At 38.5% G+C, this 576,716-nt stretch overlaps 1 protein-coding gene and 1 long non-coding RNA gene across 4 annotated transcripts; one reads left to right on the forward strand and one right to left on the reverse strand.

Moving 5' to 3' along the window:
* Positions 1-184,960: 184,960 nt before the first annotated feature.
* On the reverse strand, positions 184,961-455,305 carry GR1 (glutathione-disulfide reductase). Of its 3 annotated transcripts, none has more exons than XM_089458518.1 (17): positions 455,067-455,305; positions 454,812-454,959; positions 397,197-397,261; positions 357,005-357,074; positions 355,990-356,061; positions 319,470-319,673; positions 318,430-318,503; positions 318,173-318,256; positions 283,739-283,826; positions 283,567-283,648; positions 266,322-266,395; positions 233,227-233,334; positions 233,018-233,082; positions 231,591-231,704; positions 193,571-193,670; positions 185,693-185,746; positions 184,961-185,457 (listed from the first exon to the last, which is right to left on the reverse strand). In XM_089458518.1, exons 2-17 carry the CDS (start codon positions 454,938-454,940, stop codon positions 185,362-185,364), a joined length of 1,479 nt encoding a protein of 492 aa, XP_089314644.1. In that variant the 5' UTR covers positions 454,941-454,959; positions 455,067-455,305; the 3' UTR covers positions 184,961-185,361. The 3 variants fall into 3 exon arrangements, with proteins under 3 accessions (XP_089314644.1, XP_089314645.1, XP_089314646.1); XM_089458519.1 differs by having other exon boundaries at positions 454,812-454,975; XM_089458520.1 differs by lacking the exons at positions 184,961-185,457; positions 185,693-185,746 and adding an exon at positions 192,838-192,885 and having other exon boundaries at positions 455,067-455,304.
* A 63,626-nt stretch (positions 455,306-518,931) lies between these two features.
* On the forward strand, positions 518,932-521,388 carry LOC149248694 (uncharacterized). Its single transcript, XR_016265760.1, has 3 exons — positions 518,932-519,066; positions 520,149-520,742; positions 520,863-521,388. It is a non-coding gene; the product is annotated as an uncharacterized LOC149248694 (long non-coding RNA).
* The last annotated feature ends 55,328 nt before the right edge of the window (positions 521,389-576,716 follow it).

Genomic DNA, 576,716 nt, shown 5'->3' on the forward strand with positions numbered 1-576,716 from the left:
GAGTTGCTGGTTGGAAAGAAACCCATTGGCAGCAAATGGGTGTTCAAGAAGAAGACAAATGCAGAAGGAAAGGCGGAGAAATACAAAGCTCGGTTGGTAGCAAAAGGTTATTCCCAAGTGTCGGGAATTGATTTTGATGATATTTTTTCTCCTGTTACCAAGGTAACTTCTGTTAGGTTACTTTTATCTGTTGTTGCTGCTTTTTATTTTGAGGTAGAATAGATGGATGTGAAGACATCATTTCTTCACGGGGATTTGGAAGAGGAGATCTACATGAAGCAACCTAAAGGCTTTGTGGTGAAGGGTAAGAAAGAACTCGTATGCAAGTTAAAGAAGTCTCTGTATGGGTTAAAACAGTCACCAGAAATTTGATACATTTATATGGGGACTTGGCTTCACCAGAAGCAAAGCAGATCACTGTGTGTATTTTAAATTAATTGGTGACCGTGTTATTTATCTGGTCTTGTATGTGGATGATATGTTGTTGGTTGGAAATGACAAAGAAATTATCCAGGATTTGAAGACCCAATTGTCCTCCAAATTCGACATGAAAGATCTTGGTGCTGCAAACTATATTTTGGGCATGGAAATTAAAAGAGATCGAGCAAAGAGGAAGCTCTGGTTAAACCAGAGGAAGTATGTCGAGACAATACTGTAGAGGTTTAATATGTAGGATAGTAAACCGGTGAAGGTTCCTATTCCTGTAGGTGTAAAGTTATCTGCTGAACAGTGTCCCAAGACACAAGAAGAGGAAGAGGATATGTCTCGTGTTCCATATGCAAGTGCAGTCGGTAGCCTGATGTATGCAATGGTATGTACTAGACCAGACATTGCACATGCAGTGGGAGTATTGAGTAGGTTTATGTCAAAACCAGAGAAGGAGCATTGGACAGCAGTGAAGTGGGTTTTCAGATATTTGCGTGGCACTAGTGATTATGGTTTGTGCTACCAAGGAAGACCAGGATTGGACAGAGTTCTGGATATTCATGGCTTTGTTGATGCAGACTAGGCTGGAGATTTGGATCAGAGAAGATCTACAAGTGGGTATGTGTTTAACCTATTTGGAGGTGCAGTCAGTTGGATGAATAAGAAACAATCTGTAGTGGCACTATCAACTATAGAGGCAGAATACATTGCAGCCACTCATGCAAGCAAGGAAGCAGTTTGGTTGCAGAGATTGTGTTCAAGTATGGGGTTAGTACAGGGAGCTATAAGGATAGATTGTGACAGCGAAAGTGCAATTTTCTTGGCAAAGAACCCTGCATATCATTCAAAGACAAAGCACATTGATGTTCAGTATCACTTTGTGAGGGATATGATAGAAGATAAAAAGGTGTTGTTGGTAAAGGTGGACACTTTGAAGAATATTGCAGATGCATTGACAAAATCTGTGAGCTCTGAGAAGTTCTCCTGGTGTAGAGAAACAATGGGTGTTTCAGGGCTGCAAAAATGACTAAACTCTTCTATGGCACCCTGTGGAAAGAAAACAAGTGGGAGAATGTTGGGTTGTGTTATATTTTTTCCATGACTAACCAACGTAGTCAACCGGGGGGTTAGAGGGGGGGCGGAGCTCCCCCTTCGTTGCACCGATTGCGCAGCGGGGGGGTCACAGGGGGGGTGACAGCCCTCCCTGTCCGGGGAGGGGGGCAGGTAGTCCCCGTCTACGGGGTCCGGGGCAGTGCCCCAGGAATTTTTTTTTTTGGACCCTATATTAGGTTGGGAAAACCTACCTATGGTTTTCGGTCCATGGTTTTGGATGCGATGGTTTTCGGCCCATGGTGTTGAATGCTTCGGCATGTATAAATATGTATTGTAACATTGAAAGGAACATAATGAAAAATCAAGCTGGTAGTCCCAGTTTTGGGATCCAGGGGAAAATATCTGTGTATATGTGTTTTATGTGTTATGCTCTTGCATTGTTTATTTTCTGTGTTTTAGAATTCGTATGCAGGTAATTTCTATACATGTTTAAAACGTACATGTGTCCTGATGATGATTTCATTGTTTTTTAAAATCATACCATAGGAATTGGTTCCAAACTGTTGAAGAGAATGGGGTATGAAGGAAAAGGCTTGGGCATTAATGGCCGAGGCATTGTCAACCCCATCAAAGTAGAAGAATTACCCCATCAGACAGGACTTGGGTATGTCAGGAAAGAAGTTGGGGAATATGCAGAGACAACTAGCGAACCACCAACAATAGATGATGAGAAGCCCTCATCAGTTCTTTCCAAATCGGCAGAGGAGGTAAAAGATGTTGATTTCCTTTCGGTTTCATCTTCACATAATATGATTTCTGTTGGAGATTTGGAGATCCCAATTACAGGGACAAACATGAGGCTCCTTACCAGGACGAGGCACAAGGAGGAAAAAGAAATTGGTGTTAATAACCAAGGCATAACTCAATCTTTGGAGGTTGTGCATAAACATCGATTTGCAGGCTTGAGATACACCGAAGGAGAATGCTCGAAGGTGTCAGATTCTTCCGAGACATCGTCGAAATCATCAAGGAAAGAGAATGATGGGAAAACATCCCCATCATCCCATGGCAGTTTCCATTGCAAGGAAAGAGCTGAGGCAAGCTCTTATCGCCATACTTACACCAGAGACAACAAGGAAAGGTATAACCAGTTTTGATTTTCAAATGTTCATTTCGATTCTAATCATGTTTTTAATGATGAGCATATTTAATCATGGAATTGAAAAACATGTACCTTTTGTGGATTACATAACCATACATTTTCTAAGTGTTGGAAAAGAATGGCAACACACAAAAGGATGAAGTGTGAAATACCCTCTTAGCAGCAGGTGAAGAAACATGTTGAGTAGATCTAGAGGAAGAAAACCTATTGTAGTCATTGTGATAGAAGTGGCCATCAAAGAGCCACTTGTTGGAGGCTCCATCCAGAGCAGCGCCTTGAAGACAAAGTGTCGGTGCATGAACCAGGTGAAGCAGTTGTTCGACCATCAAATGCGCCACAAGGAGGTGACCCATTCACCTTGATAAGTGAAAAATGGTTTCTAGATATGTTAGCATGTCATGGTTGTGCTTTTGTAAATCATTTTTTTCATTTTAAAATGTAAAAGTGATGATGTTTCCATCACTTGCTAAGCAACAATGATGTCTGGTCTTATTTTGAGTTGCATGATAAATTGTGAAAGTGATGTCGTGTTTGGCCTTATTTTTGTAAATCATGTGTTGTAGTGATGATGTGTTTTTCATCACTTGTTGAAGCAATAATGATATGTTGGTCGTGTTTTCATAGCTGGGGTATTGCGTCCATCTTGATGTAAACTTGACCGCCAAGTATGTGTTATGAACTCGTGGCAAGTGTGGGATGCTTGGGTCATTAGTTGATCATGAAAGTCAAGCATGTAATTTGAAAAACAATGTACTACAGGTTGCAGAGGTTGCATGTGTCGGCTCATTGCTTAAGGCTCCGAAGAACAAAGGTGAAGGAGATGGAAGTGAGACCTTTTCATGCTTTTGGAGGACCAAAGGCTCCTCAGTGGGGAGGATTGATCTAGGTGGCTCCAGAGACACACACAGGACAAAGAGGGCTTAAGGAAGCTCTAAAATCAATGTGATCAAAGACTAGAGCTTAGATCTTGTCGTCCTGATCGCAACAGTGTGAACGGTTCGTCAATCCGAGCTCGTATGAGGGAGAACGAGCCAATCAAAGTTTTGGTTGAATTTTGCTGACTGGGAAAGCTTAATGGAGACACAATTTGGAAGTTTTCCAGTGGACGGAATCCGGCCAACTCTAGCCATATTCCACGCGAATTTGCGTCCTGGTTAATTTGTCTCCTTCAGTAATTTTTTGAATTTTTAAGAATGACTATTAATTTTTTTTAAAATAAAAAATATATATAGGTGAGGTGGCGGGCCACCACCCTCACCACCCCAAACCATATTACAAAATTGAATTAATAAAAGGCCGACGGGCCATGACCCCCGTCAGCCAACCACATCCAAACAAAAAGAACAGACGGGCCGTGACCTCTGCCGGTCCACCCTCCAACCAAACCACACATATATATCAAATATTATATGGGGTGGGCGGGGCACCTCCAGTGGACCCGACCCACACCCCCCCAACCTTAACCGTATGCCATATGTTTAATGATGGGTTGACGAGGATTGAACCTGCCCGACCCACGTGGGCTGGCCACCACCAGGTGGCCCCATGTACAACACACCTTCAAACAACCCCATTTAATGCGCCCACTTAAATGTACAAACACGCCCCATTTTAATATAAAGTGATGCGGAGGTTGTGGGGCGGGCCACCCAATGCGGACCCGACCCCATAAAAAAATTATGTATGCAGTTTGTTTAAAGCAAGAAAATGTTTAATATGGAGGGGTCGGGATTTGACCACCCGACCTCCTCCTTATAATTCGGATCTCATACCAATCCGCCCAAACAGGATTTTTGAAAAACTCCGCCCAAAAATTTAATATAAACCCAGCATTTGCCCAGTGTGCCCAGGCATGGATGAACTAGGAGTGGGCATAGAAAATGAGACTGTAATTTTTTTAATTAATTTATTGCAGGTGGAACCATGATTGTGCGAAATTCTTAGGAGGGTGAAATTTTACAGTGTCCAAATTGGACAAATTCTATGTTGAACTTACACCTCTCAGCAACACGAACCCGACGGCGCAGTCAGTTTCCTGATCTGAGCAGCGGATTTTCAGAGGACCTAGAGGAGGGAACCTTTGAGGAATCTAGGGGAATCTAAAAGATTCCTTAAGCCCCAAATTTCCACTTTCTCATAATTCAGAAATTTGATAGTCGATTTGGCACTATTCGGCTACACAAATCTGATGGTGTATTCAGATTTGTCATTTGCTCATTTCATTTTTCGGCCAATTTTCTAAGTGGAGTGCAGGTGTCAACATTCATGTGCGAGCAGTCACTTCCATGAGATTCGACGCAACAAGATTGATGGTACAACCAGCTTCATCAATTTGACATCTTCTTCTTCAGATGACCCCAGGATGTGAGGTATATGTAGTATGTTCATGTACTTCTTTTTGCTATGTATTGTGCTGCACATATCCCTGTTTGATGTTTGATGAGGGATCTTGTTTCTTACTTTTTTTCATGATTCCTGCTTGATGTGATGTGGAATCATCTGTTTGATGTACTTGTTGTCATGATTCATCATGTTTTATTTGAGATCCCTTTGTTGTTATGTTGATGGGATACTCATGTGTCGCCATGTATGTTTGCATTGACATCCCTTTTATGCCATGTTGACAGGATGTTCATTATCATCATGCATGAGTTTGTGTCATACTGATAGGAGTCCTTTTTGACTGAGAGTTCCTATAGCAGAACATCTCTTGGAGCCACTCCTGCGTGAGGGAATTTTCCTTGTATGATAGCGACATCACCACCTATGTACATCATCACTATTGACAGCACTTAAGGCAGTGGACTACACCATATTGACATCGGGGCCCGGAGACGTAGTCCCTCTTGGACAAAATCCATTATCAATGACTTATGTTTTCATGTGTTGATGAATGTCATGTTCCTCTTCTTTACAGCATGCAGATGTATTCATTTATGTTCTCTTAAAAATGCAATTTAACACATAACGAAAGTAAAAGGTCTTGGAAGGGTCCTTTGTCACACCCGAACCCGGATCAATCTTTCAAAGACATTTCTCATCGATATTTCAGTCAAGACATGCATCGTGGAAAACATCCAGATTGGGGTCAATTGCACTGCTGAGGAAATTGCAAGCTTCACCTGCCTTTTTAAGGAATTTTGTGATGTATTTGCTTGGTCTTACGAGGAAATGCCCGACATAGATCCATCTATTGTCGAGCATGAGATCAAAGTTTATGACAATGCCAACCCTATCCGCCAAAGGCTTTGACCAGTCCACCCCCGCAAAATTGCAACCATCAAGACTGAGGTGGAAAAATTGTTATGTGCTAGTTGTGTCTAGCCCATTCCCTTAATAGAATGGGTTTCCAATCTGGTTCTTATAGATAAGAAACAGGGTACCATCCGCATTTGTGTCAACTACCAGGACTTGGACACTGCGTTTCCAAAAGATAATTATCCGACACTGTTCATCGATCAAATCATCGATGACTACACTGATTGCGAATCCTTCTCATTTATGGATGGTTTCTCAAGCTATAACTAGATCGCCATAAAACCCGCAGACCAACACAAAACCGCCTTCATTTTCCCTTGGGGAATATTTACATATCAAAAAATCCCATTCAGTTTAAAGAATGTTGGAGAAACATTTCAACGGGCCATGGAATACACATTCCATGATATCGTACATATTGTTCAAGCTTACTTGGACGACCTTCTAGCCCATTCCAAGAAGCGAATTCAGTACCTAGTTCATTTACGAGCAATTTTTCTTAGGTGTAGGTTCTATAACATACATATGAATCTGCACAAATGTGTTTTCTTTGTCGAGTTTGGACACCTACTTGGTTTCATTGTCTCAAAACATGGGATTAGGGTTGATCCTGATAAGGTAAAGGAAATTACTCAATTGCCCAAACCACGATCCATTTTGCAGCTCCAATGTTTGCAAGGGAAAGCAAAATTCTTACGACGATTTATCGTAAATTATGCCAAGTTGACGAAAGGATTTATGCACCTACTAAATAAGGGAGTACCATACTTGTGGGATGATCAAGCCCAATGATCATTTGATGCCTTGAAACAAGCACTTATATCAACCCCACTGCTTAGTGCTCCCAACTATGGGCGCGACTTTCTCCTCTATCTGGCAGCCTCGCCATCCTCTATTGGAATGGTGTTGGTCCAAACTCATGATGATCTATGTGAGAATTTTATCTATTATCTGTTAAAAGGCCTAGCTGGGCTCGAACTCAGATATTCACATGTGGAAAAGCTATCCTTGGCAGTTGTCTTTTCTGTCAATCGATTTCGACTTTAGATACTTCTATGACAGACTAAGGTGATCACTTTAGAGAATCCCATGAGACAGATTTTGTCTCGTCAAGTCATTGGAGGAAAATATTCCAAGTGGATAGTTATCCTCCAACAATTTGATTTGGACCACTGCCAAGGTGAAAAAATCCTTACTCTTCATCGAACTATTGTCGGATCTTCCCATTTTAAATCTAAACGAGATAACTCATGATCCTCTCCCAGATGAATCTGTCTATCTGATCGATTCTACTGACCCTTGGTATGCTAAGATTATTGTCTACCTCAAAGCGCAACGTTTCCACCCTGAACTATCGTCAGGAGACCGTCGTCGCAGCCACCACTAAGCTTGGCACTATTTAGTGTTGAACGATACTTTATATCATTGTGGCACTGATACGGTTCTTCGACCTTGCCACATTCATGAAGAGGTGGAACACGTTTTAAATTATTTCCATGATGGGGCATGTGGCGGTCATCTTTCTGGCATGTCTACTGCTCAAAATTTTTTACACGTAGGCTACTACTGGCCAACCTTGTTCAAAGATTGTATCCAGGCAATACAGTAGTGCCACCCTTATCAAGTATTTACAAAGAAAATGTGCACTCCCCCGACCCTACTACACCCAGTTATCTCTGTCACCCCCTTTGTCAAATGGGGTATCGACTTCGTCACATCCAACCCCACTTCCTTTGTTGCACACAACTACATTATTGTAGCTGTGGACTATTTCACGAAATGGGCCAAAAACCTTCCCACTTTCCGAGCCGATGGAGAAACTGATTCACTATTCCTATTTAATAAGGTTATCTATCATTTCAATTTGCCCCGCACGATCGTTACAGACCATGGGTCTCACTTTCAGAATCACATGATGTCTGACTTAACATCATTGCTCGGTTTTTGCCAGGACCAATCATCCTCCTATTACCTCCAAGCTAATGGCCAAGTAGAAGCCTTTAATGGTGTCTTAGACCATGATCCGTAGGTTAGTAGGTAATCAAAAAACCCACTAGCACCACATGTTATATCCTACATTGTGGGCATCTCGAACTTCAGTCAAAATCGCTACAGGCTTTACACCATTTCAACTCGCTTATGGCCTAGAAGCGATTCTACCTATCGAGTGTCAAATTCCTTCCCTAAAAATTGTTTTTGAACTCTTTCCCAGCATCACTGTTGAAGAAGAGCGCCTACCATACATCAATCAACTGGATGAAACCCATCGAGATGTTGAATTGGCACTCAAATCCTACAGGCGCCGGGTCAAAACCTAGTACGAAAAAAAGGTCAAGCCTTGTTCTTACCAAGAAGGCGATCTTGTTTTTCTCTATGATAAAAAACATGACCTCTTGGGGGCAGGAACGCTTCAACCCTTATGGATCAGTCCATATGTCGTCACCAAGGCCCTCTCAAAAGGGGCATATGAACTTCAGGACTATGAAGGAATCCTACTCGCGGAGCCCCGAAATGGGCTCTATCTGAAAAAGTATTATGCCTAGTACTGCACTAGGCATGTGCTTTGTAATTCTATGTATTTATAAGTTTTGCTTCTTTTTTATGTGATTGGATTTTTTGGAATTTTTTGAGTATTTGTCTCATACATGTTTCTCATCGTGCAGATGTCTTCATTACCCTTAGCATACGTAGGATACGTGGATGGTGCCAGTCGTCACACATGGCACATTGCATCAACTGCTTGGGTCATTTACACACCTAAGTTAGAACTACTTTGTTCCGGGGGAGTCTTTCTTAGTACGCCACCAACAATATTGCTGAGTATATGTCTCTAATTTCATTTCTCACTAAAGCGTCATCTCGGGACATCTCCAATCTAGTGGTCAGGTTAGACTCTCAGCTTGTTGTTATGCAATTGACAAATCGTTATCACATTCAAAATCCAATCTTGTTACGTCATTATTTAAGGGTACGACTCTTGGAATGTCAATTTGAGTTTATTAAATATGAACACATTCCTTGACAATTTAATGCAGTTTCTGATTCATTGGAAAACTATGTATTAGATTGGCATTTGTCTCATTTATTATAGATACATGTATGGAAGTAAAAATTTACATAGTTAAAAATTTCCAAAAACATTTACAAACATTTACATCATAAACGCCAAAATATCTGTTTATATATATACATATATATATATATATATGTGTGTGTGTGTGTGTGTGTGTGTGTGTGTGTCGAATCCAGTCTTTTACACCATAAAATTTCCCAAAACTTGGATTTTTTTAAGTACAAAATGGCTACTAAGCCTTGCTATAAACATCCACTGGCTATACCATGCACCTGTTAAAAAGAGCCTACTGCTTATGAAAAGTCAATACAACTCTAGCTATCCTCCAAAGAGGAACTAGAAACCGCTCAGGCACACCGACGGTGTGTCGCTACATATGAGCAGGAATCGCAAAGACTTTGTGCATCATCCCCATCTTCGGTGGATGCTTCTCCTAAGCCAGCTCCAGGTAGTCGGTCCCCTCGCCTCACCTGGCGAGGCATGCCTGCAGGTCGTATTGGTGCCACATTTGTGTCAAGCAAAAGCTTCATGTCAATACTTGTTCACCCATAACAACTAAAACATTACATAAATATTGAAAAGCTAAAAATTACTTCAAGGTACTCTTAAAAAACCTTCTTATCTTGAGGCCCCTAATTTGTACCAAGTGGCAATATCAAGTCAAGATCTCCATTAAAGTCCATGCCCTCATAGGCATAGTCATCAATCATCAAGATCTGACCGCTGAGCCACTCGAAGAAATCTTCTTCGAAAAATGTCGGATCAATCCCCCTCTAGTACGAGGATCGAGAGATGCCCATCGCCCTTGACTGGGATCCCTCGGATCAAGTGGATCCACACTCATCTACGATCTCATGACGGAAACCCACTCAAGTATAAAAGACATAATGAGAGTACCATACCCAAAACTCTATTTGGTTCGAGTCTTGCATGTCATCAACTCCGCCTTCAACTGACGAAGAACTGCTTCACACTAGTTAAATATCTGAGGCTAGACACAATCAATAGCAATTGGGCCTTTGTCGCAATGTGAGGAATTTTAGACACCGCCAAGCGTACGATCATCCACAATATGGCCCTCATGGACCTAGACCTGATCCACTCGATAGGAACCCTATTGCTCACTAGTCCACTCTAAGGTATGAAATAAGCCTGGATCAACTCTAGGGTGAATCGTGGATCTGTCCTGCCCCTGGTCAAGTTTTCTCATGCACCTCTACATGAAAAACTAGTCAAAAAATAGATATCATCTCTATCAATTGAGAGCTCATGACCCCCGATCCGGAACACCCCTTGGTGTTCATCCCAGCGTTGAATTATCCAACTTAGGAGTTCTTCCTGACCTTTCATCAGGTCAAGCCTTGCATATTTCATTAAGCCACATCTACGAAGTGAAAGTATGCATGCTTTATCATTTTGCATTTGTAGTTCCTGGCTATCCTGATCTTGTTCTCTCCATAAACTCATGATGATGGATCAAAACCTGCACAAATAAACCCAAAAATCATTCAAAATGGGGCTGAAATGCTTGCTAAATCACTTGCCGGGGTTTTGGAATGTGCCCACATGCACTAACGCTCCCCCTTATGGAAAACAGGGCGCACTAGCGCCCTCTTCTAGGTCATGAAGGGCGTTTAATGCCCCTCTATACCTAGAGGGGGGCGTTAGTCGCATTTAATGTGATAGGGATTCCCCAAAATCCAAAAAATCCACCCCTAATTCAGCTAAAAAAGGTTAAAGAATGCAGGATAATGGTTTTTCCATCTACCTGGAATAAACGACAAGTCGAATGGTCGCCTAGATTGCTCGCAATCGTCCAGGGAAGATTTGTTCCTCTTTCGCTCTAGAACACTCTCACAACACTCAAATGATGCAAATGGTGAAAATGGAGGCTCAAAAAACTTCCTTATAGTCACTCTGGAGGTATGAATCATCTTAATTAAGTCATTGAAATAGAAGTAGTTCATTTCCTATGCTATTTATCATGTGCCATGTCGACATATTGTCAAATATTACTCATGATTTGATGAAAGGACTTTCAGGGCTGAATTGCAGAAATGACCATGTTCGATTCACTATGAGTGTTTTCTTTTATGGGATCTTTTCTCGCTCTTGAATTGAAAAATCCCCTAATTTTTGTCATCGGGCTTGTTAAACTCCTATGACGGTATGAGCGCTTTCTTTTTTGGGACTCTTTCTCGCTCTTAATGCTATATGGATTAATGCACAAGTGTTTGGTGATGGAGTTACCCTCAAGGATCTTCCCGGGATCCTTGGAAGACAGTCAGATTAGGCGCAGCTGGCCCAGAGATACATGTGCATATCCGTATTAGTTAAATGATAATCAAAGTAAGAAGAAGGATTGTTACCTCAGGTCTTGGCATGGTGTTGCTAGAGAACGAAAAGTAGCGAAGTGGGAGACCCCTCAGCTAGATCAAAGATCAATACCTGCACATAAACAAGACGAAGCATAATAACACAACATATAACTTCAACAATCAATACAACAATACATAGGGATATCTAACTGAATACATCTAAGCCACTCATAATCATTAATGTTGCATAAACATGTAAATAAATCACAATACCAACACCATGGAGTGGACAACACAATTGCAGGTCTATATTAATGATAGAAAAGAGTGATTACAACCATCAGTTGCATCAGTCTTCCCTTACTCCTCCATCTCATATCTCTATCTCTCTTCTTAACCTCTTGAAGATCCAATGTCTAATACAAACTTCGACAGTCAATGGGAAATCCTTTCAATAGTTTTGACCCTTTTCACAATGGCCCTAGCCTCAAATATATAGCATGAGAGGATAAGCCTTGCCAAATCCTTCATGTGTTCCTTTAGGCAAAAGCAGTGATGTTTCCATGCTTTATCATTTTTTCCTTGTTTTTAGACCCCATTAGGAATAGAAATTCCCCCAAATAGGTCAAATATGAATGTTTCCCTGCTTTATGAGATGACATAGGAGTGAATATAGGGATATTTCTCAATCAACTTGCTCCTTTGACCTCCAAAAACTCACTTAAGTTGACTAACGCTCTTCCTGAGGCAACAAACAAAGTTACCCTAGGGACTAACACACCTGATGCATGGCTAGGAAGATTTATAAAGTAGGTTGCTAGTTCCTGGAGAGAGTTATCTTGACAAATAGGCCTGTGAACTTGGTCAGTCTTTCAGTCATCTTGCCCTTTTCCTATGAGTTGATGAGGAGGTCATTTTCCTATGTAACATATGACCCCTAAAGTGTGAGATCAAAGGCAAAGATGATGGCCAAAATATTTTATATAACTATCGTTTTCTTAGAAAAAAGAGAGGGAGGATCAGAGCTTCAGGAATATGAAAAACTTGATACAACACACATATATAAAACATCTAAAATCATGTCCTGATTAGGGCATTCCCACACTCAGTAGCTATGTCAGAGTGATTTCCCAACAAAGAGATATGACGATCGTGCCCACCGATAAGCACAATGCAAAACATGTGTCATAATAAGATTATCCTAATGAGTTGTCTCCAAAAAATAATATACGCAACTTGGGAGAGGAAACGAGGTTGAGTGATGTAAGCCTCTACCCAAGGTCTTGATCTCCGCTTCATCGTAACAACATATATTGATACATGTGAATAAAGGTGTTGAGGTTGAACATCTACGAAATCATCTGATTACCAATCAATAATGAAGAATATTAACAGACACGAGAATGGCCACCGATAATGGTGATGGTATCCAAGATGCACAATACAATCTAGTGAGTATGAAATTGTTTTGTCATCGAACACTCATAGAATCGTTTTAACCAGGAGCCAATAATGAAAAACCCTTGACCAAACACAAGGTAACCTGCCACTGATGTCTGCAAGTTCCAAGGCACTGAAGTGTTTCTGGGTCTGCTTCCTAGATAGAGTGTTGAAGTGGATAGGAAGAGACTTGTAGAAAGGTAGGCCATAATGTGTCCTACATTAGTTGACACGAAATGGGACAAGAATGATTGTTTGTTGAAGAATAATTTGAGAATTGGGTGGTATCGACAGAGAGCATGATGGAAGAATATGTTTGATGGTTTGATGGAGGAAACATAAGATAAAGGGTTTCCTTTGGCCAATAGAAGGCATGACACAAAGGCTTTAACCATGCAACACTAGACTCATGAACACCAAAGAGTGTTAGGATACAAAGATGCAAGAACATCAGGATATATAGGCTAAACTCATAGGATGGTATGGTTCATTTTGAGAGGTCGTCACAAAGAAGGTTTTGCTGAGGGAGTGACATGTTCAAGGGAGCGACTATTGCCAAAAAAATCTTTCCAAAATACTGACATAAAGCAATTTTATTTTCCACTTTCCCCATCTAATTAATTTAATGAGTCAAGATGGGTAACTCAGTGGTCTTTTCATATTTTGAGAGTTTGAAAAGATCGTAAAGAGCGACTCCAAGGTGGTCTCTTTGTCATAGTTTTTAACCGGGTGCGACAAAGGTTTAATAGTATACCTGAAAAGGTTCCTTTTCTGCAAGTTAGTCTACTGAGTCCAGATAAAGAGATAAACCTACACTCAATAGATGTTTGCCTCATTTTGTTATGAGTATGAGGGGACAGAGTAAACTCAATATTCGTCATGAAATTTTAATGAGTCATGCGACGACAAACTCAATAGATCTTCATCAAATTTTAACAAGTCAAATGAATAAAATTAAGGTATCTTTTTCATTTTAATGAGTGAGGAAAAAGAGATAAAAGAACTGCTCATTCCTTCTTCATAGATTTAACGATCCTGAAGAAGGGAAAAACTTAGGGATTTTTCAATTTAAGAGCAAGAAAGAGTCCTAAAAAAGAAAGTGCTCATACCATCGTCGTATAATTTTAACGAGCCCGATGACAAAAAATCGAGGATTTTTCAGTTCAAGAGTGAGAAAAGATCCCATAATAGAAAGCGCTCATAGTGAATCGAACAGTGTCATTTCTGCCATTCATCCCTGAAATTCCTTTCATCAAAGCATGAGTAATATTTGAAAATATGTCGACATGGCGCATGATAAATAACATAGGAAATGAACTACTTCTATTTCAATGACTTAATTAAGATGATTCATACCTCCAGAGTGATTATAAGGAAGTTTTTTGAGCCTCCATTTTCACCATTTGCATCATTTGAGTGTTGTGAGAGTGTTCTGGAGCAAAAGAGGAGTAGATCTTCCCTGGACGATTGCGAGAAATCCAAGCAACCATTTGACTTGTTGTTTGTTCCAAGTATATGGAAAAACCCTTATCCTGCATTCCTTAACCTTTTTTAGCTACATTAGAGGTGAATTTTTGGATTTTGGGGAAGCCATAACACATTAAATGTGACTAACACCCCCCTCTAGGGCTAGAGGGGTGTTAAAAACCCTTCACGACCTAGAGGAGGGCATTAGTGCACATTCCAAAACCCTAGAAAGTGATTTAGCAAGCATTTATACCCCATTTTGACTAATTTTTGGGTTGATTTGTGCAGGTTTTAATCCATCATCATGAGTTTATGGAGAGAATGAGCTCATGATCGCCAGGAACTACAGATGTGAAATGATCAAGCATGCATACTTGCGCTTCGTAGATGTGGCTTAATGAAATATGCAAGGCTTGACCTGATGAAAGGTCAAGAAGAAATCCTAAGCTAGATAATTCAACGCTAGGATGAACACCAAGGGGTGTTCCAGATCGGGGTCATGAGCTCTTGATTGATAGAGATGATATCTATTTTTTGACTGGTTTTTCGTGCAGAGGTGCACGAGCAAACTTGACCAGGGGTAGGACAGATCCACGGTCCACCCTAGAGTTGATCCAGGCTTATTTCATACCTGAGATTGGACTAGTGAGCAATCGGGTCCCTATCAAGTGGAACAAGTCTAGGTCGATGAGGGTCATATTGTGGATGATCGTATGCTTGGCGGGGTCCAAGAGTCCCCACGTTGCAACAAAGGCCCAATTGTTGCTCGCTATTAGTTGTGTCCAACCTTAGATCTTTAACTAGTGTGAGGTAGTTCTTTGTCAGCTGAAGGCAGAGTTGACAACATGCAAGACTCGAACCCAACAGAGTTTTGGGTATGGTACTCTCATCGTGTCCTTTATACTTGAGAGGGTGCCTGTCATGAGACCACAGATGAGTGTGGGTCTGCTTGATCTGAGAGAGCCCAGGCAAGGGCGATGGGCATCTCTTGATCCTCGTACTAGGGGGGGGCGATCCGGAATTTTTTCGAAGAAGATTTCTTCGAGTGGCTCAGCAGTAAGATCTTGATGATTGATGACTATGCCTATGAAGGCATGGATTTTTTTGGAGATCCTGACTTGATACTACCACTTGGTACAAATTGGGGACCTCAAGGTAAGAAGGTTTTTTGAGAGTATCTTAATGTATTTTTTAGCTTTTGAATATTTATGTAATTTTTTTGTTGCTATGGGTGAACAAGTACTAACATGAAGCTTTTTCTTGACACAGATGTGGCGCCAGTATGACTTGTAGGCATGCCTCGCCAAGAGCGGCGAGGGGATCGACTACCTAGAGTTGGCATAGGAGCAACAGTGGCTGAAGATGGGGATGATGCACATAGTCTCAGCGAGGTTCTAAGGAACCTCTAAGGTCTGAGCATGGGCGTTCTCCCACTTCCAATGAGGGAGATTTCCGCTCATACGCAGTGACACACCATCGGTGTGCCTAAGCGGTTTTTGGTTCCTCTTCGGAGGATAGCTAGAGCTATATTGAATTTTCATGAGCAATACGCTCTTTTAGTAGGCGCATGGTATAGCCAGTGGGTGTTTATAGTGAGTCTCAGTAGCCATTTTGTACTTAAAACACCCAAGTTTTGGGAAATTTTATGATGTAAAAGACTGGATTTGATATATATATATCTATATATATATATATATATATATATATATATATACATACATATATATACACATATTTTGGCATTTTTAACTATGTAAATCTTTACTTCCATACATCTAACTATAATAAATGAGACATATGCCAATCTAATACATAGTTTTCCAATGAATCAACAACTGTATTAAATTCTCGAGACCCATGGTCTGTAACGATCGTGTGGGGCACACTGAAACAAAAGATAACCTAATTAACCAGGAATAGCATTGCGGTTTCTCCACCGACCCAGAAATTGGGAAGGGCTTCAGCCCATTTCGTGAAATAGTCCATAGCTACAATAATGTAGTTTTGTCCAGTAGAGGAAGCAGGGTTGCATGTGACGAAGTTGATTCCCCATTTGGAAAAGGGGCTGACGGAGATAACCAGGTGCAGTAGGGCCAGGGGAGCGCGTATTTTCTTTGTAAATACTTGACGTGGGTCACACTACTAGATTGCCTTGATACAATCTTTGAACAAGGTTGGCTAGTAGTAGCCTGCGTGTAAAATTTTCTGAGCAGTACACATGCCAAAAATATGACCGTCACGTGCCCCAGCATGGTAATCATTTAAAACGTGTTCCGCTTCTTCATGAGTGAGGCAATGTCGAAGAACTGTATCAGTGCCACGATAATATAAAGTATCATTCAACACTAAATAGTTTCGAGCTTGGTGGTGGATGCGACGATGGTCACCTGACAATAGTTTAGGGTGGAAATGTGGCGCTTGGAGGTAGCCAAGAATGTCATCGTACCAAGTGTCAGTAGAGTTGATCAAGTAGAAAGATTCATCTGCAAGAGGATCGTGAGCTATCTCATTTGGATCGACAATCGGAAGATCCGACAATAGTTCGACGAAGACTAAGGATTTTTTCGCTTTAGCAGTGGCAAAAACCAAATCAAATTGCTGGAGGATAACTATCCATTTGGAATATTTTCCTCCAATGATTTGAAGAGACAAAATGTGTCTCCTAGTATTCTCCAAAGCGGTGACGGTAGTCTGTCACAGAAATATATAATGTCGGAATCGATTGAAAACAAAGACAATTGCCAAGGAAAACTTTTCCACATGTGAATATCTGAGTTCGGGCCTAGCTAGGCCTTTTGACAGATAATAGATCACATGATCACTCAGATCATCATGAGTTTGGACCAACACCATTTCGATAGAGGATGGTGAGGCCGCTAGATAGAGGAGAAATTCGCACCCATAGTTGGGAGCACTGAGTAGTGGGGTTGATATAAGTGGTTGTTTCAAGGCATCAAATGATCGTTGAGCTTGATCATCCCACAATTATGGTACTCACTTCTTTAATAGGCGCATAAATCCTTTCGTCAACTCAACATAATTTACAATAAATCGTTGTAAGAAGTTTTCTTTCCCTTGCAAATGTTGGAGCTACAAAATGGATTGTGATTCGGGAAGTTGAGTAATTGCCTTTACCTTGTCGGGAACAACCCTAATCCTGTGTTTTGAGAAAATGAAACCATGTAGGTATCCAAACTCGACAAAAAAAACACATTTGTGAGGATTTAGATGTATGTTATAGAACCTGCACCTAAGAAAAATTGTTCGTAAATGAACTAGGTGTTGAGTTCGCTTCTTGGAATGGGCTGGAAGGTCATCCAAGTAAGCCTTAACAATATGTCTGATATCATGAAATGTGTAGTCCATGGCCCGTTGAAATGTTTCTCCAGCATTATTTAAACCAAATGGGAGTTTTCGATATGAAAATATTCCCCAAGGGAAAATGAAGGCGGTTTTGTGCTGGTCTGCAGGTTTTATGGCGATCTGGTTATAACCTGAGAAACCATCCATAAATGAGAAGGATTCACAACTGGCGTAGTCGTCGATTATTTAGTCAATGAATGGTGTTGGATAATTGTATTTTGGACACACAGTGTTCAAGTCCCAGTAGTCGACACAGACGCAGATGGTACCCTATTTCTTATATACATGAACCAAATTGGAAACCAATTATGTTAAGGGAATGGGGTAGATGAAACCAACGCGTAACAATTTTTCCACCTCAGTCTTGTTGGCTACAGTTTTGCAGGGGTGGACTGGTTGAAGCCTTTGGTGGACAGGTTTGGCATTACCATAAACCTTGATCTCATGCTCGATAATAGATGGATCTATGATGGGAATTTCCTTGTAAGACCAAGCAAATACATCGCGAAATTCCTTTAAAAGGCAGGTAAAGCTGCAATTTCCTCAAGAATTAAATTGGCTCCAATCTAGATGTTTTCCACGATGCCTGTCTTGACTAAAATATTGATGAGCAATGTCTTTGAAAGACTGCCCATGTTCCCTTCCAAATCCAAAGTTTGGATGTTCGTATAAATCGAGGGAACAATTTCAGGTGTGTCAAAGGATAGGATTTGTATGGACATCAAGTCCGAATCAAATATCAAAACGCGATGGTGAGAAAACTCCCAAGGTTGTTCTTATAAACACAATATCTCTCGAATAGCTTCATCCGATGGTAGGACTTGATTGAGGAGATCGTTAGAAGGAGCATTTATGGGAGAGGAGGTGGTACCGTTGGTCGTGACTAAAGTAACAAGAGATTCGGATGCAGCTTGAATGGCTTGGTAGGCCAATTCAGCTGGTGATAGTGGCATTTGTTCTCTGTAAGAGTTAATGTTTGAAGGGGCTGGGAGGATCCAAGGATCGGTCAGTTCATGAGGAATAGATGAGACCATAGAGACCACCTGTGGAATCGTGGGTGGCGAGAGAGGAAAACAACTCATAAGAGAAGAACCCTTCAATATACCGGTACTGATAGTGACGTAAGAGTTAGGAACACTACCCACTAAGGTTACAGAGCCGTTAGGAAACAGGGAGTAATCTGGGGTACAAAAGGACAGCTCATACACTTTGACTATCCTTCCATCCAATGGAAATAAAATTATAAGAAAGACAGTATACATAATGGCAATCATGGCATAAGTCCAACTACGACCCAACAACAGATTATAGTCAAGTTTTCGATCCATGACTTCGATATCCACCATTATCATTTTCCCACTCAAAGTGATGGGGTAGCTGGCAAGGTAACCTTTTGGGATGAAAGTGTGGTCGTCGAAAGCTTTAAGGGAATTCGACGGTGGTGAGAGGGTTGGAGAACCCAAGGCGAGCCAACATGAAGCCAACATGATGCAGGTTGAAGCACCTTCATCAATGACAGTTCTATGTACCCCTCTCCCTTTCGAAAATATTTGCACCTGAAATGCAAGCTGGTGTGAAAGGGGAGGTTTACATTTGTCCATGTCGAAAATTGCAAGCATGGAATCCTGAGGGTCGACTCCACCTGTTGAAAATAGCAACAAGAAATGATAAAAATAGAATCCAGAAATTCCAATTTAATTTGTCCTTGAATTAAATTGTGAATTAAAATCGAATTTAGTCTTAACAACTACTTGAAAATAATTAATTAAGTTTTTTTGACTTAATTAGTTGGAGAAATTCAAGTTAGAAGTCTTTCTGAAGTCATGCAAGGGTTATCCCTTAAATTAAGGAGATAATATTGAGTTATATTTGAGTTGTAATTAGTTAACTCAGTTTACTGAGTTAAGTCCAATTAAATTAGTTCCAAACTGTTTGAGGAACTAATAGAGAGATAACAATCATTTGATTCATGCATGCACTCAACTAGTGTACTCCAGTTAACTGAAGATTCCCTCATCAAAAACTCATGCATGTCTATTCTGAGAAAGACCTAGTTGAGATTAAATTCAAGGACAGTGTATTATCAGTTGCATCTGTTTTTCTATAAAGAAAACTCATGCATGCAGAAGCAATCATTCCTTGAGGATTGAGCAGTTCTGATAGTGTGTGAGATCAGGTGATCATCCACTGGGTAGAAGAAGTTTTCCACTTGATTGAAGGATAATCATCCTAGAGGAACAGGGCAATGAAATAGGATCTTGGAGGGTAGAGGAGAAGGCTTGAGATAAGCTTTGATTTCCTGTGAGCATCTGTGAAGATTGTACTAAGAGCTGGCTAGCTGTGAGAGCTAAGGCTTTGTATAATTCCTATGTATTTCCAATTTGTATGATAATACAGATAGTGGGGTTTTTAGTTGAGGCTTTCCCCAAAGTATTTTCATGTGTATTGTGCATTGATTCTTCTTCTGGTTATATGTGTTCAGCTCGATCTTTAAGCTTCCGCAAACCAAACTTTGATAGTAGAAGTAGGCCATAGTATTTTGCTTTGGTTATATTGCATTATCGAGTTAATCTACAGTAAGATTTTCTACATAGGTCTTAGAGCGAGATTTGTAGAGAATTTGCAGAAGCTCTACATGGTATCGGAGCCAAGTTTATTAGAGCTATGAACAGTATACTGAGAAGAGAATTCGAAGTTTGAAGTTCAGCATTGCAGGTGAAGATCGAATTCTTATCATACTTCAAGGTTGGCCAATGGCATTCTATGGCTTGAGACTCGAGTATGCCTTCGAAGGTATCTCGAATTACATAGCATGGAAAAATCGCATGGAGGCTATATTAGAAGACAATGGCTTGAAGGATTTCATTGATCAAGAAATCCCAAAGCCAGCTTCAACTAATGCACAAGAGTTGGCTGAGTGGAAGAAGTGTGTGGTGAAGGTGAGACGGATCATCCTTGAGGGAGTTTGAGACCATATTGCCTCAAGTCTCCATGGGAAGGATACTCCATTTTCAATGTGGAAGACATTGAAGGACCTCTACCAAAACAGTAGTGACCAAAGGAGATTGGCGCTCAAGGATAAGCTTCGAAGAATCAAGATGGAGAAGGGCGATACTATTTTCACATATCTGAACAAGCTCACCACCTGCAAAGATGAGCTTAGCAGTGTGGGAATAACTACTTCCGATGATGATATGGTGAGCCTCACTCTCCTTGGCCTTCCAATGAGCTGGAATAGCTACCAGGACTCTGTGAATGGAAGGGAGAAACTACCGAATTGGGAACGATTGCGGTCGGATCTGATGCAGGAGTAGATCAGGAGGAGCACACGAGATGGTTCTTCATCCAAGGATGATGATGAAGAAAATTTGGCCTTAGCAAGTAAGGCAAGGAAAGGGAAGGGGAAGGCTTCCCATTCCAAATAGAATTCTTCTCATGAAGGGAAGAAGTGTGACAAGTCTAAAGTGAGATTCTTTAATTGTCACGAGATGGGACATTATGCGACTAATTTCCCATCGAAGAAGTCCAAGAGGGGTTCCACAGAAGGATCAGAAGGTGAGGCATTAGCCTCCTAGTTCGAAATGGACTTTTCCCTCATAGTATGCATGGTGTCATCAATGATGGGTTGTGTTTAGTATCTTGAAAGTGGAGCCTCATTTCACATGACTGGCGATAAAAGTTTATTCAGTGCCTTGGAGGAGAAAGACCTCAAGATGTGCATAGAGATGGGTGACGATGGAAGGTATAGTGTTTCAGGAGTGGGCACGATTTCCTTTTAGAGGGAGCATGGACCTCCTATCTCCTTGACAGATGTGAAGTATGTGCCTAGACTGAAGAAGAACTTGGTATCGGTCGCGATGTTTGAGGACAAAGGCTACAATGTTGTCTTTAGTAAGGGAAAGGTTTTCCTTAGACACATCACCATGAGACAGGTGAAACAGATTGGTTCACGAGTTAAGAACCTATATGCTCTTGAGGTTCAAGATGCATGCAAAGCCTTGAGGAGCAAGGAAAATCTTAGAGACTTGGTGGTTGAGAGGGAGAATAAATTACCTCTCAACATGCAGCCCTAGAAGAAGACTCAGACAATTGTGGAGGAGCCACAATTGGAGAAGCAAAGAGGAGACCGAGTGAAGAGATCCACTCATGCAGATACCTCCATTAGGGGGGAATTTCGACCCAAGTGGGTAGAGGGATCACATGCAGCAATACCTCCAGGTGTGAGGTGGGGCGATGTGAAGTGATAGTCCCATGAAGGCTGAAATTGGGCAGGGTTCATTGAGAGGTTTTATCTCATTGATCGTACCTTGCTACAGGAGCCCAAAGTACATAGTAGCGCGAGGAATCAGTGGGATTGATGCAACTAGAGATCAAAGTGACAGAGGCTAGAACAGTCAGATACTGAAGAGCACAAAGAAGGATTGACAACAGTGCAGAAAGGCAGAGTCAGCAGAAGCACAAAGTTTCAGTTGACAGAGGGAATAGCAGCCAGAGACTTTGATGACAGATGCATAATATTGATTCAGGTTGGATGTTTTTTTTGTTTCTGGAGTTGATGGAGCAACAACACTAGAGAGAACTGTTGCATGCATAACATTCCAAAGATTCACGATCGGGATCGAGTTGAATTCCTTTCTTGTTGAGAGGGAGTGTTGAAAATAGCAACAAGAAATGATAAAAATAGAATCCAAAAATTCCAATTTAATTTTTCCTTGAATTAAATTGTCAATTAAAATCGAATTTAGTCTTAAAAACTACTTGGAAATAATTAATTAAGTTATTGTGACTTAATTAGTTGGAGAAACTCAAGTTAGAAGTCTTTCTGAAGTCATGCAAGATTTATCCCTTAAATTAAGGAGATAAGATTGAGTTATATTTTAGTTGTAATTAGTTAACTTAGTTTACTGAGTTAAGTCGAGTTAAATTAGTTCCAAAGTATTTGAGGAAATAATAGAGAGATAACAGTTAGTTGATGCATGCATGCACTCAACTAGTGTACTCCAGTTAACTGAAGATTCCCTCATCAGAAACTCATCCATGTCTATTCTAAGAAAGACCCAGTTGAGATTAAAGTAAAGGATAGTGTACTATCAATTGCATGTGTTTTCCTATAAGGAAAAAGCATGCATGCAGAAGGAATCATTCCTTGAGGATTGTGCAGTTCTGACAGTGTGTGAGATCAGGTGATCATCCACTGGGTAGAATAAGTTTTCCACTTGATTGAAGGAGAATCATCCCAAAGGAATAGCGCAAGGAAATAGGAGCTTGGAGGGTAGAGGAGAAGGCTTGAGAGAAGCTTTGATTTCTTGTGAGCATCTGTGAGGATTGCATTGAGCGTTGGCTAGCTGTGAGAGCTAAGGCTTTGTATAATTCCTATGTATTTCCACTTTGTATGATAATACAGATAGTGGGGTTTTTAGCTGAGGCTTCCCCCAAAGTATTTTCATGTGTATTGTGCATTGATTCTTCTTCTGGTTATATGTGTTCAACTCGATCTTTAAGCTTTCGCAAAGCAAAATTTGATAGTAGAAGTAGGCTATAGTATTTTGCTTTGGTTATATTGCATTATCGGGTTAATCTATAGTTATATTTTCTACATAGGTCTCAGAGCGAGATTTGTAGAGAATTTGCAGAATTTCTACACCACTAATTGCCGAAAGTAGAGCTTTACTTTGTGTTGGACAAGTTTGTAATACTTTGAGCGCTGACATAGTTGACAGTGCTTGCACCAAATCTTCTACAATGATGTAGTTCTGGGAAACCCTTGTAGATGGTTTATTTGTTGTGTGACAAAGTGCCCCTTTTGGGGGGCGAATCACAATATCAACAACTAGCCTTTCGATATGAAGATTGTTAGGCGGCGGTGTGTTTTTACTCAAGGAGGCTTCCTCAACATTAGCGACTAGAGCTCCATAAGTTTTGGCTTTGGTTTGAAGATTAATCATTTCAAAGGTGTAAAGGGTGGATGGTCTTTCACCAGATGAAATATGATGTGAACCGTCGCTGCCCCCTTGTAGGGGTTGAGGTTGGTTTTCAATAATATGTTGCTGCTGCTGAGCAGGGAAAGAGTTGTTTAGGATTACGAGGGTCCTTTTGAGCAAGGAAATATGTGCATTCATGGAGAGGAAAAAAATGATGTGTCATATGGTCTTCCACACAGATTTTGCAAGGGAAATTGACAGCTTTATCCTTACCACTATCAGGAGGCACAACAACTTTCTGCTTTGTGTTGGACTGCTTGGCTAACTACTCTTCAGAAGGAGTGATATTTTTATTATTCTTCTTGTTCTTACTACCGGGATTTTGTGTAGGCTTCGCAGAGTTTATCGTGGTGGTAGGAAGAGCAGCCAATTGGGTAGTAGGGTCAACTGAAAACTCGGTAATGTGACCGCTAAGTTTTTTTACAGCAGCCCCGGAGGTAGCACTGATAATACCATCAACGTGCGCACCAGGTTGCTGAGTAGCGGGAGCATTGGAGTTTCTAGGGGCATTGGGAATGACGTCGTATAATGTGCCAGACTGTGAATAATCAAATCTAAGTGCTGGGCATGACGAATGGATTGGTCTTCTGTGACCGCACCACCTAAGGCAACATCCTTAGCGATTTGAGGGAGAAGAGATTTACAGAACCAATCTGCTAATAGATAATCTAGGAGGGGAGCTTTGACTAGCCTCCGCCTACATCTCCATTCATGGATATGATCGTATATGTGGGTGGCGGTCTCCTGACGTAAATAAGTACGGAGTTTCGTCCCAGTTTCATAGTGGATGGGTAGCTGAAAGTGCTTTAAAAATTCCATCGCTAAAGCGCCAAAGGTATTGACTGACGTGCATGGTAACTCAATGTACCACTTGGTTGCATTGCCAGTAAGGGTGCGGGGAAAGATCCAAAGTTGGATACTATCATCCACCATGGAGTTAGAAAAACACCATAAATGATAGGTGGTGATGTGCATACCCGGATCCTCCCCTTGTTTCCCTTCGAACTTCGGGATGTTTGTGGAAATTTTGTGCAGGATTGAAGGCCAAATTAAGTTGTGATAGATGGGGTCATTGGTGAGTTTGTACAAATCGGGGATGTCAAGTGTTTCCAAAAAAGGTAAGGTATTTGATGCCCCCAAATTGGACCAAGGTGATGACAAATGACTTGAGGATCCTTGTGGTCCTCCCATCATATTTTTCCCAACATTATACACAGGATGTGTGGAATAATAATTTCCTTGGGGCACAGTCATATATTGTGGTTGTCCATAGGGGTTATTAGGCTGGGGGATATAAGTGCCCCCAAGATAAGGAGTTCCCCCTTGACTCATTTGAGGTTGAGAGTGGGGTGCCCATATGGATTGAGCAATACCTTGTTGAGGGATCCCGCTAGCCACGTAATTATGCATAGGACCTTGATTGACATAAGGAGGGTTCATGTCAATCAATGATTGTCCTTGTTGTCCTGTAAAAGGATGGAGAACAGTAATGTTCCCAACTGGTATATGCATATTGGGAATGGTGCTCCCAGGCATTTGAACTTGGGGGTTGGAACTAAACGATGGATTCCAACCAAAAGGGTTGTTGATGGGACTCATTCTAACCGCACTATATGGAGCACTATAAGGAGCACTATATGGAGCACTTTTCGATGGTCCAGGAGCTGACACAAAAGAGGCGGAAACTAATATGTATTGGGTTCCACTTGTGTTGGGTTTCACTATAGTGCTCGGACTTGGCACATTTTTGATAGTGGGGTTTTCCATCCGAGGTGTGGTACTAAATGTCGACTGGGGAATTGGAGGTGGACCAAAAGTGTCCACAAAAGCCCATGACCCATTAGTTGTCGATGGGATGGTAGGTAGACACTACTGGGAGGGACATGGTCATAGACAGTATGCTGTGTGGGTAGGATACCTGAGTCCTCGACTCAGCTCCGATATCCCCGAAGGGATCTCCGATACATAGAATACCCAAAGGAGATGTAAGTGAAGGCGGGCTACCTTATTTTACAGTCTGATGTTGTCTCTCATTTAGCTCCGCTTTGACTAGAGTGATCCCGGATAGTATGAGTGCAGAAGGATTTCCCTCATTAGTGATCCTAGTTTCGATGTATGATCTTGGGTAGTTAACTCACAACTGCCTAACCCAAGATCCTAGCCTAAAATAATACGTGTTTACTCAAAAAAGAGTTGTTGATTGATTTTATTATGATGTAAATTTTAACTGTACTTTGTTAAAGTCTTCGGTGGGGGTGTTGACATATGAAGTTACGTGGGACTTTGACTCAAACCATGCAGAAAAGATGCTTTAAATTTGACTTCACTGAATGAGTTGCTTCTACAAGGAAGGAGTCATTTATACATCAATATATACCATGCATCCAGTGCAGTAAACAGAAGAAAAATCGACAGAAATACAATTCTCTCTAACAACTTTTAAAACCAAATAAATGCATATCTAACCAACTAAGCAGAAAAACTGTAAATTTTTTTGTATTTTCTTCTTATGAAAAAATTTAAGTAGTAAAGTTATTTCCCTAAAAGAAAAAATTGTTCGGGAGACAGATATCAATTAAACATGCATAGCTGCAGATCCTTGATCAGTCTACAAGAAAATTTCCCAACCCATGAGGTCATAGAAATGATTGCTTATCAAGAAATGGTTGGCTAACGCACTTTGACAGACGACACAGAGGCTTAGTGATTGCACTAACACATTGTTTACAAGGCCAAATTGCTTTATAAAGCACTATTTACACTGGTAGGGTGTGTTACTGAGGAATAGGATTGAAAACAAGGTTGTGAGGATCAAATATAAGACTGAGCACTGAGAGAAGGGTGTTGTATAGTCATGAGTGGTCATAAATGGGATCAAGAAGTACAGGAAGGTCTGGAAGGAAGAGAGAACTGGGAACTTTCTGGGAGAAAACCGGGAACTAAGTGTATTCCCCAGTGGAGTCACCAATTCTACTATAGGGTTTAATGCACGGGTGTTTGGTGATGGAGATACCCTCAAGGATCTTCTTGGGATCCTTGGCAAACAGTCAGATTAGCTGCAGCTAACCCAGAGATACATGTGCATATCCATATTAGTGAAATGATAATCAAAGTAAGAAGAAGGATTGTTACCTCAGGTCTTGGTGTGGTGTTGTTGGAGAACACAAAGTAGCGAAGTGGGAGACCCCTCAGCTAGCTCCAAGATCAATACTTGCACATAAAAAATATGAGGCGTAATATCACAGCATATATCTTCAACATTCAATACAATAATACATAGGGATATATAACTGCATACATCTAAGCCACTCATAATCATTAGCGTTGCATAAACATGTAAATAAATAACAATACCAATGCCATGGAGTGGACAACACAATTGCAAGTCTATATTAATGATAGAAAAGAGTGATTACAACCATCAGTTGCATCAGTCTTCCCTTACTCCTCTAGCAACTCTCTCTCTCTCTCTCTCTCTTCTTAACCTCTTGAAGAGCCAATGTCTAATACAAGCTTCGACAGTCAATAGGAAATCCTTTCAATAGTTTCAACCCTTTTCACAATGGCCCTAGCGTCAAATATATAGCATGAGAGGATAAGCATTGCCAAATCCTTAATTAATTCCTTTGGGCAAAAGCATAGATGTTTCCATGCTTTATCACTTTTTCCTTGTTTGTAGACCCCATTAGGAATTGAAATTCCCCCAAACAGGTTAAATATGGATGTTTCCATGCTTTATGAGCTGACATAGGAGTGAATATAGGGATATTTCTCGGTCAACTTGCTCCTTTGACCTCCAGAAACTCACTTAAGTTGACTAACGCTCTTCCTAAGGCAACAAACAAAGTTACCCTAGGGACTAACGCACCTGATGCATGGTTAGGAAGCTTTATAAAGCAGGTTGCTAGTTCTTGGAGAGTGTTAGCTTGACAAATAGGCCTGTGAACTTGGTTAGTCTTTCAGTCTTATTGCCCTTCTCCTCTAAGCTGATGAGGAGGTCATTTTCCTGTATAAAACTTAAATTGAAAAATCCCAGAGTTTTTCCCTTCTTCGGGCTCGTTAAATCTACGAATAAGGAATGAGCAGTTCTTTTACCTCTTTTTCCTCGCTCAAATGAAAAAGATACCTCGAGTTTTCTTCATTTGACTCGTTAAACTTTGATGAAGATCTATTGAGTTTGTCAATGCTTGACTCATTAAAATTTCATGATGAAAATCAAGTTTACTCCTTCCCCTTGTACTCGTAACAGAATGCGGCAAACGTCTATTGAGCATAGGTTTATCTCTTTATCTGGACTAAGTAGACTAACTTACAGAAAATGAACCTTTTCGAGTATACTATTAAACCTTTGTCGCACCTAGTTAAATCCTATGAAAAAGGGACCACCCTAGAGTCGCTCTTTACGATCTTTTCAGACTCTCGAAATATGAAAAGACCACCGAGTTTACCCGTCTGGACTCATTAAATTAATCAGATGGGGAAAGTGGACAATACAATTGCTTTATGTCAGTATTTTGGAAAGAGTTTTTTGGCAGTAGTCGCTCCCTTGAACATGGCACTCCCTCAACAAAACCTTCTTTGTGATGGCCTCTCAAAATGAACCTTACCATCCTATGAGTTTAGCCTATATACCCCGATGTTCTTGCATCTCTATATCCTAACACTCTTTGGTGTTCATGAGTCTAGTGCTACATGGTTAAAACCTTTGTTCCATGCCTTCTATTGTTCAAGGGAAACCCTTCATCTTATGTTTCCTCCATCAAACCATTAAGCATATTCTTCCATCATGCCCTCTGTCGATTCGACCCAATGCTCAAACTGTTCTTCAAAAAATAATCATTCTTGTCCTATTTCGTGTTGACTGATGTAGGACACATTATGGCCTACCTTTCGACAAGTCTCTTCCTATCGACTTCAACATTCTATCTAGAAAGAAGACCCAGAAACACTTCAATACCTTGGAACTTGCAGACATCAGTGGCAGTTTACCTTGTGTTTGGTCAGGGGTTTTCATTATTGGCTCCTGGTTAAATGATTCTACGAGTGTTCGATGACAAAAAAATTATTCACACTCGCTAGATTGTACTGTGCATCTTGGAGACCATCACCATTATTGGTGGCCATCCTCGCGTCTGTTAACAATCTCCATTATTGACTGGTAATCAGATGATTTCATACATGTTCGACCTCAATGCCTTTATTCACATGTATCGAACTATGTTGTTATAGTGAAGCGAAGATCAAGACCTTGGGTAGAGGCTTACATCACTCAACCTTGTTTCCTCTCCCAAGTTGTGTATATTATTTTTTGGAGACAACTCATCAGAATGATCTTATTATGACACAAGTTCTGCATTATGCTTATCGGTAGACACGATCGTCATATCTCTTTGTTGAGAAATCACTCTGACATAGCTACTGAGCGTGGGAATTCCCAACTCAAGACATGATTTTAGATGTTTTATATATGTGTTGAATCAAGTTTCTCATATTCCCGAAGCTCTGATCCTCTCTCTCTCTTTTCGAATAAAACGACAGTTATAAAAAGTATTTCGGCCATCATCTCTACCTCTGATCTCACACTTTAGGGGGAATCTGTTACATAGGAAAATGACCTCCTCATCATCTCAGAGGAAAAGGGTAAGATGACTGAAAGGCTGACCAAGTTCATAGGCCTACTTGTCAAGCTAACGCTCTCCAAGAACTAGAAACCTGCTTTGTAAAGCTTCCTAGCCATGCATCAGGTGTGTTAGTCCCTAGGGTAACTCTGTTTGTTGCCTCGGGAAGTGCATTAGTCAACTTAAGTGAGTTTCTGGAGGTCAAAGGAGAAAGTTGATCGATAAATATCCCTATATTCACTCCTATGTCAGCTCATAAAGTAGGGAAACATCCAGATTCAACCTGTTTGGGGGAATTTCTATTCCTAATGGAGTCTACAAACAGGGAAAAAGAGATAAAGCATGGAAAAATATATGCTTTTGCCCAAAATAACTCATGAAGGATTTGGCAAGGCTTATCCTCTCATGTTATATATTTGAGGCTAGGGCCATTGTGAAGGGGGTCAAAACTATTGAAAGGATTTCCTATTGATTGTCGAAGCTTGTATTAGACATTGGATCTTCAAGAGGTTAAGAAGGGAGAAAGAGAGGATCTGGAGGAGTGAGGGAAGATTGATGTAACTGATGGCTGTAATCACTCTTTTCTATCATTAATATAGATCTGCAATTGTGTTGTCCACTCTATGGCATTGGTATTGTGATTTATTTACATGTGTTATGCAACACTAATGATTATGATTGGCTTAGATGTATGAAGTTAGATATCCCTATGTATTATTATATTGATTGTTGAAGTTATATGCTATGATATTACACCTTGTCTTGTTTATGTGCAAGCATTGATATTGGATCTCGCTGAGGTTTTTTAAACTCCGCTACTTTGCGTTCTCTAGCAACACCACACCAATATCTGAGTTAACAATCCTTCTTCTTAATTTGATTATCATTTCACTAATATGGATATGTGCATGTATCTCTGGGCTAGCTACAGCTAATATGACTATCTGCCAAGGATCCCGAGAAGATCCTTGAGGGTATCTCCATCACCAAACACCAGTGCATTAATCCCTATAGCAAGCAGAAGAAGAAGGAAGTTGTTGCTAAGGCAGTTACAAAGAAGGAACGAGTGGAGAAAGATTGCGCTGCTAAAGAGAAAGCTGGAAAAGAATAGCATGATACAAAAGAAGGTGACAAATTAGCTTTGTCGCACACTGACGAGCAAGAGATGTCAGAGCAAGGAGGAGGTGATGGTGAGGATCAGAGCACTCCTTTCATCTTGAAGAGGCGTGGACTGGAGTAGAATGTTGGACAAAGGAAGAAGCATAAGTCTGATAAGAAAACACATATTGATCCAATGGTTCTGACCAAAGGCGATCTTGATGAGAATGGTGATAAAATTAGAGATACGACAACAGAGGTGTTGCAACAATTTGAGCAACAATATATGCAAATGTTGGGGAGTGTCCAAAAGGATCTGAATGAGCTATAAATCCAGGCTAACATGATTCAAGTGAGCGTTGGGCAAGCGAGTGGGGTGCAAGCAAGTCTGACACGGGAACGTGGCATAGTGGCGGAGCTATAACAGACTCCAGACCTCAAAGTTATACCCTTGCAAGAAGGGCCTGTGCACATAGAGTCCGATGAGGATTGCGTTGTGATCAGCACAGTGAAGGACATGGGGCTGAATTTGGACGTGTTGCCACTCCCAACCCTCCATGTGCTACATCAGGGGGTTTCAGATGAGTTGAATATCAAAGAGCAATGTGCCCTCACCATCATAAGCGAGTTTAAGGTTAACAATGAACAAATGTTTGCGGAGAAAACTCAAGCACTGAAGGAGAAGGAGGAACTATAGACAAGATGTCAGAGCCTGAAGACAACGATAGAACAGGCCTGCAAAATAGTACCATAATTGAACATCCCTGAGGATGCTGAAGCCTTAACAAAAGTAAGGAAATTGGTTGTTGCAGTACATGCATCAAAGGAGGAAGTCGATAGGGTGACTTTCAATTTTCAGATGAAGATAGCAGAGCTACAGTTGAAGTTGCAGCTAACGAATCTGCCATAGATATGGGAGCAACGCGCAACAACCATCAAGAAGAACATGAGCACGTTGGATGTCGTAGTCAATGACTGCACAATGATGTTCGATGCAGCAATGGAATTATGGAAAAATCTGCAGAAGGACCCAACCTTGCAGAAGCTGAACACCGATGTCCAAGAGATGCAGTGACAGTATGATGAGGTCCGAGGGACCGCATGCACTCTGGCACCAGAAAAATGACTCACGAAACTAGAGGAGGGAAAGCAGCTGCAAGCACATGTGGAGGAATTTCAGAGGAAAGAGGCCCTGCTAAAGGCCAAATTACAGTCGTGGCTAGAGGAATCTTGTCAAATTACTCTGTCACTTGAGGAAAAGATAAAGGTGCTACAGCAGACACAGAGGACAATGTGCCTAGCAATGGAGGGCCTGAAAACAGAAAAATTGGTTTAAGAGGTGCAGCAGGCTCCGACACAGGGTGCTGCTAAAGTTGCAGTGTTATAAGTTGAGCTCAGGGGTATGCGCAACAAGATTGAGGTGCCAACTGAGTGACTCGAGGGTGAGTCACAATCTTTGTGTTGGGGGCCTGTTGGGATAGGGTCCCTATGGTCAGTTTTGGGGTTAGTTAACCTAAGTTTTGTATAATTTTTTGTAAAAGATGTAAAGACTCCGCGAAATGTGGATGCAGAGCACGCAGGTAGATAGGATTCAAAGGGGTCTTAGCCCCTTGGTTTAATCGGTTTTGAGATTCACCCATGGTCCGCGGACCATGGTATTTTATGGAAGAAAGATATAAATAGTTGAGTCATACGAGTGTCAGGGATAACTTAGAATAAAGAATTGTGAACTCTGAATGGTTTTTGTTTTTTTGGGAAAGTGCTAAGGTAGGAAGGCTCTACTTCCTGTACTTAGGTGAGAAGGGGACGACTCTTGCAGCTGAGTGCGTTGACCCTTACAACTGAGTGCGCAGGGTAGAAGAGTCTGTAATATGAATATTGAAGAACAATAAAGAAGAAAAAGAAATTACAATGATTTTTTGAGCTCTGTAAACTGCACGAGTTATGTTTCGCACAGACCGTATGTATGTCTATGTTAAAATCTATGTGACCAACGTGAAAATTTAAACAGAGGTTTGTTCTGGGCCATAAATAGGTCCTAGTGGGCTTGCAAAATTTGAGATAAATATTAGAGGCACAATGAAGTGACAATTCAGAGAAAAAGGTCCTGCAAAACAACCAATTAGATAAAAAAAAAGACAATAAATGGAGTCGCCATCTTGTAATGGTGTGTTTGTTTCATATGAGTACCAAAAACACCTTCCTTGTAGTTGGTTGTTACCTAAAAGGAACATACAAACAATTGGATGTTATTAGTGGAAAAACATGGATAAACAATGCATTAAAAGTGATGGTAGAAATGCATGAAAAAAACTAAATCAAAACTATACTAAATAACATGCAAACAAGATTAATGAAGCAAAACAAATCAAAAAATGCATAGGAAAAGGATTTTTTTTATTGATATTTGGTGGTGGAAGAGTTACAATAGAAGTATCAAAGACACTTGAAGAGAATTGGTTGAGTGATGGCGCTCAAAAACTCTCAAAAAACTCTTTTTCAAGCTCTTTCTCTCTCAAAGAAGCACATAAGACTCTCTCAATGGTGGAATTCTCCTCATAATGGAATCCTAGATTGTTTGGGAGCAATTTTGGCAGCATAGCAATGTGCTACTTCTTCTTGTTTTTGGCTCTCCATGAACTTGTATTTATAGAATTTGTGGACACTCCTTCCCTCCTTTAGCTCATCAATGTGGTTGTTTTCCTCATAAATGAGATGAGAACTACCATCTCCTTGCCTTTAAGGCTTCTTGGGGCTCAAGGCTCAAATTTTTCAGCCCATCATGTCAAGAAGTGGAGTGTTCTTTAATAAATTTCATGGTCTGAGGTGTTTACTATATTTTTTTGAGACCATGCGGCTATCAAAGAAAAATCCATACGATTTCTAATTTCCAGCAATGGTGCACCCGCACAGTTCAATTTTTTAACTTGAACCTTAGGAAAGCTTTTAATTTTTTCTCTTCATGGTGCTTTCAACTTAAAATGTAACCTTTGTATGTGTTTCTCACTAAATTTTAGTGCCTTCTAGTGCGTACAGATGAGTATATCACTTTCTCATGATAACAACCTCCAAGACAAGTCAACCTCTAAGAAGAAGCCATGTTTTTGGCTGCAAAATTTCAATTATTTTAAAAATTCAAATTTTGTTTACAATCGGCTTCCCTCCTTTTTTAATAGGTTGGCTCCATTAAATCCCCTCCTCTATTAATATAAAAAGGAATATCATTTCCTACACAAATGCAAGCATCTAAAATGTTATTATCTAAAATTACTCTACGACCTTGAGTAGTCTTGACTATTTGAAGTAGTGGATCAAAGCTTTAGAGAATTTTTTGGGTTAAAATTTTTGTTTTTTGGTATTTGGTTTTATTTTCTTTCATGGTTAATAGGAGACATCTAGATGGTGTGATTGATCAAATGTAGAGGATAGTGTGCACATGACAAAATGAGTTGTGTATAGACAACAACATATATAGTGCAATGGATAGATTTGTGGTAGAAGTGTGCAATGCTTCACAAAGATCAAATGGAGCTAAAGAATGTGATGGCATGAGGGTTTTTATGTGATATGATTGGAAAAATTGCATGCCCTGTGTGTGTATGCCTTGAATGTAATAATTTCAAATGAATATACATACAAGTCATTTGAGTGTTGATGAAATGGGTCCTTATGTTTTTGGTAGTGAAGGATGTGGGGCCCAATAACCAGGGAGCATTTTAGTAGAGGATCAATTTTACAAGTGAATTTTCGTTGATAGAATTGTTGATGTGAAATGTTGTGCATATGGGTGCATCTTCCTAGGCCTAAGTAATGATTGTGGATCGATTTACTAGTGCATGCCTCTGAACAGTGATTGTTATAGCATAAATGATGCTTTATCTAGTACGTTGGTAGCCTACAATGCTATGTCATGCAAAAATGGTAGAGGTTGTGCACATGGAGTGAGGCTTGTTCACCTATGTGTAAATAAAATTTTGTGGAGATCTGTAGTGAAATGTTGTGCATCCCTATGAATTCTTGTGCGTAAACATACAAGTGTGTTGACCTTCAAATCAATGATGGCATGAGCATGTGAGAAATGTGTGCATGGTCATATTGTGGGTGTAATTTGGCATGCAATGAGGTATATTGAAGCCTATTAGAACCCTCCCATGACAAATCTCTATGACAGGTTTAACCCAAATTTGTGGCATGCTATGTTATAAATTTTGAGGTATTTGGCACATGCTTTAGCCTCCCTTGATAGAGCATCTTTGCATTATTCTTTTGTTCAATGTCTCAAGTAAGGTTGATTGAAGGGTAATCAATAGTTATGATATAATCCAAAATTAGAAGGTGTTCAAGATATGTCCTATTACATGTATTAAATATTATTCTAGTGTCTAGAAATCTACTTGAAGTACTGGTTTTGTGTCATTGAAAAAGTATGCTTTACTTGTTGAGTACAAACCCATAAATGAGTCTAGAGAATTTCATGTGGTAGAAAGGCTATTTTAAGGAAAATATGAGATATGTTTCTATCCTCGCACTTACCATAGTATAATTGTTTTCAAAGGTCATTAAAGACATATCCTGGCATCTTTTGAAGAAGGCCTCTAATCTCTATGAAAAGACTTGAGTAAGAAGTATAAATTGAAGTAGGCAAGGAGACAATATTAGGGAAAAATTCTAATGCGACAAAATTAGATCCTTCCAGGATTGTCTTGGATCATAATTGAATAACTCAATTTGAAGACAACATATTTCATAGTGGCACACTTGGCATTAGCATACATCTTCAAATACAACTTGATCATAGTTGCAATGACAATCCTTGTGTTGTAATTATGTTGGAATTATATTGTAGAGGAATCAAAAGAATGTGTGTTGAAGGTGTAGGCTTCCAAATGAGTCTATGTTAGGGTTTTATATTATGGATATTACCCATAGATGTTTTGATGCCATTTCAAAGAGAAGAGCATTACTAAAGCAACCACATATTGCTATGGGAATATACTTGTCATTTTTGGTACACAAGGGGTAGTTATGTTGTTGAGCAGGGATTGTACATCCAAGGTGTACATTAGCAATATGAGGGTATTATTTGTAAAAGGTTCAGTTTATGAGTTAGAAAGGAGTAGCTCTATAATTTTGCAATTGACAAATTTTAGCTTAACATTTCATATCTGGAAGAAAGGGAGAGCTTGACATGCATACACTGCTTCACCTCTTATTTTTACAAGTGGAATTGTATTATTGATGTCCCTCATATATGTCATTGATATGTGTTATTTTGGCTAAGTTTACGTGATGACATTTGACTAAGCAAGAATTAACATCAAGGGTTTGAGACAATAGAGAAAGTTTGCATTGTAGAGAAGTTTTGTTGATGCGTTGACACACCATACGTTGGTACAATATTGATAGGCTATTTTTGAGTTATGGTTTGTTAGAAGAATTTGAGAAACTTTATTGTCTTGTATGGGCATCTGATGAATTCCATAGTTTTCAGTGCTTCTAACTTACTTGTTGAACCATGGTTGTATGATTGGATGTGTTGAATGGTATTGTCATTGATGTCAACGATTGTTGATGAATGATTCTTTATATTTTTTTGAATTACATCAAGTTGGAATATCCACTAAAAGGATGGCTAGAAACCCTAGTTATATGGTTTAGGTTCCTTGGACCAATAGACATGCCCCAGAATTGTTCAAGGTTTTTGAAGAAGCTAATCATTGAATTTTTCCTAGAGATCCTTGTCATTGGATTTTCCTCATCAAATTTTTTCTGGTGGTATGTGGCACCACACATGGCTCCTCTTGGTTTGAGAGATATTCACGTTTAAAGTTGAAGACCCCAGTCAATGGGTCAAAACCTCATGAGGTGGCACCTCCTTCTTAACCAACTCAAATGAACATGCCACATGGCCCCTCACCAAGGATTAAAATAACATTAGAATATTTTGCTCTTAAATCAAGGGCTAAGTCAAATACAAGGTTCTGCAGTCCAAGGTCAAAACTCCATTATATGTTCAACCTTCTAGATCATAAGGATATCTAATTAAGAAAAAAATTAATCTTCATAGATGAAAAAGGAATATTATTAAAATGATTGGTTTTTGGGACCTCCAAAATGTTATATATATATATATATATATATATATATATATATATATATATATATATATATATATTTTCATTCAAATTAAATTAAAGATATTAAATCTAAGAAGATCCCTTCAACAAATTTAGATATATCCGTAACCTATGATATTCATTGCCCTAAAATCTAGGAGTTTAACGTCTCATAGAAGCCCTCCAAAATAGGAATTTGTTGCTTCTTAGAATCCCTCCACAATTTATAAAAAGATACCTTAGATCTATCTTGAAAGTATGCACAAAAAAATGATGACCTCTTAAAATAATCGAGTTATGAAATGATACTCGGCCCTGTGGAAGAAAAAGGATAGATTAGAGGTGTGGAAAATGTTTGGTAACATGGGTCTTGGCTCTTTTTTTTTTCTTTTTGTTTTAGGTTTAGGGATGCGTTGGGTATAATTATTTGTAGGAAGGAGGCCTTGAAAACTCCTCCCAATACTAGAGAAGGAAGAAGGCCCCTAATTCTATGATATTTTTTGTGCATTGAATTGAAGTTTTTAAACTTTCTATTAGGTCAAGGCCACAAGCCAATTTCCAGCTTTTGACATTCTTCTGAGGTCTCAACTAATGCATTCCACACTCTTGGAAGACATACTATGGATTGAAATCTTTGTGTTGTTTTAAGGATCTAGTCCTTTATCTCCGGAGATGTTGTGCTATCTATTTCCTCTAGACTAGACTCAAGGTTGAGCACTTCACTCAAAGTCATTTACGTAAAGTGTAAAACTCCAAAAATAATATGTTCAACCCTTGGTAGGGCATCACTTTTTTAAGTGTTTGAATATTCTTAGTAAAGGAAATAAATTCAAATTAGTCTTTGTGGGTTGAAGGGTTTCACTTTTCTTTGGTGAAGTTTTTTTGTTCTACAGTCAATCCCTTACTAAAACCTAGCCACAACACTTAAAACCATTTCAGATCTTCTTGGACAAAGGCTTCCTCTCTATCTAGGGCATACTTGTACCAAGTCAAAATTCTATAGAGTGTGGAATATATCTAAAAAAGATAGAGTCTATCTAAAATACCTCTATATTCTATCAATAAATATTTCATTGTATGAAAATGGAATATTTATTGAAATTTCCTGATTGGATATTTATTCATGCCAGATAAATATTCAAACCTCTAATCAAGACTTGTCATTGTGTTAAATTTTCCCCTAAAATCTTCAAAACAGACTCATATATATATATATATATATATATATATATATATATATATATATTAGTGTGTGTGTGTGTGTGTGTGTGCCCGTGGCCTAATACTACTAATAAGAATCAATCATTTGGCCTTGTTTTAAATAAGGGTCGCTCATTCACATAGATATGTTGGTGGATTGAATTAAGGGACTTTCATGGTTTAAATCCCTCTACAAACGAGGACAAAATATTGGTGTCATCAAAATTACAACAAAATTGTATAGTTGAGTTTAATAATTTCAAGGATCAAAAGCACAAAGTCAATGATTGATTTCTAATTTTGTTGTGTTTTTGGCACCTTGAATAAGTCAACCTGCTCGACTGTGGATTTTCAATTTCATGCATGAGTAACATGGTAAGCTTAATTAAGAAAACAATATAACACATACTAATTCAAATAACATTTTTCTATTTGATTCTTAGACATCACTACTGTCACAAATATACAAGGGTACCAATATTAAAATGTGGACGAAGTATTGAGTTTTCTACAAAAATGTAAGAAGGAAGCATTGAGTAACCTACAGGAGTGTAAGAAGGAAGTCAGAACTATGATAGTAGAAGGCATTGACACTAGAACAATTTTGGACAAAATCCTATCTACATTGATAAGTAAAGTTTGCGGTGTATACAATTAATGTGTACAATGATGAAAAATGAACTGTGACTATTGACTGTGAACTATATATAATAGAAGTGGTAGAGTTGATAAACCGTTCTCCATTGAGTGGCATTGACTTTTGGCCATACATTGAACCTTGATAGTAATAATAGTTTCCCATATGATAGTGAATAGTTATTGTTGGCAGTAAGATATGACATTTGTGTGTTGATAGTAATCCTTGACATGATAATAATGGTTGTAACTATAATTTGTTAGTGACAAATTATTGTGACCTTTGACAATGCATAATTACAGTGATTTGTGACAACGTGCTAGCTTTGTTATGATAGTGGTCTACATGAAAGTGCACTTGGAATTTGACAGTATATTTTGGTACTTGACAATGTTTCTTGTACATGGAAATTTCTTAATGATAATAGTGTGGATGTTGGCTTGATGATATGGAAATAACATAGTGATATTGATGATATAACAAGTATTGATAACCTTGGATAGTGACTAATCAACTATAGCAGTGACCTAAAGGTCATGATTGTGTTTCTTTGACAATCATGATAGTGATTGAAACCCTAAGATACAATGTGCCAGAGATTCTTTTGACAGTGCATTGGATATGTGATAGTGACCTATTGACATTGATGATTGTAATATTCTTCATTTGTAACAGTGAGTAATTATAGATCATAGAGTGGTCAGAGATAACAGTGGTTTGATTTGGATTTGTGATTGAGAAATGGCAAGATTATGTTTGAGGTATGATTATGCAATGGTTAGTTTGATAAGAATTGAGTAGTGAGGCTTCCATGATTTAACAGTGATATACACACTGAATATAGCAGAAAAACCTTCATTATAGTTTCTCTATATTTATTTTGAGTGCAAGGGGATCCAATATGAAAATTGTGAAACGTGGTCCGCTGACACATCAGGGTGGTAGGGTTGTGCAAGGAAGGTGATTGGAGTCACCTTTAGGTTGGAGCCTGAGAACACTTAGGGAAGCAGGGTGTTTCTAGGGCAGATTTTAGCCTACACAGGGCATTGGAGCATCTATCTAGTTTTAGCTGGTAAACTGGGTGTTGTAACACTCGTTAGTTTAGAGCCTGATATCAGGGTGTTGGAGCGTCCTTCCGATTGCAACTAGTAAACAAGGCGTAGGGGAATCCTACAAGTTGGAGCCTATAAATATGGGGGTTGGAGCCTCCTTCAGTTGGACCTAAGAACTTGATGTAATTATTTTGAAGACATATATTAAGAAGCATTCGGTGGTTTTTGACCCGAAGGGGGTTTTCCACCTAAAAATCTATGTGTATGTTGTCTTGATTATTGTGCATTGTTGAATGGTGTTGTTTATTGTTGATGAATGTTTATATTGATATGATGCTAATGATAATTAATGCTCTGAAGATAAAAAATAACTAATTGGAAATAAATATTGATTCACCCCCCTTAGTATTCCAACAATTGATATTAGAGAAGGTTCCTTCAGTAGCAGTTTAATAGATGGAAGGAAGATATCAGAGTGAAGAGATGGGAAAATCAAACAAGCAAGCCACCAAGCATTCAAAGGAAGTTCCAGGTATTGAAATAATTTTAGATCCTATTACAACTGATAACAGGAAGGAAATTCTTGAAGAAGAAGAAGAGATGAGCGAGATCGAATTTCAAAATGAAATTATTAGAGCTATAAAGGAAATTAAGGTTGAAAAGGAAAACCTAAAACTTCTAGAAGTTGAAATGAAGATAGAAAAGGAACATGCCAAAAGCCTTAATAATAAGTATGAAGAATCTAAGGAAATCATTAGCAGCCTTATAGTGCAACTGGAAGAATCCAAAAAATTTGAAGAGCCATTTAGAAGAGAACTTGAAGAAAGTAATAAATAATGGAAGAACGCAAAGAAGTAAAATCGCACACTCAAAGGAAAAGTTTCTCTATTGAAACTCCAGATGTAGGAAGTAGAAAAGAAAGAGAAATACTCGATAATCCAACAAAAGGAATTTGGAAAAAGTTATGTATCTGAAGTTGATCAAAATCAAAAGGAACTCAATAGAACTATTACAGAAATAGACAGGCTCAGGAAGGAAAATGGAAGGCAGAAGGAACAAATACAAGTTCTCAACAAAGAATAAAAAAAGGTCACTCTTCTAAATCTAAAAATAGAAGAAGCATAAATAAGAAGAAAAATCTTGAAAATTCGGTTTCAAGAAGACCTTGCTCAAAAGAAAGAAGAACTTGACACAACTCTTATTGAAATCAACAAGTTCAATGAATGGAAAAAGGAACACTTGTAGGTTATTTTAAAGATCAAGAATTAGCTAAATTGAAGATGAAAGGAAAAGAAGTAGGTAAACCTCCATGTGACGGAGCCACAAGCTCCAAGAATTCGCAAGGTCATATTAATGAAAATATTGATCATGATGAAAGACAGAAGAAGATTAAAAATGATGCACCTCCAAAGAATAATGCTGAAGAAATCAAGGAGAAAGGTCAATAAAGAACTAGACCACCTCCTACAAAGAAGAATGAATACAAAAGATCATCCAAAAAAGATAACTCATCCATGTGTAGTGTTGTTTTAATCAATCCTAATTGACAAACACTGCAACCATTTAATTTCCAACCCAAGGTAGGTCTGCTATTTCGATGGAGTTTTCATTCTCTGTGCCAATACACTCCAGCCGAGAATGAAAATAGAAAACAGTAAAGAATGAAGTTGAATTAATTGCAGAAATTAAATCATTCATGCAAAAATTAAAACACTCTACAGAAATGAAATCACACTTCATAATTACCAAATCAAAGGCGCACCACACACTATACTAATAACTACACCAACTGGTCAAATACCATATTGCTAATTGAATTATTGTAACAACATAACATAATTTTGGAACTGAAGCAGATATATTCTACAAATTATACAACGACAATAAAAAACCATACAAACAATAAAAGAGAGAAACAATAATATACAACTACTCTACCGCTACAGTACCTTCTAAAGAGGAGGGCCCTTCCTCCCTAGTAGGGGCACAGGAATGAACACGACATTAGTTAAAGAATCAACTTAGAAACAACAACAACATCACCGCAGTGCCTTTGATATTAAAAATAATTAAAAATTACAAGATCAAAATAACAATGCTCTTCATTTCGTCCCCATACACGAGAGATTAAGTTTCTGTTATAGGTATTACATACCCAAAATCAGGAATAGATTAGTCTTGAGAATCTCATGATTCTCATGTTGATCATAAAATAGAAATCATTATAAACAGTTCCTAAATACAGATGTTATTCAAATACATTGGTTAATATCACAACCGCTTGGATATGTTACTTTATAAATAAACGATTCATGACTTCCAATAGGTGTTGTGTGGAATAGTACCCACGACTTTGCAAGATACAACGTAACAACATCCTGCGGTAAAACGATGGTTTGGTATGTAACAACAATCACTTGCTAACAACAACCTTGTAACGGCACCCGAGGTGTAACAGCAGTCACTTGTGACATAACGTGGTGTAACAACAACACTTGTAACAACATACATAGTGTAACAACAATTTGTTCCATCCTGCTCTTAGAATGATCAGCGCGGCTATTCACTCCATAACCTCGTTCTCACAAGCAACACCTAAAAAAGAGGAGAGGATCCAAAAGACTTCTCCAATGCTTACCCCAGTTAGCCATAAAAAGGAATATTGCATCATTATATTCAGCAAAAATGGAAAAATAACATGACGAAAAAATAGGTTGTTTATAATAAGGAAAAGGTGATTAACATGTAAAGTTTTGTTGGCCTGGAGGGAAAGAGGATCAAAACTAGGGAAATAAAGTATAGGAAATAGGTATAAAAACTACACCCAACATCTCCCCCCAACTAAAGAAATTGCATGTCCCCATGCAAAACCTCAACTTCTCCTGCTATACCTCCGATGCAAGTTTGTAAAATTATAGGCACCAACAGTGTCTTCACCAGGAGACTTGTACCCCTGAGTAGCCATCAGTTGTCATGGCCAGGATTCTTCTTCATAGTCGCACAAGTGGTAATCCGACTGGTATTCTTCCACCAGTAACCAAATCAGAGGAAATTTGAATCTAAGTCTGATCCAGAAGGCTCCCAATGTCTGCACCACCCGGGCATATTCGGGTACTCATGTAACAACAACCACAAAATTCCTAAACTCAAAAGGATCTCCTTCTTGTAATCCAGCACTACAGGCCTTGGTGCGCTTAAGGCACCCTGTTAGCGCTCAAATTTTCATTTGTGCATACAAATTGAGGCAAATCCCCACAATCCTTTTTCTATAAGTGGTTGATTGTTCCCTGATTCTTGGGGTACTTAGGAACAACTTAAACTCACATCTCAGTTCATAAACCATTCTTGGTTCTTCCCTGATCCATAATGCTGCCCTTTCTTCATTGGTCTCAACTGATTTCATGGCTAGATGCCATTCAATTTGATTCCTCATAAAAGAAAGGAAGGCTCGCAACTGAAAAATCCCCCATATAGGAGAAAACACTTTCCACCATCTTTGTACTAACATATTCACACATTATGTTATGCAAAAACAACTCACAAAGTAAGCTTTGTTCATCAAAATCACAAGTACGAAAAATTTCAAGAAAAGTACAGGTAGAAGAACCCAAATAAGGTTTGTTTTCAAAGACTTCTTTTAACTAAAACAAATAATAACATTCCCATAGGAACACTGGATATGATGGGGAAGGCTACCTACATCCTAGCAGGTTCAAGGCAAGCTCATGAAGCTTCGTCTTATCATTTGTTAGATCCAGAACCTGTCGTTGTAACAGCTGCAATTGTTCATCTTTCTTCTTCATAGCTTCCTTATGCCTCTGCTCTTCCCATTCTCTCTCCCATTCTTCCTTTAACCATTTCTCCCTGAGTGAATCCATCATCTTTTTATGTGCCTTGAGCGAGATCATTCCCTCTTGTAGAGAGAGCACCTGCTGCTTCCATTTCTATAACTCTAGTATCAACAACATTCTTTTAGAACACCATCCTTCATCAGGACCTGATGTTCTCCCACATGCACTAACAATTGAAGGTGTAACAGCCTCCCGAGGGTGAAACTGCTCCATTTCGATTGTTGGTTCTTGTGTAACAACAACATCATCAATGGGTTTTTGTGTAACAATTTCTTTTTCTCTTTGGTTAGCTTCCACTTCCATTGCTAGTTCTTGTGTAACAACAATGTCATCCACAGGTTCTTGTGTATCATTTCCCCTTGGTTAGCTTTTATTTCCACTGTTGGTTCTTGTGTAACAGTAGTGTCAACCACAGGTTCATGTATATCAGCTTCTTCTTTTTCCCCTTGGTTAGCTTCTGTTTCCACTACTGGTTCTTGTGTAAAAACAATGTCAACCAAGGGTTCATGTGTATTAGCTACCAAATTACTTTCTGTGGAATTCTCCGTCTCAATTTCTGGTTCTTGTGTAACAGCAGCATCTTCAACGGGTTTTTGTGTGTCATCTTCCCAAGACTCAGTTTGTGTTTCCCTCGAAATGGTGTCCACTGCACAGACTCTATACCCCACTGCCACTAGCTCCTTAGCACAGGCCATGCACATAGCACCCGAAACATTTTCCTCCCTAGCCCTATCTATAGCCTCAGCCAAAGTATCTAACCCCAGGGCCCTTTCCTCTACCTTATCCTCTACTAACTGCTTCCTTATATTTTCATTTTCTCTTTCTAAACTTTCAATTTTAAGCAGCAAGGATTGGGTCTCGTTCTTACCTGGTGAGGAAGGTTCCTCTGGCTGAGCCTACTCTTCATCTTTCAGCCTTGTTTCCTCCTTGTTCTTCTTAGACATGGATGGATACTCTGGGTTCCCACTAACCCTTATTCTCTATTTTTGTCACTTATCACCAATTGGATTGTCAACTGGTCTCTTTCCAACCCTTACTTTCGAGGGTTGGGGCTGCTCCTTGATTTCCACTAGAGCTTCCTCAGACGTCCCAGCTTGCTTCCTGTAGGTAGTCCTAGCCTTATTTCTCATGAATTCATCCTAGCTCCTACCCTGGTGACTTAGGGAATCTTGCACAATTAGCTTGATGAGGTTGTGGTTTTTGATGCAAGTCTTTGGATGCGCAGCTGTCTTCACGGTCGTAGCCATATGCCTGATATTTTTCGGCAAAAAGTACAGGAGGTTTATCAATTTTCAATGTCAGAGGTGATTTAACAATGGGAAGTGGTAATTGAATACAATTTTTTCCCTTCCCTCACAGGTGATATACTTGATGAGGTAAAGGGCGACATCGGCCCATGGTTGGGGAAGCGACAACCTGTCAATCCCTCTTCCTTTCTTCACTAGTCGTTCCTCCCCTTGGAGAAAATCCTCCTTCAAGGAGGGGTCATTAATTTTTCTGTTAAACCACCTTTTACCCTCTGTTGGTAATGTCATCACACAAGAAATTACCTCTTCTATAACTTCCATCTTTAATCCCCTGACCTCCGTTTGATTCCTCTTTAAATTCTTCGCGAATTCCATAGAAATTGCCCTGTCTGATCCTTCCATCCTTTGGAAAAAATCAAACCAACCTGCGTCTTTAAAAATTTGGCATGCTTCAGGGAAATTTTCCAATGCCTCTGTTGATCCTGGTTCATGTCGAATTGCTGTCTCACCCATTGCTACACAAGTTCAATGTTGTTCTCCTCTCTTCTCCTCCTTGAGAAATTCTGAAGCAGTCGGCACAATGCTCTATTGTTCTAGCTCTACAACTATTCTCCTCCACTTCTTTCTGAGAGTTCTAAATGAGGATGCAATGCTTCAGCAGTGGGTAAATGCTAGGGTGACATAGGCAAGAATTTCAAATCAGGATTTGAAATCACGATTGGTACTACGCAATAACATTTCCTTATTAATGTTAAGTTATGGAAGGTCTAGTATGAGGTACAATTCCCTTTTTTGGCGTGATCAATCATTAAATGATAATGATTACAAGATCACCATAATTTGTTTTCAGCTTTTAAATGCTCACAAGTCATGCAAAGGTCATGTCATCATGTAATTTTCACCCCCCACCCCCTCGGCTTAAATGTGACAGCCAACCTTGGCCGTTAAAAGGGATATCGCGTTAGATTGCCATAATTACTAAATAAAGAGGATAGCAATATTACCATTTCATGATGTACCTGGTGTGACGTGGAGAGAAGACATTGGTGATGAGGTGCGCAAGTTTAATTCCTGCGGTCAAGGCAACTGCTCCCGAATCATGGTGATGTGTGTTGTGTATCACAATAAATAATTTACTTGGATTATTTCTAGAAGTCGTCGGCTATTACAGATGTAACAACCAAGATGATTGTTATGTATTATTGATTTCCACAAAAGATAAAATAAAAGAATTAAAGAAGTTGTGTAACAAAATTATTGTAAGATATGCTTGAAATAACAAATGCTTTTACAGAGTGTGTAACAGCCGCCACAGAGTGGTTTTCAACTGTTACAGAAATTGTCTGTCTGTACCCGAAAGAGGTTTTCACAGCCAGACTTCTTCTTCTTTTTTTTTTTCTTTTTTTTAAGAAAGTGTGACATCTGTTGACAAAGGTTGGTTTTCAGCTATTACACTTATTGAAAAATTAGAATTTTGGCAACACAAGGGGGTTTTCCCCTGCTCCTGTAATCTGAAGATCTAAATTCGTGACAATGTTAACAAATGAATTCCTTGAAGTAGGTTTATGATATAGCCGAAGATGGTGCCCATTTGCAAGAAATGGTGTCCTCACACTATCAATGGTAAACAAATTCACAGTCCTATTATCAAACTCTGCATCTACCTAATAGGGACCTAACAATTTGGTGCATAGCTTGCCCTTGAAGTCATTGAATCTTGGATCATATAAGAGAGCCCAATATCCTTTCTAAAACTTCTTCTTCTTGATGAACCTTTCATGCCACTTAGCTCTCTTCTGTTGGATAATATATGTTTGTTGAATAGCAGCCAACCGTTTCTCCTCCAATTCATTGAGCTATTTCAACCTTTGCTTTTGTGTTGTAGCCCGATCCAAATTCACCTGCAATGTTTTTCTCAATGTCTTGATTTCGAACTCAATAGGGAATAAGGGATTTTTACCATACACAAGTTCATATGGTGATAATCTTGTAATATTCCTCCACGTAGCTCTATATGCCCACAAAACTTCTGGAAGTTTATTAGCCCAATTCCTTCAGTGACTAGCCACAATCTTGGTAAGAATCCCCTCAATGAATTTGTTGGTGCTTTCCACTTGGCCATTTGCTTGTGGATGATAAGGTGTTGTGATTCTATGATGGATTTTATATTTTTCAACCAACTTTTGGATCATATGTGATGTAAACTGGGGTCCTCCATCTGTCACTATCTCCCTGGGTATCCCAAAATGGACAAAAATGTCTTCAAACAAGAAGTCTCAAACACCCTACTCCATGGCTTTGGTTAGCGCTTTTGCCTCAACCCATTTTGTGACATAGTCGGTGCAGACCAAGATGTAATATTTCTGTCTGGATGAAGGATTAATTGGTCCCACAAAATCCAAGGCCCATTTCTCAAAAGGTTCTAAGACTATTTGAGGTTGTAACAACATCTCATTTGATTGCAGCGGTTGGCCCATCCTTTTGAAACTATCACATCCTTTCACGAACTTCTTGGCATCTTGAAATATTGTTGGCCAATAATATCTTGTCAAGAGGACATTGTATCATGTCCGCTTATCTGCGAAGTTCCCTCCGCAAGGTTCTTCGTGACAAGCCTTAAGGATGTCAAAGATCTCATCTTCCCTAACATAACGTCTGATCTGAAAATATGGTCCAGTGTGATAGAGATTCCCATCTATCTAGGTATAGGTAGCACTCTGCTGTATGATCTTTCTCTTTTCCTTGGAGGACAAGTATTGTGGAAACTTCCCTGCAGCAAGATAATTGGCTATATCTGCATACCATGGTGAGTAAGTAGAAATAGAAAAGAGATACTCATCAGGGAAAGAGTCCTCAGTAGGAATGCAATTGTCATCAATAGTTAACCTAGAAATAAAATCAGCTACTACATTATCTTTTTCAGGTTTATCTACAATTGTGATATCAAATTCTTGTAACAACAATAACTAGTGTGTAATTCTACCATTGGTAATTGGATTATTCATTAAAAAACAAATGGAAGAGTGGTCAGTGTGTACAAATACTTGATACCCGATGATATAATGTCGAAATTTATTGATGGCATACACTACTGCTAAGAATTCCTTCTCGGTCACTTTGTAATTGAGCTCAGCCGGAGTCAAATTCTTGCTTATGTAATAAATAGCATAAGGTTTCCTATCCTCCAGTTGGCCCAAAACAACACCTACAACAATATCAGATGCATATGTAGCTATGTGAAACGAAAATTCCCAATTAGGTCCATGTAAAACTAGAGTTGTTGATACACATCATTTCAGCTTCAAAAAGGCCTTCTCACACTTTCCTGTCCACAAAAAGTCTACATCTTTCATAAGTAAAGAAAATAATGGTGATGCAATTTTTGAAAAATTCTCTATAAACCTTTTGTAATACCCTTCATGTCCCAAGAAACTATGTACCTCTTTTTTTGTCTTAGGATTTGGAATTTTCAAAATTACCTCTATTTTAGTAGGGTCTACCTTGATCCCGTCAGCAGAAATGTAGTGTCCCAACACGATCCCTTCAGTCATCATCATGTGACATTTTTCGGTGCTCAAAGCAACATTAGTTTGTACACAACGTTCCAACACTTTTTATAAATTAGCTAATGCTATTTCAAAAGCATCACCATAAGGTGTAAAATCGTCCATGAAGATTTCAAGGCAGTCATTCAACAAATCAGAAACAATTCCTAGTATTGGAAAGTCTAAAAGGGAGTACTTTGTATGCGAAAGTTCCCCAAGGGCAAGTAAAGGTCATTTTATCTTAATCCTTTGGGGCAATTTGTATCTGGTTGTAACCACTAAACCCATCTAAAAATGAAAAAAAAAAATCCTAGAAAGGGTGTCAAGGACCTGATCTACAAATGGTAAAGGAAAATGGTCCATTTGAGTGGCCTTATTAAGTTCTCTGTAATCCACACAGACTCTCCACTTGTCATTCTTCTTAGGGACAATGACAAGAGGAGACACTCACTGACTGTCAGATATCAGATAAATAAAGTTAGTATTCATGAGTTTTTGTAATTCTTCTTTCACTACCTCCTTCAGCAAAGGGTTCATGTGGCGTTGTGGTTGTCTAATTGGTTTGCATCCATCTCTCAAATAAATGTGGTGAGTGCACAGGTTGGGATGAATCCCTTTCATATCCATATAATCCCATGCAAATGCCTTTTTGTATTTTTGTAACAGCTGTAACAGTAGTTGGTTTTGCTTAGTAGTCAGGTTGGGTTTAATGTTCAGATACTTTCTAGGTTCTATTTCGACTGGACTGCTGTTAGTATGCGGAGTGGTTCTCATTTTTTCAAAGTTTATATCTTCTACCTCCTCTTCCTCCTTTGAATTTTCAATAGAAGCGATAGAAAGCGAGTTACTTGTAAAGCCATTAATTTTGTCTCATCCTTGAAATACTGGGCTTTTCCCAGAGTGAGGAGCGGTAGGGAAATATCTGATTCGGGTTCAAATTCATCCCATGAGGGATTGTTCAAATTCATATTTGGTTTTGGGAGGTAAAGATTAAGGTTCTTTGTAGCCTGACCATCTAAAATCATCATAGATCTAGATCTGCATCCTATAAATGCATCTACAGTGGCTAGCCAGATCTCCCTAGGATCAAAGGATGTCCCCCCAAGTTGGATTTGGTCTGTAAGATAAGAAAGTCAGTTGGATACTTCTAGGAAAATATTGTTATTACTATGTCTTCTATTACCCCCTCGAATTTAACATGGGACCTATCTACTAATTCAAGTACAACAGGCGTATGTCTAAGCCCATGTAGCCCCAGGGTGGTAAAGAGGTCATTTTTCATCACATTAATGACAGCCCCAAGATCAATCAATGTATTAGTTATGGGATAGTCATTAATATAGACAGTAATCGTAGGGTCTCCTGGATCATTATACTTGGTTAAAAGAGGCTGAGAAGTCATTAATTCAGACAATTTCCCCATCATGTGTATGGTAGCAGGGTCCTTAGGCTTCCTTCCAGGTTTCTTAATGCACAAATCTCGTACTTTTTTGGCATAAATAGGTACTTCTTTAAGATCTTACAGTGGAGGAATTTGTACGTGCAGGTTTTGCAACTCCCTAAGGAAATCAGATTCGGGTTGTGAGGTCATTCCAGTCTCAGTTAATCTCTAAGGATACGAAGGATCCTGAGTCATAACAGTCAAATCGGTTGTTACAGGTGTATCAACCTTATTCGAGTTGGTTGTTATGGGAGTAATAGTTCTTCTCGGGTTGGCTATTACGGGCATAACAGTTTGCTTTGTATCGGATGTTATAGGTGTAACATCTGCCTCAAGATCTACTGTACCTTCTCTGGAAGGTTCACATTCCTCCTCAGTAATGATACATGAGTGGTTTGGTTTAATTACCTTACCCAACCATAGTTGAATTTCATTAAGTCCAATGGGAGTGATAAGGTAAGTCTGGAAGGTAGTTAGAGCCTCTATGCTCTGGGTTGTTTTATTATTCGGGTTAGGGATAGGTTGCACGGGTAGTTGGTGTCACACAAGTGGTGTCAGAACAAGAGTTTGGAAAGGGGGAAATTGTAGCTGATGCTGCATTGGTAATCCGGGTGGGGATGTACTCTGGGCGTTCCCCCTCTAGTTTTGATTCCAAGGATATGGTTGAGATGGAGGATATTGAATAAACGGAGAGGGGGACCACTGGTTCCACAGTGAAGGAAACTGTGCTAGAGGAGCAGAGTATTGTCATGGATATTGTTGAGCGTTATATGCATTATTCCATGAATTAAAAGAAGAAAAATCTTGGGACATACCTGGAGGTCATGGCTTCCATGGTATCCTAGGTGTGATGAAATAAGAGGACTAAACTTCTTCACTCGACTCTCTAAGTACTGATTTCAGTCTGGGAAGCTCCGAACATTGACCTGTAGAATGTTCCAACTCACAAATATTGCACAAGATGATGTTGTTCATTTCACGCTCCCTCAAGGGATTTTTCTTCCGGAAATTTGGACAAAACATAGCCAGAGGTGTATCAACTTCTCCATATGTCTTCTTGATTTGTGTTGTTGTTATCTGGGCAAATAGAGTACTGAGGATGTCAGTTTTGAAATTTTCAAATAAATTCTCGATCTCCACTCTGGTTACTCCTCAACTTGCATATTTTTGTATTTGGGCAAAGGCATCTTGGATCGTGCTTCTTCCTTCAACGATCCTCTAGAGAATCTTAGACAGAGATTTACAATTTCGGTGAATGGTTCTTGAGATATGTCCCCTTTTCATAGTAGATTTAGGGTATTAAGGTAGTCATCCATCATTCCTCTTATAAATATGGTCTTCAAGATCTCGTGATCTAAATCACTATGTTTAGACCTCTGCAAATTATAATGAAACCGCTCTACGTAGTCCTCTAGGCTCTCATCCTCCTTCTGTGTCATCCTAAATACTTCCTCTCTTAAGTCCCTGGTTCTGCAATAGTCTTGATACTTTGATAAGAATGTCTCCTTCATGTCGCTCCATGTTCGAATAGAAGTAGAGCCTAACCCCATGAACCATCTTAGGGTTGCTCCTTTTAGAGTAGCAGGAAATAATTTTAATTTCTGAGCATCTGAAACATAGTCATAACTCCTGCATAAGACATCAAATTCAAATAAGGTGTCAGGGTCTTCTACAGTCATTCCTTGAAAATATGGTAAGGATGATAAAGGAATATTTTTCATGGGAGCCTCGCCTCTGATATCCCCAATTGGGAACTCAAAGGTGGTGACAGTAGCATCTGTTTTAGTGTTGTTGTTATTGTTGTCCCCCATTGTTAACCCTTTTAATCCTTGTTGTAACAGACATTCTTCAAATTGTTCTTGTGATTGTCTTGTAGGTGAAATTGGTGGCTTAGGTGGCTTTAGGGCTAGCTGTTTCACTGCACTGCTTGAATATGGATATTGATAAACCAATAGGTGCTCTCTTGTTTCAGGTTTTTTATGTCCCCCTTTAGTTCCCCTTGTCCCTCAATCCTAAGGTTCTGGTTACTAGCTTCCCCCTGTTGTTCCTGAATTGGATGCTTAATCTTGGGAGTGTTTTCGCTAGCTTTAGAATGGTATGGTCCCGAGATAGAGGAATCAAAGGTTTCTGTCCTTGTTATGGGAGTAACAGCTTTTTGTGGCCCTGTTTTCCTTGTGTCCTTTTGAGAACTTGACTGTTCTTTTTCTGCCTTTGAGATCAATTCATGGATAAATGTTTTCCTTCCCAAATCTACACTCTTCCTTTCCTTTTTACGACCCGTTTTTCCTGTGACTAATTAGAGTGGGGGGTATTTTTGGTATTTCTATAATTCCTACAGTTGCACACATGGACCCTATGTGTATTAATTCACACCCTAAGTGTCTCAGTCTTCGACAGTGGTGAGCCCGCCCAGGTATGTTAGAGCGATGCGCAAGTTCTTACCTCTCATCTTACCACCCAACAAATGAAGAGCTTAAGACACGCTTTAAGAAAACACCAAAATTCCACACCCTAAGTGCCATAGTGATCACGACGGTGAGCTCGCTCAGGTATATTAGAGCGATGCGCAGGTTCTTACCTGTCGTCTTACTTCCTAGCGATTGTGGACTAGTAACACTCTATCATCAAACAAACAACTTGCCTGACTGTATTTTCAACTTCCATCCTCGGAAACAGCACCAAAATGTAGTGTTGTTTTAATCAATCCTAATTGACCAAAATTGCAACCATTTAATTGTCAACCTAGGGTAGGTATGGTATTTCAATGGAGTTTTCACTGTCTGTGTCGATACACTCCAGCCAAGAATGAAAATAGAAAATAGTAAAGAATGTCGCTGAATTAATTGCATAAATTAAATCATTCATGTAGAAATTAAAACGCTCTACAAAAATGAAATCACACTTCACAATTACCAGATAAAAGGCGCACCACAAACTGTACTAATAACTACACTAGCTGGTCAACTACCATACTGCTAATTGAATTGGTGTAACAGGATAACATAATTCTGGAATTGAAGCAGATATATTCTACAAATTATACAACGACAAAAAAAACCATATAAAAAATAAAAGAGAGAAACAATAATATACAGCTACTCTACCACCGCAATCCCTACTAAAGAAGAGGTCCCTTCCTCCCTAGCAGGGATGCAGGAATGAACACGATATTAGTTAAAGAATCAACTTAAAAACAAGAACAACATCATCACAGTGTCTTTGATATTAAAAGTAATTAAAAGTTACATGATCAAAATAGTAGTGCTCTCAATGTCATCCCCATACATGAGAGATTAAGTTTCTCTTATAGTTATTACATACCCAAAATCAGGAATAGATCAGTCATGAGAATCTCACGATTCTCATGTTGATCATAAAATAGAAATTGTTATAACCAGTTCCTAAATATAAATGCTATTCAAATACATTGGTTAAGATCACAACCACTTGGATCTATTACTTTCTAAATAAACAATTCATAACTTCCAATATTTGTTGCATGGAATAGTACCCACGACTTTTCCAACTACAGTGTAACAGCATCTTGTGGTCAAATGACGGTTTGGGGTGTAACAGAAATCACTGGGTAACAAGAACCTTGTAACGACACCCGAGGTGTAACAGCAGTCACTTGTGACAACACATAGTGTAACAACAACACCTGTAACAACATACATAGTGTAACAACAATTTGTTCCATCCTGCTCTTAGACCGATCAACACAACTATTCACTCCATAACCTCATTCTCACAAGCAACACCTGAAAAAGAGGAGAGGATCCAAAAGACTTCTTTGCTTACCCCAGTTAACCATAAAAAGGAATATTGCATCGTTATATTAAGAAAAAATGGAAAAATAACATGACAGAAAAATAGGCTGTTTATAATAAGGAAAAGGTGATTAACATGTAAAGTTTCATTGGCCTGGAGGGAAAGAGGATCAAAACTAGGGAAAGAAAGTATAGGAAATAGGTATAAAAACTACACCCAACACCATGTATGTTATTTTGTTTAATGGTTATTGTTTTTCATGTACTAACTTTGGACATATGGCTAGGGATTGTATATTATGATAGGTACCATTATCAAGGGCATTATCAAAACCCTAGAAGTAGGTTTGTTGGATCACAAAATAGATTTCATGATGACCTTTACATTAGAAAGTGAATGCCATTAGCTCAATCATTTAGGCCCAACATTGAATATTACAAATGCCACAATTATGGGCACATAGCTCATGATTGCAGGTACAAGATGGAATCAACCATGAATGACAAACTTAACATCATGTAAAAAAAGGTCTGGAGAAGAAAAAAGGTACAAGAAGATCAAGCAGATAGGAATGTCTCAACATTCATGCTTTTAGGTTTCATAAAGGAAAACAAATCATCATGAATCAATAGGTACATTGGATGATGACATGGTTCAGGAAGATCTAGCTGAAGAGATGGTTGATAAATTATTTTGAAAAATGTACCACAGTAGTATTCACATGTTGTGACGGGTTGATAGTTGACAAATATGCAGTATTATGGGAAAAATAGTAGCTTCAAGTCGGATGTGTCAAGTTCATGAGATTATAGTAGGTTTAGGGGGAGAAGAAAAATTAAAAGAATATAGGTCCATAGTGATTGTCATCTCCTTAAATTTTGACAAATAATTAAAAGAAGTCAAGGGGTCATCAACATTGAGATCTTGATAATAACATGTTAGCAGTGTAGAATTATAGAAGTTCATGGCAAGTTGTGAAAGGAAAAATTTCAGCAGCGACAATCCGTATGAAGCTTAGTATGGCAAGGGGGAGATAAATTGTTTATTGCAATAGGAATTTTGGAAGCAAATATGTATCTTGAAGGAATATAGAGGAATTCATTTCATTAGGGGAAGCACAGGAAGGTTAGAGGTCCACAGAATCAGGAAAAATTTCAAGGGGAATCACCCTTTGCAATTGATGTCAAAGGGGGAGAGAAATCAAGAGAAGAAGATCAAGGCATGAAATCAAGGTGATTTTTACTCGAAGGAGTACATGTGTTTCCATCAATGACAAAGGGGGAGATTGTTGAATGATGTTGTCATTGATTTCAACGATTGTTAATGAACACTTCTTTATATTTTTCTGAATTACATCAAGTTGGAAGCTCCATTGAAAGGATGGCTAGAAACCCTATTTCTAGGGTTTGGGTTCCCTAGAACAATGGACATACCATGAACTTGTTAAAGATTTTTTAAGAATCTAATAATTGAATTTGCATTGGAGATCCTCATCATTAGATTCTCCTTATCGAACTATTTCTAGTGGTATGTGGCACCCAACATAGTTCCTCTCGGTTTGAGAGATATTCACATTTAAAGCTGAAGACCCAGTCAATGGTCAAAACCCCATGAGGTGGAACTCCTTATTAACTAATTCAAATGATCATGCCAAATGATCTGTCACCAAGGATTAAAATAAAATTAGAATATTTGGTTCTTAAATCAAGGGCTAATTCAAATACAAGGTTCTAAGATCCAAGCTCAAAACTCAATTCTATGGTCAACCTTCAAGATCATAAGGATATCTAATTAAGAAAAATAATTAATCTTCATAGATGAAAAGAGAATATTAATAGAATGATTAGTTTTTTGGACCTCCAAAATGTTATATATAAAAATAAATGAATATAAATAAATAAATAAAATAAAATAAAATAAATAAATAAAAATTAATTCAAACTAAATTAAATATATTAAATCTAAGAAGACCCTTTCAACAAATTTAGATATATGCCTAACCTATGATATCCATTACCCTAAAATATAGGAGTTCAATGTCTCATAGAAGCCCTCCAAAGTAGGAATTTTTTGCTTCTTATAAATCCTCCACAATATATATCTAGATAGTATGCACAAAAAAATGATGATCTCTTAAAGTAATCGAGCTCTAAAATGATACTCAGCCCCGTGGAAGAAAAACGACAAATCAGACATGTGGCAAAGTTTTGGTAAGAAGGGTTTTGGCTCTCTATTTTTTTATTTTTGTTTTGAGTTTAGGGATATGTTGGGAATAATTATTTGCAGGAAAAAGACCTTGAAAAATCCTCCCAAGACTAGTGAAGGAAGAAGGGCTCTAATTCCATGACAATTTATGTGCATTGAATTGAAGATTTTTGACCTTCTGTTAGGGAAAGGTCGTAGGCCTATTTCCATCTTTTGAAATTCTTTTAAGGTCTTGGTCAAGGAATCCCACGCTCTTGGAATGACATATTATGGATTAAAATATTTTTTTTTGTTTTAAGGATCCATTCCTTTATCTCCTGAAGATGTTGCAGCATCTATTTCCTCTAGACTAGACTCAAGGTTGAGCACTTCACTCATCTCCAGATAAGGTCTAGACTTGACAAGTCATTTGGGTAAAGTGTAAAAATACTTAAATAATATATTCATCCCTCAGTAGGGCATCACTTTTTCAAGTGTTTGAATATTATTATCAAAGGAAAGAAATTCAATTTAGCCTCTATGGGTTTAACGATTTCACTTTTCTTTGGTGATTTTTTTTTCTACAATGAATCACTTAACCTAGTTGCAGCCCTTAAAACCATTTACGATCTTCTTGGATTTCATAATGCCTCCTCTCAGTTTAGGGCATACTTATACTGATTCAAAAGGTCTGCAAGATAAATCTTCAAACGTCTAATCAAGGATTGTCATGTGTTAAATTTTCCCCCAAAATCTTCAAAACAGTCACGTGTGTGTGTAGCTATGGCCTAATAATACTAGGAAGAATCAATCATTTTGCCTTGTTTTGAATAAGGGTCACTCATTCACATAGATAAGTTGGTGAATTGAATTAAGGGACTATCATGGTTTTAGTCCCTCTGTAAAAAATGACAAAAAATTGGTGTCATCAGAATTACGACGTAATTTTATAGTTGAGTTGAACAACTTCAAGGATCAAATGCATAAAGGCAATGATTCATTTATAATTTTGTGGTGTTTTTGGCACCTTGAATAATTCAACATGATATACTGTGGATTGCCAAGTTCATGCATGAGTAACATGGTAAGCTAAATTAAGACAACAATATAACACGTAGTAATTTGAATTACATTTTGCTATTTTATTCTTGGACATTACTATCGTCACAAATATACAAGGGAATCAATATTAAAAGGGGGACAAAGTATTGAATTGTCTACAGAAATGGAAGAAGGAAAAATTAAGTAACCTACAAGAGTGTAACAAGGCAGACATAACTATGATAGTAGAAGGCATTGACGTTAGCACAATTCTGGACTAAAGCCTATCTACATTGATAACTAAACTTTGTAGTGTATACAATTAATGTGTACAGTGATGAAAAATGAATTGTGACTATTGAAAATGAACTATATATGATAGAAGTGGTTGACTTTAAAAACAATTCTCCATTGAATGGCAGTGACTTTTGACCATACAGTGGATCTTGACAGTAATAGTAGTTTACCCATATGACAATGAATAGTTATTGTCGGAAGTAAGATATGACCTTTTTGTATTGACAATAATCCTTGACATGATAGTAATGATTATAAATGTAATGTGACAGTGATTGATTATTGTGATCTTTGACAGTGCATAATTATTTTGGTTTGTGACAACAGGTTAGTTGTGTTATGATAGTGGTCTACATGAATGTGCACTTGGCATTTGACAATGCATTTTGGTACTTGATAGTGTTTCTTTTACATGACAATTTCTTAATGATAATAGTGTGGATGTTGGATTGATGGTATGACAATAACACAACGATATTGATGATATGACAAGTATTTTTAACCTTGGACAGAACTAATCTATTGTAGTAGTGAACTGAATGTGATGATTTTGTTTCTTTAATAATTGTGACAGTGATCGAAAACCTAACATATGATGTGCCAAATATTCTTTTGATAGTGCATTGGATATGTGCCAATGACCTATTGAGTGTGATGATTGTAATATTCTTCATTTGTAACAGTGAGCAGTTATAGATCACATGGTGATTAGAGATAGCAATGGTTTGATTTGGCTTTGTGATTGAGTAGAGGCAGGATTGTGTTTGAGGTACGATTATATAGTGGTTAGTTTGAGAATCACTGAGTAGTGATGCTACTAGGATTTAACAATGATATACACAATGAGTAGAGTAGCATAACCTTCATTACAATTTCTTTATATTCGTTTTGAGCACAAATGGATCCAATCTCAAAATTGTGAAATGTGGTATGTCGGCTCATTAGGGTGGTAGGGTGGTGCAAGGTAGGTGATTAGAGTCAACTTCAAGTTGGAGTCTGAGAACACTCTAGGGTGACATGGTGGTGTTAGCGATGTGTTGACGGTGTTGGACCTGCCAACATGTCAAGGGGATCTCCCCGGTAAGAAGTCTCGATTAGACCTTAGACCATTTGGTGTAGGAGTCCCAGCAGTGGGTCGTAAGGTAATGCCTTGACCACGATGTCACACAGAGGCAAGTAGAATAACTATGTCAGCAACAAGAGTGTGATTGATGCAGTGAGTCAAGGAAGGTGTATGAGAGGTTCCAACACTTCGAAGGGGGAAGGAGGTGAAGGTGAGTTCCAGGTTGAAAGGGATCAGTCCCAACTCGGTTAGGAACACACAACACAAAGGACATGAAAAACTTCCGATAGAGCAGTCCACTCGAATGGGGCAGTCACATCATACAAGGTAAGATAACACGAACAACACTCATGGATCAGTCCGAGATGAGTGCGACGGTTGTTACAGTAAGGTTCATGTGAAAGGTATATCTGATATCCAGCAGAGCAATCGACGTGGATGGTGACAACATTACCAACATATCAACACATTAACAACAAGATGCATAGATTTTCATGTGAATCAGTTCATACACAAGTACGTAAGTTAAACAACATATATCATTAAGGCAACCGGAGCAGTCCAACTACAATAACAACATATGCATGAAAATGTGTTGGCTCTTATTATATAAATAAGTGTAAGTCACAATCATACAATATATCCATGTAAACCTGCTAGCCCAAATAGTGGAACATTACATCTACATCTACCTGCTCCTCCAAAGACATATACTAGCTCCATGCAGTGGAGAAGCCAAGGCACGTTACAATATTGTCCAAGCCTTCTTCAAGATAGTCTATGTAGAAGCTTGGCTAACCAAAAGCCCATACAATGAGTTATGAGGGACTATTTATAGCAAAGGGTGGGGTGACCCTTGAAATTCCCCTTTGTGACCATTCACCTACCCTCATGACTCTTCACCTACTCTATGACGGTTACATCCACTATTGACACTTGACTTACACTTGACATGACTCAACATTACAATGCACATATACTAATGTGAGACAACATGGCTTGAACAAGCCTTGCAAGACATCACTGACACTCGGTCCGCTGTGGTGAGACCAACTCTTTGACATGCTTGTGATGGGGAAGGTGGTGAGCTGATGCCAAGCTTCGTCATTCGTGATGGTGTGCATGCACCTCATGGTGACATCTTGCTGAAGCGAACTCTTGCCTCTATTGCAACCGGTGCATTGGTTCGGCCCCTTCATCCAACTCATTTGCTAACATGTGCATGGTCTTCTTAGGTACAGTTGAACTGACAACACACTGATGCATAGTGTCTGTGCTGATCTTTAAGGGTGTGTTGGTGGTCATGCACATCAACTTACCGAGGTGCATGTTCAGCTCCAGTTGGAATTGCTTCTTGTCTTCACCTTGGTGAGTGTGCTGAATGTGTCGGGTTGCATGCATGTGCACAATAACATGCATGTTGTTGAATCCCTTGCATGTGATCAACAACACTTCTCACCATGTCTGCTTTGTGTTAGCTTCTAGGATGGATCTTTGACTTGTACAGGCATCGTTTCATCCTTGAGTGCATGTTTTGCCCACTGTTGTTCCTGTTCTTACTGCAACTCATTCGTCTGTTTGTGTAGTTTCATGTTCTTCCTGAGTTGTTGCTTCAGCACATGAAACTCCCTCTTTGTTCCATCTTCTGCCTTCGTGCGATCTTCATGTCGCATCATCACTTCATAGCTGAAGTCTCCAAAGTTTCTTTCATCATCAATGGACCTGCTTGATCTTACAACTTTGTTTCGCCTCTGTGTTGTCAACCACCTTCCTCTTGCATTCACTACGTTCACTACATTCGGTATGCTCCCTTCAACAGTTGTTCATGATGCTACTTGTCGTGATGCTACTTTTTGATGTCCTTGTCTATGAACAACTTGATGTCTTCGTGAGTAGGCAAGCTCATAGACACTTGATTGACTACATCCCCAAGCGTGCTTTGAACGGTGTCCTCGTCTCTGCTCTCCTAGAAACCATTATACATGTACTGCTAAGAGGTAGATGAACACTTGCGATACCTGTAGACATGGAAACACTCATAGCAAGCAATCTGTCAGTCGAAAACCAAAATGAACATGAGAACTGAATTACAACATACCTGGGTAAATGATCATGAAGGTTGCGTAATTTTGGCCGGGAGGTTGGGAGACCGACTACCAAGACTGCTCAAGGCACAGTCTGGGCTACTGGGAGACTAGCTGACTACTAGAACTGCGCAATGCACAGTCCAGTCTGGCTGCTGACTGTTGGGATTGTGCAATTCCAGATGGGAAAGACTACTGGCCCAGGGACAGATTTGCGCAATTTCTTGGGCCAAGCAGCCACTATCCTCTAGAAATGCACAAAATGGTTGTGGAGGCTAGTGCTGGGCTGGAATGCACAAATATGGAGAGGAAGGTGAGCCTTCCTTCCCCAGACTGCACAATGCAACCTTGGGGAAGGCAGAGTCTAGGCCAAGGTTGGCTCGACTCGCCGACGAGAAACTAAAAGCAACTAAGATAGTAAATGCATGATGACACTAAGTGATAGAAGAAGTGATTGACAGTGCATGCAAAACATGAATGAAAGATTCAACAAATAGATCAACATGCATGTGGGTGAGGCAGTTCGCCAGTTGGGCGAACGTCCATGCAAAACAATTTCATGCATGCAACAATAGTGAGATAGCAATGAAAACTGAAACAGAGCTAGGACAAGCTAGTATATATGTAAATGATAGCAAGCGTTCAAAGAAATCAAGAAAACAATACTCCCACAAGCGAAAACACAAAAAGCGACAGAAATGCAGCACAAGGCATGGGAAGCGGGCTTACCCCAAAATAGTTGAGTTGAATGTGCCGACTACTCCTAGATGTGATGTGGGATGTCAAAGATGCAAGGTTGATGTGAGGAATGAGCTTTGCAACATTCGGTTGATGAGTTTTGATAACATCGAGGTCGTGACGCGCATGCCATGAATTTAGGGGAAGCGACACTTGGTGAGAGGTTTCAGAATTTCTCCTTCCATGCAACCTCCAACTGCTAAACATAGATCCTTGAAACAAGGGATGCCTTTGCATGCTGCCTTGGGAGAATCATCCCATGCATGGAAGTCTTTTTTGCTCAGTCCCAGAGGGAACTGGTCAACTCAGCTACACATGCAAGAGACTTCTCGACTGTTGGAGAAAAATGCACATTTCTGGCCAGGAGCTGGGCTAGCTGCCTAGGAGATTTGCGTAATTTCTAGGTAGAGCAGCTGACCGTTGCCCAGATTTGCGCAAATCTTGGGCTGAATAGCCTAATGCTGGGAAAATTTGTGCAAATCCTGCTGGGAGGGTTGGCTGGCAGGATTGCACAATCCTGGAGCCCAACAAGCTGTTAGAGAGGATTGCACAATTCCTGGAGGGAAGGCTAGTTTCCCTCCAGAAATGCACAATTTTCAAGGGGAAGCTGCTCAGCCTACAGCTGGACCAAGTCTGGGTGAGCAGCCTGTGAGGAGAATGGATCAACTACGATCGACATGCTACCTTTGTGCGAGGAAAAAATTGAAGCTTCAGTACTTTATGAAGCAAGACAAAGTGTTGTGTAAGGTTGATAGGGAGGCTCCAAAATAGGCTAAGGCAAAATTTTGGAGGGTGGTTGTACCACTACAACACTTGGCGACACACTGGTAGAACTCCAGCTCTCTGAATGGAACTTATTTGTGAAAAGAAAGTCTAACACCTCCGGAACTATTGTTCAGTTTTCAGCTCATCTTGGTTTCACGCTAACTTGATTGTAAGATGTAGAATCTTCCAAGCCCTTGGTCGATTGACACACATTCCAACCCAAGGAAACACATTTTTTTCAATTGGGGTTGAGGGGTATATAGGTGCACAAGCAGTATAGTCGTCAGAGTCTTAGTTTCATCTCTGGTGTTGCTCCATTGCCAGCAGGCCTGGACAGTACCCTGGTGGAGTCACATACGAACACAAACATGGATCCCCCGCCAATGAGCCTGGTCAGTACCCCGGCGAAGTTACTTGCATCAATTCCTTGCATAGGAAGCCTTTCTCTTCTTTCCCCTTATTCATTTTGAGTTTTGAATTTTTGACTTTTCATTTTTTCATTTTTCACTGCGCATAGCACTTATTCATTTTAGAGGTGAAAGAGGGATCCCGACTTATTGAGAGCAGAAGAGGTTGTTCCAGAAAAGAAGTAGTTAATTGTATCTCTGACGTTCCTATTAAGGTTTTCCACCTTAGATTACTCTACTTGACTAAGCTGACAAAGGTTAACCCAAAAACAATCGACTAGAGAAGGTGACACTAGTTAGCGCGCAAGCATTGTGTTTACACCAAGGTTCACTTCGAACAGTGTGTATTTTCCTTCGACGTGTCATGGACTAAAAGTAGCAAGATCATCATACAGAGGCAAGATGATAAATAACCAAGTAGTGATAGTTGTACAAGCCCTCTTGTAATTTACCCAACTTGCTTCAAGAGTCATACATGGTATCATGCAAAACTAACCTATGAACAAAACAAGCAAATGAACTAACAATGAACAAATTAAAGCAAGAGCAGAAGAAAAAATGAAGCAAAGCAAGTAAACAAGCAAGCAAGCAAATAAACAAATAAACAAAGCACGTAAGCAAACAACTGAAATCAAAAATTACTCCTACTCTTACACTAATGGTACATGGGCATGATCACATGAAGTGATACTTCCAATGCAGCCACCGGCACATTGGTAGACCCATGTTGGTGAAGGCTTGGTCCGCAAGCAACCCAGTTGTGTGAACCAGCAAGCAAGAAAGATATAACAATGAAGACAACCACACTTTGTGATTCAAAGTGCCCATGGGACATAAGTGAGTGCATGTGCATGACGGGCAGTCCACAGACTTATCATGGTGTTGTGTGACACTACGTGCAACTTTGAAGCATAAGCACACTCTTGACTATGACATGCAAGCAAACGAAAGAAACAAAGATAACTTGTGTCACGCATGAGTGCTTGCAATGTAAGACTCCTCCAATGCATGAGCAATGGGATCGTGTAGTTCGAGTGGAGGAAGTAAAATCTGAGTGTTGGATTGATCTTGAGTGCATACAAATGAGTGATGAGGAGCCTTGAGTGTTTGAACAATTTCCTGATCGGAAGTGAAACCAACCTCAAGATAGCGAGGGCCTGACATAACCATCAGCTTGGGTTGAAGTGCCTTGACGGTCTGTGGGGTTTCGACTTCATTGATAGATGGATCTTCGTAGACCAGTGGCTTAGACGGATTAACAATGAGTGAATCAACATCATGATCGGATGATGAGGTGAAGAGATCACGACAACCAAGATCAGAAAATTCAGGATGTTGGTCAGCATCCTCATGGTTGGATGAATCACACAGAGGGGTAGATGAAAAGTGAACAAACTCATCCTCTGTGTTTCTGGAAAAGACAGATGAAGGATCAAGTGGATTTTCAACGAGTAACTTATCCTCTCCATTGTCGAATGATGGAATAACATCCGGTGAGTCCTGCGAGTGATCAACAATGGGTGCATCCGTGGATGAAGATACACATGCAAAATCATGGATGGCAGGTTCACCAAAGAGGTTAGGAAAGAACGGAGGGGACTCAGACAAAAGGGAGTCATCCTTCGCCGAGTGTTGATGTTCAAGCTCCCACTCATACTCTTCATGAATGACAGTGCATGTTGGTTGTGCAACACTGACTTCGTCAATGGGTTTTTCCTCATTCACAACAAGTGAAGAGTCTGGAATGGATGAACACAAGACAACATCATCCAAAGGAACACTTGAGCGCGAAGACAGAGGTCGAAGAAAAGAATGCATATGATAACTCAAAGGACTCACAATCAAATCTACATGAAAATCGAGTGGAGTGATGTTGGGAGAGTGTGAAGGATGAACAGGTGTGTGAGAATGACCCTCAACATCACTGGGCAGTGGTGGAGCTGCTGAATGAGAGGGAGGCAGACAGTCAGTTGAGACAGTGGCCACTCCCACATGAGATTGCGTAGTTCCATCAATGAAGAATGTTGAGCGAGGCTTGATATCAAGCTTCCTCTTGGGACAGGCAAATTTCTTAAGGCAATAATCGAACTAGTCCCAAAGATAAGAAAATTTCATCTGCTCTTTGGAGCTTGTAACTGCAAGTCATAGAAGTGCTGCCAAAAATCAATAACGGATTCATGCGAAACCCTCTGTTGCTGTCACAGTTTCCGGTCAAGATAGTCTGGATCAAAATGATAGAATGTGTCTTCAATGAGATCACAGAAGTGTCAAATGAGTGCACAGTGTCAACCTGTAGGCTGAGCACCCAACGAAATGGAGATTCGTGAAGTGTGTATGCAAGCAGCAAACCAGCTTATTTTCCAGAAAACGCATCTTCCTCATAAATAACAAAAAGAAAGTTATATAAGTGCTCAAGCTAGGCCACTTCACCTTCACCATCATACGTGTGAGTGGACAAGAGATCGAAAAGCTTCCCCGAGATGGAGATATCTTCACAATTCAAAAAACACCTCGGGGGAAGAAGAATGCAAGACTCCATGAAAGATATGCAAAGATTAAAAACTGGACGAGAGGACACAACTTGTCATCAGGCCCTCCTTCTAGTGCCAAAAATGTTGACGGTGATGAACCCGCCAACATGTCAAGTGAATCTCCCCAGTAAGAAGTCCCGATTATACCTCAGACTATTTGGTGTAGGATTCCCAACAGTGGGTCGCAAGGTAATTCCTTGACCGCGATGTCGCACAAAGGAAAGTAGAATAACTCTGTCAGCAACAAGGGTGTGACTGATGCAGTGAGTCAAGGAAGGTGTATGAGAGGTTCCAACACTTCAAAGGGGGAAGGAGGTGAAGGTGAGTTCTAGGTTGAAAGGGATCAGTCCCAACTCGACTAGGAACACACAACACAAAGGACATGCATAGCTTCTAGCAGAGCAGTCCACTCGGATGTGACAGTCACATCATACAAGGTAATATAACACTTACACTACTCATGGATCAGTCTAAGACGAGTATGACAGTTGTTACAGGAAGGTTCATGTGAAAGGTATGTTTGATGTCCGGCAAAGCAGTCAACATAGACGGTGACATCATTAACAACATATCAAGACATTAACGACAAGATTCATATAATTTCATGTGAATCAATTCATACACAAGTACGTAAGTTAAACAACATATATCATTAAGGCAACTGGAGCAGTCCAACTACAATAACAACATATGCATGAAAATACGTTGGCTCTTATTATATAAAGAAGTGTAAGTCACAATCATATAATATATCCATGTAAACCTGCTAGCCCCAACAGTGGAACATTACAACCACATATACCTGCTCCTCCAAAGAGACATACTAGCTCAGTGCAGTGGAGAAGCCAAGGCACGCTACAATACTGTCCAAGCCTTCTTCAAGATAGTCTTAGTAGAAGCTTAGCTGACCAAAATCCCATACAATGAGTTATGAGGGACTATTTATAGTAAAAGGGTGGGGTGACCCTTGACATTCCCCTTTGTGACCATTCACCTACCCTCATGACTCTTCACCTACTCTATGACTGTTACATCCACTATTGACACTTGACATACACTTGACATGACTCAACATTACAATGCACATGTACTCATGTGAGACAACATGGCTTGAGAAAGCCTTGCAAGACATCACTAACACTTAGTCCGTTGTGGTGAGACCAACTCTTTGACATGATTGTGATGGGGAAGGTGGTGAGCTGATGCCAAGCCTGGTCGTCCGTAGTGATGTGCATGCACCTCATGGTGACATCTTGATGAAGCAAACTCTTTCCTCCATTGCAACTTATGCATTGGTTTGGCCCCTTCATCCAACTCGTCTACTAACATGCGCATGGTCTTCTTGGGTACAACTGAAATGACAACACACTGATGCATAGTGTCCATGTTGATCTTCAAGGGTGTGCTGGTGGTCATGCGCATCAACTTGCCGAAGAACATGTTCAGCTCTAGTTGGACTTGCTTCTTGTCTTCGCCTTGGTGAGTGTGATGAATGTGTCGGGTTGCATGCGTGCGCACAATGACATGCATGATGTTGAATCCCTTGCATGTGATCAACAACACTGCTCACCATGTTTGCTCCGTGTTAGCTGCTAGTATGGATCCTTAACTTGTACGAGCACAGTTTCATCCGTGAGCGCATGTTGCACCCACTCCTGTTCTTGTTCCTGCTGCAACTCATTTGTTTGTCTGTGCAGCTTCATGCTCTTCCTGAGTTGTTTCTTCAGCACATGCAACTCCCTCTTTGTTCCATCTTTTACCTTCACGCAATCTTCATGTCGCGTCGTCACTTCATAGTCGGAGTCTCCAAAGTTGCTTTCATCATCAATGGACTTGCTTGATCTTGCAACTTTGTTTCACCTCTGTGTTGTCAGCAACCTTCCTCTTGCATTCATTACATTCGCTGCATTCGGTATGCTACCTTTAGTTGTTGTTCGTGATGCTCCTTTTTGTGATGCTACTGCTTGATGTCTTTGTCTATGAACAACTTGATGTCTTCGTGAGTAGGCAATCTCATAGACACTTGATCGACTGCATCCCCAAGCGTGCTCTGAACAGTGTCTTCGTCTATGCTCTCATAGAAACCATTGTCCCTGTACTGCTGAGAGGCAGATGAATGCCCGCGATACCTGGAGACATGGCAACACTCATAGCAAGCAATCTGTTAGTCGAAAACCAAAATGAACATGAGAACTGACTTGCAACATACCTGGGTAAATGATCATGAAGGTTGCACAATTTCAGCCGGGAGGTAAGGAGACCGACTGCCAAGACATCTCAAGGCATATTCTGGGTTGCTGGGAGACTAGTTGACTGCTGGAACTGCACAATGCACAGTCCAGTCTGGTTGCTGACTGCTAGGATTCTGCAATGTGCAATTCCAGGTGGGAAGGACTACTAGCCTAGGGACAGATTTGCGAAATTTCTTGGGCCAAGTAGCCATTGTTCTCCAGAAATGTGCACAAAAGTCCTGGAGGCCAGTGCTCGGTAGGAATGCAGAAATTTGGAAAGGAAGGTGAGCCTTCCTTCCCCAGATTGCGCAATGCACTCTTGGTGAAGGTAGAGTCCGGGCCAAGGTTGGCCCGACTCGCGGATGGGAAACTGAAAGCAACTAAGACAGTAAATGCATGGCGACACTAAATGGTAGTAGAAGTGATTGACAGTGCATGCAAAACATGAATGAAAGATTCAGAAAACAGATCAACATGCATGTGGGTGAGGAAGTTCGTTGGTTGGGTGAACGTCCGTGCAAAACAGTTTCATGCATGTGACAGTAGTGAGATAGAAACTAAAACTGAAACATAGCTAGGACAAGATAGTATGTATGTAAACGATAGCAAGCGTTCAAAAAAATCAAGAAAACAATACTCCCACAAGCGTAAACACAAAAAGCGACAGAAATGGAGCACAAGGCATGGGAAGCGAGCTTACCCCAAAACAGCTGAGTTGAATGTGCCGACTGATCCTAGATGTGATGTGGGATGTCAAAGCTGCAAGGTTGATGTGAGGAATGAGCTCTACAACATCCAGTTGATGAGTTTTGATAACATCGAGGTCATGACGCGCATGCCACGAATCTAGGGGAAGCGACACTTGGTGAGAGGTTTCGAAATTTCTCCTTGCATGCAACCTCCAACTGCTAAACACAGATCCCTGAAACAAGGGATGCCTTTGCATGCTTCCTTGGGAGAATTATCCCATGCATGTAAGTCTATTTTGCTCAATCTCAGAGGGAACCGGTCAACTCAACTGCACATGCAAGAGACTGCTCGATTGCTGGAGAAAAATGTGCGTTTCTGGTTGGGAGCTGGGATGGCTTCCCATGAGATTTGCGCAATTTATAGGTAGAGAAGCTAACTGCTTCCCAGATTTGCACAAATCCTGGGATGAACAACTTGTTGTTGGGAAACTTTGCGCAAATCCTGCTAGGAGGGTTGGCTAGAAGGATTGCGCAATCCTAGAGCCCAGCAGGCTGTTAGAGAGGATTGCTCAATTCCTGAAGGGAAGGCTGGTTGCCCTCCAGAAATGTGCAATTTTCAAGGGGAAGCTGCTCAGCCTGTAGCTGGACCAAGTCTGGGTGAGCAGCCTGTGAGGAGAATGGACCAACTGTGATTGACAAGCTACCTTTGTGCGAGGAAAACACTGAAGCTCGAGTACTTGACGAAGCAAGACAAAGTGTTGTGTAAGGTTGGTAGGGAGGCTCCAAAAAAATCTAAAGCAAAATTTTGGAGGGTGTTTGTAGCTGCTACAACACGATGGTTATATCCTGCACAGGGCATTGCAGCATCAATCCAATAGCAGCTGGTAAAACGGGTGCTGGAACACTCATCAGGTTGGAGCCTGATGACAGGTTGATGATTGAAGCTAAGGTTTGATGCACATAAGTATATTTGATTAAGCATAGATTATAATACAATTTTTCTTTGTGTTTATATTAGGAAAAGGTGGATCCAGCCAACAAATTGTGAAACATGGTCTACTGAGGTGATTTAAAGGTTGGAGCCTTAAGGGAAAGGGGAGGCTTACTAAGCAGGGTGGTTGAGTGGTGAAAGGTAGAAAGTGGTATCTCCTTCAAGTTGGAGCTTAAGAACACTTTAGGGTGGCAGGGTGGTTCTAGGGTAGTTTGGAGCTTATGCAAGGTGTTGGAGCATCCTTTCAATCAAAGTTGATAAAACCAAGGTATTAAAGTGTCCTTTAAGTTGGATTTGGTAAATCAGGGCATTGGAGCTTTCTTCTAGTTAGAGCTGGAAAATTAGGGAGTTGGTGCTTCCTTCAATTTGGAGACTATAAACTAGGGTGTTGGAGCCTCCTTTAGTTGATGCTAGAAATATTGGAAGTTGGAGCTTCCTATTGATGTAAATATTCAAGGACCTATATTAAGAAGCATTTGGTGGTTTTTCTCCCAAATGTGTTTCCACCTAAAAATCTCGTGTCTACTATTGTGGATGTTGTGCATTGTTGAATTCTGTTGCTAATTTATGTTTGATTTAATGATAATGATAATTAATGCTCTTTGTAGTTAAAATTAACTAATTGAAGAGAAATATCGATTCACCCCCCTCTCATTGTTTCCAACAAATTAATCTATATGGTTAATGGGTAGCCGATAGGTAGAAAACCTAGTGGTTAGTGAATATGTCTATATAATCAATAACAACCAATTGAGTATATAGTCAACATAAGGTTAACCCGATTGTATAATGAATTGGTGGTCAATGGGAAATGGACTCATGTGTAAATTTAGAGAGCAAGTTATATTCATCGACTAAGGGGTAAAATCATATCTGGGAGAAATATTTGTTGGATATATGATTTAGGAGTAAAAATTTGGTATTAGGGTACACAAAAATAATAATTTGAGGTTTTTGAAATGCTCTATACTCTTAATGGGGGATATAGGGTACTAGGTGTGCTACAAAGGAGAGTTGTAGTTAGTAAAGGGTCATGATATAGTCATTTCACTACCCTTGAGAAAGTTATCTATGCATGTACTTCTATTTGGAGACATTAAGCCCAACACCAGTACAATAGTCCAACTACTAGGATGGAATGAATTTTTCAACAAGTTCAAGAATCAAGAATACCCATATTTTCCATTTTCCAATTCATCAAGTGTTCCTGATTACACTTAGCCATAGTAAGGGCATTGGTGCTCCCATGAATCAAGGAAATAAATTCAGTTATTAAATACACCAATTGTGAAAATTGCATGCTTATAAATGGAAAGGAAGAATGCATTGGGAATTCCTCCCATAAGAGGCTATTAGGTATTTTAAATTCGATAATAATGAAGAATTGCATTGAATAAAGAGTTTGTCATTTACTTCTACTCAAAATATGACGCCAACATTTTTTTTTCCAATTGGTGGAAGGAGGATAAAGGATTCTTCAATGGGTCCACGGACCGATACGCTACAACCATCCTAAGTGAAAATTGTTGGAAAATGTAACTAGTATTGGTCTTCATAATTATTGTTTGGTTCATGACATGAAGCAATTCTTATATTTGTCAAAAAGAAGAAAAATAAAAATATTGTAAAAGAAAAATCATTTTATTAGGCATGAGTTTCGTGCTTAAGTCATTAGTCAAATACATCAAAGCATACATTACATGCCTATAGTTATTTTCATGACTCAAAGTATCATTATCATTAAGTAAAATACCCTATTAAAGAAAGAAATGTAATTTTTGTAATTTAAAAGTGTCTACAAATACTCCATAAGATAAGTCAGTCAGCTCTAGTCATGTCGACCTTGAGAAAGGTTTAAAGAGCCACTCGAATAAGATATATAAAAGGACTTCAACCTCCTTTGATGAATAACAAGTGAGTATATTTGATATTAGCTATGATTAGGATAGGGAAGCCATTACTTATGCACCCTCCTGTCCACCTCAGTTTCCGATGTGGAGACACTGCAAACCAGCAACAACTGTCGAGTAGCTCCTGCCACGTGTTGCGGTGGGTGGGGGCATTTAAGACAACATTTAATATGTTGTTTAGGGTTTCATTTCACATGTTTTGTGGCATGTATTCTCTATTATGTGTTGTTTCATTCAGGTCCAGTGTGTGGGTGATGCACTCCGCCAACGATGGATTGGGACGACTCCAATACTGGTTCACCTTGTCCGCCATTCTGGAGCTACTCATAGGGTGAGGTTTATTGTAGTGGTTCGTTAAACATTTAGGGCTTATGGTGTGGTTGCTTAATTTTTCTTCATATTGCTATTTTCACATGTCCGTTTCTCATTTAGGGTTTAGGGTTTTGTTGCTTTACCTGTTTCGAGGGGGGTTTAACATTGTCGTTGTTGTTGTTCATTCTACACCATTAGGGGTTTACAAATGTCGTTGTTGTTGTTCATTCTGCATCATTGAGGGGTTTACAAATACCTTGGTTGTTGTTTCATCCTCGCGGCCTATTGTTTGGGAAGGATCCAATGTGAAATTCTAACCAATTTGAGGTCCATGAAGGTAAATTTGTAAATTCATGGGTTTTTTTCGAATTTGCTGTAATTTGTTTGTAGGTTTTTTCCCAACTGCTAATTTTTTCATGTGTTTACAAGTTTTGGTTGCAGGTAATTTGTGTGGTTATTGCAGAAAAGGTATGGTGAGGTCTAGGGGACGTTTGGACACAGTGGTGGCTTCTGCGTCTCTTTGGTAGGATTCTAAATCCTACCAGCCACTATGTTTTTCAACACTTAAAATTGTTGTTGGGATTTTTGTAATTTTTCTCTTGTTGCACTATTGTGTTTTTCAACACTTGAATTTGCTGAGAAATTAGCTCTTATTGCATGTTTTCTACATTTTCTTCTAATTTATGCTTGCTCTGTTACAATTTATGTATCTTTGTTACGATTTTTCTTTCTCTGTTACGATTATGCTTGCTTTGCTTGCGATTTCAGCTTGCTCTGTTGTGATTTCTACTTGCTCTGTTTTATTCTTGAATGATTATGAATGGATACCAGGTGAAGTAAATCCAATCCTAGATGGATGCAATCCATGTTGTTCTTCCTTTTACTTGTGCTCCATAGATTTTATGGCTATCAATTGTACACATCATCGGTCTCTCTTGAGTTTTAGCAAACCCTCTGAGTTTGTAACAAGCCCTTAATGACATTCTTCAATGTTCCCCCAATACCTATTGGTGTTCATTTTATCCACCTTAGCATGGATTTCTCTTCATGGTAATTTTCTAGTCAATTTAATGTCTTAAATTGCTCTACATAAATTATCAATCCAGGTATCGTAAACTGATGAAGTGTGGTGCGCCATATGTGCTTAGTTAACCTTTTTCTTACTTCGTTGTTTTATAGTTTATGTTGTTTTTGGGGTTTTGTTCTTGTTGGTTTCCTAAAGTGTCTAATGTGAATGGAAATCCTATTCTAAGGTCTTAAGAATACTTTTAAAGGTCAAGTATGGATAGAGATTTCAAGACAAGGTTTATGTCCCTAATGGTAACTTCCAAAACTTAGTACTTCAAAAGATCACAAAACATGCTATTGATCAAATCAGTACTTGAACAAAAGTGTAAATATGCAGCTACTCAAATCAAACAAAAGATGAAATACTGATCATGAAATCACTATCTCTGCTGCTTGTCTAAATACGGAAATAAAAGTTAAGTTATTGCACTCAAACAAATCAAAAACTGCAAACTAATAAAAGTAAAATCAAATCACATCATTCATAGTTCAATTCCTCGCCAGGTAGTCTAAGATATGGCTTTCGGAGATAATTTTCAATGATATGAGCAAGTTGATATCTAATTGCAGGAAAGTAAAACTAAAATCAAATCACATCATTCATAATTCGATTCCTCGCCAGGTAGTCTAAGCTATGGCTTTCGGAGATGATCGTCAATGATATGAGCAAGTTGATATCTAATTACAAAAAAGTAAAACTAAAATCAAATCACATCATTCATAGTTCGATTCCTCGCCAGGTAGTCTAAGATATGGCTTTCGGAGATAATTGTCAATGATATGAGCAAGTTGATATCTAATTGCAGAAAAGTAAAACTAAAATCAAATCACATCATTCATAGTTTGATTCCTTGCCAGGTAGTCTAAGCTATGGCTTTCGGAGATAATCGTCAATGATATGAGGAATTTGATATCTAAACTAACTGACAAAGAAAATGAATAAAACTGAAATCAAAGCATAACTGAAGTTGAAAAGCTAAAAAAAAACAAAGTCAGTAGAGAGGCAAATCTCATGTCACTATTTGATGCAAAAACATGTAAAGAAAAAATAATCTACAATCAACCGGTTGAACACACTTACATGAATTAAAATTGAATGAATGGAAAATATAATCTATAAAACATGAAAGCAATCAAATGACATAATGAAATCAAAGCAAAATTACCAAATGAAATCTACTCTACCTTACATTCTAATATGCTCCATGACATCTACTTCACATCTCCTTCCATGTTGAGAACATCAAAGCTTTATTCAAATTCTTCAAAATTACAAAGTATAACAAAGCTCTCCAAAGCTTTCAAAAGCCATCAAGGAAGAACTACAAACTCCAAGCTAAGCTAAGACTCACAAGCTAAGCTCTAAACTCTAAGCTAACAAATGAAGGAGAAAGATCTCCTATTTATACAAAAAGATGAGAAGCCATCTCATTAATGAGAGTCCATGAATCTCTTCCTCTACCTCTAGAGTCCTAATCAAAATAGGAACTAATAAGACACATGTTTTCTTAGAGTTTCAATACAATTAGGAGATGTGACACATATCCTCATGATCCCATGATTCTTTCCACTCAAATTCGAATTTGGCCTTAGAGTGCCACATAAGGGTCTTCTAGAAGTCTCCTTTTGACCTACACATGTCAACAATCTCAACCCACTTGTTAGGTATAAGCATATGCACATTATTTTCTAATTTTTAACCACAAATTCACTTAAAAAGGCTAAGAATTAATAAAGTTTGGAAAAACATAAATGTGGCCCAATGATAATGAAAGTGGGATGAATGTAGTGACATAGTAGTGAAATGGAGGTGATATAATGGACATAATAGTGAAAGTGTAATGGAAATGAATGACATTTTCAAGACCCAACATACCCCCCAACTGAAGTTATTGCATGTCCTCATGCAATATATATTACATTAACTCTTTTGATCCTTGAGCTTTGGCTTAACTTTGCATGATATCATTTGATAACTTCATATTTCTGCAAAGTGTTTTACTTGAATTGCAACATGGTTGGTTCTTGTGTTACAACCATGATTTTGTTTGTATCCAATTTATCCTTTAAGCACTTTTTTGAAAAGCCATTGTATGCTCATAATAACAATGTAATAGTTAATATATGTTGGAAGTATGTGGGCTCCTGAGTATGATATGGACATGGCAAGATATTAAGATGAATGTATTTCCCCCTCCCCCCCCCAACTGATGGTATTGACAATTTTATGAAATGAGGAAGAGAAATGTTTTTCCAACAATTATCATTCTAGCTTTTTATGGAATTCTATGGTCAAAAGTTAGAAAATGACGTGCCTTAACTTACCCTTTGGAATGGATTAGTTGTATGTGTGGCGGCTGCAAAATTCTGATCATATTCTTCTTCAAGTAGTTGAACAAGAGGAGTCATGGATAACGAAATACGATGACTTTTTATTGCTTCTACTAAAACTTGTTGAATCTGCTCCAAAATGCTGAAAAGAATAGTCTTGATGTCTTCAAAACTCATTGGCACAATTCCTACTATGTGAAAAGATGTTCTGATGTCGAACATAGTAGGAAATTGTTGACTTAGTGGCCATTAATGGATGCCACTAGTCAACACGAGAACTCTCACCATTGATGACAATGAGAGTCAAGATGCCCAAACACATCTTGATAGGTACGAATGATTTTGCTGATGTCGAGTCACCTAGAAGATCTGACGAACAAAGGACATTAATGTATTCCCATTGTTTGTCAGCATGAGAACTTGCCATTAAGGCATGCAAGCCTCAAGGTGTTTTTACAAATAACTTAGACTCAAAGGACTATGGACTCAATAATTTGCATTGAAGCCAAGCTTATTTGCAAAATGAAAATGACAAGAAATGGAAGATGAAAATGGAAGATGGCAATGGAGAGTAGAAATGGCAATGGGCAATAAGCATGTGAATGAGCCTCTTGCTTTTATTTGTGGGTTATGAATGGACAAAAAGAGATGGAAAGTGTATGTGAATGTAAATGGAAAATATGGAGTGAAATGAGGTGAATGGTTTATTATGAAGTATGGATGTGATGGAGACAATAGTATCTGAAATTTTTTCAAGTGTTTGGATCTGATTTTGCATCAACATATTTCCTCTTTGTTACTGATCATCCTCTTATGAAACAAATTGGTTTCTTAGAGAGGCACCATTCTCTTGTAGTCATTTGTCCTTCCTCTTGGAACCTGCAAAAAAAAACTAATACTTCTTCTGCAATGGAATGTAAGATTATCAAAGGAGAGAGATGGCCAATCTCTCTAGTTATGATATTTACACACAAAACTAAGAATTTGTATTAATGAAACAAGTTCTCAAAGGAAAAATCAAAAGAATTTATACCTGCTTTGGAATTGGTGCCCCAAGTTGAATGTTGCTTATTTTCAGCAATTTATTTCATTATTTTCCATTTCAAACTCTAATGATGGATTTCTCATTGTGTAGATCTTGTTGAGATCTTTCCAATGATACTTGAATCATCAAAATCTGATTTTGTATGAGAAAGTTAGGCTGATTTGAACAATGAGGTTTTTCAGTTGCGGAATTGGACTTTAGCTGTGGAATGTCGACGGTTTCTGTAGCTAAAAATCTTGAATAAAAAGTTAGCCATTCATCTTTCATCATCAATCCAAAATTAATCAATACCTTCAGAAAAGTGAGCAAATAACTTATTCATTTCATTGATTCAAAATTATTATTTTTTTCTTGACATGCGGCGACTTAGTGTGGCGACTTAGTGATAACACACAACTTGACTTCCCTTTGACTGGGGTCTTTTTCATCGAATTGGATCAAATGAATAGGACACCATCCATGTACTGACATTTTCCCAGCTACCCATGTGGCTCGTTTTGTCTCTCGACACTTGTAACCTACAGAAGTAATAAAATGGCTGCGGAATTGCCAGTTAGCTGCGGAATCAGGCTGCATTCCGCAGCTAAAAGACAGCCAACCATTAGTTTTACACATATTTGGATACGTGTGTCATGCATAGCTTTTTATCTCTTCCGCACTTTCCTGTGGAGTTTCTGCAACCTTAAAAGTAAGTGATTCATCTTTAAAACAGAGATTTTCAGTTGAAACAAAACCAACCAAAATGATATTGATCCCTTCTCTAACTGAAAATGCCAGTGTTACTACACAATAAGCCCCGGGCTTCCCATACAAACAGCAGATAAAGTTCGATAAATAATCAAGGATACTAAGGTCATGCTTGATAATAACATTTCACCTTCTCCTTATAAATGCCAGGTTTGACATTAATGGTAACAGGGTGCATATTATTCGCTGGAACTGCATTGACAGCAGCCTGGACCGTAGTGAAATCTCCTTGACCTTCGTTCTTAGATACTGTGATCACACGGGGATTGCCAGAGTTCGCAAGAATCCCCTTCAGTTTTTGAGATGAACTGATCTTCAATTCCGTGTAATTCCCTGCCCAATTACTGCTACGTCCCACATGGCGTTCAGATATGGTGCTGATACAGTGGGCAGGTTCAGTAAAAAAACACTTTCAGTGCTGCAAGACATAATGTGATAACGAGTAATCCTCTGCAGCTCGCCATGGATACATTCGCAAGCAAAAGGGACATTCAGGGATGAAGGGATTCTCAGAACTTTGGCAACACGGAGACCCTAGCAAGCACGACACTCCTCTCTAGTAGTTCCAGGCAACCAATGTAATTAGTGGCAATTTTGGGTTTAACTCACACGAAATATACATGAACAGAATGTGAGTGAGTTTTCGAATGGCCTCTGCATCGAATGCCAAGAAGCTCCATGCCACGTCGATTGGTTGGTTGCGTATCCAATTAAGATTGTTGTTAACAGGTGTTATGTCTATTATCAAAGAGCCGTATCCAATTAGAACTGTTGTTAACAGGTGTTACGTCTATCAGCAAAGAGTCGTATCCAATTAGAACTGCTATTAATCGGGAAGTGGCAGAGCAAGTGTTAGACGGGTGGCAAAAGATGTATAATCAGCAAACGGTTAATCATCAGCATGCCATTGATTTCAAATCGAAAGCATCTGAATTAAATCAACTATCAGTTAATTAATTCAAATCCCGTTTTTTCACGCGACAGGCAAAAATGCGCTCCAAAGAACCAAGGATATCTCCCAAACTGCCACGAATTTCTAAAAACCATTTTTGGGTTATCTAATTGACCCTACTGGTGAAAAAACCCATGTTTTATTTTTTCCAAATTCGCCTCCGTTTGGCCAAATCATGCATTCAAAGTTTGACATTTTTCTTTGTTTTACGTTTTTCTGAGTTAATGTTTTTACTGTTCTGTATTTTATGAATTTGTTGCATTCGGCCTTTTGGGTTTCATTTGCTGTGTAATGGCTCTTGAGGCTAGCTATTTAGCTATGCATTCTAAATCCATGTTTTAAGATCTCCATATAATCAAATCCCTGTAGCCTCGTGCTAAACAACGTGTTTGATTTGTAGTGCAGTTTTAATCACATTCCCCCTTGTAAATAACCCAACCAGTTTCTCATTATTGTCCACTATAAGCAATCTGGATTGGCCTGGTTTACTTAGTGTTGTGCGCCTTTTAAGCTTGTCTCGACCAAAGATAGAGGAGGGCTGCGTGCTTTGTAATGAACCTCTACTCAGTCACAATATACTCCTATATTATGATCCTGATATTGTATGGCTCACATCTCATTGGAAAGTTACTGATTTCCTTATAAATATTGGCAGACATCTCCATATAGTTATGGTCTCAGTTGGGATGTTCCAGCAAGATAGAGGAATAGAAGAAATGATTGAGATGAGAAATAGCAGCTGTAACAATGCTGATGATACTTCAACAATGGATGGAATATGGATGAGTGTTGAAGATTTTTACTAACATTGACCTGCTACTGTTGATTACAAGAGTCAGGGAAACAACTAGAGGAGGCTATTGCAGGTTTTTTTTTTTCTTTTTTTTTTTTTGCAGGTTCGTTTTAAGGCCAAAGCTTGAACAAGAATGCAGATTTCTATTGAGGCCACAGTGAAAACTAGGATTGAAGATAGCCATAGATTGGTTTTCTTTTTTTTTCTCTGAAATTGTGAAATTTTATAAGGATTAATGATTTTCAATTTCAGGCAGCAAAGACTTCAAGGAAAACATGCTAAAAATAGGACTTTGACTGAGGTCTTAGGCTGGTTTTTTATTGATCTGAGCTGGGTGAGTAGGATAGGATCCATGTCAAGACAATTCTGGAGATTCCCATGTGATCGGTTTCTTCATTGGACGCCTGTAACCTACTAAACTTTGAAATCAGCTGCGGAGTTCACACAGCAGGCTGCATTCCGCAGCTAAGTCGCCAAACCTTATTAAAACAGGATACAGTGTTTTGAGAACCACTACAAACCATAATCAGTCAATCTTAGACAGTTGAACCTATCAAAGCAGTTGGGTTTCATTATTTTTTTTTTTTTTAATGAATCAATTGAAATGATGAAGTTTATTTTGTCTCCTTTCTTTTTGTTTTTTTATTTTATTTTATTTTTAACATAACAATTCTTTTTCTGATCCTCCAGATCACACAAAGTGTAGGAGGAGAGCATACTCAAGAATTATTAATTTTTTTACATAACAATCCTTTTTCTGATCCTCCAGATCACACAAAGTGCAGGAGGAGAGAATACTCAAGAATTTTTTTATTTTTTTTTTTAGATGTAAGAAATAAGGTCTCCTAATTACACTTCCCTGGCAACGGCACCAAAATGTCTAGTCAATTTAATGTCTTAAATTGCTCTACATAAATTATCAATCTGGGTATCATAAACTGATGAAGTGTGGTGCACCATATGTGCTTAGTAAACTTTTTTCTTACTTCGTTGTTTTATATTTTATGTTGTTTTTGGGGTTTTGTTCTTGTTGGTTTCCTAAAGTGTCTAATGCAAATGGAAATCCTATTCTAAGGTCTTAAGAATACTTTTAAAGGTCAAGTATGGATAGAGATTTCAAGACAAGGTTTATGTCCCTAATGGTAACTTCCAAAACTTAGCACTTCAAAAGATCTCAAAACATGCTATTGATCAAATCAGTACTTGAACAAAAGTGTAAATATGCAGCTACTTAAATCAAACAAAAGATGAAATATTGATCATGAAATCACTATCTCTACTGCTTGTCTAAATACGGAAATAAAAGTTAAGTTATTGCACTCAAACAAATCAAAAACTGCAAACTAATAAAAGTAAAATCAAATCACATCATTCATAGTTCGATTCCTCGCCAGGTAGTCTAAGCTATGGCTTTCGGAGATAATTGTCAATGATATGAGCAAGTTGATATCTAATTGCAGGAAAGTAAAACTAAAATCAAATCACATCATTCATAGTTCGATTCCTCACCAGGTAGTCTAAGCTATGGCTTTCGGAGATAATCGTCAATGATATGAGCAAGTTGATATCTAATTGCAGAAAAGTAAAACTAAAATCAAATCACATCATTCATAGTTCGATTCCTCGCCAGGTAGTCTAAGTTATGGCTTTTGGAGATAATCGTCAATGATATGAGCAAGTTGATATCTAATTGCAGAAAAGAAAAACTAAAATCAAATCACATCATTCATAGTTTGATTCCTTGCCAGGTAGTCTAAGCTATGGCTTTCAGAGATAATCTTCAATGATATGAGGAATTTGATATCTAAACTAACTGAAAAAGCAAATGAATAAAATTGAAACCAAAGCATAACTGAAATTGAAAATCTAAAAAAAACAAATTCAGCAGAGAGGCAAATCTCATGTCACTATTTGATGCAAAAACATGTAAAGAAAAACTAATATACAACCAACCGGTTGAACACACTTACATGAATTAAAATTGCATGAATGGAAAATCTAATCTATCAAACTTGAAATCAATCAAATGACATAATGAAATCAAAGCAAAATTACCAAATGAAATCTACTCTACCTTACATTCTAATATGCTCCATGACATCTACTTCAAATCTCCTTCCATGTTGAGAACATCCAAGCTTTATTCAAATTCTTCAAAATTACAAAGTACAACAAAGCTCTCCAAAGCTTTCAAAAGCCACCAAGGAAGAACAACAAACTCCAAGCTAAGCTAAGACTCACAAGCTAAGCTCTAAACTCTAAGCTAACAAATGAAGGAGAAAGATCTCCTATTTATACAAAAAGATGAGAAGCCATCTCATTAATGAGAGTCCATGAATCTCTCCCTCTACCTCTAGAGTCCTAATCAAAATAGGAACTGATAAGACACATGTCTTCTTAGAGTTTCAATACAATTAGGAGATGTGACACATATCCTCATGATCCCATGATTCTTTCCACTCAAATTCGAATTTGGCCTTAGAGTGCCACATAAGGGTCTTCTAGAAATCTCCTTTTGACCTACACATGTCAACAATCTCAACCCACTTGTTAGGTATAAGCATATGCACATTATTTTCTAATTTTTAACCACAAATTCACTTAAAAAGGCTAAGAATTAATAAAGTTTGGAAAAACATAGATGTGCCCAATGATAATGAAAGTGGGATGAATGTAGTGACATAGTAGTGAAATGGAGGTGATATAATGGACATAATAGTGAAAGTGTAATGGAAATGAATGAAATTTTCAAGACCCAACAGTAATGACTCTATATACATCCTGGATATGTGACCTTTATTCCTAAAACCCTTTCTAAAGGGTATCACGTTAGTTTCCTCCCTCTTCTGGTGAGGAAATATTTTATTCAATGGTTCCACACATAAATTAATTGTTACATCAAAGAAATCAGATAAGGAGTAATTGGCTAAATTTATGGGATTAGAAAGTTAACCATCTTTTACAGTAAGGCCTGCAGCCTGCCACGTTACAACTCCTTTTCCTCTCTTGGTATGATTTGATCATGGCCTGAAGTCCCAAATAGCCTAACAACTACCTTACCAACACTTCAGATAAATGCTCAAATGCCTATAGTATTTCCTATGTTGTTTCTCATAGAATCGTTGGTAGGAGGTTGTGATTTGGTGCATTTCAAATTGTATTTGGAAGCTTGGGAATTATACGTTGTATATGGTGGAGTTTACTTTCTATGGTATCCAATGGAGGTCCTAAAAAATCACACAACTAATTACCCAACCTAATCAGTGTGAGATGGAAGACTGTTTTTATTGCCAAATGTTTTTTTGGAGGTAAATTGATTTATAAGAGCAACTTTGCATTGTGTTTGGATTCAAAGTAAATTGGTGTTGACAGCGCTGGACCCGCCAACATGTTAAGGGGATATCCCTAGTAAGAAACCCCAATTAGAACTCAGATCGTTTGGTGCACGAGTCCCAGCAGTGGGTCGTCAGGTAATGCCTTGACCGCGATGTCGCATAGAGGCAACAAGAAAATTTTAAGAACCCCCCCAAATTTATATGTATAATAAATGGGTGAATCTCCATGGTATATAGGAAAAATGGAAGGTGATTTTATCAATAATATAATATGTATATATAATTTTTTGGCGAATCTCACACCAGGCATGGCAAATAGTTTACTCAATTATAAAATCTTGTAAGATCTTGGCGAGTCTTTCACTAAATAATAAAACTTTGTAAAGTCCTAGTGAATCTTAGCATTGTGAACTCTTAGAGAATTTTTTGAAAAAGTATAAAACCATATATGACAAGAGCCACATGGTGGCAATATCACTGTTTTTTTTTCACATTTCCACGACATGGAACTTGTTTATAAAATTATAAAAAAGCCAACCAAGTCCCTTATAATATGCAGGTAAGCTTATAACAGAGTCTGATACCTCTACTATGCTTGTCTTCATTCAAGTGTCATAGCTGCTATACTTAACACTATGAATCACAACTCTTTCAGAACTCAACTCTATAGTGTAATTAAAACCTTTGGAAATTGAATCTGACAACTCTATAAAATGGATTAGTGAAATAGAAGCTTTTTTGAATGAGCCCACTATCACTACTAAACAATCAATCTAGACTATGAAGTCTTCCATCTTGATCACAATCGTGCTCACGATCAAGGGAGTCGACCACCTGGCCTGAAATAATGGCCATCATAGCTTCAAATAATCAACAACCACCTTGCAAGGACATCCTAACTCATGTCTCATGAATTTTATTCATCAATATTAACTGATATAAATCTTATAAAGATAATATTAGAAACCTCTCCAAACTCACTGTTAATACAAGGGTAAAGGAAATTTTCTAGCTCAAGGCACTAGCCAATACGAACTTTGGTATTTGTGACCCCTTTGTGGGGATGCACCTACCCTACCCCGTTGGGTTTCTGCCTTGTAACATAGTTCAAGGATCACAAGAATTTCCATTCTTCCTACTCCATTAGACACACTTTATATGCTATACATAGTGAATGGAAAAGAAGCATTATAGAACACACAATTTCACAGAAGGAAGAAAAATCTTAGCCAGTTCAATATCAAAATCTTAACCACTAATTAATAAAGAATAACAAGTAGTGTAATGAATTGTTTCAAGTTATTTATTTACAAGCTGTAAAGAATGTAGTGGAATGGAAAATATTACTTAGGCAACCCTTCAATATTTTCTACTAATATGTCTGTGCATGTACATATGAAATTAAGAGCATTGTTGAATACAAAGTTTCCTTTTCTCTTGCCTCCATTTTGAAAAATCAATGTGAAATCAGTGTCACTTTGAATCTCCTTTCCTGTGTGGATGTTTTGACAAATCAATGTGAAATCAAAGTCACTTTGAATTTCCTTTCCTGCGAGGGATCACATCCATAGTTGATTAGTAAAATATAATCTACTATATATTATGTTCAAGAAACTAACTGCAATCTACAGTCGAAACGAGACCTCAATTCTTATTCTAAATTTGAATATCTCAGGAAAACATAAGAGATAAAAATGCATATGGCCTTAGTAGCTAGAAAAAAATCACTCCATTATTACAAGACCACCTAGATTTCAGCACTTAATCTAAATAATGGCACTAGTTGCAGTGCTTATTTGCATTAACACCATGGAAAAGCAACAACAATGTTTCAAAGCACACTTACTAGAAAAGTTGTAACGTTCCTAGAATATTTAATGATAGCATCTGAACCTCGTAGCTATGGTGGGGAAACTAGGGAACCCAAATCTTGGACGATATCTCATACCAAATCTGAGAAAAAAATAAAAAAGGGAAAAAAATCAAAATCTATAAATCAAGCAATGAATTGTTTACAAATCAAATACAATTCCTTTAAATAACAGTTAAATTGTGGTGATATATTTAAATATTTAGTAAGAGGGGAACTTCAAACCATGGAATATTACCTTTGTCATTACTGTCATCCCTCAGTGACTGAGATTAAAAATCAATACTTATGGAAAGATTGTAATAAATTCTGTGAAATAGTAAAGCATAACCTCTATTTTCAAGCAACAAAATCAAGACATTGTTACATCAAGAGCCATAATTGATACATAATCAATGAATCAAGTACTTTTATGGCACGGGCTTGTTTCACAACCTCTATTTTCTCAATAACAAAATCAAGACATTGTATGTGGTTATTGCCAAAAGGAAACTGCGTTCTAATTTGGAAGAGGATCTTATCAAAAGACATGGATTTATTCAAAGCTACAAAGCCTAATTGGTTACTGAAAAATAAGTTGGAATATGGGATCATGATACTTAAATTGAAAAAATATGCTTTCCTTTTAGAAACATTACAGTTATACAATGTTTTTTGAAAGCATTAGAATTTGAAATTGGGCCTTTCTATCAAGACAAATTTGCGTTAACAGAATGTAATTTCCTACCTGAAACGTTGTAGATATCCAATAAAAAATTGAAAAGCATAAGAGAACTTAGCATAATGTACTTTCTTTCCTTCCTTAACATTCTTAAAGAGTTGAGGTTCCCCAAGTCATCAGGTAACTTTCGAAGGAAATGACAGTTAGTAATAGTCCAATTCACAACTGAAGATGTGTCACAAATACGAGGGGGCATCTCCTCCAAATCACAAAAGTGCTCCAGGTTAAAATATAGCATTATTGGAAGCTTAATGCTCAACTGGGTGTTATTGAACCCAGACATTTTTCCAATCTTCACTAAAAGCTTAAAGATAGCTTCTCTAAGTTCTACATGACTTTACTATGCTCTTGAAGTGGGGGCACATGCAGCCTCTCTAAGTGAATAGTCTTAAACTAAGTGAAGATAAGGCCAATAGATCATTCAGTGTGGATCTCTTTAACCCATAATTGAATACTATGTCTCTCTTGAACCCATAATTGAATACTATTAGGACTTTCAAATTTTTCATGGAACTCAAAAATGTTGGAAGAAAGTATTTGCTTCTAGAAAAGAGTAAAACTAAAGCCTCTACTTGAGGACAATTGATGTCACACCACTAATACTTCTCCATGGAATCTGTATAGGTAAACCACAAATGCAGAATTCCATTAGAATATTGTGTTTATTGAATACACAAATGAAATCATTGCATTTCTTTAAAATATCTTTTGAAATCAAAATTACCGAAATTACATATCGATAACCTAGTGGGTGTAGGATAAAATTCACCCGTGTCATTCACATAAAACATGAGAAAAAACCTAATACTCTATATAAAACCAAGAAAAATTCAAATTCATCTCAAATTCATCACTTCTAGGGACCTCGTAACCACCCTGCTAATACACAAGTATGTTCCTGTTTGCAGTTAGAAAAATTACCCAAATTACAATCTGTTTACTCTAGCCTATGTTGGAAAGTTATAGAAGGATGACTAGTGCAATCAATCCATTCCTTTTAGCCCTGGATTTGTTTCAGTTTAAAACAGAAGTATACAAATATACTTGTCCAATGTCTATGCTTTAACCATTCACCTTAAGATGTTTTTACAATATAATTTCCTAAGTCTATTTAATATCTTCATTATCATAAAAACCAACCTATATCCATCTTAACTCCACATCTACCACTCTTAGGGGGATGAAATCTATTTATCCCTCTGAGCACTTGGTAGAACCATAATTAAGATGGATCTAAGATGATAGAATTTTCCCTTTAAATAGTCTATGCTCACATGAATACCATGGTATTACCATGGGTCAATACCATGGGTTATCATAAACCTGGAGCTTAAAAATGACTATTAGTAATTTATAAAAATGATGGATCTAAGATGATAGAATTTTCCCTTTAAATAGTCTATGCTCACATGAATACCATGGTATTACCATGGGTCAATACCATGGGTTATCATAAACCTGGAGCTTAAAAATGACTATTAGTAATTTATAAAAATTAATAAAATTAATAGTTGATTTTTATTTTATTTTTTATTTTAACCAAGCTAAAATGTTTAACATACATTAAATTACAACATCCATTTTTACTCTTGATCCACCAAGCCCCGAGAGGGATCAAATATTTTTTCACTCTATGTTAGTTTGCATATCACGATATTTGATACCTCTCGGGGGTTAGTAGATCCAGAGCAAAGATGGATCTATGCTGATTTAATTCCCATACCATGGGTCAATACCATGTGCCATTTTGGTGAATACCATGGGTCAATACCACGTGCCATTTTTATTTTTATTAATACTAATATTAGGGTTAATAATGTTTTTTTGCATGGTATTAATAATAATCTAGCCCATGGTATTTGTCCCATAGTATTTTGCCCATAGGTTTCACCTAAATATAATGCATTTTTTGAGTGTCCTTAAATATAAGGTGACTTATGGAGTAAATATAAAAAAATGTTTTATTTGTTTACCATACCTCTCGTTTATTTATATTTTTATTAATTTACCATACCTCTTTTACAAATATGGTATTTGGCCCATAGGATTCACTTAAATAAAACCTCTTTTTTGAGGCTTCATAAATAGAACGAGGGTTATGGACTAAATATAAAAAGAGGTTTTATTTATTTACTATACGTCTAGTTTATTTATATTTTTATTTATTTACCATAACTTTTGAGTAAGTATAAAAAGACGTTTTATTTATTTACCATACCTCCACTTTACTTATATTTTTATTTGTTTACACCCTTGCATGTATATAAGGTGACTTATGGAGTAAATATAAAAAATGTTTTATTTATTTACCATACCTCTCATTTATTTATATTTTTATTAATTTACCATACCTATTTTATAAATATGGCATTTGGCCCATAGGATTCACTTAAATAAAACCTATCCTTGAAAATTAGGGCGAATGGAAGGTTGTAACTCTTAATTTCAAGGGCTAAATTTACCTTTTTTACCCTCTCCCTTAAAATAAGGTGGGCTATTTGAGATGATTTGTAAAAATGTACTATGATACAAAATATTCGCCCACTAAAAATTTAAAACCCCTTAATTTCACCAAAGGGTGAACATTCGCCCCTAAAATTTTCCACGGCAAGTAGAATAACTCTGTCAGCAGCAAGGGTGTGACTGATGCAATGAGTCAAGGAAGGTGTATGAGAGGTTCCAACACTTTGAAAGGGGAAGGAGGTGAAGGTGAGTTACAGGTTGAAAGGGATCAGTCCCAACTCGACTAGGAACACACAATACAAAGGACATGCACAACTTCCGGCGGAGTAGTCCACTCGAATGCGGCAGTCACATCATACAAAGTAAGATAACACATACAACACTCACGGATCAGTCTGAGACTAGTGTGACGGTTGTTATAGCTAGTTTCAAGTGAAAGGTTTGTCTGATGTCTGGCAGAGCAGTCGACAAAGACGGTGAGAGCATTAACAACATATGCAACACATTAACAACAAGATTCATATAATTGCATGTGAATCAATTCATACACAAGTACGTAAGTTAAACAACACATATCATTAAAGAAAACGGAGAAGTCCAACTACAATAACAACATATGCATGAAAATGTGTTGGCTCTTATTATATAAAGAAGTGTAAGTCACAATCATACAATACATCCATGTAAACCTACTAGCCCCAACAGTGGAACATTACTGCCACATCTGCCTGCTCCTCTAAAGAGATGTACTAGCTCTGTGCAGTGGAGAAGCCAAGGCACGTTACAACACTGCCCAAGCCTTCTTCAAAATAGTCTTAGTATAAGCTTGGCTAACCAAAATCCCATACAATGAGTTATGAGGGACTATTTATAGCAAAGGGTGGGGTGACCCTTGACATTCCCCTTTGTGACCATTCAACTACCATCATGGCTCTTCACCTACTCTATGACTGTTACACCCACTCTTGACACTTGACTTACACTTGACATGACTCAACATTAAAATGCACATGTACCCATGTGAACAATGGCTTGGACAAGGCAAACTAGACATCATTCGGACTTAGACAACCATAGAAGTCCAACTGCTAGACATCCTCATGATGATCAACAGTGCATATTGATGCCAAGATTGGTACTCCTTGAGAGTGTCTATGTGTTCTGTTGTGACATTCGTCTAAAACCTGAACCTTGCCTCCATAGCATCTAGATACACTTCTCAGGCTCTTCTATCCAACTCGTCTGTGAGGATGCTGTAGAAATTTTGAATAATATGACACATATTCACAGAGATTATCTTGATTATACAGTTATAAGCGAAACATGCATAATACATAACCTCCTCTACGTTGATAATCAATTTACAGAAGCAGAAACATTCACAGGCTCACATAGAAGCATCAATCACACATATCAACACAGTATTTTCCCGGGGAAAGCATCTCGCTAAAAACCCCAACTATCTGTATATTATATTGATTGAATCATGTAACAATACATAGTACAATACTCCTCACAAGTACTCAGTACTATCTCCACATGCTACACACAATACAACTTAGATCTGATCTCCAAATCTCCCCCGCTGCTTGCCTGCCTCCACAGCTCAATACCTGCTCAAGAATTGATGAGAATGGTTTACCAAACTCGTATTTGACCTGCAAATAATCACTCACACTGTGTTAGACGTGAGCACAAGCTACAATTCTTGGTATTGGCCAATTCATTGGCATACTCAATCCCTCTGATTGTGCAAATCATCATGCACAGCTATAGTCACAACTGATAGCAATCTGATCCTCTAACACCTGTCCCTGTTGAACTGAACATGCACTGACATGCAACTAAGTTAACTGATGTATTCTATAGTTGCATTATGAGTTAATAACTTTTGAATTAATTAATAACTAATTCACCCAACTCATTTCTAGTCTATTGATCAGTTAGACTAAATACAACCAGTTTAACAAAGCTAAACTGAACACAACTCCATCAACTGCACCTCCAGTCCATTAAACTCAATTCACTTGAGTTCTAACTGAAGTCCTGCATGCAAATATTAGTCATCCCATAGGTAACCACATATTTCCTTCTGGGATCTACATGTACCACATCCGTAGCTCATCCTAAAGTGCTCCAAGAGAATAAGATCAAGTTTATAGTCCAAATATTATTATGAGACAATAATATTTGACTTTTCTATTTTTGACAGCCAGTCTAAAAATAGACTTTGATCACTCATACTGTGATCACTCATACTGTGATCACCCATACTTTGATCACTCCTGCTGTGGTCACTCCTGCTGTGATCATCTCTGTTGTGGTCACTCCTGTTGTGATCATCCCTGCTGGGATCCAAAAATAGAACTTGCACCATAATTTGCCTGCGGGCCCACTTAGTGAAGGAAACTCTTTTCACTAAGCTCCATCATCTTGTTGCAATCTCAACAAGCATTTCTTGTTGCACACTTTTCAACACTCCCTCTCAACAAGAAAGGCTTCCTCTCAAACCCGATCCTGAAACTCTGGAATGTTCTCCATGCAACACATCTGGCCGGTCCACTTGCTCTGTCATCAAAGTCTCTGACTGCTATTGCCTTTGTCGATTGAAAACTCTGCATCTCTGTGCTCTTCAGTATCTGACTGCTCTAGCCTCTGTCACTTTGATCTCTGACTGCATCTGTGCTGATGCTAGTTATATCTCCCAGCATTGCATCCGCATTGCACCTCCCAACTAACCTCCCTGTTGGGCTAGAAACACCCTCTGATGCTGAAGCTCTACCTGCAGCTGACAAGTGCTCCCTCTCTGACATCTGCGCTACTGCAACATCTCCATGCATCTCGCATCATTTCACACCTCTCTGTGCCACCTAGCACTGTGCAAAACACTTGTGCCTCTTGCATTGTTGCAGCCTGCTAGCTATGCGCTGTCCTGGGATTCCTTGCACTGTCACTCTCTCTGTCGCTCCATCCGCATTTGTCTCTACCCAATCAGTCAGTTCCTGCTACTATACATCGGGGCTCCCGTAGCAAGGTCTCATCCAAGAGGTTGGGTACCTCAAGGATCTTACCCCTCCTCCTTCAGACGATCAATCCACATCACCCCACCTCCTACCTGGAGGTATGGCTGTATGCGATCCCTCAGCCCACCTAGCTCGAAGTTTCCCCCTACTGGAGGTCTCTGCATGAGTAGATGTCTCTACTCGATCTCCTCTCAGCTTCCCTTCTTGTGGCTGCTCCACAACCTCCTGAAGCTGCTGCACCAATCGTGGCTCCTTCACAATCGTCTGAGACTTCTTCTGGCTTTGCATGTTGAGAGGTAATATACCCTCCCTCTCAACCACCAAGTCTCCATCAGTTGCCTTGCTACTCAAGGCTTTGCATGCATCTTGAACCTCAAGAGCATACAGGTTCCTGACCTGTGAACCAATCTCATGACAACGAAAGCACCTCACCTTCGACTTGTCAACCTTCTTCCCATCATTGGAAGAATTGGATTCGGAAAGAGAAACCTTCCCCTTCCCCTTCTTCGCCTTACTCTCTAAGGCACAGTTCTCCTCATCTTGCATGGATGAAGAACCGTCTCTGGTGCTCCGTTTAATCTCCTCCTGCACAAGATCCGACCAAAGTCTCTCCCATCCTGGCAGTTTCTCCCTTCCATTCACCGAGTCCTGGTAGCTATGCCAACTCTTAGGAAGGTTAAGGAGTGCTAGACTCACCATCCTCATCCGACATTCACCCCCACACTTCCTAGCTCATCCTGGCATTGGGTGAACTTCGTGAGATACCTGGGCATACTGTCTCCATTCTCACACTTAATGTTTCTGAGTTTCGCCCTTGCTTTGGAATTAAATTCGAATTCCACCAGCTCAAAACTCAACCGCTTCTGATCTAGAATTCGTGAGAACAAAGTATTTCTTATACAGAGATCGACTGTATGGGCATTCACCAGATATCTCACCTTCCAAAAGAAGGATGAATCTAGAGGCTACCTGGCCCGATTACAGACTCTGCCTAAAGAAATAAAATGTAAACACTTTCTGAATAATAGATCCGATGATCAATCCTTGCTTGATATCCTGTAAAAATCTCTTCTACAAATCAAGCAACTCCGATACCATGTAGAAATTTGAATAATATGACACATATTCACAGATATTATCATGATTATACACTTATAAGTGGAACATGCATAATACATAACCTCCTCTACGTTGATCATCAATTTACAAAGGCAGAAACATTCACAGGCTCACATAGAAGCATCAATCACACATATCAACACAATAATTTCCCGGGGAAAGCATCTCGCTAAAAACCCAAACTATCTGTATATTATATTGATTGAATCATGTAACAATACATAGTACAATACTCCTCACAAGTACTTAGTACTATCTCCACATGCTACACACAATACAGCTCAGATCTGATCTCCAAATCTCCCCCGCTGCTTGCCTGCCTCCACAGCTCAATACCTGCTCAAGAATTGATGAGAATGGTTTACCAAACTCGTATTTGACCTGCAAATAATCACTCACACTGTGTTGGACGTGAGCACAGGCTACAATTCTTGGTATTGGCCAATTCATTGGCATACTCAATCCCTCTGATTGTGCAAATCATCATGCACAGCTATAGTCACAACTGATAGCAATCTAATCCTCTAACACCTGTCCCTGTTGAACTGAACATGCACTAACATGCAACTAAGTTAACTAATGTATTCTATAGTTGCATTATGAGTTAATAACTTTTGAATTAATTAATAACTAATTCACCCAACTCATCTCTAGTCTATTGATCATTTAGACTAAATACAACCAGTTTAACAAAGCTAAACTGAACACAACTCCATCAACTGCACCTCCAGTCCACTAAACTCAATTCACTTGAGTTCTAACTGAAGTCCTGCATGTATATATTAGTCATCCCATAGGTAACCACGTATTTCCTTCTGGGATCTGCATGTACCACATCCGTAGCTCATCCTGAAGTGCTCCAAGAGAATAAGATCAAGTTTATAGTCCAAATATTAATATGAGACAATAATATTTGACTTTTCTATTTTTGATAGCCAGTCTAAAAATAGACTTTGATCACTCATACTGTGATCACCCATACTGTGATCACTCCTGTTGTGGTCACTCCTGTTGTGAGCATCCCTGCTGTGGTCACTCCTGCTGTGATCATCCCTGCTGGGATCCAAAAATAGAACTTGCGCCATAATTTGCCTGCGGGCCCACTTAGTGAAGGCGACTCTTTTCACTAAGCTCCATCATCTTGTTGCAATCTCAACAAGCATTTCTTGTTGCACACTTTTCAACAGATGCGCATCATTATCTTTAGTGTGGTCGGACCAGCAACGTACTTGCGCATGATGTCTGCACTGATAGGCAAGTCTCAGCTGGTGGCGGTGTGCATCAACTCATCAAAGTACGAGTCAAGCTCCTGTTGGACCTGCTTCTTGGTATTCACTTGGATGAGGGTCCCAAGTGATGGGATCGCATGAGTGTGCACTATAACCTCCATGCTTTTGAACACTTGTGCATGGGAAGCTTGGATGCTAGTGATGAGTTGTGGTAGGTCTTCATAGTTTCATATCTGACTCTGGATACGTTCTTGCAGCTTGACCGCATTGGCCTTAATCATCTTTGGCAAGTGAAGTGGGGCTCCATTGTACTTCATCATCCATGCTCACATGTTATCAACAACATTATGTATGTTCTTCAAGATGTGTACTCTTCTTGCACATCACTGCTGCCATCCGTGGAGATAAACGACTACTTGATGCATGGTACCAAACTTGGAGTACAATGCTCGCATAACTATGTCCAAGGACAATACTTCATCCAATATTTCCTTCTTCAGTTCAGCTCGGGTGGACATCGTCACCAAGTCTCCTCCCTGCTTGGCCACCTGTAGTTTCTTCGCCATTCGCTCATTCTCAACTATGAGAAAACAAACACTTGAGCTAGTGGCTTCGGCATACACTCTAGTTGCATCAGCCAACACAACTGGATGCTTGTGCACATCACTCACAATCACTTGCTCTTCAAATTGCGCAGGGGATGTTGGGTCCTACGGAGTCAGTACTTTATGAGACTGCACAACTCTGTGATGAGATTCGTCAAAGGAAATGTTGTGCATCTCTACTTCTGGTTGACCACCAAGGATCTCAGTGCCTCCTTAGTTGACTCTCTCATCATCTAGATGCATTGAAGCAGGTAAGCTGACCTCTCTTTGGTGAGGCATGAGGTCAGTGTCTTGTTCCAACTCTTGTTGCTCCATGTCTACATCCAACTGTTCAAGAGCATGTTCTATCTCATGAGCAAAGTCTTGCCCCTGCAAGGGTTCACCCTGTTCGCCTAATGCCAATTGTTCAGAGGAATCAACTACTTGTACGGGCACAACTTCATCTGTCTGCACATGATGCACCCCCTGCTGAATATGCTACTTCTGCGCTTCCTTCTCTAGTTGGCACAGCTCTTGTTCTTTTTGGAGTTTCTCCCTCAACTCATGCAACTCCTTCTTTGATTCTTCCAATCTCTTCTTATCCCTCTACCTTCTCACAATTCGCTTGTCACACTGCTGCCTCTTCTGTTGAATAACCATAGCTGCTTATTCTACAAGTGGATCTTCTTGAAATTTACAGCTTTTTTCCTCCTCCATGCAGTCGACAATCTTTCTCTTCCCTTTGTCGCACATAGGTATGCTTGGCTCCATTGCTTCTACTGCTACTGCTACTACTGGTGTTCTCTATGATGCTGCTTCACGCTGTTGTGATAGCCACTCTACGTCGAAACCAACCTATTCATTGGGTCAAGAGGAATCGTAGCAATACCTCCATGATTCCTCCTCGTCCCAATGACATGCCCCATGGATCCAATTGAATTGAACTCTCATGTAGTGATCCTTCACAATGCAATGTGGATCATACAGGTTGAAGCTTCTGAGGTCGAACGGGTAATTCTTCATCTATTTAGGCTTGACATCCGCTTACTTGATGCTTTAGATCTCGTATAACCCAATCCGCAACAGAAGAGTGGGCCAAGGTGCCTTCTTCTTTCATTGCAGCCTAGCTGTTAATCCTGCTGAGATATGATACGCTACTTCTTGCATGAAAAGCACTTCCAAGAAAAATTTGGCAGAACATGCGGAGGCTTCTCTGCGCTGAACACTCGGATGAATGTGTCATCAGGTGAGGCATACCAATCTTCAATGCCTAACAATTCCTTCATCGCTTCTTCTGACATGTAGGGTGGATCTTATTCGAATATCAATATATACACTGGCATGACAAGATGGTCGGCCAGCCGTATGATCACTCCTCTGAAGCTGCACTCGGACAATAACTTGAAATACGTGCTCACAACAGTCTCTGCTGGTGACGATGCCCACTCTAAGTCCGAAAAATCATGTCAAGCACAGACTGCATCTAGAATGTAGGCGGACATGTAAATCTCTGCATGCATACCCTCAGGTGACTGTTGAGCCTTCATGACTTGTTCCTTCAGCTGGTAAGCCAATATGCCGGACCAGTTGCATGGTCTTCCTTCCCTAGCCAGTTGGTCCAATGTGATCACCCAACCCTGAGGAAAGGTTTCAGTGCTTGCTTCGCCACTCAATTGACATGAAAATATGACCAAGTATTGGTACAAATTCCTCAATATATTTGTCTTGTAGATCTGGTTGGGTGTCATCCTGAAGCGAGTTGGCTCCTTTACCCAATCCTTCATAATGTCTCTAGAGTGAGATCTGTTGTTGGGCAAGATGAATGGAGGAGTCATGATAGTCATGGGCTTGGTCATCTGATACATTTCATCGTAATCTCGTGCCCAGAAGGTTGCAAGCTTCGTCCCACTGACACTGCTCAAGGTCATCATCTCAGGGTCAGTGTGAGAAATGATCAAGTGAATCATGTCCATGCATGGGAACGTGGGGTATCTGCATGCAATTTGGTACAAGCCAGACTTATGAATGCTCACGTACACCTAACAGCCTTCACGGTCTTCCCCAAAAGTACCTGCAAATGTTTCATTCACCTCTTGCCACTTCAGTTTGATGTCCTTGTCTAGATACAACTTCGTATCTTCGTAGATTGATAGATTAGAGGACACCAGCTCAAATGCTGCTCCAGCTACAATACCATCAGTGTCCTAATATCCTGTCCTCTTGGAAGCCATTGAGACATATGAACACCTGAAATATCTGGAAACAAGCAGCATGCATGGCAAGAAATATGTCAGTGAAAACAAAGAAAATACGGGGAAGGACACAACACATACCTGGGGAACTAATGAGTGAGATTGCGCAAATTTCACTGAGAGGCTGGGTGACTGGCTTCCAAAACAGCGCAAAACGCAGTCTGGGTTGTCTGGGAGGCTAGATTGGCTACTGGATCTGCGAAATGTGCAATCCAGTCAGGCAACTAGCTGCTGGGATTGCGCAATGCGCAATTCTAGCTAGGAAGGACTACTGGCCCAGGGACAAATTTGCGCAAATTTTTGGGCCAAGCAGCCACTGTCCTCCAGAAATGTGAAAAATAGTCTTGGAGGCTAGTGTTGGTCAAGAATGCACAAATCTAGAGAGGAAGGTGACCCTTCCTTCCCCAGATTGCGTAATGAAACCTTGGTGAACGTAGAGACCGGGCCAAGGTTGGCCTGACTCACCGATGGACAACTGAAAGAAAGTAATTCGATGAAATGCATGGTAACACTAAGTGATAGCAGAAGTGATTAACAATGCATTCAAAACATGAATTAAAGAATCAACAGACAGATCAACATGCATGTGGGTGAGGCAGTTCGTTGGTTGGGCGAGCGTCTGTGCAAAACAGTTTCACGCATGCGACAACAGTGAGATAGCAATGAAAATTGAAAAAGAGATAGGAAAAGATAGAATATATGTAAATGATACCATGCATTCAAAGAAATCAAGCAAACAACACTCACACAAGCGAATACACAAAAAGCAACAGAAATGCTAAAAAAGACAAGCTGAGGCCACTTACCGGTGAATAGCTAAGCCGGATGTGTCTATGAGTCTTGGATGTGTTGTGGGATGTTAGAGCTCCAAGATCGATGTGAATGAATGAGTTTTGATGCATCGAATAAATAAGTTTGGTCTCATGATGCGCATGCCACAAATCTAGGAAAAAGCGACACTTGGAGGGAAACCTCTAAAACAACTTTGTATGTAACCCGTACCTGCTAAAAATAGCTCCCTGAATCATGGGATTCCTTTTGCATGTTGTCACTTCCTATTCCGGGAATATCAAGTCATGCATGCATGCAAGTCAAGTTTCCTCGATCCCAGGTGGAACTGGTCAACCAAACCGTTCATGCATGTGAGTGCTCAAGTGCTTGAGAAAAATGTGCATTCCTGACTTGGAGCTGGGCTGATTGCCCAAGGAGATTGCACAATTTTTGGGAAGAGTAGCTGACTGCTACTAATATTTTCACAAATCCTGGGTTGAACAACCTGCTGCTGGGAAAAATTGCGCAAATCTTGCTGGGAGGGTTGGCTGGTAGGATTGGGCAATCCTGGAGCCCAGCAGGCTATCACAGAGGATTACACAATTCTTGGAGGGAAGGCTGGTTTCCCTCTAGGAATGCACAATTTTAAAGGGGAAACTTCTCAACCTGCAGCTGGGCCGAGACCGGGTAAGCAGCCTGTGAGGGGAATGGATCGACTGTGATCGACAGGCTGCCTTTGTGCGAGGAAAACACTAAATCTTGAGTACTTGATGAAGCAAGACAAAGTGTTGTGTAAGGTTGGTAGGGAAGCTCCAAAACAGGCTAAGGAAAAATTTTGGAGGGTGGTTGTAGCTGCTACAACACTTGGCGACACACTGGTAGAACTCCAACTCTCTGCATAGACCTTGTTCGTGAAAAGCAAGTCTAACACCTCTAGAAGTATTTTTCAGGTCTTAGCTCATCTCGGTTTCAAACTCACTTGATTGTAAGATGTAGCATCTGCCAAGCCCTTAGTTGATTTGCACACATTCGAAGCCAAGGAAACACAATTGTTTCGATTGGGGTTGAGGGGTATATAGGTGCACAAGCAATATAGTCGTCAAAGTCTTAGTTTCATCTCTAGTGTTGCTCCACTGCCAGCAAGCCTGGACAATACCCCGATGGAGTCACATAGGAACACAAGCATGGCTCTGCTGCCAATGAGCCTGGTCAGTACCCTGGTGGAGTTACTTGCATCACCTCCCTGCGCAGGAAGCCTTTCTCTTCTTTTGCCTTATTTATTTTTCATTTTGAATTTTTTGACTTTTCATTTTTCATTTTCACTGTGCATAACACTTATTCATTTCAGAGGCAGAAGAGGGATCCTGACTTATTGAGAGCAGAAGAGGTTGTTCAAGCAGAGAAGTAGTTTATTATATCTCTAATGTGTTTTTTGAGGTTTTCCCCCTCACCTTACTCTACTTCACGGAGATGACAAGGGTTAACCCAAAAACAATCAACTCGAGAAGGTGACACTAGTTAGCACGCAAGCATTGTGTTTACACCAAGGTTCACTTCAAAGAGTACGTATTTTCCTTCGACGTATCATGGACGAAGAGTAACAAGCTCATCATATAAAGGCAAGATGACAGATAACCAAGTAGTGATAGTTGTACAAGTCCTCTTGTACTTTACCCAACTCACTTCAAGAGTCATACATGGTAATGCAAGGCTAACCTACAAATGAAACAAACGAACCAACAAACATCAAAGCAAAGAAAAAGCAGAAGTGAAGGTGAAAGCAAAGCAAGTAAGCAAACAAGAAAGAAAAAAAACAAGCAAACAAAGCATATGAGCAAGTAAGCATGCAAGCAAACAATTGAATGAAAGCACTACTCCTACTCCTACACTAACAGTGCCTGGGCCTGATCACGTGAAGTGATACTTCCAATGTAGCCACCGGCGCATTGGTAGACCCATGTTGGTGAAGGCTTGGTCCGCGAGCAACCCAGTGATGTGAACCAACAAGCAAGAAAGATACAACAATGAAGACAACCACACTTCATGTTCCAAAGTTCCCACGTGACATAAGTGAGTGCAAGTGCACAATGGACCATCCGTGGACTTCTCATGGTGCTGCATGATACTACGTGTAACTTTGAAGCATAAGCACACTCTTGACTGTGATATGCAAGCAAACGAAAGAAACAAAGACAACTTGCATCGCGAATGAGTGCTTGCAATGTAAGACTCCTCCAAAGCATGAGCAATGGGATCATGCAGTTCGAGTGGAGGAAGTGTGATCTGTGTGTGAGATGGATCTTCAATGCATACAGATGAGTGATGAGGAGCCTTGGGAAATTGAATGATTTCATGATTGGAAGTGAGACTAACCTCAAGAGAGCGAGGGCCTGACATAACCATCAGCTCGGGTTGAAGTGCCTCGACAGTCTTGGGTGTCTCAACTTCATCATCAGGTAGATCATCATACACTGGTGGCTTCGAAAGATAAATTGCGATAGATTCATGATAATGATCAAAATTGGAAGCAAATGGATCACGACTGCCACGATCAGAAAAATCAATGAATTCTTCGGCATCCTCATGATGAGATGAATCAAACAGAGGGGTAGATGAAAAGTGAAGGAACTCATCCTTTGTGTTTTTGGAAAAGACAAATGAAGGATCAAGTGGATCTTAAATGAATAAATTATCCTCTCTGTTGTTGAATGATGGACCAACATCCGGTGAGTCCTGCGAGTGATCAACAATGGGTGCATCTGTGGATGAAGACACACGTGCAAAATCATGGATGGCAGGTTCACCAAAGAAGCTAGGAAAGAATTGAGGGGGCTCGGATGGAATGGAGTCATCCTTCGCCAAGTGTAGATGTCAAAATTCCTCAGATGGAAGGGAGTCATCCTTCGCGAAGTGTTTATTTCCAAACTCCCACTCATACTCTTCATGAATGAAAGCGCATGTTGGTTGTGCAACACAAACTCCATTAGTGGGTTATTCCTTGTTCACAACAAGTGAAAAGTCCGGAATGGACGAACATAAGACAACATCATCAGGAGGAACACTTGAGTGCGAAGACAGAGGTTGAATAAAAGAATGCACATGGGAACTCGAATGGCTCACAACCAAATCTGCGCGAAAATGGAGTGGAGTGATGTTGGGAGAGTGTGAAGGATGAACAGGTGTGCAAACATGATCCTCAACATCATTGGGCATGTTAGTGTCGGTCTTGAAGCCCTCCATCAGTGATCAAAGCTCTTTGCATTTGCATAGGTAGGTGTCTCATCAGTGTCAAGTTTTGCATCCCGTTAGGCATGCCATAACCCTGATGGAGGAGCTGGTCTATTTATACCCCTCTTGGCTTTGCTGGATCAGGTCATATCAGTCATTAAGCTCTTTCAAGCTTGTCTTGTTTTGTCTTGAGGTCAAAGTCCTAGGTCTAGGGTTTTGGTCATTTATCTCTGCAAGGTCATGTCTTTGAAAGTCCATGAGTGCTCAGCAAGCCAGAGGGGGGAATTGTAAACATGTTTCTTCGATATTTTTATCTGTACAGTGAATTTTCACCTTGGATTTAAAAACTCTGTTTTTAAAGCCAAGGTCATTTTTTTTAAATTTTTGTAAAAAGTGATGAAATTTCAAAAGACTGCAGCGGACATCATGAAAACCCTGGTCCCCTTGCTGAGATCCCTCAGATGATCTACCTGCAAAAAGAATCAAGAAAAAGCACTAAAAGAGTCGATTTCAGGGCAAAAGGAAGCCAAAAAGTCAGTTTTATAAAGTGTCAAAGATAAACTTTAGAAAGTGGGTTTGAGCATTAAATTTTTTCAAATGGAGTTTATAAAAGTTCAATTTCCCTCCTATTAGTCTCATTGTGCATCCAAAGCATGGTTGAGAGAGAGTGAGCAAACATCAAGAGCATTGGGCGAAAATTGGTCAAGGTTCGAGCTCAAGACAGGCGCGCGACCCGTCAGGCCAGGAGCGCGACCCGTCAGGTGCGCGCAACCCGTCAGAGGCCATCCAGCAGTTCAGTTTTTGAACGGGCGCAACCCGTCAAGCGCGCGCGACCCGTTGGGAGGGGTGCGTGACCCGTCAACCTGTTCTCTGCAATCTCCTTTCAAATTTGCTCAATCTTCCTCCAAGTCATCGAATTTGTTCAAGGTAGGCTCTCTACACATCATTTTGGTGGTTGGTTATGAATGTAAGCCCTCATGCTTGTGTTTTAACCTCAAATCATGCAAGTGAAAAGACACTATATGGCTGCATTGTTAATGTTTAAATGTGCTAGGGTTTGTGTTGTTTCAAGGTATTTCCCTTGGTAAATTGTTTCCCTCCTTCCCTTTTTACTCATATTTGCATTCATATCTATTTTCCCATACTATTTTATAAATAAAATGAAAACCCTCCCTTCTCCCTAATCACTAAAAATACAAACCCTACCCCTCTCCCAAAGCATAAAAAAAAACTCAAACCCTAATCTTGCTGCACCATATGCATGTGTAAACACAAGAATTTGTTGGTGAATATGTAAAGAGTTTTGTAAATATGTTTCCCTATCTTTCCCTGTTAATGCATGTATTCATATTCCCATATGTTCACTGTTTATACATGTATTCCTATATGCAGTGATTTTGTAAATGATTCCCTATATCCTTGTTATGTACATGTATGCCTGTATATATGCAAATATTTGTTTGCAATGTATTCCCTAAATTCCCTATTATTCATATATTCCCAATTCCTTGTGCAAGAGGTCCCTCCCCTAACATTTCCCTCATGTCATTGTCCCCTTGAAACAGCATAGAATTCAGCACTTTTACAAGCAAAAACAGCAGTACATTTTGTCCACTCTGCTCCTCAAACATGTCAGAAACCGAAACATATGAGCAGAGTGATGACCAAGCATCAGTGTCAGAGGTTGAGGTACAGAGGAGGCCACATAGAGGTGGAAAAGGTGGCCATCACAGGAGACAGGAGCCTATGTCATTATGGTTTGATTCGGCTCGTAGTCTTGCATCAGTTGGCTCAGCAGGGCATCTCATGGGAGGAGTTCATTTCCCGTGAGTTTTTCACAGCACCACCCCAGCCACATCCTGAGGTCATTCAGGAGGAGGGAGGACCATCTCAGCAGCCTGATATTCCGGTCACTCGACATGTTAGTTCCTCACCTCATCTCACTTATCAGAGAGGGCAGAGGGCCTTGTTTGCAGCAGCTCGGCGAGTACTATCTCCATAGCAGGTGGAAGGGGTCTCGCCTTCATCATCAGCTCAGCGAGTGTTATCTCCACATCAGGTGGAAGGGGCCTCGCTTTCTTCACCAGCACAGGTACCAGAGAGGGGCAAACAGCCCATGATTGATGAAGGTCCATCAGGAGTTCCCGATATTGAGTTTGTTGACCTTGAGGCCAGTTCTCCTAGCCAAGAGGCAAAGGAGATCATTCAGCATCTCAAAGCTGAAAATGATGCCTTGTAGAGGAGATTAGAGGGGGCACAATGGACCATCACCTACCTTGAGCAGCGCAACAAACAGTTGGAAGATGAGCAAGCACTTGATGAGTTATGGAGGATTCGTAGTGACCGAGTCTTGAACCGAAGAAGACCCGGTGATCCATTGCCCGCTGACCGAGAGTCCATGCTCATCCAGGAGAACGCACACTTGGAGAGGCTGTTGGCTAAGGCCAACCAAGAGAAGAAATTGCTGAGGAACATGAAAAACCATTACTGGGCAAGAATGCATGTGTGCAAGGCCAAGATGAAAATGTTTCAAAGGCGGTTGTCCGAGGCCCTTAAACGGAAAAAGAGGACCAATCCACTCCGTATCTTGGCTGAGGCTTCCCTCAAAGATCAAGGCACTAATTAGCCCAGCCACAGCACAAAACCCAAAAAAAATTGAGAATTTTGGGTGAATTTTGACATTTTCAGGCAATTTGCAGGTTTTTCCCATTAACGGGTCTCACCCCGCGCGCGACCCTTCATAATGGCAACTCCTTTTGGCGAAAACTCAGCATTTCTAGATTTTTCATGCAAAGTTCCATATGCCCATGGATGGACTTGAGATTTTGTGCAGTTTTGGTCCCCCAAAAGGTCAAAAAACTACCAAAAAATGACTTTCTGGCCCTATTTTGAGTTGCAGAAACCAGTCTTGGGAGAATTAATTTTTGACTAGGCAAATGACCTCCAAATTCAAAAATACCAGTTGGGTTGGAAAGTATACTCACATACCTTTACAACAAGCCCACTTTTGCTCAATTTGGACACCCGCAAGTGCCTAAAACATCGCTCCAAAGGCGCGCGACCCGTCAGGCAGTTTTTGCCAGATTGCATTGTACAACCCAGAAAACGCAGTTTTGACCCAGTTTGACTTTTTGGGGTGGAAGATGATTATCTTTGATGTAATTATTGTAACTCTAAGACACTTTTACTCTTGTTTAACACTTCTAGAAGATTCATTCATGTAAAGGGTAAATATTTAATGAATGGATTGGTTTCCTAGCTTATAGAGGCAAGTTGTTTTGACTGCCTAGATTGTAGTGCTTAGTTTAGAAGTGGTTGAAACAACTCCTAGGATAGTGAGCTCGACCCATGGAGGCAGGGAAAGAGGTTAGATCATCTATATTATGTACTTTCTTGCTCATTTTCATGGTTGGACTCTTGAGGGAGAAGCTATCATTGTATTATTTCACTGTATCTCTACAATTTTTGGCTAAGGAAGACCAGGGTTTTGCAGTCCTCTTTGGGATTCTTGTGGACTCATGTGTTGATGGTGTGTTTCTCAATGTTCTTGTAAGTTTGTTTATGTGAATCATTTCCTTTCCTTTACTGCTGCACATTAAACAAATGAAGTGTTAAAGTAAGAATTCATGCTTGCCATGCTCTGCTTTTAAATTTGTTTAATTTCTATGTTTTCTACTGTTTAAGGAGAATTCAAAGTATTATTTGCTCTCCTTAGCTCCTCACCGGTCTTTTCCATCCACTCACCTCAATCAAAGGCATCAATACGGTCTCCTACCTCGCCCCAAAGAACCCCCTGCAGAAACTGTGTCAAATCCCCGCACCCAAAATTGCAATTCCTCAATTTGCCACCAAAAACCCAAAAAACCCCAAATCAACCTTTTTAATCAGTTTACTAGCCTAATATCAGTGTTACCTTGTTGGTCATCTCATCCCATTGAAGATCTGCCGAGATTGACCGAAGAGAGCCTTCTCCTGCCCCGTAGGGCTAGCTACGAGGCTAAATGGTTTGATGTAGCCTTGAGGTTTACCTTTCTCAGCCTGAGGTGAAATTTCAAGCGCTAACAGGGCAATGGTGGAACTATTGAATGAGAGGGAGGCGGATAGTCCATTGAGACAGTGCCTGCTCCCACATGAGATTGTGCAGTTCCATCAATGAAGAAGGTTGAGCGATGCTTGACATCAATCTTTCTCTTGGGACGAGCAGATTTCTCAAGACAGTACTCGAACCGATCCCAGAGATAAGTGAAATTCATCTGGCTCCTCGGAGCTTGAAACAGTAAGTCACGGAAGCGCTGCCAAAAATCAATAACGGATTCATGCATAGCCCTTCGTTGTTGTAACAGTTTTCGGTCAAGATGACCTGGATCAAAATGATAGAATGTGTCTTCAATAAGATCACAGAAGTGATCAAATGAGTGCATGGTGTGAGACGGTAGGTTGAGCACCCAACAAAATGGAGATTCGCGAAGTGTGATTGCAAGCAGCGAACCGACCTGTTCACCAATAAACTCATCTTCCCCATGAACCATGGAAAGAAAGTTATGTAAGTGCTCAGACCAGGTCACTTCACCTTCATGATCATATGTGTGAGTGGACAAGAGATCAAAAAGCTTCCCTGACATGGAGACATCTTCATAATTCAAAAAACACCTCGGGGGAAGAAGAATGCAATACTCCATGAAAGATATGCAAAGGTTCAAAACTTGATGAGAGGACTCTGCTTGTCATCAAGCCCTCCTTCTAGCGCCAGAATTGTTTACGGTGTTGGACCCGCCAACATGTCAAGGGGATCTCCCCGATAAGAAGTCCCAATTAGACCTTAGATCGTTTAGTGCAGGAGTCCTAGCAATGGCTCATAAGGTAATGCCTTGACTGTGATGTCGCACAGAGGCAAGTAGAATAACTCTGTCAACAACAAGGGTGTCACTGATGTAGTGAGTCAAGGAAGGTGTATGAGAGGTTCCAACACTTCAAAAGGGGAAGGAGGTGAAGGTGAGTTCCAGGTTGAAAGGGATCAGTCCCAACTCAGCTAGGAACACACAACACAAAGGACATGCACAGCTTTCGGCGGAGTAGTCCACTCGGATGTGGAAGTCACATAATACAAAGTAAGATAACACGTACAACACTCATGGATCAGTCTGAGATGAGTGTGACAATTGTTATATCTAGTTTCAAGTGAAAGGTCTGTCTAGTGTCCAGCAGAGCAGTCAACACGGATAGTGACAACATTAACAACATATGCAACACATTAACAACAAGATTCATATAATTTCATGTGAATCAGTTCATACACAAGCACGTAAGTTAAACAACACATATCATTAAAGCAACCGGAGCAGTCCAACTATAATAACAACATATGCATGAAAATGTGTTGGCTCTTATTATATAAAGAAGTGTAAGTTACAATCATACAATACATCCACGTAAACCTACTAGCCCCAACAGTGGAACGTTACTTCCACATCTGCCTACTCCTCCAAAGAGATGTACTAGCTCCGTGCAGTGGAGAAGCCAAGGCGCATTACAATATTGTCCAAAACTTCTTCAAAATAGTCTTAGTAGAAGCTTGGCTGACCAAAAGCCCATACAATGAGTTATGAGGGACTATTTATAGCAAAGTGTGGGGTGAACCTTGACATTCCCCTTTGTGACCATTCAACTACTGTCATGACTCTTCACCTACTCTATGATTGTTAGATCCACTCTTGACACTTTACTTACACTTGACATGACTCAACATTACAATGCACATGTACCCATGTGAACAATGGCTTGGACAAGGAAAACTAGACATCATTTAGACTTAGACAACCATAGAAGTCCAACTGCTCGACATCCTCATGCTGATCAACAGTGACATATTGATACCAAGATTGGTAGTCCTTGAGAGTTTCCGTGTGTTCTGTTGTGACATCCATCTGAAACTTGAACCTTGCCTCCATAGCATCTTGGTACACAGCTCGGGATCCTCTGTCCAACTCGTCTATGAGCATGCGCATCATTGTCTTTAGTGTGGCTGGACCAGCAACGTACTTGCGCATGATGTCTGCACTGATAGGCAAGTCTTGGCTGGTGGCAGTGCACATCAACTCGTCGAAGTACGAGTCAAGCTCCTAATGGACCTGATTCTTGGTCTTCACCTAGATGAGGGTTCCAAGTGATGGGATCACATGAGTGTGCACTATAACCTCCATGCTTTTGAACACTCATGCATGGGAAGCCTCGATGCTAGTGATGAGTTTCGATAGGTATTCATAGTTCCGGATCTGACTCCGGATACATGCTTGCAACTTAACCGCATTGGCCTTCATCATATTTGGGAAGTGAAGCAGGGTTCCCTTGTACTTCATCGTCCATGCTCGCATGTTATCAACAACAGTATGTGTGTTCTTCAAGATGCGTACTCTTCTTACTCATCATTGCTGCCATCTGTGGAGATGAACGACTGCTTGATGCAAAGTACCAAACTTGGAGTACAATTCTCGCATAACTGTGTCCAAGTACAATACTTCATCCAATATTTCCTTCTTCAGTTCAGCTCGGGTAGACATCGTCACCAAGTATCCTCCCTGCTTGGCCACATGTAGTTCCTTTGTCATTCACTCATTCTCAGCTATGAGAAAATGGACACTTGAGCTAGTGGCTTCGGCATACACTCTAGTTGCATCGGCCAATGCAGCTGGATGCTTGTGCACATCAGTCACGATCACTTGCTCTTCAAATTACATAGGGGATGTTTGGTCCTCTAGAGTCGGTACTCTCTGAGACTGCACAACTCTGTGATGAGATTCGTCAAAGGAGATGTTGTGCATCTCTGCTTCCAGTTGACCACCAAGGATCTCAGTGCCTCCTTGGTCGACTTGCTCATCATCTAGATGCACTGAGTAGGTGAGTCAACCTCTCTTTGGTGAGGCATGAGGTCAGTGTCCTGTTCCAACTCCTACTGCTCCATGTCTGCATCCAACTGTTCAAGAGCCTATTCTATCTCATGAGCAAAGTCTTGCCCCTATGAGGGTTCACCCTATTTGCCTGATGCCAACTATTCAGAAGAATCAACTACTTGTACGGGCACTGCTTTTTCTGTCTGCACGTGATGTGCCCCCTGCTGAATTTGTTGATGTTGCGCTTCCTTCTCTAGTTGGTGCAGCTCTTGTTCTTTCCGGAGTTGCTCCCTCAGCTCTTGCAACTCCTTCTCTGCTTCTTCCATTCTCTTCTTATCCCTCCGCCTTCGCGCGATTCACTTGTCTCGCTGCTACTTCTTGCATGACAAGCACGTCCAAATAAAACTTTGGTAGAAAATGTGGAGGCTTCTCCATATTGAACACTTGGATAAACATGTCATCCGGTGACGCATACCAATCTGCAATTCTAGCAATGCCTTCATCGCTTCTTCTAACATGCAGGATGGATCCTGTTCGAATATCAATCTGTACACTAGGGTGACAAGATGATCAAACGGCCATATGATCACTCCTCTGAAGCTGAACTTGAACAATAACTTGAAATATGTGCTCACAATAGTCTCCGTCAGTGACCTTGCCCACTCTAAGCCCAGGAACTCTTGTCGAGCACAGACTACATCTAGAATGTAGGTGGACATGTAAATCTCTACATGCATACCCTCGGGTGACTGTTGAGCCTTCGTCACTTGTTCCTTCAGTTGGTGAGCCAGTATGTCGGACTAGTTTCATGGTCTTCCTTCCCTAGCCAGTTGGTCCAATGCGATCACCCAACTCTAAGGAAAGGTTTCAGTGCTTTCTTGGCCACCCAGTCGACATGCAAATATGACCAAGTATTGGTACGCCTTCCTCAATATCTTTGTCTTGTAGATCTGTTGGATGTCATCCTGAAGCAAGCTTGCTCCTTTACCCAATCCTTGAGAATGTCTCTGGAATGAGCTTTGTTGTTGGGAAAGCTAAATGGAGGAGTCATGATAGTCATGGGCTCGGTCATTTGATACATCTCATCATAATCTCGTGGCCAGAATATTGCAAGCTTCATTACACTGACACTGCTCAAGGTCATCATCTCGGGGTTAGTGTGAGAAACGATCCAGTGAATCATGTCCGTGCATGGGAACGCGGGGTATCTACATGCAATTTGGTACAAGACAGACTTATGAATGTTCACGTACACCTAACGGTCTTCAAGGTCTTCCCCAAAAGTACCTGTGAATGTTTCATTCACCTCTTTCCACTTCAATTTGACGTCCTTGTCTAGATACAGCTTCGTATCTTCGTAGATCGACAGATTAGAGGACACCAGCTCAACTGTTGCTCCAGTTGCAATACCATCAGTGTCCTGAGATCCTGTCCTCTTGGAAGCCATTAAGATAGATGAACACCTGAAAGATCTGGAAACAAGTAGCATGCATGGCAAGAAATATGTCAGTGAAAACAAAGCAAATTCGGGAAGAACACGGCACATACATGGGAACTGATGAGTGAGATTGCGCAAATTTCACTAGGAGGCTAGGTGATTGGCTACCAGAACTGCGCAAAAGGAAGTCTGGGTTGTTTAGGAGGCTAGACTGGCTACTGGATCTATGAAATTCATAATCCAATCAGGCAGTTGGCTGCTGGATCTACGAAATGCGTAATCCAGTTAGGCAGCTGGTTGCTGGGATTGCGCAATGCACAATTCCAGCTGGGAAGGACTCTTTGCCTAGGGATAGATTTGCACAAAATTTTGGGCCAAGCAGCCACTGTCCTCCATAAATGCGCAAAACAATCCTGGAGGCCAATGCTGGTCAAGAATGTGAAAATCTAGAGAGGAAGGTGAGCTTCCCTTCCCTAGATTACGCAATGCAGCCTTGTTGAAGGCAGAGACTGGGCCAAGGTTGGCCCGACTCGCCAACGGACAACTGAAAGCAAGTGAGTCAATGAAATACATGGCGACACTAAGTGATAGCAGAAGTGATTAACAGTTCATGCAAAACATGAATGAAAGAATCAGCAAACATATCAACATGCATGTGGGTGAGGCAGTTCGCCGGTTGGGCGAACGTCCGTGCAAAACAGTTTCACGCATGTGGCAGTAGTGAGATAGAAATGAAAACTCAAACAGAGCTAGGAAAAGCTAGAATATATGTAAACGACAACATACGTTCAAATAAATCAAGCAAACAACACTCACACAAGCAAATACACAAAAAGCGACAGAAATACTGAAAAAGACAAGTTGAGGCCACTTACCCGTGAATAGCTAAGCTGGATGTGTCGAAGAGTTCTGGATGTGCTGTGGGATTTTAGAGCTCCAAAATCGATGTTAATGAATGAGCTCTGATGCATCGAATAAACAAGTTTGGTCTCATGACACGCATGCCACAAATCTAGGAAAAAGCAACACTTTGGAGGGAAACTTCTAAAACAACTTTGCATGTAAGCCCCGACTACTAAGAATAGCTCCCTAAATCATGGGATGCCTTTTTCATGTTGTCTCTTTCTATTCCAAGAAGATCAAGTCATGCATGCATGCAAGTCAAGTTTCCTTGGTCCTAGGTGGAACTAGTCAACTAGACCGTTCATGTATGTGAGTGCTCAACTGCTCAGGAAAAATGTGCATTCCTGGCTTGGAGCTGGGCTAACTGCCCAAGCGGATTGCACAATTTCTGGGCAGAGCAACTAAATGCTGCCCATATTTGCACAAATCTTGGTTTGAACAGCCTGCTACTGGGAAAAATTGCACAAATCCTGCTAGGAGGGTTGGCTGGCAAGATTGCGCAATCCTGGATCCCAGCAAGATGTCAGAGAGGATTGCGCAATTCCTGGAGGGAAGTTTGGTTTCCCTCTAGGAAAGCGCAATTTTCAAGGAAATCTACTTAGCTTGCAGCTGGACCAAGTCAGAGTAAGTAGCCTCTGAGGGGAATGGATCGACTGTGATCGACAGGCTGCCTTTGTGCAAGGAAAACACTGAAGCTTGAGTACTTGACAAAGCAAGACAAAGTGTTGTGTAAGGTTGGTAGGGAGGCTCCAAGACAGTCTAAGGAAAATTTTGGAGGGTGGTTGTAGCCGCTACAACAATTGGGTTATAAGGGAAATTCAATGCCGAGAGTGCATTACCCATTTGTATTATGTTTTAATTGGAAGTACATTGATTTATAAAGGTAATTTGATGCTCATAGTGGGCAGACCAGCCCATTTGCATTGTGTTTTAATTCATTTATGTATTGTTTGGAATAGAGTTTGCGATAATATGCAGAGATTTCACATTCGAACTTCTTAGACAGATACTTTAAATGCAGTGACTGCATTAATCTGTGAAATTCATTTTCTGATTCCTTCTTCTATAACACTTACAGTTAAAAGATGTAATTGCACTTAATGTTTGGGTTGGAATGAATGTACAGTTAAAAGATGTTTGGGTTGGAATGAATGTACAGTTAAAAGATGTTTGGGTTGGAACAAATGTAATTGCGTATTGTTGTTTCATTCCTTTGTGGCATCTGGTTTGTTGAGAAATATGGATTTTATGTCATTTTGAAAATGGTTTTGGTTCTGGTCAGATTTAGTCTGTTGTCTTCTTGAGTTTATATCATATGGATCTAAGTTTTCCTTTTGTAACTTGTCATCTTGATGAGCTTCTTTATTGCTCTATATCCATATTTGTTGATGTATGGAATGTTAGGTTCTTTGATGTATTTGTTGATGTATGGAATGCTTGTGAATATGAAACTAATAGCTATGTAACTTTTCTATATCAATGAATTTCAAGTGCTATAGTTTATAAAAAGAGAAAAATCCACAAGGTGGTATAACCGTTTCTCATATTATTGAACTTATTCCTAAAATGTTCAATGCTTCTTTTAATTACATTACAAGTTTTTTGAGCTTGTTGGAGCGGATTCCTCTTTGTCAATTTTTTTTTTCTCCATGATCATTGTAGTCATTAACTCTAAGGGATTTTAATTTGTCCCAAAATTTGGTAACATATGCAGTGGCCAGTAGAAGGACTACAATTTATGTATTATTGCATTATGTTAAAGCAATGAATATGGAAAAATCATTGTCAACTTGGACAAATCTTTCTGCTCTACATTTGCGTAAAAGTAAAGTTATGAATATGGGAATTCTTTTGCCATCAAGTCAAGTGTTTGCATTGCATTTGATGTGTAGTATATTCATTTATAAGAGTAATTCAATGTCCATAGTTGACAACCCAATTGATTGTGTTTCAATTGGAGGTAAATTGATTTATAAGAGAAACTTTGCATTGTGTTTGGATTCAAGTAAATTGGTTTATAAGGGAAATTCAATGCCCAAAGTGCATTGCCCATTTGTATTGTGTTTTAATTGGAAGTACATTGATTTATAAAGGTAATCTGATGCTCATAGTGGGTTGGTCTACCAGCCCATTTGCATTGTATATTCATTTATAAGAGTAATTCAATGTCCATAGTTGGCAGAATTGGAGGTAAATTGATTTATAAGAGAAACTTTGCATTGTGTTTGGATTCAAAGTAAATTGGGTTATAAGGGAAATTCAATGCCGAGAGTGCATTACCCATTTGTATTATGTTTTAATTGGAAGTACATTGATTTATAAAGGTAATTTGATGCTCATAGTGGACATACCAGCCCATTTGCATTGTGTTTTATTTCATTTATGTATTGTTTGGAATAGAGTATGCGATAATATGTAGAGATTTCACATTCAAACCTCTTAGACAGATAATTTAAATGCGGTGACTGCATTAATCTGTGAAATTCATTTTTTGTTTCCTTCTTCCATAACATTTACAGTTAAAATATGTAATTGCACTTAATGTTTGGGTTGGAACAAATGTACAGTTAAAAGATGTTTGGGTTGGAATGAATGTACTTGTGTATTGTTGTTTCAATCCTTTGTGGCATCTAGTTTGTGGAGAAATCTGAATTTTATGTCATTCTGGAAATGGTTTTGGTTCTAGTCAGATTTAGTCTGTTGTCTTCTTGAGTTTATATCAGATGGATCTAATTTGTCCTTTTGTAACTTGCCATCTTAAGGAGCTTCTTTATTGCTCTATCTCCATATTTTTTGATGTATGGAATGTTAGGTTGTTTAACATATCTGTTGATGTATGGAATTCTAGGTTCTTTATGAATATGAAACTAATAGCTATGTAACTTTTCTATATTAATGAATTTCAAGTGCTATAGTTCATAAAAAGAGAAAAATCCACATGTTGGTATAAACATTTCTCCCATGTTATTGAACTTATTCCTAAAATGTTCAATGCTTCTTTTAATTACATTACAATTTTTTTGAGCTTGTTGGAGCAGATTCCTCTTTGTCAATTTTTTGTTTTTCTCCATGATCATTGTAGTCATTAACTCTAAGGGATTTTAATTTGTCCCAAAATTTAGAGTTGAAAAATTTTATAATTATATTCTCCCTATATCTTTTCCAATTTTCCTTAAAATTTAATTTTAGTCTTCTGATATTCAATTATAATTCCATCTTTTTCCATTATTTTCTCTTTAAAAATATCTTACTTATCATTTTTAATAGTGATTATTCTCTTCAAATTTTCATATGTGGTGTGAGGTTAGGTACTTTTGTTGTTCATTGTTTTATGGAATTTTCATATTAAAATAAGTGACTCATTCAAGGTTTCATTATTCATTGGTTTTTCATCATATTTACAACTCAATTATAAATGTGTTGTAAATAATTTGGTGTGTAGAGGCATAACAGAAAATCCCATTTGCATTCTCAGGTGAGATTTCTACATTATAATAGACTATAGATGTTCCTTCTAAAATGGATTTTCGTTACAATGCTGCAAACAATATGAAATAAAACAACCTAGGTTGTAAGCCAAAATATTTATGTGACAAGAAAAAGAGACAATCCATCCAAAATCCACATCATAATGTGGTTACAACCAAAAACATATGACACCCCTATTATTTATGGCCTTGAGAATCTTGAGTGCCAAAACTCTTTGAGTTACCTGCTTGAGCCATGTAGGTTGGCCTACCTAAAAAGGGTTGATTAGGAAATGGTTGATTGTTGCCATATGATTGAGTCCAATTCGCACCTTCCAACCATGGAGGAATTGAGTACCCATATCTCACATTTGCACTACCGACCCCTACATTAAGTGGAGGTGTGTGATGAGCATACATAGAATTGACACCTCCTCTTGTAGGAATAAGGCAAGTGGGTAAACCCTCATTTTAATAGTGATGCACTTGAATGGTTATGAGGTCTTGGAATAATGGTGTATTATCTGCAATATTGTCCAACGTGTTTGACATAATCCTGGTTTCATCAGCTATGCTTGCATCATTATCAACCATATTGATCATCCCTTATTCTTTTTCAAGCATTTGTTGTGCCTTTCTTGATTCCTTTTCCTATATTTCCATTTGTTTTTGTTGGTCCTTCTCTTGCCTTGTTTTATCTCTTTCAAGCCTTTCATCTACTTGACGTTGTGCTGCAACAATCCTTGTTGCCTTCTTCTCCTTGGTTAGATTCTTCTTTTTCTATTTTAATTCCTTCATTTCAAATTTCTTCTTTTCAGACTCAACTAATAGGTTTATATAGTCTTCTAAGGTGAGTAACTGTTAACTTCAGCCTAAACGAAGACTACCCGGTGTACCTTGATTTTTTTTCATTGATACTCTCTCTACTGGTAGCTTTAGGAACCGACCAAGTATCTTCTCCACCCCTACCACCTCCATGTCATTGCTTGGTACTTCCCTTTCAATATCTGAGACAACTTATTGAACTATATTGTTATCTTCATTTGATGCCTCATTATGTGCATCATCTTCTTCCATTGATCTATTATCCACAAAAAAATGAACTATTTCAATGTTCAATTCTATTGGTTGTCAAGGCATGTTCATGCTTTGTTCATTGGTTGTTGAGACACTATGTTCGTTCAAATTAATCATGGCTTCTGCCAGCCATGACGGTGGGGTTACTTAGCTTGGAAATGTCAATTGGTCATTGTCAACTGCATGTTCAACAATGTCATTAAAAATATCAACAATAGAAGTTTCATGTTCTTGAGTTGGTAGAACGACCTCCATATTACTGTGAATTTGTTCATGATTATATTGTGTTTCACATACAGTTTCATCATCTTCACCATATAGGTGTCCTTGAGAGAGTGAAATCATATTACCAGTTGCAACCACATCATCTTGTTCATCTACTTCTTTCACTTCAACACCTGTTTCGAGATTCCCTTCTTCCTAACCATCCACATGAAATGCCTGGTTACAACCATTATCATGCATAAGAGCATCATAATTCAGTGGCCAGATTCTTGTCCTCCTAAAGCCATCCTTGATATTTGATGGTGTCAGAGCCCTTTTAAATGCTTTACTTGCAAGCTTTGCTAGCTCGAAAATTTTCACCTCAACGCCTGGATTCTTTTCCATCCATGCAGCATGCTCTGAACTGAAATAGTTCTTGAAAGGGCCAAACGCACTAACATCAAGGGGTTACAATCTGTGAGTGGTATGAGCGGGCAATGTCAACAGTTCGATACCCAAATTGTTTGCTTCCTCAATTGTTTGTACAACCATGTGGCTTCCATGGCCATCTAATATCAATAGGTGTTTGTTATTAGGTGAGACACCACCTGGTACAAATTCACCAAAGTGACAAAGCCAATTTAAAAAAAAAAATCTTTAGTCATCCATGCATGCACCTGGTTCACAGTTTTGTATATAGTTTTTCAGTTGATTTTTACCTTTGAATAGATAAAATCCTAGGATTGAAGTACCAATTGCATTGACACAACATAAAATAGCTATTCACTCCCTGCTCTTAGGCAAAATCTATTTTGGCTCCCTCTCTTGGAAATTGTCCACATGCCACAATTCCTTCCTACTTGTAAACTTGTTTCATCATAGTTCCATATATGCTATGCACCATAAGAATGTTTATTGTAAGCACTAGAAACCATGTCATATAACTTACATACAACTACAAGGTGCAAATTTAATTCTATGTCTCTGTCAAGGCCCTCAGCTATATGCAATACAAGGTCTAGATGCCTTTTTTTAAACCCAAACCACTATGATTTACCAGGAAACCCATCTTTGAATGGATTTGGCCTCCCTTGACAGATTTGAGTAGCTGTGGATTTGAGTTGTATCAACTCCAGCCCATGTCCCAATTGGGCCATCTCTTCACACCACTCAACCACCTCAACCTCCTCCTCTTCAGTCATAACTATAAGAGGCCGTCTATGTTTTGTGTGATTCAGTCCATTTATCTAATAATGTATTGATGAGGGAGGAATACCATGTTTTTTTCTTTTTTCTGATGCTTGAACTGAATATCCATTAAACTCTATGTCGTCAATTGCAACTAACATTTCTTTTTTTTTCCAACCTACTATAGTTTTGATATTTTTAGTTGAACTTTCCCCTTGGACTCTTGTTGACGGTAGCTTTGTGGGTGATGGTGTGACAACATCAGCTTCAGTCGCACGGTCATCCTCAACAACATTGCTTGGGGAATTTTTGACATTCACATCACCTGTCCTGTCCTCATCTGACGAAGGGCATCATAGTTGGACAACCCTTGTCACTCTCCTGCCACTTCTCCTTGTACAAGAAACATAACTCTTGCCATAGATGCAAAAACCTACAAAATTATTACATGCATTTAGTTAAGAATATTTGAAAATTATGCTTTCATACAAGCCAAAAATATTTATGCTTTATTACAGGCAATTATCAACATGTATGTTAGTATCCTTGAAAAATCAAATCTACAAAATGAATTTGTTGTATGTCTTCAAAATTATCAATGATTGTTGTTTTGATAACTTTTTTTTACACTTAAAATACCATGATTGTTTTTGTACTTGGAAAACCACTGTCGGTTTTCACCTTCTCCTGGTACTATGAGAAGACCCCTCTACTTATTGCTAATTGTAATGATTCATAAACTTATGCATTACTTGTTTTCTTTGGCACTATCATGGTTCCTTTTCTCGTTAAGATGTTGATCTGGTAGTTACTATTGTTTGAATGAATTTGTTTAGCATCATGTTTGTCATTATTGTTATTCATAGTGACCACACACATCCTAGGTTTGGATAGGGAAGACATGGTAATTTTGCAAGTTGTTTCGCTGTTGAGGGTAGCCTTAGTTGTGTTCTTGGACCTAGTTATAAAGTGCATTGGCTTACTGTTTTTTCAATTAAATTTAATCCTTAAATGTTGAAAAATGTAAAGTCTGAAACTTCTGGAGACGCTCATAGACATCCTAGGAATTTCAACTAAACAAAGTGATCTTTCTGGTTAAGATGTTGATCTGGTTTAGTTATTTTTTATAAATTGTTATTTAAATTAAATTGTTTAGCCTCATGTTTGTCAATATTGTTTAGTTTCATTAAGTCTCTAAGTACCAAGATCTGAACAATATTTATATTTTTTCTTTGAGACAAGAACTCTAGATCTGACAATGCAAGAGAGTCCACAAAAATTCCAACCTACATAGATATATGAATTACATCATAAGATATATATGAAAGCCTTTTTGACACTTTGATTCAAATGGGATCATGTTCATAACTTATTTTTCTCCTCCATTACCTTCTTCTTGCAGTTAGTTTATTTTTAGGTTACATGACAGATGATTCAATGTTGCACCGTTTTCATTCCTTTTGATATCATTATCATGTCTTCCTCTACTCACATATTTTCATACTTTTAGTATTGAATTTGCCCAAAATATCATTTGGGTTTCTACATTCTTGTCATCTAAGTTGTTTTCATTCCTTTTGATATCATTATCATGTCTGCCTCTACTTACCTATTTGCATGCTTTTAGTATTGAATTTTCCCAAAATATCATTTGGGTTTCTACATTCTTGTCATCTGAGTAGACCCATCTATTTATTGTTGACTGTAATGCTTCATAAACTTCTACATTGCTTGTTTTCACTGGGTTTTCACCTTCTTATGGTACTATGAGCAGATCCCTCTACTTATTGTTGACTGTAATGCTTCATAAAATTATGCATTTCTTGTTTTCTTTGGGGCTATCCTTGAATTCTCATTTGTGTTATTTGGCAACTTAGAGACCTAATGTCAATACTATTGTTATTCCTATAGCTAACACTCTTCAGACATGAAGGAAGCTCTAGGAGGAATTTCAACTATAAAAGTGTCAGTTGGTTCCTTTTCTGGTTAAGATGTTCATATGGTAGTTATGTTTGTTTGAATTAATTTGTTTAGACTCATGTTTGTCATTATTGTTATTCATAGTGACCACAAACATCCTAGGTTTGGATTGGGAAGACATGGTAATTTTTCAAGTTGTTTGGTTGTTGAGGGTAGCCTTAGCTGTGTTCTTGGACCTAGCTATAAAGTGCATTGGCTTATTGTTGTTTCAATTAAACTTAATCCTTAAATGTCGAAAACTATAAATTCTGACACTTTTGGAGACACTCACAGACATCTTAGGAATTTCAACTAAACAAGTGATCTTTCTAGTTAATATGTTGATTTGGTTTAGTTCTTTTTTATAAACTATTTTTCTTTTTCCTTGCATATTTGTAAAGGTAAACCACATAAACATTTGTTTCTTTGAAATGAAGTAGCATTGAAAGTGTCAAACTATGTTCCAAGTGGGATTCTTTGCCAGTTAGACTGTTTGCCCCTAAATTTAAGGTGGTTAGTTCTCTCAATTTTTTATGCCTTCAGGTATGATAAAGTTATTTTGAGCAAGATTTAGGTAGATGAGCCCAGTCAAATTGCCAATAGCTTCAGGTATGCTACCCATCATGCTATTTTCAGCCAGATTTAGGGTAGAGAGGGGATTGGACCAGTGAGATCGTTGTATCCAATGGAAAACACCTGGAGAGAAGTGCAGTTGCTCAGAGAAGTTGGAATACTTCCACTAAGATTATTGTTGCTCAGGTAGAGTTGTTCCAACTAGACTAGATGACCAATTTCTGTTGGTATACTCCCTACCAAGCTATTTACTGAGAATCAGATCAATTGCATCTTTGTACAACTACATAGCACTTTTGGAATATAACCATAGAGAAATTTAAACCTGAGGTTGAGAACTCCCAGTGCCTTTAACTACCCAATCTCCGTTGGAATTATTCCTGTCAAATTATTCTGAGAAAGATTGTTATGAAACCAGCTCAAGAAAAGATAGAAAAGATAGATCAACGCCTTAGAATTCAGCCTCTTCGAGGGGGCAACCTCCTTTACATTACATAAATGAACAATTCTTGGATGATACAAATGAAAAAACCTCCTTTCTATATATAGGAGTCTAAGGAGTCACAATATAATCCAGCCGACCTAACAATAATAATATAAAGCCACAAAAATAACAATAGAGGGATTCTATGGGGCACAGAAATAACAATATGGGGGTAATAGGGGCACAACAATATAAATAAGGGGTATAACTACAATAGTAATGGGGTAATCACTAGTATTATAGGGACCCAACATGCCCCTCTCCTTCAAAAAAGTGTTGTCCTCAACGCTTGAGTAGTTCTGGATACTTCTGCATAAAATTCTCATCCTCCCATGTGGAATCTTCAGCGGATAAGTTCTTCCACTTGATAAGATACTCTGAAATTGATCGATTTCGTAGCTGTCGAGTTCTTGTTTCTGTGACTGCTTCCGGTTCCAATATAATTTTTCCTTCCTCGTCAAGTTCTGGCAATATTGTTTGAATTGGGAGCTTGTCACCTATAACCTTCTTTAAACATGAAACATGGAAAACTGGGTGCAATCGAGAAGCTGCAGGAAGCTCCAATTTGTATGCCATAGTACCAATCTTTTGCAACACCTTGTACGGACCATAATACTTTGGTGATAATTTATTATCCTTCTTAGCTTGCTTTAGGGACATTTGCTTATATGGTTGTAGCCGTAGGAATACCCAATCACCTACATCAAAACTTCTTTCACTGCGATGTTGATCTGCCTGTTGTTTCATTCTATTTTGTGCCAACACGAGGTTATCCTTTAAGAGTTGGAGGACTTGTTGTTGATGTTCGATGTGATGTTCCACTGCCTGAACCTTAGAATTTTCTCTTAAATATGATGTGATGGATGGTGGTTGATACCCATAAAGTGCCATAAATGGGGTCATTTTTGTTGCTGTATGGAAGGAAGTGTTATACCACCATTCAGCCAGAGGCAACCATTTGACCCATTGTGTCTGTTTATCAGATACAAAGCAACGAAGATATCCTTCCAAACATTTGTTTACTATCTCAGTTTTCCCATCAGATTGAGGATGATAAGATGAGCTATGAGCTAACTGAGTACCAAGACAAGAAAATAATTCTGTCCAAAAATTTCCAGTGAAAATGGGATCTCTGTCACTTACAATAATCTTTGGGTTTCCATGTAGCTTTTGAACTGTTTCCATAAATGCAGTAGAAACTGTACTGGCTTTAAATGGATGTGATAATGCACAAAAGTGTGCATACTTGGTAAGTCTGTCAACTACCACCATGATGACACTCTTTCCCTCAGACTTGGGTAAACCTGTGATAAAATCCATTGAAACCTCCTCCCAACGTTGGCTTGGAATGGATAAAGGTTGTAATAGACCCGGTGTCTTAATTGTTTCAACTTTATTTTGCTGGCAAACCAAACATTCCGCCACAAACTTTTGAATATCTGATTTAAGGCCATCCCAAAAAAATTCCTTCTTAACCCTGTGGTAAGTTTTTAAAAATCCTGAGTGCCCTCCTAAGGGAGAAGTGTGCAATTCCATAAGAATCTTTTGTTTTAGCTGGGAATTCTTACAGAGGTATAAGCGATCTTTGTACCATAACGAATCATTTTTCCAGCTAAATGTATCAGAAGTACTGGAATCTTGTTGTAGCTTTCGAATAAGTGCCCACACTTCTTCGTCATTCTTCCATTCCTCCCTTGCTTCGTTTATCCAATCTGGTTGGATAATAGAAATGGCACACAACAATGCTTCCACATCCTCATCCTTTCTTGAGAGTGCATCTGCCACCACATTTTGCTTCCCTTTTTTGTAGATGATTTCAAAGTCATAACCCAACATCTTTGTGACCCACTTTTGTTGCTCTTCAGAGGATAATCTTTGTTCTAAAAAGTATTTAAGGCTATCATGATCCGTTTTTACCTTGAAGTGTCTTCCCATTAGGTAGGGTCACCATTTCTTAAGTGCATGGAGTATTGCCAACATTTCCTTCTCATAAATAGCTTTGCTTAAAAACTTTCCCTTGATTGGACGACTTTCAAAAGCAATGGGTCTTGCATTAGAACAGCACCAATTCCATTTCCTGAAGCATCACATTCCACAATAAAGGTTTTTGTGAAGTCCGGTGTAGCTAAGACCGGTGCTTGGCACATTGCCTCTTTAAGATGTTCAAAGGCCTTTGTTGCTTCCGAAGTCCATGAAAATGAATCTTTCTTCAATAATGTTGTTAGAGGTGCTGCTATTCTCCCATAATTCTTAACAAACTTGCGATAATACCCTGTCAACCCAAGAAATCCTCGCAGATGCTTTATGGATGTGGGGATTTTCCATTCCTTAATGGCTTTAATTTTGCTAGGGTCTACCTTAACTCCTTCATGAGATACAATATGACCCAAATATTCCACCTCCTGGACTCCAAAGAAACATTTGGATCTTTTTGCATATAATTGTTTCTCCTCCAATAGTTGTAGCACCCTGTCAACATGTTCAACATGATCCTTCCAAGACTTGCTGTAGATTAGTATATCATCAAAAAATACTAACACAAATTTTCTAAGGAATGGTTTGAAAATTGAATTCATCAAACCTTGAAATGTTGAAGGTGCATTGGTAAGGCCAAAAGGCATGACCAAAAATTCATAATGACCCTCATGAGTTCTAAATGCCGTTTTTGGAATGTCTTCAATCTTCATTCTGATTTGATGATATCCCGAACGAAGATCCAACTTGGTGAAGTAAATTGATCCATGCAATTCATCCAGTAATTCATCAATAACAGGAATGGGGAACTTATCTTTAATAGTGAGCTTGTTGAGCTCCCTATAATCTGGACACATGCGCCATGATCCATCCTTCTTGTGCACCAATACTACTGGAGCTGAGAAAGAACTTTGACTCGGTTGAATTATACCAGCCTCTAGCATTTCTGCAACCATACGTTCAATTTCACTTTTTTGGACATAGGGATATCTGTACGGCCTGATGTTTGGAGGAACACTTCCTGGAATCAGATGAATAGCATGATCATGATCACGCATAGGTGGGAGACCTTGGGAGTCTCAAATACCTTGGAATGATTGTCCAAGACTTTTTGGAGATCTGGAGAAATAGATGATTCCAATGTGGAAACATCTAGCGAACATAATTGTGCAATTACACCTCTTTGCTCCTTTTTTAGAAGCTTTGTCATACCATTAGAGCTGATTATCTTTCCTGGTTTCCCTGCAATACCCCTTAATTCAACTTCCTTTCCTTCCGAAGAAAATTTGATGAAAAGTTCTTGAAAATTAAAAGCTATTGTACCCAAGGATTGTAGCCATTGGACTCCTAGTACAACATCAGCACCTCCCATTGGAATGGAAAGCATTGGGCTAGTCAATACATATTCTCCCATGGATAGCTTGATATTATGGCACTTTCCAGAGCAATTTATTGTTCCTCCATTTGCAATCATCACTTGACACTCTGGTGCTGGATATAGGAAGCAATTCAATTCTTTTGCTACCCTACAATGAATAAAATTGTGGGTGCTTCCTGAATCAATCAACACTATTACCTTTTTCTTCTTGATTTGTCCTTCTATCTTGATGGTTTGAGGAGTGGTAATTCCTGCCAATGCATTACAAGATATGGTCGGATTTATTTGTTCTTCATCTAGGCTTTGTTCCTGGAATATATCCTCTTCTTTTGACCTTTCTTGCTCCTTTTCTTCTTCCTCTTCACAATCTATGTAGAATAATTTCTTCTCAGCACACTTATGACCTTTTGTGTATTTGCTATCACAATTGTAACAAAGCCCTTTTGCTCTTTTTTCTTCCAATTGTTGTGGTGTCAACCTTGTAGGTTGTGGAAGACTATGGGCAACAACACTTCCATCTTTATAGTTGTGAATGGTATGCTTCCTAGTTGCCATAATTTTGCTTTCCATTTTTCTTGCTAACCTGAATGCCTTCTCTAATGAATCAGGTTCCCAAAGGCGCACATCATGTTGGATATTATCCTTTAAAGACCCTATGAACACATCAATCCTATGCTCCTCTGGAATATCTTTTACCCTTATGTTCAATTTTTGGAACTCCTCAATGTGCTCCATTATTGAACCCTTTTGTTTGAGACTTATCAATTGGCTAAAAAAAGTGTTGCTTTTTGTATCCTCATAATGTGCTATCAATTCTTCCGTAAAAATTGCCCAAGTGATAAATTGTTTACGAGAACAAAGCCATTGATACCATACAAACTGATTTGGTTCCAAATATAAAGTTGCCATACGTACCTTTTGTGTGTTTTGCACATTATTGAGATCGAAGAATTGCTCCATCTGTAATATCCATGTGGCGGGATCCTTGCCATCAAACTTCCTCATATCGATTTTTGGAACATGGTGAGTCTTTGATCCAACATTAGAGTCTATGGAATCATGATTAACATTTCTTTTGTTCTCATCATGAGTTTCCTTTACTACCTTTTCACCATTAGTGACCCTTTCTTGTAGCAAGTTCTTCAATTCTTCCATGTCTATCTTCAAATTTACCATCGAATCCTCCATCTTAACTTCCATGCCCTTTATCTTACATTCCACGCCATTTATCTTAGATTCCGCGCCATTTATCTTAGATTCCACGCCACTTATCTTAGCTTCTGTTAGCTTTTGTGAGCGTGACATTTGTTGCACTTGTTCTTGTAATTTTGATATATCATGTAGCATTTCTTCCTCTTCTTCATGAGTCATGCTAGAGCTTTCAGGTTCCTTACTAGGTGTTTGCATTTTCTTTCCTCGGGGCATCAGTTACCGATAATAATGCTTTACTATGCCCTTTGAATTCCGTTAAACCAAGCTTAGATAAAAAATTAAAAAAAAACTACACACCTTTTTTCACTTTATAGAAGCCTGATATTGAATCTGATGTATCTCTGTAATTTCAGATCATCCAGTTCTGAACTTGCTACCTGTAGTAGCCTTCTGCGTCCTCTTTCCAATGCCACAAGTCTGAGCCAAATTGGATTCTCCAAGTAAGAGTTATGTGAAATCTCCCACAGTGACTTGCTTTTAGACTAGTTCAGTAGAGTGAACTTGTACGACGTGCCACGAGTCACTGTTTCAACCTTTGAATCTGAAACACACATAGAAGAAACTACAGTCCGTCCTCTTTCTGTAACTTTTTACGAAATTTCAATCAGATCCTCAGAGAGAGAGTTATGACGATTTTCCCCAGGTCACCTGTTTTGAATGTAATTCAGGAGTCTGCAAAAAGGCCAACTTCCTCAGATCATATCTCCGAAAATATCGCGCAAAAATCTCTGAAATTCGGACCCAAGGTTCAGCGCCAATTCTTCTCAAATGGGTTTTTTTTGCGACTTCTGAAACGTCACAGAAAAAAAAGTTATAGCGAAAATGCCACGATGACCTGTTTGGAGCAGCGAAACCCTAGAATCCAAAGCTCTGATACCAAATGTTATGAAACCAGCTCAAGAAAAGATAGAAAAGATAGATCAATGCCTTAGAATTCAGCCTCTTCGAGGGGGCAACCTCCTTTACATTACATAAATGAACAATTCTTGGATGATACAAATGACAAAACCTCCTTTCTATATATAGGAGTCTAAGGAGTCACAATATAATCCAGCCGACCTAACAATAATAATATAAAGCCACAAAAATAACAATAGAGGGATTCTAAGGGGCACAAAAATAACAATATGGGGGTAATAGGGGCACAACAATATAAATAAGGGGTATAACTACAATAGTAATGGGGTAATCACTAGTATTATAAGGACCCAACAAAGATCAAGAGTGCGTAATAATGAGAGGTTGCCAAGGGATGGTGAAATGACACCTTGCAATCCCAATCCAAGAAGCACCAATTTGAAAAATTCTCTCTTTCATTTGGTTGTTGAGGGTAACCTTACCTATGTAGTTGGACCTAGTTATAAAGTGCATTGGCTTACTATTTTTTCAATTAAAATTTAATCCTTAAATGTTGAAAACTGTAAAGTCTGATACTTTGGGAGACACTAATAAACATCCTAGGAATTTCAACTAAACAAAGTGATCTTTCTGGTTAACATGTTGATTTGGTTTAGTTCTTTTTTTATAAATTGTTATTTGAATTAAAGTGTTTAGCCTCATGTTTGTCAATATTGTTTAGTTTCATTAGGTCTCTAAGTACCAAGATCTGAACAATATCTATATTTTTTCTTCGAGACAAGTTAGTTTATTGTTAGGTTGCGTGACAGATGATTCAATGTTGCACCGTTTTCATTCCTTTTGATATCATTATCATGTCTGCCTCTACTCACATATTTTCATGCTTTTAGTATTCAATTTTCCCAAAATATTGTTTGGGTTTCTACATTCTTGTCATCTGAGCAGGCCCATCTATTTATTGTTGATTGTAATGCTTCATAAAATTCTGCATTGCTTGTTTTCCCTGGGTTTCCACCTTCTTCTAGTACTATGAGCAAACCCCTCTACTTATTGTTGACTGCAATGCTTCACAAACTTCTGCATTGCTTGTTTTCTTTGGGGCTATCCTTGATTTCTCATTTTGGTTCTTCAGAAACTTAGAGACCTAATATCAATATTGTTTTTATTCCTATAGCTAACACTCTTCAAGCATGAAGGAAGCTCTAGGAGGAATTTCAACTATAAAAAGTGTCACCTGGTTTCTTTTCTGGTTAAGATGTCGATCTGGATTGTCTATCACACATTGATTTTTGGACTTATTTTTGCTCAAGAAAAAAGTTTAATGAAATATTTATTTTCAATAAAAGAAGAAATGAACATTTGTGGTTTGAGAATTAGAATATGTAGGTGTCGGATCAATTTAAAGTTTGTCTCCACGAGTTCTCTTCTTTTTCATCTGTAGCTAGCCATACTAGTTAATACAATTCATTATGGTTGTGTCATATTTTCCAATCAACTTTAAAATGATTCAGAATATAGAAAAATAGAAAAAATATATATTTTCATGAAAATGAAACTGTAAGAACTGAAATAAAAATTGTGAGAAATGAAAATAAAACTGTAAGAAAAATGTGTTGTAATTGAAATAACTAACCTGAATATACTATCAAATGTTTTGTGATGGTTTGTCTCCAGAGCTGGTGAATAGTTTGAATGTTAAACATGCAACTTTAGAAGTGGTTGAACTTATTTTATAGTAATTTTTGCGTTTGAATTTAATTGGTGGAAAGGATGGACATGGATTGCAATGACTTCATTTTGAATGTGTTATCTAGATTGATTTGGATGTGATCCAAAGGCTAAGAATTTGTTTTTTGTTGATCCATGTGCTTTGATATGTTTTAATGGGAAATAGAATGGGTTGGGTATCATTTGTTGAACACAATGGGTTTAAATGTTGAACAACACAGCAGTTATGGTTGACATACATTCAATTTTATTATGTGCAGGTATGGATATTTATTTGGGATACATAGCTTCAGTTATGATGAGTTGGGGTTGAAGTGACTACTACTTTGTACTTCTGGAATAGACCATTTAGGAAGGGTTTATGGTTTTATCTGTTTTCTAGTTGGGTCAATATGATTTGTACTCTTAAGTATTAAGATACTATTTATGGATAGTTGTGGTCCCAGTGAATGTTTTGGGAAATTTTATACATAAATTAAAACATATTTGCACTTAATGTTATTTATTTTTGTTTAAATATTGGTTTCATATCTCTCTATTTCTGGTGGTTTGGTGGGACCAGTACTATATCAATTATTGGTCCCTGCACAACATTAGACGTCTCTCCCCTAAGTAAAGAAGCATGAAGGGAATAGAAAATTCTAGAAAGGAAAGAAGGATATAGAGGTCTAAATATTTGCGGTATTGTTTCATATCCAAAGTAACAGAGGAAGGATGTGGATTTCGTCCATAGAACCATAAGGCTAGAAGAGCCTCCTCTTGTAGAATATATATTTCATATAAAGTCAGGTTGGTTGACGTAATATTAGAGGAAGCCTTGATCTGGAATTTTGGTCTTGGAAGTCTCTTTTGAAGTTAATAAGAAGAGAAGTTCTTGTGGGATTTCCCCTTTCTAGGGTTTTTTTCCTTGGCTTGGAGCATATATCTCATGTTTCATGTGATCTTCATTGTTTTGGTATTTCTTTGATGATAAGAAAAAAATCATAATCAAGTTAAAGACAAACCTAACATCACAAGTAAATATCAATTAAAGGAAAATGTTAAGTCAAATATGTTGCCCTAAACCATTTTCCAACATGTTATTAGAGCTAAGGTCAGTGTCATTGGCAGCTAGAAGATCACTATGGTTTGTAATCTCCTTTAAGGTCGAAAATAATTTTCCAACATGCTATTAGAGCTAAGGTCAGTGTCATTGGCAGCTAGAAGATCAATATGGCTTGTAATCTCCTCGAAGGTCGAAAATCTTTGAGATAAGGACATCAAAATCTTGGATTGATTAAGGCCTAATCCATACTTGTTTTTCCTCACCCTCTTTTAGATCAATTCCAAACTTTCCATAATTATCCACAGAACCGAAATCTCTATGTCAAGGTTACAATCAAGGCTACAGTGAGGTTTTGTAAAGAAATATCTCTCCGTAATGAAGTCTTTTCAAATCAAGAAAAGGACTGTGTATAGAACAAAATTTCCCTGAGGCCATATCTCTGAAATTGGCATCATGAATTGAAGCTACAAAAGTTTCATTTGAATCCCTTCAAATGTGGGAGGAATATCTCTATTGTATAAACACAAGAAGGCCGAAGACTTGGTTTGTCCTAGAAATCATTTTTCAGACGTTCTAAATCTTGAATTTCTCTAAGGAATCCATAGTGACCAAAAATCTCATTACTTCAACCTTTTCTGAGATCCTAGAAGCCTAAAATAGGCCAAAGTTAAGTAAAAAAAAATCGAGACCTAACAAGCAGTCTAATTCTGCATTTTTTGTCTTTCTCACAACCCTGTAATACTTTCGGTATGATGGAAAAGGGAAGCAAAGACCTCTGTGACGATGAAAAAAATTGTGGATAAAGGGACGCAATTCATATGAAGTAGAGAAGAGGCCAAAAAGGCATCCCTTTCATCATCTTCAGAGATATGAGATACCCAGGATAGGCCGAGGTTTTTATAGTTGAAAAAGTGACATATTTGAAGTATCTCCTGCGGACTAGAAATTATCCTATAAGCCAGCAGAGGAATGCCTAGTAGAAGCTAACTCATATAAAATGATTTATAGGCATTTTCTAGATACATATACAATTAAAATGGGAAACCCTAACTAGAGGGCAGGATACCTCTATATTAGCAATCAAATTCAAGGTTACTAGAATGCTAAGTTGGTAAAAAAAAGTATGCTTGGTTGAAAGTTTGGTCCAAAAAAGCGAGAATAATGATGTCTTGTGATCTGTACTATAAGCTTAAGAAGTAATACACTGATGCTAATCTATAATAAATCCAAATGAATCCATTATTGTTCACAAAATATAAGTATTCCATTTCTTTTCTTCCATTACATTATTGTTGACTTCCGCAGTATATCTAGTTTTATTATCACTTGATTATAACTTTTTATTTTATGACCTTCTTGAAAAAGGATTGTTGGTATATTCCAAAGACTATTTGTCAAATATGAAGTCAAAATATTGTAACAAGACTCAAAGAGAACTTAGAAGGGATATTTGAATCTTGAAAGAATTTTTTAAACCTTGATTCAGAGGGAGCCTCATATAAACTTGAAAAAGCAAAGCACCTCCCTATCTTGAAAAGTAAGTAAAAACAAAAGAGGTATGTTCAATTAATGCATCATCATCTCTTATGAAGTATGTTAGGATATTTACAATTTCCTTACATCCAAAATATTATGAAAATGTTAGGGTGTGAAGATGATAGGAATCTAGGGTTTTGCATTGTTAAAGATTTTTGATATCTAGGGTTAAATAATCAATGTCAAAACTTGAATTAGAAAAACCCCTAGAATAAGTAAAATCGGAAACCCTTGTGTTCTCTCTTATAAAAACTTATCTCTTTATTTCTTAGCGTATATGGATAGAATCTAGGTTATATGGTCAAACCCTAGAAATGGTTGAATTGAGTAAATATTAGGGATTGAAACTCAAAAATCCCTAGGACTGATGTTTCCACTAAAAATAAAAACCCTATTTAGGGTTAGGTCATGGAATATCTAGGGTTTGTAACTAAATCCCTAGTAGTACCCTTTGAAAACCCTAGACTGAAAAAATTAACATCATGCTTTTGTACATGTATATTTTGATTGATTGTACTTGTTGATAAAATTGTAGGTACATGATTGTATGAAAAATATGTAAAGACAAAAATAAATCTCATGCTTAAGAAAGACTTCATGATGGGCATGATGGAAAGAGGGAGTTGTAGGAACAATGTTGATATAAATGTTGAAAAGAGGGAGTTATTATGATGATATTAAATATTCCACATTCATGATTGAAGGCAGAGTTGTACCTCATTGTTACTTGAAGATGGAATGTGCAAAGAAAATAATGACCTCAGAAAGAGGTTTGATGAGTTGGTGTACCTTAGGCTAAATAAACTATATGATCGTATTTAGGGTTGGTATCTTGACCTAGATGATATCTAGATCCCTGTTATGGTTGGTTACCTGTCAGGTAGCCTAGATGGTACCTATATCCCTGTTGGTGTCTTGGAAGATAGCCTAAATGACACCTGGATCCTTGTTGAGTTGGTGTCTTAAAAGGTAGCCTAAATGACACCTGGATCCTTATTGAGTTGGTGTCTTGACAGGTAGCCTAGATGACACCTAGATCCTTGTTGAGTTGGTGTCTTGGTAGGTAGCCTAGATGACACCTAGATCCTTGTTGAGTTGGTGTCTTGGTAGGTAGCCTAGATGACACCTAGATTCTTATTGAGTTAGTTTCTTGGCAGGTAGCCTAGATGATACCTAGATCCTTGTTGAGTTGGTGTCTTGGTAGGTAACCTAGATGACACATGGATCGTTGTTAGGGTTGGTGTCTTGGAAGGTAGCCTAGATGACACCTGGATCCCTGTTAGGGTTGGTGTCTTGGAAGGTAGCCTAGATGACACTTGGTGTCTTGGCAGGTAACCTAGATGACACATAGTGTCCTAGTAGGTAGCCTAGATGGTACTTCGATAGGTTGATACCTTGAAAATTAACCTAGATGGTATCATGATCTCTAACATTGTACATGTTGTTTGTGATACTCTTCTTATAGGAACTTTTCAAAGTGAGTATTGTCCTTGTAATGATTAAACAATTATGAACACCTCCCTAGTTAAGAGGGAGTGTTGGAAAATGTAACTAGTATCGGTATTCATAATTATTGTTTGGTTCATGACATAATGTAATTATTATATTTGTTAAAAAGAAGAAAAGGAAAAATATTGTAAAAGAAAATTTATTTTATTAGGCATGGGTATCATCCTTGGGTCATTAGTCAAATAGGTCAAGGCATCCATTGAATTCCTATAGGGATTGTAATGAGTTAAAGTATCATTATCATTAAGTAAAAGACCATATTGAATAAAGAAATGTATTTTTGTAATTTAAAAGTGTCTAAAAAGGCTCCATAAGATAAATCAACCAACTTTGTTCTTGTCAGCCTTGAGAAAGGCTTAAAGAGCCACTTGAATATGTTATATAAAGGGACTTCAACCTCCTTTGATAAATAACAAGTGAAGATATATTATCTTATCTACGGTTAATTCAAGAAGCACAAAGGACTAGAAAATTTGAGAAAGGAAAGAAGGATACAAAGCTCTAAATCTTTGTGGTATTGTTTCAGATCCAAAGTAACAAAGGAAGGATGTAGATTTTTTCTATAGAACCATACAGCTAGAAGGGCCTCCTCTTGCAAAAGATCATTTCATATGAAGGTGGGTTGGTCGATTTAATATTGGTGGAAGCCTTGGTCTAGAATTTTGGTCTTGGAAGTCTACTTTGAAGTTAATAAGAAGATAAGTTCTTGTTGAAAATGTAACTAGTATTGATCTTCATAATTGTTGCTTAGATCTTGACATAATATAACTCTTATGTATTCGTAAAGAGAAAAAAAAAACTATTAGAAATATCAAAAAGAAAAATTATTTATAAGCATGGGTTTCATGATTTATTTATTTTGTTTATAGGTCAAAACAACCATTGAGTGATTTTAGGTTTTCGTTAAAATTCATAGTTCTAGTCATCATGCATTATACCCTTTATAGGTTATTTATATAAAGAAAGAAAATATTTTTGTATCAAAAATGAGTTTTATCCCTCCTCCACCAAGTCGTCTTCTTCATCTATCAAAGTCAGTCTCATTGAGGAATTTCATCCATCTTGGAGACTATAAGTATATGGTGACTTCGATCTATTGTGATACAATCCAATTAAGGAATTTTGATTTGCAACTCATATGGAAAAACAAGTGTGAGAAATACTAATAAATAGGAGGAAGAACTCAAGGAAAACAAAGTTATCTTATCAAGTCTTGAAGAACCGAAATCCTACTATTCTAGCTCACACGTGCAAAAAAATATGAATCATAGGAACATATGATAAGGTCAAAGGTACATGTCATAATTGCAGAGATAAGAAGGAAGGTTGAAACATCATTTGGAGCAAATTTATATTGACTTTAGATAGTCAAAATCTCATTGACTTATGCATATTTGTCTTAATGAAGAAGAATGGTGGGAAGGATGACTTGGTGGATGGAGGAGGTATAGTTGTAGGTCTAGTGGTTTGGGTTGTCTCATTTGATTTGGTTAAATTTTTTGGTTGTCCCCTAGGAGAGGGGTTTTTACCTGGATTAGAGCCTACATATTGTGTCACTTGTTGTCCTTATATTCATGCTTTTGGTTTTGATAGTTGATTGATGATAAGAATATAAAATAATAAATAAAAGAAGATAATAAGAATTCAAATATATCACAAGTAATTATCAAGATAAGAAAATATTTCTACTTTTCTGATTTTCTAACATGGTATCAGAGCTATGGTAAAGAAAGACAAAAAAGCAACTTGAAGATCTTTGACTCTCATAATCTTCTTGAAGTTGGCATATCTCTAATCAATTTGGTGGATCTCCTATGAAGAATTCTGAAGCAACTTTGGTTGACTAGATGTGACAACTTCAAAGAAACAATACACAATTTATGAGGAGATCTAATTCAGTTCTAAGCATAACAAGTAATCCAAGATTTTCTCTAAGATGAATACGAATTACCTCCCTTACATCAACATATGAGAGTATGCTACAATATACAGTTGCAAGTCAATATAAGTTATGAAGTAATGTGAATTTATAGTAATGAAATTTGGGGGATCCGAAGCTCTGTCATAAGTATCCGAAGTCCTGAGGCTCCTATCCAAAGATTACAGATTTTTTGACACCTCCCCGAATAAACAACAATAGCGTGACAAACATCTTTGCTATATTATGTGAATATGTGATGCAAGTTTCCACTCAACATGTGTATATGATCCAAGTTACGCAAATTAATATAACCAATATTTGACATACTACAACATCTGACTAAGTTCCAAGACTCTTCTTATCAATAATCTGAAGTTTGTTCTTAATGATTCTATGTTGCAAGATCACTCCTAAGAATGTGAGTTTCTCCCTTGAATATGGGACTTAACAATAATAAGAAGTTCTGAGGAATTTGAAATGTATGGTTTGCATTTTTATGCATATCAAAGGCATGACAATATGATCTGAGTTCTATTCTCTGCTCTTGATCCATGATCTGAGTTAAGATTGTGAGTTATTTCCAAGACATTAAAGTGATATGCATAAACAATGATGTATGTCATCTCCTCCAAAGATTGGAAGTAATTATGATACATATGAGAATAATAAGAAGCAATACAAGACACCTTAATATAGATGACTCAATAGTAAAATACGAATCCCTAACTAGAGGGACGAAGGTTTAGTGATCTCAGAAAATACAAAATTTTACAAATAATTCAGAGATCAAAACTACAGTGGGTTGTCATATAGTTCATGTGAAAATATTTGAATAATAAAAATTGCACCCATATTCAAATTGGAGGAAGCATTCTTGGCTGGAAAGAAATTATACATTTAGAAGCAATCCTTGAACTCGACATCTTTGGAAGAGCAGCAAGAAGATCATGGCATCTTGAAGAAACCTTTGTAGTTGACTTCTTGTAATCATGGAGAAATAAGGTATGTAATTCTTGAGGTATGTATAGTTGCTTTATCCATATAAGGTCTAACCTAAATTAGATTATGGTTTTGGGATTTCTTTTAGGGTTTGTAGTCTTCATATTGTTGAAGGGTATTGGCATCTAAGTTTTTTTTATAAACCCTAGTTAGTATTTGGAAACCCTAGTCAAAAGTGAAACCCTAACCATATTCTATTTTGTTCCCTCATAGAAACCTTAGCTTTTGGACTCTAGGGTTTGTAGATAGTCTAGGAAGAAATGGAAAACCAAGTGTGGGTAGAATTGGATTTGAGACTCAAACCCTAGGGTTGATGTTTCGAAAGGTAACATCAAGAGACTTAGAGTTTGGATCTATAAACCCTAGGAATTTTTCCTCTCTAAAGATTCCATGGAATCCCTAATCATAATTATGCTCTTGTACGTGTATATTTTGCTTGACAGTACTTGTTAATCAATGTTGTAGGTACTTATTGAAGGAAACAAAATGATATATTGATCTTATTAATAGAGGGAATGGTGACTTGGTAATCAAATTAGATCCTTGGGCACTCTAACTAAGGTATACTCATATGAATATAGACCATGAGGATGTTGATGCTTCATTGAAGAAGACTGTCATGGTGAGAGGGAGCCCATCAAGGTTTGTAGAAGGTGCAACTCAAGCTATGTTTAAAATTTATAGGATTTAATGCAGATCTCCATCATATGAGCATGTATGATCATTTTGTCTTTAAAATCTATTTATGGTAATGACCCTCTCATCTCTTGAGTTTTTCTATAGAAATATGAAAATTTGTATGTTTTTGGGGTGTTTGACTTATAGATTAAATAAACCCTTATCTTTCATGAAATCCTAGTTTTTTAGGGTTTGGTGATAATGACTAAGGTTTATGAGAAAAACCTAGTAGAAGTTGATATAAGATCCTAGGGCATGAAAATGAAACCCTAGGTGTAAATGCTTCCGCTATGGTTGAAACCCTAACAAGGTATACATTTGGGATATCTAAGGTTTAATTTATTATTGAAGCTTTAATAACCCTAGATGCTCTCATAGTGTTGACATGATAACCCTATATTGATAAAGTTAACTTCATGTTCTTGTACGTATATATTTGTGTGCTTGGTTGTACTTGTTGTTAATATTTGTAGGCACATAGTTTAATATAGGTTGTAAAGATGTATGCCTACCTCATAATTGATGATAAATTTATGATGATGTTGAGCGTGATGGAAAGAGGGAGCTGTAAGAACCCTGATGACATTGAAGTTTACACTAATGATTGAAAAATGACCTTATTTCTATATGGAGATAAAAATAATGTTCTTGAAGGTCTAAGTTCTTCGATGACATGATGATGCAAAAGAAAGTGCCTGAGTAGCTAGAAGAATGAATTTTTTAATGATGGATTAATCTCCCTAGTTGAGAGGGAGGACATGATTCTCTATTTCATGTGTCATGCACTAGGCCAGGACTAACAGTTATACGTCTATTGAAGGCCATGAGGAGAGAATGAGATTGGAGAATAGCTAAAGCACTATTTGTGGTTAGTTTTGATGTGTCGTGAATAACACTTAGATGTTTTGAGTAGTGCTGAGGTTGAGTATGGTGTTGCTTGAGAGGTTGGAAAAGGAAGCTTTCATCGAGATTTGTTTGGATATTATAAGCAATATAAGAATGGTTTAGGACCCCAGATTTTATGATAGCACATTGATAATAATAATCAATATATTGGAAGTTTGATACTCGTTGGGGTCATGAGGCTACAATATATTCTGATGGATGAAAAAGTAGATGATGTGTTGATCTCTCCCTAAGAAGTTTGAATATTTTATAAACCTTCTTGGATTGGTGGATATCTCTGATTTGGTTAAGAGGGAGAGATTAGTACCTTAGGCTGCATGCATGTATGATTGTACTTGGGAGGACATATTGGCCTAGTTGGTATTGAGATATCAATTATAGTTTGGCCTTGGTGATGTCTAGATCCTTATGTGGGAGGGTATCTTGGTCTTGATGATATGGAGATTCATTTTAGTGATGATATCTTGACCTAGATGATAACTAGATTGTTGTGATGGTTGGTGTCTTGGCATGGAGGCATAGATGGTATCTATATCTAGTTGGATTGATACCAGGGTTGTAGCCTGATGGTACCTATAGTGGCAAGTTTCCTTGATGACACCTTAGTCCCTGTTGGATTGATACCTTGGTAGTTTTTGGCCTTGATGGTATCTAGAATTGTATATGTTGTTGTAATATTCTTGGAACACTTCAAATTGAGGTCATCCTTGTATTGGTTGAAAAATTATGAATACCTCCCTAGTTAAGAGGGAGTGTTGAAAATGTAACTAGTATCGGTCTTCATAATTGTTGCTTAGATCTTGACATAATATAATTCTTATGTATTTGTAAAGAGAATAAAATAAATTACTATAAAGACCAAAAAGGAAAATTATTTATAAACATGGGTTTCATGCTTTATTTATTTTGTTTATAGGTCAAAGCACCCATTGAGTTATTTTGTGTTTGTGTTATAAGTCATAGTCCTAGGCACCATGTATTAGACCCTTTCTGGGTTCCTTATGTAAAGAAAGAAAAATATTTCTGTGTCAAAAATGAGTTTTATCCTTCCTCCACCAAGTCGGCTTCTTCATCTATCAAATTCCACCTCATGAAGGAATTGTGTCCCTCTTGGAGACTATAAATATATGGTGACTTCGATCTACTATGATAAAATCCAATTAAGGAATTTTGATCTGCAACTCATATGGAAAAAGAAGTGTGAGAGAGACTAATAAATAGAAGGAAAAAATCAAGGAAAAAAAGAGTTATCTTATCAAGTCTTGAAGAACCGAAATCCTACTATTATGGCTCACACATGCGAAAAATATGAAGCATGGGAACAAATGGAAAGGTCGAAGGTATAGGTTGTAGTTGCAGAGATAATAAGGAAGGCCGAGACATTTTTGGAGCATATTTAAGTTGACTTTGGATAGTCAAAGGCTTGTTGACTTATGCATATTTGTCTTTATGAAGGAAGAATGGTTGGAAGGTTGACTTGGTGGATGGAGGAGGTCTAGTTGTTGGTCTAGTGGTCTTGGTTATCTCATTTGGTTTGGTTCTTAAAGAAGAAGAAAAAATTGTTGGGTTTTCCCCGAGGAGAGGTGTTTTTCACTAGCTGAGAGCCTACATACTATGTCACTTGTTCTCTTGATCTTCATGTTTTTGGTTTTGATAGTTGCTTGATGATAAGAATATAAAAGAAGAAATAAAAGAAGCTAATAATAATTCAAATATATCACAAGTAATTATCAAGATAAGAAAAAATTTCTGCCTTTCTTATTTTCTAATAGTTTTGCGGGTTTTCCCCTTTGGATGGGTTTTGCCCTAGCTTGGAGCCTATATCTCGTGTTCATGAAATTTTCATTGTTTTGGCATTTATTTGATGATCAGAACATAAGCATAATGAATTTAAAGAAGAACCTAATATCACAAGTAAATGTCAAGTAAAGGAAAATGTTAAGTTAAATATGTTTGCCTAATTGATTTTCCAACAGACACTACATGTACCTCATGATTTTATTGTGTAGACTATTTAGAGAGGAGGATTTCTCCCAATTCCTAGAAGCATGCATACCATTGGTTTAAAAAACATCCATGTAAGGAATGACGATCAATTGGGGAGTAATAATCTCTAATAAACTCAACATGAAGGTGTTTATCCTGTATGGAATACCTTATTTTCAAACAAACAAAAAATGATCCTAGGATCACTCTATCACACACATGAAATTATTCATTTCATACATTTCAATGATGTTCTTTAAGGAGGAAAATGATGTTCTTTAAACCTAAGACAATCAACAAGGCCCATGTGCAAGCATAATATTTGGAGACAAAATGGCTTCTAACAAACTAATCAACAAGATGCTTCCAAAGAAGGAAAGGAATGGTTTGAAAGGGTAATAATTATATCACCATTGCATATCAATGAAAAGATCCAAAAAAAAACTCTAAGCATTGAAATGAAAACGATCATATTGAAGATATCTATTGGAAGTTACATGTTGTGATGAATCCAATGAACCACAAGTAGGGCAGGAAGAATATGCTAGGAATTTATTCATGGAATTAAGTAGACAACAACTCAAATGTAAATGATAATATTGTTTGCATTACAATGCAAAGGGAGGTGAACATGAGTATATTTCATCACAAGACAAAGATATGACTAAACTCTTCGATATCAAGATACAAGCCAATAAGAAAAAAAGGTGGATCTCTATTAGATTCAGGTTTGTAGGCCAACCTCAGGAAAAATACTGTGGTGAGTAATATTGGATTGAAATTCCATGACCATACTTTTCCATGCCCATTGGGATGGGTAAATCAAGATGTGGAACTCAAAGTTAATGACACATGCAAAAGATCATAGTTTCCATTAGTTCAAACTACATTGATGAAGTGGAAGTAAATGTGTTTCCACTTAATGTGTCTAAAATTCACTACATGTACACAAGGGCTACAACCTTCATGAGGATGAAAAACTATTACCACTTATTCAATGATGATAAATCCTTCATCATCGACACATATAGAGGACATTCCAATATCTTCCTAGTAAGTGGCAACTAAGCTAAGACATTGAAAAACTCAAGTAAAAAGTGTTTAATCACTCTTCCTGAGACGTTCAACAACAAGATGAACTATTTGAACTAAACACATCTTGGGAGGGATGTACAAAGAAATAAAACACCAATAGAAGAAGGTATCATAGGCACATTAATTTTTGTTTTAATAGCCTAAATAATTACCACCTAAGAGGGAATTGACCCACACTAAATATAAATGTTTGATGATTCTTCATTGTCATACATAACAATCTAAATATTATCCATACTAGATAGATATTAAGTAAAGAAGAAATGGCACCAACTATTGGAGTAAAGAATCATACAACCAAGCACCTCATGTTGCAAGTCACCTATCATTATAGTTATGTAAGAATAATAGGACTTGGAGAATGTGTATGAACCACAGGGTTGTAAATATGATATCATCAATAATTGGTACCCTTGACCTAGGATCAATCGCTTATTAAATCAACTACAACTGAATATTTATAACTTCATTTTCCATACTGGTTGTTCCACTCCATGCGATAACAATGAACAACAAAATATTCTAGTGGAGAAGCAATCATCAAAAGAATTTTGAAGAACTAAAACAAGATATCAATCAAGCATTATTTTTCATATTGCCCAATTTGCAAAAACATTTCAAAGTGGAGAACAATGCAAGTTGATGTGTTATGGGAGTAGTCTTGATACAAGGAGGTAAGTTAGTTTGCAACCATTATAAATTGTTTCATACATAGTCCCAAACTACCACACACATAATAAGGACATATATAAGGTAGTGCACAATATTAAAAAATGGAACTGCAATATGATGAGCAAGGAGGCTATTGTCTAGATAGATTACTAGGTTTCACAATATTTGTAGGTCTATATTAAGCTTTAAAAAGCAAGACACTACAAACGAAACGAGATTTTGTAGTGATTTCATCTTATCATCAAGTATAATAAGTACAATACTAACAGGTTGGTGAGCATGTAGTAAAGTTCACCTACACCAAATATCACATCATTGGGTACTATCATGCATATGGAGCTTTTCACTAATGAAGACTAGAAAGAGGAAAACACATAAGATGGGGGCTTCAGATGGATATTGAAAAATAGAAAAACCTAATTTTATGCATAAGGTGACAAGAAAGTTGTCTAATATCTCCAATATTGATTGCTCTACATCTTGCATATGTTAGAAATGTAGAGCACTACTGGGGGGGGTGTGAATCAATAGTGAAAGCACTAAGTATAAATTTTCTCCAATTAATTATTCTTTAAACCATTCACAATATGAAACATATAAACAAATATTAGATCATTAAAACATTGCACAAAACCATAAAACATTCAACACATGAGACACAAATATTTATGGTGGAAAAACCCCTGCGGGTCAAAAACCACCCTTGTTATTATTGTGTCACTTCTTGTTCTCTTATTATTATAAAATGAAATAATTTACATCTATTTTTCTAGCCACCACTAGCAAGGAGCCACTACCCCTGTCATCAGTATTGTTGGAAACCACTAGTTAGGAAGTCTCTACTCAAACAACTCTACATGCCACTACCTGCTGGAAGCTACCATTCCCATCAAGCCTCGCCCAACTACCACTAGACTATCTAGCTACCATTGGATGGAGATGCTACTCCCAATATACTATTTTTCCTCGCTCTATGCATAAAATTCTAGCTGAGATACACCTATACTACCTTCTCCAATACCTGCAAATTGCTTCAGAATTTTTGCATCATATCTCTTGCAGCTTTCACACACTTCTCCTCTCTCACACTCACTCTCATAACACAACCAACCTCACTATCATTGATTTCTCTCCAATATATAGATAATCTAAAGTGAATAAATAAATAATTACCAAAGAGTGTTGAACTCAACAAATATATGTTCATACACTCAGGGAATGATCTAACATTTTGAGCATATCTTCATCCTTTCCATTTGATGGTTAACCTTCTCCAACATTTTATCAAAAATCCCAAACAACTAACATCAGAAAAGCTAATAAAAACACTTGATATGTACGAGGAAACCGAAGAAAAATACCCAGAAAGGGTAACACTCCCTTTGCTCTGCTAACCTGAGTTACAACTCTCCTCTCTAAGCCACAACTGGCATTAGTAACTCTCTATGTTCCACGTGTATCCTATGTTAGTCCTTCTTAGGCCTCCTTCCTCATGGATTTTTCCAACTCTACTTCAAGAGGATGCTTGGGACATCATAATCACCTTCCACAAGAAATTTCACCTCATGAAAATAAGCATAAGGCTTAGTACAAGGGCATCAAACTCATGAACCTCATGACATACAACAGGTGACCTTTGTCTTGTAGCCATTAGAGAAATTTTGAGGTCTAAAATGGGCCTCACAATAAAAATGTACAAACAAAATCAACTTTATAAGAACCAATAGGATTCAAGATGATGATATCAACCACGGGGGATGATTCACCACTTTTGAAGTAAAAAAGTAAAACGATTAAAAAATAAAAATAAAAATAAAAACTACTTTTCCAACTCGTATTTTCAACTTATCTCCCTACGGTTTTACTCAAATTTCGAGCGAGTGTGCTCATTGGATGCAGAATTAAATTCCTCATCCAAGGAGTACCCATGTTGCATACTTTCGAGGGACCCTGCTACACAAAAAAGGAGAAATACATGAAAAAATGTGATTACAATCACATTTTTCATGTATTTCTCATTTTTCGTGTGGCAGGGTTCTTCAAAAGTATGCAACATGGGTACTCCTTGGATGAGGAATTAAATTTTGCATCCAAAAAGTTCTCCCTCTCGAAATTTGAGTACAACCATAGGGAGATAAGTTGAAAATACGAATTGGAAAAAATAGTTTTTTCTTTTTTCCCTCTAAAATTTGATGATGTAATTTAATCTTATTTTATTATTTCCAATATTATTTTATAATATTCCTTAAGAGACCCATTTTAGACCTCAAAATTTATCTACGGTTAGTTCTTCCAGAGCTTTTCCACCATCTCTAGCACTTGTTCAAGCTTCTCCAGCACCTGTAGATCCTTCTCCAACTCCTATGCATCATCAAGAACACCAACATGAGTATAAGACACCTCTGCATCATGTCATCAGCATGAAGACCTAGTTAGGAACATGGAGACCTCATTGGTCAACCTCCTTAACATGAAGAAACACCTCTACAATAGAATAAGATCTCTACATCAAATTAGTGAGCTACCATCACAACTCATGAGAGCTACTAATATCAGGTGGAAATCAATCATATGAAAAACTCTTCTAAGTGCCTACTGACATCAATTCCAACAATACAATGCCAACATGAACTGTCAGAACTTGTTCATGCAAGTCTTCATGCAATCTTTCATACTCCAAATAGATCTAGTGCAGAAGATTCTAACAACAGATAAGGAAATAGTAGTATGAAATAGGAGAGTCATCGAAAAAACTAACAACCACGCAAGGAGAAAAAGAATGAGCTAAGAAAGCTACATTTACCGAGAAATGTCAAATGTTTTAATTGTAAAAAACGCAGACATATATCATCAAATTGCAGTAGTGGAGAGATCAAATCCTCTCAACAAAAGGAGCAACCAAAGGAGGAGCAACGTCATGCATGCATTCAAAAATACTACCCTCATCACAAAGTTCATCAATGGTCAAGTATAATAGTCCTTTTTATGGTTATTGTTTCTCATGCAATGCTTTTGGATATATGGCTATTAACTACAGGGCATTTTCAAGGAATAGAAATCAGTTCAATAGAAAATACCAATCTTTTCCTCAGTTCCTTGGTCACATAAGGTGTTATGTGTGTGACAATATTAGACATAAGGCCAAGGATTGTAAGATACCCATGTGTTACAAGTGATCCAGTGAAAGAGAGAAAATAATCCAAGGCCTTCCACACAAGAATAAAGAAGGTGATGTGCATGTCAAAGATCAACCTATCAAAGTTTGGAGGAGAAAGTAGCAGCAAGGGACTCCCACCAAAACTTGAGGCCTACATGGTCTCAAGGGGAGAATATGGTCGCATCTTAAGTTTCATGTAGATCATTGAAGGTGTAGCCATATCAGAGAGATTTCATATGGATATATCTATGTTCTAGGAAGGTGATGCATGTGTTCAGGGGGAGCTACATGAGGTTTGAAGATTGGTTTTATTTCTGATATATTCTTATTTCTAGTTTGATATATGTTGAATCAGGCATATTTGTTACTAATAACATTAGATCAGTTGTATGTTGAGTTTCCATTGATATTTTTGAAGATATGTCAGCCAAGTGTTTGTTCTTATGCACATGGTCAAGGGGTGAAGAAATAGCACATATTTAGGGGACCACTTTTGCTTCCAATGGTCTGACATATTTATGGCATTGTGCTTATTGTGAAAGAGCTAGTTATGAATATATCTGACATGATTTGTTATAGGAGAAAATGTCAATTAAGGGTTTGTTGGTGCTAGCGCATATTGCTAGTAGGATGAGAGAGTATGCTTGCATGAAAAAGTTAGTATGGTGCTAGTACTCATGTTTCTAGAACACATGTATGCCCTGTATTGTCATGCATGTGAGGCTACTATGGAGATCAGATGATGGTGCATTGGAGTCAACACATCTAGAGTGTTCATATTATTACTTTTGCCTTATGTGTCTAGAAGTATGATGCATGTTGTTGTTGATATGTTTCGCTCTTGGATGGATGCATTGTGATGAGCTTATGTTGTTGTGTGAGCTAGATTAGAGGTATATAAATTCTGATGCATGGAAAGAGTATGTTGTTGCTTGAGTCTCATGAGAGTATGTATGTTTCCTATGATGTCTTTAGTCTGAGAGATTGATATGTTTTTGTTGATTGAGGATTGTGGCTCTTTCTATATGTGGAGAGAGTGTGTTGACCTTGATAGCATGAGGTCAAGGAGATTATGAGTTGTGGATAGTGCTTTTATTGCAAAATCCATATTGATGTTGTTGTTGTATAGACTAGTTCTATGTTATTCCTTCTCAGATGCATTGCATATTTTCCCACACATTGATGATGTTGGAGAGATTGCTTGGTGATGTTTTTGCTACTTGTTGATTTGTTTTCTGGAGCCAGAGTTGATGATACAAGATTATGCTGCTTGTTATTGAGCCTCATTGATGTTCTACTACTTAATGATGATGAGGATGCATATGCTATTGTCCTTATGTCATGTTATTTATGTTGCTACTATCAGATGATTATGTTGCATATGCTTATGTGGATCATGGTGGTTGTTGGTGGTTATCATGGTTTTGATGTAGATATTTCATTGTTGGTGTTAATAAGAGTTGCACATATGTTGTTGTTCATATTCTTGTTTATGGCTAAGGTGTCGAGAGTAGCTATGTGCTACCATATGATATGTATAGTACTCCTATTGTTGTTGTTGCATATAGAGCTTATATCATTTCTCATGGATGTCATGTATTTGATACATATCATTGTATTGGATTTGCATAGAGGAGAGCACACTTGTGTGTAGTTTTAAAATCCATGTATCATTATTGTTTTATCTAGTTGGTGAATTGTTTATGGAGAGAAACATGATGCCTATAATGTATTGTAAGAGTTTTTAAATCAACTATGTATGGGCTAATGGATTTCCGGGTCATATATTATTTTGTATATCATTGATGTAGCTCTATTACATTGGGTGAATGATGTAAAATTGTGTCCAAAGAGTCATTGGTTGGTGATAGGTATGCATATAGTGGAGTCACGTGTCAGTCTTATGTACTTATCACAACCATGTATTTGATCCATGAAGCATTGTACTTTTTGGCACTTCATGGTATATCATTAATCAAATTCAATTGGAGTCCTAGTCGATGAATAGTAGTCTATTACACTTGGAAAGGAGGCTTATTCCATAGAAGAAGAAGTGTTGCTACAACAACAAAGAGTGTGTGTTTGTATCTCCATTACATTCTTAGGAGGAGCATGTTTAGCATAAGAGAATGCATGGCATTAGCTAGAGACATGCAACAATTGAGTTCATTGTTTTACATGATTATCTTATAGAAGAGACATCATTGGTTCATTGGTTTGTATCATCCTTGTATCAATATGATGTTGAGCATGACAAGGGGAGTCCTTATCTCAACCCCTCACATTGTTGGCATTGTTCTTCAATGTTGGTATTTTCCTTTCCTATTGATGTCAAATGGGGAGAGAAAATGAAGAGAGTATGGGGATCAAATCAATCTCAGAGTTATGGAGTATGGAGATCATATTAGCCTTAGAGTTATGGAGATCATGTTGAGGTTGACATTAATGCCAAAGGGGGGGCATGTTGCTATTGTATTGTTCGCATTAATGTCAATAGGCACTTAAAGAGTCTGTCTTGTTTGATGTCAACTTGGATCGTGTTTCACCCTTTATGATTGCAGAAAAGTTGCAAGAGAATGCACAGGTACCTGACAAGGTGGGGTTTTATGTTGATTCCTTGATGCTTACAAAGAAAAATTTTTGAGGCCTTTTTCATGGTTATCATAGGATTTTCATGGGTTTGTAGAGATTCTATAGGGTTAGGATGTGCTTCAAGAAGTAGATAAACAAGTCCTAGAAGTTTGGAGATGATCATATGCAAGAAAGGGGCTAAATACAATGTAACTTGGGTCTCCTGAAGGAAACCATGATTAGTAACTTAGGTCTTTCACATGAAACCTGTGTTACCCCTCCAAGTAATGCTTTTCCCAAAGGAGAGACCTGTGTTACCCTATCTAAACTTTGTTTTCTGCATTCCTTATGCATCCCAGTGAATTATAGAGGGTTATAATTTGGTATTTCTTCATGGTAAATGGTCTAATAGTCCAAAAAAGTTAACTCATCTTCTAGAAGGTGATTAAAGTTGAAAATTTAAGGACAAATCATTACATATAGGAGAGGACATTGAGGAGTTGTTTGATGAAGAGAGAGAGAGTGACCCAGTGAGAGGGCACTAAGTGAGAAGCAATGTGGTTATAGGTGCATGTTGAAGATCAGAAGTAATTCAAAGTTTGTTTTGAAGGTCCCAAGTGGTATTGTATGCAGGTAGCGATTATTAGTGTTGAGGAGAAGTTGTAAAGTATTGTGTGATTGAGAGAGAGGACCTGCTATGGAGATTTGTTGATACATATCTATTGAGGTAGTTTTGTAGACTCTTTTTTCTTTGATGATTGGGTCTTAGTTTGAAATATTCTAAAAAGTGGCCCTAGAGATTACACGGGTAGTGGCTCCTTGCTAGTGGTGACCAGCTAAATTGTTTCAAGGGCGATGTCTCCTTGCTAGAGGTGGCTAGCGAAATTGTTTTAGGGGTGGTGGTGGATAGCTAAATTGTTTCAAGGGTAGTGGCTCCTTGCTGGTGGTGGCCAATTAAATTGTTATAGGGGTGGTGGACCCTCCTTGCTGGTAGTGGCTAGCTAAACATTGTATGAGATTTTTTATCAATAAAAAATTCAAAGCAATGCAATAGCAGTAGGGTGGTTTTTCTCCCCTTGAGGGTTTCCACCAAAACCACTTGTGTCTATTTTTCCATGGGTTTGTTGATGCTTTTCATGGTTTCTATGTGTTGAGTTTATGTTTATTTTACATCTAGTTTACATCAGATCTACTGCCATTGTTGATGTGTGTGGATATTTAGTAAACCAACAAAAGGAAGTTAAAATAATATAGAGATTATCACTACTTATTCTGCGCCACCCTCTCAGTAGTGATCCACATTTCTAGCAACATAAAATTTGTGTTCCTCAAGGTTAAAGAACATAACTTGTGAGGCAGGAATGCACCTCCAAAGTTGTAGGGCATTTTGGTGTTAGTAGACAATAGCCAACTTCAAAGGCAAGTTTATCGACCTAGAATGTAAGAAGATATAACTCAATTAATTAGAGGATTCATATTTTGTTGTAACAACGAACCTAGTTATATGAAGAAATGTCTATATTGTTTCTCACTTGTACCTACAAAGACATGGGAGAGCATATTTGTTGGGAAAACAATTGTCAACTTGTAGAGGTATGTACTATCCTACGGCTCAAAAAGATGTAGATTAGTTCATTAGATGATGCATACTTTGTTACCAATGCACCTAACAATAGAAAACAAGGTCTATACTATCTCTTACACTTATTATTCCATGTGAGAGATGCATGGATGTTGTGATTGGTTTACTAAGAACCAAGTGGAGATAGGACTGTTTATTTGTTGTAATAGACATAATTAGCAAGATGTTCATCCTCATTCTGTGCAACAAGACCATCACTAGATGTATACAACATCAATGTTCTTTGAGGGGACATCCATGCAATTTAGGATACCAAGTAGCATTGGTTCATACATAGACACTAGATCTCTCCATGCCTTTCAAATTAAATTTTGGGAGTGTTGGCCACTACGTGTCAACGACCCATAGCAATACACCCCCTTTTTCGCAAAAGGGGTAGCACTTGATCGATGTGTATGTGTCATCCAGCTATCATCATCAGCTTGATTTCCAAGATGTTATGTAAACCCTTTCTGCATATGTATAATGTAAATAATCTCAGCATATCTGTGTCATGTATATAACTACCTAGGTAAACCTACTTTTCTAGTGACGATCTCGATTCTAGGAGGTTTTTTCTCTCACCGATCCATTCTCGAATGGTCGGCAAAGTTTTCCTCCAGTGTTACCCCAAAGCTGGAATGGATTTTGTTGCTAGGATCTTAGGCGATTTCTAGTGTTCTAGATCGACTCTATGTAAAAGTAATTTAGAAATAATCCAAACTATTTGGTTAGGTTATTTTATTACAAATTGCTTGGTTTGTTGGATTATATTTGTGTTGTAGAAATGGGTAGCCTGTGAGGGTCTATTACAAATGGGTTTTCTCCCTTATGATATAAAAAATTTAAAAATCATGATGTAAAGTGTCTTGAGGGTTGGAAAAATACTTTATCCTTTCATAGGTTAATTAATTAAATTTTTTAGCCAAAAATTAATTAAAATATTAAGCCAGAAATTTAATTAATTCTAGGTCCTAGGTAAATTTAAATTCTCCTGATACATGTCACCTACTTGGAAGGGAGCAGGCGACCATGGAGGCGACTAGGGTTTCGAAACCTGGAAGCTGCTTGGAAACTCGCAAGGGCCACGGTTAGTCTGCAAGGTCAGAGGGCTGCAGAACAGCTGCCGGCGCGGGTTCACTGTTGACTGGCAGCTGGAGGTTATACCCTGCGACGGATTAGGCCTGTTGTCATATTCCCGAGTTACCATTTCATTTTGTTTTATTACAGCTTGAACAACCGCATTTGTTTCGTTTCTCCCAACAAGAACCGTGAAGGTTTTCGCCATTGACCAGCAACTGCTACTTGATAACCATGGTTAACCCCGCAGATTTAGTCGATTTGGACCCAGCATTAGAAGACATTTTGTCCATGTGGGGGAAAGAGACTAACGCTCAGGCTGTGGAGCATTATTTTGGGGCTTTCGACCTGTCGAGGCTTGGAGAAATAAATCCGAATGATACCCCTCTGTTTCCTTTAGTGGACAAGGCAGCGAGAAATGCGGAACTTCATTCAAGCATAGAAGACAGTTCCAAGCAGAGTGACGGCGTTTCGATTCCTAGAGGAGCAGCAGAAGAAGGATTACCCTTGGACCCAAAAGGTAAAAAAGACATTTCGCGTTTTCGGCTGACTAAGGGTTTTGAAGATCTTCCAATCTTAGGGCTCGCTGCAAGTAACAGCCCTTTAAGGGCCTCTGAGGGGCTTCCCCCGATTACTAGGGCTTCGCTGCCAAGGGTATCCCACACCCTTGAAGAGCCGTTTGTTCAGGGTCCCGGAGATCTACCTGTTGAGGTGCGGGCAGTTTCTGATGGACCGGCTAAGGGACTGTCATCTTCTGGGAACGTGGAAGCAGTCTTGGCGAACCAAAATCCGCCTCAGCCGGAGATAACATCCAGTGGGGGCCTTCCGCAGACAAACACAGAAAGGAACGTTAGCCGTAAGGGTTATGGTACCCAGGTGGAAGATTTAGGATTCAAAGGGGCGAAGAGGAAGTCTCAAAGACCCATTGGATCTCAGGCGATAGAGGGCAATCTGGTCCTTGGAATGGAGGTATCTATTGAAGAATCCCTAGCTGTCGCAGAATGCACATTGGTAGGAAGAGCCCGACGTAAGAAATACTCCTCTGAATTTCTGCAAGTGTGGGGAGAATCCTGTTTTGTAACGGATAGACCGCTTCAGTTTGAAGCACAAGTTCTAGGGAAGGGCTGGTTTAAGCTCTGTTTTGTAGATAAAGACTCGGCAGAATGGGTTTTCCAGCGCAATTGGCATATTGGGAACATTCCCATTCTGCTAAAGAAATGGACACCCATGTTTGATGCTTTCAAGGAGAGAGCCGACGAGTTTCCTGTGTGGATTCGTGTCTCGGGTTTGCCTTCCTTCCTGTGGACTGAAGAAGTGTTTAAAACCATTGGTAACAGGTTGGGGATATATCTGGAGGCAGATATGACCTTTTTGCACACAAAGGATCGAACGATGGCACGTATATTGGCCACCCTTAATCCGAGCAGAGGCTTAGCAAAAACAATTAATCTCCAGTATAAGGATTACGTATTTGAGCAGATATTAGATTATGAATATCTTCTGTTCCGATGCCATCTCTGTCATGAGTATGGGCATTTGGCTAAAGATTTCCCACTGATGCGAAGGAGGCGACACTTTCGGCGGGCCTTAGCGAATAGAGGAAATGTCCAAGACCCTGATCAGCTATCCATGGAGAACGAAATCCCGGAGATGCACGGAGTAGCGGATATGGAGGCAGAGGAAACTGATAAATTCCCAGTGGATGCAACTGTCCCGAACCAAGAGGGAAATCAGGGAATTGCAAACTTTTCGACAGTGCATGTGGAGGAACCTGTCAAAGATTCGGTGATCGTGGAGGAGCATGTCAAGACAGTCCCGGCAATACAAGCTCATTGCGAAGACGAAGAAAAGGGTATGTCAAGGACCTTTCCTTCTACACATCTTTTGCTTGAGCATGTTCCTGTTTCCCCGCATGTTACATCTCAAACCTGTAATGTACATGAATATAATGTTTATGAAACCATGGAACATAATTCCGTAATGCTTCAAACCGGTAATGTACATGATAATAATACTGATGAATCTGTGGAAAATAATCCTATATCCCCTTCCATAGACATTATTGCTGATGCTTTACCAGCTCTGGATATTAATCGTGAAGACCATTGGCCCCCCCTCTCTCTTTCGGTTGCCAGATCTCCCTGTCCCTATAACCTGAGATCTTTGGGAGGGAAACATAGTGATCCTGGGACTGTAGGTGGATTGGGACAAACCTCTAAACAAAGTTGCCTCAAAAATAAGCGAGGTAGGAAGTCGGATATGTCCAAAGCAAAGATTAAAGCCAAGCTTGACGTTGCAGATGGCAAACAATACTCTATCCCGGGGGTTCTTAGAGCAGCCCATCCCCCTGAGAATGTTATAAAATGATCTTGACATCCTGGAATTGTAGAGGTTTGGCCAGCAAACCTAAAAAACTGGCATTAAAAGAGTGGATAAACAATTCTAATCTAGATGTAATCTTCTTGCAAGAAACTTTGGGTAAGGCCGTAGAGGTTGAGGCCTTGCTAAAAACTCTTTTACCAGGATGGATTTTTACTGCTGTTGACTCTTCTGGTCATTCGGGGGGCATTTCCATTGGAATTAAAGAAGGACGGATTAAAATTATAAACCAAGGGGCTATGAAATCTGTATTGGGAATGGAGGTTCTTTCCCCAGATTTCTCTTTCCCTATTACCTTGGTAAATGTCTATGGGCCCTGTCAGGGCAGGGAATCTTTTTGGGACAATCTGATGATGAAATCGGTGATGAAGACCCCTTTCTTGCTTCTGGGTGGTGACTTAAATTTCTCCATTGGCAGAGCTGAAGCTTGGGGGCCATCTGCCAGAGAAGACCCTCTTTCAGATTTCTTCCTTAACCTCATATCGGATAACAATTTCACTGATCCTTCTCCGATCAAATTAAAGCCTTCTTGGAGAAATCGAAGAATGGGTGAGGATCGAATTGCTAAAAGACTTGACCGTTTCCTGATAGCTGAGCCCCTGTTAACAAAAATTCCCATGATCAAACAGTGGGTTGAGGAAAGAGGAAACTCGGACCATTTCCCTGTTTTTCTAGACCTTTTTCTCCCTCCTCCCAAGCCTCCCGCCCCTTTCAAGTTCAATCCTGCTTGGCTTCAAGACCCCTCTTTCTGCAATCTGTTTAATAATACATGGAGCCACCCTATTCCTAACTCTGATGAGGATAGGAGTTTTTTGTTCATGGAGAATCTTAAAAATCTGAAGAAAGCCACAATCTTCTGGGCAAAGGAAAGAAAGCTGAAGCAAAATGAGGAGTTGGGAAATATTAGGGAGGAACTGAAGCAGTTGGAAAGTATGGAGGTTGATGGTTACTCCTCCCAGTCATCCAAAGACAGAATCCTCCATTTGGAGAAACAACAAAATAAAATCCTACTGGATAAGGAAGAAGAATGGAGGATAAAAAGTAGGGCAGTCTGGATAAAATCGGGGGATGAGAATACTAAGTTTTTTCATAACTTTGCTAAAGGTAGGAAAGCTGCAAATACTATATGGCGCCTTAAAAACGAAGAAGGGAGGATGGTCAATTCCTTCTTAGAGCTCTCTGGGTTAGGGAAAAGACATTTTCAAAATATCTTCTCAGATTCTGGGGAGGCTACTATTGCAGAAGTCCTCCAAACGGCACAAAGCTTTCCTAGGTTCATTGAGGAAGATGAAACAGAAGCTCTGTCCTCCCCGGTCTCAAAGAAGGAGGTCGAAGCAGCTATGAAGCTCATGGGCAAGGACAAGAGCCCAGGCCCAGATGGCTGGACAATAGAGCTGTTCCTCCATTTTTTTGATCAATTGGGAACAGAAATAACTGAAGTAGTTGAAGAGTCGAGACAGAAAGGAGCAGTCTATAGACCCTTCAACTCAACTTTTATAGCTCTTATTCCGAAGAAGGATGATCCGGAAAGCTTCGAAGACTTCAGGCCAATATCCTTGTGTAACTGCATCTACAAGATTATTGCAAAGGTTATTGCTCTCAGATTAGCTCCAATTCTATCTCAAAACATATCGATGGAACAATTTGGATTCCTGGATGGAAGACAAATTCATGAAGCCATTGGGGTTGCCCAGGAGGTTATTCATAGTATCAGGATGAAGAAAAAGAAGGGAGTTGTGCTCAAAATTGATTTATCCAAAGCATATGACCGGATCAGTTGGCTCTATTTGCGGATGTTGCTTACACATCTCGGCTTCAACTATTCTTTTGTTAGCTGGATCATGGGGTGCATCACAAATGTCAGTTTTGCAGTTCTGGTTAACAGTGCGGCCTCCTCTTTCTTCAACAGCCAGAGGGGATTAAGGCAAGGGTGCCCTTTATCACCCCTTCTGTTCCTTCTTGTGGCAGAAGGACTAAGCAAACTAATTCATAAAGCCAGAAGGACGGAAAAGGTAAAGGGTATAGAGGTAGCAATCAATCTCTTCATCACACACCTCCTTTTTGTTGATGATATTTTGATTTTCACTAATGGCTCCCCTTATGAACTAAAGGAATTAAAATGCATTTTTGATCTCTTCCTTAAAGCTACTGGAATGCAAATTAACTCAAGAAAGTCCCAAGCTTGTGTGGCAGATTTTGAAAGAAGGGAAAGGAACAGTCTGGCTAATTTATTTCCATTCCCTATTCAGCCCCTGGATACTCCTTTCAAATATTTGGGATTCTGGTTAAATCCTGTTGGCTACAAAAAAGAGGATTGGAACTGGCTCATAGCCAAAATTGAAGCTAGAATATCACATTGGAACTTCAGGTGGTTATCCAGAGCTGGGAGGCTGACTCTTATTAAATCAGTTCTTCTAGCTATTCCGGTATACTGGGCTGCCCTGACGTGGATCCCCAAAGGAGTGCTGGAGAAAATCAGGAAAATATGCAGTAGATTTCTATGGGCTGGCACAAAGGAATCCTCAGTGCTGCCTTGGGTGGCTTGGGACAAAGTGGCCAGACCAAAAGAATGGGGAGGATGGGGCATTAAAAGACTTCCACAATTCAGTCTCTCTTTAGCTGCTAAATCCGGATGGAGGCTAATAACTATGGAAAACTTATGGACAAGAGTGGTAAAAAGGAAATACATTGACCCCATCCCCTTGGAAGACTGGATTCGAAGTCAAAACAAGAAGATAAAAAATGCTTCTGCCATATGGAAGGCCACGGTGGAAGCTTTCTCCGTGATCGAACAAGGCTTAGCTTGGAAAGTTGGTGATGGTAGACTCATCAGGATTGGCAGAGACCCTTGGGTAGGATGCAATGAAGATTATGCTCTGTCACCTGGACTTCTCAGACATCTGGACAGTAAAGGTATTACATCACTAAATCAGGTGGAGAAGGTTGGACAGTCTACTATTTGGGGACAGGCTTGGAAGGATGATGTCGATTTGGGAATAAATGTTAGGTGGAAGGCTGAGTGGGAGGTTTTCATAAAAGAACTTCAACGTTCAAATGTCAGGATAAAAGATGAACCTGACTGCTTGCTTTGGGCCCAGAGTAAAACAGGGGATTACTCGCCTAAAGATGGATACCTTTTCTTGATGGGAAAGAAAGGCTGGGGCATTCCGGATTGGTGGGCCAAAAATTTGTGGAAACTCAAAAGCCCAGCAAAGGCCAGACTTTTTCTATGGTGTATCTTAAAACGGAAGGTCCCAACTTGGGAAATTCTACAGGCAAGATTCTTAGTTGGGCCTGGTAGATGTCCACTGTGCAAGTCAGATGATGAATCCATAAACCACCTTTTCATATCTTGTGCTTTCACAAGACAGATCTGGGAGGAGGTCACTGCGCTGCTCAAGATAAATGCTAGGTGGGGTCTCGATTCTTTGGAGTCAGCTTGGAGAAAATGGTGGCAAGACTTTCCTGATGGAAACCTGAGAAACCTGCCACTCATATTCTGCTGGGGAATATGGCTTGCTAGGAATAAAAGCATTTTTCAAGACAAGGACATTCCCTCTTTCGTCATTGCCACTAACATAGCGGCCATTTACTCTGCATTACCGCCCCCTGAGCAAAAAGATCCTAAGCAAAAGCAAAAACAAATCAACATTCAGGAAGGCATCCCTTGGGGTTTTTTTGATGGGGCTTCACAAAATAACAGGGCGGGAGCTGGCCTGTGCATACATATCGATCCTGATCACTCACTAAAAGCTTCTGTTGGGCTGGGTTATGGCACTAATAACTATGCGGAATTATCAGCTCTTCGTTACCTTTTATGCTGGCTTCTTCACAGAAACATAAACATGATACAGATTTTTGGGGACTCTCTTAATGTCATAAATTGGGTCAATGGAAAAGCATCTTGTCATAATCAGATATTGAGGACTCTAGTGGAAGAAATCTTCTTATTAAAGGCATCTTTTAATATTTTTTCTATCCACCACATTTACAGGGACAAGAATGAAGAAGCAGACCAGCTATCTAAAGCTGGTGTACAACAGGATATGGGCAACTGGGTCATAGAAGAGATTAGATAGGGGCATTCAGTCAGATCAAATATGCCTCCTTATGCACAGTCTCTTTGACATCTGACCTCCAGCTTCATTTTGACAGCAGTTTTGCAGCGGCATTATATATTATATGTATATTCATGTATTTTCCAGCTCTGTTTTCTTTAGTTCTTGATATCAGTAGCAGCATTTTTAATACACAGCAAACAGACTTTTTTACTTTCTCTCCTTTTTGGAACTGCTCACGGGCTTTGAGACATCTATATTTTTTGTTTTTGGGGTTGTTTTCCTTCTGTTGAAGGAGACCCCAGTTTTTGTTTCGCATATATGCTACATGGTTGCTTTTGCACCTCCGTTGGGAGGTTGATTGTAAAGGTTTCGTGTCCAACAGAACAGCAGAACAACTCCTTAAATGTTGAGCAGAACAACAGACTCCTGAGCCAGATGTGGTGGCATATGATTCAATCGCTTGTAAAACTTTTTATCGCTCTTAATAAAAAGTTTTGATTTTTTCCCCGGAAAAAAAAAAAAATTAAATTCTCCAATGGAAAAAATCGTCGGTCCTCAAAAATTGAATTTTAAAAGGTCTCGAGACTAAGCTAAGTTAATTATTTTGATAAATTTAAAACCTTTGTTCCCTAGGGGTTAAGTCAAAGTCAAAATTTGGGGAAATTAACTCAAAATTTTAATTTTTGAATTAATTAAAATGCATTTAATTGAAAATTTTGAATTTCCCCAAATATTTAAATATTTCGGCGGATGAGATTAAAATAAATTTTAATCTTCATCAATAGTCAAGATTTCTTTGACGAGGATCACTTGAACTAGCAATTGGAGGATTTATCTTTAAATAGGAGGTCATTTGTCAGTCGATTCATCCGACCTTTGAGTCGTGTGCTTAGCAAGAAGCTCTTGTGTAATCTTTTTCTGGATAATAAAGAAAGACTTTGGGGTTAAGTTCTGTTGGTGTTACTCTTCATGGGAATATTGTAAGATGTGTTGTTTTCATGCATAATTTTTTCTAAATCCATTGATGATAGGTTCTAAAGAGTGATTTGAGTACAGGTATATTGCTCAGACGATGGGGTTCGAATAATAATCTAAATTTTGAACGTAATAGCAGGTATCTCTATTTGCTTGAGTTTTATTATTATTTTCTCACTCTATTTTTAATGGTTGGATTGAGTTTTGCAGGGAAATCTTGATTTTAGATCCTCGTGCGTTAGGGGAAGTTTTCAGTTGGACCGGCCAACTCCCGATCTGTGTTCCCGGAAGAACCCAACTAAATTTGCTATGGGTTTATCATAAGATTTTTTGTAGGTGATGCACGAAGGGTTTCGAATTAGCACTTCCTTTAAAATTTAAAAATTTAAATTTTTTTTGTGTGGCATAATGATAGATATGGCTTATTAGAGCCTACAGTTTGTAAATTTTCTAATTATTTTTCTAACGTTGGTTTTTCTCGGTTTTATTTTTTATCATTGTATATATCGTTTGTGTGTTTTATTGTTTTCGTGCAGTTATAGATCTGAGAAAGAAATCTCTATAGAGTCTAGATCTAGACCTTGGAGGGTAATATCTGGACCTCTGGGGGTTTATCAACATAATTTTGCGGGGGTATTATTCAAATTTTGCAGTCCAAGGGTTGTAAAATTCTTAGATCTGGAAATTTTCAGAGGCTTTCAAGGATAAATCTATAGCATAACTATTTCATTTTTAATTAGGATTTTCTGGAGAATTTTTAAGGGTTTTTGGCTAACATTTGCTACCTCGAAAGCCCTTTAGAAAAAGCACTCCACCTGTTGCCTGCATTTTTTCTTTTCTCTGCATTTTTTACTCCGGCGGCCCTAGTCATTCTCCTTTCTCCTTTGCAGCTCCTTTCCCTCTTATTTTGTTGCCCTCCTGCCTGCATTCTCCCCTCTGCATTACCCCTTCTTTGTGTTTCCTCAAACCCACAACCTTTTTCTGCATCCGTGTTTCCAGTCATCTCCCTCACCTGTCGTCTTTCCTTCCTCAACTTTGTGCATCCATACCTTGATGTCATCATTGCTCCCTCATCGTTGCTTGACTGTGAGCCTTTCCATATGCACAAGTTCATTCCTTCCTCACCGGTCTGCAAGCCATCCTTCCCTCAACCCATGGCCTCCTTTCCTCCTTGCGTTTGTGATATCCTCCTTACAATCCCTCGCCCTCTCCTCCTTCGACCTGCAAACCAGCTGCCAAAAGTCTTTCCCTCGCTGTCGTCATGAGTCCCTCCTTTCTGTCGTCGAGGCTACCTGCACAGCAAAAAACAAAGCATTTGACTCATTTTTTAATTTGTATATGCATTAGGTTAGTGTTTTTTTTATTTCATTTTTAATTTATATATGCATTAGGGTTAGGGTATTTTTCATTTTCATTTAAAATTTGATTTTTGTTTTGATTGTTGTTTTTCGATTTGTTTTAATTTGATTTTTTATTTTTATATTTTTTTCTTGTTTTGATTTCACATTTTCTTGTTTTATTTTTACTTATGATTCTTTGATTTTGATTTTGATTTCCTTTCCTTTTAATTTTTTATTTTATTTTTTTATTTTGATTTAAAAAATCTATTTTTTTTTTAAATCTAAAAAACATTAAAAAATCTAAAAATTTTAAATTTTGGTGACTTAGATTGATAATGAAATAAATCAAATGCAGAACTTTCATAATTGAAAATTTTTAAATTTTTTATGTGGCCTACAGCTCATTTTTTTTTTTTTAATTTGATTAAGGTCTTTTGATTTTTTATCTTTTTTCGCAATAAAAAAATTAATTGCCACATTAAATTTTCTTCATGAGCTTAGTACATTAGAGATTTACCTAAGGGATCATTAAAATTCTAATCTAAAGTTCCTTGGTGTCTTTTGTGTTAAGTGTAATATTTTAAATTTTGTGGTAGTGATTTCTCTATTGTCAAGTGCGATTAATGTTTTTAAAATCATTGACTATAGGAGAAAGATAATTAATTCTAGACCTGGGTTATTGAAGAAAATCATTTTTAATCTAGAATCATTGCTTAGAATTTAATTTTCATAATTCTTTGTGGGATTTAATCGCTAGAATATATTGTAGTTTTGGGCATTTACATTTAATCATCATGATCGTCAATTTCTCCACATTTATAAACTGCTCGAGATAACTTGTTTCTGTTTAGTCTATGGTTAATTGAATATAAAGGCACTGGTCTATGATTATTTTTATCTTGTGGTTGTGTCTTATTTTAATATATCCATATCATTTGACTAATATTTGTTCTAAATTCATCAAGTTGTCCATCTTTAAGTCTCCTAAAGCCTGTGTTTCACAGGCTATTCTCATTCATTCACCTTATGAACTACCCTCCTTGACTTGTCTAAGAGAGAGTCTAAACGGAGTAAGGATAAGAGTGACAACCCTTACTCTGAGCATTTTTGTAGTGCCTAGACACTTTATGCAACAACATTTTTTGGCGCCGTTGCCGAGGACAGAATTTTTTCTGTCCTTGGTTTTCACGACATTTTTCTAATCATCTAATCTTTTCTGCCATTCATTAGCTCGTCAAGCGGCACAACATTTTTTGGCATCGTTGCCAGGGATATTTTATTCTCGATGTTTCAACGACATTTCCTCATCGTTCTTCTCATTTATCATCTCTCATCTGAGCCAACAAAGCCATCAGTTCTTGGAATTTCGACCAAGGACCAATTTATTGGACTTTGGATTTACGCCATTTCATCTCATTTTTCTGGCATCATTTCGTCTCTTCATTTCTCACCATCCTAACTCTTGTTATCTCTCATCTAATCCTTTCATCTTCACTTTCTGCACCTGGACATTCCGGTTGCTTTCCTATTTGGGTGGTGACTCCACTTATTCATTCATTTAATCCTAGACAAGGAACCCTCCCTGAGTATCCATCTGCCTCCATCCACTAACTTTTTGGTTTCACCTTTGGAAAATTTGTGAGAGATTCATGCTCAAGTGGCGACTCCATTTCTTACATGAATTTCTACTAGAAGCTCGCTTCTTGTAGATGTTTTGATCTTCTTGAGCAGGGATATCTCTCTCTGATATCCACTTAGCCCATGTTTTTTTCCGTTAGGCAGGCATCATGGATTTTGACTTTTTTTCTCCTTGCGATTTTACTAATATTCAGGGAGCTCCACATAGTTATTCTTATGTTTGGGGTGAAGCCATCGATGAATTTCCTCCTTTTCAAGGTAACAATGCTTTTACTGCCGAAACTCAACTTCAAAATGTTAACCTCTGTATAAGCGTCACCCATATTCTAAATACGAAGATGTGAAGATGAAGATTTTTGTTCTCACCTTATTTGGAGATGCTTTAGATTGGTTTGTTAATTTCCCTGATAACACTTTTGATTCTCTACAATCAATCATTAATGCCTTTGAACATAGATATGAAGATAAAGAAAAGGTCAAAGCGAAAGCTGAAGTAAAGGAAACTATAGAAGTTGAAAATGATTTCAAGGAGTTAATTCAAATGGTTAAATACATATAGTTAAATCAGGCTCAAGTAAGAAAAAATGCAGAAGTTAATCAGACTCAACTTATTAAATATATGGAACTTAATCAAGCAAGATTAACAGTTGATCATGCCAAGGAAATTAATTCTATGCAAAGAAAGTTATTAGCCCTAAAGTAAAACATGACGATCATGGAATTCAATCATTCAAATCAAATGACTGCCATGGAAGCAAGTTATCAAGAAGAAATAAGTTTGATTCAGAATAGATTGTCAACTATGGATGAACAAATGACCATCATGAGATTCGATTATAATAAGCAGTTAGCTACCATGCAAGAAAATCATAAGAAAGAGATAAACTATATGCAAAACTACTTCATGGGGATGAAAGCAAAGAACGATAAAATTATAAAGGACATGGAAGTTGGTTAGATATGTCTTCAGAATAGGTTATTGACCATGGAGGAAAACCATGCCAAGGAGGTCAATGCTATGAAGGTTGAACACTCTAACCAAATGGATTCCATAACAATGGAAAAGATACATGTACAGAAATTTCAGCATCGGTCAGAGGATGAAAGAAACAATTATACGTCAACAGATCATAAGCATCCATGTTTGTTGTAGCAAGCTCCATATTATTATGAGGAGGTCATTTGTTCCATTGAAAAGTGGCTAATTGAATGTGACCCGGATAAAATGGAAATTGATAAGAATCAAGTTGATGCTTACATGGTTGATCCACCAGTCATAACAGATCAGGTTCATAAAGAAGCGCAGGTCAAAGAAGTCTTGAACATTCCAAATTTTAAATATTAGCATTTTTCGGATCAAGAAGGAAGTTGCGTGCTGACCACATCACAGCCTGCCACAAAGAAAAAATGCAAGAGAAAGAGAATGAGAAATCGGTTTGATCCAGCTGATGGTCGTGAGCAACATGACTTTCGGATAGGAAAAAGTCTTACTGGTATGCAGGATTGGACATGACACACCTCAAAAACAGCCAACAGATTTTCCTGAAAGTAGGCAAATGATCAGCATGCACTACATTGAACGTATTTGATGCCATGGGGCATCCTTTGTATTATATTCCTAACCCTACACCCTTTTATTTCAGTATTTTATTTTGTAGGTAGATTTATATTTTTCATGTTGTTAGACTAGTTAATAAATAAAGAGCTTATATTTTTCATGTGCTTAATGTTATAAGATGATTTTTGGATGGACTCTACTTATATTGTCTTGTGTGTTGCGTGGATCAAGATTCTGGATTCTCACATTCTTCTGGTGCAGCAACATGTCCCCAAGTAGAGCCAGATGTTGACCACTACGTGTCAACGACCCATAGTAGTACACCCCATTTTTTCACAAAAGGGATAGCACTTAATCGATGTGTCCATGACATCTAGCTACCATCATCAGCTTGACTTCCAAGATGTTATGGAAACCCTTTCTGCATGTGTATAATGTAAATAATCTCAGCATATCTATGTCATGTATGTAACGACCTAGGTAAACCTACTTTTCTAGTAATGTTATCCATTCTGGGAGGTTTTTTGTCTCACTAATCCGTTCTCAGATGGTCGGCATAGTTTTCCTCCAGTCTTACCCCAAATATGGAATGGATTTTGTCACTAGGATATTAGGCGAGTCCTAGTGTTCTAGATCGAGTCTATGTAAAAGTAATTTGGGAATAATCCTAACTATTTGGTTAAGTTATTTTATTACAAATTTCTTGGTCTACTAGATTATATTTGTGTCGCAGAAATGGGTAGTCTATGAGGGTCTATTACAAATGGGTTTTCCCCCTTATGATGTAAAACATATGAAAATCATGATGTAAAGTGCCTTGAGGGTTAGAAAAATAATTTATCCCTTCATAGGATAATTAATTAAATTTTCTAGCCAAAAACTAATTAAAATCCTAAGCCAGAAATTTAATTAATTCTAGGTCCTAGGTAAATTTAAATTCTCCAAAGGAAAAATTCGATGGTCCTCAAAATTTAAATTTTAAAAGGTCCTGGGGCTAAGCTAAATTAATTATTTTAATAAATTTTAAATCTTTGATCCCTCAGGGTTAAGTCAAAGTCAAAATTTGGGGAAATTAACTCAAAATTTTAATTTTTGAATTAATTAAAATGCATTTAATTGAAAATTTCGAATTTCCTCAAAAATTTAAATATTTTGACGGACAAGATTAAAATAAATTTTAATATTCATCAACAGTCGAGATTTCTTTGATGAGGGTCACTCGAACTAGTTATTGGAGGATTTATCTTTAAATAAGAGGTCATTTGTCAGTCGATTCATCTGACCTTTGAGTTGTGTGCTAAGCAAGAAGCTCATGTGTAATATTTTTCTGGATAATAAAGAAAGACTTTGGGGTTAATTTCTGTTGGTATTACTCTTCATGGTAATATTGTAAGATGTGTTGTTTTCATGCATAATTTTTTTTAAATCCATTAACAATAGCTTCTAAAGAGTGATTTGAGTATAGGTAGCTTGCTCAGTCGCTGAGGTTTGAATAATAAATTAAATTTTGAACGTAATAGCAGGTATCTCTATTTGTCTGAGTTTTATTATTATTTTTTCGCTCTATTTTTAATGGTTGGATCGAGTTTTGCAAGCAAATCTTGATTTTAGATCCTCCGACATTAGTAGGAAATTTTTAGTTGGACCAGCGAACTCCCGATCTGTGTTCCCAGAAGAGCCCAGCTAAATTAGCTTCGGACTTATCATAAGATTTTTTGTTGGTGATGCATGAAGGGTTTCAATTTAGCACCTTCTTTCAAATTTTTTTTATTTTTTTTGTGCAACATAATGATAGATCTGCCTTATTAGAACATGCAGTTTGTAAATTTTGAAAATATTTTTCTAACGTGGGTTTTTCTGAGTTTTAGTTTTTATCATTGTATATATTGTTTAGGTGTTTTCTTATTGTCGTGCAACGACAAATCTGAGGAAAAAATTTGTGTAGAGTCCAGATCTAGACCCTGGAGGGTAAGACCTGGATCTTTAGGGGTTTATCAACATAATTTTGCAGGGATATTATTCAAATTTTGCAGTCCAAGGGTTGTAAAATTCTTAGATCTAGAAATTTTCATGAGCGTTTTAAGGATAAATATGAAGCATAAATATTTCATTTTTAACTAGGATTTTCTGGCAGTTTTTTAAGGGTTTTTGGCTACCATTTGCTACCTCGAAAGCCCTTTAAAAAAGGTGTTCCACCTGCTCCCTTCGTTTTTCCTTTTCTCTGCATTTTTTGCTCCCGCAACCCTAGTCGTTCTCCTTTCCCCTTTGCAGCTCCTTTCCCTCTCATTCTATTGCGACCCTCCTGCCCGCATTCCCCCCTCTGCGTTACCCCTTCTCTGCGTTTCCTCAAACCCACAACCCTTTTTTTCATCCACATTTCCATTCATCTCCCTCATCTGTCATATTCCCTTCCTCATCTCTATGTGTCCATACCTTCTTGCCATTGTTGCTCCCTCATCGTTGCTGGACTGCGAGCCTTTCCATCTGCACGAGTCCGTTCCTTCCTCACTTGTTTGCGATCAATCCTTCCCTCAACCTGTAGCCTCCTTTCCTCCTTACATTCGTGATATCCTCCTCATAATCCCTCGCCCTCTCCTCTTTGACCTACAAACCGGCTGTCAAAACTACTGCCCTCGTAGTCGTCGTGAGTCCCTCCTCTCCGTCGTCGACCCTACCTGCACAACAAAAAACAAAGCATTCGACTCATTTTTTAATTTGTATATTCATTAGGTTAGTGTGTTCATTTCATTTTTAATTTGTATATGCATTAGGGTTAGTGTATTTTTCATTTTCATTTAAAATTCGACTTTTGTCTTGAGTGTTGTTTTTCGATTTGTTTTAATTCGATTTTTATTTTTTGTCTTGTTTTGATTTCACATTTTCTTGTTTTATTTTCGTTTTATTTTTACTTATGATTCTTTGATTTCCTTTCCTTTTATTTTTTTATTTTATTTTTTATTTTGCTTTTAAAAAATCTAAAAAAAAAAAAATTAAAATCTAGAAAACATTAAAAATCTAAAAATTTTAAATTTTGGTGACTTTGATCCTTAATGAAATAAATCAAAAGCAGAACTTTCATATTTGAAATTTTTTTTTTTTTTTTGGTGGCCTACGACTTATAATTTTTTTTAAATTTGATTAAGGTATTTTGATTTTTTATCTTTGGTCACAATAAAAAAATTTAATTGCCACATTAAATTTGCTTCATGAGCTTCGCACATTAGAAATTTACGTAAGGGGTAATTAAAATTCTAATCTAATGTTCTTTGGTGTCTTTTGTGTTAAGTGGAAGATTTTAAATTTTGTGGTAGTGGTTTCTCTATTGTCAAGTGCGATTAATGTTTTTAAAATCATTGACTATAGGAGAAAGATAATTAATTCTAGATCTGGGTTATTGAAGAAAATCATTTTTAATCTAGAATCATTGCTTAGCAGTTAATTTTCATAATTCTTCATGGGATTTAATTGCTAGAATATATTGGATTTTTGGGCATTTACATTTAATCATCATGATCGTCAATTTTTCCACATTTATAAACTGTGCAGGATAACTTGTTTCTTATTAGTCTATGGTTAATGGAATATAAAGGCACTGGTCTATGATTATTTTTATCTTGTGGTTGTGTCTTATTTTAATCTATCCATCTCAGTTGACCAAGATTTGTTCTAAATTCATCAAGTTGTTCATCTTTAAGTCTCCCAGAGCATATGTTTCACAAGCTATTCTCATTCATTCACCTTAGGGACTACCCCCCTTGACTTGTCTAGGAGAGAGTTTAAATAGAGTGAGTAAGGATAAGAGTGACAACCCTTACTCTGAGCGTTGCCGCGGTGCCTAGACACTTTGTGCAACAACAGGGAGAATATGGGCACTATGTTAAAGAGATATACAATATTCCGTCCACAAATGGATGGTAGACACATGGTGACCAAGATATTGGTTCAACATTTGAGGAGTTACAATAAGAAGGATCCAAAAACTTGGGAAGAGAATTTGATTTACATTCATTACTATTAGTGCATGCTACCAATGATGAGCTCCCCTTTGAAACTTGTTTTGATTATATGCCACCTTTACCTTTAGATGTATGTGTACAATATAGGGAGGGTGTGGGGAGAGGATAGAAGAAACAAGATAAACACTAAACATTGAAAAATGCATCAACGTGATCAGGGATAACCATTTGTACGTTGAGGACATCGAAGAATTAGATGATAAGTACAAGTTCAAGCATGACCAACAAAAAAATGAGAACATGTTCAAGGGAGGAGAATAATTCTCATTGCATTTGAATAAAGAGAGGTTGCATGGAGAGTAAAAACGTGAAGGCTCTATGATATGGTCATTTTGAGTGTTGGAACATGTAGATGCTAACACCTACATAATTCATGTACCTCTAGACATGCAAATTTATTCAATTATGAATTGTTAAAATTGGCAACTAGGGCCAAACTCCATGTGGGTCATCTTATTTATGGCAACGGATATTTTTATTGAATCCCTCTCATCGAGAGGTGTAGGATTGATCTAAAGATCATCAGATTCCGATAAGTATGCATGGAGTTATGAATTTCTTTGTATTATAAGACTAATTGTCAAGTCGACCAGCAACTTATGTAGGCTCGGAATTCCAATAGTCATGTCTATTCAACCTCTACATTTTAGTATAAATAGAAGAGGACTTGAAGTCATTTGTCACACACACACTCACTCTTGTGATCTCACTTCATCCTGTTTTGGGTTTGATGAAGATGAGAGCTAAAGGGAGTGCCCTAGGGTATACGCTGCCCTAGATAACATGCCCTAGATCTAAATGCAATCATGGGAGAATAAGCTCTACGTTGCTCAAAAATCCGGAAAAGCTGAAACTGCCGAAAATGCCAAAAAAGCTGGAAATGCCGAAGAAGTCGGAACTGCCGGAAAATCCGGAAAAGCCAGAATTGTTGGAAAAGCCGAAACTGTCGGAAAAGCCAGAAATGCCGGAAATTTCGGAAAAGTCGAAAATGTCAGAAAAGCTGGAACTGCTAGAAAAGCTAGAAAAGCTGGAACTGCCAGAAAATCCGGAACTGCTGGAACTGCCGGAAATGTCAGAAAAGCTGGAAATGCCCGAAAAGCCAGAACTGCCGAAAAAGCTGGAAAAGCTAGAACTACCGAAAATGTCGGAAAAGCCGGAAATGCCAGAAAAGCCGAAAATGTCGGAAAAAGTTGAAAATGTCGAAAAAGCTGGAACTACCAGAAAAGCCGGAAAATGTGGAAAAACCAGAACTGCCAGAAAAGCCAGAAAAGCCGGAAAAGCTGAAAATGTCGGAACTGCCAGAAAAGCCAGAACTGTCGAAAAAGCCGGAACTGTTGGGAATATCAGGAACTTCCAGAACTGCCAAAGCAGCCGGAGCATCTGTCTCCGAAGGAAAGCAGCATGCAAGGGACAACTAACTAACATTGGGACAGTTGTATGGTACTTAGCAGTAAATACACCAAACATGCAATGTTACAGCTAGCATGCAAGGGACAACCAGTATGCAACAATAAGCATGATAAGGGCAACAAGCATGCTAGGGACAACAAGCAAGCAAGGGACGACAAGCAAGCAAGGGACAACTAGCATGCAACAATAAGCATGATAAGCACAACAAGCAAGCAAGGTGCGGCCAACACATAGGTCAGGATGGCAACATGGTGCAGCAATTGCACATAATGCAGTATAGTGATGGGTACAGTCATGATTAATGAAGTGTGATGAGATGTAGCATAGTGATGATGGGTGCAGCATGGTGCAGCGCGGTGAGGTGCAGCATGATGACAAAATGTAGCACAACGATAGGTGAAGGAGTCACCTTGGAGAATTAGTTGAAGCATCGTGTCTTCAACTAATCTCATGTATCATCTTCTTAGAGATGATCTATGCTCTTATCTAGATAAGTCAAAGTGTTGACTTCTATTGTAAACATACTATCTCTCTCTCTCTCTCTGTGCTGAACTATTGAAGAACATATAAGAAGAATTGATCAAGGGTTTCCCCACATTGGGGTTTGTCCCTGGCTAGCGCCACATCTTGTGTCCTCTTGTCTTGGCTTGTCTTCTGCGATTTATATTTATGTTCTATCTGCAGTTTACTTTAATGCTGATGTGATTGCTAATCTGGAAAAGATATTGAGCTAACTGTGAAAATTGAAATAAATTTCTCTAGCATAGAACATACCTAAAATTAACATGGTATCAGAGCTGAGGTGAATACAATGCCCAAGCAAGAGTGAAAGAGCAATCACCGAAGATAGTTGGGACAAGACAAAAGGATCAATGGGTTCCTCATCCCTCTTCTAATTCACTAAGGGTGAAGTCGAAGCAGAGAATATTATCAGAATGGCGCTGCGAAATTTCTGATGGCCTACCTAAAGATCACTTCATTGGGAAGTTCGGATCAAAGGGTGGAAGGAAAGGCAGATGCCTTGGTTATAAGTTCGGCCCTTATGTGAAGGAGTGTCCGAATGGCAGAGACGCAGGTCATCAAGGACATAGCCGACTCTTAAGAGAAAGCAAGGAACCCCAAGTATGAAGAATCAAATGTTGTTTCTGATAAGATAAAGAAGAATTATCTTATATTGGCCCTCTCCTTCAGATTCTTTGGAAATCTAGTTTATTGATTGTAGTGCTTCAAGGCACTTCATCGGATAGAAGGGTGCACTCTCTAATTTGGTAGAGACGGAAATAACCGTGGGATTATACTTGGAGTCGATGCCACCTATCTCGGAAAGGATGTTGGGAATGTTATCCTTCAACTGAATGGGGGTAACTCAATTCATTTACAGAATCTCTTTTATGTACCTGATCGCAAGAAGAACCTGGTGTCCATTTTAGTAATGGAAGTCAAAGGTACAGGGTGGCACTCATCGATGGAAAGGGATGTCTGAATTCAAAAAGAGTGTGAAGGTACATGTCTGAAATGTACAAAAAGGGGGACCATTCCCCTCATGCAGTAGGTCCACAAGTTTGGAACAACCCAAGGAGTTTGAAATTGATGATCAAGAATCTCACGTATGCAGGTGGAAGAAAGCCCTCTATGGCTTGAAGCAAAACACCTTAGGCGTAGTATGAGAGGATTGATAGTTGTCTAATAAAGCTGAGATTCACTAGGAGTGAAACCGATCCAAACCATTACTTGAAGGTTGTGGATGATAGACCTCTCATACTGGCACCTATGTCTGACAGGTGCAGACCCTCTCATTTGTAAGAGACAAAGGGAGTTGGATTCCGAATGTGGAAAGATAAACTGCAAGCCTGTGACTACCTCGAGGATATTAACTTTCAGAAGTTATATGTTGGTGATGTCAGACCAGATTTGGGAAATGCCTCTGAGTTTCATAAACTCATTCGTGTTGATGTTCTTGGTGAACCTCCGTCCGGACATATGTTTTGCAGTTAGTATGGTGAGCTCATATTTGGTTGAGCTTCACTGGATTGGTGCCTAGAATCTTTTGAGATATCTTCAAGGCACAATCTCTCATGGATTGAGATACATTGCCAGAAATATTTCAAATGTTGAGTGGACAGGTAGTGTGGAGGATCACTAGGGCACTTCTCAATGCTGGTTCTCTTTGGATTCTGCTTCGATATCATGGATGAGCAGGAAGCAGAAGTCAGTTGCTATAACCACCGCCAAGACCGAATACATAGCGACGAGTATGATCTCATGTGAAGCTGCATGGTTGCAGAAGCTCTTAAGTGAGTTGTTTGTACACATGATGAATACCACTGTGATTCTTTATGACAACTAGAGGGGGGATTCGATTATTGAGGAATCCCGTATTCGATGATTGCTCCAGAAGATAGACATCAGATACTGCCTTATCTGCGATATGGTAAGTCAATGAGCGAGGAGGCTCCATCACATTGAGACTGATGTATAGGTTGCAGACATTTTTTGTCAAAGCCCCAGGGAAAGGTCAAATCTGTAACTTTCCCGAACGACTTGGAGTCGTTGAGAGACCTTCTTATAAGGGTCCTGCATGTTGCATGCATTGAGTTCTGGGAGCTCTGGGGGGCTTGGGGTACTTACTGGAGCAACATACGACCACAGGGTGACTCACCCTCCCCTGGTGGTGCGTTGTGGAACAGGATGATTAGTTCTCCTGTGAGGTTTGGATGATGCGTTCTCCATGACAACTATTTAGCAGGATGATTAGGTCTCCTGTGAGGTCTGGATAATGTGTTCTCCATGACGACTATGTAGCAGGATGATTAGTTCTCCTGTGAGGTTTGGATGATGTGTTCTCTGTGACGACTATGTAGCAGGATGATTAGTTCTCCTGTGAGGTCTGGATGATGTGTTCTCCATGACGATTATGTAGCAGGATGATTAGCTCTCCTGTGAAGCCTGGATGATCTGTTCTCCATGGCGATTGTGTAGCAGGATGATTAGTTCTCCTATGAGGACAGGATTGATTAAGTTCTCCTGTCGAGGCATCCTACCCATGCAGTCTGGGACTCATGGGAAGTACCTCTCATCTGATCAATGAGCAGGGAAATGAGGATAGGGACCATAGTAATACTGATGGACGCATCGTTGTATCTACCGTACTGCCTATGATAGGATGACCTTCATTGATCTGGGCTCAATGATACTGGTCTGGGACCAGTTGTACGAGTTGTACCTACTATGACGTTGACTTCGAGTCGGTTGAGACTGGTCTAGGACCAATGAGAGTGGTACATACTATGATGCTGACTTCGGGTCGGTTGAGACTGGTCTGGGACCAGTGGTACACACTCTGAGACTGATGATACTAGTTTGGGACCAGTGGTAGGAGTGGTACCCACTATGACGCTGAATTTGAGTCGGTTGAGACTGGTCTGGGACCAGTGGTACACACTCTGAGACTGACTTCAGGCCAGTGGAGAATGGTATGACACAATCTGGATCAATTCTTCTTGTTCATGGTTCAGCAGAGCAGAGCAGAGCCAGCAGAGCTGAGCAGAGCCAGTAGAGCTGAGCAAAGCTAGCAGAGATGAGAAGAGCTGAGCAGAGCAGATCAAAGCAGAGCAGAGCAGTGCAGGGCACTGATGGCAGAGATAGTATAGTCGGACATATGGATCAGTGGATGGAGTTCTCCCTAGTTGAGAGGGAGTGTTAAAATTGGCAACTAGGGCCAAACTCCATGTGGGTCGTCTTATTTATGGCAGCTGATATTTTTATTGAATCCCTCTCATTGAGAGGTGTAGGATTGATCTAAAGATCATCCGATTTCGATAAATATTCATGGAGTTATGAATTTATTTGTATTATAAGACTAATTGTCAAGTCGACCAACAACTTATGTAGGCTCAGAAGCCCAATAGTCATGTCTATTCAACCTCTACATTTTAGTATAAATAGAAGAGGACTTGAAGTCATTTGTCACACACACTCACTCTTGTGATCTCACTTCATCCTGTTTTGGGTTTGATGAAGATGAGAGCTAGAGGGAGTGCCCTAGGGTATACGCTACCCCAAATAACATGCCCTAGATCGAAATGCAGTCATGGGAGAATAAGCTCTACATTGCTCAAAAAGCCAGAAAAGCCGAAACTGCAGGAAATTCTGGAAAAGCTGGAAATGCCGGAAACGCCGGAACTGCCGGAAACGCCGGAAAAGGCGGAACTACCAGAAAAGCCGGAAAAGCCGAAACTGCCAGAAAAGCCGGAAATTCCGGAAATGTCAGAAAAGCCGGAAAAACTAGGAAAGTTGGAACTGCCAGAAAAGCCGGAATTACCGGAACTGTCGAAAAAGCCGAAACTGCCGAAACTACCGGAAATGCCGGAAAAGCTGGAAATGACGGAAAATTCGGAACTGCCGGAAAAGATGGAAAAGCCAAAAAAGCTGGAAAATCCAGAACTACCGAAAATGACAGAAAAGCCGAAAATGCCGGAAAATCCGAAACTGCCAAAAAAGCTGGAAAAGCCAAAAAAGCTAGAAATGTCGGAACTGTCAGAAAAGCCGGAACTGCCGGAAAAGCCAGAACTGTCGAAAAAGCTGGAACTGTCGGGAATAGCCAAAACTGCCAGAACTACCGGGAACTGCCGAAACAGCCGAAGCATCTGTCTCCGAAGGAGAGCAGCATGCAAGGGACAGCTAACTATATTGGGACAGTTGTATGGTACTTAGCAGCAAATACACCAAGCATGCAATGTTACAGCTAGCATGCAAGGGACAACTAGCATGCAACAACAAGCATGCTAAGGACAACAAGCATGCTAGGGACAACAAGCAAGCAAGGGACAACAATTGCTAGAAAAGCCGAAACTGTCGGAAAAGCCGGAAAAGTTGGAAAAGACGAAAAAGTCGGAAAAGCTAGAAAAGCCAGAATTGCCGAAAAAGACGAAACTGCCGGAAAACCCGGAAATGCCGAAAAGCCAGAAATGCCGGAAAAGCCGGAAATGTCGAAAAAGCCGGAACTGCTAGAAAATCCAGAAAAATTGGAACTGCCAAAAAAGTCGGAACTGTCGAAACTGCCGGAAATGCTGGAAAAACTGGAAATGCCGGAAAAGTTGGAACTGCTGGAAAAGCTGGAAAAGCCAGAACTACCAGAAATGTCGGAAAAGCCAAAAATGCCAAAAAAGCCAGAAATGCCGGAAAATCCGGAACTGCCAGAAAAGTCAGAACTGTCAGAACTGCTGAAAAAGCCGGAACTACCGGGAATAGCCATAACTGCCAGAACTGTCGGGAATTGCCGACACAGCCAGAGCATCTGTCTCCGAAGGAGAGCAACATGCAAGGGACAACTAACTAACATTGGGACAGTTGTATGGTACTTAGCAGCAAATACACTAAGCATGCAATGTTACAGCGAGCATGCAAGGGACAACTAGCATGAAACAACAAGCATGATAAGGACAACAAGCATGCTAGGGACAACAAGCAAGCAAGGTGCAACCAACACATAGGTCAGGATGGCAACATGGTGCAGCAATTGCACATAATGCAGTACAGTGATGGGTACAGTCATGATTAATGAAGCGTGATGAGATGTAGCATCGTGATGATGGGTGTAGCATGGTGCAGCATGGTGAGGTGCAGCATGATGACGAAATGCAGCACAACGATAGGTGAAGGAGTCACCTTGGAGAATTAGTTGAAGCAGCATGTCTTCAACTGATCTTATGTATCATCTTCTTAGATATGATCTATGCTCTTATCTAGATGAGTCAGAGTGTTGACTTCTTTTGTAAGCGTACTATCTCTCTCTCTCTCTGCTGAAATATTGAAGAACATATAAGAAGAATTGATAAAGGGTTTCCCCACATTAGGGGTTGTCCCTAGCTAGCGCCACATCTTGTGTCCTCTTGTCTTGGCTTGTCTTCTGCAATTTATATTTATGTTCTATCTGCAGCTTACTTTAATGCTGATGTGATTGCTAATCTAGAAAAGATATTGAGCTAACTATGAAAATTGAAATAAATTGCTCTAGCATAGAACATACATAAAATTAACATGAATGTTGATAATTCAAAACTTTATGAGTGATCCAAGCTTGATGAAGAAAGTGAATGACAAATGTAACTACCATAGAGGATAAAAATTGAAACGTCGAACAAGGTTTAACAAAGAATATAATTTTTTAGAATTCCAAAACAACTAAACAAGGACAGTAATAACTTTCACAAGTTGGGTTAAATTGACAACTTCCAAGCAAGGTCAGGTGATACTCCAAGGACAAAGTTAAAAAATGTCTTTTTTGGTTGATGTAGCTTGGGGAGGTGCTCTAGCCTTAGGTGGTGTAAGTGAGGCTAGGAACACAAGAGTAGAAAATATCTCCAAGCCCAAGTTATTCTTTTGAATGTAAATGTATTAATTAAATTAATTAATTAGTTTTAAATTATTTTGCTAAGTTTTAACTTAGGGAAATAGATTAATTAATTAAATCACTGAGGCATGGTTAATTTTCCTCTAGAGACTACCAATAAAGTTTCTAAGTGATCTTAGCCATCGATTAGATCATTTAATATCTAGATATCGGCTATTGATTTCCCGATAAGAGATTATAAACGAAATTGATGGGCAGACTTGGAGATTATCCATTGCAGTGAAGAGGGCGTTATGATAACATGTGGTTTGACACCAGTGCGGGTTTCAACAGCAGTTGAGGTAGAGCTTGTGATTGCCATGAGAGGTAGTACAAGATTTCCAGGAGAGGCCATACGAGTGGTCAGTTTAGCAAATCGAGATTTCCAATTGTGGAGCGAATTGCAGGAAATCAGTACGATTGCAGAAAAGGCGAATTGCAGGAATTCGAAGTAGATTGTTGGAATAGCAATGCGAGTTGCACGAGAGGCCATTTCAAGTTGCAGACAGAGGTCATGAGTCTTCCATTGGTCAGATTGACTTGTGGAGGTGAAGATATATTTTTCCAGAGCTTTTTCGTGCAAGGGAAATTTTAGGGGCGAAATTTCGCAAATGGGTTTTTTTTGGAAATTTTCTGAAAAAAAATATTTGCCAATTTGGTTAAAAATTTTCCTATTTTTTGCAAATATATGATTAAATGGATTATATTCTCCAAAATTTACTAATTTTAATATTAAATCACATATTTTTGATTGAATATTCGCCTAAATTCTATAAATATGAATTTTCAAGCTAGAGTAGTCGCCTACAATAATATATAAAGGAAAAATATTTAATTCTTAAAAAAAACCTTGTTGTCGTGTTTTGGAAAGCAGTTGTAATATTTATCAGTTGCAAAATTTGTTGAAGATAATAATAAAATCCTCTAATCTAAAGAACTGGTTTTTCGTTTAAGATTTTTCCAGGGATGTTTTGTCTAAAAATATTGTGTCCATTTTGTTATTGGTTTTCTATTAGAATTTCCACAATTTATTTAATTGGTGAACTTTGCAATTGTGTTTTATTCGCTATTTGCAGTAAATAATTTGTTGGGACAAATAATTTATCTAAAGATAGGAGAATAATAATTGGATTAACTGCAATTGAATTTTCACATGGTATCAGGGTATATTTGAAGCACAGAGGTTGACTGGAGTAGATCATCGCAAGGGTTTGGAAGAGAAAGCTAAGGGTTTAATACCCAAAAAAAAAATCTTCAATTTATTCCAAATTTACTTGGAGGAATTTTACCAGTGTTATTTTCTGCAAGGAGGAGGCCGAGTTAACCAGTGTGAATTGCTAGTTTACTAGTGCATGTTGACAGAGAAATACTTTCATTTGCCAATTGCTAGGTTGATTTCTTGAGGTAGTGCGATTGGGTTTCTCTAGTTGTTTGAGGCAGAGGAATTTGTCAAAGCGACTTCCAAGAGGCAGTGCGAGTTTCTAGGAGGGCTAGTGTGTAGTTCTAGAGGGTAGTGCGAGTTCACATAGGAAGTGTGAGTTGCCCAGTAGCAACCAAGATCACTTGTAGAGGGAGTCTGTGAGGTTTTCCAAGTACTTTTGTTAGTTGGTAGAAGAGATATTATTTTTGTATTTTCTCTCAAGGGATTCAACAATGGATTTACCAGGATTGAGGGATCAAGATAGGTTGGATAGCACATCGAAATATGTTGTTTGGAAAATCTGGTGCCTTTTTATTTTGGAAAATCATGGGCTAGAGGACCACATTGTTCCACATTATTCCAGGTGTATTATTGTAGATGGGGTCAAGGACCACATCGTTCCACATTTAGCGGAAGATGATATAGCCAAGAACATGTGGTATGCCATCAACAAACTTTTCCAAGGAAAAAATATGAATAAAAAAATGGTTCTAAGAGAGAAACTCAGAAGCACCAAACAAAATAAGGGAGAGAACGTTGTCAGTTATCTCACTCACATCAGGGAAATCAAATATGAGCTAACAACCATTGGAGAGAAGGTTGACAACGAAGAGATTGTGAGAACAACCTTGATTGGGTTTCAAAAGTAGTGGGATGTTTTGGTGCAAGTGGTTAGTGAAAGATCTGATTTTCCTACTTGGGAGCGCTTGCGGAACGACTTCACACTTAGACAGAGCCTTGTGAAAGGAAAGAGTGTTACTCGCAACAGTTCCGAGCAGAAGGGATATGAAAATGAGCACAATGTTCTTGAGTAAGGGAAAGAAAGGAAGGGATCTAGTAAAGGGTCAAACTCGAAGGAGGAAAAGAAAAAGGACATGTTGAAGATCAAGTGCTATGGTTGTCATGAGTTTGGCCATTACCGCAACAATTTACTGCACAAGAAGAAAGGTGACAAGAACGGAAAGAAGTAGACAATGAAAGTCACAAATGAGCTTTTTAGATGGATAGTGGTTGATTTTTCACTCATCTCTTACAACAACAGTCTGAGAGAGTTGTGGAATAGTGTAACAAGCCATGGCGTACTCAAGGTGATAGGTGTTCCATATGTGAGCACGGAGAACGATGGTGTATAATGTAGAACACCTTCCTTGCTAAGAGGGAGTCTTGGTTGATGTAGCTTAGATATGTCTTCTAGCCTCAGGTGTGTCAGTGAGAATACAAACACAAGAGCATAAAATATCTTCAAGTCCAAGTTATTCTTTTGAATGTAAATGTCTTAATAAAATTAATTAATCAGTTTTTAATTATTTTCCTGAGTTTTAACACTTAGGGAAATAGATTAATTAATTAGTAATAATTGAGACATGAACGATTTTACTCTAAAGACTTCTACTAAAGTTTCTAAGTGATCTTAGCCATCGATTAGATCATTTCAGATCTAGATCTTGGTTGTTGATTTACCAATGAGAGATTATAAAGGAAATTCGCTGACAATCTTGGAGATCATTCATTGCAGTGAAGAGGGCGCAATGATAACATGGTGTTTAACACTAGTGAGGGTTTTAGTAGTTGTTGAAGCATTAATATTTCCATAGTTTTCTTTCATTAGTATTCTTCCATTTTTTTAGATCTAGAGGAGGAATTCTTCCATAGTTATTCAACAGACAAAGAGGCCAAGACTACTAGGAGAGGGCATATGAGATTGTTAGGAGAGGTCGTATGAGTTTCCAGTTTAGCAAAGCGATATTTCCAATTGTAGAGCGAATTTCATGAAATCATTATGATTACAAAAAACTCAAATTGCAAGAAATCGCAACAGAATGCTAGAATAACAGTGAATTGCAGGGGAGATCATATCAGGATGTAGAGGAGGTCATGAGACTTCCATTGGCCAAATCGACTTGTGGAGGTGAAGAAATATTTTGTTGAAGCTCTTTCGTGGTTGGGCAAGCAGTTGTAATATTTATCAATTACAGAATTTGTTGAAGATAATAATAAAACCGTATGACTTGAAGAACTGGTTTTCCCTTCGGGGTTTTTCCAGGGACATTTTGTTCAAAAATAATGTCCATTTCGTGATTGGTTTACTATCAGAGTTTATGTGGTTTATTTAATTTGTGAAATTTGCAGTTGTGTTTTATTTGTTATTTGCAACAAATAATTTGTTGGGACAAATAATCTTTTTAAAGATAAGAGAATAATAATCATATTAACTGCAAAAGAATTTTCACATAGTATCGGAGTAAACTAAAGCACAGATGTTTACTAGAGTAGATCAACGCAGGGTTTGGAAGATAAAGCCAAGGGTTTAATACCCGTATCAATTTCTTTAGTTTATTCCAAATTTACTAGGAGGATTTTTATCAATGTTATTTTCTACAAGAGGGAGGCCAAATTAACTAGTGTGAATCGCCAGTTTACTAGTGAATATTGCCAGAGACACAGTTTCATTTGCTAGTTACAAGAGCAATTTTATGGAGGTAGTGCAAGTGGCTTTCTCTAGTTTTCGGAGGTAGAGAAATTCATCAAAGTGATTTCTCAGAAGCAATGCGAGTTTTTGGGAGGGGAAATGCACAGTTCCAGTGGGTAGTGCAAGTTCATAGAGGACGTGTGAGTTGCCCATTAGTAGCCAAGATCACTTGCAGAGGGAGACCATGATGTTTTCGGGGTACGTTCGTTAGCTGGTAGAAGAGATATTATTTTTATTTTCTCTTGAGGGCTTCAACAATGGCTTTAGTAGAATTTTGGGATCAAGATAGGTTGGATGGTGCATCAAAATTTGGTGTTTGGAGAATACAATGCCTTTTTTATTTTGGAAGAGAATGGGCTGAATGAGTTTTCTATGACACATATTGTTGTACCAACAAATTCTATCATGTTGCCTAAGTACCAGAAAGGTGATGCCAAGGTCAGTAATATTATTCTAGATGGGGTCAAGGACCACATAGTTCCACATTTAACAAAAGAAGATACAGCTAAGAAGATGTGGGATGCCTCAATATATTTTTCGAAGATAAAAATATGAATTAGAAAATAATCCTAAGAGAGAAGCTCAGAAACACCAAACAAAATAAGGGAGAGAACGTTGTTAGTTATCTCCCCTGCATCATGACAATCAGAAATGAGATAAACATTACAGAGAAGGTCGATGACGAAAAGCTTCTGAGAATATGTTAGGTCCCTATAATACTAGTGTAGCTCTCATATTGTTATTGTTTTTCCCCATAGAATCCCACTATTGTTATTATTGTTCCTTATAGAAGCCCACTATTGTTATTATTGTCCCCTTGCATTGTTATTGTTACATAGGCCCTAATTATATTGTGACCCCGTAGACTCATATATATACCAAGGAGGTCTTGTCATTTGAATCATCAAAGAATTGTTCATTTATGTGATGTAAAAGGAGGTTTCCCCCTCGAAGAGGCTTATTTTCAAGTCGTTGATCTATATTTTCTTCTATTTTCTGATCTGGTTGCATAACATTTGGTATTAGAGCTTTGGATCCTGGGTTTCACTGCTTCAAACAAGTCATATTGGAATTTTCGCTAATTTTTTTTAGGCTTCAAAAGCTTACATTTTTACCACATAACGTCAAAATATTGATGAACATCATATACAAATTTTAGAGCTTGGTTTGTTATATTTTCATATATATGGTCAAAAGAAGTTAGGGTTTCTACATGCTCTAGCATTCATTCTAAATCAAGTTTCTTAAGGAAAAACATCATAACATTCTCTTCGTGCATCGGATTTTAATTCATAAAAAATTACTAAAATTTCAAGGTTTGTAGTTTTGCGTGTATAATTTTTAAGGACGAAGGTAGAAACAGTGGCACGTGACATTCCGTACAAGTTCACTCTATTGAACTAGTCCATAATCAGGGCATTGTGGGATATTTGACATAACTTTATCTTGAAGAATCCAATCTTAGTATGACTTGTGGCGTTGGAGAGAAGACTTAGAGGCCTACCACAAGATGAAATTTCAAACCTTGGAGAGACAAAAGTACAAAGATACAACAATTTCAATATTGATCTACAAAAAGCAATAAAAAGGTGTGTATTTTTAAATTTCCATAAATTCTCGTTGAAAAATCAATTTAAAGTGATTCAAAGGGCATATTGTAGCATAGATACCATTATTTGGTTCCAATATGTCTCGTAACAAAAAAATGGATGCACCCAGTAAGCCAACATAAATCTCTATTATGATATATGAAGAAGAGGAAGAAATGCAACATGATATATCAAAATTATGGGACCAAGTGAAAAAAAGTTCACTCTCACAAAGAGAAACCAAAAATGAATTGGACGTTTTAAAATAAAAAATAAAAAATGACATGAATGGTCTAAAAGAAGACAAGGAAGGCTTGAAGAAAGGCTTGGCAAAGCTTCTAAAATAAAGGTTTCCTAGTGGTGATAAGGTATTTTATGAAACTCCTGATAAGAAAAAACATAATGTGAACCATGATTTTAGAGACTTCAGCTTTGGTTTGAAGACCATCCATATTCCAAAGATCAACATGAGGAAGTTTGATGGCAAGGATTCAGTAACATGGATACTACAAAAGGAGAAAATATTTGATCTACGTGATGTGAAACATACACAAACGGTACACCATTGTATTTTTTTTAAGAACCAAATCAGTTTGTGTGGTATTGATGGCTTTGTTCTTGTAAAGCACTTGTCACTTGGACAATTTTTATGGAGGAATCGATAGCATATTATGAGGATACAAAGAGCAACACCTTCTTTAGCCAATTAATAAATCTCAAACAAAAGGGTTCAATGGCGGAGCACATTGAGGATTTCCAAAGATTGAATATCAGGGTAACTTATATTCCAAAGGATCATATGAATGATGTCTTCATAGAGACTTTAAATGATAACATTCAACATGAAGTTTTCCTTTAGGAACCTAATTTATTAGAGAAGATATTCAGGGTGGCAAGAAAAGTTGAAAGCAAAATTATGGCAACAACAAGGTCTACCACTAACAACTACAAAGATGGAAGTGTTGCTGCTCCTAGCCTTCCACGACCTACAGGGTTGGCACCACAAAAATTGGAGGAAAAAAGAGCAAAAGGGCTTTGTTATAGTTGTGATAGAAAATACACTAAAGGTTGTAAGTGTGCTGAGAAGAAATTATTTTACATAGATTGTGAAGAGGAGGAAGAAAATGAACAAGAAATATCAAAAGAAGAAGATATACACTAGCAATCAACCCTAGGGGATGAAAAAAAAATAAATGAATCTGACCATATATTGTAATGCATTAGCGGGAATTACCACTCAAACTCTCAAGATAGAAGGATATATCAAGAATAAAAAGGTAATAGTGTTGACTGATCCGAGCAGTACCCATAATTTTATTCATTGTAAAATAGCCAATGCTTTGAATTGCTTTATATACCTAGCACCAAAGTGCCAAGTGATGGTTGCAGATGGAGGAACTATAAATTACTCAAGGTAGTGTCATAACATCAATCAAACCATGGGGGGATATGCATTGAATAGTCCAATGATTTTCATTCCAATGGGTGGTGCTAATGTTGTATTAGGAGTCCAATGGTTACAATCTTTGGGGACAATAATTTTTATTTTTCAAGAACATTTTTTGATTATTTTTTTCGAAAGAAAGGAAATTGAATTAAGACGGATCGTTGGGAGGTTCGGTAAGATAATCAACTCTAATGGCATGATAAAGATTTTGAAAAAACAACAACGAGGTGTAATTGCATAATTATGCTCATTAGATATTCAAGCATCTAAGTCACCCATTTCTCCAAATCTCCAAAGAGTCAATGGCAATCATTCCAAAGTATTTGAGAATCCCAAAAGGTCTCCCACTTATTTGTGATCATGATCATGTTATTCACTTGATTACTGGAAGTGTTCCTCCAAACATCAAACCCTGAAAATATCCCTATGCCTTGAAGAGTGAAATTGAATGTATGGCTTCAGAAATGTTAAAGGCGAGTATAATTCAACCTAGTCAAACGGTTATTTGTATGCTCTAGTAATATTGGTACACAAGAAGAATGGATCATGGCATATGTTTCCAAATTATAGGGAGCTCAACAAGCTCACTATTAAAGATAAATTTCCCATTCCTGTCATCGATGAATTATTGGATGAATTACATGGAGCAATTTACTTTACCAAGTTGGATCTTCGTTCAGGATATCATCAAATTAGAATGAAAATTGAAGGAATTCCAAAAAAAACATTCAAAACTCATGAAGGTCATTATGATTTTTGATCATGCATTTTGGCCTTACTAATGCACCTTCCACATTTCAAGGTTTGATGAATTCCATTCTCAAACCGCTCTGAAAATTTGTGTTAGTATTTTTTGATGATATATTAATCTACAAGAAGTCTTGGAAGGATCATGTTCAACATGTTGATAGGGTGCTCAAACTATTGGAGGAGAAAAATTAGTATGCAAAAACCTCCAAATGTTTCTTTGGGGTATAGGAGGTGGAATATTTGGGTCATATGGTATCTCATGAGGATGTTAAGGTAGACCCTAACAAAATTAAAGCAATCAAGGAATGGAAAATCCCCACAACCTTAAGGCATATTCGATGATTTCTTGAGCTAACAGGGTATTATCGCAAGTGTATTATGAATTATGGGGAAAAAACACCATCTATAACGACATTACTGAAAAAATATGCATTTTCTTATACTTTAGAAGCAACTAAGGCCTTTGAACATCTTAAAGAGGCAATGTGTTGAACCCAGGTCTTAGTTACACCAGACTTCACAAAAACCTTCATTGTGGATGTGATTCCTCAAAAAATTAAATTGGTGTTGTTTTAATGCAAAGAGGAATACCCATTGTCTTTGAAAGTCACCCAATCAAGGGAAAGAATTTACACAAACCTATTTAAAATAAGGAAATGTTGGGAATTCTACATGCCTTGAAGCAATGTTGCCCTTACCTAATTTGAAGACACTTCAAGATAAAAGCAAATCATGACAGTCTTAAATATTTTTTGGAACAAAGTTTATCTTTAAAAGAGCAAAAAAATGGGTCACAAAAATGTTGGGTTATGACTTTGAAAGCATCTACAAGAAAGGGAAGCAAAATTTTGTCATAGATGCACTCTCAGGAAAGGATGAGGATGTGGAGGCATTTCTCTGTGCCATTTCTATTATCGAACCTGATTGGATAAATGAAACAAGGGATGAATGGAGGAATGGCGAAGAGGTTTGGACACTCATTCAAAAGTTGCAGCGAAATCCCAATGCATTTTATACTTTTATCTGGAAAAATGATTCACTACGGTACAAATATTGTTTATATTTATGTAAGAATTCCAAACTTAAACAAAAATTTATTTTGGAATTACACACCTCTCTTATAGGAGGGCACTGAGGATTTTTAAAAACTTACCATAGGGTCATGAAGGCATTTTTTTGGGATAACCTTAAATTTGATATTCAACAGTTTGTGTCTAAATGTTTGGTTTTCCAACAAAATAAAGTTGAAACAATTAAAACCCTAGGTCTTTTACAACCATTAGTCATTCCAACTAAGCATCAAGAGAAGATCTCAGTGGATTTTATCATAGGTCTACCCAAGTCCAAAGGAAAGAGTGTCATCATGGTGGTAGTTGATATACTTACCAAGTATGCACATTTTTGTACGTTATCTCATCAATTCAAAGCCAGTACAGTCACTACAACATTTGTGTAAGCAGTTCAAAAGTTACATGGAAACCCAAAGATTATTGGAAGTGACAGAAATCCCATTTTTATTGGAAATTTTTGGACAACATTATTTTCCTGTATTGGTACTCAATTGGCTCATAACTCATCTTATCATCCTCAATCTGATAGGCAAACTAAGATAGTGAATAAATGTTTGAAGGATATCTTTGTTGTTTTGTATCTGATAAACAAACACAATGGGTCAAGTGGTTACCTCTAGTAGAATGGTGGTATAACACTTCCTTCCATACTGCAGCAAACATGACCCCATTTATGGCACTTTATGGATATCATCCATCTTCCATCACATCATCTCTAAGAGATAGTTCTAAAGTTCAAGCTATGGAAGATCACATCGAGCATCAACAAGTTCTCCAGCTTGATAATCTAACTCTAGTGCAGAATCAAATGAAGCAACAAGCATATCAACATCGTAGTGAAAGAAGTTTTGACATGGGTATTGGGTATCTTTACAGCTACAACCATACAAACAAATGTCATTCAAGCAAGCTAAGAAGGATAATAAATTATCACCCAAGTAGTATGGCCCTTATAAGGTATTGCAAAACATTGGTACTATGACATACAAATTGGAGCCACCTGCATCTTCATGAATACATCTAGTTTTCCATGTTTCATGTTTGAAGAAGGTCATGGGTGACAAGCTTCTAGTTCAAACTATATTGTCAGAGCTTGATGAGGGAGGAAAAGTGTTACTAGAGCCTGAAGCAATCGCATAAATAAGAATCCAGTGGCTACGGAATTGATTAATTTCAAAGTTCTTATTAAGTGGAAGAACTTACCCGTTGAAGATTCGACATGGGAGGATGAGTATTTTATACAAAAGCATCCAAAACTACTCAAGCGGTTAGAACAACACTTCTTTGAAAAAGAGAGTCATGTTAGGTCTTTATAACACTAGTGTAACCCCCATATTATTATTGTTGTGCCCCATTGAAGCCCACTATCGTTATTATTGTGCCCCAGAGAAACCCAACATTGTTATTATAGTGTTCTTACATTATTATTTTTATGTTAACCCTTAATATATTTTGACCCCTTAGACTCCTATGTATATCAAGGAGGTCTTGTCATTTGGATTATTCAAGAATTGTTCATTTATGTGATGTAAAAGGAGGTTGCCCCCTCGAAGAGACTTATTTTCAAGTTGTTGGTCTATCTTTTCTCTTGCTTTCTAATCTGGTTGCATAACAAAATAGCCCTCAATGGGTTTTAGAAGTAGTGGGATATTTTAATGCAAATAGTTAGTGGAAGATTTGATTTTCCTACTTGGGAATGCTTGTGGAATACTTCACATAGGAGGAGCTTTCACTGAGCCTTGTGAAAGACAATAGTGGTACTAGCAATAGTCTTGAGCAAAAGGGAGATGACAATGAGAATGATGCTCTTGTGAGCAAGAGTAAAGCAAAGAAGGGATATAGTTAAGGGTCGAACTTCAAGGAGGAAAAGGAAGAGGACATTTCGATGATCATGTGCTATGGTTGTCATGAGTTCGACCATTACTGCAACAATTTCCCACACAAGAAGAAAGGTGACAAGAAGGACGAGAAGCAAACAACAACAGTTGCAGATGAGCTTTCTAGACGGATAAAGTTTGAGTTTGCACTCATCGCTTGCAGCGACAATCCAAGAGAGTTGTGGCTTAGTGTAATGGGCCATGATGTACTCCAGGTGACAGGTGTTCCAGATGTGAGCATGGAGCGTGATGGTGTACAATGTAAAACACCTTACTCACTAAGGGGGAGTGTTGGTTGATGTAGCTCAGACAGGTGTTCTACCCTTAGGTGGTGTCACTGAGGCTAGAAACTCAAAAGCAAAAAATATCTCCAAGCCCAAATTATTCGTTTGGATGTATAAGTTTTAATTAAATTAATTAATCAATTTTTAATTATTTTTCTAAGTACTTAGTGGAATAGATTAATTAATTAGTAATAATTGATACATGGTCAATTTTCCTCTAGAGACTTCTAGTAAATTTTCTAAGTGATCTTAGTCATCAATTAGATCATTTCAGATCTAGATATTGGTCGTTGATTTCCCAACGAGATATAACAAAAAAAATCAATGGGCAATCTTGGAGATCATTTATTGCAGTGAAGAGGGTGCAGTGATAGCATGGGGTTTGAGACCAGTGAGGGTTTCAACAATAGTTGAAGCAATAAATATTTCTGGACTTTTCTTTCATCAGTATTCTTCCAATTTTTTAGATCTGAAAAATGAATTATCCCAAAGTTATTCTGTAGACAAAGAGACCAAGATTGCATGAGGTCATGTCAAGTTGCAGAGGGAGGTTGTGAGCCTTCCATTGGCCAAATCGATGTGTGGAGGTGAAGAGATATTTTGCTAGACCTTTGTCGTGGTTTGGAAAGCAATTGTAATATTTGTCAATTGTCAAATGTAGTGAAGATAATAATAAAACCATCTGATCTAAAGAACTAGTTTTCTATCAAAGTTTCCACAATTTATTTAATAATAATATTTTTCAATTGTGGAATTTGTTAAAGATAATAACAAAACCCTCTGGTTTGAAGGATTGGTTTTCTATCAGAGTTTCTGCAGTTTATTTAAATGGTGAAATTTGTAGTTGTGTTTTATTTGTTATTTGCAGTAAAAAAATTGTTGGAACAAGTAATATATTTAAAGATAGGAGAATAATAATCGAATTAATTGTAATAAAATTTGTATATCCGAATCCCCTTCAATGTAAGCTTTAAAGGGCCAAACGCATCCCAAAAAGGAGAGATGATTTGAAATGAATAACTAGTTACTTTCATTAGTTCAAGTAATATTTGGGGTCAAAAGCCAAAACCATGGCATCCATATCATGGGTTGATCTTAATTTGGTGTCTCGGGGTCTTAAAACTTTTAATCTCAATTTCAAACATTAATGGTGGTTTTTTGGGTCAAAATTTTGCAAACAAAGTTCCCAACACCCCAATGTTAATAACTCATTAAGAGATTTCCAACAATGTAATGAGCAACTCACGATATGAGGGAATTTTATGTCTTTGGCAAGTTGACCTACACTTTTAATCACCATAGTAATGTCAATCCTTAGTTCTGAACATGTGGAACTGGTAATGTGTGAATTTTCAAGAAGATTCTAGAGGGTCCAAAACACAAACACTAATCGGAAATTAAGTGGGAATTAAAAAATGTAAAAATACATCTAACCATAGCCCTACACCACTACTAGGGAACTTTAGAACCTAATTGAAGATAAGGGATTTTGTTCATATTCCAATTACTTACTCTTCTGTAGAACATTAGAACAAAGTAGTGGGATATCGAAGTTGAATAAAAGAAGAAGACCATGCAATAACAAATTAGAGGCCATAGTGAATCTTTTTATACATCTTGCATTTTACTCTCAAAGAGATAACAAGACTCATTTTCTTAATGGGTTTTCCCACATAGATTTTCCATGATGTAAATGATGTTTTGTGTTATCACAATTTTAGTCAATAGATTTAAGGTACTGACAATTTCAGTTTCAACGTCGATTTGTAAAAAACAGTGTAAAAGTGCTAACATATAGAATATCAATGTTATTATAAGATTTGAAATAAAAATGCACTAACATTCAGAGTAGCAGTGCACACGTAAAAATGGTCAATTAAAACTCTAACAATTAGAGTATCAACACCAAAGGGAAAAATTCATTTTTTTTGTCTTATGTCCAAACATTTATGGAGCACACATCAACGAAGGAGAGATAATCTATCAAACGAGCATTGACTAAGCAGATGTCAAAAAAAAAAAAACTTTATTTTACTCTTTTTTTCTGTAAAAGGCAGTAACTTCAGGCACGGTTTCCGAACAGCTGGCAACAAATTTTCCAAATCTGAAAGAGGCCTTTGTTGACAATGGACTCATTAACAAAAACATCTCTCAGTTTCTACATAGGTGTTATGGTTTGAGAGATTCGAATGAATATTTGAGCCCTATTTTCTCAAATTTTGCAAATCATTTTTTTCTTGTTTTAGCCATTGTTTTAAAAAATAGTTTCCGAACAACTAGGGATGAATTTTTGAAAACCCAAAGAGGTTTTTGGAGGAAACAAACCAATTAACAAAAAGTATTTCAAGTTTTACACAACTATCACAGTTTGAGAGTTTCAAATGGACCTTCGAAACCTATTTTTCATAAATTCGCCAGAATTATTTTTTTCTAGTTTCAAAAGAAAAGAAAAAAATGTTGAATCAGTTGGAGAGCCACCTCATTAATTCGACTTGGGGTCAAATCTTATCTCCTTGATTATTTGATTTAGTAAGCTATAGATAGATGAAAAGGTTTGAGATCCATTATTTTTGGATCTTGAACAGTTTGTAAATAGTCTATAAAAACTATTATTTTGTAATGAACAACGATTGGTTTTTGTATCAAAAGACTTATTATGCACTATATATTTTTGAAAGTTTAATGAAAGAAGTCTGATTCTGCAAAATAGATTCTTGTGTTGTGAAACTTTGGATATGTGTTCTCTTGTTTCTGTTTTCTTTTCTATGTTGTCATATATATGCTCTTCTATGACTGATAAGAGTGAATGACTAGAATTCATAAGTATTGTGCTTTGTTTATATTTTCAATCATCTATGCCTTTCTGACTTATGTTTCGTAGAATTCATCTTGCGATGCACATATAAATATACTATTGCCTTCATATTTTGCATTCCATATCATCAATTTAAGATCTCAAAGTATCTTAGCTACCATGCCTCTATGAGAGTTTTGGTTTCTTTCCTTATTAAGCCAAATATTTGACTCCATGTCCAATAAAATTCTATCAAACCCTACCACGTTTTGTGTTGATCTAAAAATGATCTGAGGTTGTCATTGATGTCAACCCAAGCAATACCAAGGATGACCCTGAACTTCCATGGCACATTGGGCATCATCATTCATGGTTTCTCGTCTCATAACCATTATAGGAATACTCTATTCAAAAATATATTCCTATCGGTATATAGCTCTCATAATTCCTCACGGTTTGTAAGTTATTCATTATTGAAGTTAGTAACCCAAATTAGTGGGCTAAAACCCCATGGGGTTGTGGCATGGCATTTATCATTGAATAGTCAATAATTAATTTTTTAAACTCCTAAAATCTCTAACATTCTCTATAGAAGCCCCTCTCAACTCTATAAAAAGAAATCTCATATATCCTCCAAAAATAGCGATCGTGGCATTTTCATTATAACTTTATTTCTGTGAAGTCTTAGATGCCGAAATTAAAACTCACTTTAACCAAAATCCTGATGAACATCGTGACCAAATTTCAGATCTTAGTTCGTTATATTTTTTGAGATATGATTTATGGAAGTTAGGGTTTTTGCAGGCTCCCGAATTTCATCTCAAAGAGGTGACCTTGGGAAAATCATCATAACTCTCTCTCTCAAAAGCGGATTGGAATTCTGTAATAAGTGGCGGATAGTACACGGACTGTAATTTTCTATGTATCAATTTCAGAGCCGAAGGAGGAAACAGTGACACGTGGCATGCCTTACAAGTTCGTTCTACTAAACTAGTCCATAATTAAGTCATTGTGAGAGATTGGGCATAACTTTGTCTTGAAAAATCCAAATCAAGTCAGACATGTGGCATTGGAAAGAAGACTCAAAGGGCTACTATAGGACCGAAGATCACATATTAGGGATCTAAAATCATAGAGATACATCAGATTCAATATCGTGCTCCTAGAAGGCAAGAACAAAAACTAGATCAAGTGTTGTCAAGAGGTGCAAAGGACCAGACTTTCTAGGGCAACAAAGAGCAAGGTGCCACAAAGGTAAGCTTCAGGTAAGTATCTTTTGTATATGCATGTTCATCTCTTAATTGCATTAAGTTCTTTGTATTCTAATTTATTGTTTTTGTTTAGCACTGACATATGCTCTGCAGGATGAGGTAAGTTTTGCTATTATCATGTCATGGGTATTTCCTTGAAGACTTTTTGCAAGTATTATATATTCATCAAGAGAAGACTCGATGCATAATCTAAAGTTCTGAAGAGTGAGAAAGGGTAGCATGACAAGAGCAGCAATCAAGGTGCATAACAACAGCAAGAATTTCACCACATGAAGTCTTCAAGTGGGTAGCACTGCATATAGTCATTGTAGAAGTATCATTGTACAAAGTCATTGTAAAAGTTGTACAAGTGTCTATCTGCGAAGATTTGAAGAGGTAGTGTCGGAAGGTCTAGGATCATCATTAGGTGGTTGTGTCATAGTTGGGGTTATGGTCAATGTGTCTTCTTCTTCTACATCATTCTATATCATTGTAAAGTGGAGCATTTTCCCTGGTACGGGAGTCCATTCTTCTTTTATTCTTCTATAGGGTGGTAGGGTGGTGCTATGCTAGTGTATGAAGTCAGCGACAGGGTCAAGCCTATGAAAACTTCAGGGTGGTAGGGTGGTGCTAGGGTGAGTTGTAGCTCATTGGCTGTTGGGGCATCCATTCAGTGGACTACTGAAAAATCTCAGGCGTTGAAGCACCCATCCAATGAGAGCTGGCGAAGAATGTTTTTCTAGATTCTAGGAAGTTGGAGCTTTCTTTTCAATTGGAGTTGAAGATTAAAGAATTATTAGAAAAGCGTTCAAGTGGTTTTTGTCCCGGAGGCGATTCCCACCTTAAAAATTGTGTATTTGTGTTCCTTTTGTTCACTGCTATCATTGTACAAACACTGATAATAATTTAAGATTAACTAATGCTCTGAAATATCAATAATAATACTAATTGAAAGGAGTATAGATCCACCCTCTTCCTCCCCCGCCCTCCTCAGTGTTTCCAATAGTTTTGAAACCTTGTTACAACAGATCTAGTCATTGTTTTAAGTACATAACCAACCATATTTGATTTAGTTATAGAAGGGATCCCCCTTCAAATTGAAAGGACTAACTTTCAATTCAAAAGATTGGTTAGAGGTTACCTTTAGAGTTTTTCCCTTACAACCCAGGTTTTCTCCGAGTGATAACATGATGGAATTCTCTTATATTCCAAGTTCGTTTCAATATTTTTGAGCAATAAGTTTCCAATATTACATTTTAATCATATGAAATCACCGGAAAATACTAGTGTTTATTGTACTCCAAATTGAAATAATAATTTTATACATCTTGCATTTTACTCTCAAAGAGATAACAAAACACAATGTTCATTTTCTTTATAGGTTTTCCCACACAGTTTCCAGGATGTAAATAATGTGTTGAAGTGCTCTATTTTTAGAGCCTAGAGTTTTTCTTCCTTATATTCTTAGTACAATTAAATATTTTTGAGCAATAATTTTCTAATATAATATTTTAATCATATGAAATCGGCACACAATAATATATAACCTAAGTCTTTGCACTAGCATTTAAGATATGTTGTAACACAATGCCTAATGAAATATCCAGTAAACAATAAAGACTGGTCATAACTACCTCATTAATGAGAGACTAAATTAGAATTAACCCCTAATAACCTCATTAATTAACAACACCAACAACACCAATACAACCTCGTTAATGTTCAATGAATCAAGATCGACTAATCAGATAATATGGTTGTAGTAGTTGCATATACTCATGACTAGCATGTGTGTGTATTTGGTGTACGTAATCATGTGTTTGTGTTCAAATAACCAGTGAGTGCATAAACATTCTGTACTTGATCCTATTATTGTGTTCAAATATGCAGGACATTGAATAGAGGATTACCATATTTATTCCTATCTAAGATAGGAACCAGTACCTAATGTTTATGCAATGCCTGCATATTTGAACACCAAAATAGGGTCAAGCACAGAATGATAATTATATTTTGTGTTCAAATAAGCAAGCCTGGCGAACAATAGCATATGACTTCACATTCTTTCTTCTTTCCAGCATGGGAAATTTGTTCAAGAAGTGCTAGACAAGTGAATGGCCTAACAGCGACAACAGAAATTGCATGCCAAAACTAATAATGCCAAATACGACCTAATTTATTTATGTGATGGCACCAATCTGCCAAGTCTACAGTTGATTTATGCAGTAGCACCAATACACCAAATTGAACAATATAATAGGAGTGCCTCAAAGATATTAATTGCCATTTCGAGAAATAAATTTTTGATATATCCACATTACTTGGAGATACTACATTAGCTTTCAAGTCAATTTCTTCTAGGTTCAACTTAAATACACAAGCTAAACTCTTCAACGTACCAAATATAAGGGATTTTTTAAGACATGCATCTGTGATTTCCCTTGACAACTGAGAGCATATTATCCAACGCCTTCATTCTGACACGGTACTTGTATTTTCAATATTGTACATCGGCAATAGGAACTACAGTACCTTATCTTGGTTGAAGGCAGAGATCTATCCCATCAGGTAGAGAAAATAAATCCATTAACCAACAACTCTGTCTATCAGGAAAAATGATAAGATATATGTCTCGTATTATAAATTTATTCACTTTTCTTTACTTGACTACCAGCAGCAATACGCCTGGTAATAGTACGCATAGTAACAAACTCTTCTGCAGCTGATGGGTGGATACCAACCTAAAAAGGACAAGGAAAATAGAAAAGTGTTCAGTTATCATGTTTCTAACAAATTTTTGAATGGCTGAAAAGACAATGTTGCTTGGGTTTTGACGTCTCTTGCTTCTTATGTCTATAAAAAATCCCTTGTCCTATTTATATCATCTGAACTATGTAGAGATTTCACAAATGTGCAATCTTAAAACATCTGAATTACATATTTACTCATAACAAGCACCAGGGTATATCATCTTACAGTTGAGTCAAACTGTGCCTTTGTAGCCCCACACTTCAAAGCAATAGCAATACCCTGTCATAACAAGAAAGTCGAACAAGTTCCTGACTAAAAAAGTAATCGAAACTGAAACAGAATAACCCAAATTCCATTTAAAATTTAAACAAGTAATTGCATTGAAATTTCCTTCAAAAATCATGTTAATGTTCAGAGCCATAAATTGATCAGCTCATGGACAGTTTCATGGGAGTCATTACATATTTCAAAAATTGCATCTGAAACTTGGAAGTATATTTAAGCTTAGCTACCAACAAACACACTGAAAATATTCTAAATCTTACATGTTCCAGGTTCTGAGTTTTTTTAATCTATAGTATTATTATTAGGTACTGAAATAGAAAAGAAATTCAAAATCTCAACCAAGTATTTGCTAATGTGCAGAGGACCAATACAACATTGTTGAAGTACATGTCCCAATTACATAGGTTATAACAACTTTGGAGCAGAGTATTACCAACTAACTTGGGAACCATGAGCAGTACCAACTAAAATAAGCATGCTGATGTCAGGCAGCCTAATCCAAATGTCTGTCTATGCACTTAATCCAAATTGTGTGAAGGGGACATGTGGAGTTTCACTAATAGATAGTCAAGAGGTGAAACAACGGTTTATTGATGTTATATTGAGGATGTATGGTATTGAAGAAATGAAATGAGGGAGAAAAGAAGTTTTATGGCAAAAGTGAATTCCATTGGATGGTAGAGGAATGGGACAGAGCGCTAAAGATTCGAAAAACTCCTATGTGTTTATTATCTTACGTTGCTGGTTCTTGGTGAGGTACTAATTCACTTACAATTATATCCATTGCAAATAAAGGAACAAGCTTATCTCAAAGAGATCAAAAAGTTTGTTCATGCGCATATATAAGATAGTACCATATTTTTTTATGTCCATAAATGACCAAAGAATAGGTCAATAGGACTAGAAAACACAATCAATGAACATTGGAACATGGGGGTCTCAAGATCACTCCTAAATGCTAAAAGATAGAAAGTATGGAAACAAAAGAGAAATACATGAGAAAGGGTGAACTACAAAGGTAAATCTTGGAAAGAGAGGATGCTCTAAATGTCAGCAATAGAATTATAAGAGGGAAGATAGATATCATTATATCATCTTCATCAAGATGAAGGAGCCCATGCAAAACTTGATAATGCCTTCGAGTGAGACCCCAGCTAAGAGAACTTGGAAAGAGAACAAGAGCAGCATATTGAACTCCCCTAACATCCAAGGTTGAAGGGAAGAAACTAGTAATGGGTGTCTCATTGCTTGAACAAACTTAAGGGTAGAAATATGTACTGAGTGGGCATGATCCTATAATCTTGGGGTGTCTAGCGATCACATCTAACATCCACCTTATGCACTATTTTTTGGGTATTAAGGTTGCGGTTGGGGTAAATGTGAGGTCTTCCTTGGTCAAGCGAAGTACATAGTAGAGATTCTGAGGAGATTTCACGATTTAGATTTAGATTTGGTGGATCCTTCAATGTACTTGCAATTGATAGGTTACTTCACATTTTTGGTGAATATTGAACCTAATATTTGCTTTGTAGTGAATCCATTGAGCGAGTTCATGGTTGAAACAACGCAGATTCACTACATTATTGCAAATCATGTGCTTCAATACTTGAAGGGCACAATTCACTTTGGGTCCAAGTATGCGAAGGATGGAAAGTTGATGTTGCATGGCTTAGGGGGCTCAGACTAGGAAAGTGATGCCAATGTTAAGAAGAGCACATCAAGGTTTTGTTTCAGCTTTGGGGTCAAGTTTGGTGTCTTGGTTTAGCAGGAAGTATGTGCCAATGGCATTAAGTTTAGCGAAGATAGAGTTCACGGCAACTTCCTCTACTAGTTGTGAGGCTATCTAGCTTCACAAGTTGATCACAAAAGTATTGAGATTTCCATATTGTGTGTTTGGTATTCAAGAAAACTTGTTTGTAGATAAACATAATTAGAAGTTCCAACCTTGATAGGAGCTTTTGTGGTTTTAATACTTGGCTACCTAGAGTTTAGGTTAAATTATCATTTGCAAAATTTGCTCATCATGGTCTTTGTTGTCACAAAATCTAGCAAGCCTTGAAGAGGGAAACCCTACGAGGTGTAAGCTAGACCAAGAGACGACAATGGCACTATAGCCAAAACCCTCTGTTTTTACGGATTTTCACCAATGGGAGGAATCTGAATTTATGCTAAGGTCACCTGAGGTAGATGTTCTAGATATGATGTGTAAGATGACTTGACTAGACCTTCTACCCAAAAGATACAACAATGGCTCAAGGCTCCAATGGGAGGCAATTCACCTTCTATGTAGGGACATAGGGCTACAAGCACAAGACCTAGGGTATGAGTAATTTATTGTGTTGGTAGATGTTAAGGTCACCTGAGGTAGATGTTCTAGATATGATGTGTGAGATGACTTGACTAGACCTTCTACCCAAAAGACACAACAATGGCTCAAGGCTCCAATGGGAGGCAATTCGCCTTCTATGTAGGGACATAGGGTTACAAGCACAAGACCTAGGGTATGAGTAATTTATTGTGTTGGTATAACCAAAGGTCAAGGGCAAGAGAAAAGGTTTCCAATTGTGTATGCTACCAAGATCAAGGCTCATGAAACCTTCAAGAAACCCCTAAGTTGAAGCAATACCAAATTAGGGTTTCCCTCTTAGGGAGGGTAAGAGAGTTTATGGATGAAGCTGAAGAAAAATGCCCACCAAAAGGATATATTTTGTGGCAAAAACCATGTTCTTGATGTTCAAGCTCTCCAATCCCCAAAAATCACCTTGCATAGCACCAAGCCCTAGTTTGCAAGCTTGGCCTTAAAGGGACTGAAATTAGGGAGAGAGAAAATATGGAATAAAAGAACGTTTGAACTTTGATCACCATTTATATGGACCAGTCCCTTGTTCCTTGGGTAATTGGAGTCTATGATGTGATAGATTTTCCAAAAGGTTACTAAGGAGGCCAAAATCTTGATGCCCTAGCACCAAAACCTTGAACAATTACCTATGCAATGGAAATCAATTTTTCATGGGAGAGCTAATGAAAGATCACCACTAGGACATTCAATTCACATGTTATGTATGAGTAATGCATGCAATAGTTCATCTAGATAGCATTCAATTTATTTTCAACAATTAGGGCACAATAGCATAAACTAGAATCAACAATATTCCATACATTAGACATAGAAAAATAGATCTTCAACAATAATAGCACTTACAAGATGACATGCAAAAATATTCCATCATTGATTCCAAAGAATAGCTCCAAAGAAAAACGTTTTAGCTCCAAATGTCAAAGTGCATCAATAGATCTGAATTTATCCCAAGAAAAGAAGGTCGAAAACAGCGCAAGAGGTTGAAATCCAAGTCATGTGTTGATGAGATACAATAATGAAATGTTCCTCTATTTATATGAGGAATCCAAATGCCTAATTATCCAATTAGCCCCTTAAAATCATAAAATAATGTGCAAGAAACACCCTAGGTCATAAGTCAGCCTAGTATCCTATGAAAAACATAATAACTCTCCACACATGTGCGCTGAAACAAGAGATGATGTTGACATCATGCAAGCGTATGCCCTTCTAATGCGGACGTTAAGGGCAATGGGTGCCATAATGTGTGTAAAAGCCCTCTAAAATCAACCTCTAGGGTTTGGCCCCTAAGTCTATAGAAGGGTTGCGGGGAAGCGCCCACCCCCCAACCCGCCCCCACTCCGCATGATCCCGCTCCCAATCCGCACTCTGGTCGGGAGCGACTCGGGAGCGCGCTCACAACCCAAAAAAATCGTTCCCTGGTTTTTTCGGGATCGAGGTCGGGAGCATCGCTCTGTGAGCGACTTTTCCAACCGGGGAGCGATCGCTCCCGACCGCTCCCCGGTAGAAAAGTCACTCCCGACCGGCGGAAAGTGACGCCCGCGCGGCCGAGAGAGAGGCGACGACAACGTAGGAGAGAGGGAAAGGGAGGGAAAAAGGGAGAGAGGGAAGGGAAGGGGAGGGGAGGGGAGGGGAATAAATAGACCCTCTCCCCTCCCATTATTCACTTCATCCCATTGAGAGAGCAAGAGAATTTTGAGAGGGAGCAAGAGAGTTTGGAGAGAGTTTGAAGTAAGGAGAGGAGCTTGGTGAGAGAGGAGCTCGGAGGAGTTTGAAGAGCTTGCAAGGGGAGATTGGAGCTTGGGATTGGAGGCCAAAGAGGTAGGATCTACACTCTAATCTAGCAATATTTTTTATGTTCATTGCTAAATAAATAAATTTCTCTATTTCCCATTCCCATTCCATTTTTTTGCGGATTCAAAACTTCAAATTTCAAACATCATGGTTATATTGCTTGGCATTTTCTTCTTCTTGGTTTCCTTTTTTCATTATTATGGTGTTGGAGAGTAGAAAAAGGAGGGTTGAACATGAAGAAGGAGATGAAGAAGTGGGTTATAGTGGATTTGATGAAAACCCAGGAGAGAAGTACCTTGGTGAGGAGAGTTGGACGAGATTGAACGTGATTTAGCTCCAAAAACTAAACAAAACCAAACCCCATTGTGGAAATATGTTACTAGGCCTGACGCAGGGAAAGGGGGTGGAACCACAAAATTTCACTGCCCCCATTGCAACAAAAATTACACAGGTTCATTCACCCATGCCAGAAAGCACCTCTGCGGGAAAAGGCCATGGGATGGAGATAAACAAATAGGAATCAGAACTTGTGCAGGTGTGTCAACAACAAAGAGAGCCAAATACATAAGGGAAGAGGAAGAAGCCCAATACAAATCTAAAAAATCAAAGGGTTTCTTTGAACCAAGCTCACAATCACATGCACAAAGAACTCCTTCAGCATCCTCCCATGGCAGTGGATATGGAGGCATAGGGTCACCAAACATCTCTTTAAGGCGTAGAACCATATCATATTTCCTTGATGAAGGATGTAGGAATGATGTGGATTCAAAAGTTTACCGGTTTCTCTATGCATGTGGGATACCATTCAATGTTCTTCGCTCACCTTATTGGCATGAAATGGTTTCTGCCATAAATGATGCCCCTAAAGAATACTAGAGCCCTAGGTATGACAAGGCTATAACTATTGGACTTGATCATGAAAAAGAAAAAATATCACATTCTTTGAATAGAATGACAAATTCTTGGATTGAGCATGGGGTGTTCAATGTATTTGATGGATGCACAAATGTAAAAGACAAGCCATTGATAAGTGTTCTTGTTGTGTCTGTTAGTGGTGCCATCTTTCTTTCAGCATATGATTACTCAGACAAGTTCAAGACCGACATCAACATTACAGAACCATTACTTGAAACAATTGAATGTATTGGGCCATACAATGTCATCTAAGTCATCACTGATAATGCTGCTAATTGTAAGGCAGCGGGAGCAATTATTGAGGAAAAATACCCCAACATATTTTGGTCTGGGTATTTGGTTCACACAATGAACCTTTTGATGCATGATATTATTAAAAACAAAAACCAACAATAAAAATGGATTGGTGATTTGTACAAGAGAGGCAAACAAATGATAAAATTTATTACGAATCATAGCAATACCCATGGGCTTTTCCGCAGTCACTCAAGATTGGAGCTGTTGAAGATTGTGAAGACTAGATTTGCTAACTATTATGGTACAAAGGATCCCTTGTGGACTCAAATGTGAAGAAGTTTGAAGAGTAGAGTGACACATCAGCACACAACATAAACAAGTAGGGCACAAATGATGCCTTGTGGACACAAATGTGAAGTAGATTGAAGACTAGAACAACACATCAGCACAGAACGTAAACGCAGAGATAGCAACAGATTTCAGAGGCATATTCCTTGATATGTTATTAAACAAAGATACTGAAAACAATTACAATAGGATTTTATTTGGCGCTGCATATCTATGATTTGGTTCAGAGAAAAGTTTGTAAATGTTTGGTTAATGAAGACAGTTAAAAGACAGTAAGAAAGAAAAAAGTTGTAATCCCCCCAATATGATGTGAAACAGAGAGTGAGGAATGTCACCATATATGTGTTGATGACGAAGATGATGATCGACTGCTTAAAAGATAGCCTACTAAGCCAGCCTCCAGCTAGGGGGAACTTTGGAAGTTGTTTAATATAAATCGTTGTCTAGGTGAATTCTACCTTCAAAATTAGGATACATGATGATGATAGCATCCTCGTGGAAAACTCATGGTTGGTTCCAAATCTGTTTGAGTGAAGTAGCAAATATTCTATATGTTGTTATTCTTTGTAAAAGTTAAAACTTATGAATTGGGGGGAGACTATTAATATGTTACAAAATTTGTGTTGAGTAGGGTTTCAGCATAATATCAACATACAAATATGTTATTTATAACACTAATGTTAATGTTATGGCATGTGCTTAAATGTAAAACTATTATATAAAGATTAGGTGGTTAACCGACTATAACCTTCAAGGGTATCTAAAATTAACATAAACTTTAGGTGGTTAAACCACTATAACCTCCTAGAGATGCTATAAATATGTGAGTCCAAGAGATGTATTTTTTTATGCAACATCAATAATAAAAGATTGTTTTTATTCTCTCCCCATGGTTACTTGTGTCGTACTGAATGAAATATTATCAATGATGGTGTATGTTTATAAATTTATAAGTTATTTTACATGATTAACATTTAATGCAAAGTTCTCAAATAATTTTTGGGTGTTTAATTTTTTTGGAAAATTTCCATTTTAAAATATTCATTTTTGTCATTCCGTTGCCTCAACCTAACCTGTGGGATGGCTTCCAATTGTCCCTAAAACCTATCCTCGTGTACCAAAACACAGTGCAACATAGCTTATAGGTCAGGATAAAGAACTACATGCAGGTACAAGCAAGTTTTAACTTTTGACACACGAGTACATGTTGGTATTTGCTTACCTATCAAGTTCAACACTGCCAAGGATTCATCTAGAAGGTCAATAGAGTTGAGGTAGTGCATAGCATAGACATGCACAATTGGAAGTATCATAACACTATCTTACAAATGCCTTAAACAAAAACTAATGTCAACCTGCCAAAAGTATGAGCTGAAAGGATTAAGAACTAGCACCGACAAAAGGTACACTAAATAATTTGCAACATTTCCCACTTACAATTAATCAACTAGGCTATGCAGCAGAGTGCTATTGATGAAGGCTGTTCAAAAGTCAAATGATAGGGTAATGTTAGAACAAAATGTTAAATCTTAACAAAATTATATCCATAGTAAAACATTTTCTTTTTCCTTGAAAAAATATCTTTATATTTTGTATGAGGAATATACATGTTCCAATCCTTGAAGGACTCTCAGACAACAAGGCTTGAAGTCATCACAAAGATATACTTATTATGAGTTCAACATGTCATATGGGAATTGAACCTGGGTGGGGAGGATAAAAACATTTTTCCCAACCACCCAAGCTAGATGGAATTAACTGCATCCATAGTAACCATGCTAATCATTTTGTTGTAATTAACTATTAATGTGGACAGCCATGTTTTCTCACATAGTTGAGAAAACATATTACTAAACGAATACTGCAATAGCTGCTTACAAATGACCTTTCAATTGAAGAAAATAATCATATAACTAAATGAATACTGCAACTACATCTGCTTACTCATTTTACTTGCTTAAATAAATGGCATTGCTAAAAAATTTTAACAGATTTCTCATTTTAACAAAACTAGAAAAGCGGTACAACATACCAAGGCAGTTAAAAATATTTATCGGAAGAACATACGACAAATAAATATTATTAGATGAGAGCTAAAAGAAAAATCATAATGAAGAATGCATGTGCAACGAGTTAAAACATGTAAGTTCAAAGTTCTTAAATACCTGCATAATTTCAGGAGCATCCGGACCACACATTGATGCCCCAAGAACTTTGTCAGTCTCACAATCCACGACGAGCTTCATAACTGTCTTTTCAGGACGACTACAATTGCAAGTATCATAATTAAGAACAATCAATTAATGGAAAACACATTAAGTAAGCCAATTTTGAAAATAACACCCACGAAAGAAAACTTTATACATTTCAGGAAATACTCTGATGTACATGATAAACCATTTTTCAAGATTGTTTATCACAACAATAATGATGTATAATAATCCTACGCAAAGAAGCGAGGCCTGAAACCATGTGATTCACCCAAAGACTACTTGAACAATGGCACCCTAATTTTTAAAATTGCTTGTATTTACTAAAACAAAACTAATTTAAAAAATAAGGCTGCCATTGTTCAAGTAGCCACCATGGTGAATCACAAGGTCCTAGGTCTCCCTTCATGCACTGTCTAAATGATCGGAAGACTAGCCTAATGATTCTGAAGTGATCTCAATGCATTATGAAATTATACTTTAATCAAGACAAAGTTACACTAGAACATAAACATTCAATGTGTTACACCTTATTTGTATGAGGCACCACACTGTGATTTCCATAATTGGTGGAGTTTGCCGCTGGTAGTTTGGAGCTTTTCTCGGACTCGAGGGATATACACCTTCATGGAGCTTCTCCTCTCCTTTGATTTTGATCATTTAATGGGAATGTCTTGTGGAGGATCTCCACTTCTCTTCTTGGTGTATGGTATTATGGTCATGGTTGGTGGCCATATCATGGTTTTGATGTCACTTTTATGTCTTGCCTGATCGATCACTCTTGACATGAGTGCTTGCGACTTCATGTTCTCTTTTTGGAGCATCCTAGCGATTATAAATTATGATGCTAGGTTGTTGGTTTGTCACTAGGAAGGGGTGTTCTACATGGTCCTCATGGTTTGGATGTGTGATGGGGTGATATTTGATGATTGGACAGTGTTAGCACTTTCTTATGTCTACTTACCCTATGATGTCGTGTGGTTAGGTGATGCATGTTGCCTTGCTAGACTTTCTTAGGTGATATAACATTGTGATAGTGGACATCACCTAGACAAAAATGTGTTTGATGATGTGAGTACCCATGTTGATGTACTTTTCCTAAGTTTGAATTAGAAAAGAGGCCCATATGGCTAGGTGATATTACATATATTTTAGTAATCTAGCCTTTTCCTAAAGTTGGATGATGTTTTTTGCTGGAATGATCCCTTGATGGTGGTGCACCCCAGGTTCAACGTTACATTTTGTTGGGACTCAGTATCATGGTGTGCGGTGTCGCTAAGTACATATTTCACTTGCATGGTACCATAGTTTTAAAAACCAGTCGGCTTGCAATGGAAACTAGTCAAACCGGCTGGTTCATTGGGCGATCGGGTCAAACTAGACAAAATAACCTGGTTCAAGGGCCTATTTCTCCTAAAAACCACAAAAGCCATACCAAGCCAACCTCAACACTCTCCAAGCTCCCAATCAAACTCACAAAAACTCCAAATTAGATGTGTGAGACAAATGAGGGGGGTGGGCTCCTTTTAAAGCCTTGGAGAGGGTGTTTTTGGAGGGAAACAACCATTACTTTCCCTCCAAAACACCCATGAAGCTTCCTAAAAGACGTCGTGTTGGTCCGCCCCTGCCTTGGCAATGAACCGATCGGTTTAGGACAGAACCAGCTGGTTTATGGTCAAACCAGTTGCTTTCGTCCTAAACCAATCGGTTCATTGCCAAGGCCGAGGCAGACCAACACGACGTCTTTTAGGAAGCTTCCTGGGTGTTTTGGAGGGAAAGCAAGGGTTGTTTCCCTTCAAAAACACCCTCTCTAAGCCTTTAAAAGGAGCTCACCCCCCTCATTTTCCTTGCACATCTCATTTGGAGTTTTTGTGAGTTTGATTGGGAGCTTGGAGAGTGTTCAGCTTTTGTTGGGGTAGTCATCTTGGAGCCTTGGAGTTGGAGTTGGAGCTATTTTGGAGATAGTTTGGAGTTGTTAGTAGAGTTGGCATCTTCAAGAGGAGGATAAGGAAGCTAGTTTGCATTTCCATGTAAGGATTTTCACTTGAAAAATTCCTCTTTTCACTGTTGTCCATGTATTAAAAAATTTTATGTTTTCTATGCTGTCAAATCTCTAGTTCTATGTTATCAAATGTTGTAGGCTACATATGCATTTTTTTCCTAAATTTATCTTAGGTTTTCCATTTTTCTTAGCTGCAATTTTGTTTTAAATGGCAGATTTCTTCGCAAATTTTAATTATTTCAAGCCAACGGCTCCAGGACATTGCATGGGCTCATTGTGATGTGATTGATGGAAAAATGATTTGCAATTTTTTCAATAAATCTATTGGAGGTGTGGGTATTCTCAAATTGAAACAACACATAGCTGGGATAAGAGGCCAAGTAAAGCCATGTGAAGCACCAAAGGAAGTGTTAGGTCGTGTTAGGGCAAAATACCTTGCCAATTTTGAAAAGTTTGAGGAAAATAAAGCTAGGGAGAAGGCCATCCAAGAAGAAATTTCAAGGAAAAGGGAAATATTACAAGCCATGAAAGAAAGTGGGCATGATGATTATGAGATTCTAGACTCCTCTTCTATCCCTTCCACCAATGACCCATTTCACTATGTTCCTCTTGCTCTTGGCCAACAATTTAAAGGAACAAAGAGAACAAACATCCAGAGTTATTTCTCATCCTCTTCCACCACTACCTCTACTAATCCCACTTCGTCCTAGCCAAGTTGTCAACCCACTTTGGATGAGCATTGTTGGTCTGCCCCGGCCTTGGCAATGAACCGACCGGTTTAGGATGGAACTAGCCGGTTTATGGTCAAACCAGTCAGTTTCGTCCTAAACTAGTTTGTTCATTGCCAAGGTCGAGGCAAACCAACACGACGTCTTTTAGGAAGCTTCCTGGGTGTTTTGGAGGGAAGGTAAGTGTTGTTTCCCTCCAAAAACACCTTCTCCAAGCCTTTAAAAGGAGCTCACCCCCCTCATTTGCCTCACACATCTCATTTGGAGTTTTTGTGAGTTTGATTGGGAGCTTGGAGAGTGTTAAGTTTTTGCTGGAGTAGTCATCTTGGAGGCTTGGAGTTAGAGTTGGAGCTATTTTGGAGATAGTTTGGAGTTGTTAATAGAGTTGGCATCTTCAAGAGGAGGCTAAGGAAGCTAGTTTGCATTTCCAGGTAAGGATTTTCACTTGAAAAATTCCTCATTTCATTGTTGTCCATGTATTAAATTTTTTTATGTGTTCTATGCTATCAAATCTCTAGTTCTACGCTATCAAATTTTGTAGGCTACATATGCATTTTTTTCCCTAAATTTATCTTAGGTTTTCCATTTTTCTCAGTTGTAATTTTTTTTTAAATGGCAGATTTCTTTGCAAATTTTAATTATTTCAAGCCAACGGCTCTAGGACACTGCATGGGCTCATTGTGACGTGATTGATGGAAAAATGATTTGCAATTTTTGCAATAAATCTATTGGAGGTTGGGGTATTCTCATATTGAAACAACACTTGGCTAGGATAAGAGGCCAAGTAAAGCCATGTGAAGCACCAAAGAAAGTGTTAGGTCCTGTTAGGGCAGAATACCTTGCCAAGTTTGAAAAGTTTCAGGAGAATAAGGCTAGGGAGAAGGCCATCCAAGAAGAAATTTCAAGGAAGAGGGAATTACATGAAAGAAAGTGAGCATGATGATTATGAGATTCTAGACTCCTCTTCTATCCCTTCCACCATTGACCCCTTTCACTATGTTCCTCTTGCTCTTGGCCAACAATCTAAAGGAACAAAGAGAACAAACATCCAGAGTTATTTCTCATCCTCTTCCACCATTGCCTCTACTAATCCCACTTCATCCTACCCAAGTTGTCAACCCACTTTGAATGAACATTGGAAAAAACAATGCAAAGAAACTTCTTATCAATACATTGGTAGATGGTGGTATGATGCAGATATCCCATTTAATGTTGCTCGCTCACCTTATTACCAAGCTATATGGGACTTTGTTATAGCTGCAGGAAAGGGCTTCAAAGGCCCTACTATGCATGAATTGAGGGGAGCTCTTGTGCAGAAAGAGATTTCTTCCATTGATGAGTATTTGACTGAGTATAGAGAGTCATGGCTCAAAACAGGTTGTTCCATCATGTCAGATGGATGGGTCGATGGAAAGAATCGCACTATCATTAATTTCCTTGTTTCTTGCCCTCAAGGAGCCATGTTTTGAGATCAGTTGATGCATTTGATAAGGTGAAGGATGCAACCCTTCTATTTGAGCTTTTGGATGAGATTATTCAGGAAGTGGGGGAGCAGAATGTTGTGTAGGTCATCACAGATAATGCCTCAAACTATGTTCTTGCTGGAAAGATGCTTGAGTCCAAATATAAGATCATATTTTGAACTCCATGTGTTGCACATTGCATAGACCTCATGCTTGAGGACATACGCAAAGTGGAGTGGTTAGAAAACATTGTAGAGCATGCCAACTGCATTACAATATACATATACAACCAATCATGGGTATTGAGCTTAATGAGGAAAAACATTGGGGGAAAAGAGCTCACTTCCTCATGTTGCAATGTCTCAATTCTCAACAAAAAAACTTGCAGAAAATGTTTTCTTCTGATGATTGCACTGAATCTCGGTGGGCTCATAGACAAGATGGCAAAGACACCAAAAAGAAATTTTTTGACAATTATTTTTGGAAAAGGTCTGCAGAGGTTGTGAAAATTATCGAGCCCCTTGTTAAGGTGTTAAGGATGGTGGATGGGGAAAAATTGGCCATGGGCAACATTTATGAGGGCTATGGATCGCGCAAAGGAGCAGACACAGACAGCTTATAAGGATAGGTTAGCTAAATATGGTCGTATATGGGAGATCATTGATAACAAATGGAATAATCAACTCCATCGTCCTATACATGCAGCTGGGTATTTTTTGAACCCAAAGTATCATTATAAAGCTCAGTTAGGAGATCTGTAGGTTGGGGAGGTCAGAGATGTATTGATTGATTGCTTGGAGCGCATGGTCTCTATCCATGTAGACTAGTTGGAAATACATAAACAACTTACTCTTTTCAATATGGCAACTGGTACCTTTGGCAAAAACTTGGCAAAGATGGCAAGAGATGTGGATCAACCAGGTAAGCAATTCCAATTTGTTTTTCTTTTCAAGTTAAATTGTTTACAAATTTAAAATTCAAATTATCTATAAATACTTGTAATTTGTAAGTAAGTAATGAAATGAACTAAGTTACTAATTAATGTCTTTTTCTTTGCAGCACATTGGTGGGAGTCATTTGGCGGCCAATGCCCTCAATTGCAAAAGTTTGCAATTAGAGTCCTCCGCCAAACTTGCAGTGCTTCAAGTTGTGAGCGCAATTGGTCTGTTTTTGAGCGCATACACACGAAGAAGAGAAACCGTTTGGAACAAAAACGATTAAATGATCTTGTTTTTGTGCAATACAACCTTCGACTAAGGCGCAACCAAATGATGAACAAAACACTTGATCTAGATCCCATTGTGTTGGACGATATTGATCCAACATTAGAATGGGTGGAGGAGACTAAAGATCCTGTATTTGATGTTGATTTTTATATTGACATGGCATTGGGGGGGATAAAGCAGGTTTGGTAGCACCATAAGAACCAAGATTAACAGCCGCATCAAGCAAAGACAAACAACCAATGGAAGGCACTAGTCATGCAGCTCGACCAACTCATGCTTCCATTAGGTCCACTTCTATTGTTATTGGTCGCAGTGTTACCACTAAGGTTGCGGATGAGGCTAAGGCATCCTCAAACTCTGAACCAGATGATGTCTATGTAGCTCCTATTGATGAACCTATGTCTAGTAGTGGTGATGAATTTGATGATTGATCATGTGTGCACTGTAGACTTGTAGTCTTGTAGTAGGCCAATGGCCTCATAGCTTGTAGCATTGTTTTTGGACTTTATAGGCCATTTAGAGCCTCATTACTTATGTATTTTGTCGATGTTATGTATTACACTCGGTGCCATTTTGATATATTCACCTTTACATGGTATATACATGAGAAAACTTTGCATATTTTATCTCTATTGGCTTCGAATCATGGTTTTAAATCTTAAAAATAGCTTTTTTCATTAAAAAATAATTATTTAATGTATTTTTTTTAAAACCGGTTCATTGAGATTTGACCAGTCCCGATTTGAAACCCAGTTTATCAGGTGGACCGATTCGGTCACTGGTTCCGATTTTTAATACTATGCATCGTACAACACTTTAGTAGAGTGCACCCCTTCGTGGGACACATGTTCATAGTGATTTAATTATCTAATGACTATTGGAGGTGGACTATGGTTATATTAGAGCATTAACCTTTGTGCACACATGTTGAGGTTGACTTAACCATTCAAATGTTAAATAAATTATTTTTATCTTGGTAATGGTCAGCTACTTGGGTGCCCTACTTCATTTGGCATCTTTTCACACTTGGAGGGGTTATTTGGAGGTTGATTAGGGCTTTTATGTGAAGCACTCCTCTCTTTGGCATAAATTCCAAGGCATGCATGTATTATAATGCTATTTTGGAGAGGATGGCACACTTTTCCAAGGCACATCTCTTTAGGTTGCTTGAGCATTGATATGGAGGTTGCTATGGAGGAATATTTTATTTGAGTGTAACAACATTTGTGCACTTCTCTAGAGCGCCATTCTCTTGTGCACAATGATTGGACTCTTGAGAACTCCGTTTATGGTTTTGAAAAATAACATATGGTTTTGGGATATGCATCGATTAAGTTTTTCCTACCCCATTCGCGCTACTTCCTAGGGTGCACTTCATATGGCTAATATTTTATTGTCGATGGTCAAATGAGCTAGCTCTTTGTCCCATTCTTCCAAGACACGCCTCTCCTAGGTGTTGTTTTTCATTGTCGCATGGTTAAAGATGTTTATTTCAGTTACACTAGGCATCAATTTACTTCTTTTGGAGAGCCCACTCACCTCCTTGACTTGGCATTTATATTATTTTATTTGGGGATGGTTATGGATGAACTTTCTTGAAGGGCATGTTGCACTTGGAGGGCCACACATGTGACTTGTGCATGCATTTACTTGGTTAAAGATGTTTATTTCAGTTACACTAGGCATCAATTTACTTCTTTTGGAGAGCCCACTCACCTCCTTGACTTGGCATTTATATTATTTTATTTGGGGATGGTTATGGATGAACTTTCTTGAAGGGCATGTTGCACTTGGAGGGCCACACATGTGACTTGTGCATGCATTTACTTGGTCTCCTTTCTATATTTAAAGCTTCGTCTTGGTGGGTGCACCTACTAGTTCTCCTAGGTAGACCATGAAGCACACTCTCCTATGTTTGAGAATATTATATTGTATTTTGCTTGCATGCATCTTGGAGTGCACCTTTTATGTGGACCTTTAAGCATCTTAACATATAGCCAAATGCCTAATTTAGCGATGTGCTCCAGTCATGGAGCCTTATCTTGCATATTCTTTGGTATTTTTCGGTGTGGCAACCTCCATTGGAGAGGATGGAGGCCACATTATTACTTGACATGGTCAGTCATTGATTGAGAATCTAACTATTCCGTTAGTTTATTATTTCTTTGACTTGTCATGGAGTTGGTTAGGTAATCTTTTATTTTATCGTAACAGAGAAAAAACTCAATCTATAAAGAGGAGCTTTCTCTCCATTCATTTTTGTAATTGGTAATTAGAGGATTATGGAGAAGATTGAGAAGTGATTGAAGATGATGGTTGATGGGCTCTATTGTATATCAAACCCTTGAAGGCTAAATGAAGAAGCAAAGAATTGCATTTAACCTTGAAGACTTAATGGAGAAGTGGAGTATTGCATCTATTTTGTTGTGAGGTATATTTTTATTGCTCTTCATTTGTTGTAAATTCCAGTGTTGCAAGAATCGCAATTTAATCGCAATAAAATCAGGAAATCACGTTTTTTTCAAAACCCCAATTTCTTTGCCCATTTTTATGGCGATTTTTCCTTTGTGAAAAAACTGCAATTTAATCGTAAAAATCGGGATTAAATCGTGAGTTGACATGAAAAAATCATCAGTGCACACACGGGCATGTTTATAAAGTTTTTTCATTGGTTTTTTTGATGTCATTTTGCAAACAGAGATCAAGTTAGAGAGCAAAGGAGGAGGAGAATGAATCCACTAAGCCAAGAGGGGAGAAAACCAACAGTATTTAGGATCCCACTCAAAGAAAATTAGATTGTGGATCGACTTTCCTCAACATGCCACGTATTTGCAGGTATGTGCATCAAATTCGACCCTGCGCTTTTGTTTTCTCCTTGCTTTTCCTTTGGTTTTAGTCACCCATTTATTTCCACGATTTTGCTAGGGTGTGGAGTGTGTTTTTTACCATTATTGTTTCATTGAGCGGAGAGGGTTTTTATTGCCACAATGCTGACTTTTAATTTTATCTTTTTAAGTTCTTCTTGTGGCCTAGGTTCAATCTTACATTAAAGAATTCAATAAACATGCCAAGGCATTCATACCCTATGCAGGAATATGGTGAACCTGATGGGAGATTTAATAGACAAAATTTGAGTTGCAACTTGCGTGGGAAGCATATGATACAGGGAATAATCCGATTGAAATACCACCTTGCACAAATTCTGAGACATGAAGTAGGAAATTGCCCAAAGCCATCTCCAGAAATCATCTGTATTGCCATCAAATCATTAGATGATAGAGTCAGCCAGAATTAACAAGGAAGCTATGAAGACTCAAATGGCAAGGGGTAAAATGGTGGTAGGAGACCCTGAGAGTGGTTCTCCTTTAGCATCATCTTCTACAATAAGCCCCAAAGCTACCTCATCATTTTTTGTTCCTAGAACCACACCTAATGCACAACTGTCTATCAGGTCAACGGTTAAAAAATGGAGAAGGAAGAAGTTGGCAAGCTAGTGGGTAGGCTTTTTCCATGGAGTGACATTACCTTTACCATTGTCAGGAACAATCCATTTTACCAACCTGTGGTTGATGTTATTGCTATTATTGGCCCGAGGTACAAAGCCCCTTCCTATGATGACTTGACAGGGCCTATTCTTCAAAATGGAAAGGTCGATTGCAATGCAAAATTGGAGGAATTCATGGCATCATGGGAACATACGGGATGCACTGTGATGTCAGATGGTTGCACTGATCAAAAGGGTAGAGCAATTATTAACCTATTGGTTAATTTACCAAGGGAAAAAGTTTATGAAATTTGTTGATGCATTTGCACATATTAAAGATGCACAATTATTATACGATGTGTTGGGCGTGTTCATTCAGGAGGTAGGTCCACAACATGTTGTCCAGGTCATTATGGACAATGCTGCAAATTATGTTGTTGCTAGTAGGATGCTTATGGAGAGGCATCCTAACTTGTTTTGGACACCTTGTGTTGCACACTATATTGACTTGATGTTAGAGGACATAGGAAAAATTCCTTATGTCAAGGATATTGTTAAATCATCAAAAAACATTACAAAATTTATATATAATCATGCATTTGTGCTTCATTTGATGAGAAGATTCACCAATAACAAGGAGTTGGTGCGCCCTGCTATTACACAGTTTTCCACTAGCTTCATATCTCTTCAATCTCTCTTGAATTCTATGTGGGATGTGAAGAGAATGTTTCTTTCAGAGGAGTGGTGTGCTTTATCATTTAGTTGCAAATTGGAGGGAGTGGCCATATGCAGGCTAGTTTCATACCAGGAGAGCTTTTGAGCAGGAGGCGTGTACCATTACTGAAACTTTGGTAAAGATTATTCGATTAGTTGGTGGAGATAGGGCCAAAGAATCCATTTGTAGCTATTATGAGGATAAGGAGGATGAGGGGTTTGAGAAATAACTAATATGGAGAGCGATTGATGAGTTATGGAACAATACATTCCATTTTCCCATTCATGTTGTAGGGATCTACCTAAACCTACATATTTTTGCTCCTTTGGTTTCAGATTTGATGTTGAGGTCATGGATGGATTTTTACTTGTGTTTAGAAGATGGTGTTATCTTTAGCAAAACATGTAGAATTTTTAAAGAAATGGAGATATACAGGATGGCAGGTGGCACATTTAGCTTTGACATGGCTATCCAAGATAGGAAGACCAAAATGCCAGGTAAGCTTTACTTTGTTTCAAATTTCATTGTCTCTTCATACTTTGCTTCAACATTCAAATTTCAATTTGTTTCTTATGTTTCTCTTAGTTGTTGTAGATCCGTGGTGGAAAAGTTATGGTGGCAAAGTACCCAATCTCCAAAAGCTTGTCATTCGAGTGCTCAACCAAACATGTAGCTCCTCTGGATGCAATCGCAATTGGAGTGTATTTGAAAAAATACACACCAAAAAGCAAAATAGGTTAAAAATTTTCAAATTAATTTTTTGAATTCATTAATAATTATAATTTATTATTTTTATAATTATTAATTTACAATTTATGACCCTCATACAGGTTGGAGTCCCAGGGCCTTAACGACATGGTCTACGTCTACCAAAATCTTTGATTGTGAGTGAGACAACTTCAAAAGACACATGACATGGAGGCCATCTCATTGGATGGGATTGACACCACTATTGCATGGAGAGTTGAGGCCGAGAGGCCTGTCATGAAATTGGCTCCTGATTGGTTAGAGGACTATTGATGTGAGTAGCATCGGAAGGTCTTCTACAATTGCTTGGTGTCTTAGCATGTGGAAGACATTATTTGCCTCTTCTAGTGATTTATGTCTTCTTTACTAAGTTTTCCTTAGGAAAAGTACAATAATTCAATTCAATTAATTCTTGTGAACTATTAGGTTATTTTCTAAGGATAAATAATTTAATTATTCAAGTGACTTAGACATAATCTCAACTATTGATCTTCAAGATGTTTCTAGAAGGTTCAAAATGTTTCTTGAGGGGAGATTGGTTTTAGAGAGTTGGACTCAATGCAGATTATAAATGGAAGTTAGTGATGGAGGTGAAGACACAATGAAGAGCACAAGTGTGTGAGCAAGTCATCACAAGAGAGAGCGATCATCTATGTGATGTGAGTGGCTCAATGATCACAGTTTTAAAAACCAGAACAGGGATTGAGCCAATCGCCTATGTAATCGTGATTTGAACTGAAATGAGATCAAAATGGATCGAACTAAATTCAATAAACCAAAATTGGAAAAAAATCATAAAATATTTATTTTTTTAATGAAAAAACTTATTTTTAATGTTACAAGCTATGATTTCAAACCATTAGAGACAAAATATGGAAATTCTTCTCATCTATATACCATGTAAGGGTGCATATATCAAAATGGTACAAAATGAAAAACATATCAATGATATCATCAACAAAATATATAACCAATGAGGCTTTAAATGGCATCTGGAGTCCAAAAACGACGTTAAAACTCAAGCTACTAGGCCACTAACCTACTACAAATCATTGATTAACATGATCACTCATCAAACTCATTGCCACTACCAGACATGGGATCATTGGCAAGAGTTGCATAAACATCATTTAGCTCAGAGCCTCAATAACAGTGCTAGGCCTAGCAAAACTAGAAACATGAGTTGGTCAAGCTGCACAACTATTGCTCCCCTAACCAATACCATGCACTATGCTTGGTCTTGGTGGTTCGCTTCCTCCAACTACTGGTTCAACTACCAAATTTGCATTGGGATCAACAACCCTCAACTCCATGGCATCAATATCAAAATCAACATCAAACTCAGTTGTATGAGTCACCTCCATCCATTCTGAAGTTGGATCAATATCATCCAACACAATGGGATATACATTAGGTCTTTTATTCAACAACTAGTGGCGCCTTAGTCGAAGGTTATACTGCACAAAGAAAAGATTATTTAATTGTTTTGTTCCAAACAATTTCTCTTCTTCGTGTGAATTCATTCAAAAATAGACCAATTGTACTCACACCCAAAAGCACTACAAGTTTGGCTGAGAACTCTAATTGCAAACTTTTGCAGTTGATGACATTGGCTTCCAAACAACTCCCACCAATGTGCTACAAAGAGAAAGACTAGAGTTAGTTCATTGTTCAACAATTTAGATGGTAAGTTCGAACAATTTACAAAATACAGATTACATCTTCAATTTTAAACAATTAAACTTTACAAAAAATAAAAACAAATAAATTGGAATTGGTTACTTGGTTGATCCACATCTCTTGCAATATTTCCTAGATTTTTGTCAAATGTGCTTGTGGCATTAGAGAAAGTTGTTAGTTTTTTTATGGATATGGTAGCATCAGACAGGTGTTCTAATCTCAGATTGATGCCAAGAGGCTAAGGAACAATAGATCTCCAAAACCCAAAAAATGTATCACAAGATAAGCTTGGGAAACACCTTAATTAAATTAATTTTCCATAATTAAATAATTTCCTAAGTCTAACTTAGGAAAAGTGGTAAATTAAAGTTAATTAATTAAGGATGTTTGAGTTTGCTCTAGAGACTTCTATTGATAAAGTCTAATTTATCTTAGCCATTGATAGATATTTAATCATGGTTGTTGAAGACTCCGTGAGAGATTATAAGAGCAAGTCGATGGGATAGAGATAGACAAAGTTTACAGTTGGTGCATTCAAGAAAAATTCACATGGTATCAAAGCATTGAAGATCAGATCAAAGGCTCAGAGGCGAAAGGAAGAGAGATCGTGCAGTTTTAGAGGGAGATCTAAAGCACTTTCTCCAAATCTACGAAGGCCAACCAGGCAAGGCGAGTAGCAGAGAGGCAAAAATCGATTTCTAGTTCAGGGTGAAGGAAAAGCTCGATTTGCCTCAAATTTGTAGCAGCAAGCAATGGGTTTGTCAGAGAAGGTTACCGGTGACCAGATCAGTTGATTTGCAGTTGCAAGATCTAGTGCAAGGTGGAGGATCCAATGCGAGTTACAGAGAGAGGATGTGAGTCTGCAATAGGAGACCGAAGTCGCTTTGCAGAGGAAACTTAGTGTTTCCACATCGATTTTCCAATTGAAGATAAAATTTCTCCAGTTTTATTTGAGTATCACAAATTTTTGCAGCTTCCCAGAGATGGCCACACAAGATTGTCAAAAGAGGTCATGCGAGTTAGCCAAAACAAAAATCTAGGCAACAAAATGAATTCCAATTGTCGTAGACAGCTTGCTAGAGAAAGTGTGAGTTGTCCAGTGTGATTAGTGAAGCGAAGATGGGAAAAGGTAAAAAAGGAGAAAAGGAAAAGGTAAAGTGTACAACACCAAACCCAAGTGGACGAGGAGTATGATACTCCAGTATACCATAATGGGCAGAGTCCATGGGGAACAATAAGAAGTCTAGATCAGATCCAGTGGTTGTATATATTTTTCACATGGATCATTACCTATGCTACGGGAGCACACAGTCAAAGTAGCAAGAGGATCAAGGTGTCAGCAAGGTGCAGTCAGATCTTGAGGGACAGTGTAGAATTAGGCGCAGTTAGATACTTGAGAGACAATTGCAGAGCCAAGTAGATGTTGAGAAATCTAGGGCAGCTTGATTAGATGTGATTTCTCTTAACTTGATAACTGCTTGTTATATTCTTTACTTCAATTTGTAGGATTTATGATTAGCTTCTTCTTCTATTGATTATTATAGTGTTCTTATCATCAAATCGCTGCCAAAACATGAAGATCAATAAAACAAATGTACACAAGACGTAGGCTGCTAGCCAAGGCCAAAACCTCTCCTAGAGAGGAAAACCCACAAGAAATTATTTTCTTATAGAATCTTCAAATGACAAATTCCAACACCTTTAGACCCAAGACTAAGACCCTTCCAAGACCAAGTCAACCTCCTTTTGATCCTCCAACAACTGTTACAACTTCAACCCCCAACAACTTCTACACCTCCGACCCCTAGTGGCTTCTCCGGCGACTTCGCATGTGTGGGTGATTAGGGTTGATCTAGGCTTCCTTCTTCGCTTGGCTTTCTTCTTCCTTTTAAACAAATAGACCATCAAGCTTGCTTCTTTTCATCAGATATTTGCCCCTTCTTAGCGATCTGAAATTTGGTCTTGTAGCTGTAACGACACCCTAGCTTTCTTTACACGTGTGAGAGATAGAGAGAAAAAAGTCAAAATTTCAGTTTTCTCCTTGAGATCTTCTCTTTCTGGTCCTTGTCTTTTTCCTTGTTTGCTTGATCAAACTTTATTGATACCACAAATGATGTCGAGGATCACTTACATATATACTTCCAAGGAGGAAAAATAGCCCTAATGAGGCCGACTTCTTCACTACCAGGCCGACTTGGTCTTGGAGGGGCACTTTGATACATTTTAAATCAACATAAATTCTTTTGACTTGATACAAGATGCCCAATGGTGTCTTTCACATATGACAGTGACTCTTTTGACTTCTTGACTCTATGACAAAAACCTAGAAGCACGCAATGGGTGCTTTGACCTATAAAACAATTTAACCTTGAGCATGAACCCCATGCTATAAAATGACAATAATAATTTTCTATTTCTTTTTACATCAAATACATAAAATCAATAGTACATAAGATATTATGAAGACCGAACCTAGTAACACATTTTAATAGTAGGCACAGTCAGATACTCATGAGACAATTGCAGAACTAGTTGAAGTGACACAAGTAGTGTGAATTAGCCAGTTGCAGAGCCCAGATGTAGTTCCAGCGAGACAAAAACTTCATGAGAGGGTTTCCAACTCAAGAGAGATTTCCTAGTTCTTGTTCAGAGGGAGATCGAGACTCACTATTCCAGTAACACCAACAGTGCAGGGGCAGCAATAATATGAGTAGTGCAGTAGTAGCACAGGTGGGTTCAGGTACAGAGTTAGCAATGAATCAGAGTTTATGCAACAACTTGGTGGATAGTGAGAACCAATTGTATCACAAATGTCAGACATCAGTAGCGTGGGTTAGTCCAGCTACAAGATGTTCCCACAAAGCAGCAAGTTACAGATATACTCAAAAAATCTCTAAGGAGAGCTAAGTTCGTCTATTTTAGAGAACAGATGGGTATGGAGGTGAACACATTCCTCGCTAAGAGGGAGTGTTAGTTTTTTTATGGATATGGTATCATTAGACAGGTGTTCTAGTCTCAGATGATGCTAAAAGGCTAAGGAAGTCTAGATCTCCAAAACCCAGAAAAGGTTTTGCGAGATAACCTTGGGAAACACCTTAATTAAATGAATTTGCCATAATTAAATTATTTCCCAAGTCTAACTTAGGAAAAATGGTAAATTAAAGTTAATTAAGGATTTTTGAGATTGCTCTAGAGACTTCCATTGATGAAGTCTAAATTGATCATAGTTGTTGGTGGAGATTTAATCATGGTCATTGAAGACTCAACGAGAGATTATAAGAGCAAGCCGATGGAATGGAGAAAGATACAATTTACAGTTGGTGCACTCAAGGAAATTTCACAAAAGTAGTAAGTTGTTGATGTATTCCCAATTGTTGTGACTCATCAAGTACCATGTACTCCAAGCACTCATACAACCCATCTCTGACCTCTCTAGTATGATCTTCTCCTAGCTTAGCATTATATTGATACTTTCAGTTCAGGAAATACTCAGCTACATGTATAGGACGATGGAGTTCATTGTTCCATTTGTTATCAGTGATCTCCCAAATAGGCCCATATTAACCTACCTTGTCCTTGAAGGTTACCTATATCTACTCCTTTGCCTGATCCATAGCGTCATAGATGTAGCCCATGGCCAATTTTTCCCCATCCATGTTGATTTGGGATAGCATCGGATGTGCTCTAGCCACGAAATTTGGTGGAAAGGTTGGGACACATGAGATCTCCAATACCCAGAAAGGGTTTGGGCAAATTCTAAACAGATTAGGAGATATTAAAATAATTAATATTTTTAATGGAGTCCCTAAGTCTAAACTTAAGGAAAATAAAATATTAATGTGTATTAATATGAATCTGTGTTAGAATGGTCCAAAAGACATGGATCAAGCTAGATCTAATCTTAGTCATTCATTAGGGACTTAATCTCGGCCGTTGAGATGTCAACAGGAAAAGTATAAGAGGGGGCTTGAGGGTCACTTGGAGAGCACACCAGAGTGATCAATCATTCTATTCTCTAGAGCAGATTTTGCTAAGAGAGATAGAATCAGTGATCGGGAGAGCAACTGAGAGGCATTGAATACAGAGAAACAGAGAAGGCAGAGATTGTGTCGGGAGTGCAGCGCAGCAGCCAAGGAGAGTGACACAAAGCCAACAACGGCTCACGCAGGGCCATGCATAGGCAGCCAAGTGTTGCACAGAGCACCAGAGAGGCCGGCGTGTCTGGCGCAAAGGACCAGAAAGCTGACGCATGGCCTCCTGGGGCTGACGCAGGCCAAGAAAGGCTAACACAAGGCCAACGTGGGACAGAGAGGGGTTGACGCAATCCAGATTGGGCAGACGGGGTTGCAGAGCAGTTTTGTGCTGAGGAGCTGCCAGAAGTATTTTCCGGGGTTTCAGCCAAGAGATTTCTCTCAAACTTTGAGGTATAGTTGCTAAGGAAATTCTCTGTTGGGTAGGCCAGTTTCGGCACCCAGATTGTACTCTGATATTGCTTAATAAGAAAACCCTCAGATAGTTGCACCGGTTTTCCCGCATTCGGTTTTTCTGGGGACATTGGTCCAAAAATAATGGTGTCATGTGCTGTGTTCTTGTTTCTTTTAGTTGCTAATCTGTAATATGTTGAGCATGCACTGGTGTTTATTTTCAGTATTTACTTTGTAAATAACTTGTTAAAGAAAAATAACAAGTAGGTAGGAATAAATCAGAGAAAGTGCACGAAGGGTTTCCAAACTAAGTAAACTTAGAAACTTCAACATGGTATCAGAGCGGTGATTGCAGATCACAGGAGGACTAAAAGACATCAGCCGAGCAGAGCAATAGCAGCAGAAAACAGTTGTCCCGAGGTGACAAAAGTTGTTTCTAGCAGCGCATAAGCCAAGAAGTGTGACGCAGAGCCACGCAGAAGAAGTCGAGAGCTGCGCAGAGCCTCAGAGAGGCTAGCGTTGCTGACACAGGGCATCGCAAGGCTGACGTAGACCCATCTGGGGTGTCGCAGAGCCAACATGAGGCAGAGAGGCAGTTGCTGGAGTCTAGAAGGCTGCAGAAATATTGCAGAGTGGAGCTGGTGAGGTACTGTAGTCAGAACAGTACCTAACAGAGAAGGACCAGAGGAGTTGTTACCGAGGGTTTCTAGCCGAGGAGCCTGGATCAGCAGTGTAGTTGCACAAGACGATCAAAGTAGGGGGCATCTCAACAAGCGGTAGAAGGATTTCGAGGAGGGAAATCAGGACTCAGAGGGAGTCCAGAAGAGAACTTCCAGACGGGAAGTAGAGACTCAGAGAAGTCGAACAGAGAACTTCCAGGAGGGAAGTAGAGGAGCGTCATCGCACTACACGGGGTAAGAGACCAGGATAGACTGGACGGAGCATCGAACTTCGCAGTCTGGAAGGCCAAAATCTTATCAGTGCTTGACAGGAATCGTGTCAAGAACTTCGCCTTGAAGGTTATAGTTATCCCAGTCGACCCCAATGATAACAACAAGTACGAAGAGGCGATGGTGAGGGCCAAGTGCATTATCTTTGACGGGGTCAAGGATCATGTGGTACCACATATAGCCGAGAAGGAAACGACAATTGAGATGTGGAAGGCTCTCAAGAACCTGTACTAGCATACTTCTATGCAGAGAAGAATGTTGCTTGAGAACTAGATGAAGTCGTATCAGATGAAGGGTCAATCAATTAACACCTTCCTCGGAGGACTGAATGAGATCCGAGACCAGTTGACTGCTATAGGAGCGACACCGGATCAGGAGCTTATGGTGAGGACAGCCCTGAATGTTGTCTCAGAAGATTGGGAAGTGTTTGTCCAGAGTATCCTGGGCAGAGGGACTCTCCCACCTTGGGACGAGATGTGGGCAGCTCTTCGCCAGGAAGAGATCAGACGGCAGTCGAAGACAGGTAGCAGCAGCAAAGGGATCAAGGTCAAGCAGGAGGAGGAGGATGTGGCCCTAGCATCTGAGGGAAAGCAGGAGAAGCAGAAGAAGAAAGATCTCTCCAAAATCAAGTGCTTCCACTATGGGGAGATGGGTCATTATGCGACCCAGTGCCTAAGGAAGAAGAGTAAGGGAGAGTTTTCCGAGACTAAGGCAGCACCAGCACGGGCAGAGAAGGAAGTTTTGACTGACGATGATTGTGCCATGAGTGCGCACACACCACTTGAGCGGAAGTGGGGAGACATTGAGTTGTAGTCAGGCAAACTACAGGCGATGAGGCAAGATCCTTGAGGTACCCAACCTCTTGGATTAGACCTTGCTACGGGAGCCCCGACAAGGAGTAGCAGGATTGGCTGAGTGGGTAGAGGTGGATGCAGATGGAGCGGTAGAGAGAGCTACAGTGTAGGGGTCCCAAGGCAGCACAAAGCTAGCAGGCTGCAGCAGTGCGAGAGGCACAGGAGTGTTGCACCAGTGCAGGAATGCACAGAGAGGTGTGCAACAGTGTGAGATGCAGGGAGTTGTGGCAGTAGCGCAGAGGTCAGAGAGGGAGCACTTGTCAGCGGCAGAGGGAGCTTCAGCATCAATGGGTGTTTCTAGCCCAACAGGGAGGTCAGTTGGGAGATCAGTTACTTACTTCTCAGTAACTGAGTTAAAGTGCAGCAGTGTGCAGCACGATGCAGCATGATGAGAGGAGGTGCAATGCAGATGCAGTGCTGGGAGAAAGGACCAGCAGCAACACAGATGTAGAGGGAGTTGTCGTACAGATGCAACAGTGGCAGTGGCAGAACCATGGGCAGCAGTATAGGATATAGCAGTGCAGAGGATGTTGGGCAGGAAGGCCTAGCATCAGCACAAGTACCAATGCCGGATGATCAAAGTAATGCTCAATGAGGAGTATTGCTAGGGCACAGTCCTCGCTAAGAGGAAGTGTTGATTTGGGGTAGCATCGGATGTGCCCTAGCCACGAAATTTGGTGGTGAGGTTGGGGAACATGAGATCTCCAATACCCAGAAAGGGTTTGGGCAGATTCTAAACAGATCAGGAGATATTAAAATAATTAATATTTTTAATGGAGTCCCTAAGTCTAAACTTAGGGAAAATAAAATATTAATGTGTATTAATATGAATTTGTGTTAGAATGGTCCAAAAGACATGGATCAAGCCAGATCTAATCTTAGCTGTTGATTAGGGACTTAATCTCGGCCGTTGAGATGTCAACAAGAAAAGTATAAGAGGGGGCTTGAGGGTCACTTGGAGAGCACACTAGAGTGATCAGTCATTCTATTCTCTAGAGCGGGGTTTGCTAAGAGAGATAGAATCAATGATCGAGAGAGCAACTGAGGGGCATTGAGTACAGAGAAACAGAGAAGGCAGAGATTGTGCTAGGAGAGCAGCGCAGCAGCCAAGGAGAGTGACGTAGAGCCAGCAAGGGCTCACGCAAGGCCACGCAGAGGCAGCCAAGTGTTGTGCAGAGCACCAGAGAGGCCAACGTGTCTAACACAGAGGCCCAGAAAGCTGATGCAGGGCCTCCTGGGGTTGACACAGGCCAAGAAAGGCTAACAGAGGGCCAGCATGAAACAAAGAAGGGCTGAGGCAGTCCAGATTGGGCAGACGCTGGGGTTGCAGAGCAGTTTTGTGCTGAGGCGCTGCCGGAAGGATTTTTCGAGGTTTCAGCCAGGAGATTTCTCTCAAACTGTGAGGTATAGCTGCTAAGGAAATTCTTTGTTGGGTAGGCTAGTTTCGGCACCTAGATTGTACTCTAATATTGCTTAATAAGAAAACCCTCAGATAGCTACATCGATTTTCCCGCATTGGATTTTTCCGAGGACATTGGTCCAAAAATAATGGTGTCATGTGGTGTGTTTGTTCTAAGATCTGTAATATGTTGAGCATGCGCTGGTGATTATTTTCAGTATTTACTTTGTAAATAACTTGTTAAAGAAAAATAACAAGTAGGTAGGAATAAATCAGAAAAAGTGCATGAAGGGTTTCTAAACTAAGTAAACTTAGAAACTTCAACAATCCACCAACTATAAGACCTTAATAAGGGACTCACCAATTTTCACAAGCTCTGCTACTTTTTTGGCAAAATTTGTTGTCAAAAACTTTCTGTTTGGTGCCTTTTTCATCTGCTATGCAAGCTCACCGAAATGAATTCCAATCATCACTAGAAAACATTTTTTGTGTCTTATTGTTGGGAAGTGAGAGATTGCAATGCGAGGAAGTGAGTTGTGAATCTCGTGATGGCGAGCCTAACAAGCTCCCTACCCCCAGTGTTTTTCCTCGTTAGGCTCAATATCCATGAGAGGTTGTAGAGGTATTTTGTGATACTCTTGGCATGCTCTACATTGTTCTTTACCCACTCCACTTGTCCTCAAGCATGAGGTCTATGCAATGTGCAGCACATGGGGTCTAAAATATGGTCTATATTTAGCCTCTAGCATCTTTCCAGCAAGAACATATTTTGAGGCATTATCAATGACGACCTACACACCATTCTGTTCACCCACTGTTGTAACAATCTCATCCAAAAGCTCAAATAATAGGTTGGCATCTTCTATCAGATGCATCAACTAAACTCAAAAACATGGTTCCTTAAGGGCAAGAGATAAAGGAAATTTATGATAGTGGGGTTTTGTCCATCAATCCATCCATCTAACATGATGGAACAACTTGTTTTGTTCTGTGACTCTTTAAATTCATTCAAATGTTCTCCAATGGACGCAATCTCTCTTTGCAAAATAGTTCCCCTCAAGCCCTTTTCCTTTAGTGATAGCAACATCCTACATTAAAGGGGATATCTGCATCATACCACCATTTGGCAATGTATTCAAAGCAATGTCACTACATTGCTTTTTCTAATGAGCATCCAAGGTGGGTTGACTTAGATTTGGTTGGGAGGCAATGGCACTAGTAGCAGAGGCAATGGTGGAGGAAGGTGTGAAATAGCTCTCAATGTTCATCCTTTTCTTACCTTTGGCTTGGCCTTGAGGTGAGAGTGAGACCCAAGAGGGGGAGGAACATAATCGAAGGGATCACAAAGATTAGTGGAAGGGATAAAGGAGGAGTTTTTAAGGTCAAAATCATCATGCCCACTTGCTTCTCTCCTAGCCATAGCTTCTGCAAGTTCCTTCTTCCTTGCAATTTCATCTTGTACAGCCTTTTCCCTAGCCTTTGCATCATAAAACTTCTCAAACTTTTCAAGGTATTCTTTCCTAATAGGCTCTATCACTTTATCTGGTGCATCACAGGGGGTTACTTGGCCTCTTATACCAGCCAAGTGTTGTTTCAGCCTATAAATACCCCTCCTCCTATTGGGTGCTTGTAATATTTGCACAACATTTTTCCATTGACAACATCATAGTAAACCCATGGAGCGTCTTTGGCCTCTGGAGCCATAATGGATGGTGAAATTTCATATTTGGAAGGAAAGAGGTTTATAAATAAAATAGAAAAATGCAAAACCTATGGTCAACTACTATCCTTCTTCCTTGACGTATTTTAACTTGAAAACGAGGAGAAAAAATTAAAAACAAACACAACAATGAAATCCATAATTTTTTTTAGGGAAAAATCATACGTGGAAGGTTGGAAATGAAAACTAGTTAATGTGGCCTCATCCCAAAGATGTCAACTCCACTAGAAAGCTCTTCCCAGATGACAAAGAACCTCCAAACTTGCTAATGTTGCTCCAAAAATTAAGCTTTTTGCAGCACTGTCCAAGCACTCAAAATCTCACAAACACTAGAAATCAAATGTGTGAGGCAAATGGGAGCTTGAACTTGCTTTTATAATTTTAGGGGGGAAAGTTTGCGGGAGAAGTTGCCCATGATTTGCTCAAAACCACCCCAAAAACCACCCATGGGCCCCATCATTCCGTCCATCAACGCGTCACCCGAATTGACCGGTTTGTGATGGAATTAGTCAGTCAAGACCAGTTACGTTCCAAATTGGCCCATTTGGTAAAATACCGATTGGTTTGGCACCTAACCGGTCCTGTCCGACTTATGGATCAGATTTATGGGACAGGTTCAATCCTAAGATTAGCTAACTGGTTGGTTTGGACGATTTCTAGTTTTAATCTTCACTTTTTAAAACTCAATCAGTGACTAGTGCGCAGAGGAGGAGAAGTGCGAGTGGGTTTGAGTGAATCCAAGAGGGCCGAGTTAGAGGAGATTGCAGGGTCAAGTTATTGGAAGGACATTGAGTTTGTCTGGAGGAGGCCAAGTTGCTGGAGTCATAGGGTTTTTCCAATGCACATTAGTGGTAAGGTGCAAATTGAGTTGTTGGAGGATGCAGATCTACTTGTTGAACGTCGATTTCTTCAGAGCGATTTCATCTAGAGGTAGATTTCCTTCAAGCCAATTTACCTAGGCCAAATTCATTCTGAGGGAAATGAGTTACAGGGTCCAAATTGTATTTCTCTTTATATCTCTATGGGTCGAAAACCCATACTTTCCAAATTATTAAATGACGAAGAATTGTTTATGGGTTAACTAATTTTTGCAATGCATAATTGATCTCTCTAGTTTATTTCGGTTGCATATTTTTAATTCTAGAGGTTAAAGATACGAATGATCTTATTTTTTGGTGATTCAGTTATTATTTAGGTAAATAAATAACAAACTAGGGATAAATTTAATTGTCGTGAGAAAATAAATCTGGTTGGTATTAGAAATTTAACATTGGTTTAAGAGCAATTTAGAAGACTGATCCGGATTTAAATAGGAATGCAACAAATTACAGAGATGACCACAAATACAGAGATGCAGCGGAAATAATACTTCATTTCATTAATGTAAAATACTTAAATATGCTTACAAAAAGAAATGGAAATAAACCAGCTAGGGCGATGGTAGCTTATCTCTGAGAAGAAATTTGGCGGCTACATGCCTCTGAACTGTGTTACAATGAGGCTCGAAGGCCTATTTATCGTTGAAAAACAATGGAAAACCCTAAACATCCAAAAACCTAACCCTAGGAGATGAAACGCCAAACTATGGGCCCCGTTTGGGTAAATTGGTACATCAACTTCCCGAGGTCATAACTTTGGCATACGATCTCCATTTGACACACACAATACCTCGTTAGAAAGATCTATCCGAGGACTACAACTTTGAGATGAGCAACATCCGTCCATTAACCCATGTTGCTCCCAGTTTTCCCAAAAAATGTCATTTAGGGCCTCAAAACAGCTCCGGAAGTTCAGGACCCGAAAAACTACTAAAAATAGTAAATTGTGCTACAATTAAGGAAACTGAAAAAATGAAAGAGACAGTTGTGGGGGTCCAAGTGGGATAGGTGGGTGGTCACCAACATCCACCTAGATCATTCCTCCCCCCTTAGGAAGTAATGGTCCCCATTACGTTGAGTTCCTCCATAAGATGAGGAAACTTCTGTTGAACTTGGTCCCTGGTGAGCTATTCTGCAACCTCTGATGTGTCCAGTAATGGTGGGAAGCATGGTCGAGGATGGTCCACATTGAACACTCAGTGCAAGCAAAGGAATGGGGGAATGCTATGCTCCAAAGCATTGTTTCCCACAGCCTTGGTAATGGTGTAAGGACCATATCAAAGTGGTCTGAGCTTCTGATGGGCTCTTGTAAGGCATTCTTTCTGCAGATGCAACCAAACTTTGTCGCCCACTTGAAACTTGTGTGGTACCTGATGTTGATCATGTCGCTGCTTGTACTTGGCATTTTCCAGAATGGAGTGGCGATATATCGACCCGTTGGGTAGAGGTGCTCTAGGAGTCAAATCGAATGAATGCTTGACCTGACAGTGCAACAGTACCCCTGTGGGTGAGGAGAAGATGTCCCTGTCTTCTTTCATGACCGTATCCACCTGCTTCTGCTGCATGGAGGAACCCTTCCCAGGGGCCATGGATGTGGCTACGATCTTCCCCTTACTTTGAGAGCGAACCAGACAGAAAATAAATTTCCTAGTCTGGGAGATGATCTTACTGCCTTTCTTAACAGAGATCAAAGAAGTGGCGGTAGGTGGGGCTACCTCCGGTATCCTGTATAATGAATTACCCAAAGAAATAATAACAGCGTGAGGCCTTGACTCATACACAGCATGTCGCCTCCACAAGTATGGTTGGCCTAATAATACATCACAAACATCAAGAGGTGCAACATCATACAATCCCTCATCTATGAAGGGCTTGATGTTGTAGGGAAGGCGACACTGCTGGCGGACTCGAAGATCTCATCCTTCGTGAAGCCACCCGATACTGTACGGCTGCGGGTGTGGTGTAGTCGGTAGACTCAACCGCTTCACGACCTCTGCTGAAATGAGGTTCTTTTGGCTGCCACTGTCAACAATGAATTGCAGTGGGGAACCCTTCACCCACATTTGTGAGTGGAAAAGACGCTCCCCCTTCTCTGGATCTTCGGGCTCATTCTTCTGGATCTTGGCAGTGGCAATAGTGGCGTTGGGCTCTGCATCAATGATCTGCTTCCCTTTGCCATTCCCCTTATCGTGTTCTGACTCAGGGTCGGAACATGCATCTGATTCTGAAGCCTTCAACTCGGCCACTAGCGACTACTTGGTCCGACACTCACTTGTGTTGTGATTGGGGCTCTTATGGAACTCACACCACTTCCCCGTGTCCTTCTTTGACTTCGTGGTGTTGTTCTTTTCTTGTGGCTTCGACGGGTTGTCTTGGGTCACCCCGCCTTGGCTTTGTCCTTTGTTCTTCGGATTCACAAATCCAAAGTCTCGCTTCTTTTGTTTAAACTTCTGCTCGATCTTGACAACGTATCGATATGTCGTGCCGAGTGAAGAGATGTTCAGGAACTCCATCTCGTCCTAGATGTATCTATGTAGGCAGCCGCGGTATTTGAGTACCAAATGCAGCTCAGAATCCTTGATACCCAACTTTGAGCGAAGGGTATGAAAAATATTTGTGAACTTTGGCACATCTTGGTCCCTTCCCTGCCACAGCGTGGTCCACTTTATGTATTTGTCCTCATAGCTCTTGACAGGGTAGTACTGCTCCTTAATGGCATCCCTGAACGAATTCCAAGTGTGTGTGGTTGAAAACAATGAGTTCGTACTTTCATCCTTCTGCTCGCAGTAAGTTTACCACCAATCCTTGACGTGGGGGGCTGCTTTGAGAAGAGCGAAAGTAATCTTTTCCCTGCTGGAAAAATCATTAACCGAAAAATACCCTTCTAGCAGATTTAACCATTTATCTATGACATTTGCATCTATCTGACCCTCGAATATGGGGATTTCAAAGTTAACTTGTACCTTAAAGGGTGTGGCGTTTCCAGAGTAGCTGCTGGAAGTAGATATGTTGCCCATGGGTAGCCGCTGAAGGATTTGACCAAAGTTGTCCATCATCGAGTTCCTCTGCCGCTCGAGGGCTTCTTCGAGCAAAATTTTGATAGGATCTCCTTCCCCCTCGTCTTTCTTTTCATCTGCCATGGGAGGTCGTTGGGATTTGCGAGGCTGGTCTTGCAAAGGTTTGACTAGTTCAAGCCCTAACTCCTTATATCCTAACCTCATTGTGGACATGTAAAAAAAACAGAGAAAGAGCAGACCACTCTAATACCATTGATCCGGATTTAATCAGGGACGCCACAAATTACAGAGATAACCATAAATACAGAGATGCAACGGAAATAATACTTCATTTCATTAATGTAAAATACTGAAATATGCTTACAAACAAAAATGGAAATAAACCAGCTAAGGTGATGGTAGCTTATCTCTAAGAAGAGATGTGGCGGCTACATGCCTCTGAACCGTGTTACAATGAGGCTCGAAGGCCTATTTATTGTTGAGAAACGATGGAAAACCCTAAACAACCAAAAACCTAACCCTAGGAGATGAAACGCCAAACCATGGACCCTGTTTGGGTAAATTGGTACATCAACTTCCCAGAGTCGTAACTTTGGCATACGATCTATCCAAGGACTACAACTTTGGGATGAGAAACATCGGTCCATAGACCCATGTTGCTCCTAGTTTTCCCAAAAAACGTCGTTTAGGGCCTCAAAATGGTTCCGAAAGTTCAGGACCCGAAAAACTGCTAAACATAGTAAATTGTGCTACAATTAAGGAAACTGAAAAACTGAAAGAGACAGTTGTGGGGTTCCAAGTGGGATAGGTGGGTGGCCACCAACATCCACCTGGATCAAAGACTCTGAAAGAGAAATCTGAGATCACGAGGGTTTGTAGTAGTGACTTTTCCTTTTTGCAGCAAGAGAATTATTTCTAAAAATTTTGCAGTTAGGTTTTGTGATCATGGTTGATTTGTGAAAATGGTATCATTAAATAGTTTAAGATATGAAGACAGGTTGGATGGAGTATCAAATTTCAGACCCTATAAGTGAATTACCTGAATTCTGAACATGAACGATCTCTGGGATTTAGTAAGCAGAGATGTGCAGGTTCCTCCAGATCCGGTACAAGCAATAGCATATAGAACCAAAGATTTCAAAGTGAGCTACATAATTCTAGATGGTGTGAGGGATCATATAATTCCTCACATATCAGAGAAGGATACCGGTAGGCAGATGTGGGTAGCTTTGATCGGTCTTTATCAAAGTAAAAAAGAAAATGAAAAAATGTTGTTGCAGAAAAAGTTAAACAACATTAAAATGGGTAGATATGAGACTGTGACTTCCTATCTCACGAGGGTCCAACAGGCTCACGATGAGCTTGCAGTTGTGGGGGAAACTAGACATGATTCAGAGCTCGTCAAAGTTGCTCTGAAGAGGTACGCGAAGCAAAGGTCCACTTTTGTGGAAGGGATTCTTGCTCGACAACAGCTTCCTGATTGGAGTTGGCTATGGGACAATTTCACTTCATCAACCGAAGGACAGCAAAAGGGCAATGACGAGAAGGACGAAGTTTCTCTTGTTGCACAAGCAAAAAAGGGCTAAGCGAAGGCCAAGCAGAACCAAGGTGGAGGAGCATCTTCACAAAGCAAGAAGGAAAAGGAAATGCTTTGCCTGTCATAAATTCAGGTATTTTTCCAGTGAGTATCCTAACAAAAAGAATGGCAAGGGCAAGACTACTACAACATCTATTGTGCAGATGGAGGGGATGGCAAAGAAGTTCGATAAAAACTTCACCCTAGCATCTTGCCTTTCTAGAACCGTCACAAGAGGTGTCTAGTTTGTGGACGATGGAGCACCTCATCATATGACAGGATCGCATGACTTATGACCAGCATGACCAGAGGGCCCAGAGATGTAAATGTGGAGCTTGGTGACAAGGCTAAGTATGTAGTCAAGGGCACTTCCAATATCAAGTTCTAGATGGACTCAAGAGGCATCATGGAGGTGAACAAAGTGCTATATGTACTGGGAGGACTGGAGGTCATCTTTACAGGAGGTGAAGTCGTTGATGGGCCAAAGGGGACCGATTTCAGTGAAAAGTGGGTGATTGGTAGGAGGGTGTGTGCTTCGCAAGCAAGTCAAGAATGTGTATCCTCATAACGGGACCAGGTCTAGGGGTGTGTTAGACTTAGTGCATTTTGATATATGTCGTCGCTCGCAGGATCTTCATATTCTATGACATTCATAGATGATTATTCCAAGAAGACTTATATCTACTTCCTAAAGACCAAAGATGAAGTCTTCGATTGGTTTCAGGAGTTCAAAGCTCTTGCGGAGAACTAGACAGGAAGGAAGATTAAGGTACTAAGATCAGATAATGGGGCTAAGTATACCTCCAATGAGATCCTAGACTTTTGCAGGCAGGCAGGAATCAAGGAGGAATTCATTGTACCTTACAACCCTCTGCAGAATGGTGTTGCCAAGAGGAAAAATAGGACCATCATGGAGGCAACAAGGGCAATGATTTATGATCAAGAATTGCCTATGTTTTTGTGGGCGAAGGCCTGCAATACAACTGTGTACATGCAGAATAAGAGTCCTCATAGGGTGTTAGAGGACTTGACTTCTGAGGAACTGTTTACAAGAGAGTAACCGGATGTGAGTCACTTGTGCATATTCAGTAGTCCAATTTATGTCCATGTGCCTACAGAGAATAGGACTAAGTTGGAGCCCTTATCTGAGAGGGGCGTGTTTGTTGGCTATAATGAGGTCTCGAAGGCCTATTGAGTCTACATTCTAGGACAGAGAAAGGTGATCTTGAGTCAAGATGTCAAATTTGATGAGGACAAGATCCTCAGGAGATCTCATGAGTGAAAGCCAGCAGTGGTAGAGGAGAAGGAGCAAGAGGCTCCTAAGGTTGAGCAGGGACCAACAACACCAACAGGGACATAGCCTGCAGAATCGGAGGATGAGTTGGATATTCCTTCGATCTCTATCAAAAGGGGCCGAGATGGGCTGAGCAAACATGGATAGATGTAGAGGAGCATGTGCAAGCTCCTAGTAGCACTTTCAGGCAGAGAGAACCACTAACCAGATATTCTAGTTATTTGACACTATCAAGCAGCGTCTACGAGTCTAAGCCATCCACTTTTGAGGAGGGTATAGGCAAGCACGTCTAAAGAGATGCCATGATAGAGGAGTATAGCTCCATCATGAGCAATGATGTTTGAAATATAGTGCTAAGATTGAAGGGGAAGTCTATGGTCACTTCTTGATGGGTCTACAAGATCAAACATGCAATTGATGGTTGTATTGAGAAGTATAAAGCAAGGTTCATGGTGAGAGGGTTCTCCTAGAAGGAGGGAGTAGACTATGAGGAGACATTCACACCCATCGTCAGATATGCATCTATTCGAGCAGTTATGTCCATTGCTTCAAGGATGGGGTGGAGGATACATCAGATGGATGTTAAGATCGCTTTCCTCAACGAAGTGATTGAGTTGGAGGTGTATATTGAGCAGCCTTAGGGTTTTGAGGTATACAAAAGAAATTCCCATGTATGTGAGTTGCAGAAGGCCCTTCATGGGTTAAAGCAAGCTCCGTACACATGGTATGCTAGTATCGATGGCTATCTTCTTGGTTTGGGCTTCACCAAGAGTGAGGCGGATCCTAACTTGTACTATGTACTCATTGAGGGTGAACTACTCATCTTGGTACTATATGTGGATGATATCTTCTTGACAGGAACGAAGAAGCTCATAGAGATGTGCAAGGAGGATCTTGCTTCGGAATTCGACATGAAGGACATCAACTTGATGCATTACTTTTTGGGATTGGAGGTGTGGCAGAAGCCAAGAGAGATTTTCCTTGGGCAAGGAAAGTATGCAATTGATACCTTGAGGGGATTCAGGATGGAGGATTATAGGCCTACGTTGACACCTATGATCACTAACCTGAAGAAGTTGAGTGCTTTTAAAGGTGAACTAGTGAGTTCCACAACGTATAGGCAATTGATAGGTTCCTTGATGTATCTAGTCAACACTAGGTCGGATATACATTTTGTTGTGAACACACTCAACCAATTCATGGTGGAGTCGAGATAATTTTATTAGGTGGAACCAAAGCATGTGCTGAGATACATGCATCAAATAGAAGACTTTGGACCAATGTTGCACGAAGCGGGAGCGAAGCGGAAGCGCGAAGCGGAAGCGCGGAGCGCGGAAGCGTCATTTTCCAAAAATCTAGGGAGCGAAGCGTCCGCGGAAGCGTCTGCTATATATATATATTTTTATATATTTTTTTGCATTTATACTCAAAACAAACATCCCAAATACCAAATTAATTGTAGAAGACATGAAAACATGCATATTTTTGCATAAATCAAGATAGATATGGCATCCATGATTCCATTGTAGTTACTAGTATGTACAACAATCATCTATATTCTAGCTATTACAAACATACATCAAATTTTTAAGCATATTATAAAACATAAAACATTTAAGCATATTATAAAACATAAAACATAGAGCATATTATGATTTATCTAGCAAGTGAGCAACTGTCAACATTTGTCATGTCCAAAATTCAAATAATAATGTTTACAAAATATGTCACTTGGTCACCGCCAAGCCAAAAAGGTTCAAAATTCAAATTCACAAGTCTACAAGTCTAATGAGTAATCTATGACAAAAAGAAGTAGATTGTGAATATATCTACTAATCTCTCCTCCTTCCACCACGAATAGAACGTGATGGCGGGCCTCCACGTGGTGGCAATGAAGAAGATGGTCCCTGTGTAAGTCGTGGCACTGGAACTGATGAAGAAGAACCCCCTGCCGTTGGTGTTGAACCATGGAACCTAGAAACCAAGGGACCAGATGGGGGTGGGGGTGGTGGCATATCAACACCCGTGTCATCATCCTAGAATCGCTCAAAAAATTCATGCAAAAAAAAAACACTAGTTAACAAAAAAATTAAAAACATGAATTAGAGAAATGCTTTATAAGGGAAAATTGGAAAATTCATACCACAATGGACATACCTGGATAAGAGAATCCTCTAATTGCTCTAGTCGCAACACTCCATCCTCCAAATTGGGCTCCTCTGGATTCTTGTCCCAAGTCAACAAGTCTTTATTAGACTTTGCATCTTCACAGTAATGGGACAACAATCGCAAGTTGTAATGAACATAAACCAAGCTCTCTGCCCGGTCTAAATTCAACCTGTTCCTTTTAACACTGTGGATGAAAGAATAAGAGCTCCAACACCTCTCTGCAGAAGAAGTGTTTACCACCTGTGATAGCACCCGCAATGCCAAACTCTGTAGAAGTGGAGTAGGCCCTCCATGCATGTTCCACCACTCAAGAGCAGAAAAATGCTCTCGATCTTGAATTGCATGCATGCTCGAAAATGGACCAGTGTTGCTCGTATAGTTGCTCACCTGTCTCCGTACCAATGCAGCCTCCTCCTCATCAGGGATTAATCTACTCAATGCAGCGATATATTTTTCGTGAACCTCTTTATCTTGGTGTGGTTTTCTCCTGACTCCCCCCCCAGGTGCTGGTTTTGAAAGCCATGATGGATGATAGTATTTAGGTGTCAAAACATATGCTAATGCATGCAATGGAACATTTAGCATATCCCATCGTTTTTCCACCTCTTCACGAATATAATTGTACAAGGTGGTATCTCTAGGCTCAACAATGTCTTTAATCTGCCCCAACATGCTATCCATTTGCTCATACACCTCCCCAATTACTGGTCGATCTGAATCTGCAAACTTGATCATGTAATAAATTGGTTTGGTGAATTGCAAAACATATTTAACCTGTGACCAAAAGTAACTGTCAAGAACAGTGTCCTTGACTTCATTAGCACCATCTGTACTGACGTTAATTTCATCCCATGTTTCAGCACACACCAGATTAGTTAAAGCTTGTCTCACCCTCACTAGCCGCCTAAAGGTGAGGTAATAACTAGCAAATCTTGTCTTTGCAATTTTAAGCAATTGCAACTTGGAGTAAGTGCCATAGAAGTGGTTTACCCTTGTATGCCCTGTGATGAATTTAATGAGCTGCTTCCCTTTCCTGTAAACCTCAGCAATCCACCCACAATCTTTGTGTTTCACAATATCATGCATCAAAAGGTTCAATGTGTGAACCAGGCACCCAGACCAAAAGATGTGTGGATGAGTACGCTCAATAATTTTTCCTGCTAACTTACAATTTGCTGCATTATCTGTGATCACTTGAACCACATTATTCGGACCAACATCTTTGATTGATTTCAATAGGAGATCTGCAATGTTTGGTGCAGTTGCACTGATGGAGGAGGAGTCATGAGATGCAATAAATACTGCACCACTAGAAGAAACACCAAGAACATTTATCAAATGTTGGTTTCTAATATTTGTCCACCCATCTGATACAATGGATACCCCAGAATCCACCCACTCATGTGTAAAACGTGTCAAAGCTCTTTGAACCTTAGCTTTTTCTCTTTCTAATAACACTGTTCTAGCTTTCTCATAGTTGGGGGCCTTGTATCCTTTTGGGGCTTCATTGATGGCCTTTACCATTTCATGCCAATAGGGAGAGCGAAGCACATTGAATGGTACACCGCAAGCACAAAGAAAACGGACTATCTTTCCATCCACATCATCCCTCCCAGTAACATTAAGGAAATCCCCTATTGTTTTTCTACCTCCAGAGGTTGCAAAAGTACCATGAGGAGATGGGCAACTACCAAATTTAGAGGTTGCACTTGATTCAGAATGAGTTTTTTGTTTCTTGTTTTTTCGTTGTGCAGCCATCTCTATTTTGATGTATTTTTGTCTTTGTTCACTTGAAATGTTTGGGCAAATGGTTACCCCCACAGAACCCTTTTTTTCATCACTGTCTAGCACCCCACAAAGATGCCTCCTCAGACGGGTATATGAACCCGTATATGGTTTTCCTCCATGACAACCATGAGGGCACATCCATTTGTAAGATCCACCACCCTTTCCCCCTTCAAGTTTGGTCACATAGTTCCACAAGGGATTTGATGTACCTTTCCCATCTTGTGCTTCAGTGTCCTCTTCAAGTTCATCCCCTTCCTCTTCAAACCCTTCCTCCTCATCATACATTGGGTCACTACTATTAGGACCAAGTTCATCCCCTTCCTCTTCCCCTCTATTCCTCACCCTTGCCATCATTAAAACCAAGAGTGGAATGATACATAGAAGCCAAAAGAACACCATCTTGGAATATGGATATAGGTGGTGGACAACCTGTAAATAAAGGAGCAAGTAGAAACAATGGGAAAGAGTAGGAGAGAGAGGAGAAAAATACAATTTTTTTTTCAAAAAAACAAGGGAGTTTGGGGTTTGAACTTACCTCTTTAGCTCTTGTAGATGAAGTCCTCCAAGCTCTTGCTCCAAGCTCCTCCTCCTTCTCCTAGCTCCTCCTTCTTCACTCCTCCAAGCTCTCCTCTCTTCTCCTCTCCTTTCCTCTCTTCTCTTCTCCTCTCCTCTCTTCTCTTCTCCAACTCTCATAAACTCAAAGTGAGCAAATGAGAAGAGAATGGGGGCTTTATTCTTTTCTAAAGTCACCCTAAACTCACCTAACCCACCCCCTCATGCTAGTTAAGTTAAACTTTAAAAGAAATTAAAAAAAAAAATATGTTTAATTCGCTGCCCGCGGGGTTGCGTCCGGGTTGCGCCTGGGTGGCGTGCGGGTGGCGTGCGCTTCCGGGCAGGTTGCGTGGCGCCACCCCGTGCCCGAAGCGTCTGCCGAACCGCGATTCCGGGGGGCCGCAACATGAAATGGCAGGAATCATTTTTTTTGCCCGGAATCGCGCCACCTCCAAAACGGAATCGCGCTTCCAGTGGGGATTCCGGATCGATTCGCTCCGATCCGCGATTCTGCCTTTGGATCCGGGGGGGGGCGATTCCTGCAACACTGCTTTGGACTAAGATAAGTCAGAGTTGGAGGAGTGGAGTTGTAAGGTACAGAGATTTTGATTGGGTAGGGAGTGAGGTGGACAAAAAGTCCAAATCTGGATGTTGTTTCAACTTGAGATCAACCATGATCTCATGGTTCAATAAGAAGCAATAGTCAGTGGCACTTAGTTCAGTAGAGACGGTACATGGCAACGAGTATGGTGAGTTGTGAGGTAGTGTGGCTTCAAAAGATGCTTGCAGGATTATTTGATCTATAGATGGGGCAAACAATGATACACTAAGAATCTTGTGTTTCATAATTGGTCCAAGCATATTAAGATCAAACATCACTTCATCAGAGATAGGGTCCAGAGGGGTGTTGTGAGATTGTACTACATTTCTATAGAGCAGGTAGCAAATCTTCTCACGAAGCCTCTAGTGAAGGGAAAGTTTGTGAAGTACCGGGAAACGCTGGGGGTGGTGAACAATTCCTTCTTTGCTAGGAGCGAGTGTTGATGTGAGTAGCATCAAAAGGTCTTCTACAATTGCTTGGTGTCTTAGCATTTGGAATACATTATTTCAATGTTCCACCCAGATTTTGTGAAGGGGAGAAGCGGGTGCGGGGAGTCGCACAGAGGGGACATGTGGCAGTACCCTCAAATTTTAGGGAAATTTGGGTGGGGGGAAACGTTAGGGTATATAAGTTTTCAAAATATATATATATATATATATATAATTCAAACTCATATTCAATAATGAAAGCATAAATATATTGATCCTTACATAATTAAATTAAACAATGAAATGCATTGATCCATATTCATCATTCGCACTGGTACATACATCATTCGTACTCATCATTCATCTATACACCATGAGATTCAATAATGAAATACATTGATCCATATTCATCATTCATCATTCTAGAATATACATTGATTTAAAAATTAAATTTATCATTCATCATTCTAGAATGTAAATTGATATAGAATTTAAATTCAGCGTTCATCATTCTAGAATGTAAATTGATATAGAATTTAAATTCAGCGTTCATCATTCTAGAATCTAATTAGTACTAAGCAAAATAGACTACAGTAGATACCAATTTTATTGAGACTAAACCGATGATCGAACTAGAAAACCCTTTGAACCAAGAACTGGTTGAAACTAGTAAAATAACCAGACCAAAAAACTAGTCAACCAAAAACACCTAAAATATTCAAAGTTTAAAGAAAAAATTATATATTCATATGCATACATATGAAGCCAAACCATTTATATACGAATAAGAAAAAGTTTTCATTTATATAGCATGCAAGGCTGCACATAACCAAAATAGCACCAAGTGCAATCCATCTCTGAACTGAAAATAGATCAACAAATGGCTCTAGATGGCCTCTAGCATCCAAAAAAAGTCGTGCTACAACAAATACCTACATATCATCATTACCATTACCTATATTGGGAACTTAATAATCAATATCACCCTCTAAGCATTAAAATAAGATAGAAAAAAAGTAGCATGTCAAGTCGAGATTTTGTTTGAGTGATGGGTACATTTTTAGTAGAGTCATGATGGAGGAGCTCGATAAACCAATGCCACTAACATCAAGGTACATAGAGGGCTTAGTGCTCTTCATTAAATACTAGTACCATACTCTTGTACATAACAAAATCCAATGGAGATGTTGCAATTCCATCGATCTTAAAATCCTAAAAAACTATTAATCTCTTGGATTTTGAGTGAGATCTAAAATTCTACTTTCTCCATATGAAATCCAGTGAGGTCGGAACCACTCTTAAACATCCCGTGTCATTTCATGGTAATGTTAAAAATTTAACTAAAAGGATGAAAATGAAAGATAAAGGAGAATGTCAATTTTAAAGGAGAATGCCACTAAAACATTACCATGAAATGCATAGCAATACTAAGGCAATAGGCCTGAATACTATGCCTCCCCACACAAATAGGGTGCGCCTAGAAGCACCCCTTTTGGGGAGACACACCCCCCACACTAGGGAAATGTTTCCCCTGCGTCTCCCCATGCTCTCCAAAAAGGGGAACGTGGGTAAAACATTTTCCCAAGTGTCCCCCCGGACTAGCTGTGTGTAAAGTATGGAGTGCATGCACCCTACCCTAGGGGTCGTGTCACCATGGAACACTGCATTATTTGCCTCTTCCAATGATTTAAGTCTTCTTTCCTAAGTTTAACTTAGGAAAAGTACAATAATTAGAGTCAATTTATTATTGTGGACTATTGGGTTATTTTCTAAGGATAAATAATTTATCTATTTAAGTGACTTAGAAATAATCTCAATCGTTGAACATCAAGATGTTTCTAGAAGGAATCTTCAAGATGTTTCTAGAAGGAAGATTCAAGATGTTTCTAGAGGGAAGATTGAGGTTAGAGATTTGAAATCAATGAAGATTAAAAATGGAGGCTAGCGATGGAGGTGAAGACACAATGAAGAGCACAAGTGTGTGAGCGAGTCATCACAAGAGAGAACGATTCTCCCTGCAATGTGAGTGGCTCAATGATCAGTTCGCAAAGGAAGAGAAGTGTGTGGGTTTGAATGAACCCAAGAGGGCCAAGTAGGATGATATTGCAGGGGGCTAGTTGCCGGAAGGAGATCGAGTTTGTCTCAAGGAGACCGAGTTGCTGAAGTGTAGAGTTTTTCCAGTGCGCCTTAGTGGCAAGGTGCATTGGAGGGCACAGATCTGATTGTTGGAGGTCGATTTCTTCAAATCAATTTCATTTGGAAGCAGATTTCGTTGAGGTTGATTTCATTCTGAGCGAGGCAAGTTACAGGTTCCAAATTGTATTTCTCTTTGTATCTCTATGGGTTGAAAAACCAAAATTTTCCAGATAATAAAATGGCAGAGAGTTCTTTGTGGGTTAATTATTTTTTGCAATGAGTGATTGATTTCTCTGGTTTATTTCTGTTGCATATTTTTAATTTTAGAAGTTAAAGATACCAGTGATTTTACTTTTTGGTGATTCAATTATTATTTGCGTAAATAAATAATAAACCGAAGATAAATTAAATTGTCGTGAGAAAATAAATTTGGTTGGTATTATAAATTTAACAAGGAGGAGGCAGTGGAGGAGGTAGCCTCTGCAAGGGAGAGATATGTAGCGGCAGAGGACGAGGAGAAGGTGACACCACCTACCATGGTCACTAGTAAAGGACGTAGTCTAACTCCTCCTACTTCTTCTAGAGGACATCAGAATCCAATGTCAGCCCAGGACCTTCTTCATCTAGAAGAAAAACCATTTTATTTTCTCGCAAAAAGGGCAGAGGAAATCATTAGTTAGAAGTTAGAAGTTAGAATGAACTTAGTGGTTCATTTCATTGCATATGACTCATGAAATGAGATACATTTATTATATTTTTTGTTGATATTTTGAAGATGAGTCAGGACTCAAGATTCAGGACATGATTCACTGTTATGTGTGATGTAGCACTAGAAATCTAACATAATAGTTTTCTTTTCATATTTATGTGTCAATGCATTTATTTTATGTTGTGCACGCTTTAGATACTAAAAAAATTGAAAAAAAAAATGAATATTTTTGCATTTTTTTTATTTTGCTGATTTTTACCGATTTTTTCCGGAGTTTTATGATTTTTCTTTTTCTGAACCCTCACTGATTTTATCTCAATGCTGATGTTTGCAATATTGGTAAATACATTATAGAAACCTCTTGTTATCAAGTCAATGTGAAGGTCTATTCACTTAGAAGTAAGTCAATGTGAAGAACCTTTCCCTCTTGACTTCCTTGCAGTTTTATTTTTATGTTGTTATCTATCATCTAATATATTAGTTGTTGATTTGATTAATTATTCAACCCAATAAAACATGTTAAAATTGATGAGTAGCAACTCTATCCTCCAAGTTTCCATAATAATGTGTCAAATTAGTCCCTTTTTCCTCGAGAATCTATCAGAATGTGCATGCAACAAACAAGCTCTTTCACCCATGGCCATAAGGTTGAATAAGGCAAATTACACTTTTCCTCCATAGCAATGCCCTTCCGTGAAGCAGTTGTGACTATATCAAAGTAGACCTTTCCATTATGCAATATTCCACGACTCCATTAACTGAATAGATTCATAGGCATTGGTACCTCATCATTTCATTCCATCCCCCACTCTTCCTTCATTGTCTTTCATTCCCATACCCCTCCTTCCCCATTTCCATTTCCACTTCCACTTACTATACAACAACCAATTCGTTTGATCAAGAGTTACACTTCATTTTCACTTTGAGCCACCACTCCATAGCATTGATAATCCTATCTTTTAGGGAAGCCCCCTTTATGTTGGAGAAGAGCCAACCAAAAGAGAGAGGAAAAGGTACTGAAGTGACAGTGGATAGCCTTCTTGATTTATATAGAACTAACACCTTGTGCTTGGAACTTTACACTTTTTGGGTGCTAATTTTTATGGTAACGCAATGCACAAACAAAAGGGACTGCAAGGAGTCAGGACCTATCTGGATACAAATTAAATAAGTAAATGCAGTCCAATTCTAACAAAGGTTTTAAACTTAGAACGAATAGATGGCATAATTCAATGAAAGGCTATATTGCTTATGTAACCATCTAAACTAGTAATGTTAGAAAAGATGATAATGCTTTATTTGCTAAAAATGCAGTTAACATTCATGCTTTTTATATCAAATTCACTTAAGTTGTCAAACATCATCTAACTGCCTAGCAATCCATAATCCCATCTAGCAAAAGTTCAAGCACTCCGGATACAATGTTTTCGCTTACCGTGATATTGTATTTTTCATGGGTGTAAATGTTGAAGTGAAGACACCGATATCACCATTAGCTTTCTCTATAGCTTCCTTCTCTGTAAGGCCCACTACAGAGAGAGGAGGTATACTGCAAAAAGTAAAATAATAAAATGAAAATTCTGAAAGAACAGAAGAGGTCTGTAATCACTCAGATCAAATACTCACAAACACAGAATATGCAAAGTTCAAAATAACGAAACCATGATAAAGATATCATAATTGTGTTATTCGATGACAATTAAATACAAGCATTTAACCGTCAAAAACTTCTATGGTAATGAGCATATGAATGTAGACAATGTGACAAATTAAAAATTCTAAAAGATTCTATATTCTGAGTCTCAGTTTCCACATGTTACAATCTAAATGGTAAGCATATTTATAGAGCTTCTTTTAATCCACACTATATCATCGTACTAATGTTTGTAACCTGGACGCTCACCTCTAAATAAAAGGTAAATAGAAACCACACAGTAACCAGCTGCAAAGTTAATCAGAACAAATCAAAATTATCTGGTGGCTATTTGCTTATATATCACTGCTAAGAAAGATAGACAGCAATTAAATCAGATGCCACTCCCAGTCTGTTCAAAGGAAAAGGGGGTTTAACTCTTGAATATGAAGCAGGAGGATACAAACCACAGGGTCGGGAACTCATATGGTAACTGGTCTGCTCACATCTTGCTATAAGATTAATATGCGTCTAATCTATTATGCAAATGTCACATGTAGTATATTTTGCAATGTTCAAATAAATCAAAAGGAGTGGAAAATACAATCAGGCCTGGTCACTGGATCTAGGCTTCGAAGTCACCTTTTTGCATGCACATAGTAACCAGGGAGACAAGTGAAAGCATACCAAAATCACACCCAGATTAATCTATCCTCGGGTGATTTGGAAAACATGGTCTTTGGAAAAATATGGAATTGGGTTCAAGGAATGAAGTAATCTGCAAGGGTTTTGCCACAAGAAAGTTATAAAGTATTGAAAAGGATAATGAAATGGCATGGATACGTAGACTTCGCAGATATTCAAACCAGGAATAGATTGTTGAGAAATAATTCAAAAAATGACATATATCACACAGACGACGTAAGAAGTGATGCACTGGAACCAAGAAGACAGGATGAAAAGTTCTTGTACTTCCTGTGAGGTGTGCTAATGTAGTTTCTATCTGATTAGCCATACTTTATCACAGCGAATAAAATTATGCTTTGTCAGGTTTTGAAAGTAACATGAAAGAAACTATAAGATTGTAACAATATCCTTATCTACAGAGACTGGCTTCAAAAGCAAGCAGTGCTGCTGAAACAGTACAATTAAGTTATTAACCAAGTCCAGAAAGATGAAAATAAAAAGTTATTAAGACATCATAGAAATGTAGTGGCAGTATAGATTACCAGAATACTGCACAAGGAACATGATTATAATCAGGCTTAGTGGGCTGTCCACCAAACACAGTTTTCTGCAAGAATTGTTCATTACAGCATGACGGTATCAGCACATAATAGCAAGACCATAACATGAAAACAAGCATCATCTTAATCCAAGAAAGGAAGCATCCATATTATAACATGGAAAGGCATTGGGTTACAAATAGTGTACTTACAGCAAAGCAAGTACCCTCCATTAGCGCCACAGGTGTAAGGTTAATCCGATTTGTCACATCTCCAACTGCCCATATATTTGGAACTGTGCTTCGAGAGTACTCATCAACCTATTTATAAAAAAAAGAAAGAAAGGTGATAATCATATACAAAGTTTAACTTAAGACTAAATTAGATATTGATTTGAGTTTTGAGATGGCCTGAAAATGTACAGAACATACATCAATATGTAAAAAAAAATGGTGTATGCAGGGATGGAACAAGGTGAGAAGGATCTAACAGAATTTCACAGTAAAAAATAGTTTCTGTATAAATAAACAGGATGGCATTCCTCTCATATACATCGAATATGAGGTTGTTTAAGTACCGCAAACGCTTTTCCTGATGAATGCCATGTGGCATTTTCTTGCATACACTAATATTACATGCAAAGAGATAAGCTATCACTAAGGTTCTTTACATGCAAAGCAAGACTGCAAGGGTTAATTGAATCAAATGCAAGGGATGCCAGTTTTTAAAACCAGAGTTCATCGAATTTTATAAGTCTGACATTTTACACCACAAATGCCGATGCAGAAGACACACATGAACACAAGAATATCAATTAAGAACAGAAGGAATGTATATAAATGACATTAGTAATTACATATTGATATGACTCATATTATCTGCACATAATTTATTCTATAGAATTTATTACATACATTATACGACATATAACATATATGCTATGTTGCCAGGAAACGTGGGTTCGGGGACGGGTACGGGTGCGGGGACGGGGACGGGTACGTCATTTTTCGAAATAGGGTGCGTGGGTTCGTCGGGGGTATATTATAATATATATATATATATATATATATATATATATATATATATATTTTATAAATTATAATATATATGAATTTGTATATTTTTCAACTTTAAACAAGAAAACTAAAATATTTATGATTTAAACTTTAAATATTTAAACATGCACATCATTGAACATTCAACATTCACAATGAAATTTCAAAATTTCCAGTTAGATATCAAGTGCAAATTGGAGTTTACATATTAATAAGAATCATGATATATGTCCATCGTCATACTACATTCAAAATTTGTCTTAAGGCATTTCCAAACAAGAACTGAGAAATTTTAAAATACTAAAATAAAAGTATCTAATAGTGAACAATGGCTTCCTCAAGCAATGTCATCAACATCACTTAGATCTTCTATTAGCATGCTCTCCAGGTAGGGATCACTTTCATCTTGAGGCTCTTGCTCATCCATAGCAATTGGAGGTAGCTCAATAAGCCCATCTGGTTGTATCTCCTCATCCACACATATAGCATCATTTGTGTATTGGTCCCATCTCTTGAAAGGAATCTCGTATCCAGGGTCTTTTTGAGATATGAGATGAAGTGTGCTATGAACATACACTAAGTTCTCTGCCTTCTTTGAGCCTAACATATTTCTCTTTACTAAATGGATAAAGGCATAAGTACTCCAATTCCTCTTGCAAGATGAAGAACTAGCTACCTAGAATATTAGGGGAAGCCCATTAAATTAATTAAAAAATAAAATATAAAAACTAAAATGAACCCCAAAGAACCTGATTTTGGGGTTCCAAGTACCCATCATCAGGGTTCTCCGTACCCATCAAGACAAAAGAACCCAATTTTTTTTAATGAAGAACCTGGTTCTTCATAGAAGAACCCGGTTCTTATGGGTTCTTCTCAGAAGCACCCGAACCCGAATCCGGTACTTGGGGACGAGAACCCGAGACGGGTTCGAGAACCCCACCCCCAGGTTCGGGAACCCATGCAACATAGCATATATGTCTCCCTTATGTCAGACTGTGGCTTAGACTAACATTAAGAAAAGCTTTGACAAATCTTCTCGGTCTAGATCTTTGCAGGTTGGAGATATGGTTTTACTATGGGATCGCAAAAATGAAAAACCAAGAAAGCATAAGAAATTTGACAGTTTGTGGCTGGGACCTTACATCATCCGAGGCATTGCTGGTCCAAATTCATTCCATTTGAGCACATTGGAAGGTGAACCACTTGACTTACCTGCAAATGGTCAAATGCTCAAGCTGTTCTTCAAATAAATCCTCTGATGCCATGGGGCATCTTTTGTATCATATTTCTAACCCTACACCTTGTCATTTTAGCATTTTATTTTTGTTCCTAGATTAAGTTTACATTTCATGTTTGTAGAATTGCTAAAGAGCTTCTATTTCATCAATATAATGTTGTATGATAATTTTTGGATTATATTTGGATGGATGCTACTTATGTCATTATGCGTTTTCTTTGGGTGCAGATTTTGGATTCTCACAATCCTTCGATGAAGCAACATGTCCCCAAGTAGAGCCAAATGTTGACCACTCCATGTCAACCACCCCATTGCTATATATTTTTTCGCGCAAGGATTTCCATCATGTCCAAGCACTCAGAGGATCCACAAATTCATCATTATCAGCTATATGTACGATGGAGTTTTCTAAACCCATTCTGCATTTTGTAATGTAAATCATCCTAATAAGACAAATGTATGTAACAACCTAGGTAAATTTATTTTTCTGATGATGATTTCTATCCTAGGAGGTTTTTCATCTCAACAATTCGTGTGTGTTTCTAAACACGGATGATCGGCAGAGTTTTTCCCTCCAGCCTCACCCCAAAGTTAAGGTGGATTTTTTCATCGGGATCTTAGATGAGTCCTAGTGTTATTTATCGAGTTTCTGTAAAAGTGATTTGGGAATAATTCTAACTATTTGGTTAGATTATTTTATTACAAGTCACTTAGTCTACTAGATCATATTTTGAGTCGCAGAAATGGATAACTTATAGCGGGTCTATAACGAATGGGTGTTCCCCCTTCATGGATTAGAATGTAATATTTCATGAAAATAATATTTTAGCTATAATGCTAAAGTATTAGAGGGTTGGAAAAATTATTAATCCCCTCATGAGCCAATTAATTAAATTTTCTGGCTAAAATAAATTAAAAATGCTAAGCCAGAAATTTAATTAATTTAGGTCTTAGGAAAAATTAAATTCTCCAACATTTAAAATTCGTGGGTTTTTAAGTTTTTAATTTTTGGAGGTCCCCGGCCAAGGGAATATTGAAAATTTCAAGATATTTTGAACCCTAGGGCCTTCGTAGTTAAGACAAAGTCAATTTTTTGAGGCAATTAACTCAAAATAATCATTTTTTAGTTAATTAAAAAGAAATTAAAAGTGAAATTCGATTTTCCTCAAGAAGGTAACTTAATTTCGACGGTGATGATTAAAAGATCATTTGATTTTCATCAATGGTCGAGATTACTTTGACGGGGATCAAATCATCTAGCTGTTGGGGAATTTATTTATAAATTAGAGTTCCCTCTCCATTTTCTTGATCCGATCATTGAATCGTGTACTTGCTCTGAAAAGTTCTTGTAACTTTTTTCTAGTGAATAAAAAGCAAAGACTTTGGGGTTTCAGACCGTGGTGTTCCTCTTTCAGATTTATGTGGTAGTATTGCTTTTAATACTCTGCTACTTTTATTTGTATTTGTTGGATAATAGCCCTTGAGGATTGATCTGTGCACATGTATCTTTGCACAGATTTCTGGGTTTTTAAAATATCCTTTTGATTTGATAGAACTAGCAAGTATCTTTATTTCTTGATGATTTTATGATTATTTTGAATATCTATTGATCTAACAATCAGATCTAAGTGTGCAGAAGTTATTATTCAGGAATTGGGTGTTTGGGGAAGTCCTCAGCTGGACCAACTGACTCTCAGATTATAGAATCTAAAGAGCCTACTGTTTTTAATTTCTGAAGCCATCTTACAAAATATTTTATTTGCAGGGTTTTCTAGGCTTGTGCCTCTTTAAAATTCTAGTTTATTTATAAATGTGCAAAATTGTTTAGATTTGTCTAATAGAGGGCTTTGATCTACAGATCTGGGAGCGGAGTTGGACTCATACTCCTCAAATCTGCTAGATCTGTAGAATATTATTGTAGATTTGTATATTTCAAATTCTTTTTAATTTGTTGGGGTTTTAGGTATTTCATATTTTTGTATATAAATGTTTTTGGGTTTTCTGTCTTTTGTATTTGCCTTCAAAATCCACAAATATCGTTGGCAATCTACAAATCTAGAAGTAGAGTTGCACTCATACTCCTCAGATCTGTTAGATCTGTAGAATATTATTATAGATTTGTAAATTTCAATTTTTTTTTAATTCGTTGGGCTTTTGGGTATTTCATATTTTTGTATATACATGTTTTGGGGTTTTCTATCTTTTGTCTATGCAGGAACAGGTCTGAAGATTGCCGACGATTTTTGTGGAATTTGGAGACAGCTCTAGCCCTGGGGGGCAAGATCTTATCTCCATTTTATTTGCAGGTCAAGGAAAAATTTCAGAAAGGAAACTCAATACAGGTTCTATAGTTCTTGCGAAAAATCGTGGGCAAATGAATTTTTTTTGGGCCTAGAGGCCCTACGCTGGCCATCTCCAACTCTCGGCCTCCCTCATCTCCCTTACGGCCTCCCTCACCTCCTCTCTCTCCCTTTCTCCTTACGGCCTCCTTTTCTCCTCACGTCCTCCCTCCTTTCCCTTACCTCTGCGACCCTCACCCTCAAGCCGTCGGCCTCCAGCTACCTCCTCAGCCCTCATCCTTGCAGCCTCTCTTCCTTCACCCTCTTTCCAAAAAAAATCATTAAATTCTTCCCTGAAATTTCCAAAGATTTTTGACAAAGGTTTCTTAAAAATTTTAACAAAAAAAATTCTCAAAAAAAATTCTTAGTTGGCATTTGGACCTAAAGATCTTCAATGATTTGGGCAGATTATCTCCAAGTATCTTCAAGCCCCTAAGGGTTGACTGGTGCACATCCTCTAAACCCTTACCCCATTTCATTTATCTGATTGAAAGCAAGACTAATACTGGCATAGAGTTTCAATTAGCTGAAGTTTAGCAGCAAATTTAGTTTGCATCTTTTACTGTAGTACATTTCAGAAATAGAATTATTTTCAGAAACTTTTGCATGCTAATTGACAAATTTCTGAATATTATTTCAATGTTTTTTCAGTAATTTATTTCTGAGTTTTAAGATCAAATGCATCACTAGATTGGAAATAGTTAAACTCAGAAATTTTCTAAATTATTAATTATCAGTGTGTCATTTGAAGTTTCTGTTGTTACACATAAAAAAAAGTTTGAATCTTGCATGGTAATAAGACCACTGATTTAAAATAAATTGTTGGCATTGCCATTTGTTTTAAGAACAGATTACCACAACTAATATTTCAGAGTTCGCACCTAACTGTTGTGATCTGAGTTTAAACACTTAATTTAATTTCTGAAGTACATTTGTTTTTACATGCTCATTCAGGAAGGACTAATTTAGTTTTACTTATGCATCTAATGATCTCTGATTGAGTACCTCATGCAAATGGATTTCTGAATATTTCATTGGTTTCCTATTGTGTTTTCAGTAATTACTTGTGCAGACTTCATATTTTACATTCTTGGTATAAGTATTTGTTTTCAAATTAAGGTCATTTTTCTGAGCCATGAATTAAAAAACACTCACGACATATCTCAGAATAACTCGTATTTTAGGCCCTCCTTTCACCATCATATCATTTCACTTTGCATTTGCATACTAAGCTAGTACTTGCACATTAAAATTTTACTTCCAAGCATAAGCTTGGTTGATAGAAACATTAAGGGAGCAAACTTAGAACAAGCATTTAACTAAAATTAACCAAGTCCCTTCACTTCACATAGCTTTAAGTTTTACATTTGCATATAAGATAGTTGAATCATTCAGCAGCAGTTTCCCATCCATTACTTGGACTTTATTTCTTTCGCAAGATAGTTGACTCCACAAGTCATTGGTATCATTTTCCTCAAATCAAATTGAATCTTTCAAAATATTGTGCAATCTAAACAAATATTAGTTGCTTAACTGTGTCTCCCAGATTGGTTGATTCCCAATTGATCTTCCCTCATTTCATTTCCATAGGGTCTACCCCCCTTAGTCTGTTATTGGGAGACAGCTCAAACAGAGAGATTGGGGATCAGGGTGACAACCCCAATATGAGTCGTTGTTGCGGTGCCTAGACACTCTGTGTGACAACAAGCCCTAAAAAAAAATTAACATGGTTTTAGTGTTGGGCTGAAGAAAAGTCATTGAAGATCACCCCTACGAAGACACCATTGATGAAAGCAAGAGAAGATGGAGGAGACCAAAAAGAATGTTAGGCTTTGAAGGAAACCCTAGGGGTTATTAAGGTTTGATGGATTACATGAGGTTAGGGTTTGGAAGAAACCTTGGAGTATGAAAAAGGTTTGATTTGTGAAGTCTTGAAACCCTAGCATGATGAGTGAGAAGTCGTCCTAGCACTTGTGACACATTTAGTGTAACCCTAGTTGGGCTAGTCTCAATTAGGCCTGGTTGCTGATGAAGTTGATGGAAATATTGAAGGCAACATTGTTACATGGATAATGGACAATACTAACTCTTAAAGGTTGGTTCAAAAGGGCAATCATTACCTCTCATTAAAGATAAGTACCTTTTAGATTTATGTTATTTTTTGATTTATTGATTTGATTATTGCTTCATGCATATTTGAGTATGTGAATACTTCTAACCTATAGATGAGATGTGAAAAGAAAATCCTTCTTGAGGATCATCCAAGTTGCAGTAAAAGACAGCTAGTGCAGGAAGAGAAGAGTTTATACTGGAAAAGGAAAGAAGTACCTGGGGAAAGTTTTTGAAAGTTTTCAAAGTGGCATCCAAAAATTTTAATATAGTGCTACAATTGCCAATGACAAATAAGTTCTACAAATTGCAAAGGTATCTGAATATTACAAGGTATGTATAGTATATTGTTTTAGTTTAGCTACAATATTGGATGGCAAGTCAAGTCCTGAGGTATGCCGAGAATATCACCTTTATAAATGACTTTTGGTTCATGTGATGTATTGATATATGCCAAGTATCTTACATTTTATTAGACATGATGGATTTCATGTTTTTATAAAGTAGGCTAGAAACATTGATTTTGATATATGGAAACCAGATAAGCATGGTAACCCTAATGATAAAAGTGTGACAATAAGATTAATACTCATATCATCTTGCTGATTTTGGTTAGGTTTTGTTACGCTTAGTAAAATTCACAAGTGGCAAAATTGGATGCCCTGACTTCATGTTGTGATTATGATCCTTGAACTAGGAAGATTTACTTGTCCTAATTATATGACACTAATCTTTGATGAATGATTGATGACACATTCATATGAAGCAGCTAATGATGATTTGTCATAACTATGATGCATATATGTTTGAGAATCTCATATAGTTTGAATCTATGACCTGACAGTTTTGTTGATGCATAACAAAGGTATGATAGACAGGTTGATGTCATAAATGATGATTGAAGAGGCTTCCCATTCAGAGGAAGAAACTCTCAATAATATCCCAACACCTATTACTATTTGCAATAAATGAATAGAAGACTCTTGATTGTTGAAGCAAGGTTTCTGGACATGAATACATGATCATTTGATGTTGTTGAAATTCTGATCTGAGCAGAAAGGGTTTCAACTTTCTCCTAGTCCAAGCCCCATCTACTGGGAGAAAGACTTAAAGGTGCGGTTGTAGGCCTCCCAGCCGCGCAGAAGAAAACCTATGGGTGCGGTTGTAGGCCTCCCAGCCGCACAGAAGAAAACCTATGGGTGCAGTTGAGCCTGTGGGATACAAATACTGAAAAACGTATGCACAAGACCAGAAGAACACCAGCAGTATGACAGTCCTACAGACATGAAGCAGATAATAAAGAGTTCTATGAGTAGGGAAGTTTAAGGAATTGTGAGATCTACATAATGTTTAACTAGTTGTAGAGAGTCTGAATGTCTTGACTCATCGTGTGTTTGCAGGGGTCTGTAGTATGCAGTGTTTTTTATTCTGGCTATTGCAGAAATCTCACAATGAATGGATGGCAAAAACTTATATGATTTGTCCTTGGTATATGCATTTACATTTAGTGACAGAAATGATTCATATTATGATCATGTGGATGGCTTGATGAAGTTTGATATTGCTTGGTAAATGACAGTTGTTGACATAACAATAGACAAGGTTGTAACCTCGTACTTCGGGACATAGATTGAAAAGATTACCAGTGACACTGACAGAAACATTCATGGCTTTGACAATAGTTTTGGTTTGGGAATTAAGGCTTGATAAATAGACTGGGTTGATTTGATTGCACAATATTGATTTGTTTGAGGCTGGGCATATTGGTTTAGTTAGTGTTTTATTTGCAAAAAGCATTGTATGGTTTGAAGCAAACTCCCCGAGCCTAGTGTGACTGCATTGACAGCGACCTAGTGAAGCTTGGAAGTCGTGTTGATCCAAACCTCTACTTCAAAGTGGTCCAAGGTATGCCTTTGATTTTGGTTTTACATGTTGACGATCTATTCTTGACAGGTAATGAGCCTCTGATGATCAAAGTAAGGAGGAGTTGGGCTCCGAGCTCAAGATGAAGGATGCACTACTCTCTGGGATTAGAAGTTTGGAAAAGGAAAATATGTCATGAAGCTATTGGAGAGAATTGGAAAGTGGGAATGCAAATCCTTGGACACCCCGATGGAAGTAAATTTCAAGAAATTATGCGGAGATGTTGTACCAACAATTGATTGAGACATTGATGTTCCTTGTGAACACTCGTCTAGATGTATGCTTTGTAGTGAACACCTTGAGTCAATTCATGTCTGAGCCACTTCATACAAATTGGGTTGTTGTCGAGCACATTTTGAAACAATTTGCATGAGACGATCAATCTTGGTCTAAGATATACTATAGGAGATGTATGATTGCATGGATGCACTGATGTTGATTGAGTTGGAAACGTTATTGATAAGAAGAGCACATCTGGGTGTTGCTTTAGCTTGGGATCTGCCATGACATTTTGGATGAGTAGGAAATAGAAGTTTGTAGCTTTAAGCACGACCGAGGTTGAGTACATTGTTGCTAGCATGGCTATTTGCGAGGCAGTTTGGATAAGGAAGCTCTTTGGAGAGTTGTTTGAGCAGGCACTCGATGTGACAGTGATATATTGTGACAACCTAAGTCACCAGGTTCGAGTTCGAGTTCGAGGACCATGAAATTCGAATAAAGTTCGGCAACTCAAATTTTGTCGATAAAATTCGACATAAAATTCGACATATAGAAATTCGAAAAAAAAAAAGTATATTAAAGATAGAGGGCAGATTTATACACTTATAAAGACTATCTTATTGTTAGAAATTATATTAACTGAAATATACTTCATATTCAGCTATGGAATACCCATAAATTTGACCAGGAGGGAACCATTATAAGCTGGAAGGTCTGCGTGTTATTGTGTAACGAGAAGATAAGCAAGAGCTAGTACCTTATCCAATAATGGAGTCAAAGCATAATTCGATGAAAAGCTTGAAATGTATAGGAAAAATCAGCAAGTTATGTAGCACATGAAAATTGCTAATGAGTCAACCATATTGACAAAGAAATAATGAAAATTTCTAAAAGATACCATTTGATCACCAACCAAAATATGATGTAACCATCAAAGCGAATAGAACAGTAAACAGTCATCAAATAAGAGTGAACAGCAGCCTTTATCTTCATTAGCAGTTTTGGTTACATCAAGTGATTAAGAGGACTGAATGCCTCTCAAAATACTCTTACTCAAAACACCCAAAACCCCCACCAAAGAAGTTTAAACAAGTTACAGCACGGGGCAGTTACTTCTCGCCTCTCGGCCTGCCGCCTGGTAAACTGATATAGCAGAACAACCCTTTCTTTCACGATTTGGGAGATATCAATGCCTGTAGTCTTTGTTTCTGGAAAAACCCGAGCCCGTCAAGGTGTAGACTGTAGTCTATGGCGTCTGCAGCGGCAATGAAAACTTAAACAACGAAACCCGCCAATGAAACCTAAAACAGCAACACTCATACCCGCGGGCGCGAAAAAAAACGAATTTTAATCTGCCGCCGGCGAATTTCAACGCATCGAAACGATTTTAATGGCGAATTTATTCGGCAAAAATTCGAATGCGGCATGAAATTCGAGTTCGCCGAATTTAATGGCGAACTCGAACGAACATATTCGTTTGACCTTGAAATACGGCGAATTTCGAATTTTATGGATAAAAAATGGCGAATCCGGTGACTTAGGTGACAACAAGACTAGGATCTGATTGGCAGAGAATCCCATATATCACTGGTATAGAGATATCTTCATAGATTGAGACTGTGTTGTTGTATGAGACAAGCTTAGGCTCGTGGTTGCTACCTCTATCAGAGGGAAGATGAATACAGTATCCTTTAATGACATGTACTTGCTCTAACATCATATTTGATTTGATGTTCTATATGAACAAGAAAACAGAAGACCGTTGCTCAAAAGAACTACATGAAGCAGTATGATTGAACCTAAGTCACCTGACACGGGGATTCGGGACACGTAGGATTCGAGATTCGTGGTGTCGGATTCGGACACGCTGACCCCCCGGAACAGGACACGTTAGGACACGTTATATATTATTTTATTTAAAAAATATATATATATTTAAAATCTATATATATATATAATATATATTAAAAATTAGATATTATCATATTTCTTACACAAATTTTAATTAATGATACAAATTTATTGATTTCAAACATAGATCTTCATCTATAGCTATTAGCATGCATAGTACATACAAAATTTAAAAATGAACAAACTGCTGTAAAAAATTTAAAAATGCAAAAAAATGAACAAACTGCTGTAAAAAATGAACAAACTGCTGAAATGCCAGTCTTAGAACAGAGACAATACACATAAATTCAAGGTTACAATACACATAATTTCATAAATTATAATTAAATTATTAAATAGATTCCACTGTTCACCTAACAGAGGGTTGGCCTCACACATCTCATTGCTACGTTTCCATTAAAATTTAAAAATAATCTGAAGAGTGAAGACTGAAGGGTTAATAAATCCTCTATGTTGCATTTAAAGTTTCAACTTTCAAGCCAACTTTCAACATGACCTTGATAGAAGAGATATCCATGGTCATTGGTGGGTATCCTTGTAAGTTGTAATATGAATACATCACTGCCAACTGGAGGGTTGGATTTCAGATTTATCATTTAAGTCATCCTCTAGTGAACTGTGAAACTGAAATAGCTTCCAGTTCCACGGTTTCTCCAACCTTCAACAGTGAACAGTGAACACTAATTTGAAAGTCTAGTACCAATAAACATAAATTTATGCTTTAAAAATTAAATCAAACAGCCAAGCAAGCTCCATCTCCTAAGAGTCCAACTAATGAAGTTCAACCAACTCCATGTAATCTTGTCAATGGAAGGATGGACATTGGATAGACATCTGTCATCTATGAAACTCTGAATAAACTACGTTCTTCCTTGAGATGAAATTCCAAAGATGAAGTTCAATGAAGGACCAAGGTAGAAGAATAATAAGTTGAGAAAAGCAAGGCCACATAAAGAGGTTTATCAGTTTATGTAAATATTCAAAAGAAGAGGGGGTATATTTTCAAGATAGAGATGAATGTAACTGCAAAACATTATTATTCAGGACCCCTCGTATTACTACGCACGTCAATAATCATTTCATCAAACAGTGGCACATTTCATCAAACAGTTTATAAACACACTGCTGTAGGTGCTCTTCTTGTATTTATTTCAATGTATTACACACAGTACCACAAGAATGAAGCGTGTTTGTCACTGACTCACTCCGTTTTATGAGTTACCTGTCAGTCCGTTTTATGACACTGTTCTGCTACATATACAATATTCACATGCTATTGCTAACTTAGGGTGAGAATATATGAGAAACGGATATATTATTAAGTTATTAACACATAAAATAGGCACAGCCGCACACATTATGAACTCCCAACATGTATAATACTGATACATAAGTTACGGCGTCCGTTTCAGATGTAATAGAAAGGGACATCCTTGCTGTAGCAGTGTAGCGTAATAGGTAGGTTACGTAGGTAAACAGTGAACAATACCAACTTACCTGGATGATTTAGTGATATGTCAAAGTGATTTCTTGAAGCATCATAAAATGGTTGTTTGGATTATAATGACCATTTGGAGCCTCAATGTTTACTATTTTAGTTCAATACCTATTACATTGGATGCCTAATGGTTGAAGAGTAAATGTGTTGCCTATACAGGGAAAGCAATGCTTACAAAATTTTAGAACAAAAAGAAACAATGGAGCATATAAAAATATAGACAAATTAACCCTATAAACCTTTAATTGATAAAAGTAAACAAAAATCAGAGCCACACCTTTTTTCCATTTTACTAACAAAAGCAGTTTAAAATACAATACATAGGTATTCTACAACCTCGTTCAACCCTAATCCACCAAGGAATATTAGATTCCAATGGGTAGAAAACAATGTGTTAAAACTGCCCAAAACCCTTAACTAAACCTATAATAGGGCTCACAGAAACATGTTTGGGTACCAAGTTTATACCTACAAATAATATAACACATCCAAGAATGGTTTTGATTTCCATTAATGTACATGACTATATTTTTTAATTAAATTTAGCGTACTTTATACATATTTTAGTTCATTGGTCCTTTAAAAAAAAAATTCCCAATTTTGATTTGATTTGAGATTTTTGCTTATCCAATTTTGACTATGATAACTTTGATCTTCACCAATATCATGGAGGGCTAAATCTATTGCACAAGGTGTCCAAAAACGTTTGGGTAAATGTTGCATCAATAGCTCACTAGAACAAACAAGATTGGATGCATTATCAGTGACAACTTGGTCAACTTTGTCCTTTCCCATGGACGAAATTATCCCATAATATTTTAAATGAATGTTCAACATTCTTTTACCTCGTTCATATAGTCAATGGTGAACAAATGAGTCCCTCCTTGAGATCAACAAGCAAGGGTATTCACAAGGGATCTAGATTGTTGACCAGTCCAACCATAGCTCTCTAGAACGCATTAGATCATTTCCTACTATGCTCTTATAGAATTAACTATTTCCTCCTTTCTATTTTTCTTTCCCTCAACCCTTGTGGTCCTAGTAATTTCATAGCTAGGAGGATCATAAGTAGAACCACAATGTGCAACCTTCTTTAAGATGTCGCAAAAAGAATGATTTCTAAAGGTAATAAAAGAGATATTAGAGATTGAAAAAAATAAAAATGACATCGTATAGCTCCTTCCATTCAAATGGCTTCCAAGCTTGCTTCAATGTTTATTGGGTTATCTAATGCTAACATGACAACATCTCCCACATACTAGGCTATAGAGCACCATTGGGCACAAAAATAAAAAATTTGGCATATGAGAAACAATCACAAGTTACAAACATGAAATAATATTCATGCTTACTTTAGGGTACTAGTTTTCTTGTGTTTTTCTAAAACAAATGATTTTTTAAGGCTAGTGGGACGAACTCATGAGGAGACACCCAAAAACGTCACTTTTTAGAGGGGAGTGCTTAGCAATTCCCCAAAGTTTCCCAAAAAGGGGGAGTTGAGAAAACATCTCCCACTAAGTTTCCCCATCCCAGAAACATGGGAAGCATAAATGGCATGCCCCCCTATCCCACCCTACCAAATCTCCCCAAGTTTCCCAAAATGGAGGATGTGAGCAAACATCTCCCACTAAGTTTCCCCATTCCAAAAACCTAGGAAGCATGGAAGACATGACCCCCATCGCCATTGGAATGTGTCCCATTGTAACATTGATAATATCATTGTATTTGTAGTGGCATATTAAGATATACTATGAAGAATTGTCCATTGAAATATCCATGCCAATTTAAATAAGAAGATTGAACTTATGGCACTAATGGGTAACACAATATTATTCCATATTATAGATCGAAGTCAACCCCCCCATTCCTCTTAAAGTGGACATCACTGACAAGGTTCCATTCCCACAGGCCCAACCTGGTACCATGAAGTAGACATGTAGGCACCCAAAGGCAGGGTTTGAACTTATGGCATTAGATCAAAGGCATGGGTTGATCGTATGTTTGAAGGTGGGCCTTCCAATCCCAAAGGTATGGCTTTTCATAATGTAATTGGGTATTTTTGCTTGCATTCCTTAGACATTTTTAGACATGGATTAATGGGGGGATTCAGCAGAAAGAATGGTTTTGGATTGTACTCTTGTTCCCATGTCACAACTTGGTGGTTAATCTTATATCCTAGTCCCATGGGATCTCCTCTATTGGCTACTAGCTTTAGGAGTCGCACTACATGGCAAACCCTGATCTTGGTTGTGTGGTCCCGCTTCCCTACACCATATATTATCACTTCCCTCTGCTCATTATAACCCCCTTTCACACTTTTCACATCTGGGTCCACAAGGAGTTTGCCTCCCCCTCCCCTTGTCCACACTTTAGGTCGGTCCTGAAACGATGCCCCAGAGGTTGATGCAGCTAAAAAGAAAGTTAAAAGCATTATTTGGCCACTTACAACAGGAAATGTCCCATAAAATGCAAAAGATGGCCCGGACATGAAAAATTTAGCACACGAACAAAAGCCAAACATGAGCTCTACCCCCTATCATTATGGCCATCATCCTGGCTACTAGGGCCCCTATGTGAGCCCACTACATTAAGGAACCCATGGTTGTACCAACCCCTGGTGGGTGACGAACTGCCCAACCTTAAGGGTGTATTCGTTGCTTTATCATACACATCATGCTCTCATTCCCTGGAGCCTCGAGCAATTAAAAGAAAGCAAAATCAATACGAGGTAAAATACATATAAAGAAAAGTGGAAAAACAAAGGTTGGGGTAACTCATGTACCATGATTGCTCCCTCCTACATCTGTACACCCATGTGTGGGCTTCTCTTATTATAGCTAACCTTGTACCATGGCATGTGGCTTGGAGCCCTCCCTCTTGCCCCACTTCGTTCCATCATTTATTTCACATGACACTTGACATTTGACGAATGTACCATGGGCCTGTCACTCCCTTAGAGATTGAAACTTGAAACCACCTAATAGGATCCTTTATTAATCTCTCTTGTTGAGCAAGGAAACACCTCTACCTTCTAAAGCCCATTTGGAAGGGCATGCCACTATGAAGTGTCCAATTTTGCCCTTGGTTTGCAAGCCTATTTACTCAATTGCACTAATTAATTGTTGTACTGGAAGGTGAGGAGAAGCCTTGGATCTTATATAGGACTGTAGGTGGGTCTCCATTTGGACTTGGTCTCCCTATACGGGGTCTAAGCCCTCTAGAGTGTCATAATGGCACTTGTTGGGTGAGCGTTGAGAGCCATGGGCCTCCACCACAGAAGAGCATTGATTACTATGCCATGGCCTTCTTCAGCGCCATATATATTGCTTGCTCGTACCCCAACTATACAAAGATAATGATACACTTGGACCACATTGCCCAGCTGGCCACACACTTGCACCAGAGACTTGGCAGTTGATCCATAGCCCAGATGGGGTTTTGTCCGATCCAGTGAGATATGGGAGGGCTTGTATCATCATTCTAGCCCTTATTGATGGAACATGGGCATGTTTAATCCAGTTTGAGACCCGTGAGACCCATCATAGTGCCCCACAACCACTTGGGAGAACCATAGATGTTTTGCTTAAAAACCAAGGGGCTACCCCCTTGGTCATCATTTGGGAGCCCTCCTCTTCATCTTGGCACATGGAGGACTTATCTAGGCCTTCCAACAGCCCCTTTGCACCATTTTTCTATCATTTTGTCCTCATTAGGAAGGCTTATCTTGTACTTTTGAGCTACTTGGTGGGCTTGTCACCAAAGTTAATGTTATTTGCAGATTAAAATATGTGGCTTAGATAAGCTAATTAGACAAATCGAATTTGTGAGAGGCTCATATAAATATGAGAGACCTCATTTGTAGTTGGATCATCATCACTTGGGATTTTTGTACGGACTAGAAGAGAATTCAGACCTACAGTTTTGGGAATGTTTTGGATGTTCATAAATGCATTTTGATATTTGGAGCTATTTTGGAATCATTTTGGAGCCTCTTTTTCATTGTATAATGGATGGATATACTTCATATTGTCTAGTAAGTGTTTTTTCTTGTTGAATATCTTTTATGTAAATGTCTAATGCATGGAATTCGTTCTCATAGCGAAGATTTATGCCCTAATTTATTTGACATGGTGTGAAATTGTGATCTTGGGAAATTTTGCATGTGTTATTCATTGATGATATGAAATGAATGTTCCTAGTGGAAAATTGTTGTAATTTGTCCATGAAACTCCATTAACTTTGTTTAAAGAGGGTAATTGTTGAAAGTGGTAGCTAGGGCTCCTCCTTTTGACCTCCAAAGGAACTAATTAGCTCATCTAAAACATTTGTGACTCCATTCGCCCAATGGTCTAGGCACTAGACTTGTCCCATGGTACCCCCCTTTCTAGCCTTCTTTTTCCTCCTAAATTTTGGCCTTTCAACTAGAAGACCTTGCTAGGGAATCTTGTGAAATCTCTTAGTGGAATGATCTTTCGATTTCATTTGGACCAACTTTTGCGTTCATGTCTCTCCTAAGGATCCTCTTGGTTTCATGTAAGTTCAACGGTTCTTTTTTGAGAAAAATCAAGCCCTAGCTTTGACTTTGAAATCCAACCTTGAACGTCATAGTGAAAGACTATCTTGAGGGTTATCTTCCATCAAAGTTTGATCATTTCTAAACCTTTCTTTGTCCTAGCTTGACCTAGATCCCTCCTTGGAGGTATTCCTTTCATGATAAATCCTAAAACTCTAGACCTAGTGTAGACCCAACCTAGGTCTCTCAATCCTAACAACGTCTATCTTGAAAGCAATTGCTTTTTTCATAGAACTTGTTGAGAGGACCTATATCATCTTGGAGATCTTGATTCTAGGTATATCTAACTTCATTGTATCAACATCAATCCCTAGATCGTGATTCCCACCCTCAAGCCTTTCTTGGAGAGGCATTAAGCTTCATTGAAGCAAGGGAGCCTTATATTGAGCCTCCCCTCCGAATGGGCCTTGGAAATCACTGTATATTTCATCATTGACCCTATCACCCTAAGTGATTTCCTTTGTATTGGGACTCCTTGCATCGATGAAAATTCGAGAAGAGAAGGGGACTAAGGATGTGGTGACAGTGGAGTGCAAGTCCTCGAAGATGTTTGACAACATACATACCCTCATATGTGGTTTTTTAGCAAAATACACTTTGAAATTAACAATATACCTTCACCACATTAATGCAAAAGAAGTACTTTCCCCATTTACCTAGAAAACCCACTTTACAAAATAAAAAGAAGACCTCAACCAAACTTAAAGGGTTATGTTAACCATAATCAATAAATATAAAGCAATACTAACTCACAAATGTGTCAAAATTGCAGGATCAAATGCATTGACTTCAAGTGTTGGAGGATCAAATGAATTAGCTTCAACTTCGTCTCCAAGAGAAGAAAATATGGACTCATGACTATTATTTGTACCAATGCTACAAAAGGAACCAAGAATACAATAGGCAACTACTTATATAGTTGTAAAGTTTGTAACAAAAACATTTCAAATTTAGTTATACAAGTAACAAAAGTGATAACCATTTATTACCCAAACAAAAGTTTGGAGTCATAATGTGTGATAAGATTGTTGGGGAGAAGTACCAAAAAATATTGAGAATGTATCATAAAAGCTTGCCTATCACACAACAATTCTACAATGAAATAGAAGGCAATTCAAATAGATTGCATTGTAAAGTATAAAGAAACAACCTCCCAATATCAGATCTTTTGAGATGTTATTCAGGAAGTTGAAGCCTCAACCGTAGTTTGGGAGGCTACATATGCAACGTTGTATGTCTTCTATAGCATTGATGGTTGAAAAACATTTTCAAATTTTGTTTTGCACCTCATGTGCAATTGAAGCATTGAACAAATTATTGAAAAGTATTCGAAAAATTGATTAGATATTTGAAACACCTATGCAAGATAGGTTTGTTTAAATGTATATTTGCAATCATCATTCATCTCTTACCAATTGCCATGTATAGTTCATGTTACCGACCAAAATGGGTAACTCCATAGGAGAAAACTTTTCTCCTACAATTGACATCCAGTCGATTAGCCAAAAAACAGCGAACAGCCACCTACATCAGACAGTTGCTTCTCACCATCTAGCATGTGCATATGGACAGAGGTGGGTTGCCACCCAAATGGTACTTTGTTCATTTTGCAATCGAGTGCTTATACTTCTTTGTTTTGGGGCATTTAGTATGGATAACGGGGCGATCAGGAAGACTGACAAACTTCCATCGTGATCTTGTTCTCTCACCTTACTTCGGGAGTTAATCTTTGATCGTAGTCCAGTGGGACCTCCCTTAAGGCCCTTTGGTTATAAGAGGGGCACTACTTGGGAAGCCCTGGTTGAGATAGCGTAGTTCCATATTCCCATATGTCATAATTAACACATTTCATCTTACATTACAAGCCTATATCTCACCTCCATTCTTGGGATTTGGCACTCATATGACCACATACAAAGGTAGGGCCTAGATACTTTGCCTTGGGAGGTTGATGCAGTGAAAAGAAACAGAAAGAGCATATCATGGCCACAACAAAATAAAATGATAAAATGCAAAAGACAGACAGGGGCATAAGATTAGCATGTGGGAAAAATCCCAGCATGAGCTTTACCTCACTCATATTGTCATCACCCATTTCTTGAGCACTAATTGCTCCATTACATCATACAAAATAACCCTTGCATGTCCCAACCTTGATGAGCAATAAATTGACTAAAATTAAAGGGGTAATACAATTGCTACATCATACAAAGCAAGCTCTGACCCTTGAGCTATAAGCAATAATACAAATAAAAAATCAATAAGAAGTAAAAGGCGCATAAAAGGGGTGGAAAAACAAAGATCAACTTGGTAACTCATGCATCCACGAATGCTCACTCCTCACATCTACACACAGCGTGTGGACACACCCATCAACTGGTCCCTTTGGCCATGGCACCTCACCATGAAGTTTTATCCCCTCTGTTACCATCATTACTAGTCACTAACACCTATCAGTTGAAGGGTGGACCACGAAAATGCTACTTCCCCTTAGTGGGTGGAAACAACTAATACGGTTGACCCTTAGCTAGCCCTACCTAGGGAGACAACACCATTTCGAGATCAGGGCCCCGATTTTGGATGGGGATCCTTGTTTGAAGTACGAAATTGCCCTTGACATTCAAGTTTGGTTGAATTAGATGCACTAATGATCTTTGTCCCCAATGCCTAGTTGCTTTCACTAGAATCTATGTTGTTCTTGTTAGGTGGTCCAACAACCCAGGTCTTGGGCACCTTGTCCACAAGTATCCAAGCCCTCTCAAGAACTATATGCAAGTAAAGAGTTGAGACTCTTGGGCCTCCTAGCAATAGTATTGGATGACACATCCAGAGAACCTCCACCACCTAGGACATTGGTTGACTTTGTCCTAGATTTGATGATTCTTCAAGATGACACAGTTGGACCCAACTTGCACATAGGCCGACCTTGACATCATTTGTGGGGGTAGCAACATATTAAAAGCCAAGATGAGAATGATCTCACCATGAGAAACTAGGAAGGGCTTGTTCAACCTGAGAAGCCCTCAATGCTGGAGCAAAGGAGGCCACTTTTAGTAGTTGGAGACCACCTTATGGTTCCCCAATTGGATCTTGGGACTCCACAAGAGGCAATGAGGTGAATATGAGGGCCAAACCTCAAATCATGGACTTGACATACTTCTACATCACCTTGGACACCTCATCACCCTTGGGCATGCCATTTGAAGCACTTTCACTAAATGACGTCGGCCCTAGAGAGCTTATAGATCACACATGTGGGCTAATTAGGGAATATTTCATAAAGTTATCAGGTTGACTTGTAACCCAAACATGTTTTAGCATCAAACTTGTCATAGGGGTTTTCATTAGGCCAATTATTAGTCCTACTCATATAAATAGAGATGAGGCATGTTTTAGAATCAAACTTGTCATAGGGGTTTTCATTAGGCCAATTATTAGTCCTACTCCTCATGTAAATAGAGATGAGGCTCATTGTTTTAGATCATCATAACTTGCGACATTTACGCCCCTCTTAGAGAATTTTGGCCTTCTTGAATTCTTGTGGAGATGTGACTCTATGTTGGATTCTGGTATTTGGGAAGCTATTTCTTGGTCTTGGAGATGTTATATTGGAAATAAAGGATTGTTCATGCATTTTATATTGTAAGTAAGCCTTGAAATTGATAAAGTTTTACTCTTGCATTTCATGTATGGAATGATTTGTTATTTACAGTTTTTCTATTGTGTTAATTATTATTGAAAATCAATGTATAGAATCTAGATAATGACATTGTATGCATTACTCATGTATAGAATATGAACGACAATCCCCTTGGTGTATCATTAAACTAGCTCTCCAAAGATCCCTCACAAAATTAGTAGTTAGGGTTTTGAGCTAGGGCTTCAAAATTCCCTTACTCCTTACCAAGACTTAGCTAATCTTTCACTCCCATAAACTCCATCATCCCAAGGACTAGGCATTAGCCTTGTCATTTGGTGATCACACAAATTTTACCATAAAACCTATTTTTGCTCTCCCTATCTCTTTTTCAGTCCTCCTAAGGTCAAGCCACTAGCTAGGCTAGGGCACGAGTTAACCTAGAGTGGGAATTTGGGCTTGTGGAATAATTCAACATTGGAAGGAGCCTTGATTGCCTCAAAATCATCTACCTTTAGTGGACAATGCATCCATTCTAAGGCTGAATTCTTTTTCCTAAGGTAGATTTTGCCCTACGAACCCTAATTTGGACTAGGCTTCAACTTGGGGGCATATTGAAGGTTTCTTGTTCCATTTGATTATTGATATTCAATGGTGGAAGCTTTTTTTTGGCCTTTCGATTTTAGGTTAATCCATTTCGCTTCCTATCTCTCAATCCCTAGATCATTTGTGCCCTATATAAGACTTATTAGAGTATGTGAATTGCCTTCTTAGTTGCTTGAGCCTTGTCCTTAAGAAGAGTTATCCTCTATAAGCCTTTCTTGTCACCTTGATCCTTGAAATTGATATATCCTTAGGTGACCTATCCAAAGGGAACCCTCCTAGTGGTGAATGTCCATAAAGAGCAGGAGGTAGTGGTTGTGGTGATAGTGGGCCACACCTCATTGTTGTCCCTTAGTCATGCTTTTGCCTTGTATGTTACCCCTTACAAGTCTTGCTAGATTTTGAAGCAAAAGGTCGCATGCATATTTCAAGCACCTAAACTAGTACATAGAACGTATGGTTCTTATTTTATTTTAATTAAATGCATGATTCAGTGGTTCCAAAATAGAAAAGCGAGAAAACAAATTCTTGGTGATTGATTAGAAATAGTGGACAGCCCTCGGAAATATGACCATCTTCATACAATGCATAGTAAAGGCAATTAGATATTTAGAAAACAATTCTCCTACTTTAGAGGTTTACGAAACAATGGACATTGTGATAGATACACTTAGACATACAATATGGAAGGGAATTAAGATATCAGGAAAGAGATTTATGGTAAGATCAATGTTATTCCTCATGAGAAATAACATAAACTAAACTCTTCATTGCACATAGTAGTTTGTCCCTTGTTGCAAATGGTAGGGTTGACCTATAGGTAAGACAAGGTTAAGAGAGGATTGATGGAAGCCTTGTCAAAAATGTATCCTTTAAAAGATGGTGGTCTTATCAGAACAAAATGTCAGTCGCTTAAATTAAATCAAGTTTGGCACGAGAGGATACAAGAACATGCCCGACAAGATAAGATAATTTTATTAATGTCCAACTAATGACGATAAATAGGTTAATCAGACTAAAGGATACAGCCAATACAAGTACAATGTGGGAATGCAAACAAAACTCCTAGAAAATGCCAAAGCTAAAATGCAATTCTCAAACCAAACCAAAATGATTGGCAAATAATGCTTGAAGATCAAGCTCCAGAGATCCAACATCTAACTAATCAGTGTCCCAATGTTCCAACTATAATGCACGTGAGAGGAATTGGAGCACATATTCCATTATTCACTCAGTGAAAAGGAACAACCCATTTGTAAACAGCAAATAAATTTGAATTATATAAACAAAAATCTTCAGCTACTAAAGTGGAAGAAACCAACTTATGTGCATAGTGCAAAAAATCATTCAAATGTCATTATAGAGGATGCATGAAAACTTGATGAGGATAATGCATTTGGGTACAATATAGAAATATTGCCTAATATTGTTCACTTGTGGACAAAGTAGGAAGCACAAGAGTTCTTTCTACGAAGAAGATAATGATCGCCTTTATGTCAATGTTGTTCAGAAATCTAGGGGCAACTAGATTAGGTGATTTCTCTTACTTTGATAATTGCTTGTGATGTATTTTTACTTGACTTGATTAGCTTCCTCTTTCACTTGATTATTATTAGTGTTTTGAATCAACAAACAACTACCAAACAACGAAGATCAATGAGACAAGAGGACACAAGATGTAGGTTGCAAGCCAGGGCCAAAACCTCTCCTCTTGAGAGGAAAACCCACAAGAATTCTTCTCTTCTTATAGAACTTCAAATGACGAATTCCAAGACCTAAGACCCTTGTCAAAGACCCCTCCAAGACCAAGTCAAACTTCTCCTTCTTGATGAACTTTTCCAGCTACTTTGACCTAGCAGTTTCCAGCAATTTCAACCTAGCAACTTCCAACAACTTTTGACCTTCCCCAGCAGTTTCTTCTACAACTTCGAATTCCCAACAGTTTCTTCTGCAACTTCAACTTTGTTGTAGTAAATTTGCCCTAATCTTTGCACGTATGGGGAGAAGATAGCTCAAAAACAATACTCAAAGACTTTGTTCCTTTACTCCTCCTCTTCTTCGCTCGTTTTGGTCTCTTTCTCTTCCTTGATCGAATTTCTTGTGTGGTGAGTGAGTGATCTTCAAGTGAGGTCGATGTCTCTTATATATAGGCTTCTCTGAAGGTCGAATTGTTGTCTACAAGGCCGACTTGTTCCTTCTTGTAGGCCGACTTGATTGACAGGGTCTTGGAGGGTCTTTATGACACTTTTGACTTTACAAAAAATTTATTTACAAGATACAACATGCCTAAGGGGTCTTACATGTATGACAATGACTCTTTTGACTTCATAATTCTATGACAAACCTAGAAGCACTAAATGGGTGCTTGACCTACAAATAAATTTATCTTGAGCATGAAACCCATTCATCAAGAATGACAATAATAAATTTTTTTTATCTTTAATATCAAATATATAAAAAGAATAATTACAAGACATTATGAAGACCGAACCTAGTTACACATTTCAACACTCCCTCTTAACTAGGGAGGTATTCATAATCCATACATGGTACTTAGACATTCTCATACTGAAGAATTATCATAAGAAGAGTCGAATTGGTAAGCCATCTTATAAGCTATCATATCAGCTTATATTAGCGCATCTCATCATACCAACCAGCATTGTCACATAGCAAGGCCTTGACTAACAGCTCTATCTCTCCACAAGATCAAAGCACAATGTTGGCGAGACAATGACTAATAGACACCTTTCATCATTGTCTCTCAAGGCACATACCCCATCTGAATGTTCACAAGGTATGTCCTTTTAGGACCATTCTTGTCTTAGAATAACACATCCTCAAGGAATTTCCTCTTCGACTACTCTTGCCTATTGGATGCCCTACCACATCCTCAAAGAGTATCGCAATCAATCTCAGATGCTTACCTAATCCTCAATTCTTTATTCATAACATGAAGACAAGAATGATGTGTCTATCTCTCCCTCTCAACTTGGAAGGATCTACTCATTCCTATAAAAGGAATATACCCAAGTTCCTTAGGAACTTGCCCAAGCTCCTTCTTAACTAGGGACTTGTCTTCAACAGCAACTATCTGCTCTTTAGTGGAGATCATGGTATTATCAGTTGCTTGTAGGGCTCCTCTTTATGCATCATGTCATGAACTTCATCTTCTTTATAATGGAGCCTTCTCCATCATAACTTCCTTATAGGTCTTCAACCATCTTTCTCCATCACTTCCCTTCAATGAAGCATAGGGTTGCAACAATATTCATGTCATCCTTCTCTTCATCGGAAAGTGATCTTCTAGTCCACATTTGGCTTTCCTTCATACAGCTACCTCTTCCAAGTCATGTTTCTTTCAGGATCTTCCATCTAATCTCATGAGTACAAGTTGTAGGTGACTCTCTACAACCCTCTTTCGGTAGCTCTATAACAACCCAACCAGATGCTTTCAAAAATCAAAATGAACAATAAATTAAAAGTTACCACTTTATGATGGCCTTTCGTCATGACATCAGCTTCTAAAAACATCAACATCTAGCACATGTATGAATCCATCTCCAAGACACATATTACCAAGGTCTTCCTTTTCCATCATACATATCAGGGTCTTCATACCTTTTTCCATGGAGATGTCATAGCTATTTATTCTAGTTATCGGGTGTTGATTACTTATCTTATCTTACATGACTATAGATGCATCTTTCACGAACTCTTCTTCCTTTCTTCACATATTGCTTCCCCGAGAACTTCTAGAAATAGTTCCTTCATCATAGGAACTAGAATTGCCAACCACTTCATATTCTTTATGAGGTCATAGTATGTTGATTTCATTTTGTCAATATGTAAAAGAGTTCAAGGTACATTGTCTACATGCCTTCATGCATCATTCATAAGAAAAATTCCCTTCTTCTTCAATCATGCTCATAGAGCATTCAACCATTCTATATGCAACCATATGATGATATGACTTTATCTATCTACTACCAAATATATACATACCTCTTCCTTCATGTGGTCATATAGACTTCCTTCAGCAGCTTCCTTTCCATGCTTGAAGATGAAAGTACTTCAACCAACTTGACATGTTGCACTCCTTTGTCACCATACCATCATCCTTCTAAATAATGGATCCCACACAAGGTGGAATGTAGACTATCAACGAGACACTTGCATCTTCCAAGTAGAGGAGAACCTTCTAATGAAGATTCCAACATAGGATCTTGAAGATCCTCATTCAGCAAATGCTCCCTCCTAATAATGATGATGTATGATGATTTCTTTATCTCCTATCTTGCTAGATGACTTTAGTCCAACCATATATGCTGCTACTTCGGTTGTCCTTGTGTGCTTCCAATAGAGATGTCATTTCTATCATGATGACTGCTATAACCATGTAGACTTTCTACTTCAACTATCCTTCCATGCTTCTATGATGATGTCAACTCTATCTTGCTATAATGCATCCCATCATACTTGTGATGCTTTCTATCATATTCTCTAACTAAAAAGAACTAAGTGAAGGAGGTTATCTCAGTCATAGTAGAGATCTTTCACTTCCTCCTTTGATTTCCTCTTTTCTAATTCTTCCACTTCTTTGGTAACATAGGCTTCATTTCTTTCCTTTCTCTTCTTGTCGTCCTTGAGTTTAGGACAATTCCCTTTAAAGTGCCCATATTCATTACACTCATAGCATTGTATCTTTGACATATCGATCTTATTCTTTTTCTGAGGATCAAACTTTCCAAACTTTCTTCTTCTCCTGGCCATGGCAGCATATGCTTGAACTTGTTCATTCGATCCAACATCGCATTTGCCTTCAACCTAACCTCTTCAATCTTACATAATGACCAAAGTTCACTAAATGGAGTGGCTTCATTCTTTCCATAGATACTTGATACAAAGTTGCCCCATCCATCAGGTAGTGCATTGAGCACAATGGTGGTCATCTCTTTATCATACATTATTTCTCCTGGTTCTTGTAGTTGATCTGTTAATTTTGGTATGTTCTATGCTTAAGAGCAATTTACTTCAAATTTTCTTATTAGCCCAATATCAATTTCCAGAATAGCAATCACATCAGCGTGATAGTAAAATGCAGATAGAACATAAATGTAACAGTAGAAGACAAGCCAAGACAAGAGGACACAAGATGTGGCACCAGCCAAGGACAAACCCCACTGCAGGGAAACCCTTGATCAATTCTTCTTATATTCTTTAATAATTCAGCACACACAGAGAGATAGTACAATTATACAAATCTGTAATTTTATGACAGCAGCAGCAAAACCCTAACCAACAAAGTCAAGGCTGGTCAAATAGGTCAAATTTGACCTCTAGTCAACCTTAGTCAACTCAACCTCCAGTAGCAAGAATAGGCAGCCCAAAACAGTCTGAAATCTCAAGTCAAACTGCAGTCAACGCTAGGACAAATCTGCGGTCAACCTTTGACAGTCAACGTTGGTCAAAATGTGGTCAAAACAGGTCAAGGAAGCTGCCCATAAATGCGGCCTGCCTAGGAGAGGCTGCCCAACCCAATCCGCAGTCAAATAAGTCTCCACGTTGGTCAACACTGTCCAATCTGCCCACCTGCAGCTCGGTCAACGCTGTCGTAACCAGAATCTGCGTCCTCCTTTCAGCCACACGTGTGAGAGAGTGATGCTCCTCTAATGCGTAGGAGAGAGAGAGAAGAATGTGAGATGAGATGAGTGAAATAATGCCACAAGGTCTCCTCCTTTTACATGAAACGTTGAGGATAAGTTGGCAGCGAAAATTACTGTTTTGCTTGTTGGCCGACCTTGACAAATTGTCAAGAATACAAATAAATTTATATCTCCATGAATACATATCGAAATCGAATGATCGTTAGATCAATCCTACACCTCTTGGAGAGAGGAATCCAAGAAAAATATCAGTTGCCATAAATAAGGTGACCCACATGGATTTTGGCCCTAGTTGCCAATTTTAACACTCCCTCTCAACTAGGAAGAACTCCATCTACTAATCCATCTGTTTGTCGGTACTATCTCTGCCATCAGTGCACTGCTCTACTCTGCTGAACTATGAAGAAGAAGAAGTGATCGAGAATGTATCATACCATTCTCTATTGACCCGAAGTTAGTCCCAGATAGAGAGTGTCACACCACTCTTACTGATCCGAAATCAGTTCCAAATAAAGAGAGTGTCTCATACCACTTTTATTGATCTGAAATCAGTTCCAAATAAAGAGTGTCTCATAACACTCTTACTGATCCGAAATCAGTTCCAAATAAAGAGTGTCTCATACCACTCTTACTGACCCTAAGTCAGTTCCAATTGATCCCAGATCAATATCATCCTAGCATAGGGAGTACGGTAGTTACACGATACGTCCATCAGCACTACTATGGTCCCTATCCTCATTTCCCTACTCATTGGCCAGATGAGAGGTACTTCCCATGAGTCCCAGACTGCATGGGTAGGATGTCTCAACAGGAGAAGGATGAACCACTCATCCTACCTACATGTCGCCACGAGGTATCACAGGGGAAGGCTAAACCACTCACCTTGTACACAGCAAACCACTAGGGAAAGGCTGAGCCACTCACCCTATGGTTGCTCATTACTCCAATAAGTACCCCAAGCCCCCTAGAACTCCCAGAGCTCAATGTACATATCATACAGGACCCTCATAAGAGGGTCTCTCCACGACTCCTAGTCGTTCTTGGAAAGTCAAGAATTTGACCTTTCCCAGGGGCTTCGTCAGAATGTCGGCAACCTACTCATCAGTCCCAATATGATGGAACCTTATTGCTCCTCATTGTACCAAATCCCGGATAAAGTGGTACCTGATATCGATGTGCTTGGAGTGATCATGAAATACAGAATTCTCTGATAAACGAATCCCACTCTGGTTGTCACAGAGGATCACGGTAATATCCAGCTTATGTTCAAATAGCTCACTAAAGAGCTTCTGCAACCAGACAGCTTCACAGAGGCCATACTCGCAGAAATTTATTCGGCCTCAACAGTGCTCAAAGCCACCGACTTCTGCTTCCTACTCATCCAGGATATCGAAGCAAAACCCAACGAGTAACAGCACCTGGAAGTGATCTTGCGATCCACCACACTGCATGCCCAATCAGCATCAGAATAACCATGCAGCCTCACATCTTCGGCAGTGTATCTCAGTCCATGAGTGATTGTGCCCTGAAGATATCTTAGAAGATTCTTAGCACCAATCCAATGTGAGTGATGAGGCTCAACCATATATTGGCTCAACGTGTTGACTGCAAAACATATATCCAGACGAGAGTTCACCAAGAACATCAGTGCTCCTATGAGTTGACGATACTCAAAAGCATTTCCCAATAGTAAATACAGCTCCGGCAGCACTATCGCATAACTTCTTGAAGTTAAGCTCCATCGGGGTAGTCATGGGCTTGTAGTCCACCATCCCAAATCTTTCCAATATCTTCACCACGTATTTTCCTTGAGATAGGAAAATTTCTCCTGCCTTTTGCCAGACCTCCAACCCTAGGAAGTAGTGCATCAATCCTAGGTCCTTCATCTCAAATTCGGAAGCCAACTCCCTCTTACATTTGTGAATGAGAGGGTCTGCACCAGTCAGAAAGAGGTCATCAACATACAGCACTAGTATGAGAGGCTTATCATCTTCAACCTTAAAGTAAAGGTTCAGATCGGCTTCACTCCTAGTGAATCCCAGCTTCATCAAATAGCTATCAATCCTCTCATACCAAGCTCGAGGTGCTTGCTTCAGCCCATAGAGAGATTTCTTCAACCTGCATACATGAGATTCCTAATTATGAACCTCAAACCCCTCGAGTTGTTCCACATAGACTTCCTCTTTAATCGAACCATGCAAGAAAGCGGTCTTGACATCCATCTAATGTAGGTTCCATCCTTGTGAAGCAGCAACGGTTATGATTGAGCAGATGATGGTGTATCAGGCAACAGGTGCAAACATCTCATCGTAATCCACACCTTCCTTTTGAGAGAAGCCTTGAGCAACAAAGCAAGCCTTGTACTTTTCAACACTCCCATCAACTCCATGCTTGATTTTGTAAAGCCATTTCGAGGTGACAATTGATTTGTCCTGGGGTCTGGGGACCACATCCCAGACATCAATCTTCATGATGGACTCGTATTATTCATTCATAGCATCCTTCCATACTTGATGCTTCACAGCTTCTTCGAACGATGTAGGCTCGTTTTGAATGATGGTGCTCATAATGATCAAGTATCCCTGATACCTAGTCGACTTCTTGCTTTCACGGAAAGTTCCTTTAGGTGCAATATGTCTCTCGGCATCTTCAAGAGTCTCCCTAAGCCATGAGGGTCTCTTCCTAAAGGAGGAGGGCTCTTGAGCAGGAGAATCAATAGGAACCATTGGCCCTTCAACATCCAGCATCGTTTCATCTTCTTTTTCATCCGGTTTCCTAGTGTCAGCTTCTTTATCCTTCCTTGGAATAGGAAGATTGTCAACCTTGCTAAGAGCCATATCTTCGTCAAAGGTAACATCATGACTTATCTCAACTTCCCTTTGACCAGCCACATAAATTTTATAGCCCTTAGAATTTTCGCTATAACCCACAAAGATTCATTTATTTCCAAATGCACCCAATTTGCTTCTTTTCACTTTCGGCACATGAAAGTATACAGGACTTCCAAAAGTTCTAAAATGAGAGACATTGGGTTTCTTACCAGCGAACATTTATTTGGGGGTCTTGGAGTCCAATGCTTGATGAGGGCATCGGTTTTGAACATATATAGCAATATTCGCAGCTTCGGCCCATAGAAACATCGAAAGCCTTTGATCATGGAGCATGGCACGAACAACTTCCACAATTGTATGATTCTTCCTTTCAGCCACACCATTCTGCTCAGGAGTGTATAGTGTTGTGGTCTCCCTCTTAATGCCAGCTTCTCTGCAAAAGTCATGGAACTTATTGGATTCATACTTGGTCCCATTATCAGTCCTTAATATCTTGATTCTCTTCCCGGTTTGATTTTCGATCAAGGCTTTGAAGTGATGGAACCAAGTGAACACTTCATCCTTCTTTTTCAAGAAGTAGATCCAAGTCTTGCGAGAATAATCATCTGTAAAAGTGAGATAACATAGATATCCTCCCAAAGAGTTTACGGGCATCATACCAGATATGTCGGAGTGGACCAACTACAATATATCTGAAGTCTTGCTATTACTTGAGGGGAATGGTCCCCTTTTAAGTTTTCCTTCGGCACATCCCATAGATACACCTTCATGCTCTACTTTGAACTCGAGCATCCCTATCACCATCTGTCTCACATCGGGTAGAGCCTTATAATGAAGGTGGGTAAACCTCTAGTGCCATAGTTCAGATTGTAGAGATGTGTCACAAGACATGACCCCTAGTGGACTTCCTCCAACTTGATATAAAGAGTCAACCTGAAACCCAAGACTAAAAGCATCTTTAAAATTCTTTTTCCAAACATGTACCTTTCCATCGATGAATGCCACCTTGTAGCTTTTGTCTTCCATTGCCGAAATGGACACCAGGTTCTTCTTGAGATCAAGTACATATAAGACTTCTTGAAAATGGATCGTGTTACCCTGATTCAATTGAAGGGTAACATTCCCAACACTCTTTACGGGATAGGTGGAATTGTCTCCAAGAATAATCACGAAGTGTGTCTCCTTCTCTATCAAATTAGAGAGAGCTTCCTTGTAACCAGTAAAGTGCCTTGAGGCACCACTATCTATAAGCCAATTTCCCAACGAGTCCAGAGGAGAGGTAGTGGAGAGGGCCGATATAAGATAATACTCATCTTGGTTACTGTTAACAACATTTGATTCATATCTAGAGTTCCTTGCTTTCTTAAAGGGTTGACCATTTCCATGATTGCCCGCATTCCTCTTTCCTTTGCCATTGAACCTGCCATTCCTTTGATTGTTGTTGTTGAAGTTGCCCCTGGAGTGATTGTGATCATCATCATGTGATGTGTCCTTTCTATTTGGACACTCCCTTGCATAGTGGCCAAATTTATTGCAAACAAAGCATCTTCCCTTCCTTCCACCCTTTGATCTGGGCTTTCCTTTGAAATGACCTTTAGACCCAAAAGTATTTCTCCTTTTGGCATGAGAGGAGAAAGCAATGGGGTTGCCTCTATTTGAAGGCATTTCTTGCTCCACCATCCTTGTCTCTTCTTGAATGCATCTCGACATCAATTCTTCAAACCCCAGAATTCGATCATTATTGAGAAGAGTGGTTCTAAATATATACCATTCGGATGGGAGCCCTCCAAGGGTAGTGATAGTTAGTTCCCTGTCAGGAATGACTTCTCCAATCGATAGAAGATCATTCTTGATCTTAGTGATCCTTAAGAAGTAGGATTGAATATCCTCATCCTTGCCCTTCTTAATATCCTTCAACTTATTTTTGAGGAACAAAACTTGATTTGCATCACTAACCTTAAACATGCTTACCAATCTGTCGTAGATCTCCTTGGAGGTGTTCAAATCAGAAATGTAGGCCACCAGATGCTTGTCAATTGAATCTCGGATAATCTTCTTCGCTTTGACTTCACCCTTAGTGTACTTGTTCTTTGTAGCAGCCGGTGCATTTGATGGAGGCTCCGGGATTTTACCCTTCACATAGTCCAACACTTCTTGTTCTTCCAATGTCAGATCAAGAGACATCTTCCATCCGTGATAGTCAGACTTCTCACAGAGCTTGTCTTCGGCCAGAAAGTGGGATGAGGAACCCATTGAGCCTTTTGTCCTTTCCAGCTGTCTTTAATGATTGCTCTTTCACTCTTGCTTCGGCTTTGTCTTCACCTCAGCTCTGATGGCATGTTAATTTTGCTATGTTCTATGCTTAAGAGCAATTTACTTCAAATTTTTGTATTTCTTATTAGCCCAATATCAATTTCCAGAATAGCAATCACATCAGCATGATAGTAAAATGCAGATAGAACATAAATGTAACAATAGAAGACAAGCCAAGACAAGAGGACACAAGATGTGGCACCAGCCAGGGACAAACCCCAATGCAGGGAAACCCTTGATCAATTCTTCTTATATTCTTCAATAATTCAGCAGAGAGAGAGAGAGAGATACTACAATTATACAAATCTGTAATTTTAAGACAGCAGCGGCAAAACCCTAACCAGCAAAGTCAAGGCTGGTCAAACAAGTCAGATTTGACCTCTAGTCAACCTCAGTCAACTCGGCCTCCAACAGCAAGAATAGGCAGCCCAAAACAGTCTGAAATATCCAGTCAAACTGCAGTCAACGCTGGGACAGATCTGCAGTCAACCTTTGACAGTCAACGCTGGTCAAAGTGTGGTCAAAACAGGTCAAGGAAGCTGCCCAGAAATGTGGCCTGCCTAGGAGAGGTTGCCCAACCCAAGGGGTCTTACATATATGGCAATGACTTTTGACTTCATAATTCTATTGAAAACCTAGAAGCACTCAATGGGTGCTTGACCTACAAATAAATTTATCTTGAGCATGAAACCCACGCATCAAAAATGAAAATAATAAATTTATTTTCTCTTTAATATCAAATATATAAAAATCATAATTACAATAGACATTATGAAGCCCAAACCTAGTTACACATTTCAACAAATGCATCACCTAAGAGAATACATGCACTTGATGATAGAGTCGTGTTGTTACTATGTGACATTTTGAGAATTATGATTTTGTTTCACTAAAAATTTGTATTATGGATTGTGAAAAATGAGTATTAAGTCTTGACTTCAGAGCTTATTGTGGCAATAAAAAAGGATTTCTTAGGCATTCCTTTACGCAATATTGCTTTGTATCCCATTTCAACTTCTTTATGTCTGAATGAAATTATGAATTTGAATGATAGACAATAGATTTTACTGAAAAAAATTCTTCCCAATTCAAAAGACCAATTCCTGAACCTTCCCTAGTATACTGCAGTTTCATAATCAGTCTACCTTGAGCCCCTTATCCTTACTGTAGCTTTGTTCTGTCAATTTCCAAAACTCATTTCCTGTAATTTCCATTGCCCATTCTTAATACTTGGTGATACAAAGACAACATAACATATGAATGAGAAAAAGTACATATGATGAGCTCACTTCAATATTAAAAAATATTGTTTTGAAAAAGCACACAAATCTTACTACAACAAAGAAGAAGTGATTAAATACAGAGCCATGAAATAAAGAACAAGAATACAAACCTTCACAGAACCTAATTTATCACACTCAACACCAACTGCATCAAGGTTGAGCCTATTTGTGTTGGCCTTTCTACCTGTAACAACAAAATACATTATCACAAAGTGCGCTGATTTCTGATGGCAATACAATTTATGCCAGTGCTAGTTCAGATCATGTCTTTATAAAGTGCACAACTAAAATCATGTGCTACACTTTACTTTTCATAGATAAGTAAATGGTCTAGTTATTTAAACAAAAATAATAATAAAGATAATCATGAAATAAATCACTGGGATGTGAAGCAAGAAAAATATCATGAAAGTAATTTCATAGAACACCAATTGATCGCTTGGATGATTTATTATTAGAGTTATGTTTTTATTGTTCTCATTTTTTCGAAATAAATAACTCAACATATAAATTGTATTTGATATCGATATTGCAATCGTTGATGTAATGAGCTAACATTATCTCTCTATAAAACAATTATGGACTATTCCCGATTTCCATTTACATAAGGAATGATTTCTAATTCGTTATTAGGTGAACACTAGTTTCCAGTCTCCAACTTTTCTTCCGTAATTTTCAATCCTGGTGTAAAGCACTTAATATATTAATTTACAACGGTGAATTCGGCCACAACACAGAGTTATATATCCTATGCATCATTTCCTAGTCTTAATAAAACGAGAAAAGAATAGGGGATTTTCATTAGATCAGGGATTATTAAAAAAAGAGATATCTAGGTTTCAAACACAATACTATTCAATCATGTTCTCAACAAAATAATAGGTTCTTTAATGGTAGGAAACAGTCAATATCTATGATCAAGGATGTTACAACGTGTGATCTCCAAGCTGTTACACAACACACTTTCTCTTTTTGGGGGGTTGTGGGGTGAAGAAAACTACTTACAGTTGACCCTTTGGCTAAGTTGTTGCACTACGAGGGGTGTTAAGTTGTCACTAGACCCCACACACACCCATGGTATAAAACACAATACTCTTAATCCAATGCACACGTATAGCATGTGTCACACAACGATATTCCACTCCCCGTCAGATGTACAATGTGGCCTTTCCATCTATATATATAGTAGCATGCTATGCATGCTACTCAATAAATTTAAGGACTCGAGCTATCAACTCATGCATTACCTATGTAGTGGACAAATAACAATGTTTAGAAAATGTCATATGGCCAACTACTAGACCTCCTCATGGTTAACGTTGTGTTTCTGTTGTTCTTGAGTCACAATGCATGGGTGTAACTCAACCAATTTTGCTTGGGTATGTGTAACCAACTTATAAAGGTTTTGTATCGAATCTCAATATAACATCATGTCAAATATGCTCCTGAGATGTACTTGGTTGTCCCCAAGAATCAAGGCAGGTCACCCTTGTGCTAGTACAACTATCCCCCCAAAATGTTAATACTTTAAGATCTTTCTTTTGTAATAAGATAGGTCCTATCTATTCATATATACAAATAGAGGTTAGAGGCATGTTGAGAGGTCACCAAGCTCTGGTTAACCTTACAAATACTTTTAGTTAGGCCATGTATTCCTACCAATAGTCATAAACTATGTCGCAGGATATGCCACCCCCCTTGTATCAAACACATTTCAGTACACATGCTGAAACACAGGCATTACACGCTTGATACACATATCAAGAGGGGTGATACACATATCAGCATCATACAAATACATCAAGTGGCCAAATATACATTATGCAGAACGACCATAGTTACGAATTCAACACAAGGGATAGCCCAATGCTTCATGAATCAAAATAGTAAATCTTACAGCTCAGACCGAGACCTACCATGATTAACATTATAATGTAAAGATCAAAAAACCTAAGGAGACACGAGACCCTATATAAGCTTTCTCATGATCGAATAAGGCAGGATGAAATATGGTACTTCTGATGGGGAACATTAGTTATTCCCTTGTTTCTGAGTTGCCACAGGCATGTCTACAATCTGACCAAACAATTCCAATGTGTAAGCAACAAATTTAATTTCGAAAAGTCATATTTGTGAACTAACAATTAAGGAATGTCCAGAATGTGTTCCAAGACTAGGTTGTCCTGCTTTGTCTAGTTGTACATACCATGAGCTATCAATTCTTTGGTGTGCCAATACATGCCCACTATTAACTGGTTATTTTATTGAATGAGATGCTTATGTCTAAGATCAGTTTCTCACTTTATTTATCCACATTTTTATGACGGATGTTTAATCTCTGTTGATGAAGCTTGTCCTCAAGTCCTCCTTGTTGTTTCATTGTAGTAGGCTTAGTTCCTGGAATCAAACCCTAAGACAAGTGTTTGAGAGATGTACGAAATAAGGATTTTGATTAAATCCTTAAAAAAAAATAGTTTTTAGGGTAGCTAAAGGGAAGCTTCTTAGCCATATCATACCAAATTTCACTAAAAGGTTCATACCAAATTTTGTGGAGACACCAAGCTCTTTTCAAACTTGTTTAAAAAGGGATCGGTTCTTAAATTGAATGTGAAAGTAAGGAGGCCTACAAGAGAATTACAGAAGCTAGTTCAACCCCAGTTTGACTGGGCCCAAATTACAACCAAAATTTTCAAACGCTTTCACTTGCATTGAAGGACACTATTACAAGAGTATTGCTCCAAACGAAGGAAGAAAATATCGAGCAACCCATAGCAATTATAAGTAAAGCACTTAGAGATACTCTATCATGGAGAAATAAGTCGATGCTTTAGTTCCAACATTAAAACATTTCAAAAGTTGTGGGGTATTCTAGGATTATAACTTATGTTCCGCATGCAACAATGAAGGACATTTTGATGTAGCATGATTGTTTGGGCATATGGAGGGAAATGGGTGTCCAAGGTTCAGGGATATGACATGGAGACTAGATTAGGAAAATTGGTGAAGAGTCGAGAGCTGACTAAGATGCTTACTGAAGCAAATAAAAGAGAAAAGAGTCCTGGGTATGGAAAGAGAAGGAAATGATAACATGGTGTGTGAATTTTGATGGTTTGGAACATCATCATTAGTATTTGGACATAGTGTATTATTTGAAGAGTCTTACATGTCTGAATGGTTTAGTGCTTTAGCAGATCATTAGAGAAGGGCTTTGAGGTTCAAGGCATCATGGTATTGTATGATTCGAAGATGGGTTGGCAGGACCTAGTTGCATTGGTCTTAAGTTGTGTAGGTGATGTCAAGTCTCAAAGATTGATGACAGTGCATGCTAGTTCTTGTCGAGGACATTATTCAACATGGACTAAAGCTTACAAAATTTTGAGGGTTGGATATTATTGGCCTACTATCTTCTCATGTGTGCATAACTTCGTTAGAGCGTGTCAAACAAATTGTTTTCCAAGAAGCAACATTTGGTTTCCTTACCTTTGCAACATGTGGTTGTTGATGCGCCATTTCAACAATAGGGCCTTCATTTCATCGGTGAGTTTAAGGAAATGGTTTTAGACTCAGATTCTCACTGCCACAAATTATTTCACATGGTGGATAGAGGCCATTCCCACCAAGAGGGCCATCAATAGAGTAGTTATTTCATTTCTTGAGAAGATTATCACTAGACTTGATATGCCATCCAGAATCACTGTCGAAAACACCAAAGTTTTCACTTTTGCAGAGTTATCCCACTTTTGTTTCAAATATGGCATCGTCCTATCCCATGCTTCCAACTATTACCCGCGAGCTAATTCACAGCACACATCCTCCAAGGTCCCGTGTCCCGTATTTTACGTGTCAGACACGAAAACGGCCCTAAAACGTGTCGAAAACGTTTTTCATCGTGTCCTGTAAAATGTAAAACGTATTCACCGGTTTTCGTCGTGTCCTGCATCTGGAAAACGCGTATTCCGTTGATAGAAAACATTGCCTGCATAAGCTGCAAATTTTTTTGAAGGAAACAAATAATTTTTTAGACGGGCAGCTTAATGATCAAGTCTAGGCCCTAGTATTGATATGCTATTCATGCTAATGTTAAATTCTTAAAGTAAAAGTGACAGTCTCCTTAATCTTCATTTTCATCCTTTTACTTAAATTTTTAACATTACCATGAAATGACTCAGGATGTTTGAGAGTGGTTCCGGCCTCATTGGATTTCATATGGAGAAAGTAGAATTTTAGATTTCATTCAAAATGCAGCAGACTTCTCAGTTTTTCAGGATTTCAGGATTGGGAGATTGTAATGTTTCCAAGTGACACCACCTGCCCAGGCTACCCCTGCCACCAGTAGAGGACATGGTCTACCTCCTATAGCTCCTATTTCTAGTTTTTCAGGGTCTAGAGCATAGCAAACTCCACTGCCAACTCCACCAGCACCAGCATCTACATCTAGAGGGAAAGGGAAAGCTGTGGCATTTTCTCGCAAGAGGGGCAGAGGAAATCAATAGGATTAGACTTTAGTTATTTTCTTATGTGCTTGTAAGTTGTACATGAACAATGAACGTTGAATATTCAAGAATCAAGACCAAGCATATCACATTCTAATTTCTAAATAGTAAATTTTGATTCTATTTATTTTTTTAAAGTGAACTATGAACTTTGAGAAGTAATTATATTTTAATTTGATTAGACAAGTTGCAACCTGCAATTTAATATGCATAAAAAACTATATTTAGGTATATATATATATATATATATATATATATATATATATATATATATATATATATATATAGATATAGATATAGATATATATATTATTATTTTTTTATTAAATATAGATAAAACGTGTCCCCCGTGTCCTGTTTCCAGGTTGTTGTGTTTCGTATTGAATACTCGTATTTATGCGTCCTCTGTGTCTCGTGTCCTCGTGTCATGTGACTTAGCCCATGAGGTAATGGTTTGGTAGAATCAAGCAATAAAAATCTCATGATAATCATTAAGAAAATTGTGGGAGAGAATAAAAGAAGTTGGGATAGCAAGTTGGAGTTTGTTTTATGAGTTGATAAGATTACAAGTAAACAATCTATAATAAAGAGACCACTTCAGTTGGTACATGAGATGGAGGTCACATTACCCATTCACTTTAAGATCCTAGTATATCAATTATTGCATCATTTCACTTCAAATGAGGAGATAATGCAAGATAGAATAAACCAGTTGATAGAACTTGATGAGAAAAGAGTGATTTTGGTCACCTTGTATAGAGCCAAAAAAAGAGTGAAGGGAACATTTGATAGGAAGGCTCGTTCAAGGGAGATTTTGTTCTCATGTGGATCAGGAAGAATGAGAAACTTGGAAAACATAGGAAATTTGATAGTTTATGGTTGGGCCTTTACAAGATTGATGTTGTTAGTTCAAACTCTTTTTACCTCAATCAGCTCAATGGAGAAAAGCTAACTTTTCCCATAAATGGGCAAGTTCTCAAATTGCACTATACAAAGTTCAAACGTTTAGTCTCCTATAGGTAGATTAGAAGAAAAAAGTATGCTCTAGAGAGCAAGCAAAATAGGACTATAGTTGCATTTCATGCTAGGATTTTGATCATAATGTCTCCTACATTCCTTCTGAACCTTGCATTTCATGAGATTTAGCTCATTATTTGTTTTGAGCCTTGCATTTCATCTAGATTAGGATGGTCTGCTTGTTTCATGTGGAATAGACATAAAGGAAGAAAGGGAGTAGAATACCTTTGCATTTCATTTGCCTATTATATGAGGCTTGTGTGTAGGGAGATTGCGGATACTATATTCACATCATGTTGTGTCAAGGTGAGATCCTTGCCTTGTCACTTTATCTTATCACTTTCATGTTGAGCTTCATTAGGTTCCAAAGATTTCTATGGTTCTCATGTACTCCTAGGAAGATTACCTACCCTCGTGTTGGATCCTATTGTTACATGATATATATTGTATGGGGTGTTAAAGGACCATTTTGTAGGATGACATCCATGGAGTTTCTATGTCCTAGTTGCAGCTTTAGGGGCACTTTGTTATTACACATGCTATTTTGGTGCTACATATTGTTTACCTGACCCTTGGCCAACCAAACGAGAAGGGGGGAGGTGGCAATCTTCGAAGATGACTTGGTAGTATCACTTTCATGCTCTTTACTCATTTCAGCTTACTACATTCATTGGTCATTATTTTTACAATTGGTGGAGGTTGCTTAAATGGCATATCCTATGTATTCATCTCATTGCAAGTTTTACTCCGTGACTAATTATTGATGGATAAAGTCTCCTATCTCCTTATTTTGTGCTCATGATGTTTTGGTCATTACATGTTGGCTTCAAGACCTTTTCCTAGTTGTGGTGTCCTCTAGCATTGTGGTGTACTTTCCTAGTGGTTTAATTATATATTGTTCCCCTTTTATTATCCATCCATTATTTTCCCTACATACCATAAGGCACATGACCCATGACTCATATTCCATCATTTGCCTACATCTAGAGGGTGTATGACCCACTTTCATATAGTGTTTCTTCAAACTTAACTCTCATTTGGCGTATTTCAACAAACCAACTTTTTCCATGTGTGAACATGCCAAATGGGTTTGAGATGTTTTAGTATTGACTAATCAAACATTAATCTAAGGCTAAAGGCTACATTATTCACCTATTTTATTGTTGGGTTTTAAATCTTAATTGAGGCATCATTCCCTAAGTTGTCATTTCTAAAGGGCAAAAAGGAAAAGGAAAAATATGACAGAGAAATGCAACTTCTTGTGCGTGTGGAACACAACTTAACGTTAGAGCTACCCTTTGGCACACATGTTGAGGCAATTCCAATAAAAAAATATATCTAGAAGGTAGTTTCCCTCATGTAAATTCACTAGAGGTGATTTAGCCTTGTTCACGTGCAACATTTATGGAGCATCGAATTGACCCAGCACATATGTTGAGGAGTGTTGAAATTGTAGCTCAGATAGGTGTCTATGCATAGGCCTTGCATTCAGGCATCTAGACAATATCTTGAAAATGTACTTATTTTGGCATTTTTTAATTCTATCTAAGTCCAAACTTAAGAAAAGCATGATAATTAATTTAATTAATTATTATTGGCTTTGTAACTCAGATTTCTAAAGTTTCTAACTTTGGAAATTAATATTTCCATTTGAAAAAATCAAAGAAAGTGATAAGATCAAATTTTGGCCTTTGATCTTTTCTTTAAAGATCTCAAGGAGGAACTAGAGTTAGGAGAAACAATCAATCTTTCCTTTTATATTATCTAGCAAAATGAAGAGATACAACCATAGCAAATCCGTTGTAATTTCCTCTTCGCTCTCACACAGCCTCCTCTCTCTCTCTCTCTCTCTCTCTCTCTCTCTCTCTCTCTCTCTCTCTCTCAGAATAATGATCCATAGCCGCAATACAATTCCCCCATATAAACTAAGGGTTGCCTTCTAGAGAAAACCCTAAATTAACATAACTTCTACTGTTGCCCCCGAACCCCCAGCCAGAGAGGACAGTCCCCCCCGCATGGAGGAGTGTATAGTCCTCCTCAAGTATACACCCGGCTGAAACAAGACCTCTCAATCAGGAAGATAATCAGGATCCACACCCAACACTTTTGTCAAGGCATTGTATCCCACTTACTCCCATTATCTTGAGTCATTACAAGCAAGTGGCAAACTTTCAGAGATTTCTTTTGACTCTCTTGTGGACAAATTTGTTGAAAGAGAGAAAGCTTTTGGAAAGAAAAAGACAGTTGCACAGTCTCCTAAAGAAGTTGTATGCCTTGCACAAAAAGGGAAGAATCAAGGACAGGATTCTTCTAGAGGAAGAGGTGACCGAAGAGTATGTGGAAAGAATAATTTTAGAGGCAAGGGGCAGACATTTTCAAGCAGAAAGGTTTGATCTTCATTGCATACAATGTAACAGAAATGGTCATGATGCATCCACATGTAAGCTCTCATAGGACAGGATTAGACAGGAAAGGGACGAAGAGAAAAGAAAATCATCAGATAAAGGAAAAGGAAAAGCACCTGGGTCCACTCATTGTGTTGTGGCACAATGGAACATTGGAGTAACTGAAGACTTATTTAATGCTTCACTTGCTTCATGGAAAGATGCTTGGTTGCTTGATTCAAGAGCAACTTGCCACATGACTTTTAGAAGAGATTTCTTTGAAGAATTCGCTGACAATGTTGATGGAGCAGTCTACTTTGCAGATAAGTCAAAACTCATGCCATTTTTAGAAAATCAAGGCTTGGCACCATCAGGGTCAAACTGCCTGGTCTTCCAAACTTTCTTCTACATGATGTACTCTACCTCATGGAGTTGAGGAGAAACTCGTTGTCTTTGGTCTACATCCTCTAGCAAGGACACTCCATTAACATATTTGATGGCAAGGTTGAGGTTAGAAAAGCATCGGAGAACTCACTTGTCATGACTGGGATAGAAGAAGAAAGACTTCTAAAGCTGCAAGGAACCTCTGCTCATGCATAGAACTTTTCATACAGTTCTCAATACGATGAAGGTAGACTTCCATCAAGTCTTTTATGGCATGCTAGATTTGGAAATTTGAACTATCACAGCCTTTGTTTGTTGAAGAAAAATGGTGTTATTGGTTTGCCAACTATTCCTAGGAAACTTAAGCAATGTGATCCTTGTATCTTAGGAAAGCACAGCAAACAATCATTTCATGATTCTCACTCTAGAGCACATAGAAAACTTGAACTCGTTCGTTCTGATTTATGTGGCCTAATTCGTGTTCCTTCTGCAAATGGTAATAAATACATGATGACATTTATTGATGACTACACGAGAATGTGTTGGGATCATTTATTGAAGAACAAATATGAAGCCTTTGAAACATTTAGGAACTTTCATGCATGGATTAAAAATGATGCACAATCTCATATTAGCTCTATTAGTACTGATAATGGAAAAGAATATACTTCAAATGAATTTGAGAACTATCTTCACCAGCAGATCAAACATCAAACAATCGTGCCTTATAATCCCCAACAAAACGAAGTAACTGAAAGAATGAATAGGTCAATCTTAAATACAGTAGGTTCAATGATGTTTTTCAAGAATGCTAAGCTGATGTTTTGGGATGATGCAGTTCTATGTGTTGTTTATATAAAGAATAGGTGTCCATCTCATGCAATTAAAAACAAGAATGCCTATGAAATGTGGTATGGCCACATCCCTTCGATGAAGCATCTCAGGGTTTTTGGTTCGACCTGTTAGGCCTTGATACCTAAGGAACAAAGAAACAAACTTGGTGTAAGGAGTAGAAAATCTATCTTCTTGGGGTACTTAGATACCTCCAAAACATATCGTCTCTATGGTGAAGTAAATAAGAAGTTTAAAATATCTAGAGATGCGATCTTTCTTGAATCTTCCAAGACTAAAAATGTTGTTAAGCGGCAGCTTCATCGCTTGGATAGATTCAGACATACAAAGTCTTTTGAATAGTTGGATAATGAGATTCCATATCTTGAAGGGGGGATCCCTATACTGGATCAATATGTGGAATCTCCTTCTGAAACACTCTCTCCCCCTCATGAAGCTCCAGCCACTAATCAAGGAGACACTTTGAGTGATGTGATTGAGATAATTGGGAGGTTAAATCTTGATTCATCCCCATATCAGTTAACTGAGCATCCTGGGCCATCTCATAAAGGTCCTCAAAAATGGCTCACAAAGGCACTTGAAAATGTTCGTCTTGATGAGGTTGGAAAGACAGGAACAAGGAATTCAACCAGACAGAATGGAGGTGATTTAGACGATCCTAATTCACCAGTTGATATGGATGTTTCTTATGATTGTGAATTAAATTTGTCTACAAATTTTGAAATAACTTCCTTCAAAGCAATTGCTTTTCATGATGAATGGAAAGAAGCGATGTAGAAAGAATATGATGCTTTGATAAAGAATGGCACCTAAAAGCCAGTTGATCCTAGATTAGGAACCATACCAATTGGCTACAAGTGGGTCTTCAAGAACAAGTATAAAGCAGATGGCTCACTTGACAAGCATAAAGCCAAGCTTGTGGCAAAAGTTTTTGCACAGAAGGAAGGGGTCAATTATGAGGAGACTTTTGCCCCCACAGCAAAATGGGCTACTATCCAGACACCCTTTGCCTTGGAAGCTCAAAAGGGTTGGAAAGTCCATCAAATGGAGGTAAAAACTACTTTCTTGAATGGAGATCTGAAAGAGAATGTTTTTATGTCCCAACCAGAAGGATTTTTGTGAAGGGTCAGGAACATAAAGTTTGTAAGCTTGTCAAATCCTTGTATGGCCTCAAACAAGCACCGCGAGTCTGGTAAGAGAAATTGGCTGGGCAACTTTGAAACTCAATTTCAAACACTATGATCTTGATGATGCAACTTTGTTTGTCAAGAGAGTTGAAAAAACAATTGTGCATCTTGTGGTGTATGTAGATGATCTTCCAATGATAGGGAACAATGAGAATTACATTGCATCCATAAAGAATGGACTAAGGAAAGGTTTTGAAATGACAGATTTGGGTTATGTTCACTACTATCTTGGTATTGAAGTAACCCAACATCTGAATATATATTCCTCTCTCAGAAGTACATTGGAGATCTGTTGAACAGGTTTGGCATGGTTGAGTGAAATCCTTTTTCTACTCCAATGGAACAGAAATTTAAAGCTCACATCCACTGAAGGAAACGAATTTGAGGATGCCACAAAGTACAAAAAGCTTGTAGGAATTCTCAACTACTTGACTATACTAGACCAGACATTTCATTTGTTATTGGAATCCTCTCCAGGTTTATGCAAAAGCCTTGTGAGAGACATTGGTTCGATGCAAAAAGAGTTCTAAAGTACTTGAAGGGAATTCAAGACTTTGGACTCAAGTATACACAGGTGGATGACTTCAGCTAAAGAGTTCTAAAGTACTTGAAGGGAACTCAAGACTTTGGACTCAAGTATACACAGGAGGATGACTTTAGCCTGATTAGATACTCTGATTTAGATTTTGATGGAGATAAAGAAACAGGAGTAGCAACGTCAAGTTATGTTATGAGTCTTGGATCAAGAGTTGTCTCTTGGAAGTCACGCAAACAATCAGGTCAAGCAGATTCCACAACTAAGGAAAAATATGTGGCAACAGTTGAAGCAACAAAGGAAATTGTGTGGCTCAAGAAAATACAGGAGGATTTGCAGGAGAAACAAGTGCATTAAACTCCTCTTTTGATTGATAACACTTCTACAATAAAGTTGGCCAAGAACCCAAAGTTCCATGATTGAATCAAGCACATCAATACAAAGTATCATCTAATTCGACATCATGTTGAGGCCAAGAAAATCCACCTATAGCATTGCTCCACAAATGAACAAATTGCAAACATCTTCACCAAAGCTCTTGGAAGAAAAAAATTTGAAAATTTGAGAATGATGCTTGGACTCACCAACATCCCTTCAGATTAAGGGGGGGGGATGTTAACACCTAATCTTTGGGATTAGGAAAAGTCATGTAAATATTGTAAATAGAAAATAAAGGATGTTGGAAGATGAAGAGACATTGGGAGATGAATCCCAATAGTCTCCCTCTCCTTGTATATATCCATGTTTTCTCTTAATGCAAAAACACAATTCATTCGTGGAGTTACTCTCCTGGACTGACAAAGTCAAAAAAATTCCTTCCAGTGATCAAACAAGAAACTTCTTCTCAAGGCGACTAACAAAAGTTTCTCTTGAGTGACATAGTCCTTCAAGCTTGGTTTCTATATTTTCATCAATCACAAAAAGTCCATTCTTAAAATTTTTGAATCATAGGTCTTGTATTTGCCTCATACATCTGAAGTTTATATCATGGATCACAAGACATTGATGTTCTAGCTTTTCTAAAACAACCAACCAAGAATACTTCTTTTGTTAACTTTGCATTCTAGTAACCTTGAAGTGGATTGCTAATACGGGGGTATCCTGCCCTCTAGTTATGGCTTCCCAATTTTACTGTAATGTATATAAAACAAGCTTATAAAGTCTTTTATGTGAGTTTGCCTCTATTAGGCATTCCTTCACTGGCTTATAGGACTATTTCTAGTCCACAAGAGATACTTCAGAATAGATCACTTTTTCAATTATAAAAACTTTGGCCTATCAAGGCATCTCATATTTCTGAAAGTGGTGAAAGGGCTTCCTTTTCGACCTCTTCTCCATTTCATATGACCTACGGCCCTACAGTTTTGTTCATTGTCACATAAGTCTCGACCTCATAGCGAAATTACTACAGATTTGTGAACAAAACAACGTATGTGGAACTAGATCTCTTGTTAGTTCTCAATAATCCTTTGATTAGGTCTTGTTATAGTGCTTCTTAGCCTTTTCTAACTCCTAGGCCTTCTAGCATAGATCTACAGTCTTGAATAGGCATCTTATATACCTCAGTGCCTTCCATAGATTCTTTTTTTCCTTCTCAAGACTCGTTGCACAATTAGCCCGGAATAGTTCGGATCTTGTTCTAGGACTTGAACTTACAAACAGTGCTTTTTCCTGTATTGAGACAAAGATAAACCCTCATTCTTGTGATCCTCCTGCTGCCTACAAATGAACTTGGCTCTGATACCATGTTGGATAATGGATTAGGGCAGCATGTTTAATCTCTTCTCAAGGCGACTAACGGAAGTTTCTCTTGACTGACATAGTCCTTCAAGCTTGGTTTCTATATTTTCATCAATCACAAAAAGTCCATTCTTGAAATATTTGAATCATGGGTCTTGTATCTGCCTCATACATCTGAAGCTCATATCACGGATCACAAGACATTGATGTTCTAGCTTTTCTAGAACAACCAACCAAGAATACTTCTTTTATTAACTTTGCATTCTAGTAACCTTGAAGCGGATTGCTAATATGGGGGTATCCTGCCCTCTAGTTATGGCTTCCCAATTTTAATGTAGATGTATATAAAACATGGTTATAAAGTCTTTTATGTGATTCGGCCTCTATTAGGCATTCCTTCGCTGGCTTATAGGACTATTTCTAGTCCACAAGGGATACTTCAAAATATATTACTTTTTCAGTATAAAAACTTCAGCCTAGCAAGGCATCTCATATTTCTAAAAGTGGTGAAAGGGTTGCCTTTTCGACCTCTTCTCCATTTCATATGACTTACGGTCCTACAGTTTTGTTCATTGTCGCATAAGTCTCGGCCTCATAACGAAATTACTACAGATTTGTGAACAAAACAACGTATGTGGAACTAGACCTCTTGTTAGTTCTCGGTCATCCTTTGATTAGGTCTTGTTACAGTGCTTCTTAGCCTTTTCTAACTCCTAGGCCTTCTAGCATAGATCTACAGTCTTGAATAGGCATCTTATATACCTTAGTGCCTTCCATAGATTCTTTTTGTCCTTCTCAAGACTCACTGCACAATTAGCTCAGAATAGTTCAGATCTTGTTCTAGGAGGCTTGAACTTACAAACAGTCCTTTTTCCTGTATTGAGACAAAGATAAACCCTCATTCTTGTGATCCTCCTACTGCCTACAAAGTGAACTTGGCTTTGATACCATGTTGGATAATGGATTAGGGAAGCACGTTTAACTTAGCATTTTTTCCTTCTTTGACATTTACTTGTGATTTTAGGTTCTTCTTAGCTTAATTATGTTTATGTTCTTATCATCAAATAAATGCCAAACACAATGAAGATCACATGAACACAAGATATAGGCTCCATGCCAGGGCAAAACCCCTCCAAAGGGGAAAACCCACAAAAACTTCTCTTCTATAATCAACTTCAAAGGAGATTTCCAAGACTTAAAACAAGATCTCTCCACCAAGACGACCAGCCAGAGATTTCAAGAGTAACGAATCATTTTTTTCTTCATAAGCAAGCTTCTTCAAGCAGTCTTGGACCTGTAATTACTCGTGCAAAACAAACCTTTCATCTTTGCTTGTCATGACAATCTTCTTAAGATATCTTTTCTTGCCTTAACACTCTTCAAGGACACCTTCACTAATCTTCCTTGACCACAGATGCATCTCAGGATATGTGAGCTATGTGTGTGTACTTATGAGGGACGAAGTCACACCTTTTTATATCCATCAAGTGGCTCTTCAAGCCTACTCTTAGGCCGACTTCAACTGGTTGGCCGACTTGGTCATAGAGGTCTTTGGACACAACAAAAATTACAATAATAATTTTCTTCTTTTTGATACAAGTACCCAAAAGGGTCTTTTACATAATGACAAGGACCTTGACTCATAATAGAAGCCTAAAAGCATACAATGGATGCTTGACCTATTGACAAAAGACTCAAGCATGAAACCCATGCTTCATAAATAATTTTTCTTTTATATTTGTCTTTCTTCTTTTGATCAATAATAATTACATCATGACATAAGACCAATGACAATGATAAAGATCGAAACTAGTTACATTTTCCAACACCAGGTAGGTCAAACAAAAGAAATAATGAACCCAAAAGTATTGTGTCTTCAGATGTTGTGAAAAGTCTCTCATTTGTGGATAATTAGCTATCGGATGTATAAAGTTAGGCATCTCTAATCAAGATGATATGAGAATGTAGCAAGGGAATCACCCAAGTCCCAAGACTAAGCAGTGGAACCTCCCACATATCCCATTGTATATGGAGCATCCAAAGATGAAGTAATCTTTAGATTCAATCTCCTAGAGGTGGCACAATCAAAAGATCCTCTCAAGTTGTGGGAGGTGGACAACACCTTACAAGACTCTTCTACATAAGAAAAGGGAAGGCTCAAAACCATATTGTTGCTTGTTTGGGATATGTGTACTTTATTGAAAAAGGATGGAGAGCTTGGCTCGATATATAATTTTGCTTGGGGGATCGTGTTAACCTCTAAATGGGTCTCGGGAAATGAATCAAATCTCCCAAAATTCTTATGCAACACCGTATCTAGCATGCTATGCAATTCACTGCCTTTTAGTTTTTGTGATATTGTTGGTGTAGTTGATGCCTTCATGATTTCAGTTCATATGTTTTTATAAGGATAAGGAGACCAAGACAATTAATCTGGGATTTAGCTACACGATCAATCTAGACTATTTCAACAACCAAAGCACAATCAGGTTTACTTCCCACCTATGAAAGAATGTGGACTGCAATGAAAGGTCATGAAGCAATTTGATGGACAAAGCTACAACTACAAGATATTGGTTATCTTGGTGAGATCTTAAACAACCTCAATAACTTCAAATTGTTTATCGTCATGCATTTACAGCACTATGCTTCTTCATTCCAGATGATTGTTTGTTCACACTTTAAATTGAATTTGAACACTTGTGGTCCTATTGGAAGGATTGGAAATGGTTTTTGGGATATCAACTAAAAGTAAGGATGACCAAACAAAGGAACTAGATGACATGATCAAACCAACACAATCAATTGTCGATCACCATGAACTACATTAGTACATAGTATGGTGGACCAGGCATTGCCAAGGTATTCATCAGTCACATTCTCCTTGTCTCAAGCCTATGAACGGCTGGGTATTCATAATAATTAAGCAGCCAATCAAACTGAGTTTACTGATGGATGCTGTGCAGTGTGCCAGTAACCAGAAACAGTTAAGCATGTCACATAGGACTGCAAAATTGCCAAAATGTTTCAGACTTCTGCAGAATACAATCTTCTTTATGATGCTCCTCTACATTGGAAAGGGTTTGTTAATGTAGACAAGTGGATGACATGACATGTTGGGAACAATATATGGGATGTGATCAGCTTACAGGCATATCCTTTTTATGGAACCACTGATATTGTGCAACATTACAAGATGCAAGTACACCTTTAACATGGCAGAAGTTTCTACTCAGATTAGATTTGCCTATTCCGATCTCTGATAGAATTGCCTGTTTTTGGAAAGATATAGATCCTCTCAACTGGAGTCAAGGCAGATATGATAGCCAACATTACCAGGATTGCAAGTCAAACTCATGATTCACCAAGTTCAGATTGAACCCCAAACAGTCATTTCTGGATCTTCCCAAGTCACACTCAAAAAAAATCTAATGTGATTCTCAATGAATCACAATTCAAACTCTGACTATGATTATGTTGAACTTTTAACACCAGATCTGTTATTTTTCTCACAATTATTTTATACCCAGAAATCAATTTATACTTGAATTAACTCTGAAACTGCTGAAATAAATATACTGGTGTTCTCAACTTCAAGAATAAAATATGAAGTTAAAAAAAAAATAGGAAATCACCACAAGACAGAAGAAATTCTAGCCAGTAAATCTCCCTTCACTTTCTATTAAATCTAGAAAATTTAGGGCCCCTTCAAGATTCTTGGCCATCACAAATTCTCCTTCCAAAAATCTTCTGCACACTTTTCCTGTTTCTGCTTAGTCACTCGAGCCTCTCGCTCATGAGAAAATCGCTTCCTCAAAATAATGATGGGTCTTCATCATCTTCCATAGGTTCTCTTTATAATTTCTTACTGTGCTGAATCGCTAATCTCCAAAATGATAGAGGTCTAGGATTAAATCCTAAACCCCTTAGATCAATGGTGGAGATTAGATCTAAGTCACTTAAATAATTAGAGTATTTATCTTTAGAAACCTTAGCCCAAAAACCAACATTAACCAATGCGTTTTTCCTAAATTATAACTTGGAAAAGAAATCATAATACCTGCTCATCTCGAACAAGCACCTAAAGAGGACTCTCTCCTGCATGCTAGACACCTAGCCTATGCAGAAGATCTTTCGATGCTACAAACATCAACAGATTAATCCCGATGATTGACTCGATGTGACCAAGTCAGGCTCACCTGACAGAGCCTATAAGACCTCCACTTTTGATTGAATTCTCGTTTTCACTGCTGCTGGGTGCATGTCAAAATATGTCTATACCTTTCATAATTTTGTACATGACAAGCTTTTCTCAATCCAAGTCAAACTCCTGGCTCTTCTACCTCACCCATTCTTTCCCAATTCTGACACAAGTAACTTTAATTTTTACTCTCCTTGCTCAGCTAGGCAGGGAGTCGTAGTATGACAGCTCTGTGGCACCTGGAAATCTTACTCTTGTTGTACCTGCCAGCTAATTTTTAATGCAATATATGAAACATTTTCAACATAAATAAACTACCCTGGTTTTTTCCTTCTTTGCAAGTAGCAACATATCTTTAAAAACTTCCCTTACAGTAGCAGACAGTATTAACCAAACTATTTTTCAAAGGTGCCTGAAAAAATTTCTCCATACCAATACATAGATGTGCAGACTTAAATTTAAACCCCGGAATGCTAATTTTATGATGTTTCAATTAACAAGAAATAGACTGAGCTAATGGAAAGTATTAGGCACAAATTCCCCCGAATATGGCAGAACTTACCAACAGCAAACAACACAACATCTACAGTCAATTCATCACCCCGATCTGTATAGACCTTAATCCCCTCTTCTGTTTTTACCAACTGAGACACAAACCATAAAAATTATTTTAATCAAAAAACCCAGAAATAAAACAGAAGGCTTTTTGCACAGTTCTTAAAATTTAGCAGTACCTTTGACAAGTTTGTATTTGGGTGCAAATTAATACCCCTACTTTCAAGGTTCTTTGCCACAACAACTTGCATTTCATCATCAAATCCTCTGCAATAAGCATATAACATAGCTGTCATTCTAAACGTCATGATTAACCAAGCAATTGTAAACCAACTTAACAGATAAGAGCTAGGAACATATCCATGAAAAAATAGCTTTCCTTTTGAGGACATTGTTGAAACAAGTACTCTAAATGCATGTAAACAGCAAGTTTTCAAGTGAAGGTTAGCAAACATAAAACAAATCATTTTAGCATGCACACTTCCTTTAGGGAAGGATAAACATCATTACACTGCAATCATCTTAAAGTAGCCCGGTTCTACAACAATGGTGACGACTTGAAGCAGATAATGGAACAAGAAACAATATGTATTCATGTATAGCAATTCAACAAAAGTAGCACTCATAGCTTGTTAGGCGGCCAGTAGAAGAGTTGACTATGGAGAACAGTTAATCTGCAATTACTGAAATATGATGTATCAGTGGAAAACATTTTGATGTCATACGTGATGTATTTATGGATACCAGGGAGCACCATGGTTCACCAAAATTTGGATTAATGTGCAAACCTGGATGTCCCTTATATTCACAACACAATCATGCACAAAAAGCATCACCAAAACAAAACACAACTAGCCCTCCAGATGATTCAGATTTTTCTTTTGCACTAACATCATTGAACATAACACCTTGGTTGCATTCACTGCACATAACAAATATATCATAAGAGTTATGAAGACTGGTGATTAATACAAGCTTGTTCTTTAGATAATTGGATATCCAGTGCAACATTGAAAATAAAAAGGACAAGAGTTGCCTAACAATAAAACCAATTATGTGGTAGAATGCTAATTCACATTAAGCAAAGCTACAGTAGTTGCAGTGTTATCTTTGCACTGTTTCATAATAATAGTTTTCTAATAGTATCATTATGAATGCTTTTAGATAAAGGAACAAATTTGAATGATATATGTGCATCATTCAACAATCCACAATCATTACAGATTTTAAAAAACGAGCATCTTGTTTCTATAAGAGGTCTACTTCAAATTTCATATGAAACAACATAAATGCAGCCAAAGTTGAAAAGCACTCTATTATCAATTCTTGATTCAAGCATGTACGCTAGCATTTTTTTAATATCTATTTTGATACATAACTTTTCAACATTTTAGACATGCAATCTTGCACACACATTTGCCATCAAATGGTTGTACATCCATCTGTCCTTAGAACCATAGTTTTAAAAACCGGTTGGTCTCAATTGGAAACCAGTCAAACTGGCTGATCAGATAGGCCCTGATAACAAATCGGTAGAAAACCCCAGCTGGAGGGCCGGTTTGTACGAGTAAGGTACCATACCATCCGGTACAAACCAGCCCTAATAGATATTCTATCTTGGTGAGAAATAAGAGATATGGTACTGCAAATGGAAATTATAATTATACCATGTTGCAGGAGATTTGAGGGTGGAGAGGGTGCATCTCCCAATTGTCAGGGATGTCAATGACAACTATGTCCATGGTGATTTTCTATTCAGGGTAACCTTCTAAGCTAATTGATTGATTTTCTATGATTCCACACACTGTGACAACTTTAGAGTTGATCCCACAGACATTCTTGCACTTTCTTGAGATAAACAAACCTAATTGCTTCATGACTTTCAATGGCATTATGTTTGTTGCTGACCAAGAAGCAAGCATGCAATCATGATGGAGGCAAGCATTCATTTCAAGAGTGATAAAGAATGGAAGATGTCCTCCAGCAAACTGCCTAGTGTATAAGACAATTGGTGGACCGCATTGACTTCCTATTAGTTCTCGAGTGAGTGTTTTTCTCGTTCTTCTCCTATCCTGCTAACCTGAAACATGATGATTTTATAATTTTGCAAACCAATGGGAACTAGGCTCTTGAAACATTTTTCAAAGTTCTTGATAATATCATCATTGCTATGAACTAAGGGCTCTACACGCTTGGCCTATTCCAACATCAGAATTTTGAAAGCCTTAAGAGCTACATCTTGTGCATGAAGAACGGTTTTAGGCTTCTTGTCCCTTGTCAGGTATGTCATTTTCCTAGCCAAGGCTTAGAGGTAAGTTGAAAGGACTAGCTAATCAGGGGGTTTCAACTTCTCAGAGATCAAGGCCACTATGCTATTAAAACTTTGATTGAATTCCCTGATGGTTTCAATATCATTTTTCTATATTAAGAGGAATTATTGATATAGTTCAACAATGTTTCTTTCATCTATCTACCTAAACGAAAAAGCCTTTGCAAAGTCATTCCAAGAACCAATGTATTTCTCAAGGAGAGTCATCAACCATTTTTTAGCATAATCATTTAGTAATAGGGTGAAGAAAGTCATGACCACATCCTCTTGACTTTCTTTGGTAAGGTTAGCAGAGCAAGCTATCTCAAACTCATGTATATGCTTCTTAGGTCTTCAGAATTTGCACCATACAATAGAGGTATCCACTCATAATTTGTGGGCAAAGGGTGAGGTGACCACGGGATATTTTCATAATCCAAAGGGCTCATGGAATATGGGATCCAAGATCTTACCCTCCTCCTCATACTTACCTTATCCATAAAAGGAGTACTAGCAGACTCATCATTACTCTGATGATAATTAAGGAAGGTTCGAGTAGCTACTTCTATGGTCAAATTTTGTTGGAGTTGCCAGAAGAGAATCTATCTTGTCATTTTGAGATATTCTCTTTGAAAGCGTGGAGCTAATCATACAAATTATGAGACTGACTCAATTTGATCCCCAGCAATGGCGCCAAAAATGTTGCCTCAAAATCTAGCAGGTCTTGTGAGCAGAAAGCTCAGAAGGCAAAAACTAGACCAATGACAACAATGAGGTGTGGCCAACTCACCACAGCCACTATCTCCTGCTCTTTTGTGGACTTTCACCACTAGGGAGGAGGCTTCCCTTCAGTAGGTCACCTATGAGAGATATGCTTAGTCCAATGGATAAGGTGACAAGATAGGCTTATAGAGAACAACTCTTCCTAAGGAGAAGATCGACAAGAAAGATAATGCAATTTGCATCCTCCGATGTAGCCTAGTTAGTGTTGAAAGAAATGTAACTAGGTTCGGTCTTCATAAATGTACTTTTGATATTTGTATTTATTCAAGAAAAGAAATATTATTTTTATAATATATGTCAATGAGTTTCTTGCTCATTGAAATAGATCTAGCACATGTTAAGTTAAATAGTCAAAAGGAAATGTTGAAGGCCTTAAGGGCATGTTATACCATGTATGATTATGTATTAGGGTCAAGAGAATACCTCCAAGCAAAGTCAAGTCCCCTCCTATGCAAGGCACCATCAAAGAAGCTCCTTCAAGCATGTTACACCACAAAAGAAACCATCCAAAGTTTGCATAACAAGTCGGCCTACAAACAGTTAACATGTCAGCCTTCTAGTCGGCCTAAAAGGAGGGACAATCCTCTATAAATAGAGGTTGTCCACTCCATTACAACGCCAATCAAGAGCTCTAAAATCCAAGAAGAGAAGAGGCTAAGAAAAGGACGAAGAAGAGGTCTTCTAGGGCAGCGAAGGAAGAGAGAAAGAAGCTGAGGTGGAAGGGACTGTCTTTCTAGGGTTAACACAGCCACATGTGTGAGAAAGGAAGGGTCTGCCTGCGGTCATAACAATAGAAACCCACAGTGACATATCTCTCTATTTTGAGCTAGTAAACAAGGCCTATAAGGCCTCCCAATCAAGCGAAGAGGAAGGGCACTCAAGCGAAGAAGGAAAGAGGCCACAACAACAAGTAAACCACCACACGTGCGAGAATTTAGGGCTGCAAGACAGTCATATCAAGTCTGCACCTACACCTTGAAGGAGGAGCTCATTTGGTCAAGAAGAAGGAAGGGATCATCACAAGAAAAGGGACTCATCAAAAAGGTGTCTCTTCTAGAGAAAGTGCAACTAGATCTATCAACAGTTGAAAGAAGGAAGACAAAGTGCCGGAAGGAGAAGAAGAAAGTTCTAAGGAAACAAAGTGTCGGAAGGACTTGACTAGTGCTTGGAGGATATTCAAATCAGGGTTCTAGGGTTTGGCACTGATCAATAAGAAGCTTCAATAAGAGAAACTTACTAAAGGGTTTTCCTCTCAAGAGAAGAGAGGTTTTAGCCCTGACAGAGAGCCAACATCTTGTGTTCTTGTTCTTCTGTTTTGGTAGCAATTTGATGAGGTACACACACATGCATTAATAAGAAGAAGAAGAAGATTAAGCCAACAAGAAAAAGTAAAAAGACTCCACAAATTATTATCAAGTCAAAGAAGAATCCTACTATACCTAATTGCCCTAGATTCTTCAACATGGTATCAGAGCTAAGGTGACTCATCAAGGAAAGGGCAACTCAAGTACACTCATCAAGGAGAAGCATCCACAAGGTTGAAGCATCAAGCCAAATCTACTCAAGGAAAAAAAAGCCTACCATCTATCATTCATCAAGGTAGACTACAAAGCAAGAAGAAGAGCCTTACACAAAGGCACCTACAAAGAAGAGCAGATCAAAGAGGGACCTACATCATCTACAAGTTACCAAGCAAATTTCTTCATCAAGCAAGTCCACTTGTGATGCAGGAGCATTCAGCCCAAGGAAAATCGTTGTAAATAGTAGACATAGGGGGTCATGCATTTTAGGAAATAGTTTTCCTAAGTCTCAAGTCAATGTAATATTTAGGCTTTTAAGTGATTTAATTAGATAATGGGAGAATATGTAAATGCTCTCAAAATAAATAAATGAGAACATGAGTGGTAGAAGTCAAATCCAACTCTTAAACAGTTCCATGATTCTAGGAACAAGAGAGAGCTTTTAGGCATTAAATGGGAAGCTGATAAGAAGACTTTTCTGTTTTAAAACAGAGGAAAAGATGGAATGGATAAAGTCTCAAGGAGACTTATCTGCCACATATGTATGCATGCAGAGAGCTTTAGGGCTTTTGTTAGAGGAGTGATCGGATCCTTCAGTGATCCAATCCAATGTGTTCTCATAAATAAGTGAACCTGCGCGTTCAATAGAAGAGGCCACAAATAGTAGAATCAGGCCTATGTGTGTGTGAGAGACCAGGAGTCTCGATTGTAATCAATTGTTCATGTTAATATACAGAGGTTCATTTGGAACTGAATAGATGTGTGAATGGATAATGAATGATTGGATTACATGTAAATTATGAACTCGTAGGTTCTGTAATGAATTGCAGGCAGAGTTCTGAAGTACGCAGAGGCGTAATATGCTTCAGAGGAATCACGAGGAATCATTGAATCCAAGTGAAACCCAGAGTTAGCTTTGGAGAGGAGTTGCGAAGCAAGAATCCGCTAAGGAGTCCAGTTCAGAGGAAGCTGAACAGTGGAAGCGAAAGAACAGAAAACCAAGACCTTTGAAAAAGCCGAACTACAAAGAAGAAACTGAAGAATTGAGGAAAAAAACCAAGTAAAAGGATCGCACGGAGAAGTGAAGTGTTAGATGCTCAGCAGCCGTTAGATCTCATAGATCAACGGCTGAGAATTAATCGCGTCGGCGGGAGTCCCTTTTAAGTTATCGGAATGAGCCTTGGAGGTTTGCAAAGAGCGAGCAGCGATTAATCGTGGACCGTTGGATCGTGGCCAGATCAACGATCACGATTAATTCGCATATCACCGATCAAAAGTACAAAGGGCGATTGGCGAAGTCGTGATATCGCCGATAGCGATAATCGGCGATCGGCGTTGGCTGTATATCGGCGATCGAGTGTCAGCTTATCGAAGATCAGAAGAGTTGTGTTGTTAAAGAGTATGGCGAAGATCCGGACCCGATAAAGTTATAGTGGCGATTCCATAAGATTTGAGATCCGCCGTATAACGGTTCAGAGCGAGAATTCCTTTGTATTCCCAAATGATTAATATTCCAATAGTTTATATGGTGCAGGCCTTTTAACACAAAAGCATGTGTTATCGCTCTGATAGTCGGAGATCGGAGTCGGAGAAGGGAGATGATGTATATGTGTTAAGACGTGGAGAAGCCGATTCGCGATTGCGATAAAGTTAAAGTATTGAAATGTGTGCAAAGGCCGTATTAAGGCCAAAAGGTTTGTTTGCGGAGTTTCCCTTGTAAACGTATGTTTTCTTTGTAAATGAGTTAAGAGGGGAAAAAGCGCCGATAGTGCATTTCGTGCAATATAGCATATATTAACCAAGATTTGGAAGAGGAAGGTTATATATGCGTGGATAAAAGGATTTACATAAAGGTTCTGAAGGGTTCATATAATCCCAAGAGGAAGATTCAGGCGGGGTGATTGAAATTCCGTTACACAGGAACTGTATAAGAGGGCCACTTGACCATTTATGGTCTGAAGGTTTGATTCCATTGTAGAGTCAGACACCTGGGACAAGAGTGTGGATGCATTATTGATAAATGCATACTGTGGGTATGTGCGGGTGGTTAGCCCTGCACCAACTTGGAGAAGGCAACTTGAAGAACAGCAAGATCTTAGGAAGGCAATCCATCAAGTCTTCAAGGAGAAAGCAAATCTACTACATCTCAAAATCTATCAAGTAAGTATATGTCCCCTTCTGAATATACATCAATGTCTTTTTGCAAGGACAATAACAAATTGGTAGGTACCAATAACTTTCTTGTATGGAAGAAGAGGACTGATTTACTTCTCAAGGAGAATGAACTCCTAGAACATGTCAAAGGGAATATCACTATCCCTGCTAAAGAACAAACCCAAGCCTTAGCTAAGTACAATAAGGATGAGACAAGAGCTCAAAGGATTCTAATAGAATCAATCAAAGAATCTCTCATTCCTTATGTCTCAAAATTTGAAACATCAAAAGAAATTTATGATAAGCTAGTAGAGCTATTCTCGGTATCCACAGTCGGAGAAGTAATATCTCTAAGGAATGAATTGTACAAGATGAAGATAACAAAGGAAGGAATAGCTCCCTACTTCATGAAAATCTCTAAAATGAGGGATCAACTTCAAGAGCTTGGGGAAGTCATGTCTGACAGAAAAATGACAATTGTAGTACTCAATGCTCTACCTGAGGATTGGGGCAACTTCACATCAAGCATATATGCCAAGAACGAAGCAACCACACTCAGTGAAATGTGGTCTCTATGCAAGACAGAGGAAACCAAATTTAAAGCAAAGGAAGATGTGGGATCAAAGGAGCAAGCATTTGCTACCATGGCCAAGAGAAAGGGAAAATTTGGCAAATTTGGTCCACGAAGAACAAACAACAAAGACATGTCCAAAATCCAATGCTATGGATGCCAAGAATATGGACACTACAAAAGGAATTGTCCTAAGCTTAAGAAGGACAACAACAACAAAAGAAAGAGGGAAGAAGCTCACATGACTCAAGAGGTGAAAGAAGAAGAAAAGAAGCAAAAGAAGGAAGATCCTCCGGATCTCTACTATGACTAAGTCAAACTCTTTACTTCAAGTCTTCTTTCAAGGTTTTGAGTAGGATAGGAGCATGTAGGAATAACATAAAAATTGCATGGCTAGAAACATCTTCTAGAATCTAGAAGCATGAAGTACATAGAGTTCTAGATACTCATGAAGAAGTAGCATTTATAATGAGAATTAAATGCATGGTTAGAAATATCTTCTAGAACAATGTTTTAAAAAACGGCCGAATCGAATCCGAAACGGCCAAGTTGATCCGAGTCGTTGGGATTTTTTGTGACCTGGCAGAAAAAATGAAATGGGAAGCCGAGTCATGACTGACTCGGCCGAGTTATTGCATGACTCGGCCGAGTTAGTCATGACTCGGTCAACCCTGTCGGTTCTGCAATAACTCAGCCGAGTCAATGAATGCAGCTTGTAACTCCAAAAAAAAATGTGATTTTTCATTTTTTTTTAATTTTAACTGTTAGCTGAGTGTTGGGGACTCCAAGGTGTTTTCTAAATTAGTTAAATGCTATTTGGGGTCCATTCCCCTCTCCTAGTATTGATATGCCATTGAAATTTCATGGTAATGTTAAATTCTTAAAGTAAAAGTGACATTCTCCTTAATCTTCATTATCATCCTTTTACTTAAATTTTTAACATTACCATGAAATGACTCAGGATGTTTAAGAGTGGTTCCGGCCTCATTGGATTTCATATGGAGAAAGTAGAGTTTTAGATTTCATTCAAAATCCAGCAGACTTTTCAGTTTTTCAGGATTTAAAGATTGGAGGATTGCAATGTTTCCATTGAATTTGTCATGTATTAGGGTATGGAATTCGTATTTAATCAAGAGCACCAATCCCTCTATGTACCTTGATGTTAGTGACATTGGTTGTCGAACTCCTCTGGGATTCGCTCCCAAACCAGGAGCTTCTGAAAATGTCGCTCCCACCCCCGTTTTCGCTCTCGCTCCCCACTTTCGCTCCTGCTTCCAAGTAACATTGAGCCAGATGATGTTGGCAACTCTAGCAATAGCCAGTAGTACTGGTCACAGACTTTTGTTGTAGAGGCCATTTATAGCCTCCTTGGTTATGTGTTTTGTTTTGATCTCTATATCATCATCGTGTATGTATTGGACAGTGCACTAGGTGCCATTTTGATAGAATGGATATATTCATGAGCCTACTTTGATCATATGTTGTCTTATATCTATATTCTAATGCTGTGTGTTTGGAAACATGAATGAAAATCTTTAAAATTATGTGTTTTTATAAAAAAATAAATATTTAATGTATTTTTTACAACGACCGAGTCATTGAAATCGAGCCGGCCAAGTCGATACCGAGTCGGAGTCGACCCTCGGCCGAGTCGGAGTCAACCCTCGGCCGAGTCGGAGTCGAAGTCGGAGTTTTAAAACATTGTTCTAAAATATAAGAGCATGGTAGATATAGCTCAAGATATTCATGTAGAAGGATCATACCTAGTATAGGACCTCATCCACGATGAAAGAATATTGATCATGATTAAGAATCTTAGGAGACCTCCATCATCAAAAGAAAAGAAACATTTGCAAGGCAAGGGTCTTTAAGATCCTATGATGGAATCTTCAAAAGAAGGTTCATGAACCAAAGCAGATGTCTCATTGGGAATCCCATTCATGGGATTCAAGGAACGGATGATATGCAGGCAAGATAAGATGAAGCAAGAAGGTCCACACCAAGGACAACCATATGAAGCTAAGATGATCAAAGGAGAATCAAGATGAGGTATGTATGCATCAAAGTTTAGTCATGTTATCATTTGTATAATGTTAAGTCATGGGAATAGTTCTATAACATGACCAAGTAGGAAAGAATCTCTTTCACCAATGAGATATGTACTACAATGCAATGAAGGTCAACAAAAGAATATGCTCACATAAGGAGTATAAGATTGTTGACTAAGAAGCAAGAAGAAATGTTGACTAGTCCATGAAGCAAGCAATGAAGAAGTGCTCTCAAGGAGCATAAGATGGTTGACCAATCTATCCAAAGAGAAGCAAATGAAAAAAGAGATCAAGTATCTCAAGAACACCATGATCACCGAGAATCACTATCTGACAAGATACTTTGAAGATATCTCCCAAAAGAAGGCATGAAAACTCAGACAAAGGAAGGAAGAACCCTCGCACCTATGAAGACCTTGGAGATATTACGGATACAAATAATTGATTCTAATCTACAAAGATGTCGTGATGAAGAAGCCATCCAACAAAAGAAAAAGCAATGTTGACGCAATATTAGGATTAAGTCATGATGGGTTACTAGGTCGAAGGATGTAAACAAGCAAGTACAACGAAGCATCCATGAGAAGTGTATTCCGAAGCATGGATAGATGACAAAGGAGTAGCCAGATGACAAGAAAACCTTATGTATGACAAAAAAGCCACTTTCCACAAAGGAAGCAATGACATGACAAACCAAGGAGGAAAGTGATTGATGGATGTTGCCCTACCTAGAAGAAGTTCAAACAAGACTTCATGACATCAAAGAAAGGAAGGAGATCAAGCCGCTGAAGGACCCACAAAGAAGAAGTTGTTGATGAATGAAAGAGTCCCTAGTTAAGAGGGAGCTCTGACAAGTCCCAGATCAAGAGGGGGTTTTGGATCACCCCTAATTACAAAGGAGTGACAATTGTGTTTTTCCATTTCATGGGTCATGCACTAGACTAGGACTAACAACCGTAAGTCCAGATGAAGGCCATGAATGGGAATGTAGACACAAGATAGACACAACACTCTTGTCTTCACTTCGGAATAAAGAATGGGAGGATTAGGTAATCATCTGGCATCTGATACTCTTTGAGGATGCATAGGGCATCCAAGACAAGAGTAGCCAAGAGGACCGATATTCTTTGAGGGTTGGGAACCCAAGATAAGAAAAGTCCAAGAAGGTCATACTCAGTGAACACCCAGGTGGGTATGTACCCTGAGAGACAATGATGAAGGTGATTATAATCATTGGTCTCGCCAACATTGTGCTTTGATCTATTGAGAGATAGAGCTATTAGTCAAGGCCTTGCTATGTGACAATGTCGGTTATAATGATGCTATAACAGATGGATTGCAAATCCGGTTTCTCTTATGTGAATTCTTCAAGATTGAAACATAGCCAAACACCTTGTAATGTTGTATGAATACCTCCCTAGTTAAGATGGAGTGTTGAAGCAAATGTAACTAGGTTCGGTCTTCATAAATATACTTTTGATATTTGCATTTATTCAAGAAAATAAATATTATTTTTATAATATATGTCAATGAGTTTCTTTCTCATTGAAATAGGTCTAGCACATGTTAAGTGCTATAGGTGAGTCAAATAGTCAAAAGGAAATGTTGAAGGCCTTAAGGGCATGTTACACCATGTATGATTATGTATTAGGGTCAAGAGAATACCTCCAAGCAAAGTCAAGTCTCCTCCTATGCAGGGCACCATCAAAGAAGTTCCTTCAAGCATGTTGCACCACAAAAGAAACCATCTGAAGTTTGCATAAAAGATCAGGCTACAAACAGTTAACATGTCGGCCTTCTAGTCGACCTAAAAGGAGGGACAATCCTCTATAAATAGAGGTTGTCCACTCCATTACAATGCCAATCAAGTGCTCTGAAATCCGAGAAGAGAAGATGCTAAGAAAAGGTCGAAGAAGAGGTCTTCTAGGGCAACGAAGGAAGAGAGAAAGAAGTCGAGGTGGAAGGGATTGTCTTTCTAGCGTTAACACAGCCACACGTGCGAGAAAGGAAGGGTCTGCCTGCAGTCATAACAGCAGAAACCCACAGTGACATATCTCTCTATTTTGAGCTAGTAAACAAGGCCTATAAGGCCTCCCAATCAAGCGAAGAGGAAGGGCACTCAAAAAAAGAAGGAAAGAGGCCACAACAACAAGTAAACCACCACACGTGCGAGAATTTAGGGTTGTAGGACAATCATATGAAGTTTGCACCTACACCTTGAAGGAGGAGCTCATTTGGTCAAGAAGAAGGAAGGGATCATCACAAGAAAAGGGACTCATCAAAAAGGTGTATCTTCTAGAGCAAGTGCAACTAGATCTATCAATAGTTGAAAGAAGGAAGACGAAGTGCCAGAAGGAGAAGAAGAAAGTGTCGAGGAAACAAAGTGTCGGAAGGACTTGTCTTGTGCTTGGAGGATATTCAAATCAGGGGTCTAGGGTTTGGCATTCATCAATAAGAGAAACTTATTAAAGGGTTTTCCTCTCAAGAAAAGAGAGGTTTTGGCCTTGGCAGAAAGCCAACATCTTGTGTTCATGTTCTTGTGTTTTGGTAGTAGTTTGATGAAGTACACACACATTCAATAATAATAAGAAGAAGAAGATTAAGATAACAAGAAAAGTAAAAAGACTCCACAAATTGTTATCAAGTCAAATTAGAATCCTACTATACCTAATTGCCTAGATTCTTCAACAGTTAGGGCATAGATGATCTAGGGCTTGACGAATAGCAAGCCAAATGGATCAACCTAGAATCACAATGCCAACAAAAGGCTTCCAAACAAAGAGTACTAGCAACCAATGGAACAAGAAGCCTTCACTAAACCCCAAGTTGAAGTCTAGGGCAAACTCGAGCTTTTCTAGTGCAAGATCTACCTATGGCAGAGAAAATTAGCTTTAAGATGGTTGGATTAGCCACTAAAAGAGGGTGATTTTGAGGCAACCAACACTCCCTTCAATGTTGAATCCATCCAAAAGCCAATGACTTTGACCCTATTCCAAATTGTGCCCTAGCCCTAGCTAGTGGCTTATCCTTAAGAGGTCAAAAATGAGTTTTAAGAGACAGAAAATCAAATTTAATGTAACTTTTGAAGGGGACCAAAGTGACAAGGCTTGCCTAGTCCTTGGGATGATGGAGTCTATGGGACTATAAAATATGCTAAAAGTTTGCAAGGAGTAAGGGATTTATGAAACCCTTGGTCTGAAAACCCTAGCTATTACCTTTAATGAGTGAGAAAAACCAATAGGAGAACTAGTTTAAAGATTCAAAAATGGGATTACCATTCACATTCTACTACTGCGTAATGGATACAATGCCATCATCTAGATTCTACACTATAATTTTTAACAATAACAAACACAATAGAAACCCTAGATAATAAACCATTCCATACATTAGACATAATAATACAAATTTATCAAATCCAAGGTACATGTACAAGGAAGAATGCATGCACAAGCTTTTTTTGCTTCGAAGTAACATCTCCAAGACCAATGAAATAGCTCCAAATAGCAAAGTACATCATAGCGTCCCATCTCCACAAGAACACAAGAAGGTTGAAAATCTCGAAGAGGGCCGAAATAGTCACAAGCGATGATGATCCAATACAATGAGCCTATCCTCTACTTACGTGAGGATTAGGACTAACAATTAGCTTGCAAAAGCCCCTAAAACATGTTTGATGCTAAAATGTACTTGGGTTACAAGCCAACCCATTAGCTTTATTAAAATATGCCCCCATTAGCCTACACGAGTGAGCCAAAAGCTCTCTCACGCTGATGTCATCAACAATAAAAACTCCAAATGCCATGTCCAAGGGTGATGAGGTGTCCAAGGAGGTGTAGATGCCTGTGAATTCCTTGATTTGAGGGTTGGCCCTCAAATTCACTTCATTACCTCCTATGTGGTCCCAAGATCCAGCTGGGGTGCCACAAAATGGTCTCCATGAGTCTCCAACCGCTAAATGAGGCCCTCCTCTGCTCCAAGGTTAGGGGCTTCTCCAGTGCTACAAGCCCTCCCTAGTCTCTTAGTGTGAGAACATCCTCATATGGGCTTTGAATCAGTTGCTATGTCAGGCTTGCCTGAGGGCAAGATATGTCAAAGTCAACCAATGTCCTAGGCGTTGGAGGTGCTCTGGGACATATGCCATTTGATGGTCTTGCTAGGAGGATCATAACTCTCAAAGCTTCACCTTTTTGTGCCAATGTGCTCTTTTGAAGGGCCTCGATACCTATGGATTAGGTGCCCAAGGTGGTCTCCATGAGTCTCCAACTTCTAAATGAGGCCTCCTCTGCTCCACTGCTACAAGGGGCTTCTTCTGCTAATAGGGCCTCCTCTGCTCTAGTTAGGGGCTTCTCTAGTGCTACAAGCCCTCCCTAGTCTCTCAGGGTGAGAACATCCCCATATGAGCTTTGAATCAGTTGCTATGTCAGGCTTGCCTGAGGGCATGTTGGGTCTAGTTGTGTCATCCTTAAGAATCGTTAAATCTATGTCGAAGTCAACTAATGTCCTAGGTGTTGGAGGTGCTCTGGGACATATGTCATCTGATGGTGTTGCTAGGAGGATCCTAACTCTCAAAGCTTCACCTTTTTGTGCCAATGTACTCTTCTGAAGGGCCTAGGTACCTGTGGATTAGGTGCCCAAGGACTGGGCTGGTGAACCACCTGACAAGAACAACATGGATTCTAGTGAAAGCAACCAGTCATTAGGGACTTGTTACCCACCACCCGTGGGTAGTATCCATAGGAGAAATCTTTTCTCCTAGATGGTCCTCAGCCAGCAGCTAGCAACCCCTTGCAGCCACCAGATAGCTCGATGTGCCACTATCGGCCACCTAACTTAGCCATATGCTCCATCGCCCATATGTTACGATCATGTGTTTGAAGGTGGGCCTTCCAACCCAAAAGGTATGGCTTTTCATTGTGTAGTTGGGTATTTTTATTTACTTATCATGGACACTTTTGGGCTTGGATTAGTAGGGGGATTCGGCGGAAAGAGTGGACTTGGTTTGTACTCGTATCTCCTTTGTCCAACTTGGTGGTTAACCTTGTATCCTAGCCCTGTAGTATCTCCTTTATTGGTTACTAGCTTTAGAAATGGAACTCCATGGGAAATCCCAATTTTGGTTGCATGAACCCATTTACCGACACCACATACATCACTCCCCTCTCCTCATTATAACCCCTTTCACATTATTTCCCATACGGGTCCACATTTGTCCATTGGGTCCACAAGGAGTTAGCCTCCCCCTCTCCTTGTCCACACTTTGGGTTGGGCCTCGAACGATGCCCTAGAGGTTGATGCAACTAAAAAGAAAGTAAAAAGCATAATTTGGCCACTCTCAACAGGAAATGTACCATAAAATCCAAAAGATAATCGAAATATACAAATTTAGCACGTGGGCAAAAGCCAACATGAGCTCTACCCTCTATCATTATGGCCATAACTTTAGTTCCTAGGGCCCCTATATGAGCCCCCTACATCATCAAAGAACCCATGATTGTCCCAACCCCTAGTGGGCAATGAACTACCCAACCTTAATGGGGTATTCATTGCTACATCATTCACATCATGCTCTCATCCCCTGGAGCCCCAAGTAGTTATATAAGAAAAATCAATAAAAGGCAAAAAGCATATGAAGAAAGGTGGAAAAACAAAGGTTGAGGTAACTCATGTACCACCATTGCTCCCTCCTACATTCATTCACCCAAGTGTGGGTTTCCCTCATCATGGCGACCCTTGTACTATGGCATGTGGCTTGTAGCCTTGCCATGATGTCCCACTCTGTTCCATCATTATATCACATGACACCTGCCACTTAAGGGATGTACCATGGACTTGTCTCTCCCTTAGAGGTTGAAACCACTTAATAGGGTCCTTGATTAACCTCCTTCTTGAACTTGATGACACTTGTACGTTCTAAAGTCCATTATGGAAGGGCATGCCATTGTGAAGTGCCCACTTGGTTCCATGATTTGTAAGCTCATTTACTCAATTACACTAATGATTTTTGTACTGGAAGATGAGGAGATGCATTGGATCTTATATAGGATTGTAGGTAGGTCTTTGTCTTGGGGTTTGGTCTCCCTATACGGGGTCCAAGCCCTCCAGAGGGTCATATTGGCATTTGTAGGGTGAGCATAGAGAGCCATGGGCCTCCACTATAGCAGAGAGAAGATAGCCACATCATGGGATCCTTCAGCTCCACTCAATGCTCGCTCGTGTTCCATTTATTTGACAATGATGATGCACCTGGACCACCTTGCCCAGTCGGCTACACACTTGCACCACACACTTGGCAGTTGTTCCAGGGCCCAGATGAGGATGTGTCTCACCATGGGAGACAAAGGGAGGGCTTGCATCATTGTTCCAGCCCTTACAGATGGGATACAGGCTTGTTCAATCCACTTGGAGACCCATGAGGATGTTTTTGTGCCCCCACAGCCACTTGGGAGCACCACAAGTCATTTGCTTGGAGATCAAGGGGCCACCTCCTTCATCACTATTTTTGGAGCCCTTCCATCCATTTTGGCACATGTTGGACTTCACTAGGCCTTTTGACGACCCTCCTATCTATTGTATTATCATTTAGGCCCTCCTGAGAGGCTTATTTTTCATGTTATGGAACTATTTGGTGGGCTTGTCACTAATTAGGGTGTTATTTTGCACATTAGAGACACTTTTAGGGATTTGTTAGGCTAATTAGACCCATTGAACTATGAGAGGACCATATAAATACAAGTGAGGCCTCATTTGTAACTCATCATCACTTGGATTTGGATCATTGTTTCTTCTGGAATTTCAATATAGCTATTGAAGGACGAATTGGAAATTCTTTAATGCATTTTGATGTTTGGGTTAACGTTATTCTATTTTGGAGCTTCTCCCTTGCAAATGTCATGGATGGATATACTTGTTCTGCCATGTGAGTTTCTCTTTTATGCGAAATTTTCATTATATGTTTAATGTAAGGAATACTGCATCATGATGTTGCCTATGCTCTAAATTAAGTGAAAATCTTGAATCACTTTGGTAGTTTTGATCAGTGTTTTACAACCAGGCCGAGTCAACTCGGAAACGGCCGGGTCAAACCGAGCCATTAAAAAAATTTGCGACCAGGCCAGCAAACCGGCTCAGTTGACCGAGTCAACTATGACTCGGCCTAGTCATCCAATGACCAGGCCGAGTCATAGTTGACTCGGTCAACCAGGCCGAGTCCGTATTGACCAGGCCTAGTCAATGAAAACCGGCTGGGCAGGCATAAAAGACATAAAAAAATTCATTTTTTTGGTATTTTTCAAATGTTTAATGGAGTTTAAGGATTCCAAACTGTTTAATGCAGTTTAAGTCACATATGTTTTAATATGGAATCGAAATCTGCCATATATCTATTATCACTGTTGACTATTCAAGTGTGAAGGGAGCTGAGTTTTGCTGTATGTGTTTCCTCATTCCACAATTATTTCAGATCGTGTCCATTGTTGGAGTGACATGGTTATGCACTGATTTTCTGAGCTGAAGAGTGAAAGGGCTGATATCACTATCATTGTTGAAGATACCAGTGGTCAATCCCTTTGAAATAAGCCCAGGTTCTCCATATCTGTTTAATGTACAGATCTTATTACAGCGAGTAAATCTGATATCTAGATTCTATATATCAGTCTAGACTCTATATATAAGGTATCGTCCAAATTACAATTGAAATGTCAAACGATGCCCTGGATGAGGGCCTACTCTTGCACTCAACAGAATACCTAAGAGACTCAAAGTTACAAAACAAATTAATGCAAAAAGGACCTAAACAGTACTATGCTGCTGGTTATAAGGCCTAAAATCTGCAGTTAATATAACTTTTCCTCAAGCCCTACTACACATGTCCGAGCCCTAAACACTTTACTTGAGTCTTGACTCTTCAGTGCAAATGATTATCCACAGTCAAGCATAAGTCCTGTAGTTCATTGTTAGTGGATGTCGAGTTCTTTGGAGCAGGTCTGTAATAAAATTCTGGGTGTGCAATTGAAAAGGAATCCCAACCGAATCACAAGGGAAAAAGGAAGAGAACAGATCTTAAGGATAAAATAACCCTAGACTCAAGGTAAAACAACACCAGCGGATCAAAAATACAATAAAGTTCTGAAATTATACTCAAAGAATTACCCAAACAAATTCCATTGGAACACACAAAGGAATACAAATTGAAACCCTTACCTTGACACCTAGAGCTACTGTATTTTTTTTTCACTGTTCTGATGATGATGATCCAGAGATTGGTCGAGATGATCTTGGCTCCTCTGGCAGTAGCTACTAGCCAGTAGTAGTGTAGCTGCTAGCAGTGCTGCAGTAGTACTAGTATTGGAGTCTGGTCACCATCACAGTTTACTTTTGTTGTAGAGGCCATTTCTAGCCTCCTTGGTTATTTGTATTTTGTTTTGAGTCTTTGATCATGTATGACAGTTGACTATGTATTGCCATTGGGTACCATTTTGATATAATGGATTGGTTCATGAGCCTACTTTGATCATATGTTGTCTTCCATCTATATTATAATGCTGTGTGTTTGGACTTTGGAAACATGAATGAAAATCTTTAAAATTATGTTTAAAATATTTAAAATTATGTTTTTTTATAAAAAAAATAAATATTTAATGTATTTTTTACAACAACCGAGTCATTGAAATCGACTAGGCCGAGTCATTACCGAGTCGGAGTCAGAGTCAGAGTTGATCCTCGGCCGAGTCGGAGTCCGAGTCGGAGTCCGAGTCGGAGTCGTAAAACACTGGTTTTGATCTATTGCATCAGTTATTCATTGGGCAAGAAAAAGTGAATGTTCCTAGGTGTTCTCTTTGAAAACCTAATCCTAAAACTCCATTATTTGACAAGTCGCAGTATAAATCCTTGTTGTAGCTGGATAGTTGCTTCATTAGGGCATGTGAAGCTGCAATTAGGCTCCTTGATAGAACAAAACCCTAAATCAATCTCATCCTTGACTCCATTCTCCCAAGAGACTAGGCACTGGTCCTAGATCCTTGGTGATCACATTAACTTAAGGAAATATCATTCTTTCACCTCTTTTCTTCCTCTTTTCTTTGTCCCCCAAGGGTAAGGAGATTTTCTAGGGCTTGTTGCGAAATTTTAGAGAGGAGAAATTTTAGGATTTTGTCTATACAAGTTTCTTCATTTATGTCTCCTCTAAGCATCCTCCAAGTTTGAACAAATTCCGACAGTGGAATTTCAAATAAATTGATGCTCTAGCTATCACACCAAGAGGGAACCCTTGACGCTGCTTTGACTTGGGGATTTCTTGAAGGTTTGAACTTTGCAATTCATCATTCAAAACCTTTTCTCTTAACTATAGGTGATCATTGGATGAGCCTTTGCCACGGTATATCTCTCAACCCTTGGTCTCTTGTAGTATTTATCTCAAGGGGTTTTCCGTGGAAAGTCACCCTAGCTTCTCCTAATGCTCACACTTTCATTGAATCTTTCCATTGAATGAGCCATCCTTGCCTCACTTTGAACCCTAGTATAAACAAATCTATCACAAGTGAGGGATTTTGGAAGTTTTGATCTTAGGCATTCATCATTTTTTAATATTCCTAAACCCGAGGTCATCCTTCCCTCAAGCCTTTCTTGGAGAGTCTTTCTTTTGCTTCTAAAACAAGCAACCTATTATTTGAGCCTCTCCTTTGAATGGGCTTTGGAAATCACATTGCGCATCGTTATTGACCTCACCATTCTAGTGATTTCCCTATACCAGGACTCCTCCCATCAGTGAAAGTCCGTAAAGAGCAAGGGACATTGACTGAGGTGACAGTGGGTCCTTGTCCACTTGTTGCCACTTGATCTAGTAGTAGTCCCTTTAGAACCCCTTCTAGGACCCCTGCTAAATTAAGTGGTAACAGGACCAAGATAAATAATGCATCTAACTTCTAAGTGAACTTAACTTAAATGTCAAGGGCAATTTAATACTTCAAACAAGGTTCCCTTTCCAAAATCAGGACCCTGATCTCGCAAGATGTTTTCTCCCTAGGTAGGGGTGGCTAAATGTCAACCCTATTAGGTGGTTCCAGCCCCAAAGCAGAAGAAAAAATTCACTGTTCCACCCTCCAATTGATAGGTGTTAGTGAATAATAATGATGGTAATGGAGGGGAGAAGATTTCATGCCCAAATGCCATGGTCAAAGGGACCAACTGTTGGGGGTGTCCACATCCTCAGTGTGTTGATGTGAGGAGGGAGCATCCGTGGATGCATGAGATACCAACTCGACCTTGGTTTTTCCACCCCTCCACGCCTCTTGTACGCCTTTTACTTCTTCTTGCACTTTCCTTGTATTATTATTAAAGCTCAACGGTTGGAGTTTGCTTTGTATGATGCAGCAATTCAATTAACCAAGGTTGCGGGAGAGCACAGATTGGGAGCGAGATCGGGGTGGCGCTCCCCGGCAACCCTAGTTAATAGAATTGCTGCATCATACAAAGCAAACTCCAACCCTTGAGCTATAATAATAATACAAGGAAAGTTCAAGAAGAAGTCAAAGGCGTACAAGAGGCATGGAGGGGTGGAAAAACCAAGGCCAAGCTGGTAACTCATGCATCCACGAATGCTCCCTCCTCACATCTACACATTGACGATGCTCCCGACCCAAAAAAACCGCTCCCTGGTATTTTCGGGATCGAGGTCGCGAGCGCCGAAACCGACCGGCGGAAAGCTACAACCGCGCAGCCGAGAGAGACGATGGTGACGTAGGAGAGAGGGAAAGGGAGGGAAAAAGGGAGAGAGGGAAGGGGAGGGGAGGGGAATAAATAGACCCTCTCCCCTCCCATTATTCACTTCATCCCATTGAGAGAGCAAGAGAATTCGGAGAGGGAACAAGAGAGTTTGGAGAGAGTTTGAAGCAAGGAGAGGAGCTTGGAGGAGTTTGAAGAGCTTGCAAGGGGAGATTGGAGCTTGGGATTGGAGGCCATAGAGGAAGGATCTACAGTGTACACTCTAATCTATCAAATTTTTTATGTTCATTGCTAAATAAATAAATTTCTCTATTTCCCATTCCATTTTTTTGCAGATTCAAAACTTCCAATTTCAAACATCATAGTTATATTTCTTGGCATTTTCTTCTTCTTGATTCCTTTTTTGGTTGTTATGGAATGGAGATAAACAAATAGGAATCAAAACTTGTGCAGGTGTGTTAGCAGCAAAGAGAGTCAAATACATAAGGAAAGAGGAGGAAGCCCAATACAAACCTAAAAAAAAACAAAGGGCTTCTTTGAACCAAGCTCACAATCACATGCACAAAGAACTCCTTTAGCATCCTCCCATCCCAGTGGATATGGAGGCACAAGGTCACCAAACATCTCTTTAAGGCGTAGAACCATATCAGATTTCCTTGATGAAGGGTGTAGGAATGATGTGGATTCAAAAGTTTATCGGTTTCTTTATGCATGTTGGATACCATTCAATGTTCTTCGCTCACCTTATTGGCATGAAATGGTTTCTGCCATAAATGATGCCCCTAAAGGATACAAAAGCCCTAGGTATGAAAAGGCTAGAACTGTTGGACTTGATCATGAAAAAAGCAAAAATATCACATTCTTTAAGTAGAATGACAAATTCTTGGACTGAGCATGGAGTGTCCATTGTATCTGATGGATGGACAAATGTAAAAGGCAAGCCATTGATAATGTTGCTAATTGTAAGGCAGCGGGAAAATTATTGAGGATAAATACCCCAACATATTTTGGTTTGGGTGTTTGGTTCACACAATGAACCTTTTGATGCATGATATTATTAAGAACAAAAACCAACAATACAAATGGATTGGTGATTAGTACAAAAGAGGCAAACAAATGATAAAATTTATTACAAATCATAGCAATACCCATGGGCTTTTCCACAGTCACTCAAGATTGGAGTTGTTTAAGATTGTGAACACTAGTTTTGCTAGCTATTACCTCACCTTCAGGCACCTTTTGAAGGTAAGAGAGTCATTGGCTAGCATGGTATCAAGTCCAAGCTAGTAGAGAATAACGGAAAGAGCTACAAATGTAGCTAGCAAGCAAGGTTTTGAACAAGTGGAGGAGACTGCTCTTGATGGTCAGTTTTGGGCACATGTGAGGCAAGTATTGGAATTCACCAAGCCCATTTATCACATGATTCATTTTGCAGATACAGATAAACCAGTGATTGGGGAGGTGTATGAGCAAATGGATACCATGTTGGGGCAAATAAAAGATATTGTTCAGAAAGATGATCCCAACTTGTATACACTAATTCACAATTGTGTGTGTACACGGTGGAATAAACTTAATGTTCCACTACATGCCTTGGCGTATATCCTTACGCCAAAATACTACTCTCCATCTTGGTTGGGCCAACCTGCACCTAGGGGTGGGGTTAGGGTCAAACCCCATATAGATCAAGAGGTATCTACAGGATATTTGCAACCATTAGACAAGTTGATACCCAATAGGGAGGAATGTGTTAATCTACGTCTTGAATTAGGCAGATACTTCAGTTGCACTGGTTTGTTCTGTTCTTTCCATGCAATGGAAGATAGAGACAGATTTGATGCTCTCACATGGTGGGAAACATATGGCGGCCAGGGACTTTTACCAAAATTGGCAAACAAAGTTCTCTCACGGGTTGTAAATACTTCTTCTGCAGAGATGTGTTGGAGCACCTACAGCTTCATACATAATGTGAGAAGAAATAGACTCAATGAAAATCGAGAAAAAAGCTTGGTTTATGTGCACTACAACTTGAGGTTGTTGAGTCATTATTGTGATTGGGCTTATAAGGATCCAACATATAAAATTTGGGAGAACCACCCAGAGGACGATAATTTGGAAGATGGCACTATACATCTTAAAGAGCTAGAAGAAGAACTTATGAGACAGGAAGATGAAGCAACAACCATGTGTTAAATTACGGTATGTTCTATGCTTAGAGCAGTTTACTTCTTTTCTTCTTATTAGCCACTGTTTAGCAATCACATAAACATAAAGTAAAGTGCAGATAGAACATTACAAGATCGACAGAAAACAGGGCCAAGACAAGAGACACCAGATGTGGCGGCTAGCCAGGGACAAACCCCAATGCGAAGAAACCCTTTGATCAATTCTTCTTTAATCTTCAATAGTCCAGCAGAGAGAGAAATAGTACAATATATCAGATCTGTAATTTTTATGACAACAGTAAGAGATGCCCTAACCAACACTTGCAAAGTGAATCAAATGATTCACAAATAGTCCAGGATCAACCTTAGACAACCCAGCCTTCAACGGAGATGAAGGACAACCTGAAACAGCTCAAGAAACATGGTCAAATCTGGTCAACATTTAGGCAGCCCTAACTAGATTTGCGCTGGTCACTTTGTGGTCAAATCAACCCTCCAAACAACAGATCTGATTTGCAACTTGCTTGAGGGAGACTCCCCACACAAGGCCGTAGTCAAAGGAGGCTCTTTGTTGGTCAACGTTGTCCCTGTTTGCTAGCTGCACCCTAGGTCAACGCAGAACAGACCTACGTCCCTTCCTTGCTGTGTCCTTCTCCTTGCTGCGTCCTCCTCCTTGTGGCTACGTCCTTCTTCTCCCACTAGCTACTCCTTTGTTAACCCAAACAAGAAAGGAGAGTGAGAGAGAAGAAGAGATGATGAGATGAAATAATGACTCAACCTCTCCTCTATTTATATGCAACGCTAGGCATGTGTGCCACACACTTAACTGTTGGTCAACCTTGACAATTTGTCAAGTAATTACAAATAAATTAATATCTCCATAAATACTTGTCAGAATCGGATGATCTTTAGATCAATCCTACACCTCTCGACAAGAGAAATCTAGGAAAAATATCAGCTGCCATAAATGAGGTGACCCTCATGGAGTTTGGCCCTAGTTGCCAATTTTAACACTCCCTCTCACCTAGGGAGAACTCCATCTGCAATCTGTCTAACCGTTGCTACTATCATGCCATCAAATGCACTGCCCTGCACTGCTTGGCCCGGCTCTGCTCTGCTCTACTTTTCTCGAACTATGAAGAAGAAGAAATGATCGAGGATGTATCATACCATCCTCCGCTGACCCAAAGTCAGTCTCAGAGTGTGTCATACCACTCTCACTGATCCCAGATCAATATCATTGATCCCAAATCAATGGAGGTCATCCTAGCATAGGGAATACGGTAGATACAACGATGCGTCCATCTATAGTACTACTATGGTCCCTAACCCCATTTCCCTGCTCATTGATTAGATGAGAGGTACTTCCCATGAGTCTCAGACTGCATGGGTAGGATGCCTCGACAAGAGAACTAATCATCCTATCCATAGGAGAACAAATCATCTTGTCCAACAGTCGCCACAGGAGGACTAATCATCCTGGCCCACAGGAGGACTAATCATCCTGTTCCACAGTCGCCACGGAGAAATAATCATCCTGGCCCACAGGAAAACTAATCATCCTGTCCTACAGTCGCCACGGAGAACTAATCATCTTGGCCCACAGGAGAACTAATCATCATGTCCTACAGTCGCCATGGGGTGTCACAGGGGAAGGTTGAACCTTTCACCCTGTACATAGTGCACCACCAGTGAAGAAATTTCAACCCCCACTCTAGTTATCAGTTTTCCTTCTCACTCCATGCATTTAGTTTTAAATCCAAACATGATAAAAAATTTAAATCTGGAAATCACAATATTTTTTTGAAAACACAAATTTAGAGATTTCACAACTGCTGAAATTGCAGAAATAAAGCACAGCAAAATTATAATAGCCACACACAGAAAATAACACAATGATTTTTGGTCAATGTGACCCTGGAAAAACCCCCTACAACTCTTGGGGAAAACCACTTTGAGAGCTCTTCTTTATTTCTGAAAATGCTTTTAAAGAGAAACTGAAATACACAGTAAAAATTCCAGCAACCACAAATTACAACTAATCTCGATTTTCGTGCTTGAACTCCACCTCGAAAATCATGCCAATCAGCGAACAGGGAAAACAAAAAATTTTACAGCAATAAAACAGCGTTAAATGTTGTACGGCTTGCCTCGAAAAATGTGCCCATAACTTGTTGTATGCACTGTATGGATTTCAGCTATGACTACCTCAAAATTCGTGCCCAAATCCGCCTCAAAATTTGTGCCCTTTCTGCTGTCCCTCTTCTTTGATTTTTGTGTTGTCCCTGTTCCTCGATTGTTGTGCCTTTCTCATGTTGTACAGTTTTTCCTTGGGATGTGTGCCAATAAATGTTGCAGCCCAGATTTACTGAAATTCCTTGCTGCTCTCCTTCACTTCCTCACTACTCAGAAATTTTCTCCTTGCTCTCTCTTCTCTTTCTCTCAAATGCTCATGAAAGAATGAATTGATTTTTTCCTCTTCTCTTCTCCTTTTAATCTCCAAATGACCTTTTGGGTTACCCTAAGATCTAATGACTGAGATTCATTTAGATCTAGGGATGAGAATAAATGTGCATTTAATTCTCACTTTCTATTTTTTAACTCACCCACTTAAATAAAGACCCACTTAGCCTTTTATTTCCATAGTCAATTTTTCACTTTCTAATTCTTCATTCACTTTAATAAAGTCACCTTTAAATTAGAATGTAACTTTACCACTTATAAAGTCACTTTTAAATTAGAATGTAACTTTACCACTTATAAAGTCACTTTTAAATTAAATTGACTTTACCACTTATAAAGTCACTTTAGGAGAAAAGTAAAAAATGAAATTGGACATTTTTCCCTAGGCCAAAGATCAAAGCCTTAGGGAACTACTTGTCCTCTGGTACCCAAATTTTAACACCAAGGGATGGTCAGTCGCCCTATGGTCGCATGTCGCTCCAAGAAGTACCCCGCGCCTCCCTGGAGCTCCCAGAGCTCAATACATCATACTCGACCCTCATAGGAGATCTCTAAACGACACCAAGTCGTTCTCAGAAAGTCAAGAATTCGACCTTTCCCAGGGGCTTCGTCAAAATATGGGTGACTTGTTCATCTGTAGCGATATGTTGTAGCCTTATTGCTCCCTGCTGCACCATATCCCGAATATAGTGGTACCTGATGTCGATATGCTTGGAGCGATCATGAAATACAAAATTCTCTGATAAACGAATCCTGCTCTGGTTGTCACAGAGGATCACAATTGTATCCAATGTAAATCCAAACAGCTCACTGAAGAGCTTTCGCAACCATACCGCCTCACAAGAGGCCATAGTAGCAGCGATGTACTCTACCTCAGCGGTGCTCAAAGCCACCGACTTCTACTTCCTGCTCATTCAGGATATCAAGGCAGATCCCAAAGAAAAACAGCATCCGGAAGTGCTCTTTCGGTCCACCACACTGCCTGCCCAATCAGCATCAATATATCCAAGTAGTCTCACATCTCCGACAGTGTATCTCAACCCATGAGTGATTGTGCCACGAAGATATCTCAACAGATTCTTGGCACCAATCCAATGTGTGTGGTGAGGCTCAACCATATGTTGACTCAACGTGTTGACTACAAAGCATATATCTGGACGGGAGTTCACCAAAAACATCAATGCTCCGACGAGTTGACGATACTCGGTAGTATTTCGTAAAACAGGTCAGCAACACTACCACTTAACTTCTTGAAGTCAAGCTCCATTAGGGTAGTTATGGGCTTGCAGTCCACCATACCAAATCTCTCCAATATCTTCACCACATATTTTCCTTGAGATAGGAAAATCTCCCCTGGCTTCTACCATACTTCTAGTCCTAGGAAATAGTGCATCAGACCTAGGTCGTTCATCTCAAACTCAAAAGTCAACTCCCTCTTACATTTGTGAATGAGAGGGTTTGCCCCTGTTAGAAATAGGTCGTCAACGTACAGCACCAGTATGAGAGGATTGTCATCTTCAACATTAAAGTAAAGGTTAGGGTCGGCTTCACTCCTAGTGAATCCCAGCTTCATCAAGTAGCTATCGATCCTCTCATACCACGCTCGAGGTGCTTGCTTCAGCCCATAGAGGGCCTTCTTCACCCTGCACACGTGAGATTCTCAATCATGAATCTCAAATCCTTCGGGTTGCTCCACATAGACTTCCTCTTTGATCAAACCATGCAAGAACGCAATCTTGACATCCATCTGATGTAGGTTCCATCCTTGCAAAGTAGCAAGGGCTATGATCGAGCGGATGGTGGTATATCGGGCAACAGGTGCAAATATCTCGTCATAGTCTATACCTTCCTTCTGAGAGAAGCCACGAGCGACAAAAATGAGCCTTATACTTTTCCACACTTCCACCAACTGCATGCTTTATCTTGTAAATCCATTTCAAAGTGACAACTGCTTTGTCCTGGGGTCTAGGGACCACATCCCAGACATCGTTTTTCATGATGGACTCATATTCCTCGGTCATAGCATCCTTCCATACTTGATGCTTGACAGCTTCTATGAATGACGAAGGCTCATTTTGGATGATTGTTCTCATGATGGTCAAGTATCCCCGATACCTGGTCGGCTTCTTACTTTCCCAGAAGGTTCCCCTAGGTGCAACATGCCCTTCAGCATCATCAAGTGTCCCCCTAAGCCATGAAGGCCTCTTCCTAGAAGAGGAGGGCTCTTGCGGAGGGGGATCAATAGGATCCATAGGTTCTTCCACATCGGGCATCGTCTCATCTTCCTTTTCCTTTGGTTCCCTGGTGTCAGCTTCTTTAGATCCCCTTAGAGTAGGAAGATTGTCAACTTTGCTAACAGCCATATCTTCGTCAAAGGTGACATCATGGCTAATCTCGACTTTCCTTTGACTAGCCACATAGATTCTATAACCCTTAGTATTTTCTCTATAGCCCACGAAGATTCCTTTCTTTCCAGATGCACCCAATTTATTCCTTTTCTGCTTCGGCACATGAAAATATACAGGACTTCCAAAAATTCTAAAATGAGATACGTCAGGCTTCTTACCAGTGAACATCTCTTCAGGAGTCTTGGAACCCAATGCTTGATGAGGGCATCGGTTTTGTACATATACGGTGGTATTTGCAGCTTCGGCCCATAGAAACTTCGGAAGTCTTTGATCATGAAGCATAGCACGGACAACTTCCACAATCGTATGATTCTTCCTTTCCGCCACACCATTCTGCTCAGGAGTATATGGTGTAGTAGTCTCCCTCTTAATGCTAGCCTCTTTGCAAAAGTCATGAAACTCATTGGATTCATACTCAATCCCATTATCAGTCCTTAAGATCTTGATCTTTTTTTCGGTTTGATTCTCGATCAAGGCTTTGAAGTGACGAAACCAAGAGAACACTTCAACCTTCTTTTTCGAGAAGTATATCCAAGTCTTGCGAGAATAATCATTGGTAAAAGTGAGGTAATATAAATATCCTCCCAAGGAGTTCACAGGCATCGTACTGGATATGTCTAAGTGAACCAACTACAATATATCGGAGGTCTTGCTTTGGCTTAAGGGGAATGGTCCCCTTTTGAGCTTCCCTTCGGCACATCCCGGACATACACCTTCTTGCTCTACTCGGAACTCGGGCATCCCTGTCAGCATTTGTCTTGCATCGAGAAGAGATTTATAATGAAGGTTAGCAAACCTCTGATGCCATAGTTCAGACTGAAGAGATGTGTCACAAGACATGACACCCAGCGGACTTCCTCTGACCTAATATAATGAATCAACTCGAAACCCAAGAGTGAAAGCACCTTTAAAGTTCTTTTTCCATACACATACCTTGCCATTGCTGAAGGCCACCTTGTAGCCTTTGTCTTCCATTGCCGAAATGGACACCAGGTTCTTTTTTAGATTAGGTACATATAATACATCTTGTAAATGAATTGTATTTCCTTGATTCAATTGAAGAGTGACATTCCCTACGTCTTTCACGGGATATTTTGAGTTGTCCCCAAGAACAATTTCCAGGTTGGTCTCCTTCTCTATCAGATTAGAGAGAGCTTCTTTGTAACCAGTGAAGTGCCTTGAGGCACCACTATCAATAAACCAATTTCCCAGCGAGTCCGGGGGAGTAGTAGTAGAGAGGGCCGCTGGTAGATAATATTCATCTTGCTTATTGTTAACACCGTTAGATTCATACCTGGTGTTTCTTGCCTTCTTGAAGGGTTGTCCTCTTCCTTGATTTCCGGCATTTCTTTTACCTCTGCCATTGGACCTGCCATTCCTTTGATTTCCTTGAGAGTGATTTTGATCATTGTCATGGTGTGAGTCCCTTTTATCAGGGCACTCCCTCGCATAGTGGCCCATTTTCTTGCAATTGTAACATCATCCTTTTCTTCCACCCTTCGGTCCAGCCTTTCCTTTGAATGATACATTCTTGATCATTTTCTTCTTCATTATTTCTTCATGGTTCAGCAGAGCAGAGTAGAGCAAGGATGGTACAGATTGTCAGATGGTTTGACATGTGGAGTTCCTTCTAGTTGAGAGGGAGTGTTAAATTTGGCAACCAGAGCCAAACTCCACCTTGGATAACTCATATGATGCAGCTGATATTTTTATTGGATTCCTCTCTCCAAGAGGTATAGGATTGATCTAAAGATCATCTCATTCTGACATGTACAAATGGAATTATGAATTTATTTTGTTTATGGACAAATTGTCAAGGTCGGACAACAAACTAATGTAGGATCAGAAGCCCAATAGTGGCGTTTATTCATCCTTAATGTTTGCATATAAATAGAAGGTGCCTTTGCCTCATTTGGACATCACTCATCTTCTAATACATCTCTCTCTCCTCATCTGATTGGGTACAGATTTTTGGGCTCCTCTCTCTCTCCACACGTGCGAAGAAGTAGACAGATTTTCTGTTTCAGTGTTGACCGAATTTCAAAAAAGTTTGACCAGCAATGTTGACCTTGTTTGACTGCGATTTTGGTGGGATAATTTTTGTTTGGGCAGGGCACATTTCTGGGCACAAAAATAGAGGCAATCCGTACTGTTTGACAAGCATTGACTGCAGAAGGGTTTGACTGCAGCGTTGACCAAGTTTGACTCAGTTTTAAAACTCTGACTCCGACTCCAACTCGGCCGAGGATCGACTCCGACTCCAACTCCGAAATGGTAATGACTCTGATGGCTCGATTTCAATGACTCGGTCGTTGTAAAAAATACATTAAATATTTATTTTTTTTATAAAAAAACATAATTTTAAAGATTTTAAACATAATTTTAAAGGTTTTCGTTCATGTTTCCAAACACACAGCATTATAATATACATGGAAGACAACATATGATCAAAGTAGGCTCATGAACCAATCCATTATATCAAAATGGTACCCAATGGCAATACATAGTCAACTGTCATACATGATCAAAGATTCAAAACAAAAAACACATAACCAAGGAGGCTAGAAATGACCTCTACAACGAAAGTAAATTGTGACGGTGACCAGACTCCAGTACTAGTACTACTGGCATCATCATCATCATCAGAGTCAGACAGGGGGCCCCATGGCTCCTCCTCATCATCATCATCTCCAACTGCAACTGTAGAAGTGGTACCACTAGCAGGCTGTGCAACTGCAGCAGATGCAAGCTGAGATAGAGTAGATATGCGGCTGCGCTTCTGTCATGGCTGAGCAGAGGAAGCACCTACAACTGGAGTCCTTGCTAGCTGTGAGACTGAGGCTGGTGGATTGGGATCTGCATTCAACTGAACAGGCTGAAGTTGAACAACATGTTCAAGTTCAACTGATGTCTCCATATCTAAATCTAAATCAAGATCCTCATCAAGATCAAACTCTGTTGGACGACTCTCCACTACCCAATCTGATGTTGGATCAATGTCTTCCAACACAATGGGATCTGAATCAGGTCTTTTGTTCAGCAAATGGTTTCGTCTGAGCCGAAGGTTGTATTGGACATAAACTAGATCATTTAACCGTTTTTTATCCAAACGGTTTCTCTTCTTTGTGTGAATCCTCTCAAAGACAGACCAATTGCACTCACACCCAGATGCACTGCAAGTTTGACTCAAAATACGAATTGCAAACCTTTGCAATTCATGACAATGGCCACCAAAGGCCTCCCACCATTGTGCTGCAAAAAACATAGGAGTGTAATGAGTTAGCTCAACAAAATTACAAACTATATCTAACTTTCAAATTATAAACGATTTAACAAACTTTAAAAAAAAAGTAAAACTATTGAGAATTTGAAAATTGAAATTTTTGTTTACCTGGCTCATCTGCTTCTCTTGCAATCTTTGCTAGGTTCTTCCCAAAGGTACCTGATGCATTGCTGAAGATATTGGCCTGTCGGTGTATCTCCAGCTGATCAGACTCCAATGGGATCATGCGATCAATGCAATCAATCAGTCCATCTCTGACCTCCCCCCTCAAAGCTCCTGACTCCTTAGCTTTATAATGATACTGTGGGTTCAAAAAATACCCAGCTGCATGTATAGGGCGATGGAGTTGATTGTTCCATCTTTCATCAATGATTGCCCAAATGGGCCCATACTTTGCCACTCTATCCTTGTATACCGTCTTTATTTGCTCCTTTGCTTGATCCATAGCCTCATAAATGAAGCCCATAGCCAACCTTTCCCCATCCACCAACCGCAACACCTTAACTAGTGGCTCAGCAAGCTTCACAATCTCTGCTGCCTTTCTCCAAAAAGTTTCTTCATGGACTTTCCTTTTCAATTCTTTGCCTTCTGGTTTGTTAGACCAATTGCTTTGATTCCATTCATCACTGGAAAAAATATTTTGCAAGTTTCTATGTTGGGAAAGCATAGATTGCAATGTCAAAAAATGTGTAGCAAATCTAGTGATGGCAGGCCTAATAATATCCTTTCCCCCAGTGTGTTTCCTCATGAGGCTCAAAACCAATGTATGATTGTAGATAAATTTTGTTATTCTTTTGGCATGATCTATAGTGTTTTTGACCCAATCTAATTTTCCAATATCCTCAAGCATGAGGTCTATGCAATGTGCAGCGCATGGGGTCCAAAAGATGGTCTTGTGTTTTTCCTCTAACAGTTTACCAGCAAGAACATAGTTAGAGGCATTATCTGTGATGATTTGAACAACATTAGCCACCCCCACCTCCTCAACAACCTGATCCAATAGCTGAAACAACAAGTGGCCATCTTTTACCTTATCAGATGTATCAATTGATTTTGAAAACATGGTTCCCTGTGGGCAGAAGACAAGAAAGTTTATGATGGTACGGTTTCTGTGATCAGTCCATCCATCTAACATGATGGTACACCCTGTTCTTGCCCATGAGTCCCTGAACTCTTGCAAATACTCATTAATGGATTGAATTTCTTTCTGCAAACGAAACCCCCTTAGCTCATGCATAGCAGGGCCTTTGAAGCCTTTTCCAGCAGCATGTATGGCATCAAACACAGGCTCATAATATGGTGAACGAGCAGCATTAAAGGGGATATCAGCATCATACCACCATCTAGCTATGTACTCACAAGTAGTCTCCCTCAATTCTTTCTTCCAATGGTCATCTAAAGTGGGTTGCATTTGAGTTTTACTAACTTCAGGACCATGTGCATCTGATGGAGAGGAGGGAGTGAAATAACTTTTGATAGTCACATCACCCTTTTTCATTCTACCCTTTCCCTTATCTTGAACAGAACCAAAAGAGGGAGGAAGATATCGGAAAGGGTTGGATGTATCAGTTTGAGGGATAGAGGAAGAACCCTCAAAATCATAATGGGGGTTGGCAGCCATCATTTTTTGTATCTCCCTCTTCCTCCCAATTTCAGCCTGTATGTCTCTTTGCCTAGCCTTATCTTCTTTAAATTTCTCAAAGCTGGCCAACAAATTCTTCCTAATCTCCCCAATTTCTGGTGAGGTACATGGGGTAATTTGGCCTCTAATCCCTGCCAAGTGTTGTTTCAGCCTATTAATGCCCCCAGGACCTTCCTTAATTTTCCTATGGCAAAATTTGCATTGCATTTGACTATCAACCATTTCAACATATGCCCAAGCAGGATCTCTTGCTCTAGGTGCCATTTTTTGACTAGGAAATGAAAGCAAACAATCTAAAAATGAAAAAAAAAAACCTTGATTCAATGTTCATTTATTTGACAAAAAACACTCTCTAAGCTTTCTAGATATGCACCTAAAATTTACTAAGCAAAAATAGATTTATAGAGGTGAAAAAAAATACCTCTAGGCACAAACTGCCTCCTCAAGCTTGCTCCAAGAATCAGCTCCTCAATGCTGCTCCAAATGGCTGCCCAAGAAGCTCCTCACTCCAGCTACAATGCTCCTCCAAGACTCCTCACTGCTGCTCCAAAACAAGCTCAAGAACTGCTCACTAACTCTCAAAGAAGATTCTCACTCAAATGCATAAGATTGTTGTGAGTGAATGAGAGCACTTGGGTGTGTTAAATGGGGTTTGGGAGGGGGAAATGGACCCCAAAAGTCATTTAGCAAATTCATATAACTGCTTGGAGTCCAAACCAACCAAAAAACACTTTAAAAATCCATTAAAATTTTATTAAATCGCAGTTTGACGTGTGCCTAGGCGTTTTTTTGTGACTCGGCCGAGTCATAACGGAAACGGCCGAGTTGGCCGAGTCATCGCTGACTCAGCCAGTCGAACCGTTCCAAGGGCCGGGTCACAGCAAAGGGTATTGGCTCAGATCAACCCGGCCGTTTCGGTATCGAAACGGCTGTTTCTTAAAACAATGGTTTGACTGAGTTTTTCGGCCCTGTTTTGCGCTGATTTGAATGACTGTTAGAGGCTGAGTTGACTGGGTTTGACCAAGCTGTTTTGGAGATCAAATTCTGCCCTGTTGACCAGCGTTGACTTTCTGGTTAGGGCCTTCTGTGGCTGTTGTTTGTTTGGAGTCTGGACAGATTTCACTTTGATTGGGCAAGTGAATATTGCATATTGTACTCCCTCTTTGTGCTGAACTTTTGAAGAATAATAAGAAGAATTGATCAAAGGGTTCCCCCCACATTGGGGTTTGTCCCTGGTTGGTGCCACATCTTGTGTCATTTTGTCTTGGCTTGTCTTCTACTGTTTTTTTTTATGTTCTATCTGCATTTACTGTCATGTTAATGTGATTGCTAATCTAGAAATTGATATTGGACTAATAAGAAAATTGAAGTAAATTGCTCTTAAGCATAGAACATACCATTGTTATCTAAATTTAACATCTTCTCTCTCCTCGTGTCCCATACAAGGACCATGGTTCTAGGCAGTGTTGCACTAGTCGCCAAAAAATCGCGATAAAATCATTTTATCGTGATTTTTTCAAAAAAAAAGATAAAATCGGGTGATAAAATCGAGTTTTTTTTTTTATGAGGAGGAGGTGACCCAAGCTACCCCTGTCACCAGTAGAGGACGTGGTCTACCTCCTATAGCTCCTAGTTCTTCAGCGTCTAGAGCACAGCAGAGTCTACTGCCAACTCCACCACCATCTACATCTAGAGGGGCAAAGGAAATCAGTAGTATTAGACTTTAGTGATTTGGTTCATTTCATTGTATATGACATTATGACTCATGATATGAGATACATTATTATATTTTTTGTTGATATTTTGAGGCTGAGTTGGGAGTCATGAGTCAAGACTTACTATTTAGGACATGATTCATTGTTATGTGTGATGTGGCACTATAAATGATATTAAACATCTTATATATTAGTTCTTTTATCATATTTATGTGTCAATGTATTTATTTTATGTTGTAGATGCTTTAGAGATTAAAAAAATTGCAAAAAAAATGAATATTTTTGTATGTTATGATTTTTTCTCAATTTTTACCAATTTTTACGATTTTTTCCGACTTTTTCCCCGCGCCGATAATATCCCGATAACGATTAGTGCAACTTCTAGGTTCAAAAGCCTGGGGACTGGCCTACATGTCAAAAGTTCCTAACCTTCCATTACTTCCTAATCATTTGGTGAAGGGCCTTACGTCAGGACTCATCCATCTCAATGATTTGGTTAATTCTTGATTGTATGGCATCTTGTTGGTCAGGGAATGCTTTGAGGCATTCAAGTACAAGTAATTTCAACTGAATAGGTAGTTTTGCCTCTACCCCATACATAAGCAAGAAAGGGTTGTATCTTGTGGAGCCCTTCACAGTTGTGCAGTCAACCAATAAAGCATATTTAAACTTACTATCCCAACATTTTGATATAAAAATCAGCAAGCTAAGGCTGATTTGTGGCATGCATAGCAGACCTTATTGTCTTTGAAGATGTGAACAATAAGATTTTTCCCATGAAACAAATTCTCCTGTTAAATTCCTAAGATGCAAAAATTTCAAACCAAATACCTTAGAGGAAGTTTGCTTCTATAGAATAGATCTACTTTGGCACCCATCCCATTCCAAATGGTTGAAAATTCAACAGCTATGTATCTGCACATTAATATCAGAAGCCTTAAGAAATCAGTATCTTTCAGATTAAACTGCTTAATGACACGAGAAATTTAGCAGCAAAATTGATTACATGGCAGTGAGGGTACATGCAAGATAAAGATATAATAGAGAAGTTTGCAAATAAAACATCTGAAATGTAAAAAAATATATACCCTCCACCAAATATTGCAGCTCGTTTTGGTAACTCTTCCAGACTCAGTGCCTCATCTGAAGTTATTGCTAACTCCTGTATATGAAGCAAGAAGATGTGATTGAGTATCATTAAACAAAAAGAATTTACGATTTTATATGCAGCAAAGCTAGTTACTAAACAAGATCACATCATAGATGAGATAAGGCAATTTTATTACAAATGATCCCCAAAAGTAGTTCAATGGGATTAGGAAGTACAATCAGTTTATACACTGTAGGAGCACAAATAGGCTTCTCCAAAAAGCAGAAAATAAGCCCAATTAATGGTATAGTTTAGGCGCATACAGCCTACCATGTTGAAAAGCTTTGTAGTCAGAAAAACATATGTTACATGTACCATATGTTGTTTAAGAAGTGTTCTTTCTTTGTAACGTAAATGCATAAAAGAGAGTCAACAAGATCTTATACTTTGGGTTTAAGGAAGGAAGTTATTATAACAGGTAAATACAGAAAACTTCTGCAGAGTCTTATAAGATAATGCATATAGACAAGTCTTCCAACATCAATACAGACAATTGCAGCCATCGTTAGCAATATATGAAGATTTTCTCCCCTTGAATGTTGCTCAGGAGATGGACATTTGAAAGATCTACATCGACATCTTTCTTACATACACCTATCGACAAATAGTCCATATTCTCAGGGAAATAAGGCCTTTAAAAAATTATATTTCAAAATTTAGACATTAATATTAGTTGCATGTACTCATTTGTGACGGATGTTCCATTGTTTGTGGCTGCATGAGATTGAACATTATACCTTTACTAAAGGAGCAATAATGCATCATACGACACACTTAGGAAAGTCTGCAAGATTCAGTTGAAAGTCTGTACTTGGTTATCACAATAAAAGCATAAATACTAAAAATAACTTTACTAGCAAAAAACTGCATGAGAACATTCCAAGATTCTCAACACTATTGTGAAATCCAGCAGGCACAGTTCACTTCAAGTTAGTCTAAATCATCAACAGAAAGTGTAATTTAACAGGACGTCCTTACCTTTCCAGGAACATTTAGGCGTGCAGCTCGGCTGCCTGTTGCAATTAAAATATGCTTAGCTGTGTAATATTTTGGCGTACCATCAATCTGTATCACCTCAACTTTATGCTGTTCAACAAACTTTGCCTCCCCTTCCAACAGTGTCACTCCAGAATTGACTAGCATTCTTTTGTACACTCCATTCAGTCTCATTATTTCATTTGTCTGTAACAATTAAGATAAAGAAGATAAGACTCTACTGTCCGGAATTGTTTTATTTGCAATATGAAACTAATGCAGTAACGAATATACTCTGCTTAATGAACTCTAGATTTGAGCATAAAAATAAATCCAGAAGAACTAAACTCTGAAGTTTGAACAATTGATAACAATAAAAGAGAAAAAAAGTTTAAAAAAATCAAAAGTGTAATGTTAATAGTTTTTTATTGTAAGCAGAACAACAGCATAAGCAATATGACAAAAGCAAACTGACACTGACAGATAAACAGAAAATGAAGAAAAATTCCCAGGATGTTTATGTAGATCACACTCAAAATAGAGGTTCTATTAAACATTGCTTAGAGGACCGGTCACTCTGGTTGGAAAATTAAAATTACAAATATCCATATGCCCTTAATGAATTTAAGATCAGGTAAATATAAGAGTACCAATACACCTTAAAATATAAGTTTGGTAAAAGTTAACCATCTCTAACAAAAATTACTCAGTGACCCATGAAGGCAAGAAATTGTCAACATTTACAGATATTAACAATTTTATGTTGAAGTTTAAGGTAGCTTCGGAAGGCCTTCGACATAGGCTTGGTGTCTTAGCATGTAGAAGATGATTTATTGCCGCTTTAGGTGTTTGCTCGATGGAGTAAGTGATTTATGTCTTCTTTCCTAAGTATAACTTAGGTTAAGTACAATAATTAAAGTCATTTAATTATTGTGGACTATTTACTCAATTTCTAAGGATAAATAATTAAATTATTTAAGTGACTTAAAAATTATCTCAATCATTTACCTCCTAAATCTTCTAGAACGGATATTAGGGTTAGGGATTTGGGCTTGATGAAGATTATAAAATAAGCCTAAGGGATATGTGAAGACTTTAGCATAGAGGAGGAAGAGTGCAGATGGATTTGAGAGCATTTCCACGAGGCCAAATTGATGGAGATTGTAGAGATGAATCACTGGAGTGAGGAGCTCCAATTGTTGGAGAGGCCAATTTGCTAGGGCCAAATATCCTAAGGCACAGAGATGTAGGGCCGAGTTGTTGGTGACAGGTGAGCTGAAAATCTCCAGGCTGAATTTCTTCAAAGGCTAATTTCTAGTGGGCCAAAATTCCCAAGGCCGAATTCTTCCGTTGGGGCCGAGTTACAAGTTTCAATCAATACATATTTCCTTGTAATTTCTCTATGGGTCGAAACCCTGATTTTCCTGAGATTAATTAATGAAGGAGAAGTGTTGTGGGTGTTTAAATGTTGCAATGTGTGATTGATCTATCTCTGATTTTATTTCCACTGCATTTGAATTTCTAAAAGTTAAAATACTAGCGATTTCATTTTTTCAACAATTCAAAATTTATTTGGATAATAAAATAAATTTATGGGAAAGAATAATTGTTGTGAGAAAATAAACCTGGGCTGGTATATGAAGAACATGGTATCAGAGCTCTAAAAAACTCTGGAAGAGAGATCTAAGATCACTAGGGTTTGCAGCTACAAATTTTTTCTTTTTACAGTAGTAAAATTATTTTTAATTTTACAGGTCAATTTGTGAGATGGCATCACTAAGTAGTTTGAGATATGAAGAGAGGTTGGGCAGGGCTGTTAATTTCAATCCCTGGACGGAGCGGATAACTATACTTTTAAAAATGAATGGTTTGTGGAATTTTGTGAACACATATCCAAGTTCCTTCAAATCCAAACCAAGCAGTCGAGCACAATCAGAAGGATGTGAAAGCAATAAATATAGTTTTGGATGGTGTGAGGAATCATATAATTCCTCACATAACAAAGAAAGTTATGGCATGTCAGATGTCAATAGCCCTATTGCACTTCAGGCGACACCCATAGAGACACACTCAATCAATGTGACTTGCTGTTTGGACAAGAATTTTCTTATCATACTAGACCTCCTATTCTCCACCCACCAGTTACATTCCTAGTGCTCACAGGTCATTCACTGAGGTGTATCATTTCCCCATGCCCCTGATCTCAGATGCACTAAATGATATTGCATGCTGCATTGATTAGTGGTTGGTATGGTTTCATTGCTTAATCACCTCATATGAAAATGATGCCAAGGTTTCATCTTGTTGTATAGATGTCGGCATTGGAGAGATTATCTCACTTTCAACTTACTAAGAATGTTACCATGTTACTACTTCTAATCATTGGGACATAATTACTTTTGGATAACTGTGACATTAAGCTATACCACTAGGTAGTGTGAACATATCCTTTCCATTCTTAACACTTTCCATTAAACGCCTTTCATTTTCCATCCTATCCATAATTCCGCTAACTTATGATTAACTCACCAAAGATCATCCAAAGAGGGTCATCAAGAAAGATAGAATTTAAAAAAAAAAAAAAGATGCAAGCCTCAAAAAGTCAAATCAAGCAAACAAAAGGGCTAAAGAGGTGAAGAGCAAAGTTGCAAACTTTAAAAAATAAAAAATAAAAAGACAAGAAAATAAACTACTTCATCATGCCCCCTCTCCCCCCTTTTGAAAGTCCTCAGAGCAGAATGCCTATCCAAAGAAAGAGGACTTAGAAAGAACCAAATGGAAATAAAAAAATGGAGGAAGCGCAAGTGTGTGTAGGCTGAAGTAGCAAAAGCTCCCTCTCACAAGGCTTTGCAAATAAAGAAGATTCCTAGACATGGTTTAATTGGCTAGTTGGACTAGAATTATACCCTCAACACTTTTTATGACTTTGGAAGTTAATCCATATGTTATCCTTATGTCCCCTTCATAAAAAATAATAATGTCATCCACCTACTTGAACTTAGAGGATTCGGGAAATACTGTGTTTTAGCCCAAACACGTGTAACGGAGGAAAGGTTGTCCCCTTGGTTAGTTCCTTGAGTAAATTGGTAATATTGGTTAAGTTACTTGTGATTAATTTATCTCATCTATGTTAATGTCTAACCACTAGTTGAAGCTGCACACGTTGTTGAAGGTGTGGAACTAGGCATTGTCCATTTTATCAACCAATGTGTGCAACTACATGGTACTCCATCATCTTCAATGGTCCACATCAGCATTATTTGGAGCATCATTCCTGATGTTCCCTGGCAAATGAATTCAATAATATAATAAATCTTTCTTTAACAATATCTAAGTGAATTGGCACATTATGCGAATTCTCAATTACATTAATTTTACACACATTTGGATGGTTGAAAGTCATTTGGAGCATTCATATGAAATATTCATGTGTCAGGCGATGCAATGACAAGATAAATGGCATTTACCAGATTATATACTACATTGTTAAAAGATCACCAATTTGGTGCATGAATCATATGAAAATTCTGAAATTAATGAAATTGATTCATGGTAATCTGTTATGGAAGCCATATAAAATTCCTTAATTGGCATTTGGAGAATTCACTTTTAATATCCATTTAAGATTTTTATTTTGTGGTGTGAATTTTGTTGATATATGTGATCGATGTTTCACATGAAAAAATCATTGAAGGAGTCATCATCATTTGAGGAATCATTAACATCTAAACCAAATCAGACTCTCACTCATACCCAACGATAAAATTAGGATTGAAATCAAACATAGGGAAACCCCCCTTAGGCTAGGAAAACTGCACATCCAAAACTTAGAAGTGAGGGGGCAAGGCTGTAGAGGTGACAGTGGGCAGCTTTGTCTGTTTTACATAAGTTTTCCCCTTGATGAGATTGGACTTTGCTCTAGGGAGAATCTATGAGATAACAAGCCCTAACCAGTCTTTATCAGAGTACAAACGAAAATAGGAAGGTAGTGTCACAGGAAAAATTAATCAGCATCAGGATGAACAAGTTTGAGACCGTAACATCTTACCTCAACTATTGGGGAAGCTGTGAATGATTCAAAGATTGTGAAAGTAGCTCTGAAAGAATGTGTCAAGCATTGGACCACCTTTGTGGATGGGATCCTGGCTAGGCAACAACTTCTTGATTTGTGCCAGTTGTGGGATGATTTCATCCAGAAGTTAATCATAGAGAATTCATTAACCGGAGGACACTGAAAGAGTGGTGAGGAGAAAGAGGAGCTTGCTCTTGCTACACAAGCAGAAAAGAGCAAACGGAAGGCCACGCAAAACCAAACTGGAGGTGGATCTTCATAAGGTAAAAAGGAAAAGGACATAAGCAAAGTCAAGTGCATTGCATGCCACACATTTAGGAATTTTTCCAGTCAGTGTCCAAACAGGGAGAAGGAGGCAAGTGATGAGCTTTCAACTATTGGGGAGGCTGTGAATGATTCAAAGATTGTGAAAGTAGCTCTGAAAAAATGTGTCAAGCATTGGACCACCTTTGTGGATGGGATCCTGGCTAGGCAACAACTTCTTGATTGGAGCCAGTTGTGGGATGAATTCATCCAGAAGTTAATCTGAGAGAATTCATTAACTGGAGGACAGTGAAAGAGTGGTGAGGAGAAAGAGGAGCTTGCTCTTGCTACACAAGCAAAAGGGAGCAAAGGGAAGGCCAAGCAAAACCAAACTGGAGGTGGATCTTCATAAGGTAAAAAGGAAAAGGACATAAGCAAAGTCAAGTGCATTGCATGCCACATGTTTAGGAATTTTTCCAATCAGTGTCCAAACAGGAAGAAGGGCAAAGGAACGACAACCATGACAACCACTGGAGAGATGGATGAATTCGCTGAAAAACTCAAGAAGAATTTTTCCGTAATGTCTGCTTTTCTGGAACCGTCTCAAGAGGTGTTCAGTTTGTGGACAGTGGAGCGTCTTGCCACATGACAGGATCTCGAGACATTTTCACCAACATGACCAAGGAGCCTAGAGATATAAATGTAGAGCTTGGTGATAATTTCGAGTATATAGCAGAGGGATTTGGTACCATTGAGTTTCAAATGGACCCAGAAGGTACTATGGAGGTGACTAAAGTGTTGTTTGTATGGGGTTTGGGGAATAATTTCCTATCAGTTTCAACCATTGAGGACAAAGGACTAGAGGTCAGTTTCATCGAAAGGAGCTAAGCCCTGCAACAAGCAAGTAATAGGGAGAAGGGAGAAGAATCTCTATCTATTTAGAAGACAAACGATGAAGGCTCCCGTACATGAAAGTGACAGCCAGAGCAAGCTTTGACACAAGATGATGGGACAGCTACACTACAAGGCTCTTCCTATGTTACAAAGAATGGTTACAGGTCTTACAGAGATCAAGGTGGAAGAAGAGGGAGTGTGCAAGGGGTGTACACTTGGCAAGCAGTCCAAGGTTGGGTTTTCTCACAACGAACTTGGCAAGCAGTCTAAGGTTGTGTTTTCTCACAACGAGACTAAGGCCCAAGGGTGTCTTGGACTTGGTGCATCCAAACAATTTTGGTCCTATGTTAGTAGAATCAATAACAAGGTCATAGTACTTTACTATTAGTTTTTGCAACATCGGATGGTGTTCTAGTCTCGAGACTTTGTGGAGAGGCTAAAACACAGGAGTTATCCAAAACCTAGAAATCGTTTCTGGAAATTCCACCTAGAGATGGCTCAATTAAAATAATTGACCATAATTTAAAGAAATCGTAAGTCTAACTTAGGAAAAGGGGTTAATTAATAGAAATTAACTGAGAAAGGTGTGAATTATCTCGAAACTCACACAAATCAAACTAGAGATAATCTCAACCATTGATTAAGATTTAATCTTGGTTGTTGGAGTCCCAATTGGAGATTATAAGAAGAGGTTGATGCATAGATGGAGAACACACATTGCAGATACTCAGTGACCTAAACAGTTCAATACTCCAGAGCAGGTGATCAAAGGGAGAGATCAAGTCGGAGATCAATTAGCAAGTGTTAGAGGGGCAGAGATAGTGATCTGGAGGAATATTTCTAGTTTTGTAGAAGGAAAAAGCAAGTGACAAAAATATTCCATGGTGAAGCTAGCCCAGTACAGTCACGAGGATTGTGTAGGTTTTCCTAACACAGTCGCATGGACCGCCAAAAGCAAAAACGGCCTGCGCAGGGGTTGGGTTTTCTCACAACGAAATTGGCACGTAGTCCAAGGTTGGGTTTTCTCACAACGAACTTGGCAAGCAGTCCAAGGTTGTGTTTTCTCACAATGAGACTAAGGCCCAAGGGTGTGTTGGACTTGGTGCATCCAAACAATTGTGGTCCTATGTTAGTAGAATCAATAACAAGGTCAATGTACTTTACTATTAGTTTTTGCAGCATCGGATGGTGTTCTAGTCTCGAGACTTTGTGGAGAGGCTAAAACACAAGAGTTCTCCAAAACCTAGAAATCATTTCTGGAAATTCCACCTAGAAATGGCTCAATTAAAATAATTGACCATAATTTAAAAAAATTGTAAGTCTAACTTAGGAAAAGGGGTTAATTAATAGAAATTAACTGAGAAAGGTGTGAATTATCTCGAAACTCACACAAATCGAACTAGAGATAATCTCAACCACTGATTAAGATTTAATCTTGGTTGTTGGAGTCCCAATTGGAGGTTATAAGAAGAGGTTGATGCATAGATGGAGAACACACATTCAGATATTCAGTGATCTAAACAGTTCAATACTCCAAAGTAGGTGATCAAAGGGCGAGATAAAGTCAGAGATCAATTAGCAAGTGTTAGAGGGGCAAAGACAATGATCTGGAGGAATATTTCTAGTTTTGTAGAAGGAAAAAGCAAGTGACAAAAATATTCCATGGTGAAGCTAGCCCAGTACAATCGCGAGGATTGCGTAGGTTTTCCTAACACAGTCGCACGGACCGCCAAAAGCAAAAACGACCTGCGCGGGGATTGGACCGCCAATTTTCAGAGGCAGACAGAGGCTGGGATTTGTTTGTGGAGGGAGAGAATTTTCTCTCCGAATATTTTTGTCAAATTCTTGCTGATTGGATAGCAGCTGGGCTTCCAAAGATTGTAGTCATAATTCACTGTTGTATAATAAAATAAACCCTGAGTTGTTGCACTAGTTTTCCCACGTTGGGTTTTTCTGGGGACATTTTTCCAAAAATAATGGTGTCAATATTTTTGTGTGTGCTAAAATTTCTTAGTTCATATCTTTTCTTCCGCAATTAATTTTTATGGTGAAGAAATTACAATGTGAAAATTTCGCTATTTTGTTGTAAACAAAATAAACTGCATAATTAATTTATCAGTTAGAAGAAATATTTCCAGTTGTTGCATTTCAAGAAATTTTCACATCATATTAGAGCTTATTTGATAGACAGGAAGCTCAGGGGCGAAGGGAAAAATTTGCAGCTCAAAAGGAGCTGCAGTACAAATTTTTTGGAGAGTCGCATGTGTTAGCTCAGAACCGCCAAGAGGAACCTCGCGAGATTTTCTTGTACAGAAGTGCGGATCACGCGAGTTCAGACTGAACAGTTGCACGAGTATGGAAAAAGCCGCAAGTGCAGCATAGGCAGAGAAACAGCAGCTCAAATTTTCGGAGAGCAAGTTTTCTTGTCTAGGCATAGAGGGTTTTGTAGCAGTTTGCTAGAGCAGAATCTGTGTCGGGTGGAAGAGAAAGTGCACACACAAAGGGAAATTTCTCTAAGAAGGTTTCTAGCCGAGAAATCCAAATTTCCAGTTGCATTCGCAGTAGTTGCGAGCAAAATTCTCGCTCCAGAAGGGAATGCGAATAGCACATTTAGCCGCCAAGCAGGTGAAAGAGGGAGTTTTCCATTTCAGTTTCAAAGATGGCCATGGTTGGGCTTAGAGATCAAAATAGGTTGGAGAGATCCTCAACCTATGTCATCTAGAAGGCCAGGATGTCCTTCCTACTAGATGAATTTGGCTTAAAGACCTATGCAAAGAATGTTGTGGCAGTAACGAATGATGCAGATCAACTGAAGGAATACAGGAAAGAGATGGCAAAGGCAAAGCAGATGATCTTGGATGGAGTCAAGGACGATATAGTTTCACATATATCGGCCAAGAATATAGCCAAGAAGATGTGGGATGCTCTCGCTCAACTGTATCAGAATCCTTCCCAGTAGCGGAAGATTTTCCTGTAGGAAACACCGAGAAACATCAGGATGCAGAAGGGTGAAGGTATAGATCCCTTCCTCACTAGAATTTAAGAAATCCGGGATCAGCTTGCAGTTGTTGGGGAAGCGCCTCAACCTTTAGAGCTTGTGCGTTTGGCCCTAAACAGTGTCTCAGAGGAATGGCAAGTCTTTATCCAAAGCATATTGGGAAGAGACACATTACCAAGGTGGGGCAAGATGTGGTTACACCTGCAGTAGGAGGATGTGAGATGAGCTCTAGTAAAGAGATCCATCAGTTTGAAAGGTGAGAAAGGAAGAGGAGAATATGACCCTTGCATGAAAGGGTCCCAGTCAGGGACAGGGGAAGAAGAAGAAGAAGAAGAAGAGGGACCTATCTAAGGTCAAGTGCTTCAGGTGTGGCAAGTTTGGCCACTACAGTACTCAGTGTCCTCTCAGAAAGAAGGACAAGTAGGAGAAGCAAGACGAGGCGACAGCGTCCGCAGAGATAGATAAATTGTCCTTCAGGTTGGAGGAAGACTTCGCCATGTTTGCAGCTATACCTCCAGGAGTGAGGTGGGGCGATATGGAGCCATAGTCCCAAAGCAGTGCAGAGTTTGGGTAGGGTTCATTGAAGTGTCCTCTTCATGGACCATCACCTTGCTACAAGGGCCCACTGTATTCAGTAGCAGGATGGATCAGTGACAGTGATGCAACCAGCTTCCAGAGTGACAATCACAGACAAGTTGTAGTCAGGTGGTAAGGAACGCAGAGCAGTGTTAACAGCAGAGCAGGAGGTTCAGTAGAAAAGTTATCAGTAGCACAGATTCCCAGTGGACAGTGTAGAGGTTAGTAGTAGTCAGATGCTTAGGAGACAGATGCAACACAGAGACAGTTGATTCAGTATTTTGGATACTTCTCAGTTGCAGTAGTTGTAGTAGCAGCAACAACAGATGAGAGGGAGTTGCAGTGTAGATGCAGAGTTGGCAGCAGTATAGCAGTGTTATTAGTGGCATAGATGCAGCATGAAAGTTACACAATGGCTGGTGGCTACTGGCAAGCAGTGACAATGGCCAAACATCTGCAGCGTGTATACAGGGTGATAAAGAGACAAGATATTGGAGCAGTTCAGCACTAGAACACCTTCCTCGCTAAGAGGAATGTTAGTTTTTGTAGCATCAGATGGTGTCCTAGTATCGAGACTTTATGGAGAGGCTAAAACAGAGGAGTTCTCCAAAACCCATAAATTGTTTCTGAAAATTCCACCTAGAGATGGCTCAATTAAATTAATTGACCATAATTAAAAAAAAATCCTAAGTCTAACTTAGGAAAAGGGGTTAATTAATAGAAATTAATTGAGAAATGTGTGAATTATCTAGAAACTCACACAGATCGACTTAGAGATAATCTCAACCATTGATTAAGATTTATTCTTGGTCGTTGGAGTCCCAACTAAAGATTATAAGAAGAGGTTGATGGGTAGATGGATAACACGCATTATAGATACTCGGTGATTTAGATAGTTCGATACTCTAGTGAAGGTGATCAACAGGAGAAATCGAGTAGCAAGTGTCAGAGGGGCAGAGACAGTGATACGGAGGAAGATTTCGAGTTTTGGAGAGGCAACAACAAGTGATAGAAATATTCCACGGTGAAGCTAGCCAGTACAGCCACAAGGATTGCGCGGGTTTTCCTAGCGCAGTCGAGAAAATAGCATGAAGTAGAAACAACCTACGCAGGGAATGGACGACCAATTTTCAGAGGGAGATAGAGGTCGGGGTTTGTTTGTGGAGGGAGAGAATTTTCTCTCTAAATATTTTTGTCAGATTTTTGTTGATTGGATAGCCAACTGGGATTCCAAAGATTATACCCAGAATTCACTATTGTATATTAAAATAAACCCTCAGTCGCTGCAGTAGTTTTCCCACATTGGGATTTTCCAGGAACATTTGTCCAAAAATAATGGTGTCAATATTTTTGTGTGTGCTAGCATTTCTCAGTGCATATTTTTGCTCGATGAAGAAATTGCAGTGTGACTATTTCGTTATTTTGTTGTAAACAAAATAAACTGCATAATTAATTTATCAGTTAGAAGAAATATTTCTAGTTGTTGCATTTCATGGAATTTTCACATTTACAACATTCATAGATGATTTTTCCAGGAAGACTTGGGCCTACTTCCTGAAGACCCATGGTGAGGTCTTTGGTCAATTTCAGGAGTTTAAAGCTCATGTGGAGAACCAGACCGAGAAGAATATTAAGGTGTTAAGATCAGATAATGGGGGTGAATATAACTCCAACTAGTTCCAAAATTTTTGCAAGGTAGCACAGATCAAGAAGGAACCCATGGGGGCCTTACAACCCTCAATAGGATGGGGTTGTCAAGACGAAAAGTAAGACCATAATGGAGGCAGTGAGGGAAATGATTTATGACCAGGAATTGCCAATTTGATGGAGGGATTTGGCGGAAAGAGTGGGCTTAGTTTGTGCTCTTGTCCCCTTGATCTCTTTTGGTTGCTACCCTTGGATCTTAGTCCTGTGGGATCTCCTTTATTGACCATTTGGTTCTAAGGTGGTACTACTTGGGAAACCCTGACTTTGGCTGCGTGGTCCCACTCCTTTATCCGCACATATTACTCCCTATCCACTCACTATACCCCCATTCATATTTTCTCCCACCTGGGTCCACATAGGGCTAGCCTCCCTATCCCCTTGCCCCCACCTTGGGTCAGGCCTAGAATGATGCCCCAGAGGTTGAAGCAATTAAAAGAAAAAGTGAAAAGCATAAATGGCCACATTTAACAGGAAATTGTACCACAAAATGCAAAAGATAGTCAGGACAAAAATAATTAGCACATGGGCAAAAGCCATTACATGAGATCTACCCCAATCATTGGCCATCACCCTGGTTCCATATGCCATAGATGAGCCTCCTATCATTCAGGGACCCATGATTGTCCCAACCCCTGCAGGGCAATGAACCACACTACCAAAGGGGGTAATAACTATTATATCTTACACATCATGCTCTTATCCTTTGAGCCCCGAGCAGTTAATTGAAGAAAATTCATAAAAGGCAAAAGGTATACGAAAAAGGGTGGAAAAATCAAGGTCGAGGCACCTCATGTACCATGATTTCTCCCTCCTATACATTACATACCTAATTGTGGGCTTCCCCTTATCTAGCTACCCCTATGACCCACTATGTGGCCCAAGATTGCCCCTCTCATTCCCTATCCCATTCCACTTATTTGTCACTTGCCACCGCCATTAGAGGGATGTACCTTGGACATACTATCCCCTTTAAGGACTGAAACCACCTAATAAGGTACATGGCCAACCACCTTTAGAGCTTGGAGAAACTAGCACATGCCAAAGCCCACTATGGAAGGGCATGCCATTATGAAGTGCCCACATCATTATCCATCATTTGTAAGCTTTTTACAGGATTATTTTAATGACTAGTTGTACTGGAAGCCTAGGGGACGCATTGGATCTTATGCAGGATTACAGGTGGTTTCCATTTGGGTTTGGTTTCCCTATATGGGATCCTAACCCCCAGAGGTCTACATTGGCACATGTAGGGTGTGCATAGAGAGCCATGGGCCTCGACAACAGCAGACAGCACTCCACAGATCTTCATGGATGCATAGAGATTACTATCGATTCACTTTTGGGATGATGATGATATGCTTGGTACATTATGCCCAGCAAGCCCCCACAGGAGCCCCACACTATTGACAAGTGTCCCATGACTTGTACGATGTCATGGTAGCATTCATTCCACCACCTGGACCCTTGCAGAGGATCTTTGATTCATATGGAGCCCCATGGGGTCATTTATGTGCCCTCATACCAAATGGGAGCACCATAGGTCTACTACTTGGAGAACAAGGGGTCACCCCCTTGTCCATCATAATCCGTGGAATTTATTCCTCAATATGGCACTTCAGGATATTATTGAGCCTTTAGAGGGACCTATGACATGCGCATATCATTATTTGGCCCCTTGTGAGGTTTTTTTTAAACTTATGAGCTAGTTTGGTGGCCTTGTCACCAATAGGGGTTTTATTTGCACATTATTTTATCATTAGGGGTTAATGTAGGCCCATAGGTTAATTCGAACTCCTAGGCAGCTACATATTGATGTTAGATACATTCATTTGTATCATCACTTGACTTGGGATCTCTCTAATCATAGAGAATTTTCGCACTTTTTCCTTGGTGGATATTTTTGGAGATGGATGAATTTTGATGTATGTATTTGGGCTATTTCTCTTGTCTTGGAGCTTTATTGAGCAAACGAAACACTGGTTGGATATACTCTATAACGTTGTAAGTAAATTTTGATGCTATTATTCTTGTTGTTGCATACTACTAAAATTAGGGCTAGATGTTGCATTATCGAAATGTGGAATTGAGCATGTTTTAGGCTTTTAGCTAATTTAATGTATGGGCCAATGTTATATCAACCAAATGTCCTATAGATTTATTTATCTCGAGAAGCTTGTGGTGGACTGGGTGCAGGCGATATGGACAGCCTCGCAAATCTATCTACAATTTCTTCAATATCAGGCCAAATTTCTCCCTCTGTCTCAATTAACGTATCAGTCATTTACAGTTAACTGACAACCTCATGGATTCTCCTCCGATCGCCCCAACACTTGTTATCGGCAGTATTTCTCACACAGAGCCCTTATTCTCTACCGGGACTGTAATTCCAAAGGAATTACCCAAAAACACTATCGTTCCTTTTAAACAAGTGAAAACGCATTTATAACGCAATATACACGATCGGCGGGGTTTTGTTCCAAAGGAACAAAATATACTATCGGCACTTTAGAATCACGGTCGCGGCCTATAAACAATCTTTATGTTAATTCTGAAGAATTAACACTATCGACGCTTTTAATGGCCCTTCCTCCTTCCTTCTTCCGATGCGATATATATATGTATATATCGAAGATCGCAATCAGCGAATCCGCTATTCCAAAGACTTGGCTTCCCTGCTCTGAACTTGCGACGCGATACACTTGCGGACCCGACACCCTTTCCACCCTGCTCTATAATGTTTCGGTCCGGACTATCGAGGCTTCGGCACTCAGCGGTTCCAAGGGTCTCTTCCACGCTCCAATTGCGATATTGCAATATCGCTTCGGACCCGATATGGGTATGAACCAAATCCAATAATGTTTCAGGTCCGAAACTATGTTCCGCCCAAGGAAATATCACGAATTCTCTGTGTAAAACAGAGTTTTGTCTGCGGGACTTAACAATGCGTTTAAGAAGCCTGCGCTAGCCGATATGAAGGGAAAACTCCCCAACAGGTCTAATATTAAGAGTTAATCGAAAAACAACAATTGAATCTCCATTAATACACACAAAACCAGGACTGATACGTCTATAAAATACCAATTAACAAAGAGTCAATAATTCAGATGAACAGAGAGAGGCTTTGCAAAATGATAATGCTTCCGGGCTCGACCTGCTCTAAGAGTCTCGTTGTTTCTTATTTATAAATAATAGATAAAGCCTTCTCGGCCATTATCCTTTACAAAAGCATGCTTTTACATAGAGTGATTTAAAGCGTAAAGCTTTGTTACAGCTTATCCATAAGCAATATAATTAGCATGTTTTATTCTTAATTCTACTCTTATCTTAAACTAGGAAAGCATGAAAATTGTTGGCTAAAGGACCCCACTCCCTTGCCTGTAGATTTTTTTGTATTTTTGGAATATGTTTGAAGATTTTTCCCTCTAAGTCACATGCTCCTGCATCAGACTCCTGAGGACAAAATTCTTCATGGGCTCCTGTCCATGAGTTCATCTACAAAACTGCCCAATTTCTGTAGCTTCAACGGTTGGCTGTCCCTTCCATTTTACCAAATACTAGAAGTACTCTCGTCCCCTTGTCTTCTTAAACACCTTCTTGTCCAGAATTCCTTCTGGCTGCAAATTCTTTGTTGTGGGTAACTGTTTTACCCAGTCAATCTCTTGGGTTTCTTGATCTTGTGCTATATCATCTGCATTTTCACCTTCATACTTGTACAAGTCTGCAACATTAAAAATCGGTGATATTCCAACATCAGGGGGTAACTCAATCTCATATGCATTTGCAGAAAACTTTCTTAACACTCAGTGTGGTCCAATTTTCTTGAACTTCAATTTATTATACTCCCTCTTTGGAAATCTCTCCTTTCTAAGATGTGCTAAAACCAAATCCCCAACTTCAAAGTTCACCTCTCCTCTCCTCATATCTGCTCTGGTTTTGTACTTGATGTTGCTATCCTGCAGCTGCTGCTTTACTTGTTCATGTATTGCATGCATTTCTGAAGCAAAGTCTTCACCTTCTGCACTTCTCATCTCTTCTTTTCCCAAATTTTTTAATTCAATATTCCTCTTGGATGCATTCCATAAACAATATGGAATGGACTCTGTCCTGTACTCCTGTTAGGTGAGTCATTATATGCATACTCAGCTTGTGCTAACACTTGATCCCATTGCTTTGGATGTTCTACAGTAAGGCTCCTTAAAATATTGCCTAAACTCATGTTCACCACTTCAGTCTGTCCATCAGTTTGTGGATGATAGGTAGAACTGAAACTTAATTTAGTTCCCAATTTCTTCCATAGTGTCCTCCAGAAATGTCCAACAAATTTGGAATCCCTGTCTGAGACAATACTTTTGGGCAACCCATGCAATCTTACAATCTCCTTAAAAAACAAATTAGCAATGTGAGAAGCATCACTAGTTTTATAACATGGAATAAAGTGTGCCATTTTTGAAAATTTGTCCACTACAAAAAAAATTGAATCATTACCTCTTTGAGTCTTTGGTAAGCCCAACACAAAATCCATACTTACCATATCCCAAGGCTTATCTGGAATTGGTAATGGGATATATAAACCTGTGTTTTGGCTCCTTCCCTTTGCATATTGATAGATTTTGCAAGTTCTCACATACTTCTCCACTTCAGATTTCATTTTTGGCCAGAAATAAAATCTGTTTAGTTGCTCATAAGTCTTCTCTATGCCAAAATGTCCAGCAAGTCCTCCACTATGCTTTTCTTTGATTAAATTCTCTCTCATCGAACAGTTTGGTATGCACAGCTAATTTTTCTTAAATAACAGCCCATCTTGTAAGAAGTAATCCAACCATTTACTTCTATCGACCAAAACATGATTTTTACAAGCTTCAAATGCCTCTTTAAAATCTGAATCGGTCTCATATAATTCCTTAAAAAAATCAAAACCCAACACTTGGATTCAATGTTCCACCAAGGTTCCGGAACGAGGGGACGAGGGAGCGAGGGGGCGCGGGAGCGGCCTATGCAAAAGCTCCCCATCATTTTTTAGGAAACGTGGGGGAGCGTCAAGGTCTTAAAAACTTATAAATATAAAATATAATTTATTAATTGAGTCCACTATGACAATTGGGTTTGAATTGAAAAGCTGCAAAGCATGATCATTGATATGAATATCATTATCTAATATCATATAAATTTAAAATTCTAATTTATAATCATACATCATACATTATGATCAAGTTTAAAGTTTAAACCATATCGATGTTCCACTTCCTACTATGAACATTGAATACTGATCAGTGAATATTCAATATTGACATAAAATTATAAAAGTCAAGTCTGATACATCATACATCAAGAGTCCAAATTTTATAGAATTATAAAAGATTAAAGTCAAGTCTGATACATTAAGAGTCAAAATTTTATAGAGTCGAAATAACATAAATGATAAGAACATCAACATATCAAAAGATAAACGAGCATAATGCAAAATATGCCTCAAGGTAGTGCCCCAAGGTAATGCTCAAGCCTCAAGCCAATGCCCCGCTAGTCTCTGCATCCAACTGCTGCATGAATAAATCAGGATCAACCATATCACCATCTGAATCTGAATCACTAGCATTCTCAAACATGCTAAGTGGCACACCTACCAACCCCATCTGTCTCTCATCAAGTCTCTCCTCCATATCTACCTGTGCATCATCCTCTGGATCAACATCCCATCATGTTGCTGGTCCCTTCAAATACTCAGGTGTCTTCCTATGCTCAAGACGTAGGGCACTGTGCACAGCAACTAACTTCTCCGCTCTTCTAGAGGTAAGCTTGTTCCTCTTGATAGAGTGGATGAAGCTATATGTGGATCAATTCCTCTCTGTTGCAAAGGAACTAGCAATCTGAGACAACAAACGCATGGCTAGATCTTTGAGCTCTGGAGCATCATCCCCATGCATCCTCCACCAACCAATCGGGTCATCTTGGGCTAGATCTCTGCCCAAGCACCACGTGTGTTGAAGGGGCCACTAAGAGATGCAAACTGAACAAACTGTCTTCAAAATTTTGACCCCTCCTCCTCACTGTACATCTTTGCAATTGCATCTAGGAAGCCTTTCTTTACCTCTGAATCATCAATAGGAGGCACCCTCCCAGGTCTCTCAACATACCATTTTGGGTTTAATGAATATGCTGCCATGTGCAAAGGTGTGTTCATGCGATCCCACCTACGCTAAATGATGGGTTGAATCTGGGAAGTATAGAACTCTAATGAAGGTTCCCTCTGCTGAATGGCTACCTTCACACGACCCAACAAGTTATCAAAGGTCTCATAGATTTTTCCAAGACTAGGAGCATCTGAATCAGTGTAACGAATGACCTCCACAATAGAGCCCAAGAATGACACCAAATAAGAACAATCTGTCCACCAATCATTGTTCAACACCTAAAGCCTGACCTTCTTCCCAGTGTCTGTATTTGATTCTGACCACCTTCCCCCTCTGAACTCACAACCAAGGATTGTAGAGGTGCTTGTACCTCTATCATCCTCTCCAATAAGAGAAAATAGCTAGCATATCTAGTATTAGTGGGCTTGAGGAATTCTTTCCTCATGTGAGCCCTGTACATAGCCAAAGAGGTGTGGTGGTTGCAGATAAACATCTGCACATCTCTTGCCGCTGACACCAAGTCTGATATCCACTGAATCTTGCCAATGTCCTTCAGTGCATTATTGAGTGCATGCACACAACAAGGAGTCCAAAAAATGTGTTGATACTTGTTTTGAATCAATAACCCATCTGATCTACAAACAGCTGTTGCATCTGTCACAACCTGCACCACACTATCAGGCCCAACATCCTCTATAGCTTCTCGAAGAAGCTCAAATTGGAAAGATGCATCCTTGCGCTTTCTAGAACAGTCAACAGCTTTAAGAAAGAATGGACCTTCTGAAGATGTCACTATGATGTTGATTAGTGGGCATTTTTGGATGTCAGTCCATCCATCCATAACAATAGAGCAACCAAACCTCAACCATGTTTGTCTCATTCTTTCTTTCTAAAGACTAATTTTGGACACTTGTCTATCCAAAATTGTTGTTCGTAGTTTATGTTCTCCGGGTAGTACATATGAAGGCCCTATTTTTGCAATTGCTTGGACCATTTCCTTGTAATAAGGAGAACAAACAACATGAAATGGAATTCCATTGGCAAAAAGAAATTTGCCAATTGCATCATCTGTGTCATCTCAATCTAGAATGTTGTACATCCCAAACACTGTACCAGTACCACCCATTGCAGAAAAACGAGATGCACCAGTAGAAACCTTTGTCTTTTTTGATGAAGCACTGGATGGAGGAATATTTGTGGATGGATCAACATGTCTACTAGAAAACAATCCTTTTCCAATGGCTGCCCTTTCTAGCCTCCAAAGTTGTTCTCTTTGAGCTGAATTCAAGTTCTTTGAGGGACACATATTGACTCCTTTACCTGTAATAGCCAAAATGTGTTGCTTCACCCTAGTATAGCTGCCAACAAAGTGATGCCGACAAATATTGCAGACCCAATCACGTGAGCCACCACCAACTTTTGGATTCTTTTTCGGCAGTCTAGTTGCATAGATTAGAAGTGGTTTTAGAGGATTAAATGTCCCCTTTGCAAATTTTTCCAGCTCTCTTGGTGGGCCTCCAGAATCTACACCATGCTTATTCTGGTATCTTGCCCCCTTGTGACCGCTTTCAACTTCTTCTTGTGCATCATGTGGCTCACTACCACTGTAGCTACTGTCACTGTTCTCACTGTTCCCAGAAGAAGTTTGACTCTGACTCATAGTTGTAACTTTGTAAGTTGTAAGTTGAATGACAAATCAAAATGTAAGTTGCAGCCTGTAATGAAAATAAAAAAAAATAAAAAAAAAATTAGAAACATTACAGCGACAACACATGCCACACGCATTGAAGTTTTGATTCTTGAACACTGATTTTTTTTAATTTACAAGAAAAAAAAAGAAATTAATACAGTAAAAAATTATAAACAATTTTAAAAAATTAAAATTTACAAAAACAGTTTCAAATTTTTTTTTAAAACACAGTGAAGACTCAAAACATAAAATAAAATAAAAAAGAAAAAAAAAAAAAAAACGCAGCCTAAAAAATTTAAAACAGTGAAACTGAAGTTTGTAATTTATTTTTTTTAGAAATCAAATACATTAATGATTACACTCATCCAACTAACAAGTTTGAAAAACTTGAAGCAATAAATCCAACTAAAGAAATAAAATAGTAAAACATTGGTTAAGCAAAACTCCTCTGCCATTACAAATTAAAAAAAATATTATCATCACGCATTCTGCATTGGAAAAACATAATAAACATTACACCATACTAGACCACAAAAACTGAAAAACTAAAACACTGAACAGTGTTATAGTATATAGCATATACAATATATACAGTAAATTAAAAAAAAAAAATTAACAAAAAATGAAAAAAAAATAAAACACACAATTACAAATAACGCAGATTCAAAAAAAATTAAAAAAGAGAAAAAAAAAAAAAAATTACTAACAGTTTTGTACTTACCTGTAGCAGTCTGCTGCTTACTGCTCACTGGAACAATGCTACACTGGAGTCTGGAAGTTTCAATTTTGGAAACTGCTGCTCGCTGGTGTACTGGCCAGTGGCAATTGCTGCTCGACGGAGGAAAAAGGTTCATGGACGTGGACTGGCAACTGCTGCAGCGCTGCTCGTAGAATGCTCGACGGGAGGAGTTCTGAGTTCGAGTGGAGCGAAGGGTGTGAGGTCTCAGCTTGCGGCTTTATAACATAAAACTGAAGTTTGAAACAATGAAACTCATTCCAAAACCCTACGCTTAAGTGCTAACAGCCTATTAAATTAATTAAAGGTTAGTTTTAAGTTAATTAAATTTTAGTTTTGTTTTAAAACGTGTTCTCGTCCACCCTTGTCCCCCCTCATCCCCTCTCGTCCCCTCACGACCCCCCTCGTTCCCCTTTTCAGAAACGCCCCCTCAGGAAAGGGAAACAACCCCCTGGCACGTCCCCCTGAGTACCCTCATTTTTGGGAGCGTGGGGAAACAACCCCTACTTGTCCCCAAGTCCCCAGAGCGCGGGGGAGCGAGGAAACTAGACCCCTAGGGGGGGGCAAGTCCCCATGGAACACTGCTTGGATTTGACTCTCTTGAAGCAATATATTCCTCCTACTTAAGGCATCTGCAACTTTGTTTGACTGTCCATTTATATGCTTCAAAACAAAATGGAAACCTTGAAGATATTCTACCCATTTAGCATGTTTCTGGCTGAGCTTTGGCTATTGCATTATAAACTGTAGTGCATGGTTATCTGAATAAAGGATAAATTCCTTTGACATTAAATAATGCCTCCATTTTTTTAATGATTGCACAACTGCGTAGAACTCCTTGTCATAAGAAGAATACTTCTTTTTGGAATCATTTAGCTTTTCACTAAAGTAAGCTATTAGTCTGCTTTCTTGGCTTAAAACACCTCCAATTGCTTCTCCGTTGGCATCACACTTCACTTGAAAAGGTTTGTTAAAATCAGGCAGAACCAAAATAGGCTTTTCAATGATTTTCTTCTTTAACAACTGAAAAATTTTCTCTGCTTCAGCGGTCCATTTAAATGGTTGTTTGTCCTTCTTTATGGTCTCAATAATAGGTGCATTAATCTTACTAAAATTCTTGATGAATTTTCTATAAAAGCTAGCAAGACCATGAAAACTTCTTACCTCAAAAACACTCTTGGGTGAAGGCCATTCCATAACTGCCTTGATCTTCTCTGGATCCATCTTCAGCCCTTCAGCAGAAATAACAAAACCCAAGTACACTAGCTCTTCTTTCATGAATGAACACTTCTTCAAATTCAGCAATAATTTCTCTTGTTGCAGCCTTTGTAAGACATAATTTAAATGCCTCACGTGCTCCTCCTTAGACCTGCTGTAAACTAATATATCGTCCAGATATACTATTACAAACTTACCAATGAACTCTTTAAGAACTTCATTCATGAGCCTCATAAATGTACTTGGTGCGTTTGACAACCCAAAAGGCATTACTCTCCACTCATACAGTCCCTCATTTGTCTTAAAAGCAGTTTGCCACTCATCCCCTTCACTTATTCTTATCTGATGATACCCAATTTTAAGATCTAGTTTTGAAAACTACTTTGCTCCACTCAAGCAATCCATTAAATCTTCAATTCTAGGTAATGGAAATCTGTACCTGATTGTGATTTTATTGATGGCTCTTGAATCTGTACACATTCTCCAGCCTCCATCTTTCTTTGGACTTAGCACTGTTGGCACTGCACAAGGACTCAAGCTTTCTCTGATCAGCCCTTTGTCAAGCAATTCTTGCACCTGCTTCCTAACCTCTTCATTTTCTGTAGGAGTCATTTTGTAAGTTGCTTTGTTAGGTAGACTTGCTCCAGGAATCAAATCTATATGATGGTTGATTCTTCTAATGGGTGGTAATTCATTAGGCAAATCATAAACAATAATATCACAATATTTCTCCAACATTTCTTGAATTTCAATGCGTAAATTGGAAACTTTAGTAGAAGTCATTATTACCTTGGGCTTACAAATTACAGCAAAATTTACCTCACTTTCTTCAATCTACTTCAAGTATTCCTTTCCTCCAAGTAACAGAGCTTTTGGATCAGTCTTCTTTCCTGGTACATCTTCTTCTTGCAAAGGCAGCGACGTATGAATGACACCATCCTTTCCAAACTTATAGGTGTTTCTTTTCCCATCATGCATGGCTCCTCTGTCATATTGCCAAGGTCTTCCAAGCAATATGTGACACACATCCATTGGCATCACATCACAAACAATTTTATCTTTATACTTGCCCACCTGAAATTCCACTTCACACTATTCATTTACTAACAGTTGATGTCCCTTTTGCAGCCATGACACCTTGTAAGGTGTTGGATGTTTCATTGTCTTCAGCGTCAATTTCTCCACCACTTCTGTAGAGACCAAATTATCAGTGCTGCCACTATCAATGATCATCTGGCAACATTTCCCTTGGACTTTACACACTGTCCTGAATAAAGTCTTCCTTTGTGATGGTTCAGCCATCTCCTTTGTTGGCTTGAGCAAAACTTTATTAATTACCAAAGATTCTCCTCTCTCTGGTATATTTTCTTCTTTTGTCACTGTTGCTACTAGTGCTTCTCCCTCAATTGGAGCAACAATTGCATTCCTCTGATTTGTTTCTGCATTCTTTGGGCACTCAAAAGCTCTATGTCCCAGCTTGTTACATCTGTAACATCTTATTTCTCTGCCTCCTCTTCCTTTAGAAAAACTCCCTCTGCCTCTTGCATCACCTCCTGTGGGTGCATGCTAGGTTGAGCTGCTGCTAGCTCCATCTTTAGGTGTTGTAGATCTTCCTCTACCACCTTGACTTCCCCTTCCTTGGAAAGTACCTCTCCCTCTGGTAGACTGCTTCCTTATGAGTTTTTCTTCAGCTTTCAGTGCTATCTGATAAGCTTCCTCTACTGTTTTAGGAGACAGTAGACTTATCTCATCTTGAATGTCCATCCTGAGACCATTCATATATCTAGCCACCTTCTCATCTATATCCTGGGCTTCTCTAGCTCTTATGCTTACCTTGTAAAACTCCTCAGTGTATTCTTTCATTGTCATAGACCTCTGTCTAAGATTCTGCATCTGTCTGAACAAGGTTTGCTGATAATTACTTGGCAAAAACTTACCTCTTAGCTTTGCTACCATCCTGCTCCAATTCTTGATTGGTTGCTTGCCAAGTCTCTTCCTTTCTGCCTGCACACCATCCCACCAAAGCGCTGCATGGCCTTTTAGCTTGGTGACAGCAAACTTCACTTTCTTCTCATCTTCTGTTTCTTCATAATCGAAGAATTTCTCCATGCCATTAATCCAGTCTATCAATTCTTCTGGATTCAGTCCTCCTTCATATATTGATACCTCGGTCTTTGGCCTGGCTGTGGATCTCAACACTGACTGAAAGAACCTCATCTCAGGAGTAACTGCTACAGCTTCCTCCTCTACAGCTTCAACCTCAAGTTCACTAACATCTCCATCATCTATGTTCCTGCCTGTTGTTAATGCATCCAATCTAGCTTGCATCTGTTACACAACTTCCATTACTTCGGCATTTGCAACAGGTTGTCCTCTTCCACCACGTCCTCGTCCTCTTCCAAATCCGAAAGCCATTATAACTTTCCTTCTCCTGCTTCTAAGATTCAATCCAATGTCAAATGGCTGCTCTGATACCACTAATGGTGGCCTGGGTGCAAGCGATATGGACAGCCTCGCAAATCTATCTACAATTTCTTCAATATCAGGCCAAATTTCCCCCTCTGTCTCAATTAATGTATCAGTCATTTACAATTAACTAACAGCTTCATGGATTCTCCTCTGATCACCCCCACACTTGTTATCAGCGGTATTTCTCACACAGAGCCCTTATTCTCTACTGGGACTATAATTCCAAAGGAATTACCCAAAAACACTATCGTTCCTTTTAAACAAGTGAAAACGGGTTTATAACGCAATATACATGATTGGCAGGGTTTTGTTCCAAAGGAACAAAATATACTATTGGCACTTTAGAATCACGGTCGCAGCCTATAAACAATCTTTATGTTAATTCCGAAGAATTAACACTATCGACGCTTTTAATGGCCCTTCCTCCTTCCTTCTTCCGATGCGATATATATATGTATATATTGGAGATCACAATCGGCGATTCCGCTATTCCAAAGACTTGGCTTCCCTGCTCTGAACTTGCGACACGATACACTTGCGGACCCGACACCCTTTCCACCCTACTCTATAATGTTTCGGGTCCGAACTATCGGGGCTTCGGCACTCGGCGGTTCCAAAGGTCTCTTCCACGCTCCACTTGTGATATTGTGATATCGGTTCGAACCCGATATGGGTATGAACCAAATCCAATAATGTTTCAGGTTCAGAACTATGTTCCGCCCAAAGAAATATCACGAATTCTCTGTGTAAAACAGAGTTTTGTGTGTGGGACTTAACAATGCGTTTAAGAAGCCTGTGCTCGCCGATATGAAGGGAAAACTCCCAACAGGTCTAATATTAAGAGTTAATCGAAAAACAACAATTGAAACTCCATTAATACACGCGTAACCACACAGAACCAGGACTGATATGTATATAAAATACCAATTAACAGAGAGTCAATAATTCAGATGAACAGAGAGAGGCTTTGCAAAATGATAATGCTTCCGGGCTCTACCTGCTCTAAGACACCCGTTGTTTCTTATTTATAAATAATAGATAAAGCCTTCTCGGCCATTATCCTTTACAAAAGCATGCTTTTACATAGAGTGATTTAAAGCGTAAAGCTTTGTTACAGCTTATTAATAAGCAATATAATTAGCATGTTTTATTCTTAATTCTACTCTTATCTTAAACTAGGAAAGCATGAAAATTGCTGGCTAAAGGACCCCACTCCCTTGCCTGTAGATTTTTTTGTATTTTTGGAATATGTTTGAAGATTTTTCCCTCTAAGTCACATGCTCCTGCATCAGCTTGCATCATTTTCTTTGAAGTATGAATGCTTGAAGGTCACTTTTCTTTTCTTTCTCTCAACATTGGATGAAGTTGACTTTCTGGGTCTCCATGATCAAGAAACCAAGTTTTTACTCATCATCATCCTTGACTCCATATCCCCAAGTGAATTAGGCATTGATCCTCAAAAAGGGTGGTCATACCCTTCACCTTTTTACCTTTTTCCCCTTTTTCCCCAAGTCTAGCCCCATTAGGTCACCTAGGGCATCATTTTCCCGGGAATTGACCAAAGGAAAAACTTCGATCTCCTAGAGGCTACTGCATTGGTGGGTTCCCTCCCTATCCTCCAAATTCGAGGCAATTCTAATGGTGGAATCTCCAGGAATCCCAAGCCCTAGCTCTAGGACCGAATTTTGCCTAAGCATCCCCAAAGCTAGACCTTGTTAAAATTGACAACTAGGGCGAAACTCCATGTGGGTCACTTTATTTATGGCAGCAGATATTTTTCTTGGATTCCTCTCTCCAAGAGGTGTAGGATTGATCTAACGATCATTCGGTTTCAACATGTATTCATGGAGATATGAATTAATTTGTATTCTTGACAATTTGTCAAGGTCAGCTAGCAAGCAAAACAATGATTTTCACCCCCAGCTTATCCTCAACGTGGCATATAAAAGGAGGAGACCTTGTGGCATAAACTCACTCATCTCATCTCACATTCTTCTCTCTCCTAGCTTGATTGGGTATGCGTTGGAGGAGCAGATCTCTCACACATGTGAAGAAGGAGGACGCAGATTCTGATTAGGGCAGCGTTGACCTAGGTTGACCAAAAACTGCAGGGTGTCTCTTTGACCAGCATTGACCAATGTGGACTCCTCTTTGACTGTGGATTGGGTTAGGTTGCCTCTCCTTGGTAGGCCGCATTTCTGAACAGTTGTTTGGACCTCTCTTTGACCATACTTTGACCAGCGTTGACTGTCAAAGGTCGACCGCAGGTTTGACCAGAATTGACTGAAGTTTGACTAGATATTTTGGACTATGATGGGTTGCCTTTTCTTGCTGTTGGAGACCGAGTTGACTGAGCCTTGACCGGGGTTGTCTATAGGTCAAACCTGAGCTGTTTGACCAGCTTTGACTTTGTTGGTTAGGGTTTTGTTGTTGCTGTCATAAAATTACAGATTTGTATAATTGTATTATCTCTCTCTCTCTCTGCTAAATTATTGAAGAATATAAGAAGAATTGATCAAGGGTTTCCCCACATTGGGGTTTGTCCCTGGCTGGTGCCACATCTTGTGTCCTCTTGTCTTGGCTTGTCTTCTATTGTTTATATTTATGTTCTATCTGCATTTTACTATCATGCTGATGTGATTGTTATTCTCAAATTGATATTGGTCTAATAAGAAAATTTGAAGCAAATTGCTCTTAAGCATTAATACATACCAAAATTAACAGACCTCAATAGGATCAATTCAACCTTTTGAAGTAAATATTCTTACTTGGTCCCTTCCCCTCACCTTGTCCAAGATAGGAACATCATTGGCTGTTATATTCCATCCCTGAACCTGGATTGGGTCCACTTGGCCCTGTGTGGTCCCACTTCTCAATAAAGACTATTTGTCAAAGACCATTTGGGAATCCAAGTTTCCAAGGATTGTAGGAATTGAGAAACTCCTTTATAAGCCTATCCCTCAACCCTCCAATCCTCAACCCTTATCCCTAGTGGACCAAGTCCCTTGCTTAAAGAGCAATCAAGCTCCATTCTTCACTCCATCCATGGGAAAGGGTTTTTCAGGGTCACTTCTCACTTATCCATTGACATATACTTTACAAGTGAATCCCTACGCTATCGGGACTCCTCCCATCGGTGAAATTCCGTAACGAGCAGGGAGACTTAGCTGTGGTCCATTGTTTCCCTTGACCTAGCAATTGCCCTTTTGAACCCCTTTAGGTCCCCTGCTGGTTTGAGTGGTAACATTTATGGCGTCATTGCCAGGGACACGAAGCGTGTATTTTGTTCCCCATACAACATAGTGACATATTATTATTGGCAACTCCACTGGAAGAATGAAAACCTAGTTCTTCATTGAGCATTAAAGTTATAGCTTGTAGGGTGAAGCAAGCATCTATCAAGGCACCTCAATTCACCCTGGCGACTCCATTATAATCTTAATATGCAAAATCGTAGAAGATGGAGATTTCTCTCAATCCTATATTTGAAAAGCTCAATAAACAAGAGATTCAAGAGCTGCAAAGGAAAGTGGTGGAATATGCAGAATCCTTTCAAGATATGTTGGAGAGCTTGGATATGGAATTCATGCTCAGGTTTTATAGGTTGCAAGAAGTACAACTTGACATAATAAGGCGTGCTTATGAAGAGGATCCTAGTCATCTCCATGACCTTGCTCACATAACTTGTGCTGTGAATATTCTGGATAACCTCATCAATAACAATAGGAATACCTCCTCTAAGGATGACGAAGAGTTGGACCCCGCAAGCTTCCAAATCACGCAAGAAAGAATGGATGAATATAGTAGGTCATGCAGGGAGGTAGAAAGGGAATATAATTCTAATGAATTTTTCTCCTGCTTATATGATGAGGAAGTGAAGCTTCATACAATGAAATGTGAATATAAAGAGAACCCTACTAATGCTCTCCTCCTAGAAGCATACTACCATAATCATGTAACAAATACCTTAGCCATTGTTCTTCAAGAGAAGAGAGGAGAAGAGAGGTCTCGCTTGTCAACCAACATAGATGAAGATGACCTCAAGGACCTCGATGATGAGCAGGAACATGAGTCGTCGTGGGGACTGCAAGACGGGCAAGATGGTTTTGAGGACACCTGTGTTGGGAAGGATGAATTTATTGAGACCAACCCTATTTTTCTCAGGGATATTACTCCCGATGAATCCTCTTTTGAAAACCTTGGGAGAGATGACCCCACTAGCCCCTTGAAAAATGACATTGAATATTATTTCCACATTAAGAGGGAGAAATGGGAAATTGTTGGTCCTCAATTTGATTGTGCTCCCATTTATGACACCGACAAGGAGGATGAGGATGAGATTGGTCTTCCCTTCCCCTCGGGCACTATTTATGATGACATACCCATTGATACCCTTGGGAAGGAGAATTGTTACTTTCCCTTGCATAAAGAAGGAAAACCTTTGATGGAAGTGATTGACTCTCCTTTTAATGAAAGCCCAATCTTTGACTCTCCTTTTAATGAAGGCCCAATCTTTAATATTTATAATGAGGAAAGCAATGAGGCTCTTACCAACCCACCTTATGATTATGTATTCAAATCACTTGAGCCTTTAGGTTGTGGGGAAGCAAAGCCCGTTGAATATGACACTTCACCATCCCCTTTGCCTTTCCCTCTTGTTCATCACCTTGAGTCTTTCTCAAGTACGTCCCTCATCCCTTTTGGTATCGCCTCGAGTGACCATGCCCCTTTTCCCTTTTCTGAATATGGTGTAAAGAGGAACCCTTCATTGAGTATGCCTTATTCCCTTTGACCCATCCTCAGGATTATGATCACTCCACATCCTCCCATCCCCATTGTGACCATCACATTGAGAGACCTATTTGTTGCATTCCTTCTCTCTCACCCTTCGTTCCCCTCTCATCACAACCATGTCACATCCTCAAAGCATGATATTGCAAGCACTAATTGTGATGAGAAGTTCTCGAGAGTAATCATTCATTCCTTCATTTTGTACCTAGAAGGGGAGCCCTGGACCTCTAGAATGACTAGTTTTCTTTCTCCAAGGACCTCCCTCTACCTCAAATGGAGATCATATTTTCCCGCCTCCCACCCGCCTCATCCGCCATGTGACTATGTCCACATTCGATTTGGTCGTTGCTACATGAGCAACCATACTGGCAGGCATGTGTATATTACTGTGATGATATGTTGGTTGCACTGGCTTTATGATTACACTTAGTATTAACATCACCATATGCATGTTAAGGTAGGATGCATTGCATGATGATTTTTGCATTAGAACTAACCGCATATGATGCTTCTCATGATAGATTAGTTTGCATGTATGTATATATATATATATATATATATATAATGGTTTGTGGGATAACATTAAGCATGGGTGATCATCAAACACCGTGAAAAACATGTTGCCCCATGGCTTTGATCTTTGACGTGCAAATAACAGGTCTGCAGTGACCAAGAGATTGTTGGAGTTCTCGTGACCTCCTATTCGAGTAGCCTCGTCCACTTCTTCGAGAGATCACGTCCCAGTTGGAATCAGATGTTACCACCACTTTGTGGATAATATCCCCAGGAGAAATTTTTCTGCATGATGAGCCTCAGCCGGCAGCCCCTTGATGCCTCTTGCTAGCTCGTTGCACCATTTCTCTGCCACTGGAGCTAGCCATCTAGTCCCTCACCCACCTGTATTGATCGTATGTTTGAAGGTGGGCCTCCTAAATCTAAAGGAATGTCTTCTCATTTGGTAATCGAGTATTGGGTTTACTTATCATGGATACTTCTGCGTATGGGTTGATGGGGGGATTTGGCGAAAAGAGTGGGCTTAGTTTTTGCTCTTATCCCCTTGATCTCTTTAGGTTGTTACCCTTGGATCTTAGTCCCATGGGATCTCCTTTATTGGCCATTTGATTCTAAGGTGGTACTACTAGGGAAACCCCGACTTTGGGTGCATGGTCCCGCTCCTTTATCCGCACATATTACTCCGTATCCACTCACTATACCCCCATTCATATTTTCTCCCACTTGGGTCCACATTCCTATTCTGGGTCCACATAGGGCTAGCCTCCCTATCCCCTTGCCCCCACCTTGGGTAAGGCCTAGAATGATGCCCCGAAGGTTGAAGCAATTAAAAGAAAAAGTGAAAAGCATAAATGGCCATATTTAACAAGAAATTGTACCACAAAATAATTAGCACGTGGGCAAAAGCCATTACATGAGCTCTACCCCAATCATTAGCCATCACCATGGTTCCATATGCCCTAGATGAACCTCCTTTATCATTCAGGAACCCATGATTATCCCAGCCCCTAAAGGGCAATGAACCACCCTACCTAAAAGGGGTAATCACTGCTATATCTTACACATCATGCTCTTGTCCTTTGAGCCCCGAGCAGTGAATTAAAGAAAAATCATAAAAGGCAAAAGGTATACAAAGAAGGGTGCAAAAATCAAGGCTGGGGCACCTCATGTACCACAATTGCTCCCTCCTATACATTACATACCTAGGTGTGGGCTTCCCCTTATCTAGCTACCCCTATGCCCCACTATGTGGCCCAGGATTGCCCCTCTCATTTCCTATCCCATTCCACTTATTTGTCACTTGCTAGCCCCATTAGAGGGATATACCTTGGACATACTATCCCCTTTAAGGACTAAAACCACCTAATAAGGTACATGGCTAACCACCTTTAGAGCTTGGAGAAACTAGCACATGCCAAAGCCCATTACGGAAGGGCATGCCATTATGAAGTGCCCACATTGTTATCCATCATTTGTAAGCCTTTTACCCGATTATTTTAATGACTAGTTGTACTAGAAGCCTAGGGGACAGATTGGATCTTATGCAGGATTATAGGTGGTTTCCATTTGGGTTTGGTTTCCCTATATGGGATCCTAACCACTAAAGGTCTACATTGGCACATGTAGGGTGTGCATAGAGAGCCATGGGCCTCCACAGCAGCAGACAGCACTCCACAGATCTTTATGGATGCTCAAAGATTACTAGTGATCCACTTTTTGGATGATGATGATATGCTTGGTACATTATGCCTAGCAGGCCCCCGCAGGAGCCCCACACTCTTGACAGGTGTCCCAAGTCTTGTACGATGTCATGGTAGCATTTATTCCACCACTTGGACCCTTGCAGAGGATCTCCGATTCATATGGAGACCCATGGGGTCATTTATGTGCCCTCATACCAAATGGGAGCACCATAGGTCTACTACTTGGAGAACAAGGGGCCACCCCCTTGTCCATCATATTCCGAGGAATTTATTCCTCAATATGGCACTTCAGGATATTATTGAGCCTTTAGAGGGCCCTACGACATGCACATATCATTATTTGGACCCATGTGAGGCTTATTTTTAAACTTATGAGCTAGTTTGGTGGGCTTGTCACCAATAGGGGTTTTATTTGCACATTATTTTATCATTAGGGGCTAATGTAGGCCCATAAGCTAATTCGAACTCCTAGGAGGCTACATATTGATGTTAGTTACATTCATCTGTATCATCACTTGGGATCTCTCTAATCATAGAGAATTTTCACACTTTTTCCTTGGTGGATATTTTTGGAGATGGATGAATTTTGATGTATGGATTTGGGCTATTTCTCTTGTCTTGGAGCTTTATTGAGCAAACGAAATGCTGGTTGGATATACTCTATAACGTTGTAAGTAAATTATGATGCTATTATTCTTGTTGCTGCATAATGCTAAAATTTGGGCTAGTTGTTGCATTATCAGAATGTGGAATTGAGCATGTTTTAGTTAATTTAATGTATGGGTCAATGTTATATGAATGAAATGTACTAGAGATTTATTCATCTCGAGAAGCTTGCATCATTTTCTTTGAAGTATAAATGCTTGAAGGTCACTTTTCTTTTCTTTCTCTCAACATTGGATGAAGTTGACTTTCCGGGCCTCCTTGATCAAGAAACCAAGTTTTTACTCATCATCACCCTTGACTCCATATCCCTAATGAATTAAGCACTAATCCTTAAAAAGGGTGGCCATCCCTTTCACCTTTATACCTATTTCCCCTTTTCCCCAAGTCTAGCCCTATTAGGTCACCTACGGCATCAATTTCCCGGGAATTGACTCAAGGAATGTTGGCATTATGATGCATGTGTTGTACTTGATGGCAACCCACTTGTAGCAGAACAAGTATATGGTAACTAGATGAATCTACAGGACAAATCAGAGGTGACAAAATGATGGAATAGAATAATGGTCAAAGGTTTGATACAGGGAGATTGTTAGTGTGTGTTGTCCTTGATAACAGTTGTTCTTTGATGAATGAACTAATTGATAAAAGTATAAACAGGATGTGATAGAATGCATGGTAGTTGTGTTTACAGATGTGACAAAATGCAGGGCAATTCAAAGGAATCAGTTCAGAAGTAATATACAATGGAAAATCACATTATAACAAGTCTATTCAGAGGTAACAAAGTAATGGTACAAAAGAAAAGGATGATGGAACAAAGGACTACAGATCAGAATCAAGCAATTGAGGAAAAAAATGTTTTTAGGTATGTTAAGTTGTATACGTAGGTTCACTGTACACAAAAATGTATACAAGCGGGTTCACTATACAAAAAGAGCGTATACGTATGCACGCACTTTCACAAGAGGAAAAGCGCGTATGGGATGGAAAATTAAGGAAATTAAGGTGAAAGAATACCAAGGGTCCATACCATGGTATTAGCCCACAATATTGAGCAGAATAACGATAATTTGATTCCGTCCACGAATACCACAGGTTCTAAGCATTGTTTTGGTCTAGGGCATTGAGAAAAGCTAAAACTATATAAGGAGGAGAAGATCAAAGGGCTAAGCACACAAGTAATGAATATTTTATGAATTATTAGATCAAAAGAAAATATGCATGTTATGGGTTTCTGATGCTTTGCTTAATCTGAACTAAGTATGCACCTCAGTGTTTGATGATGGATGAGATCTAATGATGGATCAGGATCATACTTATCATTATGTGATCTGACAATGAATAGGCTAGATCTGAGTGCTAACAAATGTTTTGTCCTTTAAATGCTATGATCTGGGTATGTCTGAAGTCTGGAATAGCTGCAAAGTTATAAGTATTTACAGATCTATACATTGGTTCGCCTTGGTGAAGGCGTGTATACACACTAGTTCGACACTACCAAGTAGCGTATGCGAAAGAAAAGCTTGTTGTTCAGAAATGACTAATCTATCTGTTCAGTGCTGTTGTTTTATTGTTGTTTGTCAATGATGTCTTCTTAGATCTGAAAGTAGAATTGAATGCATAAGGAGATTGAGTCTGATTGATTGATTGATTAAGTGAGAAGGGTGATCTTTGATGCTATCTGTTTAGATCTCTGTAATATGACAGTAGATCTTCAGAATATCATTGGTTCATACAGTTTTGGTTTAGAGGTTTTATGATCCAGTACTTTTAGAGGTATACGCAGGTTGGGTTAATTGAAGTAGCATATACATGTAGGTTGGCTTCATCGAAGTAGCATATACATTCTGACATGATTTTTGAGGTTGCAATTGGTTCTGGTTGTTGATGTAGTGTTATGGGTTCAGATCTGTGTACTGGTTACAGTGATCTGTCTATTCCTGTTGATTGGTTGAATTTTGATTAAGTGTCGATTGATTGAGTTCTCAATGATTGATCCAGTTGTGGTTGATTCAAAAATTGATGATTGGGTGATTCAGCTATGTCAGAGGTTTCAGTGATTGATTGATTCAGTTGTGGTTGATTCAGAGACTGATGATTGGGTTTCAATCAGAGATTGATGATTGCGTTTCAGTGATTGATTGATGCATGTGTATTTGATGGTTGTATCGTCGTGGTGATTGATTTTGAGCTTCAATGTCACTGATGGGTCCAGTATGAAAATTTGATGAAACGTGGCCTTCATATTGTAGTGTTGTGTACCATGAGTATCCAGACTGAAAATTTATGAAACGTGGTCCCTAGAGAATACTAAGGGTTGGAGCCTTCAGTGAGGAAGTTGAAGCTTCCTGCCAGTAATGATTGGTGATTAAATCAGGGAGTTGGAGCTCCCTTCCAGTAGCAGCTGGAAAATGAGTGAAGGTGGTAGGTGCCAGTACAAGAGCTAGGGCGTTGTAGCTCTCTTCCAGTAGAAGCTGGAGAATGAGAGAAGGTTGTAGCCTTCTGCAGGTGGGTGTCTGCATACTGGTATGCGTTTGCACCAATACAAGATTGTAAACAGATTATTCTTTACATTAAAAGGAGGCAGAGACAATAACAACAGGTGGTTTTTTTCCCGCATTGGGTTTCCACCTTAAAACTTGGTGTTCATGTGTGTTGCTTATGTGTGATGGTTTATTATGTTATTACTGCACATGGTTACTATTTAATGTTTAATAAAGTATTGATGCACTGATTAAAGATCAACATATGATGAATTAACTGAATCATAAGTTCACTGGATATACATTGGTTGCTTTAAGAACAGTTGTGTGCACATGCAAGTTCCCTTCACTGAAGTAGCGTATATAAATCTGATTATGAAATGGAAAAAGTTATTGATTTGTAAATACTGATTCATTCACCCCCCCCCCCCCCCGGGTCTTAGTATTATTCCCAACAAGGAAAAACTTCGATCTCCTAGAGGTTACTGGGTTGGTAGGTCCCCTGCCTCTCCTCTAAATTTGAGGCAATTCTAATGGTGGAATCTCCGGGAATCCTAAGCCCTAGCTCTAGGACCGAATTTTGCCTAGGCATCCCCAAGGCTAGACCTCAATAGCATCAATTCAACCTTTTGAAGTAAATATTCTTGCTTGGTCCTTTCTCCTCACCTTGTCCAGGATAGGAACATCATTGGCTACTATATTCCATCCCCGAACCTGGGTTGGGTCCACTTGGCCCTGCGTGGTCCCACTTCTCAATAAAGACTATTTGTCAAGGACCATTTGGGAATCCAAGTTTCCAAGGATTATAGTGATTGAGAAACTCTTTTATAAGCCTATCCTTTCTCCCTCAACCCTCCAATCCTCAACCCTTATCCCTGGTGGACCAAGTCCCTTGCTTAAAGAGCAAGCAAGCTCCATTCTTCACTCCATCCTTGGGAAAGGGTTTTTTAGGGTCACTTCTCACCTATCCATTGACATATACTTTATAATCGAATCCCTACGCTACCGGGACTCCTCCCATCGATGAAAGTCCGTAAAGAGCAAGGAGAGTTAGTTGCGGTGACAGTGGTTAAGCCTCCACCACTGCCCTTGACCTAGCAGTTACCCTTTTAGGAACCCCTTTAGGTCCCCTATTGGTTTGAGTGGTAACAGGGTGAGCTTCATATCTTGGTCCTTTATGCTGAAAATCTTTTATTGACGGGATCAGAGAAGCTCATAGGGATGTGCAAGGAGGACCTTTCTCCAAAGTTCGAGAACAAGGAAATCGGCTTTTGATGCACTACTTTATGGGATTGGAGGTGTGGCAGCAACCAGGAGAGATTTTCCTAGGACAAGGCAACTATGCAATTGAGATCTTGACGAAATTCGAGAGAGGATTTTAGTCCTATGTCTACATCGATGATCACTAACTTGAAGAAGTTGAGTGCCTCTAAGGGCGAGTTGATGAATCCACACTTTATAGGCGCCTAATAGTTTCCTTAATGTATCTGGTCAACACTATGTCAAATATTTGTTTTGTTGTGAACACACATCCAATTCATGGTGGAGCAAGACAAGTTCATTTGGTGGTAGCAAAGCATGTGTTGAGATACCTACAAGGTATAATGGACTTTGGCCTCAAAGATGTTGGAGTTGGTGGAGTAGAGTTGTATGGGTACACTAATTTTGATAGGGTTGAGAGTGTTATGCACAGAAAAGCCACATCTGGATGTTGTGTCAGCTTGGCATCAGCCGTGATCTTGTGGTTCAACAAGAAAAAGTAGTAAGTGGCACTTAGTACAACAAACATAGAGTACATGGCAGCGAGTATGGCCAGTTGTGAGGCAATATTGCTTTGCAAGATGCTTGCGGGATTATTTGGTTTAGAGATGGGGCCAACAATGACTCACTGTGACAATCAGAGTTGCATTAAACTCTTTGAGAATCCTATGTTTCATGATCAGTCCAAGCATATTGAGACCATATATCACTTCATTAGAGATAGAGTCCAGATAGGTGTTTTGAGATGCAGTACATTCCACAGAGAAGCAGGTGACAAATATTCTCACTAAGCCTCTACTGAAAGGGATGTTTTGGAGGTATAGATACAAGATCGGAGTAGTGGAGAATCCCTTGCTAGGAGGGATTGTTGAAGCTTATGGTAGCTTTGGAAGGTTTTCTGCACAGGCTAGGTGTCTTCGCATGTAGAAGATGATTCATTGCCTCTTAAGTGCTTGCTTGATGGAGTAAGTGATTTATGTCTTCTTTCCTAAGTATAACTTAGGAAAAGTACAATAATTAAAGTCAATTAATTATTGTGGACTATTAAGTCAATTTGTTAGGATAAATAATTAAATTATTTAGGTGAGTTAGAAATAATCTCAACTGTTGATCTCCTAGATCTTCCAAAAGGGAGATTAGGTTTAGGGATTTGGGCTTCAAGATTATAAAATAAGACTAAGGTAGAGGTGAAGACACAAGTGGAAAACCTATTTTCTCTAGAGAGAGACTCAACTGGACTATAGCACAAAGGAGGAAAAGTGCAGGTGGATTCGAGAGCATTTCCAGTAGGCCAAATTGATGGAGATTGCAGGGTTGAATCGCTGAAGCAAGGAGGTTGAATTATTGGAGAGGCCGATTTTCCAAGGCTGAATTTCCTGAGGCGCAAACACTGTTTAAGGGGAAGATGCAGGGATGAGTTGCTGGTGAGAGGTGGGCAGAAAATCTCCAAGCCGAATTTCTTCAGAGGCTAGTTTCCAGTGGACCAAAACTCCTAGGGACGAATTCTTCCAGTGGGGCCGAGTGACACTTTCCAGTCAATGCATATTTCCTTGTAAGTTCTCTGTGGGTCAATACCCTAATTTTCCCGAGATTAATTAATCAAGGAAAATTGTTGTGGGTGTTTATCTATTGTAATGTGTGAATGATCTCTTTCTGATTTTGTTTCCGCTGCAAATAAATTTCTAGAAGTTAAAAAAACAGTGATTTATTTTTTCAACAATTCAGAATTTATTTGGTTAGTAAAATAAACTTCTAGAAATAAATAATTATTGCAAGAAAACAAATCTGGGCTAGTACTCCGAGATTTCACATTTTAAGCTCCCAAAAGATATCTAAAAGTTTGACTTTAAAAATCATCCAATCTCCAAATGTCCTTCACCATTCATCTTTGAGGCCTGGGTCTTTAGATACCTTTCGTCCATTGTAGGTTCAGAAGACCTAGAAATAGAAGGCCGCTTTAAAAGAAGCATACATCAAATGTAATGAAATTCGAAATGTACAAACAAAAGTAGGCCTAGACAGGTAGCCAAAAACAGGGGTAGTACAAAGGGGAGAAAGCATATGTTCAGGTAGACAGAGAATTAATGCAGGCATTTATACAGCTAGAAAGATGCTACAAACAGAATATTTCAATGGACATATTCATTGCTAGCCAAAGGTATCTAAATGTCACATGGGCATGCACCTGTGAATATAAGTGAGAACTGATGCTCAAACCTTTAGTTGGTGAAGAATTCAGTTTCACTGAGGCCTCAGGGCAACATAACAGCTAGATTGATTCTACTAAAAAAATACAGATATGGCACTCTTTATCATTTTATCTACAAATAAAATCAATGATAACTAGCAGGTAATAAAGCTCTCCATGTTGACTACCTTATTTTCCAGGAGCTTCTTCCAATCAAATGTGATTGGTCCGTTAATATTCCATCCAAAATTCCTTGAATCCTGAAAGCAATATGAGAACAGACCATGTTAGACCATTCAATAAATCCTCTAAGAACTGAAAAAGGGAAAGGCTTCAATAGCATACAAGTGATAACTATTTCAAACCATGTAAAAAGGCATTACTGTGATAACAAATTCTCTTCAACTGTTATCTTAAATTGATATTTAGTATATTCAACCTTCTTTTCTACCAAAAAAAGTCACTAGTAGAAACTTATTAGAACAAGATGAAGAAAATTCTTGAGAAGAAACTCAATGTTAACTTATTAGAATAAGATGAAGAAAATTCACACTTTAAAATTCTTAATCAAAAGTTATTGGAAGAAAGTAGAACATTAAAGCATAAATTCGATGAATCTAAAGCTGAAGAATTCTCACGTCCCCAGCATCATAACCAAAATCCACTCACTCAAATTAAGAAGCTTAAGACAATGGGCACTTGTCCTACATGGTCTCACTCTAGCATCTTGCCAGACCTTTGCAAGGTTGTTAATCTGTGTGGAACAAGACCACTACTCACTTTAGGGGAAACAATAAGGAGAGATTCAAGGCTACCAGAGCTAAGTCACATGGTTTGGGTTCGAGTTCAGGTTCGGCAAAATTTATTTCGATTTGAGATAAAAAATATTGATGAGGTTCGAATCAGGTTCACCATTAGGTTCATATATATATAATGTTATCATTGACTTGGAAACCACACAAATAGATTACAAGCTTGAGTTGTGACACAATGCCATGAGCTTGAGCTATGAACACGACCAATGGCCATGAGGTTAGCGAAACCTCAAAGTTTTCTTTAAGTCTGCCAAATTTCAAACCTCAAGGTTGAAGTTCAGTGAACCATATGACATAGTACCAGAGTGCAGAGGTAATTAAAAATTAAAGAAACTAGCAGATTAGAAGCTCATTTCAAGTACAGAATGAATAGAATTTTTCAACTTACTTCAAATTCAGAACTGAAAGATGCCCCGTAAACCAAAATTTTCTTTGGAACGCAGCCACGTAGAACACACCTGCAAGAACAAACCAGAAATCAAGAAATAACTAATATAAAGCATAGCCTGCCTTTCAAAGCTTCACAATAATAACATGCCAGTGAGACCTTCAAATTCAATAACCCACATCATACTCTATCCCTTAAATGGAGTTCTCAGAGTGTCTCCTTAATTAAATAACTTATTCTGAATAAAAATCATTTTGTTCTCCCCTGTTTTGCATTGTTTTTCTCTTAAATCTTGGTAGGATTGCTAAATAAGTTAGGTCCAACTTATTGTATAATATTATTTCCTTTGCATTATTCTCTTTTAAAAATAGAATCTAGATTATGCAAAACATTTCACGTGAACCTAATTGATTATCCTGAAGAAACCTTTCAGAATATGACAATTCCATACAAAATTCACTTGTGAACATTTTCCATACACCAGATCATTATGCATGCAGTCTTGTAATTCTGCTAAAAGAATATTGTTATAGACTGGTTGCATACTTGACTTTCTTAAATACCAGATAATAGCAGTGGTACATATAATAGCAGCAGCAGTAGTAATAGTAACATTCAAAGGATACATGTCTAAAAGACATGTAGCCCTCAGGGGGCAGCTCAATTAGCAAAACTGTGTTATGAAGTGTTATGTAAACCATGAGATCCAAGCTTCAAATCCTTCCAATTAATCTGTGTCTGCAGAAGGGGCATACATAAGCTCCTAAACGTTAAATGTTATAGTGGTAGCGGTCAGAATCGACCCTGTGTCACACAAGCATGAAACCGGCCCAGTTATTGCTTCATCTAATCACAAATTTATTGGAAAAAAAAAAGGAAGAAGACATGTCTATTCACATATGTGACCATTCAATGTATTTTAATACACAGTATCGAACGAAATTGTAACTCATATAATCATTCATATTGTACATTCAATATATTATATTTATCATATATTGATTTTTCATTGTTATCCTATTTATTTTGGATATTCAGTTATCAACCAGATTGGTTCATTACATGCATATTATTGGATGGAAATGTAATGATTCCTGAGAAAAGTAAATTGTCGTTTACAAGCAGCTTGATTTTGGGGCTGACTAGCTCTACAGTGAAATCCTTCATAGAGGTGCCAAAATACTTGTGTTTTGGCAAAGAAATACAGGTCGTGTGCAGGCATTCATACAAGTGTTTTGTTAGCAATGTGTTCAAACTTCAGATCTCTTACTAATAGCTCCTCTTCTACATCAAGTTCTATTTCTGCTGCAGAGTACTCACTTTCTTCTCGCTTAGTGATGTACCTACCTTTTTTATCTATATTTGTATTTTTTCACACCCCAGGTGCCTTTGGGACTCTCAGAACATTAACGTAACTTCTTGTACTTATGCAGTCAAATCTCTACAAATAATTATTACATAGGAAGTTGGGGTCACATAATCCATTTTGTCCTTTCGTTATAAATTAACTATTATAATTTCTTTAATACATATTCACATATAATAAGCTATGTTACAATCACAACCACCTGTCACCTAACTATGACTTAGTTAAGTGTCCCTTGGTAATGATAAAACTACATGTATTAACATTAACATATATTTTATTTTATTCCTAACATCTAGACACCCCTATCATCTGCTAAAAAATAGTCATTAAACACCTGATATTTAGAGCTGGTCCCTTATAGAAACTTAGAAAGTAATTACTTGTAAGAACTTAGAAGCTAACATGCCTCATCGAGAGGAAAGGAGGTGGCAACAGACCCTCCAGAAGCACAAAAATTAAAATAGGTAGTGATATATCTCCCAAATCTCATACCATGTGAGACATCTGAAGACAAAGTGTTCCTGTGTCTCAATCTCCTGAAGCTGACACAACTAAAATATTATTTCCATCCACAGCAACTTGTGATCTAACATCAGCAGTGAGAAATAGGAACAAACCCTTGGTTGAATGAAATCCTGAGGCCATGTGACCAATCACATCAAATCGAGTCAGAACAGATATTAAGACCATCATGCAACTACAAAAAATGCCCATAATATAAGGCAATGTAGGGGTCGAGACTCTAAGGAGAGGAGACCCAATTGCACTCACTGTACTATTGATATATGTCATCCCTGACTACCTTGTTGTTCTCCCCTTTCAAAGACAAGATGACCATGGGCATTAAGAGAGAGCCTAAAGGGAGAGAGGCACTCAACGGAAATATTAATAAACTAAATAAGCAAACAAGCCTCCAAGAACCAACATCACCTGCATCTAGAGAAGCTGGAGGAGGCAAATACCTTTGAATAGCAAAGGGTCAAATAGGGGTATCTCTCACCCAGTAGATGATTACCACAGCGTGTGAATCTTCTGAAGGAAAAAGACATCCTTGAAAATGTTCTCAAAGCATAAAGGATAGGTGCCAAACTCCACATGAAAATGGCCTACAGTACAGTTATCTTACAAAAGATCACATGTTGGTGCATGATAGAATGGACTCTCTCCAAATGCTCCCAATCACCTGAAATAAAACCAGGCCTCCAAACCTCACCAACGTAAACCACTAGGCTTGATGATGGTGTCAAAGAGATGCATTTTTGTTCTAATGTCGCAAAATGAGAACTGAAATAAAACCAGGCCTCTAAACTTCACCAACATAAAACACTAGGTTTGATGATGGTGTCAAAGAGATGCATATTCATTCCAATGCTGTCAAAAGCAGAGAAAGAGATGCATATCCTTTTCATGAGTCTAGGCTGCAAAGCGAGTCTCATGTTGAATCTAGGGCTCATGAATTGGACCACCAAGTGTATGTTGTAGTGATCTCCACATCGCCTCACATCGCCTCCTCTGAAAAAGAAATGGAAATCTGACAAAGTGTTCTTAGAGGTGTTGAATATCATAAAGTTACTCTTGTTAAGGTTCACCAACAACTGTTTGTGGTCACTATTACCTACCAAAAAGCAGGTAAAAAAAAAAATTATCCGACTTCGACAACCAGCCAGCCAACATCCCTACATGATCAGCAGATAACATGATACCCGGATCCCCCACTTCTTACCCCGGTCAGATTTCTCTCTCCCATCCAACATTCCTTCTTGAAGGAAGGTGGGTCATCCATCAACAAGTACCTTAACCATTTTTCAATCATGAGCTTTCACTTAATGTTATGGGCATACTAAGATGGAACAAGGGGCAAACTGGATTATTGATAGATCTCAACTATATTCGTGTACCCTCACTTCACCTAGGAGGTTAGTCTTTGACTCTAGTCCAGTGCGACCTCCTCTTAGCCCTTAGAGCTTTAGGAAGACCACCACTGGGGAAGCACTGATTAAACTAGCTTGTCCAAGATATTCCATACTACCACTCTCCATCTTTCTTCATTATTCATCTCCATTCTTTGGGCTGGTGGTCATTGGTCATTGGGATTGGTACCCTTCATCCTCATCCTTCAATCTGGGCCCAAAAAACTTAACCTTGGAGATAGATGCAGCTAAAAGAAAGATAAAAGCATAAGAAAACCACAACGAAAGAAAAATGAAAAATGCAAAAGATGGTTGGTAAATTTATTTAGCATGTGGGCAAAAACCTAGCATGAGCTCTACCCACCTCAATAGTCGTCACCCAAATCATCAAACACATGATGCTTCATCCATAAAAAGGAACTTTGTATTGTCCCAACCCTGATGAGCATTAAACTGACTCATCCTAAAGGAATAATCGAAAATCTCAAAAGCAAGCTTGGGCTCTTGAGCTTTGTGCCCAAACAAAGATAAATCATAGAAAGGTAAAATTTGCACCAAACGGGTGCAAAAACAAAGTTGAGGAAAGGGGTAACTCATGCCTCCACAATTACTCCCTCCTCAATACACTTAGGATGTTGGACCTCCATTAGCTAGTCACATGGCTATGGCACCTTGCCCCGAAGTCCTTCCCACTCTGCAGCAATCATTTTCACACACACACAAATTGATGGGCTGACTTGGGACATGTCACTTTAGTTTGGGGGCTGAAACACCTAACATGATTGTTCACCTAAGTTCCAACTATCCCTAAAATATGCTAAGTAACTTGTATACATGACCTGATCTAGTTAGACATTTGAATATGAACTTTGTGTAAAGTATTCCTGTGCCCCAAACATTAGGTGTGGTCAACTATGATGCATTTATGGTTATTGTCTCTAATGATTGTTGATATCACTTGATCTTGAGGAGGGTTTTGTCAGACAGTGTTATCACAGCAGCAAAGGCCTTTTGAAAAATGATCTCATCCCATTCATTAGCATTCCAGACATTGTTTTAGCTAGTCTAGAGTGCTTTTCTAACATTGTTGATACAATGTAGCCCTTCCAGATGAGAGCGTTACGCTATGAGCAGGTCCCACATGGTACTTTGACTCACACAAGTACCCCTGGATGTTGAAACAATGAGCCAATAAGGCTTAGAGTTGGATTTATTGATGATGTGCCTAGATGGACCTAGGACACCCCCAAGCTAGCCTTAACACTATTTGATGGGTGTTTCTTGTTCCAGAGCCTAAATGATGATGGTTATCCGTGAGATGATAGGGAAGGGCTAGCACATCACTTAATACCAAAGATCACTTGATGTCAAAGATCACTTGATACCTCATCTATCTGGGGGGAACACTGCCCATGAGATGTGGAAAGCTCTTCAAGATCCGGTCCAGAATAAGAACAAGAATTAGCTATTGGTATTGAGAGGTAAGTTAAAAAGTACCAATATGTCATATGGTGAAGGTCTAGCTCCATATCATACGAGACTTTCTCAAGTTCGAGATGAGCTTGCTACCATTAGTGAAATTGTTACAGATTCTAAGCTAGTGAGGACTACTTTGAAAGGGTTTACCGAGGAATGGAAGTCCTCCACCAAAGGGATCACCGCTCAAGAGAAGCTTCCAGATTGGAATAGGTTGTGGGATGACTTCATCCAGGAGGAACTGGGGGGATGAGGACCTTCATAAGAAGATGAAGACTTTTGATGATAATGTGGCTCTTGTAGGGAGCATGAAGGGTAAGGCAAAGAAGGACTTGAGCAAGTTGAAATGCTACAACTGTGGTGAATACAGTCATTATTAGAGCACGCGTCCACAAATGAAGAAGGGGGATAATGAGAAGAAGGGGAAGGAGATGGTGTTGTTACATCCTCTGAGTTGGATGACCTCTCAAGAAGGTTGGAGGATGAAGACTTTTCTCTAGTTTCTCATTTCTCTGAGGGTACCATTAACGAGACAAAATGGTACATAAACAATGGTTCGTCGAAGCATATGATAGGTTCGCGTGATGTTTCTAACACTCTAATTGAATGAGGCTCAAAGTTGCACATGGTAGTTAGCGACAAGAGTCAAAAAGCAATCATAGGATCAAGTGTTGTTCCATTTAGGATGGAATCAGGTCGGTTGTTGCAAGTTAAAGATGCACTGTGGGTACCAGATCTTAGATACAGTGTGTTGTATTTCAATGATCGAGGCGAAGGGATTTGAGTTAATTTTCCAATATGGGAAAGCGAGACTCAAACCCAAAGGCTCTAACTCAACTGGAATTGTCATTGGAGTTAAGGAGCGTGGTCTATACCAGCTGACGAGCAACTCTGTAGATCAAGAGAGAAGCAGGTTCTTAAGGCTCAGAGGGAGACAAGTTCAAGTGGGAGTTTGCAAATCCAGAAGGAGAATCTACAACCCAAGAAGAGCGCATGGTCAATGGGGAGTAAAGGGACTTCTATTGGCAAGAAGGAACCATGGTATGGCATGAAGGCTTATCAGGAAAGGAAGAAGAAGCAAGAAGCTTCTAGTGGCAGAGACAATACCGAGACGAGTGTGGTTCATTCTACAGGGTATGTTGCAGTGGTGAGCACCAGAGAGTGGGCTAGTGTCGTCGATGCTGATGATGAGAAACTTCCGAGTGGTGGAAGTACCTCCCTCGCTAAGAGGGAGTGTTGATTTGCGTAGCTTGGGAGGTACTCCCACAACCCTAGGGTACTGTGTTTGGGGGAAGTTGTCCCACAAGGGCTTTGTGGGCAAGTGTACCATGCAGTGGGTTTTGTACCCAAAGTTGTTGGTGCAAAACAAAGTGGAGAATTTGACAGTTTGATCAGTGAGAGCATGTGGGGCGCCCTTGATGCACTAAGGGGCACCTAGGGCATCATGATGTGGCCAATGGGTTTTGTACCCAAAGTTGTTGGCGCAAAACAAAGTGGAGAATTTGACAGTTTGATCAGTGAGAGCATGTGGGGCGCCCTTGATGCACTAAGGGGCACCTAGGGCATCATGATGTGGCGAAAGGAGAATGGATTTGAATTTATTTTTAATGTTAGTGGAGATTTTGAAGTTTGGTTCGAGTCGGGTTGACCAATATGACATGACCCTTGGTGGAGGATGTGACCACCATAGAACACAATAAGTAAAGATGGATTCAAGCCTCATTCTCACCCATCCACAAGGGAAATTGTTAAAATTGGCAACTAGGGCCATATTCCACCTTAGGACAGCTCACTTGATGGAGATGATGATTGCATTAAATTCCTCTTTTCAAGAGGACCAAAATTGATATAAATATCATCTCATTTGGACAAGCAGAAGTGTGATTTTGAATTTATGCCCACACATGTGCAAATTGTCAAGGTTGGCCACATCATCATGTAGGCTCAAAAAGCCCAATGGATGTGTCACTTCACCCTCAACGACTTGTATAAATACAAGTGATCTTTCACCTCATTTGGCATCTTCTTCACTCACATATTATATCTCCTTCTCTCATTGGTTCGTACTACATTGGGCATTCTTCTCTCTCACACGTGTGGATCAAGAAGGATGAATTTCAAAAGTTGAATTACAAGGTCGAAATTACAGAGTTGATTACAGTTTGACCAACGTTGACCAACACCTTTTGAGCATCATTTGACTTCGATCTTTTGGGGATATTTCTATCTCATCAGGCCGCAACTTTTGGCACAAAAAACGAGGTTTTCTTATCACTTTGACCACAAACCAAATTACAGGCCGAGTTTGAATGGGGAAGACCGAGCTATTTTGAGGACATTTTATTGTTGCTTTGACCAGCGCTGACTTTCTAGTTAGGGCTGAAGTTTGACTGTAGTTGACTACAGAAATTGACAGGGTTGTTTTGACTTTGAATTGGGCAAGTCAATTTGACTTTTGTACTCTCTCTGCTGAACATTTTGAAATAATAATAAGAACAATTGATCAAAGGGTTTTCCCCATAGCATCCGCCAAATCTAGTGTCCTCTTGTCTTGGCTTGTCTTCTGCATATTATTTTATGTTCTATCTACTTTTACTGCCAATGTAATTAATGGTTAATGTGATTGCTACTGGAAATCTAAATTGGAAATTGCTATTGGGTTGCTTAAGGAACATTGAAGTAATTGTGTTAAGCATAGAACATACCATTGTTATCTAAATTTAACATGGTATCAGAGCCCAGGTGAAGACAAAGCCCAAGCAAGAGAGAGAAAAGCAATCACTAAGAAAAGAGTTGTTGGACAAGAATATTGGTCTAGCTTCAATGGCGACTACATCATACTTCAAATCTGAGGATAAGCTCAAGGACAAATCCGACTATCATGCATGGAAGATGACTTTGGATTTGACTTTGGAAGAGAATGATGTTATGGACTATGTAAAGGGAAGAGTGGTGGAGCCTCTTTCAAATGCACATGTTGTTGCAAAGACGAAATACAAGAAAGGTGATGTCAAAGCTAAAAGAATCATTATAGACTCTATTCAAAAGCATTTGGTTGCTTATATTTCTAACTTAGAAACATCTAAGATGTATGATAAGTTGGTTGAGATGTTCAAAGTGAACAATGCAAATCAAATCCTTTTTCTCAAAAACAAGTTGAAGGATATCAAGATGGACAAATGTGAGTCTATCCAATCATACTTCATGAGGATTACAGAAATCAAGAATGATCTTCTATCTATTGGAGAGATTGTTGCTAACAGGGAGCTCACTCTCATTGCTCTTGGAGGTCTCACAAGAGCATGGGATGTGTTTAACACCACTATTCTTAACAATGACAAGATTCCTAGTTTAAATGAATTATTAGCTAGATGCACACAAGAAGAGACAAGGATGATGGAGAGAGACAAGCCTTCAAATAGAAATCAACCTACTGCTTTCTCTACTCATGCAAAGAGGAAGAACAATGTTGGTCCAAAGAGACAGGATCAAGGATTCAAGCAAGGAAGAAAAGAAAGGTGCTACAATTGCAACAGGTTTGGCCACTATGCTAGAGAGTGTCCTCACAAGAAGGATACTCCACAAGATGATGACAACAACAACAACAATCACAACAATTTCAAAGGCAATGGCAATCAAAGGAACAACAGGTTCAACAATAAAGGAAAGAGGAATGCTCCCGTTGCTCGATATGGTAATGGTCGACCTCCCAAAAGGACGAGAAATTCCAAGTATGAGGAAACTAATGTTGTAGAAAAAAAAAAAAAATTTATCTTATTTTCACCCTCACTACTACCTCTCCTTCGAATACTTTGCATCATTGGCTGATTGATAGTGGAGCCTCAAGGCACTTCACCAAGTACATGGAAGCCCTCTCAAATTTGATTGAAAATAAGACTAATTTGGAGATCATACTTGGAGGCAATGCCACCTACCTCGTGAATGGGATAGGGACTGTCACTCTTCACTTAAATCAAGAACAAACCCTTCATGTACAAGAAGTATTGTATGTCCCCAATTTGAAGAAGAACCTGGTGTCTATTTCTATGATGGAAGATAAAGGCTTCAAGGTAGCATTCATTGATGGAAAGGTATGTATTTGGCAAACAAACATTAAAGATGCATTTTACTTGCATTTAGGGTTGAAGGTCTCTATCAAGTTGGAGGAAGTCCTTTGGGAGCTATGACTTGTGATACTTCTCTTCAATCTGAATTATGGCAGTGAAGATTTGCTCACCTTCATTACAAAGCCTTACCTGGGGTAAGGAAGATGGTCATAGGTATGCCCGAGTTCAACATAAATCATGAAGGTGTTTGTCAAGGTTATGCAGCTGGAAAGCTTACAAGGGGACCATTCCCCTCAAGTGAAAGTCAAACTACCGACATTCTTCAATTTGTCCATTTTGATCTATCTAGTATGTTGCCGTAACATCATTAGGAGGATACTTATACTATGCAATTTTTGTGGATGACTTCTCTCGCAAAACGTGGATCTATTTCTTGAAGAAGAAGGACAAAGTGTTCAAATGGTTTCGTTCTTTCAAAGCCTTGGTTGAAAATCAAACAGGGAAGAAGATCAAAATATTGAGGACCGATAATGGAACCGAATATGAATCAAATGAATTCAATGATTTTTGTAGAGAGGTTGGTATTAAGAGGGAGACCACCACTCCATACACTCCTGAGCAAAATGGAGTTGTTGAAAGGAAGAATCGAACAATCATAGAAGCCACTCGTGCCATGCTTCATGACCAAGGCCTACCGAAGTTCTTATGGGGAGAAGCTGCCAACATTGTCGTATATGTTCAAAATAGAAGCCCGCATCAAGCATTGGATTTCAAGACACCCGAAGAAGTCTTCTCTGGTAAGAAACCTGATGTTTCTCATTTTAGAATATTTGGTTGTCCCGTGTATTTTCATGTGCCTAAAGAGAAAAGAAACAAGTTAGAAGCATCTGGGAAGAAAGGAACATTTGTGGGCTACAGTGAAACTTCGAAGGCATATAGAATTTATTATGAATATAATTATGTAAAAGTAATAAATATAGATAATAAATAATAGTCACAATAATATGTAATTAAAATAATAACTAGTTAAACAGAGTGGCATGTCTCTACAGACATGACCATTCGTGAAAGGGTACTTACCTAGCTATATATACAGGACCCTCACTCTCAATTATATCATCATTCTTATTCATGCATTTTAATATATATTCTTGCATCATAAATGGAGATCTACATATTCCAAGTCTAGTGGAGTATTTAACTTGAAAAACGAACTTTGTTCGTTCCGTTTGGTATCAGATTCGTTCGAACCTCCTGCAAGCTCAACCACTGCACAAGAGCCTCGTTCTCCAATCAAGGCCTTTGGCCATCAACATTTTGTCAACCTTGTTGCCGTATAATTGAAGCGTTTCGCTCAAAATTTGGGTGTTTCTCCTCTTCTCTATTTTCTCTATGAGGGCTTTGGCCATATAAAAAATAAAATAAAATATAAAAAGACCAAAGAAAAATAAAAAAAATAAAAGAACCAAATAAAAAATAAAAAAAAAAATATATATATATATTGAAAAAAATTATAGAAAAAAATTCAAAATACAAAAAGATAAATAAATATATATATATATATATATTAGAAAAAAAAAGATTTAAAAAAAAGTCAAAGATTGAAAAAAAAATTTAATAAAATAAAATAAAACCAAGTTACAGGAATCGACAATCATCTACTGCCTGACACAGCATTGTCGACAATGCCAAGAAACCATTCAAACTCCAACCGCCGACAGAGCGTTATCACAACTGTTGTATGTAGCTGGAGACCATCCACACAAAAACCTCAGGCTATTCCCGCTCCGCCTCTACTTGTGTTCCTTGTTGTCCGTCATTCTACAAAACAGCCGCACACAGCCATAGCTCACACAAATTCGTGCACATTCTAACCACCATCATCTTCATTATTGCTTTGGTCACTCGACAGACCCCAACTACCAATAGCTGATCGGACACCGTCGCCACAGTAGGTGTGCTACACATTATGTTGTCGCTATGTTGACCAACTGTGTCAATGTCCACTCTGCCCAGCCATCATACACCCATTCATCCCGATTTCCGCCATCACAGTCGAACATCCGCCTTCACAGTCTGCCTGTTCCATCTCCCCTGTCCTCTCCTTTCGACCGCCAACCGAAATGCACCATACCCCCGATGCATCCCTCGACCTGCCAGTTACTTAACCCATCCCATCATACAAGCAATAGTTCGAACAATTGATTAATTACAGTCAGCAAAAAAAGAGACATACAACAATGCCAAAGTCCATACAGCGATTAGTTGCTAGGACCATCGCATTCCTTAGTACCATTGTGTCGGCAAAAAAAAGGGACATACAATAGTGCCAAAGTCCATACAACGACCAGTTGCTACGACCATCGCATTCCTTAGTACCATTGTGTATGTACGACGTTGATATTAATCCACAAATTAATCCTTTTAATATATTACATTTCAAGTCAATTGGGAAAAAGGTAAAGGAATAATTAAATTAAATTTTTTAAAGGTTGACCTTAGGTATTCAAAAATAAAATAAAATTACTTGACATATATATCAAGGTTAAATAAGGTGGGGTATTAAAAAGTGGAAGGAAGTTGCATATGCAGTGAAGGAATTTCCTATCAATTAATAAATATACAATATCATTAAAAGTATTACACTACATAAAGTGTAATTGATTAAGGGAAGTATAAAGGTTTTTTATTCAAAATGGGAAAAGAAAAGGTTATATTAAATATATATATATATATATATATAACAAACTATTAAAGAAATAGTTTTCAAGAAAAAAGTCAAAAGTCGGAATTTGAGAGGTTTTTATTTTGGGGTTAATTAAACTTATTTATACGCCAAGTGAAGCATTAATAAAAAGGATTTTATCTTTAAAAACCCTAAGCTCATTTCAACCAAGCAAAATGGAATATAATTCAGAAATGAAAGAAGGAAGATTTTTGGAAACTTCACGTAATTATGCTTCAGTGTTATTCAGAATTAAAGGGTCTATTGCGGGAAAAGATGTCACTATTGCTATCTCACCTACCGAAGATAAAAATTATATAATGCCTAAAATCGCAAACCAATTAGTGATTCCAGAGTCAAATATAATTGAAAAATTAGACTATTTTGGCAACAAAAAATATGACATAACCAATTTACAGTTAAACATTGAGGATTATACATTTATATTGCAATTCTTAGTTCAAACCCTATGGAGCAATCAAGGTGACATTATTTTGGGTTCACCCTAGATGGAAACTCTAGGATCCTTCATCTTAAATACGAAAAAGAAGTTTTTAACATTTTCCTACAGGAAGAAGAAAATAACACTCCAAGATGTTACATTGAAGCCAAATTCAGTAACACCAGAAGACATACAAGATATTTCAAAAATAATTTTTCAAGAAGGTAAAAAAGTACTACAAAATATGCAAAGAGAAATTGACAAGATCACCACTGACAAAAATGAAGAAGTTTCTCGACTTAAAGACCATAGTGAAAAATTATTGATGCAAATCAAGAAGCTTAAGAAGGACAAGAAGTCATTAGAAAACAAGGTACAACAACTTATCAAGAAGGAAGCATCAAATGTAGAAATTCAAGTTGACGAAAAAACAACAAATACCGATCCAGTCAATATCACAACTCAAGAAGAGGACAAACTAGTTGAAGTAAAGATGTACTCAGAAGTTGCAGTTCCAGCAACAAAAGATTCAAGTGAAGATCCAGAAATTAACCATTCAACTTCCATACCTAAAGGAAATCAAGTGCTTCAAATAAAGCAAGAAAATGTCACAAACAAGATAAGGGAAAATCAAATCACTAGAATTCCTTATCGACATTCGAATCACGAGAATAGAGTCTAGACAACTCCATCAAGCTACGTATTTAGAACAGAAACAACAAACTAATGTTCCGAAGAATACTAATGTCAATGCAATCCACTCATGTGATAACAATTCATCACAAGTTTCCATTCACCGTAATATTCCACAGAAGATTAATTTACATGGTCTGATCCCTTCTCAGTGCGACATTTTTGTTTATCACTTAGAGGATCATATCAACCTGTATCAATGAAGATGATAGTTCCTAGACAAGAAGACATTAGAAACAGAAAAAGAGATCAAGCCTTTTCATCAGCAAGCTTTGAGGACAAAGCTTTTTGAAGAGGAAGGCAATGTTATGAATATAATTATGTAAAAGTAATAAATATAGATAATAAATAATAATCACAATAATATGTAATTAAAATAATAATTAGTTAAACAAAGAGGCATGTCTCTACAAACATGACCGTTCGTGAAAGGGTACTTACCTGGCTATATATACAGGACCCTCACTCTCAATTGAATCATCATTCTTATTCATACATTTTAATATATATTCTTGTATCCTAAATGGAGATTTACATATTCCAAGTCTTCTAGAGTATTTAACTTGAAGAACAAACTTTGTTCGTTCCAAAATCTATGTGCCTTGTCAAAGAGAAGTGGAAATAAGCCATAATGTCACTTTCAATGAAGATTCTACCCTTGGAAAAGCCAAAGATCTCCCTATCCCAAGGAAGGACAATCTGATGTTGTAAGGAAGCAGGATGAATCTCCAAAACATGAACCGATGCCCAATGTTGAAGGCTCGATGGATCCCATTGATCCACCTCCTGGTGATCCCTCTACCTCAAGGAAAAGACCTTTGTGGCTCAAAGATACTCTCGAAGATGCTGAAAGACATATTGCTCCAAGAGGGACATTTCGTGAAAGTAAGAAGCCGAACAGGTATCAAGGGTACTTAGTTTCTATGAGTACTATTGTTCAATCTGAGCCATGTACATTCGAAGAAGTCGTGAAACACCAAGTATGGAAGGATGTGATGAATGAGGAGTACAAATCAATCATGAAGAATGATGTCTGGGATGTGGTTCCTAGACCCAAGGACAAGTTTGTGGTCACTTCTAAATGGCTTTACAAAATCAAACATGGAGTTGATGGGAGTGTTGAAAAATACAAGGCCAAGTTCGTTGCTCGAGGCTTCTCTCAAAAGGAAGGAGTGGACTATGATAAAATATTTGCACCGGTTGCCTGATATACCACTATCTGATCCAATATTTCCCTTAATGCCTCTCAAGGATGGAGCCTACACCAAATGGATGTTAAGATTGCTTTCTTGCATGGCTCGCTTTAGGAAGTCTACGTAGAACACCCTGAGGGGTTCAAAGTACAAGATCAAAGGACACATGTGTGCAGGTTGAAGAAAGCCCTCTATGGGTTGAAGCAAGCCCCTAGGGCTTGGTATGAGAGGGTTGATAGCTATCTTATGAAATTGGCATTAACAAGGAGCGATGTTGATCCTAACCTATACTTCAAGGTTGAAAAGGACATGCCTCTCATTTAGGTCCTTTATGTTGATGATCTCTTTCTAACAGGTGTAGACCCTCTCATTTATCAATGCAAGAGGGAGTTGGCTTCCGAGTTCAAGATGAAGGACCTAGGTCTGATGCACTACTTCCTAGGCATTGAGGTATAGTAAAAGCCTGGTGAGGTTTTCAATTCTTAAGGAAAATCCATTGTGAAGATGCTCGAGAGATGTGGGATGGTGGATTGCAAGTATGTGTCTACTACGATGGAACTCAACTTCAAGAAGCTATGTAGAAGTGTTGATGGGCCCGAATTGGCAAATCCTTCTGAATATAGACAACTTGTGGGGACCCTGATGTTCTTGGTAAACTCTCGTCCTGACATATGCTTCGTTGTGAATATGTTGAGTCAATTTATGGTTGAGCCTCATCATATACATTGGATTGCTGCTAAGAATCACTTGAGATATATCTCCATGGCACAATCAACTATGGACTAAGATACATTGTCGAGAATTTGAGGCTACATGGATATATTGATGTTGATTGGGCTGGTAGTGTGGTGGATTGTAAGAGCACGTCTAGATGTTGCTTCTCATTGGGGTCTGCTTCAATTTTTTGGATGAGCAGGAAGCAGAATACATTGCAGCTAGTATGGCTTGTTGTGAAGTTGTTTGGTTGAGGAAGCTCTTTAGTGAGCTATTTGAGCATGTGCTAGATACCACCGTGATCTACTGCGACAACCAAAGTGGGATTCGCCTTTCAGAGAATCTTGTGTTCCACGACCGCTCCAAGCACATTGATATCAGGTACCACTTTATCCGGGATATGGTACAGCGAGGAGCAATAAGGCTCCAACACATCAGGACTGATGAGCAGGTCATAGACATCCTCACAAAGCCCTTAGGGAAGGTCAAATTCTTAGCCTTTCAAGAGAGACTTGGAGTCATGGAAAGACCCTCCTATGAGGGTCCCGCTTGAGTTGGACACTAAGCTCTGGGAGCTCCTAGGGGCTTGGGGTACTTCTTGGAGCTATAAGCGACCATAGGGTGAGTGGTTCACCTTCCCCTATTGGTCCGCTATGTACAGGGTGAGTAGCTCATCTTCCCCTATGATACCCCATGATGGTAGACATGTGTGTAGGGTGAATGGTTCACCTTCCCCTACAATTACGGACACATGTATGTAGGGTGAGTGGTTCACCTTCCCCTATGATTGACATATGCATAGGATGAGTGGTTCACCTTCTCCTATGGCATATGAGCAGGATGAGTGGTTCACCTTCCCCTGTTGATGCCCCAGCATACATCCTACCCATGTAGTCTAGGACTCATGGGAAGTACCTCTCATCTGGCCAATGAGTTGGGAAACGTGGATAGGGACCATAGCACTACCGATAGACACATTGTGTACTGTCATACTCCCTATGTCTAGGATGCATGGTGTTCAACAACTTGATCTAGGATCAATTGAGGTTCTACCTCTGGACTGACTTTTGTCAGTGGAGAGTGATAAGGTCTTGTGACTCACTCTCAATCAATTCTTCTTCATTATTACATCATGGTTCAGCAAAGCAGAGATGAGATGATAGAGATGGTACATGACAACAGGATGGCATGACGGTTGACGATGATGATGGATGGATTGGCAGATGGAATTCTCCCTACTTGAGAGGGAGTGTTAAAATTGGCAACTAGGGTCAAATTCCACCTTAGGATAGCTCATTTGATGGAGATGGTGATTGCATTAAATTCCTCTTTTCGAGAGGACCAAAATTGATATAAAAATCATCTCATTTGGACAAGCAAAAGTGTAATTTTGAATTTATGCCCACACGTGCAAATTGTCAGGGTCGGCCACATCATCATGTAGGCTCAAAAATCCCAATGGATGTGTCACTTCACCCTCAATGACTTGTATAAATACAAGTGACCTTTCACCTCATTTGGCATCTTCTTCACTCACACATTCTCTCTCCTTCTCTCATTGGTTCATACTACATTGGGCATTCTTCTCTCTCACATGTGTGGATCAAGAAGGGTGAATTTCAAAAGCTAAATTACAGGGCCGAAATTACAGAGTTGATTGCAATTTGACCAACATTAACCAACACCTTTTGGGCATCATTTGACTTCGAGCTTTTGGGGATATTTATGTCTCAACAAGCCGCAACTTTTGGCACAGAAACCGAGGTTTTCTTAGCACTTTGATCGTGGGCCACATTACAGGCCGAGTTTGGCTAGGGAAGGCCAAGCAGTTTGAGGACATTCTATTGTTGCTTTGACAAACGTTGACTTTCTGGTTAGGGCTGAAGTTTGATTACGATTGACTGCAGAAATTGACAGGGTTGTTTTGACTTTAAATTGGGTAAGTCAATTTGACTTTTGTACTCTTTCTCTCTGCTAAACATTTTGATATAATAATAAGAAGAATTGATCAAAGGGTTTTCACCATCTTGGGTTTTTTCCCTGGCATCCGCCAAATCTGGTGTCCTCTTGTCTTGGCTTGTCTTCTGCATATTGTTTTATGTTCTATCTACTTTTATTGTTAATGTGATTAATGGTTAATGTGATTGCTACTGGAAATATAACTTGGAAATTGCTATTAGGTTGCTTAAGGAACATTGAAGTAATTGTGCTAAGCATAGAACATACCATTGTTATCTAAATTTAACAACAATTCATCATAAGAAGGCAAGCCAAGGTAATCGTTAACCATAGGCACTGAATTAGAAAGGAGAAAGAGGACAAATTAGGGTTCTACCCTTCTCAAGTTCTAGTACAGGTCAAAGGAGGGAAGTTGGCCGAAATATTGTGTATGGTTCTATTGTTTGGCATATTGGTTTGGGGTTGAATATTTTGTGATTTGGTTTCAGGTTCTCTTGGAGTTTAGTGAGGACGAGAGCCCTAATTTCTGTTCACAAAAGAAGCCACAATGTTTGGTAACAGATCAGAAATAAGGGCCGAATTTCTTGACCTTCAATGCAGGAAAAATAACTAAGGCCTGTGAAATTTCCTTAAACTGCAGCAACTGGAAATAGAGGTAACTCCTCGAAAATGAGATTGTATATTCATTTAGGTTGTTCATTATTATATACATAAGGGAGTGACTGTTGAGTTTCATCTCCCGATGACTCTCCATTTTCTCTATTATTTATTTACATTATTTACAATTGTTCACCCAATCCCTATGATTAGGTGTCAACATTCCCCCCCCCCCAATCTGAAGTGATGTTGGTGAGTCCAAGCATCACTCTGAATCTTTCAAGCTTTTCTCTTCCAAGCGCTTTGCTGAAGATGTCTGCAATCTACTCATTAGTGGAACAATGGTGAAGATGGATTGTTTTGGCCTCAACATGATGTTGAAAAAGATGATATTTTGTATTGATGTGCTTCGTTCAATCATGGAACTTTGGGTTCTTGGCCAACTTTATTGCCGAGGTTTTGTCAATCATGAGTGGAGTCGAATGTACATGTTTTACCTGCAAATCTTCCAGAATTTTCCTGGGCCACACAATTTCTTTTGTTGCCTCAGCTGCTGCCACATATTCTGCCTCTGTTGTGGAATCTGCTGGAACTAATTGTTTGCGTGATCTCCAGGAGACAGCTCATAATCCAAGACTCATAGCATAACCCGAAGTAGATACCCAGTTTCTTTGTCTCCATCGAAGTCTGAATCAGAGTCTCCAATCAAGCTAAAGTCGCCCACCTGTGTATACTTTAGTCCAAATTCTTGAGTTCCCTTCAAGTACTTTAGAACTCTTTTTGCAGCAGACCAATGTCCCTCACAAGGATTTTGCATAAACCTGGAGAGGATTCCAACAACAAACGAAATGTCTAGTCTGGTAGTAGTCAAATAGTTGAGACTTCCTACAAGCTGTCTATACTTTGTTGCATCATCAAATTCTTTTCCTTCAATGGATGTAAGCTTTAAGTTTTGTTCCATTGGAGTAGTTAGAGGATTGCATTTAGCCATGCCAAACATGTTCAACAAATCTCCAATGTACTTCTTTTGAGAAAGGAATATGGACTTCAGATGTTGAGTCACTTCAATACCAAGATAGTAATGCAGATAGCCCAAATCAGTCATTTCAAAACCTTTCCTCAATTCCTTCTTTATGGATGCAATGTAGCTCTCATTGTTCCCTGTCATCAAAAGATCATCTACATATACCACAAGATATACAACTGTTTTGCCAACTTTCTTGACAAACAAAGTTGCATCATCAAGATCATAATGTTTGAAATTGAGTTTCAGAAGATGCTCAGTTAGTTTATACAACTGTTTTGCCAACTTTCTTGACAAACAAAGTTGCATCATCAAGATCATAATGTTTGAAATTGTGTTTCAGAAGATGCTCAGTTAGTTTTTCATACTAGGCTCGCGGTGCTTGTTTGAGGCCATACAAGGATTTCACAAGTTTGCATACTTTATGCTCATGTCCTTTCACAACAAATCCTTCAGGCTGGGACATAAAAACATTCTCTTTTAGATCTCCATTCAAGAAAGCAGTTTTTACATCCATTTGATGGACTTTCCAATCGTTCTAAGCTGTTAGGGCAAAGAGTGTCCCGATGGTAGCCCATTTTGCTGTGAGGGCAAAAGTCTCCTCATAATCAACCCCTTCCTTCTGTGCAAAACCTTTTGCCACAAGCCTGGCTTTGTGCTTGTCAAGTGAGCCATCAGCGTTATACTTGTTCTTGTAGACCCACTTGCAGCCAATTGGTTTGGTTCCCAATGGAGGATCAACCAGCTTCCAAGTGCCATTCTTTATCAAGGCATCATACTCCTTTTGCATTGCTTCTTTCCATTCATCATGAGAAGCAACTTCTTTGAAGGAAGTTGGTTCAAAATCTGTAGAAAAATTCAATTCACAATCATAAGAAACATCCATATCAACAAGTGAATCAAAGTCATCTACATCACCTCCATTTTGTCGGGTTGAATTTCTAGTTCCTGTCTTTCCAACCTCATCGGGATGAACACTTTCAAGTGTCTTTGTCAGCCACTTTGGGGGACCTTTCTGAGATGGTCCAGGTTGCTCCGTTGATTGAGTTGGGACTGAATCAAGATTGAGTCTCCCAATTCTGTCAATCACATCATTCAAAGTATCATGCGTTGTTGGAGTTTCATGAGGGGAAGAGAGTGCTTCAGAAGAAGATTCCACAGGTTGATCTAGTATAGGAATCCCCCCTTCAAGATGTGGAATCTGATTATAAAATTCTTGAAATGTTTTTGCATTTGCGAATCAATCCAAGCGATGAAGTTGCCGCTCAACAACATTGTCAGTTTTGGATGATTCAAGAAAGATTACATCTCTAGATACAACAAACTTTTTATTGACTTCATCATAGAAACGGTATGCTTTGGAGGTGTTTGAATACCCCAGAAAGATACACTTACGACTCCTTGCACCAAGTTTGTTTCTATGTACCTTTGGTATCAAGGCATAAAATGTGGAACCAAAGACCCTGAAATGCTTTACCGAAGGAATGTGCCCATACCACATTTCATAAGAAGTCTTGTTTCTAATAGCATTAGATGGACATCTATTCTTTACATATACAGCACATAGAACAGCGTCAGCCCAAAACATCAATTTTACATTATTGAAAAACATCATGGAGTGCACCATATTTAAGATTGTCCTATTCATTCTTTCAGCTACTCCGTTCTATTGGGGATTATAAGGCACAGTTGTTTGATGTTTGATCCCATGTTGGCGAAGATAGTTTTCAAATTCATTTTAAGTGTATTCTTTTCCATTGTCAGTGCGAATAGAGCCAATATGAGATTGTGCATCATTTTCAATCTATGTATGAGAGTTCTTGAATGTTTGAAAAGCATCAGATTTGTTCTTCAATAAATACACCCAACACATTTTGGTGTAGTCATCAATAAATGTCATCATATATTTATTTCCATTTGCAGAAGAAACAGGCATTGGACCACATAAATCTGAATGAATGAGTTCAAGTTTTCTATGTGCTCTGGAATGTGAATCATGAAAACACTATTTGCTATGCTTTCCTAGAATGCAAGCATCACATTGCTTAAGTTTCCTAGGAATTGTAGGTAAACCAGTAACACCATTTTTCTTCAACAAACAGAGGTTGTCATAGTTTAAGTGTCCAAATCTAGCATGCCATAATAAACTTGATGGAAATGTACCTTCTTCATAATGAGAATTGTATGAGAAATTTTGTGCATGAGAAGAGGTACCCTACAACTTGAGAAGCTTTTCTTCTTCTATCCCCGTCATGACAAGTGAGTGGTATGATGCTTTTCTCACCTCAAGCTTGCCATCAAACATATGAATGGAGTGTCCTCGCTGGCAGATGTGGACCAAGGACAGCAAGTTTCTCCTCAATTGTGGGAGATCTAAAACATGATGTAGAAGAAAGTCTGGAAGACAAGGCAATTTAAGCCTGATTGTGCCAAGCCTTGATGGCTTGAGTTTTGATTTGTCTGCAAAGTATACTGCTCTATCAACATTGTCAATAAATTCTTCAAAAAAAATCTCTTCTAAAAGTCATGTGGCAAGTTGCTCCAGAATCAAGCAACCAATCATTTTTCCAAGAAGCAAGTGAAGCATTAAATAAGTCTTCATTTACTCCAATATCACAGTGTGCCACAACATAGTGAGCGGATTCAGGTGCTTTACCTTTCTCTTTGTCATTAGTTTTAGTTTGGGTTGGTTTCTTTCCTGCTCAATTTTGTCCCAAGGCAACTTGCATGTGGATGCATCATGTGATCCATCTCTTTTGCAACATATGCAATGCAAATCTGACTTTTCTCCTTGAGAGTGTCTACCCCCCTACCTCTGAAATTTCTTCCTCTTCCTCTTCGACCACCTCTTCCTCTGGAAGAATCTTGAGCAAGATTCTTCTCTCTATGTGCAAGACACATAGCCTCTTCAGACAACTGAGGAGTTGTCTTCTTCCCAAAAGCTTTCTCTCTTTCAGCAAATTTTTTCACAAGGGAGTCAAAGGTAATATCTTTGAGGTTTCCATTTGCTTGCAATGACTCAAGATAATTTGAGTAAGTGGGATAAAGTGCCTTGAGAAAAGCTATCATAGGAATGTCCAGTTCAACATTAGTGACTTTGATATCATGCATAATAGATTTTACTTCTGATGCAAGAGCAAGAGAATCACCATTTTGTAATTCAAGGCTGAACAATTTAATCACGAGTTGAACAACTTCAAGTGCAGAGTGAGTCATAGAGTTCCTTCAGTTTTTGTAAAGCTTCGAAAGCATTTCAAAATGGCGAAATATGTCGACTCACCTCTTCATTTACTGATGCTGCAATCAATGCATAAGTCTTGTTGTTCTTATTTTCCCAAATGGCGAATCCCTTGTCTGAGGTAGGCTGTTATGGCTCTTTGTCACCTTCTCCAACACACACTCCTTTCCACAGCTCATTAAAAATGAGAGTGTGTTTGATTTTCCGCGACCATTCTGCATAGTTCTCCTTGCCAATGAGAACCACTCCCATAATAGCTATTAGTGAATGCATTGTAAAACCTATGTATTGTAAAAAAAAAAATTCCTGCTCACAAAAACAATGCGCTTTTGATGTAAAAAAAAAATTGCAGTGTAGTAGCAATATTCTGAATTCTTATGTCAGCCAAGAAACTAGGTGCAGTTTCTTACAAAACAGGGGCACAAAATCATGAAAGAAATTGCAACAAGCCAAAAAAATTTCGTAGGTCACATCTTTGAATCTTTGCAACTCAAAAACAACTCCTTATATACCCAAATCTCTAGTTCCAAAAGCCAAAAATGTAGTAATCTTTAGTCCAAGGACAAGACAATGGTAGACCACATTCAACAAGTTTTGTCGCATTAACTGTTGAAACACTTGGAATTATCAAACCTCGCAATTCTTCAGAACTTTATGTTGGAGACCGCAATTTTTCACTTTGCGATATCTTCGGCAATCCGAGCAGAATCAACCGTTTTCCAACGGAATACTTGCTCCCTCGGTGGCTTGGAGATGGGAACCCGCATGGGTTCCTTGCCGCATTACAATCTCAACTCTGCCAATTCTTTTATTGGCAACTCTATGCATGACCTCAACACTGTTGATGGCACCTCCACTCCTCAAATTGACAGAATCAGCGACGTCGAGAGGGACGCTGTTACCGGCGACAGCTTAGACAACGACGATGATTCCAGTTTTGTTGATTGTGTGCACCAGTCCTATGGAAGTTCTTTGCAGCTACCGAGGGGGGAATCATTGCGTAGGAGAGCAAATAGGCGTGATGCCAAGGGGATATGGAGGGCAACAGTGCGTAAGAGAGCAGAGGTATGGGCAACGTTGAACGTTGAATAACTGTCACACTGTGTGAACGTTGCTGGGGAAGGGAGTGAGCAGCGTATAGACCATGTTGCAAACAAGTTGCAAAGGAACATTGCTACCAGGTGAGGCCGGGAGAGAATAGCGAAACGCTGCGTATGGGAACGCAACAGTTCAGTTTTGAACGCACTGAGAAGAGCAACACAGTCTAGGGAGTGGTATGAGTGCCGCAAAGATTGTGAAAAGTTGCCTGTAACTACGGGCTTGATGCCGTGAATTGGCTCAAACGATGGCTCAATGCCACAATAAGAGCAGCCCGCAAGAAAGGAGCGTTTCGTTGCTCTCTGTCAATGATATTCCATGGGGAGAGTGGGTAGACCAGTCGTTCAGGCGGGAATAGAAAACGCATATGACAGTGTCAGGCCTCAGAAGCATGACAAAGGTGTCAGTTCTGCAAAATAGGCAGAATAGGCAAAAGGGAGTTACAAGGGCAGGAATGCTAAAAATAGAGCTGACTCTGATACCAGGAATCAGTGCATAGGAGAGCAGATAGGCGTGATGTCAAGGGGATATGGAGGGCAACAGTGCTTAGGAGAGCAGAGGTATGGGCAACATTGAACGTTGAATAACTACCGCACTGTGTGAACGTTGTTGGGGAAGGGAGTGAGTAGCGTATGGAGTGTGCTGCAAACAAGTTGCAAAGGAACGTTGCTACCAGGTGAGGCCAGGAGAAGAATAGCAAAACGCTACATATGGGAACGCAACAGTTCAGTTTTGAACGCCCTGAGAAGAGCAACACAGTCCAAGGAGTGGTATGAGTGCCGCAAAGCTTGTGAAAAGTTGCCTGTAGTTGCGAAATTGATGCCCTGAATTGGCTCAAACGATGGCTCAATGCCACAATGAGAGCAAGCCGCAAGAAAGGAGTGTTTCGTTGCTCTCTGTCGATGATATTCCATGGGGAGAGTGGGGAGACCAGTCGTTCAGGCGGGAATAGAAAACGCATATGACAGTGTCAGGCCTCAGAAGCATGACAAAGGTGTCAGTTCTGCAAAATAGGCAGAACATAGGCAGAATAGGCAGAAGGGAGTTACAAGGGCAAGAATGCTAAAAATAGAGTTGGCTCTAATACCATGTCAGGCCAGGAGGTAACTCCTCGAAAATGAGATTTTGTATTCATTTAGGTTGTTCATTATTATATACATGAGGGAGTGACTGTTGAGTTTCATCTCCTAATGACTCTCCATTTTCTCTATTATTCATTTCACATTATTTACAATTGTTCACCCAATCCCTATGATTAGGTGTCAACACTTCTAACTGGTTAGTTATGCATTTTATTTGCTACGACAAACAATGAATAAAACACATTGCAATTCTTCACAAATAAAAAAGCTACGAAGATAAAATGTTGGAAACTAAGAAATATAGAGCACACACAATAAAATTTGACACCGTTATTTTGGACAAATGTCCCCAGAAAAACCTAATGTGGGAAAATCGGTGCAACAGATGAGGGTTTTATTATTACACAGCAATGAAATAATTTGAGTACAATCTAGGGATGCCCAGTTGGTTATCCAATCAGCAAATATCTGACAAAAATATTAGAGAGAAAATTCTCTCTCTCCACAAGCAATCCTGGCACGGGCTCCCCCAAAAAAATTGGTCGTCCAAACCCTTGTGCAGGCTTTTTGCGCTACTTCTGCACAAGCCTTCTACACAGGCCCTCACACGTGTGGCTCGATTCAACCTCTAATCAAATCGTCCTACCTGTCTCTGCTGCTGGAAGTGACTCTTTGGGCCTCAAGAAAATTTTTCCAACCTCTGGAAGCCGAATCAGCCTCCCTCTCAGCTTAATCGAACTGCTCACTAAAGCTACTACGCAGCTTCACTGTGGAATACTTTTGTCACTTGTTGTTGCCTCTATAGAACTAGAATCCCCTCCAGAATCATTGTCTCTGCCCCTCACTAAATTTGTTTCCCCTCTAACTGGAGCTAATCTTCACTACTCAGTTGTTGTTGCTGGATAGCTTGATCTGCCAAGGAAATCGACCTCTGAAGTGTGTCTTGCTCCAACCCCATCGACTCCTCTTATAATCTCTCGTTGGCACACCAACGACCATGATTAAATCATCATCAATGCCTAAGGTCATTTTTGAGTCAATCCATGTGAGCTTCTAGAAAAATCTCACCTTTCCCAATTAATTCCTGTTAATTAATCACTTTTCCTAAGTTAGACTATGGAAATATTTAATTATTGATTAATTAACTTAATTGAGTCATCTCTAGGTGTTTTCTCCTTAAAAACGTTCTAGGTCTTGGAGCTCCTACGTCCCTTAGCCTCTTTGACCAAAGTCGAGACAAGAACACCTGTCCAATGCTACAAAAACTAACACTCCCTCTTAGCGAGGAAGGTGTTCTCTCTATCTCATAACATCCTCCCATACACGTTGTTGATATTTGACAACTGTGACACCCTGCCACTGCCCACCAATTACTACAGAACTCTGATTCATCTTCTACTCTGAACTGAACCATACCTGCATATGCGGTGTTGCTGACATTGCACTGGTGATTGTGCATCTTGTATTGTTGCCAACTCTGCACTGCACTGCAACTGAAGTCATGTTGCTGCTACTGCGGCAACTACTGCAATTGATTCCAAATCAACCTGTCACTGCTACTGAAAAGGGTTCTCCACTATACCTATATGTTCTCTGAAATATACGAACTTAGCTCTCCCTAGAGCTTTCGTGAGTATATCTGCAACCTGCTCTTCTGTGGGAACATGTAGCTGGACTGCTCCACGTTGCACACAATCTCTAATGAAATGACATCATATATCTATGTGTTTCGACCTATCATGAAACACTGGATTTTCAGAGAGCCTGATTCAACTCTGATTATCACAGTAGATATTGGTCGCCTCCATCCTCTGACCAAACAGGCTTACCAGCAGCTTTCGAAGCCATATAGCTTCGCACGTGACTGTGCTAGCTGCCATATACTCTACTTTTGCAAAGCTCAGTGCTACTAACTTCTACTTCCTGCTACACCAAGAAACCATCCCTGATCCAACGTTGAAGCAGCACCCAAAGGTGCTTCTCCTATCCACTGAACTGACTACCCAACCTGCATCTGTGAATCCACATAGTCTGACACCTTCATCTCGAGTATATCTCAATCCATACTCTACTATTCTGCACAAATACCTCAAAATGTGCTTCATTATTGTCCAATGCACTCTTCTTCAATCCCACCATAAGCTGAGAGTGTTGACCGCGACACAGATATATGTCCTAGTGTTGACAAGATATACGAGGGAACCGATAAGCTATCTATACATGTTGGGGTCAATGTCCTTATCCTCTGATGCATCGATCTTCCTCCAATTTTTAATCACAGGCGTAGACATAGGTCTACAGTCTTACATCCTAAATCTCTACAAAATCTCTATAATGTATCTCCCTTGACCAACGAAGATCTCCCCGTCCTTCTGCCACACTTCCAAGCCTAGGAACTAATGCATCAACCCCAAGTCATTCATGTCAAACTTTGTAGCCAAGTTCTTTTTGCAATCTTTTATCAGCCCGGATGACTATGTCAAGAATAGGTCATGCACATACAACACTAGGATGAGTGGCTCATCCTCTACCATCAAATAGTAAAGTTTGGGATTTGTGTCACTCTTGACGAATCCCATCTACTGCAAGTAGCTGTCAATCTGACCATACCATGCCCTAGGAGCCTACTTGATCATGTATAGAGCTTTCTTCAGTCTGTACATGTGTGTCACTCTCGTAAGCCTCGAAGTCCTCTGGTTGTTTTATATATACCTCCTCTATCACCTTGTTCAAGAAAGTTGTCTTGCCGTGCATTTGGTGAATCTGCCATCCCATCTACATTGTTAGGGATATAACCGACTAGATAGAAGTATATCTGGAAAGTGGGGCAAAAGTCTCCTCATAGTCTATGCCTTCCTTTTGTGCATACCCCTTTGCCACAAACCTAGCCTTATGCTTCCATCTGCAGCAAACTTGATCTTATAGATCCATCGAGACCCCACAACTAACCTCCCTTCAAGCCTCAGCACTACCTCCCAAATAGCATTCGTCATCATAGAGTTGTACTCTTCTACCATGGCATCTATCCACACCTAATATTGTGCAGCCTCTTGATAACTGGAAGGTTCTTCAACTTGTGCCACCAATGCTTGGTACATGTCAGATTGTATGTGTTCCCTCTTCTTCATCCTAGAAGCTCCAATGAACTCCTTTGCATCTCTCAATGTCTGATGAACTTCCTAGCTGGCTCGACCACTAGTGGTGGGACGATCAACCAGCTCCTCAGCTTGCCTTTGTTGCTCCATCTGTTGCGAACTCACTGGATCTCCTGCACCTGAGGACGTTCTAGTACTGGTAACTGTACTAGATCCCTCTGACTGTGCTTGTGGCGGTCCCAGTGGCTAACCCTACTGCTACACCAATGGAGCTTCTATTGGCTCAGTCTGATCACCTACTTGCATCTACCGAGATTTTTTGAAGGCTCTATCATCCATAAACTTCACGTTCCGTCTCACAATAATCTTCTTGTTGTTAGGTATGTAGATTTTGTACGTCTTAGAGGTTTCGCTATACCCAACGAAATATCCCCTCTCTGCAATTTGATCTAACTTGATACACTTCTCATCTAGTACATGGAAATAAGCTATGTTGCCAAAGATCCTAAAGTGACTGACTCCTGGCTTTTTCCGTGAGAAGACTTCTTCTAGTGTTATCTTCCCCAGTGCTCTGTGAGCAACCCTGTTCTAAATATACACAGTCGTGTTACATGCCTCTGCCCATAAAAATCTGGGCAAATCTTGGTCATATAACATCGCCTTTGCAGCCCCAACTATAGACCTATTCTTTCGCTCCGCTACCCCATTCTGTTGTGGGTTGTATGGAGCTATCCGCTCCCTCTTGATGCCTTCCTTCACACAGAAACATGTGAAGTCACTATCTGTGTACTCATCTTTGTTATCTGAACAAAGCACCTTGATCTTTTTTCCTGTCACATTCTCCACCAAAGCCTTAAACTCCTTGAAGCGATCGAAGACCTCTTCCTTGGTCTTCAGAAAGTAGATCTAGGTTTTCCTGGAATGGTCATCAATAAAGGTGACAAAGTACTCGTGCCCCCCAAGAGATCTAATGGACATAGGACCAAAAATTTCTGAGTGCATAAGTTGTAACACACCATCTGATTTGTTGTCACTTCTTGGGAATGTTGCCTTAGCATACTTCCCAAGCACACACCCCTTGCATGCATGATCATGTTCTGTACCTAATTCTGAAACATCTGTTACTGTCTCCCTGAGCATTCTTAGTGCACCGTGACGTAAATATCCTATCCTCCCATGCCATAACTCATTCAAGTCTTTCCCACTACTCACTACTGCCATTGGAGAGTCGAACTACAACTTGTACAGTATGTTGCTTCGTACCCCAATCGGTTTCACCCTCTCCCAGTTTTGGTGTTTGATGAACACCTTCATGCCTACAAAGTTGACATCATATCTCTTATCTTGTAACTGGGATACTAAAATCAAGTTCATACCCAATCCTGGCACATGCAATATATTTGTAACACTAGTGCTTTCTCTTGACTCCCTCTCTATGTCAATGGTACCCCTCCCTATTGGACTGCATTTAGTTTTCTTTCCTATTGTTATTGGGAAGTCCATTTTCTCCTCGTTGTAGGTAGAGAAATATTCTTTAACTCTTGTCATATGTGTTGATGCTCCACTCTTTATATGCCAGACTCTCTGTGAAGTTGAGCTAGTTAAGCAAGCAAATTCGTCCTCCAATCTGGAAAACAATTTTGTAGCCTCCTGGACATTAAATCTGTCCATGGCCATGTTGGAAGATTCTGGAAAATTCACAGGAGACATCCTGAGTATAATTTTGTGTGCTATTTCTCTTCCACCCAACATTGATTCTGCTACTGCAATCACTACTGCAAACCAACTATGCACAGATTTGCTGAACAAATTCTCAATTCCGCTTCACCGAAACTGCTTTCTGGCTTCACCATTGCTTGTTGGAACTACTACTGGACAAATCGAACTTTCCTGCACTCTGCAACTGGAAAATTGAACCCTTGTCCAGCTATTCAAACTGCCTGGCTAGCCTTAGCGGAGACCCTGAATAAATTCGCTCAAACTCTAAACTGCGAAATTTCTCCCTCTTCGTCTTTGAACTTCTAATCTGTAAAACTTGCTCTCATACCATGTGAAATTTCCTTAAATTGCAACAACTAGAAATTTATTCTTCTAACTGGTTAATTATGCAGTTGATTTGCTACGGCAAACAACGAATAAAGCACATTGCAATTCTTCACAAATAAAAATGTTGCGGAAATAAAATGCTGGAAACTAAGAATTATAGAGCACACAAACAAACAAAAATTGACACCGTTATTTTGGACAAATGTCCCTGAAAAACCAAATGTGGGAAAATCGGTGTAGCAGATGAGGGTTTTATTATTATGCAGCAGTGAAATAATCTGAGTATAATCTATGGATGCCTAGCTGGCTATCCAATCATCAAATATCTAACAAAAAATATTAGAGAGAAAATTCTCTCTCCACAAGCAATCCCAACACAGCCTCCTCCAGAAAAACTGGTCATCAAAACCCTTGCCAGGCCTTATGCATTGCTTCTGCACAGGCGCTCACACAAGTGGCTCGATTCAGCGTCTGTCCTGCCTGTCTCTGGGGTTGGAAGAGACAGGCAGGACAAATGTCCCCAGAAAAACCAAATGTGAGAAAATCGGTGCAGCAGATGAGGGTTTTATTATTATGCAGCAGTGAAATAATTTGAGTACAATCTATGGATGCCTAGCTGGCTATCCAATCAGCAAATATCTAACAAAAAATATTAGAGAGAAAAATCTCTCTCCACAAGCAATCCCAACACAGCCTCCTCCAGAAAAACTGGTCATCCAAACACTTGTGTGGGCCTTATGCGTTGCTTGTGCACAGGGCCTCACACGCGTGGCTCGATTCAGCCTCTGTCCTGCCTGTCTCTGCTGCTGGAAGAGACCCTCCAAGCCTCAAGAAAATTTTCCAGACCTCTGGAAGTTGAATTGACCTCCCTTTCAGCTTAATCGAACTACTCACTAAAGCTATTGTGCATCCCCTGCACAGCTTCACTATGGAATACTTCTGTCACTTGTTGCTACCTCTTTGGAACTGGAATCTCCTCCGGAATCACTATCTTTGCCCCTCACTCACTATGCTTTCCCTCTGGCTCGAGCTTTTCTTCACTGCTCAGTTGTTGTTGCTGGATAGCTCGATCTCCCAAGGAAATCGATCTCTCAAGTGTGTCTTACTCCAACTCCATCGATCTCCTCTTATAATCTCTCGTTGGCTCACCAACGTCCATGATAAAATCTTCATCAATGGCTAAGATCATTTATGAGTTGATCCATGTGAGTTTCTAGAGAAATCTCACCTTTCTCAATTAATTCATGTTAATTAATCACTTTTCCTAAGTTAGACTCGGGAAATATTTAATTATTGATTAATTAACTTAATTGAGTCATCTCTAGGTGTTTTCTCTTGAAGCTTTTTCTGGGATCTGGAGCTCATGTGTTCCTTAGCCCCTCTAACCAAAGTTGAGACTAGAACACCTATCCAATGCTACAAAAACTAACAAGGTCGAGACCATTTGATTGACCTCAAACCTGTGTTTGGAGGCCGAACTAATGCAGTGATAGGATACAAGGGTCCAAGCCTGTAATGGGAGCAATAAGCTAGCACAGGGTCGAGAATCTCAGACACCGCGTTGAATAGAATAGAGTTAACTGAGGAGGACAGCAAGGTATGTTCTGTTGTTTTATGTTGATGAATTTGCTATGGTGGAGGTTTGTTCATAGGCATTGAACAAAAGTTTAGGGAAGCCCTAAGTTACAATGGTGTTGTGGTGTGATACATTGTTGTGTGGGCAGTTCTACTAGCCCTATGATCAATCCCTTTATAAGAGTAAAGGACTAAGTGAGGGTTGGTTTGATGCCCTAAGTATTGGTTAACAAAGAGTGGATTTGTGATAGTTAAGAGGAATGTCAGTTGTGCCCTAAGGATTGACTTTTCGAGCAGCAAAAGAGCAGTCAAGTGGGTTGTTGCTCGTGCCCTAGTTCAATGGTTTGTAAGAAAGCAATATCAATGATAAGAGGGCAGATTGTTCAAGCCCTAAGTCTAGTCATCTTCTAAGTAGCAAAGAGACGAGAAGAGGGCAAAGTTGAAGACCCTATGATCAGTCACTCTTCGAGTAGTAGGAGGGTTGATAAAGGCAGTATTGACAACTAAAGATGCAAAGCATCTGAAGTTACAGAAGTCTCGTGAGCAGCAGAAGAGGAAGCAAAGGACCTACCAGATGTGTTCAAGTTACGTGGACCGAAAGGGCTAATGTGAACGTTCCTTCAACAAGTAGGTCAAGTGTACCTTGTTCAGGGAAAGATTGGTAGTCATAATTGTTGACTACAAGCCCTAGTTTTCCTTGTATCAGCGTTGTAAGTAAGGGCCATGATCCCTGGTATGGGAACCCTACGTTTGTTGCATTAAGATTGCAATAGAACAAGTTTTGGGTTGAAGAATTGTCTTCTACACAAAGTTGATTCACTGTTATATGTTTTCCATTGTGGAAAGTGCTTGTGTTGTGGCATTTCATTGTGTTTGTGATTGTGATCTTAGACAAAAACATGATTCTTAAGTGTCGTGGAAAAATTAGCATTGCTCACAATAGAGCAAGCATCTCAGGAGACTTTGGGCAACTTATGCACGCATAGACACTTAGGCCTGTCTAGAAGCATCTACCTCAGCTACAAACATCAACAGTTTGAGGTGATTTTATTGAACATGCAACTGTTGATTCAAAGCATGATGGAGAAATCAGCTTGTATTCTTTGATATAAGGAATGAAAAGCTTATTTGAAAGGGAAATGTGAATGTATTTTATTTCTTGCACTGATCATTTTTCAACTACTTAAGTGATTTATGCAATGTTCAGATTCCAGAAATTTAATTTATGTTGTTAAATAAATTATGTTCGAGTTAACTAGCGTGAGAACATTAGGAGAGTAGTCATCGAAGCTTGAAAAGCTTACATAAAGTGGCAAGTTCCTTCTATGCACAGTTTGCTACATAATCCACTATTCTCATTGTCATCCCATTCATTTTAAAGGGGTCATTTTTCAAGACCAGTGGATGGTCTAACAAGCAAGAAGGAATAATCAATGTTCCACTGAGTTTTGGGGACGAGGAAATGTGGGAGTGAGGATACACATAAGGGGGACGTATATAAGCAACCACAAAATTTAATGAAATTTTAGGGAAGCAGGGGGATGTCAGAGTCATAAAAATTATAGAATTATTAAAATTTAATATATAAAAATAAAAAATAAAATCCCAACAATATGTCAATAACAAAATTAGTAAATAGTAAATCTTAATAATTATGAAATGTACATCTAAATATGATCATCATTTCGTATTAGACTATTATGAATCAAAATCATCATTTGACATTTTTGCAATCATCAATGTAAATCTAAAAGTGAATTACTAAATTGAATCCATTATTTGACATTATGCAATGTTTCATCTAAATTCAGCATTTCGCAATGGGCATTAATATTTATTATTATGCAAGGTACATCTAAATTAAATTCATCATTTGACAATTGAAATTACACAATGCACATCAAAAAGTAAATTCATCATATGACAATAACTCCAAGTCACAAAGTGTCAAATGATAAATCGCAGCTCCAACCTCCAAATGATAAATCACACTCCAAATCGCCGCTCCAATCCGGTGGCTTCAAGTCACAAAATGAAAATCGCAACTACAATCTGGTGGCTCCAAGTCATAAAATGAAAATCACAACTCCAAATGTCTCAGGCCCCCAGTCGATGGTAAATCCGAATTGCAGCAAATTGCAGAGATGGAAAATGTCAAGCGGCAGCAGCAGGAAAAACTTGGGCGGCAAGGTAAAATGTCGAGCGGCAGCAGAAGGAATATGTCTAGTGGCAAAGGTAAAATCGTAGGGTGAATGAAAAATGTTTTAAAAGTTTTAATTTATCATTCAGTTTTTATTTTTGTCTTTTTTATTATTTTTTATATTTAGTTTTGTAAAAAAAAAAAATTATGTTTTTTAATTGATATTAGCGAAAAAAATTGGACTTTCACCTACACAAGAGAGACGTGTTTCGTCACTAGAAAAATGCCCCCCCCCCGGAGTTTCCCCAAAAAAGGGGATGTGGGGAAATGTTTCCCTAGGAGTTTCCTCATCCCGGGAGCGAGGGGAAAGCGAGGAAGCACGTCCCCCTCCCTGGGGGACGCTTCCCCGTGGAACACTGGGAATAATTGGAATGTCATCATATTGACAAGCATCTCCTTTTTACTGCAAAGGCAACATCCAACAACCTGTAATGGGCCAATTCATATGAGATAAGTCACAACTATTAGATCAAAATTGGTTATTGATTTCTACCATGATTGGCATTTTTAACAAAGATGTTGATTTTTGTGAGATTAGAGCCAACACTAATATACTAGGTCCTCCTCTCCCATGTGGGGAGGGGTAACCCATATGTTTCTACTTTGAGACCATGATGTATGGTAGTTAATTTCCTTGAACTTAGCACCTAACAATTAGTTCATTGCAGATTTATCATAGATCCATTGAATAAATGAACAAATAGATTCTTAACACAATTATTCAAAGGAAGCAAAAAATTACAACCAATCTCAATCCCATGTCACATACATTTTTTTCCCAATCAAATCAATTCTTCATTAGATCTACTTGAGCTCATGTCCTAGGATAGTGGCTCAATTGAGAATTTTACAGTTACAACATACCCTAGATCCAATCTAACTGATAAAGCACGAGATATGTCCTTGATCTGCTTGGCTGATCTGGACCTCCAATGTTGTACCCCTACACCTTCCTTGCAGTCGACACACTTGAGTATCACACTCCTCACTTAAGAAAATCACTCTCTCAATTGTTGAATCTATAGCTTGGAAGGTGATTTTGCATTGTTCGGGAGCTATGACGTGCAATCAATCACCTATAATCACTTCTACAGCTAAATTTAAATATTTATTAAGTCTAAACCTTAGGCTAAAGTCAATAATTTAAATTATTGACTTTATTTGCCAACATTTTATAAAGTGAAAAAGGTCAATGACAAATTAAGTTTTGACAATTGATCTCAAGAGTGGAGAAGTAATCTCAGCCCTCCATCTCTTCGGAGATTAGGTCAGAAGCTATATGAAGAGGAAATTGAGTTGTTGAGGATGTATTCAATTTAGCACAAGAGAGACTAGGCATTTAGCTGAAAATCAGAGGTTCGAACTAACATCAAAAGAGGAACAACACACAGGTTGACTTCAAGATTCACTAACATGGTGAAAATATCAAGTTGTACAGCCATGAATTTGCACAGTTGATCAAGCCAAATTTGTTGGGTTGTACAACGATTTCTCTAGCCCACACGAGTTAATTTGGACAAGGTTGTACAGGGAAAAGACAGAGTTTTTGTGTTGTTGTAATTTTATGGGAAAATCCCCTTGTTGTAATCACCATTTTCAGAAGTTGAATAGAGCCCAAGTTTGTTGGTTTTCCCCATATTGGGGTTTTGAGGGTAAAATTGTGTCATATTGTTTATGTGTTTGGTTTCATTGTTGTTTTTGTTTCTGTTGTGCATGTTAAGTTAGGAACCCAGTGCATTTGGTGGATAAAAAAATCAAATCTAAATTATATTTTCTATCCCGAGCATATTTTATTAGGCATGAAACCTAAATCTGGGTTCAAAAGAAACTAACAACAATGGTTTTTGTCATTAGATGGTGTATCTTTCTCCTCTCCTTAGCCTTGCTTTTATAACTTTACATTGAGTTAAATCCCTAACACTAATCTCCAAAGTGATTGACAGTCCAATTGGATCTCACCTCACTTGAGATCGGCAATTGAGATTGAAACATAATCATTAAAGTAAATACTTTACTTTTCTTGGGTTTCTTTAGCTCAATAACCAACATAATTATGTGTTTTTCCTATGTTAGACTTGAGCTATGTTACAATAGCAACTCACTGATACTTGAGAAAGTATGCTAAGGAGACTTTGGGTGACTTTTGCATGCCTAGACATTCAGGCCTGTGTAGAAGTCCCTGCCTGAGCTACAAACATCAACAATGTATAATTCTTGATGTATTCTTTACCATTCAATAAAAAACTATATGATCCATTTTTCCCTAAAAAGGCAATTAGATGTTTTCAAGTTAAACAGACTGAGACCATAAAAGATGTGTCCTTGTAAAACTTGCATCTTGCTTATTAACAAATATAACCATGGATACAGTGATGTGTGCTTTAACGGTAAGTCTCGTCTGGTGAAGCCCACGAGACCGCGGTTCAAATCTCATTGAGTATAGTGTCGTGCTATGATCTCGGCTCAAGGAGTAGACTCCCCTTATCCGTGAGTCTCGACTCTTGCTAAATCATAAGATTTGGTATATCTGGCTTGCAAGTTATTGGATATACTCTTGGTGTTATAGTGGCAGCAACGAGGGTTGATCTTAGGTCTCCGTTAGACTAGTCCAAGTAGTTACCGATTCACCATGTGGTAAAAAAAACAGATATAACCATGGAAATCTACAAATTCAGTTTTGTATTTTTACAGGAATCTTACATTAAATCAATAATGTGAACATATATGCATGTGTGTCTTCAAAACACTACCTTCAACCTCCACATAAATAATTGCCAATGTGGGTTTTAGTCAGTTGAAGAAAATTGCAACATAATTTTCATTATAAGCTGGTACTCTACAAAAAATTCAAAACTAAGACAACTTACTTATTGCCAATGTGGGTTTTAGTCAGCGGGAGAAAATTGCAACATTATTTTCATTACAACCTAGTACTCTAAAAAAAAAAGTTCAAAACTAAGACAACGTACTTCCAGACACCTGTGACACATACTCATAAAACAGATTTAATGTTTAAGCAAAACAATGTAGCTAGTTAGTTTAAATGTAAATTGCCACCTAAGTGACCAGACATGGGGACATGGGACACGTAAATTCGTGTTCAACACGGGGCACATAGACCCCCCGAAACAGGACATATAGGACACGTTATATATTATTATAATAAAAAAATAATATATATTTCAATGATTTCATATTACACAAATTCTCATGATGATACAAATTCAAACATACATCTAGATTCTACATTGTAAATTTGTAACGTTATGCATACAAATACAATCGTGACAGATTCATCAATGATCCAATATGAGAAAGTCAAGAAACTGCAGTTTTCTCATTAAGTCATCAAAATCAAAATGTGTTACATAGGTACTGAGTCCTGAGGACTCCTGACTAGCAATGTCAACAACAAATATAAAACAACTACAATGTAGTCGGTAGCTCATCAATCAATAACATTGTCATGGTCACCACTGTTCTCCTTTGTATCCAATGTAATCTTTTCATTTGCTGGTGTGGAGGATGACCCCTCAAGAGTATCACCATCATCAAAAGTGACAGGTTCTAGCACTGGCTCATTAAGATCCAAGTTGGCCAATGCCAACTCAACATTGTTGTCCAAGCCCCTATCATCAGGAAACACATCCAACATCTTTGTCTTTCCCTTCAACCACTCCCCCCTCTACCTGTAAATAAGACGAACGTTGGTGTGCACATACACCATTGTCTTTGCCCTGGACTACTCAAACTTGCTCTTCTTCAAACTATACAAATTCCCATATGTGCTCCAATTCTTCTCACAACAAGAGGATGAAGTAACTTGAGAGAGGAGTTGCATGGCTAACTACTGTCTGTGTCACTGCATTTGCTGATTTTTAAGCAAAAAAATCGACATTCGCCAAATTTGAAGGAGAGCCGAATTAATTCGAAACAAATTCGCCAAACTCAAAATAAAATTTCATTTGGAAAATTTTCAAATCGATATCTTGGCAAATTTGGAGTCGGTGCGTGATGAAATTCAACTGTGGTGTTGAATTCAGGAAAGGCGGTAGTATTTCGAATTTCGTTCCACTCCTGACACCCATAAAACCCCGCCAAGTACTTTGGGACTTACCAAAACTGTCGGAGATTACCTTTCAAGCATGTGGTTCCATTGATATTCCTCCCACGATATAGCCTTTTGGGCATTGAAAAAAACCTCTAAAATGGCCTTGAAAGCCCTTCCATAGGTATCACGAAAAAGACATAGCAAAATATTGGCACGGCAGATTGAAATCCATCAAACCCACGGCCCTTGAAAGCACTTCTAAAGATTTGAAGGGAAATCAGTTTGCACCAGTGAAAACCTAGCAATGCACTAAACCTTCATAACCTTGGGGATTCTGTTTTTATTACACTCAAGGATTCGGATTCTAATCACAGAAGCTACTAGTCCTGCATACATTCTCCCACTGATACACCAAGTATATGCATGGACTTTTTTTTAGTTTCTCGTGGTTTTATACCATCTGTGTGGTTTTATATAAATTGATGAAATTTAGTTGTGTTATGAATAGACTTGAATATATTTGGTGCAAGAGTTTGGCTTTTATTTTCATATATATATATATATATTAAATTTTTGGTATGTCAAATTTAATGCCAAAGTTTATTTCAAAAATTTATCCTCTCAATTTTTTGTCAAACTTCAAGATCGTTGAACTCGAATTCGAATTCGAACCAAGTGACAAACACTGCTATGGAGGAGGTCATGTTGTCCCATGAGTTGCCTACCAAGAATAACACTTCTTGGCCTCCCTGTCTCTAATCACATCATGGCCTGCAAATCGCAGAGTGCCAGTGGAAAATTCTGCAAAGGAATCTTCCACCTCATCGAGGGATGCTCTATCCTGAAATATTTGCCTCAATGCATCCTTCCACCCCTGTGAAATTTCACAATCCATGTGAGGAGGGAATCTGTAGGAAGGTCCACCATTCAGCTACTCATGGTTGTAGTAATTTGGATTCAATGAGTGAGACAAACAATGCAAAGGTGTGCAATTCTTGTCCCACCTGCTAACAAGAATATCCCGTATGGTGATGAAGAAAGCCTCTGATGATGTCTCGTACTCAGGGCACTCACTCTGTAAAATAATGGTCCTCGCAGACTTAATCATGGAATCCCATTTTTCATAAACCTCTCCTAGTATGAGTTGGTATATATCTGTAAATCGTAGCACAGAAATGATAGGGTTCATGATCTTAATAGTGATATCTACGCTCTCCCACCAAGCATCATCTAACACAGTGTCCTTGACTCTCTTTTAGGCTACTTTATCTTTCTTTCTCCGAAAAGAACAAAACTCTAAAATAACCATGGCCCCAAGAGAGGTCTTGACCTCCCTCAACCTCTTCAGCATGATGAATGCAGAAGCAAACCGTGTATCTGCAATCTTCAACAATGATACATGTGTGTACTCTTTATAGATTGTGGGGCATTGGTATGATTTTGTAAAAAGATGCGGATATGTCATGCATCCTCAATAACACTTCCAATCCAAGGCACATTAGAAGCAATAGTTTTTAAGTGTTAAATTCAAGGAATGGAAAATGCAAGGTGTCTGAAATACTTGTGGATATTTAGCTTCCACAATCATGCCAACAGCCTTGCAAACAGGTGCATTGTCTAAAATGATTTGCACACAAGAATCAACACCTACATTTTCAATAACTTTAATGAACAACTCACCCATATATTGTGCATCTAGGTTTTCTCCAAGTGCATCCATTGATTTCAAGAAAACTGGTCCATTCAAGGAAGACACCATGAAGTTGAGGAGTGGGTGGCGTGTTGGATCCATCCATCCATCAGAAACAATACTAAGCCTAGATGTTGGCCATGCTAATTTGATAGGCTCAAGCTTGGTATCCATCTCTTTCTTTGTCTTAGTGAACAATGTGGTTCTAAGCCTCTTTGACCTAGGAGGCACATACCCCGATGGAACCCCTTGAGTTAGAGCTCGGAACATCTCAATAAATAAAGCTGATCGCGCAACATTAAATGATATGAAGTTCAGATAGAAAAAGAAGGCAACGTTGATATCCATCTATTCCCCTCTCTCTTGCTGAAGTATCTTGTCCATTGGACCAAGAGCCACTGCCTTTCTTTTTGTTGCTTGACCTACACCTCCACCAAAACACTCAAATGGTAATTTGTTGTTGCTTTTCCTCAAGAATGGAAGGGGATCTTCATTCTCTGTTTTTTAGATGATGCAGCCACCCTTCCCACACCAGCATTGGCCTCTTTTTCCATTTCTTTCCTCTTAGCTACAAACACATTTGCACATGCTCCAATTCCACAACCTGGTAAGCCCGACAAATTCACTCACATGGCAATAAGTGCTCTTGAATCGACTGTTGCAATAGCTGCATGTTCAAAGAACATTGCCTCCTCCGTTTAACTTGTTGCCTGCCCTTAATCTCTTGTGACATACTTCCACAAGGGATATTTACTTTCTTGAGCCCGCTATCTATCTAAATTTATTCTTCCCTCAAAATTTTAAGTTGTTGTTGCAGCCCCACTTCCAACAGAGAAAGCATTGGCAGACCCTGATGAAACTAGAATAGGGGGGACATTACCAATGGGGACAATTCTTCCCCTTCTTTTGCCCCTTCCCTTCTGCCCTCGATTGAGCCATGAATGCTGTAAAAAAATAAAAAATAACATGCACTAGCATGTAAACAAAATGGACAGGCAAACCACTGTAGCAAAAATGGAAAAAAAAAATGTTAGCAAAATGCACTTACCAGTTGCTTGAACCACCTCCAAAATGCTCCTAAACCCTTTGCTACTCACTCCCACACACCCACAGCAAGACAGAAACACAACAATGAAGATAAAGCAGCCCAAATCAGGCTTTTAAGGAGTCACGACATGCATCTCTAGAGGGACACGTGTTCCAATTCCAAAATCGTGACACGCTGCCGGGCAGATCGGATTCGCAGGCCCAGCGAATCCCATGTGTTCGGACATGGTCAACCCACTAATCGGACATGTGTCCATCGATAATCATGTCTGACACATGGGATTCAGGACACGTGGGGGGGAGGATGAATCCGGTTACTTAGATTGCCACACAAGCTTCAGCATTTAAATGATACACAAAAGACAAATCAGCATAATAATTTTACAGAGATTTCATATGATATCAATCTGATGAATAATCTAGCAAAAGAATGTATTTTATAGTTTTAACTCTGAAATTGTTTCCTTGAACCTACTTCAAAGTGTAAATCTTACTTCATTGTAGAAAATAACATCATCCTTTATATGAACGTAACTTCAAGAGTGTTAATGACTAAAGTACCATACTTCCAAACACCTTTGGCCCTCATCTCTATATTTGTTTTTGATTTCCTTTTTATATTAGATAAAACAAATGCTACTAGTTCATTTAAATGAGCAAGGGTCAGACAAATTTTAGCGCTTTAATGATAGTAAAATAATAGCAGAATCATAGAATGTAGTACATTCATAATTATTTTTGACCAGAGAATACAACCACTACCATAAAAATACTTGAGCATGTGTTAACCCAGGAATGATTTAAAAGTTAAAAATTTGTCAGACGGATAAAGCATACTCTTGCAGCAGTTTTTACTAGCAAATCAAATAAATAGGTGCTTATTATCAAAAATATGACTTACGTTCCACCAACACCTCCTACGGTCTCTGAGCTAATCGGATGGAAGGGCAGCTCACAAATTGCAACCTTCAAGAGCAAACTCCTCGATTGTTAATTCATGGTCTAATTAATGAAATATATGAACAACAATTTATTCAATGTGTATTTATCTACTAGTTTCAATCATTCTGTACAATATGAAACTTTTGCCAAACTACAAAATCAATGTAAACAAACAAGAAAAATATTGTTTATTCATTAAAAACATATTGCTAAAGCTTATTAGAGTAAATACAAAGGCCAGTTCGATATGCCCAATGTGTCATCCAGAAGAGATGTAAATTAAAGCAACGAATCAACCAATACTAAAAATAGAAGTCCACGTTAATAAAATCAATAAAAATTGGAAAAATAAACTACTCCATACACAAAGTACGAGAAAGAGATTTTTAAGAAAATCCCACTAGACAATACTAATGCACACAAGGATAATATTTTTATTTATGTAAATGTGCCCATCCCCAAGGTCCAGTGGTTCCATCAAATCAAACAAGCATCATCGTTGTCCGAACCTTGACTGAAATTATTCACATTCACCAGCAGTAAATTAAACTTGTTAGGTTCGTGTTGATTATCTAGCACAAAGATCCGTCATTTTTCAACAGAACATAATTTTCATTGAAGATTTTACCCTTTCAGAAACACTGTCAAACACCATACTCAGGCATCCAATTTATTCATTAAAATGATGAGACCAAAAGACATTACAGTCCAATCATTTTTACACTTGCTGATGTCACAATTTAATGTCTAGCACCATGAAATACTTGGAGGAATATGGTACGTTGACCACATGTTCCTATGCAAAGTATTTTGTACCTATTATTGGTACTGATGTTGAGTAGAACTCAAAGTTGATGCACATTTGTCACATACACACCTTGGAACAAATACAACACCCTTATAGTGAGAGGTGTCTCATCTGACATGTCATTACTCTTTGAAACCGTTTGTTAACCTTTTCACTTTAAAGTATTGAACACTACTATAGGTCAACGTTCAACGATACAACAGTTTACAGTTTACAACAAATCGATGGCATGCTTGATGCCTTTTATTACAGGAAGACCTATCAGCTTCTTAGAGATGTTAATGTACATATCCAAGACACCATGGTTAGACAATCATTACCAATACTCAACATGGTAAACTTCTCCACGTTGGGTGCTTTTGCATTTGGGGCGTTTAATTTAATAATATACATCAAATGCATTTCTCCAAAAACAATGAAGGTGCACTGACCAATTACTTCTCTTGTTACAATGATTAGTCACCAAATTTGTATCTCCATGAATTTTACGAGAGTTTTCCCATCTCTCGCAAACTTGAACCAATCGATTTATCATACAGTCTCATCCATGACGAGTTTGGTACCAGTGATCTTTGCATCCTTATGCACTAAACTCAAGGTACATAGCATTAGTTTGGTATCTTTTCAATGCCATATTATTTGACCCATGGTTCTGTGATTGAATTCATTGGCAAGGTATTGGTGCATAAATTGTAAATAGCACATGTGTTTGTGTCAATTCAGTTTATCTCGGGTGGTTGGGCGGATATATATCTGTGTGTGTGCCAATTGGGTTTCTCTCTCTCTCTCTCTCTCTCTCTCTCTCTCTCACACACACACACACACACACATATATATATCTGTGTGTGTGTCAATTGGACTTATCTTGGGTTTTTGGGGGGATATGTGTGTGTGTTTCTGTCAATTCAGTTTATCTCAGGTGGTTGGGTGGATATATATGTGTGTCGGCCAATTGGGTTTATCTTGGGTGGGAGGATATGCGTGTGTGTGTGTGTGTCAATTCAGTTTATCTCGGGTGGTTGAGCGGATACATATCTGTGTGTGTGCCTATTGGGTTTACCTTGGGTGGGAGAAAATATATGTGTGTGTGTGTGTGTGTCAATTCAATTTATCTAGGGTGGTTAGGCAAATCTATATCTGTGTGTGCCAATTGGGTTTATCTTGGGTGGGAGGATATATGTGTGTGTGTGTGCGCCAATTGGGTTTATCTTGGGTAGGAGGATATATGTGTGTGTGTGTCAATTGGATTTATCTTGGGTGGTAAGGAGGATGTGTGTGCGTGCGTGCGCGCGTGTGTGTGTCAATTGGGTTTACCTCGGGTGGTTGGGAGGAATGATTGTTATCTTCCACACCCATGTTCAATTCCCTCAAGTGACATGTTGAGCTCATAATGAGAATATTTCTGTAATGGCTTCAAGCCTTGTTGTTGAACGGCCTTGAGCCCTGAAGATAAGTAAGTGTTATATAGGATTTTTAAGGCTATGGAGTGGGGGCCTAGGTGTTGCTTGAAGATTAAGCCTTACCAAAATATGTAGTTGTAGAAGTGGTGAAAAATATGAATAGTGTGAAAACAAAAAATGTGATGAAAAACCCCAAGACTAGCACCCACCAAAACTTAGTCAAAATGGAGCCAAATTGGTATGGATCTAAGAGGGCTAACGTACAATGTGTAAGGCAAAGAAGGATTGTTATGCATGCCACAAATCAGCCTTAGCTTGGGCAAAATTGATGCAGAAAATTATCCTTGGAGAGCTAGGAATGCTACTCTAAAACGAAGACATGAATGTGATGTTATATTGGTTCAAGCAACAACCTAGTTTGTCAAATGCAAGTTTAATGTAACAACAATAACCATAAGGGGTATTTAATCCTCATATTACATTATCAAATGGTTGATGTTCCATTACAAGGCCTTCGAGACTGGTTACAAGGTTTTCCTACAAAAATAAATAACATGTGAAATAATTACGAAGTAGAACCTCACATAAAATAGATGTAATACTTCCAACTCTAATTTTCCATTAAGTTTGCCAAAATGATGTCCAATGTTGCCCAAGGGGAGAGATCCTCAATCCCCAAGTTCTTAACAACCATTACAATGGAGAGAGAGATTCTCTTTATACAATGATTCTATTCCCTCATATAATTAAATATTATCATACCTCTAATTAACTCCATAACAAGTCAAACAAATAGTAAAATATCAATGTATTTAGATCTCTCCTCAATCCATGGTTGACCAGGCCACATCATGTGCACAAAAGCCTCTCAAGGACAACTCAAATGGAATGCACCCTCCAAGGATGAATGTAGGCAAGATGTAATAAAATAAATTCTTCACATAGGAGGATGTGCTCCAACTTCCACCTAATAGAACCCACTAAGGGCACCCTCCAAGATGTATCAGAGAATAAAACATATAATAATCCTCCTAGGAGAATACTACATAGCAACCTCTTCCAAAAATTGCAAGAGATCCACACAATGGGTGCAACCAATCCACATGTGTGTATCCCAAGGAAACAAACTCCATGGATGAATGTGCAAGATGCCTAGTAGATGGAACACTCCAAAAGAAAGGATGCAGTAAACTCCCAAAATAGCAAGTGGAAAAGTCTTCACATTTGTACCCTCCAAGAGAATCTAAAAAGAAAAAAAAATCTTCCACATGCATAGCCTCCAAAAATAGAAAGGAAGACCAAACAAGATGCATGTAAGGGGACACTTGTTCTACTCTTGTGCCACATACCCCTCTATAAAGTTCCTCCATAACCACCATCAATAAAATAATAAAAATGCCCAATCAAAGAGGTGAAGGCACCTAGGATAGGTGTGCCCTAGAAAACTATGCCATGTATCTACCTTATCCACCCTCAAATATCAAAAAGCTCTCCAATAATAGTGCAACCTAGAAGACCATGTCAAGACTAGTTAGACCTCAAAAATAAAATATTATTCCACACAAATCATAATGATATCAAACCAAAACAAGAGAGTGCACCCTAGAGAAGTGTGTGAAACTCTTCAAGAAGCAATAAAATAATGGTTTCCTTAAAAATTGTGCCCAATAAGGGGGCACACCACTAGAAAGCCTTAAGCAACTCCCACTAACCCCTTCATGTGCGAAAAGGAAGCCAATGAAGTAGGATGCACCCCCTCCCCCAGGCCTAGTCTAAGGTCAACACCTCGCTCCAAATGGAACCGTTATAAAAGTCGAAATATATTAAAAAACGGCGCGTGTGTATATATAAAGATAAAGGAATTTTTAAAAAATTATAAAAAAATTAAAATGGTTTATATAAAAAAAAATTATATAAAAATATAATGAAAGAAAAAAAGAAGTCAAAACAACAAAAAAAGCGGCCCAACCGCTCACCGATGGGTCGAACAAAGGCCACCATCGTCGCTCATCTAGATCTGTGGCATCAAGTTCACCACATTGTCGCACCCATAGTTCGACAACTCCATCCGCTCAACTGTCTTACGTCCACAGTGCACACCTCTGCCGACAAACCGCTGCAGCTGAAAGACCCTGTTCACCCAGATTCATTCTCGAATCACCGTCGTGTGCAAGAGTTGCCTTTGCCAATCCCTATCTCAGCTCGAACCACCGCTAGGCTCCCATCTACGCAAGGCTTGCCACGTTGTCAATCATTGTTTTATTCCAGCAAACACATCCAAATTCAATCTTTGTTTCGTTCCAGCTACCTGTGTTACGCACCTACCGCATCCATTCTGTTGCCTTGTTCCACGACCCTGGTTGAAATCATTAAAATCAACTAATTAAATTTACCTTGCATTTTGTACATCAAGCAATTGTATGGCTGCATCCGTTCGATTGTACACCTATTACTAAACTCATCCATAATTAATTGTTGTGAAGGGTGCTTGTTAAGGAGAAATAAGTCAAATTTTTAAAAATATATGTATAAAGTAAAAGGGGGTTTGATAAAAGGTGTTATAAATTAAAAGGGGGATTTAAGAATTTGTGTCTAAGTAGGAGACAACGTATTATATTAAAGTTTTGGAGAAACCTTTGAATGTATTCAATATATAATACAAATAAAAAGGAGAATTAAATTATTAAATTAACAAAAACAAAAGAAAAATTGGAAGGTACATTAACCTTGTATAAAGTTAGAACAAACAAAAAAATTAAGAAAAGGGGGATTATTAAAGTTACATATATTATTAAATTACTATTATAAGGATTAGAAAATGGTACCTTTAAAACCCTAAGGTTGAGAAAAATGGGGTCTAACTCGGAAATAAAGGGAGGAAGATTTCCAAAACTTCATTAACTTATGCTCTCGTGCTATTTAGAATTAAGGGGACTCTTACAACAAAAGATATTACTATTTCTATCTCTCCCACCAAAGAAGAAAATTATATAAACCCTAATCTTGCCAACCAATTCGTGATTCTCGGGTCAAATTTAATCGAAAAATTAGACCCTTGGGATAAAAAACAATATGACATAACCAACTTACAATTAAGCATTGGAGATTATACATTTATATCGCAATTCTCAATTCGATCCCTATGGAGCCATCAAGGTGACATTATTTTGGGTTAACCCTAGATGGAAACTCTAGGGTCCTTCATCTTAAATACAAACAAGAAGTTTTTGACATTTTCCTACAAAAGAAAAAATTAACGCTACGGGATGTTACATTTAAACCAAATTCAGTAACACCAGAAGATATACAAGATATTTCAAAAGTATTTTTTCAAGAAGGTAAAAAAGTACTACAAAATATGCAAAGAGAAGTTGACAAAAAACCGCTAACAAAAATGAAGAAGTTTCTCGGCTTAAAGACCATGGTGAAAAATTACTAGCACAAATTAAGAAGCTTACAAGAGACAAAAAGTCATTGGTAAAACAAAGTACAATAGCCTATTGAGAAGGAAGCATCAAAATCTTCAAATGTGGAAATTCAAGTTGAAGAGAAAAGAGTGATTATCGATCCAGTAAATATAACAATTCAAGAAGAAGACAACTCAATTGAAGAAAAAACACACTCAGATGTTGCAATTCAAGCGATGAAAATTCCAAGTGAAGATTCTATAACCAACTCAACAACATCAATACCTAAAGTAAGTCAGAATATTGCCACACACATGATAAGGGAAAGACAAACCAAAAGAACTCCTTATCTACATTTGAATCACAAGAAGAGGCATCTCAATCAATCTATGAATTTGTATCACTCAGAACATAAATGACAAACTTATGTTCCAAAGAATATTGAAGTTTGCACAGTCCATAATCATGTTATAACAATTCATCTCAAGTTTCCAGCAACAGCAAGACTCCACAGAAAATTGATTTAGGACGGTCAGATCTCTTATTAGTTCGACAATTTTATTTATCAGTACAAGGATCCTATCATCATGTATCAACGAAGATGACAATTCGAAGAACTCCGAAAGATACGAAAAGATTAAAAGACAAAGAACAAATGACACGCCTTGTCAATCAATAAGCTTTGAGGACGAAGCTTTTTGAAGAAGGAGGCAATGTTATGAATATATCATATATAAAAATAATACAAATAATAATAATAATAATGAAAATGAATAACGATTAATTAAGTAATAATTAGCATTGAAGAGGCATGTCTCAACGGACATGACCGTTCATGAAAGGGTACCTGGCTAGCTATATATACGGGACCCTTAGCTGTAATCAAATCATCTCACTTGCATTCAAATATTCTTATATACAATTACTTGTTCTACAATGGATGTCTTTGTCTTCTAAGTGTTCTGAAGATTATTGCAGAGTACAAACTTTGTTCATTACACATTCAATGTTCTTTACTCCCCTTATTGGCACGATTTGGTTAAGGCCATCAATGAAGCCCCACAAGGATGCAAGAGCCCCAACTATGAGAAAGTTAGAACTTTGTTATTACACAAAGAGAAAGCAAAGTTACATAGAGCTTTGACACGGTTTACAAATGAGTGGGGGTTCTACAAGGCATCTATTAAATCAAATGGTTGGACAAAATGGTAGAAACCAGTGTTGCACTAATCACCAAAAAAAATTTCAAAAAAAGATAAAATCGAGCAATAAAATGGAGTTTTTTTTAGCCGATTTTTATGAAAAAATCGCGATTTTTTTTTTTTTTTAAATCATGGAAGAAAAAAATAATTTTTTTTTCTTTTTTAGGAGGAAGTGACCCAAGCTACCCCTGTCACCAGTAGAGGACGTGGTCTACCTCCTGTAGCTCCTAGTTCTTCAGCTTCTAGAGCACAGCAGAGTCTACTGCCAACTCCACCGACATCTACATCTAGAGGGGCTAAGGAAATCAGTGGTATTAGACTTTAGTTATTTGGTTCATTTCATTGTATATGACATTATGACTCATGATATGAAATACATTATTATATTTTTTGTTGATATTTTGACACTGAGTTGGGAGTTGTGAGTCAGGACTTACTATTCACGACATGATTCACTGTTATGTGTGATGTGGCACTAGAAATGATATTAAACATCTTATATATTAGTTCTTTTATCATATTTATGTGTCAATGTATTTATTTTATGTTGTAGATGCTTTAGATATTAAAAATATTGCAAAAAAATGAATATTTTTGTATGTTACGATTTTTTCCCGATTTTTACTGATTTTTTCCCGATTTTTGCGATTCTTTCCCCGCGCCGATAATATCCCGATAACGATTAGTGCAACATTGGTAGAAACCAACATTTGATAAATATTCTTGGTGTTTCTGCTAGTGGTGCAGTGTTTCTTATAGCATATGACTCCTCAATCACTGCATCTTCTCAAAACATTGTAGGTCTCCTATTGAAAACAATTAATAATGTTAGTGCTACTAATGTGGTTTAATTAATCACTAATAATGCAGCAAATTGTAAGGGAACAAGAAAAATCATTGAGCAAACTTATCCACGCATCTTTTAATTTGGGTGTTTGGTGCACACATTGAACCTTTTGATGCGTGATATGTTGAAGTGAGTAGCTTCAGAAGCTCTCCTGCATAGGCTTGGTGTCTTAGCATGTGGAAGATATTATTTGCCTCATCTAAGTGCTTGCTTGGTGAAGTGATTTATGTCTTCTTTCCTAAGTCTAACTTGGGAAAAGTACAATAATCAAAGTAAATTAATTATTGTGGACTATTGAGTTATTTTCTAGGATAAATAATTTAATTATTTATGTGACTTAGCAATAATCTCAACCGCTAATCTTCAAGATGATTCTAGAAGGGAGATTGGGGGTAGGGATTTGGACTGAATGAAGATCATAAAGAGATCCTAGGGAGAAGGTGAAGACACAAGTTGTGTGAGCGAGTCATCATTCAAAGAAAGTGATTTTCTCTAAGTGCAAGTGGCTCTATAGACCGGGAGCACAAAGAAGAAGTGCAAGTGGCTCTATAGACCGGGAGCACAAAGAAGAAGTGCAAGTGGATTGGGGCAAATCCAGGAGGGCTAAGTAGGAGGAGATTGCAAGGTCAAGTTGTCAAAGGGACACTGATTTTATTTGGAGGAGGTCAAGTTTTCCCTAGTGTGCATCAGTAGCATGCAAGCAGGGTGAAAGTCGAATTGCTGGCAGAGTATATGGGCGAAGTTCTCGGAGGCTAATTTCCTAGAGGCCAAGTTCCTTGGGCCGGATTCAGTTTGTGGTGTTGAAAAGTGTAACTAGGTTCGGTCTTCATAATGACATGTGTAATTGTGATTTTTATGGAATTTTATTTTAGTTAAGGTTCCTATTGTGAACCTTTAGGTTTTGTCATCTAATCATTAAAGTCAAAGGATCTTCACCAAAGAAAATGTTCGCTCACCCTCACTCAAGTCGACTTATTATGGAGGCTCCAACGACTATAAATAGGGCAGCTCAACCTCATTTTAGACAGAAAATTTCGGTCAAGGTCTGAAGCTAGTAAGTAGTGTGAAGGTCATCATGAAGAAGCCTTATAACCAGCGAGGAGAAGGAAAGGAGCAGTGAGGTCTTTAGCTTTGTTTCGGGATTGCTTTGGGGCCAAATAAACTCCACACGTGCGAGATTGCAGGAAGAAGGCCGAAATATTACAGCCACAATGAGAGAATATTTTGGGTGAAGAACAAGGAAGATCTCAAGTTGAAGTGTCAAGAAGAAGTCTGGTTAAAGTTGGTCAAACACATGTGCCAGGGTTTCTAAAATAGAGTAGAGTAGTGCAGTGTTGAACCAAGGACAAAAATTCTGAAGGGTAGCCGAGAAGAAGGAAGAAGCAAGAGGGTTGACTATCGTTGACTCAAGGAAGAAGGATCTCATCAAGGAAGCTTTGTGTCTTGGTCTTGGAGTAGCAAGTTGTTCAAGGGTCTTGGTCTTTGGTATTTGTCAATTGAAGTCTCTATAAGAAAAAGAATTTGTTTGGGTTTTCCTCTCAAGTGGGAGAGGTTTTGGCCCTTGCTGATCGCCTATATTCTATGTCTCGTGTCTCTTTATGGTTTATGCATTGGTAGTTGTTTGATGAAGAAGAACACTAATAACTTAAGCCAAAGAATATCTTAATCAAAGAAAGTAAAAAGCATTCACAAGCAATTATCATAAGAAGAGAAATCACCCAATACTTGATGCCCTAGATTTCTCAACGTGGTATCAGAGTTGTGGTAACAAAGTCGAGGAAGGGCATCTTATCAAGGGAGACTCAAGGATCAAGTCTCGAGAAAGACATCAAAGCAAATCAAAGGATATCAAAGTGAAGTCAAGATCTACAACGAAGTATCAAAACCCTAGATCAAAGAAGAAGTCTACATCAGCAAAAGTCTTAGGATCCTCTAGTCATCATCAAAAGACCACAAAGGCCCTCATCAAGTTGAAGAGATCTACAAATCAAGGTAGCTTGAAGTCTATACATCCAAGAGAAGCACTTCAAGGTTAAAGATCACATTGTCATCTTGGGGAAAGTCAAAACCCTAGAAGCATTTCTAGGATTCGCACGCAATCATCACCGAAAGAGTCGAAATATCTTGAAGGCTAAGTTATCCAAAGAAGGCTAAATCAAAAGGCGTTGTCATCATCTTCAAAGGAGTTATAAGGCAAGTTCCCTCTCATTGAAGCAAGCTTCTTCCCATTGAAGGACACCATCTAGAAGTCATTGTAATCACCATCAACTAAGTGATCTCCCTCTTTGAGGGATCAAGGATCATTCTTGAAGAGATCTATCTTCATCAAGAAGAAGGTTTCTATCATCTATATCATCATCAAATTCAAGGAAGCAGCAAGTGGAAGGAACATCTTAACAAGTAAGTATATGAATGCATATGAATCTGTCAAAATGTCTTTTTGCAAGGAAAGCAACAAATTGGTTGGGGCTTCAAACTATCTTGCATGGAAGAAAAGGACAAATTTAAATCTTATTGAAAATGAGGTCATGGATCATGTCAAAGGATCTATCACCAAACTAGGGAAAAAATTGCTCAAGAACTTGCAAAGTTTATGAAGGGGGAAGTTAGGGCTCAGAGGATTCTCATTGAATCCATCAAGGATCCCCTCATCCCATATGTATCAAAACTTGAAACTTCAAAAGATATATATGACAAACTGGTAGAGTTGTATTCTGTAAGCACTGCAGGGGAAGTTATCTCTCTAAGGCAAGAACTCTACAGGCTGAAGTTGTCAAAGGAAGAAGGAATAGCCTCATACTTTATGAGGATATCTGAAATCAAGGATCAACTTCAAGATCTGGGAGAAGTCATGTCTGATAGAGAAATGACTACAGTAGTACTAAATATATTATTGGAGGAGTGGGGTAACTTTACTTCAATTATATATGGGAAGAAAGAAGCTACTCCATTCCATGAACTGTGGTCACTATGCAAGATTGAAGAATCCAGGCTAAAGGCAAAATCTGATGTGGGATCAGGTGAGCAAAATCAGGCATATGCTACAATGACAAAAAGAAAGGGAAATTTTGGAAAGTTTGGTCCTCAGAAAAAGAAAAAGAACATGGCTAAGATTCAACGCTATGGGTGTCAAGAATATGGGCACTATAGGAGAGATTGTCCTAAGCTCAAGAAGGACAATAACAAAAGAGGAAGAGAAGAAGCCCATATCACCGAGAAAGTGGAGGAAGCTGAAATGAGGAAGTCCAAGAAAGAGGAAGTAAAAGGTCTCTACTATGATTGAGATAGTCTTCCTCACCTAGTTCTTTTCAAGTTCCTGTTTTCAAGTTTTCTGTTGTAAGATATGGCTATCATGTATCACCAAGAAAAATGATAGGATGCATCATGGCATCATAGAAGCATTAAAAGCAAGAGCTCGTGACATCATCATAGGGAAGCATGAAGAATAGCTGGAATAAAAGTTTATGGCAGTGTCCTATGGAAGGATATAGCTCTTGGTGACCTCATTAGAAGCATAAGTAGTACTTATGAGAAGATGAAAAGTCATCTAGTACAAAGCTCATCATACATCAGTCAAAAGGAAGCATTTGCTAGATGAGGATACTTCAGATTCTCTATTGGAATCTTCATCGGAAGATTCACCAACGAAAAGGTAGCAAGTGTTTCATCAAGAATTCCATCTTATGGGAATTCACGAGATAATGGTATGATGACAAAAGAAGTAAAGCAGTTCAAGGGATAGAAGTTCTTTCAATCAAGGAAGTCTGGATGACACAAAGAAAAATGAGGTATGCCTGTATTTGATAAATTAGAGTCATGTCACATGGTTGCAAGTATCATGATCAAATGCTCTATCTCGAGAGAATGATCAAAAGAAAGGATCTCCTCCTTTGGAAGATGCAGAAAGGCATGGGTCACACTTTGACTAGATGAAATCAACATTATGCGTCCTCATCTGAAATATGAGGTGGTTGACAATAATAGGAGGGACTATGATCAAAAGTTCCTGAAAGAAAGTGTGTGAAGAAGGAAAGGAAGAGATCGTGGCATGTGCAACTATGAAGGCAATCAACATCCAAGAACTGAAAGATTTGACTATGATATCTTCGAAAAGATATGAAGACTCTGATGGAAGTCTCAAAAAGGAGGAGACCCTTGACAATGGATATCTTTTGGAGATGTGTCAATATGTATGCAGGATGTTGATGCAAACTGCAAGATGTCATGATGAAAGACCATCACAAAGGTATTTTTGATTTTATGCTCATTTCCTATTTTGTGAATGATATATGGATGGACTTACGCAGGGCTACCAAGGAAAGAGCTATGGATGTCTTCTACCGTTGATGACCATGTAGTAGGATGAAAGATATTTAAGGAAACATGGCATGAAGAAGGCAGCATGGCATGAAGGAAGGCCAGATATGGACTGATAGATCACTTTCAGATAAAAGGAATAATGACATGGCTCAAGGATGAAAGTGATGCATGGTTTGTGTCGTACGAAGAAGTCCCAATGAATGTAGACTCCATGACAAGAAGAAACTCATGACATTGAAGGAAGGAGTTCTACAAGCAATTAGTTGTTCCATCATCTCCACCTTAGGAGCTGTTGTAGGTCCCCGATTAAGAGGGAGCCTAGAAACAAGTTTCTTACTTGGAAGAAACTTGAAGCAAAATTCCTGAGCCAAGAGGGAGCTTAGGTACATTCCTTCCGTAGGAATGAATACATTCCTTTATTGGAATAGATATGTCCTCCCTAATTAAGAGGGAGAGATAGACACATCATTCTTGTCTTCACTTGGGGAAGACAAAATGGAGGATTGGGTGAACATCTAGCATCCAATGCTCTTTGAGGATGTGTTAGCGCATCCAAGACAAGAGTAGTCGTAGAGGACCAATATTCTTTGAGGACTGGGAATCCAAGATAAGAATAGTCCTAGTGGAACACACTCTGAGGACCCGAGTGGAGTATGTTCCAAGAGAAACAATGATGAGGGTGTCTATCCATCATTGGTCTCGTTGGCATTGTGCTTTGATCTTGTGGAGAGATAGAGTTGTTAATCAAGGACTTGCTATGTGACAATGTTGGTTGATATGGTGCTAAACAAATGGGTTACCAATCCAACTCTTCTTATTAGAATTCTTCAGATTGACAATGACCAAGTACCATTATGAATACCTCCCTAGTTAAGAGGGAGTGTTGAAAAGTGTAACTAGGTTCGATCTTCATAATGACACGTGTAATTGTGATTTTTATGTAATTGATGAAAAGAAAAAATTAAAATTATTTTTGTAGAACTTGAATCATGGGTTTCATGATCAAGGAATTTTATTTTAGTTAAGGTTCCCATTGTGAACCTTTACGTTTTGTCATCTAGTCATAAAAATCAATTTGGGTCAATGTCATGTGTGAAGGACCCTTCTTGGGCATATAAAATTTTTGTATGAGTCATTAAATAAGTAAGAAAGCCCTCCAAGACCAAGCAAAAGTATCTCCTTCAAGTCAGCTTCAAGATGGAATAAAGGATCTTCACCAAAGGACATGTCGGCTCACCCTCACTAAGTCGGCTTATTATGGAGGCTCCAAGCCTCCAACAACTACAAATAGGGCAACTCGGCCTCATTTTAGATAGAGAATTTCGGTCAAGGTCTGAAGCTAGTAAGTAGTGTGAGGGTCACCAAGAAGAAGCCTTATAACCAGCGAGGAGAAGGGAAGGAGCGACGAGGTCTTTAGCATTGTTTTGGGACTGTTCTGGGGCTAAATAAACTCCACACGTGCGAGATTGCAAACCTATAGATTGCAGGAAAAAGGCCGAAATATTACAGTCACAGTGAGAGAATATTTTGGGTGAAGATCAAGGAAGATCTCAAGCCGAAGTGTCAAGAAGAAGTCTCCTTCTAGAGCGAGGAAGAGAAAGGGTCAAAGTTGGTCAAACACATGTGCCAGGGTTTCTGAAATAGAGTCCAGTAGTGCAGTGTTGAACCAAGGACTGAAATTTTGAAGGGTAGTTGAGAAGAAGGAAGAAGCAAGAGGGTTGACTATCGTTGACTCAAGGAAGAAGGATCTCATCAAGGAAGCTTTGTGTCTTGGTCTTGCAGTGGCAAGTTGTTCAAGGGTCTTGGTCTTGGTGTTCGTCAATTGAAGTCTCTATAAGAAGAAGAATTTGTTTGGGTTTTCCTCTCAATTGGGAGAGGTTTTGCCCCTGGTTGATTGCCTATATTCTATGTCTCTTTTCTCTTTATGGTTTATGCATTGGTAGTTGTTTGATGCAGAAGAACAATAATAACTTAAGCCAAAGAAGATCTTAACCTAAGAAAGTAAAAAGCATTCACAAGCAGTTATCATAAGAAAAGGAAAACAGCTAATACTTGATACCCAAGATTTCTCAACATGTGGGAGCCGAGTTACAAGTTCCGAGATTTGGTATTTTCCTTATAACTCTATGGGTCGAAAACCCTGATTTTCCAAATAATTAAATGACGGAGAATTGTTGTGGATGATTTTATTTTGCAATGTGTGATTAATCTCTTTGATTTATTTCCACTACATATATTTCATTCTAGAAGTTAAAAATATCAATGATTTTATTTTTCAATGATTAAGTAATTATTTGGGTAAATAACTAATTTGTTGGGGATAAATTAAATTGTTGTGAGAAAACAAATCTGACTGTATTAGAAATTTAACATAGTATCAAATTAGTGTAGAAGACTCTAAAAGAGAGATCCAATTCATGAGGGTTTGCAGAAGCGAGCTTTCCTTTTTGCAACAAAAAAATTATTTCTTAAAATTTTGCAACTGGGTTTTATGGTCGTGGTCAATTTGTGGAGATGACGTTACTGAGCAGTTTGAGATATAGAGACTAGTTGGATGGGGTATCTAATTTCAGTCCCTAGAAGGAGCAAATTACCATGATTTTGAAGATGAATGGTCTCTGAGATCTACTAAGCAGAGACGTGTGTGAAAATTCCCAATCCTCAAGGAACCCCTACTGCAAAAAATTTGAATCTACTTCACCTACTTCATTTTAATTACATTCATCAAGTTATTCTTCTGAATACTGAAGTAAACTACTTCTGTAGCCTACACTACTTTAAATTTGATTACATGAAACGAGGAAACTAAACAAAGAACAAGATACTAAGGACACAATTATTTTTGGACAAAATAGTCCCCAGAAAAACCCAATGCGGGAAACCAATGCAGCAGCTCTGAGGGTTTATTATTATGCAGGAGAAAATTCTGAATACAAAACTAGAATGCTCAACTAGCAATCCTTTACAAAGAAAACACTAGACAAAAGACTGGTGAAATAATCTCACCCTGCCACTAGAGAATCAATGATTGATCCTCAGCTCTGGGAGCGTCTGTGTCACCTTCTGATGGCCTTTGCGTCACCCTGGGCAGCTTTTGCGTCACCCTCCTGGGTATTATGATGTCTCTTTGCTCTGGATCTTCTGTTGGCTAAGAATTTGACTTTCTTACCTCTAGTCTCACACCCTGGCTTCCGACACCTGAACTTCGAATTCCCTTTGCAGAAACTTGACTTCCCCTCACTGACTGCATTGCCTCTGCGTCAGCACTGCGTAGGCCAGCGTCAGCCCTCCTCTAGACATCTTCTATCCTTTCTCTGCCTTGTATTCTTCGAAAAGTCCTTCTCCCAGAATCTCACTGCCCCTCTGCTGCAAGATCTCCCCAATCGATTTTCCTCCTGAGAACTTCTCACCTCAGAAAATCGATTTCCTCAATCTCTCTGTGTGTTTCTAACTGAACCCCAAGCCTCCTCCTTATACTTTTCCTGTTGAGACTTCAACGGCCGAGATTAAGTCTCTAATCAACAACTAAGATTAAAACATGACTTGATCCACCTTCTAGATCATTCTCACCCATATTTTGATTAATACCCATTAATATTTTAATTTCCCTAAGTTTAAACTTAGGAGCCCCATTAAAAATATTAATTATTTTAATAAAATACAATCTGGGTGGAATTTCACCAAACGGTTTATGGGTCCTTTAGAACTCATGTGCCTTAACCTCTCCACCAATTTTCAAAGCTAGAGCACTTCCGATGCTACCAAAAACTAACAACGTGCAATTTCCTTTGTTTCTAAATCTTACAGCGAAGCATAAGGTCAAAGACATGAAACCAAGTTGCATAATTTTAGATGGTGTGAGGCATCATATAATTCCTCACATATCAGGTAAGAACACCGGAAGACAGATGTGGGTAGCTCTAACCAGTCTTTATTAAAGTACAAATGAGAACAGAAAAATGGTATTGCGGAAAAACTTAAACAGCACTAAAATGAATAGTTATAACCCCATGACATCTTATCTCATAAGGGTCCAGTGGTCTCGTGATGAGCTCGCAGCTATTGGAGAAACTATGCATGATTCGAAGCTAGTTAAAGTTGCCCTAAAAAGGTGCATAAAGCACTGTTCCACTTTTGTAGATGGGATTCTTACTCGTCAACATCTTCCTGATTGGAGTCAATTATGGGATGACTTCACCCAAAAGGAGATCTCGGAAAACTCATTGACCAGAGGACAACGAAAAGGTTGTTTGGAGAAAGATGTGCATGCTCTTGTTGCACAAGTGAAAAAGGGAAAATCGAAGGCCAAGCAAAACTAGGGTGGAGGAGGATCTTCACAGAACAAGAAGGAAAAAGACATGAGCAAAGTAAAATGCTCTACTTGTCACAAGTTCATGTACTTTTCCAATCAGTGTCCAATCAAAAAGAAGGGCAAGGGAAAGATTGCTACAACAGCTTCTACATAGATGGAGGAAATGGCCGAGAAGTTTAAGAAAAGCTTCGCCTTAATATCTTGCCTTTCTGGAACCATCACGTGAGGTGTTTGGTTCATGGACAATGGAGAATCTCGTCATATGACGGGAACTTGAGACTTCTTTACCAACATGACAAGAGGACCCAGAGATGTGCATGTGGCGTTTGGTGACAAGGCCAAGTATGCAATCGAGGGCACTGGGATTATTGAGTTCCAAATGGACTCAGATGACATCATGGAGGTGAACAAGGTGTTATATGTACTGGGTTTAGAGAAAAATATCCTTTTCGTTTCAAACATAGAAGACAGAGGACTAGAGGTCAGCTTCACGAGAGCTAAAGAGGTTGTTCGGCCAAAAGGGACCAATTTCAGCAAGAATCGGGTGATTGGTAAAAGGGAGAGAGATCTCTATCTGTTGAGAAGACAACTAGTGAAGGCTCTCATCCATGAGAGTAACAACAAGAGTGAGATTTGGAATAAGAGGATGGGACACCTACACTACAAAGCTCTTACTATGGTGCAGAGGCTGGTCACTGGTTTTCCAGAGATTCGAGTGGAGCAGGATGGAGTGTGCAAAGGGTATGCATTTGGCAAGCAGGGCAAGGTTGAATATCCTCACATCGAGACCAGATCTAAGGGTGTGTTAGACTTGGTGCATTCAGATATTTGTGGTCTTATGTATGTGACGTCGATCACAAGGTCCTTATACTTTGCAACGTTTTTGGATGATTATTCTAGGAAAACGTGGATCTCCTTCCTAAAGACCATGGATATACTTCCTAAAGACCAAGGATGAGGTTTTCGGTCGATTTCAAGAGTTCACAGCTCTTGTGGAGAACCAGACTAGGAAGAATATTAAGGTGTTGAGATCAGATGATGGGGGCAAGTATACCTCCAATGAGTTCGAGGATATTTGCAAGGAAGCAAAAAATTAAAAAGAAGCTCACAGTACCTTACAACCCTCAACTGGAGAGGAAAAATAGGACCATCATGGAGGCAGCGAGGGCAATGATTTATGATCAGGAGTTGCCTATGCCTTTGTGGGCGGAGGCCTGCAATACAGTTGTGTACGTGCAAAATAAGAGTCCCAATAGAGTGTTGGAGGACGTGACTCCTAAGGAGTTGTTTACAAGAGTGAAACCAGATGTGAGTCATTTGCGCATATTCGGTAGCCCAGTTTATGTCCATGTTCCTATAGAGAAGATGAATAAGTTGGAGCCTTCGTCTGAGAGTGGCATATTTGTGGCCTATAGTGACGTCTCAAAGGCCTATCAAGTCTACATTCTAGGACAGAGGATGTCAAATTTGATGAGGGCAAGAATCTTAGGAGATCTCATGAGAAGGAGCCAACAGTTGTAGAGGATTGGGAGCAAGAGGCTCCTAAGGCTAAATACGGACCAGTAGCAAAAGCAGTAGGGACACAGTCAATAAATATGGAGGTGGAGTTAGATATACCTTTGAGCTCTACCAATAGGAGGCTAAGATGGGTCGAGCAACCCTTGAGGGATGTTGAGGAGCATGTGGAGGCTTATAGTAGCATCTCAAGCAAAGTAGACCACCGACGAGATTTTCTAGTTATTTGCATTGACGAGCAATGTCAGCGTGTTTGAGCCTTCGACTTTTGAGGAGGCTATAGATGAGCAAGACTGGAGGGATGCCATGATAGAGTATAGCTCCATCATAAGAAATGACGTATGGAAATTCTGTCGAGACCGAAGGGAAACTCTGTGGTCACTTCTTTATGGATCTATAAGATCAAACATGCAATTAATGGCGGTATCAAGAAGTATAAGGTGAGGTTCGTGTCGAGAGGGTTCTCGTAGAAGGAGGGAGTAGATTACGAGGAGACATTCACACTTGTTGCCAAATATGCATCCATTAGAACAATTATGTTCATTGCTTTAGAGATGAGGTGGAGGATACATCAAATGGTGTTGGAAATACTAAGAGGGGGGTGAACTAATATTTTGGCAATTATTCAATTTATACCATTCATCAACATATCATGAAAGCACAACAGGAAGCAATACAAGAACACCATGAAAAGCATACACATGTGACACATATTTTTAGGTGGAAACCCTTTAGGGAGAAAAACCATTTAATGCTTTCTAATATAAATTATGAGTACAATAATTTATCAGCACCGACTAAAGGGAAGCACCACCACCCTATTAGTCAGTTAGAAAAGCATTCAAGTTTATCATTAGTAAAATCACAAGTGGCGAACAAATCATTTATGATGTCATGTTCACTTGACCCTGGAAGAGAAAATGGATACCAGAGGGAGGCTCTTGTCCAAGATTAGCAGAAGTCTACGAGAAGAAGGCTTCAAGCTAAAATCCTTACAAAAAATGAAATAATTGGACTCGCCACTTGAACAAGAATCTAACTCTAAAATCCAACATGCAAAAACCAAAAGTTAGTTGTATTCCAGGTACAAGAGGACTTGTCCCCGACAATGGCGCCAAAAATGTTGTTGCCACCTGTCACACACACCTAAGTTAGTGAGAAAAATCTCTTAACCCCACAAAGTATGGTTTGGTGGCAAAATTAAGAGATGGGACTGTCACCTATTCCCAACTCTCTCCGTTAAAGCTCTCTCCTAGGTAAGCTAAGGGGGGTGGTCCCTAAATGAAAAGCTAAGTTAAAAGGTGATGTGAGGTTTCTAGGAGATGTCAAGATTAATTTCGATTACCTGAGATTATGAACAAATATGATGAGCAATATGAAATAAAATATACTTCAATAACCATCAACCCATAAATCAAAGATGAGCATATAAGACCAATGCCTTCAATATTGCTTTAAAATAAATAACACTTACTCTAAGAAAAAGTGTTAGGACATTGGGGTGACTGTAAGAAAAGGAGGCTTAGGACACAGTGGTGTCGTTAACAATACCCTTCCCCTCAGTCTTACGAGTCAGCATGTGCCTTCGTTCCTACAAGGGAACAAGCCACCTCCATAACTGCAAGGTCACACATTCTTTACCTTACTTCGTACCAGTTGGAAGAAATTTCCAAGAAAGTCTTTTCCTTATAATGTCTATCAACCAAGGTCATGCTTGAAGGTAAATTAGAAATGCAAGCTAATTTAAAATGTTTAAATGAAATGCAAGGAAGTTCTCCCAAAGAAATATTAAATTTGCAATGCTTCGAAGTAAGGAAATGGTGCTCAACAATATATTACAAATATAACTTTCAAATGGAGAATAGCTTGTAAGTAAATTAGAACGACGCAATCAATTTGCTTGAGAAACAAAGTTGTTTCGAGTAGACAATAGAATGCTCCAATACTCAAGATAACAATGTAGCTAGAAATGAAGCATGAACTCAAGTATACATGAAACAATTTGTTACACTAAATGGAAATTAATTAGTAAACAAAATTAAAGTTTGCTAGAAATTAAAATGCTTGCATGTGAAGAGTAGATTGCTCAAAGTAAAGTGTTTGTAGCTCAAAGCAATATATAAAATAAAATAGAGAATGCAAATCCTCGAATTGAATTGTAGCAAACTTATCTAAACAAAATAAAAATGCGAATTTTAAGCATGCAATTCAAATGGAAGCCAAGAGAATGCAAAAGTTAATCTACCCACATATTTCTCTCCCCAAATGGAGAGAAGGGATGTCGTGGGTAAAACCCAAGCTCCCACAAGAAAAATAGATCTTTTATTAGTTTTTTTACAATGAGTAGAAGGCCCCTTAATGGGCTGCCCCAAAGAAGAAGGAGAAAATTACAAAATAGAGATCCTTAGGAACTAGTGTCTCCTTCCAAGAAATGGCAACCACAATAGCCAATGGACAACCCTTGAAATTTGAAAATTACAAGTGCCCAAAGGCCAACCAAGCTAATTTGTTGTTGTCCAAGATTGTCCACGGGCTCCCTAAATTTGAAGCTAAAGTGCTCTTGGGGTCCTACAACAAATAGTTAGAGTTTCAAACTTTAGCTTCCTCAATCCTGTCAACACAAAGGATGTGCATAGTCCATAAATAAATTTGTATTTTCTCTGCAAAACCAACACTCAAACTTAATCAAAAGGAGAGAGAGATGTTAGCAAATATAATCTACAAATATTATACAAAATTTAGAATAAGGAATTAAGGCAAAACTCCAATTCTTGCCTAGTTTTCAACATGCTCTTCAATAACAAAATAAAATCGTTATTAGCATAAGAAATTGAAACAAATGATTTTAAATGAAATTGGATTTTGAAACACAAGCTAGAGCCCAAGGATCCCTGCAACACAAAATCGTAAGATGAGGCCTTGGGAGATGACAAATGTGGGTTCTTCAATGAACTTGCTCAAGAGTGTGATGATTCCTCCAAGAATTTTCCCTCGCGCTTGAAGCTTGATCCAAGACAATGCCCAAGCAAGAGTGAAAGAGCAATCACAGAAGATTGTTGGGAAAGGAAAAAAAAAGGATCAATGGATTCCTCATCCCTCTTCAAATTCACCAAGGGTGAAATCAAAGCATAGAATATTATCAGAATGGCACAGCAGAACTTTTTGATGGCCTACCTAAAGATCACTTCATTGGGAAGTCGAGATCTAACGGTGGAAGGAAAGGCAGATACCTTGGTTGCAATAAGTTCGGCCATTATACGAAGGAGTGTCTAAATGGCAGAGACATCTCTTGATGAAGATAACAATCATTCCAGGGACATCTTCAATGATCAAAGGAATGACAGGTAATGCAGGTCATCAAGGAAATGGTCGACTCTTCAAAGAAAGCAAGGAACCCCAGATATGAAGAATCAAATGTTGTTTTTGATAAGATAAAGAAGCATTATCTTGTATTGGCCCTCTCCTACAGATTCTTTGGGAATCTGGCTTATTGATTGTAGTGCTTCAAGGCACTTCATCGGATAGTACGGTGCACTCTCTAATTTGGTAGAGATGGAAACAATCGTGGGATTGTACTTGGAGCCAATGCCACCTATCCCGAAAAGGGTGTAGGGAATGTTACCCCTCAATTGAATGAGGGTAACTCGATTCATTTACAGAATCTCTTTTATGTACCTGATCGCAAGAAGAACCTGGTGTCCATTTCAGCAATGGAAGTCAAAGGTTACGAGGTGGCACTCATCAATGGAAAGGTACGTGTTTGAAAATAGAATTTTCAAAGATGCTTTTTCTCATGGGTTCAGGGTTGGAAATTTGTATCAAGTTGCAGGATGGTCCATTGGGGATCATCTCAATTCACATATTACATCTATAACACCGGAGGTCTACCTATGGGGCCCTACCCGATGTGAGTCAGATGGTGATAGGGATGCCTGAATTCAAAAGGAGCATGAATGTACATGTCTGAGATGTACCGAAGGAAAATCTTACAAGGGGACCATTCCCCTCATGTAGCAGGTCCACAGGTTTGGAACAACCCGAGGGGTTTGAGATTCATGATCAAGAATCTCACGTATGCAGGTGGAAGAAAGCCCTCTATGGCTTGAAGCAAAACTCCTCGAGCGTAGTATGAGAGGATTGATAGCTGTCTGATGAAGCTAAGATTCACTAGGAGTGAAACCGATCCAAACCATTACCCGAAGGTTATGGATGATAGACCTCTCATACTGGCACCTTATGAGGACGACCTATTTTTGACAGGTGCTAACCCTCTCATTTGCAGAAGTAAGAGGGAGTTGGATTTCGGATGTGGAATGATAAACTGCAAGCCTGTGACTACCTTAAGGATCTTAACTTTCAGAAGTTATATGGTGATGATGCCAGACCAGATTTGGGAAATGCCTCTGAGTTTAATAAACTCATTTGCATTGATGTTCTTGGTGAACTTCCGTCCAGACATATGTTTTGCAGTTAGCATGGTGAGCTCATATTTGGTTGAGCCTCACTGGATTGGTGCCAAGAATCTTCTGAGATATCTTCGGGGCACAATCTCTCATGGATTGAGATACACTGCCGGAAATATGAAACTGCATGATTATTTGAATGCTGACTAGGCAGGCAGTGTGGAGGATCACTAGAGCACTTCTCAGTGCTGGTTCTCTTTGGATTCTGCTTTGATATCATGGATGAGCAAGAAGCAGAAGTCGGTTGCTATAAGCACCACCGAGACCGAATACATAGCTACGAGTATGATCTCGTGTGAAGTTGCATGGTTGCAGAAGCTCTTAAGTGAGCTGTTTGTACACATGATGAATACCACTGTGATTCTCTGTGACAACCAGAGGGGGGATTCGATTATTGAGGAATCCCGTATTCGATGATTGCTCCAGCAGATAGACATCAGATACTGCCTTATCTGGGATATGGTAAGTCGATGAGCGAGGAGGCTCCATCGCATTGAGACTGATGTACAAGTCGCAGACATTTTGTCAAAGCCCCAGGGAAAGGTCAAATCTATGACTTTCCCGAACGACTTGGAGTCATTGAGAGACCTTCTTATAAGGGTCCTGCATGTTGCATGCATTGAGCTCTAGGAGCTCTGGGGGCTTGGGGTACTTACTGGAGCAACATACGACCACAGGGCGACTCACCCTCCCCTGGTGGTGCGCTATGTACAAGATGACAGGTTCAACCTTCCCCTGTGATACCCCATGGCAACTGTGGAACAGGATGATTAGTTCTCCTGTGGGCCGGGATGATTAGTTCTCCCGTGGCAACTGTGGAACAGGATGATTAGTTATCCTGTGGGCCGGGATGATTAATTCTCCCGTGGCAACTATGGAACAAGATGATTAGTTCTCCTGTGGGTCGGGATGATTAGTTCTCCCGTGGCAACTGTGGAACAGGATGATTAGTTCTCCTGTGGGCCGGGATGATTAGTTCTCCCGTGGCAACTGTGGAACAGGATGATTAGTTCTCCTGTGGGCCGGGATGATTAGTTCTCCCGTGGCAACTGTGAAACAGGATGATTAGTTCTCCCGTGGCAACTATGGGGCAGGATGATTCGTTCTCCTGTGGACAGGATGATTAGTTCTCTTGTCGAGGCATCCTACCCATGCAGTCTAGGACTCATGGGAAGTACCTCTCATCTGATCAATGAGCAGGGAAATGGGGTTAGGGACCATAGTAGTACTATTGATGGACGCATCGATGTATCTACCGTACTCCCTATGCTAGGATGACCTCCATTGATCTGGGATCAATGAAACTGATCTGGGATCAGTATGAGTGGTTTGAGACACTCTCTTGTGATATTGATCTGGGATCAATAAAACTGACTTCGGGTCAGTAAAAGTGATGTGACACACTCTCTTCAAATGAAACTGACTTCGGGTCAGTAAGAGTGATGTGACACACTCTCTTCAGATGAAACTAACTTCGGGCCAGTAGAGAATGGTATGAGACATTTTCGATCAATTCTTCTTCTTCATGGTTCAGCAAAGCAAAGCAGAGCAGTGCAGGGCACTGATGGCAGAGACAGTATAGTCAGACATATGGATCAGCAGATGGAGTTCTCCCTAGTTGAGAGGGAGTGTTAAAATTGGCAACTAGGGCCAAACTCCACGTGGGTCATCTTATTAATGGAAGCTGATATTTTTCTTGAATCCCTCTCATCGAGAGGTGTAGGATTGATCTAAAGATCATCCGATTCCGATAAGTATTCATGGAGATACGAATTTATTTGTGTTATGGGGCAATTCGTCAAGGTCGGCCAGCAACCAAATAAACCCCACTTGTGCTCGACGTTTTAGTATAAATAGAGGTGGCCTTCAAGTCATTTTCAACACACTTGGGATCTCTTCCTCTCTACCTGTCTTTGGGTTTTAGTAGGAGGAGAGATCCTAAGGGATAACATTGCCCTAATCCAGAGGGAAAAAGTCAGAATTGCCGGAACTGTGGGGAATAGCTGGAACTGCTGGGAATAGCCAGAACTGTTGGAGCTGCCAGGAGTAGCCAAAATTGCCGAAACTGCCAGGAAAAGCCGGAACTGTTGGGAATAGCCGAAATTGTCGGAACTGCCGAAACTGCCAGGAATTGCCAGAATTGTCGGAACTGCCGGGAATAACTGGAATTGTCGGAACTGCCAGAACTGCCGGGAATAACCGGAATTGCCAGAACTGTCGGGAATAGCCAGAATTGCCGAAACTCCCGGGAATAGCCGCAACTGTCGGGAAAAGTCGGAACTGCCGGGAACTGCCAGAACTGCCGGGAATATCCGGAATTGTCGGAACTGTCGGGAATAGCCGGAACTGCCAGGAACAGCCAGAACTGCCGGAACAGCCGGGAAAGCTGACACAGAGGGCAGAAGCCGGAACTGTCGAAACTGTCGGGAATAGCCAGAATTTCTGAAACTTCCGGGAACAACTGAAATTGTCGAAATTGTTGGAACAGCCAGAGCATTTGTCTCCGAAGGAGAGCAGCATGCAAGGGACAACTAACTAACATTGGGACAGTTGTAAAGCATGCAATGTTACAGCTAGCATCCAAGGGACAGCTAGCATGCAACAACAAGCATGCAAAGGACAACAAGCATGCTAGGGACAACAAGCAAGCTAGGGACAACAAGCAAGCAAGATGCAGCCAGCACATCAGTCAATATGGCAACATGGTGCAGCAATGGCACATAATGCAATACAGTGATGGGTACAATCATGATTAATGAAGCATGATGAGATGCATCATAGTGATAATGGGTGCAGCATTGTGAGATGCACCATGATGACGAAATGCAGCACAAAGATAGGTGAAGGAGTCATCTTGGAGAATCAGTTGAAGCAACATGTCTTCAACTGATCTCATGTATCATCTTCTTAGAGATGATCTATGCTCTTATCTAGATAAGTCAAAGTGTTGACTTCTGTTGTAAACGTACTCTCTCTCTCTCTGTTGAACTATTAAAGAACATATAAGAAGAATTGATCAAGGTATTCCCCACATGGGGTTTGTCCCTGGCTAGCGCCACATCTTGTGTCCTCTTGTCTTGGCTTGTCTTCTGCGATTTATGTTTATGTTCTATCAGCAGTTTACTTTAATGCTGATGTGATTGCTAATCTGGAAAAGATATTGAGCTAACTGTGAAAATTGAAATAAATTGCTCTAAGCATAGAACATACCTAAAATTAACAGAAATGTTAGCAAATATAATCTACAAATATTCTACAAAATTTAGAATAAGGAATTGGGGCAAAACTCGAATTCTTGCCTAATCTTCAACATGCTCTTCAATAGCAAAATAAAATCGTTATTAGCATAAGAAATTGAGACAAATGATTTTAAATGAAATTGGATTTTGAAACACAAGCTAAAGCCCAAGGATTCCTACAATACGGAATCGTAAGATGAGGCCTTGGGAGATGACAAATGTGGGTTCTTCAATGAACTTGCTCAAGAGTGGGATGATTCCTCCAAGAATTTTCCCTCGCGCTTGAGGCTTGATCCAAGAGATGCTTCAACCATCTTATATTTATAGATTTCCTAGAGGGGTCACTTCTTCTTAATCGATTTGGTAAATTTTACTCCAAACCCCAATTTTGTGTTTCTTTGCCCAGCTGCCCCAAAACTCACCCAGAATTGGATGTTTTAGAGTTTTCCCCTTTATTGTGGATTGTGGCCTACGAGGATCGATATGTTATTTCGTCCTTCATTCATCCTCAATTCGTATAGGACATTATAGTCCCCCCTGCCCGAAATTGCTTGCCCTCAAGCAATTGAGGGGCTACAACATTCGTTCTCTTTCCCATATTATGCCCTCCTCTGGTAGATTCCTCCATCTCATAAGATATTCTAGAAGTACTATCTCTTTTAACTTCTTTTCTCGCTCAACCATGAATGTCTCCGGAACCATCTCTAGTTGTCCTTCGTCTATTGGTAGAAACTCGATAAAGGTCACCACCTGCTGCCCCACAGCCTTCTTGAGAAATGACACAGGGAAGACATTATGGATTTTGCTACCTCTCAATAGTTCTAACTCATTCATCATTTCGCTAATCCTTCAGAGAACTTTATAAGGTCCATAAAACCTGGGTTTCAACTTTTTCGCACCACTTTTCTTGAGTGTGGATTGTCTGTAGGGTTGCAATCTTAAGAAACCGAGGTCTCCTATCTCAAAGTTGCGTTCTATGTAAAAATTTCTGTTTTCCCACCCCGGTTTTCAGTTTCACCTTATTTCTCCCATATAGTTAAATGCCCTTTCCCATATCCATACATTTAACAACTGAAAAATAAATTTTTGCTGAAAACACAAATTCTAGAAATTTTACAAAACACTGGAAAAAGCAGAAATAAAAATCAACAGTAACAAATTTAACACATTTGAACACAGTGATTTTTGGTCAATGTGACCCTGGAAAAACCCACTACAACTCTTGGGGAAAACCAGTTCGAGAGCTCTTCTTTATTTCTGAAAATGCCTTTTTCACAGTGAGAAATATTCCGCAAAAAATCAGCAAACAAATTTACAACTTATCTCTTTTTCCATGCCTCACAGCAAACTGGAAATTATAGCAAACAGGACAGCAATAAATGTTGTACGGCCTCCTCGATTTTCGTGCCCACTTTCAGCATTAAATGCGTTGTACGGACTGCAATAAATGCGATGTACGGCCTGCAATAAATGCATTGTACGTCCCTTGTTTTGCATGCAGAAAAACAACAAACTGCTCCTCGATTTCTGTGCAAACCACTCCTCGAAAATTGTGCCAAAATCTGCCTTTCACTGTGTGCTGAATCAGTGGTACAAATCTTCTCAACTGCTGCCTTGGAATGTGTGCCAAGCTGTTGTCTCCTCCTCCCTGCTCAAAAATTCTTCTTGCTCTCTTGCTCTCTCTCTCAATCTGCTCATGAAAGAATGAATGATTTTTTCCTCATTTTCCTCCTTTAATCTAACCCTAAGTGACTTTTGGGTGATCCCTAAATCCAATGGCTGAAATAGATTGAGATCTATGGCTGAGATTAAATGCTCATTTAAATCTCACTTTCTATTTTTTAATTCACCCCACTTTAATAAAGACTCACTTGGTTATTTATTTCCAAAGTCACTTTTTCTTTCTAATTTTTCATTGACTTTATAAAAGTCACTTTAAAATTAGACTTTAGTAACTTTATCACTTAAAGTCACTTTTAAATTAGATTTAACTTTATAAAAATTATAAAGTCACTTTAGGAGAAAAATTAAATTCTTTTGGACACTTTTCCCTAGGCCAAAGATCAAAGCCTTAGGGAACCACCTGTCCTCCGGTACCAAATTTCAACACTCCCTCTTACCGAGGAAGGTGTTCCTCACCACACCCATCTTGTTCCTGAAGTAGTCATGCTTGCCCCGTGGTAAGGCTTTGGTAAGAATATCTGCAACCTCCTCATCAGTGGAAATATACTCAAGCTTCACAGCTCCCTTCTGAACATAGTCTCTGATGAAATGATATTTAATCCCGATATGCTTTGACCTGTCATGAAATACTGGATTCTCCGTGAGTTTAATGCAACTCTGATTATCACAGTAAATCACTGAAGGTCTCAATGGCTGACCAAATAAGCCAAACAACATCTTGCGAAGCCAGATGGCCTCACAACTAGCTAGACTGGCTGCCATATACTCTACTTCCGCTGAACTCAGTGCTACTGACTGCTGCTTCCGGCTGAACCATGACACCACTGCTGAACCCAACCCAAAACAGCACCCTGAAGTGCTCTTCCTATCAGAAGCACAACCTGCCCAATCAGAATCAGTGTATCCTGCCAATCTCACTCCATCCCCCTGCCTGTAGTCCAGACCATAATCCACTGTCCCCTGCAAGTACCGCAAAATGTGTTTTGCAGCCACCTAGTGAACCTTCCTAGGCTCACACATAAACTGACTCATCGTGTTGACTGCAAAACAAATATCTGGTCTAGTGTTGACCAAATACATGAAGGAACCAATCAGCTGCTTGTACAATGTGGGATCCACCAACTCGGAATTCGAAGCATGAAGCTTCTTCCAGTTGGTGATCATCGGTGTTGACATGGGTTTACAATCCTCCATGTGGAATCTGCCAAGGATGTCCACAATATACTTCCCCTGCCCCATGAAGAAATGCCCCTCCTCCTGCCACACCTCCAAACCCAAAAAGTAATGCATCAAGCCGATGTCCTTCATCTCAAACTCCGCCGCAAGATCTCTCTTGCAGTGCTCTATGAGTCTCTCTGCACCTGTAATGACCAAGTCATCCACATACAACACCAGAATGAGAGGCTCCTCACCTATCACAATAAAGTAAAGGTTCGGATCTGCCTCACTCTTTGTGAAACCCATCCCCTGCAAGTATGTATCTATCCTGGAGTACCAAGCTCTGGGAGCTTGCTTCAGGCCATAAAGGGCCTTCTTCAATCTGCACACATGGGACTCCTTCCCATGCACCTCAAAGCCCTGTGGCTGCTCAATGTACACCTCCTCCTGTATGAAGCCATTGAGAAATGCAGTCTTCACATCCATCTGGTGGATCTTCCAACCCATCTCTGCTGTTATCGATATAATGGAGCGGATCGAAGTATATTGAGCCACGGGAACGAAGGTCTCCTCATAATCAACTCCCTAGACCTAGGAGAACCCTCTAGCCACAAACCTCGCTTTGAATTTCTCAATGCTGCCATCTGCAGCATGCTTTGCCTTGTAAAGCCATCTGGAAGTAACCACGGATTTGCCCTCAGGCCTCGGCACCACCTCCCAAACATCATTCTTCATGATAGAAGAATACTCCTCCTACATGGCCCTCTCCAGACCTGTTGGCTAGCTGCCTCCTCATAGCTAGAAGGCTCAGAGTCAATGATGCCGGTAACCATCGCCATATAGCTACAAAACCTCTCAGGTGGTCTACTCTCTCTGACCGGCCTCTTCGGCTCAGCAACAGATGTGGCATCTCTCAAGGTGTCCTGAAGCCACTTGGGCTTCCTCTTCCTTGAGTGCACTTCTCCCATAGGAGAATGAAACTCCTCCTCCCCATCATCATCAGGAGCCTGAACTCCTGACTGTCTGTCTGCTGTCCTCCTGCCTGCACCTGAACCTGTAGAAGCTGAGGTACTGTGTGAACTGTCCATCAGTGGACTCCCTAGTGAACTGCTCTGTGAACTGCTCTGCATGCTGCCCGGAGCACCACCCCTCTGGCTCGGTGAGCCATTGCTCACTGACGGACCTGACATCCTCATAGATGTACCTCCAGATCCTCCTGATCCCTGCCCACTGGATCCCTGCGACTGACTCAACTGCTGCTGAGGGTCTGGCTGATCCAGATACTCTAACTCCCGTGATCTCCTAAAGGCCCTGTCCTCCTCGAACTTCACATCCCGTCTGACAACAACTCTCCTCTGTGCAAGAATGTAAATCCGAAAGGCCCTTAAGGTCTCACTGTAGCCCACAAAGATACCCTTCTCTGCGGTGGGCTCTAGTTTGGTCCTCTTCTCCTTGGGTATGTAGGAGTATGTGATGCATCCAAAGATACGAAGATGACCAATATCAAGCTTCTTCCTAGAAAAAGCCTCCTCCGGAGTCATGTGCCCCAAGGCACGATGCAGACTCCTGTTCTGCAAATACACAGCTGTGTTGCAGGCCTCTGCCCACAAGAACAATGGCAGCCCTTGATCATGTAACATGGCTTTGGCAGCCCCTATGATGGATCTGTTCTTCCTCTTCGCAACCCCGTTCTGCTGGGGGTTGTAAGGAACAGTGAACTCCCTCCTAATACCTGCCTCTGCACAATAGTCAACAAACTCTCCAAGGGTGTACTCTCCCCCATTGTCCGACCTCAGGGACTTGATCTTCCGACCTGTCTGTGTCTCCACAAGAGCTCGAAACTCCTGAAAACGCTTGAATACCTCACTCTTGGTCTTCAAGAAATAAATCCAGGTCCTCCTGGAGTGATCATCAATGAATAAAACATAGTACTCATATCCACTCAAGGAAACATGAGACATCCGACCGCTCACATCAGAATGAATCAAATCAAGTATCCCAGTCGCTCTGCTGTCACTACTGGGAAAAGGGGATTTGGCAAACTTGCCCATCGCACATCCTCTGCAAGTATCAAAGTGATCAATGTTGAACTCTGGCACACCTGTAGTGATCTCCCGCAAGGTCCTCAAGGCTCCATGATACATATGTCCCATCCTGCGGTGCCAAATCTCACACAGCTCAGAACTGCTAGCTCTGTTGTCGGTACTACTGCTCAATGCCACAAGGGACTGGAAAGCAAACTTGTACACCTTTGCATGGCGTACACCTATCACTCTAGCTGAATCAGCTGGAGTGCCCCTGGGATACATCAACACTTGTCCTCCCCTGAACAGTACCTCATATCCTCTGTCCTCCAAAGCTGAGACATATATGAGGTTCTTCCTCATCCCTGGCACATAAAGAACGTCTGACACCTTCAAGGGAGGTTCGGACTCCCTCTGAAATGTCAGTGTCCCCACCCCGACTGCTCTGACAACTCTGTCATCACCGAGTACTACCTCAATATCAGTGCCACTCTCTGAAAGCTCTGAGAAGTACTCCCGGACTCCTGTCATGTGACGTGAAGCCCCACTGTCCACATACCAGATACCTAAAGATGCTCCGCTAATCGAGGGAAAAGCATGCTCCCTCTGAACCTGTGTGGCAGGTGATCCTGCACTAGAGGACTCATATGCAGTGAACCCAAACTCTCGGTCAAAACGAACTGCAAAGTCCTCAACCTCTGCTGAAGCTGCCACATTCTGGTTCTTCCCCTTCTTCTTCTTCTTCTCCGGACACACAACTGCATAGTGTCCCATCTTTTGACAATTCCAACACTTCACCTTGGAATAGTCCTTCTGTGTGTTACCCTGTTTACCTTTACCTTTGCCTTTGCCCCCACCATTGCTTGTGGAACCCTGCTTCTTCCCTTTGCCTTTCTTGCCTCTTGCCGACAGTGCTACATCCTCATCCTGCTCAACTGGCTTGGCTGCCCCAAGCTGACCTTTCCTGATCTCTGTCTGAATGCAATCATCCCAAAACCTCTCCCATGTGGGAAGGGTCTCACGTGCACAAACCCCATCAGCAAAGTTCATCCATGAACGGGGGAGGCCATTCACTGCAATCCGCACCAACTCAGTGGGTTGAATGGCCTCTCCAATTGCTGCCAACTCATCTCTCACATTAGTAATCTTTGTGAGATATCCAGCTGCACTATCATTACCCATCTTAATGTTCTTCAGCTTCTCCTTCAGGACCATTTTCCGGTTCTCATTGGTACTCTGGTAGAGATTGGACAATGTTGTCCACATCTCATGGGCATTTCTCTTTCCTCTCACATGAGGAATGTAATGGTCTTTGACTCCGTCTAGAATCAGTCTCTTACCCTTGTTGTTCTTTTTATTATACTCAGCCAACTGAGTGGCATCAGTAGGCACAACAACAGGGTTCTGTGTGGTATGCACCATGATGTCCCAGACTTCTGCCTCCTCAAAGATACTCTGCATTCTCTCCTTCCAAACACTGTAGTTTGTATGCCCATCCAACCTATCCTCCACCCTCAATCCCAATGACATCCTGTTGTCCTAAAACTGAAAAATAGCACTGTTGTAGTAAAGATAAAAACTGTTGTTTGTGAAAAATCAGCTTGCTGGAATTTTCTGAGTGAAAAATCAGCAGGCTGTAATTTTCCTCCTTGCTGTCCCAAACTGCCCTTCAGCACTCAAGCTCCGATACCATGTAAAAATTTCTGTTTTCCCACCCCAGTTTTCAGTTTCACCTTATTTCTCCCATATAGTTAAATGCCCTTTCCCATATCCATACATTTAACAACTGAAAAATAAATTTTTGTTGAAAACACAAATTCTGGAAATTTTACAGAATGCTGGAAAATGCAGAAATAAAAATCAGCAGTAACAAACAGTCATTTAACACATTTGAACACAGTGATTTTTGGTCAATGTGACCCTGGAAAAACCCCCTACAACTCTTGGGGAAAACCAATTTGAGCGCTCTTCTTTATTTCTGAAAATGCCTTTTTCACAGTGAGAAATATTCAGCAAAAAATCAGCAAACAAATTTACAACTTATCTGTTTTCCCGTGCCTCACAGCAAACTAGAAATTACAGCAAACAGGACAGCAATAAATGTTGTACGGCCTCCTCGATTTTCGTGCCCACTTTCAGCATTAAATGTTGTTGTACGGCCATCATTAAATGCATTGTACGAACTGCAATAAATGCGTTGTACGACCTGCAATAAATGCGTTGTACGTCCCTCGTTTTGCGTGCAGAAAAAAACCGCAAACTACTCCTCGATTTCTGTGCAAACCACTCCTCAAAAATCGTGCCAAAATCTGCCTTTCATTGTGTGTTGAATCAGCTGTACAAATCTTCTCAACTGCTGCCTTGGAATGTGTGCCAAGCTGCTGTCTCCTTCTCCTCCCTGCTCAGAAATTCTTCTTGCTCTCTTGCTCTCTCTCTCTCAATCTGCTCATGAAAGAATGAATGACCTTTTCCTCCTTTAATCTAACCCTAAGTGACTTTTGGGTGATCCCTAAATCCAATGGCTGAAATAGATTGAGATCTATGGCTGAGATTAAATGCTCATTTAAATCTCACTTTCTATTTTTCAATTCACCCCACTTTAATAAAGACCCACTTAGTCATTTATTTCCAAAGTCACTTTTCCTTTCTTATTTTTCATTGACTTTATAAAAGTCACTTTAAAATTAGACTTTAGTAACTTTATCACTTAGAGTCACTTTTAAATTAGATTTAATTTTATAAAAATTATAAAGTCACTTTAGGAGAAAAATTAAATTCTTTTGGACACTTTTCCATAGGCCAAAGATCAAAGCCTTAGGGAACCACCTGTCCTCCGGTACCAAATTTCAACATTCTATTCGATGTTGGTCTTCCTACAACTTTTGTCGATTTTGAGCAACCTGCTTGTTTTTGTTTAGTACTCTAAGGATGTCCTGACTCTCTTGTATCCAGTCTTTAGCAATGGTTGCTTTGTTGTCCCCAAAAACCTTGTTGATAAAGGAGGGTGCATTATATCCATTTAGTGCCCTGAAGGGCGTCATCCCAATGGATAAATGATAAGTGGTACTATAGCAATCCTCCCAAAGGTACAATCATTTGATACATTCTTTTTGCTGACCCATCACATAGTTACGCAAGTACCCTTCAATCCACTTATTCGAGATTTATGTCTCCCAATTTGTTTGTGGGTGATAACTAGTGCTAGGGGTTAATTATGTTCCCACTAGCCTGAAAAGCTCCTACCACAATGCACTCATAAACCTGTTGTCCCAATCGATGACTATATTTTTAGGTAGTCCATGGAGTTTGAAGAGTTTTGCTACTTGTTTGGCAAAGTAGTCGGCTGAGATTGCAAAGAAATGTGTAAATTTTGTCCATCTATCCACCACAGTATAGATACAATCTTTGCCCTGCGTTTTGAGACGCTCTCCCATTTTTGTTGTGGAATTGGTAGAGATTGGAGAAGCCCTGCAAGGTGTATATGCTTGACCTTATTCTACTGGCATGTCACACATTCCTTGACATATTTCATCACATCTTCCTTGGGACCTTTCAATGAAAAGCATTCCCTAATTTGTTGGTACGTTTTGAAGAACCCTTGATCGCCAGCAAATGGAATGTCATGCATAACCTCCAAAATCTTCTCCTTGAGGGCGGATTAAGGAACCAAGTATATCTTGTCTTTGTAGTAGATATTATCATCGACTATTTTGTACCTGTCATCTTGAATGAGTTCGTCAGTCACTGCACAAGGAAACTGGTCCTTGGCATATTCTGCTAAGAGATGAGCCTTCCGATCTTCTGCGAGTTCAATAAGGTCACATGTTGTTAGTTTCCTGGAAAGTGCATCGACCACAACATTCCCCTTCCCTTTTACATAATATTAAACTCATAAGCTTGGACTTTACTTACCCACTTTTGTTTTCGATCATTTAGGTCCTTTTGCTCTAAGAAATGATGTAAGTCGTTATGATCTATCCTGACTACGAACATGTTTCCCACCAAATATTGTCTGAACTTTTCCAAAGCGTGCATGATAGTGAGCATCTCTTTATCATATATGGACTCTGGAGTAAAGTTTCTCTGTATCCTGGAGCATCCGACTTTTGAATGCAATGGGGTGGCCATTTTGCATTAAGACAACCCTTATTCCTTCTCATGATGCATCGCATTCTAATAGAAAGGGTTGACTGAAGTCGAGGGGGGTTAAAACTGAACATGAGCTTATCACTTCTTTGAGTTTGTTGAACATCTTGTCTGATTCCTCAATACAACTAGATGCTCCTTTCTTCGTCAAATCTGTTAATGGCACACTTAATTGAGAGAACCCTTTGACAAATCGTCACTAATAGTTGCAAATCCCAAAAAATCCCCGTAACTCAGTTAGGCTCCTGGGTTTAGCCAAGTCCAATATTGCCTGAATCTTCTCTTGATGAAATTGTACTCCCGTTGCACTTATTATGTGTCCCAAGTAATGAATCTCTATTAATCCAATCTCACACTTTGATGCCTTGGCATAAAGTGATTGTCCCTGCATGATGCTCAAAATTTTATCCAAATGATCATCCCATGTCTTGCCATAAATGAGCAGGTCATCAAAGAAATAAGAACTTCTTTAGTTGCATGTTGAAGATGTTGTTCATGCAAGATTGGAAAGTGGTGGGAGCAACGGTTAGTCCAAACAGCATGACCAAAAACTCAAAGTGTCTGTAGTGGCACCGGAATGTTGTTTTCAACACGTCTTGCTCTTGAACTCAAATCTGATGATACCCCGATCACAAGTCAATCTTTGAAAAATATACTGCTCCATGAAGCTCGTCCAGAAACTCATCGATCTTGGGAATAGGATGTTGAAATATGTAACTAGGTTTGATCTTCATAAAGACATATGTAATCATGATTTTATGTATTTATTGTAAAGAGAAAAATAAATTTATTATTGTCATTCTTGAGGTATGGGTTTCATAATGACATATCTAATAATGATTTTATGTATTTATTGTAAAGAGAAAAATAAATTTATTATTGTCATTCTTGAGGCATGGGTTTCATAATGACATATGTAATCATGATTTTATGTATTTATTGTAAAGAGAAAAATAAATTTATTATTGTCATTCTTGAGGCATGGGTTTCATGCTCAAGGGAAATTTATTTTTAGGTCAAGCACCCATTGTGTGCTTCTAGGGCTTGTCATTGAGTCTACAAGTCAATTGAGTCATTGTCATGTATGGAAGACCCTTTTGGGCATGTTACATATTGTAAAGAAAATTTATTTGAGTCAAAAATAGAGTCAAAAACCCTCCAAGACCTAGTCAATGTGCAAGCAACAAGTCGGCCTTCACAAAAGACAAGGCGGCCTACAAGATGTAAGAAGAAGACTATATAGGACTCTACCTCATTTGCAAAAGGAAATCAATCAAGTTCGTGGAAACACAAGAAGAGAAAAGAATACCTAGGAAAGGGAAGGAGAATCTAAGGAGAAGGAAAGTGAAGTTTTTAAGGATTGTTTTTGGGTTATTCACCTCACACATGCGAGATATTTACGGCTATCTTCCGCTGCAAAAGTACCAAATTACACTCACACAAGGAAGCCGAGATTTTCTCTCAAGAAGTCTCCATTGCAAGTCAATTTTCCTAGGAGAAGAAGCCATACCAAGTGATGGAGAAAAAAAGGGTAAAAATACCTTATTCTTCCACACATGTAGAAATTAGGGTTTTTGCAGTGGTCGAAAATTGTAGTCCCAGTTGCAAGTTCAAAGTTGAGGTTGAAGTAGAGAATTGCAACAGTTGTGAGCTGGATTGACTTGGGTTGACTTTACTAGAAGAAAGTTCTTCAAAGGAGAAGTTTGACTTGGTCTTGGAGGGGTTTTGGTCAAGGGTCATAGGTCTTGGAATTCGTCATTTGAAGTTCTATAAGAAGAGAAGAATTCTTGTGGGTTTTCCTCTCAAAAGGAGAGGTTTTGGCCCTGGCTAATCGCCTATATCTTGTGTCCTCTTGTCTCATTGTTCTTTATGGTTTGGTAGTTGTTTGATGATAAGAACACTAAATATAATCAAGTGAAAGAAGAAGCTAATTAAGTTAAGTAAAAATACATCACAAGCAGTTATCAAAGTAAGAGAAATCACTTAATCTAGTTGCCCTATATTTCTCAACATAGGATACCTATTTTTGATGGTTTTCTTGTTGAGAGCTCAGTAATCAATACACATCCTCCATGTGCCATCCTTCTTCTTCACCAAAACCACGGATGAGGCAAACAAACTTGAGCTAGGTCTGATATGGCCCATTGCTAATAATTCCTGAATGGTCTTCTCTATCTTGTCTTTGAATTTCTTTGGATGTCGATATGGTGTGGTGATTACGGGCTTAGCCCCTTCTTCTAGTTCTATAGTATGCTCAAATCCTCTTTTAGGAGGCAATCTTGGGGGAATATCACCAAATACATGACCATGCTTGTCTAGCACTCATTGAATAGTGTTGGGAGTCTTTTGGCTTGTAATCCTACATTCTGTTGCATATCCTACATCATGCCTAAATATGGCCTCCATCCTTCTGGAAGATATGACTTGTGGGCCTCCATTAGTCATGCCCCTCAAAACTACCCTACTGCCATTAGGGACTTTAAATTCCATTACCAATGCTTGGTAGTCCATAGTGTGCTTCCCCAACAAATATAACCATTGAACGCCCAATACCATATTAATATCTGCAAGATCTATTATGTAAAAGTGACTAGTGAAAGTATACTTCCCCAAGTGTTACACTCAAACCTAGAATCATTCGCATGCAATCCAAGTTGTATCCATCTACTAGTATCACATCAAGGCCCTTGAATTATTTGGTGGGGAGTCCTCTCCTTGCTACTAATGCAGCATCAATCAAGTTGTGTGTAGCTCCTCCATCAATTAATGTTGTGATGTATTGTCCTTTAACAACCACCCTGATCCTGAAGGTGTAGTACTTGGGTGTGCCTGAAAGGGTTGCATCTTAACCTATGGTCGTGTCTTCTTCTCTCTGTCAGGCCTTTCCTCTCCTTTCGCTTCCTCCTTTGGGTTGCTAGGCTTTTCTTCTTTCGCTTCCTTCTGTGATATTTCTCCTTCAACATTTGAACTCCTTCTTCCTCATCATCATAGACTACTTCAATGTAGTGAATTTTCCCTTTACCCAAGTAGTGATATCCTAGTTCCCATGGCTCCTTGCAATTGAGACATAGCTTCTTTTGCCTAAGTTCACTTTGTGTTTCCTCATCTAGACTATCCTTTCTTGGCCAATCACGTTAGAAGGGCTTATTCTCCTTATCTTTTGGGGGAATGAAAGGCTTGGATGGAGCCTTAGACTTAATAGCTCCATTTGCCATATCCCGAGTCTTCTTGATAGCCGCCTGCAGGGTGGTGGGGTTGAATGCCTTGACCCAACCTTGTAGGGGTTCGGCTAAAGCCTCAATGAAAAGCATGACTAATCATTCTTCATATATATTCATCACCATGACTATGGTCTGTTCATATTCTACAATAAACTCTTCATGCGAACCCATTTGATTGAGAAGTGCATATCGCGATTCTTCTGGGCAAATCTCTATCAGTTTTTGCATAAAGTCTTCATAAGAAGTAATGTTGGCATGCCCCAATGTTACTAGACCATGATACCACCATTCATGTGCTTCCCCTTCTAGATGTAATGTGGCAAATTGGATCGCGTTTACTTCCACCATAGGGTTGAGCCTAAAGTAGGTGTCCAATTTTTGCACCCAAGCTCTTGTTGTACATTTAGATGATCCATCAAATGAGGGAAGGGAAAGTTTACTCACCTTGCGTATTAGATCAGAATTAGCCTATTAGGTTGTCCCCTAGATCTGTTTTTGAATCTGAATTGTTGTATTCATTGAAGGTCATGGTTGCTCGTGTGTTTTCTTCTAGCGCCGCATATTCCGGAAAGTAACTGTCTAGCAATTTTTTTGGTTCAACAGCTTCTTGGTTTGTTGCGCCTTGATTATTTGTGAATTGAGGAAGCAATGGTTGATGACTCCTTCTGTTGTTTTCCCTGGTGTTAGAGGGACCAAGGTTATGATTCCCACTACCTCCCATGTTAGTTCTGTTGTTGCAACATTTTCATTTCCTATGAGATGAGTCACCAGCTGAGCAAGTTGTTGTTGTCCTTGGGCCAATGTTTGCATCAACTGTTGTCCTTGTTGCTACCCTTGTAATATCAAATTTGATATTTCCGTCTGTCCATGTATTAGTAAATGTAAGAGCTCCTTGGCGTCTGGATCTCCTCGTTCTTCCTTACCCTCCATGGTTGCCCCACGATTGACCTTATTCTTCCTGACAATAACGATACTTGTATCACCCAGAAACATACAAAGCTCAAATGTTGGTAAGCTCTAGCAATCTGATACCACTATAATAGAGTAACGCAATTTTACCTTAGGGTTTGTTGTAACAATAACTTCCTTTTTTCTAGTATAACAAATTTAGTGAATAAAATCCCAACGCTTCAGTAATTTATCAGTTCAACACTATTACAAACAATACAAATAATTTTTGACAGGACAAATATCTTTCAATCATGCATGGATTCCATTAAGACAATACGAAGTTGTCCATAATAACCATGCATATGTAATCTAGCAAACAGTTATAAGCTATTTTCCATATATCCAAATTTGATAAGTGTAAACGCCCTAATCGATGACAACTACAAAGATCTACTCAACTCCTAACTAGTTAAAACCCCTGGACCTGTATCGTAATATAGCTCTATTTGACGTGATAAATTCGGTATTTCTTCTATGCAGGAGTTCATGATCTTCGTCCTTCTGTTTGCTTCAGGATCACACTTCAAGAAGTCAACTTCGGCCTATACTTGTTTTTTAGGACCCGAACTATAGGAGGTAATGCTCTTCACAGTTGTCTCAAGGTTTCGATTCTCTAGTGTCAAGACATAAGATGAATGTTCACCCGTGCACTGATACAAGTTTGAACTCGAGTGGCCCAGAATCACTGTAACTTAGACTCGGATCTCCTATCCACAAACAAGAATATGTGACCAACTTCCAGGATGCCCTTGCGAAAATACCCAGAACCTTAATCAATTCAGAAATTTCCCACCGAAACCCTTATTATGTCTCCAAAACACAAAGTGGACTGTCATAGAGTTTTTCCCAAAATTCGTTGCCTTAATTGAATGGGACCTGTGACCAAAACAATTTTGTTGCCCGCCAGAACAAAGGATCAAGGACAAACAAACCTTCCTTGCTTCTCCAAATGGTACTCTTGTGACAGACCAAGAATCAAGACCAAACAAAACTTTGTTGTTTCTCCATAATAGAATAAAAGGACAAACAAACAAGAGTCAACTAGGGTGGAATCTTTCACCACCGAAATTGACGGAGGAGAAGGGATATTAGAAGTTAAAACCCTCAAAGTTAATGCTCAAGAAACAAATGAATTGATCCACACTTGATGCTCCAAAATCAAGTCAACCCTATTATATTTATAGATTTCCTAGAGGGGTCACTTCTTAATTGATTGAGAAAATTTTATTCCAAACCCAAATTTTGGGTTCTTTGCCCAACTGCCACAAAACTCACCCAGAATTGGATATTTTGGGGATTTCCCCTTTATTGAGGATTGTAGCCTACGCAGTGTTATCAAAACTAGATCAGTCATCGAACCGGTAGAACCCCTGGAACGAGAACTGGTCAGAACCAAACAAAAACCAGTAAAAGAACCAAACCAAAAAAAATAGTCAACCAAAAGCACATAAAATATTCAAATTGTAAAGAAAACCACATATATTCATGTGCATCCATATGAATCCAAACCATTAATTACACAAATAAGCAAAAATTCTCATTTATTGAGCATGTAAGGGTGCACATAACAAAATAACATTGATTGGAATGCATATTTAAATTGGAAATACATCAAAAAACAAGACCTAAATGGCCTCTAGCATCCAAAAAAATCATGCTAAAACAAATACCTACATATCATCAAAATCTTTGCCTATATTGGGATTTTTGTCATCAATATCACCCTTTAAGCATTAAAATAAGATAAAAAAATGCTTAGCATGTCAATTCAAGATTTTGTTTGAGTGATGGGTACATTTTTAGTAGGATCATGATAGAGGAGTTCAAAAAATATGCCACTAACATCGAGGTACATAGAAGGATTGTTGCTCCTGATTAAATACTAGTTCGATACCCCTCATACATGACAAAATCCAATGGAAACATTACAATCCCCCCAATCCTGAAATCCTAAAAAACTGTTAATTTTGTTGGATTTTGAGTGAGATCTAAAATTCTACTTTCTTCATATGAAATCCAATGAGGTCGGAACCACTCTCAAACATCCTGAGTCATTTCATGGTAATGTTAAAAATTTAAGTAAAAGTGACATTCTCCTTTATCTTTCATTTTCATCCTTTTACTTTAAGAATTTAACATTACCATGAATTGCATAGCAATACTAGGGCCATAGGCTTGAGTATTAGGCACCTATTGTGGGCTAGTGCCCATGCAAGATAAAAATTTTAAAAAAAAAACCAAAACAACCCACACTTACTACATTCTACGCATCTTTATTGAACCGGGACCGAACCGGCCAGTTTAGTGAAAATGGTCGATTCAGTATCGAACCGATCGGTTTAGTGGAAATGGTCAGTTCAGTACCAAACTAGCTGGCTCCATTACAAAACCAGCCGATTTGGTACCAAACCGGCCAAAACTGGTTCAAATCACCAGCCCAAACCAGATTTTCACATTGTTTGATTGAGAAGTGCATATCGCGATAAAAGACACACATTGTTTGCAGGTTTTCCCTAGAGTTGGGGTTTCTTGGGTATATCTTGTGTTCTATGTGTTGATTGTGTTTGTTTTCAACCTTTATTTAATTTCTATTATCCGTACCATAGTTGGAAAACTCATTGTATTTGTAATTTTAGTTTCCAAAACCACTGTTATTTTTATTCTGGTTGCACACTAAGAAAATTACAAATTAGTTGTTGGGTTTTAAGGAAATCTAACATAGTATTAGAATTGGCCTATGATTGAAGACCAAGAACAATTTTATCTTCACAAGTAGGTTTTGCAATTTAGAGGAAGCAAGTTCACCAGTTCGACTTGGCCGCTAGGGTTTCTGGGCAGTGAAAATTAGCAAGATGGCGTATCAAGGTCTTAGATTTGAGTTAGGTTGGATAGTGTGTCCAACTTCTGCTCATGGCATAAGAGAATTGTCGTGGTGTTGGAGGAACAATGGGTGTGGGAGTTTGTTGATAATGTCCCAGGTGCACCCAATGACCTTTAGCAGTTGGTTGCGCATAATCGATGAGATGCTAAAGTCGAGAAGAATAATCCTGGAGGGAGTCAAAGACCACATAATTCCTCACTTGACCAAGAAGAAAACAGCAAAAGTCGTGCGAACAGTCATTATTGGCCTCTATTGAGGTTCAAGCAAGGCCAAGAGGCTAGTACACAAGGACAAGCTCAGTACCATTAAAATGACCAAGTCAAAATTTTGGTGTCTTACTTAACCAAGTTTACCCAAGTTAGGGATGAGTTGGCTAAAGTGAGCAAGACAATTCCAAATAGGGATTTGGCGAGTTTTTCCCTGATGGGTTTCACCAAGGTTTGGGAATCCTTCACAAATGGGATTTGTGCCAAAGAGAAGCTTCCAAATTGGGAAATCTTATGGGGTAACTGTGTTCAAGAAGAGATTCGCAGACAAGCTCAATTTGGGTCTCATGCTAAGATCAAAGATGAGGAGAACTTTTCCCTACCTAGTAAAGCGGCCAAGTCAAAGGGAAGAAATAGCAGTGGTGGTAGACAGCGAAGCTCCAAGGGCAAGAAGAAGAAGAAAGATTTAGCAAGATCAAGTGCTTTTCGTGCCACCAATTTGGGCACTATGCTACTAAATGCCCTAGCCAAAGAGAGGGTCCAAGAAGGACCAAGTAGCAGCCTCATTTTGAGGAGTGTTCACTCATTACTTGCATGGCAAGCTCAATGGCTACCAGTTTATGGTATGTAGATAGCAGTGCATCCTGTCACGTGATGAGGAACAAGAACTACTTCAACAACTGACAGAAAGGGACATGCAATTTGACATTGAGATGGGAGATGATGGGAAGTATCGCGCTGAGGGCATTAGTACAATCAAATTTGAGAGGGGGTCTGGAAACCTCTTTATCTCAATGATGTCCTTTACGTACTAAGGCTCAAGAAGAATCTCATTTCAGTTTCAGCTTTAGAGGATAAGGGGTAGGAGGTGACCTTCAAACAGGGTAAGCTTTTTATAAAATTGTCAAACTCCAAGGTGGCCATGTTGAAAAGTAGCGAAGGAATGGATTGCTTGATTTGTGCCTTAATTCAAGGAATCGAATTTGTGATCTTTTTAATCATGCACGAGTTCCAACGATGAGGACGAGTTCAAGAAGCAATTTGACTAGTGTGAGTTTGTGGAAGACCAAGTTAATTGTCTTCTAGCGTGAGTTAAAATGGGAACTGAATGCTTAAGTGGAGTTAGCCTCCTAAATTTTAGGAGGATCCAGTTAACTAAATGTGTTGACTTTTATTAACTAGAAAAGCTCTAGTTCAACTCCCAATTTAGAAAACTCACTAACAAATTGAAAAGCTTATAAGGAGATCAAAGGCACACAATTGATCATTATTCTTGAGCACGAGTTTGTGAGCAAGAGAACTTGTGAGAGGAATGAGCAAAAGGATTTATCTTGTGCGAATTGTTGGAGGAGAATTTCCCTTGGGAAGCAGATCAGTATACTTGCAGAGTTGTTTCAAGCCTAGTTCAAGGTTGTGAGATCAGTTGTATTCTTTATTGAAGCAAGGTTATTTGTAAGAGATCTGTAGCCTATTTTTCTTCAATAAAATTCTCAAGCAAGCGAGGGTTTTCCCTGTTGGGTTCCCTAGAAAAATTGTGTTGTTTTTGTGTGAATTTTGTGAAATTATTTCTGTTATTTTTCGCTGCTATTTGGTAGAGAAATTATGTCTTTGTGAAAAGAAAAATTATTTTCAAATTGTTCATGACAGTAGATCAGAATTTCGTGGAAATTCTATAGGCCAAGCAGATTAGAATTAGGCATAAGAGCCTATACAGACTGCAATTTGAGACAGCGGTAGCATTAACCAACAGAGGGAATCATGACTCAGGCAAGGAGCTCGGGGAGTTATATCATAGGCACATGGGGCATCAACACCATAGTGTGTTGAAGCTTCTTAAGGAGATAGTGACAAAGCTACCACAATGTAGCATGGACCAGCATGCAGTGTGCAAGGGCTGCACAATTAGCAAGTATGCCAAAACCTTTTTTCCTAACAAAGACAACAGGGCCAAGGGCATCTTGGACCTTGTTCAATTAGATGTTTTTGGTCCCTTCTCTTCAGTATCCCTCTCTGGGTACAAGTATTATGTCACCTTCATAGATGATCACTCAAGGAAGACTTGGATATTCTTCATGAAGAAGAAGGATGAAGTCTCCTCAAAGTTTCTGGAGTTTATGGCCTTGGTTGAGAACCAAACTGGCAACAAGATCAAGGCATTGAGGTATGATAATGGTGGGGAGTACACCTCAAACACATTCAAGGAATTATGTGCCAAGGACGGCATCAGGAAGGAGTTGACAACACCATATAACCCTCAACAGAACGGGGTGGTAGAGCGCAAGAATAGGGAAATAATCAGAGCGACCAAAGCCATGTTACATGACCAAGGACTACCTAAGTTTCTTTGGACTGAGGCATGCAATACAACAATGTTTTTGCAAAATTGGAGCCCACACAAAGTGTTGGGACAGGTTACACCAAACGAGGCTTTTACCAGGAAGAAACCTAATGTGTCACATTTCAAGATATTTGGCATCCTGGTGTACTGCCATGTACCAACCAAAAAAAGGAAGAAGTTGGAGCCCACAGCCGAGAAGGGCATCTTCAAGGGCTACAGCGAGACATCAAGGCGTACACAGTCTATATACCAGCACTCAAGAAAACAATCATCAAGAGAAAAGTGAAGTTTGAAGAAGAAAGGGCCTTGAGGAATTCCTTAGAGCATGAGCATACTATTGTACAAGAGGAGGAGCAAAAAGCTCCCAAGTAAGAGCCTCAGCCAACACCTCAGACTACAGTTGTACATGCTGATGCGCAGGCCGAGTAGCATGAGGACGAGGAGGACACGCATTTGCAGGACAGAATGGAGCCCACTCAAGTAGTGACTCCCAACACAGGGAGGAGAGGGAGATGGGCAGAGCAGTTGATCCAAGAGGCACATGAGCGAGTTGGTACTCCTAGCACATCAGTTCAGCAGATCAAATAGCCACAGAGGTACACAGGGTATATGGCACTTATGACGGAATTGTTGGAAGTCGAGCCTTCCAGTTACCAAGAGGAAACCACTCAGCAATTGTGGACAGATGCCATGGTGGAGGAGTACGCCTCCTTCACGAAGAATGATGTCAGGGAGGTGGTGCCGAGGCCAGAGGGCAAATATGTGGTTAGCTCTGATTGGGTCTATAAGATCAAGCATGGGACTAATGGGAGCATCAAAAAATATAAGGCAAGGTTTGTGGCAAAGCAATTCTCGCAAATAGAAGGGATCAACAATGACAAGACATTTGCCCAGTGGCCAGATATTCATCTGTTGGGACTATTATAGCCATTGCAGCTCAAACAGGGTGGAGGATCCACAAGATGGACATTAAGACAACATTCCTCGACGTGGTTGTTGAGGAAGAGATTTATATTGAGCAATCAAATGGGTTGGAGACTTACAGCAGGGAGACTCACATATGCAGACTCAAGAGGGCCTTGTGGGCTCAAACTGGCTCCACAGGCATGGTATACACGGATTGACAGTTACCTTCAAGGATTGGGCTTCACCAAGAGTGAAGCAAACCCCAACTTCTACTACATTCTTGTTGGAAGTGAGCCACTTATTCTAGTGTTATATGTGGACAATCTTATTTTAACAGGCGCAAATAAGCTCATTCAGTCAGGAGTTCAAGAGATATGTTGCAAGCAAGTTTGGGATCAAGGATATGGGGTCGATGCACTATTTCCTTGGACTAGAGGTTTGGCAAGGAAATGGGGAGATCTTCTTGGGGCAAGGCAAGTACACCCTAAAGATTCCAAAATAATTCCACATGTAGGATTGCAAACCCATGACCACGCCGCTAGTCACAAACTGGAGGAAGATGGACACATCCAAATCGAAGTCAATAGACCCCTCACTTTACAAGAAGTTGATGTTGAATTTTATAGCTATGGTCGATCTTCATAATTAATATTTTAGCCATTGAAATATATGTAACAATAAATATAATACATGTTCTACATGTCGATTTCAAAAGAGAAAATTTTGAATTTTTGGCTCCAAAGTGATCAAGTCGACCCTCACTCAAGTCAAGTCGACCCAGTTGAAGTGGCACCCATTCGGCCATCCAAAACATTATATATGATCCACTCGTCCTCCTCCACAAGGCAAAATTCGAATGACTCAAGAATAAGATATCTTATGGGCATTCAAGCGAAGGAGAAGAAGACAAGAAGGACGACGAAGGACAAAGACATCTCAAGCTCTCTCTCTCTCTCTCTCCCTCTCTCATGTGAACCCTCCTACAACTTCACACATGTAAATTTTTGGGTAGCTTTTGGGAAGCATGTTCGAACTTTTCTAGGCAACACATCCAAACTCTTCTAGTCAGCAGGTCCAAATTTCTAGGCACAGAAGAAGGTCAAATTTTGGCCTAACCAGATCAAACAGGGTCGAGTTGCTTGGGAAAATTGATGACTTGACAAGAAGGAAGTTTGACCAAGATTGACCAGAGTTGTATTGTTGGTTAGTTTGAAGCATTTGACTAGAAGAATTAGATGTATCTCTTGTTGAACTAAAGAATCTCTCTAAGGAAATGGTTGTTGCATTTTTCCCCAAAGTGGGTTTTCCCAGGGTAAATCTCGTGTTGTCTTCATGCATTGTGATCTCTACTATCCTACTATCTTTATAGATGAATTTCTTAAGTGTAATTGCTTAATGCTAAACTGCAAGTGCTAAAAGAATATCTACATCATTGGAAGTAATTATTAATTTTCAGAAATTAGTGCTTGTATCTATTGCACTTGAAAAATCAACATGGTATCAGAGCTTTTGGTGAAGAAAGGGCATTGAGATCATTACCTGAAGACTCTCTCTCTTTGAAGTAAAAGACTCTTTTCTGGAGTTCTATCTATGTCCGAGAATTTTGAACAAATAGCTCCCTCTTGCAAAGAAGGAAACAAGCTAGAAGGTGCGTCAAACTTCCAGGCGTGGAAGAAGAGAATCAATCTAGTACTTGAAGAAAATGAAGTCTTACAATATGTAAAAGGCAAGGTAACTAAACCAGGGGATGATGGAGGAAAATCTCAGTACAAGTAGGTTGAAGTAAAGGCTCAAATGATATTTATTGAATCCATCAAGGATCATTTGATTCCATTTGTCTCAAAATTGCAATCTTCAAAGCAAGTATATGATGCCCTAGTTGGATTATATATTGTTGACAATATTGGACAAAATACGTCTTCAAGAAATCAAATTCGTGACATTAGAAATCTAGTCCAGAATCAGTGGCTTCTTACTTTATGAAGATAGCTCATCTAAGAGATCATCTTCAATCTATTGGAGAATTTATTTCTAGAACAAAACTTGTCACTACTACTATTAATGGGTTGCCTGAATCATGGGATTCATTTGCATCTAGTATGTGTGGCAGAAAAGAAACTCCAAGCTTTGAAGAACTATGGACCTCATTTACTCAAGAAGAATTTAGACTTATCTCAAAAGGAAAGATTCAAAGGTCTCAAGAAGGTGACTCCCAAGCATTTGCAACTCATTCTAAGAAGGTTGGAGGAAGAAAGAAGTTTGGTTTCCAAAGAAAAAATGCAGGTAGAAAACTTGCTCCTTAAGGAAAGAAAGATATGTCGAACATTCAATGCTATCATTGTCACAAATTTGGTCACTACAAAAACCAATGTCCCGAAAGATCAATTTTTAGAAAAAGGAAGGGCAAACAACATGGTTCAACAACAGACACTATTCATGATGAACACCCAAAGAAATCCAAATATGACAAAGATTTATTTTACTTCTATGCTCTTGCAAGTTCTGCTGCAGATAGAAATGACATGCGGTTGGTAGATAGTGGTGCCTCCAGACATATGACAAGAGATCGTGGCAATCTCACAAGTCTGGTAGAAAATAGATCATCACGAAAGGTAGAGCTTGGAGATAACAATAGTTATGCAGTCAAAGGCGTTGGGTCAACATCCATTGAGTTGGAATCAGGTGCAAACATTCATCTTAGCAACATACTATATGTACCAGCTTTGAAAAAGAATTTGGTTTCTACTTCATGTTTAGAAGATAAAGGTTATAAAGTAGCATTTCTTGATGGTCAAGTCCTTGTATGGCCCAAGGGCTCAAGTATAGATGATGCTAGAATAATTGGAGTCGGTGAAGGAGGGTTGTATAGACTCTTGGGACAACCAGCTCAAGCATTAGTGCATAATGATATTAATTTGTGTGAACTATGGCATAGAAGATATGCTCACCTTCACTACAGCGCTTTGCCAGCTTTGAATTAGATGGTTTAGATATTCCAGAATTGCAAGTGGAGCATGAAGGAGTATGTAAAGGTTGTGCATTTGGGAAGAATGTCAAGAAGTCTTTCCTGAGAGTGACAGTAGGTCCAAGGAAATCTTGGATCTAATTCATTATGATGTGTGCGGTCCAATAGCAATAAAATCTCTTAGAGTCTCCCTATACTATGTAACTTTTATTGATGACTTCTCTCGCAAAACATGGATCTACTTCATGAAGACCAAAGATGAAGTCTTCAGCAAATTTCAAGAATTCAACGCTGAGGTAGAGAACCTAATAGGAAAGAAAATCAAAATTCTAAGATCAGTTAATGGAGGAGAATACACTTCCAAGGAACTCATTGTGTTTTGTAAAGGAGCCAGGATTAAGAGGGAGTTGATAGTCCCTTACAATCCCCAACAAAATGGAGTTGTTGAGAGAAAGAACAGGACCATTGAAGAAGTCGTTAAGGCAATGATTCATGATCAAGACTTGCCCATGTTCTTATAGGGAAAAGCATCCATTACAGCAGTCTATGTTCAAAATAGAATTCCTCATCAAATATTGGAAGATAAGACCCCTGAAGAAGCATTCACTGCACAAAAACCAAAGGTTGGACATTTGAGAAACTTTGATTGCCCAGTTTACATACATGTACCCAAGAATAAGAGGAAGAAACTAAATCCTTCAGGAAAGAAAGGAATATTTGTTGGATACAATGAGTCATCAAAGGCCTATAGAATTTATATTCCAAGACAACGATAGGTTGAAGTTAGCAAGGAAGTTACCTTTGATGAGAATGTGACCTATTGGAAATCCAAATAAGCTCACATGGACTATGATGATGACGAAAAACATGAAGCTCCCAAGGAAGAGGGTCCAGGTCCTTCCGAACATTCAGAACATCCGTAGATCATCAAGAACCAGCGGGGCCTGGCGATCCAGTTGTTCCTAAAATCAAGAAGAGGCCAGCTTGGCTTAGATTTACCTTGCAAGAGGCCGAAGGCCATGCAGCTCCACGTGGCACCTTCAAGGAAAGCAGGAGACCTAAATGGTTTTCCGGATATGCAACATTGATAAGTACCTCATTGATTCAAAACCTTCTAACAATGAGGAAGCAACTAGCCAGCAAGTTTGGAAGCTATGACGGAAAATATCAATCGATTATGAAGAATGATGTATGGAAGATTGTGCCGAGACCTATGACCTCCAAATGGATATACAAGATTAAGCATGCAGTGGATGGCAGTATTAACAAGTATAGGGTGAGATTTTTTACTAGGGGATTCTCCTAGAAATAGCGACAGGATTACGATGAGACGTTTGCCCCACTTGCTAGGCAAACTACTCTTAGATCTATTATTTCTATTGCTTCTTCTATGGGTTGGAATCTACATCAGATGGATGTAAAGACTACTTTCCTCAATGGTGTGATTGAGAAAGAAGTGTACATAGAACAACCTCAAGATTTTGAGGTTCATGGGAAGAAATCCCACATTTGCATATTGAAGAAAGCCTTGTACGAACTTAAGCAAGCACATAGAGCCTAATATTTTCGAATTGATGGCTACCTAACAAGACTTCATTTCTCCAAAAGTGATGTTGATCCAAACCTTTCTATGAAGGTTGACAAAAATGAGATTGTGACTCTATCATTATATGTTGATGACTTATTTCTAACAGGTGCAGAGCATCTCATTATTCAATGTAAGAGGGAGTTGGCCTCTGAATTTAATATGAAGGATCTTGGCTTGATGCACTACTATTCGGGACTAGTAGTATGGCAAAAATTTGGTGTAATCTTCCTTGGTCAAGGAAAGTATGTTATCAAGATTCTTTAGAAGTTTTGGAATGATGGACTGTAAATCTATGGCAACTCTCATAATGACTAATCTAAGGAAAGATGCAAGGATATACAGACTCTAATGGGCAGGGAGTGCATAAGACAAGAAGAGTACATCCAAAGGTTGCTTCAGTTTGGGCTTTGCTATGATTTCTTGGATGAGTAGAAAGTAGACATCTTTTGCACTCAACATTGTCAAGGTCGAGTATATTACAACCAGTTTAGCGAGTTGTGAAGTCATATGGCTTTGGAAGCTACTCGCGGGACTATCTCATCAGGTGTTGGAACTAGCTATGATATATTGTGACAATCAAAGTTGTGTGAAGCTTTCAGATAATCCAAGTTTCCATGACAGGTCAAAGCACACAGAGATCAAGTATCACTATATTTGTGACATGGTGCAAAAGGGAGCAGTGAGGCTCCAGTACATCTCTACTGATGAGTAGATCGCTGATATTCTCACAAAGCCTTTGCCCAAAGCAAAGTTTGTATATTTCAAGAACAAGCTTGAACTTGTTAAGAATGCCTCCCTCAACGAGAGGGAGTGTTGATGTGGTAGCATAAGGGACAGTCTTTCTCCTTGGGTCAAGTATGTTGACCATTAGGGAGAACGGTCCCAAAAGGGGCAGTCATTCTTGCTTAGGTCAAGTATGTTGACCAAGATTAGAAAGAATGGTCTAGTATGATTAAAGGCCTAGAATTACTCAACCATAGAATTGAGTGGGTGCCTTTCAGCATCAGGCTCAAAATTACCCTCCAGATAGGTTGAGTGAGCACATTTAGCATCATGACCTAGAATTACTCATGTAGAGTGAGGCCTTTGGAATTGGGGCAAGGATTACTCACATGGATTGAGTGTGTCAAAGATGTTGACTAGGATGATGGTGAGCCAGGACTAGTTTGTATACCATGGGTCAAAGGCATTGACCAAAATTATGGTGACTAATTAATGATATACAATGAGTCAAAAGAGTTGACCAGAATTATGGTTCATGCTAATAATGTACACGTTGACCAAAATTATGGCGATTAATTAATGATGTACAATGAGTCAAAGGACTTGACCAAAATTATGGTTCATGCTAATAATGTACCATGGGTCAAGGTACCGACCAAAATTATGGTAAATAGTTCATGTTGTTGATTTACCAGTGGTCAGAGTTGCTGACCATGATTATGGTAATCGAATGATGTTGATGTTCATAATAAATGATGAAGTTCTTTTAAGTTTTAACCTTTTCTTAGAGGAATTTGTCAACAAGAGAACATCTAGATAGTCATTATGAATACCTCCCTAGTTAAGAGGGAGTGTTGAATTTTGTAGCTATGGTTTGTCTTCATAATTAATATTCTATCCATTGAAATATATGTAGCAATAAATATAAAGACATGTTCTTCGTGTCGGTTTCAAAGGAGAAAATTTTGAATTTTGGCTGCAAAGTGATCAAGTCAGCTCTCCCTCAATTCAAATCGGCCCCAGTTGAAGTGGCACTCATTCGGCCAGCCAAAACACTATATATACTCCACTTGTCCTCCTCCACAAGGTAGAATTCGGATCACTCAAGAACAAGGTATCTTCTGGGAATTCAAGCTAAGGAGAAGAAGACGAGAAGGATGAAGACATCTCAAGCTCTCTCTCTCTCTCACATGTGTGAACCCTCCTCCTGCAACTTCGCACATGTGAATTTCTTGACAAAAGGTTCAAACTTTTCTAGGTAGCATGTTTGAACTCTTCTGGGGAGCAAGTCTAAATTTCTGGGCATAAAAGAAGGTCGAATTTCAACCTAGGCAGATCAGACAAGACCGAGTTGGTTGGGCAAATTAATGACTTGAAAAGAGGGCAGTTTGACTAGATTTGACCAATGTTGTATTGTTGGTCAATTCACTTTGCATTTGACTAGAAGAATTAGATGTATTTCTTGTTGAACTAAAGGATCTCTCTATGGAAAAGGTTGTTGGGTTTTCCCCCAAGCGGGTTTTCCCAAGGTAAATCTTGTGTTGTCTTTGTGCATTGTGATCTCTACTGTCCTACTGTCTTTATGATTGAATTTTTGAAGTGTAATTGCTTAATGCTAAACTGGAAGTGTTAAAGTAATATCTACATCATTGGAAGTAATTATCAAAGTTTTCATAAATTAGTGTTTGTATCTATTGCACTTGAAAAATCAACAATTGATAGGTTCACTTATGTATTTGGTGAACGCACAGTCAAATATATGTTTTGCAATTAATTCTTTGCGGTAGTTTATGGTCGAGTCCACCTAAACACATTAGGTTGCTACCAAGCACGTATTGAGGTATCTCAAGGGGCCAATAGAATATGGATTGTGGTATAGACAAGTTGATGGGGTGAGGCTTGGAGGCTTCGCTGATGCAAATTGGGCAAGAAGCTCCACAGACAAGAAGAGCACATCAAGCTAAACATTCAGTGTTGGATCAACAGTTGTTTCTTGGTTTAGCTGGAAGCAGAGATTAGTTGTGTTGAGCTCAGCAAAGGCCGAGTACATGGCTGCCAATTTGGCAGCATCCAAAGCCATTTGGTTGAGGAAGTTGCTCATGGGCTTGTTTGGGAAAGAGTTGGAGCCCACCACAATCCACAATGACAATCAAAGTTGCATCAAACTCTCTGAGAATTCAGTGTTTCACAAGCGCTCAAAGCACATCGCGATTTGCTATCATCACATCCGAGACATTGTTCGGAGAAGTGTTGGAAATAGTACCAAGGAGAGGTGTTACTAGGCATTTATCCCTTTTAGCCTAGTAGACACATTAATAACTTTTGTCTTGGTGACATTTATGAGTTATATTAATGTCATGGGTGGAAAAGGTACTTAAAAGTGTTGTACCATGTACTTTTATAATATTAAAGTCACTTGTACTTTATAAAGTGACTTTATGTGTAAAGTACATAGTGTAATTTTCTAATATTAAAATGAGTTGAAAAATCACTTTATGAAAAAAATAGAAAAAAGTACACAACTTGAAAAAAGGTATAAGGAGGCTTTTAAATAATGGGGCCAATGTGTGATGGGGGTCAATTGAGAGAATTAATCTCAACCACACATCTTGAGATTTGGAGATTAAATCTCATCCATTGGATCATAGGTTTAAGGATTTAGTGTTTTCTAAAAGACAAAAGGAGAAAAGGGAGGCTCATTTCTTCACTTCACACTTGAGAGAGCATGAGGGGATGAAGAAAGGAGAAACTTCAAGGAGAGAAGGAGAAATTGCAACAAGCAAGGAGGCTCAAATTTCTAGGAGAGGGGCAATCAACCAATAGCACAAAATTCGAGGAAGAGGGCAGCTACAGCAGACACAAAAATCAAGGCAAGGAAGCATGAAATTTGAGGAAGAGGGCAGCTACAGCAGGCACAAAAATCAAGGCAAGGAAGCACGAATTTCAAGGGCTGTGGCACAAATTTCGAAGGACTGTTCAGCACGAATTTCAAGGAAGATCTTGCTGCTGTTGGGCCAATAAATTCGAGGCACAAATTTCGGGACAGCAGCCCACTTTTGCACGTTTTTTGAGGCAGTTGACCAGCAAAAAATTGAGGCAGTTTGACTCACCTTTAGCGCAGAAATCAAGGCAGCTTCTGTACAGATTTCGAGGCAGGTTTCTGGGCACAGAAATCAAGGAGCTGAGTCGTGGGAAAGTGCAGAAAAATTCTGGACATGAAAAACTTGCAAAATCTGAAAATTATCAGTCGGCACAAATTTCCAGATTTGCAATTAATGCTTCAGCTGCTAAGGGAGATAAGTACTGTGATTTATTTATGTACTTAGATTAATTTTCTCAAGCAATAAAATCCTCCTTTGAAGACCAGTTTTCCCCAAGAGGCTGTGGGGTTTTTCCAGGGTCACCTTGACCAAAAACTAGTGTCTCACATGCTTGAATGCTTGCCTAAATTTTGTATTAATTTCAGCTGATAGGAAAAGTGAAAAATAGTAGAAGTACTCTTTGAATGTTTACAATTAATGCATTCTGAAATTTATATCAGCATGACAAAAAATGTGGGTTGGGGCAAATAAACACATGCAAACTTGTAAACTGGGGTAAAAGTGCAGATCATTAATTTTCTACAAGAGGTACAGTTAGACTCATGTACATACCTACACAGGAGCAGACAGCAGACATTCTGACCAAGGCCTTGCAAAGGAGAAGATTTGTTTACCTCAGAGACAGGTTGGGTGTTGTGCAGAACACCTTGCTCTCTAAGAAGGAGTGTTGATTGGAGTAGAGAAGGAAGGATTCTGTTTGCCTAGCTGCCAAGGCTAGTAGAGGGACCCACAAGAGAGTCACTTAGCAAAATATTAATATATTTAACTATTTCCTAAAGCTGTACTTAGGAAAAATTTAAACTCCTAAAATTGACTTATGATTTAACCTCAGCCCTCCATCAGGTTTTAATCTCAGCCATTGAAAGTGTTGGTGGAGGCTAAGGTCGAATTATAAGAGGAGATAGAGCACATTATTGGCCAGTCAAAAGAGGGCACAAGTATGTGTTGTCTCAGCAAAGAGGATCAGGGTTCCAGCAGCTGAGCAGAGTTTCGGCGACCAAGAAGGAGAGTAAGAGAGAGGGTCAATTAGCCCTAGCTTAGCAGTTTCAGCATGATTGTACCATCCGCACATGTGCACAGGAGAAGGCCAAGTTGTGTGTCCGTACAACGCAAGCAGCGCATAGAAAGGTCGTAACGCAAGTGCACAAGAGGGGGTTGATTTCTCCTTGAGGAGCTAATCAGTGATTTTCTGTGACAGAAAGGGAAGTATACCCTTGTTGTAAATTTTCTAATGATTACCCTTGTTAAAGATAATAAAAGACACACACAGTTGGCAGGTTTTCCCCGGGGTTGGGGTTTCCTAGGTATATCTTGTGTTCTACATGTCGAATATGTGTGTTTGTCTTCAGCTTCTATCTAATTTCCGCTGTGCATGCCATCATTAGAAAACTAAGTGTATTTGTAATCTAAATTTCCAGAACAGCAGTTGTTTTTATTTCTGGTTGCACACTTAAAAATTTACAAATCAGTTGCTGGATTTTAAGGAAATATAACAATGTGGTGTGAGAAGATTTTGACCAATGAAGATAATATGAAGGACAGAGGAGGCTGGCAGGTTGCTGATGCAATGTTCCTTGTACAGAAGGTTTTCACCTTGAAGATTCTGAAGAGAGTTCAAAGCACATATAGAAACAGTGATCAAAATTCATGTTTATCCAAGTTCATTGATGGTTAACTATTTGACCAGGCCTTAGCAAAGGGGAAATTCCAAATGTCGAGGAAGTATCTTGTATTTGGAAAATAGCACTTCCCTTGGTAAGAGTGAGTGTTGGACTTTTAATACCTCAAAAAATGTCAAGCAGAGCACGATTAATGACAGCAATAAGCAGACAAGACCTAGACTCATACAAATAAGGCATGTGTAACAAGTGTGCAAGTCCATACAATACCAAGGTGATCCTACTCCAAAAACAAATCCGTACAAAATTTGTACAACGTTGAATGAGGGTACAATGGCATTTCTGGAGGAGAGAGAGATAGGGGCACATGCATGCCAAAAGTATGCATGTGCCATCCTCAATTCAATTCCACTTTAGAAGTTTTTTATATTTAGCAGTTCAGTTTATGTATGAGTTTTGCATGTGGCAAGGTTTTGAGAATAGATGGGATGCACTTGCACACTATTCTAGTGGGCACACCTCCTAGGAATAGATTTTTCATGTAAGTTGAGGGTGCTAATCCCTAGGCCATGAATAGATCTAGGGTTTACGTTTATTTCAGTAATGATCAAGTTTTAGACGTGGGGAGAGGAGGACTATATTTGTATACCCCAGAGTCTCTTCTTCAATTATGAGTTTTATTTATTAAGTTTTTCAGAGTAGATACAGTGAGTGAATGGTGGGTTTGAAGGTTTCAGCATATTTCCTGTTTTGAAGAGTAATAAACAGTGAATTGATTTGAGTTTCAGATTAGTGTACTTGCTGTTACTTTGTTCAATGGGATGTGTTTCAGTATCTAGTAGTTTTGATAGAGAATTCAGTTTTCTGTTTTCCTAAGTAGGTAGGTTAGAAATCAGACTAGGAATGTTAACATGTACTAAAGAATTTTAACACATGTTGATCATAGAGACGTCCAAGTAGTAATTACTAACATCAACAAATTTGGCTTGGAAAACAACTTAGTGGGGCAAAAGAGCCACGAGTTCAACTCAGCATGGGAAAATTTAGCTGGTATAATAATATTAAAATTATTAAATTATTAAATTATGAATTTTTTTTATGAAAAAAGGAACAAGAAAAATTTGTGTAAAATAACTAGTCAAACTCGTTATCTCATCAATGACTTACAATTACCAAACAAGTATCAGTTTGACCCACAAGGACTCGTGAATGAAATGCATTCTGGGTGCGTTTGATTTCCAGGTGCATTGAAATGGCTTGTTCTGGCTAGCAGGCAGGGTTTGACTAGTGATTCTGGGTCAAACCCAGTTAATCTAGTAAGACTGATAATTACAGAACCAAAAAAGCATTCATATTGTGCTCAAAAAAAACAATCGCAGAATCTGTTTTCAAAACATGCAATTAATGAATGACAAGTGTTCAGGTGATATTGTGTCTTAAGAAAATGGAATACTAATCTAGATCCATCTTAGCCCTAGATCTATTAAGTACTAGGAGGAATCAAATGCAAACCTCAATGTTTTGTACCCTTATATAATGTGTAATAATCATAGTTTTGGACCACAACTTGTTTTATCCCTGCTAATTGGTAATAGATCCAAGTTTAAGAAGGATGTATACTTGTTTATTTATAGTTGTTAGTTTATTTATAATTGTACATTTAAGAAGGATGTATACTAGCATATTTATAGTTGTTATTTAAACATGATAGGCAAAATTGCACCAAAAAGATATAGAATAAAAACTCATGTACAAATGTCAACGTTTTCTCTGGGATGCTATTTAATAACATTGAGATTTAAACCTTGCACTTTTTAATCCCTCTTGACGTGTAGTAGATCCGAAGTTAAAATGGATCTATCCTAATTTATAAGATATATAATATGTGGCTTTTTAATATCTTATGGTATTTTTTTAGATGTTTTTTTTTACTGGCATTAAAACCACCAGAGCTTCACTGGTTGGTGAAAAGGAGACGACAATATTCCCACACTAACGTTCAATCCCCTTAAAGCATGCGATATGGAGCTGTAACGGCTTCACTGGTTGGCGGGAAGGAGATGATGGCATTCCCACACTAAGATTCAAACTGCCCTAAAGCGTGATGTATGGAGTTGTAATGGCCGTATAAAGGGGCAGGGCATGGCGACGAACATGATCCCTATCCTTGGCATCAACTACAATTCCACTTCAGCATTGAATGTGTGCAAGTTTAAAGAAGCAATCCTTGGCAAATTACTAGCATTCCAGGCACAAACACACCGACATCTTCCAAATCCGAGTTGTCAATGCAATTAGAAAATGTTAACCACATGTTTAGGTGATTTTAGTTCTACTTGCGTGTTCTCTAATGTAGCCACCGGCAATACTACAGATGTAAGATTAAATCATCCATTGTTTTCATCTAAAAACTATACTCTATATTTTTATTTTCCTCAAACTCTGCCACTTCAGGGCTTGCAAAATACAGCCGATACGATCATCCAGAGTAAACCTTTCGAAAATATCCAGAGTAAACCTTTCGAAAATATAAAGAAAAAGCCGTATGTACCTTGGCCCCAAGGCCGGCAGCAGTGCGCGCAGATCGAACCCCACCGCTTCCGGCACCGATTACAAACAGATCGAAGTCATATTGCGCTACCTCCCCCACACCATCCTCTAGCTTCATTTTTCTCGACATTGTTGCTGCTGAAGGATTCCTGCAAAACCCTAACACTGAAATTAAGATTCCCATTTCAGTATAACCCGAAGTAAAGCTTCCGAAATTCACTTACAGCAATAAAAGCAAAAAGGTGCAAAACTTAACCTGCAAGTCCAGAGCCGAGGTCCACAGAAAGAGAAAAAGATTTCAAAAGTGGTGAGAGGAGAATGTTTGAAGGACACGGCTTTGCCTTCCTTTAATAGTAGCAGTTCCTCCTTCGCAACAATGGAGGCACTAGGACTACTCTGGGAAATATGGGTGGAAATACAATTGCCACCACGATGTTCACAAAGGGAAACTCTGGGTTAGAGTCGCACTATCTTTGTCACTGAATACGTCAGCGGAGAGGATGACTCCGCCTTCTTTGGGGTCTAAACCTCGGCCCCACCCTGTGAGTTTTCTATGGAGGGACGAATCTGAAAATTTATCAAAGTTGTGCTCATGTTGGGTTTAGTTTATAGCATGTTAAAATGATTTGTCTATTTTTTTTCGGGGAAAGAGAACGTAATTCTTATAAATGATTTTTTATTTTTTATTTTTTTTTTGTGGGAGAAAAGAGAATGTAATTCTTATAAATGATTTTTATTTGTAATGTTTTTAGTTTATTTAAGTTTGAAATTTAATACAAAAGTAAATTTTATATTAAAAAAAATTGTGAATTAATAGGCTTTTATATTGCTTCAAAAAATTGGATTACATAGAAATTAAATGATGCATAAAGGGAGCATTAGCACTCAAGCCTTGACCTCTATCGCTTGGAAGATCAACATAAACTTTTTAAACAACATACAAATATATAATTGCCATGACAAGCTTGGAAACTTCCCCATACAAATTATACACTACAGCAAGAGTCATAATCCAAAGAGGGATGATTGATACTAATACCCACGCCAGCATTCGCCCATGAGCACATATAAATCGACCATTACGCCGTAATTGGAGAACCACCGGGCCATTGAAAACTTTTAGAACATAACCCTCCTAAGGTGCCACCAGTAAAACCATTCGCCAACAGAGGGAGAAACCACCATCGCCAACCCAGATACCAACAAATTGTCCACAAAAATCATAGTCATCACATAACACCATAAAGTTATAACAATAAATATGAAAGAAAACATTAGAGGCTAGAAAGGAGAACCATAAGCAAACCTCAAAAGCACATTGCCACAACCATACTATGTCGTTGTGATCCATAGACCTGGAGACCATAAAGGGGCCTTTCAAAGACAAAAACCATAAGCTTTGAGACATACCTAGAATTTCCCACCCACCACCCATGCTCACTATTCATTGTCTAAAGTTGAGATATTGGCCAGAAACCTTATGCTGGAGTGAGGGGGATCCATTGGGTCCCCACCATCTAAATCACAAGCTATGCGACTCTCTATATGCACCAGCCAAACATTGATTTTATCCACATAGAACCTCAGGTTCCTAGGCATTCGCTTCACATCCTCCAAAGAGGCAAAAATATTGTATTTTCCACCTACTTATCCCTCAAAACCAAGTCCAACAAAGGTCTTCATTTGCCAATGGAGTGCTACTGAATTTAAATATTGTTTACGCCTACCCTTGGTGTGCCGAGGGTCTGGCACCCAAATTGACATATCCTCTTGCAACTTTGAGTCCAAAAGAGACTGCCTTCCTACTTTTATCTGAAGCTCTTGGATCTCCTAACATGTTTAAGGCATAATTGCATTGAAGTGAGTCGTCGCAGAGTCATTCGTAAAGATCTTTGCCCCATGCTACTTGAGTTGGGTTCTACTGCCTTCGCCCCTCCTACTCCTCATCCTCTGCCTTGGTCGCATCATTAAGTCACGGGAGGGTGCTTCAATATCGCTACGAGAGCTTCCTCTACATGCAAAAGGGCACAAAGACCAACTTGACCCACCCTCAGTAGATCCAGGATACCAATAGACTATTTCATCACAAAAGCACCAGACATATGACCTAACCTTAGACGAAGACCCACTAGAGAGGGCGGAGGACAACACTTCCTTAGTTAGAGACTCTTCCCCCTTGACCATTAAGTAATAAAGGCGCCACCCTAAGACCAAGAAGATTTTGTGCCTAAGAAACCGCAAACAATTATCCAAGCCTAGCTCAGTGCATTTGCATATCCACACAACTAAACCCACCCAATCCAACCCTTAGAGGTTTCTAGCTACCCCCGCAACCCAAGAGAAGAGGTTGACACAAAACTCGATGTCGAACCACTCCCGCAATCCCCGACAATTTCCTCAAACCATAAGAAACAAACAACACCTAGAGACTAAGACTCTAGACCTAGAAGACCAAAACTTCTAAAGCGACTAAATAAGGAACCCAAGTATAACCAAGGTGACACCAAAATGAGCGCAAAGAGCTTACAAAATGAAATCATGAGCAAGTCTTTCGAATTGGCAACCCTTGTCTTCCAGTGAGATCATGTTAAGCAAACGACCCACTCTCCCAACCTTCACATGGGAGAAACTCTATGAATTCTTTTCCTCCTAGTCTAAACAGTGATTGCCCACTACACCAAAGCCTCGACATAGGCAACCTTTACATTCAATTTACTCCAGGGTGTCAAGGACCGCACCTCTACCCAAACCCTTCCTTCACAAATGATTTCGCAAGCCATCCAAACCATTACATAAAACCTCCGCCAACTGGAGGACTACATGCTCATGCATGCAAGATGCAAGCTGCATCTTTCCATCATAAATGCGTAATTACGAGTTCGAGGGTGGCAGACACATTGTCCCATACCCTTTTCCATCCATCATAACACCCCACTCGAGGTGTAAATTTTATATAAAATAATTGATTTATATTTTTTTAATAATAAAGTGTTAAGATATAGCTTTTTTTTCTTCGCAAAAAAAATCATAACCTTTTATTAAGATCATAAAAAGTTACATAAATACATGTCCAAAGCATTTTTTCACCCATCCAGCATGAAGCAAAAAAACGAAAAAAATAGACTTTTAACAAAATACAGCTAACCCACAATATCAAAATACAGTTCTATGAAGTGTTCATTTGACTAACAACCTCTAATAAACAAGAGAAGTATCACCATGGTACTCTATAAAATTATATATATATATATATATCACAAAGGGTATTTTAGTCCATAGTCCACGAATTTCAAAAATTGATAAGATATAATTATATATATATATATATATATATAAATATAATTTAAAACATATTAATATAAAATATTAATTGTTATTATAATAATTTATTATTAATTAGTAATATTATTTATTATTTTCATTTATTTTCTAGAATTAACCTTTTCTTCATTTTCCTTTTTACTTTGACTAAAGTTTTTTTCTTTGACTACAATTTTTAGAAATTCATAGTTAAATGGTTATATTCTATTAAATTAATAAAAAAATGATCAATTCCTTAAATTTTAGGGATTTTTTTCTCCTATTTAATTTTATATTTTCATCATTCATTGGTTTTGAGAATGAACACTCGAGGAAATAAAGATAAAGATACATATAATATAAGTGAAATCAAGGAAGTATTAAGATAATAAAAAGTGTAAGAATAATGTAAGTTTAATTTAGTAAAATATTTGGGATCTAGGTGTCTTGTTGGCAAAGAGAAACATTAATCACCTTAACGGTTAATACGTCCAAGGCATCGACTCCAAGGGTTGGCGACGCCTCGAGCCTGCCCCCTCGTCTGTCCACCACTCTAGAGATTGCGATGGTGGCAAGATCCTCTCGGCTCAAAATTTATGGTCCTTCAAGTCGTTGTACACACATCCACCTAATGGCAATACTAACTTACCTACGGAGAATGTTAAGAATGTCAGACGCGGGGGCACCACAGGGCAGAAGTGTTGGTTACAAACAATAAAGAGCAACATACGACAGAGGGGTTGGTTACAATATTCCTTCGCAGTTGCTATGGTGAGGGAGGGTGTTAGACCTTGCAGAGGAAGCAAAGGCATAGGCAGGCCACCTCTCCCCCCTAACAAAACCAAGGCACTGACCAATTCGATGAGAACATCCCTCGCCATTACTGGTGCTTAGTTGCAGACCTAGAGTCCGAAGAGATGGGCATCATTAGTGACAAAGTGTGGGATCTTCATAATCTACTAGGTTGCCACCTTCGTGACTAGGAAGATGTCATTGTGGTGTTGGAGAGACGTGTCTAGGAATTGAAATTTCAATTACGTCACGCTCAAGCAGCTCTGTGAGGCATTGTTGGTGCTCTGGGCCTTCAACTCCAACATTCTTCCTCATCTACAACTAGTTCCTCTTCTCAAAGCCTAGGGGATTCTACCTTGCATGATACCAAAACCTATCGACAACACTCTCAAAGCATTGTGGGCTGCTACTCTTCCATGCATCAACAACAACGCATCACCATGGAGTATGTACCTAAAGATCTAGGAACATTTGGTTGCAAGGGAGTTAATACCAGAGGCTAAGGTAGTGTCATCTATTCTCAATTCGTAATGCACTACAATCAGTTGGACACTCTCTACCAGTAGTACATTGTGCGTTAGTTGGGCACCCTCTACCAACTTAGCACCCTCTGCCCGATGTTGAAGATTACTACCGACCAATGCCAATGGTATGGGAAGATCCTCCTAAGCTTCAACTTGACATGGCAAACCCCAATAAGTAGTTCTTGGCATCGTCCAAGCTCTTCATGTGATTCAGGTTCTTTTGTGGCTTCAACTTCAACCCTTTTATTGTTGTTATGTCTTTTTTGTTGTGATAGACTATTCAGGAGGTCATTTGGTTTCCCTTGCAAGGGTAGATAGTCCTGCCTACTACAATTTTGTCCTTACTACTCTTTTTTATAGGTTTTCTTGTATCCAATTGGCTAAGTCCCTCAAGCATGTAATCTTTATATTTTTTTTATAATACAATAATTTCTAACTAATAAAAAAAATAATAAAATAAAAGAGATAATATCAAACATTATATTTTATTTATTATCCAACTTATCAAAAAAAATAAAAATAAAAATTACTCATTCCAAATATTTTTATTTATATAATATAAATGTTTTTAATATAAAATATTTGTATAATATAATATAAATATAAAAATATTATATGAAAATATAAAAATATTATATAATTAAATTCTCATTATAATTTATGAAAAAAAATGAATTATGTATTATAAAATGTTCAAACTTCTTCCTTTGTTTTCTTTCCACCTAATATGATGCATCAAAAATCCAAAAGATCATAAAAGCAGTTGAAGATGGGAAGGTGCCCAACAAAGTAAATGGCAGCTACTTAAAGGTGTGTTTATAAAGATTGTGAAATTCAAAATTAAATTGAATTTATAAAAAAAAACAAAAAAACAAAAATAAATAAATAAATCATTTTTTCATTAGAATGATGAGAGATCTTATTTTTATTTTTTATTTACCATTATTTAAATATTTTGGATTTAAATCTTTATATTTATTAAAGATAATTTCACTATTTGATAAATTTAAACAATATAGAATTATGAATTTTGTTAATTTTGGATTTGAGTTTTTTTAAAGTATAAATTTTGAGGAAAAGTTTGCACCACACACATATACGCTTTATGTGTCAACTCTATGCTAAGAACGAAATTACATATCCCCTTTACATTTAACAACACACTAATAAAATGCCTTAACCATAATATTTTACTTTATTTTATTAGTTTTATATAATATATAGTCTCTCTCATACGTCTCCTTAATCTTGAATAACACACTAAAAAAAAATTTGCTTTATATAATATATACATACTCTTTCTATTTATATTGCAATTTATTATTATTATTTGTTTTTAAATGTTACATTCAACTCCATCTTAAACATTAAAGGAATTATTAAATCTCCATTATACACTAAACAAGGCTACATAGCTAGCATTCCCTGCCGCTTAGTTCAATTATTGAACTTTGAAAGTATGAACTAACTATGGTATTTGAACAAGGGCTACGTTGTAGATATTCTTGCTTAGTTTAAGTATCTTTAAATTAGAGTAAAAAACAATAAAGACATACATGAATGAATGAACAAAGTTTTTTTAGTAGCCATAAAATATTGCGAATGACCTCGGACTTATAGTATCCGAACTTTGGAACCAAAACTCTAGAACCATACTTCCAAACCAAAAACTTTGTCTACCAAAAATAGTAAAAAATATATTGTTTTCTTGCATTAGAAATGTGCAAACTAAAAATGCAAGCATACACACACACACACACATATATAACCTCTCATCAAATTCTATTTTTATACAAAATTACATTTGTACCAGTACATATGAATATGTTCAAGATAAACATCAAAAATATATATGAATATACTAAACATGAACAAAAAGTATATGTTCTACACAAGATGATTCACGAACACTCAAGTAGAGATTTTTATCAAACACAATAAAATAAATGAACTAACAAATTAAGAAAATGTTGACGTTGTAATGTTTTATGTAATAAATAAACAATTACATTATTATATTTAGGTGATATAATTTTTAACAAAATTATGATATAATTTTTTTAATAATGTATTTTTGAATGCATAATAATTTAAAGATATTTCAATCAATTTTTATTTGATTTTAGGCAATATTGACTGGTGACAATTTCACCGTGATTCCAATGTATTGTCAAAAAATAAATAAAAAATTACATTTGCATTAATTACCTTATGACCTTTGAAAATGAATAAAGTATTTGGCAAAATTGATATTAAAAATGTCATTTAAACAATATATAATTATAATTTAACTAACCATTATATCAAGGACTTTGAAAAAAAATATGTTAAAATCTTTGCAGATGAAAAATGTGTATTTCAAAAACCAATAAATTAAAAATTATGTAACCTAAGTATTGTAGAATAATAATTTATCTAATTATTACATTTTTTAATAATTTTTATATTTTTCAAAATAAAATGTATCATTTCATAAGACAATTTAGTGAAATTGTTTAAAATATAATTTAAATAATACTTTAGTATTTTAAATTTAATCAATTATTTATCTTGATTTTAACTATCCAATCACACAATAGAACATTTTTAATTAGATTGTGTGTGGGTGTCATCCAAATGCTCATTAACAAAATCAATTATTTACCTTGTTTTTAACTATCCAATCACACAAATAAGTCTAACTATATTTTAGTCATAAAAAAGATGAGAAATCGTTGTGGGAATTTGACATAAATCGTTGTTGGAAAATACCTACCAAGACAGCACATTAAAATTATACTTGCATGTCGTTGACATGTACAATATTTAAGAGTGGTGGAAGGATGTTAATGAATGTTTGATTTGGACATTGATTTCTGTTCTGTTTAATTTTAAATAGTACATGAAGCAAACATTGACAAACACGAATTTGATTTGGGAATTACAAATCCTGTAGAATTGTTGGTATGAATGTTCAGGTGTGTCAGTCTAATTGGCAGCGTTGTTATAATTACATAATAAGACCCCAAGAAAATTAACCAATGAGAAGCTTGAAAAAATAAAATTAAAATAATAAACAAATATTTTCTCTGTTTTTATAATGTTAACATTATAACATATACGTTTAATTTTTAGTCAACGCTCAATTTATTTGATTGTCAACGCAAATTGAATGCGTTATATCCCTGCCGCGGCATGGAATAATAAGAAAAAAAAAAAAAAAAAAAAAGATATATATATATATATATATATATATATATATATATAGATATATATATACATTGATTTAAAAACAAAAACAATAAATTAAATTAATTACACATTTCCTATAATGAAAAGTGAAAATATTTAAATAATAATAATAATTTCAATTACTTTATCTCTTAATTTGTAAAATTGGTATAAAATTAAGTTATTTAATATGGGCATTGGAAACCCCGATGGGGTGCGACGATACAAGCTTTGGATGGTGTGTCATCCCACCAAGTGTCTTTTATGCGAAATGAAGTGGCACATGGACGTTGAGGTTCATGGGAAGTTTTATTGGCGATTTTACTGATTTAAATCCTTTGTGCTGATGGTGAAGTTGTAGTTGTATGAGATATGTGTGTGGAGGCAAGGCCTATTTCGTGTCCCTCATCATTTGGCCGATGTTGGTCCTATTTTGTTTGTGTTGTTTCCTTCAAGAGGGGTGAGGAAGCTTATGTTGCCAGATGGGTCATTTGAGGTTTCTTCTCTCTATTTTGATTTGTTTGTACATTTTTGGTCAAAATTATAGTCTCGCCTTTTGAGGAAAGGTGTTTTGTTCTTGGAAATTTTGATGTTTTAGCCAGATTACATGTGCTCTTGAAGGTTATATCTCTTATTGTTTGCAGATTTAAATCTTCACAGGCATTATATACTCGGGCTACTTCTTGTTGTTCCTATGGTATTTTCATTCATATAGTTGTGAGGTTTATGTTTGATGTCCTACATTTTCGACTGTCTATCTTGACTTGCTTAGTGAATTATCTTCTGGGCCTGAAGTCTCTTGATGATGTCAAGGTCCTTATGCACAATCCTAGCTCCTTTAACCTAGTTCCTTCTCGTATTGTTCTCCTTGTTTGGTGGTGGATTCATGTATGTCATAGAGACGTAGGGAATTGGACAATGTGTTAGAATTTGGCCCCTGTTGTATGGTGTTTGGGTGATGGTTGGGTAGTTTTTAGGTCTTGTAGTCAGGGTGTCATAACTCATCCTTTTCACTATTTTGAAGGCAAAGGTTCCGTTAGATATAGTGTCTAGTGTTCCTTAGATGTTGCTCCCATGCCTCTTGGACAGAGGATGGCAAGCTTAAGAGGAGGAGGAGGAAATGCTAGCATGAAAAGAGGTCGACCTTTTACCTTTGACTCTGTAGCTACATTTTTTTATTCTATTCCCTTGGAGGTTAGGAGAGAGATCTTATTACTGGAGAGCAAAGAGGCTGGAGAGAGGCCTTATCATTCAGACTCTGGATTGGCTAATAATGAGGTGAATTAGGTACTAAACCCTCGCAGATTTAAGAAGAGAAGGCTTAATCTCTTGAATTCGTTAGACTTACACCAACAGATGTCCACTCTGTTGTGCTTGATATTCAAAGATAAACAAGTTGAAGCTTATAATACTTTCTCCTCTTTGGAAGACATTAAACAAATGATTCATAATCTCAGGTTTTGTTTGGACTATGTTGATTCCTGCTTGGCTCATGTTGAAGGTTTCCTAGTAAGTGATTCTAGTTCAGGTGACCTCACTATTCCTCTAGTTGATTATGGTGAAACCCATTCTAATCATGGTTGACCCCTTATTATCATTTCATCTGATCAGGAATTATGGCCATGGGCCTCATGGTTTTTGTTGGCTATGTCATTTTTAATACATGCAACCTACAACTATGGTGCTTTTATGGTGGTTTATTCACTGTCTTGGCCCTGTAATGAATGGTGATTTTATTGTGTTTATTGACTTTTGGATGAGTTCATGCTCTGTTTTGGAGTCCTCAACGTTGAAGATAGCTTCTCATGCTTGTTGGGCTTGCTTGAGGAGTCTACTTTTGGTTCCAATTTATGGATTCAACCGTGGTTAGTTTTCTATGATGGGATGTTGGTTTCAACTTTTTATGCTTCTTGATGGGGTGGTGTATCAATCATTATATGTTGTGGTTGAAGTCGTGCTTTGGTATGTCTCTTGTTCTCAGTCTATACATTTTGTTGTCAAACATACTCTTTGGTATGACGGTATATTGTTGATGCTCTCTTGCAACATGGCCGTTGGTGCATGGTCGCCTTCTTTTGATGCTCATGATTATTGTTTGCATTACATAAATTTTACTCCAATATGATACGTGCAAGTGTACCTTCTAGAAATATGTTAACTTTTGTGTTTCGTTGGTCTCTTCGTGTTTCCTAGTGGCTTTATGGAGCCTTTGTTTACAATGTTCACTTTGAAGAGGCTAAAATGAGAGTTAATGTTTTTGAGTAAATTTTTTTTTTTAGTTGGATTTCCTTAGTGGAAAGGGCTTGAAGACAACTTGTATTGTTTGTTGTACTTGCTATGTATGGGATGGAATTCTAAAAAATCATGTCTTGCAAAGTCTCTTTTGCTCTAGATTTGGTAAGGAGAGTTGTAGAGCTTTCAAAAATCTTTAGATCCTTCAAATTTGGTTGAAAACAATAATTATTTGTATGTAATCTTTCATTTTGATTATTAATATAAATAACTACAACTCACAAAAAAAAATATAGGCATTGGAAGATTTTGTTTACAATTTACACTACAATATATTTTTTATCAATATAATTTTTTTAAATATAGTAGGTGCATTGAATACACATTATAATATTAATATTATTTTTAAATTACTCCGGTCAACTTCATATTGAATAAAGAATGAACAAATATCTCATATTAAAAAGTAGAGAACAACTATAGATGAAATTATAATTCTTTTATTTGTAGTGAATTTATTTTTTCATATAAAATTTTTATAAAATTATTTCTAGTTCATTGCTATTTTTGAATTTGGTAATATAAATATTACTTTAAATTTTAACCTTATCAATATGATTTTTTAAATATAATATATCAATTGAATACACATTATAATATTAATATTATTTTTAAATTAATCCGGTCAACTTCATATTGAATAAAGAATGAACAAATATCTCATATTAAAAAATAGAGAACAACTATAAATGAAATTATAATTCTTTTAGTTTTAGTGAATTTAGTTTTACATATAAAATTATTTATAGTTCACTGCTATTTTTGAATTTGGTAGTATAAATATTATTTTAAAGTTTAACGTTAAGAGATAACATCACACCATTAACCTAACATAATTAATAATGTGAAAAAATACCATAAACAATAGACATGTGAACAATGCTTGATTGAACAGATACGCATTGGGTATGTGTACATAAAACTATAAGACTCGAGATTGGGATAGCGTTTAATGTCTTTGAAAATACGATTGCATTGAGGAATCAAATCTTTGTAAAAGCAATCAAGACCGTTAGCGAGAGGGCAGGGCACTACTTTGACCAAATTGCTCTGCTCCGAAGTTGATTAATTTAATGTGAATATGAACTTTGACCATGAACTTGGACATACCTTGTGGCTACATTCAGCTTATTCATTTAATATGACTTTGCCTCCTGAATCTAGACATGACATTCGGCTAGGTTCAGCCCACCAAATGTAATCCGTGGATGAGATTAGCCGCTGACTTTTGCCACGTTAACATTCTTTGACTCAAAAGGAGCCACATGAATATACCTTGGTTATCATAGACGGTAGAGTGCTAGTTAGCCATGGATCTTGCCTTTGGAATTATGTCAGCGTGAATATTGTACGAGGAGTTGTTCTTTGGTATGGATTTTGCGGATTTTTGCGTTTGGAGTGAAGTTGACCTGACTAAATATTTTAGTTTAATGTCATTAAATGGAGATAAAGTGGACATTTTAAAAAATAATAGAGGTTTTGAATTTTTTTGGTTTTTTTTGTTTTTGTTTTATTTTTAAAGAAGAGGTAAAATGATTTAGGATTTTAATTTGAGGTTTATAATTTTTTTTAAGAATAAAATTGTTAACTGATATAGATGAATTTTGTATTATTAAATATTTGTAATTTTTTTTTGGTTAATTAAAGGTTTTGAAACTATATTATTATTGAAAAAATATTACATATATTTGTATTTTTGTTAGTTTTTTTTGTTTTATTTTAACTAGATTTGTTGGTGATGAGAATTAGGATATGAAAACAAAAACTAAATTGTTTATCTTTTAATTATGGAGGTCTACAAAGTCAGATAAGTCAAAAAACAGATAAAATGAGAAAACACTTTGTTAAATTCATTTCAAGGTGGCAGATGAGGAGGCTGTAGTGGCAGGCCAGCGAGATGACCTTGTTGCTCATGCATGTGAAAGTCGATGTGCTCCAAGCGGGCCTCTACTTCTTGCAAGCATTCATTTGTTGCTTCGTTGGCTACTGCGGACATTGTTTAATTGTTTTAGGATTTCCAACTAACCGAACTAGATATCATTTAGGTACGCCACTATTTCGTTGTGATTCTCATATTGGTGGTCTCGTAGGATGTCCATGTTTGCTTGGATACTCCTGAGTTGTTCTGCAATTGATTCCAAGGAGGTTGTCTGGATGACATGACCCAGGGAGAGGGTTGGGTCTTGAGTGAGCCCCTCCTCTCTATCCACGTTGGTTGAATGATCTTCATTGGAGGAAGAGTTTCCTCTTACACGAGCTTCAGGGTGGCCATGTTGACCCCCCCATGCGCGGTCTCCCTCTCTGGCACGACATGTCTATGAGAAAATAACTATACCCAAGTTGGATTGGCACGCACACAAAATTGTCCCCAGGTCCTCTTCCTAATTGTCACATCCAATAAGTCTTCAACCAAGTACCCCTGCAACATGAGAACTTTATAGTAGTGACAGTATATTGGAACCACGTCGCCCCCGTACCCTAGGCATTGAAGACGAAGACCCACATAGGAGAGACAAACATGATCCCAACCTTAACCCAACAAATGTTGTAGATAAGTAACAAAAATCGAAGGGGGTACCAAAAGGCGGTGTTTGTTAATACTAGAGCTGCCTTGAGAGGACTAATTGTCGCCAAGGGTGCTGCAATTACCCACCCAATCGCCCTTTCTTGGTGTAGAGAGAATATACAAGAGGGGAGATCCCAATTTTCCACAAGACACTTGAAAAAGGCATAAAGAACGCCCCAAGAGGACTTGGAATACCAAACAAGGGTCGACCACATACTCACACCACTAGAGGGCTACCAGACATTCCCAACTACTCATAGCCTCATGGCTTAAGCAAGGCCCCAACAGGAAACCCAAACCCCACATTATCGTACAAACAATTAACTTGAGAAGATCGACGAAGAGAGAATTCCAAACATTCAACATAGACCACGAGTATGGTTAGTATATTACCTGGAGTTGATGCACCAGACAACACCACTAACCCAGAGAAGGGAAAGTCGACGGAAGAAGAAGCGACCACCCAAGTAGTCAGGCACCGCTTTGAGGAGCTATCTCTGCCAAAGCTTCTACACCCGGGTCCTAGGTAAAATCCAACGAACTGAACCAAGCACCCGAGCCGACTTCCACGTGATACCCTTCACCACCCTAGCCTTTCGACTTCCACCTCAAGCCTAATAGCTACTGAATTTAACATCACCCTTCTCAGCTTCCTTTCTCATCACCCGACACGAACAATTGTTTGTCATCCTAAGCTAGAGCAGGGCTTTAATAATTGTGTGCTCCTAAGACGTCCATCACCAAGTGGTAAACCCAGATGCTTCCCATTTTTTTATTTACATGAATGATAGGTGGTTGGGAAGTAGGGATCCCAAGACCCCCTCATCCGAGGGTCAGTCACCCCCATTAGCAGATTAAACATTTGTATTGTTATTAAAACATGTTATATTAATATTTAATGGTTATAATTTTTTTACTTGTATTAAGAGGTGTTTTACAATTTAAAATGGGGTATATGTTGTTTCTTAATAGTATATTTAAAGATAATAATAAAATAATACTTATATTATTAATTTCACCAAGAAGTGTTATATATTTGTGAATGAGGAAGATGTTGTCTCGTAAAGTGATATTTAAATATAATAAAATAGTTTTTACATTAACAAATTAAAAAATAGAAATAACAATTAAAAAGAAATAAATTTTTCTCTTGGTACTTTAATTCCGACATTAATTTTAATCAATTACACATAAAGTAATCAAAGTAAAAAATTTATAATTTCATCAATACTTGCTTTGTACTTTTGAGTATGATGGATATGTGCAAATCCTTCACTACTCAATGTGGAGTCGAGGGTAGCCTCTAAAAATAATATTCATATTACAATCTTGTATGAAGAAGATGTGCAATTCCCAGTGGACATGTGGTCTCTCTCTCTCTCTCTCTCTGATGTGTTACATTATTTTATATTAACTTCATACATAGAGATAAGGTAATTGAAATTAAAAAAAAAGTCTTATATTTTTGCTTTTCAATGTGAGAGAGATGTGTAATTTATTTAACTTTTAATGTGAAGTTGATATGTGGAATTTAATAGGTATAAATAACAAACAAATTTCAATGTGGGCTATAAATAAATATTTCAATAAGCATGGTAAGTAAAATATTTCAATATTGTGTTTGTGTGTGAATAAAGAGAGTGTTCTTATTCTATCAATAGGTGCTTTCTAATTTAGGGTATGAGGGAGACTTATAATTGAAAGAGTTTTGTATTTTTTGCCCCTAGGAAAAATTGTGATTTTCATTATATGGAGTATTGAAAATTACATGTTACAGATGCTTGATAACATATCAAAATTGATTGTTGTGATACAATAATCATCTGCTAAAAATTTAGCTGTCCAAAATAGTCTCTCAAAATAAGACCAGAGTTGCTTGATATATATACAAAAATAGTTCTTGTACTATGCAAACAAAAATTGTCCTATGTCTGATACTATCATAAATACACTGGCAGTATAAATATGTAAATATATACACAAAATTATCCCATATCAACATTATCCACAATGATGTTAACGAAAGGGCGATGATAATACTGATAGAAGTCTGTCCCATTATGTTTTGGTATCAACCAAGTACCACAGTCTTGGAGCGCACCTGCTTTGGATATCTGATCGGAAAGTGCGTTCCTTTCCATGTAAATATGTTGACAAGAGATGCAATCAAATTGTGCTTTTAACATAATAATCTTCTCAAGTAATTTTTTGAGTGTGTGTGTGTGTGACATATGGAATTCTAATTAAACCAATCAATAATTACTTTTGAATCCTCAAATATCTGCAACTGTCGGCACCCTTTTTCTAAAGCGAAGAGGATAAGTAACTTAAGGCTATAAATTCCGCAAAATTATTTAAACCCTGTCCCAATCCATATTTTAATTTGAAAGAGTGAGAGATGTTAAGGTAAAGCACAACATCCCCACCACATTTACCATTTTGAGACGAACCATCAAATTAACCCCATGGCACATCTTGACTGATGATTTTAGGGGTGAAATTATCAATAAAAGAGTTTTGTATTGCTCAAATGTTGTAAAAATATACAAAGGAGTTCTCCATTTATAACAATGAAGGAGGCCCAATGTTGGCTAAAGATAGCTACGAAACCTGGGCAGTTAACAACCCTACATGAGCTTACAACTCACAACACTTAGCTCATTGGAAAAGCATACATTGGAAAACAACAACACTAACACCCCCCCTTTAAGCGCAACGTAGGGGATTAAATGTAAATAAATATTGCGTCCCAACGATGAGGCCTAATAAGGTACCAAAGTACAAACTCTCTTAACTAGAGAAAATGAGAAAAAATCATAAGAAAAAAAGTTCTCCAAAAGAGGGAAATGTGGCAATGCTCAAATAAAAATGGAGCTGAATCTTTGGATCCCACAATGATCCATTGAATGGAAATAATTGAAGCGTGCTCCAATAAGGAAGTAATAAAACCATAAGATGAGAACCAATAAACCTTAATGTGTGTGATTGATCTCTGAAGTAAAAGGTGTTGGAAAGGCATGAGAAAGGCAAACACTGAAAACCTCCTCATAAATGCGTGAGAGAAAATAGGTGTTCGGAAAGAACCAAGGCAAAAATTTCAAACAAAAACAACACTATCAACAAGTAAACAAGCAATGAGGCCTACAAGTATGGAAAACTCAACTCAAACATGATACAACATCACTCATGGAAATGTCTAATATTGCCAATATCACACTAATCATGCACAATAAATGACAACAATATATGTCATCATCTAAATCCCCCCCAAACCTCAATCAAGGGACTAGCAACAATCAACAACCTCTATCACCATCAATTTCCCCCTTTGAAACACAACTGAAGGAGCAACAAACAATAGGAGCGTTGTATGCCTACATAAGTGATAAGACACAATCGTATGAAGTGACCATCCATCAATCCAACCATAATTGATCCTGATGGTCAAAGTCAGTCCATGATTCAACCTTTCTTGTCATTTTTGCAATGCTTTGGATGTATAAGTATCAAGTTTATGATTCTTGGGTAAACTCCTCTGAGACAAAGGCTTAAAATTTTGTTTTGTATCCTTAAATATAGGTGCATCAATAGGAGGAAACCCTTATACATCAACAACTATGTTAGTCATCTCATCAATCTATGCAACACGTTCAACAATGGATTGGTCTTCTAACAACCCAGTCTGAAATCCACGCATAAAAAATGACATATTCCTAGATTCAACATGATCATATGTAGGTAGTGAGGTAGTAGTTGCATCACATTCAGGACCTGCTCGAGATGTCTACACTTCAAAAGTAATAAGAACATAAATGCCTTGGTCATTTCTCTCAAGTCCTCCTTTGGTATATCCCATTTTGCTCAGCAATCGAGATTTATCTAAGTGGATATCGATAGCCACCTACCTATAACACCTAGCTCATAGCATAGTTTCATATTTTGCAGCACAATTTCCTATTCTGATAGACTTCTATTTTTGGTAGTTTTCAGGTCTTGTACTTCCAAAGCCATTTTTAGGCCTTAAATGTCATTTTTTGGGTAGTATGGTCAATGGAATGTCGTCTGTGATTGTCATTGGCATCAACAATAAAAAATTGTACTCCTCATATAAACCTTTACAATAGGCTATTATGCACACCAAACAAAGATCACATGCCAAAGTTACGACCCCAGGAAGTTGATGTTCCAACTTACCCCATTGGGGCCTAAAAGCCTTTGGTGCTTCATCTCCTAGGATTAGGTTTTTGGATAACTAGGGTTTTTGTATTGATTCTTTATGATAAAAAAGGCCTCGAAGCCTCATCATATTATAGTCAGGAAGGCGCGTAGTTGTCACATCTCTTCTTAGAGATAAGCTACCACCATTCAAGCTAGTTTGTTTTCATTCTATTTGTATACATTTTTCATCATTTTCCATTATTTAGTTGAAGTCAATATTCATTATATCTATGTGTTTTTGGTTAGTAATCTATATTTCATTTTAGTCCCTTCATAAACTCGAATCAGTGGTATCAAAGCGATTTTATTTCTCTATTGTTCTATGCATGTCCCAATGAGGTCGGGGCATAAGGAGTTGGGACTCAAACGATTGGAGCCCTTGCAAGATCGTCCTGCCCAACCCCAATGGCCTCCCATGGCGGAAGAAAAGAAAGACAAGGGAGTAGGAGATCCTATTAAATTGTTTCTTTAAGAAGTACTTGAGCGACAAAGGAATGAGATGATGGATAATTTTTTCCATGTCGTTTAATAGATGCCAATAGGTGATGCATCTTCATCAAGTGGAAACCTTAGAGGTGTCACCCCATTTAAGGTACAATTTAATTTTGATATTCCTATATTTGAAGGTGAAATAGACAGAGATGCTCTAAACAAATGGTTAAATATGTTAGAAGGTTATTTTTTGATCCATAAATTTTTTGATGGAGAAAATATTACCTTTTCACTCCTTAAGGTTGCTCCCCATGTCAAGGATTGGTGGCAAACTTACTATGAGAAAAGGGATATAGAGGAATCTCCAGTATTTGTAGTTGCACCCACTTGGGACTCTTTTAGAGATGTTGTTAAGGAACAATATTTCCTTGTTGGAAGCTATTAAGACTAATACATGAGATGGACCATGCTACAACATCAAAGGGGCCAAGTAGTGCCAAAATTCACAAATATCTTTCATACTTTGCACACCAAGATAAGTATTAAAGACTTTGAGTGACATCTGGTGCTCAAGTATCGTGGTTTTTTGCATAGGTACATCCTGACAAAAATGGAGTTCTTGGACATCTCCTCACTTGGCGTAGCATACCAATATGTTGTCAAAATTGACTATAAGTTTAAATAGAAGAAGCGAGACTTTGGATCTGCGAACCCTTCACAGCAGAAGTAGGGCAAGGGCATCCCCAAATCACAGAACAAAAGACAAATCCCAGTAGACCACCCCAATACATCCCATCAAAGCCATAAATAAAGACTGGTGCTGGGAAGATGAAGAAAGACACAACAAAGTGGTGCGGGTTCCAGAAGATCCCCACTCATAACATTAATGAATGTCACACAAAGTAGTCACTCGTAGCCAAGCTAAAATTTTCAAAACTAGACACATATTCTAACTTTGAACTAAACCTCGAAAATGGAAAATAGATCATTGATGTAGAACCCAATGTCATTGTTGTCACCACTAGGGTCTAAGAAAGTGAGCCTCAAGATTTGGAGGAAGGTGAACACCCCTTCCACTCACAAATTTGGGAAGGGTGCTCCACTATGTTTCATTGTCAATAATAGGAGTCAAAAGAACCTCATCTCAACAAAGGTCGTTAAGCGGTTGGGCCTGTCAACAATGGCATACCCACAGTCATACACCATCATGTGGCTCCACCAAAGGTAGGATATCTGCGTTAACTAACAATGTCGCCTACCCTATAACAATAAACCTTTCATGGACGAGGTATTTGGTGATATTGCTCCTCTTAAAGTTTATGATGTTCTCTTAGGGAAATCATATTTGTGGAAGCAACATGTTGTGTATGAGTCTAGACCCCGTAGTGTTATTATTACTTTAGGTAGACAACGGTACATAATTCTAGAGGTAGCCCCACCTACTATCATTTCTTTGATCTTTGTTATGAAATGCAGTAAGATCATCTCCATAACTGGGAAATTTGTCTTCCTCTTGATTCACTCTCAAACAAATGGGAATATTGTGGCCACATCCATGGCTTCCACCCAAGGCTCCTCCAAGAAACAACGACAAGTGAATAAGATCATGGAAGAGTATAAAGACATCTTCTCCTCACCCAAGTGGGCACCTCTACACTGTCAGGTCAAGCATTCAATCAACCTACTCCTTAATGCACCACTACCCAATGGGTCAATCTACCGTCACACTCTCCTAGAGAATGAGTAAATCAAGTGGCAGATTTAAGAGAAATTCTAAAAATGCAACATCTGATTGAGCTCCTCACCTCGTGGAAGTCAAATTGTAATTGTGCAAAAGAAATATGGGAACTGGTGACTCTGTATTGATTATCAAGCCTTAAACAAAATTACAATCAGGAATCAGTACCCGATTCATTGGATTGTTGACCTTCTTAACCAACTTAAGGGGCAAGTATTTTAGTAAGATTGATATGAAATTTGGTTACCACCAAATCCCAATATAACCAACTGATCCATGGAAGTCTGCTTTCAAGTCTAAGGAGGGTATTTTTGAATCGTTAGTCATGCATTTTGGTCTAACAAATGGCCCAACAACTTTCTTAAGGAATTTGGATGATATATTTCGACCTTTCACCAACTTGTTTGTGGTTGTATATCTAGATGATATCCCCATGTTCAACAAGATTTGTGAAGAACACTTGCAGCATATTCAACAGGTCCTCCACACTCTACGATAACACATGCTATGTGCTAACTTGGAAAAATTCTCTTTCGGCATGGAAAAGGTCCAATACATGGGCTACAGTATTGATGATCATGGAGTGCACGTGGATCCAACCAAGATCCAAGTCATTCAGGATTGCTTGACCTCGACAACTCTAGTAGAGCTTCACAGTTTCTTGGGCCTTGCTAACTTATATTGAAGGTTTATGGTTATCTTATGTTGCTTAGCCCTTAAGTAAAGTAACCAAGGGCAGAGCAAAAACAATTTTTTATCAGTCTGAATCACAATAAAAGGTGTTCTATGAGTTGAAACTTCGCCTTTGCTTCACACTAATCCTCCCCCTTCCAAACCTACAATAACCATTTGAGATTAAGACAAATGCTTCTGAGTACATATGATGGCTCATCATAGTGAAACAATCTCTGGTACTATCCAAAGATACCCAACCTATGACAAGGATATGTATTCCATTATGTAAGTCTACTGGTAATAGAAACATTATATTCTAAGGAAGGAGATAGTCATCCACACTGATCGCAGGCCTCTTCAATTTACACAAACACAAGGGAGGTTATAGAATGGCCACCATCAGAAATGGTCAACAAAACATCAAATACAAGAAGGGTAGCACCAATAATGTCTCAAACTGTATTAGTCGACCTCGGTTTTAGCATTAACCACAATTCTCAACTCTTGTTAGAATGAGACCTCTGGTTGGGCACAATTATGTAATAATGACTCATAATTCGGTACCACATAGTAAATGTTGATGGCGGGAAGTTAACATTCCATCTTACCCCATTGCGACCCATAAGCCTTTGGCTCTCTCTTAGGGTTAGGTTTTTGGATGTTTAGGGTTTTCTTATTGATTATTCGTGATAAAAAGGCCTGAAACCCTCATTGTAAAACAATTTATGAAGGTGATAATTGTCACATCTCTTCTTAGAGATAAGAAACCATTGTTCGAGCTAGTTTGTTTTCATTCTACTTGTATACAATTTTCAACATTTTCCATTAGTTAATTGAAGTCAAGTTTCATTGTATCTCTATGTTTTTGGGTAGTAATATGTATTTCATTTCGTTCCCTTTATAAAATCAAATCAGGGATCCAATATCGATAATATGTTTTTCGAAGTTGGGTGACACAAACACATGCGATGAACACTATTATCAACATAGGGCTTATGAAAATCAACATCATGAGAGGTGGAAGAAGGTGAGCCTCATAACTCAACAACAATAGTATCCTTCTCAACATTAGGCAACTAACTTCCTATTTAAGTTTTTGCTTGCACTCCTACAAGCCCTAAATAATGTCATTTTCCTTAGTCAATTGCAACAAAAAGGAATTGAAATCTTCTTTCAAAGTTTGATATTAATCAAACAATATCTCCTTATCTTGTTGAATAGGGGTAGCTTCTCCATGCAACATTTACATGGAGGATTTTAAGCAAGCAACCTAAATTATTCGCCAAGTATTTTGTTCCTCTAGCTTGCACATTTGCTTCTTCAAGAAAACATTTTCCGAGTAAGACAAGAACTCAACTTCCCCCTTCGAAAGTTAATCTTGGTCTTAAATTCATTTTTAATATTTTGGAAATACTTTCCCATGGTTGACTCCAAATTATCAATCTTCCTGATTTTCTCATCCACTCTAGTTTGGAACTAATTCTTGAGTGTTTCATTCTCAACTTGTAGTACAATGATGAAAAATTATAAATGAAGGACCTTGATATGAAGTTGATGTTGAGTATGTGTTGTCATTGATGTCAAGTTCAGTGGGATATTGTTTAGTGCGTTCTATTACATTACTAAAGTTTTCATTGTATGCTAAGTGTAAGTTGTCTAACTTAATGTCATGATAGTCTATCTTTGAAGGCAATATTTCTTTAGTTCCCTAATTTAAATGAGAATCCAAAATGTATAGTTGTATATCCTACTCAAATACCTTTCCAAATATATATGGTTCTCTATTGTATTCCCACGAATTGAGGAGAAAATTGGGTTTGAAGTGTAGTACAAGCAACGTTTTGACCTGGTCACAGTTTTGGATAGGTATGTGCATGAAGCATTAGTCCCTTGCCAATTCAAAATGATTCATCACCTTTCAAAAGGAGAAGACTAAAATGGCCAATAAAGAAAGAGGTCACCTCATCGAATCAAGCAACCTGGGAAAATCTAAGACTAGAGGGGGTCTAAATAGTAAGGTACCACCCTATGGTGGAAACCATCATGGTTTACCATTGGCTATGTGGTAGCCTATGATTGGCTTCCCCCCTTGTTCTATACTAAAACCAGGAAGGCCCTCCCCATTCATGATACCAACAATTTCCTAGACAAATATTTCAGGTGGATTCCAGGTGTCGTGGAATCCAACAATGATGACATGGTTGAAGAAGCTCACATGGTAGCCACAGGGTAGTGAAAAATGGCATGTGAATTTGGCATTTTTGTCAGGCCAAGTGGACGTTTGGCGAGTGACACATGGCAGGCACACATCGACATGAGGACATGTGGTGAGTTCTTATTAGCTGCAATAGATGACGTGTATGCATGATGTGGTAGATTAGATGGGGTGTGGGTCCCTCACTAGAGCGCCCAATTTGAAAGTGTTGTAAACAACAATGAATGCATTGATGAGCAATGGCTGACATACACAAAATGTTTTATTGCAAGTAATAGTAGATGGGTTTGACATTAAGTAACATATTCGTCTACCAGACTCTGGACTAAAGGTGTTGTAAACACCAGTGAATGTGCTCGACGAGCAGTGAGTGGCAGTTGGAGAAATTGTCGTCAGGCGCAACAAGTAGAAAGACATTATCAAGTGATGTTCCCATCTATTAGAATGCCTGGTTCAAAAGCTTTATAACCCTTGATGAACTTGGTCGATGAGTAGTGGGATAATAGATGAAGAATGTGCCATCATCTACAACAAACAAGTTCAACATCAAGTGACGTATCTGTCTATCAGGCCGCTTAATGTCAGGGTGGTGTAAACATCAATGGAATTAGGCAACCAACAGTGATCTAGAAAAAATGCAGAAAGTGTTATTTAATCTCGCAGTCATCATTGTGGTCACATAGGGCCAGGTGTTAGGTGCTGAGGGAATTCGTGGCTAGCATAAAAAACTTGGTCAATGGTCAATGATCTAACAAACATGGTAAGCACCTTTGAGCTTAATCCATTTGTTCTAATCCTCAATCATATGAATCAATGGACTTAGAATTCGAGCTTTGAGCTTGATAATGTGGTGAATGTGAATGCCAAAATTGGCCAAAGTTGTGAAATAAAGTATGAATGGGTGAAGTTGAGTTTTTCTATAAATGGAAACAAAAAAGACATGAGATTAAGTTGTTTGCATGAAAATTAACCATGTAACTATCGTGGATGAGTAGAATAGCTAAGGTAATGTTTAGGTCAACTCATGATACCATGGGTGACAACCATGGATCAATAGCCATGGTAATAAACACAATAAACTATAAATACAAATTCATGAGTAGGAACTCAGTCTGCATGTAAAGGCACACCCATTTAAATAAAAAAGGTAGAGAGAAATGCTATGAAGAAGTGAGGGAGATATTGTGTGCCAATTGGTACAGATCTGAGTGCCAAGTTTAAAATTAGAGTTATGCGAAGATTGAGAGATCGGATTGGTTGAAAACTGGAGCTGCTATGTGAACAAATAGTTCAAATATGAATTATTGTATGAGAATAAAGATTGTTAAATAGTGATATATAATTGTGGTACTATAGATATGAGTACGAAAATGTATGAAAGAGGGATATGAGTGGTTGAAGGAAATCAATGCTTATAAATCAAGGGATTGGAGTCTCCTTCAGGTTGGTTTCTGTAAATATCAAAGGGTTGGTGGTTGCAAACAAGTGGGAGTTGGTGCTTCCAATAAGTGGTTATTTGCAAAGAAAAGGGGGTTGGTGCTTAGAAAATCTAACATAAATTGAAGTTTGTGCTTTTATTTACATTAAAATCAAAGGAAGATTTGTGGTTTTCTCCTGTATGGTTTTCCATGTAGATATATGTGTCTCATAATCTATGCGTGTGTTGCTTGATGTATGGTGTTGCTGTGTGATTGATTAGTGATAAATGAAAATATCTCAAAGATTGGTTAAATTTGTATAATATTGTTTCACCTCCCCTCTCAGTATTATCCTAGTTTGTAATAGTTGATACGTTACTTTTTTCTCATGAAGTTCCTGCAATCTTTTACCGATTGTGATAAATTGTTCAAAGCACCATAATTTGAACAAGAGAAGAGAGTTGTAGTCATTTCCCTGACTAGGTAGCACAATTGATTGACACACTTGCCAAAGAAAAGGGTAGTATATATTTCCCACAAGCATTGAATGCATAGAGTGCCTTCTCCAAAAGTACACCTCCTTTCACATGAACATGTTAACAGTTCCAAGGAATACACATTTGTGGCCACAACTGTTGAGGGATGTCTTCATTTTTAATGAGAGGTGAGAGATCCAATCATGAAACACAAATTTAAGTAAGGCTAAGTCAATTTCCAATAGTGATGGGGAGATTATAACATTTGAAAAAAGCAAAAGTGTAGATTTGAACATTACGATTAGCCATAATTTTCACTTAGATATAAAATGTAAATAGTTGAAAGTCAATATCCTTTCCACATCCTTGAATACCTCTTGGAATTTGTCCATTCTCTCTTTCTTTATTGAGATATGAGATAACCCTTTCGTAAACTAAATATTTCAATAATATAACCCAATTAAAAAAAAATGAATTTTAATATTTTAATAAAACCCTCTCCAAATGAAATGATCATGGTGAAGATATATTCTCAAAAAACTTCATCATTGGCCATAGTAATCCTTGCCTATTACATATCTTTGCCCCAAAGTAAATCATTTTTATATGATTGGTCCTGATATGATTTTTTTCTCCTTGGAAAATAATATTCCTTCATTGACTTGGTGAAAAATAATACCCACCAATACACATGCTCCAACAAAATGCATTACTACTTTTAATAATGCATCAAACTAGTGAAATTTAAGACTGTGTGAACTGGTTCTGAAACTTGAATTCAACAATCCCCTCTTCATATGGATTCACCATTTGAATGGCACACAATCTTCACTCATATAGCTCATCAAAATTTAGTGAGATTGATGGTTGATGCAACAAACACATATGATTAATGTGGATAAAAAGGAAATTAACGTCACTTTTTTTTTTACAAATTGAATGCACACCCACTCTTTGGCTTTGCACCAAAAATTGAAAACCTCATAATACCGCTTCCTTGATAACATCCCTTCAAGCCATCAATACCAATCCAATTAGCAGAGGCATTCTCCAAATCTCAATGTAACACTTGTAGATCGGCCATCAATGCACAAACATAGATCTAGAATGGGGTTGGTATAGACTTTGGCCCCAAAAATCCACAAGCGAGTCTCTACTAGCAAAAATTCAAAGCACACATTATCTATGGAAGCAAAACCATGGATCTTAAAAGTCACAAAGTGAACAACTAGATCTCTCAAAAATACAAGAAAAGGTTTTTAGAACTTGCTTTGATTCCATCTCAAATAGAACCATGCATACTCAACAACCAAAGTGGCAATGACTGCAAATAAAAAACTATGGAGGAAATAACCCAAATAAAATTGGAGAAACTACCTTTACACACAGGCAAAGAGAATTAGATATGAATCACATGTCTCAAGTAGATTTGTTCATTTGTAATAAAATCCCATTAAGGTGTAAAAAAGGAAAAAAATAATGAAAATTCAACAAGGAAAGAAACGCCCACTCTAACACCATGAAAGAGTTTTGTATTGCTCACAATGTTGTAAAAATACATAGATGAGTCCTCCATTTATAATAATAAAGGAGACTCAGTGTTAGATAAAGATAACTATGACAACTGAGCAGTTAACAACCCTACATGAGCTTATAACTCACAACATGTAGCACATCAAAAAAGTGCATATTGGAAAATAGAAACACTAACAAACATTTGTATTATTAACTAACATAAATCCATAATAACCCCAGATCTATCAAGGGTTGAAAGGGATTAATCTTTTGATGTGTTAACCTCTTTTATAGTGAAAATTTTGAAGAAAGGCTTACACCTCGAGGAATTTCAACCCTCTTGGCACTTAGATAGATTTGAGGTTAACATATATCTATGTTGGTTATTTATATATATGTATGTATGTATGCTACATGTAACTCCATGATAAACATGCAAGGAATTATACATCTCCTTCATCTTGAACAACATCACTCTCTCTCTAGTGAGTTTCTCAATGTAAATATCTATATATAGAGAGAGATAGTGAGCTTTTATCCCATGGATATATGCTTTCTACTTCTCAATATGAGGGGGACATGTATTTAAAATATAAACAACCAATACAGATCCATGTTAATCTCAAATCTATCTAAGTGCTAATAGGGTTGAAATCTCTCGAGGTGCAAGCATTTCTTCAAATTTTTCACTTTAAAAGAGGTTTACACTTCAAGCGATTTGATCCTTCTGGAAGATCTGTGTTGGATTTTATCAAATTTTAAATTTTAATTTTAATTTCCTTTTCCATTATTTTGAACTTTTGAACTTGCAAATGGGGTAGCAAGCTAAGTGGGCTTGATTGTGGGGAAAACTCCACAGTTAAGCGCGCTTGAGCCAGAGGAGTTCTGGGATGGGTGACCTCCTGGGAAGTCCTGGTTACCGGGTGCAAGCCCCGGAAGTGATGATTGATGCTATGTGATTCGTTCTCCACATTTCACTAGTTTCAATCCCACTTCTTCACCCCTGTGAGCATCACCCGATGCAATGAGTGCTAAGTGAACTATTCAAAAAAATCATGAGAAATTAGTCAGTTACGACTACCTCTCATGGAAATGGTCATACGTTTGAATGACTTACTTAACGCAGTTGAATCCCAAAAATGATATCTAATATAATGCACTGCGTAAATCCCCCATACTTAAATTCAAAAAGAGTCAAGGGATCTCTACTTGAATGGTTCATGAGGCACAATACTTGCTAAGGTTTTGCAAATGGGGTAGCAAGCTAAGTGGGCTTGATTGTGGGGAAAACTCCACAGTTAAGCGCGCTTGAGCCAGAGGAGTTCTGGGATGGGTGACCTCCTGGGAAGTCCTGGTTACCGGGTGCAAGCCCCGGAAGTGATGATTGATGCTATGTGATTCGTTCTCCACATTTCACTAGTTTCAATCCCACTTCTTCACCCCTGTGAGCATCACCCGATGCAATGAGTGCTAAGTGAACTATTCAAAAAAATCATGAGAAATTAGTCAGTTACGACTACCTCTCATGGAAATGGTCATACGTTTGAATGACTTACTTAACGTAGTTGAATCCCAAAAATGATATCTAATATAATGCACTGCGTAAATCCCCCATACTTAAATTCAAAAAGAGTCAAGGGATCTCTACTTGAATGGTTCATGAGGCACAATACTTGCTAAGGTTTTGCAAATGGGGTAGCAAGCTAAGTGGGCTTGATTGTGGGGAAAACTCCACAGTTAAGCGCGCTTGAGCCAGAGGAGTTCTGGGATGGGTGACCTCCTGGGAAGTCCTGGTTACCGGGTGCAAGCCCCGGAAGTGATGATTGATGCTATGTGATTCGTTCTCCACATTTCACTAGTTTCAATCCCACTTCTTCACCCCTGTGAGCATCACCCGATGCAATGAGTGCTAAGTGAACTATTCAAAAAAATCATGAGAAATTAGTCAGTTACGACTACCTCTCATGGAAATGGTCATACGTTTGAATGACTTACTTAACGCAGTTGAATCCCAAAAATGATATCTAATATAATGCACTGCGTAAATCCCCCATACTTAAATTTATAAAATATTGAGAATATATAATTAAAAAAAAAACGTATAACTAGTGCAACAATATAAAATAAATGGTTGATAAACGTCAACAGACATCAATCCATGATAAACATCAAAACATTTACGTCATAATTGGTAAGATTTAAAAAAATAATAAAAATTAGCTAAATTATAATTTTATTTTTAATTATTAAGTTAAACATTTATAGATTTAAAAAACATGTAACAAGATTCTTAAACATGGAAATTCACCCCCCCCCTTTTTTTCTTAAATCACGGTGAATCAGTAACTCATTAGAATAATCTGGGCAAGTATATCCAACATCTTGTAAGTCAGAGGAAGTGGAACCATATAAATTAAATGGTTCGGAAACATCAATAGGAATCAATCCATGATTAACATCAAAACATTCACAACATAATTGGTAAAGATTAAAAAAATCATAAAAAGTAACTAAATTATAACTTCTTCTTTTTGTGGGATAACTTTTATTTCCTTCAAAACTGAAGATTACAAGATAAACTTAAAAGTTTAGGCCAGTCTCTCATTGAGGAGACTGAACCAAAACCAAAAATTGACTCTTTGTAAAGAGGTAAGAGGTAACTGAGTGCTAGAACAAATGAAGTTTACCATACAAAAACTAAGAAGCTGGCCCAATCGGCCTTGTAAATAAACAGTAGGAACAAAATTCCATTATAGCAGAGACATGATATAACCTAGGTAGAAGGATCAGAGTCTGTGGCAGCAACCTAGTTGGGCTCTTTGTTTTCTTTGGTGGTGCTTCTCGCTAAGGGAGGGATGTTGAGATGATGTTCAATGCACTCCATCTACCAATCCAATTCCTTCATGTGATGACACAAATGCTTAAGGGAATGGAGGATATTTGTCTGATGCTTGTGTTAGTCCAATAGGGTGCAACCTAGGAGGAACTTCATGTGCTAGCAGAGATCAATTGTGTGCATATATTGATTGAATCGAATACGGGTGTGTATAGTATCGAGTACCCAATCGAACGACATAGAAAGAACCTCCATATCTGAGAGGTGGAGCCTATGAGAGGAGGCTTCTCCCTCAACAAGAGTTAGCTCTTTCTTGATGGGTCCCGACTTGAGGTCACATAAGCGAGAGGCAGACTCTTGTAGATGGTGATGCATATGTGTACTACCCCTATGGTCCCGCTATTGGTAGTAGGCAGTGCCCTTTTGAACTCAACCGCATTAACAAGGCATGGAGGAGGTATCAGAGAAAAGAAAAAATCCAAACCACATGCAGGAAAAATAAGGAGTTGTAGAAGGTTGGGGTGGATGCCACATCACAAGTGCACATGGAGGAGGGTTGACATGGTAAGGGTGACAGCCAATGATTTCCATTGGAAATGTTAATGTGGGAAGGGGAAATTGAAAAAAGAGTGCTAGCATAGGAATAATGAAATGAATAAAAGGCAAAAGTCAACACCAGAGGTTCCAAAGTGAAGGAGCAGGTGACAAGTTGGAACAAACAAAGGAGATTAGAAGCGATATGGGGAGGGGGTCCATAGATGGAGAGAAAACCAAAAGGACACTAGTGAGACTACACCTTGAGACTGGGACCAGGAACAAGGAGGAAAGTTCTGAAAGTGAGAAGGCCCAAGCACACAAAAGTTTGAACAACTATCCAAACTCTAGGAGGAAGATGAGTGCTTAATGAAATACCAATTTCATATCAAATAAAAGTTACCAACCATTGTTGTGTGGTTGTGAAGATGAGGGTGGAGTGGATCCTTTGGATTGGCAATTACCAATTGGGGAGGTTGGTTTTTTATCTATCTTGAACACGACAGAACAAGGTTGTGTAGTGCACTATGCAATGCTACTTCTTGTTGCTACTGGTTCAATTGCTAGGTTATGTTGACCTCCAATTTCTGCAGGTACGAGGTGAAAATTAGGTTGGGTGCTTAGAGCCATGAATAAAATTCGACCCCATGAGAAGACCATACTGGTGAAGGCATTGGTGTCCACAATGCATGAGATACAACTATGAGCCGAACACAAGTTATTCAATATGTGGTTGGCTAGAATGATGGTACACATGTTGGAGGTTCAAAGCATTTAATTTTATCGTGAGGGCATGCTGCCATATCCCTCAGTCCTTTGACCATGTGAGACAATGACAACCTGCCCACCTCCTTCTGTCAGTTACCCCATATAAGGAAATTATGTAATGCTCATTATATTATCCCTTGATTTTATAATGATAAATTATGATTATAATTATAAATAAATTTTATATTTGGTTGGCATGAAGAGTGGGACAAATGGATCCATGATCTGAGGGATAATTGAAAGTGGTGTTGTTTGGCATAGTTGAATACCCACCACCAAACAATTGACAAACACATGATGGGGAAGAGGAGATGCCCACATTCTTCCCTACTTCCATGACCTAAAGGAAAGGGGAAATGAACAATCATGTGTGAGGGCATAAATAAATTGGAAGCAAAAGAAAGAATGACAAGCAAAACATAGGACTCAAATAATAGAATGTGGGATAGAGAGTGATAGAACTTTGGAGAAAAGGCAAGGGCAAGTGCAGGAGCAAGGAGTTACATGCCTATGAAAGTTTTCTCAAGCTGATGGGATGTGATTCCTTGTATCGATGCATAAAAGCTATTGGATTGTGGAGTCCAAGCATGAAATATCAGTGGGAGGCTCAGAGGAGGAATTGGGCTCTGGGTGCTTGCTGAGATGATTGATAAACCACTAAGTACTTGCTGAGAAGATTAATAAACCACTTAGTGCTTGCTAAGAAGGTTGATAAACCACTAGGGATGTTAGCAATCCACTGGGGTGCTTGCTGAAAAGGGTTGATAAACCACTTAATGCTTGCCAAGTAAGTTAATAAACCACCAAAAAAGTAAGTTATAGGTTCCTGTAGTTCTTTCCTTGAAGACATAGCTGATAAACCACCTATAAAGTAAACCCATACTCTCAGAGCTGAGCATTACTTTAGCTAAGCCTGATTGAAATCCCTAAGAAATAAATATCTTGGATCGTGGATCTAAATCAGGTGTGGACAATTGTAAAAAATATTGTGGTGCAACTGGCCTATGGTTGCATGGAGAGTTGAAGTCCCACCTTTAGTTTCCAACCATCTTTAGCCATTCAGATAAGTGCCATGGATTGTGTATAATTGAATGAGATTGATTACGAATATACACAATAACATTAATATATAATCAATGTTATTCATAATCAATAACATGTATGGGTTATATATGAAATTGTGACTGGTTGCATGAAGACATGCAAATAACTATTAATAATAGTGCTTTGATGGTTGGCATGCTTATAAATTGAAAGATTCATCTTTCTTACTTAATAATGTTATGCATTATGTTTATGCACAGGATGGATATGCACTATGTGTTGCATAAGAATCTTGCAATAGTTAAAGAACTCTGAGTTTAATTGATGTGAGTGGTTACACCCTCAACTTTGTAGATGAATTATCATTATAATGCATGACTTCTCAGTTGATCTAATGTCCCTGCCTGGGATTTATTCTATGTTTGAATATGGTTTTGTTGTTTCGAATCTACATAGGACAGTTAGCTATGGTTTAGCTAGTTTGATGCCTAGTTGTAGGCATGTTGATGAAACCATTTAGTGTATCATGTCCAGGGGTAATGCCTGAAATGTTAGAGATGAATGAAGGTTTCATTCTAGTAGATAATAATGTTTTGAGCGACACTATATAACAAGGGAAATTTGGGAAAGTTCTTGGATTCCCTTAAGTCCACGTACTATAGAGATCTAGGCTTGTATTCTGGACCAGATGAGTCCCTAATGCTAGTTTATATTTGGGCCTGATATATTGCGTGGTCGATAGATGTATCCAGGAATTTGGACACCTAAGTCAATTGCACTTACACAACTTTGTAAAAGCACCAAATTGGGGAAATACTCCACATATAATGTGGAGGTGGCAAGTAAGTTGAAAACCAGAGTGGGGCCCTTTGGCGAACAATTGGCATGAGGCTGAATCACTTGCAAGTGAAGGATGTATCTAGAAATCCTGGGCATCCGAGGGTGAATGTATAGTTCTAGCACTTAGGGAACCTAGATGGTGGGTCGAGACCATATCTACTTTAGTAGGGTGTGGTAATCTAGGAATCTAGGGGTTTTGGAGTTTGTTATAGTACGATTTCTCGTGCAACCCAAAATTTCCTCAAAATTATGATATAATGTGTTTTCACTACAAAACAAAAAAGGCTTGGCCTTGTGGGACACCCTAACATAGGATAATGTGGCAGGTGCCACATAGGGCGAGTAGGGTTGTGTGGATGCCACGAGGGGTAGGTGGCATGGGTTTAAGCTGACATGGCACCTATGTGGCATGACACGTAGCAAGAAGGAGTGCCTTTTTGGAGGGCCAAAGGGTTGATTTTAGATGACACATGGCACCATCAAATGATTCCACGTGGAAAGGTGGCATCACCCTGACGTCATCTATACACAAGATGTGGAGCTAGAATGATGTGGATGCATAGTGGCACCATGGGTCATGCATATTAGAGGCAAGAAAAGGCACAACGTTAAGTTCAAGTGGTGAGAGACACATTTTTTTATATTATTATTTGTGCTTCCCATTTAGCGCCAGGCTTGCTTGTAGTACCTCTATGGATTAACGGAGAGCACTAAACGTGAAATTCCTCTATTAACTAACGGGAAATTAACCATCATGCCACAAATGTTTAAGCATGAAACTTCTAAAGGTATGGCACAATGACATTGCGGAAGCAACGTTGGATTTTTACCACATGATAGAGCCATGTGTGCCATTTAATATTTCCATGTGGCCATGCTTGCTAACGTGGCAAGGTTTAATTAGAAAATATGTAAATGGGCATAACTTCCAATCTAGAAGTTGGATTGAGATAAAAATTATATCGCTACAAAGATTTCAACAAGCCGAACATGATGGTGGCATTGGTTTTGAGTTTCGAGGAGGTTGTAAAAAAATGATTTTTGTGACCCCATCTTCATAATAAACCATGGAGATTGGGTTAATTTCAAAGTAACACCTTCCATAGCCATAAATAACCCAAGGGAGTGGGAGGGACTATTACAAAGTAGTATTAGAGTGAAGGTTCAACACTGGACCTAAAGAGGCTCACATGCACACACATAGGAGGAGTATTTAATTTGCTAGTTCTTTTTTGTATACATATGTGGGTTGATTTTAAATTATAGTTGATATGATGATTGGTTTGACATAATTACTAATTGATTATGTTTATTTTTAAATCTACATGCTAATTGAGATTTGATGTTTCACATGGTTTCACTCAACATGCCTATTGCAAATAAGCCAAGGTGGTGAGTAATTATGTATATTTTCATTTTTGGTTGGTTAACAACTATGTGTGCAACGAAACATAAGAAAACATTAAGGAGCAATAGGAAAGTAAAAAAAGATGAGTAACAAGATGGAATAATATGGCACAAATATATCTTAGCATGACCAAGAAGAAGATTCAGTTGGGAAAAGGAAAGAAAAAGACTCTCTTAATTGGATGAATACCCTTAAAAGACTAAGAGTTGAACTGAGAAGCTACAAAGTAGGTAATGAAAATATTGTTAGAGCATAAGAAAGGAAAGTAAAGGTAAATGTAGTAATATTGTAGAGCCTATCGAACTTTCCAAGATAGGAACAATAAGTGCTTGGTGCCAACTACCTAGACAAGGACAAGTTTAAACCTAGCCCGTCAAAGGTCCAAAGGAAAAGGTTGGATACTAATAGGGCAAGAGGAAGCAAGTCAAGGAAAAGACATAGGCATGTAGATGAAGGCATAATTCTACTCAACACTCTGGAAAGAGATTCAAGCACCCTTTACCGACCATCAAATATTGCAATTAAGAGACACCATCATTAGAGGAGAAGCAATAAGAGTTCAATGTTAGAGGAGTTCAAGAAAGAAAAGCCTTACACCTTTTATGGGGAGATAAAGAAAGTTGAAGAGGTAGAGGCTTGGCTCTTGAGGATGAAGAAATACTTTAGGGTGCATGACTACTCTGAGAACATGAAGGCTAGAGTAGTTATTTTCAATTTGAAAGGAAAAGCTAATATATAGTGGGAAGATTTGAAGAATGTTAAAGACATCAAGGAGAAATAGTTGTCATGGAGAAAGTTTGAGAAATACTTCTAGTAGAAGTACTTGTCTAAAAAATACTATGACAAAAAAGTCAAAGAATTCTATAAGAACAAATTGGGTTAATTAACAATTGATGAGTACACAAACAGATTCTTGGACCTGTTGATGTATGTGCCTTACATCAAGGATGAGAAGGTAAGATCTACCAGTATATTAGTGGATTACCACGAGATTATCAGGACATAATAGAGTTTGATGAGTCAAAAATCCTAGAGGACACCATCCAAAAGATGGGGTATTGCTATGAATAGTCCAAACATAAGATTGAAGTATGAACAAATTGGAATAAGAAAGATAAGGTAAAATTCAAAGGAAAAGAGTTTAATCCCCCAAACTATAAGAAAGGAGGAAGAAATGGGAAGTTCACCACTTCTTCCAGGAATAAATATTACCAAAATTACACAACAATAAACCGAAACAAACCCTCAAATTCAACAAAAGAAGAGGTTGAAGGGTCCAGGAAGGGGCCTATACAGTGTTGGACTTGTGGAGAAAGCCATCTGCGAATGAAATATCCTCAGTGACAACAGACTAACATGCAGTTACACAATGTGCAAGAAGCAACATCGATGAATAATGTGGCCCAGAACATACCATGAATTTATGTTGCACTGGATAGTAGGAAAGAAGACCAAAAAACTATAGTAATCCAAATGGAAGGTGTGGTCATTAACCAGCCTTTTTCAATTTTAATGACCCATGTTCTAATTTCAAATATATCATCCGAGTGGTTATAGAGAAATATGAAGTACCAAGGAAAACTCATGAGAAATCGTGGTTGGTTTAACTAGCCACAAGGACATGCCATATGGAGATTAGTGGTATGAACACCACAACTACTCTCAATTTATTACCATTGGGATAGTATGATGTTTTAATCAACATGGACTAGTTGGAATCTCACAAAACCAAGATGACTGTTACAACAAATCTCTAAAATGCCTTAACGATGTTGGTGAGAAGATAACACTATAGGGGATAAAGAGATTGATCATGGTTGTAGAAAATCCTGTGGATTCACAAGCTAATGCAATTTGCTAAAGCAAGAGACAAGAATCTACTTTTACTCTTTACAGCAGAAGCCCATAAACATCAAGCAAACAATAATCAATAGAGGAAGAGAATCAAAGGCACATAACACAATAAATATTCGGGGAAAGCCACAACTCAAAACCCCACTATTTGTTTTGTATTAATCCGGAAAATCAAGATGAAATTACAATGCTTGTTCTCACAAGAACAATCCAAGCACTCAACAAATTCAATCTCCAACTCATAAGCAAGATCAAGGCCAACACTTAGCCAATTCACAAGATCTCCAAGTCTCTATTCCAACATGTAATTCCTATGAAGGATAACTTGTATTTAAAGGGAAATAAAGCCTCTAAAAATAGCGCAACCCCTCAAGGATCAGTTCCTGATTGCATGCAATGCCAGTGCAACTCAGAAAAATCTATAACAAATAGTACATTGTCCCTGCACTCTAGTCTCAACTGGGTCTTTCTCATAATCAACATGCATGAGATTCTAATGGTGGAACCTTCAGTTAACTAGAGTATCACTAATTAGGTCACTAGTGTCCCAACTAACTGTTTACACCCTATTAGTTCCTGAAACCGATTGGAACTAATTTAACTGGCCTTAACTCAATAAATTGAGTTAACTAATTACAACCCATTCATAACTCATCCTTAACTCCTATAAGTTAGGGAGAACATATAAATGTCTTCTAAAAGACTTCTAATTCGAATTTCCTAAATTAATTAAGTTAATTAAACTTAATTAATTATTTTCAATTTGCTATGAGAAAATAATTCTATTTTAATTCAAAATTTAATTCAAGGACAAATTAAACTGGAATTTCTTGTTGCCATTTCTCAACACTCCCTATCAACAAGAAAGGGATTATCCACTACCCCGATCCTGTCTCTGTGAAACTCAAATTTACATCTTGGCAATGCCTTTGTCAAAATGTCAACATCTTGCTTCTCCGTGGGAATGTAATCTAACAACATGATCGCCTCAATACACAATCTTTGAGATGATGATACTGGATATCTATATGCTTGGACCAGTCATGAAAACTGAATTTTTAGATAGTTTGATACAACTCTGATTATCACAATAAATCATTGTCGGATCCATCTGTTGACCAAACAAACCAACCAGGATCTTCCTCATCCAGATAGCCTCACATGCTGCTTGACCTGTAACCATGTACTCTACCTCTGCCTAACTGAGTGCATCCAATATTTGTTTCCTGTTGTACCAAGAAACTACAGCTGACCTAATACTAAAGATCCCTCCTAATGTGCTCTTCCTGTCAGATGGACTCCCCGCCCAATCTGTATCGGTGAAGCCTTGAAGCTTCATTCCTTTTGTCCGTCTGTACCAGAACCCAAATTGAGTAGTGCCTCTGAGGTATCTCAATACATGCTTTGTCACCTTCCAATACAGCTTGGCAGGCCTAACCATCACTTGACTAAGCTGGTTAACTACATAACACATATTTGGTCGTGTGTTCACCAAATACATGAGTGAACCCACAAGCTGCCTATAAACAATAGCTTCCACTACTTCTCCTGAAGTAGCATCCTCCTTCCTCCAGTTACCAGCTAGAGGAGTCTCCATGAGTTTACTGTTCTCCATGCGGAATCTCCTCAGTATCTCATTGGCATATTGGCCTTGAGAAACAAACAACTCCCCATCTCCCTACCATACCTCCATGCCAAGAAAGTAATGCATGAGCCCCATGTCCTTGATCTCAAACTCTCTTGCAAGGTCCTCCTTGCAAGATTTTATGAGTTTCTCATTACCTGTCAGTGTAAGATCATCTACATAAAGTAAAATGATCAAAAGATTACCTTCCACCACTATGTGATACAGGTTCACATCTGCTTCACTCTTCGAGAAGCCCAACCCAGTGAAGTAGTTATTTATCCTGGTGTACCAAGCACAGGGTGCTTGCTTTAGCCCATACAACACTCTCTTGAGTCGGCACACATGTGACTCATGGTCCAAGGTTTCAAAACCTTCAGGCTGCTCTATGTACACCTCTTCCTCAATCATGCCATTGAGGAAGGCAGTCTTCACATCCATATGATGGATACTCCAACCCATCTGTGCAGATAGTGCCAAAATAGATTTGATAGATGAGTACCTTGCAACAAGAGCAAAGGTCTCATCATAGTCAATCCCCTCTACCTGTGAAAAGCCACGGGCCACAAATCTGGCCTTATGCTTCTCCACACTACCATCTGCAGCTTTCTTTACCTTGTAAAGCCAACGAGAGCTCACAACTGACTTGTCCTCCGGTCTCAGGACCACATCCCAAACATTGTTTCGAACTATGGAGTCATACTCCTCCACCATCGCATCAACCCAAACTGGTTGTTGCACTGCTTCCTGAAAGGAAGATGGCTCTGTCACAACACATGCACCCATAAGTTCCATGTATCCAGTGTACCTCTTTGGTTACCTCCTCTATCTGCATTGAGAAGAGGGTGCTCCCACATTCTCCCATGCATCATCCAACAATTTGTCAACCTCTCTAGTGCGCTTTATTCCCTCTCTGAAAGACTCTGCCTGAGTGGATGTCTCCACTCCCGGAACCTCTGCATGTGGCTTCTCCACATCAATCTGAGGCTCCTCAACCTTAGGAACTAAAAGTTCCTCCTCTGCATGTAGCTTAAGCTCCCTCTCAAGGGATACTTGCATGGCCTTCTCCTCATCAAACTTGACATCCCTACGAACTACTATCATCCGAATGGTTTTCATGTACACCCGATAGTTGTGGGGAGTATCAGTGTACTCCACAAAGATCCCCAACTCTATTCTTGGCTCAAGCTTCTTCCATGCATATTTGGTCACATGGCAATAAACCAATGACCCAAGAAACCTGAAGTGACCAACATTTGGCCTGTTACCAGAATAAGCTTCCTTTGGTGTTTTACTCTCAAGTATCCGATGTGGACTATAGTTATGAACATAAACCGTTGTGTTGCATGCCTCAGCCCACAAGTGTAGTGGTAGGCCCTGATCATGAAACATTGCCCTTTCTACCCCTACAATGATCCTGTTTTTCCTCTTAACAACCCCATTCTGTTGAGGGTTATGAGGTGCCGTCAACTCTCGTTTAATCCCTTCCGCTGCATAGAAGTTCTTAAACTCATTGGGGACATATTCTCCACCGTTATCACTCCATAGAGCCTTACCCTTCTTTCCTGACTCTTTCTCTACCAATGCTTTGAATTCACAAAACTTTGTGAATGTATGATCCTTTCTCTGCATGAAAAATATCCAGCATTTACGAGAATAGTCATCTATAAATATAACATAATACCTGTGTTTGAAGGTGGATATTGTCGAGAATGGTCCACACACATCTGAATGGAATCTCTCTAGAATAGACTATGCTCGACTATCTCTATCTCTAAAGGAAGACTTGGTGTATTTTCCCAAAGTACAACCCTTTCATGTATCAACTTGCTCAAGCATACCTTTGGGAAGATTGGTAGAGATTTGCTGCAATATCTTCAAAGCCCCATGATGCAACTGGCCCAATCACCTGTTCCACAACTCAGCAACGTCTCATCTCAACATCTTTTCTGCTTTTTAACTCAAATCAGCACAATCCTCTACCTCTATCTTATATAGATTCTGAACTTGAATCCCTATCTTCTTTACTTGACTTGTGGCTATGTGTCGAAGGAACATCTTTCCTTTCAAAAAGATCACATCATAGCCTCTATCCTCAAGCATGGAAACGGATACCAAGTTCTTCGTCAGTCTAGGTACATGCATAACATTCTTCAAGGTGAGTGGAGCCACATGCTCCCTTTGAAAAGTAATAGTGCCCACACTAGTTACATTATACTTACTGTCATCACCCATCTCAATATGCATCTTGAGATCTTTCTTCTCCAGTTCACTGAATAACTCTTTGTCATGAGTCATGTGGAAAGAAACGCCACACTCTAAGTACCAGACACTTCCCATCATTGAAGACACCATAAATGAAATGAGGGAAAAGTCCAATTCGAATTGGGAGGCCAAAGCCTCACCCGCCGCTCTTCTTGAGGACTTCTCCTTGGACTTCTTCAATGGACAATTTGTAGCAAAGTGACCCATCTTGTGACAATGAAAGCATTTAACTTTCTTCATGTCCTTCCTCTTACCTCCATGATAAGAATATGATTTGGAATGAGAAATTTTACCTTTCCCCTTCCTTGCCTTAATCGCTAAGGCTCAGTTCTCTTCATCATCAATCTTTGATGAAGAGCCATCCTTGGTGTTCCTCCTGATCTCATCCTGCATCAAATCCGACCATAGTCATTCCTAATCTAGCAGCTTCTCCCAACCATTGGCAGAGTCCTGATAACTATGCCAACTCTTTGGGAGTCCAAGAAGAGCGAGGCTCACCATATCCTCCTCGGAAAATGTGATTCCAACACTTCCAAGTTCATCCCAACATTGAGTGAACTTGGTCAAGTACTTTGGAATCATCTCGCTTTCTCCATCTTGATTTTATGAAGTTTATCCTTCAGTGCTAACTTCCTTTGATCATTGTTATTCTGATACAAGTTCGTAAATGTTTTCCACATAGCATGCAAAGTTTCCTTGCCATGGAGACTCAAGCAAAGTGGTCTGGAACTCCCTCAAGGATTATCTGCCTTGCCTTCACCACACACTTCTTCCATTCAGCCAAGTTCTGTGCATCTGTAGCTACTGGCTTGGGGACTTCTTGATCAATGAATTCCTTCAAGCCATTATCTTCTAGCACAACCTCCATCCTGTCCCTCCAGGCTATAAAATTCGAGTTGCCTTCCAAGGCATACTCAAGCCTCAACCCATGGAATGCCATCTGCCGATCCTGAAGTATGTATGCAAATTTGACTTTCACCTGTAACCTAGAAACTCAAAACTTCGAAATCTCCTCTAGAGAGATGATTTTAAATCAACGATTTCTCCCTCATCCAAACTCCGATTCGACCTTTTTTTTTGAATTTGGGTTTCTTTTCCCAATGAATCTAAAACTGCAATCTGTTTATGAAAATTTTGCACAGAAATTCTCATAACTTCTCTGCAAACTCTCGGCCAAAAACATAATCTTGTTTTGATACCATGTAGAAAATCCTATAGATTCACAAGCTAATGCAATTTGCTAAAGCAAGAGACAAAAATCTACTTCTACTCTTTACAATGGAAGCCCATAAACATCGAGCAAACAATAACCAATAGAGGAAGAGAATCAAAGGCACATAACACAATAAATATATGGGGAAAGCCACAACTCAAAAACCCACTATTTGTTTTGTATTAATCTGGAAAATCAAGATGAAATTACAATGCTTGTTCTCACAATAACAATCCCAACACTCGACAAATTCAATCTCCAACTCATAAGCAAGCTCAAGGCCAAATCTTAGCCAATTCACAAGCTCTCGAAGTCTCTATTCCAACGTGTAATTCCTATGAAGGATAACTTCTATTTAAAGGGAAATAAAGCCTCTAAAAATAACACAATCCCTCAAGGATTAGTTCATGATTGCATGCACTGTCAGTGCAACTTAGAAAAATCTAAAACAAATAATACATTGTCCCTACACTCTAGTCTCAACCGGGTCTTTCTCAGAATCAACATGCATGAGTTTTTGGTGGTGGAATCTTCAGTTAATTAGAGTAGCACTAATTATATCACTAGTGTCCCAACTGACTATTTACTCACTATTAGTTCCTGAAACTGATTGGAACTAATTTAACTGGACTTAACTCAATAAACCGAGTTAACTAATTACAACTCATTCATAACTCATTTATAACTCATCCTTAACTCCTATAAGTTAGGGAGAACATATACATGTCTTCTAAAAGACTTCCAATTTGAATTTCCTAAATTAATGAAGTTAAATAAACTTAATTATTTTCAAATTGCTATGAGAAAATAATTCTATTTTAATTCACAGTTTAATTCAAGGACAAATTAAACTGGAATTTCTTGTCGCCATTTCTCAACAATGATAAGGAAAATAATTGTGCTTCAAGTGAAGAGATGCAACTGAAAGGGTTATGCATTGTACAAAATAGACGTGAATGAGGAATTGGAAGGAAACATCGATCAATTTGAAAGTCACTAAATGTTAAAACAATTTAGTGATGTATTCCTAGAGGAATTTTTGGAACTACCACCCAAAAGAGACATCTATTTTATGATTGAATTAATTCTAGGAATAGTGTTAGCAGTGAAGACTCCATATCACATGGGTATGCCCAAACTCGCAGAATTGAAGCTACATCTGTAAGATATATTGGATGAGGGATATATTCATCCCAATCACCTTGGGGAGCCCGAATGCTATTTATCATAAACAAGGATGGTACTCTACGACTGTGTATATACTTCCGAAAGCTAAACAAAATACAATGAAGATCAAGTAACCACTCTCCATAATTGATTACTTATTCAACCAACTGAGAGGGGATGCCGTATTTTCCAAAATAGATTTGAGGTTTGGATATCATTAGTTCATTATTAAAGATGAATGCATTCACAAAACCACCTTTAGGGCTAGATATGGGCACTATGAATTTGTAGTGGTGCCATTTGGGTTTACAAATGCCTCGACCACATTCATGTGTTTGATGAACAGTGTCCTGAGACCTTATTTAGGCAATTTTTTATTGTTCTTTGTAGATGATATCTTGGTATATTCAAAAACCAAAGAAGAGCATGAAGACCACTTAAGAGCAATATTACAATTACTAAGGGAGCATAAGTTGTATGCAAAACTCAACAAGTGTGAATTTTTTCAAACCCAGGTTCACTACTTGGGGCATGTCATTCCAAAAGGAGTGGTTTTAGATCCATAAAAGATGAAAGTGATAATGGAGTGGTCGACTCCCTGGAATGTCACAATGGTCATAACTTTCATGGGATTAGTTGTATATTATCGAAGGTTCATTCAATACTTCTTAAGGATCGAACATTCAATCAATACTTTGTAAAGGGAAAGAGTCAAATTTCAGTGGACACCAAAATGTGCAGCTAATTTTGAGCAGCTTAAGAAATTACTAACATGTGCACCTATCTTGACAATGACATATCTAGAGAATGAATTTGTGGTTTGCACAAATTCTTGCAAGGAAGGACTCGATGGATTCTTGATGTAAGAAGGACATGTGGTTTTCTATGAATCAAGAAAATTAAATGAACATGAGAATAATATTTCACCATGAGTTAGAGCTTGCAGCGATAATACATGCTTGAAAAATGTGTGCACATTATTTATTGGTGAGAATGTTTGTGTTGATGACATACCATGGAGGACTAAAATGTCCATTTGACCAGCCTAATTTAAATGCCAGATAAGCTAGGTGGTTAGATATAATCAACACATCTGATTTGGAGACAAAGCACATCAAGTGAAAAGAAAATAATAGCAGATGCACTCAACAGGAGTTTACAAGGGGCCCATTTGGCAGCCTTTAGTACTTGCACAATTGATATCACAGAGAGGATTAAAGAGGCATTATCTCATGGTGAACAATACTAGCATGTAAAAAAATGTTGGTAAAAGGACCTAGAAGGATCCACAGGCAACAACTATCATCTCATTGATGATGGTATGCTTTTGTTTAAAAATAGAAAAAATGTGCTTGATGTAGCTGATATGAGGAGGCTCATCATGGATGAGTTTTATTAAAGTCCCTACTTAGGTTATCCTAATTATCAGAAGATGATAACAACCATAAGGAAATGGTATTATTGACCAAGAATGAAGAAAGAAGTTGTTGAATTTATTTCGAAGAGTTTGGAGTTCCAACAAGTAATAGTAGAATGTAGGCATCCAACAAGATATCTGTGGACTTCATTATGGGATTTCGAAAAACAACCAAACAACATGATACCATTATGGTGGTAGTGGACAAGTTGAGTAAGGAAACACACTTCATTGTTGTCAAGTCCACTCACAAAGCTATTGATATATCCCATATATTCATGAAGGAAATATTCAAGTTGCATGGTGCGCCTAAGAAGATTATATCAGATCGAGATGCTCAATTCACTCCTAATTTTTGGAAGTTGTTGTTTGCTAGTTTTGGAACCCAACTCATTTTTAGTGCCACTTATCATCCTCAGATAGATGGCTAGATGGAAGAGTGAAAAAAATTTTGGAGGACATGCTAAGAATCTATGTCATGCATCAACCAAAGTGGGGAGATTTCCTACCATTGGTGGAGGTTTCATACAACAATGGATATCAGGAGTCACTAGGGATGAGTCCTTTTAAGGAACTGTGTACTGAAAATGTAAGACTCCTATAAGTTGGGATTAACTAGTGAATAAATTAATTCTTAGACTTGATCTGCTGAATGAAATGGAACAGGAAGTGGTTAAAATCAGACAAAAATTAAAGGTAGCTCAAGATACACAAAATTTTTACGTAAACCAGCAGAGTATGCAAAAAGGATTTTGAGTGGGAGACCACATGTATATCTGCATGACACCGAGGAAGAGCTCACTGAAAGCGGGGTATTTTGTGGACCCTTTCAAGTTTTGGAAAGAGTGGGGTAAGTGACCTATATATTGGCCTTGGTACCCACAGTGAATGCACATAATGCTTTTCATGTTTCTTTGCTTAAGAAGTATGTACATGATGCTTATCATATTGTTGACTAGTTCAAACGAGAGCCATTGTGCATCCTGGACCACGCTCCAAAATCAAGTAATATAGCAATTCAAGGTGCAATGGAAGCACTTTGGACCAATGCAGTCATTTGGGAGATGGCAGAACAAATGAGGGTGTTATAACCATTTTTGTCCTTTGCTTTGTAGTTACAGAAAACACCAAAGACAATGTTCCTTTAAGGGGGTGGGGTTTGTAACACCCCTTGTATTAGCCCTTGATTTTGTAATGATAAATGATGATTGTAATTATAAATAAATTTTATATTTGGTCGACTTTAAGAGTGGGACAAATGGATCCATGATCTAAGGGAGAGATGAGAGTGGTGTTGGATGGTATAATTGAATGCTCGCTGATAAACAATTGACAAAGACATGAAGGGGTAGAGAAAAATCCTACATTCTTCCATCCGTCGGCGATGTGAAGGGAAGGGGACACAAACATTTTCATGTGAGGGCACGAAGAGCTTGGAAGAGAAAGAAAGAATGCCAAGCAAAACAGAAGGCTCAAATAACAAAATGCAAGATAGACATAGTGAGAGAACTTTGGAGAAAAGATAAGGTTGAGCACAAGAGCAAGGAGTTATGCGCCTAAGAAAGTCTGCTCAAACTGATGGGATGTAATTCCCAATATTGATGCATATAAGTTGTTGGACTATAGTTTCCACGCATGAAAGGTCGGTGGGAGGCTTAGAGGAGGAATTGGGTTATGGGTGCTTGCTGAGATGGATGATAAACCACTAAGTGCTTATTAAGAAGCCTGAAAAACCACTTAGTGCTTTCCAAGAAGGATGATAAACTACTAAGGGCTTGTTGAGAAGGTTGATAAACCAATTAGTGCTTGCTAAGAAGCTTGATAAACCACTTGGCAGGGTAGAAATCCATTGGGGTGCTTGATAAAAAGGATTGATAAACCACTTAGTGCTTTCCAACTAAGATGATAAACCACCTAGACAATGAGCTACAAGTTTCCTATAGTGCTTGCCTTAAAGACACAATTGATAGATGACCCATAAACTAAACCCAAGCTCCTAGAGCTGAGCATTACCCCAACTGAGCTTGGTTAAAATTCCTGAGAAAGAAATCCCTCGAATCATGGATCTAGCTTAGGGGTGGAAACTACAAGAAATATTGTGGTGTAGTTGGCTTATGGTTAGGTGGAGAGTTGAAGTCCCAACTTCAGTTTCCATCCATCTTTAGCCATTCAGATAAGTGCCATGGCTTATCTATATTTTGATGAGATTGATTACCATGACTAGTATTTTAATGAATAATGTATGGCTTTGTGTTATTCCTGAATGGTCATTGAAAATTGTTGCATGTCCTTGATGGGAAACTACCATGTATGCTCTTTTTCCTAGGTTGGAATACTAGATTTATGTGGAAGATATGAGTGTTCTTGATTATGAATGCAATTGTGACAGGTTGCATGAAGACATGCAAATAACTGTTAATGTCAATGCTTTGATGGTTGGCATGCTTATAAATTGAAAGGTTCAGCATTCTTGTCAATAATGTTATGCATTATGTTTATGCACAAGATATATATGCATTGTGTGTTGCATAAGAATCTTGTGAGAGTTATAGATATTTGAGTTAAATTGATGTGAGTAGTTATGCCCTTAACTTTGTAGAAAAATTATTATTATAATGCATGACCTATCAGTAGATATGATGTCCTAGCCTAGGATTTATTCTTTGTTTGAATATGGTGTTGTTGTATCAAATCTACAGAGCATTGTTAGCTATGGTTTAGTTGGTTTGATGCCTATTTGTAGGCATGTTTATGGGTCTATTTATTGTAACATGTTGATGAATAATTCCTGATATGTTAGAGATGGAATGAAGGTTTCATTCTAGTAGATAGTAGTGTTATGAGCAACACTATGCAACAAAGGAAATTGGAAAGCCCCTTGAAATCCCTTAGAATTTCTAAGTTTGTGTATTGTAGGGATATGGAATTGTATCTAAGGCCAGGTGAGTCCCTAAGGCTAGTTTGTACTTGTGTTGGATACATTATGGGCTCTATGGATGTATGTAGGAATCCGAACACCCGAGTTACTTGTACTTATGAACCTTTGCAAAAGCACTAGATTGGGGAAATACTCTGAATGTAAATGCGGAGGAGGTAAGTAAGATGAAATATTGAGAGGGGTCCTTTGGTGATTAACTGGTGTGAGGATGGATCACTTATAAGTGAATGATGTATCTAGAAATCTGGGACATCTAGGGATGAACATGTGGCACTAAGACTTGGAGGCAAGGACCGAATTTACTTTAGAAGGGCTGATAATCCGAGATTCTAGGGGTTAGGGAGTTTGTTATAGCGAAATTTCTCATGCAACCCAAACTTTCCCTGAAACTAGATATAATGTGTTTTCACTGCAAAACATTAAAGTCTTGGCCTTGTGGGATCCTTTAGTACTGGATGATGTGGCAAGTACCACATATGTTAGGTAGGGTTGTGTGGATTCCATGGGGGCAAGTGACGTGGATTTAAACTGACATGGGAAGAAAGAGTTCCCTTTTTGGAGGGCCAAAGAGTTGATTTTGGATTACATGTGGCACTACCACAGGATGTCACTTGGCAGGGTGGCATCACCTTGATGTCAACTAAACGTATAGGATATAGGTGAAGTGGAGTTGGAATGACGTGGATGCCAAGTGGCATCATGAGTCATGCCACATCAGAGTTAACAAAAGGCACGATACCAAGTTTTGGTGGTGAGAGACAAATTTTTTTTCATTTGCACCTCCCGTGTAGCACTAGACTTGCTTGCAGTACCTCCACAAACTAACAGAGAGCACTCAACATGAAATCGCTCCGGTAACTAACGTGAAATTAACTGTCACGCCATTGAGGTTTGAGCATGACACTTCTGGAAGTATGGCATGATGACGTGGTTGAAGCCACACTAGATTTTGAGTATGTGGCAAAGCCACATATGCCATTCGACATTGCCATGTGGCTATGCTTGCCGATGTGGCAAGGTTTAATGAGAAAATATTTAAATGGGCATAACTTCCAATCTGGAAGCGAGATTAAGATAAAAATTATATCGTTAGAAAACTCTCAATGAGTCGATCACGATGATGTCATTATTTTGAGTTTTGAGGAGGTTGGAAAAAGAGGATTTTTGTGACACCATCTTCACAATAGATCATGGAGACTGAGTTAATTTCAAAGTAACACCTTCTATCCAAAGGGGTGGGAGGGATTGTTACAAATTATAACTTTATTTTTAACTATTATTATTAGTTATAAAAAAATAATATATAAGTTAGCTATATATACATTTAAAAAACATGTAACGAGATTCTTAACCATGGAAATTCACCCCTATTTTATTATTATTATTATTATTATTTACCACGATGAATTGAGAACTCATTAGAGTAATCTAGGAAATTATATCCAATAATTGGTTAGCGAAAGGAATTTACGACTTTGCAATAGACGAGACTCCATAAGGGGGGGGGGGTTGGAGCTATTCCTTGAGCCTTATAACAAGGGGCCAGAGATGCCCTCCGTGGATTCAGAGGGGATAACATCCCATTGTGCCAACCACTCAGTGATCCCATAAGAAGACAAATTCTCTTCTACTTTACTATGGAGATTCTTAACCTGTGAATAGCCTTTGTTACAATACTATAGTTCAATATCATAGTTTATCAATATCACATACCTGAAAAACTATCACTAATTTTATAGGATACCTCTTCTTCTTCCCCCCCCTTTTTTTTTTTTTTTTTTCGAAAAATGAAATCAACCTCCTTCTTAGTCATAAGGCTAGAGTGGAGGTTGTCAGTACCAATCCAACCCACAAGTATACTAATTTGAGAGTTCACAAGGCTCGAAGCCAACATGACAATATTCATAAACGCAAAGCCATTACAACAATATTTATTAAGGTATTATAACTCGTTATGTTACTAGTAGGGATTTGAACCTAGGTAGGGAAGATAACAACCATTCAGCCCAACCATTTGAGATAACCCCAATTGACAATCTCATATGATACTTGTTCATATGACTAACTCCTTATATATATATATATATATAAACTTTAATTTAACAATTTAATTAAAAGAGTAGAAATGGCATAAATATTTTTGAGATAAATATCAAACTACTACTAAAAACGTTTTAAAGTATTCCACGGAAGATAAATACTTACCATTGAGGTAATAATTATTAATAAGTAAGTAAAAATTCAACCTTATTTATTAAAAATATTCTATAATATTCCATAAAGGATAAATCCTTACAATTCTTATAATAATTATTAATAACTAAATTAAAACTATGAAAATTTATTCCAAAGCACTTTCATAATTATTACAATTATTATTAAAATATAATTTAGATATTTATTTTAATAAAAAATATAAAATAATATCCCTAAAAATATAAAATAAAGTAATCATATAAATTCACGAAAATCAATTCTCTGATTTATGAAATTTGGATTTTATTCTTCAAAATAAAAATAAAATAAAATTTCAAATAAAATAAAACAAGAGCCACGAGGTGGCATGTCACTAATTATTTGTGTACATGAACTAGATGCATATAAGTTTTATTCTATTTGGTTGAAATGATATGTGTGCAGATGAAATTATTGAATGCATGTATAAAGGTGTAAGTCACAATTATAGATTAAAGAGGTGAGGAGGTATCCTAAATCAAAATATCTTCGTGGAAGTGAAAAATACAAAATACCTTGCTAAAATTGTACCCTATCAAAAAATATCATATAAAATAAATAAATAAAACCTAAATATATTCTAAAAAATTATTTATTTATTTATTTATTATTATTTTTTAACTTAAATTTAAATTCATTAAGTTATTAACATTTAAAATATTATGAAATTTCTAACCCATTTTGTAAGCAACACACTACAACTTTTTTCTTTTCTTTTTGTAATTAGACTTAGTTTTTAATTAATTAATGTTAAGAATTTCTTAACCACTTAGTAAGCAACTAACTTCATGAGATATTATGAAGGAAACCAAAATTTATAAACATTTAAAAGTCCCATCCAACTACGTGATGGTTTCCACTAACACCTGTCTAAAATCTCAAGTTGTATTTAACTATAAACTCAAAATAATGGTATTTTGTCACCATGAATATCCAACCAAACCAAACTTCAAGGCGTGCTCCTTTTTTTATGGATGTATTGAAGTAAAATATATCAACAACGTATAATAGAATTACTCCATATAGATTAAAACTGCCTATTTGGAGGGGGGACGAGTGAGTTATTCCAATGTAAAAGGGGCAACCCTCTATTCCTTTGTTATACTCCCCATAACTCTCCTCCATTGGCCCCTTCAAAACTCCCCCACAAAGCTTTGCAAGGTCGTCGTACACTTCCACCTCCACAATCCTCATCCCTTCATCCACCTGCACAACATCAACTAATGTTCAGTTATTAAATACTTTTTACCAATTATAATAAATCTTCTATAACCACCCCATCCCACATTTACCCGCTTTTACAAGCTCTCCAGGTAAACATGAGTTGGGAGTTAATATGACGTGACCCAACATCCATGTCCCAGTTATGGAAATGGAGTCTACTAATCGAAACATAATGAAACCATTTAGGGACACCAGATCACCTAGGTGTCAAACAACAATCACTGGTGATCAAACCCCGAGTTGGAACTTCTTTTTAACTGAACTCGCAACCCAGTCACACACATATTATGCTATGAGTGCAGTTGGAAAGCTCTAGTCACATGCACATGCTAATTTTCTACTTCTATACATGTGGCCGCAAAATCAATGACACATTTTTTGGGTTAGCCTACAGGCCACTGCCGAGAACAACCCAAACTTTCCAAAATCAATTCTAAGGTCATGACAAGTCTATATGATAAGTACTAAGGCTAGATCTTACTCAAAAGTTTCCAAACACATGGTATACATAGTAACTATAGGTCATGAACGCATATCTATTCAATGTGTGCTTAACTTTGTCAAGTAACCATCAAGAAGTCTCAATCCTCTCTCAAACTAGCTGCAATAACACTTATTAGTCCATGCATTCACGTAACCATTAAATAACTTATCAAATCATGAATAGGATACATAATGAGAGCACATCATTTAACCAGGCCTATAGCCAACACATAACCAAATTGAATCCATGACAAACAAGTCATAAAATCAACAAAATATCTAGTACATGTGCTCATTGACCACAACAAGAAAATAACTCATATTAACATATGTAAATTCCAACCAAGTCAGGGTATTCCACGTATCACCCAACCATAGATTGGGCTGAACCAAATCTCTCTTTCAGCCAATCACCCTTGTGTCATATTTCAAGCATGAATGTGGGATCTCATGGGATAAATCAAAACATAACCACCAGGGTTTCCAGAGGCCAAACCACCTCAACCCTCAACCACAATGATTTCACCTAAACTTGTCTATAAATCAATAACACCAAAAAAGCATGGACACCTCCAACTTTGTTCACCATAACTAGAGGAATTTTCCTGTCTCCACCCATCTGTCAAGAGTTCCAGGAGAAATCCCATTTCCATCCTTGACCCTTGGGAATTTTCCTGAGATCACCTCACCAGGAACCAGAGTCTACTAACCATCTAAAGCTTAAACCAAAACAAGGAACCCACAATACCATGGCTATTCAGGAAATGACAAGGCAATGCTGAAAACCACTATAAATCCACAAAAATCCCATGCCAATGACAACAAAGCAACCAAATAACCAGATGCATTTACTATACATCCGAATATTAGTAACGAAATCACACATGCAACCTGTTAACTACAATGTCCTCCTGCTGTAGTTGTTCTTCCAACCTTTCCTTGTGCTCCCTTGCTTTTTATTGCTTGCTTGTGTCCAAGTGTTTCCTCTCTCCTCTCCTAGAGCTCAATTTATGAAAGTGATCAAAAGCTAAACTGACAAAAGTTGTCAATTGTTTCTTTAATGCCTTTCTATCATTGATGCTTAGTCTCTTCGTTTCCTTTTTTATTTTTCTTTCATTTTCCTCTAATTTCTCTCTAATTTTCCTTGGATGCATATTTGTGTCTCTTCATCTCCCTTTTCTCCTGTTTTCCTTTATTCTTGAATTAAATTTCCACTTATTGCCTCTTTTCCTTTTCCAATTTCTATAGCCATTAATTAACCACAAGTGATGCCCACTATAGTGTTTTCCCTCCAACTTGGAATACATGTCCCATGACCTTGGTTTATTTATTTGCATAAGAAATTAACTAGAGGATATTACAAACCCCTTCCCCTTAGGGGAACACCGTCCTCAGTGTTCTATGACACTTAGGATGAAAAAATATACTTATTAGGGAGCTTTATAACACAACTCGATGTAGTATTTACAATGACAACTTTATGAAAACGACGACAAACATATCGCTTATTAGACCTTTATAAACACAACTCGATGAAATATTTACAATCACACACACACACACACATATCATAAACTCATTTACTTCAACCAACAAATAAAGAAGGATAAATGCCCACATTTGATCAACCATCTCCCACGTAGCTTCATCAGGCCCAAAGTGCTTCTACCTCACTTTAACTTTCTCTATTACTCGGTTCCAGAGCATGAGTTGTTTCCATCGCAATATGAATTACGACTTTGGATGGAACTCTCCCTCTTGTTCCACCTGCAATACATATCATTCAATCACATGATCAACATCCTGTGCATATCTCTTAAGCAATGAAACATGGAAAACATCATGGACTTTAACTGTTGGTGGCATTGCAATTTTTTATGCCAAGGGTCCAATCCTCTCAAGGATCTCAAAAGGTTCGCAATACTAAGGTTCCAAGTTGGCACATGAGCCAATCCTCAAGGAACTCTTCTTGGGCTTCATGCGCAAGTATACATGCTCCCCAACCTAAAACTCCTTTAATGCTCTTTGCTGATTTTCATAACTCTTCTTCTTGTCTTGTAACGCCTTCAAATTCCTTTTAGTAAACTACATCTCCTGCTTCATCTCAATCAACATATCCGTTCCAATCACTACCCTGTTCACTATATCACTCTAGCTGATAGGAGTATTACAACTTCGTCTGTAGAGAGCCTCAAATGGAATCATCTTCAAGGAGTTCTAGTACCCATTGTTATAAGCAAACTCCACCAGTGGAAGATACTCCTCCCACTTCCTCTGTTGATGCATGAAATACATCCTCAACATATACTCAAGAATCTCGTTAACCCTCTTTGTCTGTTCATCTATCTGCAGGTGATAAGCTGTGCTGAAAGCTAACTCTATCCCCAAGCCTGCAAACAACTCCTTTTTGTTATGAAACCAACTCACAAAAAGATAGAAAAGATAGATCAACGCCTTAGAAATAAGCCTCTTCGATGGGGAAACCTCCTTTACATTACTCAAATGAACAATTCTTTGATGATACAAATGACAAGACCTCCTTTCTATATATAGGAGTCTAAGGGGTCATAATATAATCAGAGCCGACATAACAATAATAATGTAAGGGCATAATAATAACACTAGTGGGCTTCTATGGGGCACAATACTAACAATATGGGGACTACATGGGCACAACAATATAATAAGGGGGTTGTACTAATAATAATAAGGGTTACACTAGTAGTATAGGGACCTAACATGCCCTTCTCCTTCAAAAAGTGTTGTCCTCAACGCTTGAGTAGTTCTTGATATTTATGTATAAAATTCTTCCCCTCCCATGTGGAATCTTCAGCGGGTAAGTTCTTCCACTTTATGAGATACTCTGTAATTGATCGATTTCGTAGCTGCCGGGTTCTGGAAATATTGTTTGAACTGGGATCTTCTACAACTTTTGAATGAGTGGCCACACTTCTTCGTCCTTCTTCCATTCATCCCTTGCTTCGTTTATCCAATCTGGTTGGATAATAGAAATGGCGCACAACAATGCTTCCACATCCTCATCCTTTCTTGAGAGTGCATCTGCCACAACATTTTGCTTCCCTTTTTTGTAGATGATTTCGAAGTCATAACCCAACATCTTTGTGACCCATTCTTGTTGCTCTTCAAAGGATAAACTTTGTTCTAAAAAGTATTTAAGACTATCATGATCCATTTTTACCTTGAAGTGCCTTCCCATTAAGTAAGGTCACCATTTCTTAAGTGAATGTAGTATTGCCAACATTTCCTTATCATAAGTAGCTTTGTGTAAATACTTTCCTTTGATTGGACAACTTTCGAAAGCAATGGGACTTTCATCTTGCACTAAAACAACACCAATTCCATTTCCTTAAGCATCACATTCCACAATAAATGTTTTTGTGATGTCCAACGTAGCTAAGACCGGTGCTTGGCACATTGCCTCTTTAAGATGTTTGAAGGCCTTTGTTGCTTCTAGAGTCCATGAAAATGCATCTTTCTTCAATAATGTTGTTAGAGGTGCTGCTATTCTCCCATAATTCTTAACAAGCTTGCGATAATACCCTGTCAACTCGAGAAATCCTTGCAGATGCTTTATGGATGTGGGGATTTTCCATTCCTTAATGGCTTTAATTTTTTTAGGGTCTACCTTAACACCTTCATGAGATACAATATGACCCAGATATTCCACCTCTTGTACTCCAAAGAAACATTTGGAGCTTTTGCATATAATTGTTTCTCCTCCAATAGTTTGAGCACCCTGTCAACATGTTGAACATGATCCTTCCAAGACTTGTTGTATATTAGTATATCATCAAAAAATACTAACACAAATTTTCTAAGGAAAGGTTTGAAAATGGAATTCATAAAACCTTGAAATGTAGAAGGTGCATTGGTAAGGCCAAAAGGCAAGACCAAAAATTCATAATGACCCTCATGTGTTCTAAATGTTGTTTTCGGAATGTCTTCAATCTTCATTCTGATTTGATGATATCCTGAATGAAGATCCAACTTGGTGAAGTAAATTGATCCATGCAATTCATCCAATAATTCATCAATGACAGGAATGGGAAATTTATCTTTAATAGTGAGCTTGTTGAGCTCCCTATAATCCGGACACATGCACCATGATCCATCTTTCTTTTGCACCAATACTACTGGAGTAGAGAAATAACTTTGACTAAGTTGAATTATACTAGCCTCTAGCATTTCTATAACCATACGTTCAATTTCACTCTTTTGGGCATAGAGATATCTGTACGACCTGATGTTTGGAGGAACACTTCTTGGAATCAAATGAATAGCATGATCATGATCACGAATAGGTGGGAGGCCTTTGGGAGTCTCAAATACCTTGGAATGATGGTCTAAGACTTTTTGGAGATATGGAGAAATAGATGATTTCGATGTGGGAACCTCTAGCGAACATAATTGTGCAATTACGCCTCGTTGTCCCTTCTTTAGAAGCTTTGTCATACCGTTAGAGCTTATTATCTTTCCCAGTTTCCTTGCAATACCCCTTAATTCAAATTCCTTTCGTTCCTGACAAATTTTCATGAAAATTTCTTGAAAATTAAAAGTTATTGTGCCCAAGGATTGCAGCCATTGGACTCCTAGTACAACATCAGCACCACCCATTGGAATGGAAAACATTGGGCTATTCAATACATATTCTTCCATGGATAGCTTGATATTATGGCACTTTCCAGAGAAATATATGGTTCCTCCACTTGCAACCATCACTTGACACTCTGGTGCTGGATATAAGAAGCAATTCAATTCCTTGGCTATCTTACAATGAATAAAATTATGGGTACTTCCCGAATCAATCAACACTATTACCTTTTTCTTCTTGACATGTCCTTCTATCTTGATAGTTTGAGGAGTGGTAATTACAACCAATGCATTACAAGATATGGTCAGATTCATTTCTTCTTTATCTAGGGTTTGTTCCTGGAGTATATCCTCTTCTTTTGACATTTCTTGTTCCTTTTCTTCCTCCTCTTGACAATCTATGCAGAATAATTTCTTCTCAGCACACTTATGACCTTTAGTGTATTTGCTATCACAACAATAACAAAGCCCTTTTTCCCTTGTAGGTTGTGGAAGTCTAGGGCCAACAACACTTCCTTCTTTATAGTTGTGAGTGGTAAGCTTCCTAGTTGCCATGATTTTTCTTTCCATTTTTCTTGCTAACCTGAATGCCTTCTATAATGAATTAGGTTCCCAAAGGCGAATCTCATGTTGGATATTATCTTTTAAAGTCCCTATGAGCACATCAATCCTATGCTCCTCTGGAATATCTTTTACCCTTATGTTCAATTTTTGGAAGTCCTCAATGTGCTCCATCATTGAACCCTTTTGTTTGAGATTTATCAATTGGCTAAAAAGGGTGTTGCTTTTTGTATCCTCATAATGTGCTACCATTTCTTCCGTAAAATTTTCCCAAGTGACAATTTTTTTATAAGAGTAAAGCCATCGATACCATACAAACTGATTTGGTTCCAAATATAAAGTTGCAATACGTACCTTTTGTGTGTTTTGCACATTATGGAGATCGAAAAGTTGCTCCATTTGTAGTATCCATGTTTCGAGATCCTTGCCATCAGAGTTCCTCATATCGATTTTTGGAACATGGTGGGTCTTCAATCCAACATTAGAGTCTATGAAATCATGATTAACATTTCTTTTGTTCTCATCATGAGTTTTCTTTACTACCCTTTCACCATTAGTAACCATTTCTTGTAGCAACTTATTCAAATTTATCTTCAATTCTTCCATCTTGGCGTTCATGCCATTCATCTTAGCGTCCATGCCATTCATCTTAGTTCCCATGCCATCCATATTAGCTTCCATGCCATCCATATTACCTTCCACGCCATTCATCTTGGCTTCAGTTACCTTTTTTGAGAGTGAAATTTGTTGTACTTGGTCTTGTAATTTTGATATACCATGTTGCATTTCTTCCTCTTCTTCACGAGTCATGCTAGAGCTTTCAGGTTTCTTACTAGGTGTTTCCATTTTATTTCTTCGGGCATCAAGTAATGCTAATAACTCTTCACTATTCCCTTTGAATTCCTTCAAACTAATTTTTTAAACCAATCTTATGCAAAATTTTAAAAAAAACTACACACATTTTTTTTTTTCACTTTGTAAGAGCTTGATATTGAATATGTTGTATCTCTATAACTGCGGATATCGAATATCTAAAATTATGTCCTGCAATAGCACTTTGAGTCCTCTTTCTAACCGTGCAAGTCTAATCAAGATTGGATTCTCCAATGTAGAGTTATGCCAAATCTCCCACGGCGACCAGATTATATACTAGTTTAGTATAGCAAACTTGTACGAAGTGCCACGTGTCATAGTTTCGACCTTAGTACCTTAAACTGATATACAAAAAACTGCAGGCCATCCTCTTTCTGAAAATTCTTACGAAATTTCAACATGATTCTTAGAACAAAAGTAATGACGATTTTCCCCACGTCACCTGTTTGGAATGTAATTCGGGAGTCTGCAAAAACCCTAACTTCCTCAGATCATATCTCCTAAAATATAGCGAGACAAGCTCTGAAATTTTGACTCGAGATTCAGAGAGATTTCAGCACAAATGGGTTTTTTTTTTAGCTTCTGAAACATCGCAGAAAAGAAGTTATAGCGAAAATTCCACGATGACTTGTTTGGAGTAGCGAAACCTTAGAATCCAAAGCTCTGATACCAAATGTTATGAAACCAGCTCACAAAAAGATAGAAAAAATAAATCAATGCCTTAGAAATAGGCCTCTTCGAGGGGGAAACCTACTTTACATTACACAAATGAACAATTCATGGATGATACAAATGACAAGACCTCCTTTCTATATATAGGAGTCTAAGGGGTCATAATATAATCAGAGTCGACATAACAATAATAATGTAAGGGCACAATAATAACACTAGTGGGCTTCTATGGGGCACAATAATAACAATATGGGGACTACATGGGCACAACAATATAATAAGGGGGTTGCACTAATAACAATAAGGGGTTACACTAGTAGTATAGGGACCTAACACTTCCAAAACCTAGAAGTAAAATTGACATCTCTATCAGATATAATCTACTCAGGAACTCCATGCAACCTCACTATCTTCCTAATGAAGATATGAGCTACCTCACTAGATGAATGAGTAGAATTTATTGAAATCAAGTGAGCTCCTTAACAATCATGTAATGAAGTCCATGGAAATGACCTCCCATTTCCATTCTAGAACCGGAATAGGCTGCAATAGAACATTTGGATGCTTGCATTCAAATTTCACCTCCTGACAATCCAAGCACCTTGTAACAAATTCAAACACCTCTTTCTTCAAATTTGACCAATAGTAGAACTTATTAACCACTATCAAGGTCTTCTGATAACCTGGGTGGCCTGAATATGGCTTGACGTGAAACTCTCTTTAGATAAACTTTTTCAAATCCCTTCTATCTGGCACATAAATCCTATTCCTGAATCTAACCAGGCCATCTGCTGTGAGGTGATACTTATCATCCTTATCACCTTTACCTTGTTGCCACAAACTCTGCTTCAACTATTGGTACTTCTCATCATGTTGTCATGCATGTAAGATCCACTCCTATAAATCTATCGCATAAGAGCTCACAACTGAAATATGATTTACCTGCACCCTCCTACTGAGAGCATCCTCCTTTTCTTTGATGTACTTGATCTCAAAATCAAACTCATTGAGGGTAGCCAACCATATAGCTTGCATGGCATTCAAATTGGGTTGGTCAAACAAATACCTCAATCCACTGTGATCGCTCATTAGAATAAACCTCCTGCTATGGAGATATTGTCTCCACATATTCAATTCATGAACGATAGTTGCTAATCCAAGATCATGGGTCACACAGTTTTGCTCGTGCTTATTCAAATTCCTTGATTCATAGAAAACCAGATGCCCTTCCTACATTAGTACTCCACCAAGTCCTTCATTGCAAGCATCTGTACAAACCACAAACTCCTTATCAAGATCTGCAATTTTCAAAACCAGAGCATTTTTAAGCAAATGCTTAAATTGCTAAAAATTGGCTATACACTCCTCAATCCATTCAAACTTCTTCCCTTTCCTTTGAAAAGATGTAATAGGATAGCCAACCTTAGAGAAGTTCCTGATGAACCACCTGTAATAATCTCCTAGTCCCATGAATGATCTAATCTCACCCACATTCCTTAGAGCTGGCCACTCCATGATAGCTTTAATATTTTCCAGTCTACTACTATCCCTTCCTTGGAAACATGTCCCAAGTAATGAATCTTAAACTGAAAGAAATTGCACTTGCTGAGATTGGCACACAATTGATGCTCTCTCAATAATCTCAACACTGTACCAAGTACTCAGCATGCTCCTCCCCATTCTTTGAATACACCAATATGTCATCCACAAAGACTATCACAAACTTATCCAGATAAGGGTGCAAAACGTTGTTAATCAAACACATGAAGGTGGTTGGAGCATTTGTAAGACCAAAAGGAACCACCACAAACTCATAGTGTCCATACCTTGTACGAAATGTTGTCTTGTAGATGTCCTCTTCTTTAATGTGCAATGATGATATCCTGATTTCAAATCAATCTTCGAAAATATTGCAGCTCCCTTCAACCGATCAAACAAATCATCAATCTGCAACAATGGATAATTGTTCTTGATAGTCACCTTGTTCAACTGCCTGTAATCAATGCATTATCTTAGGATACAACCCTTCTTCCCTACAAACAACACTAGTTCTCCCCAAAATGACACACTTGGCCTTATGTATATCTTATCTAACATCTCTTTAAGCTGCAACTTCAACTCCACCAACTCGGGCATGCTCATCCTGGAAGGTGCCTTAGATGCTAGTGTTGCTCCCGCCATCAACTCAATAGAGAAATCTACCTCCCTGTGAGGCGACAACTTTGGAATCTCTTCAGGAAGCACATCCTGAAACTACTGCAAAACATGATACCTCATTAGGACTTCAACATCCTCATCCACTTTCCTTTTGTCACTGAAAACATGTAGTACAAACAAAAAACATCCTTTCCTGTGCCTACACTTAGTTTGCATAAATGTAACCATTCTCATTGATGTAGGCTTATTTTCCCCTTGTAAAGTTCTCTTTTCTCCATCATCATCTAAACACTCAATGACCTTGTCATAACAGTCCACCTTGGTCTTGTGAATGAACAACCAATCCATGCCCAAAAGCATGTTATATGAACCCAAAGGAAGCACATTTAGATGTGTTGATGTAGGAATATCATTAAACTCAAATGCACAATATCTCACTCAACGATGAACTCTTCTCTTAGTCCTTATAGCCAACTGCACCAACCAAGATTATGCATGCACTTCCTTATTCAACCAACACTGATACACTAGGTTAGGACTAATATAGCTATAATTCGATCCAAGATCAATCAAAATAGAAACAACTTGATCACAAAGATTACCTTCCATATCGATAATGGATGTCTAATGATCTTCCTGCCTATTATCCACTGCTACATAAATCCAGGGAATACTCTGGCCTACATCTCCAGGTGTCTTTGCCTCCTGAGCACTGTAAATTTGAGGCTTGCCATCCTGATGTTATGGAAAATCCCTCCTATGATGTTCTCCACCACAAGTCCAACATCGCAAATGTTTTCTACCATCTTCTTTATTCTGCCGCTCCTTAGGATGAGACCCATGTCCTCACTCAATTGCATTGAGCTTCTTATGAGGTGCCACATTTTCCTTGTCACCTACATCCTAAGATCTTCCTTGCTTCTTGAGCCATTTCCTTTAGTCTTCTCATTACCTTTCCAATCTTGCTTGAATTTAGGCTTGTGCTTTCACTGCTCATAACAATGCTTCAAATTTCTAATGGCTTCCTCCAATGACCGAGGATCATAAAACTCAATCTAGTCTTTGAATGATACTAGCAACTCATTGATGAACCTTTGGATCTTCACTTTCTCATCCTTGAGATAAGGCACATATCTCAACAACTCCATAAATATGATTATGTACTCTTCATATTCCATAGAACCTATCCTAAGCTCATAGAAGTCCTTGGCCTTTCCATAATAATATCTCTCAGATAGGTACTTTCTTCTGAAGAGTCTTTCAAACTCACCCCAAATCATCTCCTATTATATGGTGCCTTTGACATGCTTAACATCTTCCCACCAGATATCTTCTTTTCCCTTGATATTGAAGGTAACTATCTTGTCTTTCATGTTCTTTGAATAATCATGCAATCTAAAGAATTTCTTCATCCCAAGCATCCATGCTTCTACATCTTTTGATTTCTTCATTTCTCCATAAAATGTAGGAGGCTTGGCTTTCTTGAACTCCTCTGGAAAGTACTCCCTCTCACTCCTCCTATAAGGATGTTGGTGATGATGTCTCTTGGAACCAGAGCTAGATTAAAATCCACGAGTTATAGCGCTCCTCTCAGGTGTACCCAAGGATCTGCCACCTGTTATTCTATCATTTATGTCCATCCTATACCCCTTTCGAGACCTGCTTCCATCTGCACCATTAGTCTTTTCTTCCCGTCCATGACTCATCCACAACTGTCCTTGATTTTGCAAATCTGAAAGGCTCTGGAGAATGACCGCATTAACCTCGACTTGCTTTTCTTTAGCTCTAGCAAGCCTTTCCTGTGCCTCAATCAATTTTTCATTGTCTGCCTTGCAACTCACAATTTCTTCCTTCAAACTTCTCAATGTGTTTGCCAAACCAGGAGAATTTCCCTCTCCCTGTTGCTCAACTGATCTCTCCCATCCTACCAATGTCTCTTCAAGCCTATACGGAGAGTCATATGAGTTGTACTCAACTATTATGCTCTTCATCTCTTGGCCTTCTATTTCCTGAAATATGCCATTATTAGCTATGCAAAACATAATCAAAATCATACCTAAAGGTATTTCAGGAAAGGCTATTGCATGTGCATAGGCCAATCCAGATTATCACGATACAACATCACAAGCATACCATCTTATACATGAATATCATAACCATAACAATAAATAACCAACATTCATGCATGATAAACATATAAACAATTGACATGCATGCATAGCAATCTGCACTTACCTCGAGGTCTAGTGTTGCAACGTCGCTTTGATACCACCCTGTAACCACTCCATCCCACATTTACCTGCTTTTACAAGGCCTCTAGGTAAACATTAGTTGAGAATTACTATGACGTGACCCAACATCCAAGTTCCAGTTATGGAAGTGGGGTCTAATAATCGAAACATATTGAAATTTGAAATCTCCAAGGGACACCAAATCACCTAGGTGTCAGACAACAACCACTGGTGATCAAACCTTGAGCTAGAAATTCTTTTTAATTGAGCTCACAACCTAGCCGTATGCATACCACGCTATGAGTGTGGTTGGAAAGCTCCAGCTACACACACAGGCTTCCCTCTGCACGATTGCAACCAAAATTACCCAGTTCCATGCATGCAACCGCGAAATTAGTGCCACATTTTTAGGGCTAGCCTACAAGCCACTACCCAGAACAACCCTGAACTTTCCATAATAAAGTCTAAGGTGATGTCAAGTCTATATGATAAGTACTAAGGCTAGATCTTGCTCAAAAGTTGTCAAACACATGAGAAACATTTCATCAAACACATGGTAAACATAATAACTACAAGTCATGAATGCATATCTATTCAATGTCTCCTTAACTTCATCAAGAAGGCTCAATGCCCTCTCAAAGTAGCTGCAACAACACTTGTTATTCCTTGCACTCACATAACCATTAAATAACTTATCAAAAAGAGGATTCGTAAGGAGAGCACATCATTTAACCAAGCCTATAACCAACATATAACCATAATGAATTCATGACAAAACAATCATAAAATCAACACAATAACCAATACACGTGCTCTTTGATCACATTAAGAAAATAACTCATATTAACATATGAAAATTCCAACCAAGTCAAGAACTTCCATGTACCACCCAAACATAGATTGGGATTAACCAAATCTCTTTTTTAGCCAATCACCGCTGTGTCATATTCCAAGCAAGAATGTGGGATCTCATGGGATAAGTCAAAACAGAGCCAACTAGGGCTTCCAGAGGCCAAACCACCTCAACCCTCAACCGCAATGATTTCACCTAAACCGGTCCAGAAGTCACTAACACCAAACAAGTTCAGATGCCTCCAACTTTCTTCACGATACCTAGAGGAATTTTTCTATCTCCACCCTTTCGTCAAGAGTTCCAGGATAAATCCCATCTCCACCGTTGACCCTTGGAAATTTTCCCGAGACCACCTCACTAGGATCCAAAGTCTACCGTCAATCCAAAGCTTAAACCAAAACAAGGACCCCACAACACCAAGGTTATCCAGGAAATAACAGGGTAAGGATAAAAACCACTATCAATCCAGGCAAATCCCACGCCAATTACAACAACGCAACCAAATAACTAGATGCATGTACCATGCATCCAAATCTTAGCAATGAAATCACACATGCAACCTGTTATTTGCAATGTCCTCCTGCTATAGCTATTCTTCCAACCTTTCCTTGTGTTCCCTTGCTTTCCTGTGGTTGCTTCCTTGCTCGTGTCTAAGTGTTTCCTCTCTCTTCTCCTAAAACTCAATTTATGAAAAATGATCAATAGCTAAATTGACAAACGCTGTCACTTTTTTCTCTGATGGAATTTTACCTTTGATGTCTAGTCTCTTCCTTTCCTTTTCCCCTTTTCTTTCATTTTCCTCTAATTTCCCTTAGATGCATATTTGTGTCTCTTCATCTCCCTTTTCTCCTATTTTCCTTTATTCTTTAATTAAATTGGCATAAGTTTGTCCGCTAGTCCTCTCATGTTTTACTCTCTAATCCCTTTCTAAATTCCTTTTCCTCTTCCTTTAACTTGCTAAATCATAGAGAAATGATCAAAATCATCATCCAGTAAATCAACGTTGGACTCGTTCAAATATAGGCAGTTGATGATGGGACTAATTACATCGCAATTATGAGACAATACTTGTGTTGCATATCATCGTCTGTGTAGGTGAGTGTGTAGGCATTGGCGATTGAATTGAATTGAATGATTTTTAATGATGTCCACAAGACCTCACGGTCTAAGGGACCACCCATTATCACTTAATCCATATTCAATTTTTTTTTCTATGTTGATTATGTTGTTATGGATATTGAGTAAGAATTTGTTGTTTTGTGAAGTCTTGTCTCCTCAAAAAGCTCACTAAGACTATTCACCTTTAGGTTGTTTCAAACTGACAACGGATAACTTCATATGTTGCACATTCTTTGATAAAATTCCATTCTGTTTCTACCACCCCTTTGCTACAAAAATGCAGGTTTGTTCTTCCCAATCTTATTTAGGGACTACCCATATACCAGTTTCACATCTTAGATGATGGGAACTAGTCCTCAACTGTGTAATTAAAACTTTAGCTTTTCCCTTGATTGAGGAACTCAAATACTCTTTATCATCATGTTTCCATGTTGGGTTAAATTCTTTGACATAATATGATGTTTTTTTTAGCTGCGTAGTCCACATGGCAGTCATGATTTTTTCTAACACCTACTTTTTTATGTCCTCCTTAGCATGAGGACAATCATGCAGATTTATGTCCCAGTTGCCCAACCACTTTCTATTTTGCTTCATCCAAGTCTTTTTTTCTGATGATTCAACTCTTCTTCAACAACTAATTTGGGCCATTGATGCTTATCCATATTTTCAACCTTCTTCAGGTAATTTAGCAAATGAATGATCACTAAAGCCTCAATTGGAAACATACCAGCCTCAGTTAAAAGGATATCATACGTGAACATTGATTTGACTTTAAGGCTACTTTTGATTAGATGATTTTGAATTCTTTTTATTTTTTGCCATTTGTAGCTTGACATGTTGCTCCCCCATATTTTGGAACCATAGAGGAGAACTATCACCACTAATAAACCAAAGCAGGTTTTCTTAGTCTTCCGATCCCATGTTATGCTTGTCTAGACTTGTTTTGAAGGAGGTACAAAGCTTTCCACCCTCCTTGGATTCTCTTTGATCTACATGTCTCCCAATTGAGCCTATAATGGAAATCAATTCCTAGATACTTGTACTCATCTACAACCTCCAAGGGGCTGCCCTCAAAGAGAAAAGTAACCCATTGTTTCTTTATTTTCAAAGAAAAAAACATGACTTTAGTTTTGCTGGTATTTACTTGCATTTCCACATCTTGGCAAAAGAGTTCCAGAGCTTTCAAGTGTTCTCTCAAACCTAGTGCAGATTTAGCAATAAGAATAAAGTCATCTTTATATAAAAACGAGGAAACAAACGTTGGGACAAACACAATAAATCCCGCCGCCGCATTGAAATGCGTCAATCCTTAAAAGTTATAAGTTATAGCCCTACTGTGGGGATGTGAGATGTCACCATTATGTAAAAATCAAAACTAAGCTTTACTTTGCAAATGGGAAAAAAATTTAAGGTCTAGTTAAGATTAATAACAAACAACGAATATTACAATCCTAAATGTCACACAATGGGATAATAATAGGAGGACCTTCTTATTATTCAAAATAAATTTTTCTTCGATTCTTTATTGATTTAATATCCCATATAAACCTTTTACACATTATTTTGAATAAATTTTCTTCTCAAATAGCAAAAATAATGCTCCCCGTGCTAATTGGCCGTTTGGCCGAAAATTCATTCCCTAAGCAATGTATCTGAATGGAATCAGGTCCAGATTCTTTGCATGTCGCCGTTTGGCCGAAGATTCATTCCCTAAGCAATGTATCTGGATGGAATCAGGTCCAGATTCTTTGCATGTCTTCTCTACCCTTTCAGCTTCACATTTACCTTTTTTAATGGAAATCCGTTCACTAGGGAATGAAAAGACGCATAAGTTTGTGGAGGAACTACTGCCGCCTATCCTAGCTTTGCTGGGATTGCTTCCCTGCAGAATTCTGTCCATCCACATTTCCAGAGTTCTGAGTCTCAATTCAATTCAATTCAGACCCTAACGATCAAAGGTAGTGTTGAAATTTTTTTGAGCTTTTCATTATTATTAGATGTCAGAATTTTAAGACGTTGAAATTTATATTACTCTGTGCTTCGGATTTGGACTGTTTCCATGAATATTCAGGTGAGAATTTCCGTTTTCTGGCCTGGAAATGCAGAATCCTCCATTCAGAATCAATGTTATCTGGCTTTTAAATGCGGAGCATGTGGTGATCAATTTCTAAAGAGTAGTTCATTGAGGTGGATGAATTGTTTGGACAGTTAAAAGTGTCTGGTTGGAATTTTGGTCATTCTTTTTCAATTTTTTTTTGTAGAGACTGTTTTTAAATTATGTTTTGGATGGTGGAAATAGATTTATCATTAAAGATTTCCAAAATACTTAAAATTGTGGAGTTCGACAATTTTAGTTTACATTTATAAAAACTTGATCTATTTTTCCAAAAATCTTCAAAGCACTTAAAATTGTGAAATTAGACTATTTTAACTTAAATTTACAAAAACCTACTTGATTTTTTCAAAATATAGCAAAAATTTCCATAACTTTCATGGAAGCAAAAATTTCCATAACTTTCATGGAAAAAAACTCGTTGGACTACTAATGATCGACGGATGCAGAGTATCGCTGATTGATTTCAGTTATCCAATTGTAATGTTAAAAATAGGAATGATGTCACGCATTGAATGAATAACAATGATGACTAAGAAATGGAAAAAAACTCGTTGGACTACTAATGATCGACGGATGCAGAGTATCGCTGATTGATTTCAGTTATCCAATTGTAATGTTAAAAATAGGAATGATGTCACGCATTGAATGAATAACAATGATGACTAAGAAAAGTAATTATAGGAGCAAATAAAGTAATAACAGTAGAGGAGAGTCGAAGTCATTGGATCGTGTGAGGGATTCTAAAACACAGAAATCTTCGCTAGGCCCGTGCAGAATCCTGTCTCCGATCCATTTTTGGAGCCAAACGATCAAAGTTATTTTCGATAATTCTGTTGACCTCTTAAATATTTCTTCCATTTTTCAGATTTTGGACGATTTCTCTGAATCTTAAAGTGTTTAAGTTCATAGTCTTCTGTGTTTCAGATTTCTGACGGTTTCTTGAATCATCAGCTGGGAATTTATGCTATATAGCATGCAAATGCAAAACATAAAGCCATTGATTTCTAATGGCCGACTAATTCAAAGATTGTTCCGGCGAACCGACGTTTGTCCGTGGTTTTTTAAAGCACTGGAAGGTTTTGGACATTCAAAAGAACACGTCGGAGCCGAGTCTTCACCGTTTTCTCAAGCCGCACTATCAGCAGAACAATACATTCCCTGCTTCCGCTCAGCCAAAGCTGATCGGATTCTGGAAATTGCAAGCAAAAACCGATCTATTTCATTCTATGTACAAGGTCCCCGTCGGAGGCACCTTCTATGGCAGACCAAGCTGTTTGAAAGATCCATGTAATTTAAATTTTGCAAATACAGCTTGTGCAAGGATCTTACTGACCCAACCGCATCATTAAGGAAAGCTGTTAAAGCCAGAAGACAATATTGATAACAATTGAATGATACGACCGTGGTGATGAAGTGGCAAAACTGGCCGCTGGAAGCCATTGAAGCCATTAAGTCCTCGACACTTAAGCTCTCACAAGTGCAGGTATCTCTTGATAATGTGCTCATTAACTATATTAGGTATAATTTCAAACAAATACTATAATCATAATCACTAGGTATAATCTCAAACAAATCCTATAGTTATAAGTCCTATATAATATATACTCTACTCACTAACATTTTATGTCTCAATTGCAGAAATGTGGAAGATTGGATAAGATATTACTAGGTTGATGCATAAGTTCTGCTCATCCCTGTTTGATTTTTGGATATGCAATTGACATAAGATGGTTCTATGAAAGTCGTCTTTATCTTTATATGAGATGCCTCTGTCAATCGTTCATGGTCATCCATCATTTCAAAGTGTTACCAACAAGGGTTAATCAGTTCAATGAATATGGGGGATGGTGGTGTATTAGCATTGGCAAATGTCAAGCCACTTCATTCATTTGAATTGTTGAGAGTACCGATAAAAGTGATTCACTGGTTTAATCGAAATGTTTTCCTATGTTTGGCATAGGCACTATGTCAACATTGTTGACGGTGGAGACTATGTGAAGCCTTTTAAGTGATCCGACTTCGTTGAAGCTCCTCAAAATCACATGAGCAATATTATGTTTATACCATGTTTATGCGTTTGTAGTAGTGTCTAACATTGTGTGTTTGCATAATAATTACTCTTAAAAGGTATTGATTACGAGGTTTTTGAAGAGAACATGTTCAACGATTATTACAATCATTTTTTTTTACAAGATGTAAATTCTGGTCTACAAATACTTTTTAGCAATAAGATACTAATATTTATTCCCAATGAAAATAATATTGCATTGTGGATATGTATTGATATATTTTTATAAAAGTATTGCGATAATGAACCATATTTGTATATCTTTTGTGAACAAGGTTTGATTGTAATCATGATTGGGCATATTCTATTAATCAATTTCCTTATGAGCAAGTGTCAGGCAAACTCACAATAGAAAGACACTGTGATTTACACCTAATATAGTATTGCTCATTCTTCATCATTTTGGAGGGCCTTCAATAGAGTATGATCAATCTAGAGCCTTAGTATAGTTCATCATTTTGGAGGGCCTTCAATAGAGTATGATCAATCTAGAGCCTTAGTATAGTGTCCACCCCATGTAGTGTCAAAATAGGGCATGTGCCAAATGTCGAAAAAAACATTTCAAATGCTTGGTAAATGAAGATGCATGTTAATATTTGAGAATGCAAATTCAAGCAAATGGGAAAGTTATTAAATAGATTAGCTATGATGTTTAGAAGTGCACCAGTGTCTCCTCAATAATTAACCTCGTTATATTATGTTTGAGATGATGGATGACCACGAATAATTAATGGATGCTAAATCCTTATCTTACTTCCCATTCAAATAGTTAACATTGGGTAGTAATTATTACTTTTAATTAACCTCGTTAAATTATGTTTGAGATGATGGATGACTACGAATAATTAATGGATGCTACATCCTTAACTTACTCCCCATGCAAATAGTTAACATTGGGTAGACTATATGGTCTTGGGTGAAGCCCCCACATTGAGTGGAGTTGTACTCCCCATTTGAATAGTGAACATTGGGTAGACTATATGGTCTTGGGTGAAGCCCCTACATTGAGTGGAGTTGTCCTTGTGGCTTATTATTGGAGTAATAAATCAAAACCAACCTTAAGAGGGCAAATGTCAATGCTCAATATGGCATGTATCCTTGTATATAGTGTCCATCCACTCCACCCCATTAAGTTATATTTATAATGTCCAATGCAAGTTTGAACTATAGATCCATTGCAAACATGGATAGGTTTAATGAAAATTGATCACTAGTTCAAATTGTATCAATTCACTTGATCACTAGTTCAAATTGTATCAATTCACTTGATCACTAGTTCAAATTGTATCAATTCACTTAATTTATCTTATTTTGTTTTGTATGTTCTTTGAGTAATGATTGTTTAAATATTAGTGGTGAGTTCTTTTCAATGATCTCATTTATTTACATGATAAACCATGTAATTCATTGCAATGTCTTCGCACCATAACAAAAATCTAAGTAGGGCAATTGCATTTTGAAAGAATCTTACATCTAAGCATATGGTCAGAGCAGTGCAACCTAGGTGAGTTGCGAAGTGGATCAAAATCAAGAGATCATGTGAAGTATTGTTGCGCAATTAAAGCGTTAACAACCAAAAAAGTGAATTGAAAATCAACCTAGAGTTTGTTATTCACTTTGATAATAAGGTTATTTAGAGCATGATTAGGGGGCAAAGCAAAGCTTTCCTAGTTTGCATTAAAGAGAATGATGTATAGAGTGTAGAGCACCATCGAACTTGAACAAGATTGGTTGTAATGAAATTTCTCTACTTATTTCTCTAACCTTTTTTATTATTTTCTAAGTAAAACTATTCTATTGATATGAAACAAAATATAAGTACATCGAGGCTTTGGCCTCAGCAGTGCTGAACATCGTTTGTCAAAAAATATAAGTGCGACTGCCCCATAAATGGGGAAACCAGTCCGTTAAGCATAGAAAAAACCCACACAGGGGATACCAGTTTTAACCAAAAAATCCAAACATTGCAAAAAAACTGCCCGGAGGAAAGTTTTAACAAAACATGTCATAACAAAAAGCATCCAATCAGCATAAGAAAAACGCTAGCTGGCAGAAGGGCGACACCTGGCTGCCATATGTCAATCTTGGAGATCGTCTAGGGCAGGCTCTTCTTCGATAAGGCACGCGTACTTGTACCACTCCTCCTCCTCTGCTGACGTGCCACGTTGAATTTCACAAGCTGGTTGAGTGCCAGCAGTGCTTCCTTGTGCTGCATGCGGGTCGGACGTGTCTCCTACTCTGCCACCAGGAGCCTGCGTGTCTTCAGCTCTGCCTTCAGCAGCCTGCTGACTGCCAACTAGCTCCTTACCATGCGGGGTGGCAAAGTCCTCGACCAACTACTGCTTGCCTGGGTCGCGGGCACTCCTGTTCCTTTGAGCGGCCCTCTGCTGCTCACCATTGTTCTCTGGCGGAGCTTCCTGCGGGTCGTTTTCCTTAGAGAAGGTGATGGTGACTGTGGCAGTGATAACAGGCCTATGAAGAGTGCTATGGAATCGAAATTGAGTCGTGTGAGGAGCTGGGTGAGGGGGAAGGGGAAAATTGGTCGTATGAACAGCTGTGTCCCTCCTGCAGGCACCATGGAGTTGAGCCTGTCCTCTGCCACTACGGGTATCAGGATACCGGCCAGAGAAGGTGCTATGAGGATTTGAAATGTCAGGAGAGGAGGAGGGGGAGGTAGATTCAGGGCTGGGCGTAGCAGGAGGAGGGATTCCTCCGCCACGACTGCCCCCTCTTCTGCTACGCATGTGGTGATGGATGCGAGCCATGGCGGAATTCGTCGCAGAGCTATCAGAGGGGAATTGGAGGAATGGCTATGCAGAAAGCGAGCGGAGGAATTCGAAGCTGGAATCAGATTGCAATGCCTGGTGTGGGAGAAATGATACCCATTTCCAACGTCCATGCAGCAGAGCAGCCAACAGCGGCTTCCAGTGACGGTGCGAGAGCAAGGCTCCGCTGCCTGAGGAGGGCAAATGTTGTGGAGCAGAGGAGGAAGAACAACGTTATGGTTTGTGGAGGCCATTGCTATGTGCTTGATGGGGAAATCTCGACTGGAGCACCCAATTAATGGCGCCTGCAAGGAGCCATGAATTCCTTTCATTCTAGCTTGGGAGGGGACACGGGCGGCCATGTGGCCAATCCTCCCACCGCCCGTCCGTCTAATCGCCATTAAAGTCATGATTATCACCCGCTTCTGGGTAATTTCTCTACATATTTTAATAACTAAAACATATCACATTATATTAGAGTATCCAAGTATTTCCAATTTTTATATCAACAACAAAAATGTTGGATTTGTTTATTTGAAAGGAGGAGTGTAAAGTGAATTTCTAGGGAGATTTGAAAAGTTCACGAGCTAGCCCCTTAAGCTATACTTAGGAAACCACCCCTATCCTATAGTTGTTCTATGCTATTTTAATAGATCATTCCTCTCGAGCATGAGGAGTAAAATATCTACTCAAATATCAACACCCAATTCACCACCATCATCCACAATAGATTCCTTTTGTACATGAGGAGCAAAGTATCCCTTAGTATCAACATGGACTCTACCACCATTCACATTGTTGAGTATACCTCCCCCTAAAATAAAATTGTATGGCGAAAAGTATAGGGCTCATAAGTTGAAGATACACAATTTCTTTTATCGAGAAGAAACTATAAGTTGATTGAAGATGAGCAAACAACACTAAAATATTAAAATAACAACAAAAACACTTTACAACAAGATTAAAATAACAACAAAAACATTTATAACATTGTAATCTCAACAATAGATGGTTGGAGATGACAACATAATGGTATCAAAATATAGAGAAACACAAATTTGTTTTTTCAAAGGTACCCTGTACTCTCAACAATGGATAGAGGGTGTCATGTATGTTATAATGCCTAAAATTAGAGTTGGGATGCCAAAGTCTAGAATAATAGATGGAGTTGTTTGTGAGGATTCAATGCCTCAGGTTATACCAGGTAGGAGTTATAGAGGGAGTTTAGGTCAACCTTTCTAGATGCTTGGGGTGTGTAAGTATAAACTAGATGCCTACCATGGGGTAATGAGGTCTTAAGTCTTAGGGATTTGGATAGATAAAGAGGATTTTAGCTTGATTCCAAAAGTTGGGGAATAAGAGATAAAGAGTACTTGTGCTCCCCCCTGTGTTGTGATGTAACTTTCAATGCTTGTTGTGGTCCCCTGGGTGACCCTTATAATGGTTATAAAAAGGGTGTTGTGTATAAGATATGAGAATATCATTAAAGTCAAGTTCACAACAAAGTTCCTTAAAAAGGGGAAATATGTAACTTCCCATATATTATTAGTTACTAATACTAATAATAAATAAAGTGAAGCATCATAATATATAAATAAAATGGCACATATATTATTAATTATTATTACTAATAATAAATAAAGTGAAGCATCATAATAAATAAATAAAATGGTACAAATAAGTAAAGATAAATGTATGAAAAAGTTAAATTAAGAAAAACTTAAGATAAAAATAAAAGTGCATAATGATAAGTAGATTTTTTGCATGTAGTTTTTTCTTTCATTTTTGGACAAAGGAATTCTATTTAATGGACAAGGAGAAGGATGCAGTGTCTCTTTTTTGGGAAAAATTATTGGCAGGTAGGGATTAGGAACTAGGAAAGATAATTTATTTACGGCTTGGAGGTGGCTAACTACATAAATATATGGTGTACTTGAGCTTGTGATTTAGGGCTTGAAGGTGGCTAACTACTGAAATATATGATGCAATTGAGCTTGTGGTTGGGTGGAGAGTTGTTCCCCACATGTTGGTTTCAGTTAGTGGGATCAAGTTGGATGACAATAGTTTGCGAAAACAACATGATAAGTAAGTTGGTTTTTTCATCTCGAAAATAAGTTTCCAACCACTCACTGCTCTTATGGGTTATTTAATTATCAATGAAATCTTCATTATGTTTATAATTGAATAATTTTGAATTTCCATATTTAATTTGTGTATAATTATACTTGAAGTTTAGGCTAATATATGATTACTAAAACATGGAATTCATCTGTTTTACCCAACCAATGATTATTCAAAATGAGAAATCATAATAAACAACTTCAAATCTTACAAAATTACACGATTCCTTATCCCAACTAAATATAAATGCTAAATTTAATATTATGTAAAAATTATTCACATAAATGTTGAACTCTTTATTATATCTATTAAAAATAAATAAAGATACAATTACCCTTTCAACTGGCTACTTTGACTCTATCTATCCATGAATCTTAATGTTAGTTAGTTATATATATGTGTGTGTTACTAATCTAGGGTTCATAAATTGAGTGGTTGGGCGAATTATTTATTCTCTTTCCTATTCAAGTTCAGTTCCTACAAGTGACATTTTGGCCTATTGTGATAAGTCTAGAGGGGTGACACTTCTTTAGATATAGCTATACTTCGATGTGCCTCAAGACACCTCGACTCTTGCTAAGTCGCACATTATTGATATACTTAACTTGCGGGCTGTTGGATACATTCTTAGATTAAAGTGACAACTCTCAGGGGCAATTCAACTAGGAAGTGCCATGTAAATGAAGTAATATGTGTGAAGAGGTTCGGTGTTCAAATCCCCTTGATTCACCTTGTGCGTGCGAAAAAGACCTATATACACACTTAGAGTTTATAATGATAGTGATTAGAATTAATCTCATATCACATGAGTAGAAGATTAACCTAATTATTAATCCCTCTAATCATTAAAAATAATAATAATAATAATAATAATGATAATCGTTTAAAAAATATTATTATAAACCGAATTGAATTAACATTTAAACTTTTGATTTACTATCACATCAGAACAACCAATAATTAAAAAATCCAAATTAAAAAAATATTAAATTAAAAAATAATATACTTCAACCATATCAAAACTTTAAAACCTATTAATTATATATATACCAATAAAATAAAATGAGTAAAATTATCCATAAATTTTAGATTCATAACTTTAACATCAAAAAATAATAAGACAATAAACCATCTATTCAAAACTTCATAAACATAATTATAACAATTCATTATTTACAAATAAAATATAAATATAATATATATATTTTAAATATTATAATATTTTTTTTTTATAAATTTATCTAATTTAATACATATCTTTTATAATTTTAAAACACTAAATAAAATTTATTTAAAAAATATAATTACACACACATATATATTTTTTAATTGATAAGTGGGTGAATCCTGAAAATCACGTTTACTCTGTGGCTAAAAGGCCACGACTCAAGGGCATCTAAGCCGTCAAAGTCACCCGGGGATCGCACCCGGCCTGAGCCGCACCAGTGGAAACCATGCTGGATTTTTTGGTATCGGCGAGACTAGAACCAGTGACCTTTACTTAGAGAGTGCCTTAACAGCGCGGTCCTTCACTAACTGTTCTATATCTCTTTGATTCATATTTTATTTTATTATTAATATAAATTATTAATTTAAAAAATTTAAAATTATAAAATTAAATTAAATTTATCTAAAAAAATACAATTACACATATTTTATTTTATTATTAATATTAAATTTAAATTTAAAAAATTTAAAATTTTTAATTATTTTTATAATAATATTATTTTTAAATAATAAAAATTATTATAATTAAATTATTAATCATTAATAAAAATAAATATTACTATAATTTTTATTGGCATGTATATAATAAAAATTTATGATTTTTTTCTTTTAATGTGAACATAAGAACATTATTATTCTTTTTCTACTAATAAAAGAAGCCACCAACCACATTGGTAGAGAATTGAATTTTTACATCGGAGTTGTTTTTAGTGCGATTTTTTGGACATTCCATTATCTTTAGTGCGATTTTTTGGACTTTTCGGTTTTGTTATCTTTAGTGCGATTTTTTGAACTTTTTCGGTATCGGAATCCAGCGGAAAATTTGGAATTGTGTTATTTAAATTGGTTTTTTGATTGTGTATATGGATTCAACACCCTCAAAAACTCCTATGGCACTTCCATTATGCAAGGATTACCCATCAAACTTGTAATTTCAATAAATTCTTGTTGGATTTTAGAGAAATTAGACCTGAAAAACCCACTAGAAAAACTTGCAAAAAATCGCACTAAAAACAACTCGTTTTACATCTATAAAGTGATTATAAACTAGACAAAAAACTCACCAATTTTTTTTCCAAAAAATCACGCTAAAAACCACTCATTTTACATCTATAAAATGATTATAAACCACATTGACAGAAAGTCAAACTTTTACATCTATAAAGTGATTATAAACCATATTGACGGAGAATCAAACTTTTACATTTATAAAGTGTTTATATGATAGAAAATGCTAATTCTTTTTATACAAAAGTACATGAATAAATGATATCAAAACTCTTGATTGCATTACACATGCATGGACTATAAGAACACATTATACATGCATGGACTATAAGAACACATTAACTCTTCTTTATATATATACAATTTCTTATGGGTCCCACATCAAAGATTTTATTATAGACCATGTTGATTGTGTTCACAATTCTTTGACCATAGTGTCCCAAATATTATGACTGCATGAACTAAAAAACACACATTGCACGGCAGGGGCCTTCCAAATTAAGCGAAATTTTATACTTCCATGTGAACAAGGCCCATTATGGGTATGACAAAATTGCACTCACCAGAGAATGAATGTAGAAAAGTGTGCTTTGGCATACACTATGCAAAGCTGCACTTCATATTCTCATTAAAAATAAAAATGGGTAAGTAACTTTAAGTTTTATTTTTATATTTTTTTATCATATTATAATATAATGATGATAAAAGTGATGACGATAGTGATAATTATATGATAATGAAATAATGACGATAGTGATAATTATGAAAATGATAAAGAAGATGATAAGCATTTTGACCTCATAAATGATGAAGAGGAGAAACATTCTGTATCGAATTATTTTTACAATTTTTATATGATGATAAGAACGATGATTATATGAAAATATTTATTTTTTTATAATTATACATATTAGAGTATCATCTAAAAGTGTTTTGGTTTTGTTGAAAGTTTTTTTTTTTTTTTAAGCAATGGCACATGTTTTTATGGCCTAAGATCATTTAGGAGTGGTGGAAAGTTTGTCTCTTTAAGAATCACCAATAGGTAATTTTAGATGGTGTCAATTTTCTTAAATAATGATGATGTGTAGTTTGCCCTCTTATGGATCACATATAGGTAATTCTAAATGGTGTCAATTTTCTTGAATAATGATGATGAGTAACCCTATATTCAAAGATAGAAACCCATGATAATTGTTCCCAATAGTGATTTTTTTAATTTTTTAATTTTATTTTATTTATTTATTTTTAACTATAATGGTTATATTAATTATTTAAAAACTGGTTGGGCCGAAACCAAAACAACCATCATGACAATATTCAGAAGTACTTTTAGTTGTTGCTATCCTTTTTCTTACAAAGGTGTAGATATACTTTAGATTACGGGATCAGGGTCCATGTAGGTTCTTCATCATTCTTACTAAATGCTCCTTGAGGTAGGAGGCATGCCAGGTTTGCTTTTGCGTCTACTTCCTGATTTGAGCCACGTAGGATATGGAAAAGAAGGTAGGAGGAGAAATCTTGAAGCACGTATCACAACCTTTGAAGTGTCTTGTTAAGCGCCGGATTGCTGAAGTGGTCCTCCGAGTTTAATATCTTTATCAAAATTTCTGAATCCCGAAGACTTGTATTTCCTTATTACCTTTTCCATGTGTTATCTGACAGGCTTTTAGCAGCCCAAGGATTTCTGCCTGGTTGTTGGTTCTCTGTCCAAGACCCCAGTTGAAACTATCTTCTTGGATACCATCCAAGGAGTAGATCACTCCGCTTGCTCTTGTTGTCCTTGGATTGCCTTTGGAGGCACCATAAAAAAAGATTGTTGTTTTACCCTGTTTCCTCCACCAAGCTTGAAATCTGTGTCCGTATCTCGTAATCTCCATACAAGAGTTTTACTGGGGCGAGTAGTGTCCTTTATCCAGTCTTGGAATATATAAGTTCCCAGCCATTTCTTTTCTTCAGGGAGGAGCGAGTTATTGTTTTTAAAGGGGTGATTGGCCATAGTCTCGAGGAGTAGTGCTTTGGCTTTTGCTGCCACCTTCAAAGGGGAATTCAGAATGCTGTTGAAGATCTGATCATTTTTGGCGAGCCATATTTTCCAGTAGACGTATTTAGGTATTGCTTTCCAGATTTTGTTCCATGCTGTCTTTCTTTGGGTCACGTGGGGGTATCGCATTCTCTAGGTGCTGAAGAGGGTTTGTTATGAAACCAGCTCACAAAAAGATAGAAAAGAGAGATCCACGCCTTAGAATTCAGCCTCTTCGAGGGGGCAACCTCCTTTACATTACATAAATGAACAATTCTTGGATGATACAAATGAAAATACCTCCTTTCTATATATAGGAGTCTAAGGGGTTATAACATAATCAGAGCCGACATAACAATAATAATGTAAGGGCACAATAATAACAATAGTGGGCTTCTATGGGGCACAATAGTAACAATATGGGCACTACATGGGTACATCAATATAATAAGTGGGTTATACTAATAACAATAAGGGGTTACACTAGTAGTATAGGGGCCTAACATGCCCCTCTCCTTCAAAAAGCGTTGTCCTCAACGCTTGAGTAGTTCTTGATGCTTCTGTATAAAATTCTTGTCCTCCCATGTGGAATACTCAGCGGGTAAGTTCTTCCACTTGATGAGATACTCTGAAATTGATCGATTTCGTAGTTGTCGGGTTCTTGTTTCTGTGACTGCTCCAGGTTCCAATATGATTTTTCCTTCCTCTTCAATTTCTGGCAATATTGTTTGAATTGGGATCTTTTGCAACTTTTGAATAAGTGGCCATACTTCTTCTTCCTTCTTCCATTCGTCCCTTGCTTCGTTTATCCAATCTAGTTGGATAATATAAATATCACAAAACAATGCTTCCACATCCTCATCCTTGAAGAGTCTTCCCATTCGGTAAGGTCGCCATTTTTTAAGTGTATGTAGTATTGCCAACATTTCCTTCTCATAAATAGCTTGCTTGAGATGTAGCAGTAAAAATACCCAATCACCTACATCAAAACATTTTTCACTACAATATTGATCTACCTGTTGTTTCCTTTGATTTTGCATCGAAGTGGCGTTATCCTTTGAAAGTTGGATAACTTGTTGTTGATGCTCAATGTGATCTTTCACTGCTTGAACATTTTTCTTCTTGATATGTCCTTCTATCTCTAGAGTTTGAGGAGTGGTAATTTCTTCCAATCCTTTACAAGATATGGTCGGATTCATTTCTTGATGCTCGATGTGATCTTTCACTTCTTGAACATTTTTCTTCTTGATATGTCCTTTTATCTTGATAATTTGAGGAGTGGTAATTTCGACCAATGAATTGCAAGATATGGTTGGATTCATTTCTTCTTTCTCGATGTGATATTTCACTTCTTGCACCTTTTTCTTCTTGATATGTCCTTCTATCTTGAGAGTTTGAGAAGTGGTAATTCTTGCCAATGCTTTACAAGATATCGTCTGAATCATTTCTTCTTTCTCTGGGACGGGGTCCTGGCGCATATCTTCTTCTTTTGATGTTTCTTGATCCTTTTCTTCCTCCTCTTCATATTCTATGTAAAATAATTTCTTCTCAGCACACTTATGACCTTTAATGCATTTGCTATCACAATTGTAACAAAGCCCTTTTTCTCTTTTTTCTTCCAATTGTTGTGGTGTAACCCTTGTAGGTTGTGGAAGGCTAGGAGAAACAACACTTCCATCTTTATAGTTGTGACAGGTATGCTTCCTGGTTTCCATAATTTTGCTTTCCACTATGTCACAAATCCCTTTTACTCTTTCCAATTGTTGTGGTGTTGCTCTAAAGAAGGTGTTGCTCTTTGTATCCTCATAATGTGCTATCATTTCCTCCGTGAAAATTGACCACGTAACAAGTTTTTTACGAGAACAAAGCCCTTTGTACCATAAAAATTGTTCTGGTTCTAAATATGAAGATGCAATACATACCTTTTGTAATAGTTGTACACCATGTATATCAAAATATTGCTCCATCTGAAGTATCCAATTTACCGGATCCTTGCCATCAAACATCCTCATCTTGCTTTTTCTTGATTTTAAGAGCTCTACCTTGAAACGACTGTAACTCTGTACTTTCGGATCTTTAAGTTCTGAATTTGTGACCTGTAGTAGCCCTCTGTGTCCTCTTTCCAATGCCACAAGTCTGATCCAAATTGGATTCTCCAAGAAAGAGTTATGCACAATCTCCCGCAGTGACCTGATTATAGACTAGTTCAGTAGAGTGAACTTGTATGAAGTGCCACGTGTCACTGTTTCAACCTTTGACTCTGAAAAATATATAAACAGAAACTGCAGTCCGTCCTCTTTCTGTACCTTCTTACGAAATTTCAATCCGATGCTCAGAAAGAAAGTTATGACGATTTTCCCCAGGTCACCTGTTTTGAGTGTAATTCAGGAATCTGCAAAAAGACCAACTTCCTCAGATCATATCTCCGAAAATATCGCGTAAAAATCTCTGCAATTCGGACCCAAGGTTCAGCGTAAATTGTTCTCAAATGGGTTTTTTTTGCGACTTCTGAAACATCACAGAAAAACGTTATAGCGAAAATGCCACGATGACTTGTTTGGAGCAACGAAACCCTAGAATCCAAAGCTCTTATACCAAATGTTATGAAACCAGCTCAAGAAAAGATAGAAAAGATAGATCAACGCCTTAGAATTCAGCCTCTTCGAGGGGGCAACCTCCTTTACATTACATAAATGAACAATTCTTGGATGATACAAATGAAAATACCTCCTTTCTATATATAGGAGTCTAAGGGGTTATAACATAATCAGAGCCGACATAACAATAATAATGTAAGGGCACAATAATAACAATAATGGGCTTCTATGGGGCACAATAGTAACAATATGGGCACTACATGGGTACATCAATATAATAAGTGGGTTATACTAATAACAATAAGGGGTTACACTAGTAGTATAGGGGCCTAACAGGGTTACTACTGTTACTTGCGATGGGGCAAAGACATTGAGGCCTTGAAGGATGCAGTCCCAATCTTCTTGAGAAAATGAGCAATCCACGGACAAGTGCTCCATGGTTTCCTAGGCTTTGTTGCAAAGAGAACACCAATGTGGCTCGTAAATACCTCTCTTACTCAAATTGTCGCTAGTTAGCACTTTCCTATGCATTAAAACCCAGGTGAAGAAGTTTATTTTGGGGAGACCAAGAGGGTCCTAGACCTGTTTCCACAACACTGCAGTGTGGATTGGAGCTTGGTGAGCTTGAAGAGAGGCGAATCCATGTGCTGCCTTGTAGATTCCAGTCTTTCCCCATCCCCATTTGTCCGTTGAATGCAAGTGGACTGGTGCCAGGCCCGTTAAAGCTTCTTCCAGGAGTGTCTTTTGAATGTGCAGCTGCTCTGGAGCTCGTGGAATATTCCAATCTCTCCAGTTTCCGGAGTCGTCCCATGTTGAAATGTCTGCCAGGGTGAGAATTCCTTGTTGCATGAGCCAATTCCTGACTTCTTTGATTACTTTAGAATTGCCAAGAGGCGACTAACCCATTATACTATCTTGCCACAACATCGTGTTTTTTCCATTGCCCAGGGATACGATACAAGTGCTTTTGGAAGAAATCAATCCCACGACGACAGAGATGCCATATCATCATCCCTTTGATGCTGTTATCGATCTGAAGGTTTCTTAGCGTGGAGCCATTTAGATATTTTTTCTTTAGAACCTGACTGACAGGGTGTTTGCTGTTTGAGAAGAGGATCTAGAGGATTTTGCCTCCTAGAGCCAGATTGGCAAGGCCTGGGTCTCTTATCTGCAGGCCTCCTTCAGAGATAGGGCGCTTGACTATGTCCCAGTTCACTAAGTGAAATTTTCTTTGATTTCCTCTTCCTCCTCTCCACAGAAAATCCCTGATCAGTTTGGAGATCTAGTCCATGATCTTCTTTGGAGCCAGAAGAAAGGAAGCCTGATAAATTGGCAGGGAGGATAAAATAGATTTAATAAGGATGATTTTTCCAGCGTTGGTGAGCCATTGCCCTCCCCAAGCTGTAATCTTGGACTTAATTTTGCTTATTACATCTGTCCACAATGAAGATTTGTTAGAACCCAGGGTTATTGGTAACCCGAGGTATTTGATTTTATCCCAAGAAGCGAAACCCAAGAAGCCTAAGAAGAGGGCTATTCTCTGGATTGAATGTTGATCCACATTCCACCTGTATATTGCACTTTTCCTTTTATTTATAAGAGCTCCTGATATGCTGCAGAATTTTTGGAGAATTCCACTGTAGACTTTGGCTATCTTGATGGAGGCTCCACCCGGAAGAAGAGAGTCATCTGCAAATAAGGCATGGTTGTGAGGATCTAGCCCCTTCATTAGCCTGATGCTTGGAGCTGTCCCTGCTTTCTTTTTCAGAAGTCAGTTTTCTACTTAACGAGTATGCCATCAGGATGTACAAGAAAGGGGAAAGAGGGCAGCCTTGCATTATTCCCCTCGAGGCTTGAAAATAGTTCGCTGGCTTGCCATTAACTAACAGAGCTATCCATGGCTTTTCAGTACAAGCTTTAATCAAATTGACAAAGTTAGAGCTGAAACCAAAGGAAAGGAGGACTTTGTGCAGGAAAGAAAGATTTACCTGTTCGAATGTGTTTTCCATGTCTAGCTTTATGAGCACACCTTGCTCTTGCCGAAGATAACTGCAGTGTATGACTTCTTGCACCTGTATTACATTGTCCAGGATATGTCTCCCTTTGACAAAGCCACCTTGGGTGGGAGAAATGAGTTTCCCAAGCAATGGATTGATTCTGTTTGCCCACAATTTTGTCAGGCTTTTGTATGATGCATTGTAGAGCGAGATTGGCCTAAACCTGTCAAAAGTGCCTGGATTCACTTCTTTTGGTATTAATGCAAGAAAGGTAGAATTAGTACTGTCTCCCGCTTTAGCTTTTTGGTGAAAAGCTTTAATCATCCTCAGTAAATCAGTTTTTATTATTTCCCAGCAGATTGTATAAAAATGAATTGAGAAGCCATTTGGTCTTGGTGCCTTGTTTGGCTCCATGGACCAAATTACTTAGCAGATTTCTTCCTCAGAGAAAGGTTTCAAGAGACCACTGTTGTCCTCCTTGCTTACCAAAGATGGAATATGAGAGAGAAAGTAAGAGATGACTTCTTCACAACCAATCCCACCCTCTTTATAAAGATTCTGAAAATGTTCTTCTGCTACCTCTTTAAGTTGTTCTTGACCTTTGAGAACAATCCCATCTGAAGAAGTGATTTCAGAGACATGATTTTGGGATAGATGAGCGCTATATTGCCTGTGGAAGAATGAGGTATTTCGGTCTCCAGCTTTTAGCCACAAGCTACGAGACTTAAGCCTCCAAAACTCTTCTTCTTGGCGAAAAGCGTGGAATGAATTGATTTGGGCAGCTTGTTCTTTTTCTAAATCTGACGAAGAGATCTCCTTACTTTCCAAATCCATTTGCAGATCTGGTAAAAGCTGAACTGTCTCTTTTTGTTGCTGGTAGGAGATTTTAAGGGGTTTTTAATCCATTTTTTCAGAGTTAATTGGTTTCTTTTAGTTTATGCTCCCACACGAAGCTGGGAGATCCTGTCACAGGTGTCGACCATGCCCCAGAACAATTTCCATGAACCCTTCTTTCCCTGACCAAAGCGGGTTGAATCTAAAAGGGATAGGGCCCAAATTTTCTTCCTCTTCTAGCTGTAAGAGGATAGGTTTGTCGTCTGAGGCCAGCTTTGGAAGAATTTTTGAGGAGATCAGCCTTTTTTCTAGCAACAAAGAGCTCTGTGCTAGGAATCGATCTAGGTGAGCAGAGATGTGATCTGCCCCAACTCTATTATTTGTCCAATTGTAAAGACCTTTCGTAGGTTTGAAGTCAAGAAGATCCCAATGAAGTATTAGCTCCTCTACAAATGGAAGCATTTGGTCCCTGCCACTATTGCCACCTCTCTTTTCTTTTGGATCAAAGACGAGGTTGAGATCTCCAACCACTATTATATTCTGAGGGGAGTAAATGTCTAAGAAATTAGACAAGGTCTGACAACATTCTTTCTTCTCGGTAAGGAGGACTGGAACATAAAGGTTGAAGAGAGAGATGGTGAGCTTACTAGAGAGGTGCCAGAGTTCAGTGTAAATCCAGTGTTGGGTCTCAAAGGAACTTTCTAACTAAAACTTGTCCTCCGACCACAATGTTTCTAGGCCACCAGAGGAACCTCTTGCACTAATGGCCTTTCCTGCATTTTTTTTCCATTTTAATTTGCTAATCTCAAGAAGGGTTTCCCCTTCAATCTTAGTCTCTTGGAGCATGAGGATATCAGGAGTTTCTATTTTCACAAGGTCTTTAACTGCTTTAGCCTTAGTAGGGTTCCCCAAGCCTCCGTAATTCCAAGAGACTAATGTCATTATTTAACGAGAGTGGAGTGGATTGGGCCCCCCTTAGGGGGCCTTTCTTTGGTGTTTCTCCTGATGGACATTTCAATGGTGGATTGGCTACCTTGCATTTTTTGCCTCTTCGCTTCTTCTTCCCTAGCTTCCTTATGAGATTTCCTCCCAACTCTTTTCGAGGGTCTCTTGAATGTCTCATCTTCCGATGACCAAAGGTTTTTTCCTTGTCATTTCTGCAGAGGTAGGTGAGGAGGAGGTTCCTGCTGGGGAGTCAAGATGGGTTACTTCTATGTTATCCTTTTCTACTTCGGGTGGAGGAACTTGGTGTTCAATCTCCTCTATCACTGATTCTGGAATTTCTATTGATGTGCTGAGGGTTTCGAATGGGTTTATTGAAGTTGTTGTCCTTGGTTGTTCTCCTCTTCCTTCCGCTTGTACCATTCCTGTTAAGGGAGCACTAGACTCCGACGATACCTCTTTCCCTTTATTTATGTTACTCGCCTTGGCCGGGACTGCTTTCTGTACCTGGGTCCATTTTTCTCCTTTCGACTTCTCTAGGTCTTCCTCCGCCTTTTTTTTGCAGTATCTTGTGAAATGCCCGTAGTCATGGCAATGTCTGCATTTGAATGGAAGCTGCTCGTAGTCTAACTCTTGAATATAAGACCAGTCTGCTATTGTTAACTTTATGGCTTCAGGTAACCCTATTTCCAAGTCGACTTCGACGCATATTCTTGCACATGAGTATTGATCCCTTCTCTCTGCTCGGTCTATGTATTTTCCCAGGGTGTTGCCAATCGATTCTAGTGACTTCGGGTTCCAGCAGTGCAGTGGTAGATGTGGGAGGCGCACCCACACTAGAACTGCTGATGGCACATCTTGTGTCGGATCGAAGTTTGGTGACCATGAGTTTAAATACAGACCTTGAGGGCCCATGAAATATGGTCCATTCCTAAAAATGAGATTTCTGTCTTCTATCGAATAAAAAACAAAGACAAAAAAGCCCTTACCAACCAGAAAACTTTTGATGCCTTCCTTGACTAATGGTCACCAGTTCCTTTGTACCCACGCCTCGACAGCCTTGGGGGAAGGCCATAGGCCTGTAAATTAACTGATGAGCCCTCTTTCAGCTAAGTTCATCACAGATCTGCAAGAATCTTCAACGGACAGGGCAACTGTGGGGATGTTGTCAAGTTTCTTTACAAACTTGCGTTGAGTTTCCCTTGCTGGGCGTTTACCGCTGGAGTCAATCAGCGCCCTGAACGCAAGGATCTATAGTGGAGGAGGCGGAGGAGGAGGGGCCTTGGGGCCCCCTCCTGGGGCCATGGCGAAGGAGGCAGAGACTCAAGTCACACTAGAGCTATGTGCGCGAGAAGGAGCATAAGGGTCTCTATATTTTTGTCTTCTTTCCCAATAGTGATTTGACAACTAAGTTATGATGTATTTTCTCACTCTTAAAAAAAGACATAAATTTTATTTATTTTCATAAAATAATTTTATATTACTATTTTTATAATATGATAATCATTATTTTTTATTTTTGCTCACTTAGAATCATTTTGCTTAATAAACTATAATTTAATTTATTTTTTATAAAAGCATTTCATATTAAATTATAAAAATTTTGAAAAAAATGCAATTTATTTTTGAAAAAGTTACTTTAAATCAATTTCTTATTTAATTATAATATAAATTAGTTTTATAATTTGATGATGAAAATGACTTTTGTGATAAGAATTAAAATCATTGATTAAATTTGACAGGTATTTACTCCGTTTTCACTCTTTTAATTGCTATTTGCTAGTAGTTTAAATTCTACACATCATTCATGACACTTAATTGATTTTTTAAAACATCATTTTGATAAGTATATTTAAAATTTACCGATTTGTGTTAGTTCTAACTTTGGAAAACTTAAATTTTGATGTTTCAATAACATAACAAGGAGTTTTGATTTTCCTATAAAATAGCAAGTAGTTTTTTCCAAATTAATAATAGACAATTCAATTTTTCCATAGCTAATTATGCATTCAAACTTGATGGAAAACTATAAATCTCATATGACTATTCAATTGAAGTGTATTACATTTCTATATATCAATCTGGTCAAGCTCAACACACCCACTTGATACTAAATATGTAAGTTTTAATATTTTCAGTTGGTTTAGATTTTATTTAATACATTTTGTTTTTCCACGGATTCATCTATTTTGGTTCAAACTGATATTAATGAATTATATTTATTTCTTGCAAGTTATCAAGTTGTTAATTCAAAAAGTTTTAGCAAGAGGAGAGGACAGGAGGATCTTTAGTTTAAAAGCTCTTCATATACCCATTTAAGAGCACATTAAAGAGCTTCCTAGTTTGTAAGTAATTTGAGAAAATATATTCCTTCTCCTTCATTTTACAAATTTCTTAATGCCATAGTCACCAAGGAATACCTTATACTTGGCCATCGAAATGTACTTTGCCACATAGAGGTCTTGTTTTAATCAATTTTTATCACTTGTGCCATAACCCATGTATTTGCTATGCAATAATTAGGTATGTAGATTGGTAATGTTGAGTCTTCCTTTTTCCTCAAATACGTCTGGGCTGCTAATTTACTCTTTTCTACACTTTTGTTATTAGATTAAAATACTAAATATTATGTAATTTCAAAATACAATTTATAATTTATTATAACAATTCTCATGTAATGCCCTACTTAATCTTATCATGCAAATTTTATTAGTGTTTAAATTATCTGAAAATATTGACTTATAATTATCAGAAATATTGGTATATACCTACGTTTGTGAAACTGTAATTTTTATTTACTGATATAAATTTTATTTATTGTTATTATTCAATTCCCAACTTGTCTTCTCAAATTTAATTTTGGATAGGATATGGTCTCCTTCCATTTATTCCAATTTAAATATTCATATCCCAATGTGTCACCACTAGCCTAGTAACCCGTGAACTAGACTATGGGTTGCAGTAAATCTAGATTGTGTGCCTCGGTGGGCCTAGGAATCCTTGTCGGTGAATGGATGGATATACGTTAAAGCCAAGAGGTGTATTTTCTCTCCATTAGTCCTAGTGATTCCGGGATGGAATGTACGGTAAATCCTGGGGAGTATGTCTTTTTGTAGGGCCTAATGATCCCTAGATCGGACTGTGGATGCACGGTAAAGCATGAGAGACTAGGAGGCACTCAAATTCCTCACGGTGTAGGCAGAGAACTCTAGTGGCATCCACATTGATTGGTGTTTTTGATTTGTTCTATGAGTCCCACATTCATGCTTGGAATATGGCATGGAGGCGATTGGCTGAAGAGAGACTTGGCTCAACCAATCTATGGTCAGGTGGAACATGGTAGTCCCATCACTAGTTCGTTCATTGCATTGATTAATGAGAAATTCATTCCATTGGTTTTCATGTGTAAATCTATTGGTGTATATATGGATTTTGATGGTTGATATGTTTATTATATTTTTGTTCCTATTATGCTGGTTATATGTACATTTTATGGCAGCAACTATGTTTGGCTCTGAGCATGTTTTTAATTGTATTTGAATTGATCTTGTATCTATGACCTAATAAGTGATAAGGCAACAAAAGACATGAGGAAAAAATGGTTCATGGTGATTCCCAGATAAGTATGAGATCCCTACACTTAATTTTGTTGTTTACACCTGTAGGTTACATGTTGACAATTTGTATGATGAAATGCCTGTCATGGCTAGTAGGGGTCTGGTTAAGTTCTTGATCAACTATTTACTTTTGCAACATTGTTTTCCTGTACTTTACTTGATTCTGAGCTTTTCATTCCATTCTAGGAAGTGGTCTGGGCTATGGGCCTAATAAAGTGGCTTAATTCTTGGGGTCATTGGCACAGAACTGGCAAATTTGGTCCACATTCACTGTAAGGCAAGCCTATGAGAGCGACTTTAGGTCTCTGGTCACCATCTTGCCCATAGCATGAGAGCAACTATGGCCTAAGAGGTCCAAAAAAACAGTGGGACCCAGGGACAAGTTGTCTGAGTGGCCAACTTGTCTCCTGAGGTTTCTGTTGATGGTGTTGGATGATTGTGTGTGATGTTCCATCGATTCCACTTCCTTAAGGTCACCTATGAGGTCGAATCTGATTATAGTAGCCTCTCGTCTCATGTTTACCCTGGTTGGCATGGTTACTTGGGTGGATGTGGGAGGAGGGTGTTACACCATGTGCTCCTATTTGTTCCCTTTTTAAAGGGATTTTGAAGGATTTTGGAGTCACCTTTCTTTCTTCATGTCGAATTACATTTACTTTGGAGGTCTATTTGATTGTTAAGTTCACATATTTGGTGGCACTATTACACATGAGGAAATATTTCACTTTTGGGTCACTTTGCTATATACTATTGTGAATGTTTCTCCATTGAAGGTCTCTTCCACAATCCCAGGAAATATCTACATGTTTGAAATTAAGAGTCATCATCCTTATATGGGGGTTGAACACACTTACACAAAAAGAGAGAAGCTTCTGCAAGGACAGGTTGCATTTGGAAAACCACACATTAGATGAATATTGATTTCAAGAACATAGAAGCTTGTAGGAGTGTTCAATCTCCAAAGGGGTTTGTTATGTTGTGAAGTACTCTTGCACAGGAAAAGAGCACAATATCATTTTAGAGGTTTATTAATATTCTAAGTGGTGAAAGAGGAGAACCCTTGCTTAAGACATCACAAGTAACATCAATGCAAGATTTAAGGAACAAGTTATGAGACATTTTGAAGAACCAAGAGAAGGTTTTTGTTGATGGTGCTGGACCCACCAACATTCAGGGGATCTCCCCGGTATGAAGTCCCAACTAGACCTCACACCATTTGGTGTAGGAGTCCCATCCGGTACGATGGCCCGGTTGCAATTATCTTAAAGATATGCCCTAGCTCTTTCTTGTTAGCACGTGAGAGTGGTCTGCGTTGTCTTTGAACAACGAGGTTCACGTTCCTAGTGAGTGCTAGTGTTACCTATGTCAAGGCTCTTTCACTGCAGAAGGATAGGGTGGAAGTGAGTCTCTAGTGGAAATGGAAGAGTTCCAACTCTGTAAAAAACACACAACACAACAGGACATGCGTAGCTCCGATGGAGTAGTCCACAAGAATGCGGAAGTCACAAACACACAATGAAGAGATAGCACATACAACACTCAACGAAGTAGTCCTTGTGAGTACGATGCTTGATATAACAAGTTATACAACACATTTTCGTGAGCATATGTATTATAACAACCGAAATAGTTCAATTGTCTCAACACAGGTTAAAGCAAAATTCATTACAAGTGTCCAAAGAATCGTCTTACGAACAATTACAATACATGTGTGAAAATTTGCTGGCCTGTTATCAGACTTATGAATTAAGCGAAAGTTCCAAGGCACATCAGTACACCATACATCACTGACCCCATAAGAGAGGTGTTGGAGCCACTGCTCACTCCTCAAAGAAAAGATTACAGACTCTCAAGTCTATGTGGGGGGATCCAAGGTGAAAAGTCTTTAGCATGTACAAATGAAGGGTATTTATAGCCAAGGGTAAAACTGGCCCTTGTTACTGTTCGACTTCCCTCATGATTGTTTAACTTATTTGACTCTTCAACTTTACATGAATCTTCATATTACATGTGGGTCTCTTGGACTTCCACATTGTAGGTTTTAACCCCGTACAAAAATTACCTGCATACGAATTCTAAAAATAGAAAATAAACAAAGGTGAGAGCATAACACATAAAACAAATATACACAGAGATTTTCCCCTGGATCCCAAAACTGGGACTACCAGATTGATTTTTCATTATATTCCTTTCAATGCTACAATACATATATATAAATGTCAAAGCATCCATAAACCCCAATCCATTAACCCTAGATAAGAACATAACTGTAGCTCCCTTGACCAGATCTACAAAATACCATGGACCGAAAACCATTGCGCCCAAAACCATGGAAAAAACCATAGGTAGGTTCACCCACCTAATATAGGGTCCAAAAAAAATTTCCCGGAGTGCTACCCCAGACCCCGTAGAGGGGGGCTACCGCCCCCCTCTAACCCCCCGATTTAACTACTAGGGCTAGTCATGGAAAGAATATAACACAACATTCTCCCACTTGTCATTTTCTTTCCACAGTAGAGCTTAGTTATTTATCCAACGCCCATTGTTTCTCTACACTAAGAGAACTTCTCAGAGCTCACAGATTTTGTCAATGCATCTACAATATTCTTCAAAGTGTCCACCTTTACCAGCAAAACCTTTTTGGTCTCCTATCATATCCCTCAAAAAGTGATACTGAACATCAATGTGCTTTGTCTTTGAATGGTAAGCAGGGTTCTTTGCCAAGAAAATTGCACTTTGGTTGTCGCAGTCTATCCTTATAGCTCCCTATACTAACCCCATACTTGAACATAATCTCTGCAACCAAACTGCTTCCATGCTTGCATGATGGCTACCATGTATTCGACCTCTGTAGTTGATAGTACCACTGCATATTATTTCTTACTCATCCAACTGACTACACCTCCAAATAGGTTAAACACATACCCACTTATAGATCTTCTCTGATCCAGATATCCAGCCTAGTTTGCATCAACAAGGCCATGGATATCCAAAACTCTGTCCAATCCTGGTCTTCCTTGGTAGCACAAACCATAATCACTAGTGCCACGCAAATACCTCAAAACCCACTTCACTATTGTCCAATGCTCCTTCCCTGGTTTTGACATAAACCTTCTCAATACTCCGATTGCATGAACAATGTCTGGTCTAGTACAAACCATCGCATATATCAGGCTACGGACTGCACTTGCATATGGAACACAGGATATGTCCTCTTCCTGTTCTTGTGTCCTTGGACACTGTTCAATAGATAACTTTACACCTACAGGAATAGGAACCTTCACCGGTTTACTATCCTACATATTAAACCTCTGCAGTATTCTCTCAACATACTTCATCTGGTTTAACCAGAGCTTCCTCTTTGCCCAATCTCTTTTAACTTCCATGCTCAAAATATAGTTTCCAGCACCAAGATCTTTCATGTTGAATTTGGAGGACAATTGGGTCTTCAAATCCTGGATAATTGTTTTGTCCTTTCCAACAAGCAACATATCATCCACATACACGACCATATAAATAACACAGTCACCAATTAATTTAAAATACACACAGTGATCTGCTTTGCTTCTGGTGAAGCCAAGTACTCATATAAATGTATCATATTTCTGATACCACATCCTTTGTGACTGTTTTAACCCTTACAAAGACTTTTTTAATTTGCATACTAGTTCTTTCTTACCCTTCACCTCAAAGCCTTTAGGTTGTTTCATGTAGATCTCTTCTTCCAGATCCCCGTGAAGAAATGTTGTCTTCACATCCATCTGTTCTACCTGAAAATCAAAAGCAACAACAACAAATAAAAATAATCTAATAGAAGCTACCTTGGCAATAGGAGAAAAAATATCACCAAAATCAATTCCCGACACCTGGGAATAACCTTTTGCTACCAACCAAGCTTTGTATTTCTCCACCTTTCCTTCTACATTCGTCTTCTTCTTGAACACCCATTTTTTTGCCAATGGGTTTCCTTCTAGCCGGAAACTCCACCGAATCCCAAGCCTCATTTTTGTGCAAAGATGTCATTTCATCAACCATGGCCTCTTTCCAGATTTTTCCATCCTCTGAACCTACTGCTTCCTTCACAGTTTTGGGATCATCATCAGTAATAGATAAAGCAAAATTTGAACAAAAATCAGATGGACTATACCTTTTTGGTTGCCTTCTTTCTCAAACTGATCTTCTCACAATCAGAGTTTGTGGCTCTTCATCTTCTGATTCCTCTTATGTTGTAGAGTTTGGTTCTTCCTCCTTAAGCTCGAAATCTATCTTCTTAGGTTCCTTTGGTCGGACTTCATGTTTAATAACATATTTCACCTTTCTGAACACCACATCTCAGTTGTACAAAACCTTCCTTGTTATTGGGTTCCAATGCTTATAAACCTTTAAACCATCCTTATACCCAATAAAGATGCACTTTTCAGATTTACTATCCAACTTTGTTCTTTTCTCCTTTGGAATATGTACATATGCATCACATCCAAATACCCTTAGATGTGAAAGAGAAGGTTTCTTACCAGTCCATACCTCTTGTGGAGTCTTGTCCTCCAATGTTGATGAAGGTGATATGTTGACTAGGTAACATGCAGTCACCACCCCTCTCCCCAGAATTCTTGTCCTAACCCAACACCACTGAGCATGCTTCTTGCCCTTTCCATCAACGTCTTGTTCATTATTTTTACGACTCCATTTTTTTGAGGTTTGTATGGAGTAGTCTTCTGTCGTGCTATAACGCACTTCTTACAGAACTCTTCAAATTCCTTCTTTCAAAACTCCACCATTATCTGTCCTCAACACCTTTATCTTCTTCTCTGTAAGGTTATGGTGTAATATGTATCCATGTATTCCTTGAGAAGTGATCTATAAATTATACATAGTACATAGACTTCGCAGTGATGGAACCTTCACAGGTCCAAACACATCACTGTGCACAAGCTCTAATATTTGTTTCGCCCTCTTACCACCAGAGGAGAAACTCACTCAATTATGCTTCCCATATACACAATTTTCACAGAAATCAAAATCCAGAGAGCTATTAGTCATACCTTCTATCATACCTTTACCATGAAGTATTCAAAGGCCCTTCCTTCCAATATGTCCAAGACTTTGATGCCATAGCATGGTCTTTGTTGGCATTATGATACATATGTTGTACTTGATGGCAACCCACTCATCTCAGATGATAAATTATAGTGCAGCAAAGTTCACGCACTTTCATGAAGATAAAAGTTTATTTCATGTAGAGAAAAATTCACGCACTTTCATGAAGATAAAAGTTTCTTTCATGTAGAGAAAAGTTCACGCACTTTCATGTAGAGAAAAGTTTCTTTCATATAGAGAAAAGTTCACACACTTTCATGCAGAGAAAAGTTCCTTTCATGAAGAGAAAAGTTAATGCATTTTCATGGTTGGCTCATGGTATTAGTCCGGTAGTTTTTGATCCTATGGTTTTGGTCCATGGTATTGCATCCAAAAGTGTTGACCCCAAGTATTAGGTTCATGGTATTGTGTTATTATGGTTTTGGACAGTGGTATTGTGAAAGGCCTAAGACTATAAAAGAGGAAGGAGATCATTTGGCAAGGCAATCAATCTAAATGAATTGAATATCTAATAAGTGCTAGATCTGAAATATTTGTGATTGGGGTTATGGTGCAGATCTGGATCTGAATGAAGGAGGAACCTTAGCGCATAAAGAAGGATAAGTTCTATTGATGGGTCATAATCTTTAAGCTTGAATAATAGTATCTTTGTATGATTTTGATCTGTTATATGAGGCACATGCTTGATCTATAAATCTGACAATCTGGGTTAATTAGTGTCTGAATATTTGAAAGAATGAATTATTCTTTATAGATCTATACGCAGGTTCAGTGAAGTGAAAGAGCGTATACACGCTGGTTCAGTGAATGAAAACGACGTATATGTAGGTTGGTCCAAACACAAGAGCGTATGCACGCAGGTTTCAGGTTGTTGAAGTAGCGTATATCTTTTAAATTATGATCTAGCTGCCTCTGTTTATTGCTGCAGTATTCTGGGTTCAGAATTTGGTGTGTGGTTACTGTTACTGTGTTCTGGGTACAGCTGTTAGAGAAGTGTTTACTTGATTCAGTGCTAATTGGGGAAAAGGAGATTGTTTGATGCAGATATACTAGATGATTGATTGATGTTCATGGATCCAGTCTGAAAATTTATGAAACGTGGTCCCTAGAAGAAAGAGAAGGTTGTAGCCTTCAGTAGGCCAACACCTACGTACTAGTATCTTGGCTAGTACAAGAGCTAAGGCGGCTGTAGCTCCCTTCCAGGAGAAGCTGGAAAACGAGAGAGGGTTGTAGCTCTCTACAGGTTGTAGCCTGCGTACTGGTAAAGGACTGCACCAATACATTGTAAAAGGAAGTTTCTAATTAAAGAAAGATAGAGACGAATTGCAGCAGGTGGTTTTCACCCACATTGGGTTTCCACCTTATATCTTGTGTTCTTGTGTGTGACTATCTTCTGTTCTGTTTTACTGGTCTGGTTACTGTCTATTTCACTCAGATACACAGATTAATAAAGTAAATCATAAGTTTGCATTGTATACGTGGGTTTCCTTCTACATAGTTGCGTATATACGCGGGTTTTACTAACTGAAGTAGCGTATATCCTCTGAATTTTAAAAAGGGAATATTTGGCTTGATAATACTGATTCACCCCCCCTCTCAGTATTATTTCCAACAGTCTTTTCTCTAGAGACCACTAGATTTTCTTCTCCACTTTTAGGAACCATAGAACTGTTGCACCCATCAATAGAAGTGCTACCTTACAGCTTCTACAGAGTTCCAATCCGAACTCCCCGCATCAATACCAGTGCTCCCTGAACCATCTTGCAGGTATATTTCTCGAACACTGTTTTTACACCAGCATCATCCAGCTTGCTTACAGAAATCAGATTTTTGGCCAATGCAAGAATATGCAGAACACCGGGAAGTGTTATAATCCTTCCATCTTGCAACTTCAACTTTAATTTTATGTGACCAACGATTCTAGCCTTCCTATCATCCCCTAAGAAGACATCACCACCATTGTATTTCTCATACTCGCAGAACCACTCTCTATGGGGAGTGAAGTGAAAGGATGCACCTGAGTCAATCAACCATGCCTCATGATCTACATGTGTACTTGAAGAGGAAGCCAAGTACACATCCCCACCTTCATCTGAGGTGGTTTTCACCTCTGCAGAAGGAGCATAATCAGATCCATTTCCTTTGTCAGGAGCTTTAGATTTACAGTCCCTTTTGTAATGCCCTTCCTTTCCGCATTTCCAGCACACCTTTACAAATTTTCCTGGAGACTTAGATCTCCCTCTAGATTTAGATCTCCCACTCGAGGACTTATTTATGTTTATGTTCTGGGACTGTCCTCGTACAGACAAGGCATTGCCATTCTGGCTCTCCATATTTTTGCATCTCATCTCCTCCGTTAGCGAGGATGAGACTATTTCATCAAACTGCAAGGCAATTGCATTGCTACCTATTGCAATAACCAGACTATCCCACGAATCTGGTAGAGAACACAACAAACTAATGCACTTATCTTCATATAAAATTTTAATATCAACATACAATAACTGGCTTACCACAGTATTAAATGCGTTCAGACGCTCTGTCACCGAGTCTCCATCTTTCATCCTCAGGTTATACAACTTTTTCCGTAGGAACAATTTATTCACCATAGACTTAGATTGGTACAAAGTCCCTAACTCGTCCCACAGAGCCTTCGTCGTAGCTTCCCCTGATACATTCAGCAATACTAAAACTGAGACACACAATTGTATTGTGCTATTTGACTTCCGATCCAACTTCTTCCATTCTTCATCGGACACTCTTGTTGGTTTAGTACTTGGTTCTACTGCGATCCACTGATCTTTATCCACCAACAGATCCTCCATCTTGAGTTTCCACAACTCAAAACTCTGACCATCAAATTTCTCGATCTTTATCTTTCCACTGCTCGCCATCTTCTTTCACCACCAGAATCGATTCTGTAGATCTCCCACTGAATAAGTTCTACCATAGGCCTGATAAAAAATCCTCAGCAATAAAGGCGTCCCCTTGAAGCCAAAACAACTCTGATATCAAATGTATGTTTTAACCCCGTACAAAAATTACCTGCATATGAATTCTAAAAACAGAAAATAAACAAAGGCGAGAGCATAACACATAAAACAAATATACACAGAGATTTTCCCCTGGATCCCAAAACCAGGACTACCAAATTGATTTTTCATTATGTTCCTTTCAATGCTACAATACATATATATATACATGTCGAAGCATCCATAAACCCCAATCCATTAACCCTGGATTAGAACATAACCATAGTTCCCGTGACTGGATCTACAAAATACCATGGACCGAAAAACATCCCGCCCAAAACCATGTTGAGAAACCATGCACAAAACCATAGGTAGGTTTGCCCACCTAATATATGGTCCAAAAAAAAAAAACATGGGGCGCTGCTCCCGACCCTGTAGAGGGGAGCTACCACCCCCCTCAAACCCCTCGTACAGGGGAGGCTTCTGCCCCCCCTCTAACCCCCTCAGTTTAACTACTGGGGTGAGTCGTGGAAAGAATATAACACAACCCAACACACGTTACATCACATTGATTTTCAACAGTATGGTCCACAATAGTGATGTGGCCAATACGACTCATGACACGACTCAACATGACAATGTTGGTATGTTCATGCTGCTGGTGTTTATGTCGAGTTGCAGTGCTGCTGAGTGATGGATGTGCTCTAGGTGTATCATAGCTTCACCTCTGCATGGCACGGTGTGCAGAGTCTTCGATGGTCTCGGTGCTCGCTTGATGTTGTATGTGCACATTGCTCACTCACTTGTACTTTCGCATGCTTCGCATGTTCATCCCTTCAATAAAAAATATCCTTGCATGCATCATCCATTCATGAAAAAATATCCTCGCATGCATTTCCCATTCGTGGAAAAATCTCCTTGCATGCATTGTTCGTTCGCGAAAGAATCTCCTCGCATGCATCGTCCGTTCATCCGTTCGTGAACAAATCTCCTTGCATGTGCTCTCCTTGCTCATTCGGTCTGTCGTCGCATCATGCCTTATTCATGTTACTGTATCTGCAATCACTCATGACGAGATGACATCAAATCCATAAACCTCCTAGTCTACCATGATGCATTGTCAGTGACTTTTAGATGCATATGATCGGGAGAGAGGACAAGGCTATGAAACTGCACAAGACGGATTTTGAGTTTGGATGTGGGCTTCGGGCACTACCGGTGAAAATTGCGCAGAAATCACTGGGAGACTAAGATGGACCATCTGGATTAGCTGTGACTATTCGCGGGATCTGGCTTGGTTGGCAGGAAAATCTATGCAATTTTTTGAGGGAAGAAGTGCAGGAAGCAGAGGGCTTGGTAGCAAAAACTGCGCAATTTCTCCGGGTAGCTGGCAGTGAGTTGCACGAGGCTTGCTGGGAAAAAATGCACATTTTATCCATAGAGCTAGCAGCGAGCTGCGGGAGTGTTGTTGGTAAAAACTGCACAATTGCTGGGAGGCTGACCTATTGAAAATCCCATCGTAGTTTCTAAGTCGAGCGGGATGTTGGGCACCTATGAGACTGCTCATGAAAACGACGCAATTTTCCGGGTGAGCAGCAGGCCAGCTGACTGGGTGACTAGCTGGAAAAACGACGCAATTGTTTTGAGGGAGATAGTGATGGACACAGGGTGTCTGTCCGACATGTCTACACAATTTCTTTAGTCAGCGAAGTGGGCATTCTTTGCAGATTTTTCCCAATTTCTTAGGGGAGTGAGTTCCAGGGTCACTACCCAATCAAAATCTTCAGTTGGCCAGTTGGAGGCTTGGTTGATGTGTTTGCAGACAACGCAGATTGAAATGGATTTCTAGGAACTTCTACGATGTTCTGGGTGACAATCGTTTGAGTTGATTCTAGGTTTGACTGGTGTAGACTGCCCGAGAGGCAACCTCAAGCTCTGCGCAATTCTGGGTAGTAGTACATAATCATTGAGAGCTGAAACTGCTCAATGTAGCTCAACGGATGTCTGGCTGTTGGAGGATTGTCTGGATGACAAAGTTTCAACAAAATGACTAAGTTTGTGAACAAGTGACTTCGTACATACGCGACCTTGTGAACACACACTCAACATGACTCGACGACAAGATGCCTCAAACGATCAAGATAACATATACTCAGTGTGACTGATTGATGGTGCGAGCGACAAGCGTGACACTTGTGATAGATCGTTGAATGACCGTGATGACGCTTGCGTGACAGTGCATACAAATTCGTGTGTGAGTGCAACAATTTTTTACATAGAAGACACAACTTGTACACACGAAGGCGGACCTTGTGCATGGATAGAACATGACTGCAAATATGAAATTATGACCAACATGAAAAAAGATGTTTGTTGAACAGTTAAGCGAGGAGGGTGAAAAGACTCAACAGGAGCTCACAAGATGAGCCTGAGTGCTTGCAAACATAAAAAAAAACCCAAGGAAGGCTCTGAAATTGGATGTAGGCTAAAATTTTGGAGGGTGTTACAGTCGCTACAACAATTGGCGACACACTGGTTAAACTCCAACTTCTCTGTTTTGGTTCATTAACAACACCGGGCCTTGGTCTTTCAGGGAGTATTAAATCATTGTGCGGGTTACTTCGGCTTCCCCACTTACCCGATGGACAAACATGGTTCACCTTTTGCCAACTTAGTCAAACACAGTAGCAAGTTTCAGCTTTATCATAGTGTTTTGAAATCAAGAAGGGTAGCTTGGCTTGTGATTTAAAATTTTTTAAAGTATAAGTTTTCATCTCTGTTGTTGCTCTACTGCCAGCAGGCTTGGACAGTACCCAGACGGATTCACGCAGGAACACATGAATTGCTCCATTGCCAGTGAGCCTAGTTAGTACCTCGGTGGCATTGCATGCTTCACCTCTCGGTGCAAGAATCCTTTCTCTTCTTCCGTCTTTGTATTTTTAAAGAGGACTGTGCATAGGCACATATTTATTTTTTTGGGGGAGAAAGAGCGATCTCGACTTATTGAGAGTGGAAGAGGTTGTTCATTCAAAGAAGCATGTAAGACCTATGACATAGGTTTTCTCATTTGGATTTCCCCTTCTTTGTTTCTACTAGTTGGATGAGCTTGAACAAATAGAGTAGAAGGCTTCATGGTTGGACACAGCTTCATGGTTGGACCAGAGCTTCCCTTGCAAACATCTCGTATTTTTCGTCAAGACTTCATCGGCCGAAGGTTTAACCAAGCACATAGAATATGGATGCAAGACTCGCCAAGTGCTACAGTGTGACAAGACTATTTGGATATCAACCACATACTCATTCAAAAGGCAGAACTCAGTCAAGGGAAACACTTATTGACAAAACCAAAAATATCATGGTATTAAGTAAACAATACAAAACAAAACAAAATAGTAAGCAAAGCAAACAAAACAGCAAGCAAGCAAACAAACTAAACTAAGTCAACAAGCAAACAAACATGCAAACCAGAAAGCAAAGACAAGCGAGAAAACAAACACTACTCCTATTCCTATGTTAAACAGTCAGGGTTATGTGAAATGAAATTTCTATTCAAGCCACCGAAAGCGTACCCGACCTGCAATCACAAAGATACAAGCGATTAAAACTGATAAAAAACAGTGTGCAATAGGAAATACAGAAACTTAACAAACTTGCACACGAGAGAGAAGGCCTCGACTCTGGGCAGAAAGATGTGTCACAAACCACCCAACACACATGCTTACCTCTTCGGTGACTACCATTTTGCAACAAACCTTGCAGGCCTCTTGCGAGTATGTGTCCTTCTGCACCAAGTTTCTTAGCGAGTGCGAGGAAGGACTGAAGCTTGTTACCTTCAACATGACTCACCAAGTAAGATTTTTCCAGCCATTCAACAATTAGATCATAACATTCTTGATGGTTGTTTCGAAAGACTTGTGATATTTGAGAAGATGGATTCCTTATTTGAGAGAGGGGATCACGATGGGAATCTGGTACAGATAGATAGATCTGGTCATTCTCGTCGGTCATGTCGAGACAATGAGGGTCTACCATAGCCATCAACGAGGGGCTGAAGTGCGTCACCTGCTTGACAGAAGTCTAAGGAGAAAGATGTTACAAGGTGAAGATCATAGTGTGCGAAGCGACTGTCATTGGATGTATTGTTGGGAAAATGATAAACTGCATGAAATCCACCCAAGATAGAAGAAAAATCAGACCAATTGGTTGAGATGCCATATTCCCAGTTTAACATGAACAAAGAAAATTTTTGAGCAATCTTGCGAACGCTCTGAAGGAGGGAACCAAGTCTATTGTATGCTATATATGACAGAACACCCACCTGCAACTAGTGAAAAATTGCATAGGCATCATGATCATCACAGAAATGTAGAAAGGGTTCCAGCACTGTGACTGTGTGGAACCAATTGCGGTGTGGTGAAATGAGATTAACTTGATTCGCGTGATATCTTAGCACTCGTCATCACATAGGGAGATTGTTGGTGTGATGAGTGGGCAGATTTGATGTGAAAAATTCGAAAGAAGACCAAGGAGATGGTTATGAGAGAGAACACCCGATAAGTATGATTTCGGACAAAGATAGTCTTTGAGATGATCAAATTCATTGTTCCATGATTGCATGAGGGATAGACTGATCTAAAATGGGGGGTTTTTTAAGTCTTTATGCTTACAAGAACCTCCCACTCAGCTTAACAAATAAATGATCTAGCTTATATATGACATTTGTGGAATGAAATACTTGAAACAGGTGTATGTTTACTTTTAACTGTTTAAGTGGTTTAATTCCATTTGTTTCTATTAATATTAAACACATATAACAACCATATAATGCAGCAAATAAACAACCACACATAACAACAAATTTAATCTAGGAGTTCACCCGAATATCATGGGCTATGTCTCCTTGATCTTTTGTCATCTTGACTTGGCTCTTTGGGATTATGGAAAACTTTCTTTTACAAATTCCACACTAAACTCCAAAAGCTTACTGAACTGAACCAATGGGATTAGAATACCATCTATATCCCTTTCATGGTTGTCATCACTCTGCAAACAGATTTAAGCTTCCTTAGACTTGATTCCTTCAATCACTGCTTTGAGCTACCCTAAGATTCTTGATGGCACTAACTCCTTAAGAATTCTTTAACTATCATTAAAACCTCTTCTACTGTCTCCAACACATATTAGAAACTAAAAGTAGACTGATCATTTGCTCAAAATGAGCACTGCATCCCCAAACTAGGCCTTCCTCCATGGTTGGCATTGAGTTGCCTGAAACTTCCTTGTAGTATCTCGGCCTTTATAAGTCTCAAAATTCTTTTGTAAATCCCTGCAATGGATTCAAAAGGCTCATTACAGTCAAGAATGACTGTTGGTTCACTAAGAACGAGTATTGGTAGCTCCTACAACTACCTCCAACTCCTGGTGGCCTTGAGCTCCAAAATCGCCTTAGATGAAAATCTCCATAAAGATGACTTCTTCCACTTCTTTGGACTATTACATTGGCTTCAGAAGGCTCCAATTAGCCTAGCTAGCCTCTTATTTCACTCTCTCTGTCTCTCTCTGGCTCTCTGGCTCTTGGGATATCTGTATGAAAACTGCTCTTGGAGTGCATTTAGTCCATATCCACTCAATTTGGTGAACTGCACTTAACTCCAGTTAAATATAGCAATTTCACCTTTTTGTTCGTTTTGCCAAACTAAACCCTCAGAGATGACTGTTACATTAACTGTTTAGTGTGCATATAAGGCGGTATAATCCCGACGATTAGGGATAGGCCTCCAACCTTTTGAATAATGAAATCTCCACCGTCGATCTATCCCGTGTGATCCAACGACTATCGCGTTGTCCGCTCGCCAACTAGCCTGGACGTTCTCCACCGTCGATGTGACTCGTCCAATCGAATGGTTGTCGCACAATCTCGTGTGAAATCTTGCACGATCGATATCAGATCGAGAGCGTGCGAGAAAAGTGGTTGTCTCATGCTACCTATAGCACGTTAAGGGTAATCGCGTAGAATTCAGAAATACCGGTTAGAGATTTTTGTCCATGCGAGAAACCATTTCCCACTTTCTAAATACTGCCCACGTGCTTAATTCACACTTTTAAGAAAGGCACTTAAGGAAAAGTTTAGCACTTAAAACCAAATTAATCTTGGTCAAATGTCCATAATTTGCAGTTTACTGGACTTTTTCAAATTGTGATAACTCCTTCATACGGTATCAATTTTTCGAACCGTTCATGGCACTAGAATCAGAAAGAAGAGATCTATCTGATCGCTTAGGTTCGACACTCTTTTGAACACTTTGAAATTTTAAGCTATCATTAAGGTCATGGATCAATATCTGATCATGGACACTCCCAACTCGAATTGGATGTAAGAGAGGTGCATGAAGATGAACATGCTGTAACAGACTCGTGGATTCGGTCATTAGTAAAAAATTTAAATTTTGAAATATCACACCTGGAATAGTAAATATTTTTTACATGGGGATCCACATCGAGTGGAACCATGCAGATAGACAGATTGTGTGTGAGAAACGAGATCTTATTTGGTTCGGGGGGCTTACCAGAGTTGCAAGGTCCTAACATAACCATCAATGGACGTTGAAGTGCCTTGACTCCCTGGAACGTCCTGGAACTTTCTAGAATTGAAAAATTGCATTTTGAGATGTGAACTAGATCATGCATGGCTTAAGGATAGTTGTTGTTTCTAATTTCAAAATTGCTCTTAGGATAACAACCATCTTTGTCACAGGCTTCATCAAAATTTTCAACTTCAGCAAGCTGACTTGATGATTTGTCTTCATGCAACACACAAGATGACGACGAGTGGGAAGAGTCTTGTGCGTTTAGACTATTTTCATCATGGACAACCTCACTGCCTTGTGTCGATCAAGGAGATAACTCATCAAATGAAGAAGCAAGAGAACAAGGAGTATCTCCGCTGCATGTGGATGCACTGTGAATGGTAGGACACATAGGTCAGTGAGGTGCAAAGGAAGTTTTGATATGGATGTCTGCTTTGACTGGTGCGCATTTCAAATCTGAGTTAAAGTGTACATGAGAGAACAACAGATCACATGATGTGCTTGGGTGTTCATCACAACATACGGAAGCATGTGAAAACATGTGAACCCACTTTTTAGTGTGACTTTATGTGCTTATTATTAAATTCATGTGACTTTTTAGTCACTTTATGAGGTAAAAAATGTACAATGTACTTTATAATATTAAAGTGACTTCATGTTTTTATAGTGATTTTGAGAGAAAAAGTACATGGTACAAAAACAAGTTATTAAAGAGATTAGGGAGTCTCATTAATGAAGGGGGTGGGCATAAAAATGGGTTCAATGGGAGATTAGATCTCCACCCTTCATCAAGGAGAGTTGAGATATAATCTCAACCCTTGATATTAGGGATAGGGATTTTCATCATTGTGAGATGAAAGAGGAGGAAAAAGGCAAAGGGTTCATTCATTCTTCATGTGCAAGTGTTGGAGAAGAGAAGAGGAGAGGAAGAGGAGGAGAATAGGCTGAGATAACAGAGTTTTTCTCAAGGAGAGACCTATAGCAACTTGGAGATATTCCACAACACCAAATTTAGGAGGCACTTACCATCAGCAGGTCGAGTTATAGGCTGGAAAAGAAGAACAAATGCTGTGAAGGAACAAGTAGAGGTTACTAACACAGATTTCTACGCAGAAAAGGTGGTCTAGTTGCACGCATTTCCATACATTTAGTCCTAGTCTGACGACCCTTTTTTCAAGGAACAAAAGAAGTTCTATCAACATGAATTTCAAGGAAAAATTTGCAGTTCAGTGGAACAAATTTCGAGGAAGGAAATTCTGTGCAGTGACATGAATTTCAAGGGACAGTGGTCGATCAGTGGCATGAAACTCATGGTGTTGGTTTCAAGGATAGTGAGGATTTTCTGAGCAGATAAAGTTTGTTAGTGGCACACATTCCAAAGAAGTGATTGTTGGATACTGAACGAGTTTCAAGGATAATGGCATGATTTCCTAGATAACAACAGGGAGAGATAAGTACCCTATGTGATGAAATTAATGTTGTAATTAATTCTGAAAGTAATGTTAGTGGCACACATGATGACCAATGCCTTCCTCATGAACAATGCTGAGTATTGTTGATCTAATTACCAAAAAATATGGCGAGAGATTTTTGATATTCACTAAAAAGGTGACATAACCATCCTAAATCTCGTAGTATATAAGACAACAAAAAATAAAATGTTCCATCTCAATCTCTTCTATATGACAATTAGAAAAGCATATTCTCTTGAGGAATCTGTTTTTAGCCTCCACCAAATCCTATGTAACCCCACTCGAAACTAGCCCAAAGATATCTTAGAGTGCATACATTTAGTGTCATAACAAGGGGATCAAACAAAGAGGACACGTCTCTAAGAAATGCATAGAAGGTCATCTTAGGCTTCAATCATCCTAGTGGGTCAAGCCAAAAGACCTAGATATTACTCGTATATGTCATCTACGATGAACATGTTCACAACATGTTTATTCAATAAAATATGTCCAAGAATATCCAAAGTATACCTTAAAAGAGGGAGGCACTCCATCATCCAGATGACCATAACAAGACATGAGACCTTTGAAAACCAAAAACTATGATCCTACCCAATAGGTGTAGTCAAGGCCATAGCCTCAAAGGAGGTCATAAGAAAGATGAAATTCCCTCACAACTGCCACGTCCACAACTCCATATATGATGTAGAAAAAAGACCAGTATTAGAACATTCTCAAGTCCAAAAAGGTGGGCCACAAACTATGTCTAAAAAATAGCATGGATACCTACACTCATGCTCCAATGATACAATGGAGCATAAGGATTTGTAAAATCTTTGCCTTAGCCCAATCTTATTCAAAAGTGTTAGGACCCCACAACTGACTCAAGTCCAAAAAGGTGGGCCACAAACTATGTATAAAAACTAGCATGGAGAACTACACTCATGCTCCAATGATACAATGGGGCATAAGGAGTTGTAAAATCTTTACCTTGACCCAATCTAATTCAAATGTGTTAGGACCCCACAATTGAATATCATGTGTTGAATGATATTGAGATCCCTCTTGGACAATGTGTCTCGAAAAATTGTTTTTTAAGGAGAACAAGGAATCCAAGAGAGCAAGGGAGCCATTATTGCTTGTTGATATGAGGTTGGCGTCCCTTCCTCAACACAAACCCGGGCCCTAAAAACTAGACCACCAATTAGATATAATGTTTGGTAATCTCAACCCGTATTGATCATAGTGAGATGGAAATTTAAGATTTTGGGTTTCGGTTTCCATAGAAAAATAGTGTTCTGTGCCAATTTGAGATCCAAATGGAATGTACAAAAATGATCTCTGGTATTTATCTATGGCTTCATGTATGGAAGCGAGAGTGGGAAAGTTTTTATAGGATAAATAAAACCTTAATTCGTATTGGAATGGTAGTCTCGTGCTTTTAAAGATGAACTAAAAGCTTGAAATGGACTCACCAGGTTTTGAATATATCGAAAAGAGGGCAGTTGCTTCAGGAAGACATATATTGGCAACCACGATGAGAATAGATGCCTCTGAGGTTTTGAACTTGCAACCACCAGACCTTCATAAAACCTTGAACCCTAACATATGTTCTTTGACTTTGAATTATGTAATACCAACAAATGAGCTTTTTGAAGGAGCAACGACGAGTGATATGATCCCTCCCTCCATGTGGTTGTTATTGAACAATACGGGCATTATTTTTACTACAAAGTTATTATTTCCAAACCAAATCATCAACCAGGGGATGGGGCAAAGATGTTTCATATGATTACATTTAAGAGGCTATGAAGATAGATAACTGAAACGTCAGATAGATGAGTGCTGAATAAAAACAAAAAAACCATTTCCATTCGCACACGTACGGTTTTATGTATCTAAAGTCGCCAGCAGAGTATATTTCCTTAAAAAATTATTTGAATGTTTTCAATCCACTGGTATCTGGGTGCGCAATCCAAAAATTAAAATAAATTATCATAAATTTAGACTTCATTACCATGTATCTTTTTAACTCTGGGTCAGTAAATATGATTTCATTCCCCCCAAAAATATAAGGTAGAGTGGATTTTTTTTTTGTGGGAAATAAGGGGTACAATAACATTTAAGTATATAAACTACTCAAATCACAAAACATATAACCAAACCATTAAAATGACACACTTATATGATTAAAATTATGAAACACCATGGAACAACTCAACTTAGAACTTACATCCAAAGCATTAAGAGTTAGACTTGAGTGCTTAAGTGATCATAATAAAATTAATACACATTGGAAATATCATATACACATGGATCATACATACCAAGATAAATTTGGTAGCTAAATAAACATCTTCCTACACCTAGTGTCCTATATGGCCAAGGCAAGGTGTCATCAAACCTCTTCCATAAATTTTTTTCCAATAAGAATAAAGCATCATTTTTGTATTAATATTACTACACAGGTGTAATTTACATCATCTAACGGATACTAAATCTGCTTCACATGTATGACATTATATTCTAATATGTGCAACATCTAATGTTCAGGCAATGTCAAAATATCCATAAGATTCAAAACAATTTCATAAAAGTCTAGTATTGATATGTTCATAATGTATGTTCAAATTACTAGATAAACAATTTGATATACAAGTTAAAAACTGGTGTCCTAAGTTCAATGGATATGACCATGATAATAAAAAATGTAGATATGCATGAAAATTTAAGTGTCCAACTAAAGGAAATGTGTCCTCTCCTAATTAACCAACACTTCTCCTTGTAGGTATTCTTCATAATGTATTTGACCTAGTTGTAAGCCCACTCCCATTTTGGATAATATGTCAGCCTTTGAATTTAATTCCCTATGAATGTGATCAAAGGATATAACCCTAAATATTTTAATCAGCTCCATAGCTCTAATCATCCAATGATCCAATAAAAAAATGTTAAAGGAAGTATAACCTTTCAGCCAATCTATAACAACATTTGAATCCCCTATTGCTTATAAGTTTATATTGTTGAAGTGACACAATTAAAATGACTAACATAAACGATTGATTCATATTATTGTAGTACTTGTTAGGTAGTCATATTTTTGTTCCTAGACTAAATTAGTCATTCACGTTAGTCATTTTTAGTTGTATTACTTATTATCTAGTCATATATTTTAACTTGAGACTAAATTAGTTGTTTATGTTAGTCGTTTTTAGTTGGGTCACTTAAGAATGCTCATTTTTGGTAGTATTTCACTTGCAAAAGTTGTGGTGACTAACGTTTTTAGTCACCTAGTAACTAGTTTCTCATTTTCTACTTGTGTCTCTTGAAGACCACCTCATCACTTATGTCTCCAATTTGAAGAAAGCCAAAGAAATGTCTGACAAGATGATCAGAATGTATCAAGTGAAAAACTTGAGTTAAATTATTTCTCTAAAGAATCAACTAAAAGATGTTAAGATGAACAAAGGAGAAACCATTCAAGCATACTTCATGAGGATATCAAAGATCAAAGATCAGCTGCCAACTTTTGGTGAAGTTGTTTCCGATAAAGAACTAGTATTGATTACGCTTGGAGATATTCCTTCTTCTTGGGAAACTTGTATTACTACCATCAATAATAATGAAAAGTTTCGTACATTTATTGAGCTCCTGGGAAAGTGAAATCAAGAAGAATCCATAATGGAATCCAAAGGGATAATTCCCAAGCACGAGGAGGGAGAACCTATTGCCTTTGTTGTACAAGGAAAGAAGAAGAAATGAAGAATAAGAATCCATTATTAGAGAAAGTTTGATCCAAACATCTCCTCTCAATGGACTAGAGACTTATTAAAATTTCAATGGTACAATTGTCGCAAGCATGGCCACTATGCTCGTGACTATTCATAAAACAAAAGAGCATCAAAATCCAACTTCAACAATCGTTCCAACAAATTTGATTACATAAGAAGAAGAGAATTTCCTTCCACTCGCATAGGAAATTGTCGTTCCTCAAGGAACCAAAGGTATGATAATAATGCAGTTGAGACTCAATCAAAATGATTTCTTGCTTCTGCTCTTTCTAGTCCATCTCCTATAGATTCTTGTGATAGCTGGTTGGATGATAGTGGTGCTTCAAGGCACTTTACTGGTTACAAAGAAGTACTCTGTAATATGTTTGAGAGGGAAACGAATTTGAATATCACTCTTGTAGATAACTCTACATATGCCATAAAGGGATTTTGTTGGGTCCCTATAATACTAGTGATTACCCCATTACTATTGTAGTTATACCCCTTATTTATATTGTTGTGCCCCTATTACCCCCATATTGTTATTTCTGTGCCCCATAGAATCCCTCTATTGTTATTTTTGTGGCTTTATATTATTATTGTTAGGTCGGCTGGATTATATTGTGACTCCTTAGACTCCTATATATAGAAAGGAGGTTTTGTCATTTGTATCATCCAAGAATTGTTCATTTATGTAATGTAAAGGAGGTTGCCCCCTCGAAGAGGCTGAATTCTAAGGCGTTGATCTATCTTTTCTATCTTTTCTTGAGCTGGTTTCATAACATTTGGTATCAGAGCTTTGGATTCTAGGGTTTCGCTGCTCCAAACAGGTCATCGTGGCATTTTCGCTATAACTTTTTTTCTGTGACGTTTCAGAAGTCGCAAAAAAAACCCATTTGAGAAGAATTGGCGCTGAACCTTGGGTCCGAATTTCAGAGCTTTTCGAGCGATATTTTCGGAGATATGATCTGAGGAAGTTGGCCTTTTTGCAGACTCCTGAATTACATTCAAAACAGGTGACCTGGGGAAAATCGTCATAACTCTCTCTCTGAGGATCGGATTGAAATTTCGTAAAAAGGTACAGAAAGAGGACGGACTGTAGTTTCTTGTATGTGTGTTTCAGATTCAAAGGTTGAAACAGTGACTCGTGGCACGTCGTACAAGTTCCCTCTACTGAACCAGTCTAAAAGCAAGTCACTGTGGGAGATTTCACATAACTCTTCCTTGGAGAATCCAATTTGGCTCAGACTTGTGGCATTGGAAAGAGGACGCAGAAGGCTACTACAGGTAGCAATTTCAGAACTGGATGATCCGAAATTACAGAGATACATCAGATCCAATATCAGGCTTCTATAAAGTGAAAAAAGGTGTGTAGTTTTTTTTAATTTTTTATCTAAGCTTTGTTTAACAGAATTCAAAGGGCATAGTAAAGCATTATTATCGGTAACTGATGCCCCGAGGAAAGAAAATGCAAACACCTAGTAAGGAACCTGAAAGCTCTAGCATGACTCATGAAGAAGAGGAAGAAATGCTACATGATATATCAAAATTACAAGAACAAGTGCAACAAATGTCACGCTCACAAAAGCTAACAGAAGCTAAGATAAGTGGCGTGGAATCTAAGATAAATGGTGTGGAATCTAAGATAAAGGGCATGGAAGCTAAGATGGAGGATTCGATGGTAAATTTGAAGATAGATTTGAAGACAGACATGGAAGAATTGAAGAACTTGCTACAAGAAAGGGTCACTAATGGTGAAAAGGTAGTAAAGGAAACTCATGATGAGAACAAAAGAAATGTTAATCATGATTCCATAGACTCTAATGTTGGATCGAAGACTCACCATGTTCCAAAAATCGATATGAGGAAGTTTGATGGCAAGGATCCTGCCACATGGATATTACAGATGGAGCAATTCTTCGATCTCAATAATGTGCAAAACACACAAAAGGTACGTATGGCAACTTTATATTTGGAACCAAATCAGTTTGTATGGTATCAATGGCTTTGTTCTCGTAAACAATTTATCACTTGGGCAATTTTTACGGAAGAATTGATAGCACATTATGAGGATACAAAAAGAAACACTTTTTTTAGCCAATTGATAAGTCTCAAACAAAAGGGTTCAATAATGGAGCACATTGAGGAGTTCCAAAAATTGAACATAAGGGTAAAAGATATTCCAGAGGAGCATAGGATTGATGTGTTCATAGGGTCTTTAAAGGATAATATCCAACATGATGTGCGCCTTTGGGAACCTGATTCATTAGAGAAGGCATTCAGGTTAGCAAGAAAAATGGAAAGCAAAATTATGGCAACTAGGAAGCATACCATTCACAACTATAAAGATGAAAGTGTTGTTGCCCATAGTCTTCCACAACCTACAAGGTTGACACCACAACAATTGGAAGAAAAAAGAGCAAAAGGGCTTTGTTACAATTGTGATAGCAAATACACAAAAGGTCATAAGTGTGCTGAGAAGAAATTATTCTACATAGATTGTGAAGAGGAAGAAGAAAAGGAGCAAGAAAGGTCAAAAGAAGAGGATATATTCCAGGAACAAAGCCTAGATGAAGAACAAATAAATCCGACCATATCTTGTAATGCATTGGCGGGAATTACCACTCCTCAAACCATCAAGATAGAAGGACAAATCAAGAAGAAAAAGGTAATAGTGTTGATTGATTCAGGAAGCACCCACAATTTTATTCATTGTAGGGTAGCAAAAGAATTGAATTGCTTCCTATATCCAGCACCAGAGTGTCAAGTGATGATTGCAAATGGAGGAACAATAAATTGCTCTGGAAAGTGCCATAATATCAAGCTATCCATGGGAGAATATGTATTGACTAGCCCAATGCTTTCCATTCCAATGGGAGGTGCTGATGTTGTACTAGGAGTCCAATGGCTACAATCCTTGGGTACAATAGCTTTTAATTTTCAAGAACTTTTCATCAAATTTTCTTCGGAAGGAAAGGAAGTTGAATTAAGGGGTATTGCAGGGAAACCAGGAAAGATAATCAGCTCTAATGGTATGACAAAGCTTCTAAAAAAGGAGCAAAGAGGTGTAATTGCACAATTATGTTCGCTAGATGTTTCCACATTGGAATCATCTATTTCTCCAGATCTCCAAAAAGTCTTGGACAATCATTCCAAGGTATTTGAGACTCCCAAGGGTCTCCCACCTATGCGTGATCATGATCATGCTATTCATCTGATTCCAGGAAGTGTTCCTCCAAACATCAGGCCGTACAGATATCCCTATGTCCAAAAAAGTGAAATTGAACGTATGGTTGCAGAAATGCTAGAGGCTGGTATAATTCAACCGAGTCAAAGTTCTTTCTCAGCTCCAGTAGTATTGGTGCACAAGAAGGATGGATCATGGCGCATGTGTCCAGATTATAGGGAGCTCAACAAGCTCACTATTAAAGATAAGTTCCCCATTCCTGTTATTGATGAATTACTGGATGAATTGCATGGATCAATTTACTTCACCAAGTTGGATCTTCGTTCGGGATATCATCAAATCAGAATGAAGATTGAAGACATTCCAAAAACGGCATTTAGAACTCATGAGGGTCATTATGAATTTTTGGTCATGCCTTTTGGCCTTACCAATGCACCTTCAACATTTCAAGGTTTGATGAATTCAATTTTCAAACCATTCCTTAGAAAATTTGTGTTAGTATTTTTTGATGATATACTAATCTACAGCAAGTCTTGGAAGGATCATGTTGAACATGTTGACAGGGTGCTACAACTATTGGAGGAGAAACAATTATATGCAAAAAGATCCAAATGTTTCTTTGGAGTCCAGGAGGTGGAATATTTGGGTCATATTGTATCTCATGAAGGAGTTAAGGTAGACCCTAGCAAAATTAAAGCCATTAAGGAATGGAAAATCCCCACATCCATAAAGCATCTGCGAGGATTTCTTGGGTTGACAGGGTATTATCGCAAGTTTGTTAAGAATTATGGGAGAATAGCAGCACCTCTAACAACATTATTGAAGAAAGATTCATTTTCATGGACTTCGGAAGCAACAAAGGCCTTTGAACATCTTAAAGAGGCAATGTGCCAAGCACCGGTCTTAGCTACACCGGACTTCACAAAAACCTTTATTGTGGAATGTGATGCTTCAGGAAATGGAATTGGTGCTGTTCTAATGCAAGATGAAAGACCCATTGCTTTTGAAAGTCGTCCAATCAAGGGAAAGTTTTTAAGCAAAGCTATTTATGAGAAGGAAATGTTGGCAATACTCCATGCACTTAAGAAATGGCGACCCTACCTAATGGGAAGACACTTCAAGGTAAAAACGGATCATGATAGCCTTAAATACTTTTTAGAACAAAGATTATCCTCTGAAGAGCAACAAAAGTGGGTCACAAAGATGTTGGGTTATGACTTTGAAATCATCTACAAAAAAGGGAAGCAAAATGTGGTGGCAGATGCACTCTCAAGAAAGGATGAGGATGTGGAAGCATTGTTGTGTGCCATTTCTATTATCCAACCAGATTGGATAAACGAAGCAAGGGAGGAATGGAAGAATGACGAAGAAGTGTGGGCACTTATTCGAAAGCTACAACAAGATTCCAGTACTTCTGATACATTTAGCTGGAAAAATGATTCGTTATGGTACAAAGATCGCTTATACCTCTGTAAGAATTCCCAGCTAAAACAAAAGATTCTTATGGAATTGCACACTTCTCCCTTAGGAGGGCACTCAGGATTTTTAAAAACTTACCACAGGGTTAAGAAGGAATTTTTTTGGGATGGCCTTAAATCAGATATTCAAAAGTTTGTGGCGGAATGTTTGGTTTGCCAGCAAAATAAAGTTGAAACAATTAAGACACCGGGTCTATTACAACCTTTATCCATTCCAAGCCAACGTTGGGAGGAGGTTTCAATGGATTTTATCACAGGTTTACCCAAGTCTGAGGGAAAGAGTGTCATCATGGTGGTAGTTGACAGACTTACCAAGTATGCACACTTTTGTGCATTATCACATCCATTTAAAGCCAGTACAGTTTCTACTGCATTTATGGAAACAGTTCAAAAGCTACATGGAAACCCAAAGATTATTGTAAGTGACAGAGATCCCATTTTCACTGGAAATTTTTGGACAGAATTATTTTCTTGTCTTGGTACTCAGTTAGCTCATAGCTCATCTTATCATCCTCAATCTGATGGGCAAACTGAGATAGTAAACAAATGTTTGGAAGGATATCTTCGTTGCTTTGTATCTGATAAACAGACACAATGGGTCAAATGGTTGCCTCTGGCTGAATGGTGGTATAACACTTCCTTCCATACAGCAACAAAAATGACCCCATTTATGGCACTTTATGGGTATCAACCACCATCCATCACATCATATTTAAGAGAAAATTCTAAGGTTCAGGCAGTGGAACATCACATCGAACATCAACAACAAGTCCTCCAACTCTTAAAGGATAACCTCGTGTTGGCACAAAATAGAATGAAACAACAGGCAGATCAACATCGCAGTGAAAGAAGTTTTGATGTAGGTGATTGGGTATTCCTACGGCTACAACCATATAAGCAAATGTCCCTAAAGCAAGCTAAGAAGGATAATAAATTATCACCAAAGTATTATGGTCCGTACAAGGTGTTGCAAAAGATTGGTACTATGGCATACAAATTGGAGCTTCCTGCAGCTTCTCGATTGCACCCAGTTTTCCATGTTTCATGTTTAAAGAAGGTTATAGGTGACAAGCTCCCAATTCAAACAATATTGCCAGAACTTGACGAGGAAGGAAAAATTATATTGGAACCGGAAGCAGTCACAGAAACAAGAACTCGACAGCTACGAAATCGATCAATTTCAGAGTATCTTATCAAGTGGAAGAACTTATCCGCTGAAGATTCCACATGGGAGGATGAGAATTTTATGCAGAAGTATCCAGAACTACTCAAGCGTTGAGGACAACACTTTTTTGAAGGAGAGGGGCATGTTGGGTCCCTATAATACTAGTGATTACCCCATTACTATTGTAGTTATACCCCTTATTTATATTGTTGTGCCCCTATTACCCCCATATTGTTATTTCTGTGCCCCATAGAATCCCTCTATTGTTATTTTTGTGGCTTTATATTATTATTGTTAGGTCGGCTGGATTATATTGTGACTCCTTAGACTCCTATATATAGAAAGGAGGTTTTGTCATTTGTATCATCCAAGAATTGTTCATTTATGTAATGTAAAGGAGGTTGCCCCCTCGAAGAGGCTGAATTCTAAGGCGTTGATCTATCTTTTCTATCTTTTCTTGAGCTGGTTTCATAACAGATTTGGTTATATTTCTTTCCATCTGGATCAAGGTTAAACTTTGACTCTTCAAGAAGTTTAATATGTACCTGGACTCACTTGGACATCGAGATCCAACATGAGAGATGTTCTCACTTTGGGATCTAGATTTGAAGGTATATACAAAATCAATGGAAGACCTATTCATGCACTAATCCATGACATCAATCATCAAAGTGAAATTTGGCACCGAAGGTTCACTCACTTGCACTACAAAGCATTACCTCATCTGAGAAACATGGTTTCTGGAATGCCATAAATCAGATTTAATCATGATGGCATTTTCCAAGGATGCACAAGCGGAAAGCAAGTGAAGGGATGATTCCCTTCAAGCAAAAGTAGAACCATTCAGGTATTGCATATAGTACATTCTTATTTATGTGGACCAATTCCTATAACTTCTCTTAGTGGTTACTTGTATTATATTATCTTTATGGATGTTTTTTCTTGCAAAAAATGAATTTATTTTCTGAAAAATAAAATTAAAGCTCTTAACATGTTCAAATATTACAAGAGACCATTGTACCATATAACCAAGATAAAATGGTGTGGCTGAGAGAAATAATAGAACTATCATGGAAGCGGTCAAAGTTATGTTGCATAATCATAAATTGCTAAAGTTTCTATGGGGAAAAGCTACAAACACAGTGGTCTATGTCCAAAATATATCTCCTCACCATGCCGTAAACAACAAGAATCTTGAAGAAGTATTCATTGGCAAGAAGCCCGAAGTTGGGCACCTGAGGATATTTGGTTGTTCTATCTACTTCCATGTCCAAGAAGAGAAAAGGAACAAGTTGGAAGTTTCAGGTAAGAAAGGTACGTTTGTTGGTTATTGTGAGAATCCTAAAGCTTACATAATATATGTACTTGGTCAAAGAAATATATAATTTAGAAAGGATTTAGCATTTGATGAAGATGAAACTCTTGGAAAAGAAAGAGACACTCCTCTTCCTCATACTAATGCTGATAGTCAAGATGATGTATTTGAAATAAGAGAAGATCTTGAAGTTAAAGCTGATCTTGTTTATGAACCCATGGAGCCCATGGATCCTTTGGATCCTCCTCCATGTGATCATCCTTCTAAAAGGAGACCTTTATGGCTTCATGATACTCTTCAAGATGTCGATAAACATGTTTCCCCTAGAGGAGCTTTTAGAGAAAGAAAGAACCCTTTCTAGTTCCAAGGATATATTGTAGCCATGAGCAACATTATTCAAGTTGAGCCGTGCACTTTTGAAGAAGCTATAAAGGCCCAAGTGTTGAAAGATGCAATGGCTAAAGAATAAGAATCCATCATTCATAATGATCTATGGGAAGTGGTTCCAAGACCCCAAGGTAAATCTGTTGTATCTTCTAAATGGTTATATAAAATTAAACATGGTGTTGATTGCAGTATTGAAAAATATAAAGCTACATTTATGGATAGAGGTTGCTCTTGACAGAAAGAGGGAATATACTATGACTAAATTTTTGCACCTATTTCTTGTTACACCACCATATGATCTATTGTAGCTCCAGATGCTAGCCAAGGATGGTCTCTTTACCAAATGGATGTGAATACTAGTTTTTTGGATGACTTCCTTAAAGAAGAAATATTTGTGGAGCAACCACAAGGCTTTGAAGTACACGATCCAAAAAATCATGTGTGTAGGTTGAAGAAATCCTTCTATGGTTTATAGAAAGCTCCAAGAGAATGACATTAGTTTTACCGGAAGCAATGCAGATCTAAAACATTACTTTAAGACAGTCCAAGATATGTCTTTGATTTTGGTAGAGTATGTTGATGATTTATTTTTTACTGGTAGTGAACCTTTTATTCTCCAATGTAAGACGGATTTATCTTCTAAATTTGAAATGAAAGATCTTGGTTTGATGCACTACTTTATGGGCCTATAGGTATGGAAAAAATTTGGTGAGATTTTCCTTTCTGAAGGAAAATATGTTGTCAAAATACTAGAAAGGTTTGACATGACTGAGTATAAGTCCATGAATACTCCAATGGAAATTAATTTGAAGAAGATTTTTGGTAAAGTTTCAAGAACTAATTTGGTTAATCCTTATAAGTATCATCAACTGATTGGGGAACTGATGTTCGTAGTGAACACTAGACCAAATATATGCTTTGCAGTCAATACATGATTAAGCATGCTCATGCACAATGGGTTGCTACAAAGCACGTGTTGAGGTACCTACATGGGACCATCAATCTTGGATTGAGATATAATATTGAAGATATAATGCTACATGGATACTCAGATGTTGATTGGGATGGTAACTCTACTTACAGAAAGAGCACATCTAGGTGTTTCTTTAGCTTAGGATCTGCCATAATATCTTGGATGAGCAAAAAGCAAAAGTTTGTTGCCCTTAGCATGGCTAAAGCAGAATACATTGTTGCTAGCATGGCTAGTTGTGAGGAATTATGGCCAAGGAAGCTCTTTGGAGGGTTGTTTGAGCAAGTATTTGATACTACAATAATTTAATGTGACAATAAGAGTTAGATTCGACTTGCTGAAAATATAGTGTTCCATGACAAGTCCAAACACATTGAGATAAAATATGACTATATTCGGGATATGGTACAAAGAGGAGAAGTAAGACTTCATCATGTAGTGATTGATGACAAGATTTCCAAAAGTATTACTAATCCTGTGCCGAAAGAAAATTTCCTAGTTTTCAGAGCGCAAATTGGACTGAAAGATGTGACCCTTCATAAAGAGGGTGATTATGGATGATAAGCCTTGGATGTGCGAGATCCTTGTAATGTGTCTACAAGTGGATTCCCCCAAGTTGTAATGAGCATTGGATGAGTGAGATCCTTGTCATGTGTTGACAAGTGGATCCTCGCAAGCAATGATGAGCATTGGATGTGCGAGATCGTTGTCATGTATTAACAACTGGATCCCCCAAGTTGTGATGAACCTTGCATGAGTGAGATCCTTTTCATGTGTTGACAAGTGAATCCCCCCAAGCAGTTATGATCCTTGGATTTGTGATATCCTTGTCATGTGTTGACAAGTGGATTCCCCCAAGTTGTGATGAGCCTTGGATGAGCGAGATCCTTGTCATGTGTTGACAAGTGGATCCCCCAAGCAATGATGAGCCTTGGATGTGCGAGATCCTTGTCATTTGTTTGCAAGTGTATCCCCCAAAGTGTGTATATGGTAATAGATATATCTCCCCTATGATGATTCTTCTTCATTAGATTGTAACATCAATGTTCTAAAGAATTGATAAGATAGATCATTGTATCAGAAAGAAATTCCTCCATAGCTGAGAGGGAGTGTTGAAAATTGGAAACTATGGGATGAATTTCCTTGAATAAAATTTCATTTATGACCTTTTTAAAGTGACTTTCCAAAAATATAAATTCATTACTATATTTGAAACTATTACTTTCCAAAAATATTAAATCTCCTTTCATCAATTAACAATCATATATATGATGGAAAATCATTTACCTTGTCCTTAATGAATTTCAATTGTTTAATTTTTAACTTAATCAACAATATTATTATTATTATTATTGCTTTATCCTCTTTATGATATTATTATATTATTATTAAAAATAAATTCAATTCTCTCAATCATGTCATATGTACCTCCCCTCAACTAATGCATATGTTACTCTCTCTCTCTTCAATGCTCTTACGTACTTCTTAAACTCTCTTACACACTTTAATGACTCATCATAAAAATATTCCTCTTACATCTCTTTAATGCATAAGTTACACTTCTCTCCTAAATGCATAAGTAACACTCCTCTCCTTTATGGCATAAGTTACACTCCTATTTTGGCATATGTAACTCAGCCTCAAGGTATAGGATAGACTCCCTCATTAATTCGACCTCCTTGATCTTCCTATATATTTGTGCCTCTAATCCTCACTTGACACACTTACTTGTGCTTGTGAAAGGAAAAATTGAACTTGACAAAAAAATAGAGTTGGAGAGTCTAGAAGAAGATTGAGAGAGAGAGAGAGAGAGCTGAGAGTCTAGAAGAAGATTGAGAGAGAGAGAGAGAGCGCTGAGAGTCTAGAAGAAGATTGAGAGAGAGAGAGAGAGAGAGAGAGAGCTAAGAGTTTAGAAGAATATTGAGAGAGAGAGAGAGCCTTGAAGAGCTAGAGTATATCTACAAGAACCAAAGTGATTCAGTGTTTGCATCAACTACTGCTATCATAGATGTTCTTCAAATTTGGGTGAACTTCTTCATTATATCATTTTACTTTGCATATATATTGAACAATTTATTTCTAATAGAGGAAGAATCAGGTTGGATTTTCCTCTTGTGGGTTTTTCCTTGGTCATTGACCTAACTTCTATGTGTCTCTTTTAAGTTCTTGGTTGTCTTCCATTGTGCATATGGTTTATATGGTTTACGTTCTATCTACAATTGCTTAACTTTTTTTGTAGCATGAATAAGTTCTAGATTTATGTGATTGTAACAACATAGAACATCAAAATTTCAATAGATAATGCAGCCAAGTAAGTAAGCAAACAATAAACTAGGGTAAAAAGTTAAAGGGAAGAAATTTGGTAAGAATCCCTTTAAGCTAAATTTCATATTTGTTGTTTCGAATTAATGAATGCTTTGCATTGATGCCCAAGGAAGGGTATGGTTAAGGCAGGCATCCTTTAGTGCAAGAATATCGCAATGACTTTCGTAAAGCATGCTAAATGAAATAAACAACTATATTTCTCATGAATTTAGAGATATGCATTTATCATATTTGACTCATTGGTTTGTTGGAATAAATTATTTGACTGCATTATGAAATACTTGGAATTTATGTGATGTACATGCAAAATGCTATGACAATTTCATTCCAAACTAATATAAATAAGATCGTCTGATATAAGATGTTATATGTGCAACAATTCTAAGATCGCCTTAGGATGTTGTGAATCCTTGCAATAAATGTATGTATGAGTATTGACAATTGATTGGTTGATTGAAGGATCATACTGTAGGTAGAGTGTTGGAATGGGATGTGATATAAAACCTGCCATCATAAATTAACACCACCTACAAAGTATCCCAACAACATGACCACAAGTCTCACACTTTTGAGATATGTCTTCTGAATGAAGCAAAGCTAAACAATTAAATTTCTTATTTGAAATTTTCTAAATATATCTCATGGGAGCAAGTCAAAATTGGTACCTTGATTATAAGACTCCATAAGTAGTGCAAGGGAGGACGCCAGACCATTACTTAGCCATAAGACTCTATGCACATTTCATTAGAGCGTACCATACCAGTATTTGGCTATAAGATTCTAATGATTACCCCATGTATTAAATCCTTTAGCCAAGTATACTATCCAAAATGAGGGTTTCCTGGGCCTGTAAAGGTGAGAAGATGACGGGGGGCCACACAGGAAAACCCTTCGACAAGTATACTACCCAGAATGGAGGTTTCCTAAGCTGGGATGGGTAAATAACTAGTGGGAGAATAAATATGCCCCACACTCACTAGGATGTGAGCATGAGGGGGCTTGTTTGGAGTTGCACGAAAACACTGTGTGGATCAATATATACCCCATTAAGTTCTAAATTTGTCTATGACATCACTCAGTGAGTCGTGCAAATCTGGAGTTGTTTGAATAGACTGCGTGGAGCAACATAACCACCACTGAGTGCTAGCTTCAGCTAAGAAACCACTCAGTGAGCTCACTACAAAAAAACAAGCCATTAGCTCCAGAAATAACATCATAAATCAGTGTATATGAGCATGTGAATTGGGTTCAATTGGTGGCGTAACTTGGCTTCTTCACTTGGCGCTAGAAATTGCACCGAAAATTGCAACAGGTTTAGCGCTAGAAATTGCATCAAGTTTAGCACCAAGAATTGTTTCTTCCATTGTTGCATCCATTTGTACTTCTATTTTTGCTCCAAATTGTGCTTCTTGTTTTGCTTCCAGTATGGCATCAAAAATAACTTTTTTTTTTTTCCCTATTTATGCCAAGTTATGCTACCATTATAACATCATTTGTTTCTCTTAGTTTTGCTTCCAATGTGACATATCTTGTTACATTTAGCTTTCCTTCCATTATGGCATATTTGTTAGCTTATAATATGGCTTCCATTATAGTGTATTTTGTTGCTTCTAATATTGCTTCCATTATTACTTCTTGGTTTATTACCTGAATGGATTATTTGTTTCCTTCTTAGGGAATGCCAAGTTTGGATTCTACTATTGCTTTTATTATTACTTATTTGTTTTCTACCTTAATTTATTATTTTTTTGCTTCTCAGGTAACACCAAGTTTGGTTGCTAGTATTTCTTCCATTATTACTTATTTGTTTGCTACCTAAATTACTTCTTTTTTTGCTTCTTAGGTAACACCAAGTTTTGCTTCCAAGATTGCTTCTAGTGTGCTTCTAGTTTGGCTTCCATTGTTGCTTCCTTTGTCACCAAAAAATGATCTTTGACATTCCATATGAATATCAAGGCATGGTGGAATCAAACCACCAACCTTCTACTTGTTAAGTAGGTGCCCTCTCATTGAGCTATTACCCTTTAAAGAATTAGATTAAAAAATTAGACCTTGAAACTTTATAAGTTGTAAATTCTACAACTTTCAATAAATTATAAAACTTTGTAAAGTCTTGGAAAATATTTTACTAAACAAGCAAAATAACATTGAAGCTATAGGTCCCTACCTAATGGTTATGGAAGTTATGAAAAGTGGGTCGAGGGAAAAATAGTTACGTATAAGATACACAATATGTTTAGTTGAATAATGTTGAGTTTAGTATGGGGTAGATTAATGGACCAACATTTAATGTCAATCCAGGGTCTGTGGAATTTAAGGCGCAACACTGGAAATGCCACAGAAAGATTTTAGGGACCTGCAAAACAAAACCCTATTTTTCTAGAAGTTATTAGCTCACACCTTCGAATTCTTGCAAACATTAGGCAATCCTGCAATCAAAGGCATTTAATAGAAACAAAACCCTAATTACTGAAAACTTTAATCTTGTAGTTACCAACAATTGGAAGTAAATTGTAACTATCAATAACTAAAAATAAAAACCCTAATTAAGGAGAAAATCATACTTATTGGGAAGCAAAACCTGAACTACTAATTAACTGGAAACCTTATCACTAGCCCCTTATTTACCTCAACAAGCCAAAAAAGTTGCCTTATTGAGCTAAGCAAAAGACAATTATAATTACTCCTCAAGCCAACCAGAGCACACAATGAATGATAAAACCCTAATATCAATCATGCACTTTTATTCTATCTTCACTCAACCTGTGTTTAAACAAGTAAACAAGGAAATAGATACAAATGTATCTAAGGTTTCAATAAAATGCGTCAACTATATTGCATACATGAGTAAAAATTGCCTTTCTCTAATCACGCCCATACATACCCTCAACAAATCTTTCACCTCGTCAAAATAAATTACAGATCTAGAAACATTATTTCATCAAAATTAGTGGAAGAAGGAAAGAAAACATAAAGAACTTTGTAATTCTAAGAGAATGAACCAATACTCAATAAATAATCACCCTTAAAAGCTACAGGCATAAAAGGAATACAAGTCAACATCTACAATTAATTGAAGACATTACAAGAATATGGTTCATAAGTACCTGAATAAATTACAAGTGCATAATAATGAATCGACCTGTAGATAACTTAAAATACTCTAGATGTCTGGCCTCAAAGATAGGAATTTCTTAATACAATACTCCTTCTTGTCAAGCAATGTTGATCAATAGTTATAAGTGGACGTCATTAGTATAAATATTTGATTGGAATGTCTAAGATTTCAAACTTTTTGGGTCAAGTAATAATGATATACAAACTTGCAACTGGAATGATTAAATTCGTTGACTATTTTTCTTATCAAAAGAGGTCAAATGAGAACATTATAGAGTTTGTATTAAGAGTAGGTTTGAATAGTTGTAGGCCACTCGGTGTATTAAAACTCAAATCCACAACTTCTTAGGCCTTAATCAGGTTATTATTCCTTCTAGGTCCCAACAACCTGTAAAGGCATCTAAATACATCCGTAGGTATTAAAATCTAACTCAAGATACAAGTTATATAAGTTTCAAATGTACATAAATACATTATCTTATATAAATATGAAGAGATCTAGATATGTGAGTCTATCTCATATTTCAATTGAACTCTATATCAATACTTCAACAACAACACTTGAAACATTAAACCACAATTTGCAATAGAGTAAAAAATGAATGATTTCGATTGCTTTTCCCACCAGCTTTCCATTCTTCATGTTGCGGATTTCACAGTCTTTGGATTGAAAGGTCACATCATATCCATTATCACACATTTGGCTAACACTAAGAAAATTGTGCTTGTGACCTTCCACATACATCACATTTTGTGATTTTGCCTTTTGATCAAGACTGACTATGTCTTTACCCTTTATTCTTGTTGGAGAATTGTTTCCAAAGGTTACATTGTTTCCTTTGTCCTTCTCTTTTAGCTACAGAAATTTTATTTTATTCCCAATCATATGTTTGGAACAAGCACTATCCACATACCATCTATTCTCTTGATTATGGTTGATAGAGCGAGTCCACGCTGCATGCTCTTTTTAGTCTTTCGTTTCCATCTCCCCTTATCCTTTTGGATAGTTGACTACCTAATATTTTGGGACTTAGACAGGTATTCAAACCTGCTTCCGCACCCACTTGATTTGTGCCCAAAATTATTACATTTGTAGCATTCTACTTCACTTAACAAGGGAGAGAAGAAATTTCAATTTGAGAGAAGAGTTTTGAGATCTAAAATTCATATATTTATTATATCTAGGATTTTCATCTCTTTCAACTTTGATCCTTCTACAATCAACAACTTTATGTCCAATGATATGACACTTATAACAATGACCCAGAATAAATAGGTATGCCTATTGTTGGAAGTCTTATGAGATTGTGCATGAAGGTACCATGGTTGTCGGGTTGTTTAATTTTTCCTCCATTGATGATCTCCTCTTTTCCCTACTGCTCTTTTATCTACATTAATTCTTCCTTGTTGCTTCTTTGCATAGCTATGTGGTTCTTCAAATCCTGCGGGAATGAAGTTGATCTTATCCATAGAATAATCTTGTGTCTTTGAGTACCCCAGGTCTGTTTTGATTCCTAGGGCCTTTGGCTATTTAGAATCTGATCTAGTTTCCTTGTGCCTTCAGAAAAATTTTCATTTAAACCCTTCTCGGTCTTTATTCCCTCAAGATCTGTTCTTAGAGAGACAACCTGTACTTCAAGACTTTGACAGTTCTCTTCCCATTCCTGGATCAAGTCTTGAAGAACCTCTTCCTTTCGTTTAGCTTCTTCCAATTTAACTTTCAAAGATAGAATTTAATCTTTGCATGTCTTTGAGATCGTTTCCTTCCTTAACTTGAGCAACTCTTGTTTTAACTACTTGTTCTCTTCTTCTAGTTTTTCACATGTTCCTTGTTTTTCTTCTAGTAGAAGGACTAAACTATATTTGCTCTTGATAGCTTCTTTAATTTTTTATTTTTGATACGCAAACTCCTCATTATAGTCATACATACCTTCTTCAACACATTGTAGTTGTTCCTTCAACTACTTATTCATCTTCCTTTCTTTCTTTAGCTCATCAAGGGAACTGATGAGTTCCCCTTCAAGGTCCACTACTCCTTCTTCTTCTTCAGAGCCCATAATACATTGTTTCTTGGATTTTGTTTAAAAATCCATAATTAAACTTTTATCTGAATCATTCTCTGAAGATTTTTCATTGTCTGACTATGGTGTTGAGATATCATCTTAGGGGTAGAACCCCTTTTTCTTCTGATGTTTCTGAGACTTATTTCCAAATTTCTTATCGTCTTCCTTTTCATCCTTTTATTTATAAGGGAATTTGGATGAAAAATATCCAACTCTTCCACAGTCAAAACATTTAAAGGGAAAATTCCCTTTATATTTTCCTGGGCCAAGCTTCAGTTTCCAGGCTAATTGAGCCAACTGTTGATCAGATTCACACCTGGAGAAGTCTTGACGATCTTTGGGCTCCTTGGCATCTTTGGCTACATTGAATGTTGCTTCCTTAGGTTCAGACTTTCCTTTTCCTACTCTCATC

The sequence above is a fragment of the Pinus tabuliformis genome, chromosome 7, assembly GCF_031772625.1.
Source record: "Pinus tabuliformis cultivar Carrire ecotype Pingquan chromosome 7, CPIR1, whole genome shotgun sequence".
NCBI classification, from domain to species: domain Eukaryota; kingdom Viridiplantae; phylum Streptophyta; class Pinopsida; order Pinales; family Pinaceae; genus Pinus; species Pinus tabuliformis.

Bases quoted from the DNA above. Each gene is read 5' to 3' on its own strand.
- GR1 (XM_089458518.1), bottom strand. From the start codon at position 454,940: ATGTCGAGAAAAATGAAGCTAGAGGATGGTGTGGGGGAGGTAGCGCAA. The intron at 319,674-355,989 runs GTAGTCAACATG...TAATTGTTACAG, and splicing joins AGAAGCTCCTGGAAAATAAG to ACAAATGAAATAATGAGACT. The intron at 185,458-185,692 runs GTAAGATGATAT...TGTCCTTTTTAG, and splicing joins AGGCACAGTTTGACTCAACT to GTTGGTATCCACCCATCAGC.